This window comes from Mytilus californianus, unplaced genomic scaffold, assembly GCF_021869535.1.
Source record: "Mytilus californianus isolate M0D057914Y unplaced genomic scaffold, xbMytCali1.0.p SCAF_6, whole genome shotgun sequence".
Taxonomy (NCBI): Eukaryota; Metazoa; Mollusca; class Bivalvia; order Mytilida; family Mytilidae; genus Mytilus; species Mytilus californianus.
This window is the reverse complement of record NW_026262712.1, coordinates 42057475-42634190: the sequence shown is the minus strand read 5'-3', so window position 1 is coordinate 42634190 and position 576716 is coordinate 42057475. Positions and strand designations below refer to the sequence as shown.

At 31.6% G+C, this 576716-nt stretch overlaps 9 protein-coding genes and 4 long non-coding RNA genes across 17 annotated transcripts; 3 read left to right on the top strand and 10 right to left on the bottom strand.

The window, feature by feature from the left end:
* Positions 1-70268: 70268 nt before the first annotated feature.
* On the bottom strand, positions 70269-151927 carry LOC127705655 (uncharacterized). 2 transcript variants are annotated; one of them, XM_052209984.1, is made up of 5 exons: positions 151789-151927; positions 77452-77502; positions 75517-75585; positions 74190-74279; positions 70269-70842 (listed from the first exon to the last, which is right to left on the bottom strand). In XM_052209984.1, the coding sequence occupies exons 1-5, from the start codon at positions 151907-151909 to the stop codon at positions 70745-70747; spliced, it is 429 nt and encodes a 142-aa protein (XP_052065944.1). In that variant the 5' UTR covers positions 151910-151927; the 3' UTR covers positions 70269-70744. The 2 variants fall into 2 exon arrangements, with proteins under 2 accessions (XP_052065944.1, XP_052065943.1); XM_052209983.1 differs by lacking the exon at positions 151789-151927 and adding an exon at positions 79443-79574.
* LOC127705654 (uncharacterized) lies at positions 123604-132597 on the bottom strand. Its single transcript, XM_052209982.1, has 4 exons — positions 132425-132597; positions 131749-131944; positions 129131-129292; positions 123604-124107 (listed from the first exon to the last, which is right to left on the bottom strand). The coding sequence occupies exons 1-4, from the start codon at positions 132548-132550 to the stop codon at positions 123896-123898; spliced, it is 696 nt and encodes a 231-aa protein (XP_052065942.1). The 5' UTR covers positions 132551-132597; the 3' UTR covers positions 123604-123895.
* A 98882-nt stretch (positions 151928-250809) lies between the features above and the next one.
* LOC127705653 (tetraspanin-3-like) lies at positions 250810-295125 on the bottom strand. The gene is made up of 7 exons (XM_052209981.1): positions 295001-295125; positions 286279-286479; positions 283347-283421; positions 279780-279884; positions 261289-261534; positions 260370-260453; positions 250810-257656 (listed from the first exon to the last, which is right to left on the bottom strand). The coding sequence occupies exons 1-7, from the start codon at positions 295064-295066 to the stop codon at positions 257492-257494; spliced, it is 942 nt and encodes a 313-aa protein (XP_052065941.1). The 5' UTR covers positions 295067-295125; the 3' UTR covers positions 250810-257491.
* Positions 282883-340074, top strand: LOC127705651 (uncharacterized). The gene is made up of 8 exons (XM_052209977.1): positions 282883-282948; positions 314495-314596; positions 317267-317560; positions 321828-322023; positions 335628-335770; positions 336181-336339; positions 338252-338398; positions 339679-340074. Exons 1-8 carry the CDS (start codon positions 282933-282935, stop codon positions 339972-339974), a joined length of 1353 nt encoding a protein of 450 aa, XP_052065937.1. The 5' UTR covers positions 282883-282932; the 3' UTR covers positions 339975-340074.
* Positions 340075-350408: 10334 nt separating this feature from the next.
* Positions 350409-367510, bottom strand: LOC127705652 (DNA repair protein XRCC4-like). Of its 2 annotated transcripts, none has more exons than XM_052209979.1 (11): positions 367408-367510; positions 364542-364686; positions 363447-363637; positions 362559-362723; positions 361921-361977; positions 361375-361432; positions 360160-360244; positions 357836-357866; positions 355356-355459; positions 353603-353689; positions 350409-352369 (listed from the first exon to the last, which is right to left on the bottom strand). In XM_052209979.1, the coding sequence occupies exons 2-11, from the start codon at positions 364669-364671 to the stop codon at positions 352249-352251; spliced, it is 1029 nt and encodes a 342-aa protein (XP_052065939.1). In that variant the 5' UTR covers positions 364672-364686; positions 367408-367510; the 3' UTR covers positions 350409-352248. The 2 variants fall into 2 exon arrangements, with proteins under 2 accessions (XP_052065939.1, XP_052065938.1); XM_052209978.1 differs by having other exon boundaries at positions 367391-367499.
* Positions 367511-367762: 252 nt separating this feature from the next.
* On the top strand, positions 367763-386282 carry LOC127704477 (putative GTP-binding protein 6). Of its 2 annotated transcripts, none has more exons than XM_052208582.1 (12): positions 367763-367834; positions 370801-371049; positions 373979-374074; positions 374296-374402; positions 374789-374976; positions 377897-377986; positions 379207-379324; positions 380830-380950; positions 382162-382370; positions 383950-384095; positions 384783-384938; positions 386115-386282. In XM_052208582.1, the coding sequence occupies exons 2-12, from the start codon at positions 370809-370811 to the stop codon at positions 386272-386274; spliced, it is 1632 nt and encodes a 543-aa protein (XP_052064542.1). In that variant the 5' UTR covers positions 367763-367834; positions 370801-370808; the 3' UTR covers positions 386275-386282. The 2 variants fall into 2 exon arrangements, with proteins under 2 accessions (XP_052064542.1, XP_052064541.1); XM_052208581.1 differs by having other exon boundaries at positions 367763-367864.
* A 7570-nt stretch (positions 386283-393852) lies between these two features.
* LOC127704481 (uncharacterized) lies at positions 393853-405754 on the top strand. Its single transcript, XM_052208585.1, has 8 exons — positions 393853-394039; positions 395235-395293; positions 396191-396302; positions 397768-397826; positions 399190-399258; positions 400256-400342; positions 400771-400863; positions 404134-405754. The coding sequence occupies exons 1-8, from the start codon at positions 393951-393953 to the stop codon at positions 404493-404495; spliced, it is 930 nt and encodes a 309-aa protein (XP_052064545.1). The 5' UTR covers positions 393853-393950; the 3' UTR covers positions 404496-405754.
* A 3513-nt stretch (positions 405755-409267) lies between these two features.
* Positions 409268-414898, bottom strand: LOC127705660 (ankyrin-3-like; the record flags this gene model as incomplete). The annotated part of the gene is made up of 1 exon (XM_052209990.1): positions 409268-414898. A coding segment is annotated over one exon (2742 nt), but the record flags the coding sequence as incomplete, so codon positions are not given.
* Positions 414899-415874: 976 nt separating this feature from the next.
* On the bottom strand, positions 415875-442631 carry LOC127704471 (uncharacterized). Its single transcript, XM_052208557.1, has 12 exons — positions 442575-442631; positions 440990-441055; positions 439450-439482; positions 437239-437556; positions 434459-434746; positions 433236-433553; positions 431263-431580; positions 425022-425348; positions 423295-423501; positions 421917-422155; positions 420560-420749; positions 415875-419081 (listed from the first exon to the last, which is right to left on the bottom strand). Exons 5-12 carry the CDS (start codon positions 434571-434573, stop codon positions 416215-416217), a joined length of 4581 nt encoding a protein of 1526 aa, XP_052064517.1. The 5' UTR covers positions 434574-434746; positions 437239-437556; positions 439450-439482; positions 440990-441055; positions 442575-442631; the 3' UTR covers positions 415875-416214.
* On the bottom strand, positions 426674-430144 carry LOC127704486 (uncharacterized). Its single transcript, XR_007983298.1, has 2 exons — positions 429442-430144; positions 426674-426804 (listed from the first exon to the last, which is right to left on the bottom strand). It is a non-coding gene; the product is annotated as an uncharacterized LOC127704486 (long non-coding RNA).
* Positions 442632-444009: 1378 nt separating the features above from the next.
* Positions 444010-462828, bottom strand: LOC127704484 (uncharacterized). Of its 2 annotated transcripts, XR_007983295.1 has the most exons (6): positions 462745-462828; positions 459448-459518; positions 450655-450735; positions 447045-447228; positions 444817-445119; positions 444010-444079 (listed from the first exon to the last, which is right to left on the bottom strand). It is a non-coding gene; the product is annotated as an uncharacterized LOC127704484 (long non-coding RNA). The 2 variants fall into 2 exon arrangements; XR_007983296.1 differs by lacking the exons at positions 444010-444079; positions 462745-462828 and adding an exon at positions 460629-460685 and having other exon boundaries at positions 444650-445119.
* Positions 462829-468770: 5942 nt separating this feature from the next.
* On the bottom strand, positions 468771-480602 carry LOC127704489 (uncharacterized). Its single transcript, XR_007983301.1, has 3 exons — positions 480037-480602; positions 470345-470487; positions 468771-470011 (listed from the first exon to the last, which is right to left on the bottom strand). It is a non-coding gene; the product is annotated as an uncharacterized LOC127704489 (long non-coding RNA).
* A 93309-nt stretch (positions 480603-573911) lies between these two features.
* LOC127704490 (uncharacterized) lies at positions 573912-576498 on the bottom strand. Its single transcript, XR_007983302.1, has 3 exons — positions 576465-576498; positions 575735-575821; positions 573912-574010 (listed from the first exon to the last, which is right to left on the bottom strand). It is a non-coding gene; the product is annotated as an uncharacterized LOC127704490 (long non-coding RNA).
* Positions 576499-576716: the final 218 nt, after the last annotated feature.

Genomic DNA, 576716 nt, shown 5'->3' with positions numbered 1-576716 from the left:
CAATCACTGTGTGATAAATCCTTTCAATCTGATAAATGTGCTTCGGGGCAGTTGTAACTCATTTATAGAAACTCTTTGTTTTGAACTGTAAATAGACCCAAATAATAGGATAATCCCTTACTAAGAACATGATTTACATTCATTCTTCACAATTAAGAGGCATCCAATCCTACAATTTCATTGGTCGAGAGTACTTTGCTATATTCTAAAATTAGTATCTATCGGGCTATTTAAAAACATGATTTATCTAGCTAATCTAATGAAAAAAACTCTTGGGAAAATGGCCCTACCTCTTTGCGGAGTTTATTTTGGCGATTTTATTCTATCCGCGAAAATAATCGAAAATTTACACCCGTCGAAAATAACCCGCTATACGGTATTGTTCTATGATTATTTTTGTATTATTGTCTTTCATTTTTGTTGGTGTGATTTGTTTGTATGTCTTTTTGTGTATTTCTGTACTTATGCATCCAGTCATTGTATTATAGTTCTTTGATAATTTTTGTATTCATGTCTTTCATTTTTTGGTTTACCAATTATGTCTGTTTTTTTTTTTTCACACATCGTTGTCAATGTAATGGAATTTAGTGAGACTGTCATACAAGTGAGAGGTTTAGCTAACTTTAAAACCAGGTTTAATCGACCCTTTCCTACATATGAAAATGTCTGTACCAAGTCAGGAATAGGACAGTTGTTATCCATTCGTTTGATTATGTCATTTGATTAAGGACTTTCTGTTTTGTTTTTTCCTCGGAGTTCAGTATTTTTGTGATTTTACTTTTTTCCATTCATGTTTTCAAAAAAAACATTCTATCAATTTGTAACATGCCGTTATAAACCTAGTGTTTCAAACATTCAAATCAGTAAAGAATGATACCATCTTATTGTTTTAATAAAAATATCTTCGAAAGTGTATACAAATTTTCAGCCACGAAAAACATCAAAAGTTGGTGCTAGTTAAACTTTGGCGATGGGAGAACCATTTTATCGGTAAGGGTTTTGAAACAATATTCATTTGTTATTGTTGCCGGGATTTGTCTTTTATCAGGTCATATTAAATATGTCTGAAATAAATAAAAAAATAAAAAAAGCTATGCTAAAAACAACAAAAAAACAAACTCTGAGGAACACATTCCTATGGTGTAACTTCTTTACATAATAGGGGGTTCATTCGTATGCTTTCTTTCTCACTTAATACAAAAGAAGATTTTGTATGATTGCCAATGAGACGACTCTCCACAAGAGACCAAATGACACAGAAACTAAGAACTATAGGTCACCGTATAAACTACAACATATAGATGCGTCTTTTGTAGACGAAACGCGCGTCTGGCGTACATACAAAATGTAATCCTGGTATCTATGATGAGTTTATTTGCATATTGTATTAAGCATATATTGGAATATACAGTGCTCAATGGTTTATAAAACAGTTGTTTCTTGAGAAAATTTTATCTTCCGAAATATTAACGTTTGTTTTTATTTTTCAAATTGCATTTAATAAGTAATATACATGTGTGCATATGTTTTAATTCGGATACTAGAAGGAAAACATAAACATTGATGAGAGTTTAACAAAGCAAACGCTGAATAAATATCCAATACGTTTAGATCTTATACGGTGGTGGTGATTGAAAGTGTGCCTGTTGACCTGGAGCAACAGCTGCAAACTGAGGTGTAGAAACAGGATACTGTTGCGTCAAGGTTCCTGCTGGGTAAACACCTGTGTGCGCTGTAGATACGTTTTGTCCGGGTACAGTCTGAATAATTTGAGTATTTGGCATTCCCATTACATTTGTTTGCGGTCCGGCAGTGATGTACACAAATGTCCTCTGTAAACAGAACAATAACAGCAGACAGCAGTTAACTATAGTATAAACAATTTGCATTATGTTAACACATATAACATGTATAAAACACTTTGCTTACATCTTAAAGTGCAACAAATTGTGTTTAGCATTTTCTTTTAGATATTCAGCTGAAACAGTATTGATCCCGTCAAAACTGAGTTTAACTTAGGAATGAAAATAAAACATGTTTTAATTGTTCTACTTAATGTCCATAAAACAATTATCGTAATAATCCTTTAGGTAACATGTGATAAAAACAGGTTATCAATCCATTCAAAACAAGGATAACATTGAGAATAGAAATGGGCAGTGTGTCGAAGAAACAACAACCCGACCAAAGAGTAAAAAGAAACGGCCAAAGACCAACAATGAATCTGTAACACAGCGAGAAAATCCCGCACCCGTGATGGTCTAAAAATGAGGTGTTATTGGAATAAATTACTTACCTCTGATGAACCAAAAGATGAGCAGCAACAGCAGAAGGACGATGCAACTATGGCTATAACCAGTTCAACAAAACCCAGCAGTGCAATGATCGACGACAAAACTGCCACACCACTTTGATATTCTGCGCGCTATATAAATACAGAATTAGTTATTTTATCAATGTTTGGACTATTATATAAAATACTAATACTCAAATGAGCAATTTGATACAAACATTATCAATGTGATCTCTAATTGTCAGTTTATTACACGTGTTTTGCTTGCTATAGAAATACGTAATTAGTTGTTTATAAATATTTGGACAATTATAGAAAAAAATACTTCATAAACACTTACAGGATCAATCTAATATCAACAAAATTCATGTGATCTCTAAATGTCTGATTATTAAACACCTTTTGAAACGGTTGGTATAAGGGGATGTTGGGCTCTGTCCGTCTGTTGCTCCTGTAACGACAAACATGCTAAACATATTTTGCAAATAATTCAAAGAATCTTTTGCGTGATGTATGCTCATGTTTCATTTATTCATATGAATTATTTGTGGATTCTGTTTCAACATTAAATGCAGTTCAACAGATCCGTCCATTACAGCATACATTCGAATCCGCTTCTACCCTTAACATACATATATGTTTCCAAAAAACTTGACCATATAATGCCAATGTGTGTCGTTTTTCTTGTTTTTCTTCATAAATAAGACACATTTCCGTTGCTTCATCTTTCTGTATCAATTTTGTTTCCACAACTCCTTTTATGTGTTATAAACCCTTCATTATAATTTATTTGAACTTTTGCAAAATCTTAGCTTAAGGAGGTTCGCTACTCAGTTTCAAAATAATATGCTTTTTATAACACTAGTATATATTGATAGGGGATTAATAAAGAAACCAAAAATCGAAAAAAAAAATATATAGGTCAATATTCTTGTTTTCGAGATATTAGCCATTGAAATTTTGGCGGGAAATGTTCTCTCTTGACTTTTCGTAGCTTTATCATTGACAAGTTTAAGTTCCTAAAAACCATTAATATATAATAAAGATTTTTACAGATGGTTCATAATTATACATGTAAAAGATGTATAAAAAGAAGATGGGGGTCAATGGCCAAAAATTATTAAGGCATTCAAATGGATAAAACCAGAGGATTCCGAAAATCTGACAAAAAAACCAAAACATGACAAGCGAACATCCTTAATATTGTTATTGTGTACCTACTTTGTATCCACGTTATTTTATGCGAGTTTTTATTACTAAAATATTTAATTTCCAATCCTGTATGATCTTATTAGTGTCGCTGTATTGTTATCTGATTAACGTATTATCTTTATCTCCTTTTAAAAACTCCACATTATGAGCTTGTCAGTTTCTATATTTCGACCAGCTTTTGCGTTTTATTGACGAGATACAAATATATTTAGGTTACCTGTTTTAAAGCCTTTTTCATATCGTACATTTTCATCTCGCAATTGATTGCGCCCTGCAGTGGTTATAACGTTTATGCATTATCAATTGGACTTGTTTCTCAAAGGCTTTAACATGAAGTTCAGTTTGAATATAACTGCGATATTATAATGTTTACATCTTATCAACAAATATGGTTATTCTTTGACAGCTATTAATAAGAGTTAAACAATATGTTAAGGGAAATGTTTAAAATTATTGACTATTTCTTGACCTCAACATGCTTAAGATATCGTTTTTGCTATTTGGTGTGTTCGGTAAATGTCTTACTAGCATTTACCCAATATCTCCTTTAATCAAATAATCAAGTTTGTAGTTATATAAACTTTAAAAAAAAACTTTCCCAAGACAAATTAGAATACATACAAAATTTGAATAAGCCAATATACATATACGAAACGAAATCATGCAAATACTGAGCCTGTGGGTATACACAACCACACATAACCAACACAGGTGAATAGGATGATACTTACAAAAAATGCTCCAGTAATTCCCAAACTAAATACTGTTGGTACAAATGTAGATGCCCCGACAATACAACAAACCATGAACGCAATTTTCTGTAATAAAATACATGTGTATATATAGATCAGTGCTTTTGAATATGACGTAAAAGAAAACAGAAGCAAGTAAACAAACAAACACACAAATTTCTATGTTGTTTTGTTTTTGTTGGAGGGTTGTCCATTGTCAATCAATGTAAATTTTATATAAAAAAGTTATATTACCATTACATTTATTGCGCTAGAAATCTGTCAATATTTTGAGTTTTTGAGATATGTCCAAATGTTTGTGAATAAGTTGAGATTTAAATAAAATGGTTTTGGACAAAAAGTTACGCGCATATCAAATAAAAAGGTTGAAACAATTGCAAGTCAAATCCGATATACACAAATAGACTAGTTTGTCTTAATGTATTCGGATATAAATTGGATCGAGTATAACAAGTATTGAGTCATTTTGTTTAGAAACAACTCAAGTTTTGATATCAATTAAAGCACACCATGTTCATTAACTGTCAGCATATGCAGTGATAAACCAATAACCTGCTGTCGCTGGTTGCTTCTCATTTTATGTTTTTACTTGATAGTTATACTATGAAACAAAGGCGGAGGATGCTAAAGGGTAATTCAAACTTAAGGCGAAAACAAAATGCCAATGCCATGACATAAAACAATAAAAAACCAAAAGACAATCAAAAGTAAACAAACACACTAAAAATACTAAGGACCGAGCGAAAGTAATTAACTAAAACCCTTTGGTGATACCAGGTGCTTCAGGAGGGTAAGGAGATGCTGCATCATACAACACATATCATATTTCTATGATAAAAAATAAACGACAAATGTTTTATTCTTTCTGATTGTTTTGCCTTTGCCAGTTTGTACCTTGAAAAGTATACTCAATGCAAGTAAAAAGAGGCAAAAGATAAAAAAAGTGACATACAAACTCATAAATGGAAAATGTACTGATAACACCAGTAAAGAATAACGAACAAACAACAGTTCACCAAAACACAATATAGAAATTCAAAGACCGATCGTTAGTATCCCAACTAAATTGCTTGGGTTAAACCCAGTGTTCCAGAAGCGTAAGCGGATGCTGCTCCGTATGTGACACCAATCATATTGCTGTGGCAAAAATAACGACATATGTTTTTTTTATTGTTTTGCCCTTGCCATTTTTGTACCTTGTAAAGTATAATCAATGAAGTTAAAGAGAAGCAGAAGATAATACAAAAGGGGTATTCAAACTCATTAGTCGAAAAAAAAACTGCAAACGCAATGGCTAAAAAAGAAAAAAAATACAGACAGACAAACAACAGTACATACAACACAACACAGAAAACTAAGGATTGAGCAACACAACACAGAAAACTAAAAAATGAGCAACACAAACCCCTACAGAAAGGGGGGGGGTTGGTATCAGGTGCTTCAGAAGAAGGGTAAGCAGATGTTACAGTACATGTGACACCCATCGTGTTTTTTTGTGACCAAAAGAAAAGAACAGACCCCAAAATATGTATTCTTTTTGCCATTTTTGTACCTTCTAAAGCAAACTGTATGGAATGAGTGTGCTCATTATTGTAGTCATTCTTTACATTGTTGAAACATTTTTCAAAATATTTTCATATAAAGAAAGCTCTGCCTCTAGTTTTTTGCATCAATGAATATGCCAACACATATTCGAATTATTGGCTGGCAAGTTTGTCCGTTTGCTTTACGGTCCTTTCAGCTCTTCTGTGATTGTTTTATGCTTGGGATTTTAAATAAATGTGCTTTGATCATCTTTGTAGAAACACAATTATTTTCATAAGGCATTTCTACTGAAGAACTTCGGTACTATTGTATATTGTTATAGACAAAGGGCTTACCAAACATTTCCAGCTACTTTGACGCCTTTGGGTCATGCAAAATGGAAAAGCCCCGGTCAGTATAAACTGTTAAAGACAAAGTTTAGCTCATCATTAAATGACAATATAAGTGCGTATTTTTATTTGCATTACAAAGTAAATATAATTATTAATGCATTTTAACATTAATCAATTGCGTCATTAAGCATTAGTCAAGTTAAAACTTTTTGATAATTATATTTTAACTTAGGAATATAAAATTGCAAATGAAATCAATAGTATACTTTGTATAATGTTTTATTTTGCCGGTAACAAAATACGTAATATTTGTAATCAAAATAGCTTTGTTCTAGACAAACAAGTTGATTTGTAATTTCTCGCGATCATGTTAACAAAGTTGATATTCCCATGTAGAAAACCAATATCGATTTCTTTTAGTCAGTACTTGCAACATACCGCCGTTAAAACATTGTTTTATATATTTTAAAGTATGAGGCCCAAAAAAAAGGATGAATAATCTAAGCTGCGTCATTTTGAGACAATTGGTATTTATAAGCCCCAGTAATTACTAATCATTTGGTCTTGAATTTGCTTAATGTGACAGAATTTTTGTTTACACAAATATAAACAATTTAAGGAACATTAATTCAAAAAGAAAAGACATTTTTGTAAATGGCACAATCAAAAACTCAAACAAATAAAATGAATCCGCTTTTTTATTTCTAACACGTAAAGAGGAATATTTGTACCTAATCGAATATCCATGACATATATATCATGAGACATTCAGTATTTCAGTAATTATTAGTTATGTAAAAAGGTTGAACGCGAACGGTTTTGAAGTAAGCCTTTACATCATTTTTCATTTTTGTTTAATGATCAATATCTCGAATGTTTGTTAAATTTCAATTGTGTGTGTGTGTATGCGTGTGTGTGTGTGTGGGGGGGGGGGGGACTTTCAATAGGTTGTATAATGTACACTTTTTATATTTGGTTTCTTTATCTTATTGATGAAATTTAGTCTTAATTTTTTTTAATCTTGATATAATAAAGAAAAATGATTAGATAGCATAACATCTCACCCATCCGGAAAAAAGGAAACAAATGATATCGAAAGCAAGGAGTGGTGATGCATAGTCATACCGATCACATGGATAGTAAAAACCATCATCATTGTAATCAGAGTTATAATTGTAATCACAATTTTTACTCAGATTTACACTGTCAGTTATTACTCCAGCTAAACTCAGAATGCCACATAATATACCAATTCCAATCTGTAATCCGCCAAATACCCTAAGAGTCTTCACTCGAAATTCTCTGGAGGCTTCGTTATCTGTATTCTGTATATTCATGGTCACGTGATGAGCTAAATAAATTTTTCACATGTACATGTATCTGTTAAAATAAGAAAATGGATAGGGAATCTATTAACAGTAGATATAAAAGGTAGGTTTTACCATATGGAACTACGGGGATGAAGGGCGCGAAATGTGGACTGCTATTGAAAAGCTTTGTTGGATAAATAGATTCGTTGTGTTTGTCTACACGAGTGTTAAGAAGGATTCTTCTTTGTTGAAAATCCAAAACAGAGTTTCAACAAGTGTTGCCCTAGTCTTTTGTTTAAGGAATTATATATTTTAAACTTTCGTCATAAGCCACCCTCCTGATGATTGTTAATTAAGAAATACGCGTCAACCTGTGACTTTGTTGTGAACACAGAACTTTTCTCATTTGAATATTTAATTTAATGTTTAAAACACCTGGATAACGAGCTCTTCTTTTGTGTTGTGTTTTGAAACATGATGTGAGTAGGACATTGCATTATGTCTTTCGACTTGTATTAGGCCGATTGTCCCATTACGTCATGTGAGCTATTTATTCCACTAAGAATCGAATGGTCGTTGTTAACTCGGTTCCAAATTCTCTCTAAAACAATTTTGACTTTAATGATAAGCAAGGTATCTTAAATAACTCATGTAGTTTTCTTCGCCAAAAACAAACCAACATGTTCACAAAAGCTTATAAATTATCGATAACTGTAAATCATCTTAACGCTTAAACACTTTATTAGATATAAACGTCTTGCAGAACCAAATTGCTCAAAATGAAAACTATTGACTACTTTGTATGCCTTCAAAACGACAAGATTAGATATATGAAATCCTATAGTTTAAAGAATTATTTTGAAAATATGTTCAATTATTTTGCATAAACCAGTATATAACCATGAACCTAGAATTTGATCTTACAGTAGCAATATTAAGGCGATGGACGATAGAATAAAGTCTTTTTACAGAAAAAAAAAAACTCAACAGTAGTAATTGCAACATGTCCCTTACTATTTGCGATGTTTATTATAAAAATAAACGTGATGAAAATCCGAACCGCATTACCTCAATGTCCACATTTTCTAGAAAGGCAGCTTTATGGTACAGTATACATATTTTCACGCCTCTAGTGGAATTATAGTTTATACAGAGTTATCTCCCTTTCTACATGAAGGAAAGAAAAACGATACAAACTCACAAACAAGAATTGACTTTATGTTCAAGCAAGTCAGCCTGTGCTATAACAAAACTAAAAAAAATAATCCAACTGACTCAAATAATAAATCTGAGTATCTAATTCTCAGTTTAACCTCTGTTACCGTTTGAGAAATGCTGGACAGGATACAAAATATATCATTTTAAATACGTCTATATCTTCAGAAAATAGCAACGCTTCACGACAAAAATGTAACCAAAAAAATAGTCAAACCTGTGACAATTCATGTTTTAATTGTACCAAATTTGTTATAATTAAACCAGCAATGATCTCGCAATATTTTTGAATAAAAACGTAGTTTTGTATATAATAGATAAATTAGCGAAACATTTTGGGTGAGGAATGACATGATAATGATGACGAAAGAAATAATAATATGTGAATGTGTGTTGATCTCGAAGGACGTTGGCATGTTCGTTTTTATATCGACAAAAAGCTGAGTATTTAAAGGTATATGAAAAAGCTTAAAAAATGTAGCACATATTTCATATTGTTATACAAAGATAGAAAATACGAAGGAGAAAATTGCATATAATTTAACTTTATCAAAAATTACAAAAAAAAAAAAAAAATAAGAGGTGTCTTCTATTCCGTATGCAAATGTTATGGAAAATAAAATATGAATTTAAAATCATTGAAACTTCATAGTGATAAGTGTAAGACAGAAGTAGAACAGAATTTATTTTCATGTGATTTTCTTTATGATTACGTGGATTACGAGTTTCAAATGTAAAACAATTTGAAACTTGTTTATTGCAACTTCTACTTCTTCGTTGTATATGTAGAGTACTTGGTATTTGGCGGAATGAAAGTTTAAGATTGCAGGCTCTTACACCTTTTTAGATTTCCGAAGCCTTATATATGTTTATCTGTTAGAAAACCGATTGCATTCAATGTTTATGAACTTTACAAGAGTAATCTGCCTATTTCAACATACCCTTCGCTATCGTCTATGTTAAAATACAAGCATTACAAAAAATCAATCCATTTTCATGATAGACACAATTCATGTAGCACCAGCTTATGAAAATTCGTATAGCATTACATTATTATAAACTGTCGTTTTGCATTTACTTTAAGCAAGTTTTTATTTCATCTTATAACAACTGCCAAAAAAATCTAAATAAAATGTTGTTTATCAGCCTTGCATGTGGACCAAATAATAGTTCAATAAATATTTTAGTGTGTTATTACAACTACGTTCATTCAACAAACTTGTCTTGTGTTTTGCCATTAAACTAAAGAAAAGATCATGTACTCGAAACGAAATTTGATAAAATAAAATTGCTGATGTGTGGTCAGTCAATGTATTTGTACCAGTTAAAATGGGGTTAAGATATAGACTAGTGTTCGAATTCATAGAATTAATAGTCAGCAGCAAGTATTTAAAGATGCAGAAAATGAGCCCTAATTTTGTATATTTAAAAAAAAATGTTATAACTTATTAAAATATATAAGTTCGTTATTTTGTCAACGGGATGAAATAAATCTTGATCAGCAACTTTAAATATTTGGTTCGTAAAAATAAATTTAGAAAAAAGGTATGTTCAGCTGTGTACTTTGGTAAACATGCAATTAGAACATGTATACAGATGATTTAGATTGACATTTGGATGCCGACAATTACTTTCATTCAACCCGTGTAGTACATTTAATATGCTGATTTGCATTTATATGGCGGCAAAATTATCGATTTAATCATTACTCGACTATTTTTTCTTATCAATTAAACAAAGCACGCTTTTCAATTAGCAATAGTAAACAAACCAAACAGATGCCTGATACGCACTGTATTAAAGTTAATTTAGATACATGGTATAGCGTAGAAATTGTGCATGGCATCACATCGCCGATATGCCGATATGCTTTATTTTACCGCTTAATATTAAACTTCCACGTGATAGAGTTAAAAAAAAATGCCTACATAGGATTATTTTTTAAAGCAATGAATGTGTCGTTCAATTTTAAATCAGGTATCAATTTTTGAAGAAATACAATCTCTGGACTATGTATTTTTGGCATACCATGTTAGCTATTTCAGGAGCTCTTATCTCAAAACGAAAAACATTTACCCCCTTTTATAAAGTTTTTGGTGTGCATCCACAAGCAGAATTGATATGTGAAATATCCGTGGAATAGTTGATTATGTAAAATTTACATGAGAATGATTTGTTACATGTAATTAGTATACCAATATATTCAGTTACTTCCGAATCGTACGGGGACGTTAACATTAAGATGAACTGAAAGGGAAAAAAGAAAATCAACACTAAAAATCGAACTTTATATGTTAAATATAATATCTTGTGCAAAGATTATTCAGAATTAAAAACCTGTTCTTGGTTTTTCTCGGTCATTTTGATTTTGAAGTTATTTATGATAACGGTGAAACGTGAACTTCTATTAGAATATAGATAACATTTGTAAACAAATGTGTGAATTTACTGTGTATTACATTTATCAATATTGGTTGTGAGTACACACTGACACTAGAGAGATAAAAATTAAAGTACACACTTCCATATCTTATAAACACCCCTAACCGGTGTACCAACAGTAGATACACTATTAAAGATGTTAAATACAAGAAAGCTTAATTGTCTCTTGAAAAATGAGAGTCAAAATGGTACATGTACTCTTATAATAAACATGTTTTTCACTTAAAAAAAAACAACAAAAAACCACTTGTTATTAACATGATAAAAAAGAATTGTATAAAATGAAATGACCAAAAAAGGTTAAGAAAAATTGATAAACCCATACAATAAGAATAAACGAATACAAGATATAGTGCTACTCGTGTAACATATACCGATTTACTTGTACTATGTGTTAACACGAGAACAAGAACCGCTTACAATATTCGAATAGCTATTTCGTGAGTTCTTGCACAATGTTTTCTTCTTTTATTGATTTCAGATATGACAAGTCATTTGGTAGGCGAAGGGTAAAATATTTTTTTATTGATTTTGAAAGATATTTTGAATTAGTCTTAAATAATATTTTTTCGTTCAGTTTAAATATATACTTGGTAGAAGAAATAAACAATATGTATAGCATGTAGTCTGATTGTAATAAACTCATCTACATTTCTCAATATAAATTTGAAACAACTCTTACCTGTAGATTACCTTTAGATACAATGCTTCTCCTTTATTGTGATAAATACTGACGCTTGTTTTATTTTATGATAACAAATCTTTTATCACAGTGATGTTATTTTGGGTTTTACAGTGCAATATCTCGGTACACCTAATCGGGCGTATTTATTGATAAAACAATGTTGATATATTTATTATAAATTGTTTTACATTTTGACTAATTCAACTCGTTCAGGAATAGTCAAAACTATATTTTCAAAGGTCAATTGAAAACGGCGGATATAAAAAGTTATTGCACGGTTATGTTTAGATTTTAAATTATGCTTCCTAATAAACAATCCAACGTTGACATTACGTTTTCAAAACGTAATACTATCGTTGTGACAACATAGTAAAATTACGTAAGTACAACGTAATTTTGTTGACTCCAAGGCACGTGCTTACAACCATCCATACAATGATCGCACAACGTAATGTGTAACGTAATTCATAACCATCATAAGACGTTGTCACAACTTCACAACACAACTGTAAATGTTCTCATTTGGTTGATAGGAACAATAGAATTCCATTAAAGATGTAAACAGGGTCAATGTTTTATTTCTTTGACCTGTTTAAATTTCCAAACTGCCAGCTGTGTATAATATAGTAATAATTTCACAAAAGTTTTTTTAAACCCTTTTGCCAGGTTTCAGTGTCACATGTATAAATATCTCTGTTTTCCAAAATACGTTGCATTATGTTTAACATAAAACCTATAATTTTCCTATTCATGTTTCACACGGTTGTTTAAGGTTAAAGTCTTTCTTAGTTGTTACCTTTCGCAATACTGAAGTACAAGATTTACTCATTTCAATTTAACAAAATCAACTTTTCTTTAAACATTTAAACACATAATATTCAAAACAAGTATGTGTCCCTATTACACGGATGCCCCATCCGCACAATCATTTTCTAAGTTCAGTGGACCGTGAGAATAAGGTAAAATCTCTACTTTGGCATTAAAATTAGAAAGATCATACCATAGGGGACATGTGTACTAAGTTTCAAGTTCATTGGACTTTAACTTCATCAAAAACTACCCCGACCAAAAACTTTAACCTGAAACGGGACAGACGGACGAACGAACGAACGGACGAACGAACGGACGCTTAGACCAGAAAACATAATGCCCATAAATGGGGCATAAAAAGAGATTTGGTATAATAGTCAGTGAGACAACGCTCTATCCTTAATCAGGTATTGTTGATGTTAGCAATTATATGCAATTGTGCAGCCTTCAACATGACATCTTTGTACATACTGAAACGTCTGAATGTTTAGGTTTTGTTTGTTCTAGACTATAAATTTCATTATGATGGAGGAAATTGTAGAATGTAGATTTCACTTTGATGAAGGAAAATATTTTTTAATGAAATACAACAAACTACCAGATATACCTCAATATTTACTGTAGATTCATTCAGCTAGATTCATGTCACAATGACAAGCTAGGAAAGGTTGGAAAAAGGCCTAAAGCTGAAATATTTACAAAAATATATTCTACACAACTTACAAATGTATACTCTCTTCTAAATATATCGCAAATGAAAAAAATACCTTAAATTCAATCAAACTAACTTTTCCTCTTTTTTTCCATTGACCAACTAAAAATAGACCTATCCAAAAGTTAAGACTTTTCCTTTTTTTTCTTAGCTACATGCATCAATCAAAAACAAAATGTTTCTGATTTTTTGGTATTTTTATTCCAAAAGCGAGGGTATCACCAGCCCAGTAGTCAGCACTTCGGTGTTGACATGAATATCAATTATATGGTCATTTTTATAACTTTCCTAACTAAGGATTTTCTTATCCCAGGAATAGATTACCTTAGCCATATTTGACACAACATTTTTGGAATTTTGGGTCCTCAATGCTCTTAAAATTTGTACTTATTTGGCTTTACAACTATTTTGATCTGAGCGTCACTGATGAGTCTTATGTAGACGAAACGCGCGTCTGGCGTATTAAATTATAATCCTGGTACCTTTGATAACTGTTAGTCTTGTGTTGGTTGTATACATGTCATACCAAATTTTTGTTTTCTGCCCTCTGATCAGCTAGTCTTGTATTGGGTTTAGGTAATAATCATTAATTATACAATACAAAAAAAACATTGATCCCAAATAAGGAATTACAGCAGTTCTTAAATACAACCTGTGTGTAAATATAATCAATAATTTGTTCTAGTGCTGATCGTTTAATAAATCTTGCAGATTCATAATTATGTTGTATTGTTACTGTTTGTACCATTGCCAATTATACACATTTTGATAAATGTATGTTTTCAACAGTACATACTAATTTATAACTTTTGGTAAAGCTTTGTTCTTATTTTTAAAAAATGTGTTGTTTAATTGTATGTACATGTGTTAACAATAAAATTATGGCTGTTCTAGAAAATACTATGTCCCCCCTCTCAGGGACGGCCCGTTTTTTAATCACCACCACCGACAGTTTAAAAACAAATAAGAACAACACTCCCGCTGTATTTTGGTATTTCAAATACAACCAGCCCCTTTTTAAATTAAAAAAAAAAACGTCTTCCCTATGGGGCATTGTACATAATACAATACATTTCTGGAACAACCACTGGTTTTTCTTCAAATAATAATTAATCCAAATTAAAAAAGGCAGTTTGTTTCTCAAAATTGTCATTTATCAATCAATTTAAGCTATTCAAAGGAATTTTGTTTTAAAAAATTTAGAATTTACAACAATACAACAAGACCTTCTTTTATATGCCGATGAAAGCAATCTATAAAATCAACAAATTATAATTTGATGAATAAAATTAATAAAATAAGAATGTGTCCATGGGCCACAAATGATGTTATTAAAGGACATAACCAAAGAACAGTGAAACAGATGCTTCTCAAATTCATACTCTGCCTTTTAAGGTAATACGCATTGTGTATAATTTTTTTCAACATTTGGTTTATAGTTAGAGAACAGAAATCAAATTTGAGTTCAATGTATGTACGTACAGTACAAGAGTAAAATAATATGTTTCTTTTATAAAAAGAGCTGATCAACTGGTGGTCCATCTTTTTGAGCTGGTATATGCTTGCGTGTTTTTCCAATGCATTCCTCAACCTCAGAAACATTGCATCTGTGTCTTTTAATACAAGACTTTGAACATAAATTATAAATACATTCAATTATCTTCTATATTCAACATTTAAAATCTATCCGACTAGCAAGCATTTTTTAACCATAATTTTTTTTTATCAAATTTTGCATCAAGAGTATAAAGCATGTTATAACATCTCACTTTCCTTTCAAAATCTTTGAAAGCATGTCAATAAAGGAAATTCTTGTTTTCTTTCTTACTTTTCGTTATCATCAAACATCCATGCAACCACGCATCCCATATTTCATGAGGTACCAGACGCTATTTTAGTGTTTCGCCAGTTAAGCTTGGAATGGTCATTATTTTAATATAATCAAATATGAAAATTATTCATGTATATATTGATATAATTATAGATTAACTCTTCATCAATAGATCTAGTTATTATGACAGATCTGCCATCATCAGGGGTCTAACTGTCAATGTAAAGTCTTTAACTATGATCTTCTCAGTATATCTGATACATTATCGGTATTGACCCTTTTCTATCGGTTGTACTGGAATGGATACTGGTTACAGATTCACAATATGTTTGCAAAATGATTCGATCTGCATTGTCATTGTGTTGTGCTGTTTTAAAGGTTAAATTTGGTTAAGAAATTTCAAGCTATATCTTCCCAAGCAAAGATGACTTGGATTTGGTATGATTTCCTTGTGGCATATTTCAATCAAAACTGTTATACTAAAGTTGCTGGATTAAACAAATAGAATGCTCACTTGTTTCAATAATGTTAAGAGTTTTCATTTCCTGAAGTTTTTTTGAAATGATAGGTTAAACTCTTAAATAAGACATACATAGTTTTCTAGATTAAAGAAAACAAAATGTGCTATTTTTTTGTATATTGTAAGCTTAAAACAGATTTTAGCTTTACATTTTTTCAAGTAAATAAACAGAAGTCTTAAATCAAAGCAAATCTTTATCATGTTTATATCAGTATTGCCATCACTCGTAACATTTAGCTATATTTTTTCGGGTATTATGTCTTAACTTTTAAAAAAATACTTGCTTGAATCAAAACATCATTCCTTTGGTAATGCACATTTTCAATATAAACACGGTTGACATTTAGATTTTATGTTTTATTTTATGATCCTCGGTGCTCTTCAGCTTTGAAATTGTTTTGGCTTTCAAACTTTTTTCATCTGAGCGTCACTGGTTCGTCTTGTGTGGACGAGACGCACGTCTGGCGTATTGAATTTTAAGCCTAGTACCTTTTGTTAGCTATTATTCTTTGTCCTATATGTTCTCCCATTTATTTGTATTGTGGTCCTGTCATGTGATGTAGTCGTTTTGGTGTTGTGTTTGACGTTGCCATAAAAGCGGGAGGTTTGGCATGCCACAAAAGCAGGTTCAGCCCACCAATTTTTCTTAAAATGTCCTGTACCAAGTCAGGAAAATGGCCATTGTTCGTTTCTGTGTGTGTTACATTTTAATGTTGTGTTTTTGTTGTGTCGTTGTTCTCCTCTTATATTTGATGCGTTTCCCTCAGTTTTAGTTTGTAACCCGGATTTGTTTTTATCTCTATCGATTTATGAGTTTTATGAGTTTCGAACAGCGGTATACTACTGTTGCCTTTATTTATGAATATAGTATATAGTTCTTTTATTTACATCTCGAAATACTAGCATGACTATGAAGATGTAGATATTTCATCATTGTTGTGTTACACCTACATTTGTAATGTTAATGTCAATTTTATTGATTCTCACTCGTCTGCGCATATAACAATTTAATATGGATTCATATTAAATACTTTGATATATTATGTAATAGCCCATCGTTGTATTCTAACTTTTGAAACAGTTTACCACTTATATACATTTCAATAGAACAGAAATACTAAACTCCAATGTAATTTCAATTAAAAAAGAACTGACCACATCAAACGCTATCAATCAACGGAACAAGTGAAAACAACTGGCATATTCCTCATAGATATTTACCGTAGAAAGTGGTGGGTTTAACATGGTATTATAGCGTTCTATACCTTCAACTTGTATGTAATTTTTGGTTTAGTTACTTATTTTATTACATTCATTTTATACTAGTATCTCATAAGATGTTACCTCCTGAATGATTTCAAAAAGTTTCGATAACATCAAGTGTAGGCTCCTCGTCTTTTTAATTGACCGCTGGATTCATATAACACATTGTAATCTCAATCTTATTAAAACAAATAGATATGTATTGATGGAAGTAAATTTTATAAAAAGCTTAAATACTTGAGCACATCCATTCAAAATCAGGCATTTCTAAGTCTATTGCAATTCAATTATCGTGGTTTTTATATGATGTCAGGTTTAATAGAGTTATCATGATGATATTGAGTTTGTATCTATTTTTTTTTCTTTATATGTATATTACTGAATCTGTATAAATGAAAACCTACAGATACTTTCCTTGTAGTTCCTTGCCTTACTTAGTTTGTCTCCATTGTTGCATCAATTGTGTCAATCTAGCAATTTTTGGAATTTATATCTATTGCAATTTGTTTTGTCAACTGCTTGTTTTACTTCTGTATCAGAATCATCAAAACATAGAGTGTAGTAATTTTTTTTCTACATGTTATAAAACGTTCTACTTTTCTGTATATTGCTTTTTCTTTACATGATATGTTAGTAAGGGTAATGTACTCCAGGTGTCCTAGCGGTTTCCCTATCAGCTATTGATCTGGAATGGTTGGTACGTAGCGCAACCGTTGGTATTGTTTTTGGGGATATCATTTCATGCATGATATTATGTCATTCGTCATAATAAAATTACAGAAATCAAATTAAATTTCAGCAAACTGGGAGCAACTTTTGTATTTGATAGTGATTTCACGTTTATAGAACACTGTGTTTGTGGTTGTATATGGTATTGTTTAGTAAGTGCACACGTGCATGCATCAAACATATCTTACACGAACTAAGTTGACACGGCCTTTTTATTCTAAATATAGACTTATTTTTATCTTTCATAAAAAAAGTAATATTTTTATATAGAATATGCAATAATTAAAAAAAACTATCTTTGAACGACTTTCATGTGTAACTGATGTTAGTAATACAAATGACGTTAACAAGTCAAAATTGTATCAATGTCTCATTACTATTTGTGTATATTAGAATTATTATTATTTATTATAAGTAATCTATTCCGATAAATAAAGCACATTATGTTTTCTTGAAAGTAGGATTTCATATTGAGTGAGAAACAGGCACCCTTCTCATATTTTTTTTTATCAACAAAGGAATATTTGATTTGCAGTAATGCATTTTAGAAATGTAAACTGAAAAACTATAGAAAACTTTTTTACTACTCTTTTGACGACGAAAATATCACCTATGTCTAGAATCACTATCTTACAAAAAAAAAAACAAGAACAATTGTCATATAAATGTCGTAAACTGCACCTACACTGGTGTTCCTGGAGTAATCTATTATGGTATTTCATAATTTGGCTCTTTCTTCGTACTTTTATCAGTGTCAAAATGGAGGAATGTATGGGTAATTAAAGATGTATAAGAAATTTCTTGGTGTTCCTAAACGGAAGGTTATACAGACAAAAGAAGAAGAAGTATACCTAACATCAAAGTTATTTTCATTTACATGTGTTTTATATTATTGCAAATGGCGGAATTTTTTTTAAAGTTTGATGTTTTTTTCTGAAAATGTTTAACATTTCACAGCGGTATTATACTTTTATTTTAATTATTCATCCCTTACTTTTATTAAATTTGTATTTACATTGTATCATAGATCAAATTTATTCGTTCAGTGTATGTTCACTTGTGTCACTACGTCTTTTGATTGAGTTAAGCCATTTGAATTGATATTTTATGGTGTGTCTTTCTATGTTGTGATGTTACACTAATGTTTCAGATAAGGGTGAAGGTTTGGTACCATTAAAACGTTCAAACCCGCTGCAACTGCTTGCACCTTTAGATCCTAACTCAGGATCTGATTTTTAGTAGTTGTCGTTTATTGATGTGGAACACAAGTGTATCTAGTTTCTCGTTTTTTTTATATAGATAAGACCGTTGGTTTTCCCGTTTGAATGGTTTTCCACATGTAATTTTGGAGCCCTTTATAGCTTGACCTTTGGTGTGAGCCAAGGCTCCGTGTTAAAGACCGTCCTTTGACCTATAATGGTTTGCTTTTATAAATTGTATAAATTAGTAATTGAAAAACAATAAAAATAAAAATAAAATACAATATCTACAAAAGGTATTCGTCAAACACTAACAATTGTCGTTTAAATCATGTTATAAAATTTATTGCACATGAAATATAGCAAAATAAAGTATATTATCCGTTTTTTAAAAATAAGTCGAACAGTCAAAGCTATTCTGTGATGTTATAGTATTCTCTTCATACATAACCACACACATGTGTAGACATGAATCATTATTGATATGGTCATAATTATAAAGCAACAGTTTCAAAAAAACTTTACACTTTTGAAAAACTAAGGCTTTTCTACCTATATAGAGAACCGTAGCTGTATTTGGTCCTCATGCTCTTTAACTGCGTACTTTTTTTTATATTTTATTAACCGAGCGTCACTGATGAGTTTTTTTTGTAGACGAATCGCGCATCTAGCGCAAATACAAAATTTAAATTCTGGTAACTATGATGAGTTTATATACATGTCCACTCTTAATTTATAACTACAATTCAAGCACTTACACATTTCAGTACAGTGCAAAAACATGAGCATTCTATACAGTAAGATATAGAGATCCTAAACATTTTGTACATTAGCCAATTTTGTGGCATTTCCAGTAATTTTAAAATTACGCATGTTTCACATGTATTAGTATCAATATCAAAATCATTATGCCAATGCACAATACTTTATTAATGGTCGGTGACACCAGCAGGAACATTTATTTTACCTACTGCACTAGTAGCACTTTTGAATAATATGGTCAATTCATAATACACAAACGTAAACAAGCAACATTACTGTATACACAATTACTAAAAAATACACAATATAATACATTATACATCAAATGTGAGATAAGGATACTATTTCAACAGGTTCAAACAAGTGAAAAATATGCGGTGTCTTTCCTTTTTTAAAGGTACTATTGTCACATAAAAAAAGTTCCACCATAATATTTATTCCAAAAATAATTTATTATGTAACAAAATTCCAACTGGAAATAATGTTATGTGATAAATATGCCATAAGCATAATAAATGGACCGATGCCACGGAATTTTTATCACATACAATAAATTCCAATAGGAAGTTTTGTTACTTAATAAAGTATCTTTGGAATAAATATTATGGTGGAAGTTTTATCGTATGACTGGTATAACATTTTGACTTTTATCTTTTTGACAATTTGACATGTCATTCATTAAAATGAAAGTACATATAATAAAAAATTACGGGAAAATTGCTTTAATAACATATATACAAATCATTACTAATTGATGCACATTTTACAAGCAAAAAAATTGGAGTTATTTGGATTCTTTTAAGTACAGGGAAATTTTCATAAATGCTTTTTCTCTAATTTTTGTGTTATGTTCACATTTCTTGAGCGGTGTGAGAAAAAATATTTCTCCTCACTAATGAAATAACTGTTCTCGGCAAATGATTAACCGAAATTTGATTATGACGTCAACATTTACTAGATTCTTTTGAATTTTCCTACTGTGACGTCATGAAAAAGGTGACCATGCCTGATGACGTCGCATATAAATAAAACAACTTTCTGAAAATCTTTAAAAAAGAAGGAAACAAATCATTAGAGAAACAGATTCCGACACTATGACTCGGAACTCTCAACAGTTAAACTTTAATTATTTAAAACGTTCGGCAAGCCTCGCGCTTTAAATAATAAAATTTAACTATCGCGAGTAGAGAAATATCGTAACCCACTTGTTGCAGTGTAGGAATCTATACTTCTCTCAATTATAAAAAAAAAGTATAAATTATGTAACTTCTATTCCGACCCGAAAATATTCTTTATCTTTGCATGTTAAACCATTTTCAAAGTGTTATTATGGCAAAAGTATTATGTAATATCTATTCCGAATGAGATAAAAACATATAATGTAATATATATTCCAAAAGGAAAAAAAGTATTATGTAATATCTATTCCGAATGGAAAAAATAGTATATGATACATGTGATATATATTCCAAAAGCAATTTGTCTCATTAGAATTTACATGTATATGTCACAGCTAGTAAACTTGTTAACATATTAACTTACCTTCAACATATGATCCATCATTAAGGAACATAAATATTTTTTTTCATATTCATCTACCTCCATGTTTGTTTGTACTTACATGTATTTTGTGAATTTATCTTACTCATTCATGCTTTTCAAATTACATTATCATCATGTTAAACACCGTTTCGATTTAGATAATAATCAATTAGGTGTAAACAAATCATCATCTTAACAGGAACATTTGTTATACTAATCAACATATAAGATAAGTTTCTTATATCAGTGGTACAAATATAATACAGATGGAAAAAGTATTCCATGACAGAAATTTCACAAAACAAATATTGTTATAATAGTGTTTCCCTCAGGAATAAATATTAGAAGGAACAAATATACGTTGACATTAAAACTTTATGCAGTAGATTGAAATGTTTAAAGTAACAATCAAACAGACCCTTAATATTGTGAACTTATAATATCAACATTTTTCGATTGGTATAAACATATAATATCATTGAATATAATTGCTAATACATTTCAAATCATTTTTCGAAGTGGTTTCTAAAACATCTAAGTATCATGAGTTAGGATTTGGTGGATCCGGTGGTGGCGGCGGTGGTGGTGGTGTCCACGCTACTGGCTTCTCAGCAGCAATATAAGACAATTCTATTTTATAGCCTAAATCAACATAATGATATGTATTAAACAAAGACGTTGTTACATATACCATGCTTATATAAAAAAAAAATTATATTGTGTACTCTGCCAAGTATTATCGCGCCATAATCACCTGGAATAAACATGAACGATATTGCATATATTGTGTCTTTAGGAACAACGTTATATTGTGTACTCTGTCAAGAATTTTTGTCAAATGTCTTGTCGTTTGTAGTTGTAAATCTTATTTTTTTTCTGTTCTATTCGTGTGTTACGGTAAAGATAATTAATCACCCAGTTCATTTATAAGATTTTAGTTTGGGTCAACTAAATTTTTACGATGTATTTGGTTTACAGTTTGATTTAGAAGAAATACCGACATAGCTTGATAATATAATAAATTATCTAATTACTACCACAATTTTGTATTAATAAGTATTGTAATTTTCATTGTTATTAATACATGTTATATCAGTATTACGAACGTAATCTTGAACTCTATCCTATTTTTTTGGAAATTTATAGAAATTTAAATGTGACGTCACATTGTGCGTCGATTTCTTCGGCTAACATATAATACGTTGTTCGGCTGTGCCTTTTTTATGTGCTGATTTAGGTTGTTTTATGTATTCGTTTTTATTCTGTAGTTAGTCACCACATCGGTGTTAACATGTATATCTATTATATAGTCAATTTTATCAATTTACTGTTTGCAAAAGTATGAATTGTTCGAAATACTAAGGATTTTCTTATCCCAGGCATATAACCTTAGCCGTATTTGGTACAACTTTTTGGAACTTTTGGTCCTCAATGCTCTTCAACTTTGTACTTGTTTTGGCTTTCGAACTTTTTTGATCTGAGGTCACTGATGGGTCGTATGTAGACGAAACGCGCGTCTGGCGTATTGAATTATAAGCCTGGTACCTTTTGATAGCTATTATTTGTGTGTCTCTCCGTCCTGTATGTTCTCCCATTTATTTTCATTGTATTCCTGGCATGTAATCTTGTCATTTTAATGTTATATTTAACATTGCCATAAAAGCGGGAGGTTTGGCTATCCAAAAAACCAGGTTCAACACACATTTTTTTCTTAAAATGTGCTGTTCCAAGTCAGAAATATGGTCATTGTTATATTATAGTTCGTTTCTGTGTGTGGTGCATTTTAGTGTTGAGTTTCTGTTGTGTCGTTTTTTCCTCTTATATTTGATGTGTTTCCCTCAGTTTTAGTTTCGAACCCGGACTTGTTTTTTCTCAATCGATTGATGAATTTCGAATAGCAGTATACTACTGTTGTCTTTATTTAGCCCAATTATCATCTGTAGTAAACATAAACGTTATAACATATAACGTGTCCTTATAAACAACGTTAAATTGTGTACTCTGCTTAGTATTATAGTGACATAATTATCTTTAATAAACATAAACGTTATTACATATGCCATGTTTTTATTAACAACGTTATTCTGTGTACTCTGTCAAGTATTATAGCGCCAAAATCACATGAAATAAACAAAAATGTTATTACATATAACGTGTCGTTATCAACACCGTTCTATTGTGTACTCTGCCAAGTATTATAGCGTCATAGTTCTCTGTAATACACATAAACGTTATTATATATGGTATGTCTTTATGAACAACCTTTTTTTGTGGACTCTACCAAGTATTATCATATATTTGTATAAAATATTACTTAAATTTTACAGTTCAAAACATTTAAAAGTATTAAAAGGCTATAAAAGGATTACTATGTTTATAAACCAGATTCCTAAGAATTTCCTCGGCGGGCTGATAAACGAACATTTATTGACTGCTTCCGGAATGTTATCACATGCCTTTCCATTAATGTCCGTGACGTTTTTCACATGCAACTTCGTGTAATTCCGGAAATTTGTTTGAAACATGGTAGACATCACAAAATGGTTTAGAAGCAAGAATGAATTAAGATTAAACATGTTTTAAAAGACATATCACATTTTGTATCCAACTCTGCCTGGAATTGTCCATGATAATTATAAGGAAAAACTTTGCACATGTTTTCGCGGTTCAACCATCACAGGGAATGTGACGATGATTTTTTTTAGACTAAGAACATATAAAAGAGGGGCGAAAGATACCAGAGGGACAGTCAAACTCATAGAACGAAAACGATAATTGTTGTGATATGTTACAAGATAAAAAAAAATGCTTGTAATATCAATAAAAACAATTAACTAAAGAAATTTGTATTTGGTTGTCTGTAAATTAGTATCTTAAAGTCCTATGAAAGACAAAATTTTAATAGTTCTTGTTTGTATTTTTTCTGCTGAAGTATATGATAAAAAGATCAATACATGTCATTTTTCATATCAAACCCTTTATCGGCCCTCGTTCATGATATCAGCCCTCGAGCCTGCGGCTCTTGGGCTGATATCATAACCTAGGGCCAATAAAGGGTCTGATATGAAAAATGACATGTTATAATCTATACTTATAGCTCCATAATTATCTGTAATAAATAAATACGTTATTACATATAACAAGTTTTTATTAACAACGTTATATTGTGTACTCTGTCAAGTATTAAAGCGCCATAATTATCTGTAAAAAACATTGACGTTACTATATAAAACGTGTCTTTATGAACAACGTTATATTGTGTACTCTGCCAAGTCGTATAGCGCCATAATTATCTGTAACAAACATAGACGCTACTACATATAATGTGTCTTTATAAACAACGTTATATTGTGCACTCTGTCAAGTATTATAGCGCCATAATCACCTGTCATAAACATATAACATAAAGCGTGTCTTTATGAAAACCGTTATATTGTGTACTCTGCCAAATGTTATAGCGCCATAATTATCTGTAATTGACATAGATGTTTAAACATATAACGTTTATTGTGAACAACGTCATATTGTGAACTCTGCCAGGTATTAACGCGCCATAATCACCTGTTATAAACATATTACATAAGACGTGTCTTTATAAACAACATTCTATTGGGTACTCTGCCAAGTATTATAGCGCCATACTTATCTGTAATAAACATAGACGTTACTACATATAACGTATATTTATGCACAACGTTATATTGTGTACTCTGCCAAGTATTATAGCGCCATAATCACCTGTAATAACCATATAACATAAAGGTGATATACCACTATTGATTTTCACCTATTAGTCTTTGTTAAATTTGCACTTTTCAAAAAAATGTGCAGAATTTATCTTTGTTTCAAATAAAAAAATACTTGACATGAGTGAAGTTTTATCCTGTCCAGTACTTTAGAAACAATTTCACATTGCGAACATTTCATTGCATATAAGAAAATAACCATCACTGTACACAAATGTTTCCCCTTATTTAATCTGTGTACAAGCTTTAGTAACCATATATCACCTCAAGATTGCAAAATATTCTATAGAAACCACAATTTAAAACACAATGGTGCTTTGAAATACCCACGATATATGTGTATGACACAGAAATGTTTTACTGCAATAAAATGTAAGATTAATAACCTACAACTGTCAAATTCAAAGGAATATTTTTTTTCCGACCTATTTTCGTATGCAACCGGCTATGACGTACCATGATTTGGTGATATTACACCTAAAACGTGTCTTTATGAACAACGTTTTATTGGGTATGATATTGATAGTTTATAAACACAAGTAAAAGAGGAGCGAAAGATAACAGAGGAACAATCAAACGAATATACGATTACGTCTGTAGGCATTGTTAAAACTGAATGTGTGCTTGAATAAATATTTTGACTTACTAAAAGCTAAACCTTTATTGATATAAAAGTCTTTCATTTTTGTTAAAGTTATCACAACAAAAAATGCTGTACAAATTCATATTTCGGGTTTTTAACATTGAATACACTTTTTTGATTTCTTATCGTATATTTTACTAATCTATTGGCTTGATTTTAGCATAACATTGTTTTGGCAATGCACGGTGTCAATATGAATAAAATCAGCGGTCAAAATTCACGAAAATAATATATTCATACATAAAGGCAACAGTAGTATACTGCATTCGAAGTTCATAAATCGATTGAGAGAAAACAAATCCTGGTTACAAACTAAAACCGAGGAAAACACATCAACTATAAGAGGAAAACAACGAAACAACAGAAACACTAAAGTGCAACAAAAAACCCCAACGACAATGCACACACACACACAGAAACGAACTATAAGATAACAACTGCCGTTTTCCTGACTTGGTACAGGACATTTTCGTTCCTGATGTCTGAATTGATGTGCATAAAAACAGAATATAATGTTAGTGTTGCATAATACCTTTACAGTTCACTATTTTTTCTAATGTCATTCTTAAATAACATATGTTATTACCTGTTGAAGAATCTGTTGAATACGAAAATGCTTCAAACCAAGCTTTCTTTTCTTCTGTTAAATCTAATTTACAAAAAGTATAAATATGTATTGATGGATTTGAAATTCAACAAAGGCTGTAATGCCTGAGCACTTCCATTTAGCAGCATACAGTTCTAAGTCTGTTGCATATCATAATGATGTTAGCTTTCTACATTCTAGATTGTTTTAGTTTGTTTCTATTAATTGTTTTGTTCCTGTATGCCATTGCGTCTTGTTGGAGTTTTAATTAGCTGCCTTGGTCTTCGGTTAAATGTGTCTATATGAACAACGTTTTAATGGGTATTCTGTCAAGTGTTGAAAGAATCACTTTTACACATTCATATTATTTAGATGTTTATAAATCAAGTAAGATATTTCTGTTCAGTAATACCCTTTCAGATATGATATTGATACATTCTAAACACAAGTAATATACGAAAACGTCTACATGAAGGCATTGATAATACAGAATGTGTGCTTGAATAATAATGTTGACTTTACGGAAAACTTCACCTTTACTTTTATTATAATCTTTCATTTTTGAAAAGTTATCACAACAAAAATAGCTTTACAAATACGTATTTCGGGTCTTCTTACAATAAATTACTTTCTTTGGATTCTTTATAGTATATTTTCGCAATTTTTTATTTTGATTTTAGCCAAACATTGTTTTGGCAATTCACGGTGTCAATCAAAATAAACAAATTCAGCTGTCCAAATTCACGAGCATAATACATATATACAATCTATAAATACTTTCGTCCTGATATCTGGATTGTGGTATGAGCATAAAAACAGAATATAATGTAATAAATATAATAAAATCCAAGTGTTGCATAATACCTTTACTGTTTACTATTTATTTCAATGTCATGCTGAAGGGGGATAATGACTATTCGACTGTACATATTTTCACACATGAATTACCATGCAAATTTTGTTTGTGTCGTAAATTCACTACTTTTTTTTTTAATATTTTGATTGATTAAAAATGTTACATTATTGTATTTTTATCACTAGAAAATTATTATCGTTATTTTTGTTTCCGTTTTTAACAGAGTTATCAGTCTCAAGTGAGTGGCAAAACTTCCGGTTGCGAACATGAAAACAATGGTGAACATTTTCTCGAAAATACCCGCTAGGGAATCTATTAAAATAAATTGTGATCCTCTTGTGGGTATACGTTTAAGCTACTTTCTTATCCGCCAGCAGCACACCTCCAACAAATCCACATATTTAAGTTCAGTGAATGCAAAATTGGTCAAGAAAAATGTCTTCGTAAACCACTTTAGCGACAATCATCAACAATTGTTAATCGTCTTCTGAAGGAAATGGCTTTTTCATTTTTTTTGTTTATCGCTCTGAGAATGGGGTCATATATATATGATCTAAGAGAATACAAGGGTAATTTTGCAAAAATTCATCAGGTTGATAGATTTGTCTACTTAAGAAGCTCAAGACGTCAAATTGAAATTAGAAATTATTAACCTGAAGTAAAAGAGTTAACACAAGAGCATGCATATGCCAACCCTAGTTGTATAGATATACCTACACATGATGATCATGTAGAGACTTTTGTGGCAAATGACCCCAACAATTTTCCACTTTATTCACTCCCTCATGATTTGGTCAGCCTAAGTCATTGCAGATTCACAATTGAACTTGATTATGTAGTTGAAAAATTAGAACATCGTGAAACATGTTGTGAGAAGATGCACTTATCAAATGCATTAACGGTGAGACCAATGGGTGTTTCCAGAATGATGTACATTCAATGTACACAGTGTGGCACCATCAACAAATGGAAACTTGGAAAGACTCATCGACCCCCTGACAGCAAAAAACCTGGTGTTGGAATATTTAATGTCAACACGAAACTTGCAGCAGGTAAGAATGAAATATTTACATAAAAAAATATACATGTACATGAACAAAATTCATGCATACACACTTTGGCTGCATATTTAATCACAGGCACTAGACATTCTGTTGTTAGTAATAAAATATGAGCAATGGGAAGAAAATAGTGTCGATATATTTGGGCAATGGGAAGAAAATAGTGTCCATATGTACAGATATAACGAACCTATTTTCTTCCCATCGCCCATATTTTATTATCATTGACAGAACGTCTAGTGCCTGTGACTTTACAGACAGTTCAGATAAACAAATATAGTTTGTATTTGTGCATTGTACGTTCATTAATCTGATTTTGAAAAGTTTTATCATTCTTAAGTTATTTTGCAACTGAACATTTCTGTACAAGATGAATTTACACAAATCTTTAACAATGTGTGTAAAACATTTTTCACAATTATCAAATGTAGTTTGTCCAAAATTATATGTTAATTTTTTTAATGACAAATACATTTACACGAACAATGATGCATGTATATATATATATATATATATAAATCAATTTCAACATGTTTATGACATGACAGTGACACCACCGTGACTTATTGGCACTTAACGACCATATTATTATGTTACTAGTATTCTGTTAATTAATCTATAATTTAATTAGAATAGTTTTTGAATGACATAAGTAATTTTTTTTTTTTAACTCATATGGGCCAAGTGAGCTATTCTCATCACTTAGCGTCCGGCGTCCGCCGTCGTTAATTTTTACAAAATCTTCTCCTGTGAAAGTATTGGGCCAAATTTAACTAAACTTGGCCACAATCATTATTAAGGTATCTAGTTTAAAACTTGTGTCCGATGATGCGGCCAACTAACCAGGATGGCCGCCATGGCTAAAAATAGAACATAGGGGTTAAATGTAGATTTTGACTTATATCTCTGAAACCAAGGCATTTAGAACAAATCTGACATAGGTAAAATAGTTTGTCAGGTCAAGATCCAAATGCCTTGAAATTTCAGACAAATCGGACATCCTGTTGTTGGGTTGCTGCCCCTGAATTTTTACAGACAGAACATCTGATATTGTCCAGATTGTTGCATGCTCAGAAGTAAAAAAATTCAACACTTATGTCATTCCTCACAAACACATGTCTCCTGAAGCATCTGCAATTACAGGGATCACTGTTGAAGGAAACAAAATGTTTTACAACAAAGAAAGAGTTATGCACAAAAGCCAGTTTCAAGCTTTGAATGACTTTAATATATATTTCTCAACTTTAAAAAAAAAGCCAATTCTTGTTGGCCATTACCTTAGCGGTTTGACTGTCATGTCCTTTACAACAGTCTGAGAAATCCCATATGATTTGGAACGAATTTTGTTCTCATGTACACTGTTTTGTTGATTCCTTAGAATCATTTAAACAAGTCAACCCTGCTTTGAAATCTTACAGCCAAACCAATCTTGTTCATGAACTTTTGGGAGAAACTAATGAGGCACACAATGCAATTGATGATACCGCCATTCTGAACAAATTGATTTTAACAAAGTGTGATTTTAATTCATACGTACAAAAAGTATCATTTTCACGTATGTATCCATATTTGTGCTTTTTATATCAATGTAATTTGGCAACATTTTCAAGTGTAATTAAAAAATAAGTCCTGTCAAAAGCGATGGCTTTGAAAGCAGCCAAGTTAAATCTAAATCTTTCTCATTTGAGAACTGTTGTCAATAAGAAGGGCTTAGCAGGACTGAGTCATTATTGTCAGAGAAGACAGAACAGTGTAATATAAGATTGACAAGTTCTAAGAAAATCATAAACATAATTTTTGAATTCCTGTCTGAGAACAAGCAGGATTATGGGCACGCAATACAATATACCTTCATAACTTAAGGTGGCTGGGGGAAGGAGGGGGGGGGGGGGGTTGGGGGCGGGGTCTTGGTTAAAATACTTAGATCTTTTTAATAAATTGTCAAAATGAAGTTTTTATCCTGCTTTTTTTTTAAGACATAATAAAGAGTGTGGGTCATCGGATTTTTTTTCACGCGACAGTTTGTGCAAACAAAAATGTCAGATTTTGTATAGATTATGCATGGAAAATCTAATTTAGTGTGATAAAAAGAAAACTACACCATTGAATTTTAAAATAACATGTGAGAAGATAGCTCTTATAACATGCTTTTAGATAAGAAAATGAAGAAAACAAGGTGTCACCGAACCTGTTTTCTTGCTTTATATTAGAATAGAAAAATTCACAACACTTTCTATAACAAAATTTCTTTATCTGCTTTTTTGAGCTATCTCCCGTCATTTCGCAAAGTTGAATAAAAATTAATAAAACACAACTATTGTGTTTTTAGAAAATACAGCTGTAAACATGATAAAACACATAATTTTCTATATTATCATTAAAAGTCTTACACATGAATTACATACTCCTCTTAAAATTTGCACATTTTATTAAAAATCTAGATCTATTGTTATCTGCTACTTCAAAATCCAAGATGGAGGAAGACACCCGAGCCACCTTAATTTAAAAACGCATGTACAAACATAAAAAGAATTGCACAATTTACAAATTAAAACAGATATTTGTTTTTGAAAGAGTTCCTCACTTTGTAATTGGTTTGGCTAGTTTTTTTTCAAAAATGAGTGATGAATTTTGTATTTAAAAACGATATTATATATATATCCAATTATTGTAAATACTAACAGAAATTTGTTAATATTTTTTTTTTAAATGATGATTTATCTACCCTTGATTCTGTAATGTATGCGCTAAAGGATATAGTTACTTTTGTATATAGTATAGTTAGACTTATTTATACATACTTTTTAAATAAAAGTAAAAAAATCAAAGCTGAAAAAGAAAGAATTACCATGTAAATTGTCTCACAAATTTGCTTTTAGTAATATAAAACACATTTATGTGTAATCCTCTGATGATAGAATTATATTACTTAATTTTTGGTAAAATAAGGCCCTTTATGGGTTCTTGTTGAAAATGTTTGGAAATTCAAATTTATTATATGTATGTGTATAATTTTATAATATTTTTTTTAGGGGGTGGGGGGGGGGGGAGAAACCTCTGAATTTTTATAAGCTTAAGATAGAAGTCATTTTTTGGTCTGGTTGTTGTCCCCTTTAGGTGTTGTCTCTTTAAGAAGTTTAATTAGATGCTTGCGACCAAGTTTCGCCAAAACATCCCTACAAACAAACAAACAAAAATCCCAGATAAATCTGCCTCTGGAAATGTAAATATCATTCAAAATTTAAAATATTTTTTAATGCAGTAATATTTTGTATATGTTTTTATTTTGGTGAAATATTGCAAATAATGTTACTATTATTTGTAGATTATTGTGTAATAGATTGAAGGCTGGCTTCATTTGAATTCATAAAGCATGTAAAGGTCTGAACCCGAAATATTCTTTCAAAAATGTAAATTTATGGAATCAATTATAACACTATTGACCTTGCATATATATTTATTGTTACAACTCAAACTTGGTGCTGTGAAGTCATTTGGTCCAAAACTTAATCCTGTTGAGTTTTGAAGTGTAAAAAATGTCATTATTCAAGCTTTAATAAAAAGACAAAATGGAAATATTTGACAGAAAGTCAAGTAATGCAATATAAAACTTATGCTTTCAAAATGCAATATTTTGTGTATGTATGACTGTTTGAAGATATAAAACTAAAAAAATGGTTATTTAAATATATCTTGAATAAAATATGTAACAAATTTGAAAAGCGTCATACCTTATTTTGAAAGGCTTATCATATGTACAAAATTAATAAAGATGATTTGTACAAAATTTGTTAAGATGTTCATTTGGATTATCCTTTACTTGTTTTTCTATGATCTTATATAATTTTGATATAAATTAAATGAAACACTGGCGTGGTATGTTTACTAATCAACCAAAGATATGGACAATATAAAGTTTCACCTTCAACACTAAACAAAAACAACACCATTCCGAAAACTTGGTATGATTATCAATCAATCAAAGATATGACCATAATAAATATAAACCTTCAACACTAAACAAAAAAAAAAACCATTCCGAAAGTGTGGTATGATTCCCAATCAACCAAAGATATGGACATTATAAAAGAGGGACGAAAGATACCAGAGGGACAGTCAAACTCATAGATCGAAAACAAACTATATAAATGTTTACAACACACAACAAAAACCAAAACATTCCGAAAGCGTGGTATAAATTCAAGTCAATCAAAGATATGGACTTTATAATTTAATACCTTCAACACTAAACAAAAACAACACCATTTAGAAAACATGATACATATTGAAGAAACAAGTTACTTTCAAAGATAAGATTGATTCATTGATTGTTAGCATTTTGACGCCCTTATGAGCTATTTTGTGGCGGCCAGTTTTTATTAATGGAGGAAGCCGGAGTACCCGGAGAAAAGTACCAACCCTCAAAAGTTTAAACCGACAATCCTAGTCAATTCATATTTCAGTCGAGTGCACTCGGACGAGCAGAGTTCGAACTCACAACATCAGTGTTGACTTGCTTGTGATTACACACAGTTAAGGCTAAATATTTGTTTTTTTCCTTTGCGGTGACCTATATATTTTATTTGCTTATTCTTTGAAGCTTTATTTCAGCTTTTTATATTACAGTTTTGGACCAAGTGTAACAGACAGTTTTTTGATATTCCGATAAAAATATGTCAACACCTCTATTTTCCCTATCATTTCATTCAAAAAGGGTCCCTTTTACATATCTATTTAAAAGTACATTTTTGAGCTTAAATGGTCCAGGACCCTCAATTTTTTTTCGAACAATTTGATTTACTTTCTGTGAAGATTAAAATAATAAAGAATATGGCACTTCTGACAGAAACTTTTAATAGGCCCAAGCCACCTTAATTAACATGTGGTTTTACCTGTTGAAGAACCTGTCGAAGAAGAAAGACTTTTAAAGCCAACGTTCTCTTCTTCTTTCAAATCTAATATAAGAAAAGTACAAAAAAGTATCGATTTCATTTGAATTTAAACAAAAGCTGTAATGCTTCAGCACTTTCATTTAAAAGCATATAGTACTAAGTATGGAACGCCACATTTGTCTCATGTGATACTCTGATATTACGTTATGTTGTTTTATTATTACTTGATGATATTGTGTCTTTACATAATATGCATTTGACATTACATAAAGATGTTATCATATAACTCAATATGGAATAGTTGTTACTTAATGCTATTTCGACATTACATGATATGGTTTCGTATAGACTTGATATTGAATTGTCATCACTTAATATGGTTTTGTCATTACCATGGTTACTCGATGAGGTTTCACGATTATTTGATATGGTAGCGTCATTATGCATTGTGGTTTTAACATTGCTCAATGTGTATGTGGCTTAACGTAATGTAGTTGTTTCATTACGTGATGTCGTTTTGTTATTTCGTAATGATGATTTGCCAACTTTGTATATGGCTTTAACATTACATAATGATGTTTCAAAATTTGACGATTTCACACTACTTAATTAAAATAATTACTGGAACGAACACATCATGTAGTGTCAGGTCGTCTACATTTGAAACAGTATTAGGTAATGTTAAAGCCATAACATATCATCAATTGATAATAAAACAACATAGCGCAATATCAGAGTACCACATAAGACAGCTCTGGTGTTCCATAACTAAGTCTGTTGCATTTCATAGTGTTAGGTTTCTACAATCTTGATTGTTTAAGTTTAAGTCATGATTTTTTCTAGCAGATTATTATTAGAATAGCTGTAAATCATAAATTGACTATGCATTCTCGAAAGTACGCATATTTGTGTGTTTACTTCGTACTTACATAATGAAAAAGGTTACTTTTATAATTGTCAGTTCAGTGTCTACAAGATAATGTGACCTTTTAATTAGATGTTTGCTTGTTTATTTGTGAATTGTGGTTGTGTGGGTTTTTTTTAATTGTGTTTCCCGAAACTGTTTGTCGTAACATTTTAAAAGAGATATCGGTAATGTTTAATTACCTGCAAAACTGTTGCTCATAGGTTCTTATGATATTTTTTGACAATTTGCGGACCATAGAGGTACGGATTTTTCTTATTTGAAAACGTTTAGGTTCAAGTCGTACTACTTTCCCAATTGTTTATTGTTTATTACCCTTGCATAGCTTGTCAATGTATACAGTTTGTTGCATTAGATATTTGTCCATGATAAAACCTACCTTAGTTTAATATTCATTTTCTTGACCAATTTACTCATTATATCCTCGTGATCATATGAATAATTTTAACAAAAGATATCTGGAGATTCTATCTTAGAGTTATTTCTCTTTGTTTATACGACAAAAGTGAAATTCAATCGTAACTCATAAACCATCAGCGATAGATACATACGATGTTTTGGTTGGAGATCTTGAGTCCACCAAAAAAGAAAATCAGACCAAGGTCAAAGGTTATGGCGATGTTTTATATTTTTGCTAATGATCGTGCATGATTCTCCTTAGAAATTGTTTTATATATCGATCAAATATATATCCACTAAATTGTAAGCGCAATATCATGAATATGTCGTAACAGGAAAGTTTTCCTTTGGAGCAGCACTATTACTTTTACTAGGACAGTTCTCCCCAAGAGTGTTAAAAATAATTTATAGTAACATATTTTATTAACAATACATAGAAGAGACCTTAGATCTTTGGAGGTCAATGTCCAAGGTCGAAGTTATATTTCAAATTTGAACATTCAGTTCATATCGCTTCTATTCAGTTAGAATTCTACAAACTAAATATAACCCAAATGGTAGTCGCAACATGAATGGTTCATATTTATCAATATTATTAGTATGTCTTTCCACTTTTATGTAAAATAAATTATGACTTATGGGTGAATATATTTTCCAATACGACCAGGTTGCCAGACATAGAAACATATTCGTGCAGACCTGTTTCTATCAATAAAACACTGTGACTTGTACCTATCCTTCAGGAGCGGAGTAAAAAAAGGAAGGAAAAGATCGATTTTTTGTTTGTTTGTCCTTTGAACGAGTACTTCAAATATTCTTTTGTCACAAGTTTAAAAAACTATAATAAATATAATGAATATTACCTGCACTTTTAAGCGCTGGCCTTCTTTGGGGTACATTGTCTGGTCCGGATCTCAGTTCTTTGAAAATATCTTCATCTTTTATGAAATGACCGTTTACGTTATTCAATGGTACAAGGCAAACATATTTTTTCAACTTATACTTCTTTTTTCTCGTTGATGTTTAATATGTGACAAATATTTGTAGTTCTATTTTCTGGTTGACTCATTTGATTCATTATCCGTCGAATATACCTTTTTTGATAGTTTATCATCAATTACATTACAGGTACAGCGGGTTGAAAAAAGTCCTAACCCTTATAAAACGGTTTAGTGTATAGACGTTTTGTTACCTATTCTGATATCGGATTCGGACTTCTTTTGAACTAAGTTTGACTGTGCGTATTGCTGTGTGTTTGTTTATTCTACAGTAGCTAGATGTATAGGAGAGATTGGAATTGGAATCTCACAAAACATGTTTAACCCCGCTGCCTTTGTGCGCTTGTCCTCAGTCAGGACCCTCTGGTCTGTGTTAGTCTTGTATGTTGTTTTTTTTTTTTTTTTTTTTTAGTTCATTTGTATGTTTTAAGTTAAGTGTGACGTCCAATTTCACTGACCTATATGTTTGGCTTCTCGTAGTTTTTTTTTTTTCTTATTTTTCTTATTATTTTTTTCCAAAGTTTCTAGACATCACCGAATGATATGTTGATTGAAGGTCAGTAACAATTGTTTATACAAATTGTGTTAAATGACTGTCATAAAGAAGCCTTTTATGATATGGTAATATTGATAACTAACTGTTTACAAAATTTTGTTCGAATTACTATGGATTTTCTACCAACATCTGTTGTATTTGGCAAAACTTTTCGGAATATTTGGTTTGCAAAGCTGTTCAACGTCAAACTTTATTTTAATAATAAACAGAGTATTGGAAATTGTACTGTAACCTATTTTCATATAGTTTTTCAACTATCAAATTTCAAAATGATCACATTATTGTAAGCAGAACATCAACTAGATTCAACAGTGGGTTTGGAGTGGGCTTATTGTTTTGCTTCTTAATGTTTAAAACAAATTATAATGATTGGCAAAAGAGTGAAAACTGTACTTAAAATTAATTCAGAAAAATAATCTGCTCTTCTGCGGTAAAGCCAGACGAAAACACATAGTAACGACATCTTATAGGTAAATACTTTAAAAAATTGAGATATTGTGTTACGTTTTCCTTGTCGAATAACACACAATTGGGTCCCAGGAGTGCCATGCAGTCAATTTACGGTGTCCTATTTGATTAGAAAAAAAAAACTTAACATATGCATTTTCTATGGCCTAATTGTATTTATGAGTTCTGATTTATTGTCTTGATTGGTTTTATGATATGTGCTTTCAGACTAATTATTTTTAGTTCCAAGAAAATTATATTTACAAATACAGATACCAGTCAACATGATCTTACCCGAGAAAACTGTTGCAATCTCTGTCCTTTGTGTGCTCGCATGTTCCGCATCTATGTTAAAAAGTATTGAATAATAAATAATATACGGCTACAGTTAAGTCTGCTTTATATATTGACTAACATCTACAAATTCACAATAAGGGTCGGTTAAAAAGAAAGCAATACGAAAGAAGATATGATTTTAGCTTCCGAATTATGAACTTTCCGTTTCTATGTAGCACAATTCTAGTACATTTAGCCTGCATAGGAGATATATAGCTACCATTTGAACCTGTATTCCAGGGCATGTGTTATATATTTCTTGATATTGGATTGCTGCTCATTAAGAAGTAATAAAATCAAGAAGTTTTGACATTTTAAAAAAAAGAAGTGCACTTGGACTTTCAATTCTAGAATATAGCTTTTTTATGAAATTTCAGTGAAAGTGGCACAATTTTAGCCGTAACAGGAGATCACCTAGGAAATCTAAATGTCTTTATTTACAGAAGTTCAACCTTTAGCAATTATTCACCGAATATGTACTTTCCATGAACAATACGGCAAATGGCACTTTGTAATAAGAACTAGCTTATCAAATGAGTCAACCCCCATTGTGTCATCATCGTATGTTTTTTTTTACCAAACTTTAATTATCATTTGTAGTAAGACGAGTGCAACTGACGAAAGATGAAATGCAAACACAAAAAACATGTGTTCATCAGCCTCCTACTACTGAATTGCCGAAGTATTTTAGTGCATATGTTCCAATATTCTTTTCGAAAAGAGAGGTGAACTCGAAACAAGTTCAAATGAATTTGATAAAGTAGTACATACATATTGTATATATTTCATTACCCAAATATTGAATCAAAAGGTTGTCTGTCTCACTTTTCACATAGATATATATTCAGTTGTTATCCTTGATAACCGTATACAGGAAATAGGAAGAATTTTTAAATTAACATATCAGTTGAATGTGTTTAACAAACAAAGGTATCGATATACTTAGTTTTTTTTCTCTCGCTTACATATACATTCATACACGTGGAAAGAAACGAAGGCCGCAACATAAGGAGTCTTAAAGTAGGATGATGAATAAAGTACGAACATAAATATCCTTTTTGATGTCAGCTTAATTGCAAGTGCACTATAAAGGCTTCGCAAGATTACGACGAGAAACATACCTTTACACTTGCAGCAACAGCTACTTTTGTATACAAACAGTGCAAGTATGATAATGACTAATAATGCAAACGTCAGAACAGGGATCAATGCTATAATGTTCGTCGTCAGGTTACTCATGGTTGAATGAACTGGTAGTTTTCTAGAAAACAAGTAAAAAGGAAATATACACACACTTTGTAGACTACCATCTCTAAAATATGTTGTTTTTAACATTATATTTCAATTTGAATTTCATAAAAATAATGTTGATTTGTATATTGCATCGTCCATCAACTGGGTTATAAATAAATAGTTGCTGTCTTAATAATAATTACACACAAACAAAATCTTTGTATAAAAAATATAACATAACGAAAAGGTCTGCAAAGGAAACACTAAATATATATGTTTATATTTTCAATGACCTTTGAATTTTTTTAAATCCAGCATGTTTATTACATTTCTCTTTGAACTAATGTATTACCTGTGTTGTATAAATATTATAAAATGGCAATACAAATCTTAAGGTAAGAAATTCATGCGAACAAAAAAGTCTGTTAATGAAACAACAGTAGTCATATATCTCATGTATCTTACCAACGATCTTTTGTGGGTATTTTTCAAATCAAGCGTATTTATATTTTTTCTGTTTAAACAAAGAGAAAGCAGGGACCAAATTCAAGTTTAACCAACTCATGAAATTTTCTCTTAACTTTTTTAATGAACTGTTACGGCCGGTGTTTACAGGTCGTTTTTTTAAATATCAGACAAAATCATTGCGAGAGAGTAGTTTTAAGTTCCTGGAGCTCGGGTACTCTACTGTGTGACCTTCTAGATTCAATATCAATGAAATTGTTACTCGACAGTCTGTACATAACGCACCTTTCCTAGATGGTAGTTGCATAAGGTGGAAAGAGTTTTATAAATCGATATTAAACTATGATAACTAAGAGGAAAACTACTTTTGAGAAATTGAAAAATCTGTTGTCAATGTAGAGCTAGCGGCGGAAATCAATCATGATGTAAATTCGTATTTATATTTTTTTAAGGGTATTGTGTGTATACATGTAGTTTCGTGTTAAAATTGTTGAATATTCTGTAAAGGATACCAACATCACAATGGATAAGAAATAGAACTGTTCTGCTATAAACAATTTAAAAGTTTATTTATGTTCTAAAAAACATTTTATTAAATACATAACTATTTATAAAGCAAAATATACGTGTTTAATTCTATTATAAGCATAAAATTATATCCTATATTTTATATTGTATACCCTGTACTTAATTACAACATCTAAAATAAGTTATATTCATTATACTTATTTCATTTATGAAGCGAAAACATTTTTTACACTGATTATTACAAGTATTAGTATATACAATAATTTTACCTGATATTTGATGTCACATATCCTCGTACACATGAACTAAATTTTGACACAGAAACAAATAAATATTCAAACTTAATAGAGTATATACTTTTAAAAAATGGCAATAAGATTATTTAAATGAAACTTCCTGTTGGATTTTCAACGTGTACCTGTCTATACTCTACACTTTGTCGATTTTGTTAACAATTAAACACTACGTACTAAATAATTATATAACGTTTTCAATTTGAAAATTCCCCTAGCGTGTCAACTGAACTGTAACAATATATATGTGTACTTTCCTTATCTTTTTACTTCTTTTATGTGAAATATATTGGATGCAATTGCAAATATTATCCTTCAGAAGAAATAAAATTACAAAAATTAGCAACGATTGATAGAAAAAGACATTAACATCAATTTATGGATAGCGTTCCTTTTACAATGTTAACTATCGTATAATATATAAATAAATCATTAAATGAATAATATTCATTAAAATGACACGACATTTAAATATTTGCAAAAGATAATTTTATTATATTATGAATAGAAAATTATGTCGTGCTCATTGGATTTTAATAATTCTATGCCCCAAGTGAGAGCAGCCTGTAATTTAATGATTTTCGCTGTTCATATCGGTCTAAATATTTTTATGCATTGCATTGTTAAGAAAGATACCTTATTTCCTGATTTAATTGGTTTTTGGTTTTGTATTATTATTGTTCAAGTTGGAACTTTTTATTGCTAAATATATAATATACGATATGGGTCTTTCTCGTTAATGGAGGCCTGAATGTGGCAAATGTTTCTTTTCCCCCCGATAAATATTTGTTTCAATGACATTTCTCCTTATTTTCAAAACGCACACACTTTAGCCTAGGTTGTTCTCAAATTGGCGACTAGACACTGCATTACAATATAAACTAAATTAAATGTGCGATTAACAACCATACAACAAGTGCAGCAATATCTGTACATATCAAAGTTACTCACATGTGACGTGTTAAAGTCAAATCATTTCTTTCTATTTGTCTAAATGAGGATAACTTATGTAAAGGGTACGAAGTCAAATCTCACAATACTATTGCAAGAGGAAAAATACTTACATTGTGCGTGTTCTTTCACTTCTTTCGATTTTTTAAGTATCAACATCTGATTCACACCGCTCCTATTTCGGGTTGTTTCAAAATTACTTTGAAACCCGATATTGATAGCCGACAACATTGATGTTAATAATGTTGAAAGATGTTAAGTAGACAACTTGCCAGGCAATATTACGTTGTTAATAAAGACAATTGTGTAATTTAGGTATCCAATACAGTGAAACAAGATCCAATTCTTCATCTATGGTTTAAAATTCAAAGAAACATAGAACAGACCTATGATTTTGTTCATGCTTTCATCCTTGGTAAGTCCCGTTGTGGTATATTTTGACTTTGTAAGTGAGTGTCAATTCCTAATTTTTTTTATCAAGCAGTGTATGTAATGTGAGAAACAAATGGACACTACGTTTGATGGATTTTATCTGCAGTTGTAACAACATCATTTGTCACGGAGGTATGACAAGGAGTTAGCAACATTTGGGTCTTTAAAGATCTATGTGACATGTGTATTCATAGACCCTGTTTTTAGCTATATCACCGTTACAACAGCCTTAACCCATTCGAAAGGGTATATTATTTCTCCATGTTCTTATTCGCGTTTGGAAGATGTATAAGACGAAAACACGACTCCCGGTGACGAGCTTTATGACTTGAAAAATTAATGCTGTTGTACTACCAATATCATTGAAACACAGTAAACAAAATTACAAAAAATTGACCTTTATGTCACGATTTCCGTAGTTGCAGAAAAAGTTTGTTAATTTTATTTTACAATGCATGCTATTAAAGTGTGTTTGCTTACTTGAATACATAAAAAACAAGAATGTGTCCATAGTACACGGAAGCCCAATTCGCACTATAATTTTCTATGTTCAGTGGACCGTGACACTGGGGGTCAAAACTCTAATTTGGCATTAAAATTAGAAAGATTATATCATAGGGAACATGTGTATTAAGTTTCAAATTGATTGGACTTCAACTTCATTAAAAACTACCTTGACCATAAACTTCAACCTGGAGCGTGACAGACGGACGGACAAACGAACGGACGGACGAACGAACGGACGCACAGACCAGAAAACATAATGTCCCTCTACTATCGTAGGTGGGGCATAAAAACTTATACTAATTCGCAATCAAATATATACTTTTATTAAATGATATATTAGATTGAGAAATACCGTATATATAAAAAAAGAAGATGTGGTATGATTGCCATAGAGACAACTCTACACAAGAGACGAAATCACACAGAAATTAACAACTATAGTTCACCGTACGACCTTCAACAACGAGCAAAGCTCATACCGCATAGTCAGCTATAAAAGGCCCCGAAATTACAGTGTAAAAAAATCAAACTAGAAAACTAACGGCCTTATTTATTTAAAAAAATGAACGACAAACAAAAATGTAACACATAAACAAACGACAACCACTGAATTACAGGATCTTGACTTGGGACCTGTATCTTTGTTTTAACGACTGACAAAAAATGGTTTAAATTATCATATTTACAAAGTAGTTTCATACTGTTTTGTTATTAAAGCAAATGTGCCCTTTCAAATATAATTCGTTTTTTGTTATTGATTTTTTTTACATCGTTATTCTTTTTATAATGAATCCTAAAATATTCCTAAAACAAAATAAAACTCACACATTTAAAACATGATTATTTTGTCTCCTACTGAACAAATATGCTGTGCTTTTTATAGCGAAAAAATATGACTAATAATGTATTATTCATGTTTTTATTTTTTTCATAAAGTAAGTGTCGTTTCGTCAACTGAATATCCTCTCCAAAGAATGTTATAATCAATAAATATATAAGCAAATTGTAACTTCATGTTAACTGTAGAGGTCCTCGATATAGATGTGAATCACATGCATATGGATCATCAAAATGAAAAAAAAAATCAAAAAGTAATGACGATGCAAATAAATACTCTTTAATAATTCCACCAGTTTGTTTTAAATTACATGATTGTATACCATGTTTTTTTTTCTGTTCGCAAAGATAAAGTAATGTAACTGTCCATGTTTTTTTTTTTTTTCTTTATATTTGAAGAAAAGACAAAAAACGTGCATTGATTGATAAATGATATAATGGTATGTTACTTTCGAGGTGAAGAGGACGGTAACGTAGCAACACATGGAAAATAATCGTCGCCAAGTGTTAAACTGATATTCCACAAATGATGGCGTTCGTAAAATGTGATAAGTAACGATTTAACTCCACCTGGAACAGATGCAGAGCTTTCTAGTAAGAACAAAATCTATATCAACGATAGCATTATAGGAAATAAGTATTAAAAAATACCGAAGTCTATGTCAAATTTAAAACGAGGAAGTCCACTACAAATGACAAAATCAAAAACAATTAACAGAATAATTGATACAAAACTCCCATACTCCTCACTAGATACAGGCATTTTTCGAAGAAAATGTTGGGTTAATCTTGGATTTTATAGCTAGCTCAACATCCTAATTGTATGACAGTTGTTTTGGAGAAGCATACTCTAGTATATTGTATAAGCTGAGATATATATTCTCTTGATGCAGGTGCTACATAACGGAGATTGACAGTTTACATTTGGGAAGCTGAACTCATCTTTATTGTCATAAAAGTTTGTTCTCAACCGACCCTCATTGTCAATTCCTAGATATAAGTCAAGATATGAGGCAGGCTAAAATGTATGCCTTATTTCAAGTTCGATGTTACAGATGATTTCAACATAGTCCTAAAACTATGAATTATCTAGAAATTTTTATAACTCAAAAACCCTAAAGTTTATTCTTGATTAGAAGTCAATGTTTTCACTTAATAAAACACATTATTGTTATCGATTATACGTTGTTGATTTGTAATGATATTAAAAACACCCACACAGATGATTTGGTATAGTATTCATATATGCTATGGTCATATAATTACCAGTTACTCGTTATATTTGACTTTAACAATGCATGGACTCGTTACAATGTATCTGAATGCGTATATCCGATTAGACGCTATCAAATATACTATCGAGAAGCAACACGAAGAATGCCGATGGTCATATGACCTGATGTAATTATAACTATTACTTTACACAGTACAAACAATCTTTTTTAAGCCTGTTTGATTCCATGCCAGAAATACGAATCAACGTTTTAGTTGATAATAATGATTTATTTTAAGGAAAACATAATATAAATCAACTGGTTCATTATGCATGTTATTGCTCCTTTGTTTTATTTTTCAATGTATTCTTTGTTTTTCGATCTTTTGATGTATTTAACATGCTACGCCCATGAGTACCTCAACTACAGGGAATTATTAAATCAAAGGCTGCATAAACATGATAAATACGGCTTCAATTGAGGTTGAATTCAAGACTTGCAAGATTATTTGGGTAAAATTAAAATAAGTTGGCTGTTTAAAGCAACATTTCGTTTCACAGATTTGATTATTAAGTTTGAGTGAAAAACATATATCAGAATTAGAATTATTTCTTTTCTATTTCAAAGCTCATCATCTATTTCCGAATGTGAAGAATAGGAATAAAAAATAAAGATTATTGATTTTTTAAAGCCGAAATAATCCTTCAGTGTAAATAAACTATACGATTTATAATTGTAGTTGTACAGTGTTGGATAAACAATATGCTAGGAGTATTTACTTAGAAACAGTTACACAATGTTATTACTCAATCCTTGCGTGATCTAAATTATTGCATCCTTTATTTTTCGGAACGTTGGCCTGTCATTTATCTTTTATTTTATTTTATTTTATTTTATTTTTGTATTTTTTTTTTCTTTTTGCACTTTAAATGGTTGCGCCTATCACCATTACATATAAAAATTCTGTAAAATACGTTCTAACATGCGGCTAATCTGGAGAAACCACATTTAATACCAAGATTATTTCCGGAAGGAATGGCTTTACGTTACTTTTTTGTTAGATACTAAGAGTACTGATAACTGAAAAAAATTAAGACATTCCTATAGTATAGATACAGATGATATCTCGATTTAAATTTTGTAATTTCTTTGTCTTGGTTTGAAATTATTATGATCATGGTTAGGAACATATATCTGCATTGTATTTAATTGTAACTAAAACACGGAATAACACAAAAGGGCATTGACCAAAATCTTTATCGATACACATATGTTCCTTTTACACAAAGTTTTATTTTCCGTAATTAAAAGTAATAAGTTTTGTTTTATTTGATTTTAATTTCATATCTTTAATAGCTGTTCTAAAGTTGGCTTTTGAAGTATGATGTCGTAATAAAAAAGGCATATTTTACATTAAAGACAAATCTGACAATGATATGTGATTGAAAAGTAATACTTTAAAAGTTAAGTCTACACAATGTTTTTCATTAGATTGGTATATACATCTAGGTTACAAGTATTGTTTTTTTGTTTTGTTTGTTTTTTATTCATAGAATCCTATTTTAATGTGTAATGATAACAGCAATCCTGTCATCCATATAAGGTGATCTGAAGGTTAATATCGTACAAATTAAGCTGTGTAGGTGCAGTTTCGGATACAGTGTGGGAATAAAAAGAAAAAAGATGAAATGTCAGAATACATTGTTTTGTATACTGTTAGTGTGAGTGTTGTGCCAGCAATGCAGTTAGATTGTTATGATGTTGATAATACAAATTGTCCACCGGTACATGCTCTGTCGTTTAAAAACTTACACATCCGTACGTATGATGGCTTCTGCATTCAAAGTAATTCACAGTTTAATATTTTGCAATCTCGATTTATTTATGAAACAATGAAAGACAAACAGTGGATGGAAGAAGAAATCATACAATTGACCATTGATCACTACACACACACAAAATGAGTCATTAACCAAAACCATACCTTCTACAAATAATTTAAAGCACACCACTCTATGACAGTTGCTTATGTTCAGCTACAGATAAATTAGCCAATCAGCCCTCTTTTATTTAAAATGTGTCGATTTTATAAGTAAACAAACATATTACCAAGGTTTGACCATTTGCATTCAAAAAGAAGTATAAATATTTTTGTACATAAAAATAGTATCATTAACTATTCATAGTGGCAGTTAAATAACACATTTATAGATCAATCATATTTAATATTTTATTTAAGATCATATAGGTTGCATTTCTGTAAATATAGAAAATGCAATTTCCCATGGGAACTCCCTTTGGGGATAAAACTGTGACACTTTTACTATGAAGTTTCTTGAAAAATGATATCCTAGAATAGAAAGTTAAGCACTACTAGTTTATTCAAAGGTCAAAACATAGGGCTTTGCGGCATATTTTTAACATTTTTATGCCTTGAACTTGTTAGAGTTTAAACTTATACTAAACGTGTGTACTACCCCTGGCCTACCTTTATTTGTTGCCTAGTTCAGAATTCATTTTTCACCGCAATAGTATGATTTTGTACTGTCCCAAGTTATGTCTCTATGAGATGAAACATAGAGATTATATCTGGGAACCAGTATGTCAACAAATCAAATTATCTATGAATATTATATATCTCCTTAAAAAAGGCGTGATTTGAGAAACAGCTGTATTTACAAAGTGCAACCTATAGATTTACATAATGTATGGGGGTCTGTTATCTTTTCAACTATTTCGTTTGAACATATGATCTCATTTGCACAACTGTTTGACATCTAAGTGATGTACATGGTGTTACTTCATACACTTATTCGTCGTGACTGAATGACCGTACAATAATAATGAAAATAGAAACTCGAAAGGGGAAAATGATTAATGTCTATTTCAACTTACGTTTATTTTTTTCGAATTTAAATGCAATTTTTCAAACTTCTAGATGTGCTTTGAGCTGACTGCATACCATCCTTCATAAGGACAATTTTCAATCAGATTCTACTTGTGCAATGATGTACGTATTCTAGTGTATTTATCATATCTCTATTGTAAAGCAATATGATTTGACCAAAGTGATTTTAGGTAATCAGCTTCGATTATGACATTGAAAGATATTAAAAGGAGAATTTGTATCTTTAACAAACTATTTTCGGCAGATTTGTATTGCACACCGAAGGTCAAAACCCTGACCAGTGATTGCTCTTATGTGTGTTTTTTTATACGGGTATTTGTTGTGTGGACGGCACATTAATTAAAGTAGCTGACATAGATTTCACTACTGCTCTTTGTGACGTAACAATCAAATTGCTACCTTTAATTTGTTAAGACACTTATTATACCTCTCAAGACGATACCATAGACATATGATAGCTTTTGATTTTGAGATTATTGTTGAGTTGATGCCGTATTGAACGCAACTGCTTATCTTATATTGTTGTCACCAAACAATGCTAATTATCTATAAATAAAATTTAATTATAATGCTTCATGGATCAGATGTCTGCTTTTGATTTGATTTTGATAACTTGCATTATGTAATTTTTCAATCCTTTATTTAACTCAAAGTATCCATGTATCGTCCAATTGTTTTTACTTCTTGACCGTTTCTCTTTCTGCAAACAGAGTACACATGAATGAGAAGCAACACAATTTCACCTAATAACTTTCAACAATGAACACACCATACAGTATACTCAGCCATCGGATTTCCCAAGATGGAAAAGTATAAAACATCAAATAAAGACATTACCTGTTCGAGCATGTGTTTCTTTATTTGACCATTTGTTTTGCTCAATAATTTTTACTTGTTGATATAAGCAACAGAAACTATAAACAGTCGAACGGAAGAAAGAAGTATTTCATATGAAATAAGAAAAGTAGAAAAAAAAACGCAAATAACAGCCCTTATAATCTAACGTGATAAAACTCAATTTGATCTTGAAGTTATTTTATCCGTGTAAAGAAACAGTCCAGGTTGCATCAACTACTTCATTTGTACAGTATAGTTAAAATGTACTCATAGGATAAATGCAACATATGCTTAATGAATTAACTACCTTCAGAATAAAGGTTTTTTAAAGGATGTTCAGAACGGGCTAGTCTCTTTCCAAAAACAATTTGGCAATTGTTGTTCAAGAAATAGCAACAATAGAAATATGTGTCAGATAAACAGAGACTATTTAAACAAAAATAGTATGTCTTACAGAAACTTATTAATAGTTAGCTAAGCATAAAACCTTATATTATGTAAATAAATAGGTATGTAGATTGTCTAAATTAATGTGCATGTTGATAAGTGTAAGATATTTTTTTCTAATGAAAAGGAGCCTTTCAATTCCAAGAACAATTAAAAGGAACGCTTTTCCTTTTATTCATAAATTTTAAAAAAGTATTTTCACGATTTGTTAGAAATGAACAGAAATCAAAAGCAGGAGATAATAAGGTGATAATTATATAAAAAACAGGCAACACATGACTGACATGGTGTCAACAGGAAACAAAATCATGCACATACTATTATATACCGAGCAACACAACATCTAGCAAACACTGGGAATGTTACTTTCATTACGAACCTTATTGACCATATTGAAACTATGCTATTTAAGAAATATGTTAATAAATTTTCCTCGATATCTGTTAAATTTTTGTCTCAGTTGTCATATCTTGATGTTTATTGTATTGTTTCCTTTTTTAGACGATTAACATACTATAATCCTTGGTCAATACAAACTGGGTTTTACTTCGAATTTTAAATGTGAATTTAATATGTTGTAAAACCAACCGATATCATGTTTGTATAAACTATAACTTGCGCATATCTGCAGACAAAAATAAGACACTACTTTACAATAGGCCATTTAAACTGATGCAGAATATTTTTTATCCGAAATTTCTATTTAGTTTTTGCTTTAAATAATCAATAGTTATTTAAACCTAATTTTGATTTCGTAAAATTTGTATACCTTTATAAATATAAAAGAAGGAAAAATACGTATAATGTATAGAATAGTTCGCCAATCTTTCAATAATAAGACCTGAATTCAATTAGGGTTTGGTGGATCCGGTGGTGGTGGTGGTACCCACAGTGTTGGTTGGCCTTGGTGAAGTTCACTCAGATTAACAGACGGTTGGTGTTCATCTACAAATTAATAAATACATAAAATCAATCTCATCATAAGAAACTTGAAAAAGAAAGGTTATAATTTCGTTTTTCGTTAGAAAGTGTATTCTTATATACACAGGCAATTCGTCATACAAATTATTGAAGTCTTCATGACAGAAAGAATTATATTATAAGTATGTCTGAACCAGTGGCATTTTACGAGAGATTTTATCCATCGAATCACTAGTAACACGCGGTCACCGAAAGCTTTATTATTGTAGAGCCTAGGAGGTCGAGTGGTCTAGCGCGTTAGGAACAGTGCAAGGAGATTTGGTGCTACGATATCTCAGTAGCATGAGTTCGAATCCCAGTCAGGAGTGAACAAAAAACTTCTTCCGCAAATTTGCATTTCTAACATTGTCATGGGTCATAACCTCGTCATACCAAGGAACGTTTAGTACAGTGATATTGTCATAGTTTGGATAAGTTGGACATGGTTAAGTGAAGATACTTTCCTAAATAAGTGTCTCAATTCTATTCAAACGAGCAAATAAAAAGCAAGTACGATGTTTGAATCTGATTTGTAAGTTAAACGATCTACTTTCAAGAAATTAACGCAGAATAAGCAAACTATCGAAATTGCTATGGTTTGGTTAAGCGTCTAGAAATTAGTCATAGTTTTGATCAAGGTTGTCATGGTTTAGATCCCAGTTGATATAATATGTGTTTCACCTCAATTTTGATAGTTTGTTTGAAGGCGTTGTTGAATAAACGAAGTAACACAGTTAACCAACTGACTAAGAAGAAAAAAGGCTTTTAAACCAAATTATCGGGTTGTTATAGGCAAAGTGTACATAAATCAAATTCGTGAGTTTTCTGCGATATGATTTAAATAGTCACTAATAAGTAAAAAAAAAAAAAACGAAAAATTGCTTCTGTTTCACATATAATCTTTACTCTGCCGGGGATATCGTGAGCAACCTCACTAGTTAAAGACGTCTACTTAAAGTTGCAAAACGTAGCAGCTAGTCAAAAAGTAATTTTTGTTTTACCTTTTTTTTCTAGCAAACTATACATCTGCCCTTTTTATATTGAACCAGTCTTTGATAAATAAAAAGAGATGTAGGGTTATACGTAGTTACGTAAAAACAAAACTAACCAACCGATATTACATGTATTAAGATGACATAATAAGTCATCAACCATTCACGAAACAAAATGTTACCGCTAGACATGGACAAAAGTTAAAACGTATTTGTTTTATAAACTATTAATGAAATTACAATATATATACTTACAAAGTTTCGAATTTAAATATATGAAAAAACCATTTCGAATTAGGATGAAGCCGATATCATGTCATTTTTTTATGTTTTTGTAATATTGTATAAATGCTCAGTGTAGTATCACTTAATCCTCTCAAAAAAATTTATTCCTCCGCTTTGAAAAAGTGGGAGTATACTATTTTACCTCTGTCTGTTCATCCGTCCATCCAACTGTCCGTGAGTCCGTCCCATGAATAGTTTTCGTCGCATCTTTTTCAGGAACTACATTACAAGGATTTTTGAAATTTGGTTTTATGGTCTATATAAGTCAGCTATACCGTGTGATGCTTTTTCATATTCATCACTCAACAACTTCCTGTTTACCGAACACTTACATCATTTTACACGTGACATCAAAGTTGAAAATTTTCGTCTCATATTTCTCAGGAACTACATTACAAGGACTTCTAAAATTTGGTTTCATTGTTTATTTAAGTCAGCTAAAATATGGTGTGATGCGTTTTTAGATTCATCACTCAACAATTTCCTGTTATCCGTCAAGTATTTGGTTGGGGGTATCATCAGTGAGCTTTCTCTTGTTCTTTTTATGCAATTAATTTTCGATAGTATCTTAAAAAGCTCCGGCTATCTAGTATTAAATCTGAAATAGTAAATTATTAAATATGATTGGAAAAAATTACTAAAGTATCAAGATACACGTGTTATTTTTCTGGTATATGTACATCTAAACTGTGAACGACCTTATTTTTGACCCGGACAGACAATAAATTATCGTTTTTGATAGCACTGAATAAGACGGATGAAGATGAAGCAGATGGTAATTACAATATTGATATCACTAGCAGAACTCATTTGAACTTCAGAAACATTAAAATTGTTCTACAAAATATTGTTTTTAGAAAATTCAATGATGTTTTTTACGCTTTCTATATATCAATTTTGCTTTTTTTTTCATTTTCTAGGTAATATGAAATGTATATGTGAGGTGATGTGGGAAAAATATCAATGAGACAGCAACCCAAACACACAAAGTAGTTAAAACATTATAGATGACAACTTGAAGTCTTGAACAATATAATAAAGTATGCTAAGCTCTAAATCGGCCCGTTTCTATAAAACGTGTGAATAGATTGGGGAAAAAAAGAAAGATCTGCAAGCATCACACTATTCTTAATATATCGTGAAAGAGTATGATATGACACAAGACACTTTTTCGTGTTACGAAGTTCGGGACGTTCTTGGATAGGCTAAGCTGAGGAATTCAGTGTAAATGTTACAGAAGGTAAACGTTTAAACCCCTTCTCTCACAATAATTCATACTTATGAATGCCTGTTTGGTATCTATGTTGGAAACATCATATTTTACAGTTTTTTATAACTTTTTTAATTCGTAAACCAACATATATCTTGCATAAAACTCATACCGACGCTGCCAAATTCATTGTTGTTGGTTTTGGTATCTTATTAACATGATATGGCTCCACAATCTAGACAAATCACTTGAATTGGACTTATTCAATTTTTCAGAGACAATTGCATCTATTGCTCCTTTTGGTCTCTGGTGGATAGTTGTCGCAACGACAATCAAACCGCATCTACTAGTACTTATTATATGTTACTACATTGTTTTTGCGTTTATATGTCCTTTTGTATTCCAAATAAAACGATCTAATAAAGAATTATTTCCAAAGTTGTATAATGTCTGTTCATTTTTATCGCTACACTTCCTTCATACACGACAAGAATCTCATACACTACAAACCAGTCTGAAATGGCCTATATCTGTACTCGACTGTACTGATTTTTACTCGACCAGTCTGAATTGGTCTGAATTTTACTTAATATTACTCGATCCAGTCTTAACCATACTCGACTGTACTGATTTGTACTCAACCCTTATCTTTGCTATTGAAAATAGTCTGAACAATTACTCGACCAGTCTGAAACAGTCTTAACCCATTCTCGACCTGTACTCGACCAATACTCGACCAGCTCTTGACCTTTTTTTTCAGTCTGAATCATACTCGACCAAAGGTATTAACAATACTCGACCAATCTGAACCATACTCGACCAAATAACCTCTACTTTTTATAATTTTAATTGTTAAAATAACTTTCTTTTTAACTGACTGGCCACTATAAAATAAAAATATATATATATATAAACAGATTTTTACATCCTTACATGATTATCAGATCAAATCGAGATAGTTAAATTATCTAATTTTAAAGTCTGAGTCTTGTTAAATAGAAAAACTTTGTTTACCTGAAAACAACACCTATACTGAGGGTAATAAAACCTTATTAATGTGCTTTTTGTTTGGCATATTTTTTTTTAAACAAAACTTGATTTTCCTAAATTTATAAATAAAAACTATATAGGTTTCATGCTTACAATACAACAGTTATATAACTATCTTTTTAATGAGGTAACAACAGCCAACAAAATCACTTACATTGTTTAACCTTGATATATCAGAAATATATCATTCTATTCTTAATATAACTTGGGATATATATATATTTCAAAAAGGGATAAAAAACTAAAGAAATGAATAAAATTTTTCTTCTGATTAGGGGTAAACTATAAAGTAATACATCATGCTTGGGGCACACTGATTAAAAAGATCACATCTGGTCAGTGAATAATAAATTTTTAATTACATCCATTGAAAACTAAAACAATCTGTAAAACTTAAATCACAAAGCCTTTTGAATTCACTAGATAAGTTATACACGAGTTCAAGAAATATAGGGTTTTCTTTTTACCTGTAAAACACAATTGTACTAGATAATTAAACCTTATGTAAGTGCTTCTTGTATGCCAAGTCTTTAATTTTGACAAAACATATTTAATTTATTTAAAATAAATTTCTACTGCAACTTTGGAATACATTTCCTTTTTTAAAAGGTTATCAAGAATTGCTATGAAAGTTTTATTATTATTATTATTATATCAAAGTTAAACTCTTGGTTTTACAAAACAGAAGTGTCAATGTGAACATTTATTAAGTTGCTTTATATACTATTTTATATACATTTTGATAAAAAAAAATTTGAATAACATTTAAGATATATGAATAATGGTTGAAAGTTCTGGTATTTTTGATGTACATAAACCAATGTGAACATGATATCATGTATATAAAAATTCATTTGATGAAAACTTAATTTATTACATGATATTTTTTAATCCAACCAGAAACTACTTTCTTTGATCATCTTGTTTTATTTTTTTTTTAAATGTGACATTGTATATATATATATGTATGTATAACAGTTTCTTAATTGATGAAATACAATAGATAGATACAAAAAACAGGTCGAGTATGGTTCAGACTTGGTCGAGTATGGTTCAGACTAGGTCGAGCATGGTTCAGACTTGGTCGAGAATGGTTAAGACTTTGTCGAGTATAGTTCAGATTCATATAAAATGGGTTAGTACTGGGCGAGTAAACGTCGAGTACAAGTTCAGACTGTTAAGTATACTTCAGACTACAGTCGAGTAATATCAAGTAAATTTCAGACCAATTCTGACTGGTCGAGTAAAAAACAGTACAGTCGAGTACAGATATAGGCCATTTCAGACTTTTACTGGTTTGTAGTGATAACTGAACCATGTCGAACATGAACTAAGCCATGACATAAGGTAACCAAACCATGACACCAAATTTTATGTGATCTTAAATTATGTGCTAAAGTGGCTATTTTTAGGAATAATTGACGGCAGTTTTATATCATAACGAAATATGTGATGTAATGGACAGTAAGCAAGCTACTTTTCTTTATGCATTAGAAACGAATCACAACTTTTAAATGTCGACATACGCAGGAATTGTTCTGTGTACAATTATTAACTATATTATACAAATTTGGATGTACTAACATATTAGTTATAAACAAAGATACTTACCAGCTTGAGTTTATGATCAGACATCTGAATGTTTATTTTCTGGCATTGTTTGTCATCAAAAACACTTAACACAATCATGTCTAACTTAACCAAACTATGACAAAATCACTGTACTAAATGATCCTCGATATGACGATGTTACTACCCGTGATTGTTTGGTTGATATTTAGACCAATTGTATATACAGAATGTGTTTTCAGCCTTGAATCACCAACACTGGTGATCCCATGGATACAATCGGTTGTAGAGTTGTCACTGGTTCAGACGAACTTATAATATAATTATTTAAGTGACTGCATCCTACAATAATTTGTAAGATCCTCTACGATAGATAATGCAGCGATCTGTAAAAATTCAATCTTCATGCCTTATATATCATGTACTGTGTTACGATGCTAGATAAAAACTAACGAGGAAAGTTAACACTCTGCCACCGAAAGCTTTATAATTGTAAGACTTGGGTGGTCGATTGGTATAGCGCGTCGAAAACAATGCAAGGCGATTTGGTACCACGATATCTCAGAAGCATGAGTTTGAAACCCGGATAGGGAAACACAATAAATTGCTCCCGCAAATTTACTGATCTAACATTGTGGGCTGATATTTAGACGAATATTTATCTACAGAATGTGTTTTCAGCCTTGTATCACAATCACTGGTAATCCGTTGGAAAAACTAGTAGAGTATTCACTGGTTCAGACGTATTACTTATATAATTATGTCTGTGACTTCATCCTACATTAATTTTAAGAACCTCTACGATAGATAATTCAGCTGATCTGTTAAAGTTCCATCTTCATGCCTTATATACCATGTTTTGTGTAACGACGCTAGATAGAAACTGGCGAGGAACGGTAACACCCGGCCATCAAAAGCGTTATTGTTGTAGAGCGTAGGTCGGGCATAGTGCAAGGCGATTTGGTGCCACGATATCTCAGTAGCATGAGTTCGGATACCGGATTTTGCAAATTTACAGACCTAGCATTGTTGGACTGATATTAAGACGAATTATATATACACAATGTGTTTTCAGTCTTGTATCACCAACACTGGTGATCCAATGGATAAACTATGTCATAGAGGTGTAACTGGTTCAGACCTATTATATATATATATAATTGAGAATGGAAAAGGGGAATGTGTCAAAGAGACAAAAAACCTTACCAAAGAGCGACAAACAGGCGAATGCCACCAATGAGTCTTCAATACAGCGAGAAAATCCCGCACTCGGAGGCGTTCTTCAGCTGGCCCCTAATCAAAAATATGTACTAGTTCAAATATAATGGATGTCATACTCAACTCGTCCGATAGCGATGGCTAAAATACTACGAATAAAATGCATACCCATGTTAAAACTACAATAAAGTATAGCTTGCATCAATCATTCCGATTTTGATTTGGACAATTACCGTAATTTCTATGTCCGATGTGTATAAGAGTAGAGCGTTTGCGTAGGCTCTTCCATTAACCTCCCTTTTTGTAAACAAGCAGAAGACATGCAATTTGTTTTTTCAGAGGGAGGGGTTTTGAACAGCCAACATGAACGTTGCCATATCCAGGTCAACCATGTCAATTGAGAATTGAAAGTGTTTTAAGTTAGTAAAATATATTAAATGCATACCTATTTGATAAAATTCAATTTCTGCAGTAGTCAATATAGACATGTGCAAACAATTTTTATTGGATTTCGAGCAAGCGACAGAAGCCCGTCATATTAGAATTTCTTCTTAAAGTTAACGTGTTTCCCTCGGTTTAATTTTGTAACAACTTATACTACTGTCCCCTTTATTTTGCCTCAATATCGTTTCATGGTTTACTCTTTAAGACGTTTTTTTTTTGCAAGTTCATACATGAAAGAAGAAATTAATTTCACACTTAGATTACAATAGGGGACATTCTGTCTTTACTCAAATTCACAGTTTCGTATCATAGGCACTCTGTTTTGATCTTACAAATTTTATTTCCTAATATCTGAAAATATAATCTAAACACAATTAATAGCTTTTCTAACAATGATACAAAAAAAAAACTAAGAATAACATCCTCTTGGAGCAATACACAAACGAAAACTTAAAATTGTTGGCACTAATACGGATCGTGCTGTATATGTATCACCAGCATTGATTGTGATATGCTTGACACCCTGAACTGACAAACAATCCAAGATAAGACTTCAACTAGATAAGTTATGTTCCGTAAAATAGAAAACGAACAATATTTGCTGATAAATACTATTTTAGAAAGATATGGTACAACACAGATAACTTTGATGTTTTCCTTTTTTTTCTCTCATTTTTCTATAAGCTCGAATAAAATATCTAGAGACTTTATCAAACGTTTATTTGATTATGCATGTTTCTATACATACAAAACAAGAAGATATACCTGCCGTTTTATGGATTATTTGATATTTATTGATTTCCAATCTAAAACAAAACTAATTCGTTAAATAACAAATCGATAAATTAATGACCGCCATGCAGCAAATAATCAATAAGGGCAAGTGTAGTATACCGCTGTTCAAAAGTCACAAATCGATTGAGAAAAAACAATTTCGGGTTACAAACTGAAACCGAGTGAAACACATCAACTATAAGAGGAAAAATGGAACAACATAAACACTTAAGTGGAACAAAAACACACGACAATGCAACATACATAATAACGAACTATTTCATAACAACTGTCATATTCCTGACTTGGTACAGGACATTTGTAAGAAATGTCTTAAATGTTTTCTTCAAATATTTCTGTTTCTGTCACAAAGTTGATTAAATGGAATGATAAAAGTGTATTTGCTATATGTTTTGTCGTGTTTGTTTCATAGAAATATTGGACACATTAACATCACGTTATTATATAAATATAAATTAAATATATTTATCAAATACATTCATGACATTGATAATTCCTCAACGAATTGCGTTTAGTTCAAAGAAACGACCAGCAAGCAAACTTAATAGGTACCGAGATATACAGAATAGTCAATGCTACGCAATATCGTTACACTATATAAAAGTCGTAAGATTGAACCGCTTCGGTTATGGGATTTTTCGATATGTTGAAGACCCATTCTTGGTCCTGTGTTGTATTATACTGTTGGTCGGGCTGTTGTCTCTGTGACACATTTCGCGTTTCCATTCCGTAATTTATATTAAATAGTGATAGACGAAAATGATATGAAAAAAAAAATGCATTAACAAGTATTTCGGCTCAGGGAATTGCCGTCTTCAGTGTCATTTTTATTTTTAAATTATGTATATTACTGGCGATACACACATGATTAACCGCTTATTTATTATATTTAGATTTATGCATCCTATAATTCTTATTTTTGTGATTGCAATATCTCTCTTCATCGTGTTGTGTAAATGAAGTTGCTGCATTTATAACATTTACTGTTTATTTCAACATTAACTGTATCTTCGTTGGTGCTAGACGTCTAATCAAAAAGAAAATCAAATGCATAATACAAACGGTAAAAAATTCAATAAATATAAGGACAGAAAGTAGAGTTAAAATAAGAAAAGGACAAGGGGTATGGAAGGTAGATATACTTTCCTAAGTTAAAAAAAAGATGCAAGATACCACGTCTCCGTAAATTATATATACATGATATTGACTTCCCATGTTTCTAACAATTAATTTAAACATAGTTATTTTATAACTTGATCTGTGTGTATATTATTCAAGCATATCTTTTTTCTATGATTCTTTTTATTGTGTGACTGAAATTCATTAACCAGATGTAATTAATTATGACTTAAAAAAAACGCCTTGTCTATAACTTACTTTCAAATTGATTTTAAACATAAATGATGTATTTTTGCGAAAATTAAAACTATAACTTATATCCAAAGATGTAAAAAAAATATGAAGATATACCATTAAATTTGTCTATTGAATTTCGTATATTGATATGAAAGATAATAAAAAAACACAATGAGTAAAAATACATAGAAACAATATGTTACCGTTTAGGAAAGGTTTGTTTTAACAAGAAGTTAGACGTGCAGTCTAATTAAATACAAATAATTAATGCCCAAAGGCGCAGTTGAGTAAACCATGGTTTTCTGCTAGGTTTGACTGTTTTAACTTTAGCTGCAATGCTAGGACAAATGTTGGATAATTGTTTGTCATTTTCTACGTTTTCTATTGGTAATAGTTTTGTCTATTTTATTTTAGTCGATGTTGTTTTATAACGCCTTGATATCCTCATCTTCATTTTTGCAACAGTGTTCAATGGTTGAAAGTTACAAAAGGTATATGTTGCATAATTTTTATCATATTATGTTACCTTTTGAAGAAATTCTAAACAAACTTCGACATTGTCTTGCCACGGTTCTTGCTAGTGTTCCTGCCCAATTTCCCGTCGATGTTTGTTCTGATATCCCGTGCCATATAGGATAAACTCCGGATATAATACCCTCATCAATGCTTATAGACATACACGTGTTATATGATACTAAAATGTATAATCAAATATTTATAAAGTCTATTTTTGATTTTAAACCAAATACCTTACAAGGATTTGATAAAACATTACAGAATCGTTGCATCGTTAAACATAGCTAACATTTCATTAATAAAAATGATACAAGATTTATAAGAGCGTGATACATTTTACGGTGTATAAATCGCGAAATTTGAATTTTCTTTGTGATTGATTTGATAGGTCTCTACCAAAAGATGTTACATCGCTAGCATATAGTTACATTGAAGTGTATCTGATTCAAGTTAAGACTGTTATTGACGAATGCATATACTATTGTAGATCTTTGATAGCATTTATTGAATTCAATGACTTTCTTTGTATTTTTCACTGATTACCTATCAGTGACCTTTTTTATAATTTGCACGACTTCATTATCGTCTTTTTACACTAACTCTCGTTGGTTTTTTTTTTTTATTATCAAATATGAATTCATTGTTGCATTATTGCCCCCTTTAAGCTTTTTATTTTCGGTAATGAAACAATATTAATTCATTCTAATACCTTTGAGAGGCCATAAAATGGAAAAAACACGAAAAACAACCATAAGACAAACAACAGCATACAACAAAAAAACAGAGAAAATGTAGAAAACTAAAAACTGAACAACACAAACCCAACCAAAGACTGAGTGATGTGAAAAAGTAAAGAGATCCTGCATTTGTTTTCTTTATTCTTGTTACTTTCAATGTTTGAAATACACATCAGCAATATTTATAATTTGAAACAACCGTTAGATGTAATTTTTTTTCCCATATTTTACATTTAATAAAACAAATTAAATAAGGATAGTAACATATATCGTGTTTCTTAAAGTTGGGTTATGAAAATGAATACCAAGTGGGACGTAAAGATGGAAGAAATCATAACTTTAACTAATAAAGTAGTTGACTTTGCTTTTATTCTCCGAAAGCCTTTTTCAATAGGATATCAACGATGTTTAGCTTACATTTAATTGTGTTTTGTCGTAAATTATAACAAAATTGAAACTATACAGGACAGATGAAAAAAAGCAACTCACATTTTTTGAAGCATGGTATTATTGGGCTTGAAAATACGCAACTCACATAACTTAGAATTTCATCAGAATGTGTTAGGTTTTTTTTTGTATTACGTGATAGTACATATCAGGACAACTTTGGATGCTTTTTAAAACAAAACCTGCAAAGACTCTTAACTTGATACTTGATATTGACACTTTTAACGAACTTATATTGACCGCTATATATCTTCTTTTCTTTTATGTTGACTGGATGTCTAATGAACGCTTAATCAATTTTTGTTCGGTTAACTTATTGCAAAAAAAAATTATATATGTATTTGTTTTAAAACATAAATTCTTTTACCTGAATTGAATGTAGCTTCCAAGTCCCATTCTTCTTCACTTTCTTCATTATCTAAAATTAAAAACACCAATTAGTAAAATATGCATTCCATTGTGTACCTATTACTTTCACTGATTTGTTGTGAAAACGTGAAGGATTTTATTTTTTATGTTATGACATAATCTCCTTTAACATGTTGAACTTGATGTTGTTTTGGGGTTTATGTTTTATATAAACTTGCTATAAGGGCTAGAATAATTCCAGATAAATAAATAGATATAAGAAGATAATGAGTGAAAATGAAACCACTTTCCATCCAAGTCACATTTCGTAAAAGTAGACCTTTGGCTGTTATCTGCTCTTTGTTCGGGTTGTAGTCTCTTTGACACATTTCCCATTTCGAGTTTTATCATTATAGGTCAAAGTACGGTCCTCAACACGGAACCTTGCCTCACACCGAACAGTAAGCTATAAATGGCCCCAAAAATGACTAGTGTAAAACAATTCAAACGGGAAAACCAACGGTCTAATCTATATAAAAAAAAAACGAGAAACGAGAAATAAGTTTTCTACAGGGTACTGCCAAACTACTAATCAAATCGTTGTATCTATGAAAGCATTTAGTAAAAGTTTTAAGTACTTTATGGTAACGAAATTCCTGACTTAATAGTTTACCATCGATGCATAGAATACGTTCGTTGGATTCTATGACATCACTACACACTAATTGAGAAGCATTCCAAAATCAGATAATAATTCCAAAAAAGAATGCAACATTTATGAGAGCATATACTTTCATTGACAACGTCACAAGAATGCATAGGAAAAAAAACAAAAACAATGTTAAAACTCATAACTTTATGGTTGTAGCGTTGAAATTCTTAATAAGTCTACTAGTTAAATGCGCATAAACAGACTGCTAGGAATAAACGATATGATTTGTATATTATTTTGTAAAAGCTTTAAATACAAAAAAAAACCTTTATCACATCTGTCTATTGTAATTATTTTTTCCAGTTTTAATGTTTCATCTTTTAAATTACCATGCACATGTTGGTGCACAGTTTCGCTTTGTTTTTCATTTTCACACCCAGCGTAAAACTCATAAGACAAACTCCGCCTCAGTTGTCTCGTTGGAGCGACATTACCTCGAGTACCGGATATAGTGAGTTCTGAATCTGTTCGGATAAAACCAAAGACTTTCAAAATGGCTTTTGCTGAGTTTCCGCATCACGCGGCATTAAGGGTTAAAATCAAAGACTGGTTGGATTGGAGTCAGAATATACATAAAAACTGTCCAGTTAAGGTGATATGTTTTACTGCGGCCTGTAACTTTATGAGGTAGCACATTTGAAATAACATATGCTGTCACATGATGTCTAGAATAAACTCATCATAGATATCAGGATTTATTTTTATATTTGTGCCAGACGCGCGTTTCGTCTACAAAAGACTTATAAGTGACGCTCGAACAAAAATAAGCTAAAAAGGCCAAATACAGTACGAAGCATTGATGATAAAAAAATTCCTAAAGGTTTGCCTACTGCAGCTAAGATAATCTATCCTAGAGGAAGAAAAACTTGGAGTATTTCAAGAAATCATAGTTTTGTAAACAGTTAATTTATAATCATGATCATATCAATGATAATTCATGTCAACACAGAAGTGCTGACTATTGGGCTGGTGATACCTGCGGGGATAAAAACTCCAACAGAAGTGTCATCGACCTATGGCTAGTTGTTGTAAATACACTCATCATATATACCTCGATTGAAATTGTCTTTATGCATTACACGCGCGTGTCGTTTATTCTACACAAGACTTATCAGCGACGCTCAACATGCTCAAATAAAAAAAGTTAAAAAAGGCCAAATAAAGTACAGATTGGTGCAGTCCTGACCTGTAAAAAAGTAAACTTGGAGCAGACGTATTGACTGCTTTCTAAGTTAACTTGAAAAATTGTCGGCAGACAAGCAAGTGAACTTCGTCGTTGGTACTATGAACATGTCTGCAATGGACTAGTCCTCATGACACGTCTGCCCCAGACCAGACCTGTTGAAAGATCTGCTACTGACCAGCCTTCAGGACATGTCTGCGTATGACAATTTACCGTGTTTAAGACTTTTCATATTAGACCTGAGCTTTTATTATGAACAATTAAACAATAATCGTATTGTTCTTTTTCCCGGTATGTACAATGGCTATACTCGTTAGACTCACAGAAATTAACAGTTATAGTTCACCGTACGGCCTTCAACAATAATCAAAGCCCATACCGCATAGTCAGCTATAAAAGGCCCCAAAATCACAAATGTGAAACAATTCAAACGAGAAAACTGACGGCCTAATTAATTTAAAAAGGAAAATGAACGAAAAATAAATATGTAACACACAGCAACAAACGACAACCACTGAATTACAGGCTCCTGACTTGGGACAGGCACATACATACAGAATGTGAAGGGGTTAAACATGTAATTGTGAGATCCTAACCCTCCCCTAACCAGGGACAGTGGTGTAACAGTGCAACATAAGAACGAACTATTAAAATCAGTTGAAAAAGGCTTAATTCATCAGATGGATACAAAAAGAAATACATAGAACAAAAGCACAGAGTGGACATGGGAGGGTTCTGGTAAATCCCAACAACAAAATGACACTACGTATAGATCTGAGAGTACTTGCAGTTACTGACAGCTGGTTAAAAGCCAACCACAACTTGTATAAAAAAATCATGCATCTAAGACGAAATTATCAATCAGTACTAATCCGACATCTAATGAATTTAGTGTAAAGACGTCATATACAGTCAGAGAAAAAACATATCCTTGCGCAATGCCAAGATATAGGAGTCGACAGATTGTAGATCCATGAAAGTGTATATGTATATAACAATAATAATTAGTTTGCTTTTAAGCTACTGATAACAAATTCGATATTAATACCAATAAAACAATATTCAAAGATCTAATGACAGTGTTGAAATGATAACTTTTTAAAATAACTTTATTTAAAGGATCGATAAGTTTACCAGGATCGCTTCTAAATTTCCGGGCACGGTCAACAACATTTCCGTAAAAATTAGGATGTGCTATCCTGCATGAAATAAGATTTCTACAGCTACGACCGAACATCAAACCAAATCTTTATATTTATGGAAGAATTTAGTAAAAGTTATAAGTAATTTGTGGTAACGAAATCCCTGACTTAATAATTTACCAGTAATACAAATTTAGAAAACTCTTGATTATTTAACGAAAAAATATCATTAAGGTGACGGTGAGTGTTGTTGAATTTATCAATTAAATGCAATTTAGACGGGTCTTTACTGAGTATGGTCATAAACTGTGATTCATTACAGTACAAAAACAAGTCTACTACTAAAGGGACACAATTGCTGTCCATAAGAATACCTACAACATGTCGATAAACTTGGTTGCCGAGAACATTCACAGCTTCAATCAGCTCATCACACCTCCAGTAAGTATATCTAGCATATTTACCTTTCACATTGGAGAAGAAGGCATTAAATGAGTTGCAGGAAATATATTTGCCTTCATACACATTAAAAATTTCCTTTTTATTTCATATTCTCATATACATTAAATAGTGGCTATACAATAACACGCTTGTGAGCGACAAATACATGTATACATGCAGCTATCATATAAGAAAGGAAAGTTGGTTTTAGTTAGAAGGCAGATAGAAAGGTTATCAAACGCATCGAAAAATATTGTTATATGATGGAATATAAACATCATTGGTAACGTTGCTACATGTACGTTCTCTATTTTTACAGTCTCTTCCGTAATATAACTTTATGCATTACATGGATGTTTAATCGTTATTCACCTAGTTGACTTGAATTAACAATTTTGTTCTTGACAAAACGTTCAAACGAAAATTGAACATTGTGCGGATAGAATGTGTTGTATAATTATGAACCGTCTTGACAATTTCGACAGATTTATACATTTTGTTGCGAGTCAATATTTTAAAAGAAAAGATGACATGCTGGCACTCTGAATGGATGCGGACAACATTTTTTAGTCATTGTGTTCCATCGTTGTTGTCATTTGTATTATACAATTCATCCTGACATAAAAATATTTACTATTCGGCTATTATAGATTTACATAAAAAGGGTCAGGTTTGGTTGATGCGGGCAAATAATTTTATTGTATTTGAGCCTGTCTTGAGATGTGAAAACTGCAGATTTTTTGTAATAATTCACTTTTTGGAATAACAAAAGGACATGCTTTCATTTTTAATTAGTGCAGAAAAGGAAACATTAGTAAGCCGACCATTAACACGATAAAGATCAATATCTGTACACCAGTATTGCTTTTATTTATCACGATTATTTTATACAATTTAAGTACAATTCGTTATTGGCATTGTTTATTGATTGTTGTCTGATAACAAAGTTTATAAGATTATTGTTACATTCTTAAACCAATCAGAACTTATATAATATTTTATATAAATTACATCTATATTACGGTGGGAAAGGTTGTCTTCCGAGAAAAACGTTCTGTGCTAGTGATTTGGCCCTGACTGGTGCAGGTGATCATTGAAATTATGTAAACAAAGACGAAAATGATGATTATTGATGTTTTCACGTATTCAAAATGGAAGGAAACAGTTGAGATGTTTAAACTTATAATTTTGTGGGTTTATGTGCAACCGATTACAAATATGATCCTCTAAACTGTTTCAGTAAGCGAAACACAAAAGTGCTAATTTAAAAAAAAACTAGAACTGAAAATATAAAGGAAAAATGCTCCTGGAGTCCGCTTATTATACCCAAATCGACAAAAAAAAAAATATTTTGTGAAAAACCTGTGCAATTTGTCAAAATTGTGCATATTCTCAGTTTAGACATGTCCTGATTCTGTGCTGATGGGTCCTGGCATTGTGCTGGTGGGTCCTGATATGGTACTGGTGATTTTTGGTAAAAAGTTGGTCTTATTTGAAACAAACGTTACAGAATCAATAAAACTAGTCAGAAAATTGTATTCAATCAAATTTGTGACTCCTACTTTTATTCTTGTGCATACATTTAGCTGTTTAAAAAGTGTTTTCAAAATATCGTTACTTATATTACATAAAAAGGCAATACCCGTCCAATATTAGATGAAAATGTATCTAATTAGAATAGATTTATTTTAGATATTAGATGTCCTCAAATTGGTAATTCTCAACATAATATGCTAACTAAAACAGTTTTTAAATGTGCTTAATGCAAAGCGATATTAATAACGACAATGAACGTTTGACTGCTTCATTTCAGTTGAATATTCGAAGTTAGATTATCTAATAACCTATGTCTCTAATTTCGTTCTTAATATATACTTTGTCTCTGGATAAAAAAAACGACATAGACTTGCTTTTATAATTGTAGCTCCCTTAGACAAAACAAAACTGCAAAAATTTTAATACATGAAAGTAATTTTTTTAAATGTCATAATTATATGTCTATTTCTAAATCTATAAGTAGTATTTATTTCAGATGACATAGATTTATACCCTGCAAGGAGGGGGTCTAAAAATGGGCAATTACCTAATCGTAAAGAGAGAGTCGAGTACACATTTTACGTTCAGGCGTGTTTGAGTTGATTGTTTTGTCCTGAAAAGGTATAACAATAAAAAAAAACTTATTTGACATATCAGGCTTTAGATTCGATTTATTTTTATATTTATATTAAGGTTACATGTTAATATAACAACATTGCGAATTGACGGTATAAAAAATGAAATAAAAGAGCGAAGTGAAAAACCTTTATAATGAGTTATTACTTATCGTTACTACAGATAAGGTGTGTTTAAAACCCAAAATTTAAATGATTCGTGCTATTACAAATATTAAACTAAAAGTGTTTTTCTTACTGGTATTTTTTTTTTTTTATTCGTTCAGTCATTTTCAATCATTTTCAATTTAAATTCAGGCATATTTTATTTTTATTCGTGAAATGCATTAAAAAAAGAAAAGTAAGACACATCGTTCACTTACTTCCCCTTAATTCCTAATCAAAAATCCTTGACAATATACTTTACTTTTGGATCTTAGAACTGTATCACTCTAAAAATCTTAGTTGTGTGTATGTTATCTAGGTTATCTAGTCTCCATTCTCCGACAAATTCTAGATTACCCTTAATTTAAATATTTATTTAGTGTTTCACGTTCGCAATTTCCACCTTACAACAGATCAGACAATAATTGTTGTTCACAAAAAGCTTACAGCAAATGATGCTACATGTAAATAGCTAATAGATAACTTTTTCTTTAAAAGTACAACTTTTAAATCTTATGGAAACTCCCTTTTCCCTCTTGGAAAATACTTTTATGGTAAAATTATCATCTGCAGTAATACAAGCGTTCTTGATTATCTGCATCAAATTATTTTTCATCAACAATTTTAGACTTTCAAAACTATTCCAAGCTTATCAACTTTCACCGTGACCTCCCTGTCCCTTTTTCCAAATAAAAGCCCACAATATTATTGCTTTCCTTTTATTAAACACTAAATTGTTACAAAGAAACCTGATTTTAGCTGCTGAGTACACATGATTGTTACGCGCAGAAACAAGGCTCATTTTGTTGAATAAAAAGAAAAAAAAACAAAATAAGTGGGAGACTCTTATGGTTGAATAAAAAGAAAAGTATCTACAGTATCGTACAAATTTGTCAGAGACCCAGGCTACACTGAATTTATCATCTAAACTCATATAAGAAGTGTGCAGGCTCATCTGATAGTGATCAACTTAGTTTGTGTTTAATTTTTATATGTTGACGACATAATCTTTCAATCAGTTTTATTGAGGTTTGGAGCTGCAATGGGAGTAACTGGTAGTAGTCCCTTGTTCATTTATGTATCATTGTTATGTTGCTTTGTTCCTTTAATTACCTATTCTGACATTTATTCAAAACTAAATTTCACTGTGCGTATTGCTGTGTGTTTGTTTTTTCTACATTGCCTAGAGGTATAGGAGGGTTGAGATCTCACAAAATATGTTTAACTCCGCCGCATGTTTGCGCCTGTCCCAAGTCAGGAACCTCTGGCCTTTGTGAGTCATTTGTTTTTTTGTTTTTTTTTTTTGTTTTTTTTTTTTGTTTTATTTAAGTTCATTTATATGTAAGGGAGTTTAGTTTGGGCAAGCTGAAGTCCGCCCTCGGGTGCAGGATTTTCTCACTGTTTTGAAGTCTTAATTGGTGGCCGTCGGCTTTTTCCTGCTCTTCGGTCGGATTGTTGTCTCTTACACATTCCCGTTTTCTAGTCTCGATTTTTCTATATAAAATGTTATGCTCTACATTTTTATACAAAGCATTTCACATTTTGATTTTTCGCGTCATTGTTGAATGTCGTACGATGACATATAGTTGTTTTCACCTACTTCATTCGGTTTCTGATAGAAATTTTTCCATTGGCACGCATACCACATACACATATGTATATAGTTATTGGATATTTTACACTGTCTATTAATGGTCATGCAAAAGAATCGTAATCCTGCAAATCATATACGCATTTTCTTATCTCAAAAAGGGGCAAGAGGGGCTTCATTCACTGGTCAATAATCTTTATCAATCAGATAACAGTAAATCTAAAATAGTGATAACCGATAACAGCATTTAAAATAATCTTAAATGAGAAAACAGAAAATAGTGAATTCAAAAATCAAAAATCAAAAACAGTAAACAGGGGTCATTCTTTTCATTATAACAGTTCACAACAATGTCAATTGTAAGAAAACAGATAACAGCTAAATAGTCGATATCAGTTAACAGCACTTATGTCTTCCTAATAATAGTTATCAACAGTTTTAAAATGCCTAAAACACCTCAACAGAAAAGATCTTGCACCCCCTCGCAAAAATTAAATTAAATCAAAATAGATTCAACTGTTTTTATATGAAATATTCACTAAATATATGCTATGTATAGTTTCTATCAATTTCACGAATTTGCTGCATCAATGATCTTACTATTTGCCCCTTCAAACTAAAATATAAAAGAACAGAACCAGGACATAGGTACAAGTACGTTATCAGGACAATTTCGTTTGGCGAATTTGCACGACTATTGCAACAAAAAATCGTTGTAATATTTTCGCATCAGATCGAATAGAATTAAGCAACAGAACGGTCGTTTTATTGCCGTTCTGAGACAATGCTAACAAACACACCAGCACGAAACCAGGACCCACCAGCACCAGCAATGACAGAATCACCAGCACATAACGTTTTCTCGCATGAAAACCTTACCCACCGTGGGAATACGACATTAAGAATTTTATATTTATTGGAATATATATTTAATGTCCGTTAGCATTGTATCATTTATCGTTTTTAATTTATAAAAAGGCAGATCACGGAGAAAATTGTATAACAAGCTAAGTTTATGCATACTTTATTTACAAATATATGTATTTAATCTATATTGTTTATATCAAGAAAAAAGACATTTAAAAATAATTTTTTAAAAATCGATGTAGAGCGGTCCTGGTTACAAGTTAATTTAGTGTTGAACAGATCAGCCAAAAGTTAACTTCGGACCAGGTCTTGTTGGATTGAAGTTGTCAAAATCGAAGTTAACGTAGGGCTGGACTTGTTTCGAAGTTAACTTATAATAATAACGGACCTGTATCCAAGTTAACTTTTTCGTCATTCATAGATACAGTCTTAGAACCAAGTCCGCTTTAAAAATTCACCTGATTGTACATTTGATCCTAGTACTGGTCGGAGCAGTCCTTAATCCTATCTCAGGTTAACTTTGACCAGACTGGTTAGCAAGTTAAAGAACATTGAGGACCGAAATTCCTAAAACTATTGCCAAATTCAGCTAAGGTAATCAATTACTGCGGTCGAAAAGCCTTAGTAATTCAGGAATTCTAAGTTTTATAAAAAGTTAATTTATGATTATGACAATATCAATGATGATACTCTCGGGGAATAAAAACTCCACCAGCAGTGACATCGAACCAGTTGTTTTAAGAAAACTCATCATATATACCAGGATTGAAATTTAGTATTAGCGTCAGACGCGCGTTTCGTATACAGAAGACTCATATGTGACGTTTAAATAAACAAAAATTGTAAGGCCAAATAAAGTACGATGTTGAACAGCATTTGGGACCAAAATTTCGACAAGTTTTGCAAAATACAGCTGAGATAATCTATTCCTGAGACAGAAAAGCCTTAGTATTTCAAGAATTTAAAGTTAAGTAAACAGAAAATTTATGATTATAACCATATCAATGATGATACACTCGGAGAATAAAAACTCCACCAGCAGTGACATCGACCGAGTGGTTGTTAATAAACTCATCATAGATACCAGCACTTTCGTGTTAACATGAATTATCATTGATATGGTCAAATTTAAAAATTAACTGTTTACAAAACATTGAATTGTTTGAAAAACTACGGATTCTTCTTTAATATACGGAGAATTGTATTGTGTAAAATGCATACGTAAATTACGAAACATTATCCATTTCTATAAAATTTCTAATGTCACAGCTCAGGAGATTGAAAGTAGCCTTATTCAAATAATAATTTATTATTGTCTATATGGTTTTCTTTTATCGTGTTTTTGTTATGGATTTTCGGTTGGTTGATTTTTTCTGTTTGTTTGCTTTTGATTAAAAAAAAAAAAAAACAAACGGGGAAGGTTTGTATGTAGGTTGATATGTTTATTTGTTTTTTTTTTCTTTTTCACCACAATTATTTTGAATATTATTATGAATTTCATACATATGTGTACATATTATGGTCAAGTCTAGAAAAACACTGCGGCTGGTTTTAATGTGTTTTTCTGAAGACAACAACCATTAGGGGTCAATACGTCAACATATTTAAATTAAACCATTGTCATCTGTATGTTTATACGACTACCTGTAATGGCACTATTTCCTTAATTGTGATAGTCTAAATGCAGACATTAGAAAATTGAAGAGCTAATTTGTTCAATCTTGTACCAATATTAAAAGCAAACTTATTGTGTCACATGAACAAAAGACCGTGTTAAAACTTATTCCTATCCATCCAACATCGATTTTTTCTCATTTTGGGCTTATATGATTTTTCAGGTAAGAAATCTAACCGAAACCACACATAATGTTATTCCTTCGCCACGTGCGATTCTTCAGAAGAAAAAAAACTATAACTTTAATACACCCGTCCATCTGAGGTTAATTCACTATCTGACAGGTGGTTTTTGGTTTGTTTGTTACCGAACTATTGACACATAACTTGTCGTCACACTGTACATTCTGACAAACTACTTTCTTGTAAGAATTGACATATTTTTCCTTCTCAACGATCAAAGCATAATGATTTTCATAGTTTGTTTTATGTTGTACTGTAACATCATTTTTTCCCAGGTTATTTTGTGCATAAATTCGGCAATCAGTTTTTTCGTTTGAATTGTTTTACATTTGTCTTTTCGATGCCTTTTATAGCTGACTATGCGGTATGGGATTTGCTAATTGTTGAAAGCCGTACGGTGAGCTATAGTAGTTAACTTCTCTGTAATTTGGTCTCTTGTGAAGGGTTGTCTCATCGGCAATTAAACCACATCTTCTTTTTTATATCAACAAATGGAAACAAACGTAGATAATAATCGGTTTGATGTTGAAGTCAATAATGAGAAAATGAAAGTACATGAGTAATATAGCGTTACGTTGCTGAACATATACTTTTACAACACGTGGTGTCGACAAATACCTTAACAAATCAAATAAGTAAATTTTTATTTTTTTTTTAGTTGAAAAGGACTATGTGAACGGGTAAAACTATAGAAATGCACATTTTTGCGATACTCTGTGACTATATATGATTATATTAAAATTTCTTTATCAACACAACATCAATAGTTAATGCTACATGTTTATACGGTTATAAGTGTAACACATGTTCATGAATATGCAACATTTCCATCAATATTATAAATTGAAGTATACATTACTACACTCGAGCAAAATTAGGAAAACAAGCTCTTCATTAACATTAACAACAGAGAAAATGATAAGCAACACGAATATCAATGTGTAGTATCATATAGTTTCGGCAATGGAAAACAAATGCTGACTGACTGTGTTGGTCCTGTACATTATGTATCTAGTAATAAGTCACATATAGTAATAGGTTTTAAACAAAGAAAACAGGAAAACGACAATGATAATAATGTAGTTTAATTAATTGTCGTGAGTACAATTCTTCTTGGATTGTGGAAAAAAATGCGTGCATGTTTAATTTCATTGTTTTACTAACATTTGAATACATGCCAGCAGAAATGTTTCACTTTGTAATTTTCCTTTATCCATGAAATCAGTGAGAATTAGTATCATACGAATAATTCACATTATATTTATAGTGGTAATTTGTTTGGGCTGATTCGTATAGAAAGTTAACCAATGCAGAATATACAATAAGAGAAATAACGATACAATTTTAAAAATGAAGGAACGTCCTAGTTGTCATGATAACCTTCTAATTCATCACCCTGCAAGGGAATATATACGTAGAATTCAAATAATGTTCTTCTTTCACCATAAATCATTATCACTATTGTGGGTTAGGTGGGTCTGGTGGTGGTAGAGGAACCCATACTGTTGGCTTGTCTTGGAAGAACATACTCAAATCAACACACATCTGTTCTTCATCTACAAGAAACAGAACATTATATAACGATGAATTTTATTTGAAATGCAAATAATATCTGAATTGTTATCCTACTGACAAATGTTGTCTTTTGATAAATGATATAGGAAATGTTTTTATGAAATGATCTATCAGGAAATATGCAGATGAAAATAATCGTATAGCATCTGATGCTACTCGTGCATTGATAGATGCAGCAGCAACAAACTTAATATTGAATTGTATAAGGATAAATTCATCTTTTTATTTCGAAATATTGAAACTGTAATTTAGACAACTGAATATATAAATCATGGAACAGACATTAACACCTTTTTCAAATCATCAATCCTTTTATAATATTTCAAAGGACGTTATACACCTACTTGAACAACCGATGCATTAATAATAAAGGAACATGATAATACGTTTTATCCGTCAATCCTTTCTACTATACTTATACAGGTGTTCAAATAAAGCGAAGCGATAAATGTATACTTGACGTTTATAGTCTCTTGGTCTGCTGCTTCTTTTTTTGCGATTGAACAGTTATGTCAAAATACTTTTGACATCACAGTTCAATTTGGTGTCTGCATTTAAGATTTCATGCAATGGGAAAACAATTTACAAAATTAATTGCAGAATAAAGGCAATAACGGTTTAGTGTCTTTAAATACCAGCATATTTGTACTCGGCTCGAAACAGGAGTATTAGCTCGTTGAAGCTCGCATAACACCTGTTTTCTTGGCCTCGTACAGCTGATATTTAAAGATACAAAAACGTTATTGTCTATTTCAATCGTAATAAATATATAATTGTTATCAATTGTCGTATGACATTGACACTTTTTTGGTCTTCAATTTTGTTGAATGTATTTCGTTGTTATCTTTGTCTGATATCAACAAAAACCATTGCTTAATAAATAAACTTCGCTCTTTGTTTAAAACATGTTCATATCATAAAAAGGTAAAAATAATCTCAAATACTAAATCACATAGCTTTGTATAAAACTGGTGGATGGGTACAGTCTTACAGTTCTTGCAATCTTAGCCGTTACTGTGTAACGTGAACTTGACTAATCGATGAATGATAGATTACGCATGTTTCACTGGTCGATGACTGATCGGTGATTGCAGACCCATAAAATCTATCAGATACGTTAAATAAGCTATGTGAGAGTTACCGTGACTGCGGTCAGCGATCGATTAGTAAATCAGTTATATGCACAGATCGGGTGGATACGTATATAATTAAAATTCTTATGTAACACGAAATCAATAGTATTTATTTGCAGTAAGCACGAACCTCTACGAAGACACTTTTACTCGTTTTTTACACGAGTTTACTTTGAGTAGACAGTATGACTGCTTTTCAAGTTGGCAATTGACATTTTGTGCAGAAACGCATGTTAACTTTCTCGGCCCAGATCTTATCTCTACGTCCTTTTTTATCGATATTATTATAACTGAGTATTTAATCTTACAAGTGCGAATTTAATATTTTATATTCAACAAGCATTAAAAAGTTGTATATGTATTAAAATATCTAATGTTCCAAATCTGTTCATCGTTTAGCAGTGAACCACAATATGTTTTTCTATCTAATGAAAAAAGTTCAAAAGATTAATTGGAACTAGGCCAGAAAAAAGATTTAGAACAGTGTTGGTTCAATCATAGTTTTCCAGATCGGAGTTCACTAATCAAGGACTGGTTTGGTATCTATCTTCATTCATTTCAATAGCACCCCTAGAGTTGTCTAGAATTAACTAGTACGGCAGTCAGAAAAACAGCATTAGGAATCTTATTTTCCCATTGACACAACTTGATATTTCGACATATGCTTTTTCATGAAATGTCCACAACAGTTTGCTGTTAGATATCCAAAAAAGGTTAAGGGGTTAAATAATGAGTTATTGAACTGACTCCTTCCAGGTCATATCTCCCAATGCAAAGATGACCATGGACGGGGTTTGATTTATGTTCCAGATTAACGGTATTATATCTTACAAACGTTTTGTTGATTTTTCCCTTTTCACATATGATTACGTATCATTTATTTCTAGCAACAGTTTGACAATGACTTATACGTCTTATATCGAACATTAGAATATTCCTCACCCTACCGAAATGTCTCCATGTTTTTCCAGTGGTCATTTGTGTTTGTGTGGTTTATTACTGTTAGATATAAATTTTGATACATTATTATCTAATTTTCATATAGCAAATGTGGAATGGTCCATTGTAAGACGCGTTTGCGACAGGATCTTCCAATTATGTTCAGGTTTTCATCACCTTCGATTCCTTTGAAACGTTTAGTTACAGACATGAACAGTTTCATAGAAATAGACCAATTAATAGATGATATTAGTTATAAATGCACATTTGAGCGCTTCAATTCTAAGAAGTAAGCACATGAACTCAAAATTAAAGGAGCATTTTATCTTAATATTCCCTTGTCTCGCAACATCAATTTTTACATTTTTGTATGTTATATTGTATCTTTTCCTTATCTTCTGGGGTTGATTTTAACAGGCAATGAATGGTGTCAATATAACGACAATCGGCTTACACATTGTATGATCACAATATACATTCGCTATATTATGTTTTTTTTTCTGAAATCCAAATACCAACCTAGGGTATAAATATTAAAACATCGTTGTGGTACACCTTCATTTGTAATTGTTATGTTAGTTTTAATTGTTATTACTGTTCTGTGCATAAAACCCCCAGTCTATAATGGTAACGTGTTATGTTATTGTTATATTAGTATATTATTGAAAATCCAAGTTTTGGATAATACAATAACAATTTTCTTTTGAAAGGATGCACCTCTGTTAATATAGACAATACAATTTCCTATAAAAACTCCATTGACAGCTAAAACTGTGCCACTTTTACTGTAAAGTCTCGTAACAAATTATATCCTAGAATAGAAAGTTGAGATGCATTACTATTTTATTCAAATGTCATAACATAGGGCTTAGCGGCATATTTTTAAGGTTTATATGGCCCGAACTTCTAAGAGTTTAAACCTATACTAAATGTCAATAGTACCCCTTCTTCCATGGCATGTTGTGTGAAACAGCTGTATTAACAAAGTGCAACCTACATGTATATCTGTGTCATAAAATTATATCAAAATACTCCAAGGCAAAATCAAAAGGGGGAGGTCTGTTAGCACTGATAAAATCAAACGCTATCAAGCAATGGAAAAAGTGAAATAACGCATTTTATTCCTGACTTAGTAAATGCATTTTCCGAGAGAAAGAAATGATGGGTTAACCCTTATTTTATAACTAACTAAAGCTCCGACTCGTATGAAAACTGTATATAATTCCGTGTTTTAAAATGTCAATTTGTGATGTTACCTCTTGATTGATTTTGTATTACTCCATCTGCAATACTGGAAGGAGGCACGTTATAATAATCGGCACCATTAATCTTCATGTAATATTCATCTTAAAAGTATACAAATCTGTATTTATTGAAGTAACAAATAATAAACTATTTAATACTTCAGTACATTCATTATGGAACATACAGTTCACGGCAATTCATTGATAATGGCTTTTACATTATATAAAGTTTAACATGTTTAACACAGTAAGCAAGAAGATGTTATTTATTTTATAACGTCCATATTACAATCTTCATCTCAGTAGTCGGTACTTTTTTACTGACACTTTCTTAACAAAACTTTCTGAATTGTCCGTTTATGAATTTTAAAACTATATAGAAAACAAATGTTTCTACTCCCTTAGTACAAATAGTATTTATGGAAGAAATTCATAACAATGAAGTAGTACAACTTTGAATGAAAAACACAGTTGACCTTAGATACGTTTGTATTTGTATGTCCTTCTTTGTTATATAACTCTTTAAAGGTTTCGGTTCTGGAACATCATTTGCTCTAAAGTTTTCGGCTTTGAGCCTTCCTGATGAAGGGAAATTCTGAAAAATGTTTTAGGTGCATAAAATTATAAACGCGTTGTTTTCGTTTTATTTTGTCACAGGTTACGATCTTTGTCTGTGATTGTTGTTTTTTTTGATAATTATATAATACATAAATATATATATATATATATACTTAATACACATATATACAGCTCATTAAAAGACGAATCGGAATTGACTTGATAGTATTATTAACACGTTTGATTCAACTACATATTGTGTTATTCTTACTTCTAGCAGCCAGCAGCTTTTAAATTTTGTTGATCGGTCTTCACTTAAAAGAGAGGCGGAAGATACAAAACGAATTTGTCAAAATCGTTAGTCCAAAACAAACTGGCAATGCCATAGCAAAAAACGAAAAAAAAAAAAAAGACAAAAATAGAAAACTTAAGTCTGAGTAATAATATTTGAAAACAATTAGCAGTAATGATCAAATATAACTATCAAACTATAATTAGGTAAAGCAAAATAATTAACGACTCCTGGTCAATAAATTGCGAACCAGAGTGATTTTTTGAACGCACAAATTGTGTCTCTGAACCTTTATTAAATACGATATTATTGAACTGATCAACTTTTCCTTGATTACTTGTGCATTTCTGAGAAAGCCTGTGATATCTTCGACATATGAACATTTTTCTGTTAGAAGTTCAGATTTTTTTTAAGATTGTTTGGGCTTCTAGTTATCTGATATTCAGCTTATCAAATTATTTTGACAGAGACCATTGGTGCAATAATTACCTATGTTACTACTCCAAGTATAGAGGAACTGTTGTTCCCGGCGTTTTTGAAGATCAACATTTTCTAAATCTATATCAAATAATAAAAAAAAAACGTTTATTCAATTATAGTTTTAGAACAGATGTTTAAAAATGACATACGTTGGTTTTTTTTTTTATTGATAATATATAGACATTTTTATTTCGGAAGATTAATTATGGTTAAAGGGGCAAAAAGCTACGAGATATAAGAAGAATGATATTTGATTTTCTTTTTGTTGAATCAATAACTAAAATAAAATAGTGAAATGATGATTCGTTTTTAGCAGCCATGTGATCATCAATTTAACACCTTAGTTGAAGATTGGTAACAAATATATTAAGCTATTAAAAGAAAATGAATGTCAACATTGAAAGTGATACGTGTAATCATGGTAATAGTGATGATCAATATAACATGTATAATTTTTTAACATAGGAAATCAAACCGACCTAGTAAAATCCAATTGCACGTGTTTGCTATTTATTCATATTTAGTTTGGGTTATACGACCATTGGCAGTCTTCGGGTATCATCGTGGTGGCTAATTATATGACGTCTAGAAAAAAAAAAAATAAACACGAAATGCTGATTCATTTGTCTTCAAAGAAATCGGTAATTATGTCATTGCTTATAAATTCAGAAAAGCACTTTCCTGCTTAAGGCATTTTACTTGAGTCAATAAAAAAAGAAGCGCAAATTTGTATACAGTTAAACACATGTGAAAAATGAGTTTTATAACTTTGTAATGTATATTTTATCATGAGATTAATGTTATCTATTTGTCATCGTTAATATGTTTTTGTGTTGTTGTTTTTTAAGGCGGTACCAAACGCCTCGACAAAAAATTGATTTGGCTTTTAAAATTTTCATAAAAATTTGACAAAATATTTATTTTGACCCTTTGACTAAAATATAAAAATTTCAAAACACTTGTACCACACACTTTATAGGAAAGATTTCATTAAGGAAGTTTGCTTCTCTTGTTTTTGACTTTTTGACAGATTTTTGGAATCCTCTAGTTTTATCCATGTATTGCCATTAAAAAAAATTACCCGCTAACCCCTACTTCTATTTTCATATTTTTATAACATATAGTTTAAAAAGCGATATTTGAAAATCTTATAAAATCCTTGTTATTTTTCGTAGTTTTTTAAACAAAAAATGCGGCCATTGTTAAAGTATAAAGAATCTAGAGAGAATCGTTTCCCGCCAAATTTTCAATGGCTTATATCTCGAAAACAAGCACACGGACCTTTTAACTTTTTTCTGCTGTTTTAGTTCCTTTATTTATATACTATCATTATAGAACATTCTTATAAAAAGCTAGTTATTTTGAAACATAAAAGCGAACATCTTAAATATAAAGCAGTTTGATAAACACTAATTTCGATCATTGAGAAGCTTAATATATATTCTTAATAATAGCATGTTATTTAAACGTTCAGCTGATATTTACAGAGTTATCTGCCTGTAGTGTTATGTACCGCCTTAAGTAAATAAAAAACCTGAAATTAGCATCCTTCTAATAATGGTTTATGTTAAAATTTATATAAGATATGTTTAATAGGAATAAGAAACATGTAGTGATGCTAGAAATTATGGCTTTCATCAATTAAACGTGTCTGGTAACATTTAAAGACTTATGCATAAATCGTTAAATTGTCAAACTATTCAATTAATAAAATTGTAAAAAAATAATGCCTTTATGATAAATTTGTTGAATCATTCGAAAACTGTGCAGATTATGTACCAGTACAAACGATATGGACTTTTTTTTTAAGTTTACTGGTTCTCTAACTATAAATTTTATGCTTAATCGAGCAACACATTTACCTTTGAATTGCTACCCAACAATCACTTTTGTTCATAACTTAATTAATTGAAGAAAGAAAAAGAGTAATGGAAATAGAATTACCGGAGGTAAATTGTCGGTATCGTTCCCATTGCTGGTCCGTTTTGTCTCTCTCTGATATTGGTTACATGAAATATAAAACAAAAGATTATGTTGGTTAACAAAAGTAAACGATTTTATCTTTATGTGGTGCTGTATTCTATATTCACAGTTATACAAAAGATTTGTTGCATATATTAGCTGATAAAAATACCTGAGGCCATCTCCCATAATATACAATTGAAGAAGACAATGACTTGAGGTCATCTTCCTTTGTTTGTGATAATTGACACACATCTTCCTTAGTCTATACTATTTGCATGTAGGGACCCCTTTGTATATGAATAAATACAAAATGACCATGTATGTCTATTTCAAACATATTTCATTCTGGATGTCTAAAATTGAACATTTAGAATTGCTCCATAATTCAAAATTTTCGTATATCTTGGAAAAAATAATAATAGAAAATACTAAATTGTTCTTATATCGATATTAACTGTAAGATTGAACAATTTTGTACCAGTTACAATTCCTTTCAGAATTCTTTACATTGATACACAAATTGACAAAAGAATAATTGAACATTTTTCAGGACATTGTTTAGAAAAAAAAATATTCAAACAAACGGCTTTTTCCATTTTTCTTTGAGGAAGGAAAGCTTCCATTTATGTCCATTACAACATTCTTAATAATGCTTTGAAATTGAAACTTGAAATGCTATGATAAGCATCACATTACAATGTAACTGTTTCAATTTTCAACTGAAAAATATAACACTCAAAAGTACAGCAGTTTTTCTATTTGTAAATTTCTCGAAAAGAATAGACATGTTGACCCCAAATGAACAAACACCTGCGATTCTAGTAAAAAGTTTTTCATTGGAATCATACCTCTAAAAGGATTGTCAAGCCAATCTTTGGTCAGTTTTACCTGAGAGTTACTTCATCGTTTTCTTATAAACAATGAATAGAAATGTTTCATTGTGTACTCATCAGGTTAATTTCAATAAGTTTTTGGAAGGTTACTTTAAGATAGTAGAATATTGAAATATAGAAAAACATCGAAAAAAAATTCTAGCCACATACTTTTACCAATAAATTTGTATCAAATGAATCTAAACTTTTATGCAAACCATCTATATGTCATTTCAAAGTTGCCATCACCAAGCTATGCATATAAAAAAATTTACAAACTGTTGGCGAAAATTGTACATTCTTGATGTACTTTCTCGCATTGAGTTGTATAGTTTGTTATTTCGTAAATTTTAACTCATGCATTTTTCCTATAATTATAAAACAGCTTTATATATGGTTTACAAATTTGGTTGTGTGTCTGGTTTTTTTTTTTTTTTTGGGGGGGGGGGGGGGGGGGGTGAGTTTATTTTTTTTATTTTTTTATTTCTACTAGACTTGTTTTAGGGAGATTAACTGGGTGGGCATCTTATCACCTTGTAGAACTATGCATAATGTTAGTGTATTGACCTCTAAAAGTCCGCCTCCATTTTGGCCTTGGTGCCTCCTTTTTGGAAATCCACGATCCGTACCTAGTCTTTCGGTTTATCTTTGTCGCGTATTGCTGGTTCATTTGCGTATAATAATTAACTCATTGTAGTTATACAGTTCAAATTTGATGTCCTTCATGATGAATCTTAACGTATAGGTTTTTTTTTAATGTTTTATTTTCTAAAACGATGAAATTTTTCACTCTGTCTTCTATGTCGTACTTGTACGGTTATGGTATTTTTGAACTGTGTTATAGCAAAAACACACATCGGTTGAGCAGTACCCAACTATAGCAAAGTAGGAACTGAGATAGTTAGCGCACGTCATGTGTTAAATTCAGGTAAACATGTGTGACCATCGATAAACGGAATGCAAAGTAGGAAGTTCACATACACATTTTTAATGTCCATCCCAAAATACTTAAGCACACTAACAAGGTATATATATGTTTCTCATTAAATAGAAAATACAACATAATAAATACTAATAAAGATGCAGTAGGAAACATACCTTTCGACTTCCGGATACGATATCTTCCATGCACACAAATTGCCAGAATGATAACTGTAGATATTGAAACTATCAACAAACATATCAGTAGTGTTATGCTTCTCGAATCAAAATTGTGCATGGCCGGTCTAAGTGGCAATGGTCTAGAAAGCAAACATTGATACATGTTTATATACAATTGCAGACTGAAAATGAAATAACTAAATACTGACTCATTTAAAAAAATCGGCAACTAAATGATTTTCTATCTATTCAAATAACAACATGACAATAACACGTTATGATAGAAATTCAAGCCGAGAACCAATTATATTTACTGAGTTTCCATTTAATTTGCAACAACACTCAGTGAATGTATTGTGCCTTTCTTTATTTATTATTATGTTGCTATTTAAAACAATAGCAACCAAATTACAGCCAGCCAATAAAGTAGTCTATGTCGGGATGGTTTATACTTTGACCTCTTATAACTGTATTGATGATTATTCTTTGGTGAAATATAAGTAATGTTTATGTTGTTTGCAATTTTATTGTTGTATAACAATTAGTAGTCGTGCACCCACTCCCTCTCCTTCATATGCCATATGTTCATGATAAAGGTTCTCGATCGTAACTGCTAAATATGTCTTAAAGTTACGTGTTCTTTATGGATAGGTCCATACCTAAAAAACTGATTTCTTCACCACTGTAAAAACAGGTGAACTTAGTGTTGAGCCTTACCAAACATGTTAAACACTGCTTCATTCTTGAAGTGCCTCGTCTAAACCCTGAACCTGTAAATCAGTGGTTTGGGATTGTTGTTTTGGTTTGATGATTTTTTGCTTTTGTGCCTTGTGTAGTCTTAATCAGGCCATCGATTATATATAATGAATTATTTCACATTTTGTCATAAATACCCTAATATGACTTACTATACAGACTATATCGGCATGGGTTCTTGATCGTTATTGAAGGCTCCATAACTTTTTATAAATGAGAGAGGAAGAGACAATTACCCCATTGCTCATCCTCCCCCAGCACCTACGCCAGCGACAACGTGTGTTGTTTTGTTACTAGACTCAGTGTGACGTTTATATAGACGTTTTCTATTGACATGATTTCATGAACCATATGTAAGCATGTATGAACATTTTGTATGTGACGTATGATTGCTTTTTACGTATATCCTAAATCTCCTGAAACGTATGTATAGTTTTTTTACATATTTGAACTAATTGAATACAGAAAAACGATGTTCCAACATTCGTAAATATCAAATTAATTCACACAAAATTTTCATTACATAATATTTGGTTACTGATAAACTGGAAATAAACTCATCATAGATACCAGGATTGACTATTTGTATTTGCGCCAGACGCACGTTTCGTCTACAAAAGACTCATAAGTGACGCTCGAATAAAAAAAAAGTTAAAAAGGCGAGTGTTCTTTTGTATCTAGATAACTATACTGGTAATGTTGATGGTAAAGCTTATACGAACGGTCCTTCAAATTTGTCTTAATGACGTAATAGTATTATTGATGTAAGTAATATTTATACTAATGATGGTCAATCATTCAATCAATTGTGTTAGATGGAGATCGTCAATTTATTTCATAGATGTGAACTTCGTTGTTCAGTATGGTTTGCCTCCAGCATTGAATGATAGTATGTCTCTATGTAATGTTTCTAACATAAATTAATGAAACTTGCTTTTATTACAGCAACCAAAATCAAGTGTAAGACGACCTAATTTCAGGTCAAGTACTTTCAGCTAAGCTTTTCAGTAACAATAAGCATTCGTTAATGCATGTCACATCTGTAGGGTATAAGTTGTTACGTATGTTGATTTTTTCATATCTATCATAGAGTAATTTCAGAGTTGGACGTTGTTCCTGTACTGATTTTAATTATATGTTCTTTTACGTCCGTTTTGTTAGTCTACTTATCCAATTTGATATAGGAAGAGGTTTTGGATCTGACAAAAACTACTTTGAACCCGCGACATTTTCAGTCGCCCATCTCCAGTTAGGAAACGCGTCATTAACGGTTTGATGTAATATTTTAATAAGGTCAGGTTAAACGTTTTTCGTTATTTTGAAGAATTTTGATTTTGATGGTATAATTTTGATGATTTCTTTAAAATCTATTCCTTTGAAGAAGATTAAGAGGCTGAAATATTATTGAGTAATACGTCTATATTTGAAGACTGTATTGTGTCGTCGTCTTACACTTTAGTTTTTATTTCGATGAGTAGCTGTCTCGTTGTTATTTACTTATACTTCATATCTCCTTTGATTTTAATATAGTAATTTTTTTTTGCACTGAAAATGTCATTTGTAAGACATCAGTGAAATCTTTACTGAATTTCGTGCATCTGTACAATTATAATTTAAAATCCTACACATACAATATGGCATCATATAACATGTTAAACTTAAAATAAAAAGAGTATAAGATTAATCAAAACTTACATATCTTTTTTTCACAGTGAGCCTAATGTTCTAAATTCGAAGGTTCAACAATTGTGTATTGAATCACGCCATGGAAAATCGAATGTGAAAATTCCCAGGTGTCATTCAAACAATCTTTAGTTTCCAAATTATGTTACTTCCTTGTAAAGTATAAAATTTCTATTCGCATCAATGAAGATGATGAGATACATAAAGAAGTAACTAAAAATAAAAATTGAAAAGAAAAATACTTGATCTATATACATGGTATACCAAAAGTTTATTTTGTCAAATGTTAGAAATAGCAATAAAAATAAAATTGGGAGGTCAATATTAAACAAAAACCAATATTATTTGATCAATTTAGATAATCATTTCATGCATGATAAATGATAAATGCTTTTTTTTAAATCGAGTAGAAATAAACATTCATATATACTTTGCATCCAAAAAAGTGGTCAGAATATAACATTTTCACGACACATGTTTATATAATAACAATTGAGGAACATTGTTATATAATTACTATTTAGTTTTTTTTGGAGGTTATGACAATTTGTAATGTTTATTGAAAGAATACGGATTGCCACACTAGATGAAGTCCTAAATACGGTAGGAGTGGTCAACAAAACTATGTTTGTCATTAAAGATTGCATATTTTGGCGTTAATATTGATTCACTTATAGGGTCTTTGCATCGGCACTAAACACATTTATTTAAAAACCAGTTGTTGGCATGACACGGGTTATGTTCTTCTCATATATGTTATGATGGTATGATACTAAACCCCTAACGGCAAGGATTGTGCCTGATATTCATATGATGAAGACATAATCTTTCAATCAGTTTAATTGAAGTCTGGAGCTGGCATGTCAGTTAACTGCTAGTAGTCTGTTGTTATTTATGTATTATTGTCATTTTGTTTATTTTCTTTGGTTACATCTTCTGACATCAGACTCGGACTTCTCTTGAACTGAATTTTAATGTGCGTATTGTTATGCGTTTACGTTTCTACATTGGCTAGAGGTATAGGGGGAGGGCTGAGATCTCATAAACATGTTTAACCCCGCCGCATTTTTGCGCCTGTCCCAAGTCAGGAGCCTCTGGCCTTTGTTAGTCTTGTATTATTTTTAATTTTAGTTTCTTGTGTACATTTTGGAGTTTAGTATGGCGTTCATTATCACTGAACTAGTATATATATATATTTGTTAAGAGGCCAGCTGAAGGACGCCTCCGGGTGCGGGAATTTCTCGCTGTACTGAAGACCTGTTGGTGACCTTCAGCTGTTGTCTGTTCTATGGTCGGTTTGTTGTCTCTTTGACACATTCCCCATTTCCATTCTCAATTTTATTTAAAGTTACACTTTTACTATAGTATATTTTAGTTTCAAAGCAATGTGACCCCATCTTTCGACGGAACTCAGAAATGAGCTATGTCTCCAGTGTTGAATCGTGTGATACCAGGAAAGCGTCAGTAACTGCTAATAGTTCTTTCTTAATTTATGTTGATGATTGACATTTTGCTTAGCTTCTTCTGTTACTTATTCTAACATCGGACTTGGACTTCTTTTAAACTGAATTTTACTGTGCATATTGCTGTGTGTTTGTTTATTCCACATTGACTAGATTTATAGGGGGAGAATTGAGATCTCACAAAACATGTTTAACACCGCTCCATGTTTGCGCTGTTCCAATAACCTCTGGCCTTTGCTAGTCTTTTTTTAATTTGGTTCATTTATGTTTTTTGGAGTTAAGTGTGACGTCCATTATCGCTGAACCAGTATACTTTATTGTTTAGGGGTCAGCTAAAGCCCGGCTCCGGGAAAATAATTTTTTTGCCTTGTTTGAGACCCATTGGTGGCATTATTTTTTTTCTGCTCTTCGGTCGGGTTGTTGTCGTTTTGACACATTCCCAGTTACCATTTTCAATTGCATTGATATTCTGATGTCGTTGCTTCTGTTGAATAAAAATAGTATATAGCTAATCTCAGTTTCCCTGATGCTTGTTTCCTGAATACTCTTTACATTATCAAATATGGCAACTCAAATGTTCACCTTGATCACAGGTAAATATTACTGCGAGCAGTTGTGATTGCAGAATAATATCCTCAAAGAAATAACTGCATAAATTGCTAACATTTTATTTCTAAGAGGATAGCATATTTTCCTTGTTTTGTTATTCTAACTAACTGGAAATTCAGAAGCTTGTTCGATGTGCAATATTATCAAATGCAATGTTTTGGGGTTTTTATTAATGAAAGGGATTAAACAACAAGGAAATCAATAAAAGAAAACTAATTAATTAAAAAAAGAAGAAATAAAGCCCAATATAGACAACAAAATCAAAAAATACAAACACTTATCGAAAATATTTTTTTCAAATGCAAATCAACATAGTACTTTTAATGAGAATTAAGAACAATATAAAATTAGAAAACAATTTCGAATGCGTTTATACCCAGGATTACAATTCATTATCAAACTTAATAAAATTGTTGCTAACACTAAACTTATATATGTATTTCACAACCACCAAAGTTAACATCCTAAAATTATAAGGGTTGTAGAGTTTAAAACTTAAAGGTTGTTTTAACGTATTACAGCATTTTCATTTGAAATGGTCAATAAACAAACATTCATTTTTTTTTATATTGCTCAAGTATTATCATTTAAAGGAAGAACAACCTAAACCAAAACTGTTGTTTACTCCTGTAAGCACTATACACAAACATATGTTTCTGGTTCCACTGATAAATGTGTATGGCAGTAACGTGTTTCCAAATGTTTGGCCGTACCTTAAGTGCGAATTGTAATCGTTAAAACTAATTTACTCACTGAATTTGTATCAGGACAAAAATCATATCATCTTATCATTAGATCGTCATTGATGAGCCTTTTTTAGACGAAATGTGTGTCTGGCGTACAACATTGTAATCCTGGTAGCTAGGGTGAATTTATACATGATTATAAACAGACTTTTCTATTGCTATTTTGTAAAAATTGAAAGAAAAGACGATTCTTTGGAAAAAAAGTTTTGATTGAGCCTATTATTTACAGAATTCCATCCAGATACCTATAGTCGACCTTTCCTAGGTACATACAAACATACAGATACAATAATAGTATTTACATTGTATTAAAACATAGTTAAAATGCGCATGAATAAGACAACTACAGATATTCCTGATGTTTTACATCTGGAACAAATAATGCATCCTTTTCTGGAGCAGTTATGTAATGTATTATTAGAAAAATTTAGTGTATCAATCCAGTCTAAACTGAATTTGACATAAATTAGACACGCCTTTATATACATGATATAGATTATACACATTTGCTTTCAATAGTTTGTATTTGTGTATAATTTCGTGTAAATCAAACAACAACAAAAATCTGAACCGTACTTGATCTTACAAACCAGTATTTGACAGTGCTAGTAGGAACCTATTCTTGAACATTCTCAACAACGTCTTAATCTGAATCAATCTGTGTGTGACATTTTCGAAATAGGTCGATACATTTTTTCAAACAACCGTAAAATGTCGTTTCGGTGGCTGAATTTTGGCATTATCGCACTTTCGTTCGGCAGCTCTAGTTCGTTGTATCGAACATAGGAGGAAGCAGATCAAGATCTATTCAACTTACACATTTTAGAACAATCGGACAGCCTATTCCGCCATAATTGTAACTCATAAAGTTTTATAATTTTTTTTGGAATAGGTAGTTACTATTTTAAAAACTATAAAAGTTAGTAAAAAAATCAAAATGAGCAAAATGTTTAGTCAGATTTAAAGGAGTTATATATTTAGCTTAGCATTTTTTATCCCATTTATGAATTCTGACATAATCTTGGAAGTTACACAATTTATAATTTTCAGCAAACATGATCTTCAAATAAGCTAAATGGACGAATTAATTCGTCGTTAAATCATATGAGTGATTTTCACTAAATAAAATTTTGTGTTTAAAGCAATCAACTACAGAAAGTTTTGATAGAAGTCAACAAGACCGCGAAAAAGAGAAAAAAATAACTCACCAAAGATACCAGGATTGAGAATGTGTACGCCAGAGAATAAGCAAGACAGAATCATAACAAGTAATAATGGCTGAAATGTCAGTTTGAATTATTATTGATGATACATGTATCCGGAATTGTTGTGTTTTACTTTTTTGTGTTTCGGTTTGAATATTGAATCACACAGATAACGATGAGCATAAAAAAGCTAACTATATCAGCCAAGTATGTTATTCAAATAATGACATCTTATATTTGAGGTCTTTTGTTTTTTGCGAACACTTGAGATACAAAATTAATTAGCAAATAAGACCTACAAAAATGCCAACAAGACCGGAATCGACAAGCGATTCCTTCAATACTGTATTCCTCTTGAATGACAATTGTCACCTTTTTATGTTTTTTTCTTTCGCAATTATCTTAAAACTATGATTATGAGAACGAAATGTTAAAGGGGCACTAGCTTTAAAATTCATGATCGTCTATTTGACTCAAATTCTCATATTTGAATATAGCATACTAAAACATTTATCCAAATTACAAAAAGTAAAAAAAAGATATTTACAAGACATGGGGTCGATACTATGTATCAGAATTTCGTGTGTATTTTAGTCTAGATGCCATATAATTAACTATCGAGTTGACCTCCAAAGATTGCCTACGGTAAAATAAGCGATATAAACATAACAGGTCTATTATAGATTAAACATATATGTTAATCATCGTTTTTAGCTGTACAAGAGTTAGTTTTTGTGGATCGAATCAGTCTAATGATTTACCTTTGTTTCACTTTCAATGTTGACATTTTTTTCCTCTTAATAACTGAACACGCATAATTCATGCGTAATTCATCTCTAGCTAAGGGGTTAAATTGAAGATCACATGAATACGGATTCAATGAGGTCGAATTATTCATCATCGATGTTTCTCGTCTTATTTTGACAAAAATTGAAACATACTGGCTGCTTAACATGCTGAAAGCGAATTATTATTTCACAATTTCACTTTCATTAACGATTGAACAAAAACAAATCATATATAGTTCAATTTTTTTATATATCTCTTAGCTAGTGTCGCTTTAACCAACACAAACAATAAGAAATACAAGATATCCAAAAAAGTGTAATCACATATATTTTAAATCAACCCCATATTTGAGAACTGTTATTTTGGTACTCATGTGTTTGATATGTTTATCCTTTATTTTGTGAAAGACAGTTATAAAGAAAAAAGTCTGTACAACACTAATTATCATCAGGAACAAACTTAAACTTCAAACAGGTTAAAAGAAATGAATGAATTTGTTGGTTGACTTTTAAATCAGCTACTGTCCCGTAATGAATATATGTCACTGAAAGTTGAAAGGAAAATGCAAGTTCTAAAGTGTAAGATTGAAAAAGTAGAAAGAAATAATCTATTCATGTAATACATGTAAAACAAAGTATGTATTTCCAGTCATCCTCTATTATGTTTTACTTTCGATGAGGATTAACAGGATCCGGTGGTGGTGGTGGTACCCACACAAATGGCTGACCTTGGTTGAGTTTTGGAGAATCAACAGACATTTGTTCCGCATCTGTCAAAAATATTAAAGCATTTATTAATAACACTATACCTTCTCAAAAAATGAAAGAATAATGAAGATGTTTTTTTATCGTTTTGAAAAATGTTTTAGAAAGTATAACATAAAGCCCTTATACTAGTCTTTTTATCACATGATAAAAAAGAACTGGATATATCAAATACACTAAAAAAAGGAGAGAGACCAGATGCGTCGACAGGGTAAGCGATTTCACACAGTCAAAATTGCACAATCGAGAAAAAGAACATAATCTGTTAAATTACAGATTAGACAACTACATCACATACATTGGTATATTAATATCTAAACCGTGAAAACATGTTGCTAGTGAATTGATACGCGACATATCATAGTGGTCATCCTAAAATGTATTCGTGATGATTACGGTAGAGTAGATTCCAGTCACTCTTCCTCATAACTCTGTTTTTTACACTTGTTTGTGTAAATATAACACCTCTGTAAATCAAATTTGAATATCATGTACGAGTCTCAGGGTAACATTATGTATTATGTAAAAGGCATACCACTAGTAAACAATTTTTATTGATATGTGTCGTTTTGATCTAAACGGCTCGTTAAAGACTGAACAATAAATTATTACGTCATTTTCAATCTATCAGTCAATTTTCAGACCATATAACTTCGGTAAATTCAGTACTGTTCAGACAATTCGCTGGCAATGAATTCAAGTTTTGTTCGGTTTATGTTCATACTATTTGGCAGTTGTTATTTACCTGTACACATCAATATGATTTTCATGTTTTATCTTAGATTTGTTTTAAAGTTTGAAAATTGTTCCTGTACATACGTTTCTATGTGATATATTAATGGTGTAAATGATTTTAGTTGTTTGAATAATTTGGGTTTTAATGGTAGTGTTGGTGTTTACCTCACATATCTCTTTAACCATTCATTAAAATCATTTCACTGAACATTTCATTTGTAAGATATAAGCCAAAATTTTGACAGTTCTTTGTACATATTTTGTGAATAAATAGCGTTTCTGACATACATATGATTAGAATAGTGTAATGTTGAACGGCAAGTTATAGAACTCAAATTGAATATTGTACAAATGTTGAAAATATTTTCTTGTACAATGACTAGAACAACATTTATATAATTAAATGTACAATAATTAAAATCCGAATAGCAATTTTTATTACTTGCATGTAATTGGCAATTCCTTTTTATTCATACAACAGAAACAAAAGGTTTGGCTTTCATTGATTACGTTCAAATGATCAATTGAAGATGGAAACATCGATGGATGCATGTCACAAAGACTTGTTCATTCGTTTTAGACAAAATATCAAACCGAACAAACTATAGCAGAATCCATTTATTCAAACATCGAAATTAAGTTTTCTAATTTATCTTAATACGAAAAGGAAATACTATGTGATACAAAAAATCTAACTTTGGTTCATCCATATAATAAGAATGTAGGTTTGAATTACAAATATAAAATTAGGTCAACACATAATCTACTTTGCATTTTGTTAAAATTAACAATAATGATAAATATTAGATAAATAAAAACGTTCATACTTTTATCACAGATATCATAAAATCACTTATTGTATAGGGTCAGCAATAGTATAAAACACGTCATGAAATGTCACAGGTGAAAATTCCAAGTATGTCTCATCCGTGTTTATAATTCCATATTATGTTTCATCCTTGTAAAGTATAACATTTCTATTCGCATCAAGGAAGCCGATAATATGCAAAAAAAAGCTATAAATAAAGATTAAAAATAGAAATAACTAATCAGTATACCGACAGTATAGTTTTATCAAATGTGAAATAAGATAAATATAAAAATTGAATTGGCGTTATTTAACACACAAAAAAAAAATAATTTGATAAATTTGAAATCAGTATTTCATACATGACAAATGATAAAGGCGTGTATTTTTGTTTAATTCGGTACAAATAAGCACTGACATATTCTTTGCATCCAAGAAAAGTGTTCAGACTATAAAATTGACATGAAACTTGTTTAAGGTAGAAGGGTATAAATAATTATCTATAGCATTTCTTAATAATTTGTTAAAAGGTAGTTAATGGCATGATTTTTTTCAAAAATATAATGACAAGTATGGGTCAGCAGGCTTTTTTTCACACTACAGGTTGTGCAAAACTGTCAATTGTGTATAGATTATTCATGGAAAACCCAACTTTGTGCGATAATAAGAAAAACTTAATCATTGAATTTTAAGATAAAACATTAGAAGATAGCTTTAATAATATGCTTTCACAAAAGAAAAATTAAAATGGGGTCACCGGACTCATTTACTTGCTACATAACAAAAATATATATATATTCACAACACATTCTTTTATAAAAGTTACCTTATCCGAGTTATATCTCCTTATATCTGAGTTCTCAAAACTTATGTGGCATAGTTGTAAAAACGGAATTTAACATCCATCTGATGAGTTAAGCCTTTTTCAACTGATTTTTATAGTTTGTTCTTATGTTGTTATGTCACACCACTGTCCCAGGTTAGGGGGATGGTTGGCATCCCGCTAACATGAATAACCCCGCCACATTCTGTATGTATGTGCCTGTCCCAAGTCAGGAGCCTGTAATTCAGTGGTTGTCGTTTGATTATGTGTTACATATTTGTTTTTCGTTCGTTTTTTGTACATATTTTAGGCCGTTAGTTTTCTCGTTTGAATTGTTTTACATTGTCATTTCGGGGTCTTTAATAGCTGACTATGCAGTATGGGCTTTGTTCATTGTTGAAGACCGTACGATGACCTATAATTGTTAATTTCTGTGTTAGTTGGTCTATTGTGGAGAGTTGTCTCATTGGCAATCATACCACATCTTCTTTTTTATATTAACAAAAATATTCTGTTTTTTGTTTTTGTGAAATACAGCCGTAAACATTATAAACACATATACATACTACTCTCGACATCTGCACGTTCCATTGAATATCTAGACTGATTGTTGTCGCCTTTTTCAAAATCCAAAATGAAGGAAAACACCCCAGATGCCTTAAATACTAAAAAAAAAACACCGAGGAGCATGTTTATACTGGGATATATATGAGATAATGCTACTGTGCAATATTCTAAGGAAAACATATGGCGCCATCTGACGGAGTCCTAAATACGATAGAAATGGTCATTAAAGAGAAATAAAAGATGTGATATGAGTGCCAATGAGACAAAACTTTATTGAAAATATACATTATAAATAAGTATCTGTTAACACCTTTTGCCAATGTATGCATCAATATAATATTATCATCTTTGTTTGACCTGTGATATCTATAATACTCGTTACTTAGGAGCACTTTGGTGCAAACTTGAAAAAATACATTTTTTTTAACAATGTGAATGAGAATAACAAAATTAAGTATAGAAATGGGGAATATGTCCAAGAGACAACGACCTGACCAAAGAGTAGATATCAGCCGAAGGCCACCAACGGGTCTTCAACGCAGCGAGAAAATCCATCACCCGGAGGTATGTCATACACTTGTTTGTGGACGAACATGGATAAATTGTATAACCAAATCTAAAACTTATGATCATGTACCTGTTTGATAACTAACTTTGTTGGCTTAGAGCGTTCCTTCAAAGTCAACATGCAAACGACAATATTATAAATTGATACAAAAAGTTTTAACTTGACTTTTATGTAAATGGGATGTCGTTTTATATATAATACAGCGTATATTTTATAATAACTTATTGTTGAAAATATGATGCATCATACAGTCATATCTGTCTCTCATTATTAGGCTTGATATCATATATTTGTAGTTGAAGAAATAGCAAATACTTAATCGAATAAATGTAGCATGTATACCATAATTTTAAATATAATACGCCAGTTTTATAAAAACAAAGAAGATGTAGTGTGATTGCCAATGAAACAACTCTCAACGAGAGTCTACTAAAGACTCATCAGTGAAGCTCAAATAAAATACATAAGAACTATTAAGTACGCAGTCGAGTTCAAGAGCATTGAGGACCTAAAATTTTACAAGGTTCTGTTAGATACAGCAACGGCAATCTATTCCTTGGGTAGAAAAGATAATACTAGATTAACATACACCTCCATCTGAGAAACAAATAGTAGAGAATGAAAATTTAAATATGTCAAATTTTCAGGAAAACACAAGACTTAAACCATATAAATTGTGTTTGGAGTGTATAGGTATGTTTAGTATTTTATAGTTCATCAACTATTTTTGCACTTTATTTGCATTGATGTGATATCTGTTTTGTCTGATCCAATAGTATACATGTTTGTCTCAAAGATACAATATGTGAACTTCTGTGACAAAATCATTATTCATATTTGGTACTACACTTTAATAAACCGTCATTCTATAAGTCGTTTATACTTGATTATTTTCACTTTTGATGATCACCATGATTGAACATTTTATTCGCAGGGCGCACACATTTAGAATAGCTAATATTAAATATAAACCCGCAGTCAAAATGCAGATTAGAATGATGAAATCAAACAATGTGTGAGAACATTTGTGATAAACAGGCATCAGCTTTACCCTAATCTTATATAAAATAATAATTAAAATGCTGAACAATGATATAATTTCGAATATAAAAACAGAACGAGTAGAACACAAACGTCGTAGGTATGTCTTTGTTCATGTATTTTCTGAAAAAAAACAATAAGCTAAACTTTTATAGCTGAACCTCCAACGTGTTTTTGAATTTTTTATAGTTCTGTTTTATTGTCAAATTGGGTGCGGAACCCAAACATCCAACTATAGGGATTCTAATAACTGTAACTATTACGTGTCTAATATATGTATCCACTTCCTGTTATATGTAAACGCAAACAAAAGAGATATGATTAGGCAAACTGACATTTAAAAAAGTTTAGAACATGAAGAAAATTTTGTCAGTTTTCTATAATGTCAGGATTGTGATTTATGTGTTTTTTGTGCTTGTCTGTTCGACTTTATTGATTTATTTTTATCGTTTTTTTCCGTTACATTGTCAGTCTGCTTTCGATTTATGAGTTTGTATCTTACTTTCGTATCTATCTTCTACCTATTGTAAAACACCTTATTTAAAAGGTTTTAATAAAGATATGTAATTAATAAGTACACGACAATATTTTTAACTACATTCAATATGGGGAAATATTAACGGAAAAGTTCAAAGAAACAGGTTTCGTCAACAATTAGGCGCTAGTTTGGTCGCTCCCGTATGTATACTAGAAACCTTATTTTTAAATAATAACGAATCAATATATTCACTATATTATCTATGAATGAATAATACCATTAAAATGAATGATATACAGTTCATTGCAAATACAATTAAGAAATATTAAGTATGATATCCGTATTTCTTTTTCATTAATCAGCCAGACAGTCATCTTCATATTGTGATGCTATACTGCTCTGTTCAGTTATGATTTACATTTTGTATAATAACTGCAATTACAGCACTAGCACATTTCAGTACAGTACAAGAACATTCAAATAACGATAACCCTAATATTCTGTGAATTACCAAACTATTGTAATTTTAAAGTAATTTGATTCAACATATTTCTTTTAATAGTAGAACATATAAATGATTTCATTATTTCACATTAGACATGTTAGACATCACAAACATGAAACCACAACATTACGCTATACACTTTTTGTTACAACAGACATTATGTTATACAGTATACTTAAGAGTTGATCACAAAGTAAAGATATTGAATAAAACAAATGGCAAGGACTCTTTCTTATTTTAGAAAATCTTGGAGTAAATCTTCGATTGGGGCAATAGAAAAGACAGAAGACCTCTTCTTCTAACGTAGAGAAATTATGATATTCACATTTTCTTTTTAATATTACAATACTATTAATTGTGTTTTCCGTTAGCAGAGCAAGTAAACGAGTATTTACTACCATCAATGCAGTCGGAGCTTAAAATACAGTAATGTTGTATCTATTCTAATAAAACTGACAGAAAACAATATCAAATCATACATCTAAGATATGGCATACGTTGCTACGCTTGCGCGTACATTTTCATAGCATTTATTGTGAATTGATGTCATGACATTGGGTGACGCTATCCAATCAAAATGGACGTTACAAACGATTGTGCATTACAACAGAATTATAACATTCTAATTTTCTAAAATTAGGATTCGGTGGATCTGGTGGTGGAGGAGGTAAATTTATCCATGGCGCTGGCTGGTCAGTAATCACACCAATAGGTATTACTTGTGCTAATGCTTCTGTAAAATAATAACGTTAAATAGTTAAGACAATTTCTAGCACAGAAAATCAAAACGGAATGGTAGCATTATCAAGAAGAATTAGTAATATTCCTAGCAGACATTTTTCTGTTTTCGTTTTTAATTCAGAAATTACTGAGAAAGTATTATAATCGTTGTACTTATTTCTTACAAAACTTTGTTTGCTTTTATTGTGTCTATTCTGTAAATACCATTTTATCCATACGTTCTATATTTGCATTATGGAGGGAAACCAAGAAATGCAATTCACACAGCAGTTAGCGTATATATAGTTTTCATAGTCTCAGTTAAATATATAGTAGTATAACTATCCAGTGACAAGCCGTTTACGACATAAAACATATTGCAAAATAATTGTAATTGCTTTATAGCCATTCTGTCTTTATTTGATAAGCGCAACTGTATCATTTCAATCAATCTAAATTTACTCAGGTTGAACGCGTTCATTTCATGATTTTTAAAAAATACAACATCTGCTTCATTAAAATAGTGCAAAGTAGATTTTGCCAATAATACTTATAAACAGTATCAACAACAAACTTATGTAATGACAATATCAATGCCGACAATGGACAATGGACAATGGACAGAACGAAATATGGAACCTCAATATTTGTTTTCTCTTGAGTCATAAAATAGGTATATAATAAAATCAACAAAATAGACAACACATTCCAGTTTAAATTGAATATATATGTCTTTCATGTCACCATATTTTTCAACCCTGCTACCAATGGAAAATTTCAGTGGCATCATATGTTTTTATCATGTCAAAATGAAAAAGCAATATTTACTGTCTTTCGTATATGCAACCCAAATATAACTACCAGTTATGATCTAGTCTAATCACTGCATTTGAATTTTAAGAATCAACTATTTATAAATTCAACTTTCAAGTATCGAAAACGCTGGCAATTTAAATTCGTAAAGGACAAATATTCCTCATTCAACGCTACTAAAAGTTGATTTGCAAAATTTAATTCAAAGTAAATTTCAAATGCACATACAGTTATTATAATAACCATAATTTGAGGCAAATATCCAGTTCAAGGGGATACGTCCGCAATGTACTCATCTGTTCAGGCACGATATGTAATTGCTGTCTGCTATTTTCATTAACACAATAAACTTTTTTATTATTCTACCCGAAAATATGACAGAAAAAAAATCTATTTCCATGAATAATGTAAGAAACACGAACAATTATGTACAGAGATGTTAATTGTCAAATATTTTATAAAAGTGCAGGAGTTTAATAAAGAAAAGGATAGTGCGAATCGTTACATTTCATGTAAAGGAGAATTGATGCAATGATAGAACGTTTAGTATGACATGTATACCCAGCGTGATTGTTTATACATTATAGACACTATCTGGTTTTATTTCAGTTAAAAACTTATTATGAATTACTAAGTACCTTTTGATTTTACTGTTCTACAAATACAGTATATAAAGATAGAAGTTATCACTGAAGACAAAATAATGATCAATGCTATCATGCCATCGTCCATTGTTGGTATCGATACCGGTCTCTAAAAACAGATTAAGATACATGTTCATATTCTTGTGGAATTAATCACCAAAAGTGTTCTGATAAAAACAATACGTCGAATGTCTTTATGGGATAGACAGACTCATTAGTCGAAAACGAATGTCATGACTAAAAATTAAAAGTCTACAAATCACTGAAAATAAAAAAAAAACTGAGCAACACGAGCTTAATTAATTCTATATGCTCTGGAAGTATAAGCCTTACCTTCTCCACGTGTGGAATTATCGTGAACAAATCAGGCGTAAGTTTAATTTTGAAGGTTCCATTCGAGAAAGAGATAACTGGACGGTGGTTAACACAACTGGAACATGTTTCTGTTGATCTGTTTTAGGTTATATTAAAAAAAAATGAAACTTTTATTCAGATCTAAAATAAAAATCAGGTCAACTTTCAGCAGTTTCAAAACCCATTACATTTAGAATGTTTTAATATTCTAGGTTTTAATTTCATTGAATTGATATTTTAATAAAACAAAATATGCCTAATCTCACACAAACATTTTTGAACTGGTTAGATCTTTGTTTAAAAACTGGTATTTCGCTGGTGTGCATTTCTAAGTAGTCGTTAAAGTTTTGAAAAGTAGGACTATGTATGACCTTTATTCAAAAAAAACCACCATTTTAGTCTAGAGACATGCAACAGTTCTCAATCATGACAATGCTCCATGTGTTAATTTTGAGATAAAAGATCACAAATACTCTTACTTCAAAAGAACAAAATATTGTTGCTTATCTGCGAGACAAATAGTAAATAAAAGTTAATCATAGTGATAACTTGGACTTCCGCTTAACTGTTAAGATTTCTGGTTAAATTGCAGATAACTTTGATAATGTTGATTAAGACTGCAGGGTATTTTTTTTTTCGTAATGGTTTTCTTTTACTCAGCTATAAAGCTTTAACTGGAGGGAATGAAGCTACCAAAACCTATATACATGAAATCTCAAAGTTACAGGATGATACTAGTTCAATTTAATTTAACGACACAAAAAATGAAGAAAAGATATCAGGTTCAAATTCGTTCAGATTTCCTAGACTGTAGTCTTCTATACTTTTCAGTTATCTCGTTTAATAGCAAACACGGTTATATCACATAATATAATATTTCGTAAATGAACTTTATTTTCTTTGGTTCAGAATATATTTGCAGATTATAAGGTCCTACGTCTGTATTTGCAAAAGTCGACAAAACTACCCTATAAAGGAAACTTTATATAAAAAAAAACAACTCAAATATTATCATAAAGTGTTTTCTGGTAAAACAACATGTACTGGACATTGTTACTGTGATTGCTGCATAAGCTAATGAGAATATTATTCCATTTATTTCTTTCTACTTCGGGAGTCACAGTATATCTATAAAGTTTAGTTGTGACTTTGAGATGATTAACAACAAGAATCAATTTTGATGCGAAAAGAATTTCTTTAACTTTTGTACGAAATTCGTTAAGGATCATTTAGAATTCATAATGCAAAATTCAAAATTCAAAATTCAAAATACAAAATTTAAATATTTAAAATTTAAAATTCATATATTGCAAATCAAGAAATGTCTGCAGTTGAAATCTCCACACTACACGCAGTGTCTTAATCTGATCTCTTGATGTTGTATGTACCGTAGATTAATAATTTTATTGTGCACAGACACTCGATGATTTTTTTTTAAGAATTGGTGCCAATATTATGTCAAACTAGAGAAAAATTTCTTGTTATCTGGGAGAAGGGTAGATCGGATGTTACTCCAATATTTTTTTGAATATATATTGTTGTTTTTTTATCAGTTCATAGCTTAAAAATCATTGCAATTGTTTACATTTTCCTGTAGAATACAAGACGTCACTCAGTAGTGAGTGAATGAATGGACAATTCTAAAGCGATAAAATAGTAACGTGCAAGGAAAATGCAAATTACCATAGATTAGTCGAACATTTTTTCGTCAGAAAATCACGTTTCAAAATTTACATCATGCTACACTGATCTGAACATTTTAAAATGTCACAGGTTAGACTCGGATCTTGATTTTGAATTAAGATGGGGTGACTCTCAAAAAACAAAAAATACAGAATTAGTGAACAGTATTTTGACGTAAACTTGACTAAAAAAATACGATTTCACTTTTTATGCCGTAACAGGTGGAAGATTTTGTTACATCTATAATCACAATAAACTTTTGAAATATAGTGCTGGACATGCTAACATGTCAATCAGTTCATTTTATCTTTGTTAAGAAATATGATCACATAATTTATAACATTTATATTATTATTTTCTTGATGTCTTCAATAAACTTATATTTACCAGATTTAAAAATGAAACCTCTGTTACGTTTATCGAAATGACTCCACGGGATAATATGAATATGAAAATTCCCGAAGGGTCATGAACTATTTTTTTGCGTTTTCCAATTTGATTTCCTTACCTGTAAATGTACTGTGTAGATCAATATTTTCAAATTAAAATTGAAGAATCGATTTTATATTGACGTATAGATAAAATCGCTTATGTAATAAAGTACAGTGTTGTGATAAAACGCATACATCTTATATTAATATTTATTATTAAAATTTCTATTTTATTCTACAAACGTCTCTTAATCTACAACATGCACAATTTCGACATGTTTTCGTGATAAAGATGAATTCATACTAAGCTCTTAGTTGTTTGTAAAGGATATAACGTTATTAATGACATGTGCGATGTTCCTTTCTTGTGTACTTGTAAAATGTCGCTTATCAATGTTTTGCCGCTTAATTATTACATTTACGTGTGTCAAAGTAATATTTATCCCCACCCACACAACCACAACCCCAAAATAGTGTTCTAAATATTGAAACATAGAACATGTAGAAGACCATCATTTTTAACGAAAATGTTTCTTATCTATTTATACATGTTATACTCAATCAAATGTGTCTACTCACTAAGCACATATTTTGATCGGTTAAGAAATAAACCCCATTTTAGACGTTAACGTAATTAAGAGTTAAATATTAAGAGTTAAACATTGTGAATTAGTACTTTATTTATAATATATTTGTTGACAGGCATTCGGTTTTCTAATGGGTACTAATTGTGCACTCCTACTATGTAAAGTCAAGGAAACAACAACCCGACCAAAGAGCAGATAACAGCCACAAGCCACCAACGGTTCTTTAAAAGCTAGAAAACCCTGCACCCGAATGCGGATTCAGCTGGCCACATTATAAAAATATGAACTAGTTCAGTGAAAATGGACGTCATACTAAACTCCAACATATATAAATGAACTAAGATTTAAAAAAAAAACCATACAAGATTAAGCTACTACGGGGCTCCTGACTTTGTTAAGGCGCAAAAAGGCAGAGTTAAACATGTTTTGTGAGGTCTTATCCCTCCCAATATACATCTAGCCAATGTAGGATAAACAAACATACAGCAATACGCACATTAAAACTACGTCTCAAAGAAGTCCGAGTCCGATGTCAGAATAGGTAACCAAAAAAATAAGCAAAATGATAAATGATAAATAAATTAACACATGACTTCTAAATAAAGACAGAAGTAGTATGCCGTTGTTTAAAAGTCATGAATCCATTAAGAAAAATCAATTCCGGGTTACAAACTAAAACCGAGGATAACACATCAACTATAACAGAAAACAACGGAACATCAAAAACATTGAAGTGCAACAAAAAAAAAAACGCTAATGCAATTTAAATAGAAACGAACTATTTGATACCAACTGCCATATTTCTGACTTGGTACAAGAGATTTTAGAAAAAATGGTGAGTTGAACATAGTTTAATGGTTAACCAAACCTGTCGCTTGATTGCAATGTGCAAAATACTTCTAAAATGACAACATTACATGACAGGAATACAATACAGTACAAATAAATGCAAACACTCAGGACAGAGACATACATAAATATATAATATATAATAGTACATTGCGAAATGTTAACCACAGAATGACAACGAATAAACGAATTAATTTACGACAGTACAGCATAACAGAATAACGAACAGTGTGTCACACAAATATATAAACGTCCCAAAAAGTGACGTCACAGTTAAATTTCTAAAAATTAAAGACTCACTTATCACTAATGGCACAAAATGGCCTAAAATGTCAACTGTATCATAAAACCCCTAAAACGTCACAATTTGTTTCGTAAATGGGTCTATTTCAAAAGCCTTAATGCTAAAAAATCAATTCTTTCCATATAAAGTTCATAATATTCTCCAAAGTAAGCCCATTTTGGACATTTTTTTCAAGATATGACGATTTTGTGCAATTTTCAGACCTAAAAGCTTAAGGAAAACCATGGCCGCGGCCACCTACGATCCAAAATGTTTTGTAACCAAGAGATTCCAATTTTGATATAGAAATCATCAATATAAAAACTTTTTAAATCGTTGATGGCGGCCAAGATTAATTATGTCTAAAACCAATAAAATTATTGAAAAAGTTTACCAAAATTAAACTTAAAATACAAGTTATTTTTATTTAAGGGGTCATAGCTTCATAAATTTTAAAGGAAGTTGCCAAACAATTACATTGTGGTCTTAATAGTATTATTACAAGTATTTCTTTGTCAAATATGCAATTTTTTGGCATGATTTAGAAAACATCAAATAATAAGGGCCAATTTAAAGCCTTCGTGAACCTTCTCCTTTATGACTAATTTTGTAATGAAGTTTTAATTTATTTTATAACAATTACAAGAATATTAATATAGAATTGTGTTATTAGTTGTGTAATTAATTGAATTATCTAACTATGTCGGTTAACCTGATTGAAGGACTTTGTCTTTATCATATGAAAATTATCCACAATCCCTCTTATAAGAGGTTTAGTATCATACCATAATAAAATATATGAACAGAACAGAACCCGTAACTGGTTTTAGAATACAAATGCCATCTTTAATGACATAAAAACAGTATCGTAATTGTATTTATTCTTAATAAGTATGTTTAAATGTTTGTTTTGCTTTTGAGGTGAATGACTACCTTTGTGGGCTTTTGTATAGAATATAACCATTAAACATGTTAAAGATTGGATGTGAAATACCTTTCGTATAACATGTCTGCATATTGATTAATATTTACGGATAATGTTTTTGTACCGATGATAAAATTTAGTAAACGTAAAAACCCTGGTGCAATAATTTTGCAGTAATGCAGACATTATTACGTACACGAGCGATTTGAACAATTTAAGATACATAATCGTTATAACATGGTCACAAGGAAACGTCATCATCTACAAATTGATGATTAATAATAGGTAATGTTAAGGCAGTTCTCCATAAATTTTCAATGATTCTATTGCACTCTCATTGTGACGTCATTTTAGTCGTTTCCATTGGTTGTCATCACATTTTTTCTTTCACTCAACGTCAATTGAAAGCTTGAAAAGGTACAAAAACAAACAAGTGCGAGTCAGCTGTTGACGAAGTTTTGACACGGATCTGTGATGTTCCTGACGGAAAACAAGACTCGTACACAATCATGAGTATTCAAATATAATGACAATTACACTAACTTATGATTGTCTTCATACGATGTGTTAAAATCGCGGACTGTTATGTGTTATGTTTTCTTTTTCGATAAAAAGGGGAATGTGTTATCCAATTCCAACATGGCACTGTTTATTTTATAATCTGACCGCGTGATCACTAAGTGTTTGTTTTTATTGTCGAAAATAAATCTAGGTCGGGCATATATAGTTCTTTCATTCTAGAAAATTTTAATAAATTGCCATTTGATTTCAAACAAGTAATTAAATATGTAAACAAAACATAAATTTACTGATTTGTTTTATTTGTTATCAGACAAATTTTTATAAAAAACTTCATGGTTTGAAATTTTTGCTAAAACGAATATTTCAGAAAAATGTGGATGATACAAAATTGCACTTTTCATAAATGTGTAATTTCTTTCTCTTTAATCCAGTAGCAGGCTATAATATTTGTAAGTGGGCATGTGCAAATGATATAAATGTAGCTAACGTTAGCTAGCAAAATAAGTATTGATGGTTTTAAGAAAAATGAATTGTTTATCTTTCATCATATAGCAGGAATAAAAAAATATATATATAACAAAGGGTTATACTGTAGAAGATATAGATAACATTGTAATTAAAATGTATACATCTTTTATTTGCTTGTTCAAGACTGTTTGAAAAAAATTTCCAACTTATTTTGGACATAAAAAGCCTTTCAATTAAATTTCTGTTCTCTGTTTTCTTACAGGATGTGACCGGACTGTATGCTGTAATATGATATTAATATGCCATCAATTGGATTAGCAAGAAAGGTAAATATCAGTACAAAAAAGGAGATGTAGTATGATTGCCAATGATTAACCAATGATAGATCTACTTACAAAATGTAATGGTTTTATTAATTTAATCAGTATTTTACTAGTGGCCTAAACTCCAGTTTTATTATTATTTCAAACTAAATTTGAAATCCATAATTTCATTTGAATAAATAAACTGTTGATGATTATAATTTAAATTTGGTTAAAGATTTTGAATTTATAGACATTGCAATTAAACAAAATGCATCTCTTTAATTATGTAACTATAAACTTCAAGTGTATGCTCATTGCTGTCAGTATATGTATTCATTATTAGATTAGAATAACACTTTTAAAATATGATCAGTTAATTTTTGTATAAACTTCAAAACAATCAAGATGTTTACTTATTTAAAGCTGCACATCATTAAAGTTAAGACATGTAAGATAGATAGATAGATACTTTATTCTCTAACATTTAAATACAAGTTTACAAACAGTTTCATTAGACATGTATTTTCTTGGGTCCTGATTTCACAAGTCTTGTTGTCAGGAGGATTTACTGATATAATGTTTTGAACAATCAATCATTTATGATAATGGTGATTACAATTTTGGAAAAGTTATTGTTGTTGTTGTTATTGGTTTTGGTAGGCGGCTTACTTATTAAAAAGTTATAATGATCATAGTATATTTATGTATTTATCACTGATTCAATTGATGAGGATAAATGAAGTTGAAACATTTCAATTTATTGCTTACACCTACATGTATGTGTGAAGTTTTGTGTTAAATAACGGTGGTTGTGTACAGTTACATGCATTATGACCAACAAGGTGTTAATTTACAACATTATTATTATATTTCAAATCAAATGAGTATATTAAAACTTTGAGAAAATGACCTATATATTTACACTATAAAAAGTATAACATAGCTTTTATGAGGTTAACTGGAGAAAACCCTAAAAAGGGAGGATTGATTCCTAAATGTTCATCACAAATGTGTTATTTTTACTTCCAAATTGCTATGAGAAATTAAAACAATGTGAATGGAAAAGGAAAATTCAATGTGATTCTGTGTGTGTGTGAAATGTATTACAACATGTACAAGGATTAAGTGAAAATAGATGCAATAAAAGTGTAGGAAATCATTCATTAGTAATGGACTCTCATATATGTATAACTTGGAATATGAAGGATGAGAGTCATTCTAGTAATGGAGCCTGAGGCTCGAGAGATGTAACTATAGCATTCATTTTCCGATGTACAACGAAGCATCTCATTTAAAAGTGGTCAAAATCCTTGACCTATGGGTATGACGTAGCTATACCTAGCTATAAATATTGCGGCTATTACCTGTGCCAATCATGATTCAAAGTTTGTTTGTGCAACCAAAACAATTGGGATGGGCAAACAGTACCCTCCAAACTGGGTGGGTAAATTGTTACATCCTCTTGAGCCTCAGGTTCCATTACTAGAATGACTCTCATCCTTCATATTCCAAGTTATACTTGGATGAGAGTCCATTCTACTAATTACGCTCCTCGGCTCTTCGAGGATGTAACTATAGCATATTCAAAGTGTTGGCACAAACAAGTAGTTCCCTGAACAACTAACAGAGAGCAAATCAGAATTTGCTGAATCAGTCCAGAATATACTGGAGACTAAGAAAGTAGTCAATCTAACTAATCTTTCTGACTTCAAAATAAATATAATCTAAATATTAAGGTAAAGTACCATTATTGTTAGTCCAGGTATAAAAAATGAATAGTTTCAAAAATATTTAAAGTAATTTTGAAAATAAATATACAACAAAATATCTATTTCTCTCAATATATTTTGTAGTCTGAATTTTACTATATTCAAGAATAATAACTTATTCTATACATTCAAGACAAATTCTCATAACTATATAAAGAACATAACACTCATACCACATCTTCCTATATCTATATAACAAGTTTTGAATTTTCAAAATACCATTTGCCTGATACTTGCTTACAAACCATTAATTGTATATCTGAATATCTACTGACATATTATTCGGTAACGCTTTTCTTAAATATTTGAAAGTGTTTAATTATTTAGCCCTTCTTTTTTGTACTCTTCTAACATGACACTCACTGTAGTTCAGATGTGTATGAAAAAAAAAATAAGAATTTGAATACAAATTCAGGAGACAGTAGTTTATATAACTATGTAAACACAGCCAGATACAGATTTTCATTAGCCTTCTGAAGCTTTCAATATTATGTATACATGATTTATCTAATATTAATCCATGGTAAAATATCGAGTATATTTACAAGCTAAAAACTGTCACTGCAAGTTCTACAAGTATTATCCCTTTTCATGACATTTGCAATTTAGTCTGTCTTTAATATTCTAAGAACAGAAAAATTGATTCAAAAGCTCAAGTAAGCAACGAAAGCTTCAAATAGTGTTAATATTCATAACTTTAACATAACTTAGCAATCAAAAACTCCTCTCTGGGTCATATTAAAAAGTCATAAATAGGTGATTACTGTCACACTAAGTTCACCTGTTAATTAAAGGTTGACTCATTTAAAACTACATGTAGATGTCAAAGATGATCAGCCTCTACTGTAGTTCTTATTCAGGACACTTAATAAAGTGACTATATTTACAAATTTCTTCTTATTCATTTGTATCTGGTTTATACCAACTACAATATAGTATTTGATGTCTGGTTCAGTAAATTTACATTCCATGTTTGTTTATGACAATGAGTATGTAGTATATGAGTAATATATACTTATATCAAACATTATTGATAATAAATTGAATCTTATAGTCCAACACTTCATACAGACTAGGTATACATATACATACTGCATCTAATGTACCATTCTGAAGTAAATCATCTCAAAAGTATCATCGTTATGATATTTCATTAAGAATAAACAAATTATACAAAAAACAAGTGTAGCTATTTAATATCTTATGTTATAAAAATTAATATAGATCAATATATCCAGAATTAAAACTTGATCAGCGTGTTTTAAAAAATCCTGAGATTTAAGTAATACTGTTCTGTGAACACTCATCTGATAATCTGATAATTTTCTATGAAAAAAACTGGAGAAGGGTTACAAAGTTTATACTTCATTGTAAACTGTAACATTTGAAAATGACCTTCACCCATCCTGATATCCATACACATGTTGGATATTGAAGGAATATAACTATTACTTTATATTAACCTATATCAGTCAAGACATGAAATGCTCCTTTGTACAATATGCTTATGATACAGCTTAAATGTACTATTAGTCTATAAATATACATCTAATGTTATATATGGCTATGTTATAATTAAAGCTATATAACTACATGTAATAAGGATGAGTAATTTCTAATTGAACTGAAAAGAAAATGTACAGATTTAGGTGGTAAGCAAAATATAAGTTTCAAATTTGTTTTGCATCTTCTAATGCTTTATAGAATACTTTTCATAGTTGCATTTATCGATGGAGCATAAAAATATATAAATGATATATATCCCTAACATCACTGAAGAGACATTAATTGTCGAAATCCGAATATGGTGTACAAATTTTTGCACTTCATGTTTGCAGTATACCATCTTCTCCGCAAGTTTATTTTTTTCTGTTTGATATTAAATTAATAATTAAGATCCATGTTACATCTCGTGATCAATTTATTTGGCAATCGTCAATGGCAGTCAGCAGGGTTTAAGAACATCAGTTGTTCGACCTGTTAGTCAAATGCGATTTGTTAAAATATACTTTTCACTTTTTTGGTCTTTTGGAAAATGTTGTTTGTGCTGTATTTAGACCCCTCTACCAAGAAATTTGTTTTACATGCACACGTATGAAAATTGCATAATTCTGTTTTTATCCATAGGTTTGAACGTTGTTTTCAATTTAGATTTGTTAATGATATATAATATATATATATATATATATATATCATACTATGAATATGTCAATTCTTATAAACTGATGATACAAAAGCATCAATATAGCAATTCTATTTCAAGTTCATGGAGTCTAGAAAGAACACCATTTTCTATTTTAATTTCCATCATGGATTTCAATAATACAGATGCATAGATGCAATATCATTTGATAATCATTATAGAAACTTTATAAATTCTACATAAATTCATGTAATACTACTTTCTTCAGTATTTGCTATCTGACATGAAAAATGTGTAGGAGATTAGTCCCCTAAACACTTATATACAATTGTACTTAGCCTATAACAAGGCAACACTTAGTCACATAAAGATAAGTGATGCACATATCCAATGTACATTATAGTATTCCTTTTTTAAAAAGAAAAATATATCAGATATTTCATGTCCAACATCAAAGCAAAATTTGCATGTTGAGAGAAAATTCTTCCTGTTTTGTATAGTTCTTTAACATTCATTGCTGCTACCATTTGCAATTTGATAAATATATTATAGCTTGTCATATCTAGTATCATTACTGAGATTGTAAAGCACAATTTGTCTTATCAAAATGAGCACATTTATACAATATTTTCTAAAAGTCAAAATAGGGACTTTTGGAATAAAAATCTTCCTTTCTTGGCAGAATCTAAATAATTTTATAGTTGTATCTCAAACTATATTTTACAGTAAAAAGTTGTTTACTATTACTGATACCTTGAAGACAGCAAGATCAGGATTTACAATTGTGTTCTGATTAATGAGAACAATTACTTTAAACTATTTCTTCAGAAAAGAGTAACTGTTTTTTTTTTATTCTAAGGCTTTGTTTGTTATATTCATAAGTAATGTTATAACAATGCCAAGATATAAGACTGAAAAACTATATTGTCTTATTTCAACTATATGAGGATATCTTTTATAAAGATATGGTAATATATGTACATGAATGTATCATTTTACAAGTGTCAAATAATTTTATTCATAATCTGACATCTACATTGATGAATTTCAAGGCAATGATAAAACCATCCAATGGAAATTATTTTTATTTCCTTCCACACTATGCATATATATGGAAGTTTATAACGACCTTGACTGACATAAACAGCCCTTGCATGGTCGGTAACACTATGCATGTTATGTCAAACATCATACAAATTATCCTTAAAAAAAGGAATTTACATCTGACCAATGCATGTCAGTCATATAAATTTTTCAGAAGATCCTTTGATCTTTCTTTTTTAATATTTGATATCAACTAGTATGTTTTGATATATTGGCATCACACTTCTCACTATTTACAACATTATTATCATATTGTACTTATTCTTTTTCAAAAGCAAATAACTTAAGTTAACAATGAGTAATGCTCCTCTGCTTTATTTTTTGCCAAGATAAAGATATAAATTCTTGCAGGATATTGTTTGTTTATCTTAATCATAGTAAAGACATGATATTAACTTCATGTACAGAATTATGCAACAAAGGTTTGCATTTTTAAAAAACTGCATTGTTGCATTGTTGCAGATTTTTTCAAACAATAGTAATTGTTTTACTATTTTTGTCTACAGTATGTTTCTACCTTATCAATTGTTTGTTAGTGGCATGTTAAATGCTCTACAAGGAACTATTCATTAAATGCTAATGTTCCCCCTTCGACCTATTTCTGGTCATGTTTGCTGTGATATTCCACTGGCCTCTCAATATTTAGATATTAAATATCAATCACATAATATTATTTCTGTAAATGTTTCAACTGTAACACAGTTTTATTATCTCACTAAGAGCTTATTTTGAAGCCTTAAATGGCTTTGTATATTACAGATATACATATTCTGTACATATTCTTGATAAGTTCAACAATATTGTAAGTTCATTCGGAACTGTTGTCATGACACACCAAGGACTTATAAAAGCCTCTAGGCTCATTAATTGTTTTAGACAAATAAGCTTTTAAAAATTAGCTATTTGAACAATATTTGATATAACATATTTTTAGCAAAGGTTTTCAGATACCTTAGATTGGAAGTGGCACATAATGCCTTCTGTATTATAACTAAATGTGTCTATGTATAGTAACCCACATACGGGTGTATATCTACAAGAAGTCTAGCATATTCCAAAGCACTACATTACAGTTTCTTATATTGGAATAAGAAATGTATTTTAATCATAACATTTTGTGATAATAAAATCTCAAATATATTTGCTATATTTTCTATAAATTGTACGTCACTACGTAGGTACATTATAGCAAGAATATACGAGTACACCTTCGTACATTTTGCACTTACCTTGAAAATCAAGAAAGATATTCTACTCATATACTTCTGTATAGAGATTCATTCGTGTTAAAATAACTACTATAATGTATCAATTTATTTAGACGAAAAAATGTCAAATTTATTAAAAAGTGAACACGTTCGGTCCACCATTGATAACGTGATAAGCACCTGTGTGCTTCACACTACAGTACATGTGTATTTTTAGAACAAGGTTTAACGAACTTGGATATTAAGTTCTCAAGATAACTAATGTTTATAAAACATTTTTACTGGAACAACGTTCTCAGTTTTACAAAATCTTAAAATTCTGGACGTCGTCACAGATTATAACGAGTTACACACCTCGCTGCTCGAAAAATAATATGATTGGCACAGGTAATAGCCGCAGTATTTATAGCTAGGTATAGCTACGTCATACCCATAAGTCAAGGATTTTGACCTCTTTTAAATGAGATGCCTCATTGTACATCGGAAAATGAATGCTATAGTTACATCCTCGAAGAGCCGAGGAGCGTTATTAGTAGAATGAGGTAGGAAGTATATCGTATTCCTTCTAGGATATTACAATATGTTTTAGTGGAAATGTTTATCAACAGTTTGACAGGTGACAGTCTTTGTCTATGATATTATTAAAACTACAAATGTATTTCATTTAAAACTTAAATGTTATTTTCTTTACTTTTAGTAATAAAAATGAAAATTTTCTTTGATATATTAGACATTATTTCCAATTCTTCTACCAATTCGGAGAAGAACCACTTCTTACTCTTATAATGCTAATTTTGAACTTAAAGATATATATCAAAATGGTCCTCATTTGAGCAAGGTATACAATTACAGATGTAATATGCAAAAATCTCTCCAAGCATTACTAGACTCTAATGTATTTTTAAAAAAATACACTTTATTGATGAGATGCTGTACAGTGGTCATTAATCATTATTGCTTATTTCCAACATTATCCTTTATCTGAAAAGTTGTCAATGGAAATCTGACCAGTCCACATCTTCTTTTAAATTGAAAAATTGAATTGATAATGGCGTATAAATGAAAGAATGAAAGAATCTGACTATAACTGCATACAGAAATTTTTTATAAACTATCAGTGTCTTAGTTACAATGCTAGATATGAAAACGAAGAATTCAAACTTCTTTGATGAATACTGTTTTTCTCCGGACCCCTCCCCCTTTTTTCAATCATATCAAAATAACAAAACGATTATCCAATTATGCTGAAAACACAAACAACTGTGAAAGTGTTGATAAAAAAAATGAAAATATATCATTCGGAGAGAACAACAGAAGCACATTTTGATAATTAATTGGAAAATCAACGTTCTCAGTTAACAAAGGGGAGTAACTCGTTTGGAACATTGAAAGTCAATTGAGCGCTTTAAAATCGACGATTTAACTGAAATACTGAAGAGTCGGTCATTAAAACAAGCAGAACAAGGGCATAATGGCCACTAAGGTCGGGTTTTTTTGGTTTCCCAGAAAGAGTATTTAAAATTACACTGCGCTAACATATGGCAAAGAATACAGATAATACAAGTAGTAATAAAAAATATGTCGAAAACTGCGAAAAAAAGCACAAAATGTGAAATGATGGTCCTTTGAAGCTGTTTGTCTATGCATTATCTTTAAGAAAAACACTTTGCCATGATTTTTTAATGAAATTTAGATCATAGGCTATTCAAACGTGTCTTCAACTATATATTTAAACATCAGTATGCCCTTGTTCTACTGCGATTTATTTGTCAGCTTTTTACTTTCTATTTCGGGTGGTCACGTGACTTTTCCCTGGGTTAAAAATATATTTAATTTTTTTTTGGGAAAACTACATCTAATATCTTTATTCACACCGACTATACTATGATTGGAGACAACGTCTTATTTACCAGACTACTGAATTTGAAAACATTGCATTTTTGTTCCTTTTCACTTAGCGAACAACATTAACATCACTGTGAAATGCAGTGTTCATTGTTAGAATTAGCTTTATTTAAAGTTTGTTCAGCAGGATTAATCTTTTCAGTGTACACACTGAAGTCGTTGACGTGAGCCAAAGTATCATCCAAATATCTAAAAGTGTTATTATTTTTTTTTTTGTATCAGATTGTTTCGAGGTGTCTTTGCTGATTTCAGTCGTAAGTTGTAACTCATAACAATACAGAAAAAAGTCCGCAATAAATTGTGCACAGTTAGTCCCCATTGGAATTCTGATAATTGATGAAATACTGAAACTCCATATCAAACAAAAATATTATCTAGTAAAAAATCAAGTGCAGCTATCGAATCAAAGCAGGTCCAACTGGCATATAGTTCTTTTTTAATGTTACTAAAATATTACCTAAAAGAGTTTAAACATATGCATTCGCATTCTGACTTTTTAAATACCCACTAAATTGTGTGTGTGAATTTTTTTGTTAATGAGATTATGAGGCAAAGAGGTGTAAAGAGTAGAAAAAAACTTTGAAGATATTCGAAATTACTGATCTAACTATGTAATTTTAAATTTGGTGACTATGTTGAACGAATCTATCCTATCGAACTAGAGATAAAGGATACTACAGATACAGTTAAGTCTGCCTCATATCTTGACTTACATCTAGAAATTGAAAAAGAGGGTCGGTTGAAAACAAAACTTTACGACAAAAGAGATGATTTCAGCTTCCCAATTGTGAACTTCTCATTCCTGCATACGGAGTATATATCTCCCAACTGATACGATATTCCCGGGCTTGTGTTTCCCATCATGATTTCCTTGATAGAGGATTGCTGTTCACAAGGAAACTATTAAACCAAGAGTTCCAAATGGTGAAGTTGAAGTCATCCCTTCGTAAATTTTACGGACGCCATCACGAGATGGTTGACCGTTATGGAATAACCGTTTCACAGATGATATCGGATATGTTCCTTATGTCGTAACTACAATACCCTCCCTATTCACGAATGTGACTTACCGAATTAGACTATTTACCGGATTTGTAATAACATAAGCAACACGACGGTTGCCACATGTGGAGCAGGATCTGCTTACTCTTCCGGAGCACCTGAGATCACCCCCAGTTTTTGGTGGGGTTCGTGTTGCTTAGTCTTTGGTTTTTTATGTTGTGTCATCTGTACTATTATTTGTCCGTTTGTCTTTTTATTTTTGGCCATGGCGTTGTCAGTTTGTTTTCGATCTATGAGTTTGACTGTCCCTCTGGTATCGTTCGTCCCTCTTTTATCAAGTACTTCCAACGAATTTGTATACATCCCTTACAACAACAAACCATTCTGCTGGCTTTAAGTTCAAATTAAACTAAGATGATGTACAACTTTAATTTTAAAAAATCAGGCAGCTTCAAATGACTTTAATAAAATTAGTAAGTACATTGTACGTATACATATTACCCATAACGATTTTCCCGACTGTAAATTCATCAAGGCATAAATAGACATTATGTCGTAATAAATTAGATTTATTGACAAACTGCCCATCATTACGTTTCAAACTGGAACTAAGTCGTACGTTCAACCTAAATGGTGTTGCTTAAATACTCTATTATCACTCACAAAAATACAAATAAATATCGCCATTTTTACTCAGTTTGTTTCCATTATACCAAACATAAATTTGTTTCCCTTCCTGAACTTGCTGCACAATATACGAAGTGAGATATAGTATACTTTTTTCGACATTTTTGTGATGAAAATCTATAAAATATCTAGGCCAAATTTTGAAGATTAATTTTCAGAACATAATTTACACCATTTGATGTATATAGTTTCTGTAAGCCTTAAAGTCTGTTAAAGCTATCATAAATGGCTGCAACATAAACATAGTATGTTCTGTTACTGTGGAAAATAAGTGTATTTCTTAATTTCCGAACATACGTAACGAGCTTCATAAATATGTTCATTACACGAATCGTTGTATTAGTATTGCGGATTACATACATGTATGAATAAAGTTAACAATAGTTTCACTATTTAACAATAGATTCACTATTTAACAATAGTTTCACTATTTAACAACTGCTTTCAAATAAATGATAACGGCTGATATAATTATATTGGAGAGGCAAAGGAATTTTGATACCTTCCTTGTCCACACGTCCTCTCAGTATATCTGTAAAATAGTCGTTTACAATTTCAACTACAAAATCACAATCTGAATATTTATAAAATAATTTTTTTTTTAAGAATTTTATTGATCTTACTTCTCATTGCATACTGTTTATCTGTTACTTTTCGAGTAATTTCATTTCTATGTAATGAATATAGGATCTGCAAATGTGAAACATTGCAAATTCATATTTATGATGATTGAAAACTAGTTTAATGTCAATGTTTTACTACAATTTATATTACAATCATTCTAGAAGTTTGATTCATTCAGAACATCTATCTCACTGAGGATTCGGGGGATCCGGTAGCGGTGGTGGCACCAACAATATAGGATGGTCCAGCTGTAAATTACTTAAATCAGCAAACAGTTGTTTTGCATCTGTAACATATGTAACAAATATAAAAAAAACAAGGAGGCAAACATAAAAAATATATTTGAATATCGGTATTTGTTTCCCTTTTTGCCAATATAACTAGAAAAGACAAGATATCGTTCTTGACTAACAAACTTAAATGTTATTCTGTTATTCTCTATTATTATGCTTAGCTAGCTTCATAAACAAAAGACACTATTGATGTGTTTTTCTTATAACGTCTTTTAAATTTTTTTAATTGTTTCATCATTTTATATTGCGAAATTTCATAGAACATTCGAAGGCTCACAATGATAATCAAATACATTATTTTCAAATTAATCTTCATAATTGGTGATACATACGATACCAGTCTTAAAGTATCAGTATCAGTGTTCTGTTGTTTCGTTGTTTTCCATTTATAATTGATGTGTTTCCCTTTGTTTTAGTTTGTAACCCGGATTTGTTTTCTCTCAATCGATGTATGACTTTTAAACAGCGATATACTACTATTGCCTTTATTTAAAATCTTATAAACCGGGGAGGGTATCCGCTATGTATCCATTATATTCCTTGTCTACTATTCAATTGCGTTCGAAAGTTTAAAAAAGCCAAGTTAATGGCGAAGTATAAGAAGATTAGAAACCGAAACTTCATAAATACTGCGCCTATTCTACCTTAATGTTCTAGGTAGTTATTTGTTATTCATAACTTCTGCTTAAATTTGAAGCCAAAGAGTTTTCATGGAGTAATATGTTTGTGCATATTAAGAAATTAAAACGAATATCTGTTTATAGGTATGTTTTTTCTTACAATGCTCAATATCCAAGTGACATCTTAAAATCGTAATCTTTATTATATTATAATATTAATTGGAATTTTTTACCTTGAGAAAAGTTACCGAGAGAAGATTCCTCCGCTCTATCTTCTGTTCTGTTTAATGACCTTAACAACAATTAATTTCCTAATCAAACATTAACATATTTCATATGTTTTTAATCAATATAATTCTATTGTCAGATGATATCTATAAATTAATGACATTTTGGGGCGAGTTCATTTTTTTCTTCAAAATATTCGATTTCTGATCTGAATGTCCGAAGCCATTGTCAATAACCTTCATGTTTAATTTTATGATTTATAGCCATCATATAAATCACAGTATGATTTGTTTACTTCTTAAATGTTACTAAAAAGTGTGCTGATATTATAACTTGTTTGATCTTCTGTTTTTAATTGGGATTTTTTAAACTACTATTGAAGAACAAGTCATGTTTTTTATGTTGTTGAATTGTCCTGTTTTTCCTGTTTTTTTTTAACACCAACCAAGAACTACAAGGACCAGGATATTTTGCTCAACCTAAAATGTGTGTTTCCACAAAAGGGGATCGTATAAAACGTAATCATTTAAAATCAAAAAAGCAATCAAGCACTATGAAAGGTCATCTGTGTAAGGAAAGAACATTCTATTAACATTTGTTTGTGAGGGAACATAAGAAACCTTCAGAAATGAATATGCAGGTCTCATATAAACTCAAGATCATAATTATAAAGAAAATGATTTATTTATTTTAGTTTTTTTTCAAATCCTTCTGCCAAACACCATCAAAGAAATTAGAAATTCAGTTCATTTCATATCGTCCGTTTCATGTTAGACATTTACAGATTCATTTCTTGAAATAAGTGTCCAGGTGAGATTTTTTACCCTCACATAAGGTCACATTTGAGGTTATAAAATGATAAATTTGTCCACTAAATATCTTTTCATATATGTTGACCAGTTTTTGTGATCTGTCAAACGGGTTCATTAAAAAATGTAAAAATTATATATTAAGGTTTCCACATCAATCACAACACCCTTAATCCAAAACATTTTGCAATTATGTATTAGCAATATTGATATTGTGCACTTATAACCACACAAGTAAAATGGCTGCAGATATAAAAGTGCAATGTATGTTTTTGGTCGATCTACAACGTGCATTCTAGTATTTAATTTGCTCATAGTATCTTATGTTTTGCCAAGAAAATAGCTGCAAAGAAGTTTTGTATGTCAAAATTCCCACATTTACTGTTGTTGGGATTTACCTTGTAGGGGTAACTATGGCATAGCAATATTTCTGATAATTTCTTCCTAGTTTATCCATGTTCTTATATGGTTAGGACAAGTTTCAAAAAACTTCATAGATCCAACGTGCCAACTCTTCTGAACAAAATGGTAGGTCGTTATAGAAAAATTTTCCTGGTAAAATTAAACATAACTCAATATTCATAATAAACACAAACTCTACATTTCTATCGATAGTACATTATGATAAGTCATATGATAAATTTAACGTGTGTAATCTTACCGAATGAGCCTATCAGTCTGTTTGAAGGATAAGTGTTTCCTGCAATTATGAATTACAATACACTCAAACTAATAATTGATTGTTTATTTGTGTACTTGTATATGGTTGTAAAAAGGTAAAGAAAGCACATTTTGAAACTTTTGCACGATCCGAAAGATTTTGTCGAAAACAATAATGTAATCTTTTCCTGACAGACATTGGGATTTAATGTACTGTACATTGCAGGATAAACCCATCCAAATCTGAATAAGATTTTGTTAGTTTGATGTCGATTTCCCCTCTTACAATATGTATTTCTTGAATCAAATTTTCCTGACCTACTCAAAACAAAAAGCTCAGAAAGCCAGAAATATAAAACGTTTGAGAACAGACGAAACAAGACATAATTAAAAGAAAAACGTACATTATTTACCACCAAATTGTACAACAGAATGTGTCTACCTTTACATCAAAAAGTTTCACCGCTGATCAATGTCAACGTTACGAGTTTAGAAATTTGTCAGTGGTTTTTGATTTTCGAAGGATCTTTTTTTGTAAATCTGAGAAAATTATTCTTTTTTGGTTTATTTTTTATTTGTAAAAACAACACTTGTCAACACCAAATTTTTCATATGACATATATAAAAAATATCGTCGACAATAATAGACCACTTGCACATTAAATGGCGTTTCGCTTTCAAATCTGCAAAATATATCGACCGTAAATAGGTGGGGCAAAATACGTCACAGATTTTGCTTGTTTACCATAGCGATTCCGCAAAACAAATTGTTTCATTCTACTATTCTATTACAATCACGATGTTATCTTTTAAATCATTGACAATTTCAAAGATTCAGCTGTATTTACGAGATAGAATAGTGGCAAATGGTTATAAACAGAGAGATTTGGCCAGTTTAGCTGAGGCGGTGGAAAAATTGAAGATTCCGTATGATCTCAATTTTCTAGCAGACGACGTCGACTCTACCCTACAAGATCGCCTGGGAAGAGCCGGTTGTAGTTTTTCAGACCCGTTTACCTTAGAAGGGTAATTAAGATAATTATCCATTCATTTCTATGGCTTTTACCCTCCTCTGCATACTTATTTGAACCGATTTTTGACCGTTTTTTACTAAGGGGGTCCCAACGCGTGGCTATCCACGTAGAATATGTATGCCCATACTAAACTTGCCATAAAAGTAACCAAAATTCGTACCTTTACCTAACTTAAAATTTTTATTAGATCCCTTGTCGTTTGAATGAGTTATACAGTCAAAATAAGTCAGAAAGTCATATTTTCGGCCTTCTTTTAATTTACGGGCTCCCAACCTATATAAAAATATGCTCAACTAAACTTTACCCAAACCCATACCTTACCCTGACAGTAGCCCTAAATATAAAACCTTACTTTAACCTAGAACATCACATATATGCTAACAATATTGACCATAAATGAACCCTAAACCTAAAGTTTTTTTTTCATGATTTACCTAACCCATAACCTGAACATAACACTGTCTTCCCTAGAAGCTAACCTTTAGAATCTAGTTTCAACCCTAACCCAAAAGTTAAAAGTACCAATAACCACTGAAAATAGGTTAAACCTAATCCTTACACACAGGGCCATGTACCCCAACCATATATAGCATAGCACCAGTCCCATCTTTAAAACCTAACCCTTACATTACCAAACCATACATAGCACATGTTAGTCACATCCCTTAAACTTAACCCTTACCTAACCCAACCATAGCACACATTGTGCCACAAGTCCAACTCTACCATACATGCCATATCACTAGTCCCATCCATAAAACCAACCTCTGTCTTAACCTTAAAACTCAGTTGTAACTCTAACCATAAAAAAACCATATATAACCCTAAAGTACTGGGATCCCTAAAGTAAAAGAAGGGTCATTCTTCCTAACCTGTGTGTCTGAAGCCAATTACTAAAATATATTTTTCTAGCAGTATAATGAAATCATTTTTAAAACTCATATTATTTCAGCATTTTTTCAAAATTTGATTATTCATGTCAGTCCAAAACAATTTCATTAAGGGAGCTACGATTTCACTTTGGGTGGGTGGGGGCTAGGCTAGGATGAAATTTGAAAAAAAATAGCATGACAGAAGTTTTGAGTAAAAAAAAGGCGGGTTGAGGCACTTTGCAAAAACAAAAGGCAGGATATGACAATTCATGTAAAAAAAGTAAGGATAAACTAATAAAAAAAGGCAGGACCGTATAGAGTGAAAAATCAAAAAGCAGGACAGAGATTACAATTTAAAAAAATGCAGGACATAATCTTTCATCCCACCCCCTTAACTATCAAATAGCTCCCTAAGAAGAAACAACCCTACATGTATGCAAACTTCTAAATATTGAAAACTTTTAAGACTTTAAACTTTTAAAAAAATAATAATATGACAATAACTGTTCAATTTTCTATAAACTTTTTCCATTAGAAGTAAATAGACTCAGTTCAAAAGAATATCCATTTATAGCAATTTTACATTATAATTAAATGGATAGCCCATGGCCCCTAAAATTTAGTCGTTCAAAACATGTAACTATTACATTTTTTTATACAATTTTACTTGATCAAGTATATACCACATTCTTTAATATAAATATTAACTGCCAAAAACTTAAGAATTTTAGGGTTTAATGAAATAAAGTCATTGTATGAGTAAACTTTTGAATTGCAAGAATTAAGCGGATATATTATCACAATTATCATAATTTTTCCACATTGATTTTCTTTTTATTTCAAGTCCAACAAATTCATGTAAGTATATAGATTAAGATCTCCTTAACATTTTGTTGTACATGTACTATAATATATCATTAAACATCTATTTAGAAAATACTTTATGCATTTTCATATGTATAAGTATATATAACTTTCAACTGTCTAGTATATATAACTTTCAACTGTCTGAACTGCATGTACTGGCGAGGGCTCATATTCCCAATCAGTATTTTTCACCTTACTATTATACATGTCTTACTAGAATAATCTGTTAATTTCATACCAGCAATGTATTCTGTAGTGTCAATTTGAAGACCATTTATTTTTTCAGATATGTTGAAGATTTTTCTAGTGTACCTGACTTTTCCTGGTATGACATTTTCAATTATTTGTTGTTGCACCGTTCAGATTACGATAAAAAGAAGTTGAAAGCTTATAAGAGTGTAGAGGACTACCGCTTGTTTTACGATGGACATGTCCAGGAAATGAAAGTCAACTACTTAAAAGATGACAGCTTAGTTTGAGTTTTTATTGGAAAGGTGAGGCCAACACAGAGGGCAAAGACGTTGACTGGGGAGATGACCTACCAGTGCTGGTTTGTTGTTGAGAAGACTCTAGGTGATGTTAAAGCAGCTTACTGTGAATGTCCAGGAGGGTAAATATAAAAATATTATATTTGACAAATTCTCGACCCCCTATAGTTTCTATTGTAATATGAAAATAAGAAGATGTGGTATGATTTCCAATGAAACAGCTCTCCACAAGTGGCAAAATGACAGGGAAATTAACATCTATAGATAATTGTACAATCTTCAACAATGAGAAAAACCCATAGGGAATAGTCAGCTATAAAATTTTGAAATGATAAATGTAAAACAATCCAAAGAAGAAAGCTAATGGTCTGATTTATGTACAAAATAATGAAAGAAAAACAAAAATGAAATATTTCAACAAACAATGACCCTTTTATTACAGATTCCTGACTTGGGACATGCACATACACAATGTGGTGGGGTTAAACTAGTTTGTAAGTACATTTGTATGACAGCCTCAAGTGCAGGGTGATGAGGTAATATTTCATTGCTATTAGTCAAAACTCAAGGTTGGTTTTCTAGCTTCTGTGTCCAGTATTTGGCAGGTAGAAGTTAACAATTCTGCTGATGTAATTTGATGACCTGCAATCTAAAACGCTCATGTTTAGTAAACCGTAAAAATCTATAAAGATATTTGTATTATACAGATCATTTCACAAATCAACATGTATGCATGTACTAACTTTCTCTAAATACAATTCTATTGCAGTGCTGATGGAGCTTGTCGTCATGTTACAGCATGCTTATACGAGTTGGAGGCATTTGAGAAGAAGTCTGTTACTGACGGTCCTTGCCAGTGGAAGAAACGAAAGAGGGAACACGATGAGCCAGTAGAGGTGGAACGAATGAAGATTATCAAGCCAAGGTTTTAACTTAATCATTTTTATCTTTAGCACTGGTAAAATGAAAAAAAATAATAAAAATATTCTAGATTTCCCTCATATATTACAGTATTTAGTATATATAAAATAATACATGGCAAAATCCGTATCGCATGCTGTATCACCACCAGAAACCAATATCAGTCCCGAGGGAGCATGCGATACGGATTTTGTCATTTATTATTCTGTTTATCATATATTTAAACAGAATCAGATTAATGTCATATACGTTTTTTTTTTAAATCGTCCGAAAATATAACAAACAAAAGAACATAAGGATTTTCCTGTATTTTTCCAGGTGACTTAGTTTTTTGTTATAGACTTCCTTATTTGCTTAATATCCACATCGTAATGTCCCCTACAACCTTATTACATGCTCAATGTAGAGCTATGAAACTGGCAAATAATATACTTTAAGACCATGTATTTAAAAGCATTCACTAACAATAGTGTCAACTGTTCCCTCCTGTAGAATACAACCCACCTTCCCAATATTTGTTGTTAGGTTTAATCATTATACTACAATCCGAACTCATTTGTATACATAAATATGGACAACAATGTTACTATGTATCATCTATTCAAAGATTATTAACAGACAAACAGGGGATTCCCATATACACAGCCATTGGACAAAAGTGAGTTCCCACTAAAAAAACTTATTGTATCTATTTTATAAAAATCGCTTATAAAGTTCTACTGGGTAATATTTTTTTGGAAAAATATAGATTTTAGTTCAAATGATATGACATTTCTTGAGTGGAAACTCACTTTTTTCCTATGCCAGGAAATACAGCAACTGGACGTCATAGGTCAAACGTTGACGTCATTTGATTTATGAGGTCACGCCAGGTATGTGATACAGATTTAGCTATGCGATACGGGGTATGCGATACAGGCTGGAAAAAAGAACCTTTATTAGATATACAAAATTGCTGTATTGTGTACTAAATATATGATAAATACATGTATATCATATATATATATATTACACACAGATCGACATCTGGCCTCGAATTTAAAAAAAAAAACATTTCAATGCATATTTTTTTTATATATTTATTAGGAAGTTATTTTGATAAGAACTTTGTTTTCATTTTTCTTGTCGCTAAATAGTCTTCTTGTCGCTAAAATATTCTTCTTGTCACTTCTTGAAGTTTCTTTCGCTACTGAAAACCTTGAAATCCTAAATACATACAATGCCAACATTTAATGCTTTACCAATAAATACATTTAAATATTGTAATATTCCAAAATAGGAGGATGGAAGCATGTGTATCATCAGCAGACCATGTGGTATCCAGTTTTGATCCTAGACAGATGGTTGACAGAGCTGCAGAAGACAAGAGAAGATAAAACAGTTTGCAAGTAAATTAGCACCGGTATAACAACAAATAATTTAACAACACGCCCACCGGTTTTATTGGTGGATACACTATACATTCAAGTACAGCGCCCTCTAGCGACTCCTCTTAAGGTTTGAAATCATATTGTCCAGATATCTTTATTATATATAATTTTTAAACCTCAAAATTAAGTCTTGAGCAGAACTCGTGTCCATTAAAAATAGGTATCATGGTGCTTACACATGGTGCATAGTTATAACATACACCAACCATTCTTGAAAAGTTAAAGGACTGACAAAATTGGACAGTAACATTTACAAATTCAAAAATATTAACAGCAAAAAATTAATCAAAATGATATTATTTTTGTGCCAGACATTTTTTTAACAATATAACACACTTTAATACTTAAATACTACTCATATTATAATTAATTTTTATTAACAGTGAAAGCTTTATTTAATACTGCATTAGTGTTCTTAAATGTTCAATGCAATATCAGTATTTTTTAAAATTTTTGCACTGCAGCACATATATATATATTTATTTCTCATGCAGCAAAAATACTGCAATCTGATTGGTTAATTACCCCGGTGTAGATAACACCCCACCCTTGTTCACCCTGGGATAGATAAAATTTTGCCAAAAATTAAAAAAAAATAAAGTTTTGCCAAAAATTAAAAAAAATAAAGTTTTGCCATACTAAAGAAAAAAAATATACAATGTCAAAAAAAAAAAAAATTAAATGTCAAAAATTGAAAATAAAAAAATATTTAAAATTTTTATTTTCCCAAAAAATTCAAAAGAACACAAAAAAAAGGTATTTGACAATGCGCAGCAACATCGACGTTGAAAAAATGTTACACCGGAAATTTTTCATTACCATTTTTCAATTTTACATCCTAATAAACCCTAACCCTAACCCTAACCCTAACCCTAACCCTAACCCTAACCTTAACCTAACCCTAACCCTAACCCTAACCCTAAACAATACATAAAAAAAAAAACAGACAAATTGCAGTGATATATTAATTCATTTTTAGATATAATCTAAACACAATCAATAACAAAAAATAAAGAGATATTTTAAAAATTTTTTCATTGTTACCTCTGTACCAAAAAGGGGTACAACACCATTTTCGTAATATTGGAATTTTCTTCCTTTTGACCAATTTTGAAGTTAAAATTTTTCACAAAACCCCGCAAGTAACATCATAATATGTATATACAAATTAAAGAATACTTACTGGAGTTAAACGAGAAATAAAAAAAAAATTGTGCAAATTTACAAGATTCAAATAGATGAATGCCTAAAGAAGGGAGGTAATCCATTATTCAGTTTTTCCTTATTTTGACCAATTTAATGATAAAAATTCTACAAAACTCTTCAAGTAAAACTGTAATACTTTTAAGCAAATTAAATTTTTAGAAATAAATATCTTTCAAAAAGAAACAAAAAATTATGCAAGTTTACTAAAAATCAGTAAATCCATGAAAAAAAAGGGAGGTAATCCATTTTGTTGCTTTTTTTCAATTTTGACCAATATCAAGGACTAAAATTCTAACAAAACTCTTCATGTTAAACTATAATACTTTTATGCTTACTAAATTTTTTTAACTGAAAATCATTCAAAAAGAAACAATAATGTGTGCAAGTTTAAAAAAAATCAGTAAATTCATTAAATAAAAGGGAGGTAATCCATTTTGTTGCTTTTTTCCAATTTTGACCAATATAAAGGACTAAAATTCTAACAAAACTCTTCCTGTAAAACTATAATTCTTTTATGCTTATTGAAGAGTTTTAACTGAAAATCATTCAAAAAGAAACAAAAGTTTGTGCAAATTTACAAAAAATAAGTAAATTCATGAAATAAAAGGGAGATAATCCATTTTGTTGCTTTTTCAAATTTTGACCAAAATCAAGGACTAAAATTCTAACAAAACTCTTCATGTACAACTATAATACTTTTGTGCTAATTAAAGTTTTAACTAATTCATTCAAAAAGGAATAAAAAATTGTGCAAGTTTACTAAAAATCAGTAAATTCATGGAATAAAAGGGAGGTAATCCACTTTTTTGCTTTTTCCCAATCTTGACCAATATCAAGGATTAAAATTGTTCTTGAACTATTTCAGAGAGGAAATAATTTTTATTGAAAGTTTACATGATTCAAAATGATAAATTGACAATGCAAGTAGGTTATCTGTTTCAGTCTGACTTTCTTTTATTTTTCAAATTATTAAAGATAAAATTCTATCAAAATTATACACTTAAAATCATAAAACTTATAAATACATTGAAAATAAATGGATAAAATTGAATTTTGTATTTTTCATATATTTTCACAATTAAAGGAGTACAAAATCAAATTGATCTTACTTAGCCTGCTTATGAAGCAGCAATACAAAATCTACATAATAATGTTATTTAAACTTCATTAAATCAGAAAATAATGTAATAGATAAAAAATGGACAATATATTGTAATTTAAATTTTTATCAGATAGACATTAAGGCTTATAATCAAATGTGATTTAAACAAACTTCTAATGTCTAAAATAAGTTGACTGCAAAAACAAAAAAAAAGCTTTTCATCTATCAATGTTCATTATGACATATCTAGCTTATTTGAACAAATAAACCAGAACTGTAAATTGTGTGAACATCAATATACATAGATGACTAAGAACATAATAGAAAGCATTTTAATTTGTCTACCATTTGTCTCCTCTCAAACATTGAATAAAATAACATGTGACATAAATCGTTCTTAATCTAAAGCATATTTGATATCAAAGTAAGCAGAATCTCTGAGGAGCTGTATCAACAGGGACCCAGGGTATGTGGTACAGCTTCTCAAGAAAAAATGCATACAAATAATATCATTTTAATATGAGGGCACAGTCCTGAAGACTTTATTTTCCAATTACTTTCTAAGGAAACTGATCTAAGGAACCTTAATAACAAGCTTTAAAGTGAATATATGCACTATATTTTAACAGTCATTTGTTAGATTTGCAGAGTTAACTGATTCAAATAATTTAGATTGATTTATTGCAAGAGCAGCAGCTACCAAGTCATCATCTTCAGGTACTATTTTGTTGTTGTTACTTGCATTAGCTGATACCAATCGAGAGAAGAAAGATGTAATTTGAGTACTATTTAAGCATTCATTTAACTGAAAAACCCGTCTGCCCTCAGTATCCCTCATAGATTTCATTTCTGATGCGACATCATCTGGACTGCATTTGTTTTTACTTTTCTCTCCTTCATTGAATTTCTTAATAAGGAAGTTTTTTATCTGGGTAGGAAATCTATTCACCTTTCTGGCCCTTTTTAAAGCCCAACCTATAGGAAAGGTTTCTACAGCTTGTTGATTATCTGTACATTGGCTGGCAACATTTGTCTTCCTTGTAACAATAACATTGTTGCAGAGTTCTGTCCATTGCTTGCGAATGATATCATATACGGATTCTCTTTCTAATCTTAAATCATGTGTACCTAATAGAACATGATTTTCTAGAGTTCTGTAGGAAGCATAATGCTTAATACAACCTGGTTCTGGGCAATCAAAGGAGAGTGTTGTCTGTAAAGCAGATGAACTGACTGGTCTTATTGTTGTGGTCTCAGTACTCATTTCATTTTCTACAGCATTACTTTTAGCTTTTGTTAACTTGATCTTTCCTTTGACCTTTGATGGCAGAACAAAATCTGTTACAAGAGTACATCAAGTTTCATTTTGACAATGGCCTGATAATTTGGTTAACTCACTATAAGTCATTGACAACCCATCCCCAATACCATAAGCTTTTATGAATACAACACCAGATTCTGTGTACTGAACATCGTTGAAATGTGTGACATTTTTTAAATTATGAGTCTTGAGAACATGTTTTGACGTTTCAACAATAACATGGGCCACTTGACATCCAGCTACACCTGTAAGAAAGGGAATTGAACTTAATATTATGTAATAAACAGCTGCGCCATGAGCGCATGATACGCCCGTCGTCTTGTGTGTGAATTTTTATGCAATGAGCATAAATAGTTTCTGACATACGGCGTGACATGCGAAAACCCCCTTTTTTTTTTACAAAAAACTCAATATCTCTAAAATAAAATTTTGAATCAAAACCAAAAAGTATACAGATCTTAAGATTAATATAACTAAGAAGTGTGTAAAATTTTAAGCAATAATCATAAATCGTTTTTGAGATACGGCGCGACATGTGAAAACCCCCCTTTAAAAAAAAAAATCAATATCTCAAAAATAAAATTTTGAATCAAAACCAAAAAGTATACAGATCTTTAGATTAATATAACTAAGAAGTGTGTAAAATTTTAAGCAATAATCATTAATCGTTTTTGAGATATGGCGGGACATGTGAAAAACCCCTCCCCCTTTTTTAACAAAATACTCAATATCTCTAAAAATAAGATTTTGAATCATCACCAAAAAGTATACAGATCTTAAGGTTAATATAACTAAGAAGTGTGTAAAGTTTTAAGCAATAATCATAAACTGTTTTTGAGATACGGCGCGACATGTGAAAAACCCCTCCCCCTTTTTTAACAAAATACTCAATATCTCTAAAATAAGAATTTGAATCATCACCAAAAAGTATACAGATCTTAAGATTAATATAACTAAGAAGTGTGTAAAGTTTTAAGCAATAATCATAAATTGTTTTTGAGATACGGGGCGACATGTGAAAAAAAACACACACCTGTTTTAGTTACAAAGTCCCATAACTCAAAAAGTTTTAATCTTATTTTCACCAAAAAGTATACAGATCGTTTGACCATCATAAGAAACAACTATGTTAAGTTTCATGAAATTTGGATAAGTCATTCTCAAGTTACGGTGCGACATGTTTACGCCAGACAGACATACGGACAGACAGACGGACGGACAAAAATTGACGGGCGTATAAAAACTTAACAGATGCAATGATTATGTTTTGACCTTTGAAACTTATGTAACACATACTATAGTTTAAGGTGATTTTGTTTATAGAGCTGGTAAATTAAAAATTCGTAAGGGTTCCGAGGAACCCAGTGTCTCGCCTACTTTTTCTGTTAATTGCAGGCTCAACAAAAATGAGGAAGTAAATCAATAAAAATATTCCTCTTGATACTATCTTTTGATTGTAAGAAGCTTCTGTCCAAGTTTGGTAAAAATCCAGGATAGTTTATGAATCTAATAAATGTTTTAAAACTTTAACTGCAGACTGAATGTAATGTTAACTGGAAGAAAACAAAATTTACTTCTATATACTATCTTATGATCATAAACAAGCTTCTGTCCAAGTTTGGTACAAATCAAAATAGTATAAGAAAGTTATTAAAATTTTAAAAACTTTAACCACAGAGTGAATGTGTTGTTTCCTAGCAGAAAATCTGAGTCCATTTAAAAGTAAAATAAGGAAAAAATGGATTTATTTTTTTACAAAATTTACTTCTATATACTATCTTATGATCATAAACTAGCTTCTGTCCAAGTTTGGTAAAAACCCAGGATAGTTTAAGAAAGTTATTAAAATTTTAAAAACTTTAACCACAGAGTGAATGTAATATTTCCCGGCAGAAAAACTAAGTCCATTTATAAGTAAAATACGGAAAAAATGGAATTTTATTTTTACAAAATTTACTACTGGATACTATCTTATGATCATAAACAAGCTTCTGTCCAAGTTTGGTAGAAATCCAGGATAGTTTAAGAAAGTTATTAAAATTTCAAAAACTTTAACCACAGAGTGAATATTTGTGGACGCCGCCGCCGACAACGACGACGACAACGACGCCGACGGAATGTAGGATCGCTATGTCTCGCTTTTTCGACTAAAGTCGAAGGCTCGACAAAAATGTATTCGTGTACACCTATTAATCTTTTGAATAAGTCAACTGTCAATTAAGTGATTGTCTCTTGTGCTTTATTTCATAATTGTTTTTTTTTTTATAGTTTACTCTGCTATTGAGTCAAGGCTTCACTTTGAAGCTACACTGTGACCTATAATTGCTTAAATTTACTACTTTAAGTCTTAGATAGAAATATGTCTCAATGGTAATCATACCGCATCTTCTTATGTTTATTTTTTTTTATAATTTATTATTTTTCTTCGTGAATTTACAGGTATCAACATATATTTATCTTGTGGTACAATAATCAAGCAAGTGAAATAAATAAGCATGATAAGCATTCTATGGACTAACACTATGAAATCTATGAATGAAGTATAGTAATAACATTTTCATTAATATAGTAATAATAGTAATAGTAGAGCAAGCATATGGTATAACTACCAGTATACAAGTTCTTTCAAATACTCATATATATACACATATGTATATACATTAACCTAATTTAAATTTAATTAATGATCTTAGCCCAGGGGTTCCAGTACAAGTTGTGTTCTTCCATACTTAAATATTTTGAAGAGATATGTTTCTCTAAAATCAAGTTTTCTTTTATGTAATTTTGAAGACCTTTAATATGAGGTTTTATATCTTGCATCTTACATCTGTAAATGAAATACTTTGTCAGTAAGATAACTTTATTTTTAATAAAATTCAATTTATAATTTTCATAGAGGCCAAAAATGACAATATTCAAATTTAGTGGAATTTCTATATGAACTATATCGAAAATCCAAGAATTTAGATTGTGCCAAATGTCGGCTACAATATGACAACCCCAAAGTAAATGTTCTATAGTTTCAAGCTCTTCCTTGCAAAATGTACACAAATTACAGTTAACAAGTTTCATTTTAAAGAGTAGAGCATTAGTCCCTAAGATATAATGAATAATTCTATATTGAAACCAACATAACCTAGTATTTTTTGAAACCTTGGTAACACACAAGTGTATTTTTTTCCAATTTTCTATAACTTTATTAAGAATACCTTCCCATTTTTTTTCTGCTACAAAATCTATAGGTAAAGATCCTTGATTTAAAATAGTATACATGTCCTTTGAGCCCTTTTCGGACTTAAAGAAAATATTAATGTTGAAAGGTATAATAGCCTGATGTTTTTTCTCTCTTTCGGTGTTGATTCCAATGGCTTGTAGCCATTTTTTTAGTGCTAATATAAGCCCATAAAACTGTAGAAACATGGGTTTGAAATTATACATAATTTCAAAATTTTCATATGTTAATATATTTCCATGTTCATCTAACAGGTCATTTACAGTCCATACCCCATGATGTGACCAATTTTTATAGTAAACGCTGACGTTATCAATTTTAATATGTTCGTTATGCCATATAGATGTCGAAATGACTTCCTCAAAATGAAATGGATGTCTGAGTTTTGACATAATTTTCCAGGCATGAAAAACTTCATCCCAAAATTTGTTTTTTGATTTTTTAATAATTCCAAAATAAGCCAACTCTGTAAAATTTATATTTTGGGTGGAGGTAAATAATTGGATCCATTTGGATTTTGACTTAAATAATCTTCTAACCCAAGTAAGTTTTAACCCTTGTATAAAATGTCTCAAATTAATCATTTTTAGGCCCCCTCTAAAGTATTCTTGGCATAGAAGATCCCGCTTTATCTTGTCAGGCTTATCATCCCAAATGAATGAATAAATTTTACTATTAAGTTGACGTATCATATTATCATCTGGACCTGGGATGGACAGGAACAGATGATTTAATTTTGATATAATTAGTGACTTTATAATTGTTATTTTACCAAACGGGGTAAGTGACTGTTTTGACCATTTTTGTAATATTTTTTCTATTTCTTGTATTCGAGGAGCATAGTTTAGATTTAACATTCTATCTAAATCAACACAGAAAGTGATACCTAATAATTTGAAGGTACTGAAACCCCATTTCAGTCCCCACTTTACACATATTTTGTCTTGACTATGTCTTTTACTACCTATCCATATAACGTTTGTTTTGTCTAAATTAATTTTCAGTCCTGATATCTCAGCATAGAATTGTAATATACGGAGAGATGCATCCAGTGAGGAAGGCGACCCATCTAAAATAAGTGATGTGTCGTCTGCATATTGAGACAAGATATACTCTGAATCATCTATCGTAATACCCTTTATCTCATCACTACCTCTTACTAAAATGCCTAATATTTCAGCACATAGCAAGAAAAGGTAAGGAGACAAAGGATCCCCCTGTCTACAGCCTCTCTCCACACGGAAAAAGTCTGACAGACAGCAGTTCTGGGTGACAGTAGATGTAATATCATTATAAAATGTTTTTATCCAGTTTATAATAGAGTCTCCAAAATTAAAATACTTCAGTGTTTCAAAGAGAAAGGCCCATGATATAGAGTCAAAGGCCTTCTCAAAATCAATGAGTAATAATATACCAGGGATATCATTTTCTTCTGTAAAGTGTAAAATATCATATATAAGTCTACAGTTCTCCCCAATAAATCTACCCGGGATAAAGCCTGTTTGATCAGAGTCAATAATTCTGTTTAGAACTGACTTTATCCTCTCAGCTATACAACTAGAAGCTAGTTTGTATGTTGAGTTCAAAAGTGTAATTGGACGCCAATTTTTTAAGAACTGTTTTGACTTGCCTTCTTTTGGAATACATGTGATAACTCCCTGCCTCTGTGTGACAGACATTTCCCCTATCTGATATGAATAATTTATTGACCTCAAGACAAACTTTCCAATGTCTATCCAAAATACTTTAAAAAATTCTGCAGTAAAACCATCTGACCCAGGACTTTTATTATTTTTCATCCTTTTCAAAGCTTGTGTTAATTCAGTAAAAGAAATGTTACCTTCTAATGATTCTTTTTCGATATCATTTAATTTAGATGTCAAAGATGGTAATTCCCTTGATAAGTTTACTTTTTTAAGACATTCTTGTCTTTTGTAAAGTTTCTCATAAAATATTTTTGATTGTTTTAAGATTTCTTTTTGATTTTCTACTACAGTATTTTCTTCTTATGTTTATAGAATAAATTCACAATGTACCTTTTCCATAATCAATTGCAGTTTTCATGTCATCTGCATTTAAAATGTTATTTCCAGTTGCCACAAAGGATCTCATCTTGGTTCTCATATGAGCAATTTTTGAGTCACAGTAGGACTTTCCAGCCTGAGCCTCTGAATATGAATATTGCTTTATTTGAATACCTGCAAAAAATCACAAAATAAACATGTACAAAGATTTGAGAGAGACTGCTTATAAATATCTTATTAATTCACTTTTATAATAAAGTTCAAATATCACCAAAGCTTATATTTGGAAGTATTTTATTTATTTTAATAGCTTTGAACTAGGTTGAAGTTTCTGTTTGTATTCTTAAATATTTTTTTGTATCTTTTTTTCTTGTTCAGATAATTTTATGATCTTTTGAATAAGTCTACTGTCAAAGGCTTTTTTATATTTAGCACATATGATTGCAGCATATCAAGATATTGTTTTAAATTTGTACTGTGATGTAGTGCAATTTGACCTTATAGCATAACTTTTTTTGTTTTTTTATCATAACAGTTCTTTCTAAGATGCACTGTTTTTTCCATATAGAACTTGTAGGACTAAAATGATAATTGCAATATAAAATAAAATGCTCCGCTGGGCGCAGCTTGATACTACCGCAGAGGTCGAACCCTGAACAGTTTGGGCAGGTATGGACACAACATTCAAGCTTGATACAGCTCTTAATTTTGATTGTGATTAAATATTTGACACAGCATAGGTTTCTGACACAGAAAGAATGTGGTCTAAGAACTTGAATTTTTTTAATTTACCTATTATGGTCCAATATACAAAATCAAAATACATGGTTAGATTCAGCATATCAAAGAACCCCATATATTCAATTTTTGTTGAAATCAAACAAAGTTTAATTTTGGACCCCAACTTGGACCAACTTGAAAACTGGGCCAATAATCAAAAACCTAAACACATGTTTAGATTCAGCATACCAAAGAACCCCAAGAATTCAATTTTTGTTTAAATCAAACAAAGTTTAATTTTGGACCCTTCGGACCTTAATGTAGACCAATTTAAAAAACGGGATCCAAAATTAAAATCTAAATACATGGTTAGATTTGGCATATCAAAGAACCCCAATAATTCAATTTTTGATGAAATCAAACAAAGTTTAATTTTGGACCCTTTTGACCTCAATATGAACCAATTTGATAGCGGGGCCCACAAATAAAAAATCTAAATACATGGTTAGATTCAGCATATCAAAGAACCCCATATATTCAATTTTTGTTGAAATCAAACAAAGTTTAATTTTGGACCCCAATTTGGACCAACTTGAAAACTGGGCCAAAAATCAAAAATCGAAATACATGTTTAGATTCAGCATATCAAAGAACCCCATATATTCAATTTTTGTTAAAATCAAACAAAGTTTAATTTTGGACCCTTTGGACCTTAATGTAGACCAATTTGAAAACTGGACCCAAAATTAAAAATCTAAATACACGGTTAGATTCGGCATAACAAACAAATAAATGTGGTCAAAGATTTTACAAATCTAATGCGCCATACTGTGCAATTAAAGATTACTTCTTGAAATTTTTCAATATTTGAAATTTGAAAATAAAAAAAATATTTAAAGAAAAATTCTTTTTAATTTCTGAAATCTGAAATGAGAAAAAATTGACCCCCGACAATTTCTTTTTACCCCCCCCCCTTTTCCCCCAAAAAATTCTTTCCCTCAAGATATGGTCATAATTTCAATTCAAATTTCCAATGGAGTTTGCAACCATAATTACCCATTTAAATTTACCATAGTGCTAACTTAATCTATTTTATAGAAGAATTTAAAATATGGTGTCAAATCTTTCATATGGATTTTTTTGTAAAAAAAAAAGATGCAACATTTGCAAATATTTTTACTGGTCTTCCTTTATAAATATGCATTTCTTTAAACATAATTTAAAAGCAGTGTAAGGGAAGTAACCAAAACGTTGTATTTGGATTACCTCCCTTACACTGTTTTAAATTATCTTAATTATCTTAATTGTTCATTAACCATTACTTTATACATAATTTAAAAGCAGTGTAAGGGAGGTAATTCAAATGATGTATTTGATTTATCTCCCTTACACTGCTTTAAATTATGTTTTGTACTAAAGTATTTGTCCATTAACCAGGACAACCTTTGTTTTTCCCCCTTTTTTTGCCCCTAATTCCTAAACGGTTTGAGCCATAACCCCCCAAAGCAAATCCTAACCATCCCTTTGTGGTATGGAAACTTGTGGATTAATTTCAGAGAGATCCATACACCGTTCCACAGTTATTGTCTGGAAACTAGAAAATGCTTATTTTTGGCCACTTTTTGGCCCCTTATTCCTTAACTGTTGGTACCATAACCCCCAAAATCAATCCCAACCTTCCTTTTGTGGTATTGAACCTTATGGTAAAATTTCAAAGAGATCCATTCACTTAAACTAAAGTTAGAGTGCGAAAACCAATGTGTCTTCGGACGACGACAACGACGACGCCAACGTCATACCAATATATGACCGCAAAAATTTGTTGCGGTCGTATAAAAATAAAAATTCCACTTTACATTCAGTTAAGCTCTGTATTAGTTGGTGGGGAAATATCAAATTATATCTCTTACCTGTTCTATTGCTAATTTGAAGAATAGCAATCCATAAATGTCCGCAATGGTAGCAGCCTGCGTTATCAGAGCGAAGAAACATATCTGTCACCTGCGGTAGTTGGATTTTAACTGTTTGCAGCACGTGTTCCAACAGTGATGCCACTGCAAACCAATCTTGTTTAACATTCTCAAGAACATGAGTAAATGTCCTATGCTGAAATAAATTATTGTAATAATGTATTTATCTGATATCATTCTTACTATCCAAAACTTGTTTGTCCTTAAAATACTGTAAAAAATGAGTTCTGGTATTGTCCATTGTCTTTGAACACTTCATTGAAGACCTTTTGAAATTAATTGTTACATTTTATTAGTATCCAATATTTGTTAACATACAATTACAGTGTTTGCCACCTTAAAATCAAGTTTTACATCGGACTTTTATAAGTTTGTGAGTGAATTGGTCCAGTTTATACAACAATAAATTCCTTTAAAAAGGCGTTTAATCCTACAGTATTTTCTTTTAAAGAATATATTGTCCAAATTTACACTTCTGTTGAAATCATTAGTCATACTAAAAAGATATGTGTATCATATTGATTTCAGAATATAGTACAGTGAATCAGACAAATGCTTTTTATTGCTTTAAAGATAAATAATAATAATTAGGTTTTATTATCATAAAATTAGTTACCCCAATTTCACCACTTTCATCTCTATAAATGCAGACACTGACATGCCAATGTTTTCCCCTTTGGCCAAACCAATCTGTTTGTTTCTCTCTGTATCTCATTGGTAGAAATTTTATGGCCCAGTCCATCACTAAAACTCCTTCAAATCGCTTTAAATTCTCCAGCTTTTGAATTCTAAAAAAAACTTGATTAACATTTCTAGCAATATGAGCTTTCCAGTCATTGATTTTCTGTAATGCATCCTGGAAGTTTTTGGTGATATCCTCTTTGAAGTCATCATCTCCCATCTTACCAATACCTTTGAACACATCATGCTCTATGCCATGTAACATTTCACACCTATCACACACTAATGAATGAATGTGCTCACAGGGACTTTGAAAATGACAGTTTTCATGGTCACTCAAAAGCCATTGAAGACAATGGTCAGCACACAGGCAGTCTTTTTCCAGATGAAGTTTTTAATCGGTTTTGAAATAAAGTTTTGCTGATATGATATTTTTTTGTATCTGTTCATGTTCTTCAGTTGATAGAATGGATCTTTCATAAATCTGTTTTGTAATTTCTTTTAGTGATTCAAAACCTTCAATTTCCTCAGCTGCAATATTGTCTAATTCGTGTAAATTGGTGCGTTTAGTAGCAGCACAAGTATTTAGAATTTTAAATAAAGTTGATTTAGAAAGTGGTACAAAATTTGATTATGTGCAGTATGAAAAGTACAGGTCTATAATTTTGGAGTGATTTGTTGTTCTGATTACATCTGGTATAGTAATATTTTCCCCTGAATCCAATTTCAAATCTCTTGTACCATAGGATACTAGCTGCATAAATGAAGTGTCAAAAAAAAACTTTTGGCATGTCCCAGCTTGCTATCATCCCTTCTTTGACGTGGTACTTTTATTTTATTTTTGACTTGTAGACCCAAATTTGTAGAGGTATTGAAATGAAGTCGTGCCTGGTCTATACGATACATTGTTATACCTGGTATTGCTATTTGAAGTTCTGCTTTGGTTAGTCTATTTGTGATAACAGATAGAATTTGCATTTTTAAGGAATTGTCCACTGTTTCCATGTAGAGTTTTGATAAATCTTCTATCATGTCACTGTCTGTTGGTAAAGATTTGTCTCTGTTTTTAGTTAAAACTTCATCTTTAAGTAAGTGTCCTTGTTTTGGAGCCATAAAATCCAACAATGAATCAATAGATTCATGTGCTTTCCGCTTGTAATACCTGATTGTTGAATCTTTTACATCTTTAACATCTTTTTGAAGTGTAGAACGTAAGGGGCTCACATTGATTGATTCCATTACCACATTAACTTTCTCCAGTGCAAGTTCACTACAATCACTCCAATTAAAAGTCTGGGAGTTTGTGGTCTGGGAGTTCTTTTGTGAATTCTGAAATAATATGTATAAACATAAATAGACAATAAAACAAGAAGCTCCTAGAAAATATGAAGAAAAATACTAATAGTTATCTTGGTGAAGTCAGGGGCTTACAGAATTTTGGAAGATAACAAATATATTTCTTTTAAAGGTACAAAATACTTGTGTTACTGTCTTAGCAAACATAAATGAATAATTTACCTCGGTCCTCCCTTTTACTGAAAATGTCAGTTACTAAAACAATGCATTGGAACAAAATATTCTGCTTATTTTTCAAATTAAAAATGTAATAATAAATTACACAAATTATTGAAATTATCATGGATATCTATTAAGTTTTATTCATTCATATTTCTGTGTGTAATTATATATCTATTAATTATCCCCGGGGTAAACAAGAATGGGGTGTTATTTACATCCTGGTAGTCAACCAATCAGATTGCAGGATACATAAATTTTAATATACCTTAGGGTTTCTATGTAAACTTTGACTTCGCTTAGGCCCATTTTGATTATCCATTAGTCTATTTGCCAATTACCAAATTTGACTTCGTTCTTTAAAATTTCCACTTTAAGGGAAGTAATTCAATCCAAAATTAGATCATGTGACACCAGACATGATGCCTGATTAACTGAACAAACCCTTATAAAAACGGCATCTTGTAATGTGATATCTATTTATATGTTACACAAAACACATTTACAGATAAAATGTCGCTATTATTTCAACCATGTACACCAAAAATGAAGTTTTGAAACCGTACAGGTTGAGTGAAAATGATTTTTACATTTGGTTAGTTAACGTTGGAAATCGCAGAGTGTGTCCGGGGCTAGAGTTGCTCCCCTTTGTATGAAGTGTAAAATTTAAAGTCAAATTTGGGTATTCCATGCTAATTGGCAAGTGGGCTATTGACACCAAAATTAAAACTCTTATTCCAAAACCTTCATAACTACATATCTGGGTATGCTCGGATTAAATCTATAAGTACTACTTTTTAGAATAAATGTTCAAAGAAAATTGGAAAAAAATTATCAATCTGTCCTTATTGGACTGCTAACAAGACTAAAACTATGGCAAGCCATTTTACTATTTATTCTAACTAAGATATGTAATTAACTTTAAAAGATATTTCATCTAGTTTATAAGATATCTTATGGAGTATATAACATATCTTATAGAGTATATATCATATCTTATAGAGTACATAACATATCTTATAGAGTATATAACATATCTTATAGAGTATATAACATATCTTATAGAGTACTAGTATATAACATATCTTATAGAGTATATAACATATCTTATATAGTTTATAAGATATCTTATATAGTTTATTAGATGTTTCATATAATTTATAAGATATCTCATATATTTTTCTTTATAAGATATCATTAATTGACAAGCTTTCTTATACATTGTCTTGAATCATTAACTTACAATAAAACTATCATAATCTTCAGTGTTGCTTGGTAGTACTTCATTTAAAATCTTTATATTTTCCTTTTCAATCTGAAAATTGTAACATATAAGTTTCTTTTCCGAGTTTTCAACTGAACCATTTTATTCTATATATAGTTTTTTTATATACATAAATATAATAAAAGTAATTCGTTGTTTCTGTATATATATATTGTACAAATTTGATAAGTTTATCCATTTTCAATTATATTTTTAGAGTTTCTTTTAATATTCTATTGTTCTACCACTGTCTCAGGTTAGGGTGAAGGTAGACACTGGCTAAAACATTAAAACAGGTTGCATTTTGGTCTCTGGTGGAGATTTGTATCATTGACAGTCATCTGATTAGTTAAGCCTTTTTCAACTGATTTTTATAGTTCGTTCTTATGTTGTACTGTTACACCATTGTCCAAGGTTAGGGGGAGGGTTGGGATCCTGCTAACATGTTTAACCCCACACATTATGTATGTATGTGCCTGTCCCAAGTCAGGAGCCTGTAATTCAGTGGTTGTCGTTTGTTGCTGTGTTACATATTTGTTTTTCGTTCATTTATTTATACATTAATTAGGCTGTTAGTTTTCTCCTTTGAATTGTTTTACATTTGTTCTTTTGGGGCCTTTCGTAGCTATGCGGTATGGGCTTTGCTCATTGTTGAAGGCATTACGGTGACCTACAGTTGTTAATTTCTGTGTCATTTGGTCTCTTGTGAAGAGTTGTCTGATTGGCAATCACACCACATCTTCTTTTTTTTTATATTATTCATCCTTCAATGTAAACTAATGAAATTAAAATCTAATTTGTTGGGTTGTGGAAGGGCACTTTTTTTTGGTTTAAATTTGTTTAAAAACATCCCTCTAAAAATGTTAGTCTATGTAATTTTTTATTAGTAAAATACCTGTTTTGGACGTAATCTATATTTGTTATGGTCTGCAATCTCACATATGTCATCTTGATCAGTTTCAATCTAAGGAAAAAAACATTTAAAAAAAAAACATTGATTACTTTACATATAAAATAAACAGAGAATGTCTCCATACGCCAAAAATATCTGCTTGCATATATATAATGTTATAAAGGGGCATAAATCTAGAACTGTTATGGTGACACAACCAAATTCAATTTAATCTGTATTTTGTGGTAAAAAGAGTGCACACGCTGAAATGTCTCGCCTTCTTTACTAACCATTGATTTTATGTTGATAGTCCTAAATATAAAGCTTTACTACAAGCAACACATAAACTTAACATGATCAAAGAAAATGAGGTCAAGGTCAGATAAACCAAACGAGAAATACATGTACACCTTACAATCTTTCAATAAACCAAACATAGTTGACCTATTGCTTATAGTTTCTAAGAAACAGTCTTAACCAAAAAAACTTAAAATTGACCAATGAACCATGAAAATGAGGTCAAGGTCAGATGAACCTTGCCAGACAGACATGTACAACTTACAATCAATTTATGCATTAAATATAGTTGACCTATTGCTTATGGTATCTAAGAAACAAACTTAACCATGAAAACTTAACATTGACCAATGAACCATGAAAATGAGGTCAAGGTCAGATGATACTTGCCAGACAGACATATACACCTTACAATCCTTCCATACAACAAATGTAGTTGATCTATTGCTTATAGTTGAAGAAAAACAGACCAAAACACAAAAACTTAACACTGAGAAATGAATCGTGAAAATGAGGTCAAGGTCAAATAAAACCTACGAGACTGACATGTACATCATAAAATATTTCCATACACCAAATATAGTTGACCTATTGCATATAGTATTAGAAAAAAAGTCCAAAACTCAAAAACTTAACTTTGAAAACATTTCTTATATATTTGAATCTATAAATATTAGTTTGATATCTATTAATTTTTTTTCATTCCAAAATACTATGCAACTCAAAATAATGATTCTTTGTACTTAAACAATTGATTTAAAGCAGAAGATTAATTTTTCTTCTGGGTGGTTGGTTCACTTAGCTAGATGCATGAATTTATGTATTTTAATATATTTTTTAACAATTTTCAATATATTTCTTCCAAATTTTTGAAAGCACTCACCAGTTTCAGACTATGTTTGATTTCTACCTTGCCTAATTAAGAGTAATTCGAGTGTCGATAACAGTCTAGTATGTTAAATTTCCAATGGTAATTGTTTCATGCATATTCAGGAAGATACATGTGCTTCACCTTGCTTTGTCACCAACATCAAAATTATCAAACCATATAGAACAAACAAATAGAACTAGAAAAATTTTCACTCACCAAAGGCTTTTTATTATAACCTATTACAGCTGATATTCTACAATGTTATTTTTAAAATCTTGTAAAAGATTGAAATTTTTAATACAACTATGTCTACTGATGAAACTGCATGCTGACCTGAAGGGCATATGATACATTAACAGGGGAGGTAATGACTTTGCTAAACGTAAAATGTTATTTTTGCGACATTAAACTGTGCCATATCGGGAAAAGATGCATTTTCGACTTTTTTTTATGATTAAAACTGATTTAACTTGGAAACGAGTACAAGGGCCCCTTTTTTTACAATGGCATTATGTTTGATTAATAAGTATGAAGATTATTTGTAACAATTTTAATGAATAGTTAACATTCAATTTTTTTTTTAAATTTGATAAATATACTGCAAAAAATTACGTTTTTTTCCTAAAATCCAGAAACTTTGTTGAAAATTAATTATTTCCCAAGAACTGTTGTACTTATTAAGAGCACATTTATGTAAAGAAGATTTTCGTAATGTTTCTACAAAAATCCGCTTGTGTTTATCTGTTGAAATAAAAAGTTAGGTGTGTCTATAAAGGATAGAAATGTCCCAAAAAACGAAATTTTGAGAAAATGTCTAAAATTTTTACACCTTTTTTCTCTTAAAGTAGCACATGCAGGTATATTTTTTTCCCTACATATTTGAATTGAATCAAACTGTATCATATGCCCTTATAACAAAGATGTATTGATATTGTTGTCGGTTTGATGCCTCATTGAGGTTTAACATGTGTCCCTTTTCATTCATGTTTTTCTAACTATGCTTGTTGGGTTGATGCCTCATTTATGTTTACCCTGTTACATCCTTAAATATACTGTCAAGCTTGTTGGGTTGGTGCCTTCATATAATTAGCTAAGAATGTACCAAATATACTTTTTGAATTGATCCTAAAAATTTTAAATAATCCAAGTAGATAAATCATAATGATTCAGATATATACACACTTGACCCACTTGATATTGTTTAACTTAAATTTTGACTTGGATGGAGAGTTATCTCATTGGCACTCATACCACATCTTCTTATATATCTATTTAACCCTTTCGCCGAAGAATGATGGTTTAATAGTAAATCTGAAATTTAACAAAATTAGTACACATACCGACATATATTGAAAATTCAGCACATTTTTAACGATGCCTATGCATTGTTCTCTAAAACTGGATGTTAACTTTATTGTTAGACATTTGTTTTCATTGGTTGCTTTCGGTCATATTTGTGTAATGTCTAGATCTGATGTTTTTTTTTCCTAAATATTGTTTTTGGTAAATCAACAACTGTATAGTGACATACATGTATAGTTGGTTATATTTACTTCATTTGAGTTTGTATTAACAACTGACTCATTGACAAATATAACACAGCTCATTAACTTCATATACAATACTTTGCAGTTATTTTATAATACTGGTTTTTGTAGGTTTTGAGACAGTTAACCTCAAGTTTTGGTATGACTTAGGTGATTTAAGGTAGTTCAGGGGTATACCACCATCTTGAATAGTACAATAACAGTAAATAATCGGTCTTTTTTTTTGCCCAAATCTGCAAATTTGGAGACAGATTTGCAATTTATTGGTTACACTGTTTTTTTTTATATTAAGAAAACTTAGTTATGCATTTCATTAGCGAAAATATTTTAACAAATACCAAATGTTTGTGCTTTTGGAACTAATTATTCAAATAAGCCATTTAAGGGGAGATTACTCTTTTAGTACATTATTTATACCGAACATATAGAGAAATTTAATTTTTTTACCCCTGTCAAAATTTTGACTGGACGTATTATGGTATACAAATGTGCGGCTGTCCGGGGTAAACATGTCACACCGTAACTTGAGAACGACTTATTCAAATTTCATGATACATTTTGGTGAAAATCAGATTAATTAAAACTGTTTATTTACTTGTAGCAAGAAAACAAGTTGGTGACACCATTTTTTATATTTTCTTAAAATATATTATAAAACCTATCTTCTCATATTTTATTTCAAAATTCTGTCTCATAAATTTCTTTTTATGCACAAAAATGTGTTTTTTCATGAACAATCCAAGCAAATATTAGCAATTTTGAACGACTCGTACCTTGAAAAATAGCGCGGTGACCCATACTTTTTATAATTTTTTTGAAAAGAGCATAGTAAAATCTTCATTTTGGCAAAGTATAAGAAAATTCTGTCATTTTTTGTCTATACCCCTGAACTACCTTAAAGTGTTTATTTGTACTGATATCACTTTCCACAAGTAATCTTATCAGAAAAAGGTTAACTGGAGATTAAAGCAGAAATGTTTACCATTTAAGAGCACCTTTCTGATAGTGTTAATTTTAAAAAGTTATATAATGAATACCATTGTAAAAAATATTCAGGTTGATTTGATCACAATTTCATGGTACCATCAGTAAGAACAAAAATCAGTTTTTACAAAATTATTATGCCAAGTCGCTAGGGGGCGCTGCTCCAACAGTGTATCCACTAATAAAACCAGTGGACGTTGTAAACAATGCTTGATATATAAACTTTTGATGCAAAACAAGAAATATTTATTGTTTCATTTTTCGTGTTTTTACAGGTAATAATGAAAACCTTGTAGGGGGATGTGAATCAATGAAGAGACACGTTTTTGAGAAATGACCATGTGTTGATATTTCATATAAAGTATTAACACTGGCCATTGCTTGAATAAGTGCTCAAAATTCATCAAAAAGAATAGATCTGTCCGAGGAAATCTTTCTATTGATGTCAAGGATTTGAATACAATATAGGTAAGGTTTTAACTAATTATGAGACAGATCACTCACTTGTCCACTGACATCATTCTCTGTATCGTCGAAGCTGTAATCAACCCTAGATGACCCATACCAATACTTCATCCTAGAAGCCTTCAACTCTACGTGACTAAAAACAAGTTTCAAGACATCCAGTGTCATTCCTGTAAATTTACAACAATGAGGCTGTAAAAAATGATAATGTGTTAATGCAACAATTTCAATTGATCTTAATTTTACATCTAAATTTGATTATAGTTAATCCTTTTTTTTTTACATCTCAAAAAAATATTCGAAAAGTCTACATATATTAAATAGACCAATCTTTTTAAATTAAGAATAATACACCATGCTTTCATTCCAATCTGATATTTATAATATGGAGACCTTTTAAATACCTGTATAGGCTTTAAGCTTCTCACTGCATGAAACTATATATTTAATTTGTAATTATACCCTTGATAAACTACAGTTAAATTCTCATTTTAAATGTATACTTTAAGTTTATTTATCATTTAAATTTCACATTTAATTGTGGTTTAATTTGAATTTAAGCTATTAATTAAATTCCTACATTTAATTGTGGTTTAAATCAACCTTTATGGTAGCTTAAATTTAATGTATAAGTAAGTTTAAATGAATTTATATTTGCATAAATTCTTAATTTAAGCAAGAATAGTTCAATTTAATCTTCATTTTACTTAACATTTATGTGCAATTAAGCAAATACAAATACCTATTTTCAAAGTTTATTTTAATTTAATCTTCACTATACTAGACATTTAAGAAAATTTAATCAAACATTATATAGATATTTTGAAAGTTTAATTTTAAATAATCTTCATTTTACTAGACATTTAAGACAATTTAATCAAACATTATATAGATATTTCAAAAGTTTAATTTTGAATAATCTTCATTTTACTAGACATTTAAGTCTGAATTTAAGCAAGTTTATTTTAATTCATATTTACAAAATAAATGAATTTAAGCAAATATTAAATTGCTATATTACAAGTTTAGCTGCATTTAATCTTCACTTTATCCAACATTTAAGTCTTTCTTTAGGAATAAATGTTTAGTTTAACAACAACTTGGGCTTTGCTCATTTTTGAAGGCCGTACGGTGACCTATAGTAGTTAAATTCTGTGTCATTTGGTCTCTTGTGGAGAGTTGTCTCAATGGCAATCATACCACATCTTCTTTTTTTTTTCATATTATCTGAAATTAAATTTGAATAAAAGTAGGATTCAAGAAAAAATACTGAATTTAAATATTAAAGCAGCTTTTCTTTTAAATCGGGATTAAACTTTTTGATCTATTTGTGTTTGATTTACTTAAGATTCTATGTATAATGTATACAATATAGATACTATGGGTTTGAATCCATAAAATGTATATACTTTTTCAATGAAGCAGGCGAGTTACTTTGCCTGCTTTATATTCTGTTGAAATCCACATTATGTTTTGTACTTGCAAACATATTGTTATTCAAAGGTACAAAAGTAGTTTACCGGCCACTTGTCTTGAAACTTAACCATATTAACAGACTCTTAAGAACATGAAATGATAAAATTAAAGCAGTACTATATTAAAATACATGTACTTGTTTAGTTTTTCTTCCAATATATACCTTGTAATTTATATGTTTTTCTTGCATTTTTTGGAATGATTGTTGTTGTCTTGATGAAATTTACCCCACATCTGCCCTGTTCTTTATACAAATATGCCATCAACATCAACTAGTGTCTTTTTTTCTTTGTCAGAAATAATAAGAATAAAACAACAAAGTAAAATTCTAATTTAATTACTAGCCACAACAGTTATAACTTCATTTTGGAATATATACCAGCTAGATCTGACTGCATTGTAAGCCATTCATCCGAAACAACATAAAACATCTTTTCATTTGAACTTCATTAAATTAATTCTATCAACAAATCAGAATATAGAACATGAGTTTTGGAGTTGTCTCTCTTTAATAATTAAATAAATTCGGTTGACATGGCACAGTTGAATATTCTGATAAATTTGTGTGTACTCATCAATAAAACAATTAAAAGAAAAAAATCAGAAATAACCTCATCAGTATAGTCAGTTTAATTTTCATTAAATAAAAAAGTCCTGTAATCAGTGGGACATCTTTTTAAAGAAAGACCTGTGAATAAGCTTATTTTATGGAATTACCAATACTGTAAATCAGATATTAACTTTACATGACCTTTCAGCCAATAGAAAAAAAACAAGCAAATACAAATATTCACATGCTTATTATACTTAGATCTTCTTTTCATTTGAAATATCAAGAATGTTTGGAAATTGTGAGAAAAAAAGTCAGCTAAAAGCAATGAATGTGAAGATAAATAAAGATAAGACTGTTTCAGTGAGTAGAATGAAATCTTATTTTTACTTTTTGGGAAAACAATTTGATATATATGAACAAAAATTATATTAAAACAATGACATAAATATTCAAACAATCTCACCATACCAAAAGGTTATAACAAACAATTATAAAAAAAGGAGTTACTTCCCCTAGATCAGAGAAGTAAAGAATGTCCTTGATATCAAAGCTATGTTTACATTGATTATTTTGAGTTAGGCTACTTGTATTTATCATAAATGAGGTTCTTAATTTGATATCTTATGTAGACAAGACAGATAAAATATGTTACAAAGTAATCACTTACAATTCATTTTGTACTATCAAACTTAAAGCAGATAAAAGTACATAGCAAATAAATTTTACTGTCATTGATATATATTTTGTTATAACTAGCATATGACACATACAGTCACCCATCAGATTATACTATGAGTATGCACAACACAGATATTTTTACGCCCCCACATTGTAAATCACATACAACTCCATAATTGTACTTTAAAAACCTTGCAAATTAAATACATTTGTAATTTACATTGAATTAAAAATGTTTCAGTTACTTCCCCTAGATCAGAAGAGTCAAGTATGTCCTTTATCAATTCTACTCTATTGTTAAAGCTATGTTAACATGTTTTATTTCTAGATGGGATACTTTTATTCATCATAAAGGAGGTTTTGAATTTGAAATCTTATGTAGATAATGGTTGATAAAAATGTGTAATAGCGTAATGAATTACAATACCATCAAGCTAAATTAAGATAAAACTTTTCAAAGAAGATTTATTTGCAAATGCATTTACTTCATTGAAATATGTTTTTAGAACTAACAAATGATACAAAGTCACCAATGACGTAAATGCACGACACACATTTTCCCACACCCCAGCATTGTAAATCAGTAGCAACTACTTAATTGTACTGTAATTATAACTTTAAAAACTTGTTGACAGGGATATTCAAGAAACAAATCCAAAATGTTTGCACTTAAAAATGTTTGAGTTACTTCCCCTAGATCAGAAAAGAACAGAATGTCTTTTCTGCATTCTACCCTATTGTTAAATCTCCATTTACAAATTACATGTAGCATAAATTAGGTATTGACTTTTATATTTTATGTAGATTAACTAGGATAAAAATATGTTATATTTATAAAAAATTACACTACCATCCAATTAATTGCAAATTAAAGTACACACAAAATTAGTTATACTGTCCATCAAAATAAATATTGTCATAACTAACAAATGACATAAAATACTATCTTGTTGAATACAAACAATACATGTACATAAGATTTCTGACCTCAAAAATATTTATAATCAGAATAATTTGAAATTAAGAATCACCAGTTAATATTATAATTTCAATTTGAACTAGGCGTGTAATTGTCATTGAAAATAAAGTAGATAAATTTCATACTTATAATTTCATTTAAATATATACATGTGTATAGCAAGTCATTAAAATCATTTATTAACATACACATTTTGACTTATTGATTGAAAGCTGTTGAACTACAGGCAATTTCTCTTCTATCTTGAAAGCTATTTAATTTCACATTTATAATATCAACTTTACATGAATTCATTCAAACTAGTTAACTCAAAGAAAAAATATAAATATCTCCCATCATTTATACAAAAAAATGTTTATAATTCATCTTATGTATAATGTATGTGTAACAAACTCCATTTATTTATTTATATATATCTATTTCACTTAGGACTATATTTTATGTTAGGGCTTATTTTCGTTAACACCGGACTATATAGTCAAGCAGACCTTTCATGTGTATCACGTGATTAGGCACCTATTGAAATTTCGCAGGTGAGTTTGAAATCAGTCGACACATGGCCATTGTATAAAGCACACGCTTGTGCGGAGTCTAGAGTTGGTAAAAGTAGCAGTTGGGTATTATAATTGTCAGTTTAGGACATGGATATCCCAAGGCTTATTATTACAACACTCAGGTAAGACATTTTTACTTATTTATATCGTTCATTGAGGTCTATTTTGCCGTCGGGATGATATTTCTTACTCGCGGTCCAAAATGTCGGAAAATTGCTGTATCATGCAAATGTATAGATAAAGTAAGTAATTTTTGGGTTCAATATTTATTTTGCAGGGGTTTTTAGGCCCGGTTTTGGTGTGCGTACAGCACGTAGTAAATACCGTCGACTGGTCGGTGATATATGGTGTCGGAGATACAAAGGGTGTTACTAGTAATATGGTTACAACTCGATGTTTGCTGATATCAATTACAACGCCTGGAGTCGGTGAAAATATCCGTTATAAATATACAAAGAAGTTCGTTTAAATATATGTTAAACGAATCGAGCAGTCCTTGCAGTATTATGCAGTTTCAAGTCGTCATTGCTCATTGAAGTTATCATTGCAGTAAAAGTATAAAATCTAGTGTTCTTTTCATCAATTTAGAATCAACCAAAAATGTGTGAAAATAGTTATTTTCTGTCCGTTTTATATTAAAAGAAATTCAAGGGGAACAACCCAAAGTTATTCTACAGTACGTGCAACGTTCAACCTTTACCGGGAAGTGTGCAGAGTGGATGGAGGTGTGCGGACTGTAATTGTTTAATTTCATTTTGTTTATTTCATAACATTATATTTAGTTCTGTTTTGTGTGTGTTTATTTAGTTACATTTGCATGTATTCATTTCATTATTTCATTTATGTTGAATTTACTTTACTTTTGTTTTGTTTATTAAATTTATATTTAAATTTAGTTTTGTATGACATTGGCCACTTGACAATCCAAAGAACTTAATTCTTTACAATGGTGGCAGCGGTGGGATTGTCACTGTGCCAATTGTTATATTAGGAACATTGTCAAACATACAAGAGGGAACATTTTTGTTGAACATTTTATTTGAATTTTGTGATTATTATTTTTGTTATCATTTACATTTACTTTGATTTATTATTATTTGTATTGTGCAGCGTGACAAGTGGATTACCCGCTTGGGTTGCAGATTTACTAGAGAAGGGAGAGAAGGTGGAGACATGTTTGGAACTGTTAAGAAACATGCAGGCTACAGAGAGGGAAGAGCGAGCGGCAAAGAGAGAGATGAGAAAGGTAGAGATGGAAAGAGAGGTACGATTAAAAGAGTTAGAGCTTAGGGACAAAGAGCTGACACAGCGGGTAGTGCAACCCCAGGGCAAGTCAAATTTGAAGTCAAAATTTTCCAAGTTTAAGGAAGGTGACGACCCGGATGTTTTTTTAAGGTCATTTGAGAAGTTAGTGGGTTTGCATAAAATACCCAAGCCAGAGTGGGCCCTCAGATTAGTCCCTTTACTTTGTGGGAAAGATTTAGAGGCATTTTCTAGATTGTCAGAAGAGGACAGTAGAGATTATGATAAAATTAAAACTGCTATCTTATCTAGATATGAGCTTACTGCCGAGGCATACAGAGAAAAGTTCAGAAGTGCTGGTCAATTTTCTGATGAGTCATTTAAGGAATTTGAAGTAAGATTGGTAGGGTTTCTTAGGCATTGGATAGAGCGTGAAGCGATAGGCACTGATTTTGATAAATTTGTTGATTTAGTTACTAGAGAACAGTTGATGGTAAGTTGTAGTAAAGAGCTGAAACTTTGGATCAAGGAACAAAAACCAAAAACGGTCGACGAATTGGTAGATAAAGCAGAGGCGTTTCAACAAGCTCACAAGAGTGAACAGGTAAGTTCCAAACAACATTCAGATTATACAGAACAGTCTAAACATCAAGGTAAGAATTCCCAAAAGAAACCAAACACAGATACTATGGCTTGTTTTATTTGTAAAAACATAGGCCATATAGCAACAAATTGTCCTGCAAGGACAAACCGATCAACAAGGGGAACAACCCAAAGGGGTAAAGAGTTTACTATTTGTACTGATCATGCTCCTTTACAGTGGTTACAGAGGATGAAAACCAGTAACCAACGGTTACTCCGTTGGAGTTTGATACTTCAGGAATTTACTTTTACTATTTGTTACATTGCAGGCAGGACGAACATTGTTGCAGATGTATTATCTAGATGTGATGATATTTAGATGACCCCTGAGTGTTACTAGAATGCTACTAAAGTTAATGTTTTATTTTTATTTTATATAGGTTGATAGGTACATATATTGTCATATATACCTGATATAGTTTATTTCAGATTTGTTTTGGAGTTTGTTAGTCTGGTTGGACTAAAATGTGCTTTAGTCTTCAGGAAAGGGACGTTTGTAACAAACTCTATTTATTTATTTATATATATCTATTTCACTTAGGACTATATTTTATGTTAGGGCTTTTTTTCGTTAACACCGGACTATATAGTCAAGCAGACCTTTCATGTGTATCACGTGATTAGGCACCTATTGAAATTTCGCAGGTGAGTTTGAAATCAGTCGACACATGGCCATTGAATAAAGCACACGCTTGTGCGGAGTCTAGAGTTGGTAAAAGTAGCAGTTGGGTATTATAATTGTCAGTTTAGGACATGGATATCCCAAGGCTTATTATTACAACACTCAGGTAAGACATTTTTACTTATTTATATCGTTCATTGAGGTCTATTTTGCCGTCGAGATGATATTTCTTACTCGCAGTCCAAAATGTCGAAAAATTGCTGTATCATGCAAATGTATAGATAAAGTAAGTAATTTTTGGGTTTAATATTTATTTTGCAGGGGTTTTTAGGCCCGGTTTTGGTGTGCGTACAGCACGTAGTAAATACCGTCGACTGGTCGGTGATATATGGTGTCGGAGATACAAATGGTGTTACTAGTAATATGGTTACAACTCGATGTTTGCTGATATCAATAACAACGCCTGGAGTCGGTGAAAATATCCGTTATAAATATACAAAGAAGTCCGTTTAAATATATGTTAAACGAATCGAGCAGTCCGTGCAGTATTATGCAGTTTCAAGTCGTCATTGCTCATTGAAGTTATCATTGCAGTAAAAGTATAAAATCTAGTGTTCTTTTCATCAATTTAGAATCAACCAAAAATGTGTGAAAATAGTTATTTTCTGTCCGTTTTATATTAAAAGAAATTCAAGGGGAACAACCCAAAGTTATTCAACGTTCAACCTTTACCGGGAAGTGTGCAGAGTGGATGGAGGTTTTGCGGACTGTAATTGTTTAATTTCATTTTGTTTATTTCATAACATTATATTTAGTTCTGTTTTTTGTGTGTTTATTTAGTTACATTTGCATGTATTCATTTCATTATTTCATTTATGTTGAATTTACTTTACTTTTGTTTTGTTTATTAAATTTATATTTAAATTTAGTTTTGTATGACATTGGCCACTTGACAATCCAAAGAACTTAATTCTTTACAGTATGTGTGTATCAAATAAAACTATTTCGTTAAAGTGGAGTTACCTCCCCTATATGACAATAATTGATACTTGTGTAAGAAAAATAATTATTGATAGTAGAAACCTAATTGAATGAATAAATCACCATGTATGTCAGGTACTTTTTTAAATCTTCAAAATTTCCAGTTTTCAACCACTTTAGTTGAAGTTTTTTTCCTAATGAGCCATTGATATAATCTGGAAGCAATATCTTCTTAGCTTCAAAGTGTTTTTTCTTGGTACCTGAAATTAATAAATGCATTAATTTAAATATTAAATATAATGCAGGTTATACATGTGAAAAAATATATAGCCAAACATGTATGTTAGTTTTTTTCATGAATGATAATTTTGGTAATACAGATTTGCAGGTAATCTTATATATTAATGCTACTTAATCATATTAAGATTAAGTACGAATTTGTAAAATACAATTTGGAAAAAATACCAGTAAGTCATGTAGGTATAAAATTAAGACAGTTACCTTATGCATGCCTCTTTTTTTTCCTTTTTATTTGAAAATATGTCTGTTATTTTCTATCATGCCAGGGTTTTTTTGTTTTTGTTTTTTTATTCGAAATCATAAAATGTCTTTAAGTTTAAACAAAAGATATCTATTTGAAATCAAGAATAAAGCACACAAAACATACAGTTAATATTGAAAAAATAAGTTGAAAGATAAATTAAAATGGCAATATTGCAACAACATGCTTACATGTATGGAAGGTATTATGTTTGTTTGCAGTTTGCACTGGAGACGAAATAGAGTTAAACTACTTCAAACACATCTTTTACATTTAATTTGCTTTTTATCTAATAAACTAGTAAAATAGGCTCTTACATAAGTCAGAATAAAGGAATAACATGTATTTCATGTTTCAGTAATATCAAATATTATCTCATTTCATCACATACACCATAATGGGTCAGTCTTCAAACATTTCAATGGATACTGTATTTTTGCACATGTAACTGTCATATAAACTTTACAACAGCTTGCTCATAACTTCACCATACCTGAATTAAAACAAAATAACATGCAAATGATACATTATATAAGAAAAAAAAAACATGCTTTTACTCTGCTACATGATTAACCTGTATAGGCTTTAAGCTTCTAAGATCTTTTCCACATCTAAAACAAATAACTGTCTTCTCATGGTCTTCAAGTTGACATTGAATAAGTAAGATGGTAAGTCTGAGATCCTGAATCTGCAATTTCAGTTCAAATATAAATACACGTATAACACTTCTTTCCTCTATCCAACCCTATATTTAAATTTGGAAAGGAATTTATTTGGTTTTTTTTTTCATGTTCTTGTCCAAAACCAATGAACCAAGAAAATGAGGTCATGGTCAGATGAACGCTGCCAATTGAGACATTGATTTTTGGATTAAAAAACATTTTTCCAAATTTTATGCCCCCGCTGAAGCATATGGGGGGGCATTAAGTTTTACCCTTGTCCATCAGTTTGTCCCCAAGTTGGTTTCTGTTCTCTAACTTTAGTTTGCCTCAACCAAACATTATGAAACTTAAACAAAATGCTTTTTACCACAAAACAAAGATCAAGTTTGAATTTTGGTGGTGTCACTTAAACTATTCTAGAGTTATGCCCCTTTACTAATGGAAAATTACATTCTGCAAATAGATCAAAGTAAAAAATCTCAGAATAACAATATAAAGTGATTGTTATTTCACTAGTTAAGTAAAATACTAAAAAATCTCAAAATAAAACATTTTTGTACATTGTGGCTATACAAATTCACTGCAACAAGCATTCTGTGAGTATTGCATGGCAATACATAGTCCCCTACCGGTTAAAAATTCATTGTATTGGAACAAAATTCTAACCTGATCTATAACTTGTCATGGTGTAAACTATATAACAAATATCAAGTCAATATCTTTAAGCATGACGAAAAAAGTGTTGAAAACTTATTATTTAAGTGAATTTACTAAGTCCAAGGACCATAACTTTGCACAAAATCATCAGTCTGGAACAAAATTCGAACTTGATCTGTAACTTGTCATGATAAAACTATATACCAATTTTCAAATCAATATCTTAAAGCATGATCATGATGATGGAAAAAAGGGCGGAAAACAGACGGAGTGCAAACCTAAAGCCCCCTTCGACTTCGTCGGTAGGGGACTAATAAGGAACATTCTAATATACATATAAGACACTTTTTAGATTATGATATGTTTAAATCCAGAAATAGAACAGTGCTGCACTACTTGATTTATTTCATTTGATTGCCAAGGTTGATGTATTAAATTTGTAACTTCACACTTTCCCACATATCCTCCAGTCCATTTAGAAATATACAGCTCCTATGTCCAGTCATAAATATATAAATTTACCTTTTGTTTCCACAGGTAGAGGAGTAGCAGTAAAGATAGTGGTGTCAATGTCATCTGGTACCTTCCTTCGTTTCCAGGCCCTAGTTCAATCTCTGCTTCAAAATCTAAAATTATTTAATGAAATCCATTATCTATTATAAATTAATAAAATTATCTTCCCGTCATATATTATTTAAAATGATTTTATTTTTTGAAATATACACTTAATGCTTTTTTATACTTTCATCTATAAATTTGAAGTTTTAGATGATTTTGTTGTATATTACAAGATATTTCATGTACATGGTAACTATTTTCTATTTAGCAAAAAAAAAATATTTTTGCAACTTGCCCAACACAGATGCTCAGAAAAAAAATCTACATTAAATTATAATTTCAGCCAGATAAATAATCTAAAGAAAACTTGTCAACAAAAAGAAAAAAGACACTATTAATTATATTTGTTTATCTGGAGTTCACCTACCTATATACTAAATTAATTTACAGAATTTTACCAATTTGATTTGTTCAGGAATATTCACATTTAAAACTAAATTTTGCAAGGTGGATCCTAAATGGCGGGCTTTTTGCTGTTTAAATATTGAAACTTGAAATGCTATGATAAGCTTCACATTACAATGTAACTGTTTCAATTTTCAACTGAAAAATAAAAAAGACTCAAATGTACAACAGTTTTTCCATTTTTTAATTTCTCGATAAGAATAGGAAATATTTACCCAGAGTGAACAAACACTTGCGACTCTACTAAATAGCAATCATACCTGTAAAAAGATTGTAAAGGCAATTTTTGGTCAGTCTTACCTGATAGAGTTACTGCATCGTTTTCTTATAAACAATTAATAGGAGTATTGCATCATGTACTCATCAGATTAATTCCAATAAGTTCATTTATGGTTACTTTAAAATAATAGAATAGTGAAATATATCTAAGGTTAGTGCATTGACTTTTTGTAAGTCCAACACCAATTGTGCCTTGGTGACTCCTTTTTGAAATCCACGATCCGCATATTCTAAAACGATGAAATTTTTCACTTTGTTTACTTGTCATCTATGTCGTAGTTGTACGATTATGGTATATATAAACTGTGTTGTTTATCTATTGTAGTAAAAGCACATATCGGTTGAGCAGTACACAGCTTATAGCAAAGTAGGAACTGAGATAGTTTGCGCATGTCATGTGTTAAATACGGGTAAACATGTGTGGCCATTGATGAACGGAATGAGGAGTAGGAAGTTCACAAACACATTTTTTAATGTGCATCCCAAAATACGTATGCCCACAAACAATGTATATGTTTCTCATTGAAGCAAAACGAACATAATAAATGATATGAAAGATGCGATATGAAACATACCTTTCGACTTCCGGATACGATATCTCCTATGCACACAAATTGCCAGAATGATAATTGTAGATATCGAAACTATCAGCGAACTGATCAGTAGTGTTACGCTTCTCGTATCAAAATTGTGCATGGCCGGTCTGAGTGACAATGGTCTAGAAAGCAGTTTTTGAAACATGTTAATATACTATTGCAGACTGAAAATGAAATAACTAAAAACTGACTCGTTTATATAACAAAATCAGCAACTATATGATGTTTTATTTATTCAAATGTGTTGTCTAAAATAACAACATCACAATAACACTTATAACTTCAAGCCGAGAACAAAGTATCTTTACCGAATTTGCAATGACAGTATTCATTCAATTTGCAACAAAAAAAAGAGAAATGTATATTGCCTTCATTTACTTATTATTGTGTTGCTGTTTGAAACCTATTCCGAATTACATCCGCCAATAAAACAGTCTATGTCGGGATGGTTTTAGAAAACAAAGGATATGGGTTATCTATCCAAGACACAAAATCAGTACATACACAACAACAAAAAACACACAAAAAGCAAAGGAACAGCGCTTTTATTGCTGTTCTTCTTCTCAACGTCAAAGTGAGGCCTTCAACACGAAGCAAAACAACTCTCAGCTCACAGCAAGTCTAAGACGGCCCCTAGCACCGTTTGTGTTGTTTGCACTTTTATTGATTTGCAAAAATAGTGGCCAGTTAACTGTTTTTTGTACTGATTTTCATTCTCGTATACAGCTCTCCTATTTCCAATTATTCCAACTGAATCAAATGAGGATTAAGATTTGAAAACAAAATTGTAAACTTTCCACCTCCTCTCCTCCATATGCAATATATTCATGATCAAGAGTCTCGACCGCAATTGCTGAATATGTCTTAAAATTGATTGCCCTTAGTAGATAAGTCCAACCCTGACAAACTGATATTTACAGTTCTAAATGTTGTGTTCTTACATAAAGGCAACAGTAGTATACCGCTGTTAAACAGGTGAAGTTAGTGTTGAGAGTACACAAACATGTTGAACAATGCTAAAATATAAACCATGAACCCGTAAATCAGCGGTTTATGATTGATCTTTGGTTTGATATTTTTTTTTGTCACATGTATAGTCTTAATTAGGCCATCGAATATATATTATATATTATTTCACATTGTGTCATACAATGCCCTATTATAACTTACTATATATGCTATATCGGTATGGGTTCTTGATCATCATTGAAGGCTTCTCAACTTTTATAGACGAGAGCGTAAGGGACAATTACCTCATTGCTCATCCTCCGCCTGTTCCTACTCCAGTGACAACGTGTGTTTATTTTTTTACCTATACTCTGGTTGATTTACAGTTTGACTGTAATATAGACGTTTATCTATCGGCATGATTGGATGGACCATGTGTAAGGATGTACGAAAAAAAATGTGGCGTAGGATTGCTGTCTTTTTGCGTATACACTAAATCTCTTGAAATTTATGTATAGTTTTTTACATATTTGAACTAATTTAATACAGAAAAAACATTCGCAAAGTTTAAATTCAGTCACACAAAATTTTCATTACAAACTATTTGGTAAGTTATATACTAGAAAATGGTCTTTCTTGTATCAATATAACTACCATGGTAATGTTGATGGTAAAGCTACTAAGAATGGTCCTTACATATGTTTTAATGGAGTAAAGTATTATTGATGTAGGTAATTGTATACTATTGTTGGTCAATCATTCAATCAATAGTGTTAGATGGAGATCGTCCATTTATTTCTTAAATGTGCCCTAGGTCAGTATTGTTTGCCTTCGGTATTGAATGATATCATTTCTCTATCTAATGATTCTTATGTTCATTAATGAAACTTATTTTTATTACAGCAACTAATATTAAGTGGAAGCCTACTTGATTTCAGTAACTATAAGCATTCGTTAATGCATGTAACATGTGTAGGGTATAAGCTGTTTTTTAATTTTATTTTTTTCTTATCTATCATAGAGTTATTTCAGAGTTGGACGTTGTACCTGTACTAATTTTAATTGTATGTCCGTTGACGTCCGTTTTGTTAGTCTACTTATCCAATCTGATATAGGAAGATGTTTGGGATCTAACAAAAACTATTTTGAACCCGCGACATTTTCAGTCGCCCATATCCAGTTAGGAAACGTGTCAGTAACGGTCCGATGTAATATCTTAATAATTTCATGTTAAACGTTTTTCTTTATTTGAAGAATTTGATTTGTGGTGGTAGAATTTTGATGGTTTCTTTAAAATTTATTCGTTTGAAAAAAGATTAAGAGGCTGAAATATTTTTAAGAAATATGTCTATATTTGAACACTGTATTGTGTCGTCGCCTTACATTTTGATTTATACGTCGCTGACTTGCTGTCTCGTTAATATTTACATATATTTCATATCTCCTTTGATTTTTATAAAGTAATGTTTTGCACTGAAAATGACATTTGTAAGACATCAGTAAAATCTTTACTGAATTTCGTACATCTGTACTATTAGAATTTACAATCCTACACATACAATATGGCATCATATAACATGTTTAACTTAAAATAAAAATAGTATAAGAGCAATCAAAACTTACATACCTTTTTTCACAGTGAGCCTAATGTTCTAAATTCGGAGGTTCAAAAATTGTGTATTGAATCACGCCATGGAAAATCAAACGTGAAAATTCCCATTAGGTGTCATCCAAACAATATTTAGTTTCCAAATAATGTTAATTCCTTGTAAAGTATAAAATTTATATTCGCATCAATGAAGCCGATGAGATACATAAAGAAGTAATTATGAATAAAATTAAAAAGAAAAATACTTGATCTGTATACATGGTATACCAACAGTTTATTTTGTTAAATGTTAGAAATAGCAAAAAATATAAATTGGTAGGGCAATATTTAACAAAAATTTGATAAATTTAAATAACCATTTCATACATGAAAAATGATAATGGCTTTTTTTAAATCCAGTAGAAACAAACATTCACATATGCTTTGCATCCCAAAAAAGTGTTCAGAATATAACATTGTCACGAAACATCTTTAGATAATAAACTTTTAGGAGCATTCTTATATAATTAGTATTCATTTTTTCTTGGAGGTTATGACAATTTGTAATGTTTGTCGAAAGAATATGGATTGCCACACTAGATGAAGTCCTAAACACGGTAGGAGTGGTCAATAAAACCATGTTTTAACGTTACACTATTACTATAGTGTACTTTTGTTTCAAAGCAATATGACTCATCTCTTTCGACGGAACTCAGAAATGAGCTATGTCTCGAGTGTTGAATCGTGTGATACCAGGAAAACGTCAGTAACATGAACTGCTAGTAGTCCTTTCTTAATTTATGTTGATTAATGACATTTTGCTGAGTTTCTTCTGCTACCTATTCTGACATCGGATTCGGACTTCTTTTAAACTGAATATTACTGTATGTATTTCTGTGTGTTTGTTTATTCCATATAGGTTAGGTTTATAGGGGGAAGGTGGAGATCTCACTAAACATGTTTACCATTGCTCCATTTTTGCGCTGTTCCAAGAACCTCTGGCCTTTGCTAGTCATTTTTTAATTTGGTTCAATTATATGTTTCGGAGTTAAGTGTAGCGCCCATTATCGCTGACCCAGTATACTTTATTATTTAGGGGTCATTTAAAACCCGCCTCGGGTGCAGGATTTTTTCGCTGTGTTGGAGACCCATTGGTGGCCTTGGTCTCATTTCTGCTCCTCGGCCGAGTTGTTGTCTCCTTGACACATTCTCCTTTTCCATTCTCAATTTTATTAAATTCTGACGTCGTTGCATCTGTGGAATAAAAATAGTACAGCTCCGAACTCAGTTTTTTTGATGCGTGTTTCCTGAGTACGCTTTTCATTATTAGAAATGGCAACTCAAATGTTCACCTTGATCACAGGTAAAAATAATTAGTTGCAGAGTTATATCCTCAAAGAAATAACTGCATAATTGCAAACATTATATTTCTAATATGATACTTTGTTTTACTTGTCTTGTTAATTTAACTTACTGGAAAATCAGGTCCTTGTTAGATGATCAATAATATCAAATGCATTACTTTGTTTAATTGGTGAAAATGATTATACAACAAGGAAATCAATAACAAATAACTAATCAATTAAAAAAAAACACAAAATAAAGCCCAATACAGACACCAAAATCAATAAATACAAACACTTATCGAAAATATTTTTTTTTCAAACGCAAATCAACATATACTTTTGATGAGAATTCAGAGCAATATTAAATTAGAAAAAAATTAAGTATGAGTTTAAACACAAGATAACAATTCATTATCAAACTTAGTAAAATGTTGCTAACGCTAAACTTATATGTGTATTTCACAACTTAAAAAAAAACATCATGAATTATAAGGGTTGTAAAGAGTACAACTACAAGGTTATTTTAATTCATTACATCATTTTCATTAGAAATGACCAATAAACAAACATTCATTATTCTGTATTAAACAAGTGTTATTATTTACAGGAAGAACAACCTAAACCAAAACTGTTGTTTACTCCTGTAAGGACTAAACACAAACATATGTTTCTGGTTCCACTGAAAAATATGTATGCCAGTAACGTGTTTGCAAATGTTTAGCCGTACCTTAAATGCGAATTGTAATCGTTAAAATTAATTTACTCTCTGAATTTGTATCAGGACAAAAATCATAAAATATTATGATTCGATCGTCATTGATGAGCCTTTTGTAGACGAAAAGCGTGTCTGGCGTACAACATTGTAATCCTGGTAGCTAGGATGAATTTATTCATGATTATAACAAGACTTTTCTATTGGTATTTTGTAAAAATCGAAAGAAAAGACAATTCTTTTGAAAAAAGTTTTGATTGAGCTTATTATTTATAGAATTCCATCCACATACCTATAGTCGACCTTTCCTATGTGCATATAAACAAATCTTTAGTTAAAAAACAAACATGTACACTAGTAGCATTTACATTGTATTAAAACATAACTAAAATACGCACGAATAAGACAACTAAAAGTATTCCTGATTGTTTACATATGGAACAAGTAATTCTTCCTATGGGTTATTTTCGTTCTTCGTGATCGGCGCATTTTCGCTATCGTGATCCGTTTTTTTACAGATTTATTTTTTTTTTTTTATTTTCGTGATCCGTGATCATGGAAATTTATTTTCTGTGAATCGTGATTGACAAAAATATCAACTCGTGAATCGTGATGAGAATCTGGGAAATAACAAAATTTATAGTTCCAGCAAACATGGTCTTCAATTAAGTTAAATGGCCGAATTAATCCGTCGTTGTATCATATTATAATCGTCGATGTTTCCAAGATATTTGTCATACAGACATTTTTTTTAAAGCATCAACTGCACAAAGTTTTGATAGACGTCAACATGACAACAAATAGAAATTGCCTGCTGAGTTTTAACATTAAGTAATAATTCTTCAATAATGAACTTTACCAATGTTAACGTTTTTTTTTTTAAACTTTAGTATAAAGATATAACTCTTGTATGTGAACCAGCAAACATAACAAGTTTTTGAAATTACCAATGTGACATGTGAAATAGTGATTGTCCATTAATACCGAGCTTTAGAAAAAAAAAGTCATTTGCCAAAATCGATACACCAGTAACTAGGCAAACCAATAAACTAGAGTTAAAAGTAATTAATTAGCGATTCCTTCAATACTGTATTCCTCTTTAATAACAATTGTCACCGTTTTTTGTGGTTTTTTTTTTCTCGCGATTATCTTAAAACAATAATAATGAGAAAGAAATTTTAAACAACACAAACAATAAGAAAACCAAGATACGTATCACCAATTTTGTTAATCAACTCAATAAATGAGAATTGTTATCATTGTACTCACGTCTTTTATTTTTTTAGACATTATTTTTGTGAAGGAAAATTATAAAAGAAAGAAAGTCTGTACAGTACTTATCATCAGCAAGAAACTGAAACTTCAAACAGGTTAAAAGAAATGAATGAATTGGTTGGTTTACTTTTAAATGAGCTACTGTCCCGTAATGAATATATGTCACTGAAACTTGAAAGAAAAATTTAAGTTCTAAAGCGTAAGATTAAAAAAGTAAAGAGAAAGAATCTATTCATGTTATACATGTAAAACAAAGTACGTTTTTCCAGTCATCTTATCTAAGGTTTTACTTTCGATGAGGATTCGGCGGATCCGGTGGTGGTGGTGGCACCCAAACTAATGGCTGACCTTGGTTGAGCTGTTGAGAATCAACAGACATTTGCTCCGCATCTGTCATAAATATAAAAGTAATCATTAATAACACTGTACATCCTCGGAAAATGAGAGTATGATTGAGATGGGTTTTTTTTTTTATCAGTTTTTAGAAAGTATAACATAAAGCGTTTATGCTAGTCTTTATCACATTATAACATATACTGATGATATCGCATGCCCTAAAAAAAAAGGGCGAGACCAGGTGCGTCGACAGGGTAAACGATTTCACACAGTCAAAATGTCACAATTGGGAAAAAGAACATAATCTGATAAATTACAGATGAGACGACTACATCATGTATTTTAAGATCTAAGACCATTGAAAAAAACGGGCGACAGATATCAGATGGACATTCAAATTTATAAGTCGAAAATTATTCTGAAAATGCAATGCATTAAAAAAGAAAAAAAACACTAACAAACAAACAAGAGTACACAAAATACAACATAGAAAACAAAAGACTAAACAACACGAACCCCACAAACGAAGAGGGTGATCTCAGTTGCTCCGAAACGGTAAGTAGATCATGTTCCACGTGTGGCACCCGTCATGATGCCAATATTATTACAAACACGGTAATAAGCATAATTCGGTAGTCACATTAGTTAAAAGGGGACCGTGTTGTGGACATTTTGAACATATCAGATATCATCTGTGAAACGGGTATTCCATAACGGTCAACCAATTCGTCATGGCGTCCGTAAAATTTACGAAGGGAAATTATGTTACTTTGAGTTGATACTTTACAGATCATAGAGGTCACCCTAGATGTATTTATGATGATAACGGTAAAATCGATGAAGTGTCGATTTCAATCATTCTTTCTCATAACTCTGTTTAACTCTTATTTTGTGTAAATATCACCTCTCTGTAAATTAAGTTTTGAAGCAGAATGACTAAAAAATGCATGGAAAGAACACATATGTATTGATATTCAGAAAGGAGACTTTTACAAAATGATGTTTTACTTTCTATCAATTGTAACCAAACCAGAACAGTTGTTTTAATCTGAATTAAATTTTTTCAGATCTCCTTGTATGAATTTATATGTAAAGTTGTAATAATACATCTTTTGTGTTCGTTGTTTTTTATTCTTGTTTTTTGTTTTTTGTTTTTATCTTTTTTTTTTGGGGGGGGGGGGGGGGGGGGGCATATCTGTTAAAATGATTGCCATTATTTGAAAACAAGTGTGATTTTTTTTATCAATTATCCGCTGTTTAATTCATATATTGGAAAATACTTTTTCATGATAACCACATAATATGTATCATTGTTGGATCAAAAAAGGTTTGTAGTCACAACTATCACTGTCTTGGAGCAATTTACATCATAGATCATTTCTTTTGTAAAAAAAATATTTCCGTACCCCATGTACTCCTACAACAAAATTATATGTATTTACTGTGTACGTTAATTTTTTTAACGGCATATTGTCCAAGGTTATAGTTGTCTTTCTAATATATTTTTGCATCTCATCCCTTTTTTATTCATTTTGTAATTACATTTTGTCATAGATCAAATTTATTCGTTCAGTGTGTATTTACTTGTTTGTGTTAATATGTCTTTTGATTGAGTTAAGACATTTGTATTGATATTTTATAGTGTGTATTTCTATGTTGTAATGTTACACTATTATTTCAGGTTAGGGTGAAGGTTGGCGCCTGTTAAAACGTTTAAACCCTCTGCATTTGTTTGCACCTGTTCTAAGTCAGTTAACTGTTGTTCAGTGGTTGTCGTTTGTTGATATGGTTCATAAGTGTTTCTCGTTTCTCGTTTTTTTATATAGATTAAACTGTTGGTTTTCCTGTTTAAATGGTTTTACACTTAGTCTAGTCATTTTTAGTTTATAGCTTGCTGTTTCTTGTGAGCCAAGGCTCCGTGTTGAAGACCGTACTTTGACGTATAATTATTTACTTTTATACATTGTGACTTCGATGGAGAGTTGTCTCAAACTCATCTTCTTATATATACATATATATATATATGCTTGTGCGGACGAAAGTTAAGTATCTTTTACGTGTAATATCGGTAAAATTAATCAATATTTCTGCTTTTCACGATTATATAATTGTTGATATTAATAACCATAGCATAGATCTTATTATATCACATTACCTTTTGAATAATTTGGGGTTCTGTTAGGTCTACGTAAACCCCTTCCATATTGTATATCGGGTTTTGCTGCAAACCAAACATTTGATATGAAATAAGCACTAGATTCTTGTTTCTGAAAATCATGTGTATGTTGTAAAATATGTGATTATAACTTCATCTCATTTTCCCTAAATGAACATTTACAAAAGGGGCATGATTGAATTCTTTGAAGAAAGTGGTGGCTTTTCTCGAAGTATGCCATAATCAGATAGAGTCAGTAAAGGTACAAAACTTTAAAAATTCTTTCAAAGATGGGGTGAAGTTGTTAAAAGTCTCTATAAGGATGTGTACATTTCATAAAAACTTATTAATTTTACTCGTAAAGGTAATTGATAAATCACTTTCTCTTATGGTTGTGGCCTGTTATGTATTTCTTGCATGAAGAGATATTTCTCGTATCACACTGCACGGAGTGTGATACGAAAAAGTGATATGAAAATATGCGTTAATTTGATTGGCTTATTCAGCATCATGAGACGATATTACGACATTTCCATTGGCTATTTGCTAGGTCATGGATAACTTTCAAAGGTTAAGATACAAAACACTCACACGGTTCACCGGAAAATTTTCATTTTGTCAATTTTTATTACATTCTGAAGCGTACAAAAAGTTTTAAAATGTCTGATGATAAAGTTTGACATGGGAGCAGGACACATGACGTCATACTGGTATACGCAAAAGACTAGATCAACTAGTCGCGGGGTTTTTAATTCAACACAATGAAAGTGTTGACCATAAGAGAAATAGGGTTAATAACTTTTGAGAATTGGATATCGCTAGATATCAACTCTCGTTATTTAATTTAAATAGTAATAATAAACTCGCCGAAGGCTCGTTTTTTATAATATTGAAATTAAATAACTCGAGTTGGTATAAAGCGATATCCAATTTTCACTCGTTATGAAACCTATAAGTATCATGCTCGTTTAGTATTGGATTCCTCTAAAAAAACACTGAATAAAAATTGAAAAAGTGTTGATTTGCAGTGTTCGACACTTGTGGTCCTACATTCTGACCATACTTATATTTTGGCGGCGCTCAAGGATTTCTTTTTTAAAGACTATTTATGAAGTCATTTTAAGAATTTCAATATGATAGGACCTTCGTGATTTTTTTTTATTATTATTATTGCTATAGATCAAGCGTAGTGTTGGTTCATGAAAATGATACAAGGACCATGGAGATATGATAAACGGAAACATAAGGTATCTGCATACAAGGTATGAAGAATACAAGTCTTCTGCCTTCTGAAATATAAAGTTTTATGCAAATAGAAAACGCCGCCGCCGCCGCCGGATACCAATCCTTATATCTCGTATACTGCGAGACAATAACTATGTACTTATAAATGCCAATTGATGCAAGCTATCGTGATTTACAGCGGTGTCTTATTTAATTGTAGTGTTTTACGGTGGAAAATGGTATTAAATAACATATAAAATGTTAGTGGACATTTAACTGTTGATATTTTTGTTTCCGTCTTGGTCGAAATGTCAACATATTGTTTATGAGGAAAATAAATTCAGTATTAACATATTTTATCTAGTATTATATGTGTCTTATCATGATATCAAGAAAGGAATTTGAAAATTCGAAAACACTTCCAGTGTCCATAAAATGGTCTTTGAGAGACGTGTGCCACATGATATCATGATATGCAAAAATCTTTTGTTAGTTTTTTTGATTTTTTGTTTGTACTTTTGTGTAGAAATTGAAATAAAATTAATAGTAATATATGTACTAAGAATACTGTTTGCATGCACAAATAACCAAACTTCAAATATGTTAAAAGAAAGATTGAATATTATGTCACCAATACGTTGCTAACATAACGTGGAAATTCATCTGTTTACATATGTTACAATAATTAGCTAACCATTTTGTTTAATGGATTTAATTTACGAATGTCTTATTTACTTTTGTATTATTTGTTTGCTTCGGTGTTATATTGCGGCAAAACAAAAACAAACGAACAAAAAATAATTTAGAAACATAAATAAAGCAACAGTAGTATACCGCTGTTCGAAATTCATAAACGGATTGAGAAAAAAACAAATCCGGGTTACAAACTAAAACTGAGGGAAACACATAAAACCTAAGCGGATTGATTTTTCAGGAGGCGACTCGTTTGTAGCTCTTCAATCTTTGCTTCCGTGAAAACTATCTAATGTTTATAAAAACAATCTTTTCATTCAAAAAACTTGTTGGTGTGATGGAACATCGTTTTGTTATAGTTATAATGACATTTTCAAAATAAAATGTTTACTGACATCTAGGACCATAACTTTATTATAGTGTTCTATCATCACAACGTATTTTATACACATGTTTCTATAAGATATACGCAATAGATATATTATTGCGTTTCAAATCCTCCGTTAAAGCAGCAAAAATGAAACTGCAAAAAAGTTAAATGACACAAATACCGAACTCCGAGTAAAATTCTAAACGGAAAGTCCAGGAGCAAATGGCAAATTCAAAAGCTCTTATATAGAAAGTGGTGGATTTTACCAGTTTTATAGCTAGCTAAACCTCTCACTTGCATGACACTCACATGAAATTCCATTATATTGACAACGATGTGTGAACAAAACAAACACATGAAACAGACATAATAGGTAAAAATATCATAAATGGGGATGTTATAATCATAAAACTGTATATTTTCCTCGCAATTCAGGTGTGTCATTTCTACCCGGTTTAATGGTACTAGTTTTGTTTATTCTGTTCGTTTGTTTGTTTTTGTTTATTATTTTTACTTTGTTCAACATTGATGTTTTAAAATTTCCAATACCTAAGGTGGCCAATGAAATACACTCATTCCATTTGACGCAATAATTAGCATTGCAGTGAGCGTAAATGGCACACCTGTTAATGAAAATACGTTGAGTTTATATTCGTAATGATAGTAAATGTTTACTTCAGGTGGTAGACATCACCATAGTATGAATAAGAAAATAACTTATGAATCAAAATAATTAATTGAGTAATGTTCTTTGTTTTTTTTAGAATATCAAAATGAATATTTGACATCGGACCAATTGTTGAAGTTTACATTAATAACTCAGCAAGATACCAGAAATTCAATTGAAAATAGTAGACACACGAAACATTACATAGGGCATGGACCGTTTGTCTTATTAAAGAATATCTATTGATCACAATTTTGGTATCATGTAATTAAGGGGTTTTTTTTTTGTCGTATTCCGGATTCTCACTGCACTTTTTTAAATAAAAACAAATATGTTAAGAACAAAAAAAATAAGTCAGAAACATACCTTTCGAAGCATGGGGCTTCTGTTTCCTTGTTTTGTTCTTATTTTTTGAACCTGTGAAAAAAGTATATGATACCTTACATACATTCTGTTGATTTGATATAGAACTTATAATGTCGTCGTTGCAATAAAGCTTGCTTGAGCAAACGTGACTCTAACAATGCAATAGTCAATGAATATGTTTTCTTTGATTCAATTCGTCAAAGACATCTTTCATTGTCTAACATGTTTAATAAACATGCATAGATCTTTCTACGTAACTGTAAGACTGTGTTTTTTTGTCGTCTTCCGGACTCTCACTGCTTTTTTTTAATTAAAAACAAATATGTTAAGAACAAAAAAAAATAAGTCAGAAACATACCTTTAGAAGCATGGGGTTTCTGTTTTCTTGGTTTGTTCTTATTTTTTGAACCTGTTAAAAAGTATATGATACCTTATATACATTCCGTTGATTTGATATAGAACTTATAATGTCGTCGTTGCAATAAAGCTTGCTTGAGCAAACGTGACTCTAACAATGCAATAGTCAATGAATTTGTTTTCTTTGATTCAATTCGTCAAAGACATCTTTCATTGTCTAACATGTTTAATAAACATGCATAGATCGTTTTTACGTAACTGTAAGACTGTGTTTGCAGGTCCCTTTTTTAAGGAATTTTTTTTTTTCAATGTCCAATATTTTTTTCACATGTGGTTGGTATGACATGATGATTTGTCGCATTCTTCTAGGGAACTACAAATAGCAGCAATATTAGTGGCATTTGTCGAGGGAATAACTATTGATCCCATCGTACATTATGTTATCAGGCTTCATGCGAATATTCTGTACTACCTGATTCGTTTTCAAATTCATCACTCATGAACTTCTCATTTACCGGCTTCTAAAAGCATTGGCATCATTAATAAGCAGTGGCGCAATAGTTTTTGCTTGTTTGAATTAAACATTACCATATATCTTCATTGCAATTAAATTTCAGAAACATGAAGTACGTCAGATAAATATTCAATATGTTTCTAAGTTACAAATGTATGTTGACATGTTCATAGTATGTTTTATTACAGTGTATTTATGAAAACTTAGAAGGGTACTTTTACCAAACATGCCAAAGCCACCAGTATCATATTGTTAGTAAGCAGTCAGGGGCATTACTTAAACATGTTAATGTTGACTTTATTTTATTACATAATATTAAGAATAAATCAAGTTCGAGAGACATATATACAGATAAAAGGTTTCCTAAAAAATAATTTCAAAATAATACTTCTATTAGTTATTTTTTACATCTTTGAAATAATTAGTAGTGACAATTATAAAAGGAACAAATGTAACTTTTTGGGTTATAACTATAAATAATTACAGGTATAAATAAAATCAAAAGTTTCCATCGATTTATAACTGTCGGCCTTCACAATTTTCAAGGAAAATGATATATCAATGGTCCCAAGAGACCAATCTTTGACCCATAAGCGTTGATATGAAATATAAGTGCGTCAGAAAGGAAACTGGTGTTTCAAAAGAATATTTTTTTTTTCTTTAAAAAACTACTAGATTTCTAAAAACAATTTGTTTAAGCTAGTAATATCTGTTTGAATTGACACCTATGTAAACAATAGCCGTTGACCTCTTCTGAATTTTCATGTTGATAGATTGCAGTTTGTTCATAGAAGATGTATTTCCAATTGAATTGACCAAACCCCTAAAACTCAGTAAGATTGTATCAAACTCTTACCTAATTGAGTTGTTGCCTTCCATTTTCTTTTACTGGGCTCATTTTTTAAACTTGTGTATAAAAGTATGAAGTATTACTAAATATATGCACTTTACAGTCTTTTTAAAATCTGAATTCGTAAAGACATAGTTTGTGTTAGTTAAAAGTCTCGAGTAAAACAAAAGGATAGTAAGCATCAAAATGCACATATGGGAACTTGAAATAACGTTGGTTTATAATCCAGATGTAATTCCAGTTGGTAAAACGTTTTGTTGTAAAACTATAAACTTAATTTTCAAAACTCTATTCTTTAAACATGTTAAAGTACAATATGATCCAATGTACTTTTTTACAGGTGTATCTACTATTATTACTAATAAATTGGATTCTGATGGAAATAATATAGTCCATGTAAAATGTTAACAGTATCATATTGTTAATAAGCAGTCATGGTCGTTACTTAAACAAATTTTTTTTTATTACCTATATTGGTACTTTTGATTTTTAAATTAATCAAATGAGTCATTTTAAATTTCAAAAGATGGCTTAGTCTATAAAGATTCTATTAATTTTCACATTAATTCATTATATAATATTAAGGACCTACCCAGTATGAGTGGAATATTTACAGACAAAAGGTTAACTAAAAAATAATGTCAAAAATTTTGCTTCTTTCCGTTATTTTATACATCTTTGAAATCATTAGTAACCGCATTTATATAAGGGTCATCAGTAATTGTTTTGGGTTCATATTATAGATAACTTCAGGTCTCAATTAAAATTTATCTATGTTTACCTGTCTACCTTCACAATTTTCATGGAAATTATATTAAAATAGTCCAAGAAACGTTAAAATGAAATGTAAGTGCTTCAGACTGGTTATTGGTGTTTCAGGAGAATATTTTTTTTTTTCATCTTTCTATTTGAAAAATTACCAGATTTCTGTAAAAATTTGCTTAAGGATGTACTTAGGTGAAATAAATAAAAACAAACATTTTAAATTGATACAATAAGTTAGAAGAACACTAGTTAAGGAACAAATTAAGCTTATGGAACACCTTTTCAAGATATTTGATTTTCATAAAATGGTGAGAAAAGGCTGACTCGGACTTTTACCTTATATTTGCATTCAAATTTTGTATTATTTGGGTCTCAAATTGAAAGAAAAGAAATCAAGAATCTGCTTAAAATTTGGTAAATGACCTTTGAATAGCTATTAAAGTCTTTTATGAAAAGAAACATAGGTGTTACGGGGCACAATATTTTGTGTTGAAGGAAAACAACCAAGGAGTCCGCAAATCTGACACAAATTCCTAAACTTCACCCAAGTACATCCCTAAGCTAATGAAATGTGTATGAATGGACACCTATGTAAAAAATATTTACAAAAGGTACTCATATATAATTAAGATTTCAAATTTAAGATTTCACATCAACTTGTATCTATCAGGTAAATTTGAAAGTTACTTGTTTAGGTAGAGCCCTTGACTTGTAACAACAAACATTTGATTTTAGTCTCTGATGCATGATTTTTTATTATTAATTGTTTTGGCTTTTAACTAGCTGTCAGTAACTGCGAGTACTCTCAAATCGTATTTTCTTTTTAATTTGACCTGTTGATACTATTTGTAATGCTTTTTTGTTATTTAATGTTAACATGGATCTTGTCTATATACCAGCTTTGATTATTTATTATTTCATTTACTACAAATTTTCACTTCTTTGTACTATGAACATCAAAATTATTTCATTTTTCCTTAGATGCTGTTCTTGGAACTGTACAGGAAGTTTTATCTAACACTAATTGTATATTTTTATTGTTGATATTCACCCCATAGAAGAAATTTCTTGGTATTCCTAAACGGAAGATTTTATACACACAGAAGAAGAAGTATACTTAACAACAAAATTATTTATTCATTTTCCTGTGTATAATATGACGCAGGTTTCTTCAAAAGTGATGATTTTCTAAAAATTGTTTGAAATTTCACAGTGATATCAGACTTTAACTTTGTTTAAACCTGTTTATTTACTTTTGACCTTAATTATTTATCCCTTGTAATTTTTTATTAACTGTGTATTTGCACTCAGGTGTCACAGGTCAAATTTATTCGTTCATTGTGTTAAAATTTACGTTTTTTGAATGAGTTAAGCCTTCCAATTGATATTTTATAGTGTGTTTTTCTATGTTGTGATGTTATACTATTGTTTCAGAAAAGGGAGAAGGTTTGGTACCATTAAAACGTTTAATCCCGCTGCAAATGTTTGCACCTGTCCTAAGTCAGGAATCTGATTACAGTAGTTGTCTACTGTTTATGTAGTTCATACGTGTTTCTCGTTTCTCGTTTTTATATAGATTAGACCGTTGGTTTTTCCGTTTGAATGGTTTTACACTAGTAATTTTTTGGGCCCTTTATAGCTTGCTTTTTGGTGTGAGCCAATGCTCCGTGTTGAAGGCCGTACCTTGACCTATAATGGTTTACTTTTATAAATTGTAACTTGGATGGAGAGTTGTCTCATTGGCACTCATACCACATCTTCCTATATCTATTTATATATTAAAATTATGAATGCAGTATTGCAATATCTTAAATATGAATATTCAAGAGAAGATTTCAAATCGAAAATATTCTAACATCAAAATGTTAAATAGAATGTATAAATGGAAGACATGAGTTATGACATATGAAAGGACCCTACACCTCATTATAAATATCCGTATAAATTATAATATTGTTTGATAGATTACTTTTTGTTCATAGAAGACGTATTTCAAAATTAAATTCACCAAGAACACTAAAAAGAGAAAGATTGTATCAGACCTAACTGAGCTGAGGCATTTTGTTTTCTTTTACTGACCTCATTTTTTAAACCTGTATATACAAATATAAAATATTACGAAATATATGCACTGCATAGTCTATTTTTAATCTGAATTTGTAAAGATATATTCTTGTGTTAGTTAAAAATTTCGATTAAAACAAAAGAAAATTAAAATGATAACAGTACCATATTGTTAGTAAGCAGTCAAGGTCGTTATTTAAACTTTTTTTTTTGTGATTACCTATATTGGTAGTTTTGATTTTTAAATTACTTAGATAAAAAAACATGTACTAGTATTAAAATTATTGATGATGTATTGCTATTTGTCAAACTGTAATATTCAAGAGAAGATTTCAAATCAAAAATGTTCTAACATCAACAGTTTAAGTTAAATGTACACATATGAAAGGACCTTGTACCTCATAAAAAATGAATTATGATATTGAAAATGAGAATGGAAATGAGGATTGTTTGATAGTTTTTCTTTTTGTTCATAGAAGACGTATTTCAAAATTAAATTCACCAAGAACACTAAAAAGAGAAAGATTGTATCAGACTCTTACATAACTGAGCTGAGGCCTTTCGTTTTCTTTTACTGGCCTCGTTTTTTAAACCTGTATATACAAATATAAAATATTACGAAATATATGTACTTCATAGTCTATTTTTAATCTGAATTTGTAAAGATAAAGTCTCGTGTTAGTTAAAAATTTCGAGTAAAACAAAAGAATAGTAAGCATCAACATGCGCAACTGGGGACTTAAAATAACGTTGGTTTATAATCGAGCTGTTATTCAAGTCGGTAAAACTATAACATATGTATAAGCTTAATTTTCAAAACTCTATTCCTTAAAATGCAATATGATCCACTGTACTTTTTATACAGTCGTATCTACTATTATTTCAAATAAATTTGGATTCTGTTGGAAATAATCTAGTCTATGTAAAATGATAACAGTTTCATATTGTTAGTAAGCAGTCAAGGTCGTTACTTAAACAATTTTTGTTTGTGATTACCTATATTGGTATTTTTGATTTTTAAATTACTCAAATAAAAAAAAATGTATTAAAATTATTGATGATTATTGCTATGTGTCAAAAAGTAATATTCAAGAGACGATTTCAAATCAAAAATGTTCTAACATCAACAGTTTAAGTTAAATGTACACATAATTATGAAAGGACCTTGTACCTCATAAAAATGAATTATGATATTGAAATTAAGAATGAAAATGAGGATTGTTTGATAGTTTGCTTTTTGTTTATAGAAGACGTATTTCGAATTAAATTGACCAAACCACTAAAAAACAGTAAGATTGTATCAGATAAAGGCAACAGTAGTATACCGCTGTTCGAAATTCATAAATCGATTGAGAAAAAAATAAATCCGGGTTACAAACTAAAACTGAGAGAAACACATCAAACATAAGAGGAGAACTTCGACACAAAAGAAACACAACATTAAAATGTAACATACACAGAAACGAACTATAATATAACAATGGCCATTTTCCTGACTTGGTACAGGACATTTTAAGAAAAAAATGGTGGGTTGAACCTGGTTTTGTGGCTAACCAAACCTCCCACTTTTATGGCAATGTTAAATATAACATTAAAATGACAACATTATATGACAGGACTACAATACAAATAAATGGGAGAACATATAGGACAAAGAAACATACGAATAATAGCTAACAAAAATTTAATACGCAAGACGCGCGTTTCGTCTACAAAAGACCAACCAGTGACGCTCAGATCAAAAGAGTACGAAAGCCAAAACAAGTACAAAGTTGAAGAGCATTGAGGACCAAAAGTTCCAAAAAGATGTGCCAAATACGGCTAAGGTTATATGTCTGGGATAAAAAAATCCTTAGTATTTAGAATAATTCATACTTATGCAAACAGTAAATTTACAAAAATGACTATATAACAGATATACATGTTAACCATGTTAACACCGAAGTGGTGACAATGGATACATAAAACAACATAAATGACGTCACATTTGAATTTCTGAAATTTCCCCAAAATAGGATAGAATTAGGATAGAATTCAAGATTTGGTTTATAATACTCATATAACATTTATTAATAACAATGAAAATTACAATACTAATTAATATAAATATGGTAGTAATTAGATAATTAATCGTATTATCTAGCTATGTCGGTGTTTCTTCTAAATCAAACTGTAAACCAAATATATCGTATAAATTTAGTTGACACAAACTAAAATCTAATTAATGAACTGGGTGATTAATTATCTTTACCATAACGCACGAATACAACAGTAAAAAATAAGATTTACAACTACCAACGATAAGACATTTTACAAAATCCGATGAGAATAACAAATATAACATCAAAACTAAATACATGAATTTTGGATAGAAAAGTACCGTGACACGTCTTATAGCAATGCCAATTCACACTCAGCAAAACAGTCACAATCGGGAATAAGTCACGTTCGGTAATTAAAAGATCAGACGACGTAATGTCAAACCACAATCTAACACGTGGTAAAAATGTCCTTTAATTAGTTTGGACAAAGACACATCGTATGGATCGACCAATTCGTGCTGGTGTCCGTAAAATTTACGGAGTGTCATTTTTAATCTGTCCTCCTCATAACTTTGTTGGAGCAGTTTCTGCGTTAGGAGCACACTCCTTTATATGAAGTCCGTATAGAGTGAACATGCACGAGCATAACGTATCAACTGAGATATGTAAACACCATACGAAGGGACAGAGGGTATGTTACTGCTGAGAAATGGGAAATTGATAATTGGGAAGTTGAAATCGTCCCGTTTATCATAGATTTTCGTGTGAAGTCGTCCATCTGTGTCAATATTGAGGAAAAGATCAAGGTATGAAGCAGTCCTTGTAGTATCAGTAGTATCCTTAATTTCAAGTTCACTGGGATATATAATTGTAAGTTTTGGCTGAAATATGGGTAATTCAATGAAAGGACATTATCAATATATCGGAAAGTAAAATTAAAGAATTTCGCAAGGTGGTTTTTTCTTTTTATCTTTTAGAAGGTTATGAATGAATTCTGCTTCATACGAGTACAAAAACAAATCGGCCAGTAGGGGTGCACAATTAGTACCTATTGGAATACCGACTGTCTGTAGAAATATAAATCCTCCAAACTCAACAAATATATATAAATAGGTATCAGACTTTTACCTAATTGAGTTGTTACCTTCCGTTTTCTTTTATGGGATTCATTTTTCAAACCTGTGTATACAAGTATAAAATATTACTAAATACACTCTGTTCATTCTATAAACATAATGGCCTTTTTTAACTCTGAAATTACATCGAAAAAACAAAATTTAGCATACAGGAGGGGGCGTTTTTGTTCTACAAACGAGTAGTTCGTTGCTTTAAATCTGTGTTTGTACGACTTTTTTAGCAATTGGATGTTGGTGCATAAAATGAATAAAGTAGTATTACCGTATGTAATGATGATGTTGATTGTTGGTCTGACATCATAATCAAACAGATCGTCTTTAATTTGTGTATCGTTTAGCTCTTTTTCTTATCGTTCGATTAAGGAGAATATTTCAAAACATGACGATTTATTCCTAGTTTTGCATTAGATGTATGAATTGAAGAACTTTAAATAAATTCAAAAAAGTTAATTTAATTTGATTAAACCAAAACGTTAAATACGGTCTCTTATTTATATGAATTTTGTTATCTGTTTGCATATAAACATGATTAAAAAGTAAAATAACAAAAATACCGAACTCCGAGGAAAATTCAAAACGGAAAGTCCCCAATCAAATGGCAAAATCAAAAGCTTAAACACATCAAACGAATGAATAACAACTGTCATATCCCTGACTTAGTACAGGCATTACCTTATGTAGAAAACGGTGGATCAAACTTGGTTTTATAGCTAGCTAAACCTCTCACTTGTATGACAGTCGCATAAAATTAACTGTTTAATGCAGTTTTGGAGTCATCGAGCCTCGTTGTCTGAAAACATTCGTACATTGCAACACATAACTGATAAATATGATATTGTTGTCGCATTTTTCAGGGAACTAGAAATAGCAGCTTGCTTAAAATTGCCAACAGGCATAACTTAATATTCTATCATGATATTGCCTTGTAAGAGATTTTAGACGCATTTTTCTAGGAAAATAATATTGTGAGCATCGAAAAATATGTTATTAGGCTTCATGTAAACATGCTTGCTTGCCTGATTCTCTTTCAGATTCATCAACCACCAACTTTTCGTTTATCATTTTTTTTAAAGCAATGACTTTATTAATGGGCAGCAGCTTAGAGTTTTCAATATCACCTTTGATGTTAATTACAATTAAATTTCAGGAACTTGAAGTACGTCAGATAAATATTTATTATACTTCTAAGTTATGAATGTATGTTGACCTCTTCTTAGTTCGTTTTTACCGTATATTTTTGGGATGACGTCTAATTTTCTTTAAATGGCAAACATAACAAGATATATAAGAAAATTAAGATGATTTCTCTTACCAGAGCTGCCTGCAGGGTTATGTTTCCTTGATTTAGCGTCTATGAAAAAGACAAAATTAGAAAAACATTATTCTAATGTGATATAAACTGTATGTGTCTAAGGAAAGAAATTTCGTTTTCGATATCTGTACATTTAAATACTATAAGACACGTACATCATGGACCATGTGTTATCCCGTTGTACAACCATCAGCAACATAACCTACTTTTTAATGTGCTTTGTTTTCTTTTTTATAATGCCGAATCATGTCAATATACAACTGTTTAGTAGTTTATGCTTTGCGTTTTCTTTTTTTTTTTTTCTTCTTCTTTTTCTTTTTGGAAACGTTTTCGATTTGGGTTTTCCCCTATTCAGTGTTTTGGTATGTCTATTTATTAATCAATTAAAAAAGATAGTGCACTTTGTAGTCTTTTATTTCAATATCTTTAATACGAATATGAAAAGATATTATAGTATATTGTTAGTTAAACGTTTCGAGTACAAAAAATGAATAGTAAACCTCGAAATAAGCATATCGTCACTTAGAATAACGCTAACTTATAATCCAGATTTAATTGAAGTTGATAAAACTATTAGTTAATTTAACACATCCCTATTCCTTTAAATGCAATATAATCCAACAAACAAATGTTGACTTCATATTGGTTATAATCTAGTTCAAATGAAAGACGTTATCATTTTGTTAAAAAGACCTAAATATCTGCTTCAAAATGATTTATGTAGTATTGCTTTTTACAAAACAAGTGATATTGCTGATTTCTAAACGAAAGCGTTCTGACACCAAAAGTTTAAATTGAATGTACAAGCGGGAGACATAAACACAATGACATATGATATATATATAAATACCTTGTGCTCATGAAAGATTATATATTGACCTCTTTAGAATTATGTCATTGTTAAATTGGTTGCTTTTCGTCTGAAGAATACGTATTCCATATTCAAATTACAGGTATATCTTTAAAATAAGAAAGGATTTGTAAGCATCTTACCTAAACGAGCTGTGATTTTCTGGATTTTTTTACGGGCATTAGTTGTTAAACCTGTGAATGAAAGTATCACTTATTACTAAATTCATTCCGTACATTCCATATAAACTTATCTATTATTTATGTCAATTTGCAATTAAACTTTTTCAAACTTTAGGTTGCACTTTGTAAATACAGCTGTTTGTTTTTTTTTTTTATTTCAATGAACGTTAACCATGTATTACTGGTAAATTGTTAAGTCAAGGATTACAAATTACTTAAAACCTTTACTAAATTCTTCCACTGATACAAACATTTGGTTTGGAAGTTTGGTTGTACCTGTAGAAAACTTATTTCAAACGGAATAACAAATCGTAATTTCTATGTTGATGTTGTATACCCAGCTTGATAATTTAAAAACAGTGCGGGTTAACTTTAAAAGTTATCAATTCAACACTGTAATTTGATCTTTGAATATTGTTCTGATTTGTATAAATGTTAATTTGTTTAGCTTAAATTAAAACTAGACCACATATTATTGTTATACACAAATACACAATCACGGTTTTACCATCTATCGATACAAAATGTACCTATATTTTAGCATTGCAAAGGTCGTATGTTTCTTAGATAATAGTAGATGACTGTTTGTTTTAATTGTCATTGGTGATAGGCATTGAACTAGCTGTAAATAACTGCAAGTACTCTCAGATCTGTACTTCGTGTCTTTTTTGTTGTAAGGGATGTACAATTTCCTGTCACGTCCGATCTGTATTTTTGTTAAATATTGTTGCTGCTTTGTTTTACATCTGATGGGATCAGCCCTTTTAAACTGATTTTTATAGGGTTTTTTTTGTTATATTGTGTCGTTACACCACTGTCACAGGTAAGGGAGTGGGAGAATTTTCTCAATTGAATTGTTTCATATTTTTTTATGTTTGGACATTTTATAGTCGACTATACGTTATGGGTGTTTCTCATTGTTGAAGGCCGTACGGTTGCCAATAATTGCTTACATCAACTTCATTTGAACTATGTTGGATAGTTGTGTCATTGGTAAACATACCACATCTCCTTATTATTATATTAAGAGGTATTATCTTGTGTAAAGACGGTGTTGACGGTTATTCTGACATAAATAACGTAGATAACAAAATATTTAATTCATATGTTTTTTATCGTTATGATCATACTAACGTGAAAAACATCAAATAGGTTACAACACATATTGAAATATCTTTTAAACAATATGTTTATCTGAAATTAACTCAATATCGATTACCGCAATAACGGTAATTGCTTATATGAAAAATGTTTTCTAAAAGTATGATTCCTGATTCATTGAGGCTGACAAAATAGAACAAAATATATAAAAATTGAGTGGACATTGTTTTTTTTTTTTGTTATGTAGTAGTCCTTCCCCAACAAACACATGAGTCGTACTTGGTTTTTCTTTGTTATGTTTTATGGTTGTTTTTTTTTTATTATTCCCCATTCATTGTTTTGTTCCATTTGTTTAGGTTGTTATACATGATTTCAATTTCTCAAACTGTATATTATGTACATTTTTTCAACATTACCGTATGTATCTATTCATATTTGTTTTCATCATAATTCTTTACGCAAAATAAATATTGACAATATGTCTAAGTTATGACTGTATGTTGATCTCTTCATAGCTCGTTTTATTTCATTTCAACGTACTGTTGAGATGACGCTTCATTTTTCCTTTCCATGGCAAAACATTTTAATAAATTGAGATGGGTTCTTTTACCAGAGATGCATGAGAAACTCGGTTTTATTTAAATGGTTCTGCATATTTTTCATCTATGAAACAAGTATATAATGTTAAAAAAATATTATTATAATATATAATCATTTTAACTTTTTGTGTCTTAGAACGTCATTTCGTCAAAGCAATGTACACATAATATTGTAATACTACAAAACATGTATTTGATGATGGCTTCTCATGACCATGTCATATCTCAGTCTTCAAACATTATTAACATTATGGGTTTTTTTTCGCATTTTATAACAATTCGTAAGCATCTTTAATCACCCTGTTTAGTAGTGTTAGATTTGCGTTTTCTTTACACTTTAGGCTTCGGTTTATTAACTATATTGTTTGGTTTTACCCACCAGTTTGGGGGGTTTCTGTTGATGAATCAGTTAAAAAATCAGTGCACTGTATAGCTTTCTTTAATATAAGTTGAAAGTTTCCAGTACAATTAATGAAAAGTAAACCTCGAAATGCCCTTATGGTGACTTAGAATACATTTATTTTATAATCTAGATATAATAAATACAGAAACTGAGGAAATCATGAACTCCAAATGGAGTGTGACCAGATGTGTCAAACGGGTAAGTGTCTCCTGCTATTGAGTTATCACCCGTCATAAAAAACATAACGTAGAAGTTAAAATGGTTTAAAAACAACTGTACATAAATACATTTTAATAAAGAATAGCGAATTCACATATCTACTAAGCGTTTTTAATTTCATTTTCTATCACTGGTTCGGTACTGGTGCAAGTGGACAGTTAGTCGCTAAAACTGTGTAAATAATGTCTAATGATACCAAGGTCCTAACTCCTTCAGACAAAGTTGACATAATGTGGATAAAACTTTTCCGTTGTAGTTACCTTTATACCTCTCCGTGTATTTAAGTGTAAATAGATATAAGAAGATGTGGTATGAGTGCCAATGAGACAACTCTCCATCCAAGTCACAATATGTAAAATTAAACCATTATAGGTCAGAGCACGCCCTTCAACACGAAACCTTGACTCACACCAAACAGCAAGCTATAAAGGGCCCCAAAATATGACTAGAGTTAAACCATTCGAACAGGAAAACCAACGGTCTAATCTATATAAAAAACGAGAAACACGTATAAACCACATCAACAAACGACAACCACTGAACAACAGGTTCCTGACTTAGGACAGGTGCAAACAAATGCTGCGGGTTAAAACGTTTTAACAGGCGCCAACGTTAACCTTCACCCTAACCTGACGTAACAGTGTAACATCACAACATAGAACGACACACTATATAATATCAATTGAAATGGCTTAACTCGATCAAAAGACATATTAACAAAAACAAGTAAACATACACTGAACGAATAAATTTGATTCTTTGCTTCTCTTGTTTTTGTTTTCACATTCTTATTACCGCTGCTGATGAATTTGTAATCCTCGAGGGTATAAGAAGCGCAGTAGTTATTTCGTCGGCACTGAGATAATTTACATCAGGTTTCATTAAATTCCTTATAAAAACAATTAAGAAACTAACATTCCAACTTCCTTAGTCAAAGTTGACTTCAGTAGACATTGTCTATTCAGTAAATGACCGCTTTGATCATAAACTTTTTCAAGTGTTACATGTACGGTATTTAAACACTTTTGACTCTCAATTGTAGTGGTTTCCTTTTCTGGTGAATGTACAGCCAGAAAAGCATTCATTTTCTGGCTTTAGGTTTATACTAAAGATCAGCACAGTAATTAGTGCTTTGGCACAGAAATGATATATAACAACCCTTTGTTAATTTGGTCGTCGATAAATTTAGAAATTATAAAGAAACTTTTAATTAAAGATCCGGTATTCGTTAAAGTGCACCAATCAATGGGCATAAACAAATTCAGTTGAAGCGCTCCTGATCACGTCTGCTTGAACGGAATAACAAAAATATGGGTAGCTAGTTCAATATTCTTGTTATCCATTACATTAACCAAACAGTATTTGTTTCGCCACTTTCATTTATTTTTTTTGGCACATGTTTTCATTTTTACGACAAAACAAATATACAGCGTTGCGGTGTCATGTAAATCTTGGGTTTAATATAACTTTTGATATTAAGTCCCAGTGCAGTATAATACCACATCTCTATTTCATAACTAACTTTTATGTTAATGAACACTAAATTCGAACAATTGTTTTTAATTACATTTATGGAAGCAGTAAAATTACATTACAAAAGCAATAAAACTTTGTCACTGACCCTTTCATGTAGATATCAGAGTGGCAATAATTATATTTGTTTATTAGCAACAAATGGATTTCTTTTCTGGCAATGTGTTTACAATAGGATTGCATATAAATTTGGAGTCCACACTTCAAAACAATTATCTTAATCCGTAAAACTTATTTAACCAAATTGAATTTGACCAAATAATTAAATAAACCATATAACATGTATAATAAATATCTTTTATTGATTAGTTTATTGTCGATAGCTATAAAAAATAATTGTATACCTATTTATAATCAACTGCCTATTGATTTTCTGTCAAAATAGAAACGTTTGTCGAGTTCAAAGTTAAAAATACGAGTGTTGAGTGATAAAGAATAATCAGTTAAGATCAAAACAACAAGATGGAGGACGTAGAAGATGTATAATTTCTTTCACATTAGATTTTGCAAATAATCATTTTTTACGCAAAATGCGATAATGGCGACCACTCCATATAAGCTTGAAAAATATAACTTAAATATCTTTTTTTGTTATTTCAACATAAATACAACCGTATTGAAATTCTGATTTAGGTTTTAGTTTAAGAAATACCTTCAAATTAAAATTCACATTATTTCCTGTACACAGAGTTTGAATTTTGTAACATTGATAACGATAAACATTGCAACTGTTGAACATAGACCTCTGTATAATATTATGCTAGGCTTACCCAAGTTATCCATATTTGGTCCACGTGGATGAAGTCTAGAAAAAAAAATATACATTCATGCACATACTTTTGTAGACTAAAAAGTAAATAAGTGTTCCGTTGCGCAAGTTTCATGAATAAATTAAGAAGACAAAAATTTCTGTAAAACAAAACAAAATTGAGAAAATCGCATAAGCTTAAACTGCAAAAAGAAGCAAGGTTGGTGCGTCGACAGCGTTAGTGTTTTATTTTGTACAGTTTTATTCACTCAATACTGTTATGGCATACTTCAATAAAATATTCGTATCTAGAAGTATGCTTTTCTATCTAATATATATTGCGTCGTTTGACAATATATTGTCTTCTTCGTTAACTTAAATAATATTTCTTTGTGGGTTTTTTTTTTTTTTTCCTTACGAAATTGATAACAACAATCGTATTTGAAAATATTCAAACATAAGACTACTTCTGGTTCATTGTGTTTACATTTACTTTGCAATTTCATTCGACCTTATTATTTCAAGTGCAAATAAAACAAAGAAAAAAAATGAACATAGATTGCTCTAACTATATTTTAAATCATCAGAATTGAGCTAGCTGATAAAAATCGGTGAATACACGCAATTTAGAACCTGTATATTCATGATATTTTATTGCGTTTTGTGTGTGAAACAATAAAACATCGTGTAACTATGGATTATGAGATAGAAGGAAATATGCATGCATGTGTCAAATTTATTCATTAGGGCCAGTTTTGAAAAGTAGATCAAGCTATTTTGCTGTTTACCTTTGGCAATAATCATGGTATAAAAAAAATTAAATACACGCATATGATATATCAGGACTTTTACCTATTTACCTTAAATGTTGGAAAGAGTATGTTGTCTTTATCCTCGCTATTTAATCATTGTACATTGAATCGTTGTGTTAAATGAATTATTTTGAAAATTCCCATTGAAAGTTATTACGGTTATAAATATATTTCCCAAGTGAAATTACTTCCTAATATGTAAATGATTATAGTCTGCTTACCCGAACTTGAAATATCTTATTGATAACCAACATATAAATAGAGAAAATTAACGGAAGCGTATTAGCGCCATGCAATTTTTTTCATATTTCTTTCTATGTCATACGCACATCTTTGCCTTATAAAGCAAACCTTTTGCGTTACAACACAAACCTTTGCGTTACTGTGGATTCATTTTTATTCGTGGTATACCAATTTTCGTCGGTTTCGTGGGTCACAGCGAAGCACGAATTTAAGAATTCAACGAACAATAATCCCGAGAAGTGTGTATGGAGTCGGATGTTTATTTCCGGTTATGTTCTAGTATAGTGTTGACTAGCGATAAACATTGTAACATAACACGTCTTTTTACTGAAAGATGATACAAGTATTTTAATTAAATCAATAATCAATATATCGAATATCAGTGATAATTTACTTTTCAAAATTGATTAAAACTGTTCATGGAAAATAACTGCAAGTTGTTAATTACCGTGTCATAGTTTGGTTTACTGGTGATTAAAAATCAATAGGATTAAGTACGGGGATATTGCCCGTAGGTAATATTGTTTATGACATGAACATTTATTTTCACACCTTTTACTTCTTTGACTGTTTATTATATCGTGATTAGGGATATGAGCTTTCAATCATAGAGCTTTGAATGCCTTATAAAATTCCAACAAGAATTTATAAATTGTAAAACAAACAAATAATTATTTGTCTCTGTCCATTATTGTAATAGAAGTTTTCAATGAACATTTTAACCTAGAATGACCAAGCGAGGATTTTGACAATTCAAAACTTTTTCAATGAATTCCTTCTTTTTTGTTTGTTTTATTATTGACCAAACCAAGGAGGTTATATGATCTCCTAAATCAAAAAGAAATCCACGAATTACGTATCTGAATATTTTTTTTGTAATCAGCAATCCACGAATTTACGTATACCACGAAACGTCTTTTTTTCTCTATCCACGAAAATTGATACCCACGAAAATAAATAAATCCACAGTACATCGCAAACATTTTCATTTTAATGATTTCTTAACATTTGAATATTTAACATGTTTAATAATAAAAAACTATTATATAAATATTCATATAATTTGAAGGCAGTGTTTTGTAAATACCGGCATTTGCATGTCTGTCTGCCAGTAAAACTTGTGATTTAGTTAAGAGAATGACCATGCACACAACATGTACAACTACAAGTGTAAATCATTATAATGAATATACATAGGAATAAGGGAATAATTGTATCGCACTTATACTCAAATTAAAAAAAAAAATGTATCAGAAAATTATATAAATTTAATGCGAAAATAGATATGGTTTAAGAAAAATTGAATAGAAAGGCCAAGGTTTTGATAATTTTGATTTACGGGTAGTGACAAAGTAAAAAAGAGCAAAAACAATTCCATACAATTTGAAACTATAGTCAAATCTACAAAATGATCTTTCATATGTTTCGGCTAAAAAGTGAACGTTTGCGTTAATACGCAAAGGTTTGCGTTATTTCGCAAAAGTTTACGTTATGTTTGCGATATTTCGCAAAAGTTTGCGTTATGTTTGCGTTAAGGAAAAGGTTTACCTTAAGGCGCAAAGGTTTGCTTAATAACGCAAATGTCATAACGCAAAAAGTTTACGTTATAACGAAAACGATTGCGTTCTAACGCAAACATAGGAAGAAGTATAAAAAAGAAAATTGTGTGGCGCAAATACGCTTCCGTAAGAATAAGTTGTCTGACCAGTTTTATTCTTATTTTTTTTTGTATGGTATTTGCCTATTGAATTAAACATAAGCGGCAAACGCATTGATTGGTAAAATATTCATTTAAAAATTATGAGTATGCATGTTCAGAAATATCGTTTTTGAGATTTAAAGTAAATGAAAACGTTAAATATGTATGTATAGTACTCATGCTTTACACTTTCATTGATATAAACCTTACATTTGTAAATATCGTAAATCAGCTCATATTTTAAGCATAAAACAGGCAGATATTATAATGTTGATAAAAATATTAAAGTATCTACAAACTTTAACCCAGCTAAATTTCAGTAAAAATAGTGGCATACGCAGATTTGTCATTGTATAATTTGTATTCAAAAATTATGATTACGAACAAAAACTGTTTTATAGGAAAAACTTCTGTAATTAACTCAAAAAAAAATAGTCAAATCTATGCTGTACGTCAACTTTTGATTTTCATCTTATTATTTACATACTAAAGCAATCGGTTTGAAGAAAAAATAATGGCGCACGGAACCGTACAACCAACAGAATCACGAAAATTCTATGTTTTCACAACATTATCCAAAACCATTTCAGATATGTATGTCAGCAAGTTGCCAAATGTGTGCAAACATAAGTTTTGCTGTCCTTTAAGGAACCCTTCTTCTACATTTTCACATCACTGTATTTCAAATGTTATGGTCTGAACGTTCCTAATGAAGATAAATCGAGAAAAGTGCGTGATGAAAATCATTTACGAATTGCATGCTTCGTTTTTGAAAATTATTGGGATTTAAAATCGTTGACCGAAGTACATTTTATAAATTATAAAGATGTGCGCACGGTCAACGCTTTTACAACACTATAAATTTACTAAAAGAAACATACAAAACTTATTATTACATTTTTTTGTTATGATCATCAAAACGTGGTTTCTATCAATTTTCTTTTATTTACCTGTGCACTTTACTGTGGACGCTCGTGTTATCATGTATGTTATCTTTCATTTTGAAATGAAGGTTAATTTCAGAAACGCGAGATTGATGTGAGCCAATCAAATCAACGTATTATATTGAAACATGCATGTAATACGGTTGCAAATATTAAGCAAAACCATATATTGGCCAGTCTACTTCGTTATAATTTAATCTGAAGTTTTTTAAATAAATGATGTAATTCCCCTTATGTAATATGATAGTATGACTGTATCAAAACATACAAATTTTATGTACTCAATAATAAAAAAAGTTGTTTTTATACAAAACCCTCATTGGAAGACTTTTTTTAACTGATACAATCACAAGCTGACAATGAACCCATCCCATCCTTATGTGACTATAATGATTTATTCTGCTTGAATAGGGTTTTTACGTAAAGCTTTTTTTATTTGAATATTTGGTGGGTATATTCTTAAGTCTGGGTAAAAATGATAATGATTGTGGAGAACTCCGGGATCGGCTGTTCTTTTTACCTAAAACGGAATAAAATGAAATACTTTGATAAACATCTTTATTGATACACACGTCCTACCTGTACAAGAAGCTTCTTTTCCTTTATTTAAACGAATAAATGAAGGTCGATTAATATCTTTTATTGTTGTTTTAAAAAGGAGGTTTTACCGTAATATGACTAAACACAAACATTTTTATGACCATTTATTTAAACTATAATACTACAATCAAACTTAAATTCCACTATATACATGATTTTTTATCGTGTCATTTGGCTCTCAGTATTACTAATATTTGTTTTAGTATTTTATTGACACATTTAGTTAACTACTAGAAAAAACATTGACTATGAAAGGTGATTAGTGATGCCAAAATTTTTCACCAATAAACACTACAAAGGTCAAAATTTAACCCATTTGATTAAGAATCATATATAAATCAAAGTGTATATATTAATATACGTAGGTTGCAGTATAAATTAGATAAATAATCGTGTCATGCAATTTGTAGAGTTTCGTTTTCTGCACAATTGTGTTTTCACTTCAAAACAAACTGTGTGGCGCTTGTTTGTACAACGTTTTCAGTAAAAGTGTACTTGTACATGTACTGTTATTGTTTAAACGCACAAATGAAAAGCAAAATAATGTCTGCACAAGGATATACATTATTTATAGGGTACCAAAACAAAATCAACAAATAAATCACAAACCTTAAGAAAAAAATCAAATAAAACTCCATAGTATAATAAGAAAATAAAAAGCTAATAATGAATAATCTGACTACTTGATAACTAAAATATTATCAATTCATCGAAGTTAATTGTAAAATATGCAAACATCCTTAGTTAGGATTTGGTGGATCCGGTGGTGGAGGTGGTGCCCACGCTACTGGCTGATTATGATTATCAGCAGCATTAATCACACCAGCAAGGTTAAAACTTTCAACTCTATCTGTAATAAACATAGAAGTTATCATTTATATATGACATTCTTTACAAACAATGTTATATGGCTTACCTAAATATATAAAGCACTAATCATATGTATAAAGTATTAGCCTCTAACAAATATAAGAGGGACGAAAGATACCAGAGGGACAGTCAAACTCACAGATAAGGGTTTTATTGGAACTATACAATTACCTACTTTAGGGGTGGTGTGAATCTTATGGTGATAATAAAAATGATGTTGCAATATATACAATGAAGGTTAATCTCTTCTAGTTTAAGTATACAAAACCATTTGACCTTTTGACTTCATTATAGCATGTATAGGTTGTTAAATATAGTGAATAAATTGTCCACGTCAATCAGAATGGCGAAAGATGATGCAGATATCTTGTTTGCATGAACATGATATTGATATATTGACTAGCAAAATATCTGTTATATTAAAAGGAAGCAATTCTCTACATCCAAATGTCTTTCCTGTTGTAATCACTGTTATTATTCCTTGAATTCCTTTTTTTTTTATTTTAGAGACAGACTGTATTTAAATGTCATGAACCAAGTCAGGAATATGACAGTTGTTATCAAATATTCCGTTTCTGTGTATGTTGGCATCAGACCGTTGTTTATTGTTATTGATTCATGACTGTCGAGTGCCCCTTTGTGCATACATTGTGTATTATAGTTTTTTCTTTTCATTTTTATCTAATCAAAATGATGGAGAAGACCTCAATCTACTAAAACATTAGAACATTATCAGTCAGTATCATGAAATTTGGTTTAAATTGCCGTGTTCGACATATCATACGATCGTGTGTCTTTCATCATCGATAGTATATTAATGAAAATATAATTCGATGAATTTCACACGTCCGACGGGCTTTTCTCACTTCACTTACAATAGTAACGTTCATATCCTAAAATTTGAAAGCCAGGGATTTATCAATACGTTGAACCGTTAAAAGGGTAAACTTCATCTTTAGTCAACTTTGCCTGAGGAAGTTACAACTTTTGTTTCTACGTAATTTTAAATTGATCAAATCGAAATGTTAGGAACAATTAGTTCTACATCATGTCAGTACCACAAGCACTGACGTCTGACAAAACATGTCTGAGCTGATGAAACTCTCGGGATCTAACAATCAACCAATTCTTTTGAACATTTGCTTGTTAATTGTTTGCCTTATCGGAGAATTAATTTGTTGACAAATAAAATATGAAAAATAGGATATGGAAGCTAAGCCGGGAGATATCAAAATGAAATTCAGAAATCATTTGAAAATGTAATAACAACGCCATGGCAAACACACGATAATCAACATAAAGACAATCTACACTTTAGAAAAAAAAAACTTAAAACTAATTGAAACTAAGCCGACAAAACACCGGGGTGGCATCACGTGCTACAGAAGAGTAGGCAAATCTTGTTCAACATGTGACACTAGTAATGTTTCGCGTGATAATCAAATTCAGTGATACGTCTCATATTGTAATTTTTAGAAAGGAGACAGTCTTGTCGTTACAATAAATGAAATATATACCCCATGTGATTTTTATCACGATTACCCGAATCTTAATGGCGTAATTTAAACTTTCGACCAAATAACTGAGAAGCCTTGGTTGAACAGATTTTATATAGCAGCAACCATGTTTTAAGGAAATCATGAAAAAAACAATAAATCCAGGAATATCTTTTCAACTGGGAGAAACTAGTATATCTAATTCATATGATAGTTATATTTAATTACACCTTTCATCAATTAGTGGATATATAAAAAATGAAATTAAACATTATCCGTGTATTACTGCACTATCATATGGTGAGTACAGGTGTTAGTCATTAACGCTTTATGTTGACGTAGTATTTGCCGATTGTAAATTCTTTTTTCTGTATTAGTGACGAGAGTGTGGGAATGCCATTTGTTTTGTTTAACTTAATTTTGTTATTGTTATGGACGCTTATTTCTAACGGGTAGTCAACTAAAGTTAATTATAATTTTACCATGTTGTATGCCTCCTCCTCGGGGTTTATCTATGTTTACTAAATTCATTCTATCAGCACCTATTCAGAAATGACAATTTAAGTTATCCATCAATCAAATGAATTCATAGTTGTCTGATTTTTCAAACCCTTGGTTGAAAATTTGTAATAAATATATGGAGTTTTTATTTCGTTAAAATTTGTTGACGCCTTATCATTGAACAAGTACAACGTATTTATCATGAAAAGCACGCAGATGAAACTGATTGAGGAAATTTCCTGCTTGATCTGATTGTCTTGTTCCATTTTAAGTTTTGGATGAAGTATTCGTTATTATTATTTTATCTTTTCGTCATGTTTCTCTTTGGTTATTGATTCCGTTGTCCCCTTACTACCTTAACTGTGTTATTCATTCCGCAACAGCTCCATATAGTCTGTGTATATTTACTTACATGTTCGTCAATGTTCAGTGTTAAGTTAATTGCATTATGGGTTGTTCCATGTGTCAGGGTACGGATACATAAATTTTCAAAAGACATGTTTGCTTTTCCTCGACTTGTTGCTTTCACTTATCTCTCAATGATTTGTCCACCGTTTTACTATAAATCTTTAGATATCATTTCTATTTCGTTTACAAATTTGTATTATATAATATAGTGTTTTCACAATTTTTCTCCTGTTGTTAAATGAGTTTATGACATTGGTTGCAATGAATTACATTCATTTTGCAGTGAAAAAAATAGTATAATTTCACATGTGAAATAAACGTGGTTATTTCACTCCTCTGACGTCATGCAACAACAGGCGTTGTCAAGACGTTGTCGATAACGTCGCATCAAACCAAATTGTGAATGCGTAGAAAAAGATGTAGTTATTTAATTTCATAAAAAAAGTCATTTGCTTATTTGATAAAAAGAATACACGCATTCGTGAATTAATGTGTTGTTCGGTCACTCGTTCAATAATTTTCCCTATTTGAAATCTTCGATTAGTTATTCTATAAGTACCAAACCTTATTTAATGTAAAGTGTGAATTGTTGATCAATATTACCTGATGTACTCGAACGTTCTGGTTTGTTTCGACGTACATATTTCATGAAGGTCGCAAATAGATTTGAATTATCCTTTCTATCTGCATCTTTAATAAAATGAAAGTAATCCACTTGAATGTACAATTAATACATAATTTAGTTTTTATAACTTTAACACAATGAGGCTGGGACATGAATCATTGAGCTTTACGCCAGAAAATGGAAAATAGAAAAATAGTAGAATTTCTGCAAAAAGTTATATCTTAATGCACATGATGCAAACATTGTGTCTAATGCAAAAAATCCATTTTTAGGTTAAAATGTTGTTTAACTCTGTGAAATAGAACCCACTTACCCTGCACCCATACAAGTAATGACATTTTTGTTCTTTTTACATATTATACACTTATTTTCCCTTGTAACGATCACTAAAATAAATTTTAAAATGTGTGTGCTTAGGTCACAAGTTACTCAAACAAGGGAAATTATGAAAAAATATTAATGATATTTTTTCGATGAATATTTGATTGGTTTACGAAATTTAATTCCACTTTTAGTCCGTAATATTCAATATTTTTTCTCAAAAACGCAACACACATTTAATGAAGTGATACTTACAAGATGAAATGTACATGCTAGTTGAAAGATAAATAAAACAATTTTGGGTAGCAAATGACAAAATAGATTATAAAGGGGAGCTGAAATTTTGAATGAAAAGCCATTCTTGGTATAAATCACTAGATATATCCTAAAAAGATCTATTCTTTTAAAGTAAATTGAAAATGACCATAAATGTGTAAACTTTTGTGTTTTTGAAGTATTCTAAAAATAAGTAATTTATTATTTACCTACTATCTTGAAATATATAATAGATAATGAGAATCTTTAAATTGCAAAAAATATCAACAAGGCAATATCTACAAATAAGTCCAATCATCAAAGTGATCAGTTGACTCTTAATTAGAGTAATTGCACTTAGATGAAGATTTTACAATTCTGTTTTTTTTTTGTGTTTGTGCCTCGTATCAATAGTTCTTTAATTTTCAATTCCCTCTGTATACTGTACTTCTGATTTTTTTTTTTTTTTACTTTTGAGGAATGTTCGCAACATTATCTGCATAAATGAAATATTAAATTCATTATTCATTTCAATGACAAGTGACTTTTGGTGTTTACCAATAAATATTTTCCACTGTATGATAAGCACCTCAATTGTTTTTCTTAAAAAAAAACGAATATACTATATATGACTGAAAAATAAAACAGTACTTTTTGTAATCTTTTTTGAGATTCTTATTTCCATGTTCATATCATTATCATTTTTGTGTTGTTCAATACTTAGATTTCCAGTAATCTTTTTTGAGGTTCTTATTTCCATGTTCATTTCATAATCATTTTTGTGTTGTTCCATAGTTAGATTTCACGTAATCTTTTTTGAGACTCTTATTTCTATGTTCACCCCATTATCATTTTTGTATTGTTCAATAGTTAAATTTCACGTAATCGTGTTTGAGATTCTTATTTCCATGTTTATATCATCATCATTTTTATGTTGTTCAATAGTTAGATTTCACGTAATCTTTTTTTTTGAGATTCTTATTTCCATGTTCATACCATTATCTATTTTGTGCTGTTCAATATTTAGATTTCACGTTATCTTTTTTGAGATTCATAATTCAATGTTCATATTCTAAAAAAATGTTAATTTTTAAATGATGTTGTTTGCCTCACTTCGATCTATTATATGTTAAACTATCCTCGGTATTTTGTTCTCAATTTGTGACATGTATTGCTCTTCATGTTCAGTTCGTTGTCGTATAAAATCGTGTATGAATAGTAGCGGCAAATGTCCGACTGCTAGGAGGCTTGATTTCTACACCAGCACATGAAATTATAATAAATTGCGAATATATGTTGATATAACATGATTTGGTATTATCTTAACTAAACTATATTGTCTTCTTTTTGAGATGTACGACATAGTTTATACAGAAAACGTGTCTAACGCCAATAGCTGACTTACAATGCATATTGTTATAAGAGATATCAAATTTTAAAATTAAATCACTTTATCATGTTTAAGTTTCCTAGAAAAGACAAATCTAAAAAAAACTGCAATGGAAAACATTACAATGATCACTTTATGTAGCTTATTTAAATCAGATACTAAAGAAAAAGAATATATATAATTTAGTGTCGCTTTTCAAGCTATAAGATCGTTATGCATCTTCCACTTGTTGTTTTTACTGCTTCTTGGTTATTTGTCCATCGTTTTACAATTATAAATATTTTTTTCAAAATTTTCATTTCAGTCCTTTTAAAAAATATTGAATGATATAATAAAGTGCTTTATATGTTTCTTTGTTTTTTCGTGTCTTCTATAGATAAGCTCTTCTATAATTTTGACGTTTATGTCTGTTGTGTCTGTTTGTTTTGTGCACACATTGTTGTCAATATGGTTGAATTTTATGCAACTGTTGTGCAGGTGAGAGATTTAGCTAGCTATAAGATCAGGTTTGGACCACCATTTTCTACATAAGAAAATGCCTGTACCAAGTTAGGAATATGACAGTTGTTATCCATTCGTTTGATGTGTTTGAGCTTTTGATTTTGCCATTTGATTACAGACTTTCAGTTTTGAATTTTCCTCGGAGTTCTGTATTTTTGTTATTTTTACTTCTTTCCTTGTATCCTTTGATTTACTTTTGATGAACAAAACACAAAGCAGTATATGATACTGTAGATTATTTATTATCTTAGGATACCTATGTTCGTGGATTTTGCCAAAACCTGCGGAGATGTAAATAAAAATTGTGTCCTTCGTTGAACATTTAAATCATGGTTTACCTGTACCAACACAATCCACAAAAAATAGGTTTTCAACGAAAAATAATTAAATCTTAATTATGATTTTTTTGGAATTTTTTTAGTAACAGCAAAATCAAATTAGAATATTGACTAGTATATTAATTGTTTTTCCCAAAACGAAAGTTACGTGATACCAATAAATAATATCATGATGTTGTTATTATTTACCTAACTTATCGTATGATTCGTTTTTTTTTCTACCTTTGTACACCATGTGGTGAATTGTAAATTCATGTATCTTAAATGATTAAGGTGGATTTATGATTTTCGTTTTTTTTTTTTTTCTTATTTATCAAGAATTTTCTCTTTTGTTCCTTTTAAATGAATCGCCAAACCACTTTTAAACTAAGTTTAGGAATATAATGATATATATTACCTGGTGCACTCGAACGCTCTAGTTGTTTTCTATGTTTTTCTTGGGATGCATTTTCATTTGAAGAATCCTTTCGATCTGCATCTTTTAAAAAATGAACATCTATAAGGAACCAAATTTTACAATAATTACATAGTTTTAAGACTTAATTTCTAGTTGCCAGGTTGTAGTTCACGTTGTAACGGTATCAGTATTTCTCTCTTTTTTGTTGTTGCTCTATTAGACATTGCAAGATGGTTTAGTTTAAAGACCGTTTTCAGTTCTGCTCAATCGTTATAGGCCTTTAAAACGATTTTGTGTGATGACTTGTAAAAATAAAAGTTAAGGAGGAGTTTTCGATTTGTTGATACATATTACCTGGGGCACACGAACGCTCCAGCTTTTTTATACCTTCTACGAGCGTCACTGATGAGTGTTTTGTAGACGAAACGCGCGTCTGGCGCAAATACAAAATTTTAATGATGATATCTTTGATGAGTTTATCTACTAGTGATGCACTTTTATTTTAAGCATCTTTTTGATCTGAATCTATCAAGAAATGAATTTCTAAGGAACCCAATGGTAAAATTACTTCAATAATGGACCTGTCATTAATTCTTAATTTTCGGACAGTCATAAACATATTTCAAGGACAATGTAGGACCAAGTCTGTTTGTTGATACATATAACCTTGTGCATATGAACGCTCTAGTTTTTTGCATCTTTTGTCTACCAGGGGGTCATTTTCATTTGAAGAATCTTTTCGATATGCATCTATTATGAATGAATATATAGTAAATCTCTACACAGTTTTTGAACTTTTACACCTGATGTCTAATTAAAGTTCAATTTACAACAAAGATCATTTGTACTTTTTTTTAGCTCGACTTAACATTTCAAAATTGATTAGTTTACAGACTGTTTTCTGTATGCATCAGTGTTAGATTATTTAGTCAACAAAAATATCTAAAAGCCTTCACTAAGATATTCCATAAATACAAATATGTGGTTAGGCTGTACATGAAGAATAACGTATTACAAACGGAAGAGCACGTACATCCTAAATTTTTACGATGGTGCTGTTTACCGAGCCGCGAGAAAATTTGATATAGATCCAGGTGAACTTATCGATCCTTTAACTAAAATTGTGCAAAAGGTGATAGAAAATGACCTATTTACAAGCTTGATTGTTTTACAATCAATCATAAAAAAACATAGAAGATGGTTAGCAAGGGACTGTTTTCTTAGGGAGAAGCTTCTTATTTTAGTTAATGCAGATCGTGCATATGTTTTCGATGAAGTGTTCATCTTCTTCTAAAGTCAACTTGTTCACTTTAATCGAACAATAGTCTCTTGGTATCCTTTCGGTAAATAATAGTTAATCAGAATTTTTTGTAAATTTTATTTTCCTGAAAAGGCTTTAAACAGATGGATGCAGTCCTTACCTGTACAAACGTTTACTTAGTGCAGTCAGTATGACTGCTCTCTAAGCTAAATTTAGAACATTTTAACAGACCTGCAAGCTAACTTTATTTTTATCAGCCAAGGTCTAGTCTTCTTTTTCATGACTGCTGCAGACCAGACAAGAGGGCAGGTCAGCTTAACCAGACCAACCCTGAGGACAGGTCAGTTTGAACTGAAAAGACCTGTTGACAGTTTAGCTTGACCATACTAGACATGTAGAGATGTCAGCTTGACCTGACCAGATCTGTGAACAGGTCTGCTGATAACTTGTCCTGTGGACAAGTCAGCTATTTGACAGTTCATCTATGTCAGTCATAAGTACAAGTCTGCGTTTTAATCGATCTCCTGCTTTTAGTGATCGGAAATAGATACGCAAACGATATTTATGAAGCAAAGCGGTTCTGTTTACTAGTTAGTTTTGGATCATGTTAATTTTATCTTGGAGATGACCAGACCAAAGTTAACTTTTATCAAACCAGGTCTGGTTCAGACAGAGCAATATATATCAATAACTACTTTTAATAGCGGAACAGGTCACAAGAAAATTTGTGTGTAGGAATTGTCTTGGCCTATATTTGAGTTCTCATTAGTTAGATTATCCAACAGTCATAAGATAATCCTAGGACAATGTAGGACCAAGTCTGCTATTTACGTTTACATAAATTCTGTCCTAGGACCACTTGCAGTACATGCAGTAGTCATAAATCCTGTCCAAAGTTAACTTACACCAGTCATAAAGTTAACAAGCTGAACAGGTTATGATTGCATCTATCTGAAAGAAAAGAAATAGGACAACTTGTGTTTACATTAATTAAGTTCTTCGTCAACATACAAATTAAAGGTTTTTTTTATTTTTTGCCATCAGTATCTGCTGACAAAGTTTGCCTAGGAGTATTGTTCATCTGTTTTATCTTTGTAACAAATAGTTCAGTATAAAGATTTTTTTGTTATCAATATGTTTATAAAACTTATAAAAGATACTGTACTTTTACACCAAATGCAGGAGTCAATCAGTTTATAATTTTTTATGTGACTTTTTGTTGATGAATAAAAGGAAACATTTGAAAGGTTGAATGCGCTGAATAATATGTCGATTGTTATTCTGCAGTATATCAATGTATTGGGAATTATTAAAGAAGCCTATCGCAAGACTTCTTTTAAACTGCGTTTTTCTGTGCGTGATAATGTGTGTTTATTAATTCTACATTGGCTAGAGGTAAAAGGAGAGTTGAGATCTCACAAAAGATTTTAACCCCGCCGCATGTTTGCACCTGTCCCAAGTCAGGAACCTCTGGCCTTTGTTAGTCTTGTATGTTTTTTAATTTTAGTTCATTTATATGTTTTGGAGTTTACACCTAACTAGTACACATTTTTGATTAGGGACCAACTGAAGCCCGACTCTGGGTGCGGGATTTTTTCGCTGTGTTGATGAACCGTTAGTGGCCTTCGACTGTTTTCTGCTCTTTAGTCGGGTTGTTGTCTCTTTGACATATTCCCCATTTCCATTTTCCATTTTAAAGATAAATAATACCTGATGCACTCGAATGATCTAGCTTATTACTATCTTCTACTTGGGATTCGTTTTCATCTGAGGAATCCTTTCGATCTACAATTGTTTTGAAATGAATATCCAAGGAACGCAGTAAAATTACTACATAGTTGTAAAACATATAACCTGATTTCACATTGCAATTCAATTTGTAACAAAGCTTAGTAATTCTGTATTTATTTTCTGCTTGATTAAACACTGCATGGTGGTTTAGTTTAAAGACTGTTTATAGTTCTGTTCAATCATTATATGTCAATTACTCGATTTTAGGATTATTGTTTCCATGTTCATACATTTACTTTCGAATAATTACTTTGCATAGAGGTCTAACAAAATTTTACAATAACTGACTTCCAGAACTGAGAAAAAAAAACCAAATAACCTTGTCGGAATGTCTGAAGGCATTGCAGATGTTAAGTTAGGTTCGAGTTGCGTAATACTAATACATTTAGATTAAAATGCAGTGCTTTTTTTTGGAGCCAAAACGTTAGTTTTTCACTGTAAGAAGCATTTGTTGCTTTCATTATCAATTTCTTTCCCCTAAGATTCATTTGTATGTATTTTAACAGTTTTGTCTGCTGTTAGATGAAGATAAAATTCTATTTCATTTCGTGGTTTTCCCAAAGCCGCCTGCAAATATGTTAACAGAAAATGTGTACTCCGTTGAGAATTTAAATCATGGTTTTCCTATACCTACAAAATCCACGAAAATCGGCATTCAACAAAAAAGAATGTGTCAACAGTAATTGAAGTCACTAAATCATGTGCTCACAACAACACAAGTCAGTAACATTTTTGTACCAATATAGACATTTGGCATATACGTTGTATGGCCAATATCTGATACCACATCTTGTCCAAAATCGTAACTATTTTTTACTCAAATTTGTTTTCACTTTCCTTAGAATAATAATTTATTCACTAGATGTATTTTTCTGATTGTTGAATTACAAACCATAATCCCTTATTGCAAGTAGAACATGTAGAAGTCTAATGAAACGAGAATGTGTCCCTAGTACATGGATGCCCACACGCACTATCATTTCCTATGTTCGGTAGAAATTGGGGTAAAAACTCTAATTTGACATTAAAATTAGAAAGATCATATCATAGGAAACATGTGTACTAAGTTTCAAGTTCATTGGACTTCAACTTAATCAAAAACTACCTTGGCCAAAAACTTTATCCTGAGGCGAGACAGACGGACGAATGGACGAACGGACAAACGAACGGACGCACAGACCGAAAAACATAATGCCCCTAAGTCGGGCATAGAAAGAGAAACACATTGAGTTTTTGTTTTCGGAATTTAATCTTTATAAATCTTATTATATTGTTAATCATTGTGTCTTGTCTAATACATGTAAAAGCTTTCATTTGAATTTGTTTATCTGTTATTTGTATAAACATACATTACTATGTGTCTTAATCTTATGAATATTTCCTTGTTTAAGAATGTTTTCGAGAACTAAAAATCTGTATTTTCATTTCGACATCAATAAACAAAATAATGTGATTTCGTCATCATACCTACTACAAAGTTGGATATATGTTCTATTGTCCTATTTTGGAAACATAAGTCGTCTATTTTCTAATATTTGATATTGATGTGTATGTTCATCTTTTTTTTGTGCATTCATTAGCATGTTTTTGTTAGAGAATTAAAGAAAACGTTTGGAAGGTAAAATGATCAAGAAATATGTTCATTGTGATCCAGTAGCATTTTTCATACATATAAGGACATTTTGTGCAAAAGGACAATCATAAGGAAAACAATCGCGATCTAAATCACAACGTGTAAAATAATATGAAAGTAAAATTATAACAACTAATATAGACATTGGCGTCAATTGAAGACCATATTAAAACTTCTTCATGCATTTTTAAATGTTGATTTGGTTATCGGCGAACGCTAAATAAATTTGCATTATAGCTAATGTCTGTACATATTTTCGAATGCAACCGTGACGATAACACTACAAACATATTCGTGATAATGATATTTTTCAAATAATCATATAGATCAGACTAGTGTCTAGCAATGAAAACTATGTGATGGCATGTAAATATCTTTATAAGGAGTGGTGGAAAAGGGGTAGGAGTTAATCGCTTTTTTTTCATTTTTTTTCCCATAACGTAATGAATATTCTCATTTTTCGTATTTGTGTTTATTGAACGTCTACATAAACACCGAATCTCTATTTATCTTAAATTCAAGTACCTTCTATCCAATCCGCTAGTCTTTTTCTGGGGACACATTTTGATCTCGGTGTACGTTCTTTTGAAAAATCCATTACTTTTTCATCTATAATAAAATGACTATTTAAGTAATCAATAAATACTTATTTTTGAAAATTAATACATCTTCTTTCTGGTTTTCTTCAAACAGTCTTTTTCACGATAGTTGATCATCGAGTGTTATATGTCGAAAATCATCCTTTCTCTTTCGAAATGTCTTAGTACAGAGCGTTGTTAAAACAGAAGATTTCACCTAAATGCTTTTTGGGATACCTGACTCCATATTTAGATTTGGATGGTGCTAAATGTTAGACTGCCCTAAGTGTTTTCTCTTTTTTATTTAACTTCATAAATTGTTCAAATTTTTTATTAAGTTGTCTATTATATATTCTGCAGTTTAGTGGCAAATTGTATACAAATAAGAACACAAAGTGTTCAAGACAATTAAAACTTCCATTGAAAAAAAAATAAATACAAATTAATAATCAAAAGTAACAATAGCAATTGACATTAACTGGATGCCATATGATACGTATATGTTCATTTTTTTTTTTTTTTTTTTTTTTATAAATAAATCTTTTATTGCACATTTCTCTGCTGTTTTTACAACTTACACGACTCACAGCATTCAGTCGGGTATCCCTGTAGATTAGTTACTGTTTAACCAGGGAAATTATACAGTAAAATTTATATCTATTAATTATGGTTAGTTATACAATGAATACATTGATTTTAACAATTTATTTTTGAAGTCTTTATTATATCAGAGACGTCTCTGATTATATTAAGTAATTACGGAAGTTGTACTATCTATTGTCCGATATTGTTTATAGTTTAATCGTTGACCTTAACCTTGATCAAAATATTTCACGTGAAAGTTGAGATGATCGGATGATTAAAGAATACCACGGCATGGGTATAATTTGATGATGAGAGCAGAAGGATCTTATCTAAGTATTTCTAATGGTGAGTTTTGGAAATATTTCCATCGCTTTTAAATAGATTTATAGAAAGAATCATAATTTATTCTTAAATATCAAGGATTTTTCCGGTCAGTAGACAGTACAGGGTCAATGTTCAATAAGTTTGTTGTACAGGTAAACATTGATCATTTATCACATTTTTAAAAACACACACATGAAACTTAAAATTTCGCAGTTGTTTACATTTCATATAGGTTATTCTACGTAATATCAGAGACATATATACACAGTTGCCAATCTCTGTGTATATATGTCTCTTGTAATATACAGTATATAATGATACTGAAAAAAAAGAACATATACACATGATACAATATAAACATAGTTATTATATATTTTTATAAACATCATTCAAAAATCTACTTGTTTTTTTATCAAGAAGTTTCATACTTTCAAAGTATTGTTTAAATTCCAACTTAAAAATTCTATAGACATCAACACTATTTTGTTTATACTCTGATGCATATGTAGATTTATGAATAGAGAACATTAATACAGTGAGAAACAGATTTATGTCATAGTATGTTTTATCATATATTTTGTAGCCAAGTATTAGATTTTTATAGGTGATTATCTGTGTCCCCATTTTTATTTTATTAAGGAGTACTTTGACCTTTTTCCAAAAATTTTGAAAGTATTTGCAAGTAATGAAAAAGTGTTCATAGTTTTCTAATTGATTGCAAATATGGCACTGGTCATCGTTTTTCAGTTTCCAGATATACAATAGCTGTTTACAAGGAAGGATATAGTGAAGTAACTTCCACCTGAATACTTTTAATTTATTAACTTGTAAGCTATAAAATATAAAGTTAAGCATTTTGTATAGATAACTTGACGAATCCAATTTAAATTGTGTTTTCCATTTTAGAAAGCCAATTGGTGTTTCTTCCTCTATATTACATGAATTAATGCTTTTATATATTTCTTTTGATGGAAGGTTTTCAATGCAGATCAGTTTTGTACTATTTTGTGTTTTTAAGTATATCTTTTTATTCGTTTTAACTTGAGTGTAGCACGATTTATCTGATTTCATTTCCAACTGCCACTTTTTTGGTATTGCATGTTTTAATTTAGATATTTCTGATATCCAATTAGATTTAATGGTCAATTTATCTAATATTATCTTTTGTGAAATTTTTCCTGCTTTGTCGATTATATCATTAATAAATAGTATCCCGTTTGTTATCCAATGTGAAAATATTAAGCATTTGTTTTGAAATTTTATATGTTTATTGCCCCAAATGTATTGTTGTCTTATATTAACAAAAGTTGTACTGTTATTTTTGTTTGAGATATTTTTTAATTTAAACCAACTTTTAACTATTTCTAAGTAGAACAGAGGGAGTGATTTACTAAGGTTTGGGATTGCTTTTATGCTACCTGGATTCATGTTGAATAAAGAAAAGTTTTCTCCAAATGTATTTAAAAAGAAAAGGGGAATAACTTTCCAGTTTGCAAAGTGTTTTGATGTTAATCGTTTGACCCAGGATAATTGTATAGCTGATAGGAAATTGTCAATATTAATCATTTTAAGGCCTCCTTCCAAGTAATCTTTACATAAAGTTATACGTTTAACTTTTTCTTTTTTATTACCCCAAATGAAGTTGTAAATCAGTTTTTTAAATTTATTCAAAAATTCTTTGGATATAGTTGTAACTGATGCCAAGAAAGTTAAGTTTGGTAGGATAAGAGATTTAATTACTGTTATTCTACCTATCATTGTGAGATTTCTTCTGTTCCAGTTATTGATTGCATCTTGAGATTTTTTTTAAATTCTTTCTGTATTTAATCTGTCACATTCATCTTTGTTAAGTCCAAAATATACCCCTAGGCTTTTAATAGGTTCTTTATTCCAGTTTATATTTTCATATTTATCTTTGCAACTTTTTAGTTTGCCTAGCCATATGCCTTCTGTTTTCGATCGGTTAAGTTTAAGACCTGAGAGTGTTCCAAATATTTCAATCAAGTTTAAAGCATAGCTTATTTCCTGCTTGCATTTTAAAAAAAGAGTAGTGTCATCTGCTAATTGTGAGATTTTCAAACTATGTGTTTTAGAGTCTAATTTGATTTGAAATCCCTTAATACCAGTATCTTGCCTTATTCTGCATGCAAGAATTTCTACTGCTATAGTGAAAATTAGAGAACTGCATGGGCATCCTTGTCGTATCCCACGAGATACATTATAAGTTTCTGAAATCCAACCGTTATTTAGCATACAGCCTTTAATATTCTTATATAATGTTTTAACCCATTTAATGAATGAGTTTGGGAGACCAAATTTTATAAGGGCTTCATACATAAAGCTCCATTCTAATGAATCAAAAGCTTTTGAAAAATCAATAAAAAGTAATGCACCATCAATATGAAATGTTTCAGCATAATCTATAATGTCTTGGATTTGGCGTATATTAAAACCAATATATCTATTTTTGATATAACCATTTTGATCGCTGTGAATTATTTTCAACAGTACTGGTTTTAAACGTTGGGCTATTGCATATGCAATGAGTTTTGTATCTACATTTAATAGCGTAATTGGTCTATAGTTATCTAGTGACAAAGGGTCTTTTTTTTTTTGTAAATTAAGGATATTATACCTATCTTTTGTATGGTTGTTAGTTCTCCTTCTTCATAGCATTTATTAAAAACTTCAACTGTAAATTCTTTTAAATTACTCCAAAAAGTGCGATAAAATTCTACACTTAGCCCATCTATTCCTGGCGATTTATTTAATTTCATTTTAAATATTGCCTTAGTGCATTCATCTACTGTTAATGGGCCTCCCAAGGAATCACTTTCTATTTCAGATAGTTTGTGATCAATGTTGGTCTCATTTATATAATTTTTAATATCTTTTAAATTTGGAGAAGTGCTTTTATATAAATTTTCATAGTATAATTTTTCTATGTTTAAAATTTCTGCGTGTTCTGTAACTATTTTCCCATGTTTATCTTTTAGCGCTGTAATGCTCTTTTTTGTTTGTCTTGATTTTTCAAGGCCCAGGAAGAATTTAGTATTTTTCTCTCCTTCTTCTAACCATTGTACTCGAGATCTTATTTGTGCACCTTTAACTTTATTTGAATAGAGGTGTTCAAGTTCATTTTCAATGGTTTTAATTTCTTTTTTCATAATTGGGCTTGCATTTGTTTTTTCATTTAATTTTCTTAATTTTATTTCTAAATTTTTTATATCATTTTTATTTTCAGATGATCTTTGTTTGCAGTAAGTAAGAGTTGCGGTTCTTACCTCTGATTTAAACATATCCCACAGTGTTTTTAAATTTTTGGTGAGTATTTGTTTTTTATAGTTTTCGATTAATTTATTTATGAGGTCAATATAATTTTGCTCTTTAAGTATACTGTTGTTTATTTTGAAAAATCCCCTGCCTCTTTCTTCTGAATTTTGTCTAACTTGTAAAGAAATGGCTTGGTGATCAGTATAAGAGATCATTGCTGGTCGAATATCTGCTTTCATAACATGCGGTCTTATATCAGGACTTATAAAAAAGAAGTCAATTCTACTGGCTATTTTTATATCATTTTTTCTTGTCCATGTGAATTGATCTGTATTTGGATTAAGTTCTCTCCATATATCTGTTAAATTATTTTTCTGTATTAATTTTTTTAAACTATTCACTGGTTTGTAGTTTCTTGGGATGTTATTATTTTTTTTATCATTAATTGAGAGAGTTTCGTTCATATCTCCTCCTAGTATAAGAATACCCAATCGATTGTTTTCAATTATATTTTGAACTTTTTTGAAAAATGTATTTCTGTTTTTGTGTTGATTTGGAGCATATACATTTATTAAAGTAAAAATATTGTCATTGATTTCTATGTTTATCAAAATTATTCTGCCTTCAGTATCTTTTATCTCGTTTATTGTTTTACATTTTAGATTATTTTTCACATAGATTGAGACCCCTCTTGATTGTGTGTTACCATGACTATGAAACATTTTACCATCAAACTCATTATTTATTGTTTGTTCATATTTTTCTATAAAATGTGACTCTTGAATGAAAAGAATATTACATTTTTGATTTTTTGTCCATAGTTGTAATCTTTCTCTTTTTCCTTTTTGGCCTAAACCTTGACAGTTTAGTGATATTATATGAAGATTTTCAACCATTGTTAAATTTAAAGTTTAAATGTGTTGATGACATAAGTGCAAAAAGAAGATATATTTGTTTCACCTCATATTCACAACATACTTTCATTAGTTGTTTGATTTTATGGTTACTATTAAAACATTGGTACATGATTATTTGTGAAATAAGTACATATAGTAAACAAAATATAAACACAAACTTGACAATGTACATAAACACAAATAAAATATAACAACACAAACATATATAAGCATGCATACATGTAGTTCATTTTTTAATGTAGAAATGTTTTGTTTTATCAGTGTCAATCAAAAGTTGGTCTAAAGGGCAGCCTTAAACATAACCACAAATTCAGGAGACTGTGTACAGAATATATGTTTTGCTCTAGTTACCATATTGTTATGAATAACTCTTTCGGGAGGGAAGAGGATTTAATTCTTGATTATTTGGGATGATTACCTGTACTTTTCTGTGTTGGTGTATTTATTGTGCATACACCAAAAGGTTATTACGTTATAATGAAAAAGTTTACCTTTCTCACATGTTTTAGCTGAAGGAATTGGGCTTCCTGAAGATTTTTGCGATACAGCTTTTGGGTGCTCACCCGACGTTAATCTCTCATCAATCAATATTTCTTGGCATATTAGTTCATTTTGCAAATCCATTCTATCTGTACCTATAATGAACTGATAATTTAAGTATTCATACAACATTGTTAATACAGAAATGTTCTTATTAAAGCGACAGGGTGTAAATCACAATGATAAGAACTAGACTTCTGATATCTGATTTATATATCTAATTGCAGCATTTTTTAAGAAATCGGAATAACTAACCTTGCATTAGTTTCAATTTCTGAATTTACTATACGTAAACAAAACAGCTCTGTACAGTGATATTGGACATGTTTCCATTTTGAACAAATGACTTGGCTGAATTTAAAAAGCAGGGGACAATAAAATAAAGTTGTAAAAAAAATCAAAAGTTATTTAATGTGTGCACAAAACTAAATTTTTAAAGAACTAATAATGTAAAAAAAAATTTGTTTAATAACCTCGAAAAGCCGCATTACAAATGGGTTTTGGCGGTATCATATATTACGGGAAAATGAATCTCACTTCTTTACTCTGAAAATTAAACCAGATATGTGACAATGTATCAGCTTCGAAACAAGCCATCATACATATCTAAAAGAGGATCGAAAGATACCAGAGGGACAGTCAAACTCATAGATCGAAAACAAACTGACAACGCCATGGCCAAAAATAAAAAGACAAACAGACAAATAATAGTACAGATGACACAACATAGAAAACTAGAGACTAAGCAACACGAACCCCACCAAAAACTGGGGGTGATCTCAGGTGCTCCGGAAGGGTAAGCAGATCCTGCTCCACAATAACTGGACAAGGTAGGAACTGGTAGCCGTTTATTATCCTTATTTCCCATTTAAATTCTGTACGTTCATGTGCTGAATATAAAATGGTATAAAAATTATAATAAATATTCATACCTCTACTGTATTGTTTTCTTCTTGCAAATAATAATTATTTTTTATATTTGGTATTTTTAAGTTACCCGACACGGCAGCTATTTGCCATATTACTGGTGCGGCGCTCCTTATATGATAAATTTATTTATCACGTGACAGGTATTGGCAAACCGTAACAATGAAAACAAAAATGGTGGGACAAGTTGAGCCGTGCAATTGCCTGACCTTTCATGAATTTGGAGTTACTTAAGAGTTAACAGCTTGCCCGAGTGTGGCGCTTTATTAGCTATGGCTTTAAGGAAAGCGGGACTATAGGTAAGAACGTCAAACATAACGTAAATTTTAATCGAACAAGCAAAACATGATTTGGGGTAAAGCGCTTTGATACAAAAATGGCGTAATCACGTTGTAAACAGGCTTAGTGCAACAATAACACAAGGGCGGCACATTCATATCATTTAGATACATAATTATAATAGGAAATCATTAATTGTAATTTATGCTTCCACGTTTACTGATCTTGCAAAAATACTGAAACCTCAACGAAAATGCATAGCAGACTAATTCCTAGACGTCTAGACGGTCATGTGACTTTGTTTACATGGTGATCGATAACAATCTGCTGAGAATCAATAATATTATGTTTACTTTTTATTCTAAACATGTAATGATTACTTAATAAAATAGAAAGCAGCAGTCAACGCGGAAGTTCTATGGCATTTACTTTTATATGATTTAATATCCTGTGAAATTTATGAAAAGAAAACAACAAACATGATTAACTCTTAACGTATGATCACGTTAACAAATAATGAAATATTCTCATTTTAACCATTTCCTAGCTTGCAACGGCAAAATCATCAAATATTTAAACATAAGACCCATTGGTGGCCTTCTGCTGTTGTCTGCTCTTTGGTCGGGTTGTTGTCTCTTTGGCATATTCCCCATTTCTATTCTCAATTTTATAACAAAGGGACTTAGCCAAAAATTATCAAACTAGAACTCGTTAATTGACAAAACATGAAAAATGAAAGGAAATGTGGATTTCCAACAATTAAAAAAAATGTCAGGGGGGTACACCCTGCACATTACACCCTCCCTTACCTTAAAGTGGTGGAATTCTCCCGAATTCAATCATTATTTCGCTCATTTCTTGTACAACACAACTCAATGCATACAGCAGGATCATCCATTGTTTAAAAAAGAAAGATATTGCCATTTGTGTTGTCTGTCCATTCGACTTCAACATGTTACATGTATAGCAAGATTACCTACTCCAAGCCTTGAGTTCACTTAAGATATCAGACCCATCTGATATCATCTTACTCGTATATCACATGCTAGGCTACTGCATGCCTGATATTTGTGATGCACTAGAAATCCCTATAGATATATATATATATCATAAATGCATATTATTTCATACTTAATTTCAATGACAAGTAAATTCTACCCCCATTGTCACATTTCATATATATCAAGTGTTCATCATCTGTAGTCTTCTGTATCTGTAGTAACGAACTGTATTTTTGTTGAAAGTCCACAATAAGTGATAGTCTTCTCATATAATGTCCAGCACTTTCTATGATTCATTGCAGGTTTTAAACATCTAATCGTAAAGGAATACCAGCCTTATCCAGAGCATGGCATATAAAATCTGTGCTTTTGTCTCGGCTTGTACTTGTTTTCTCCAGCATGTCTAGCATGAAAGTAGTGGAAAGATCCGGCTTAATTCCTTGAGTGGCAATCAATCGTAAACTTTCATACCTGTAGTAACGGCTTTTCATAAGAGTTCTGCCCTGATCTTTAATTTTGTTATGGGGTGAAGTTCCTGGTAATGCAAACATGTTGTATTTGTCTAAGAATCCTGCTCGACTAGGTAAAGTGGTATTGTTGGAGACCTGCTCATATTTAAATGCGATAAATTCCCAGTTCAACTTTTTGGTGTCTGGAGTCATGTCTTTCCAGACCTGAGGAGGCAAGTCTTTGGTGAGAACCTCTCTAGGAAGTTTCACCTGAACCTCCCCCATCCAGTACAGCTGTGCTGAAGGGAACAATGTCATTCCACCAAGACGTAAAAGTGATGTTGCCCACTCAGCAAGAGTCCGGTGCTCTGTAATAGGTGTATCTTCTAGATTTATTTTTGCAAGCAACTTTCTTAGAGTTGGTATATACGTGGATCCGGATTCAGTTGGTTTTTTAATGGGTGTATGGTATGGTCTTTGTAGAAATCGTGGGATTCTTTGCTGGAGGAGGTGCAGGTTGCATAACTGGTGACAATGATCTGGTTGAAATGAGTGATAAGGCGAACGGAAATTATGTAACGACCGGCGTTATAGGTGGTGTTGTTGGCCTTAGCAAATAAGTCTTATGACGAACTGGAGTTGATGGTGATTTAGCGATGATTGCTGACACGGATGTTATTGGACTTTTTGGTAAAACTGTTGTTATAACTACTGGTACAGTGGATGGTGCGTTCCTTGAGGATGATTTGGTTGACGTTGAAGGAGCTGTTGGTTTTTCTGGTTTCTTAACTGTAGACGAAATGTTTGCTGACTTTCTGGCCGAAATTATTGAAGGTTTAAAACTTCTTTTCTTTTTAGGTGCAACATGAGTTTTGGTAGGAAGAGTAAAAAGTTCAGTGGATGGAAAAGTATGAAAATCACTCTCCAAGCGATGAATGTTCAAAATATATTTTTCAGGAAGTCCTAGTAATTTCACGGCCAGCGCCACTCTGTCACTGTATGACTTCCCAGCAATTTATGTTTCCGTCCAGCAGATTGTTTACCTCCCATCGGTATGGCCAGCATTCTTCTTGTCAATGCAGATACTTATTAAACATCTGTCAGCAATGTATTATCTATTGTAAATCTGTAGGTTTCCCGTCGGTAAACAGCTTCAGCCAAGATACTCTGTGGCACCAGTGCCACATACGTTATGCGCCAGGCATCAGGTCTAGGGTTGTTTATGTCCAGATCAATGGAAAGGATGAGGAAGCCCTTGCCCCTAAATATATCGGTTGGAAGAGTTCCCCACTTGGAGGCCCATCAAACTTTGTACCTTCCTTCCACCCCTGCTCCAACTCTTCAGTCCTGTATGTGTCTTTGGACATATTCAACCATACCTGCATGGCTTTCTTCAGGTCTCTTGCAGAAGGAGAATAAAAGGTTGTTGGCCTAACTACCCTCCTGTAACATGACGGATGCACAGCAAGGTAGTAAGCATTTCCTTCTGATAGAACGTCGGGTGTCATGTCCTGCATAGATGATTTATGGAAACGTTATTAGTCATCTTTTGTATTTGGTTGGCCTATCTAAACAGAAGGGACACACCACTTCCATCTAGGAATGAATACTGCTGGCTAAATGCGACTTCAGTTGTTTTGTCGTATCGAACTTCTGTTGGCATATCCAGCATTCTTTTTCCATCTGAAAACAGAACATCCCTGTAATCGTTGGGTCACATTTGATATATATATTGCATAACTTGTATCAAAAATTATTAATTATATATCCAACATTGTTCTTTTAATTTGTTTTGTAGGTATGCAGATTTTTTGAATGGTGCTGTAGCTGAAAGATCAGGTTAATCCAGCCTTGAACCTTGAAACACTTTAGAGATGCACTGAAAAACATTTACTATGGACAGGTGACCATAATGTATAATACATGGACAGTTTTCTTTATCGATGATGCATGCACATTAACCCATCTCATTTAATCAAAGGAATTTTCTTTGTTAAAGTAAAACCTCTTGACTTGGTTTTTCTTTGTTGTGTTTTTTTATAGCAAATATATATTATATAGAACATCTATATATTACATTATAATAGTACTCAGCACATGCACACTAATTTCTTAAATTATTTGATGAATAATAGGAATCCCCAGTCTTTGCTGAACATTGGCCACATCATCTTGGTTCTTAACAAGTAAATGAATTATTTTATACATGGTTATTTACAGCCTTGACACGGCTCACCACTGTGAAAACACAGACTACCAATTCCATGGATGACCAGTCCAGTCCCTTGAAGCCCTTTCCAGTTGACGAATCCGCCTCTCGACAATACGTCCATCACCAAGATTGTTAAAATAACACACATGTTATATATCAAAACACCATGGCGTCCATTGAAGAACTAAAAAATAAAAACTGAAATATGTCCACACCTGGTTGGTCAAAATTCATTTTTACGCCTCATCATAGGCATAAAATTTACAAGGCACCAATTCATGAGTAACAATAAAATAAATTCAACAATTTATTTATTATATCACATTAGTCACATATTCACAATATCCATCTTCATTTCAAAAAATAATTCACTAACTCATTTGATTTGTGCATTAGTCTATTAAAATGGTTGACTTTTGCCATCTGCTTAGCAGTCTTTTTTACAATATATGTAGTGTCGTCCCTACATCTAATAATAATGTATGGTCCTTTCCATTTAGCACTTAGATTAGAACTTACAATGTTCACCATTTTTTCTGGTTGGGTCATTCAGCCACACTGGTTGTCCCAGAGTAAACATGCTTTTCTTTGACTTTACATCATAAAACTTCTTTTGATACTGAACCTTATTTTTCAAATTCTTGCGGGCTAATTCATTAACTGTTTGTAGTTTTATTTTGCAGGTCCATAACGAAATCTGCCTTGCATGAAGTATAATCTTGGGCTGTGAAAGGCATTGGAATTACAGCTTGTAATGGAAGAGTTACTTACCTTCCAAAAGGTTAGGAAATTTAGTTTAAATCCAGTGGTTGAGTCATCCCAAACAGCTTGGTATTTTGCTCAGTAGATACTTAACATATCCGTTAAAGTACGGCTAAACATTTCAATACAGCCATTAGACTGGGGATGAAAAGAAGTTGATCGGGTTTTGTCAATATATAACAAATCACACATTTCCTAAAACATTTTGGATTCGAAATTTGCTCTTTGGTCTATCTGGATCTGCAAGGGGATACCAAATTTACAAACAAATTCATTAACAAATATCTTAGCCACTGTTGCTGCTTCTTGGTCTGGAATTCCGTAAGCGTCTGTCCATTTAGAGAAACAATCTGTCAAAACCAGACGAAATCTGTTACCTAGCACTACAAAAGTCTAAAAGTCTGAAAAGACCAGTTTTTGTCTTAATTTGCATGAACTTTTACTCGACATTCTCCAAAAGTATGACTTGTGTCTTAATTTTTCTTGACAAATTCTCATTTATATTAAATTTGTATGAAATTTACTCGACATATTCTCGACATTCTGAATATGGTCTTAAAATTTCTTGACAAATTCTTGACATTTGAATACTGTCTTGAAATTTCTCGACATATTCTCGACATTTTTATTTTTCTCAGTATGGCTTGACATATTCTGAACATTTTGAATCGTGTCTTAAATTCTTGACAGTTCTGAGTTTTACAAATAATGACCAATATTCATGATATAACTTTAATCCTTATTTCTCTTTATATGATATATTGTTGTTTCAAGTTACACTTCTTTACAACAAAAAATAAAAGTTGGACATGTAAAATAATTGAAAATTTGGGGATATAAATATTTTTACAAATGCAAATATGGCTATGAAATCTAAAGTATAAAATAATTCAAATGTGGGTGTGTTGATATAAAACAATTTCAATGTGGGTTTTTAAATGATAACAAATTTTGATTCCTAAATCTTATAAATTAAATGATTCAAACCCATCATACTGTAGACATATTTCATTCTACATTCATAATATTCAATGTTGATATGGTAAATAATTATTATACAAAAATGTGGTTTATATAAATAGCAAATTATGATGATATACAAATCATTCATTTAACAGAAGAAAAATTTGTGTAATGTCATCTGTTGGAATATATTAAGTATTACACATGGACAGGATGTTCCCCATAAAATTAAGGTATTCCACACCCCAGAGTACACGCAACTGTCAAATAGAAGTTATTGCTTTACCTGTAATCAGCCATACAACTTATCAGTTGACCGACCATGCCACTACAATTTAAAAAGTTTGTTGATAGATGAAAATGAAAATCATCGTTTTGATGAAAAAAAATTGAATTGAAATGGATTTTCTTCATCAAAATTATGAAGTTAATAATTTTAACATAAAAACAAAAGATTAAAAGAAAATTATTATCTACTCCAGGAATAATAAAAAAAAATGTATTTATAATGGGTCACATCAATGATTTCTATAGAAATCATTGGTCTTATGAAATGGTTCTCAACCAGACATGCATAATATAGATGTAAACATTTTTTTTCTTTTCAGGAAGGAGTTATCACAAATATTTATTTTTGATAAACAATTATAAAATTCAACACTCAAATTTGAATAAAAAATGTTTTTGGGTTGTTCTAAAAAATGAATAAGGTTTTTGAATCAAGATTGGAACAAATTCTTTGACCTAAACGAAAGCCCCTCTCCCCTCTTTTTTTAGCCACACAAACCCAAAAGATGAATTGTGGGGTCCAAAAGAGATACAAGACACCTATTTTAGTAAAGCAAATTTGACTGGCAGTTTTGCGAACGTCAAAAATCTAAATGCTGTTTGTCAATACCTTCGACTTATATTCCAAGTGAAAACAATTACTTAAATGTTTAATAAAAATAAATCAAAATTAAACCACATGGGGGATTATTCAGGGTATTCCAACTTAGTTGCACCAAAAGGGTATCATACTATACCAAAATAATCCTTGATTCTTCAAAGTTTAGTTTAGCCATAATAAAAAGGAGTATATAACAGCAATAGAATGTCATAAACAGTGCAGAATAAGTCTGTTCACATTTCAGGCGAAATTTATACTGTTGAGATAGTGTCAAGACATATTTAAGACTGTCACGAATATGTCGAGACATATTCAGACATTATTAAGAATGTCAAGAATATGTCAAGACAATTAGAGACAAATTTAAGACAGTCAATAATTGGTTGAGACTAATCCAGACTCTTATCAGATGATACAGGAAGTGTCGAGAAATTTTAAGACAATGTTCATACTGTCAAGACACTTGTCAAGAAAAATCAAGAATCTTATTAGACAAATTCATACTATGTCAAGAATTTTTAAAATTATTCAGACAAATTAAGAATGTCGAGTAAAAATTCATGCAAATTCAGACAAAAACTGGTTTTTTCAGACTTTTTGACTTTTGTAGTGTAGACATGTCTTAGGCACGGGTCCCAAGATGTCAATTGCGACTCTGTCCATTGGTTCACCAACATCATAATTCCCTAGTGGAGCTCTAGAACTTTGTTTCAACACTGGTTCCCTTGAGGCACAACTATCACACTTTCTAATATAAATGTGAATGCAGACTTTCATTCTGGGCCAGTAAAAGTGCTGTTAAAATCTTCTCCAGAGTTTTCTCTACACCAAGGTGTCCAGCAGAGGGTATATCATGGTTATATTTTAAAACGTATCTTGGTAAGACTTAGGTACAACAAGTCTCAAGTGAGTTTGTTCCAAATAATCAATCCAATTTTCATATAATACTTCATTACAAATTTCAAATCTGTCCCACATAGGGATTTTGAGTCTGTTGATTCCTCAGATAGTGAATTCCATTCAGGTTTTGTCTCCTTGTTTTCAAATTTAATGAATAACTGACCAATAATTTTGTCTTGTAGCTGTTGTTGTCTTAAAGTATTTACATCACACCCTAAAAGTACAAACTGGTTCCTTGTTGGACTAGTATCTGCTTTACTACGTGTTACTGTTCTAACATATAAATGTTCTTTTTCTTCAGAGTCTTCATCACAACTGTCATCGGCATTGTTAACACGCTCACGCTCTTGTCTTGAACATTAAGCACAAGGATTTCTAGAAAATGCATCTGCATTCCCGTTTATTCCTACGTTTTAAACCAGGCCGGTGTACAACTGTAAGATCATAAGTTCCAAGTTCTTGTAGCCACCTTGCAACTTGGCCAGTTAGTGTCTTTATGTTCCTCATCCAAATGACGGCAAAATTATCAGTCCTTATTAACATGGATTGTCCATAGAGATAATAATGGAAGTGGCGAAGGGAACAAACAACAGCCAATAATTATTTACGAGTCACACAGTAGCTCTGCTCAGGTTTGTTCATGGCTTTGCTCATGTAGGCAATAACTCTTTTTTGTCCGTCCTGTTCTTGATGCCTTATCACTAGCATCAGTATCAAGGATAAATTTAGATCCAATTATAGGATATTCTAGGATTGGGGTGAGGTTAACACTTCTTTAAGCCTAGTGAATGCTTCTTCACAATTATCTGTCCAGTTGAAAGTAGCATATTTTTCACAAAGTTTATGTAAGGGTCTGGCTATTTCAGCAAATTTGGGAACGAACCTTCTGTAATAGGAACATAGTCCTAGGAAACTGCGCATCTGTTTCTGGTTCTTGGGGCTTAGTCATTTTTGGACAGATGGACAGCTTCTGTCTTCTCTGGATCTGTCTCAATACCATTTTCAGAGACAATGTTTTTCTGAAAAAAAATATACACTTTAAGGGTTTCAATTTCAATCCTTCGTCTAATAATCTTTTGACAATATGCTCAAGTCTTTCGGTTGATATTGTACTGTAGAGGCAGGGACAATAATATCATATAAATATAATAAACATTCCTCCCACTGTAACCCACGTAATACACTCTCCATTAATTTCTGAAAACTGTTGGGGGCATTGGCGAACCCAATTGGCATTACAATAAATTGGTATAATCTTTGGCTAGTTGCAAAGGCTGTCTTTTCTTTATCAGATTTTTTTTATCTCCAGCTGCCAAAATCAACTATGTTAAATCCATACATCCATAGAAACTGTCTGAAAAAAGAGCATCAAGGCAGTCATCTATTCTTGGAATTGGGTATGCTATTTTCTTCGCCATTAGTCCATTTATCCTGCAAAAATTTACATAAAAACGAGTTCCACCTTGGCCTCCTTTCTTGGCAATTAAAACAACAGGTGAAGACCAGCTACTGGTAGAGAGTTCTATTACTCAGCATTTTTTGGATCTCATTTTTTCAATCTGCCTCATGGCAAAAGGGAGTCTTATTAGTGGCTGTCTAATTGGAACTGCATTTCCTGTATTTATTTCATGTTGGATTTAAGTTGGTCCGTCCTATGTCATCTGAAGACTTTGAGAACACATTTTTGTACCTTTTAAGTAGATTTGCAAAATCTATACTTTCTTTTTCATTCAAATGAATGCAACTTCTTTCCCATAACTCTTTCAAATATTCTGGTAAATTAGACTCTTCTGGATTTTCCTCTACAGAAGCTTCTGTACAACAAACAGCAATACTATTCTTCTCATAATATGATTCACAATCTCCTAACTTCATTTTGGTATATACCTTGAACTCAGTATTGAAATTATGCAGACTAACAACTTTGTTTTCAGTAGAAATTTTGAGTATGGAGGGCAAAATGTCTATATTTTTCTCGTCAAACAGTCGTACAGATGGTTCAATCATACAGCTCTCACTCAATTTTTCACAGAATGGTATATCCACAGGTATAAACATTCTTGAATCTGCAGGAATGGTTATTTTTTCTTTGACTTCTACATGGCACACTATCTGAGTTTCTCCAGCAACCCCACATTGAATGTCTGTCAATCTGGTCTGTAACACTATTCGCTGATAATCAATTTTGTTGACATAATATAACAGGATGTCTTGTCCAAAAATAGCATCTGGACTGTCAAATGGAGGCCCTCTACATTGACTGTATGTAGTTTTCCTGCTGCTTTCCAGTGTTATTGGATCCATAGTATGGTCTTGATTGGCTGGTTGCATAACTCATCACTTTCTTTGATTATATGCCTAGCTGATTCACAATTAAAACATTTGCGTTCAAACTTTCCTTGGGGAGGTATATATGTTTTATACATAGTCTGGGGAGGTGTAGTTGTAGGGGTAAATATAACTTGTCTGTTCAAACTTTGCTACTCTGGCATTCAAATGATCTAGTCCTGATCATCGTCTATAAAAATTTGTCTTACAGCTGTTTTCATCTTATCTGTAACAAGTGGTTCACCTAATATAGCCTCATATCTTTCTATTACTTGCACAGCATCAGATATGGTAGCACATTCTTGTGTCAATACATCTACATTTCATTTCAAGTGACACTGATTTGTACAGCTGGTTCAGGGCAAGAGCTTCTTCGACACTGGGATCAATGTTGGTATAAGCATTTTGGGAAAGTTGTCTCAATTCATCCCCTAGAATGACAATTGATTCACATGGCAAACGTTTCCTGGATTCAAACGTTGAGAGCCATCTACTCTGTTGTCTGGTACATCAAAACTGTTGCTGCAATTTTGATACAAGTATGTCTTAATTTTTTCTCTCTTCAATAGTAAGGCTTATGTAAAAAGTACGTGCTGGACCACGTAAACTAGCTGCAAACGTCAAACATTTTTTCTTGGCAGGCAATCCTCCTATCTCCACATAGTCATCAAAATGAAAATAGTACTCGTCCCAATCACTGCAACCACTATAGGAATCTAGATTGATATAAAAACTCCGATTATTTTCTTTGGGCCTACCAAATGCATCACCATTTCCAAAATATCTGCTATATCTTCTTTCCTCTTCATATTCATGGTCATCATGGTCATTTTGGTCATTTCCTTGGCCAAATTCTGGTGGGGTGCATCATCATGGGTGCATGAAACTCGATTTCTGGGTTGGGACTGTCAGCCATATCTTTATAAAAATACGATTTGCAATGATAACATCACGAAAAAAATCAACGATAACATATTTACACATTTTAAAAATTGTGGCGGGCGGGTACCATCACATCGAGATATGTAACATCTAGGTTCGTATCTCTGGATTGCTTTAGAAAATTAAAGCAATCCCAATTCTGACACCATTGTAAGGGACCTGGTGTAGGCTTCAATATCATTATAACATTTGGGTTGATCTCTGAAAAGTTTGCAGCAATAACCAACTTTAATCGGTTATATATTTTTCTCTGGAGGGTCAGACGTTATGGACCAATTGTACCTGCCTGTAACAGAGAAATATCTGCCCAGCCACAGAACAACTGCCCAAAACGTATAATCTTAATCTCATAAAGTTTTAGTGCACCAGCACTAAGATGATCAGCAAACAGAAGGATCAGTTACAAGTCAGGACGACAGTTTTTGCTCATTTGGAAGTTGTAAGTTGATTTACCATTTACTTGGCATTCATATTTCACTAACTAAATGCATAATCCACAGGACTAATGTATATTTCAGGGCAAGTAGAATCATATTTAAGATTGTGATAGCACATCCAAATTGGGACTGGAACATCCAAATACCAAATTGGCACATCTATGTAACTAACTTTGTCAGGCCGAAAATTACGGTTTATCTTTAATGAAATCCTAATTAATAATCCTTGGTTAAAAAGGTCGATGTGATGGGGAACAACTGCATGGTTACATTAATAAACACTCTGGGGCAACTGCACAAGGTAGGAACTGGTAGCCGTTTATTATCCTTATTTCCCATTTAAATTCTGTACGTTCATGTGCTGAGTATAAAATGGTATAAAAGTTATAATGAATATTCATACCTCTACTGTGTTGTTTTCTTCTTGTAAATATTATTTATTATACAATATTTGGTATTTTTAAGTTACCCGCCACGGCAGCTATTTGCCATATTACTGATGCGGCGCTCCTTATATAATAAATTTATTTATCACGTGACAGGTATTGGCAAACCGTAACAATGAAAACAAAAATGGCGGGGCAAGTTGAGCCGGGCAATTGCCTGAACTTTCATGAATTTGGAGTTACTTAAGAGTGAACAGCTTGCCCGGGTGTGGCGCTTTATTAGCTATGGTTTTAAGGAAAGCGGGACTATAGGTTAGAACGTCGTACATTACGTAAATTTTAATCGGACAAGCAAAACATGACTTGGGGTAAAGCGCTTTGATACAAAAATGGCGTAATCACGTTGTAAACAGGCTTAGTGCAAAAATAACACAAGGGCGGCACATTCATTTCATTTAGAACCATAACTATTATAGGAAATCATTAATTGTAATTTATGCTTCCACGTTTACTGATCTTGCAAAAATACTGAAATCCCAACGAAAATACATAGCAGACTAATTACTAGACGTCTAGACGGTCATGTGACTTTGTTTACATGGTGATCGATAACAATCTGCTGAGAATCAATAAAATTATGTTTACTTTTTATTCTAAAAATGTAATGATTACTTTACGAAAATAAAAAGCAACAGTCAACGCGGAAGTTCTATGGCATTTACTTTTATATGATTTAAAACCCTGTGAAATTTATGAAAAGAAACAACAAACATGATTAAATCTGAACTTATGAACACGTTAACAAATAATGAAATTTTCTCATTTTAACTATTTCCTGGCTTGCAACAAGCAAAATAATCAAATATCCAAACATAACAAAGGGCCTTAGCCAAACATTATCAAACTAGAACTCGTAAATTAGCAAAACATGAAAAATAAAAGGAAATCTGGATTTCCAACAATTTACACCCTGCACATTAAATGTATCAAATTAAAGTCTATTTTTAAATATTTCTTTGAAATAGATTATTTCAGCTAGATTGAAATTGCTAGATTAAAATTGAAATTGAAATGAACAGCTAGATTGAAATTGAAATGAAATGCTATTTCAAAATAAGAGGAACAAACCAGTGGAATGGTCATCTGTAACAAGTATTTGTTCCAATCATTTTAAGATTTTAAGATTCATTTGTTGTAAGTGAAACGACTTGTTCAGTTATTACATCAAGACAAGAATTGTTTCCTAGATCATAGAAAACTAAATGTGTTAATTATTTGTATATAGCTTGGTTAAACATATGTTAGGGGTACGTTTGTAAGTAGAATGCACACAACCACTAATATTTCACTTCCCTTTAACGTTTGAAACCTTTACAAACCTTTACTTCATTGCTTATTTCGGAACGATGTTGTTTGTACACAGTTGTTAATCATTGTTAATTGACCAACCGTAATGATAATGCAAAAAAACTGCGCAGCCTATCTCAGATAGTAAATGCATACCTTAGCTTTGCATAATCCAGATTATAGCACTGTAAAAATAAATATAGTTTGCTTAAAATGGTATTTGGTAAATATCCTAAGGGTTGAAATAAAAAGTGTCGTAATTCTTACTAGAACTTTTTGATAGCCATGGCTAACAGAATGAAAAGGCGAAAGGTCACATATGCATTCTAAAAAATAGAAAATACACCTCAATAATCTACGATTGATCATGTAAGAGAATATTAACAAAAATACAAAACTGTATGTTACATTCATAAACATGTAGGCTATAAAACCTGACATAATCAAAAGCTTGGCTATATCAACGAACGAATCAAATGAAACATAACTTTCATAGTCCTCACTTGGTTCAAGCATTTTCAAAAACAAATCAATTGGTAAGATTCTAACAAACATCAAACAACATGTTTGTTTAAGATGAAATGCAACACCATATTAAGGTTTGTGTAAAAGAGTGAAAGGAAATTTATCGTAAGAGTTCCTGCAACAGTTTAACATGTACCAAATTGACAGAAGGGTTAAATGCAAGAGGTCTAGGAGACAATCAAGGATACGTGTAAATATACAAGAGTAGACTAAAAATGAAATAAATAAACACTGATGAACATTGATTTTATTTAGATATCAAAATCGACGAATATGGTCAACTGTTTATTCCGTTTTATTGTTTCAAGACAAAAACATGACTATAATAATAGTAATGCAATAATTCTAGCAAAAGAACACCTTTTCATATGATAATAAAAAAAGGCTTTGTCCGTAACTGCCTTTAAAAATGTCATGAATTATATCATCTTTTATATGTTTTACGGATTAGTCAAGTCATTACCGACGACAGAATGTGGGTTTTGTACGATGTAGAGGTAGGCTCCTCTTGTAGACTTCTATTGGTAGAGACCATATGTTAGGCTATACGAACTTTATTTGTTTTTTTTTTTGTGAAGAAGGATTTCTGTCTTTTTTACGGTACTATAAATGTCCTGACATTTTTGTATAGTGTAAATCATATTTGATATAATGGAAATAAAGAAAAATTAATATTTTCTATAGTTCCAAAACACTATTTTAGTCACATAAAATTTTCATTACAAAATGCTTGGTTATAGACCTATAAGAAAGCTGTATTGCGTATCTAAAATTGCCCGTTTACAAATTTTAAAATTATTAAGAAACTAAGGTTTTCAACTCCCTCAGGCAAAGGTGACCTAAGATGGATTTGGCTATTTTTTTATTTTTTTATTTTTTTTTGTCATAAAGCTATTCAACTGTTTCGGTACTTATATATCCTCGGCTTTCTAATATTTGGCTTAGAGCGTTCCCGATGAAGGTTAAACAAGAAAAGCGCTTTGAATACATGAAATAATTTAACGTGTTGTTTTCATTTTTTACAGCACTAAGTCGATACCTCTGCTGGTGGACTATCAGTTCCCGAGAGTATCATCAGTAGTGACATGATTTATGACAAATCTTTTTTTTTTAAATTGGCCGTTTATAAATTTTGAAATTATTAAGAAACTAAGGTTTCAACTCCCTCAGGCAAAGGTGACCTAAGATGGATTTGGCTATTTGTTAGTTATTTTTGTCATAAAGCTATTCAACTGTTTCGGTACATATACATCCTCGGCTTTCTAATATTCCACTCTGAGCGTTCCTGATGAAGTGTAATCCAGAAAAGCGCTTCGAACGCATGAAATTATTTAACTAGTTGGTTTTTTTTTTATTTTGTTTGATGGAAAATGCTAATTTACCTTATTGATGTGTACTTCGTTCTTCAGTAAAGTTAGTTTCAGGCATTAAGTTAAATCATGCATTGTTTATTATCTGTCTTTAATTAAATCTTTCTTTTAAGGAGAGTAACAGATATCAAGTGTAAGATGGTCTGATTTCAGGTTATGTACTTCAAACTTTTTTTCAGTAACTATGTTAATACATGTCGGGTATAATTTAGAAATTTTTAATTAGTGTTTATATTAGTGTTTCATGTTCTGTCCGACTCGGCTTCTGTCAATTCCATTATTTATTTAGGTGTACGATACACATTTTATTACTAGATTTATGATATATTTGGTAGAGACGGCAATGTTTTCTTAACCGTCTCATGAACTTGGTGCACGTGTTAATTTTTAACCTTTGTCAGGCTTGTTCAGTCAGTTGCATTAAATAGGTAGTAGCAGTAGCAGTGCAAAAATTCAAATCAATTTCATAACTTTTCACAACTTCCTAAAATGCCGCCAGTTCGTAAAAAGCGTGTTTCAAGTAAGAAAAGTAAGAAAAGTGACACACCAGTTGTACAGAATTCTAGTAATACGGAATTGACATTTGAAGAAGTTAAAGAAAACTAAGGAAGCAAGGCATCAGGGTTCCATTAACTTTCACTCACCATAGAGCAGTTATTGGATCTACAAAATGAGAATACAGGATAGGATAATGCAGTTATGCCCGAAATTTTAGCATTAACTCAACTTACCACCAGTTTAAACAACATGGAGCAAACTGTTCAAAATCAAGGAACTTTAATTCAGTCGCTTTTAGTTCGAGAATCAAATAGCATTAGTCAACCTGCAGTCGTTAGTGATATAAGTAATGGAGTACATCATGATACAGGATCTTATTACACCGCCAAGGTTTCCTCAGGCATGTTTCCGCATGTTCAAGCAGTGGCGCCGAACGTTCGGAAGCAGATATTAGAAGGCAGGTACATTAATCTGGCTACTCTACTTAACAATGTTGATGAATCTGACGGGTCCGTTCTGTTAATCAATTATCGCGATCCTCGCCTTCAAAGAAACTTATCTATTCAAGAATTTCTAGAAGCTTTTAATATTTACCAAAATATTGTTTGTGAAAAGCAAGACCGTCGCATCGAATTCGATATGTTTATTCAAGATGTCATTGATATCTCCGCAAGATATAAAGGTCCCGTTTTCTATGAGTATCACAAGGCTTTCGCAAATAAGGTAGCTGCTATCAAACTGACCCACGGTAAAGTTGTAGATTGGTCCATCAGTGACGAAAAACTCTATTCATCCATCACAAGTGGACAAATTATTAAGGAATGTGAAACATGCGGTAGTCTTGGGCAACTCACAGCTGTTTGTCAGACGTTACCAAGTTTTGGTCAATCGAATAATCGATCCAAACCAACTTATAATCAAACCCATTTTCAGAAATCACAAGTTGGAAGTAACGGTCGTGATGATTCCAATACCGATATACGAGGACGCCCCGTTCTTTTCTTTCGTGGTCTGGAAGTGTGTAACAGTTTCTTATCAGGAAAATGTTTCAAGGGGACAAAATGTTTATTCGCCCATGTCAATACTAGATCATCTAGTGGTGCTACTCCGAACAGTAGGCCGTCACAAGAACAAGAGCAGGCTAAGAATTGACTAGTGTCTACGCCTATTGATATCGATCAACTTGAAGTTGAACTTACACATTATTCAGATAAAACTTTTGTTAATAATTTAATTGATGGACTTTGATATGGTTTTTACACAGGGATAAACGTACTACCAATTAAATCTTTGGAATGTAGGAATTTATTGTCTACCAAGAAATTTCCCGGTGACGTTACGAACCTGGTGGATGACGAACTTCGTAAAGGATACCTTATTGGACCATTTACAAAACCTCCGTTTGATACTTATAGAATTAGTCCGATAGGTATTGTTGAAGGAAAATATTCAATAAAGAAACGATTAGTTCTAGACCTTTCGGCTCCTCATAACAATGATAAGCATCACAGCATCAATGATTTAATGAATAAGGAAGACTATTCCTTAACCTATGTAAGCACATCTTCGCTAGCCAACGGTTACAATCCACTTCCCTTCTCTTCACCCTTGGCAGATTAAGCCAACATTTGTAATAACAATGTTGCGCCATCTATCGGTAGATTAAAGTCGCGCCCATTCCGAATACATTATTCTTGGCCAATGGTAGCACTTGAACTCTTCAATTTGGAGGTAAAAACACGGTAGCGTCTAGATACTACACACTTGGGAAAGCAGAAAACGAAAATATACGTTGTAATTCATGCATATGTGCAAGAAACATACACAGGAACTTCTATTAGTTGATTAAAACATTCAAATTGTCACTAAATATAGTCGTATGTTTAGGGATGTAAAGACTTGTTGCACAATAAGCACGTGGCAATTGTGTACATGCACTTTCTACATTTACACGTGGTCATGTTATAGGCGCTTTTTGATTGGATACAGGGAGTTTCGACTGCAACCAATGAAAATCATTACCTTGTGTCTCCAAAATTTTATCTCAATCTGCCAAGGGTGGAGAGAAGGGAAGTGGATCGCAACCCTTGGCTAGCGAAGATGATGTAAGAATTGACGATGCTATAAGTATAATTAAGTCATTAGGAATTAAAAGACAATTATGTAAGTGTGACGTAACCGATGCATTCAAATTAATACCTGTACATAATTCTTTATGGCGATTCTATGGATTAAAATGGAATGACATGTACTATTTTTATACTCGTTTAGCATTTGGTTGCCGTTCTAGTCTCAAGATATTCGAAACATTATCAGTGGCAATGTGTTGGATCTAACAAAATAATTACGGTTTGCGGCACGTGTTACATTTGTTAGACGATTTTTCCTGATTAACAATCCTTATGTAGACGCTACAAGGAATATGAACACAATGTTATATGTATTTAATAGTTTAAAGATTCCTCTCAGCGCTCATAAAACAGTTGCTCCATCTACTTCATTAGAATATCTCGGCATAATTCTCGATTCAATGCATATGATTGCTAAATTACCTGATGAGAAACTTGTTCGAATTAAGGATATTTTATACAGCTATCTTAATAGACGTTCGTGTACTAAGCGTGAAATATTAAGTTTATTGAGTCATCTTAATTATGCATGTAAAGTAATTATACCAGGGAAATTGACATTAGCACACTCCGTAAAAGAACTTAATCACCACGTTACAATTACAAAGGGATGTAGAGATGATATGGCAATGTGGTTTAAATTCCTAAGTCAGAGGAATGGTATATCATTTTTATCAGCGATAACGTTATTAATGCGTCTGATTTTCATTTATTTACGGATGCTTCATCAACAATCAGATACGGAGGTTATTTAAGGAAAAGGTGGTTTCAAGGCATTCGGCCCGACGATTTTATTCGGCCCGATGAGGAGTCTTTCTCAATGGCTAATTAGAATTGTATCCAATTGTTATTTCTGCTATTTCATGGGGGCATGAATGCTCTACTAAACGCATTCTTTTTCATTGCGATAATATGTCTAGTGTGTACATTATTAATAAGGGTCGTTCAAAGTGTAATGTAATAATGAATCGTGTACGACGTTTAACTTGGTTTGCGGCTAAATTTAATTTTGTTGTACATGCTGTACATGTACCAGGAAAAGAAAATAACAAAGCAGATGCTCTTTCTCGTTACCAGAAGAAGCGGTTTCGACAATTGGCTCCGGACGCTTCACCGAATCCATGCATCTGCCCTTCTCATTCTGAAATTCTTTGGAGTTAGATCAAGCAGTCGACAGCTTATGGAATAAAAGTATCAATGTGAATACCCGCAATGTTTATTCAACAGGATATAAATATTTTATTCTATTTTGTGGCGATCTTATCACTGGATTCAACTCAAGGAATTTCAATATGTCTAAATTTTCGGAAGATTTATTGATCTATTTTGTGGCCCATTGCCAATAAGTGTTAAAACTGAAATATTCAACAATTAAATTATATCTCGCTGGAGTTTGTTTTCATGGAGTTAATTTTGAAAATGTGAACCCCCTTTGTGATAGATTTGGTCATATATACCAACGCTTCCAAAATGTGTTAAATGGAGTTTAAAAATCTGAGAGTAAGCCATTACGACAAAAATTACCAATTACGTTTAAAATTTTACAGGAAATAGTAACTTGTTTGCAATGCGGATTTTTCAATCATGATTATATGGATATAACATTTCAAACAGCGTGTGTTCTGGCATTTTATGGTTTCCTGAGATGCAATGAGTTTACATGTAGAACTGTTTTGATCCAGATTCAAATTTATGCGTTTCTGACATAGATTTCGTTTCAGAAAGCGAAGTAACTGTAAATTTAAAAGCTACAAAGACAGATATTTTCCGACAAGGTATTATAATTTTCTTGTTCAAGATAGATGGCGTCGTTTGTCCGTATAAATTGCTATTCCAGCTGATGAGTGTAAGACGAAACCTGAACGCAAAGCACAATGATTCGTTTTTCGTTGAAGAAACCGGAAAACCACTTTCCCGGAACTATTTTATAAGCACGCTAAAAACAATACTCATGGCATTAGAATATAGCGCTAGTTTTACGGTATTGAGGACAGCATGATACAAACACTGGGACGTTGGAAATCAGATTGTTTTAAACGCTACATTAGAACTTCTAAATTGGATATTAAATCCGCGCTGGAAAAGATTAAATAACAAAGATAACAATGCAGGCAAACGTTTTTTACAATCGCTTATAACTTTGTAACTTGTCCTCCACCCTGGCCTTTTGCCTTTTCTTTTCACGTTGATCTCAATATTGTGGTTAAGGATTTGTATATTGAAATTAATTTTTCTCTAGATCAACTTTAATTTTACCAAGACACAAGGCTTCATCAGGCACAACATCTTCAAATGTTGGGGTTACTCAATATACAACTAGGGCAGGCAACATCATGTTACATATTTCGTTTTGGGCTATGATATTTTATTTTTATTTTTATTTTTCTGAGTAGTTAGGGTCATCTTGATTGCTCAACAGCTCTATTTCACGTCGGTCTATGCCCACAAAGATTTACTCTTATGCGGTACCACGTGGAAAATCAAGTAAGGCTATACCGCTCGGGAACGGCTTGCTAAAGTACTCTGAGACAAGTAGACTGGTAGTCGTACACACACGTGTATGCAAATACCCCTATGGTGACGCATTTCTGTCAAAGATAAGTGGCTAGCTCAGGCACAGTATTTTAGCGGCAAATTATCCTTAATTATCTGAGAACACACTATTATTTTATGTACATACTGTGTGTTTCGTGTCAACTGCAGGTAGCATGTAATTTGTTTTGTTTTTGATTTACAATATGACAGAACTGAGTGGATTACATGATACTAGAGAAAAAATATCCTTAAGTATTCACACAGTGTGGCGCGCACACTTCTCGGATAGTTAAGTATAATGTTGGCGTCAGTTAGTTTACATTCATTGCTTTTTATTTAAAGACGCCAAGGAAGTTTTCTGTAACATAACGTGTTGCCCTTAAGCCAAAATATTTTGCATAATAAAAATAATTATTTCATCATGTTTTATATTTTTTCAGTACTTCAACAATATCAGACTGGGTATCTTGAAATACTTCCTGCTGGACGTTTAAGGCTTTATATCAACAATAACTACTTTTTTTAATTATGTTATAGAGTATGTGATCGTTCTTATAGGAGTGGTCGTTAATAGCTATCAATTATCTGCGGTCAAGGTTTATTTATATTTAGTTGTATATCTCTTATCATTGTTCACGCCAGTAATTCTCTTATCAATTGGTCTATTAAGGTCAACGCATTGAGGTTTTATTAGTTAATTGGCTTTGGTCTGCTGTGTCGGTATTTACTTTAGAGTATACGCTTGATGTGTATTTTATTTTGTTTGAAACATGTTATATAAATTAGACAATTTTAATTGATAAAATTGAGAATGAAAATGGGGAATGTGTCAAAGAGACAACAACCCAACCATAGAGCAGACAACAGCCGAAGGCCACCAATGGGTCTTCAATGCAGCGAGAAACTCCCGCACCCGGAAGCGTCCTTCAGCTGGCCCCTAAACAAATATGTATACTAGTTCAGTGATAATGGACGTCATACTAAACTCCAAATTATACACAAGAAACTAAAATTAAAAATGATACAAGACTAATGTTTATATTAGTGTTTCATGTTCTTTCCAACTCGGCTTCTTTCAATTCCATTATTATTTTAGGTGGACGATACACATTTTATTACTATATTTAGGATGTCTGTGGTAGAGACGACAATGTTTTCTTAACCGTCTCATGAACTTGGTGCACGTGTTAATTTTCAATCTTTGTCAGGCTTATTCAGTCAGTTACATTAATTAATAAGTAGCAGTAGCAGTGCAAAAATTCAAATCAAATCATGCATTGTTTATTACCTGTCTTTTATTAAATCTTTCTTTTTAGGAGAGTAACAGATATCAAGTGTAAGATGGTCTGATTTCAGGTTATGTACTTCGAACTTTCTTTCAGTAACTATGAATATTTGTTAATACATGTCGGGTATAATTTGTTATTTATGTTGCGTTTTGCTTATCCATCATAGATTAATTTTAGAATTTGACGTTTTCCTCAATTGCATGTGCTTTTACATACGTTTTGCTTATCAACCTATCGACATAAATAAAAGAAGAGGTTTGAGAACTAACAAAATATACTTTAAACCGCGACATTTTCATTTGTTCATCTGCAGTTGGGAAACGCTTCATCACAGGTCCCATGCGATATATAAATAATATGAATGATTTACGTTGTTTGAAGAGTTCGTGTTTTAATGGAAGCGTTTTGATTGCTTCGGTAAAATCTATTCCTAACTTTTGAAAAAGATTAAAAGAACCAAATATGGTTGAGAACGTGTCAATTTTTCCAGACTACATTTTATGTTTTTGTCACTCAGTTGCTGTCTCGTTGGTGTTTACATCAAGATACAAGTCAACATTTTGAAAGTTCTTGGTGAATTTTTTGAGAATAAATATCGTTTCAGACTCATATATGATTAGAATAATGTATTGTTTAACGGCAAGTTTTCGAACTTAAATTGACTATTGTACAAATGTGTTACATTTATTCTTGTAAAATGACTAGAATAACATTTTTATAATTACAAGAAATTAAAAATCAGAAAAGCACTTTTTCATGACCTAACGAGCAATTCCTTTCTATTCATGCAACGAGAACAAAAGGAGTAGTTTTCACTGATTACGTTTAAAACATCAATTGAGGATGGTAACGTCGATGGGTGCTTGTCACAAGACTTTTTCATTCGTTTTGGACAAAATATCAAACCAAACAAATTGTAGCAGAATCCATTTGTTAAAATAGCGAATCTATGTTTTCTTATTTGTTTTAATATTAAAAGGAAATAGATGATGAAAAAAAATTCTGACTTTGGTTCATACGTAGAATAAGAATGTAGGTTTGAATTACAAATATAAAAATAGGTCAACACATAAACTTGCATTTTGTCAACCTTAACAATAATAATATGACGGACAAAATGTGTGGAAGAAGAATACGAAAAATAAGAAAGAAAAAAAAACGTAGAATAACAATACGTCACCCCAACTCCGTTGAGAGTGCCATAATTATAAGATGAATCAAAACTTGCATACCTTTTTTCACAGTGATCTATAGTCATTTATTGTATAGGGTCAACAATAGTATAAAATACGTTATGAAATGTCACAGGTGAAAATTCCCATTCTGTCTCATCCGTGTTTGGGTTTTCATATTATGTTACTTCCTTGACAAGTTTAACATTTCTATTCGTATCAATAAAGACGATTACATGAACAAAAAGGAAACTTTAGATAAAAATTGAAAATAAAAATACCTAATCAGTATACCGAAAGTAAATTTTTATCTAATGTGAAATATAACACTTAATATAAATTGAAATAGCGATATTTAACCAAAAAAAACCAAACAACATATAATTTAATAAATTAAGAATAAACATTTCATGCTTATATCTTGCATATCTGTAGGTGTTTTGTAATGTTTGGTTGCTGTCTGAGATTGACTTATACACAATATCTTAGTTTTTTCTGAGGGTCTCGATGGATACCAATTAGCCTGTTAAAACTGAAGTTAATACTTTGGAATTGTTTTAACACCACTCGTGAATGTACATTCAACTAGCATACTTATTAAATATAATGACCAGATGTCCTGGTAAAGGTCTATCCGGGTACTCCGTCTTCCATCACAAATAGGACATGACCGCCATGGTGAAGCGTAGCTGTCTTGAAGTGTCGTAAAGAACCAACAATCAATTAATAGATTTAAACCTTTGATCATTATCCTTTTCTAAGGGTTCCTTAGATAATATCGTAACTTTGAACGATTATCTTAAACAATATGCAAAATCCCAAATGCATATACTAGTTATTTAATAAAGTAAATAGACACTCCAACTAAAATGTGCGTAAAATACAAACAGCTTGCATTACAAAGTATCAGCGTTTTTGTTTTTGTTTTTTAATAAATCGCATAGGGTATTTATACACAATAAATATAGTTTTCAATTTTAATTTACCGCTATTTTGTGGAACTCTTTTACATTAATAGCCCAAAACGCGTGCTTTTCTACGTCATAGGTTCCATTCCGGTTACCATGGTTCCATATCATTTTAGTTAGAATAAGAATTTCGTTACCTTAAGTTTTTGTAATACATTTTTGACTGTATCAACTTGTTGGACGAATTTGTATGTATACAACACAATCATTCCTTATGTGTATGGATTAACTGACAATTTCTTATGCACGTACTCATGTATATTGAAAGATCTGGGATTTTCCGCATTGAAAAAAATAATCAATGTAAATACGAATAAATATATATATATATATATATGTATCTATTTCAAGTCCTGCATTTCAATATGTTGATCGCGGCTTAAAATTATACATCAAACGATTTGGTTGTGTATTGAATGAAGTTCCATTCATTTAAAGCTGGAAACGCATTAGTAACGTATGGTTTAATTTTGTTATGATAGTCTTAATTTTTGTAACGAACAGCCCTTTTTTTTGGAGAAGTCCGTTAAATCCCTGACCGATTCAAATAAATAAACTCATCATAGATCCCAGGATTGAAATTTTGTATTTGCGCCAGACACGCGTTTCGTCTACAAAAGACTCATCAGTGACGCTCGAATAAAAAATGTTAAAATTCGTTTTCATTTAAATTGGAAGTTTCTCAGTTAACTTCAAAAAGATGCTTTGTAAGAACAATATAGTCGGTTACTGTAAAGGTACTTTTATTCGTGGTGTACCAATTTTCGTAGTTTTCGTTGATGTCCTTATCCATTAATTTAAGTGTTCAACGAAATATATAATTGTTGATCAAATTAAGACATGGAAAGGCTCCGTATACATGGTAAAGGTTTTACTATGTATTCGATCAAACATCTTTCTAAAGTAATAATATTTGTGTGTTCAAACAAAAAAAGCCTTCGATGAGTTGAAGTATATTCAATCAAAGGATTATACTTGACAATTAAAAAGATTTACTCCACAATTTTCAATCACAATCTTTATAATTTATTGTTAAGATACAACATTTTGATTTTTTCTATACTTTATTCATCGTCCCCGATAGTATCACCAGCCAAGAGGTAAGTATTTTTAAGTTGCAATGAATTATCATGGATATGTTCATTTTCTGTAAAATTACTGTTTTAGTCTAAAAATGTTGAATTATTTAAAATACTGAGGTTTGTTCATCCCAATTTAATATTATATCAGCCGTATTAGGAACAACCTTTTTTTCAAATTTGAGGCTGACATGATATTTAACTTCGTATTCGATTGACCTTGCAACAGTTCTGGTTAAATCGCCACTGATGAGCTATATTTAGACATTAAAGACGAAACATGCATCAAACGTACACTATTTTGAACCTGGCATCTTTGATGAGTATATAAACTAGCAATCCCCATGCTCAAATATAAGATCGACTCTCGTTAAACAAAGCTTTTTCTAAAAGGGAATGGGATTCGTAGGTAGAAATTCCTGGTTAAACGTCAAGAACAACTTTATTTATCAAAAACACCAAAGATGAAATCATCAGTATGATGGACTGTTTAATAGACAATGTATTCATTGCGTTATTGTAGATAGATATTACAAGACAAAAATTGGTATTCAAATAAGTTCTAATATTAATCCCTCCTCTCTTTTTTACACATATGAAGAAGAATTCCCACATAATCTTTTTATACGTATATACATAATAGATAAAAAGAAAAGAAAAAGAAAATTGCAAAGTTCTTCAATTTCATTTGCAGATATATTGATATAGCAATATTTTCTTATAGACTTGCTGATAGTGTAATTTACACCTGACACCTAATTGGAATGAAACCCCTCTCGTCATTTCAACGAACCTTTGTAACAGCTATAATAATCTGTCCAGAGGTATCCTACTACAGGAAAAAATCCTGACATATCGAAAATATTTTTTTTTTATTATTTTAACTTCATTCGTCAACCCTCTTTACAGTAACTGCGTATTTAATTAATTACTCAGTTGATCTCGTTCTGAGTAAGCATTTATATTTTTCAATTGTCGTTTAGCAAAAAAAACACTCATCATTCATTTAATTACTCAATGAAATTGGTCAGGATTCAAAGGTAATTTTGCGTTTGATTAAGTGTCATTTGATAAGTAATGATATCTTCAAATTGTAAGAAATACTTACCTTAAGAACAAAAAGCATCAGCATCAGGGATAAGATACAATGGCGGAGGTCCTCAGGTATGCATATTCAACTACTGCAAATTCGCGAATCAAAACCTGTTTGTGGACGTACATGGATAAACAATAAAACATGTATGACTATGTTTTATTTAGTTACGTGGATATCGCTTGTTTATATTCATACCGCATATTTAGCTTGAATTCATATATTCGAGGTTAAAGAAACAGCAAATTCTGACGTGAATAAACTCATCATATATACCAAACTTAAGATATAATACGCCAGACGAGTTTTTTTTTATTTTTTTATTTTTTTTTTTTTTATTTTTTTGTCTTCTTAAAACCTGTCAGTGACGCTTGAATTAAATATATAGAACAAATTTCAAAAGAACACAGCTGAAAAGCATTCAGGACCTAAAAATTCAAAAGGTTCTGCCATATACAGCTACGGTATTCTATTCCTGTGGAAGTAAGGCAATTGAACAAATTAACGCAAACCTCCATTAGAGAAACAAAAAGTAGCAAAGGAAAAATATGTCAAATTTTCAGCAAAATACAGGACTTAAACTATATATGTTTTGTTTAGATTGTGTAGGTATGTCCGGTATTTTATATTTCATCTACTATTCTTGCCCTTATTTTGCATTGATTTGCAGTCTGTTTGTCTGTACTTTTGAATATCCAAATATATAATTCTCAGCGATAGAAAATGTGATCTTTTGTGACAAGAGCATTATTCATATGTTCTTGACTTGAATAACCCGGGTTTTTTTTATCGTTTGTATAATTTAGTTGAATAAAAATACACTTCTGATGATCAACATGATTGAACATTCCATTCATTTTAATATCTTCTTGTGTTTACGTTTGACTTTTAAATACTTATTTTTCATCAGAGATATTTTCGTTCCGGATAGTTAGGTCTTTCTTTGTTTTAAATTCCCTCCCATTAGGAAGATATTGTATGTCATCGAGTTTCTACTGCCTACATATAGGGTCATATTGAGACCTTAATTTTCAAAATGTTCTTTCTTTACTGAATTTGTGATGGAAGCATTTTTCTATTTATAAAGGGACCCAAATTGCAGACGTTACACAGACTGTGCCTTTCTCTTTTATTGCATATGTAACAGCATCTACATAGTTAAAGCGATTTGATTTTAAACACTTGACTAGTATGTAGATTTGTCGCTTTTTTTTAGTGTAAGGAATAAAACAAAATAAAATACTACCATCAAACCACCAAGTGATGCCGTCGGAGCTTAAAATACACCACGTACATTTTCATAGCATTAATTGAGAATTGATGCCATGACAATGGTTGACGTTATCCAATCAAAATTGACGTTACAAACGATGTTGCATTATTATAGAATTATAAATATTCTATTTTTTTAAATTAGGGTTTGGTGGATCTGGTGGTGGAGGAGGTACATTTATTCACGGCGCTGGCGGGTCAGTAATCATATCAATGGGTAATGCTTCTGTAAAATATAAACGTTAAACAGTTATGACAATTTCTGGCACAGATTGTCCAAACGGAATGGTAGTATAATCAAGAAAGAATTAGTAATATTCCGAGCAGACATTTTTCTGCTTTCGTTTTGAATTCAGAAATTACTGAGAAAGTATCGTTGTAACTATTTCTGACAAACCTTTGTTTGCTTTTATTGTGTCTATCCTTTTAATGTCCTTTTGTGCATGTGTTCTATATTTTAATTATGAAGGGAAACCAATAAAGGCGTCTCGAACGACACATATTTATGCAATTTACACAGTAGTTAGCGTGTATTAGCTATGGAAGGGTACGCTGGTCCTGCTCCCCGTGTGGCATTATCGTGAACAAACCAAGTGAAAGTATAATTCTGTAGGTTTCATTCGAGGAAGAGATAACTGGGTGGTGGTTAACACAATTTGAACATATCCGTCGTCATCTGTTTTAGGTTATATTAAAAAAAATGAAATTATTTTTCAGATCTGAAAGAAAAATAAGGTTTACTTACAATTGTTTCAAAAACCATTACATTTAAATTAATTCAATATTCTAGGTTTTTATTTCATTGAATTGATATTTTGATAAATTAAAACATGCCTAACCTCACAAAAACATTTGTGAACAGGTTAGATCTTTATGTAACAACTGGTATTTCGCTGGTGTGCATTTATAAATATTTTAGAGCAAATAGTCTCTGTATTGGTTCTTTCAAGTTTTAAAAAGTAAGACGATAAATGACCTTTATTCGAAAAACAAACAACATTTTGGTCTAGAGACAATCAACAGTTCTCACTTTTGGAGTGTCAAGAACTCGTTGGAAGTACTTGATAAATTGCATGCATATATTGGTGATTTTGAATCTGTTCAAAGTTTTGATTTTTCTACCCTATATACCACATTGCCTCACATTCTCATTAAGAAAAAATTCACACACCTAATTAAATGGGCATTTAAAAAGTCAGAATGTGAATATATATGTTCAAACTCTTTTAGGTCATTTTTTAGTAGCAATAAACAAAAAAACTATGTCAATTGGACATGCTTTGATACTATATATGCCCTTGAATTTTTACTAGATAACATTTTTGTTCGCTTTGGAGATTCCGTATATCGTCAGGTTATCGGAATTCCAATGGGGACTAACTGTGCACCACTTATTGCGGACCTTTTTTTGTATTGCTATGAGTTACAATTTATGACAAAAATCAGTAAAGACCCATCGAAACAACATCTGATACACAAATTTAATAATACTTTTAGATATTTGGATGATATTTTGGCTCTCAATAATGACGACTTCAGTATGTATACTAAAGAAATTTATCCTGTTGAACTTACTTTAAATAAAGCTAATACTAACAATGACCACTGCCCTTTCCTCGATCTGGATATCTATATCATTAACGGAAAGCTTAATACTAAAATATATGATAAAAGATATGATTTTTCATTTCCTATCGTTAATTATCCATTTTTAGATGGTGACGTTCCCTTGTCACCATCTTACGGTGTTTATATATCTCAACTTGTACGATTCGCTCGTGTATGTAACAATGTTTTAGATTTTAACGAGAGAAATTTATGTATTACTGAAAAATTCTTACACCAGGGTTTTCGATATCACAAACTAGTCAAAACATTTACTAAATTTTATCATCGGTATAAGGACATCATTCGTAAATATAGCTCAACATGCAGACTTCTTATACGTTCAGGTATTTCACATCCAATTTTTTATGGAAATATTCTTTATAAAGCACAAAAATGTCAGTATTCACCTCTGAAACTAACAAAACCTTTAAATAGACTTATTAAGAAGGGATATAGTTACGATACTGTTGTCAGGTCATTAAAGATTGCATATTTTGGCGTTAATATTGATTCACTTATAGGGTCTTTGCATCGGCACTAAACACATTTATTTAAAAACCAGTTGTTGGCATGACACGGGTTATGTTCTTCTCATATATGTTATGATGGTATGATACTAAACCCCTAACGGGAAGGATTGTGCCTGATATTCATATGATGAAGACATAATCTTTCAATCAGTTTAATTGAAGTCTGGAGCTGGCATGTCAGTTAACTGCTAGTAGTCTGTTGTTATTTATGTATTATTGTCATTTTGTTTATTTTCTTTGGTTACATCTTCTGACATCAGACTCGGACTTCTCTTGAACTGAATTTTAATGTGCGTATTGTTATGCGTTTACTTTTCTACATTGGCTAGAGGTAAAGGGGGAGGGTTGAGATCTCATAAACATGTTTAACCCCGCCGCATTTTTGCGCCTGTCCCAAGTCAGGAGCCTCTAGCCTTTGTTAGTCTTGTATTATTTTTAATTTTAGTTTCTTGTGTACAATTTGGAGTTTAGTATGGCGTTCATTATCACTGAACTAGTATATATATTTGTTTAGGGGCCAGCTGAAGGACACCTCCGGGTGCGGGAATTTCTCGCTGCATTGAAGACCTGTTGGTGGCCTTCTGCTGTTGTCTGTTCTGTGGTCGGGTTGTTGTCTCTTTGACACATTCCCCATTTCCATTCTCAATTTTATCAATTCTCTAAATATAAATTTTGTGATAAAGGATCACAAATACTGTTACTTTAAAAGAACAAAATAATTTTGGTTATCTGCGATACATATAGTACATAACATTTATTCATGGTGATTACTTAGACTTCCAATTAACCGTTAAGATTCCTGGTTAAATTGCAGTTGCAGAATCAAGTAACATTGATAGTTTGAATTTGAAGAATGCAAGGTATTGTTTTTGTAATGGTATTCTTTTATTCAGTTATAAAGCTTATACTGGAGGGAAAGCAGCTACAAAACCTATATAAACATGATAAAGGAAATCTCAAAGTTACAGGATAAGTTCATACTTGTTCCTACATCTGTCATTGCAAAGGTCAATAAAACTCTTTGAAGGGGACTTTATCTTAAAAAACTCATATATTATCATAAAGTGTTTTCTGGTCAAACAACATGTAATGAACATTGTAAATATGTTTTGTCACTGTGATTGCTGCATAAGCTAAAATAATAGTATTCCATTCATTTCTTCTACTTCTAGTGTCGCAGTATATTTATAAAGTTTAGTTGTGATTTTGAGATGATTAACAACAATAAAAGCTCTTTTTTTTTCCTTTGGTGCGAAGTGCATTTCTCTAACTTTTGTACGAAAGCCAAAAAGGATCATTCATAATTCAGAATTTAGAATTCAAAATTAAAAATTCATGAAAAAAGTAAAATCACAAAAATACTAAGCTCCGAGGGAAATTCAAAACGGAAAGTGCATAATCAAATGGCAAAATCAAAAGCTCAAACACATCAAACGAATGGACAACAACTGTCATATTCCTCACTTGGTACAGGCATTTTCTTATGTAGAAAATGTTGGATATAACCTGGTTTTATAGCTAGCTAAACCTCTCACTTGAATGACAGTCGTATAAAATTTCATTATATTGACAACGATGTGTGAACAAAACAAACAGACATAATAGGTAAAAATGTCAAAAAAGGGGGTACAGCAGTCAACATTGTGTTTTTATCTTAATCACTATAAAAACAAACAAATATGTAAACAAACATTTAACATGGTACAATGGAGGGATGTATAATAACAGAGCCACGTCATTTGTAACAAGAAAACACAAAAAGGCATATAGACAAAGCATATTAGCAAAAATGAAAGACAAGAATACAAAAATTATGATCGAAAAATAACACAATGAAGGGATGTATAAGTACAGTGGCACGTCATATGTAAAAAAGAAACACAAAAAAGCATATAGACTAAGCATATTAGCAAAAACAAAAGACACGAATGCAAAAATCATCATAAAACAATAACACAATGACGTGATGTATAGGTGCAGAGCCACGTCAAATAGATGCCACCAAAAACAGACTAAACAGTAAAAGTAATATTCATAAAGACAAATAAAAGAATAATATAACACGTTATTAAGATGATACACAACGTCAGTATCCAGAATCTAAACTTCAAGACCATCGTGTATTATTTGTGAAGTTGATACGGAATATTTATCAACAAGGTCTTGGTACCTTCCAATGAACTTTTTAAGAAAAAGGACGAGACGTTCTTTTACATACCCCTGGTTCATCAACTTTCTACTCAGACACTGGTGACTGTTCAGAATTCAAAATTCAAAATTCAAAATTTTAGAATTCAAAATTCATATTTCGCAAATCGAGAAATTTCTGCAGTTGTAATCCTAGTACTACCCATAGTTTCTTAATTTAATCACTTGATGTTATATATACCGTAGATTAAGAATTTTTTTGTGCACAGACAAACAATGAAAGTTTTGAAAGAATATGTGCCAACATTATGTCAGACGAGTGAAACATTTCTTATTATCTGGGAGAGGGGGAGATCGGTTGTCACTTCAATCCGTTTTCAAATGTGTCATGTTTTTCTCATTTCATAACTTGATAATCATTGATTATATTACATTTTTCCTGAAGAATACACTAAGTCCCTCAGTGATTATTAGCGAATATTTGGACTATTCTAAAGCGATAAAGTAGTAACGTGCATGAAAAAATGCACAATACATGTATACCATAGATTAGTCGAAACATTTGACATCAGTTTACAGATTACCTCCTGCTAGACTGATCTAAACAGTTTTAACTGTCACAGGTTAGACGCGGATCCAGGCTTTGATGTTAGATTGGGAAAAGTGGACGCTTCGTAGAATAAGGAATGAGTGAACATTATTTTGACTTAAAATTAACTGAAAAAATACGATTTCGTTTTTTTGGTCAAAACAGGTTTGAAATGTTGTTATTATCACAATAAACTTCTGAACTATAGTGGTGAAACTTCAATCAGTTCATTTTATCTTTGTAAAGAAGTAGTATCAAATAATTTATTACATTTGATACTATTTCGTTGATGTGTTCGATATAGTTTTACTTATATTTACCAGTTTTAAAAACGAAACCTCTGGGTAATTTTCATCGAAATGACTTCACGGGATAATATGAATATGAAAATTTCTGTAGGTTCATGAACTATTTCTGTGTTTTCCAATTTAATTTCCTTACCTGTAAATGTACTGTGTTAATCAATATTTTCAAATTTGAATTGAAGAATCGATTTTTATTTGATAAAGCGTTTTAAATTGACGTATAGATAAAATCCCTTTGTAATAATGTACAGTGTTTTGATAAAACGCATATATCTTATGTTGATATTTATTACTAAAATTTCTATTTTATATCCTCAAACATCTCTTAAACTACAGCATGTACAATGACGAAATGTTTGTTTAATATTTATAAAGTCATACTAAGCCTTTGGAAGGGTGGAAATGATATAAAAGGTATCAATGACACGTGCGATGTACCTTTTTGTGCACTTGTAACATTTCACTTGTCACTTTTTTACCGTTATTTTCATTCATGTTCATGTGTCAAAATAGTTGACAATATCGTTCTACATTTAGAAGCATAGAACATGATTGTAGAAGACAACAATGTTTATGAAAACGTTTTTTATTTATTCATTATCAATCAAATTTGTCATTTCACTAAGCACACATTTTGATCGTTTAAGCCATATACAAATGTACCCCATTTCAGACGTAAAAGTAATTTAAAGTTGGTAGCGTTAATCCTGTCTTACACCGAGAGACGACCAACGGTAAAAGTTTCAATGAGCAACTTATCTGGATCACCGGATACCGTTTAACTTTTTTATCGGAAACAACTAGGAGTTTTAATGAGCAGGGTATTCAGATCATCTGATATCGTTTTAATTTTTCACAGGAAACCGCTTTTATTTGAATTTGAACATCTGAAGTCATCACCTTTAAAATAATGAATTAATACTTTCTTTACAATAGATGTTTTTGAAATTGGAGGATTGATTTTTCAACAGACAATCGGTATTCCAATGGGTAATAATTGTGCACCCCTACTGGCCAATTTATTTTTATACTCGTATGAAGCAGAATTCATTCAGAACCTTCTTAAAGACAAAACGAGAAAGCACATTTCGATTTTCTTTAGTTTTACTTTCAGATATATTGATGATGTCCTATCACTGAATAAAGCATATTTCAGCCAGTACTTAAATCTCATATATCCCAGTGAACTTGAAATAAAGGATACTACTGATACTAGAAGGACTGCATAATACCTTAATCTTTTCCTCAGTATTGACACAGATGGACGACTTCACACTAAAATATATGACAAACGTGACGATTTCAACACCCCAATTATAAATTTCTCATTTCTCGCCAGTAACATTACTCTACCCCATCATATATGGTATTTACATATCTCAGTTGATACGTTATGCTCGTGCATGTTCACACTATACAAAATTCATACACAGAAAACTGCTCCAACAGAGTTATGACGAGAAAAGATTAAAAATGATATATCGTCAATTTAAGGGACACCATCACAAATTGGTTGATCTATAAAATGTGTCTGTGTCTAAAATAACTAACGTCATGTTAACCATGTGTTAGATCGTGCTTTAACATCTACGTTGTCTGGTCTTTTAAGTACCGAACGTGACCTATTCCCGAATATGAATGTTTTGCTGAGTGTGAATTCACATTGCTACTAGTATTAGACGTGGTTTTGACATATAATTATTTGTCAAGTAGGGGAATTCAAGCAAGATCTTTCAACGCCGAATAATCTTGATTGCATTTTTCAGGAGCAAAACTCAAGAAATATTACTATTTTAATTAATTTTTAAAGTGAACGCATTGAACAATTTACCACAACTTTTCTATCATGTCTATATGGTTTTTTTAACTATACCATTTGTATACGGTGGGGCCATTAAAATATTATTTTGTACATAGGTGCAAAGTAATGTATTTTCGGGTGTTTGATTTAGTCTACATAAAATTTATTTAAATGATAGCATTGAGAAAGGAAATAAGGATTATGTCAAAGAGACAACAGTCCGACCAAAGAGCAGAAAACAGCCGAAAGCCACCAATGGGTCTTCAAAACAGCGAGAAAATCCTGCACCCGAAGGCGGGCTTCAGCTGGCCCCTTAATAAAAATGTGTACTAGTTCAGTTTTAATGGACGTCATACTAAACTCCAAAACATATAAATGAACTAAAATTTAAAACAAAAACATACAATTCTAAAAAAAGGACATGGGCTCCTGCCTTGGGACAGGCGCCAACATGCGGCGGAGTTTTAATGAGCAGGGTATCTGGATCATCTGATAGCATTTTAATTTTTCAAAGGAAACAGCTTTTATTTGAAAGTCATCACAATTAAAATAATGAATAAATACTTTATTTAAAAATAATTTTTTTTTTAATTTGGAGTATTGATTTTTCAACAGACAGTCGGTATTCAAATGGGTACTAATTGGGCACCCCTACTGGCCGATTTGTTTTTATACTCGTATGAAGCAGTTTTATGAATGTATAAATGGTAATATCTATTATATTATAATGTAATAATTAAGTAAAATCCAAGTGATATTTATAAATGGTAATATCTATTATATTATAATGTCATATAGTATTATGTTACCTTGAGAAAAGTTATCGAAAGAAGATTCTTCCGCTCTATCTTCTGTTCTGTTTATTGACCTTAAGCATACGTCACTGCCAAATGAAACATGAAAATATGTTATGCTTTTAATCAATAATATTCTTTTATCAGATGATTTCTATAAAATAATGACATTTTAAGACAAGTCCATTTTTTTTTTCTTCAAAATATATCTGATCTTAATGTCCGAAGCCTTTACCAATAACCTTCATGCTTAATTTTAAGATTTATAACCGTCATATAATTAACAGTATGATTTGTTTATTTTTTAAATGTTATCAAATAGTGTGTTGATATTATAACTTATTTTATCCTCTGTTTTCAATTGGTATTTATTCAATTACCATTGTAGACTAAGTCATGTCTTTTTTTGTGTTCAAAAGTTGTTGAATTGTCCTGGTTTTTTTTTCTTTTTTTTTTCGTTTTTTTTTTAAACCAAGACAAAATCTACATGGAACAAGATATTTTGCTGAACCTAAAATGTTTGTTTCCACAAAAGGGGGTCGTGTTAAACGTAATTATTAAAAATCAAACTAGCATCCAAGCACTAAGGTCATCTGTGTAAGGAAAGAACATTCTATTAACATTTGTTTTTGAGGGGACAAGGGAAACCATCAGAAAAGAATATGCAGGTCTCATATAAACTGAAGATCAATAATTTTGTCAAGATCATAACCCCCCCCCCACTCAGATAATTTTGGACTACAAAAGAGTAGATGCCAAGGATTTTTTTAATTATCTTGACCTCTAACCTTTGACTTCGGAACCTAAGAGTAACTTTGAATATTCTGATCATTCCCAATGTTTGCTTCCTACTATTACCATTTCGACAAAATTCAATAAATGACTCAAGGTCAGATTTTTGATCTTTGACATTAGATCACATTTGAGGTTATAAAATGATAAATTTTTCCATTTCATATCTACTAGTATTAAATTTATTGAACAGTTTTTGCGATCCGTCAAACGCGTTCAAAGTTCTTATAAAAATGTAGAAATGATATATTAAGTTCTACACATCGCATCAATCCATGCACCCTTAATCCAAAACATTTTGCAATTATTTATAAGCAACATTGATATTGTGCATTTATAACCACAAATTCTCCTATGATTTGTCAAGAAAATAGCAGCCAAGTAGTTTTATATTCCAAAATTCTCACATCTACTAGAGGGGGTTGACCTTATTGCGGTAATTTTGGCATAGCAATGTTGCTGATTATTTCTTTCTAGTTTGTCCATGTTATTATATGGTTATGAATAATTTCCAAAACATCATGGATCAAACGTCCCAACTCCCCTGTACAAAATGGTGGGTTGTTCAAGAAAGGTTTTTTTGTAAACCTAAAATAACTAAATATTCATAATAGATTCAAACTCCACATTTTTATCGATAGCACATTATGATACTGTTGATTCATTATTATTCGTTGGATTCAAATTTTCGTGGAATTCGTGGGTACAGGTGAACCATGAATTCAAATGTTCAACGAATTACAAATTTTCCATAAGGTTCTATACAGACTTGGGCAAAACCACGTAATTAAATGTCCACGAAAATACAGGGTTTTCATCAAACCACGAAAATTAGTACCTACGAAAATAAATTAATCCACAGTAAGACATATGAAAAACTAAGGTGTGTACTCTTACCGAAAGAGCCTATCAGTCTGTTTGAAGGATGAGTGTTTGCTGCAATAATAAATCAAATTTTAATAATTGAATGTTTATTTGTGTAATTGTATATGGTTGTAAAAATGTAAAGAAAGCGCATTTAAAAAAATTCGCACGATCCGAAAGATTTTGTCGAATACAATAATGTAATCTTGTCCTGGCAGACATATAATTTTGGGACGGATTTGAAACTTCAATGATTACTTCAACATATATCTATTGTTGAAAAAAAAGTTCCATAATTATAGGGTTATTAAGTATTGTGTAATTGCTTTTCGTCTTCTATCAAGAATTTGTGCAGCGGAAGATTCATTTATTAGATTTTTGCGAAATTTATTAGACAAAGTAAAACGATTACGAAATATCCTTCTTTTTTTGTATGACAATGTTATAATTTCTTTAAAGCAAATACAACTTAAAGGCTATGTAAAGGAACAATTGGAAATATACCTCCATAATATATATGATGCAACAAAAATTGAAGACAAATAACACCACATATCACAACTGTAAACGCAATGTCCTGTATGTTAAAGATTCTATCATCCACATTGTTCATGGTCGGACTCGGCGGCAGTAGCCTAAAAAGCAATTCATTATACGTGTACATATAGTATTGTAGGATAAAAAGCAATAACTTAACACTAATTGAATTAAATATAAAAAAGACAACTCTGTTTTCGTTATTTTCTGTTTTGTTGTTTCAATAAAAACACATTACAAATATCCAACAGAATGCAAGAAATTCTAGCAGAAGTAACCGAGTTTGCTTTGTCAGTATTATGTGACTTTGCAAGAAAAACAGTGGGAATATTTTGTGTCTTTCTTCACTCCTTATGGTTTTGGAGAACTCCGATAAAACCGTCTTTGTCGAAATGGTTTCATACTCTGAGCTCTGATTATATTTTACTGATATTATACAGTCCACTGGTTTTTCTGTACTGATGAACACTGTTCCTTTATCGTATGGAATCATTTCTATGATCCCAATGAAAAAATGTATAAATCAAAACAAATGTAGCTTACTACCCCCGCACGACCATTTCAATCTCGTCACATTCTTTGAGTGCTTGTCGTAAGCCAGGATCAAGTGGTTGTTGTTTCTGTCATATTTGATTTTGTGGTCGTTGTTGACGTACAATATTTAGACTAAATCGGGTCGTTACTTTTATTCATTGAATGTTACAGAATTTTCATACTGCGAGTGGGCTCTACGATAGTTGTTTGGGTTTTTCTAATTGATGAGGATCGTATGCTTCCTTTTTACATTTTTTGTTGTATCCTCAACCAATCTCACACTTATTTTGTAATACTTGGTTTAGGTTTGTTGTCTAATTGTTAATACTAATTATTAATACATCTCATTGTTATATATTGCTGTTCATAGCAGATCTTCCACCGTTTCATATTAAGTTTGTTTTTTTTTTAGACTCGATGCTATTTAGTTGGGTAGTTTATATCAACATTATTTTTTTCTATTGTTGAAGGTTATGTATATGTTAGCCTCTTCAAGCTTTTTTATGACGTTTGATTATAAATATTTTAAGGTATTCCCTGAATCTCCTTAAATAAATGTTAGTATATCTTAAACAATTGCGTAAAGAAAACGGATGAGCAAACGTGCTGAAAATCCAATTTAAAGTCACTAACCATTATCATGCATTATAAAACTTGAAAAAATGTAGTTTATCCTAAATATGGGAATGTAGGTTCAAATTATAAACATGAATATAGGTCATCACATAAAATTACTTCATTAATATTGACAATAATCATGATTATAAATTATTTTCAAACTAACATACTCCTTTTTACAGTGAGCCGTAGGTCCTTAAGCATGTTAAGTTTCGGAGTTTCAAAAATTGTGTATTAATGTAGCCCATGAAATGCCTGCTAAAGTGAAAATTCTCTTTCTTTGTCATATACACAATATTTATGTTTCTTATTGCTATTACGTCCTTATTTATAGATTAAAACGTCTGTTTGTAGACTTTGAAACGACGAGATTTGATAAAGCAGTAACTATTAATAGAAAATGGAAAAATATTTATCATCGGTACAAGAACATCATTCGTAAATATAAATCAACAAGCAGACATCGGATACGTTCATGTATTTCACATACAATCGTTTATGGTAATATTCTTTACAAAGCACAGAAATGTCGGCATTCACCTTAAAAGCCAACCAAACCTTTAAACAGACTTATTAAGAAGGAATATAGCTACGATAATATTGTCATGTCATTAAAAATGGCATATATTGGTATTAATATTGATTCACTCATAGGGTCTTTGCGTCGGAAATAAACACACTTATTCTAAAACCAGTTGTAGGCATGATTCGGGTTATGTTCTTCTCAAATATTTTATGATGGTATGATACTAAACCCCAAACGGGAGGGATTGTGCTTGATTTTTATATGATGAAGACATAATCTTTCAATCAGTTTATTTGAGGTCTGAAGCTGGCATGTCAGTAACTGCTAGTAGTCCTTTGCTAATTTATGTATCCTTGTCACTTTGATAAGTTTCTTTTTTTACCTATTCTGACATCGGACTCGGACTTCTTTTAAACTGAGTTTTACTGTGAGTATTGCTGTGTGTTTGTTTAATCTAGATTGGCTAGAGGTATATATGAGGGTTGAGATCTCACAAAACATGTTTAACCCCGCTGCATTTTGCGCCTGTCCCTAGTCAGGAGCCTCTGGCCTTTGTTAGTCTTGTATGTTTTTTTTTTTATTTTAGTTCATCTATATGTTTTGGAGTGTAGTATGACGTCCATTTTCACTGAGCTAGTGCATTTTTTTATTTGGGGGCCAGCTGAAGTCCGCCTCCGGGTGTGGGATTTGCTCGCTGTGTTGAAGACCCATTTGTGGTCTTCGGTTGGTTTTTTTCACTCTTTGGTTCGGTTGTTGTCTCTTTGACACATTCCCCATTTCCATTCTCTTTTTATATTTTCCATGCATTCTATATGTTAATCAAACTTTGTTGTAACAGTTGATAAATGATTTGGTATACTATTTGTTTTTTTCTTTTATAATCAATTAACACTATCTAACTACCATGTGTTTTATTGTTTTTGTTTTTTATCCTTTTTCATATTTCTCATATCATTATGTCGAAAAATGGAATTTAAAACGAACAATTATTCTATGAGGCAATTATGTCCAAGCATAATTTAAAGTACGTTAAATGACGGATTGGAATAAGTAACGACAAATACGTAACAACACGTTGCAATCTAATTAAATGACATTTGAAGGAAAGAATGACACCTATTACTGTACGGACCATGTAAATTTGGAAATTCTCTTCTAGGTGTTGTTTAGGCTTTCTCATAAACGAAGAATATAAAACATTGAAATCATTAAAACAAAAGGCAGGTGCGGATCTAGGATTATGAAAAGGGGGTTAAGTCTAGTCAAAGTTTGTGGGGCATGTCAACAGTCTATGCATTAACCATGTTAACCAAATATGTAGCTCCATAAGTGGGCTGGGTCCCCCTCTGAAAATTTCAACGCTAATTCGGAAATAATGTGTAAGATCACTTTTACCAAAGAAAGTGAAATACAAACACATCAGTGATTTGTATTGTTATTGCCGACCTTAATGTATTATGAATTCACTGACCATCTTTGTAAGCTTCCCATATGACATGTTGACTTAGCTTTTCTTAGCAGACTTTCTGTGACTTTTCATTTTTTTTTAATATTACGTTATTGTCTAATGGACACTTGACTTAATATGTTATTAATAGTTAACTATATATCAATATTCTGACATTGAAAGCGGTTAAGTTCTGTGTTATTGTTGGTTCATCATCGGCGAAACATGTGACATAAATATCAAATATTCCTGAATATATTTCGTAAATAATGTAAACCTTCTGTATTCTTGCACATCAATTCGTCATGGTCATCTTTTCAATATTCCCATTTACATTACAGTTTACGTTTAGGAGGTTGAAATGAATTTATAAAGGCTATTCGGGAGCACGTGTATTTGTTAACTTACAGCATGATTAGATCAAAACATGCTTCCTTTGATTTGCTTGGTAATGTTGCCACTCCTGGACTGCAAGTAGATACGACGACATCTTATGTCTTAATTCGTCAAAATCAGCAGAAAGAATTCCTCAATCTTGTATTTGCTCCAGCACCCTGCTTTTCAGACCGATACCTGTAGGAAAAATTAATTACATTAAAATCTTATTTTCAAAGCCAACATCCTAAAATCTATGGATTTTCCAAATATACCATTTCTACCTCGGCCTTTATGGATAACTGTTGATATTTTACTATCTTTAATGAACAATTCGAATTCGACAACATTACCATTGACTTTGTGTAATAGAGGCCAATATGGTGCTGAAAACCATAAAGGAACAACTTAAGTGCTATCTGCTTTATCTTGTATTATTTTGTGTATATATCGTGGCATGTCCGAAGGTGGTGGCACGATCCAGTTATTTTCTTTACCCCCAATGTCTTTTGAAAGCATCAATATCCAGTGTACCTGGACACCAGTGTTTGGAATTGAATATGCTACATTTTGCATTGTAATCAGTGGCAAACCTATCTACAGTATGTGGACCCCAGTTCTAATTTAGATATTTAAATGCTATATCGTCTATCTTCCAATCATCGCAATCAACAGTTTTACTTATTTTATCTGCTTTAACGTTCTCTTGTCTAGGTACCCACTCTGGTACGATTTTAATGCTATTTGATTCACATACTTTTTCTATTTTAATTGTGATATTTTGTAAATCAGATTTCTTGCTGTCCTTCTTTATTATGTTAACTACGTTCTGACTATCTGTGTGCCACTTAACCGTTTGTCCTTGTAATAATGCAGTACTCTATAAACTGCTTCAAGTTCTCTGCAAGTGGAACTTTTTAATCTTTCTCCATCGTTCCAACTACCCATAATCTCTTCGTCTGTGGCATTTACCAAATAGCCACCGTAACCTATGCCCGAGGCATCTGTGTATACTACACTCGAGAATTGCTCAACAATGTGCAATTCTCTGCTATTCATTTTTTCTGTGTTTTCCTTCCAGAAAACTATCTCATCAAGAGATCTACTATTCAACAGAACATTAGCATTCCAGCTTGTTCTTTACAAATTCATTCGTACATACTTCTTGTACGTAATCAGACTACAGGACCAACTGCCCCTTGCATAGATATGATCTGACCAATTATTGAAGCAATAAACCTTGCCGAAGTGGGTATTTCTCTCCTTTACCTATCTTGTGTATAATCTGATTCAATGTATCTAACAATTTGGAAACTCGCCTTTCATTGACTGAAACCATGCCTTTGTCAAATTGCCATACCAAACCCAACCAAACAACATTTTGGCTAGGTGTCCAATTGCATTTATCTTCTGCTATTAAAAACCCAGACATTTTCAGTACTTCCTGAACAACTACGCTAGTTCCAAGCTAGTTTCATGGGCCTTACTGATTATATAATATTTTGTTTCATAGTTTTTGACCCAAGCAAAAACTAAATATGTCTTGTGTGGTTAGAATATTTCTACATGATGATAAGCCGATCTCAAATCGTAAGTAAAGCAGTGATCTCCCTTCTTAAACATCTGACCGGCTACGCTAGCATCTTCATATTTAAATCTGAATTTATGAAGTTGTGGATTAATGTGTTTACAATCAAAAACTAATCTTAATTTGTTTTTATTGTTAGCTACAGTCAACGGGTTGGTCACTTTAGGTCTACCTGAATTCTGTAATGCATCCTAATTCTATTTATTTAACTATCTCGTTTTCTACGAATTCTGAATTTTCTAACGAAGATTTGTTGTTATTCAAAAATACCTCACTTGGTTCTGTGTGAAAAGGTATTTTATATCCATGTTCTATGATATCAATAACTGTATCATTAGCGCAAATAATATTTCGCCAATAATCAACTGAACTTCTTAATTTACATACAGGTGAATTGCATTTTCTTTACCAACGTTACCAGATAAATCATTAGTAAATAATTTAGTACTTATCTTATCAGACTTTTCTTTCTGCGCTTGCCAACCCTGTTTATAATGGTCTGACCTTCAATATCCTGATAAACCACACTCATAACATTTTCCGGGCCGATTCACCAAAGGAATGTTAACTGTACTCTGTTGATTGACTGAGCTAAATCGAGTAGACTGTGGAGCACTGTAAAGAGTCGTACGTGTCTTGAACTTTCTGTCGCTCTTCATTTTCCTCGATGCTTTGTTTTCTGCTCGTATCATGCGTTTTTCATCTTCGGAATCATCTGCTAGACTGTGCGTTTCATACTCAGTAACTGTTCTCCATCCGTTTGGACTGATCCGCGAGCTTAATCAATTTTTGTCGATAAGTAAGAATGTCCAAAGCTTCACTCATGTTCCTCATTGCGTCCGTTGTGTTTTTATTGTTGCCTTGTGTTTCTGTTAGTAGACTTCTGGCCTCTTTCATCTTGATGGCGATTTTTGTGTTGACTTAGAACTGTTCATCGTTTCCCTATCGTTAATAGACGTAATTTTCGGAGTTCATTTGTTGGATTTTTGACATCTGAGTTTCTGATAGCTGCCTCTGCGTTTCATGGACGGATCTATGGAAAGTATCTAGACTACAAGACATTAGTCTGTCGATACTCTGAAGAATTTCATTCTGATTTTGGCTCATTGCGTCTTTAATTTTCTGGTCAATGAGCATGTGTATGTCTGTCGGCTCTGACATGTTTAATGTCGAACGTCTGCGGCTAGAATGATTTTCAAACACAAAGAGAATTAAAACCCGCTTTCACCTCATTAACATAAAAATACTTGACACAAACCAAATAATTGGTCCACGTAACCACGTGTACAACTACAGATAATAAACCGCCAAAACATACCGTTCTTAAAAACGTTCCTTTTAGACAACATTTTCCCGCTATTCTCCGAAACAAGCTGAAGAGATATATATAGCACCATTTGAAAAGATTTTTAAGATGAAATCACATTATATGACAAATGGCTGATTGGTGTTGACTCATGATTGAACTTACTTCTGTATTATATATCTTTATTATATTTATTCTTGAAATGATATTAATGAAGTCGTAATCTACATAAATGCTACATACTGCATGTCATCCCTACTTATGATAGGTGATAAAATGGTTTTAATATAAAAAATCACATTATTTTAAAACATTATATATTTTGATATGAAAATTTAATATAAACATTTAAAATATTTAAAAAAAAAGATATTCGAATAATTGTCTTCCTAATACAAATATTTGAATCTGTGTCAAAATCATTATTTTTTAATGGTTCACCTGTGAGCCGAATCGACTTGGGATGGATCGACATGGGCAATATCGACTTGATTCCGGATCAAAATGAAAGCCTTCTTTTGTATTTTTAAGCATCGGGTAGGCAAGAACATCAGTATCATCTGATTCGATAAAAATTCTACCCTTTTCCACAAAATAAAGCTTCAGCGTGAAAAGTATGAAAAATTATTTTGGTATCTGCCTCTTCATGGTTACAACGCAGAATCGGACAACTGATAACGTCACCATCTGTCAGTTTTATGCAATATCCGGATATGAAAAACCAGCTATTTACTGCAAAGCGTTTGGAAACGGCAACTCAAATTTGGCATTTAAAATCGATGTGTCATTTTAACTAAGAAAATACAAAAATTATGTTCTGTTTTCATCAAATGTGATTTGCCTTGTATCAAAAAACTAATTATCAAAGTATTTTCTTTGATTAGTTTAGTGTGACGTCCATTTTCACTGAACTAGTACACATTTATGTGTAGGGGCCAGCTGAAGCCCGCCACCGGGTGCGGGATTTTCTTGTTGTGTTAAAGACCAATTGATGACCTTCGGCTGTTTTCTGCTCTTTGGTAGGGTTGTTGTCTTTTTGACACATTCCCCATTTTCATTCTCAATTTTAGAACAACACAGTATCCTTTAAAATATAACAGAACACCAATTAAAGTCATATGAAACGAGATTCTTGAAATTTTAATGTTATCGAAATTATTGAACCAATACATGCATGCATATTTAGTCTTAGATGCATAATTGTTTTTATTAGTTGTCATTTGGCTTTGAACTAGAGCTGTCAGTGACTGCGAGTACTCTCAGATCTGTACGTAGTGTCTTTTTATTGTTATGATGTTCAAGTACCTGGCCACTTCCACTCTGTGTTTTTGTTAGATATATTTCAATTTGTATCCATCTGACGAGCCTTTTTCAACAGATTTTTATAGTTCGTTCTTATGTCGTACTGTTACACCATTGTCCAAGGTTAAGGGAGGGTTGGGAACCCGCTAACATATTTTACTGTTTATTTTATTGTCTGGAAATCAATAATTCAATATCGGTACATTTATGAAGATTTTGATAATATAAAGGATTTTCTTTAAAAAAAAATCGCATTCACTTTTTTAGAGTAAACTTAGCCATTCAAGTATAAAAAAAAACATGTTCAACTCTTCTCTCGGAGAAGATCCGGTAAGTGCTAGTTTTGGCCTAAAATTCGAAGTACATCTGATAAAAGATTTTTTACATTTTTTAAACACTTAAGTGTCTACTTCAGTCGATTCAATTAGTTTATGTAAAAGATCTGAACTGGTTTGGTCATTAAAGACGTTTTAATTCAAGCTTAAATATGAAAATTCTGTCATATTTGCCATAAAACGTCACTTTTCAGATGGTTTTTGTCTAAAATGTAAGTGGCCGCATTCGTGTTCAGTCTCCACCTTTATGTATGTTATGTATTATCATCAAATACAACATTTATTTAAATATGAAGACTGAACTCAAATGCGGCCACATCCAATTTAGACAAAAACCGTCTTAAAATTAGCACAAATCTTATAATTGTGAAGATTTCAGTAATTTTGCTTGAATTTAATATGCTTGTCATAATGCATGTGCATTGTATTGTCAAAAACAGCCCATATTTATGGAACAAAAGTATTCTACTTTCCAATAAATAGCTAAATAATTAAATTTCAACAAATTTGTAAAAATGCTATATTTTGGGGCCAAAAAGGGGTCTTACCGGGCCTACTCCTTTGAAGTTTTATATGACTTTAAACATGTTAATAAAACAACTATGAACTAATTCCGTCATGTTGTTCTATTCAAATAATTAAGTTACCTATGTTAGTCTTTTAATCACTGTACAGACATATGTTTTAGCTAGCTTTAATACCTGGTTAACTTTAAATGCCTGCACCAAGTCAGGAATATCACACTTGTTGGTTAACTTGTTGGTTAATTTTGTTATTTTTTTATGGTCTTTCCCCTTATTGAATCTACCTAGGAGTTCGGTATTTTTGTTATACTTTTTTTCAGTAGATTTGGCATTTTTTTTTCCAAGTCTGGCAATTGTGACATACCTGTGCAAAACTATAACTGCTTATTTGTATGAATAGTGACTGGTTAAAACTAAATTGATTACAATCTTAAGGTCTGAACAGAACTGATACTTCCACAAAGATTATATCTGAACAGGAATGTGTCAATAGTACACGGATGCCCCACTCGCACTGTCATTTTCTATGTTCAGTGGACCGTGAAATTGGGGTCAAAACTCTTATTTGGCATTACAATTAGAAGATCATATCATAGGGAACATGTGTACTAAGTTTCAAGTTGATTGGACTTCAACTTCATCAATAAACTGCTTCCCTAAGCGCAGCTGGATACGCCCGCAGAGGTCCAACCCTGAACAGTTGGGGCAAAAATGGACACAATATTCAAGCTTGAAACAGGTCTGAATTTGGAATGTAATTTAATATTTGACATATTAAAGGTATCTGAATAAATGTAGTCAAAGAACTTGAAAATGGTTATATGAATTGAATTTATATTCAATTAAAGATTTCTTGCTGTTGTGCAATACACTGTGCTGTTGTGCAATACTAAGTAAATCTGTTGTCAGACTATAAACAAATAAAGTTCAATTTCTTCTCAATGTCATATTTGAAAATTATGAAAATCAATAGGGAGATTACATCAATAGCTATAAATAATTCACCAAAGTTTCATGAGAACTGATGAAATTTTTGAGTTATTGTCGAAAAACTGGAAAATCCCCCCTTTTTTAATGAATAAAACCCCATCAGTTTTTTTCCAAACCCCTGGTAACTTTCCCTTTCTTAGCCTTTTAAATCTAATGTACCATATTTGAAATCTATTTGAGCAACTCTCAATAATCAAATAGTGTAATCAAACATATAAATTATAAAGGAGTAGGTCCGATACGGGCTAGTTTTTCGCCTAAAATGCGAAATACATCTGATGAAAGATTTTTGAATTTCTTTAAACACTTAACTGTCTACTTAAGTCGATTCAATTAGTTTTTGTAGAAGATTTGAACTAATTTGGTCATTAAAGACGCTCAAACTCAAGCTTAATTATGAATAAACTGTTATCACAGAGATATATCTCGCCTTTTTGTAATTTTGATAATGCAAATGTTGAAATTAAAATAGCAATACTTTAACATGTAAGTTATGCAAATATTCAAAGTCGATGAACCATGACTGAAGGTACATGGCTAAACAATTTCCATGGAATAAGATGTGCCAATGCTAATACAACTGCATGCCAAATACCATTGACTTATTATAAGTCGTTCCCTTTAAACAAACCTAAACACATTAACTTGTAAACTATGTAAAAGTTTCAAAGTCAATGAACCATGATCAAGGGTGGGGCTATATAATCTCCATGGAAACGATACTTGCAAATGCCAATAAAGTTGCATACCAAATATCATTGACTTAACATTAGCAGTTAATCTTAAACTGATCTAATCACAAACTAATACATGTAAACTAAGCAAAAGTTTTAAGGTGAATAGACCATGACTGAGGGGGCGGGGCCAAATATTCTCCATGAAAATGAGATGTGCTAATGCTTATACAACTGAACACCAATTAACATTGGCCTACCACTAATGGTTCCCCTTGAACTGACCTAATCACAAACTAATACATGTTAACTTAGCAAAATTTTTAAAGTCTATAGACCAATACTAAAGGGGCGGAGCCAAATAATCTCCATGGAAATGAGATATGCCAATGCTTATACAACTGCATACCAAATATCATTGACCTACCACTAGTGGTTCCCCATAAATTGACCTAATCACAAACTAATACATGTAAACTATGAAAAGTTTCAAAGTCAATAGACCTTGACTGAGGGGGCGGAACCAAATAATCTACATGGTAATGAGATGTGCCAATGTTAATACAACTGCATACCAAATATCATTGACCTACCACTAGTGGTTCACCATGAACTAGACCTAATCACAAACTAATACATTGTTGACACCGCTTTTTGACGCCCTCAAGGCGAGACAAAAATCTATCAAATATGCTATAAAACGTCACTTTTCAGATGGTTTTTGTCTAAAATGAAACTGGCCGCATTTGTGTTCAGTCTCAACCTTTATATATGTTATGTAATATCATCAAATACAACATATATTTAAATATTAAGACTGAACACAAATGCGGCCACTTTCATTTTAGACAACAAGAGTGCACACACTGAAATGTCTCGCCTTCTTTACTAACCATTGATTTTATGTTGATAGTCCTAAATATAAAGCTTTACTACAAGTAACACATAAACTTAACATGATCCAAGAAAAACGAGGTCAAGGTCAGATAAACCAAATGAGAAATACATGTACACCTTACAATCATTCAATAAACCAAACATAGTTGACCTATTGCTTATAGTTTCTAAGAAACAGTCTTAACCAAGAAAACTTAACATTGACCAATGAACCATGAAAATGAGGTCAAGGTCAGATGAACCATGCCAGGCAGACATGTAATCCTTACAATCAATTTATGCATTAAATATACGAAAAAAACGAGGTCAAGGTCAGATAAACCAAATGAGAAATACATGTACACCTTACAATCATTCAATAAACCAAACATAGTTGACCTATTGCTTATAGTATCTAAGAAACAAACTTAACCATGAAAACTTAACATTGACCAATGAACCATGAAAATGAGGTCAAGGTCAGATGATACCTGCCAGACAGACATATACACCTTACAATCCTTCCATACAACAAATATAGTTGATCTATTGCTTATAGTTGAAGAAAAACAGACCAAAACACAAAAACTTAACACTGAGAAATGAACCGTGAAAATGAGGTCAAGGTCAAATAAAACCTATGAGAGTGACATGTACATCATAAAATATTTCCATACACCAAATATAGTTGACCTATTGCATATAGTATTAGAAAAAAAAGACCAAAACTCAAAAACTTAACTTTGACCACTGAACCATGAAAATGAGGTCAAGGTCAGATGACACCTACCAGTTGGACATGTACACCTTACAATTATTCCATATACCAAATATAGTAGACCTACTGCTTATAGTATCTGATATATGGACTTGACCACGAAAACTTAACCTTGTTCACTGATCCATGAAATGAGGTTGAGGTCAAATGAAAATTGTCTGACGGGCATGAGGACCTTGCAAGGTACGCACATACTAAATATAGTTATCCTATTACTCACAATAAGAAAGAAATTAACATTACAAAAAATGTTGACTTTTTTCAAGTAGTCACTGAACTATGAATATGAGGTCAAGGACAATGGACATATGACAGACGGAACTTCGTAACATAAGGCATCTATATACAAAGTATGAAGCATCCAGGTCTTCTAGCTTCTAAAATATAAAGCTTTTAAGAAGTTAGCTAACGCCGCCGCCACAGGATCACTATCCCTATGTCGAGCTTTCTGCGACAAAAGTTGCAGGCTCGACAAAAACCGTCTAAAAATTAGCACAAATGCTAAAATTGTGAAGATATCAGTACTTTTGCATTAATTTATTATGCTATTACCTGATGCATGTGGATTGTATTGTCAAAAACAGCCCATATTTATGGAACCAAAGTATTCTACTTTTCAATAAATAGGTAAAAGTTAGCATTTCAACAAATGTGTAAAAATGCTACATTTTGGGGCAAAAAAGGGGTCTTACCGGGCCTACTTCTTTATTAGTTTAAAGGGCTAGTAATACTAATGAACAACAGAGCAAAGAAGTTTAAATAGAATTTTCTTTAATGACGATTATGACAACATAATATAAAATTATTTATCTTGTTTCTCTGTAAAACTAATGACTACACAATCTATCAAAAAACTATTAACAAAATATGAACCGACAAGACAATTAAATGACTTACAATGTTAGATTAATATGTTTAATGTACAACCTTTATTGTGTAAAAAAGTTATTCCATCTATAAATCAAATATAACCATTTTTAAAAACAATAATTTCACAGAAAACAAAAAAATTTTAATTTTGCACAAAATATTTAATAAAAGTTTTTTTTGATAAAATGCCAACAGTAATTTCCAATAAATTATATAATAATAATGTTCATTTTAACTTCCAAAATACAGATGTCTTCAAATTTCATGCAGTTTGAACAAAAACATGGAACCCCTTGCAATATCCCTCATGAGAAAGTTTGATGCATTTGCTTCATGAAGTGTAGCCAGTACTCTTCTGATCATGTTTACAAATATATCAGCAAATTTACTTATACTCTGGAAATATTTATTCCTTACTATTATGAATTACAGAGAGGAATAAATAGACATAAAATACTAAGATATAAAGTCCCTTTTTAAAGACATTTACCTCACATTTCTAAATTATGCAAAAATGGCATGTGCAATGATATAACATACTGATAAATGTATATATAAAAGTCTTTGTAATTCAAGATGTCTACTTAAAGAGTGGTCATGATTTTGCAGCTGAGCAATAAGTATTCATAATAATGATCATATATCATGAAATGTAATTATCTATTTGTATGAAGCCAAACATAAAGTATAAAATATGCACGAGTCTGATGCTAGCATTTAAAAATGCTTCGTAAACAAGTTATCAAAAAATCTAAAACAAGTTTTTAAAGATTGAAGATAACTTTGGTTTCCATATGGATAATTGATGTCTTGTTGCTAAAAAGAAATATTCTTAAAACCAATAAACCTCAATCCCCTTTTTTCTTTCATTTCTTATAAAAATAATTGTATTTGTACCAATTTAACAAAAGTTTTAAAAGATGAAATGGAATATAGAGAATTTTATTCATGAAATAGTTTAAATAATAAGGATTCTCCTTTCAGTGTTTATACCTTTTTGCACCAATATAATCTAAAACATTTATAAAGCTTTGCTATATACATACAAACAAATATTGCACATAAAATATTAAAAAAATCATGATGATTAGAATAAGAAACATAAGTTGTTTTATAACAAACACAAATATTCATTTTTAATAATCCATAAATATGATTATTAAAATTCATATGAAGCAGTTTTTTTTATTATCATATAATAATAATGGTTTACTTTTTAAAACGTATCAAAACAAACTTAAGGCTAACAATGATATCTGACTTTCCAATTCTTTCATCTGATTCCGTAAATATGAATGATGGTAAATTTTACGATGTTTATCATGTTCAAATATGTGTTTTTCAATCATTTCTAATCATTGGTGAAATATTCATCATAAAAGAATAATAAAGCATTGAGACAATATTCATATTATCACAAAAATGTAATACATGAGAGGGGTGACACGAAAGATGGTCATTTCCAAAATCCCATTTTTTATTGGTTTTTTTTTCACTTCCCACTTTGTTACTTCTTTTTTCACAGATTCAAACTTGTTTTTCCCCCTATATCCAACATCTTCACCCTTATATCACACATCATCTCTTTTTTGTACTCCCTTTATCCCAAATATCCAATGTCCAAAACGTGTGTCATCCCCCTAATACAATTACAACACAATGGTTAAAATAAAAATGTAAAATGTAGAATTCCAAATACCATGAAAATCTAATATATCACTAAAATATTTTGTATGGCACAGCCATGAACTACACTCACTCACAAAATGTTAAAGTTTTTAAAACTACAACCTAAAAACATCACACACCAAGGAAAAACAACTATTTTATACTACAACTAGTTGTGTTTACTTCCTAAATATAGTAACACAGCTATATTTAGTGCAATGTCAATTTCATCATGGATCACTTTTTTCACAATCAGGGGTTCATTAAGGGATGAAAATAAATTTGAAATTTGTGTTACAATTTAAATAGCTATCAATGAATTAATTTAAGTTGCAGTATAAAAATAATATAAGGACAATGTCAGAAAAATATAAACTTGTTTGTATTCTGCACAATACTGGAGAAGTGCTCGGTAAAACCTTGCCTTTCTCCAGTTTCTCAGCCGCATACAAAAAAGTTTATACTTTTCAGACATTGACTTAATATTGTTTATGTTCAATTATTCATAACTAATATTTTTCTTTGTAGATTTTTTTCTATAGGTTATTTAGCCGAGACAGTGATAAGAGCATGGCTTTCTCTTATCAATAATTTTTTTCAATATTATTTGTTTTGTTAAATCATTTAAATTTATTATTAGAATGTAAATTAAACAACTGTTGCTTCTCAGGCAAAACTTATAAATAGGTTACAACTTTCTATATAAACAGTTATTCTGTATACTACTTTGTAAGAAGCAGGGCTTGTAGGCTTTTTGTACATCCCATTTCCAATGTCAATATAAAATTCAAAGTATAAGAAAGACTTATTGCATAATGCCTATTGCTTACAAATACCCAACTTAATTCATATTTTTTTAAATTCTTTAGGGAAATTTTGAAAAAAGATGAACATAACATATAGTGAACTAAATATATTACTCAAGTGATTTTTTTCTTTTTCGATACCATTTTTAAATAAAGTTACATTTTAAATGTCTTTCAAAAAATTGATACTTTTGGTCAACCTGTTGCTACAAATTATTCTTTGTTATGGAATAGTCATTAATACACAACATATATACACATTACACAAAATGAGTGAAAAGCTAACATACTTTGATGTATAAACAGCACAATACACAAAATGAGTGAAAAATACCATACTTTTTTTATGTGTAAACAGTGTGTTACATCAGTGTTGTGCAGTGTAAATATATAATCTATATTGCGATACAACAGATCTTTCGACAGATATAAAATATAATAATATCAATTATGAAACAGATGCAAATTGAATATTTATAGATTATCGTTGATCATCTCAACGAGATTGGTTTTCTCGCTTGAGCTGGAATGGCGAAAGTGAGAAAAGCAATCGAGTTGAGATGACCAATGATAATCTGTTTATCGCTATTTTACCTATGACGATGTTGTTAATTTCATTAACAACGAGCACATGCTACCTTAGTTTCTAGCGATAATTGTTCAAATCACTCGACTCCGCTGAGAAAGGAAATTATCAGTCAGCAAGATCAAAGGAAAATTTTGTAAAATAGCGATAAAAGTACATATTGCACATGTAATTTGATCCCTGTACATGTATTACAACATTTGAAAACTTTGTTTTTATTAATAATTCATTTTGAAATTCAATAATAATTACAAATGCACTAAAATTATTTCTGGGAAATTGTTCTTCTATTTCAGAAATGCACTTAAATTTTTTTTAAATTGCTTCAACTTCTAAATGCACTTTATTTCTTTTTTAATTTCTACTTTATAAGGTGTGCAACTACAAATTTCTTTTTATTTCAAATCACGCTTCAGAATTTCCTAAAAGTTCCTTAAACTCAAGTGTGACTTTAAAAAAAAATCTTAAAATTTGTTCATCCCAGAGAGGTAAGATAATTCACGATATTTTTTTATCTTAAACTTTATAATGAAATGGTTCAATTTTACCATCCAATATATCATTGTTCAGAATTTACATATATGGATTTAAAAATTTCCCAAATAGTAATTATCAGATTTGTTAAAGTAACATGAAAAGCTGAAATGGCATTTACAAAAGTTAATTACTATGTATGTTAAAAAAATTGTAACAAACAAATCCAAAATACTAATAGATAAAATCTGGTAAAAAGTGAAATAGAATATTTCTGAATTATATTTGATTGTTTTTCGAGAGTTAATATTATCAAAATTAGACATATACAAACAATTAGGAAATCAAGATACTGTGGATTTATAACTATTCATGGGGTTTCATTTTCCTGGATTTCATGGGAAGGGGCAAACCACAAATTTAAATTTTCAAAAATTTACAAACTTGCTGTTGGTGTGTATATAGAATTTTAATGAAAAAAAACTCAAAAAAAAAGTATCCACAGAATTGTTATTTTCTCTTCGTCCAGGAAAATGAGTACCCTTAAACATATATATGCATCTGCAGTACTTATTAATATATATAAGGTGTGTAAGTTTCAGTGCATTAGTTATTCTTATATTTGAATTATTTTATCAAAAAATATTCTTACAACAAAAATAGATGACCTCTAACAAATATGACATAAAAATATAAAAAAAAACATGTTTAAAATATTGGAATGATTTATTTGTAATGAGACAAAATACTATTTGAAAATTATGCTTAAATGATTTTTTGGTTTAGCACCTCAATGGTGGGATAACAAGCAGAAAAAAACCCAAATAATCCTATTTGATTTGAAATCTGTTTAAGAAATTAAAAGTTTGGGAAAAAATTGAGTAGAAATCCTACAAAAAATAAGTGTTATCTTAAAATGACAGAAAAAAACAATGTGTGTATACACTTTATAATGTACAATGTACAAATAAAAAGTGATTAATGTTGGCGAGTCATCATTACAACTTTAATCATATACACTACTAGTACAAATGGTTTTGTGTTTTCAATCTGTCAGCAAATTGGAGAGGGCTAAGAATTTTTTTAAACTTCTAGTCTGTGAACCTGTGCAGTATTGTTTTACAATTTGTGTCAGAAAAGGCAATATACATAAGAATATATTTTCTTAAGTAAGTTTTGATAAATTTAGGTGGGTACTTTACAATACCTACTGTGAATATACAGATAAAAAACTCTTCTATCTATGTTTTTGTAAACTAATGAGCAATATACTAATTGACTGATTGTTGTTTGCTTAACTTCCAGTGGCAAATATTTCATGCACATTCAGGGTGAAGGCACATAACACAATATACCAGATATTTAAGTTAGTTCTGTAAAGCCAGGTGGACTGGAATAAAGGGCAAAAAATTTGACAACCATTGGAAAAAGTAGGTGAATTAAAAATGGACAAAAATTAAGGCTGGTAAAAGGCCACCTTAGGAATATTTATGAAAGATTCATTTATTTTTCTATATTTCTTCCTTTAAAAACTATATTGGACTATCAAATTTGAACTAAATGCAATTAACAGCAAGAAGCAATCTATTATTAAAAGGAATAGAAACACACTGTTAACAGAATTCACAAAGGATGGATGGTTTACTAGAAATTTGGTCCACAATACAATTTTTATTTACTGGTCCAAACATAATTTCACTAAACAATCATTAGTACAACAAAATGTTCCTAAAATTTTAGCAGACGGTTGGTTAAAAAAAACATCATTTTGACAAATCTGAAAAGATTTCAACTTGTTGTAACTATCAGACTGGTATCCAATACGAACTCTTGTGGACAGAGATTTTGTATTAAAATTTATATAACAATATCAAAGATAAACTAATATCATTACTTCCAAAATGAAGTCATATCAAAAACATTTCAGAAAGATTAGTAAAAAAATATTAGAAAAATTATCTATTTTTCTATCAAACTATTTCAAACACTCATACAAAGGGAGATAATATATATAAGTATAAAAAAGGGAAATAACTCCATTTTTATAAATCTCACAATCATTGACTAGAAGCTAGATTGTCACATTATTGTTATCACCAATTACTACGTGCATCAGTAGATTGTCAAATATTTCTGAGGAATTCCCAAAGATTTCTGGATGCATAGCAGTACTGTATATGTATTAATTTAGCTGACATTAAAATCTTGCAGTTTGATATTTTAAGATGATGTCATGGGTTTGTATGTTTTTACAAGTACCATAAAAAAAAATGAAAGGAATCATGAATAATGTTATTGAATTTCTTTTAACGTACAGTATGTACAAGGGAATTCAGAATAAAATCAGTCGTGATGGTTATTTTTTACGGTAAATACTGGTTGCTGGATGATTCCCTAGAAGACATTTCTATGTATATTCAATAGGTTTTATAACAAAAAATCCTATAAAAGTGTGTTCTCAATTATAGGAAATCACTTGTTTCACATACATGTATATTAACTCAACTCAAACAAGACTTATTATTGACTGAATCTTGTTATGTGTACTGTATCATCTTTATTTACATAAAAAGATTTTTTTTAAACTAATTTTGTTCTTTTTCAAAAGGAATTAATCATATTTTCCTCAACAGTTACTGGGTAATTGTATACATGAATAATAAAACCAGAATTATTATAGGTTTGAACAATCACAGAAAACAGTTTTAGATTTTAACAGACCTTTCATGAATTAAAATACTATGATTTTTAAAAACTTGGACCCACATAATGATAAAAATTCATACTCTACATATTCTAATCGAAAAATGACAATAGCAGTATTGAAATTCATGTTAGCTCAAGCTGTCACTTAAGTACAATACTCCTACAAACTTTGTATTATCTTTCTAAAATATTACTTCAAACATTCAGAGCAGATCTACATGTATCTTAATGGGAATTCTTCTGACATAAGGTAACACGACTCCATTACCTAATATGATTTTTATAGTCTTAAATGGTGACTAAAATGTGACACACTAATAATTTAACTATTGTACAAGTTAGCATATGGGCCTCTTGTTGGATAAGGTGATTTCTCTTGGCTTCTTGCCATCTCGTAAACAACATCGTCATCATGGTTTGACATCAATGGTGGCCTTCTTAGTTTGTGGATAAGGGCTGATGTTAAAATAATGGCCGACAGCAAGACCTGAAAATTATAAATTCAAAAATACTGTGAAATGTTAAGTCATTTTAAAAATACTCCTAAGTTAACTTGTACAGATATTGGAATAAATTTTTTTTTTATAAATTCACGCAATTTATGAAATATAGTGTAAGAAAAATGTGTTTGCTTGCTCTCAGTAACTCCCAGCTGTATTCTCTAATGTGGAACTGTAGCCCAACTTATTGTGGCAGATACTTTATTCGGATCGAGTCCTTTCCATACAACTGCATGATTTAGTTTCGTGATTTTCAAAATTTCTTGATAGATTTACGTAAAGGAAAAACAATTTTAATATATTCATGATGATTTATATTTGCGTTATTTTCCTACTCGTAAATGGCTCACGAAATTTAGCTTGTTTACAATATGATATGCATAACAATTCATGTGGATATTGTCATTTCCATCTGTCCACAATGTTTCGCATACTCACCTCCAAACTCATTTCTCACTTCTGATTTTGTAGAAATACTGTCTACAAATTTATAGCTTTAATCTTTTTTCACGAGTTATAATATGTATCATATCTTTCTTTTTCATTAATGAATTTGCTTTAATTGTTTAATGAAACAAATAGACTGGCACAATATTTAAGCTTCATTACATAGAATAAGATTGAGTAATCACTTTAGGCTTAATATTTGATAATTTTGCTTGATATATCACACAAGAGTGCACACGCTGAAATGTCTCGCCTTCTTTACTAACTATTGATTTTATGTTGATAGTCCTAAATATAAAGCTTTACTACAAGTAACACATTAACTTAACATGATCCAAGAAAATGAGGTCAAGGTCAGATAAACCAAAGGAGAAATACATGTACACCTTACAATCATTCAATAAACCAAACATATTGCTTATAGTTTCTAAGAAACAGTCTTAACCAAGAAAACTTAACATTGACCAATGAACCATGAAAATGAGGTCAAGGTCAGATGAACCATGCCAGACAGACATGTACACCTTAAAATCAATGAATGCATTAAATATAGTTGACCTATTGCTTATAGTATCTAAGAAACAAACTTAACCATGAAAACTTAACATTGACCAATGAACCATGAAAATGAGGTCAAGGTCAGATGATACCTGCCAGACAGACATATACACCTTACAATCCTTCCATACAACAAATATAGTTGATCTAATGCTTATAGTCAGATAGTTGAAGAAAAACAAACCAAAATGCAAAAACTTAACACTGAGAAAAGAACAGTGAAAATGAGGTCAAGGTCAAATAAAACCAGCGAGACTGACATGTACATCATAAAATATTTCCATACACCAAATATAGTTGACCTATTGCATATAGTATTAGAAAAAAAGACCAAAATTCAAAAACTTAACTTTGACCACTGAACCATGAAAATGAGGTCAAGGTCAGATGACACCTACCAGTTGGACATGTACACCTTACAATCATTCCATATACTAAATATAGTAGACCTACTGCTTATAGTATCTGATATATGGACTTGACCACGAAAAACTTAACCTTGTTCACTGATCCATGAAATGAGGTTGAGGTCGAATGAAAATTGTCTGACGGGCATGAGGACCTTGCAAGGTACGCACATACCAAATATAGTTATCCTATTACTCATAATAAGAAAGAAATAAACATTTCAAAAAATGTTGACTTTTTTTTCAAGTAGTCACTGAACCATGAAAATGAGGTCAAGGACAATGGACATATGACAGACGGAAACTTCATATCATAAGGCATCTATATACAAAGTATGAAGCATCCAGGTCTTCTAGCTTCTAAAATATAAAGCTTTTAAGAAGTTAGCTAACGCCGCTGCCAGATCACTATCCCTATGTTGAGCTTTCTGCGACAAAAGTCGCAGGCTCGACAAAAATAAGAATTTGAAATGTTCAGTACTTTTTAAAGATGCAATTTAAACAAGTCAAAAATGCATCAGATAATTGACAAATCTATATTTGCTCTCCATAAAATAGTTTAATATAGTAATAGGTATTTTTTAAAAACATAAATTGAGAATGTGTCTATGGGCCACAGATGCCCCTGTTGTAAATATGCATGAGTCAATGTACTAATTATTGACATTTTCTTTTCTTTTAAAGTTAATGACATATATATTTCTACATTGTTGTCATTAAAATTGTTTTTTTGCAGGTTTGAGTGCTATCATTGTTCAATAACATTTGGTTTAGGCAAACTAAAGTTAGACAACGGAAACAACAGATTTAGCAATTTTTCCATTTATAAAGGGGCATAACTCAAGAACGGTAAAGGTGATGCCACCCAATTTCAACCTTGATCTGTGTTTTGTGGTAATAAGCATTGTGTCTCAGTTTCATAACATTTGGTTGAGGCAAACTAAAGTTAGAAAAAGGAAACCAAAAATTCAGCAATTTTTATGTTTATAAAGGGGCATAACTCATGAACGGTAAAAGTTACGCCACCCAATTATGAACTTGATCTGTGTTTTGTGGTAATAAACATTGTGTATAAGTTTTATATCATTTGGTTCAGGCAAACTTTAGTTAGATAACAGAAACCAATTTTGGGACAGACAAGGGTAAAACTTAATGCCTCCTCTGCTACAGCAGGGGCATAAATTAATACATGAAAGGGTATGATTCATCCTCCCCATCCCCCCAACCCCATAAATTGTAGAGAAAAGGTTAGCACAAATAAATTTATTGGAATTTACTCAATTCTTACCACAAGTACTGTTATTGACAATGCCACTCCAAGTACTGAGAGCACTGTGTCCTCTAAAAATTGTACTATGGACTCTCTACAGCCCTGAAATTAAAGAAACCTCAAACATGTCAAACTGAAAAAAAAATTGGCAAATGTAAACATGCTAAAGGATTTTGATAAGAGCAGTAATTCATAAATGTTACTATTAACATGATTAATTAACAAAAAAAAAATCAAAAAATAATTTTTATAGTTTACAGATTTTATAGATGATGATGATGGATAGCTGCTTAACATCCAGCGGCAAATTAATACGCATATTCAGACGAGAAAATGTTAATGTAATATGAATATTAACCCTGCATTGTACTAGACAGACACGCTGAGCAGAATGTTTAATTTACTAGTTCACAAGGTAACAGTCTGCTGGAAGACATGTCACCTTACCCGGACACATTATTCTGACTCTGAGCCGACCAGTCTTTGCTCTTACCACTTCATGCCACAGTTTTTTTTAGTATGCTGCCACCATTTACTATAGATCTTCAATTCATGTAAAATAGCTTAAAAGATAATTTTTTTTTTACTATAATGACAAATTGCAATTATTACAGTTCTTGAGAACATCAACCAACAAGAATGTGTCCAAAGTACCCAGATGCCCCACTCCCACTATCATTTTCTATGTTATGAATATATTGAATGAATACAACAGCTAATTTGCGAAAAACATGGTCTAGATTCAGGGTGATTAATAGATAAGTATATGGTATAGACACTTGGTCTATTGTTGAAGACCATCTACATATATGGACCTCTAGGAGACTTATTTACTTATTGGTGATGTCAGCCTGCTATACATAGACATCTATATCCAACTTTTCCCTCAACAATGCTCAATTCAGATGTTGAAAATGCTGAAAAGTCATACACTTACTTTCTGATACATGTTAGCATTGGGTTTTGGCAGCACAGCACCTGACGTGTCTTCAATATACATTAAACAATATTGATAATGTTCCTCCTGGTTTTCATAATAATAAGAATTCTTGCAGCAGGACAGTGGCACTTTTCCAGTACCATGTTTTTCACAAACTTCAGGATTTTTCTCATTAGGGCAGACTGTAGTTATCCAGTTAGATTCACTGTAGTCTGTGTAACTGACACCTCCACAACAATGTAGCTGTCATAAATATAAAGATAGAAATAATTACCACATACATGTATTATAATTCGTGGGATACTAATTTTTGTTGATTTTATCGGTTTGGTAAACCACAAATTTAATGGTCAACAAAGCACAAATATTCTTAGGGTGGTACATAACACTACAGGGAGATAACTCTGTGAAAATCAGCTGAACGTTTTAATCATGTTCTATTGTTAAGGAAATATTAGGCTTCTCAATGATCAAAATTAGTGTTTGTCAAACTGCTATATATCCAATGAAATTTTTCTGATAAAGTGTGTGGTTCAAGTTTTTTGAAATTTTTATATTTTTGTCAAAGGGTTAAAGTAAATATTTTGTCAAAATTTTATGAAAATTAAACGAGCCAAATTAATTTTAGTCAAGGTGTTTGGTACCACCTTAAGGATTGAAAACAGACTTTGACAAATCCTCTATATCAAAATATCCCTGAAAATATAAGATTTCCTCAATCCAAAATAAAATTGGTATCTACAAAAATAAACCAATCCACAGTCATGACAGTACTCTACGGTTCAGGTATATTTGGTCATTTCCAACCATCTAGTGAGAGTTTGCACAGAATGGTCAAAACTCTTCAATGGTTCCCAGCCATGCCTGTCTATTCATTGAACATGCTGTTTCTTTTCCTTAATCATGAGAGTTGAACATTTTATTCCTTGGAAAATGAGTTCACCATTTGAAATTCATACTTTTACTAAAAGTATAAGGCTATATTTTTGTTGCCAGAAGAAAGCTGCTATGGTTGGCAGGTTGAAATGAAAATAAATCGACATGGCCAGTTGTGTATTTCCAATATGATCTAAACAATCAAAAGCTTGTGAGTACTGAAGGGTAAACATGGTAAAGATTTCATTCATTTTGCAGTGGGAACTAAATACTAAACAGTGCATTGAAAGGAAATACTGTGGGTTTAACAGTCAACTACAATTATGGACAAAGGGAGATAACTCAAATTTCAAATATTACTTGGGGCCCACTCACCAATGGCTCCTAAAATTGGGTGTGGGCTACTAAATTTCTGTTTTTCTTGTATAGAACTATATAATTATATTGGCTACCAAAATTTAAGCTGTGGGCCACCATGCCAAAATTTTAACTTCAATCCCTGACATACACACCATCTTATAATTTGAATATCTGAGCTTATGTTTCATTGATAAATTTCTATAATGGTTATGGATATGATGTATAGAATATTGTGCTCAATGCACTTTTTGACTATATAAAAATAAGGAGATGTGGTATGATTGCAAATGAGTAAACTATCTGCCAAAGTTATAATGAAGTGGATGTAAGCTATTATAGACAACCATACAGCCTTCAAAAATGAGAAAAACCCATACCGTATATTCCGCTATAAAAGTCCCCGATATGAAACAATTCAACAGTAATAAAATGCTCCGCTGGGGCGCAGCTTGATACGACCGCAGAGGTCAAACCCTGAACAGTTGGGGCAAGTATGGACACAACATTCAAGCTTGATACAGCACTGAATTTGGATTGTAATTAAATATTTGACACAGCATAGGTTTCTGACACAGAATGAAAGTGGTCTAAGAACTTAAAAATTTTCAATTTACCTATTCATACATGTGATGGACTGTGAAACTCAGATCAGGAGATTGGGAAATTTTGGTCAGGAGATTAGGACTCAGATCAGGAGGTTTTTAATCGACATTAATTTTGTTGTAAATGTAACCGTGTGCTGTAAAAATGGTCTTTTAAAGTGTGTTTTCTTCAACTTTCCAACCAATTTATTATGTTTATAGTACTCTTGTACTTATAAAGTTTCTCCATCTTTATATTCTACATGTTCAATCTAACATTGTTTTTTTCCAGTATGTTCTTTAAATTTTTTACTTCATATTCTATAAAACAATCATAGCAACCAGAACATTTGTTTAGCTGTCTGCAAATAGTTTTTATTTTTTTTTTTTTTCTCTTGCAAATAGTTTTTATTTGCAAACACAGAAATTCATTCTATTTGTAAAGTTAGGGTCATAGTTATTATATAAATTTCAATTTAAGCCTTAAAAGGAAGTATAGAATCCTCAAATAATTTTCAAATTATTATTTTTTTATTTGTCCTAAGACATTTAAAATCATTTAATAACCATCCTTTTATGATTATTTGTTCAATTTATATTTTATTTATATTCTTTTAAAAATTTTCATTATTAAAAGGAAAGTAACTTAAAACAGGATAAATCAAGGGAAGTAACCCAATAAATACACAGTTTTTGTTACACAACGGCAGTTAGCCTGAGGTAAAAATCGTTGCTTACCAGTATGTTTGACACCCAAGCTGACAAGTGAAGCCATATAATTATGCATGTTAATTGATTTACAGGTAAAATATAACTTCAGGTAATGTCAGTTACACCAGATGCCTGAGATGTTATGTTGGGCAGAAATTTTTCATTCATGAAAAACTTCATACACGGGATTTTTTCAACGGGAGGGGGGGAGGAGACCCCTGAAAACGGGATTATTGTACTCCCGTCGGGAGGTTCACATGTATGCCTATTCAAACCATATCATTATTATTTGCTTTTATATATAAATCAGAAATAACCAATTTAAAATGGAAAATGTTAAAGAAAAAAAAAGGAAAAAAAAAATCCCCCCCCCCCAATTTTTTGAACCCCTTAAGATTCATCGCCCCCAAACTCAATCCCAGCTTTCCCTTTGTGGTATGGTACCTTGCAGTACAATTTCAGAGAGATTCATACACTTGAACACAAGTTATTGTCTGGAAACTAGAAAAATGCTTGTTTCTTTGCCCCTTCTTGGCCCCAAATTCCTAAACGTTTAGGGCAATTACCCCCAAACTCAATTCCAGCTTTCCCTTTGTGATATGGAACCTTGCAGTACAATTTCATAACGATCCATACACTTACACACAAGTTATTGTCCTGAAACTAGAAAAATGCATGTTTTTTTTGCCCTTTAATGGCCCCTTATTACTAAAATTTTGAGGGAAAACCCCCAAAATCAATCCCAGCCTTTCCTTTGTGATATGGAACCTTGTAGTACAATTTCATAAAGATCCATACACTTACAAACAAGTTATTGTCATGAAACTAGAAAAATGCTTGTTTTTTGCCCCTTTTTGGCCCCTAATTCCTAATATTTGGAGGAAATTACCCCAAAAATCAATCCCAGTATTCCCTTTGTGATATGGAACCTTGTAGTACAATTTCATAAAGATCCATACACTTACAAACAAGTTATTGTCATGAAACTAGAAAAATGCTTGTTTTTTGCCCCTTTTTGGCCCCTAATTCCTAAAATTTGGAGACAATTACCCCCAAAATCAATCCCACCATTCCCTTTGTGATATGGAACCTTGTGGTACAATGTCAGAGAGATCCATACACTTACACACAAGTTATGTCTGGAAGTTACAAAAATGCTTATTTTTGGCCCCTTTTGGCCCCTAATTCCTTAACTGTTAGTACCATAACCCCCAAAATCAATCCCCACCTTCCTTTTGGTGTATTGAACCTTATGGTAAAATTTCAATGAGATCCATTCACTTAAACTAAAGTTAGAGTGCGAAAACTAATGTGTATTCGGACGACGACGCCAGACGACGACGACGACGACGACGACGACGCCAACGTCATACCAATATACGACCACAAAAATTTTTTTGCGGTCGTATAAAAACTAATGGCCTAATTTATAACAGAACAATTTATGAAAAACAAATATGACAGACATGAACCAACGACAACCACTGAAATACAGGCTCCTGACATGGGACAGACACATAAAGAATGTGGCGGGGTTAAACTACATTTTTTTAATTACTGTACTGTAAAGAAGTGTTTAGTCTGGGAAATTGATAGCTATCAAGACGACCACATAAGGGTTTTGATTGCACCAATGATATCTTTATCCCAAAAAGAGATTGAAAGATAATTTTAGAACTATTAAGAGTTATGTCAGGGGTTGAAAAAAATCATTCAAGACATGAGGAGTCAAACTGACAGCAAACCAGGTTTTCTGTATTTTGAAGGTAACCATTATTGAACTTTACAGAACAGTTAGTACAAAGGAAAGTGATGTATTCCAATGTATTCCACTTTCAGGCTTGTTTGACCGACTATGTTCTGTGCCAATTATCCAATCTAACAAGGACCATCACCAAAACCACATAAAGTGCCATTTTCCAATCTATCAAGGACCATAACTCCTGAACGGTAAAAGTGAAAATAATCAATATTGTACTTGACCGTCATTATCATGATTATGTCATCAATAACATTAAAATATGGACAGCATTGGCTGAATGGTTCACAAGTTATTCAGGAAACAATATAGAGTGCCATTTTCTAATTTACCAAGGACCATACACTGGCAGACCTATTTGGAAAATCACCGCGATTTTTGTAAAAACTCCGGTGTTTTTTGGCTAATCTCCGCGAAACGGATAAAAATTAGAGGTTCATCGTAAATTTGCTGTATTACAGGATATTTTGCATGTTATCCGGAGATTTTCCGTGTCGGCGGGAATTAGCCGTTTGTCCGATAAAACTGGTGTGTATTGAGTCATTGATAGAATCACTGATGCGTGAGCGACGGTTATTAATAGGTCGTTGTATAATCCGTTATGCGTGAGCGACGGTTATTAATAGATCCTTGTAGTGTGGTACAAATTATGATATATAGATGTTTACAGAATTAAAAACAAAGTAACTATAATCATTTGAGATATAAGGAATTTTCAAAAATATATCATATAATGTTTCTGTAAATTTAGAGAGAAACAGATTATATATATCTGGGGATTAGATGGTTACTTTTTTTAATTATATGTCAGAGGCCGCAGATCATTTAATTGCTTCTAGAACCGTTTATTGAAACAAAAATTAAATGAACGGCCAGGGGAAAGTCTTTAGTAACCTTAGTTGGTATCAGGGGTCAACTGGGTTGAGTTCAATATCGTAGCAGCTACGTAGCGGCTATGTAGTTGCTATCAATATCTATGTAGCAGCTTATCTATAGCTACACGTTCAATAGTAACAATCTACATAGCACTACGTAGCCGCTAACGCAACCCTGGTAATACATAGAGTCAGACCGTCGTTGCATAATATGTATATGTATTTACACACAATGCAGTGCATTCAAACTCGATTTCGCAAACTCGTGGGTTGTCTTTTTAGACAAAAAAGTTCAATTTAAAAGATATGAAAGTTACGTACATGTATACAAGCATAGATATAATAGCCATTATATCTATGATACAAGGAATTGTATATTTAACGTCAATGCCTGTCCTGAGATGTTAAAAATAGATTTTATCAATTGTGTCACTGCACGAGATCTTCCAACGGCGGGAAACATCATGTAGCTATAAACACAGGTGATGTTACTGACCGATTGTGGAATGTCAATTTAGGGTTAAATTTGATGTGTAATGATTGACATTATTGTGCGCGTTAGGTTGAGGCTCTAGAAGGTTCATTTCAATTGATTACCAAAATTATAAAATCAAGTTTTTTTTTCAAATCAACGTTTAAGTGTAAAATTTTGTGGGAGGGAAACTTTATTTTGTTTGTTTTTTAGGGGCACAGGGAGTTACCATAAAAATCTATAGGAACATTGAATAAAACAATTTCGAAGGTCACAACTTGTAAACTAATGAAAACAATGATAAACACTGCTGACAAGCGTAAACAGTTGTACATTACTTAGAAAATAGAGAGAGTGAAAAAAAAAGGACGTTGATGATGGTTACTGTTCATGTTAATTTTGAAAGATCGTGGTAACTGATTTCTCGGATGGTGGTACTTGCCAAAAGGTTGTATAAAAGGACAAACTAAGTACAATTTTAGCCGTGATATATGGGGGCCCCTCACGCTTGAATTAATTTACGTTACGTATTTCGTCCTTTATTAGAGGTTTCTCAACATCTTACGAACGGACGAAAATCGCCTTAACTTGACGTAACTTGCCGTAACGAGAAAAGAGGGAGCACTCATTTATTGAATGATTTTGGACTATCGGATGTGCACTTCCTTCCATTAAGATATGCATGCAGGGTTCTTTTAAACCATTTTGAGTTGTGGACATATTATTATAATGAATGCGAGTTCTCTCTGATGTGTACTTAGTGACTTAGTGTCCTTTTTTGTTGAGATTGGAGGGGCAATGAACATTTTTGAAATTTATCTAGGCTCAGATCAAAGGTAAAAAGTCCTGCGCATAAAAGAGGTAAATTTAATCTAGGAGTGAACGACTCTAGAAAAAAAATCGGTTTTTAATTTGAAAAAAAAAATCCTTGGGTCCGAGATAACTTTGTTGTCTCAAAGCTATAAAATCCAAATGGTCAGTTCTTCACCTTACATCGTTATTATTGAACTATTTTCTACCTAAATTGGCAAGAAAATGAATAAAGGGAAATACTGAAATAGATATTTGAGAAAAAAAAGTTCACTTGAAAAGATATTCTGTAATGTATTGTTGATTTTTGTTTTATTTTCAAGGCCTTTCGTATCCTTTTTGTCTATGTTTTTATTATCGTACACTTATCAGTATATTAGTATAATTTAGGTTGTTTCAAAGTACATTTTGATATGTATATTACAATTAGTTATGTTGGTGCTGTAGCACTTATACTTTCCATTAGAATACACACAACTATACTTATTATATATTACTTACAATATAACTGACTCCCCCAAAAAACTTTTAAAATACATATAAATAAATAGAGGTTTTAACGACATATATATCAAAGATACATAAAAAATACCGCCTTTTCTTGCTGTTAGGAGTGGTTCCCAATATTTATTATTGAATACTATCGAATAAATGTGGAGATAAATGAAGAAATTAAACTGTTTTAAACCACATCTTATCTCTTTATGCGTTTTTATTCAATATGTATATATATATTTATCGAAGTTATTTTACACTTGTACATGTATTAATATTAATCAGAATATATGAAAAATGGGTTATGGTTAACGAGTTTTTGTGTTAGACGTTTTTTGCCACCTTTGATTTGTTTATGAAGTGACCAAATTTCATTCCTCTGTAACTTTCAAAATTCAATCTTTATTATTTGTCAACAATTATTAAGGATAAGAAAAGATTAGTCTACTTTGTTTGAACTATAAGAACTAGCTAAGGCCATATGCACTGCTGATATATTAGTCTGTGTGGCCTATAAATCTACGCAAAACATCTCTATAATACAGTGATCTGCTGGTCTCACGCAGATATAGAGTTGTGGTTTTAAAAGTCCAGCGCGCTGGGGTGTGAAGTCTAGCGCTGTAGATCTAAAGTCGAGCGCTAGAGATGTTAAAGTCATATGAAACGAGTGACTGGTGAAAAATAATGTTTATCCAATGCATGTATATATCATAAACTTAGTCTTCTGTACACGATTTTATCATTTTTTACGCAAACATATCGTATAATCGTCAATTTTTTTTTCTCTCTGTCTGTTATGATGTGAAAATATGGCAGCTACTTATTATATAATAATTGTCGTGTTTTGAAGCCGTAGTTTACCGATTGTCACCTTATAGTAAACAATCAACAAAGAAGCATGGATATTGAGCACATGTATACCATGTACAATCAGATAATAGTTCATTTTAATGACAGATCCATGCGTATTGCGATCACCGGTATTTTACGAGGAGAGTCACGATAAGGTCACTTACATATGGAAAATATGTCGGCGAATTGCTTCCTGGAAGCAAGCAATTAAAAAAAAGTAAACTTCTTCTATATGTGGACAATTTTAAAAAAATTCTTCAGAAAAAAGTATATGTACACAAGTTTTATAATGAAAACTATCAATTTAGTTATAAAAAAACATATGCATCATTTTTTTTTTAATTTGAGGTTTCATATGACTTTAAGTCCAGAGTTGGAGATTTAAATATAAAGGTTGTGTCCTCTCAACCACTTTTCAATCCTTTATCAGATGTTAATATCGTCGTGAAATGCATGGAATACTCGCCACTGAACGTTTTATAAAAAAACATCCAACAATCATTCAGTCAAATGCAAACCAAATGCGCAGATTTTTTTTTAACAACGACTATTAAAAACATTGTTGTTTTTAAATGGATAAGGGAGATAAATCGAACGTATATTCGACATGTAAATAAACGAAACTCAACGTAAGGTTACGCAGCATTCAACAACACAAAACCAATTGGAACACTAATGTTTAACCACAACAATAAATTACAAGGTTGCAAAATGAATATTAAATTGTGTACTGTTGTCTTTAAACACGCTGCAATATCGGTAGAAAATTTTACTGCATAAAATTACAGCTCCCTAACGATACGTTCGTCGAGTTTCGTCTGTTCGTAAGATGTTGAGAAACCTCTATTATGACCTACAGTTGATCATAGTTGAGTACTACGTATCGGTCAGGGGCGGATCCAGACACTGTGAAAAAAGGAAGGGTGTGCTAGCCAGGGTTTCTCAGAAAAAAGGGGGTGCTAGTACAGTTGGCCTAATGTATTTGAAGGCCAGGATTGGAAGATTATCAGACATTCTGTGGCTCAATTTTAATTTTATTTTCTAACTGTGAAGTGCTACCTAAGCCGTGGCCTGGAGAACCATACCCAATTTTTTAAAAGGGTGTTCCAAAGGCATATTAAAATACTTCCAGCATTATACAGGTCCTGAGGTACAATTTCTTGGGGAGGAGATTTCAATTGCTGTTATGTGGGTTAATTTTTTGTTACTAGGAATTTTCGTTTTTTTTTTTCATCAGATTTGCCCCAATTGTCTATTCTGTTAAGGTTTCACAAAAGTCAAAATATATAACACTTCATAAACATCTGAACTTTGCCTGTATTTTTCAACCTATAATGAATAAAGTCCTAAACTATATGCAAATATCTTCATTTAAACATACTTAAACATATGCACACCGTGTAAATTGTAAATAAAATTGAAATTGTTATGTTGTGGCCAACCCGGTTCTTGGGGTGAACACCAAATTTTCCAAAAGAAATCTGGAGGCCTATTCTGATCATATTCTGATCCCCAATTTGATGAGAGAAAAAAATATTGTGGTCTGGCAGTTGACAAAAAAAATCGGAATTCCAGAATTCCCCATACCGTTTATTTCAAGAAAAAAATGTTTGGTGCATGGCAGTGGGGAATAACGTTGTGTTCCGAATTATTTCCGACTCAGAACAAACCCCTAACCCTTTGAATTTAAATGTTGCTCTTATATACCTTACTATCGTGAATTTTCAATGTTTCATGTATATTTCAGGTCAGATCCCAGGGCATACTATGTGTTCAAAATTATAAAAACGTAGAAAATTCATGATTCATGTACGTGTAATATGTCTCAAGAAAATGGATTGAAGGCATATTAATTATCAAATTATTTATTTGTACAAAAAAACACATAGGCAATGAAAACCGTGTGTGCGCCAAGAAAGGTCAATACGTATGACTCAACTTGGAGGCTGATTTAGGGGCAGGCTGTCCAGATCCCTCCTTATGGAACTACATATGGTTAATTTTGACTTTTATTTACTTGTTTCACTTACCCGAATAATTCAGTCGTTATATTCCGCTGATCTACGATTATTTCATTAACAAGTATATAGAAGAGATCGATTACGGAGAGAGACTGAATTTTTCGGGGTTAGTTCCACTCCGACCTTTTTTTAGTTTATACAATAAAGCAAGTCTATTTAATCCATTTCTCCGCTGTTTTCGTTATATATAGCACTTTCGTCATACTAAGGTTAGGTTTCAAAGAGTGGATCATTAATATGAACATGTCGGGGTCTTTTAGAGCTGACAATGCGGTATGGGCTTTGCTCATTGTTGAAGGCCGTACGGCGACCTATAGTTGTTAATTTCTGTGTCATTTTTGGTCTCTTGTGGAGAGTTGTCTCATTGCCAATCATACCACATCTTCTTTTTTTATATATAATAACAATATCATAATTACAAATACTAATTCTCCTTACGTCATCCGAGAATACACGTGTCTTTTCTTTAGGCTAAAGCGCGAGTAGATGGTCAGATATATATATATGGAATTTTGAAAGGACCTTGACTGGCTACACAGCCCTTGCACGATCTGATCGATGGTCAGAAAGATGACCGTCAAGTTCTAAGTGCACACAAATGGTCACATGTCATGAATATCCATGAACGTACAACGAACTAAATTTTATATATACGAATCCTTGCTGTACCACAGGTGTCCTTGTGTAATGAAATTTTAGGGTATTGGTGCATAGTCAAGTGATTAGATAAACTTGGATAATCAATGAGAGAGAATGAATGACCATTTTAAGTTAATCCAGGGACTTTCTATTGATTGTTGTTTGCTTTACGCTGCATTAGCACAAAAATGCTATATCGCGGCGAGAGCTTATTCCAATATTTTTACAATTTAAGGTATATTTTTAAAATCAGACAATAAGGTCCTTCAATAAACTAAAAATCTAGACTAAAGGGACTTTCTATACTAACGGGATAAGATAAGATAAAACTTTTTTTATTAAATAATGAAAGCTTTTTCAGATAAAGGGAGTGTCGGACATAGTTTTAACTCTAAATGAAACTGTTCTTTAATTCATAAATAATAAAACATAAAATTAAAGGCATTTTAGACCCTTCCTACAAACGGAAAAGATGAGCATGAAAAATAAGTGAAAGGGGGGGGGGGGGGGTGGGCATAAGTGACTGGTTACGAATTAATTTTAATAGTAGTTCACCGTGCAAGAAGTTTTAAAGTACTAATGGAATAGTGTGACAGAAGCGGATTTAGAGGGGGCCAGGTACCCCTTTTCTTGAAAAAAAATGTGGTTGATTATACATGTATTGGGAATCACTGAAGCATGACTGAAGCGACCCCCTCTTAGGCAGTCAGTGCATATGAAAATTTCTGGATCCGCCACTGGTGTGCTAGCTTATAAATGATATATTTTTTACTTCCTTTATTTTTTTTAATCCTTACTCCGTCTTTGTAAAATAATCGAGACTTCATCAGGTATACACGCGGAGAAATAAAATATTGAAGTGATTTGAGTACCGATATATGAAATGTCTCCTTGGTAGCTGGTATCCCTTGTGGGATTAATAAATTGAACTCATGTGTGCCGGAATAGGTAATTAATATATTTAATTTTTATTATTTGTCAACTTATGGTACGGTAATAACTTTTATTTTTTTATTTTCCTTTTGTTTCAATTTCAATTTGCCCTTCGTTCTGTGAACAAAATAACACGGCTACACATTTTAAGACAAAACACACTAATAGTTCGACTAACACGTTGACTTATTGTACTCACTTAGTATCAGATAAACGAGATGCATGCTCCTAAAAATCATTTCAGATATTCTATGGAATTTTTAATTCACCAGAAAATCAGAAATATCCATCTCAAACATTTCTTTTTTCATTGGATGTTATATCATTTTAAATATCTAACAAGGCACATAAAAAATTCTAGTTTTTTTGCGATGTCCAATATTACGTGCGATGATGCGTAGCTGCATGGAAGTTACTACAAGAATTACATCATTTTGATTATCTTTGAAATCACTCACACGTGGCGGTGTACACATTACACTCAATATACGACTTAAAATACCTGGGGCAATTTATACTTCCGTTTATTGTCCCTTTACTAGCCAGTGTACCTGTGTAAGGTTATAGATGTAATTTTACATCTATGGTAAGATGTATCTCTGACTCCAAAACAGTCGAGTGCGAATCCCGGATTTTGACAAACAATGTTGGAAGACGAAAAGACAACATTCGAAATGAGATTTATGTATAAAGTTTATATTATGCATATATACCATTGAAGCAGCCTCTGATAAATTGTCATCTAAGACGGTATAAATTAAAATTCTGTTGACATGGCACGAAGAGGAGTTGAGAAATATGCGACACATTTTATTCAATGTCCTCACAAAGGTAGTTTATTTTACATGTTCTCGGACATTAAATATATTTCTTCTGTGACAGTTTGCTGACTGTTAACACCATGTTCAATTTATCTTAATTGACAAACATTTTGATAAGGTTCCATCATTTGAAATTAAAATCTCAGTAGGTTCAAAACTACTAAATTTTATCACACAGAATGCAACAAATAAAGGTTACAGAAATGGGCTCTACCACTTCACACTTTGGCAATTGAAAATAAAATCTAATCAGTCAAATTCTCAGTATCACAACTTCATTTAACTGCAGTAGATATTGTCTTTCAAGATAACTGAATAAAATAAATATTCTTTAAAACAAGAGTGTAGGGAGTCTATTTCCTACCGACTCGCATGAACAATTTTCATTTTGTTTACATACTGCCTGAATGACATGACTCGAGAAATATTTGTCACTGGACATCAATTTAAAAATTAAAAAGAAAACAAAGAACTCGAAATTAAGGATCTGTATGACACCGTACGGCCCTTCTCAGACAGCGAGCAAAACTCATACCATATAGAATTTATAAAATGCCCCGACATGACATAATCTGGAAAATTTAAAAAGACAACACCTTTAAAAATTACAAGCTCCTAACTTGCCAGGACAGTCATAGAATGAGGAGGGTTTAAACCTATTTGAGATAGCTCAACCCTCATGCGGTCACCAATCCTGGAATGTAAGACTGAGAAAATCCATATCCTTTGCTTTATAGGATAGGACTGGGCCTCTCCCAACCTGGACAGTGAGGTAATAACATGCACAAATTGTGAAAATTAAAGTTAAAATCAATAAGAATCATTGGATCTAGTGTAACGCAGTTATAAACAGTCAGAGAAAAATCATGAACTTGTGTGATACCAAAATATACGTACATAAAATCGAGACAAAAAGGCACGACCATAAGTATGCATTAAAGCAATCTATGTATGTAGCAGGGAATTTATGTTTTTTTTTGTTCACATCTCATCCTTTTTTTTCCATTCATTTCCAATGTTTGTCGACTTGATATATAGCCTGGTTAAGGATGTACTTATGTGATGTTTATGAATTTGTGTATAGCTTGTTATGTTTCTTTACAAAAGCTTCTCCGACTTATAGTATCTATCTATCTATACTACTTAAACGAGAAGACCTCATTTTGTTAGTCGCTTCTCTTCCTTTCATAATAAATTAATCATCATGACTCTGTGTTCTATAGGTTCCATGCATAGTTGCATTTGTCATCTATTCTTATGATTCTACTGTTTGGGTTATTTTAGGAGAAATCAATTTAGCAGTGATCGCCATGTAGAAGAAACTTGGAATTGATAGTTTATATCAAATATACTTTATTGATAATAAAATGTATGTTCATAGTATACAGAAACGCCAAAATAATGGTATTTAACAGAAAACAAAAAAAATAATGCACTTTGGAGAAAAGGGAGAGGGCTTGAAAAAAATTGTCCCGTCTCCAGGAGTCCCTATGAATTTTGATACCTTTTCTGAAATTATCCAGATTTATAAAAAGAGATGGACCATTTTGTACATATACCAAGGGGAAACTTCGTGCAAAGCATTATTATTTATAGTTTAATTGAATTTAGTAGAAAAAGAAAATTTGGTGAAAATAAAACCAAGATTTTTTTAGAAAATCCACAGATTTTAAGACTGAGATTTTTATACGATTCCAATTTTTTGGGGGGGGGATCGTATAATGGTATGATGTGGTTGTTGTCGTCTTCGTCTGAAGACACATTTGTAGTTTCTGGACTATAACTTGTGTGTAAGTGTATGGATCTCTCTGACATTGTACCACAAAGATCCACATCACAAAAGGAAGGCTGGGATTGAGTTTGGGGGTAATTGCCCCATTCATGAAGGAATTCGGGGCCATAAAAGGGCCAAAAAACATTTTTTTAGTTATTCTAGTTTTTCAGACAATAACTTGTGTTTAAGTCACTGTATGGATCTTTCTGAAATTGTACTACAAGTTTCCATACTACAAAGGAAAACTGGGATCAAGTGTTGAGGTTATTGCTCCAAAGGGTGGGGGGGGGGGGGGGGTTGTGAGTTCAAAAAGTTTACAGGTTTCCAATTTTTTAAAAGGGGTTTAATTTTTTTTTCAAAATTTTTCAAATTTTAAAATATTTCAAAAGTTTCAAGAAGAAATCTTTAATTGCACAGTATTGCCCAATAGATTTGAAAGACCTTTACACATGTTTTGTGTCAGAAACCTATATTATGTCAAAAATTTGATCACAATCAGGGGTTAAAAAATCCACTTGCCCGACCCCCGGGACTAGACTTTTACACTTCGGGCAATTAAAACTTGTAACCGAATATGCCCGACGGACTAGTAACAAACAATTCTTGGCATTTCCAAAATAGTAAGTCGAAAATCCCCTCATCGCTATTCTATCTTAGCCAATCAGATTCAATTACGTACGTCATCCGGGATTCCAAGAATTTGAACCGATTTTGTACATGTTTTAAAAATAGAACAACTAACTCTGGGTGGACCGGTATCATGTATTGATCGCAATTCACGTACTTTCAATATCAATTTCTCAGTACAGGGGGTATTGTACATTGCTTATGCCGAGATTTTCAATTAATGGTACTTGGGTGTATGATGTAATGATCGATATTGACCTGTCTTGTCGGACAGCTGTTAATTTGAGCTTGAAACCATGCACAAATTATTTCTAAACATTTTAGTACGGCCACCACAGGAACTTTGTCAGTTTTAAAACGAAAAACGGTAGATGAAGGGGGTAATGAGGCTGAAAATTTATCCCAAAAAATGCCAAATACGACCAGGAAAAGCGGAAAAAAACATTTATAGTGTCATTGACAGAAAGATTCCCCATGGGCAAGGTCGACTGTTACTGATGATAAACAAGAGATGATGTTTTGTGAATATTGCCGTTATTTTCCCGATCTCGCTGATAAAAAGTCTGCTTTGTATGTGGGAACAACAAATATACTAATTGAACCACTGGTTTAACATGACAATATCAATGAACATGTTTTCTGTGCCCGAAAATATTTAACAACCCATAGTACAAGGGATATCCAAAAAGATGTCTAGAGATCCCTGTTATAATTAATAAAACAAAAATTCATTTGATTTATTTAATCAAATACCGTGTATAATGCCGGATTCTAAACAAGGGACATCCACTCTAAATTTGAAAGGTATACTCGGGCTAGCAGGTCAGTTTTGATGGGCTAGCAGCTCTTTCAACAGGGCTAGTAAAATCCTGCTACCAATAAGTCCTGGGCTAGTGAGCTGTAACACATTTTTTTAACCCCTGACAATCCTAATTCAGACAGTAATAAGCTTGAATATTGTGTCAAAATTTGCCCCAACTGTTCATGGTTCAACTTCTGCGGTCATATCAGGCTGCGCTCAGCGCCGAAGCATTTTATTTTTGTTATAATATTTTAAACATATATAACTCAATTAAAAAAATCATTGCTAGCACTGAATGCAATAATCCTTCATCAATAAAGCATCGAATCGCCAAATATGACAGTACAAGGGAAAAGCTGTGGATTTTCTAAAAAAAAATCCATATGTTTAGCATTTAATCAACACAAGGGTACATAATCCTTAAAAGCCTTTGAGAACGTAACTTTATAGCAAGGAACTATAACGTATGCAGATTTTCTTTGAACACATACGAAGGTCTTGAATATTGGGGGGGGGAGGTCTTTCAATCCTAATTGTCTTTTAATTTGTTAGTCATCTGTTTTTCTCTATTCTTCATATTTTTTTCTCATTATTCTATATTCTTTATTTTCTTGGCAGCTATTTTTTTTACTTTTCTGGTCCTATGTTGTGCACTTTTTGTCCATTTGTGTTCTCTATTCTTCTATAAATCCTATCCAGACCCTCACAAACATACATAATCAATAAGTTCCGCTCCTATTACCTAACCCCACTTGACATGGATATAGATAATTTTCATCCATGGGGTTTTCTCATCCGTTTTGAATATAACATTGCTATTAAAACGGGTACGTTATAAAAAAAGAAGACGTGGTATGATTGCCAATAAGACAACTCTCCACAAGAGAAATGACACAGAAATTAACAACTATAGGTCACTGTACAGCCTTCAACAATGAGCACAGCCAATATTGTATAGCCAACTTTAAAAGGACAACATACTAGGAGTCCATTACATCAGATATAACATATAGAGATGTATAAATACGCAGTCACGTATACGTCCGATGCTAAATTGTTGACTTTGTTGGAAGGCAAAATGATTAGCCCTATACTGACTGGAACTAGTATATATATAACTGAAACTAGATGAAAATCAAGGAATCTACACATGCTGTAATAGCAAATCTGAACGGAACCAAAACGCATGTTTGTAAAAAAATAAATAATATACAACTTACATTTCAGCAACTGTTATATTAGTAATTATTAATGATGTAGTTCGTGAATAAATTGTCCTACACAGTGGAACAAATGGACAGTCTAAGCACGTTAATGTCTGGATTAATATTTCTGCAAAGACGTTGTCATTTTATTGTTTCCATTAACCGACTTAAATAAAAATCAAATTATAACTTTGTAATTATTATAAATGTTTACCTTTTGAAATAAATTTTGGTTTATTGAATATATTTACGGGAAAAACGAACTCAAATGTTTTATTTCCATGTCTTTTATGACATATTCATGATATTAAAAAACATCTTTGTGTAAAAGAAAAATCGAATCACATCAAATTTTGATCGGCCGTAAAATAAACTTCACATCACTTTATTTATATCACAAATCAATTTACAAGAACTTCTCAACGATGTCATAATAGAAAGCACGAGTGATCTATCTGGCGGACCAACTTGTGGCTAATGATTGACAGGTATGATTAGATCTTGAGGCTCCTATGGGGAACGTGGTGTCGAAAGGAAAAGAGAAGATTATTCAATTATAATTTTTAGGACTCGTACGAAATGTGATCTGATATGGAAAATTTTGAGTTCTTTTAATAGCACAAAGAAATAAGACGTTAGAATGGTTACAAATGTGTAACTATAAACCAATGACTCGTATGTAATTTACGGGAAAGATTTTATCAAAAGTTTGTTGAAAACTTTCAATTTCAAACCTTCTTGGTTGGAATGAATATGTTCGATTTATATGCAAATAGGTCTTTATTATATAATATATTTAAATTATCTTCATTAATTACAATACAATATATAACATGTATCTATGATATCCTCCGTAACGACTAAATATATGTACAGGTAAAATTAAATTCTGATCAATCGGGTACAGATTGATTTACGACCTTCCACTGGTATTGCACAAGCAATATCACAGCAGGTGTTAAATACACTAGGACAAGTGTCAGATCAGTTTGACATCCTACCCGATTACAGTATCTTCCGGAGAACTGATTTTTTTTCTAAACATGACAATTGTGAAGAATTTTTTAAAGTGAGAACAAAGTTTCTGACCCAAACTATCGATTCACATTATGAATCTATCATGAATAGTAGATTAGTGTACGTTTTTTAACGTAAATACGATTTCCATTCATATATTAAAAAAATTGTAGTTGTCTTTTGCAAAGATAACACATGTATTCATCTTGTTCATTGGTCACATTAAAATAGATTTTTCTTTAATGAACAATGACAACATTTGATATTTATATCGTAAGTTACTTTATTATCAAACACCGTTTTATCTCGAACGAAAAGGGAAATAAGATAGTTTTTTTAATCTGACTGTAAACATTGTATATATCACAACGATCTATTAATAACCGTCGCTCACGCATAACGGATTCTATAATCATCTATGTACAACGATCTATTAATAACCGTCGCTCACGCATCACTGGTTCTATCACTGACTCAATACACACCCGTTTTATCGGACAAACGGCTAATTCCCGCCGACACGGAAAATCTCCGGATAACATGCATAATATTCTGTAATACAGCAAATTTACGATGAACCTCTAATTATTATCCGTTTCGCGGAGATTAGCCAAAAATCGCGGGCATTTTCCAAATAGGTCTACCAGTGATAACTCCTGAGCAGTAACAATAAAACTTGAACATGACTTGACTTGAGCCTCTGGCCAGATTGTTCTTCTACATTTTATTAATAGGATTTGCTTTCAGAAAACCCATTTAAATTCCCTGCAGTACTAAATTCACAATCTTAATGACTGAAGTTTTCATTTAGAAAGCCTGGTTATAAATCAAAACACTCATATTAAAATCGATGTATACCTCTCTTTGCATGTAATTGAATGCACTGGTAACTGCACTATTTGAACCATATTCTTTCTTAATAATCCTTGCCATAAGCTGAGAATCCTTAACACTCTGCTTAATCTGAAATGGAAAAAAAAAATCCTTACTCATTTGCAAAAATAAAATATAATTTTATGATCAAAACTGCCAATAAAAGAAAACTTGTTTTAGCAGGTCACCAATTTATTGTCAAGCTGTAGTAATACCTATAGATTTTGAACCTCAAATCAAAGGTCACTGCTAATCAAAGGTCAATTTTCTCTGGCCCTAAGGGTGACCTTTATACTCAGGTATACACTACTGTAAAGAGGTTCATTTCATGTGTTTAAATATCATAACTTCTACATGTTCTAGGGCCAACCTTTTTCATGGGATTTCATTTCTATGTGTTTTTTTTAATTGATTATCATGATTATGATGTTTCTTTAACCAAATGATTGTTGGTTTTTAACGCCACTTTGAGCACTATTGGCCATATCATGGCAGTCAATTTTTATTGCTAAGGGAAGCCTGAGTGATGGGAGAGAACCATGACCTTCGTCCACAAAACTATCAATCCTCATGATCCTAGTCAATTAGATTGGAGAAAAACTGCCATGTGCAGGATTCGAACTCACAATGTTAGTATTAACAGGCTAGTGATATAGTAGATGAACTATTCAGACCACTCTGACATCAAGGCCCCTTCTATAATCAAAGGATGAAGGTACATGTATGATAAGACCATTTTTTTGCCCCTTGAATTCGTAAATCCAAAAGTATAATAAATCTACCAAATACATGTAACATCCTTCATATGACTTATGAGTTTTGAGTTTGAATGTCCCTTTGATATCTTTCATAAGAATATTAGATTGTTGATTATCAGCGTTTATGTTTTTGAATTTTGTATTACATATTGACATACAGTGATCATACAGCCTTCAAACTTCTTACTTTTTGTGAAAACATCAAAAACTGACAAACTAGCCTCATTTTGAGATCTTGTCATCATAATTTAGATATGACCAACAGCTTTACCCAAAATATGATTTGGTACAAAATGCATTTTACAAAGATGTAACTGGTAATCACGGTAATGTGTTTAAACTATTTTTTTGGGTAAAATACATTTGTATAAGCTGTTTCTTACATGTAATCTAACCAAAAGTAAATGTGAAATAGCCATTATAGGTAAAAATAAATGGGGAATGTGTCCATGGGACACAGATGATGCCCCCGCTTGCATATCATATAAAGTTATAAAGGGACATAACTGAAGAACGGTATAAGTGACGCTACCCAAATTTGTACTTGATCTGAGTGTTGTGGTAATAAGTATTGTGTATAAGTTTCATAACATTTGGTTGAGGCAACCTTAAGTTCGAGAACAGAAACGAAAAATTCAGCAATTTTTCCATTTGTAAAGGGGCATGCATAAATCTAGAACAGTAAAAGTGACTCTACCCAAATTTGTACTTGATCTGATTTTTTGGGTAATAAGCATTGTGTATAAGTTTCATAACATTTGCTTGAGACAAACTGAATTCAGAGAACAGAAACGAAAAATGCAGCAATTTTTCCATTTGTAAAGGGGCATAACTCTGGAACGGTGAAAGTGACACCACCAAAATTCAAACTTGATCTGTGTTTTGCTGTAATAAGCATTGTGTATAAGTTTCAGAACATTTCGTTGAGGCAAACTAAAGTTAGAGTACAGAAACCAACTTTGGGACATATGGACATACGTACGGACGGACGTACAGACGGACAAGGGCAAAACTTAATGCCCCCTCCGCTACAGCGGGGGCATAAAAATCCTAAATTAGTCATGTCTATCATGTCTATATACCTTAATTTTAACATCACATGTGACCTTTATGTACGAAGTTATCCTTTATCAATAAAATTGACTTCATTCTAAGAGGCTTGAATAAGTAATTTCAGGGGCCAAATATTGGCACTTAACATACTCCTCCTTAATGTGAGGCAATATTTTCATGATGTTATTTCTATACCATAATTAATTAGCAAGAAAAAAGGTCGATGTCAGATGAACACTGTCTGATGGATTTGTAGACCTTACATGTACAAGAGTCTCATATATGGATCACTATACACCAAATTTAGTTATACTATTATTCATTAGTACATGTACATATAGTAAGTGACAAATTCAACTCTAATTAACTACAAATCCAGCAACAATTCATTAATTTATTCAATTATTTAATTTTTTCATCTAGCATGTCTAGAAACATTATGTCCCTTTTTAGCATAATCATACAAGAAATCCAGCTTCACACCTGCCAACTTTTCATAAAAATGCTCCTCTTATATTGTCATTAGTGTTTTTAATCTAGTATTTTATTATTTAAGTGAGTATATGTATATGCTTAAATACTCTTTTAACTCATTTGAAAGCTTGTTTTGAGGTGTTCAGTTTATATAATAAAGAATTTCAAAATTCATGTCAACACCTCTCATGGGGGAAATCCCCCATAAATCATGTAAGTTGGCAGGTCTGCTACATGACCCACATCTTAAAAGTTTGCCACTCTACACTTAAATCCTAGCTAGAACAATGGATCTTTGTGCAGTACATGTAAATTTTAAAATAACACTTAGTTATTCAACATGTTTAAAGATCTAAACAATATAAACATGATATATAAACCACATCCTCCTCCTTCTCATTTCACGTATTCTATTTATACAATCCTGCACCTTTGTTTCTGAATTAATATATATTATAATGAGAGTATTAGTGATATATATCCACAGTCGAATACCTCTTGATTCAAGTGCTCCTCAAATTGCCACTTGAAACGTTTATATAGTATTTCAAGGTAACTAAAATTTCATTGTAATATGTGTTACTGATAAGATCTAAATCTACATGTCATGCATGCATGTACCTAAAATATTCAACTGCATTAAACATGTTAAATTGGAAATTTTGGAAACAATATCTACATTTCCTGTTTTTGTGAAAATTTATATACAAAATGTAAATTGCAATTTCCTTCCAATAAATTAGTCACAAATGGTACATGTATATATATATATATATCATACATGTAGGTATATAATGCATGATTTTAACACATTTTATTTAATAGAATATACACAGCTGAGATAGCTGCCTGCATGAAGTGTGCTAAAGGTGAGTTTTCATGAATAAATATGCCACTGAAAAGAAAAACAGACAAGGGTAAAACTTAATGCCCCCTCCGCAACAGCGGGGGCATAACAATCTCTATTGAAAGTCTGTAACTGTTTGAAAATTGAGCTTTTGTCATGTTTATAAGAAAATCTACAAAACTGACCAAAATTCATCTTTTATTTGAATGTTCCAAAATCAATCAAAGTGTGTACATGTATACATGCACTTGCATAAGGTTGATTTCTATCTGATGCAGCTCATATAATGAGCTCAAAATATTATAGCCATCACACGATGGCAAACCAGGCAAGGCCTTTTAAAAATGGAGCAAGGTCACACTAAAAATTTGTGATTTAATATATAACATACAACTTTCTATGGTCAACATTCATACTTACTTCAGCTTGGTAGAAAAAGCAGTAGATCGTTCCTCCTAGAAGAGTCAGTGTGACGCAAACCAGGCAAATTAAAAACTGAAATTTGAAAATTACATAAAAACGGACTATGAAGAAATTAATTGTGTACAAATGTGAACTTTATATTCAGGACTCAAAGAAGCAAATATTAAGGGGCATTTTCTTACTTTTTTTTGTTTGTACATTTATTCAGGGACAAATCCTCAGTGTATATTTTACTATTTCATCATAAATGGGAGGTAGGGATGAGCCGCTGGAATAGGTTACTATATCAAGCTTCATCTTTATAATATATGATAAGGATGTACATGATGTAAGGGGAAGGAATTCAGATTAAATATATTTATGATAATATAAAGTTGCTGATCATATCATAATTAGTATCTGAAACTACTTAATCAAATGTTAGTATTTATTAAAGATGGGATTAAAAGTACAGTCCTGCATCAGATATTTTTCAAATCTATTCTAACTTCATGAAATAGAGTAATAAACATGATAAAGCAATAAAATATATATGATATGCAGGATATGTTTTGAATATTAAAAATATATGAAAAGGGTGGGGGTACTGGTTGTATAAGCTGCTCATTCCTACATAAAATGGATTGAAGAGACCCAACATAGATTGAAATACAGTATTACAGATCCTGTGTCCATCATTTGTCCATGCTTTATTGTATAGTGCATATAGATTTGTATTTCAAAAATTAATTTTTTAAATGAACTTTCCATCTATCATGTCTCTTGGGTCAATTTATGATTTAAAAAAAATCTTTTCATTTTACATGTTCTTTATTTTGTTTAAACCTGCTATATTACTCATCATAAAAGTGTCAAAATACCAATTCATGTCACTTTACTCAAATAAGACATAAAACGAATATATATACATGTAACATAAAAAATTTAAAGAACTTTGTACTAAACAATGTCTCAATAGTATTTTGTACACTGCACAGTAACATTTTTATGACTTTGAAATAAACTGACAACACACACGCACATAAACATGAAATAAATAGCTTCGCCGAGTGCAGCTTGATACGACCGCAGAGATCAAACCCTGAAAAATGGACGCAATATTCGCGCTTGATACAGGTCTGAATTTGGATTGTAATTAAATATTTGACACATAAAAGGTTTCTGACACAGAATAACTGTAGTCAAAGAACTTAGAATTGGTTATATGATTTGAATTTATATTCAATTTTTTGCTTTTGTGCAATACACTTTGCTGTTGTGAATTGACCCCCCCTCCCACCACAAAAAAAAAAAAAAAAAAAATTGCCCCCCCCCCTTTTTTTTTGGCTTTTGTGCAATACACTATGCTGTTGCTTTTTACCCCCCCCCCCCCTTTTCCCCCCAAAAAAATTCTTTCCCTCAAGATATGGTCATAATTTCAATTCAAATTTCCAATGGAGTTTGCAACCATAATTACCCAATTATTTACCAAAGAATTTAAAATATGGTGTCAAATCTTTCATATGGATTTTTTTGTATAAAAAAAAAAGATGCAACATTTGCAGATATTTTTACTGGTCTTCCTTTAAAAATATGCATTTCTTTAAACATTATTTAAAAGCAGTGTAAGGGAGGTAATAAAAATGTTGTATTTGGATTACCTCCCTTACACTGCTTTTAAATTGTCTTAATTGTTCATTAACCATTACTTTATACATAATTTAAAAGTAGTGTAAGGGAGGTAATTCACATGATGTATTATCTTTACCTCCCTTACACTGCTTTAAATTATGTTTTGTACTAAAGTATTTGTCCATTAACCAGGACACCCTTGTTTTTCCCCCTTTTTTGCCCCTAATTCCTAAACAGTTTGAGCCATAACCCCCTAAAGAAAATCCTAACCATCCCTTTGTGGTATGGAAACTTGTGGTATAATTTCAGAGAGATCCATACACTGTTCCACAAGTAATTGTCTGGAAACTTGAAAAATGCTTATTTTTGGCCCCTAATTCCTTAACTGTTGGTACCATAACCCCCAAAATCAATCCCAACCTTACTTTTGTGGTATTGAACCTTATGGTAAAATTTCATAGAGATCCATTCACTTAAACTAAAGTTATTGTGCGAAAACCAATGTGTCTTTGGACGACGACCCCAACGTCATAACAATATACGACCGCAAAAATTTTGCGGTCGTATAAAAAGGGTCCATGCTCAGAGTCCCTGTACACGTGTATATTTTGATACATCTACAACCATATTATGCATGGTTTAGCCTTGATATAAACATAGTGAAGTCATCACGCATGGTTATAAATATCATGTTGCAATCAATTAACTACGAAGAAAAAAAGAAAAACATATACATGTATGTACTATAACATCTTCCCATAGTTCATGTCGGTACTGTAATGAATCCATTTTTCTGTAATTCTTAGCTGATTTCTAACCTTATTAAACCAACAGAGCATTTTTAAATCAACTTGTGGTTCATTTGATCTCAATTCTATATTGATCAAAATTCAATGATAATGTCAAATTTTCTTCCTCTGCATTTCCTATTGTGATGTCATGAAAAAAAGGTGACAATGCCTGATGACGTCAAATAAAAAGAACACATCTTTTTGCAGAAAATTGAACAGAGAAAGATAAAGTTTGTATACATATCGTCTTATATCAATAGAGAAATAGATTTCACAACCGAATCTTGTACAATACAATATTCCTCCAATCTTTCAGAGTTAAATTTTAAATATTTAGAACGCTTAGCAAGCCTTGCATTTTAAACTATAAAACTTAACTGTCTCCAGCGAATTAATATTGTATCACACTGTATGCAGTGGTACAGGATCCCTTAACAGTTTAAATAAGATACAGCAAGCTTTTCATTCTTTTTTATGAAATTCTGTATCCTTTACATACTTATTAATTATATAATATCATTATTTACCATGATAAGTGCCCATCGTCTCGGTCGAGCTGCCCCATATATACCAATAATACCAAATATGAGTAATGCCACGCCCACTGCTATTATGACATGGACTATGACGAAAACAGTTCTTAGTTCATCAGCTGACTTTACATACTGGTTGATAAAGAAATCTAACAATACCCATAGACAAAATCCAACAATGCCACCTCCAAATAACTGAAATAGATCAATTAACATACACATGTTATTATTATTATGAATTTAAATTTTATTATTTCATCTAAAATATTTATAAGCATTTGCTGAAAATTAATTAAATGATGCAATTAATCGTCTATCTTCATGATCTTGATCAATGTTTTCTACTGTCAAGCATGTCAAGTGTTTCGATCTACCTGTAAAGTGAATAGCAATCCTTAGCTGGATATCTCCAGGGCTTTAAAACGATAATCAGGGGGACCTTTTGGATTATAATACATATGGGGTAATGCATTTGCATGCAATTGATTATAATTGCTAACAAAAATGATGGTGGGTAACGAAACGAAAACAAATGCCGACTACACCTTGCAATCATAGCGCAGTTATTTAATTATGGCAGGGATCATTTGACAATGGTGGATGATATTTAACGATGGTGGTGTGCCAGCAATCAGGTCATGAAAATCCCTGTAATCAGGGGTCGAATTTAAGGTTTTTTGTGTAATGGCCAGCCGGACCAGTGGACTGAAAACTCTACTGGTCCTGCACAAAATCTACTGGTCCTGAAAAAAAAACATTTGACAAACTCCAACATAAATTAAAGATGCTTACTTTTATTTTCATGCCTTTGTTTACATATATTATACATTGGTCAAAGAAGTTTTTGCATCCTGATTTTGAGAAAGTTTTAACCCCTTCCGAAAATTTCCATATTTTGTTTATTGTGAAGGACGAACACCAGAGATATTAATTAATGTAATCAATTTTTAAACCTCCAGTATCGCGTTATTGATTTCTCAGGTAATTTGTAATGTAAACAAACTGAGATTGTGATGCAATCAGAGAATTTTATCGAAAAAATTCAACTGGTCCGCTGGACCACTAGCTGAAAAAATCTACTGGTCCGACGTAAATTGTACTGGTCCCGGACCACCGGACAAGCGCTAATTTCGACCCCTGGTAATACACATTGTGTAATTACAAATGTTACATGTACATGATGTAGATATAATTTCAACAATAAATCATTTTTTTGAAATTTCTAGTACTGTAAATTTGGAAATTTTTGTCAATGTTTGTGAAGTTTTTTTTATCATTGCAAAAAATTGCAACACGATAGATTACGCAGACTTACAAACTTTTGATGGCATTATTTTTATGCAGCATTTCCTGAATTCGCAGTTTATAATTTATCTCTCATTTTTGCAATTGTTCAACATTCATGACATTAGCAGTAATAAATGCACCAAAAAATTTCAGAATTTAAATTATGTACAGGTATCAGATTAGTGACCTTCAATATTTACAATTTTGTGTTCAAACTATAAATTCTGTTACAAATACAATGTTCTCCCAAGGGCAAAATTGCATCAAGGTACCATGGTGCTATCTGCATAGATTGCATAAAAGAATATACAGTGGATTCATTTCATATATTTTCGTTGGTACCAATTTTCGTGGATTGAGGAAAAATTGTATTCACTTGAATATTTGATTTCGTGGTTTGCAAAAGGTTACATACATGTACACCATGATAAAAGCCTATAGAAAACTTATACTTCCTTAAACATTGAAAATTATTGTTTACCTTTACCATGTAATACATGTATACCAACAAAAATTTGTACATGTATGCATCATGTAAATACATGTAATAATCGATCCACAGACAGTATTATAATTATGGACAGTGGAGCTTTAATTAAAAAAAAAAATTGCTATTTCATATCCAAATCTATTTGAAAATGTACACACAACATATAAAATATGTTTTAGGCTACAACTTATACATTTTGTAAATAAGGTCATACTTGTGAAGATCCAATAATATAAAATTGTGACATTTGAAAATTCAAATTGGCATTATTATCTTTACTTTTTGTATTTTTATTTGTTTTGTAAAAATATATTTACCTAATTATAAAATGACAATTCGAATGCTATCAAAAACAGGGAAGGATTTAGGCAGGGGCATAGATGTTTTGATAAATTCTGCATAAAAGTATAGGAAATTTGTACTTTGTTAGACACTTACACTGTGCATGGATTCCAATGTATCATTTACTGCATGTTAAACAGGATGGATTTCAAATATAAATAGATTTAAAATTATAAGCTGTATATTTAGCATATTTAATGAGTTTATCTCCTGCATTATACTGGTTGCTAGGCAACAAAATATACAAGATAGACCCAAAATGCCATTATTTTCAGAAGGTCTGTGGTATAGAGTAACACCATGACAAGTTAATTGAAATTTGGGGGTGGGGGCCAAATTGGCCCTTATCACCCCGTCCTTCGTTGTTTACCCATTCCCATGAAATCCACAAAAATAGAACCCCAGGAATAATAATGCATCAACAGTCATGACAGTATACTAGCTCTACAAATGTATAGACATATATGCTTAAAAACAAAATTAGAATGTGATTTTACTTACAGAGAATGAACATCTTATCTATAACGATATAATTTAAAAAAAAATAAATACCTTAACTAATTTTACTTTTATGGGTCATCAGACATTTAAAAGGGTACAGAACACATACAGAAGGGACTTATATCAGTTGAATGTTTTAATCACACACTATAAGCAGTGATAAGTATTTAAGAGAAATCATGCTTCTAAATGTTCAAAATTAGTGTTTGTCAAACTGCTACATGTATTATTATATATATCCAATGAAATTATTTCTGTAAATTGAGTTGGCTCAAATTTCTGGATATTTAAAATTTTTGTCAACAGGTCAAAGTAAATAGTTAGTCAAAAATTTTATGAAAATTAAACGAACCAAATCTATTTTAGTCAAAGTGCTGGAAACCCCTTAATAAATATTGCAATTTTCTATTACTTATATGTACATATAGTATAAATACAATGAATACATGTATGTAATAAAAAAAATAACAATAACCATAACAGTCATTATATTATACATGTATGACCAATAATAAATTCATTTGGATATCCTATTGATGTTTATCCAATTTATATGAAATCAATAACCCATATTATTACATCACAATGTCATGTAAATTACAACTGTGATGTATATTTCACCTAACATTATCTGTCATTTTTTCATTTTCATCATTTCCTAATTAGCCTACAGATAGTCATGTGACAGTCATACACATGATACAGGTGTGTTACAACATCATGTGGAAAAAAAACCCAAACTTTTCATGAGTTTGAATAAGTACATGAAGTACATTGTACATGTAGTGAAGCATCAATCCTTTCATTTAAACAATTTCCGATATAGATATACTTAGTAAAACAATCATTATTTTCAGGCCCAAGTAAAAGCTTTCCAAAAAGCTTGTTTGACTTTAGCGTAGATTAAACTTTTCACTTTCATCATTTCCTATTTTGCCTACAGTCATACAGATGTGGTTTACAACATCATGTTATGAAAATCATGAAAACAGTCAAAAGAAAAAAAAAATTACTTTTCATGGGTTTGAATAAGGACATTTGCATGATTGAACACGTAGTGAAGCATCAATCAATTCATAGAAACAATTTCCTATGTACTCAGTACAATAATTTACATTTTCAAGCCTGTCACTTCACAAAAAAATTAAAACAATAAAACTGTATTATTACAGGTATAAGCTACATGTAACGAACATGTCCAAAAATCTTGTATCACTATATTTATCAGTCAGGGGTGCTACTTAAACAAGTGATTTCATCATCACTTATTTCAGTGATTTGATAAATTCAGTTATCACCTATTTAAGTGATTTTAGTGTTTTCTTTGATCTTCAAATGCTAATTTCATTGATTTTCCATATTTTCACAATCTTTTCTATAATTTTCCTACATAAATCAATTATCCCTTTTTCTTTGTATATTAATTTCACCAGTGCGCTTGGGCAGTAAGTTAGTGCGCTAAAGCTTTTAAAAGTACCCTTGGGAATTTTTCTGTAATCAAAAATTCATTAACTACTCTTACTATCAGACAAAGATCAACAATATTAGGTAACCTGATTGGTTTTCTTTAGAGTTAGAATGATCTACTTCAAGGTTATGACCTGATCTACAAACTATTCCAGTTTTTGCATATTTTAAAAAAACTGTAAAAGTGTCAGGCTTATCAAGCAAAAGACAATTTCTGCATATACATAGTTGTTTTTTCAATGGAATTGTTGTCTTTTTACCAATAAAAAAAACAAGCTTGTGGGAAAAATATCAAGAAAATGTTATAAACACTTATTAAAGTGATTACATTTTAACTTCTAAAATTACTTGTTTCAATGATTTTAAAAAGTCTGTGAGAAAATTTTTAATATTTCACAGCCAAAATCACTCGAGGGAGTGATTCTGAAATCACTTGTTTAAGTAGTACCCCTGACTGTTTATAGCATCTACTAATTGTGAGCAGAGTAACATTATTAGATGTTAGTTCAAGCTTTGGTATGCATTTTAGGTTTAGGACTTAGTTTAATATTAGGTAAATGGGGCCAAGCTGTGAAAACTATTTTTTTCTTTTTTTATTTAAATCTGCACATTCACTGTTATCATGATTAAGGGCTCACACTTCTGGCATATCTGGGCAACTAGGATGACGTCATGAAGTACGTGTAGCTTTACATCAATCACTTAATTTTTTGCTGACACCAAAAACTATATCTAGTTGCCCATATATATGTGTTCATGGCATTCATTTTTGGTCATTTTCCATTTTCATCAAGTTGATGTCATGGCAATTTTTTTTCTTTAGTTAAAGAAATTCAAAAGCACAGACAATTTATTTCTTTACAAACGTTTTGAAAGCATTGACCATGTTGACTTTGTAGACTGGTCGTAAATTATTTCAACATAACCAAATTTTTTTAATGCAAACGAATAATAGCATTTTCTTTGACCTCCGTATCCTGATTGTACATTAAAAAGATTCTGATTTTTTAGCAAAATAAGCTTTGTTACTTAGCTTCATTAAACCATGAATAAAACTGCGTGTAGTTATTAATAGAGTCTGGTCATTTCATGCATGCTAATTCATTGAATCTATTGATTTATTGCATTAAAACATACTCCTCATGCTCCTATCCAAATACTTGTCAAATATTGTTTATTTTTGTCATTTTTTGTTCAGCCACCATTGAAAATTATATTAACCACAGTCCAAAGTCTGGCTAATATATAACGATCAAAATTTGTACCATCTTAACTACATATATACATTTGTACATACACATGTATCTAATTTTGTTAAATATATACTTTTTTTTACTGAAAGACAGTTTTTTTGATGAAAAATTAGAATTCTTTATCATTTTCATTTTTTTCCTTCAAGTCTGCAACAGTGCTTAATATTTAGTTTGTAATTCCTGACAAGTTAAAAAAAATATTATTGTGTAAATACATGCATTTATACATTGTATAAGAAACATAAAACTGAGACAGCTGAGCTGTATAGGTATTCTTAAGCATGTTAAGCCATGAAAATTCAAATGAATTGAATTTCTACAAATACATAAAAGAATTAAATATGAATAGGACACAAATCAATTTCATGCAAATAGCAAGATATTTCATTGCTCATGTAAACATTATAGCCCTGTTAGGAGGAAGCATTATATTAAGTCTCATATATTTATGCATGACCACTTCTCTTTATTAGTTTCAAAAAGAGAAGTCACTTCCCTATAATTCATATACATGTATAAACATGATAAATGAGCTCGAGCCTACACATGTACTTATCAATTAGTTTCAAAATTATTTTCATATAAAAATAAGAAGATGTCGTATGATAGCCAATGTTTATAATTAGGTCTTTCCACTTTTCGGTGGAAAGACCTATTGTATTTGTTCTGATTATTATTATTTTTTTTTTTTCTTCTTCCGCCACTTTTATTTCTTGCGTTTAAATTTTGTTTCGCAAGATGTCGCTTAGATGTTTGGTATATGATATCGAACAGTTTATGCGCCTTTGAAATTCACCCTGCGTAACCGAATACTTTTCTTTGTAGGAGTTATCTCCCCGAACACTGTTTTCCTTGTGACTGCATATCCTCTGTAACCGTAAAAGAAAGCGACAAATCTATTTTATAAAATTGCTCGTTATATCCTTCGCATGATTTGTCCTACTTTGACCGAAGCAATATGAACACTCCATATGAGAGTTATTTCCCCTTATGCGTTTGTTATTAGTGATATGCATTTCTATCTTGTAAACCATAAGTGATAGAGACCTAGGATCTTTTGATTTGAGGTCCTTGATCCAAAAAAAAGAAAGTAAGGTCAAGGTCAGAGGTCAAGGTCATATTTTAAATTTTGATTTTGGCTTATTTTCACTTCTTTTCAAAAACCGTATAAGATATCGACAAGATATTTTTACTAAATTGTAAGTTGCGACATGTCGTAACACATAAATTTTGGTTGAAATGGTACGCTAACATTAAATTGGAGTTTTCTCCCCTCTTATGTTAAAAATTAGACGTAAAGTGATATAACTCATTAACCATATATAATTAAGAACTATGGTCTTTTCATTTGAAGCCCTCGGTTTATGACCTTGAAATTGAGCTAAAGGTCATAGGTAAATTTGACGTTCTAGATTTTGACCTTTGCTTTTTCCTCGTTAGTATACGTGATAAAGCCATAGGACTTTTTGCATTACGTTGCAAGCCTCTTGACCATGGAAAAGCCAACCGGAAGTGACCTTTTGTAAACCGGAAGTAGCTATTTTTTGTACTTATTAATGTAAAAGTATATTAAACCATATATTTTTGGAATCAGTATCAAGTAAACTATCAAATAAAACCGGAAGTGACATCTTTCAAACCGGAAGTAACAATTTATCTCCCTTATTTTGAAAAAAATGTATAGAAATCATGTATTTTTGGAATCAGTGTACAATAAACTATCAATAAACGCTGAATATGATATTTTAAACCAAATTTTAATAGTTCTATTTCAAAATAGATCTTTATGAGTGGAAAGACCTTCAATTGTTCTCTGAACAATTGGTTTTTAATTTTTAATATTTTTCGATAAAGGAGTAGGCCCGATTAGCATGGTAAGACCCCTTTTTGGCCATGTTGGCCCCAAAATATAACCATTTTACAAATTTCTTGAAAATAAAACTTTAACTATTTATTGGAAAGTAGAATACTTTTATACCATAAATATGGACTGTTTTTTATTTTACAATACAATGCACATGCATTAGGTACTAGCACATTGAATTCATGCAAAATTACTGAAATCTTCAAAATTTTAGCATTTGTGCTAATTTTAAGATGGTTTTTGTCTAAATTTAAAGTGGCCGCATTTGTGTTCAGTCTTAATATTTAAATATATGCTGTATTTGATGATAACACATAACATATTATAATATAAAGGTTGAGACTGAACAGGAATGCGGCCACTTACATTTCAGACAAAAAACCATCTGAAAAGTGACGTTTTATGGTAAATTTTATCATGTCGATAGATTTTTCATATTCATGATATTCAAGCTTGAATTTGAGCATCTTAAACAACCAACTCAGTTCAAATCTTTTACATAAACTAACTGAATCGACTGAAGAAGACACTTAAGTGTTTAAAAAATGTCAAAAATCTTTCTTCAGGTGTACTTTGAATTTTAGGCCAAAACTAGCCCTTACCGGACCTTCTCCTTTACCATTTATTTACATGTACATGAACATGATGAACTACATTCTTGATAATACATGTATGACACACATGAATACAAATATCATGTACATGTATATAAATACCAAATACCTTTCAAAATAAAGATGCATTTCTATTAAAAATGAGGGAGACACATATACAAATGTACACATCACTAATTTGACACTTGTAGATTTTTGGAAGGAAGTACTTCCAGCCCTAAACAAAGAAGTTTGATAGATTTAGCTTTACACTTCCTTCCAAAAATTTGCCTTTGAAATTTGGTTCTTGGACTTTCATCTCAATACGTAACATGCTTTGTAATTCAGAATACAATTTGTGCTTTGAACACCAAATCTAGTATTTTGATTGGTTGATTACTGAGTCTGAGTTAGTCCAAATAATTATGACGTCTTGAAAGGCTATTTTAATTTTTTTCTGTGATGCCTTCCTAGGATGTCATAGGAAGGCGTCACAGAAAAAATTTTAAAAAAATAAAATAGCCTTTCAAGACGTCATAATTATTTGGACTAAGCCGGAGTATGATAGCAGTACTCAAAGTTTTGATGAATGTAAGGCCTGGTGTGTGTTGGAAGAAAGATACATCGAAAATACATTAATCACAGATGATGTTTTCGTTGGTTTTTTTCATTTATTGTTATGCATTTGTTAACGTTTTCCGAAAAGACACTCTCTCGTGCATATGGGTTAAGCTGTGACACAATGATCAGTGCAATCTATGATTGGTTTCTTGAAATATTTTTTTTAAATCAATCAATTTTAATGTTTCTTTCTTTCATTATGATAATTTTATGCAGGACAGACGGAAACTTTGCTCTTTTATTGAGTAGAATCGACTCAATCCTACACGTCTTGCATGTCTTGACATCTTAAACCTACCCATAAAATAGCAGTTACAATAACAGTAAACACTCTTAGACAACAGACAGATCGTTCCCAAGTCATTTTCGTGGATTGTTGTTACATCCCAAATAAAAAAAAAAATATATATACTTCCGGTTTAATATAAATAGGAATAGATGGCGACACTATCGTATAAAAGAAATACAGTTAGTCCCGAACGCCAAGGATTAGTATAGTGCCTGTACTAATCCTTGCGAACGCTTATAAAATAAAATTAGTCTATAGAGAAATAAATCAAAAATGAAAGGCGTCTTGTATACACACGATTGTATTATTCTAAATGAAAAAGACTCCCCCAGTATATTAGCACAATTCTTATCTGTTAACATGTTTAAGTGTAGTCCTATAATATAAGACTTCGGAGTTTCATATCATTTACATTCAACGTTTTTTATCGGATATTTTTTTTTACTATCAATGGGGTTTCAACATTGATAGTAAAAAAAAATATCCGATAAAAAACGTTGAATGTAAATGATATGAAACTCCGAAGTCTTATATTATAGGACAACTTAAGCAGAGACATATAATACAATATGTCTCTGGTTTAAGTGATCTCAGCTACTATAAATCATTTTAAGTGAATATAAGTAGTTTAATCTGTTTAATCTGGGTTAAAATAGAGGCCTCGGTGGCCGAGTGGTCTAATTAGTCAAACTACTGTATCACTAGCCTGTCAGCACTGCGGTTGTGCGTTCGAATCCCGAACGACATCGACTCCAATCTTACTAATTCATAATGGAAATAAGAAGATGTGTTAACAGATAAGTCCGCATACATGCATACGAAACGAGTGTCCCGAATTTTGTAACGTTAAGAAAAATATTGAATCAATGCATGTAACGTTACAGTACCCAAATTGCACCCATTCAGCAAAAATAGCAGCGGAAATCTAACAAGTTTTCTTTGAGACCAAACAATTTGCGTTTTTATGATTTGACATTATATACACGTCTTTCAGCATAGGTAAATATATCTAAATATACACAAAACGTTCAGTATATATCAACAGATGAAGTATTCACTGGAAAAGTAAAATCTACGGAAACGTCGCATGGCGACGTCCACAAAAAGTCATCTTTTAAAAATGAGCAAATAAAATATGTTATAAGCAACCATTTCTTAAAATGAATACTAAGCATGGACTTATGTCAAATTGTTCTAAATACTTGAAGAAATAAAACAAAACATCTGTTATTCGATTTTTAAGGATGTGAATTTAAGCATGGATGTAATTTGGGTACTCCTCATTACAGAATCATTGATCGTTTGGAGGTCGGTTCAAACCCGTTTTTCTATGATTCAATATAGATTCAAAATTAAATTGGTGTAACTATGCTAGAAAAAAAGGATACATCTACAAAATAAACACAGAATGGAAACTTTTGTCTGGATCAAAAAATAAACGTAGGTGAAAAAACTGTCAAAATAGGTGCAATTTAGGTACCGTCACGTTATAATTATGCTCTAAACTAAGTCCTCTATGCATGATTCTTTACATTTATTGCGTATCCATAACTTATAATCAACAAAAAAAAGGTATGTCATTCAGTGAAAACTTGTCCATGCCAATTAACTTCCGTGTTTTGTTGCCGAATTTTCCGAACGTGACCTTAATAAACACTCGAGACAACACAGAATAACGGAGCACATGAAAAATATGTGAGATGATAGACATGAAATAGAGCGATGTTGATTTCTTTAATGTTTCCCACCAATCTAATTAAAATATAGATCTCGGATTTCGTTATACTACGATATACGTATGTAGTATAACGTAGTATAACGAAATCCGAGATCTATATTTTAATTAGATTGGTTTCCCATGCTTTTATATTTGTTAATTAAACTTTGTCATAACGGTTGTTAAATTATTTGGTGTATTAAAATTTTCTTTCAGATCAATTATAACACAAATTAATTATAAATTCCGCGTATGTTTACTTTTTCTTTCATCACGGCACTTGCGCTGATTAAGGTCACTGCAAGATACATTCAAAATTCAGTAAATTAATTTTAAATCTGAAATCTTCAACACCAAATTATATAGTTTACGGGGAACTAGGTCGCCATCCGGTCGACATAGATATAATAGTTCGAGCAGTATTATTTTGGTCATATGTTTGATATCCGACAAAAAAGCAAAGTTTTCTTTTATATTGTATCAACTTTCTCGCCATTAGAACGCTCAGCATAACATGCAGACTAGAACAAAAAATTTCCTTACTAAAAATTGGTTAAAACTGATATAAAGCAAAGATTGATGTTGTGACTATGACTTTGTCTACATGTTCGTGATTATGCAATACAGTGTTAACGTTGTTTCCCGTGTTTTGACGATGTGTGATAGTGACGTGCACGTGAGAAGAGAGAGATGTTTGTATGGGACTGTTGACGAATGAACACAATAACTGAAATGGTGTGAACTGTCGGAGTGTATGCCGTGTGTTTTGTATCTTATGTGAACTTTGTAACGTCTGTATGATACATGCAGTGTGAATAAATCGTGTTATTTTCTACAAAGATGGTGTTTATTTATAAATATGAACGCTCGGAATTCTACGTTTACAACAATTGTTATACCAGTTATACCAGTTTCTTCAGAATTGGAATTCGCTTATAAAAAATTCGCTATATATCCGGGCATTCCGACTTCCACCACTGTTAAAACTGACCGCCCATCAAATAGCCAATAGTGTTCAGTGAAAGTGGCGTTAAACACCAATCAATCAATCAGCTATTAAATCGGCTTACGAACGACGCGTGTCAAACTGAACGTAACGGTAGAAGTGACGTTACAAGTTTGAGAAATGAGACACGTACCTGCCATTTTGCCGGGAAATTTAAAAAGATGTGTTTATCTTAACAAATCAATTGCCTTCTGAAATTCTATCAAAAGCGATAGATGTTTACATACTATTTTAATGAGTAATAGATCCTATAAATATCAACATTTTAACTTGCTTTCCTTAGCTTTTTAAAAGTTGTTCAACAATCCTTGTAAACAAGCCACAATTTTTACAGTATGCATCCGTAGTGTAAATATGTTTAAGAGCATCGATGTGCTCACCGTCGACAAAAAGCTTCATATTGTGACTAGCAGCTGGTATTTAACAATATCAATATGCACACAACCTGATAATCATTACATATTATGTCCGACTCTAAATAAAGTTTAATTACTTACTTACTCACGGGTAGTAACGTCGTCATATCGATGAGCGTTTAGTACAGTGATTTTGTCATAGTTTGGTTAAGTTGGACATTCGATCATGATCATTGTGTTAAGTGTGTTTTTAATGACAAACAATGACACAATATACACATTTGGATTTCTTACTAACGGAACTTCTGAACATAAATCCAGGCTGGTTAATATCTTTATCTATAACTAATATGTTAGTCCATTGAAATGTGTATCATATAGTTGATAATTTGACACAGAATGATGCTTGCGTATGTCAAAATTTAAAAGTTGCGTATTCGTTTCCCATGCATTAAAAAGTATTTGTTTACCGTCTGTTACATCACATATTTCATTATAATATAAGACTGCCGTCAATTATTCCGAAAAATAGCTACATTTGCATACAAATAAAGATTACTGAAAATAAGGTGTCATAATTTGGTTCAGTAGTGTCATGGTTTAGTTCATGTTCGTCGTGGTTCAGTTATGTGATTCCTGTCGTATATGATGGAAGAGTAACGATCAAATAAACAGAAATTATACAACTATTGAAATACTGTTCAAAAAATATGTTCACCGATACCTTTTTTTCTCGCGTTTAACCAATTCTATCCTATTTCGAGGCAATATATTGTCGACATTTTCTAATGTTGTTGTTTTGTTCCCATACGAGTAGATCTTCACATATATTACGTTGATCTTCTACTCGCAAAAATACATCGCTCGAGAAAATAAGTCATCTACAGTAAATTTAAGATATTATCATTATAGAACACGCATGCATGAAGAAATCACGAGGCTAATATATATAATGCACTTCAAAGGCAATTTTCTTTAAGATTTATTTGGAATACAAAAGGACCTAAGAAAGCATATAGTAATATATAATAAGTAGATGCGTTATGATAGCCAATGAGACAACTATCCAATCGAGACCAAATGGCGTAGATGTTAGCAACTTTGGGTCGCCGTACGGCCTTCAACAATATACAAAACCCATACCTCTTAGAAAGCTATAAAAGGCTCCGACAAACTAAATGTAAAGCAATTCAAATGAGAAAACCAACACCTAATTTATGTTCAAACAATAAGCGAAAAACAAATATGATATACAGTAACAAACGACAGCCACTGTATTATAAACTATGGACTTGGAACAGGTACATGCAAAATATGGCGGGGTTAAATATGTTTGCGTGCTCCCAATCATCTCCTCGCCTTAACCTGGGCAGTGGTGTAACAGCACAACAAAGAATAACAAATTATAACAATCAGTTAAAAAGGACTTGCCTCATCAGATCGATACAAAGGAAACTAATCAAGTAACATAAACACCAAAGACACAAAGAACCGATCTGTGAGTACTCACACTTACTAGAAAGTAAAATAACAAAAATATCGAACTCCCGGATGGGAAATTCAAAACGGAAAGTCCTTTATAAAATGGCAAAATCAAAAGCTCAAACATATCTAACGAATGGAAAACAACTGTCATATTCCTGACTTGGCACAGGCATTTCCTTATGTATAAAATGGTGGATCAAACCTGGTTTTATAGCCAGCCAAACCTCTCACTTGCATGTATGATAGTCGCATAGAATTCCATTATATTGACAACAATGTGTGAGCAAAACAAACAGACACAACAGGCGAAAACGCCAAAAAATCGGGGCACAACAGCCAACACTGCAACACAACCTCAATCACTACAAAAACTAGAAGCTAGTTCCAAGCCAATAACAACTAATAAAAAGCATCATGAATCCAGGACAAAATGTTACTTTTTTTTTATTTCAGAATGGAATTCTGCTTCCAACATTCATCTTCATCAATCTTATTCTCTACTATTAAGAACGATGGTTTCTTGTCTTGTCGAGTCAAAAATAAGGTCGTACAGTTTAAATGTACTTGTACCAAACAAAATAACACGTGTATATTTATCTTGGAATTTAAATTATTTTTTTCAAGAACATTTAATAATGTTCAATTTCGCATACTACTAGTAAATACTGGATCGACAGAGCTTTTTCTGATATTATCGAGACTTAAAATTGCATAAAAAAAAACGATAACTTAAATGGGTTAAGTGATACCACACAATACATTTATACAATTTGATAAAAACATAATAATTTGTATTAATTCCTAATAATAATTGATGAAAATGGACATTATATCGACCTAATTCTAATTCGAAATTGTGAGTTTTCGTATATTTAAATTCGGAATTTTGTAAGTAGTTTTCATAGTAATTATCGTTTGATTATTTTTGTAATTGGGTTAGTGTATCATGGGCGTACAGCCCCACATCTCCTTTTATTCATCATAAACATAATCTGGTTCAAAATAAAAACAACAGATGTATAGTTTGCTAGAAAAAAAAATAAAAAAAAATCATTTTTTGACAGTAGCTGCTACGTTTTGCAACTTTAGGTAGACGTCTTGAACCATTTGACTAGTGACGACGTTCACAATATTCCCGGCAGAGTCCATCATGGTCATATGGAGAAAAGATTCTAGATTTCTGTTTTTGTTATTTATTTGATCGAATGCCAGTTAAAAAGAGCAGTGGCTATATTAGTTCTATCTTAGGAAAGTAAAAAATGTATAATGTACGGTTTATCGATTACGCCCACTAAATTTGGTTAAAAAGGCCTTTTTTCTTCTTAGTCAATTGGTAAATTGTGTAACTTCGTTTTTTCACAAGCGCCTTCAAACAAGATGAAACAAATATGTATTAATTTGGATCTAAACCATGACCAATTTGATCATAACCATGACGAATTTCTAGACACTTAACTGAACCATGTCAATCGCTTAACCAAACCTTAGCAATTTCGATATTCTGGTTATCCTGCGTTAATTTCTTAAAAACAACAATTTCAATGTAGATCGTTTGACTAACAATATAGATTAAAACATCTTCTTTGCTTTTTATTCATTTGAAGAGAAATGAGGCAATCGTTCTGGGAAGTAACCTAACTGAACCATGACCAACTTAACAAAACTATGACAACATCACTGAACTAAACGCTCCTCGATATGACGACGTTACTAACCGTGTTACTTTAAATTTGGATCTCTTGCCAAGTTCAACTTAAGTATAGATATTGCAATTTAAATTGTTTTGGATTTTGATATTCTTGTTCTAGATATTAATACTGGAAATTCAATTTGTACTACGATCGAGGATCCTTGATCTTACTGAGTTGCCCAGTCGCATTTGTAACATATACATTTATAGACCTATATGTATTTCAAATCTTTTTAATTGCTTTCAAGAACATATTACTGAAAGAATAACTGCTACGAATCATTTTTTTTTATCGAAATTCAGAGTATAGTTCAATAAGGAGTAGACTCTAAATCAAGGATTTGTCTTACTATACAAACATAACAAATCCTTGTCTATAAATGCATTACAAATTTCATAAAAATCTAAAATACCGCCCAATTAGATAAAAACTTTAACAAACAGCCTAAAATAAGTTATAATATTTAAGAATAAATATTTACTAAAAAAAGATAAAACATAAAACAGTATGTAGAAAAAAGGGACATTCCCCAAGCACCTTACATGTGGAATAAAGAAAATAGAATATCCAAACTATGTAATGAGGAAATAGAAGATGAGGTGCATTCAAGTTCTTTTATCATGTAAAGCTTTGGTTAATGTTAGAAATCCCTTTCTTAACAAAATATTTAGTAGACTGAGATTAATGTAAAATATGTCAAAAATTGATAACAAATCTCTTTTATATGGTTAATGGGAAATGCAGTTTTGTTAATAAGTTGTCAATTATTAGAGGTATCAGAGACATATATGTATATAAATAAAATTCCTATTTTCACTTGGACTCATAAATGATTATGTTTATAAACGATTATATGTATCTCAAATATTGTTACTGTTATTTTATTTTAAAACTATATGAGCAGAGACATATAATACAATATAATATATTGTATTATATGTCTCTGATATGAGTAATACTTTGATTCTTTTAAGTTGGCAATGCACATTTTCGTAGTACTTTTTAAAAGTTAATATTAAATTCACTCGTTACAAAAAAAAAAACGGCAAAATAACAAATTCACTATATTGCCAGCGCCGGCAAAATATCCATTGCTATAGAAATATGCTATTTTGACGGCTTTAATCAAGCTATTTTAATCAGAACCGGCAAAATAGGGCGCCGTTAAAATAGTAAATGCCTACAAATTACTTATTTCATTTACTTTGATTAAAGTTACTAATTCAAACAACCCTCTTCATAAGCAAATCAAAACAAACAGTACTTATGGAACAAGTTATATATATAGCACGCCTTTTACGAATTAACGTATTTAATTCACGAAAAGCGTAGCTTTGAGTGGATTAAATATGTTAATGAGTAAGGCGTAGCATTAATGGGCGATGACACATGTCAGGGGTTAAACTTAACTGTACTTTTCATGAATTAAATATGTCAATCAAGTAGTGGCGCTTTCTATGAAAAAATGTCTCTAATTTTTAGAAAATGAACTCATTGATTGGACTCACGTTTTAGTATGATTTGATTTAATGATAGATGTACATGTAAATGTTTAAAGACCAGAGAGCGATTTATGCGTTATTGAAGTGCCCCCTCCCCGGGCGAAAATTCTTGAGGGGAAAGATGTAAAATATTGTTAGATGTAAACCATGCTGCCTGCTTTCAAAACTAATAGGACGAGTAGTTTTAAAAGAGGTAAACGAAGGAAACTTTTTAAAACTTATTTTGAACTGGTATTCTGCCTTTTCCAACACCATGAAAATGATCGATTAATAGATGGACTGTTGATTACGTAAGATCCAGAGATAAATATTTTAAGCATGTTTAATCAACGGAGATTTACCTTTAAAAAGTGGAGGAAATAAAACGAATAAAAATCCAGTGACAATTTTTTGGAATATTCATTTTGACACCAATATATCAATATCGCCTCTTTTTCTACAGACCACGTTATTCCTTTTTGTAGCTTTCCTCTGGCATTCATTTGGTTCAAGTATAGGAAACTATTTTTAATTTAGGGTTAGGTTTACAAGTTTGGCTAGTTTTAGGGTAAGCCCCCCCCCCTTTTTCCTTATTTTTTTTTTCATTTACTGTTGTGTACGCATTTTGTTTAAATTTATTAGGACATTTTATGGTCATTGATTTCATTGTTTACTAGGCCAAAGAGGCGGAGCTAGACAGTGAAATAACAAACTTGAGATGGAAGTTATGGAGCACTGGTCTAAGCTCCTCCCATTCTTTGCTTTTCCTATGACAAGTGACACACGACGGAATTGGAGAGTGCAATAACTAAAAAATAATTCAGTTAACGCACTCCTCTAAAAATAACATAAGTTAACTCACTCGAAGATCAAAGGAAAAATTACCATTCATGTTACAACATATAAAAAGATGCAATCTTGATAATGTCATACAAGAATATATATATTGAAACATTTTTTGATAGGTTGTGCAATATTTTGTCTCTCCTGTTACCATGTTCAAGGAAATTTCGGGTTATTTAGAAAAGATTTCGATAAAATTTTAAGCTTGTTTTTCATAGCCAATAAGATGTTTTCAAGAGTAAAAGCTTCTACATATTTTCATTCTGTGAAATGATATAATATTTGTCAATTTTTCATGTTGTACTGAAAAATGCCTCTAAAAATTGGCTTCTAAAGGTTATAAAAATAACCACCAGTAATGCAAGTCTAAGATGGTAATTCATAATGTTCAGCATTTTTCTTTCTTTCTAATAAACCCAACATCAAGTAATTCCTTCGTATGTTGGTTTACTTCTGTCTTTATTTTATTGGTAACAGAAACGTACGTTAATGATATATTACCATATTAAGTCCTACATGTCCTATCCTGTTACCCTTTTTGTCTAGTAAAAAAGTTAAATTCAATTTGATAAATGATAATAGAACACAGAATACATGTATCGCGTTTTTATATTTAGTTGTCCTATCTTGCTCATTATTGTGGTGCTCCATCTGTAGAACGGATGCACAGGTCGCAGAGTTGCTTTATACTTGTATCAAATTCAATAGATTCTGTCCCCTTTTCGGTACATGGCCAAATTTGAACACTGCCTTTCGTTTTAGGTTATGACATACATTATACGGTATGGTATATAAGTAAAGTTGTACATGTATACTACATTATTACAAACCACCAATAACTTGTCAATGAACTAAGTAGTTAACTATAGAGAATACCAACACACAGAATATTTGGCTGAATTTCAACCTCCCAAAAATTGCAAAATGTGATAATATAGCATAATCCCTGTTGGGATTCTGAGTCCGGAGCGATATTCTGATTTGTCCGCCTCATAATTCCAAAAGGGATTAAATATAACAGACTTCCTATTTAAAGGAGTAGGTCCGGTAAGGGCCGATTTTGGCCTCAAAATTTAGGTTCATCTGATGAAAGATTTTGGACACTTTTTAAACACTTAAGTGTCTACTTCAGTCGATTCAATTAGTTTATGTAAAAGATTTTAACTGATTTAGTCATGAAAGACGCTCAAATTCGAGCTTAAATATGAAAAATCATTCAAATATGCCATAATATGTCACTTTTCAGATGGTTTTTGTCAAAAATGAAAGTGGCCGCATCCGTGTTCATTCTCAACCTTTATATATGTTATGTATTATCATCAAATACAACTTACATTTAGATATTAAGAATGAACACAAATGCGGCCACTTCCATTTCAGACGGAAACCGTCTAAAAATTAACCAAAATGCTAAAATTTCGAAGATTTCAGTAATTTAGCATTACTTAATGATGCTAGTACCCGATACATGTGTATTGTATTGTCAAAAACAGCCCATATTTATGTAACAGGAGTATTCTTCTTTCCAATAAATAGCTAAAAATTTACATTTTAACAATTTTGTAAAACTGCTATATTTTGAGGCCAAAAAGGGGTCTTACTGGGCCTACTTCTTTTGATTCAAATAATATTTTGGATTTCCAATAGCCATGATATTGATTATTATTATCATAGATATAATAGCCATAGATAAAGTACTCAGAATTTGTCACACTGAGCCCCATGTAGTTTCCTTTGAAATATCAAAAGCACGGCACTGCGCGTAGTGGCCTATGATGTAGATGATATTTGCCGACATCCTCCCAATAGACTAATTACTTATCATAATTATATTTAAATTATCGGGCACTCGTCTTATCAAACGATAATTAATATGCGTTACCTGTCTCAAGTAATAATATGCCGTGACGCGGAAGCAATAAAAAGCTTCTCAGGTTGTAAAAGTTGTTCGGATTGTAATTTATTTGGAGAAAATCGGTCAACAAATGAAAATGTTATATGCTGTTGTTGAAATAATAAAATAGAGAAATCATGGAAAATGGACATAACAGGCATGTAAAATTAAATTGTCATAACACTTGAATCGGTTGCACTCGGGAAATAAGACCTGTATGATTGACAAGAGGAGACATATCGTTTACTGATGGTATACGTGGTTAAGAGGTCGAATCTGGTCGAATTTTTCTATGGCGAGTTAAAGAAATTTCTTTTTTATCGAGATTCAAAATAGTGTAATTATATTTTATGCCAGAAAGAAGAAATTATTATTTTTTTTAGAAAAGAAAAAAGATTTTTACAAGTGTTGAAACTTTCTGTCGTAACGCAAAGTTTTAGAAAATAAAAAGAAAAAAAAGGAATACATTATAAACTTATTAAACGCTGTTTGGTGAAGAAAACATATGTAGTGGACACACTGAATACATTAAATTATTGGGAAATATCACAATTATGTCAATGAATTTGTTTCTTCTATATACCTTTCTGCTTATCATTTTTGTGCTTGTTTTGCTATTAAATAGATGGTGGTATATTCTGATTTACGATTTCATTTTTGAAGTAAACAATATATAGATTAAGCGTTATAATGGCTATGATAAAAGGAAAATGTAGGTTTTTTGTCCTGTGTCATTCATGGTTTTTTCCCCATCCTTCTTACAATTGTGTTAGAGGTGTGATTCGTACTATAAATACAGCTATATATCCTTCCGGTGCGGGACGTTTGCGCAATTACATATATTACGACGTTTGTGCTTTTATAAATGGACATTTGCGCTTTTTATATAGGACATTTGCGCTTTTACAATATTTACTTCTCATGACTTCCCTCCTATTTTATTGTAGCTTTGGACCTGGCAGAGTTAAAAAAAAGTCGTTTTTTATTATGGTTAAAAGTCATTACGTAGCACATTTGTGTGTTTAAAAGTCTCCCGATTCACAATTTATTTAGATATCGATCAGCCAATGTAGGCTAATTAACACCAAGCCTGTCATGTATATAATAAGAGGGTGATAAAATTTCGGCAAATTTTATATCATCTGCTTTTGATGTAGGTCCAGTACTTTATCTATGGCTATTATATCTATGTTATTATTAAGTGATAGAAATTGAGAATCATGTACCTTTTGGTGTTTCAATGGTAAAAATATGAAAACTTTATAAGAAATCCACACTCTTTCCCCTTGCACTCTTATTTGACAATCATAAACTTAATAGATAGTGGATAACTGCATGCAGTGCTAGCAATAATTTCCCTAAAATAAGTTTTTAATAAAGTATTAAAGATATTAGCGAAAACAAATACAAATATGGACCTATTCAAGTACACCTTCTAGGCTGTGCTCAACTTTAGTGACTCAGCATTAGGTTTTTTGGATTGTAAAGGTTATTTAGGGCTTTTTGTAAACAATAAAGGCCAGCACAACATGAACAAACAAGTGAGTAATCTATGTTTCAAATGTTATAACCAAAATCTATGTAATAATATTAAAGTCTGGGGATTTTCTGCAGGAATCTTGGCTTGAGGAGCCACAAAATCCACATTTTCTTTTAAATGTAATGAACCAATAAATATAATTCCAGTGAACAACATTTCCCTTCGGTATATGTACAAAATGGCACATACATGTAGCCTAGGGTCCTAGCTCAATTTGTCAGTATACAAAGCAAAGCTAGATTGGGCTGGGATGCCAGGCTAATTATGGCACATATCTTTTATTCAGTACTTTTGTTATTTTGATATTATTGCACTTTGAAAAATTCTTGTAATACACAGGCCTACAGAACAAATGCAGAAAGGGTCAAATACCTTAAAACATGGACATTTTCTAGTTATATCAGAATTTGGTCAAATGGATTAGAATGCCAATATGGGACTTATCTTGTGAATTCCCCATGGTCATTGAATAAGGATTCTTTGGGCTTCTTTACTTTGTTGGGGCCACGTTGGAAGATTGGTCTAAATAGTTCATCTACACTATGCTCACTAGGTTGTGAGTTTGAACCAGCCTTCAGCTAGGTGTCCATTTATCTTTAATCTTTATTAAGGGAATGACCATTTAACTTCAAGGGGGGGGTTATGGTTTTTTCCTAAAAAATATTCTGATCCGTAATTTGATGAAAAAAAATATTCTGTTCAAGCAAAGGACAAAAAAAAATATTCTGAATCCAGATTTTCCCCAAACCTTCATTGGACCTTATAGTGTTAAATTTTGAACAAAATAATTTGATTGATAGGGTTGAAAAATTAAATAAATTTTCTGACTCAGACAAAAAACCATAACCCAACCCTTGAAGTTAAATGGTTGCTCCATAACTAGGATTGCCAGTTTTTCTGTAGAAGGTCATGGTTCTCTCCCGGTACTCTGGATTCCTCCACATGGGGACACATGATAAAGAAGGAAAGAGAGAGGGGCCTTTACCATACCCCGAAACAATAAAATGCCTGTGTTCTTCCACCAATAAAACCTAAGCTATTAATGTAGCTGAAAATGGTGTTTGTGAAACACCAAAAATCAATCAATCTTTACTTTGTAAAAATGACTTTATTCCTGAATTACATGTATATATATATGTCACTACTTCAGCTGACATTAACACTTCAAAGTGCAAAGATCATTCATTTTTATTTTGTTGGTAATCATTTACTTTCAATTGTTTTATTCCTGTTTCCTGTGTGCTCATATTTAATTAAACAACAATGTGTACAATTGCTTTATACAACAATGAAAGTTGATGATATTCAAGGATAATCATTGCAACATGCTAAAGTCGGTGAGGAAAAATTTTGAAATAGGAAAATTTCAAAAAATTATATTAGCCATGTGACAAAATTCTCGTGTGTAAACCGTCGAAAAAGTGTGTATTAGTACTATTACACGCGAATATCATGTGAGTTGGCAAGTATGATATTAGGTTCTGTTGAAAGGGAATGATTTTTGTTTTGTCATTTTTAACCGGATTTTCGAAGGAAATATCGGTTATTGATTTGGGGATGTATGGCAGGCTGGCAGGTGGGCGGGCGGCTGCCAAACAGTGTCTCTTCAATAACATGAAAACACTGTGATGATTTTTTTTCAAATTTAGATATGTTGTTTCTTGTGACTAAATGAAGGTCAAATTCAATTTTCACGATTTTAGTATTTCTCCTTTTTGAGTTGTCACCATTTTTAATATCCAAAAGTGGTATTTTAAAATATTTTTCTCTTGTTATCATATTATGACTAAGCGTATGGTAAATATCTTATCTCACAATAAAAATTGGAGTGACAGATTTATTTGAAAATTTTCTATTTCCTAAGTGGTAATGATTATAAGCTATATTATTAGACATTTTGAAGTTAATTACATTATTAATTATTATATATATGTTATGTTAGAGTACTATATGTTAAACCATAGTTCTGTTCAAAGGGAAATAACCCTTCAGATTTGCAAGTAGGATTTTCATTATTAATTAGATCTGGGAAATATCTTAGCATATGATAATCATTGGAGTGACAGATTTATTTGAAAATTTTCTGTTTCCTAATAAGATCTGTAGGACTGTATATATATAAAGTTTGAAATTTACTAGTAGGACTGTATAAATGAAGTTTGAAATTTACTGTTCATTATTAGACATTTTGTAGATAATTTAGTCTCTCTAAACCATATATATTCTCACCCCCACCCCTTCAATTTTAGAATGTGCTTTTATCTTGTAAACGGTCAAGATCCCCACCCCTAAACCATATATATTCTTGTATGGGACAATAAAACAAATCAAATGAAATATAGGGGGAGTCTCCGGGTTCACCCCCACCCCCCTTCTTTTTGAAAACTTGTAAACGGTCAAGATCCCCACCCTGAAACCATGTATATTCTTGTATGGGACAATAAAACAAATCAAATGAAATATAGGGGAAGTCCACGGGGTTAACCCCCACCCCCCTTCTTGTTGAAAACTTGTAAACGGTCAAGATCCCCACCCCAAAACCATATATATTCTTGTATGGGACAATAAAACAAATCAAATGAAATAAAAGGAGAGTCCCCTGGGGTCACCCCCACCCCCTCCTGTTTAAGAACTTGTAAACAGTTGAGATCCCCACCCCGAAACCATATATATTCATGTATGGGACAAAAAAACAAATCATATGAAATAAAGGGCAAGTACCCTGGGGATTACCCCCCCCCCCCCCCCCCCCCCTTTTGAGAACTTTTAAACTGTCGAGATCTCCACCCCTAAACCATATATATTCCTGTTCGTCATTTCAACAAGATTTGAATGACAAACGTAAATTGTTTGAAGAATTTTGTGGCAAGTTTGTTTGTTATTCTGTTAAAAATAATTTTCTGAATGCTATATATTTTTTTTTTGATGAAGTGAACTCCTTCTTAAAAAACTAAGCTTATATTGTCTATTAATAAACATATATTCAGATTCTGATTTTGGGCCCAGTTTTCAAGTTGGTCCAAATCGGGGTCCAAAATTAAACTGTACGTGTTTGCAGATTTCAACATAAATTGAATATTTAAAGGGTTCTTTGAAATTCTTAATCTAAACCTGTATTTCTTTTCATTATTAATAAGATAATACCACATTGAGGTCCAAAGAGTCCTAAATTAAACTTTTGTTTAATTTCATCAAAAACTATCAAATTCTTTGGTTCTTTGATATGCTGATTCTAACAATGTTTGCGTGTTAAATCATATCTAATTTTAGAGAACTTAGTCATCACTGGTTGTTGTTATTATATTATTGATTATAATTTGAAAAATTGCATCATATATTATTTTAGAGAACTATTTATCCAGTTTGAGTTATTTCCCTTTGCACAGAAAATATTATGGATAAAATTAACCTGTGTTTCATTTCAACATAAATTAAATATATATAGGGTTCTTTCAAATGCTGAATCTAAACCTGTATTTACATATTATATTTTTGGGCCCAGTTTTCAAGTTGGTCCAAATCAGGGTCCAAAATTAAACTTTGTTTGATTCAACAAAAATTGAATTCATGGGGTTCTTTGAAATGCTGAATCTAACCATGTATTGAGAGATTTTGGATTGTGGACTCCTTTATCAAATTGGTCCACATTAAGGTCCAAAGGGTCCTAAATTAAACTTTTGTCTGATTTCATCAAAAGTTGAATTTTTGGGGTTCTTTGATATGCTGATTCTAATATGTACTTAGATTTTGGATATTGGACCATAATAGGTAAATGTCCAATTTCAAATATTTCAGTTCTTTGACCACATTCATTTTGTGTCACAAACCTTTGCTGTGTGAAATTTTCAATCACAATCCAAATTCAGAGCTGTTTTAAGCTTAAATGTAGTGTCCATACTTGCTCAACTGTTCAAGGTTAGACCTCTGCAGGAAAATCCAGTTTGCTGTCACTCTGACAGCCTCTTGTTTGTTTTTTTTTTAATTAAGGCTTCGATCATCTAGTTTTAATTTTTGCAGGTTTTGTGTTTGTCATGGTATGTCATATGTTTCAGGGGCTAGAAGCTCCTGATCAGTATTTGAAAATTATCATGATTATGTGAAAATATGGAATAGGGCATGTGGATAAATTTACAGCTCAGATGACTGACAGACTATTCTAGCATCTAAGGAAAACAATTGACAGTTAGTTGAGACATTTTATTTTTTTTTCTTTTGAACAATTGCTGGGGGCGGTTAATGGAAAGTTGAGATGACCATGATGACATATTCCTTTTTATATGCCCGTTTACGGGATGTATTATTGTATACCATGTATACCGTTGTCCGTCTGTCCGTTGTCAACATGTTGGACAATAACTCAAAAAGGCTTTAACCGATTTGTATGAAACTTTGTCAATGTTTGTTGAAGTGGTTATATCTATTGACGTGAGCTCCCTGTCGTTTTTTATAAATTTTAGATTTTACGTTTCCAAGTAATAGAGTTTTATTCATTAAAAAAGGGGGGTTTTCCAGTTTTGGAGAATAACTCGAAAATACTTTCACCAACTTGCAAGAATATTTGGTGAATTGTTTATATCTATTGACATGAGCTGAGTCTGCTCCCTTTTGATTTTTATAAATTTTAGATTTTGTGTTTCCAAGCTGTGGGGTTTTATTCATTAAAAGGGGGATTTTCCAGTTTTCTGACAATAACTCCAAATTGCTTTCAGAAGTTTTCATGAAACTTTGGAAAAAGTAAAATCACAAAAATACTGAACCCGGAGGAAAATTCAAAAAGGAAAGTCCCCAATCAAATGGCAAAATCAAAAAAACAAACACATCAAAGGAATGGATAACAACTGTCATATTCCTGACTAAATCGTACAGGCATTTTCTTATGTAGAAAATGGTGGATTGAACCTGGTTTTATTGAAATTGTGCATTTCTATTGACGCAAGCTCCCTTTCATTTTTTATAAATTTTAGGTTTTACATTTTTCGATTTAATGTCATGAATATGGGATTTTATTTATAAGAAATGGTTGATTTTCCAGTTTTCGGACAATATCTTCAAAGTGCTTTGAGCAGTTTTCATGAAACTTTGATGACTGGTTTATATCTATTAAGAAAACCTCCCTTTAGTTTTTTAATAAGGGCCCCGCCGAATGGCGGAGGCCCTATAGTGATCAGTCTGTCCGTCTGTTCGTCTATATCTAGAGAACCTTTATGATTTCAAAGTTTATACTTGACATGTATATTAACCAACACCAGAGGGTGTGTCATAATGTATGTACAACTTCCTAGTTCAAAGGTCAAGGTTAAAAAGTTTGGATTTAGTTGACAACCCCATGTGCTATGGTAAAGATCGTGTCCGCTCTATATATCTTGAGAACCTTTATGATTTCAAAGTTCATACTTGACATGTATATAAACCAACACCAGAGGGTGTGTCATAATGTATGTACAATTCCCTAGGTCAAAGGTCAAGGTCATAAACTTTGGTTTCAGTTGACAACCTATGTCCAATGATAAAGATACAAATTTTTTACCACACATTATTCACAGCGGGGCCCACAGAGATGGCTCCCATCTCAATGATATCTAGTTTATTTCTGATATAACATTGAGAAGTTATTGAACTTTATTTTATGAAAAAGCGACGGGCCTATCATGCGCTGCTGTTTATTAAACTTTGTAGAATGATGGGTATGAACTAATTTAAGGGGGTTGTGCGGAAAGGTAATGATTTTTTGTTTTGTTTTACTAAAATTTGATTAAAATCAAATTTTTCACTTTCAATAATAAGATTTGCTTGTAGTTTGTGAGCAAACTGAAAGATCTGATTTTAATTGGATGGGTTTTACTACTGTTGTATAGTTTATTCATGGTTATGATGATTTTGGTTCAAAGGACTTTTAAAAAGTAAAAATTTGGATTGAAATCCCTTCCCTACAGCTCTTGGAGTATTTTTTTTATTTTTCTAAAAGTACAGATGAACATGATATATATTTATTGATATTAAAATCTAAATATCTGCGAAAGAGAGTCGAAAGATACCAAAAGGACATTCAAACTCATAAGTGGAAAACAAACTGTTATTTCAATGGCAAATAAAATGCTTCGCTGAGCGCAGCTGGATACAACCGCAGAGGTCCAACCCTGAACAGTTTGGGCGAAAATGGACACAATATTCGCGCTTGATACATGTCTGAATTTGTATTGTAATTAAATATTTGACACATAATAGGTTTCTGACACCAAATAACTGTAGTCAAAGAACTTAGAATTGGTTATATATTTTTTGCTTTTGTGTATTACATTATGCTGTTGCGAATTGATCAACACCCCCCACCCCCCCAAAAAAAAAATTACCCCCCCCTTTTTTTTGCTTTTTTGCTTTTGTGAAATACACTATGCTGTTGCATATTGACCCCCCCCCCCCCCCCCCCCCCCCCTTTTCCCCCCAAAAAAATCCTTTCCCTCAATATATGGTCATAATCTCAATTCAAATTTCCAATGAGTTTGCAACCATAATTACCAATTTAAATACATCATAAAAGTCTTATATAGATAATTCAAAAGCAGTGTAAGGGAGGTAATCCAACATTGTACAATTTTGTTTTTGGATTACCTCCCTTACACTGCTTTTAAATTGTCCATTAACCAGGAAACCCTTGTTTTTTCCCCGTTTTTGCCCCTAATTCCTAAATGGTTTGAGCCATAACCCCCCAAAGCCAATCCTAACCATCCCTTTGTGGTATGGAAACTTGTGGTATAATTTCAGAGAGATCCATACACTTAAACACAAGTTATTGTCTGGAAGTTACAAAAATGCTTATTTTTTGCCCCTTTTTGGCCCCTAATTCCTTAACTGTTTTTACCATAACCCCCAAAATCAATCCCAACCTTTCTATTGTGATTTTCAACCTTATGGTAAAATTTCATAGAGATCCATTCACTTAAACTAAAGTTATTGTGCGAAAACCAGTGTGTCTTCGGACGACGACGATGCCAAGGTCATACCAATATACGACTGCAAAAATTTTTTGCGGTCGTATAAAAATGAAAAACGAAGAAAAGACAAAAAACATCACAGAAAACACAACATGGAAAACTAAAGACTGATGAGCAACACAAAACCCACCAAAAACCATGGGTGATATCAGGTGCTCCCAAAGGGTAAGCATATCTGCTCCACATGAGGCTTTTGTTGTGTTCCTCATGTACGTATAAAACTGGTGATAACTCTAATTCTGTAGGTCACGTTCGAGTAAAAGTGGACAGAATTGTGGTTACAACAGATTGAACAAATCCTTCATCATCTGTGAAACAGATATTTCATAACAGTCAATTAAATTATGATGGTGTCCGTAAAATTTTCGAAGAGATGATTCCAACTTCACCACTTGGAACTCTTGATTTAATAGCTTCCTTATGAGCAGCAACCCTCTCTCAGGGAAATCATGATTGGAAATATATTTATAAATTGATATCATTAAATTTTATTTTCAGATTCTGAGCAACTTTTGATGGCAAAACATTATTTGTTATTCCTATCAGTATTATTATATAATGGTTACCATTGTTCAAGTCTTGAAATAGAACTAGGAAATAGTAAGTTGATATATATATACTGGTATCACTACACGTATTTGTCCATAATTAGTCCTCTACCGACGAAGTCGAATGGTACTTTAGGTTTGCACTCTGTCTGTCCATCCATCTATCAGTCCGGCAAATCAGTTTTCAACACTTTTTTCTTCATGCTTAAAGATATTGATTTGATACTTGGTCTATTGTTTTATCATGAAAAGTTACAGATCAAGTTTGAATTTTGTTCCGGTCTGATGATTTTGTGCAGAATTCATGTTATGGTCCTTGGACTTAGAAAATTCACTTAAATGATCAGTTTTCCGCACTTTCTTTAGTCATGCTTGAAGATTTTGATTTGATAATAGATATATAGTTTTATCATGACAAGTAACAGATCAAGTTCGAATTTTGTTACGGTCTGATGATTTTGTGCAGAGTTATGGTCCTTGGACTTAAAAAATTCACGTAAATTATAAATCAGTTTTCAACACTTTTTTGGGTCATGCTTAAAGATATGGAATTGATATTTGTTTTATATAAAAGCTTACACCATGACAAGTTACAGATCAAGTTAGCATTTTGTCTTAGTACAATGAATTTTTAACCGGTAGGGGACTATGTATTGCCATGTAATACTCTCAGAATGCTTGTTATATTTGGTGTATGGTATGATTGTTAGGTGTACATATCTGTCTGTCATGTTCCTCTGACTTTGACCTCATTTACATGGATCATTGATAATATAAAAATGAGATATATGGGATGATTGCCAATGAGAAAACAATCCACCTGAGTTCAAAATGAAGTGGATGTAAGCAAACAGACTCCAACAATAAGAAAAAATCATACCATATAGTCAGCTATAAAAGACACCGACTTGAAAAATGTGAACAAATTCTAACTAGAAAACCAATAGCCTAATTTATAACATGTATAACAAAACAATTTAAGAAAAACAAAAAGACTGACATGAACCAACGATAACCACTGAACTACAGGCACATTAAAAATGTTGTGGGGTTTTAAAAGCATGTTTGTGAGCAATCAACCCTCTCCTTACCATGCTTACCTGGGACAGTGGTGTAACAGTATAACATATGACCAAACTACAAAAATCAGAAGGGATTGGCTTAACTAAAGAGATCGGTCAAGGCACAAAAACAACTAATATAAAAAAATAGAAACAAAGCACTTAAATAAGTGTACTCTAAGATCCTAAATGCTACTTCAAAGCAAATTACAACTAATAAATGAATTATGTTCTCCCAGACTTAAGTATCAATTATTACACATGGATTTAGTGTAAAACGTCTTAAACAGTCTGAGATATGCATGACCTTTGCAATGCCAAAATATAAGCATGATAAGTAAACAATATCGACAGGATGTAGGATAATGAGTTCTCATAATTGTACATACGTAGCAATATATATATATATATATAGTTATGTCTTAATTTTTAAAAATCAAAATCGATGGTTAACTACCAATAAAAATAATTTTAAAGATTTTACTACTGTGTGAAGTTTATGTGATAATTGTAGTAAAACCTACATATTGAAAGATTTTCAACATAGTCTAATCATGATAAGTAAAGCAGGTGAGACAGTTAATGTGTGCACTCTTATTGCATTTCTGTTAAAAACTGTAGAAATCAGAGAGAAACTTTATAAGCAAAAAATCAGCAAAATAGGATCTACAAGTAAGTCAACATGGCCAAATTATCACACTAGTTATAGGGTTTATTGCCATTAAATGATATTTTCTATCTCAAAAACTTTAATAGAAAGGTATTAACTGTAACAGTAATAATGATCATCAATACAAGACCTACAAAATTGCCACTAAATAAGATCTACAAATAAGCAAACATAACTGATTGCAATAAAGGAAAAATTAAATATCAGAAATGCATATTTTTACCAGATGAGTCATTTAGGCTCTTGGGTACCTCTTGCTGTTATTGTCATGCATATTCAAAACAAATTACCAGTTGATGCAATAGACAGGTTCTGCCAGGTAGGTCTACCATGATAAAGAAGGGGGGATTGAACTGTAAATAGAAAATGAATACATGTTGAATAGAGGCAAATAATTTGCCTTTCAACATGCCAGCATAGTAACAGACCATGTAGAGAATTTTTGCAAGGGCTCTTTAAGTTTAACATGCAGAGACGTTAATGCTCATCCTAAAAGAGGCATTAAAATTAATGTCTAATTTTGTTGCATGTGAGTGTGTATGTATACATCCTACACAGCCAAATGGATGCCACACTTGGGCAAGGGTTTAAGGGAGCTACCATTTGATTTTTATGGGGGAAAGGGGGGGGGGGGGGGGGGGGGAGGCTAGGATGAAATTTGAAAAAAAGGCAGGACAGGTGTTGTGAGTAAAAAAAGGCAGGATGAGCAACTTGGCAAAAAAAAAAAAAAAATGGTATGACGACAATTTACAATGATTTATGTAAAAAAAGTCAGAATAAACTAATAAAAAAAATTGCAGGAAAGAATAGAGTGAAAAATAAAACGGCAGGACAGAGCTAACTGCTTGAATGGATAAGTTCAGGGATTACCATATTTCTATGCCTCAGTCAAACCTTGGGGTTAAATGAGGGAACTTCTAACATTCATTCAAGGTTTTCAGTACATATGATCTTAGTTTATAAATGATGTTTAATTTTTTTTCATTTGTAGAAAGTTACCAAATTAATTTCACAACTTTGCCTCCGAAAGAAGAAGGAGACAGAGTGGAAATTTTGTGTAACAATATAAAAGTACAAGGACAAAATATAACGTGGTATTTTATTCATCAAGGCGAACATCCTCCATATACTCCAAACCTATACCCATTTTCTTTTTGCCAAGTTAATTGTGAGTTGGACAATGGTAAAAGAAAATTAACAGTGAAAGAGTTTCACATTTCAACAGTTGGAAATTACATTTGTGTAGATGGTGAAAATGGTCATGGTTATTATGTTTATATTGAAGGTATCATCATATATACTTTTTAAAACACTTCAGACTTCTATGATCTCCAGCTGGTAGCATGCTAAATTCAAGTGTGAAATAAAATATGCTCAAACACCATTCAGGTAAATGAAACAGAAGAAGCTAAGGTTCCAAGTGGATATTCAAAGCTCATAAATCCTATAGAGACTCTGACAAAACTTTGCTATGATGGGGAAATACAAAATCGAGGAAAAGACATTATTGTCAACAAAACATAGAAAACTAAAGACTGAGCAAAATAAACCCCACCAAAAATTTGTGGAAATCTCTGATGCTCTGGAAGGTTAAGCAGATATTACTCCAATAAAAGGTTTGCGGATGCTTTAATGATATAATCACTATGTTTCTGTGTTCTAATGATCTGACAAAATTTAAAACTTAGTCTGGCAACTGTCCTCTCACAAAACTACTGTTGACATAAAATTTAAGGTAAAATTTCAATGGGTCAGTAATTTTTCTCTCAATTAGATATCTGTATATATGCTGTTTTATACAATAATTCTTTATTTAAGTTGTCATAGATTGTATATACCAGTATGTAAGACTCAGTTCGACATCTGGTCTCCAAGCGACATCTGTTCCTCAAATCAACGTCCAAATCTGAAGTCATAATAAAATAAGATTCCATATTGATGGCCATTTCTATGTCACTCTAATTACGTCTTTTTTTTAATTTTTGTTCTCAAATTGATGTCTTATTCCTGGCTTCTCTGATAGGCCTCCTTTTATTACGGAGTCACCATAATGACGTCTCAACTTTCTTAAAAGGGTCATTGATGGCTTATTAATGGGACAAGACACAGTTCCTAAAGATGGATATGTTTTAAGAGAGAAAAAAAAGTAAAAAAGGAATAAGTGTGAAACATCCAAATGTCAAGAAATTTTGGGCCGACATGCCATTTTATAAGTAAATATTAATCAATGCAAAGGAACAAAACAGCAGTTGGGGTTACAGTGATCATAACACAGCTAAAACTTGGATTATCTGCTAGAGTTGTGATGACCATTCTGTATTAATATTTCTATGACAAGGATACAGAATCAATGTTCAGGATATCAGCTTATTTAACTGTTTTTAATTTAGAAGATGCTGGAGTACAAATGAGTTAGTGTATATGATGTAAGAAAACCACGAGAAAAACCAAAGAAAGGCTGATACAATATATGAAGCGCTACAGACCACTGTTTTCCAGTTGTAAGAGAAACAGTCAAGCTTCCAAATTGTACATATAACATGATGTTGGTGGTTGACTTGGTGTCATTTATTGATGTTTGTCCTTTGATTTAGCTTATTATTTGAGAAGGGATTCTGTGTTGCTCCTTCTCATATACGTCAATTAAGTCATTGTGATTCCTTATGTATAAAGATATAAGAAAACAAACAAAAATTTAAGGGGTTTACACAATGCAACAAAACGATTACTACAGATAATATAAATAATGATCTACTTAGAATGAATTATAAAATGATATTGACATTGTTTAGAGAAGACTTTGATTGATTGGACGTCGTTTTGGAAATACTTGAAGTCACATTGGATGTCGATTTGATGAACGGACATTGATTAGAGACCATATGTCGATTTGAGTCTAACATATATATGTGAAAACTGAAAAGTATATGAATGGGTTATGATTTTGCTGTGAAATATACTTATTGGCGGGATTATAAGATAAGATAAGATAACTTTATTAGCACTAACACATTGAAAAATAAATGGTTATGGCAACAAAATACAGACAAAGTACAATAACATATGTACAATGAAGGAGTGACAGTGGATAAGTATGAGAGAAATATATAAAAATATAAAAAAACATATAAATTATTTAAAAAAAGAAATCAAGTATCTTTTAATAATGAGTTTCTCTACATCAAGCATTCATTCAAATAGTTCACAACAATTTTTAATACTGTTGGGGAATTACTATTTAGAATTGATATACATGATATAAGCAAGTTATATTTTATGAATTTTTAAAAAAAATTTTGAATATTTATTATTCCAATTCCAATCAAGGGCCCTTGATGGGCAGCATGACATATACACATAAAACAATACATCATGATCATGATGATTTGTAACAGAAAAACAGGACCAGAACCATAAAATCATTACAATTATCATTGTTATTACTTACATTAATTTACATTTCATCTAACATCTAGACATGTAATTACATAGTTCCCTAAATATTTAAGTACAGACAAATTTTCATTAGTAAATAACCAAACAAGTTTTGCCTCATTTGAGAGATATGAAAAATTAGGACAAATACTGTTTATCTCCTTGAAAAATATCTCCCTATCATCTTTGTATGCTGGACAACTAGTAATAAAATGTTGTGCATCTTCAACCAGATTTAGAGTACATTTCTTACAAAGGCTTTGGTCTCTTTCTATATATAAAGTTTTATACCTGTCTATTTCTATTTTGAGATCATGGGCACTGATTCTGATTTTACATATGGCACTTCTCAATTCAAAATTGTTTAAAGATTAAGATACATTTCTTTAGAAAAACAAGTTTTTAGTTTGAAATAAGTATCTAATTTACTACTCTGTATCTGTTCTTTTTGTGTTCCAAATTTTTACAAAACTATTACAAAGTTTTTGCTTAAATGACTTGATAAAAAAGTTAAGCTTTACCTCCAAATTATGAATATTCAGCTTCTTAAAAATGTAATGTATGGATGAATACCAGCATTCAATATTATTAGTAAACATGTTTTTGTTACACATATAGGTATCGTACAGTAAACCATCTTTATTTTTTATTCTAAACCATTATATGATAAAGAATGTAATTTGTTGTTCAATAGAACATTATTTAATTTTTTAATGAGGTTATCTCTCACATATATTATAGGATGAACATTTTAGAAGAAAATGCAGTTCATCTTCAATGTCTCCATTGTTGAAGCAAAGACATATCCTACTCTGCTTTGGTATTTTTAAATATCGCCCTCTTTCGATAGATAAAGTATGAGTACTTATCCTTAATTTACACAATGTTGATCTATCACATTTGGATTTGCATTGATCAACATATGAGGGTCTTTTATTTGGTTTATATAGTATATTAAAAAATTTTACTTTTTATTTTGATTGGTGTCAGTCTCTTGCTTTTGAAAGGCTGTATCTTTGATTCTCTCTTGAATGTGTTTTAAAAAAATTTTAATATCAAAAGGATTTAGATTAATAAAATGAAATCCAAGTTTTGAAATAAGATTTTTAATATTTATTATCCAAGAGTTGTTTTTTTCAGTTGCTTTGTATATTTTTAGGGCAAGAGCATTATTTGACTCTAGGATATGGAGCCAATACTTTATTGATGAAGATTCTATTCTGGTATATAAAGGCAATCTATTCAGCTCGGCTAAACATGCAGCATTTGATGCTTTGCAATGTATTCCTAGAATTTCTTTAATAAATTTAAACTGCAAGTGTTCAAAGGGATCTGAATCCCTTTGTTATATTATTGCTGATGGGTCCTGATTTTTATAAGACTTCAACATATGAATGGGGGATGTTTTTTTAAATACCAGCTTCACTTCTGTACCCAAACTCCCATGTTGAGACCCCTGGTTGATTGCAATCTACTCCAGTAGAGTGTGTTTTAGGAACATCTTAGCTTTAATGCTTATTTTATGAGTTTGGAAAATGTGAAAGATTGAGTGTTTGCATGGAATTGATCATCTTGATTGTTCCATTTCAGTAAGGATCTTCTTGCTTCCAGCATACATGCACATACATGACATAGTCAAAGTTCATTGTAACAATAGAAATATGAATAGTATTAACCGATTTGGGGTATACATCTATTCTATAAGATGGCAACTTAAAAACTGGCAAAAACCAGAAAAAACATTTGAAATTCATATAACAATGAATAACTGTATATACTTAATTTACATAAGGCACAAAATTCCAATAAACACAACAAAACGTAATGTTTATGAACAGCATTTTCATTGCCTATCTGCATCTCCAAATTTTCCTCATTACAATACCATTGATAAAAACACTCTCCAATTACTTTTTAGTTCAGCATTCCAGTCATTAACCATGATTAATCAGTTAAGCATTCCAGTCATTAACCATGATTAATCACGATTACCAAAATAGCTTTAAGAAATGCTAAACTTAGTACTAGTAACTTAAAAAGTAATGTTATCATGCATCAGATTAAATTATTTTTGTGGTGTTCTTACATTAAAATCATTTTATGTTTGCTTCTTGTAGAAAAAGAACCAGAAATAAAGCAACTTCCCTTTGACAATCAGACTGCATCCATTGGTACCAATGTAACATTTAGTTGTAATGCAGATACTGGGAGGCCTAACAAAACCCAGGCTGTAGACTATATGAATGTTAGTTTCCTAGATGGAGAAAGATGCAAAGTGAGGAATGAGTGCAAAAAGAGCAACATGTCGAAGAGGTTCGGTATAGTTCATTTTTGTGTTCTATTAATCTTAAAATTCAGAGTGTTGAATCAATATAAAAATTAGGGGGAAGATTATAAGGATCGGGAAATGTTTTCATATAATTTCGGTCATTTTGAAATGACTTAAAAGTTGGGAGACCTTATTCCAAACTGTTGAAATTATTCGCACTAGATTCATGGCATCAATGAACTTGTATCGAATGTTTCATCGCATTTACTTTCATGAATTTTCTTACCATTTTTATAAAAACGTTAAAAAAACAATTTGAGGAATACAACCGTTTAAAATTTTAATGATTTTCATGACTCAAAACGGTATATTTCTCAGGAATTACCAAAGCTTCTTTTTCGATTTTGAAGATAAAATAAAAACAGGAAGTTTCACGTTAATACTAAAGTACGAGGGATTTCAGATTCATTTTCAGATTGTTTTTTTTTTTTTTTTCCAAATGACAAGCAATCACTGGATTTAAAATTTTATTGATTTTAAAAGTATTTGAATATGTTCCGGACCATATGAGTATTTAGACCATACGCGTATATACCCGTATGGTCAGACCATATGCGTATGGACCGGGTAATTAACATGATGAACGTTGAAAAGGTGTCACATAAAAGAGTTTCTAAAAATGAACTTTTGACTTATTCAATCATATGGTAATCATTGCTAAATGAATAATTTGATAAAGTGAATATAACTTACAAATAAGTATTATAGTAAAATATTTTTTATATGGTCATTATCGATTTGTCCTTATGAAACGCAATATGTCGACTTTGAAAAATTACTTCAAGAAATATCTAAATGAACATTCAAACAATACGTCAATTGCTTAACTTCTTTTTCTTTTCTTTTTTTAAATTTATGTTGGTATTTAAATTAGATTTTATTAAATTATAATTTCTTAAATCTCTCTAATCATGCTAATTGTTTTTAATTGATTACTTCATGTGTTCTTGCTCCTATTCATACGATCTTACAATGCCAATAAGATAGTATGAATAGGAGCAAGAACACATCAAATAAATGAAAATAAGAAGAAAAAAGAAGAAATTTTGTTCTGAAATAAGAATTTAAACACAAAGAAAACAGTCTAAGAAAAAAATCCACGCCCAAAACGTATGTGGTATTTCGGAAGAATATCAACAGTATAAAGGCAATTTAAATTGACTCTAGCGAATGTAAAATAACAGATAAACCAAGATCCAGACAATATTTAAAAGATAAAGGAATTCAGATAGTAACAAGTGCCATTTTTTGTTCAGAGAATGAGCTGTGTGTTCATGCAAAGGAAATTATAATTATTTGAAAAAATACCTTTATGGTCAATACTCGTATGGTCCGGCCCGTTAATAACCAAATGAGTATAATACTCATATGTTCCAACCATACGCGTATGGTCGGACCAGATGAGTATACGCATATGGTCATGACCATACGCGTATGGTCCAAATACTCATATGGTCCGGAACAAATATAACAGATAAGGTATTTTTATTTGTTTATAATATTAGTTCTGAGCTTGTGATTATGTCAGGTGTCAATTTAAAAACACAGGTAAAACATACTCCTTTATCAATAAAATTAAGATAGTTTTGAAAGGCTTGAATACATTGACTATTATTTTTGCACATCTAACATGTGTAATTTCAGGGGCAAAGTAATGGCTCTTATCATACCTGCTACTTTGAATATTGAGGATTCATTATTATTCGTTGGATACCAATTTTCGTGGGTTTTGTGGGTACATGTGAACCATGAATTCAAATGTTCAACCAATTACAAATTTTCTATAGACTTTGTATGAGGGTCGTAATGGGGTTACCTTCATGACGAATAACGGTAAAAAATCTTGCCAAATGACGTTAACGGTAATTTTTGGTGCATGACGATAAAATGTACTTTCTTTCAGACGTTAAAAAAAATCAACTGATTTTGACGAATCATGTTAAATTTTTTCCAAAAATAAGGGTAATGATAATTATTTGAGACCTCTGACGAATCACGATAAGGATATTTTGACGAATCTCTGTAAAATTTTAACCAATTTGATGCTAACGGTAGCCGAAAATGACCGTCTGACGCCTGACGGTAAAGGGCATTCCTACCCTCTTGTATGCAGAGATATGCAAAACCATGAAAGCAAATATCCATGAAAAGGTAAGTTTTCCTCAATCCACAAAAATTGGTACCCATGAAAATGAATGAATCCACGGTAAACAAATACTGTGGTATTCCATAATTTGTAGAGTGACCCAAATATTGAACCTCAAACTCTTTAGATTGATTAACTGATTGTTTGTGTTTAATGCCACAGCCAGCACTCTTTGCTATATCTTGACAGTCAGTTGTTATTGGCAGATGAAGCCAGAGTACCTGGAGAAAACTATGACCTTTGGCAGAAAAAGTGACAATCTTCCTCATTTAAGGATGTACTTAGGTGAAATTAAAAAAATCTAGAATTTGAAATTGATATTATAAGTCAGAAGAGCATTAGTTAAGGAACAAAATAATCTAAAATTATTGATAGGCTATGGAACTTCTTTTTGAAATATTTGATTTTAAAAAATTGGCAGGAAAAGGCTGACTCTGACTTTTACCTTATATTTGCATTGGTATTATTTGCTTAGATTTTGATAAATGACCTTTTATTAGCTATTGAAGTCTTATGTGACGGGATTGCTTCCCTTCATTAGTAGATACTTAGTCAGCCGTAAGCGGTTGAGCTAAGGAAGTACTTCTTTAGCTCAGTCGGTTAACACGCTGCCTTGTAACACAGAGGTCCCGGGTTCGAGTCCCGGTGGAGACATACGATTTTGCAAGTAGAATCATGCTCTCCGGTTACATTGGCGCCCAACAATAAAAACCCATTGTAGTTAGAGAGGATTTCTAGCTAGGGTATGTGTGTGAGAGTCATAATGGTATGATGACTCTTGAGGTGGGGGAAGTGTGACGGGATTGCTTCCCTTCATTAGTAGATACTTAGTCAGCCGTAAGCGGTTGAGCTAAGGAAGTACTTCTTTAGCTCAGTCGGTTAACGCGCTGCCTTGTAACACAGAGGTCCCGGGTTCGAGTCCTGGTGGAGACATACGATTTTGCAAGTAGAATCATGCTCTCCGGTTACACTTATATGAAAAGAAAATTGGTATTATGGGGCAAAATATTTTACCCTGTATAGTAGGAAAAAAACCAAGGAGTCCGAACATTTGACAAAAATTCCTAAACGTCACCTAAGTACATCCTTAACATACAGTACTTGCAACCTTAGGCGTTACTGTTTTAGCGATCAATCAGCGGTCATCGATCAGTCACCGATCAGTCAAGTTCGCGTCAAACTCACGTCACCAATCCGTCAGACTTATAGTAAAAGTATTTGACTGATCGGACGGATCGGACGGATAGGACCGATCGACCTTTCTGACGGATTGAACTCTACTACGTCACATGATAAACTAATACAAATTACGAAATCTTAGTTTCGTTTCATTTAAATAAAATGGCGACATGGAAAATACGAAACATTCAAGTACAAATGATCAACATCTTTTTTTATTAATTATTTAGCACAGTTTTAAGAATTTAAAAAGAAAAGAAATATGCATATACAACTTAATTTAAATATTACTATTAAAGAATGGCCATTTTCGTTTTAATTTAGGTTATATTTTTTCAAACCCGGACATTTCTAAAACGGTGTTTATCGCGATTTACAGTGATTTTATTATTTTCCGAAAATGCTCTTGAAATGATCATTTATTCCAAATTTCGATGTATTATTTTTAAATATTTTTAAGTATTTTATCCTTATAATATTAAAACTCTTCAAACAAAATTATCTCGAGGCCATTAAAATAACAAATCACAAATCACAAATAAAAATAATAATGCTGCAAATTCTCTTAAAAATAAAAAATATTGATAATTTTAAACAACGAGAGAAACATTATAGTATATTTTTTCTGATAGTCTCCACACTTATTAAAAATAATCAATCCTAAGCTATAAAAAGTACAAAAATCCAATGACGGTCAATAATTTCCATTCAAATAAAGGAATTATTGCATTCTATGTCAACAAAAACAAAAGTTTATGCATATCTATCCTTCTTTATTCATTTTTTATTAAAAATTACTTATCTAAGGGCATTTATAATGACTGATAGCAATTGCATTGCACTATTTCTGATATAAAAGAAGAAATATTTGTATTTTTATGCAATGCGAATATTAAATTTAGTATCTGATCCCTTAAATTCAACATATTTTATGAAATGCAACCAATCCTGATGTACAAAAAGTACTGAAATCAAATGGTGATTCATTATTTCTCTCAAAATGAAGATATTATTGCATTCATTTTGAACACCAACAAAAGTTTAAGCCTTATTGTACTTACAATATTAAAATTCTTATAAAAAAAATAATTTTGAAGCCTTTGAAATAACTAGTTACAAATAACATTGCATTATTTTTTTAACAAAACAAGAGAAATTGGTAATTTTAACCAATGCGAACAACATTTTAGGATATTTTCTATAATCTTCTTTTACTTTTATGAAAAACAACCAATACTAAACTATGAAAAGTACAAACATCTAATGACAGTCAATAATTTCCATTCAAATAAAGAAATTATTGCATTCTTGTTCAACAAATACAAAAGTTAATGCATATTTATCCAACATTTATTCACATTTTATTAAAAAAAAATTATATAAAGGCATTTATAATGACTGATAGCAATTGACGTTGCATTATTTCTGATATAAAAGAAGAAATATTTGTATTTTTAAGCAATGCGAACATTACATTTAGAATCTTTTCCCTTAAATTCAACATATTTTATGAAATACAACACATCCTGAACCATAAAAAGTACAAAAAGCCATAGGCGTTCAATAATTTCCATTAAAAAAGAGAAATTCTGGAATTCTTATTTAAAAAAAACAAAAGTTTATGTATAATTATCCTTAAATTATTCATATCTTAGATAAAAGTACTTATCTGAGTGCATTACTTATGACTGATTGCAATTGACGTTGTATTATTTCTGATATCAAAGAAGAAATATTTGCATTTTTAAGCAACGCGAACACAAATTTAATATCTTTTCCCTGCAATTCAGCATACTTTATGAAAAAAAAACAATCCTGATGTACAAGAAGAACCAAAATCAAATGCCAGTTCATAATTTCTATCAAAATGAAGAAATTATTGCATTCTTATCAAACAAAAACAAAAGTTTATGCATATTTATCCTTCAATGGTTCACATGTTATACAAAATTAGTTATCTAAAGGCATTTATAATGACTGATTGCAATTGAAGTTGCATTATTTCTGATATAAAAGAAGAAATATTTGCATATTTAAGCAATGCGAACAAAACTTTAGTATCTTTTCCCTGAAATTCAGCATATTTTATGAAAAACAACCAATCCTGATGTACAAAATGTACCGACATCAAATGACGGTTCATAATTCTTATCAATATAAAGAAATTATTGCATTCGTATACAACACAAAACAAAAGTTTAAGTATTATTCTCCTTACATTATCAAAATTCTTACAAAAAAAATCTTATTGGAGGACTTTGAAATAACAAGTTACAAATAACATTGCATTATTTTTTATCAAAAGAAGAAAAATTGGTAATTTTAATCAATGCGAACAACATTTTAGTATATTTTCTCAGATATTATTTTGATTTTATAAAAAACAACCAATCCTAAACCATAAAAAGTACAAAAAGCCATAGGCAGTCAATAATTTAAATTGAAATAGAGGAATTTTGAATTTTTATCAAACAAAAACAAAAGTTTATGTATATTTATCATTTTTATCAGTAAATTATTCATATCTTATACAAAAGTACTTATCTGAATGCATTAATTATGACTGATTGCGATTGATGTTGAATTATTTCTGATACAAAAGAAGACATATTTACATTTTCAAGCAACACAAACAAAAATTTCGTATCTTTTCCCTGAAATTCAGAATATATTATGAAAAACAACCAATCCTGATGTACAAAAAGAACCAAAATCAAATGTAGTTCATAATTTCTATCAAAATTAAGAAATTATTGCTTTCTTATCTAACAAAAACAAAAGTTTATGCATATTTATCCTTCAATTATTCACATTTTATACAAAATTACTTATCTAAAGGCATTTATAATGACTGATTGCAATTGACGTTGCATTTTTTCTGATATCAAAGAAGAAATATTTGCATTTTTAAGCAATGCGAACAAAAATTTAGTATCTTTTACTTGAAATTCAGCATATTTTATGAAAAACAACCAATCCTGATGTACAAAAAGTACCTAAATCAAATGACGGTTCATAATTTCTGTCAAAATAAAGAAATTATTGCATTCGTATTCAACACCAAACAAAAGTTTAAGTATTATTCTCCTTACATTATCAAAATTCTCACAAAAAAACTAAATCTTATTGGAGGACTTTAAAATAACTAGTTATAAATAACATTGCATATTTTTTTATCAAAAGAAGAAAAGAAAAATTGGTAATTTTAATCAACGAAACAACATTTAAGTATATTTTCTCAGATATTATTTTGATTTGATAAAAAACAACCAATCCTGAACCATAAAAAGTACAAAAAGCTATAGGTGGTCAATAATTTCCATTAAAATAGAGAAATTATTGAATTATTATTTGACAAAAACAAAAGTTTATGTATACTTATCCTTAAATTATTAATATCTTATACAAAAGTACTTATCTGAATGCATTAACTATGACTGATTGCAATTGAAGTTGCATTATTTCTAATATAAAAGAAGAAATATTTGCATTTTTAAGCAATGCGAACAAAAATTTAGTATCTTTTCCTTGAAATTCAGCATATTTTATGAAAAACAACCAATCCTGATGTACAAAAAGTACCTAAATCAAATGACGGTTCATAATTTCTGTCAAAATAAAGAAATTATTGCATTCGTATTCAACACCAAACAAAAGTTTAAGTATTATTCTCCTTACATTATCAAAATTCTTACAAAAAAAATCTTATTGGAGGACTTTGAAATAACAAGTTACAAATAACATTGCATTATTTTTTATCAAAAGAAGAAAAATTGGTAATTTTAATCAATGCGAACAACATTTTAGTATATTTTCTCAGATATTATTTTGATTTTATAAAAAACAACCAATCCTAAACCATAAAAAGTACAAAAAGCCATAGGCAGTCAATAATTTAAATTGAAATAGAGGAATTTTGAATTTTTATCAAACAAAAACAAAAGTTTATGTATATTTATCATTTTTATCAGTAAATTATTCATATCTTATACAAAAGTACTTATCTGAATGCATTAATTATGACTGATTGCAATTGATGTTGAATTATTTCTGATACAAAAGAAGAAATATTTACATTTTCAAGCAACACAAACAAAAATTTCGTATCTTTTCCCTGAAATTCAGAATATTTTATGAAAAACAACCAATCCTGATGTACAAAAAGAACCAAAATCAAATGATGGTTCATAATTTCTATCAAAATTAAGAAATTATTGCTTTCTTATCTAACAAAAACAAAAGTTTATGCATATTTATCCTTCAATTATTCACATTTTATACAAAATTACTTATCTAAAGGCATTTATAATGACTGATTGCAATTGACATTGCATTTTTTCTGATATCAAAGAAGAAATATTTGCATTTTTAAGCAACACAAACAAAAATTTCGAATCTTTTCCCTTAAATTCAACATATTTTATGAAATACAACACATCCTGAACCATAAAAAGTACAAAAAGCCATAGGCGTTCAATAATTTCCATTAAAAAAGAGAAATTCTGGAATTCTTATTTAAAAAAAACAAAAGTTTATGTATAATTATCCTTAAATTATTCATATCTTAGATAAAAGTACTTATCTGAGTGCATTACTTATGACTGATTGCAATTGACGTTGTATTATTTCTGATATCAAAGAAGAAATATTTGCATTTTTAAGCAACGCGAACACAAATTTAATATCTTTTTCCTGCAATTCAGCATACTTTATGAAAAAAAAACAATCCTGATGTACAAGAAGAACCAAAATCAAATGCCGGTTCATAATTTCTATCAAAATGAAGAAATTATTGCTTTCTTATCAAACAAAAACAAAAGTTTATGCATATTTATCCTTCAATTATTCACATTTTATACAAAATTACTTATCTAGAGGCATTTATAATGACTGATTGCAATTGACGTTGCATTTTTTCTGATATCAAAGAAGAAATATTTGCATTTTTAAGCAATGCGAACAAAAATTTAGTATCTTTTCCTTGAAATTCAGCATATTTTATGAAAAACAACCAATCCTGATGTACAAAAAGTACCTAAATCAAATGAGGGTTCATAATTTCTGTCAAAATAAAGAAATTATTGCATTCGTATTCAACACAAAACAAAAGTTTAAGTATTATTCTCCTTACATTATCAAAATTCTCACAAAAAAACTAAATCTTATTGGAGGACTTTAAAATAACTAGTTATAAATAACATTGCATATTTTTTTATCAAAAGAAGAAAAGAAAAATTGGTAATTTTAATCAACGAAACAACATTTAAGTATATTTTCTCAGATATTATTTTGATTTGATAAAAAACAACCAATCCTGAACCATAAAAAGTACAAAAAGCTATAGGTGGTCAATAATTTCCATTAAAATAGAGAAATTATTGAATTATTATTTGACAAAAACAAAAGTTTATGTATACTTATCCTTAAATTATTAATATCTTATACAAAAGTACTTATCTGAATGCATTAACTATGACTGATTGCAATTGAAGTTGCATTATTTCTAATATAAAAGAAGAAATATTTGCATTTTTAAGCAATGCGAACAAAAATTTAGTATCTTTTCCCTGAAATTCAGCATATTTTATGAAAAACAACCAATCCTGATGTACAAAAAGTACCTAAATCAAATGACGGTTCATAATTTCTGTCAAAATAAAGAAATTATTGCATTCGTATTCAACACCAAACAAAAGTTTAAGTATTATTCTCCTTACATTATCAAAATTCTTACAAAAAAAATCTTATTGGAGAACTTTGAAATAACTAGTTACAAATAATACTGCATTATTTTTTAATTGGTAATTTTAAACAATGTGAACAACATTTTAGTATATTTTCTCAGATATTATTTTGATTTTTATAAAAAACAACCAATCCTGAACCATAAAAAGTACAAAAAACCATAGGCATTCCAATAATTTCCATTAAAAAAGAGAAATTATTGAATTCTTATTTAATAAAAACAAAAGTGTATGTATATTTATCCTTAAATTATTCATATCTTACACAAAATTAATTATCTGAATGCATTAATTATGACTGATTGCAATTGACGTGCATTATTTCTGATATAAAAGAAGAAATATTTGCATTTTTAAGAACTCGAACCAAGATTTAGTATCTTTTTCCAGAAATTCAACATATTTTATGAAAAACGACCATTCCTGATGTACAAAAAAGAACAAAATAATGAAATGATTGCATCTTTAATCAACACAAATTAAAGTTTAAATATTTTAATACTTATTTTTTTTAAATCCTATCAAAGAAACTTTTCTTGAGGCCTTTTAAATAACTAATCAGAAATAACATTGCATTATATGTTATAAGAAGAAGAAATATTGGTAATCTAGAACAAAAATTAAACAACACTCTAAATTAATTAATCCAAACAAAGCTGTATGTATCTTTACTGTTATACTATTTTTAGCTCACCTGGCCCGAAGGGCCAAGTGAGCTTTTCTCATCACTTGGCGTCCGTCGTCCATCGTCCGTCGTCGTCCGGCGTCGTCCGTCGTCGTCCGTCGTCGGCGTTAACTTTTTACATTTTGAACTTCTTCTAGAGAACCACTGAATGGAATGAAACAAAACATAGCATGAATGTTCATTAGGAGGTGCTGACCAAGTGTTGTTACTTTGTAGCTGATCCATCATCCAAGATGGCCGCCAGCGGAGGACTTAGTTTAACATAGGCCCCTATGGGAAATGCATACAAATGACTTCTTTTAGAGAACCACTGAATGGAATGAAACAAAACATAGCATGAATGTTCCTTACAAGGTGCTGACCAAGTGTTGTTACTTTGTAGCTGTTCCATCATCCAAAATGGCCGCCAGTGAGGGACTTAGTTTAACATAGGACCCTATGGGAAATGCATACAAATGACTTCTTTTAGAGAACCACTGAATGGAATGAAACAAAACATAGCATGAATGTTCATTAGGAGGTGCTGACCAAGTGTTGTTACTTTGTAGCCGATCCATCATCCAAGATGGCCGCCAGCAGGGGACTTAGTTTAACATAGGACCCTATGGGAAATGCATACAAATGACTTCTTTTAGAGAACCACTGAATGGAATGTAACAAAACATAGCATGAATGTTCCTTACAAGGTGCTGACCAAGTGTTGTTACTTTGTAGCTGTTCCATCATCCAAAATGGCCGCCAGTGAGGGACTTAGTTTAACATAGGACCCTATGGGAAATACATACAAATGTCTTCTTTTATAGAACCACTGAACGGAATGAAACCAAACATGGTATGAATGTTCCTTATGAGGTGCTGACTGAGTGTTGTTACTTTGAAGCCGATCCATAATCCAAGATGGCCGCCAGCGGGGGACTTAGTTTAACATAGGACCCTATGGGAAATACATACAAATGTCTTCTTTTAGAGAACCACTGAATGGAATTAAACCAAACATGGTATGAATGTTCCTTATGAGGTGCTGACTGAGTGTTGTTACTTTGAAGCCGATCCATAATCCAAGATGGCCGCCAGCGGGGGACTTAGTTTAACATAGGACCCTATGGGAAATACATACAAATGTCTTCTTTTAGAGAACCACTGAATGGAATGAAACCAAACATTGCATGAATGTTTCTTATGAGGTGCTGACCGAGTGTTGTTACTTTGAAGCCGATCCATAATCCAAGATGGCTGCCAGCAGGGGACTTAGTTTAACATACCACCCTATGGGAAATACATACAAATGTCTTCTTTTAGAGAACCACTGAATGGAATGAAACCAAACATGGCATGAATGTTCTTTATGAGGTGCTGACCGAGTGTTGTTACTTTGAAGCCGATCCATAATCCAAGATGGATGCCAGCGGGGGACTTAGTTTAACATGGGACCCTATGGGAAATACATACAAATGTCTTCTTTTAGAGAACCACTGAATGCAATGAAACCAAACATGGCATGAATGTTCCTTATGAGGTCTTGACTAAGTATTGTTACTTTGAAGCCGATCCATCATCCAAGATGGCCGCCAGAGAGGGACTTAGTTTAACATAGGACCCTATGGGAAATACATACAAATGTCTTCTTTTAGAGAACCACTGAATGCAATGAAACCAAACATGGCATGAATGTTCCTTATGAGGTGCTGACCAAGTGTTGTTACTTTGAAGCTGATCCATCATTCAAGATGGCAGCCAGCGGGGGACTTAGTTTAACATAGGACCCTATAGGAAATACATACAAATGTCTTCTTTTAGAGAACCACTGAATGCAATGAAACCAAACATGGCATGAATGTTCCTTATGAGGTGCTGACCAAGTGTTGTTACTTTGAAGATGATCCATCATCCAAGATGGCAGCCAGCGGGGGACTTAGTTTAACATAGGACCCTATGGGAAATACATACAAATGTCTTCTATTAGAGAACCACTGAATGCAATGAAACCAAACATGGCATGAATGTTCCTTATGAGGTGCTGACCAAGTGTTGTTACTATGAAGCCGATCCATAATCTAAGATGGCCGCCAGCGGAGGACTTAGTTTAACATAGGACCCTATGAGAAATACGTACAAATGTTTTCTTTTAGAGAACCATTGAATGGAATGAAACCAAACATGGCATGCATGTTCCTTTTGAGGTGCTGACCAAGTGTTGTTACTTTGAAGCTGATCCTTCATCCATGATGGCTGCCAGATGGGGACAATGTTTAACAAAGGACCCTATGGATGATACATACAAATGTCTTCTTTTAGAGAACCACATACTGAATGTATTGAAACCAAACATGGCATGAATGTTCCTTATGAGGTGCTGACTAAGTTTTGTTACTTTGAAGCTGATCCTTCATCCATGATGGCCGCCAATAGGGGGACTTCCTTTAACATAAGACCCTATGGGAAATACATACAAATGCTTCTTCTAGAGGTGCACTGAATGGAATGAAACCAAAACATGGCATAAATGTTTCTTATGAGGTGCTGATTAAGTGTTGCTACTTTGTTGCCGATTTACTGTTCAAGATGGCCACCAGGATTTTTTATTAAATTACAGGACCAATATTAAACCAAATTTGGCCTCACTCATTATTAGGGTATCTGTTATGATTTTAATCTATTTTTACATGATTTCCAAAACCAAAGTAGAATCAGGTGAGCGACACAGGCTCTTGAGAGCCTCTAGTTATTTTCATCATCTAACGACAACAAATAGAGTACTTATTTTAAATGATAACATTTTATCGCTTTTTAGTGGTACATAATTAACGAGTAAAGGTGTCTTCATAGAGGTCCGCGTTTATCGACTGTAAATACTGTGGAGTTCGTTTTACATAAGAATTTTAATTATATATGTATCCGTCCGATCCGTGCATACAATTAATTTACTGATCAATCGCTGGCCGTTGTCACAGTAACTCTCACATAGCCTATTTGACGTATCTGACGGATTCTATGGGTCATCGATCACCGATCAGTCATCGATCAGTCAAACATCCGTCACCGATCATTCACCGATCAGTCAAGTTCACGTCAAACAGTAACGCCTAAGGTTGCAAGTACTGTAGGAGTCAAACACTCCTGCCCCGAGCAGACAATGAATTACTGTAGATGAACTACTTAGACCACTCAACCACCAAGGCCCCCGAACTCTTTAGAGGTAAAAATATAATCTTCAAGAATAGAAAGATGTCTATATACAGACTAGTGTTTAATTCAATGATTTTTAGTCCCCTACCGATGAAGTCGAAGGGGACTTTAGGTTTGCACTCCGTCTGTCTGTCTGTCTGTCCATCTATCAGTCTGGCAAATCAGTTTTCCAGACGTTATTTCTTCGTGCTTGAAGATATTGATTTGATATTTGGTTTATTGATTTATCATGACAAGTTAAAGGTCAAGTTCAATTTTCACGATTTTAGCTTTTCTCTTTGTTCAGTTAAAGCCCTTTCCCTAGAATTAAATTTTTGATGAAATACTTATTAATAAGTAGTTTTCTGTTCAAAGGGAAATAACTCATTTTTTAAAAGCCTTTTATAAGACAAAATGACATTTTGGATTTTTTTCCTTTTCTTTGGTAAATTGTTTGAAGAATTTAGTGGTAGGTTTGTTTGTCATTCTTGAAGATGTTGATTTGATAATTAGTATATAGTTTTATCATGACAAGTTACAGATCAAGTTGGAATTTTGTTCCAGTCTGATAATTTTGTGCCTAGTTATGGTCTTTAGACATAGAAAATTCACTTAAATAATCAGTTTTCAACAGTTTTTTTCGTCATGCTTGTTATGAATATTTTTCAGAATTGAAAATGGACGTGTTATAGTTAGCATGAATTTAACCTTGATGAGTGTCAGAAAAGGAGACCTTGGTATCAAAGTAGAATGTCGAATGTTCGACGTAAATGGAATGTTACCTATACTAACTGCATGGCTACTTGAAAAAGGTACTGTGTACTAGCAGGGTACAGTCTACAATTTTCAAGCAAGTAGTCAGTTCTAACTGTATATATAAAAAAAGGATATCAGATGATGTAAAAATAAGTCTGGCAAAATGCTCTCAACACAAGTTAAATCTCCTAAGTGAAAGAACTCTTTGAATCAGTTATGAGAACAATACCATTGCTTTCAATTTTAACAATAAAATGGAGAATGGAAATGGGGAATGTGTCAAAGAGACAACAACAGGACCAAAGAGTAGAAAACAGCAAAAGGCCACCAATGGGTCTTCAACACAGAGAGAAAATTCTGCACCCAGTGAATTCTTAAGGGAAAACTGCTTTTTTCAGTCAATCTTAAAAACATTTTTTTCTACAGTGAGTTAACTGTTTATCAATGACTGTGCATGTTCTTTCAGATTCACCCACCATAGAAGATAAAAAAGTTGATGTAAAGATACTGCTGCCCGTCTTAGCGTCATTTGTTATTGTGTCTATCATTTTAGCTGGAATTATCTACCTTTGTCATCCACCAATTACTTACTGGATCTTTTATCGTCATAACTTACCAGAGAGAGGTATGAACTTGTTTTGCATCTTTGCATGTCAAAAAATGAAAACAGCACATTATAAATTTCATGCATACGAAGTTCTTTTCTGGATTTACCTTCATCAGGAACTCTGAAAGGCAAAAATTTGAAAGCCAAGGAAACGAACAGTTGAAGAGCTATATAACCTAAAAGGACATACAAAAGTAGCCATATCCATATAAGGTCATCTTTGTCTGAGGGAGTCGAAATTTTAGTTACTGTATAATTTCTAAATACATAAACAGACAATTTAAGAAAGGTTTGTTATAATTCATGTCAGTGCCAAAGTACTGACTACTGAGCTGATGATACTCTCTAGGACTGATAGTCAAACCAGCAGAGGTATCAACCCAGTGCTGTATAAAATGATAACAACATTGTATAAATTTCATGCGTTCGAAGCACTTGTCTGGATTTACTTTCATCAGGAACGCTCAAAGCCAAATATTTGGGGCATAGGGTGCTGAGTGGTCTAAGTAGTCAAACTACTGTATCGCTAGCCTGTCAACACTGAGGTTGTGAGTTTGAATCCCTCATGTGGCAGTTGCGCTCAACTCAAATCTAAATTGACTAGGATTGTCAGTTTTCCAACCAAAAGTTGACATATAACCAAATGACATCTCGACAGCAGAATATATTGTAATTTAACAATAAACAGGCGTCTATACAATATGTCAAGCTTTAATTAAGGGCTATTCCATTAAAATGTATGTGGGAGGGTAGGAAGGGAAGTTTGATTATTGAATGTGGGTCATGGGTCTTTTTTCAGTATGCGTCTAATACCATTATGCAAAATTATCTAAAAAATGGTTCTTGGTTGGGATATTTTGAAAGTCCCTTCCTACCCTCCCACATACATTCAATGGAATAGCCCTAACCTGATTCTATTAAAGTTGTGAATGAATTTAACAAAAACAATCAAAGATCTGACATCAAAACTCATCTTTCAAAATAATTCCCAGTTATGATTGATTGGTTGATTGATTGATTGGTTTAGTGGTTGATTAATTGATTGGTTGATTGATTGATTGATTAATTGATTGGTTGATTGATTGATTGGTTTATTTATTTATTTATTTATTGATTTATTGATTCTTGTTTGTTTATAGTCCAGTGGCAAATATTTAATGCATGTTCAGGACAAAAACAAATTATCAATAAATATGAAAGGTATATATATATGTCCTGAAATAGGGCTTGACACTGATGAAACGTGGTAAATTTGGGTTTATTGGATAAGGACAGAAATTAGGTCTTGCAATGGGCCCCCTATTGCTCCCTACGGCCCCTTAAACAGTTGTTGCAAGGATTATAAACATGCAGAGAGCATGATAAAAACTCTCTACACAAGGCATTGGATATAACATCCCTAACTTGATTGGACGACTGCCTATTTATACATCCTACACAACTAAACATAAGCCCAACCTAAGCAAGGTTTTTATGCTGGTGGGAAGAAGACCAAAAGTGACAATCTTTCTATTCCCCAGTCACCCTTGGGGACATAAGATATGACATATGACTACCATCAAGGTAAGGTCCAGTAGAAATTGTTTTCATGCCACTTTGCATGAGTATGTGTATAGACAGTAGCATAATTCCCCATTAAATAAATCCTTTATTAATATTATTGTTATTGAATTATTGAATACTAAATATCTCCATGAATTTATATTTGAAATATGTTCTACAAATTGTAATTAGAATTACATAAAAAAAAAGATTTGAGTTATTTCTATATTAACATTAGTTGATAATGAATTCATGGCTTAGCTATCAAAACAAGAAAACTAAAATTGTATGTACTTGATAGCTATCAAAACAAGAAAACTAAAATTATATGTACTTGATACACAGTCATATATTTTAGCTATAATAGTAAGTATTTATGTATTGGCAGGTGATAAGTCATTCCATGGTCTTATACTATACAATGAAGATGCAGAAGTATATGACAAGGTGCAAAGATTAAAATCAGGACTACACGGGTATAATCTCAGAGAATATCCTCCTGGGCCTGATTCTGCTGATCAACAAGCTGGTTATTGTAAGTATGAATATGAAAAAAAAAAAAAAAAAAACTCTCCACAGGAGAACTAATGATGTAAAGGTTAACAACCATGGGTCACTGTATGGCCTTCAACAATGAACAAAACTCATACCTCATAGTCAGCTATAAAAGGCCCCAAAATGACAAATGTAAAATAATTCAAACGAAAATGAAAAATAAAACCTTATTTAGCATATTCAGTACTGCATGTACTGTCTATTTAATTTCTAAAAATAAAAACAGGATGTTGGTAATTATAACCAAGTAATATTTGTAGCCTGCTTTTGTAAACTTCAGATGCCCATGACAATCTTTAGAAACAACATTTGACTAGTATAGTTGGATAGAGTACTATGATTGACAAGGAGAAGAGCAAATAATGAGTAGAATTGTAATTGTAAGCAAATTGGCATTTACGGAAAAAATTTCAAAATGACAACTGTATATCTGGTCAGTTTCTTCCCTTAAATTTGTAACAGAAGAAAAAACTAAATTTGTACAAAAATCTACTAATTCATTCCAATGTTTGTTAATTAAGGAATAATTGTTGTATTTTTTATATTTAAGAGATAACTTTATTGTATTTTAAGCTCTGACGACATCAATTGGTGATTTGGTAGTCGAAAATTAAGTTTACTGGCTACGCATTAGTGAAGCCAGTAAACGGGTATTTGCAACCATCAAATCACCAATTGATGCCGTCGGAGCTTAAAATACAATATTGTTATCTCCATTCTAATGAAACTGACAGAAAACAACGTCAAATCATACATTTAAAATCTGTCATACGTCGTCTGTGCTTGTGCGTACGTTTGTGCATTGTGAATTGATGCCATGAAAATTGGTGACGTTATCCAATCAAAATGAACATTACAAATGATGTTGCATTAGAAGTGATTTTGTGGTTTAACAAAAGTCTGCATACAATGCCTATGAAAAATATGTTCTTTGTTGAACATTTGAATTCTTGGTTTATCTGTTCCCATGAACATTTGGATCCCATGAATAATGAATTCCCCTGTATAACACAAATTAAGCTTAATTAAGGGGTCCCAATGTTGTGATTAATAATGTCAGGTACCTAAAAAAAACATTTTTGTATTAATTTTTATACAATGTAATCCAAATATTTCTATTTAAAATTTGTAGAATTTTGGCCAGATTAGAACCATATGGTCAAGTAAAAAAATATACAATTGTTCCCTTGTCTAAGTGAATTGGTGTATTATGTATCAACTAAAGTTAATGAATATATTCATTTGTATCTTTTCTTTTAGTATTGGCAACCCTACTTGATACTATGTGTCAGGAGTGTGCCTGTGTCATTATTGTTGGAGAAGTAGGAGACTTAGAAGAAAGATGTCTGTCAACGTTTAAAGGGAGAGAAGTTACTCATATTATTCTCTCTGGTTCCCAGGATAAGAAAATAAATCAAGTTTTTTGGCCAAAGGAAACCAGTTGCGATAGGAACCGGAAGTGGAGGAATTTCATTTTTCGAGTCAAAAAAGGCTTGCCAAAGCTAGATAGAAGGGGTTCTAATGATCCTGAAGAACAAATGTTAACAAGGATCTAACTTATATATATTAATAGATTTGGTGCTCATTTACAACCATCAAGACACAAACGATTCTATCTCACATCATACATATGTGTCAATTTTTTTTTTTTTTTTTTTAAATAATTTGTGAGGAAATCATTATTGGATTGTAACTCATCGTTTTCTTGACAAAAGAAGCCTTCTGTTATTGAGTTACAACAATTAATGCATCGGGATCTGGATGGGGATTACAGAATAGAGAAAAATGGGCAAAAAGTACAGATTAAAGGGGGGATTAAGAATAGAGAACAATAGGCCGAAATAAAAAAAGAATAGAGAAAAATGTGGTGCTAAAATATAAAGAATAGGGAATAATTGGCCAAAAATAAAGAAAAGAGAAAAATGGCCTAAAAAGTTAAAAGGGAAAAAAATGAGACTCCGATCTAGACCCCCATGTCCCTTTCTACATGGATATACAAGCATCAAGAGTTGCTTTGTGTGTTTTAAATCTATCATTTTAGATTTCCCAATGTTCTTAGAAAGGGTAAATTGTCAATTTTTATTATACCCCCCAGAGTGGGTGGTACATTGCATTAACTTTATCTGTTCAGCATTTTTAGTTACATAGTCCTCAGCATCTGCATAAGCATTATCGTTATCTTGTCCAATCTGGAAAAAACTGTTACTTAAACAACTTCCTGTTTGGGTCACACGTTGCAAGGCAAACGTCATCAGTTATATACTGAGGAAATTTCACATTTTAAAATTTGGATATTTTAAGAACAAAGACAAATTAAATTCATTGAAAAGGTTTGAAGTTTTTACTATGATTTAGGGGCCTCGGTGGCCGAGTGGTCTAAGTAGTTACTACTGTAATCACTAGCCAGTCAACACTGAGGTTGTGAATTTCGAACCACGCTCCACTCGACTCCAATCTTAATTGACTAGGATTGTCAGTTTTCCTATCGAAGGTCGGTGGTTTTCTGCGGGCACTCTGGCTTCCTCCACCAATAAAAACTGGCCGCCTCGAAATAGCCCAAAAGCGGTGCTTAAAAGTGGCATTAAAACACCATAAATCAAAAATCAAATACTATGATTTAAACATGTCTTCGAAAAGTTGTATGCACATTACATTGTTTAAACAGGGCCCCAGTAAGCTTCAACTGGTTTAAATTGTTACTTCACGAAAAAATTTTCAGAACTTATCTGGATTTGAGTAAATGGCAATAAGGTCTATTGAAGAACAACATGATATCTAGTCGAGACAATAAAATCATTGAGTTTTACAGTATAAATGAATTTTTGGACCTGCTAGGCAGACACTTTCTGTTTGAAGATATTTTTAAATGTTATTTACATGTATACCCACTAGGCATTTCTTTACATACTACCAGTATTCAGCTTCTATATTAGGGAATCATTTGATATTTTATCTGGAGCATTTTAATGCCGAGTTGTACTGAGTACCGGTAAGTTTTTTACCAGATGTTCTCACCGGGGTAGTCTCTTATCTTTTTGATGATATTTTGAATCTTTATAATACTGAGCATGCATGGATTTTTTTTCAATGTTTAATAATATGAGGCTAATACTTTTAATACAAAAGATTGCTTCAATGTTCTTACATGTCTGTATTTTTTATTTCCACTTAAGGATATTCGCTGCTCTATTTCAAAATAACAAGCTATTTGTAAGACTGTTATAAAGTGCAGAGGCGGATTTAGGGGGGGGGGGGGGGGGGGGGGGGGGGGGGCAAGGGGCCCGGTCCCCCCCTTTTTTGGGAAAAATTTGGTTGATTACATAGGGAATCACTGAAGCATGACTGGAGCGGGCCCCCTCTTAGGCAGTCAGTGGGCCCCCACTTATGAAAATTTCTGGATCCGCCACTGAATTGATAGTATATAAATAACTGAACTAAAATAGCAGGAACAAATGAAAGGTATGTGCCCTTGTTTTTGAGATAGAAGTCATTGAAAATTTGGCAGGTAATCATTCTTTCTAGATTTTTTCTATAATTAGCATTGGCCCCTTTTTTCTTTCAAAAACTGGAAAATAACTGTAGATTTTATAAGATTTGCAACTATATGTAATAAAATTATGAAAAGAAAAGCATGAGTTAGTGGGCAAAATTTTTAATGGCACTACATGGATAAAACCAGAGGATTCGGAATATCTGACAAAAAGTCAAAAAATAAGATCAGTGAACATCCTTAATATCTAGTAAAAAGGTTCAACAAAATCTTTCTTACTATTCACATTTATTCCACACTATCATGAAATTCACAGATCAGTTATAATTTTCCATATTTAAGCTATTTTAAACATTTTCTTATTATTAAAAGCTCAAATTGATCTCCAATTTAAAAATCAACAATGTGTCATTCTTATATCTCTATACCAATGTACTCTTATTTGTTGAGAAATAAAGGTATATATGTAATACCTCAGGATTATGATTTTTTTTTTGTATTAATTAATGAATGCATTCATTTATTGTTGGCATGTAAATCTATAACTATGGAAAAAGTTCAATTTTAATAAATTGTTGTTTTAATGTATATAGAAAAATCATTATAAAATGATATTATTTTTATTTTTATGTAAATTAAATATTTTGTTATATTCAAATTCCCTCAAAGTACTTTCAGGTTTTAGAAGTCCTATTCTTATGAATTAAGAAATTATTTTTATTTACTAAGGTTGCAGCTCTCTAATTAAAAGTTGACCGTAGGTGAATTTGTTTTTTCTGTTTATTTTCCTTTTGCTCATATAGCTCCTCACTCATATAAGTATTTAATGTCTTTACGAAATAATTTATCTGTAACAGACTGTGCAAGACCCTCATGGGTAGTCAAGGTTGTTAAACACCCTTTAGTAGTATTTATCTGTACAGAAACAGGTAGATTATGAATCATTTCTATCCTATTTCGAACCAAGTAGAAATAAAAATTGTTTTGAGACAATATGATGGTTGGTGGTTATATATATACAATGCAACACTTAGAATTGTTCCAAATGAAATATTTTGTAATAAAAACAACAAATATGAACCAGACCACTAAAATTGCCATGAACCTGCATTCTGCACAATGTCACAGATTAAACAGTAAAGAAACACTTTATCAAAGTCACAAACAAGTCTTTATATATAGCCAGTGACTGTTTAAACCTAAAATTATAGGGTAATATAAGAACAGAGTTCCAATGTCCCCTGTGTTGCACATATTTTATCTATCCAAGGTACAAGGGCAATGACTAAATAAAACACTTTTTTGTTGTTCTTTAAAACAATTTATAAATATCTTAGAGAAATGAAGGCTTCAGAGCAAATGCAATGCCATTTCCGTTATAATTAATTTTTCCAAGGGGCATAACTCTTTTAAAAATAATTGATCTGCACTGATTTTCCAACTGGTCAAAGACATTACTGATATAAATCTATGATATAAGTTTCATAAAATTCTGGCAAGAATTGTACACATGAGAGTGCTAATATTGCAATTTTCCATATAATCATTATTTCCAAGGGGCATAACTCTTTTATAATTAATTGATCAGCACTGATTTTCAAACTCATCCAAGACATTGCTGATATAAACCTATGATACAAGTTTCATAAAAATCCGTTAAGAATTGTACACATGAGAGCACTAATGATGCAATTTTCCTTTCCATATAATTAATTTTTCTAAGGGGCATAACTCTTTTAAAAATAATTGATTGGCACTGTTTTTTGAACTCATCCAAAACATTGCTAATATAAACCTATGATATAAGTTTCATAAAAATCGCCCAGTATTTCTATATCCCCAAATACAATTTGAATGCTTAAATAGCATTGTATAAGGTATACAATGCAGTTATTCTTTATTGAATCGTCATTTAATAAGTGAAAAATTTAGACCTATAATAAATATAATTTTTGTCGAGCCTGCGACTTTTGTCGCAGAAAGCTCGACATAGGGATAGTGATCTGGCGGCGGCGGCGTTAGCTAACTGCTTAAAAGCTTTATATTTTAGAAGGTGGAAGGTCTGGATGCTTCATACTTTGTATATGGATGCCTCATGTTAAGAAGTTTCCGTCAGTCACATGTCCAATGTCCTTGACCTCATTTTCATGTTTCAGTGACCACTTGAAAAAAAAGTTAAGATTTTTTGTAATGTTAAATTCTCTCTTATTATAAGTAATAGGATAACTATATTTGGTATGTGCTTACCTTGCAAGGTCCTCATGCCCGTCAGACAGTTTTCACTTGACCTCGACCTCATTTCATGGATCAATGAACAAGGTTAAGTTTTGGTGGTCAAGTCCATATCTCAGATACTATAAGTAATAGGTCTAGTATATTCAGTGTATGGAAGGACTGTAAGGTGTACATGTCCAACTGGCAGGTGTCATCTGACCTTGACCTCATTTTCATGGTTCAGTGGTTATAGTTAAGTTTTTGAGTTTTGGTCTTTTTTTCTATTACTATATGCAATAGTTCAACTATATTTGGTATGTGCGTACCTTGCAAGGTCCTCATGCCCGTCAGACAGTTTTCACTTGACCTCGACCTCATTTCATGAATCAATGAACATGGTTAAGTTTTGGTGGTCAAGTCCATATCTCAGATACTATAAGCAATAGGTCTAGTATATTCCGTGTATGGAAGGACTAAGGTGTACATGTCCAACTGGCAGGTGTCATCTGACCTTGACCTCATTTTCATGGTTCAGTGGTTATAGTTAAGTTTTTGAGTTTTGGTCTGTTTTTCTTATACTGTATGCCATAGGTCTACTATATTTGGTGTATGGAATGATTGTAAGGTGTACATGTCTAGCGGGCAGGTGTCATCTGACCTTGACCTCATTTTCATGGTTCAGTGGTCAAAGTTAAGTTTTTGAGTTTTGGTCTTTTTTTCTAATACTATATGCAATAGTTCAACTATATTTGGTATGTTCGTACCTTGCAAGGTCCTCATGCCCGTCAGACAGTTTTCACTTGACCTTGACCTCATTTCATGGATCAATGAACAAGGTTAAGTTTTGGTGGTCAAGTCCATATCGCAGATACTATAAGCAATAGGTCTAGTATATTCCGTGTATGGAAGGACTAAGGTGTACATGTCCAACTGGCAGGTGTCATCTGACCTTGACCTCATTTTCATGGTTCAGTGGTTATAGTTAAGTTTTTGTGTTTTGGTCTGTTTTTCTTATACTGTATGCCATAGGTCTACTATATTTGGTGTATGGAATGATTGTAAGGTGTACATGTCTAGTGGGCAGGTGTCATCTGACCTTGACCTCATTTTCATGGTTCAGTGGTCAAAGTTAAGTTTTTGAGTTTTGGTCTTTTTTTCTAATACTATATGCAATAGTTCAACTATATTTGGTGTATGGAAATATTTTATGATCTATTTGTCAGTCACGCAGGTTTTATTTGACCTTGACCTCATTTTCAAGGTTCATTGCTTAGTGTTAAGTTTTTGTGTTTTGGTCTGTTTTTCTTAAACTATAAGCAATAGGTCAACTATATTTGTTGTATGGAAGAATTGTTAGCTGTACATGCCTGCCTAGCATGGTTCATCTGACCTTGACCTCATTTTCATGGTTCATTGGTCAATGTTTAGTTTACTTGGTTAATGTTAAATTTATGTGACAGTTGTAATAAAGCTTTATATTTAGGACTATCAACATAATATCAATGATTAGTAAAGAAGGCGAGACATTTCAGCGTGTGCACTCTTGTTTATTTTAACTTCTTTTATGTTTTACAGAAAGATAGTGGATTTTTTTTATAAATTTATGATTGTGCCATATTTGCTTATTTGTATGAAAATTACTAGTAATTTGTTGGAAATATATTAAATGAGTGGAAAGTTGATTATTTTTTATTGGTAACTTTTACATATATGTTTTATATTTGTACACCAACTTGGTCATGAATGTTTTTTTTACAAAATATATAACTTCCATTTTTATATATGATATTTTTATAGTTGTTATAAACTTAAATGATATGATCTTAATTTTATTATTTTTGTATTATATGTCATTAACCACTTTTTGACATCATATATTTTCTACCATAAACATAATTCACCATTTTTAGAGTTTTAAAGATTTGTGGGTTATTCCACTGGTACAGATATAGTTAACCACAACTTTTAGATATTTATCCAAATGGGATTTACATTCAGTTCCGTTGTCCACGCTTTGCTTACAAGGATCTGACAATGCTTGGTTGTACCCTCCATTTTAAAGAACTTCAGTATTCTCTGGGTTTGTTTAATGACACATATACCTTCACAATTTTGGAGGCAGAAATCTCATTAGCTGATCAATGTAATAATAAACAGAACAGAAGGGTGATTGGTGTGTTGTCAGATCCTAGCTTATAAGCGAAGTGTTGACACAGGATCTGTATTTATTCGACTATTTTCATATAACTGACTTTTAACTCTTCAACAGGTTACCTAATCTGTGGTAGGCCATCCTGATACTCGGTCAAGTAAGAGCAACCAAGAGAAGTAAAATCAAACATATAATCAGTGCAATTTTAGGGGAAAGTTTACTGTTTTCCGATTATCTTGATGTGTATAAAAATCATTTAATTCACCCCCCAAATTGCATTAATTGAAGGCTTAATTTTACTTATTTACATTGCTCCTACTTGACCAAGGTATCAGAATGTCCTACCAAAGATAAGATTAACTCTGGAGTCAAAAGTTGGTTATATGAAAATTGTCTATTAGATCATGCTTTCCTAGAATGCTTAATATTTTGATGGTGTACATGTATCATCAATATTTTTTTCTCTTTTAGTATTTTGCTTTTTATCTGATAGTGCTACAGATCTGTTTGTATTGCTGACATTTTTACCATTTTTTGACGACATCGTCATCTAAAAACAAGAATGTAGAAGGACAAGTAACAACAACACTTTAAGGAATGCTCCAGTAATTTATTGAGATCGACATGTTTCGGTGGCTAGGCAACCGTCATCAGGATAGAAAACAATACATAAATTTCGTAAGGGTTCCATGGAACCCAGTGTCTCGCCTACTTTTGCTGTTAGTCACAGGCTCAACAAAAATGAGGAAAATTTTTTTTAAAATTTTCCTCTAGATACTATCTTTTGATTGTAAGAAGTTCTGTTCAAGTTTGGTAAAAATCCAAGAAGGTTTATGAATCTAATAAATGTTTTAAAAACTTTAACTGCAGACTGTACATAATGTTAACTGGAATAAAACTAAGTCCATTTATAAGTAATATACGGAAAAACAGGAAATAAATTTTTACAAATTTTCCTTCTAGATACTAGCTTTTGATCATAAACAAGCTTCTGTCCAAGTGTGGTACAAATCCAGGATAGTTTAAGAAAGTTATTAAAACTTGAAAAACTTTAACCACAGAGTGAATGTTATGTTAACTGGCAGAAAAACTAAGTCCATATATGAGTAAAATACGAATAAACAGGATTTTTTTTTTACAAAATTTTCTTCTGGATACTATCTTATTATTATAAACAAGCTTCTGTCCAAGTTTGGTACAAATCTAGGATAGTTTAAGAAAGTTATTAAAATTTGAAAAACTTTAACCACAGAGTAATTGTAATGTTAACTGGCAGATAAAAATAAGTCCATTTATGAGTAAAATACGGATAAACAGGATTTTTTTTTTACAAAATTCACTTCTGGATACTATCTTATGATCATAAACAAGCTTCTGTCCAAGTTTGGTTGAAATGCAGGATAATTTAAGAAAGTTATTAAAATTTCAAAAACTTTAACCACAGAGTGAATATTTGTGGACGCTGCCGACGCCGACCGAATGTAGGATCGCTATGTCTTGCTTTTGCGACAAAAGTCGCAGGCTCGACAAAAATCATGCTGAGGTACATAATCGGGTTGAGAAAATTAAAACGTCACAATGTTGCTATGGTGAGTAACGTTATAAATAGCAATTGAAAGAGAAAGTGAAAGTAAGTATATATAGAAGTAAACTATTAAATTAAAATAAAGTAAAATAAAAATACAATGTTTTTGTTGTTAAAATGTTTGTTAAACGTTACTCATGTTTGTATAACGTTACTCACCATAGCAACATTGTGACATTTTAATTTTCTCAACCAGAGTTTGTACCTCAGCATGATTTTATGTATTGTTATCTATCCTGATGACGGTGGCCTAGCTACCGAAACATGTCGATCTCAATAAATTACTGGAGCATTCCTTAAAGTGTTGTTACAGGACCTTCTACATTTTATGTTTTTATCGTAACGACCCTGCATACCCGAGGTATCCACTTAATGGAATCTACCGACAGAAGATTTACCAGGTGTTGGTTCACTTGTGTTTAAATAAAAACAAGAATGTAACAAAAAGAAACCAAAACCTCTCTAATTCAGAAAACTATATGTACTGAACTTTTGCATTGGGGAAGACAATGAACCTCCTACATTAGTTTGACTTGTGTAATCAAACCCACAGTTCAATCATAACAACAGTCAAGGGCATACCCTAAACTAGTCACTTTCAAAATTATACAAGTTATGTTGAAAATGATGCTCTATGTATATATATATATATAAGAATCTCTGATCATTAGTAAATTTCTCAATCAGGAATGATGGGGTAGCTGTTTCTGTTATGGTGCTAGTATAGATTCTCAATCAGCTGTTTTGACCAATGATCCTTCAGTAGTGGGAGCCAATACAGTTAATCTTGAGACTATCCCATAACACATAGCCAGTCAAATACACTATAATCTTAGATTGTATTGATAAAAATGTATTTTTATCAAACGATGTTTATGATGTTTGTGCTGTAAATGTTTCTTTGTCTTATTCCAGTCCTATAATGACTATAAACTGCTCATAGGATTTTTACCATGTTACTCAAGAATATTTATACATATATATAGTTTATATACATACATCTTTGCTAGCCAATGATTACGATCCAGTCCCCTCCTCTCCACCCTTGGCGGATTAAGATAGAATTTCGGATCCACAAGGTAATGATTTCAATTGGTGGCATCCACCTAAAAAGGGCCTGTAAGATGATAATGTGTAAATGTAGAAAATGTAAATGAACAACTGCCACGTGTAGATTGTGCAACAAAGTCTTTACCCCAAAAACATAGGACGATATGTAGTGACTATTTTAAAGTTTTTAATCAACTTAAAGTTCCTGGGTATGTTTCTCGAGCAAATGGTGGAATGTCAATGTATATGGTCGGTTCCTGCTTCACAAAATTTGTAAACACTACACACAACAAATTTTACAACTTCACACTGAAGAGAGTTCAAGCGCTGCCATTGGTCAAGAATGATGTAGTCGATATGGATGTGACTTTTATCTACCAGTAGATGGCCCAGCATTGTAATCACAAATGTTAGCTTAATCAGCCAAGGGTGGAGAGGAGGGGACTGGATCGTAACCATTGGCTTGTGAAGATGATATATACATGTACATTATGAATCATTTATATATAAATTGTTACTAGTCAGTTAGGACAAATGTATGATTGGTTAAATTTTAGCAATCATACCCTATCTTTTTATTCTTATATATAAACTATAATAAAATGCTTCGCTGAGCGCAGCCTGATACGACCACAGAGATTGAACCCTGAACAGCTGGGGCAAATTTGGACACAATATTCAAGCTTGATACTGTCTGAATTTGGATTGTGATCAAATTTTTGAAATAATATAGGTTTCTGACACAAAAAAATTGTGGTCAAAGATCTTAAAAATCTATTGCGCAATACTGTCGAAAGGTCTTAAAAATCTATTGTGCAATACTGTGCAATTGAAGATTTCTTCTTGAAACTCTTCAAAAATTTGAAATTTGAAAAATTTTGAAAAAAAAAAAGGAAATCCCTTCAAAAAATTAGAACCCCCCTCCCCCCCCCCCCCCCCAATGAAGCAATTACCCCCAAACTCATCCCAAGCCTTCTATTTGTAGTATGGAACCTTGTAGTATAATTTTAGAGAGATCCATGCACTTAAACACAAGTTATTGTCTAGAAACTAGAAAAATGCTTGTTTTTGGCCCCTTTTGTGCCCCTAATTCCTGCATGTTTGGGGCAATTACCCCCAAACTCAATCCTAGCCTTCCCTTTGTGAATTGGCACCTTGTGGTACAAAGTCGGAGAGATCCATAGACTTACACACAAGTTATTGTCTGGAAACTACAAAAATGCTTGTTTTTGGCCCCTTTTTGGCCCCTAATTTCTAAAATGTTGGTACCATAACCCCAAAGTCAATTTCAACCTTCCTTTTGTGGTATTGAACCTTATTGTAAAATTTCATACAGATCTTTCACTTAAACTTAAGTTATTGTCCGGAAACCAAATGTGTCTTCGGACGACGACACACACGACAACGACATCATAGCATTATACGAACCCAAAAAAATTTTTGTGGTCGTATAAAAATGTAATATTTTACTTTGAACAACAAAATAAAGTGACAAAACATTAAAATTTTGAAAAGGTTTTATTTTAAGCTGCCTTTACATAGCTTTTTCTGGAATTAGAATTAAAATACATGTATAATTATGTTATATCTTGATATTATTTAAACAATATATCTAGTCTTTTATTCAATAAAGCTTTTTTGTTTTATTCAACATATTTGTTTTCTTGTTAATGGTTAAAATATACTAACTACAGGAAACTTACAACTGCATGTCATCCTGGATGTCCATCAATCAAAAAGGGAAAAAAGTCGTCATAGAAAATATCTGTATTGCCACTGAATGTAAAAAGTCTTCATACTTGTCATAGAAAATATCTATATTGCTACTGGATGTTGAGCAAACAACAATCAAAGCAATTGTACTGGAAATATCATTGTAAAGTAGCTTTTTGAATTCTTTGTTTTGACCAAAAATTGAAAATATCTTAATTCATTTGTTATAAATCTCTTAAAAAACCTATAAAATCTGTCTAATATCTAACTAAAAAAACTCTTATATAAAACTATTTCCACAGAATATTAACAATAATCTGCTAACAAATTGATTTGTTCAAGTGGTTAATTCATTAAATATAAACAAAATTTATTTCTCAAAGGAGTTCACACATATGCTACATATATACTAAACAGTAAAGCTACTATAAATACAAGGATATATGTATATCAACTATACATGTGATGAATGTAAAAAAAATGTTACATATGGTAGCAAATCCATGATTATCATAAATAGTATGAGTCTTAAATAAAAAATATTATTAGTTACATAGTGCGCTAGTTACCTAATACGATATTTATGGGGTCAGTAAATTCCATATAGGGTGAGAGTGAAGCTCGAATCACCATATGGAATTTACTGACCCCATATATATCACATTAGGTCACTAGCACACTATGTCAGAATTTATCTTACCGACTACCTTAACATTGTGGTATTTAGACTAGTGGCCTATCAAAGTGATCAAGTCTTCAATACCGTTAGTATTGAGAACCTATTCTTTCAATGGTCTATACAAAAACAAATCCCAATAATAACAACTTGTTAGCTGTTCATGTGTTTTATGAATTTAGTTCAATCGTTCATTATCAATGTCTTCATCTGCTGAAACCTTTAATATTTTACCTCAAAACCTTGTTGTTTTTATAAAGGGACGTAACACCACTACTAACCATGTATTGAAATAAACCCCGCCTACTAACCTAATATGGAACCCTACTAACCTAATATGGAATATACAGAGTCTCCACACGGTTACTTTTAACCAATCATATTCCTAGAAATGTATAGGAGGTAAGATAAATAAGTTTTCAAACACATAATTTAACATACACAAGATAGAAAAAGATTTTTGCGTCATACAGGTAGAGTTTGGTTTATCACCCTTAGTCCCTGTATTATTGAATACATTTCAGTAGAATTCAATTTCCATTTTTGGATCACTATGTCAAAATACAAAGGATATATATTCAGAAAATTTGAAATAAAAAATCAATGGTGGGATAATGTAAAGCTAATACATTAATTTCAGCAATACCTAACACTGTGGATTCATTATTATTTATTGGATACCAATTTTCCAGGATTACAGTGGTTACAGGTGGAACACAAAATTAAATGTTTAACGAATTACAAATTTCCTATAGAATTGTTAGCAGACTTGGGCAAAACCAGGAAATTAAATATCCAGAAAAATGCAAGTTTTCCTCAATCATCGAAAATTGGTACCCACGAAAATAAATGAATCCACAAAAGATAAATTTGATGGTTTTCATTTGATACAGTAATCAATTTGTCCCTGAAATACAAAAAAATCACAATTGCATTTTTATTTTAACCAATTATATTTCATCAAGCATGGCGTCAGCATCATTGTCATATGAATTGCCTGAGGATGCCCTGGATTTCCTTGTACTTGATGGTCTCTCTGATGATCTACTTGTTGATGGTCTTTCTGATAAACTACAAATAAATAATACATTTACATTGAGAAGTTTGATACTATTAAAGATAGCTAATTTGTTAGAAGAGAAATAATCAGTTTATCAAAATGTCAATTTACATATCTATTTTTACCTCCTGGAAGCTATAGCACAAACATATTGAAGTACTGTATTCTGTTTACATTAAAATCTTTTTTTTGATAGATCTTTGGTAGTTTCTGATTAATTTATTTACAAATTTTATCAACTATGGAGGATTTACAGGGGCGTTTCTAGGATATTTGAAAGAGGGGGCGTAGAATCAAAACATTACGCCCTCACTTGGACCCACCCCTGATTTAGAGCTTGACTTATTGTAAAGACACTTGTTGAAGACTGTATGTTACCATCTAGATGTCATTTGGTTATATTATTGTTGGGTTGCTGTCCCATTTTAACAAATACATTTTATTCACATTTCTCAACATAAAGTATACACAGGAGAAAACAATGTAACAGCTTCAATGTATGATGATGGAATAGCATGTATATGACAACTATTAAAGCAGCAAACATAAATGTAATAGATATAATTCTGTGGTTCAGGAGACAAACTGAAATTTCTGTACAGTGTCACATGACAAATTTGCTTTAGGACTATTCCATTAAGATGGTTGTGGGAGGATAGGAAGGGACTTACAACATACTGTCTTCTTCCAAAACTTTTGCTCATATCAAATGTACATACGACCATAAATGACCCTTGACCCTTGTCCAAAAAATTAAACATCTCTTCCGACTGCTTTTATTATATTGTTGGATTGCTGTCACACTGGTGGTCAAACCACGTCCTTTCATCTGCACTTGTGTTTTACACTAGGCCTTGACCCAAGGATTCTATGTTGTACAATTAATTGTTGTTTTCTTTATTCAGTAGCATTAAAAAAGGCTATATGGAAGCAAGATTTTGAACTGCAATGAAGTTCATTTTGGATGATGCTGATGGATGACTGTTTAACTTCCAGTGGCAAGTTGGCATGTTAAATGCATATTCAGGACGAGAACATGTAAATGCGAAATGAATATAATTTCTGCTTTGTACTAGACCAACACACTGAGCTAGATTTTGTTTTTTAATAAATGAAGTAGAATGTGATACTTCTTATACCACTATTAAATTATGATGGATGAATGAGTCTAAGTTTGTACTGATAAGATCCAAGGGTTGCAGGGAAGAATATTGATAAATTGCAATCTATTCAAATGGAAGTACCTTGTATTTGAATCCTTTGAGGAAACTTTAGGTAGAACTGGTTTAGAATTAGGTGTTTTCTTGTTTGTCTCCCTGGTTCGTCTTGGCCTATAAAGTATAAAATTAAATACAAATAGTATACAAAAGTTGTTTTCTTAAAAAATAACTCAACGTGGTAATTGTGTGTGATTCACTTAAATCTATGTAAATTCAGTAGGTAATAATCTGAGTGTAATCCCCCTTCAGTGACTTGGTTCCCATCAGCAAGGAAGATTCTATATTATTATACTTCATGTCAAAATGCAAGATTTTGATTGGTTAATACGAGGGAGACAATATACTCTATCCCATGGCAAATATTACCCTTCACGGAAATGCTTGATCAATTGTGCGCTTTATCAAGTATGGACGATTGTTATGTACATACGTCATAGTTTATTACTTTAAATTTTAAATTAAATAGACAGTAATAACAGAACATTCAGTATAATAAATTGAATAACACATAGCTGAGAGGGTGATGTAGCAGATTGTTACCCCTCGAAAAGACGTCTCTGTTGACAATGTTTTCTTGGGATAACAATCTGCTCTATCACCCTCTCAGCTATGTGTTGTTTATATATTGTTTCATTTATGTGTGTATGTGACAAACTTGTGTGATGTTCTCATGCATTATATATGTCCAGAAAATACTGGAACAGCCACATCAATCATTATAACATGATATAATTTTTTTTGGGAAACAAGAAAGTAAATATAATATTTTATAGGGGAGATAACTCTATATTTCTAACATTCTGAATATAAATATGCATAGTTCATGTAAATGTGTTTTTGTGTTATTTACACAAAACTGTTAAATTCCTGTTTATTTGGATTTAAATTTGGAAAATTATGATAAATTAGCAAATAATATTTTTTTAAACTTTAAATCAGGCAAATACTCAAGAATTTTTATTATTTCATTCTCATTTATATGTTCAGATGTGAAGAACTGCAAGTACTCATAATTATAGTATTTTTTAAATTAAAGCTCATCAATTGTGTGTGTGTGTGGGGGGGGGGGGGGGGGGAGGTTAGTTATGAAGGATTTCTAATTAATGCAATATTAAACTTTTTTTTAATTCTATACAATTCTAAAAGTATTTCTATTGGAAATTACAATCAGCATGCATCTATCATTTCAAATGCCTCCTAACCCTAACAACAATTAAAGAACCTTTGTGAGCGCACTCACATACCCCACGCCCCCACATTGTCACTTGGCAGACAAAATCATGCAAAGGGGCATAACTCCTAGAAAAAAAATTGAGTCATAATTTCCTGTCCATATGCACATCTACATATAGGCTGTGTTTGGATATACGCCTATGGTTACCCATAGGTACCTTCGGGTACCCATGGTTTGATATTTTATATATCAAAATATCAAACCATGGGTACCCAAAGGTATCTATTGTTAACCATAGGCTGCCTTAGGCGTATATCCGAACACAGCCAGTATGTCCTTATTATCTATAAAGTTTCATGAAATTCTGTTGTGTGGTTTCAGAGGAGTTGCGACAAGAACAGGACTGATAGACTGACGGATGGACGAACGGAAGGACGGAAAGACAGACAGACAGATGGGTCAAAAACATTATTCCCGACGCAAAAATTGTGCGGGGTATAATTACTATTCTATGTAAGAAACACAAAGCTAGAACTTACTCATTTAAACATTGAATCATGGGCTCAATAGTTTGTCACAACTATGAAAAAACTGTAAACAAACCTTGCAACAGCTCTTGGTTTGTCTTCATGCTCATCTTCGAGGACTAAGGAATCATCGTCCATTGATCGATTTGATTGCTTTGCTTTCTTACTGTGTTGTGTGACCTTAAAAGAATAAAAATAAATTGCTTCGGTGAGTGCAGCTGGATACGACCGCAGAGGTCTAACCCTGAACAGTTGGGGCAAAAATGGACACAATATTCAAGCTTGATACAGGTCTGAATTTGGATTGTAATTAAATATTTGACACATATATTTGAAGAAATTTTCTTTTTAATTTCTGAAATCTGAAATGAGAAAAAATTGTCTCCCCTCTCACAATTTCTTTTTTACCACCACCCCCCCTTTCCCTTTTTCCAAAAAAAAAATTCTTACCTCAAGATATGGTCATAATCTCAATTCAAATTTCCAATGGAGTTTGCAACCATAATTACTCATTTAAATTTACCATAGTGGTAACTTAATCTATTTTATAATAGAATATAAAATATGGTGTCAAATCTTTCATATGGATTTTTTGTAAAAAAATAAAAGATGCAACATTTGCAAATGTTTTTACTGGTCTTCCTTTATAAATATGCATTTCTTTAAACATAATTTAAAAGCAGAGTAAGGGAGGTAATCAAAACATTGTGTTTGGATTACCTCCCTTACACTGCTTTTAAATTGTCTTAAGTAATTGTCTATTAACCATTTAAAAGTAATGTTAGGGAGGTAATTCAAAAGATGAGTTTGAATTACCTCCCTTACACTGCTTTAAATTATGTTTTGTATTAAAGTTATTGTCCATTAACCAGGACACCCTTGTTTTTCCCCCTTTTTTGCCCCTAACTCCTAAACGGTTTGAGCCATAACCCCCAAAGCAAATCCTAACCATCCCTTTGTGGTATGGAAACTTGTGGTATAATTTCAGAGAGATCCATACACAGTTCCACAAGTTATTGTCTGGAAACTAGAAAAAATGCTTATTTGGGCCCCTTTTTGGCCCCTAATTCCTAAACTGTTAAGACCATAACCCCCAAAATCAATCCCAACCTTCCTTTTGTGGTTATAAACCTTGTGTTTAAAGTTCATAGATTTCTATTTAATTATACTAAAGTTATTGTCCGGAAACCAACTGTCATTGGACGCCGACGACCACGGCGACGACAACGTGATACCAATATACGTCTTCAAAAAAACAACTAAAATAATTCATGGAAAAGAGAATCTAATGTTAACCAGTTGGAATTTATCATAGTGATTTTCAAAAGAAGATAGATGACATTTAAATCTTCAATTGTCTGGAATAACATTAAAAGTTAAAATATTTAAAAAATACTTCATGGTACATTTTTTTTTTATGTTTCAATGACCTCATGGAAATTGAGTGATTTGGTGTTCATTCATCTTGTGTAGCTGTTGAACAGTAGCTCTTATGGTTCTTATATTCTTTAGACAATTTGTGGACCAAAGAGTGATGAGCTCCCAAAGGTAATTTATTGTTCTTCAAAGAGTGCACTGATTTATATCTATATATTTTTTTTTTTCAAATATTAATCACATTCTCACACAACATCGCACAGCAAGAATTTTTAACTCCCCCATGTTGCAAAAGGTGTTTCAGGGCTACAGTATAACACAATGAAATTGACCCTTCTACAAATTCAGACCTTAATAATAAAAACATAGCATAACATTTCTGAATCTAAACAAAGGAGTAGGCCCAGTAAGACCCCTTTTTGGCCCCAAAATATAGCAGTTTTACAAAATTGTTAAAATGTAAACTTTTAGCTATTTATTGGAAAGTAGAATACTTCTGCTACATAAATATGGGCAGTTTTTGACAATACAATGCATATATATCGGGTACTAGCATCATAAAGTCATGCTAAATTACTGAAATCTTCACAATTTTAGCATTTGAGTTAAATTTTAGAAGGTTTCCGTTTTAAAGTGGCCACATTTGTGTTCATTCTTAATATTTAAATGCAAGTTGTATTTGATAATACATAACATATATGAAGGTTGAGAGTGAACACGGATGCGGCCACTTTCATTTTTGACAAAAACCATCTGAAAAGTGACATATTATGGCATATTTGATAGATTTTTCATATTTAAGCTTGAATCTGAGCGTCTTTAATGATAAAATCAGTTCAAATCTGTCACATAAACTAATTAAATGGACTGAAGTAGACACTTAAGTGTTTAAAAAGTGACCAAAATCTTTCATCAGATGAACCTGAAATTTGAGGCCAAAATCAGCCCTTACAGGAACTACTCCTTTGATTCTTACAAAAACAAAAACTATTTATTTCTGATCTGTGTTCCAAAGATTTATAATCAAGGCTTTTTAAATTTGAATCTGAATGCAAATATTATTTTTTCTCCTATCAGTTTCAAAAGTTTAGGATACATATAATTTATTCAAATTTTCATAAATAACATTTTTGTTTGGTTAAATTTAATCTCCATATAATATATAGCACTGTAACTTACCCCCTCATCATCAGTAGTGTTTTCATCATCACTGAAATAAATGAAAAAAATTCAGAAAAAGGCAATCTGAAAGACAGCAACATTGCTTATTAATTCAAAGTCGCTGTACCATGATCTTGTGGGCAGGGCCATGAAATGGTCGCCAAACTGAGATGTACTTATGAGTGATAGTAATGCAACTTTATATCATGTATCAATGATCTATCACAAGTAGTTCCTATCAAACTAGCTTAAGCAGAAAACTTAACAATTGTTGACACCACCGCTGTTGCCAGAAAAGCAATTAATCCCTATGTCTCGCTTTCCGTGACTTCCATCCCTGGTGAGACAAAAATTAAAAATATGAGTTTTCATTTTTGTGATACAGATGTACCTATTCTGTGCAATTTTCGCAATAATAAAAACATTGCAAAAATTCCTGATTTTACAATATTTAACATCACAAACTAATTATTATTATTAAATCAATATCAAATCAGAAAACAAGGAAGCAACTTTCAACAAGCTTTATTTTGTGTTAAAATTTCTAAAAATATCATTGAAAGTAAATTTATAAAGAATTTTTTTCCCAACTATTTATAAAACATGAAAATACTTATGATTATAAAAGCTTTTTATTATGTTAATGATATGGAATCACTAAGTGCAATAGTTCACAAAATAATGAAAGAAAGAATTCTGAAAATACCAAGATAAAAATTAGAAAAATGCTTATTACATAAATTTATCTGTGAAAAGACAAGGAGGTCAAAAAATGTAAAGTCAAATTCACAGTTACATAGGATATGAAAGGGCAGGTTGAAATTTCTTGAAAAATATAAAAAAATTAAAAATAATCTGAAAAAAACTATTAAAGTGTTTACCATGTTTACAATTGGAAACCCAATCTTTTAGTGATGCTTGAAGGTTGCACTTTGTAAATACAGCTGTTTCACAAACCATGCCTCTTTTGGGGAGATATATAATATTCATAGATATTTTGTTTTGTTTACGTACTGGTTCTCAGATATGATCTCTATGTTTCATCTCTTAGAGAAATAACTTGGGAATGTTACCAGTATAAATACACATGGTAGTGTTAAAAATTGAATTCTGAGGAAGACCCAAAGTGAAGGGGAGGGGTAGTACAGAATTTTAATATAAGTTTATACTCTTATAAGTTCGGGGCATATAAATGTTGAAAATATGCCACACAGCCCTATGTTTTGACCTTTGAATAAAATAAGAGTGCATATCAACTTTCCATTCAAGGATATAATTTTTTACAAAACTTCATAGTAAAAGTGGCACAGTTTCAGCCGTAAAGGGAGTTCCTATGGGAAATTGCATTGTCTATATTTACAGAAGTGCAACCTACAGGTATTCATTTTAACAGGTCAATGCGGATGAGTCGAGTTCAGCTTTTAATTCAATAATGAAAGTTATAATAAAACCAAGGTTAAGGAAAACTAAGTAGCAATACAAAAAATTATATATTTGATGCATTGTGCTGAAAAACAATTATAAACAGCAAAGTAGTCTAAATCTTGAAAGAATGCCATTCTCTCTCATTAGTTGATTATTTTTTTTATGAAAATAAAAACTTCCATACAATTTAAGTCTAAAACTTCAAAACAAAATTTATGAAAATTAGCGATACAAGTATTAAATGAAAATAAATTTAAGGAGATGTGATTATGATTGCCATGCAGTAAGCTTATTTGACATTAATATTGTGTTAAATACCTCCATATGTATAATAGAAGTCCCATAATTCTAAAACTAAGACAATTTGCCAAAATAAAAATCAATGGGCTTTCTTTAAACAATGTTTACCATGTTTTTATTATTCAAGTTTAAATTCTTTAAACATGTTAAAAATAAGTGAACTTAAAGTTGAAGGCCGTACTTTGACCTATAATAGTTTATTTTTACAAATTGTGACTTGGATGGAGAGTTGTCTCATTGGCACTCATACCACATCTTCTTATATCTAATTAAAATTGAGTTAATATACAAAGAAAGAAAGTATGGACAGATAAACAGTGCCTTTTACTTCAACTGGCTTATATAAACACTCAGGTAGCAAAATATTATGATGAGGCTAAAATATTCTATGACAACAAAGATTTATCAAATATGAAGGACAGTTCGTCATAATGTTTTTTTTTTTATTTTCTGATATTTGGCTCATGAAAAGTTTATTCTATTTGTCTAACTTATCAACAGCTGTCTTAGTTTCTTATCTTTTCACATTTCTGTAAAAAGACTGAGAGGAGTTCAAAGGTTTCCAATTTTCTAAGTTAAAGTTTATTGCCACTTGTCTTTTTTCTGTAGTTAATTACCTATAATTCATCTTTTTTGCTGGACGTTTACTACTTTGCGTTGTTGTTCTTGAAGGTCCAGGTTCCCCATTATTTACTGCAACACCTGTAAAGAACAATTAACCATTAACAGTAACTTAAAAGATTCATAATGTGTACATCAACTAAAACTTTACAAAATAAAGTAAATTCAATTTTGTAAAGAATTTTTTTTTCAGTATGCAAAATATAACAGGATAAGTATTGCATAAATTAGAAAAGAAATGGCAGATTATACCAAAGAGATACTCAAAGTCACAAGTCAAAAATGAACTGACAATGCCGAGGCAAACAAAGACCAAAAGAAAAAACCAAGTCTACAAAACACAACATAGATAAACTGCAGAGGCAGATTTAGGGGGCCCCAGGGTGCCCCCCCCCCCACTTTTGTGGGAAAAATTTGGTTGATTATATAGGGAATTACTGAGGCATGACTGGAGCGGGCCCCCTCTTAGGCAGTCAGTGGGCCCATCCCTTATGAAAATTTCTGGATCTGCCACTGGACTGAGCAACATGAACCCTACCAAAAATTGGAGGTTATCTCCTTTATTTTCAATCTGATCCAATTTTTTGCATGCAGCATTTTTTGAAATTGCAATGATTATTGTAGCACTCTTTTTTGCTGATCAACAATTGCAATTTCTACAGTAAATGTTACTTCTTGAACTAAGTGTTAATTTATCAATGCTATTAAATAATTTTGAAAGGATTGCAAAGGATTCCACACAATTAATTCTAAAACCTTATTATCAAATAATCAAATTGTTTCTGTAATATATATGTTAATACAGACCGATTGTCGCATGTCTCCATGACTTTCTGCACTCCAGGTAAGCATGCTCTTTGAGACCATTAAGGAGGGTCTAGATTGGAGGTTCTTCGTTTCAGTATTTTTTTTTCAATTTTAGGTTATTTCTTTCTATTCTTTAAATTTGTTTCCCATTATTCTCTACTCCTTATATTTTAACACCCATTATTCTTTATACCTTATTTCTTGTTCTATTTTTCTCTATTCTTTACTTTTTAGGCCCATTTTTCTCTATTCCGTAAACCCCATCCAGACCCTTATTAAGGTAGTTAGTGGCATTACTGGCATAGGGTAAAAATCTAAATATACATTTGTATCAATATGAAAACAAATCAGCTTGGGTAAATTCTGTTTTTCAAAATTTTTGGTAAAATTGATTTCAAACAAACCTCCAGATTCTTTCAATTCTCTGATCTTCTCTTTTTTACTGTTTAAAATTGCTGCAAACTAAAATAAAAAAAGTTTAATAAGTAAACATTAGTAAATATATACACACTGTAAACATGTTCGTTCGTTATTGTTGAATCCCAAGAATTTTTTTGGATAATGCATATTTGTTGATTATTTTTGGCTGATTATCATAAAATTGAGTATATATGAAAGTTATTGGTGTTTCACTAATAGTGTTTATCCTAAAACTATTTCATAATATACAAGGGTCTAGATTGGGGTCTTCATTTTTGTATTCTTTAAATTTTTTGCATTTTCTCTTCTTTATTTTCCCCCTGGTTATCATGGTTATTCTCTATACTTTTATTTCATGTATTTAGATTCCTATTATTCTGGTTTTTTTTCATTCTTTTAGCCTATTTTTTCCCTTTTCTTTATTTTTGTTGGTCCATTTTTCTTTAACTTTGGGCCATAATCCTCTATTCTGTAAACCCAATCTAGGCCCTCATTATACTGATATACAATGTATAGTTTGTCTTCCTTACTTTAGAATAAAGATCCCTTTCTAATTCTTCCTTTGCCACAACACACTTTTCCAATCTCTAAAATAAAAGATTTAAAAAATCTTAAATATATTTTTAAATGCATTTTCTTTGATAAGATCAACTCATGTACTGGAGTAAAATGTCCTTGAAGTAGCAATTTCTTTCCTAAAAATACCAAGGCATCAAAACGTTTACAAAGTACTGAGTCAGACTTTTTTACATTAATATTTTATAAAAAGGAAATGATGGACATGGTTTACTGCACATTTTCTACAAAAGTTCCAGAAGCCAAAGAGATTTGATGCACCATATATGAATTGCAGAATTTTTTGCTCAAACAAATATTGGAAAGAAGAGTAAGCAATAAATGAAAAGTGGAAAAGGGGGAGGGGAAAGTGTATAATAGAACTTTTAAAACAGAGTGACAACTTTAAAATGTAAACAAATATAACAGAAAATTTCTAAATTTGTTGGTACTGAAGTGCATGGAAAAGCATGCTTATACAAAAAATAAGGGAAACAAATGATAAAATACAAGGCATGCAAGATATTGAGATGTATATGAGAAAATAATCTTATAAAATACAAGGAAAATACCAGAAGAAAGCTTTGCAAAAGAAAAAAATCAAATTTCCTACCTTTAAAGCATTAACTCTTTCTTGAGACAATCTGTCATTATCTGTTTGTAATGTTGCTATTTCTACCTGCTGTGATTTTGCACATTCAATACAATAATTGAGGACAGAACTAATGGCATCAGTGGCAGATGTTGAGGACTTGAGTGTAGCTCTGCCTAACTGAAACTATACATACATGTGAACATCATGAACATGGGGAGTTGAAATGTAATAAAATTAAAATTAAAAGGTCATATGTACTTTTCATTCTAACTCTAATTTTGCACAATTTAATTAAATAAAAATATAAAAATTAAAGGAAAGGATACTGGATGGCTATTCTTTAATTATATTTCTTTTATTGTAATGTATTTGTTTTCATAGATAAATTTCTTCAAAGATGTCATAATTATTTTCAATACTTAATAGGACAAAAATTCTTCTAAATCATGTAAATAGTTGTGTGATTTGCAGCTAAGAATCATTTACATATAAAATAATATTTTCTGCTGAATCAAAGTATATTAAATTAAAACCTTTATTTTTTTGACAATAAATTGTACTTGATTTCAACCCAATGTCATTAATTTGTTGATTTTTTCAGTATTTCTCTACAATTGTCAAATTAATCAACAGACTAAAATTTTGGGACCCTTTGGATTTGCAACTGACAAGGTAGAAGGTGGTGAGCAGATACATGTAAAACATGGATGTTTTCGGTTAAGTTTTTCACCACTACTGAATGCATTTTGATCGGTAGAATATGAGATGCTGTTTAATACCCCCCCCCCCCCCCCTAAACCACCTAATTCATTTTTCCTGAATACATGGTTAACATTCAAAGTAAAAGTGTAAATAAGAGGCACATGTATATTGAGTATTACATGCTAAAATGTCTTATTATCTTACTGTAATATCTTCTGCTGCAACATGTTTCTTCCAGATCAACTCTATACTGTTATCTTTTTTACGTTTGACTTGGTAATTAAAAACAATGTCTTTTCCTCCTGATTTTGTCAATGCCTGTAACGTCTGTCTAGTAAATGTATTTAGATCCATCTTGATAGTTAATCTGAGATTATCTAGATCATCTTCAGAAACTGAAAGTTTAAAAAAAAAAAAAAATACTGTAAATTCAGAAATTATTGCATTATTTTTATTAATGCAAATAATCATGATAATGCAACTGGGTGAGTATCGCAATAATAGAAACTCCAATTCTCCTATCTGTATATATATAGCTTAAGCTACAAAAATATTTTTGTCATGCATCCGATTTCACCTGGATAGATGTACACGCCTGATGAAGCTAGTTTGTCTAGCGAAATATTGCTTATATCTATTAAAAATCTAATAGAACTTTTTTAATGTATCAATTAGCGTGTTTAAGTTATATTCTTAAACATTTAAATAATTTTAATTTAGTATTAAACTGTATCAGTTTATTTTCAGGAGTTGATCCACACCTAAATAGAATGAATGTTGATTGTTGCTATTTTTAGACATTATATATATATATAGCTGTATGAAGATTTCCCTGAAATCTCAATATTAATCTCATATTTTTGTCCATAGTACAAAAATCATAATAAATGCATGCAATAATTTCTGAATTTACAGTAATAATATACTGTATTCCTTAAACACAGTAACAGGAATTTGATGAGCAATGGATGTGAAAATGCATCTAAGGGTAAAGTATGCTGACATGAAGCTTGCTACATTATTTCTTTAAGCTCTGGTTTGCAGAAAAAATGTACAGAAATTTTATATTTGGCAATTTAATATGTGTAAAAGTATGTAAGAATTCAGCAAATATGGTGTTGATGAGAAATGGATGTGAAAACACAGAGTAAACCATCTCCATCTGAACATGTTGAAGATTGATACCAAATTTCTGGAAGCTCTGATTGTAGTCTTTGTAGATTTGACAAAAATTTTATGATTAAATTTTGTGAAGGCATAAATATTATCGTACCAAGTTCAACAGAGTCAATATCTCACCTTGACCTTTCCAAACATCTATGCCATCAATCAAGGTAAGCTTGAAACCTGATTTCCCATCATCCTGATAGTCTGTTTGCAGAAAGCAGCCATTCCCGTCCAACAAATCTAATTTAACCAAGGATTTCATGCTGGTAAAGTTTTACTGTAAAAAAAATAAACAGTCATTGTTTTTTATTATTTCACATTTTCAAGCATAGCTTAGATGTTAGAGGGTATCTAACATGTATATGATGGTGATGACGTAGAGAAACAAATTGTTTAACATGTTTACTGTGTGTGGATTCATCAATTTTTTGTGTGATATCAATTTCGTGAGCTTTGTTGGTACAGGTGAAGTAAAAACTTAAACATGTTTAGAAATGTTTAATCAATGGTTTCTTTTTAAGAATCTTGTAAAAAGAAAATATACAGTCACTTACAGACTTACAGACTTTGGCAAATCCATTATGATGATGATTTTCCCATTGTGACCTACCAAACCAGACTTATTACTGGATTTGTACTAACATGAGCAACACGACAGGTGACACATGTGGAGTAGGATCTGCTTACCATTCTGATCACCTGAGATCATCCGAAGTTTTTGGTGGGGTTCGTGTTGTTTAATGTTTAGTTTTCTATGTTGTGTTATGTGTACTATTGTTTGTCTGTTGGTCTTTTTCTTTTTTTAACCTTGACGTTATCTGTTTATTTTCAACTTATGAGTTTCAATGTCCAGTCAGGGGTACTACTTGTACAAGTTATCTTTATTTACTGAAGAAGTAAATAAAATATACTTATATAAGTTAATTATAATGTTTGAATAATCTCCCCTTAATTTTCTAAAAAAATTACTTCTATAAGTAATTTTTTTTTTACAATCCCACAAAAATTCTCAAGTTTTGAGATGGAAAAACATGCCTTTAACAATTTTTCTCAGTTTAGCTCATAATTTTTTATTAGAGTTCAATGTTTCATCTCATTTCAACAAAGAAACTGATTGCGCAAAGATCTTAAGTATTTGCGCAAGGCCTTCAAAAATTGCCCCTTGGGGGCTTGTAAATGAGCAGTGTTCTGAAGATAACAGACAAATGAGATTTTCATTGTCCATGAAATTACACTTAAATGATTAGTAAAGACATCTGCAAAGGACAGACAATTAAAAATTCTCAAGAGCAAAGAAGTCCTAAGAATTCAAGAAAAGAAGATAGGATGACTTTTTTACTTGTATAAGTAAAAAAATCTGAATGTCTAAGGGACATAACTAAGCCCAATTTTTTTTTTACCTATACAAGTAAATAATATTCACTTGTACAGTCAGAGCTCTGACATAAATAAGTCTAAATCTGCTTTTGACTCATAGAGGTCTAAATTTGTAGATTCGAAGATTTGTCTCCCTTTAATTTAAGACAATTTATGACTTCAATAAGTCGATTAGTGTTAAGAAAGAAATATTTGACCTAAATTAAAAAGTTGCAAATATTGACTCCTACAAGTCGATAAGTAAACAAAATTGGTCACCTTCAAGACCCATGCATATTTATATAAAGGTCATGCATCTATATGAAATTATGACAATATTGAAAGACAATGCTTTGTCTTCTAAAGAAAAATATGCATGAGAGCCTAAAAAAACGGAAATAATGTTTATTTACTTTACAATGCAACCATCTATAGCCACACTAAATGAGGAAAATAATCTTATGTTAGGTAGAAATGTTCAATTAGATAATTAAATATAGATAACTCATGTCCTTGTGAACTTTCAGACAGGTTTATGATGTCATAGGTGGTGCACTTTGGCCAGCAAATAAAATTAAGTCTTTTCATAAAAATAAATAGACTTAAACAAGTCTGTCATTTTCTGACTTAAATAAGTCTGAAAATGAAAACACATTTTTACGATAAATGCCATTTTTGACTTATGTAAGTCGAATACAAAAAACGACTTGTTTATGTCTGAGCTCTGACTGTTGTATAAGTATCCTACAAATTTACTTACATAAGTATATTAATATTTACTTCTTCAAGTAAATAAAAATTACTTGTACAAGTAGTACCCCTGACTGATGTCCCTCTGGAGACTTTCACATCTCTTTTTCAAGATAGTTTAGTTTTGTTATAAATGATACTGGACAGTAAGCAAGCAGCAACCAATCACACAATCAAAGATTGTAACCAACTATTGATTTCATTGGCCAATAAATGTCTGAAACTGATTAAAAAAAGTTAAAAATATTTTACTTATTTATTGATCATGTTGATGTTGATGTATAGGATAATTTATATCATGTTTATCTGGAAATAATAGATCCAACTTCAAGTCAATAAATCACACATCATTGGATTCTTTATTCTTTTTACTAAACAAATTGTTGCGCATTATTAAATGAAGCGTGGGTTCATTATAAATCAGATCATAAAACAATTTTGAACTATATCATGTATATATTATATTTAGAATATAGCTTTTATAATGGACTTTAACCTCTTCGTTTTTGCCACCCATAAAAGAGAGTTGAAAGCTCTATAAAAGAATAGTAGATACCATAAAAGTTTATCGTTAATTTAGTTAATCAAATCGTCAATTATACATCGAACGCCCCCTTTTTGTTATGCAGTTTGATTAAACAATTATGATCTAGGCCTTTGTCACCAGAGAAATTTTCCAAAAATGTTTATTTTAATTAAATTTGAGCAATAAAATTTCTGTTGATTGTCATAGAGTAGCATAATTCTCATCCTCATAAAATTATATCTGCATGCAATGGGTTTTTGTGTAGCTGTGTAAGGTTTGCTTTGATCTGTTGATAATGTCATGATTTATCAACATTAAGTGATTGAGAAAATGTCTCATGAGTTTATACCTATAAATATGGGTTACTATGTAAGAAATTCAAATATCTGCGACCATCAATCAATTTCTAGACTGTACTCAGTCTTTACAACTTTTGCTAGACACTGCAAATATTCTAATGTAGGAAGAATGTCAAATACAGAGGTCTTCCGAGTAGTCTATTTATCTGCTACTCTCATGAGCAATGTTTAACTATTCAATCATTGCATCATTGTGGTAATTTTAGCGATACTCATTTGTCAATTGGAGAAAAAGATGCACTTATATGATCATAATTATGAAATAAATGAGGTAGAAATTTATTTGAATAAAATATTCCGGGCTCATATCCGGCATTCGGTTCTGGATTTTAGAAAAAAGCATCACTTGGTTTTCTCTAGATTTTACCACATCAATGAAGGATTTTGACAGGACCAAAGCAAAAGTTACCAAAAGTGTTAAAAGAACAAGAAAAGTGAAATCATTTTGCTAGAAAAATATTGTAGTAATAATTTATTTGACTTGTGAAACTATTTTTACACACCTTCCTCAACATGACTTGTTCAAGTTGTTCGTTGAAAAATGTATCCCTCCTCTTGACTCTAGACTCTAGTCTCTACTTTCATAAATTTTGGAAACCTATGACCTAGTCCTATCATATAAGATATAACAAAATTAAGAGATACATGTTGTGTGTCAATGATTTGGTCGTATAGCTGTATCTGAAAATTATGAAGGTTATAACTCCACTTGTTCATGGAGCTTATATATAATAAGGCTAGTCCAAATAATTATGACGTCTTGAAAGGCTATTATATTTTTTTGCTTTGACGCCTGTCGCTGTATGGCGTCAAAGCAAAAAAAAATATAATAGCGCCTTTCAAGACGTCATAATTATTTGGACTAATATAAAGCATGCAGTGTCAGTGCGCGACACCACATGTCGGGACGAGTAGCCAAATTGGCAATCGTAGGCTACGCATACCTGCATCTGGTTTTATAATTAATTGTGATCGGATCAGGAATTAAACGCTATATATAAAAGCATAAATTATTGCAATTAGTGGATAAATTGATTTTTACAAACAGAGATGAGAAACGTCCCTGGTTAGTTTTTAAATATTTTCCCTTAAAGCATTGTAAAGTATTAATTATAATTATATTTAATGGAATCTATGATAGAAAAATTTAAATGATAATCAAATTAAAAAGCATTACAAACAAGTCATGCAAGTGAGAAAAACAAAACAAAATAAAAACAGTTTAAGTTCTTAAAATAAATATATAAATAAAATAAATTAGCTATACATATATCATGTATATATTACACATAAATAATTCAAATTAATTTATTTATCATAATAACACTGTTCATTTTATCCTATAGATATATGAACACCTGAAATATTTATTATTTTTCAGGTGCAACAGTAGATGTTAGTAAACATGGTAAAGGATGAATCTGGAGTTCTGAATATCAAATGCATCTATTTTTATACATTTGAAATTGATCTTATTAAATGTATTACTTGTTTCTTTAATTTTTCTATTCATTCAAGGTTTAACCTTTATTTTAATTTGTTTAAGATTTCTTAAAATTTTAGCATTTAATACATTTGTAATAGTTTCTGTTTAGCATTTTATTATCAAAAAAATTTCACACTCAAGTTTTTACATTTTTTTTCAGTAAAATTTTATTCTTTTAAAATGTGCATTTACATTTAAATTCTAATTTGATCATGTTTTCTTTACAAGGACTGTATAGTTTTATTCCTTTAGTGTGCATCTAATTTGCAATGTTTATTGTGTATATTTAACTAATTAATAGAAATTAAAAAGTCTATTTACCGTTGTCTTCAATGAACTCACAAAATCCGCAAATTACCGATAATTTCCATGTATATTTCAAGAATAATTCCTGATCCGATGACATTTAATTATGAAAACCGGATGCTGGTACGCATAGCCTACGAATGCCAATTTGGCTATTTGTCCCCACATGCAGGGTCGTGCAGACACTGCCTATATATAAATATAATGATTCTCAAAAACCTTTTTTATTTTTTTCACTTTCAGGGTCAAAGCATTCAACAAAAATTAATTGGCAACTAATAGTTACAACTGTTTTAAAGCTGCTAACAATAGTAGCTAGTCTGAGTCATTGCATGCATGCATGTACCATCATTCCCTGCATTCCCTAACCTGATGCTTATGATATTACTAAAGAGTCCATAAAACTGTATACTTGCAGAAACATGCATGTTTATGTTCCAGACCATATGAGGTTATTATTGCTTTAATGCCTTCCTGTGTCGTATCAGTCGTCAAAGCAAAAGAAATAAAACAGCCTTGCAAAATCATAAAAATTCAAATGAACATGATGAAGATCAGGAAATATCTGCAATATAGAGATAGAAAAAATTTAATTGGTATACTTTGAATAAACATAATCCTGGTGTACATGTGCTGTAGTTTCTACCCAATGTCTGTCTACTCTGACACTTGACTTTGCAGATATTTTTGACAACTTTGACAAAGATATATACAACTGCAAAAAGATATGCTTAATGCAGTGGCTGATACAGTCAGTGGGGCATAGGGTGTAAACCCTCCTTTGATAGGAAATTTTTCTTTAAATATGATTTTACCATTTCTGACAATTCAAGTGCACCCCCCCCCCCCCCCCCCCCCCCCCCCTTTTTTTTCCTCCAACCCAGATACACTTCTGTTAAAATAAATTTAAATACAAGGGATTGCTGTCTAAATATCAATATCCAACTTATAATATTCATGTATCCATTAAGAATAATGTGTTTAAATTTGTCACATAATAGTCTATGCAATTAGAAATTCTGATTAGTTTAATTTCTCCACTTACAATCTATAATAAAAAACAAAGTGCACATTTTGAATAGATATATATAAACATGATAAAACAGGAAAAGTGTAGCATAGGAAAATGTTTTATGAAAACAACTTTATAGTATATATCCTACTTTTATTTACAGAACTGCTAGTGATTTCATAGGAATACACATGCACCTTTTACTTTCTCAGCTACTTGAAAACAGAATTATTTTGTTTAGACTTTGTAAGAAAAAATATAATTTGGTTTGATTGCAGTTGTAAAACAAAAATGTGTCCCTTTGTTGAATGCAAAATTTTTAACTTGTATACTGTGGATTCATTTATTTTCATGGACTGTAACAATATTTGTGGATTGAAGAAAACTTGCATTTTCGTAGATATTTCATTTCGTGGTTTTTCTATAGTCTGCATACATTCCTATAAAAAATTTGTGATTTGTTGAACATTTGAATTCTTGATTCACCTTTATCATGTTTATCCATGAAATCCACGAAAATTGGTACCCAACGAACAATAATGAATCCCCAGTAACTGAACCAACTTCCATGTACCTTACAATTTTATATTTTTCAGTAAGAAGAATGTTTCTGTCAGCCATTAGTAAGACGAAACATGTGTGTACCAAGTGTGTGCATCTACAGTCAACAATTAGAAAAATAAGCCACAGAAGCCAGCTCTATACGTATAAAAGATTAGAGGTCACAAAGAAATCTTTGATAAGAAAAACACGTCTTTTATATTTAGATGGATCAAAATATGGTTCACCAGGAAATTTTCACACATCTGCACTGCTAAGTCAGAATGACGATTCTTCAAATGAAGGTAACAATTATTTATAAAAATTAAAGGATTTATTTGTTAGTGTTTTTGTAATGTTATTTTGTTTGAGAATTTTGATGTCAAAGATGGTGATAAATTTTGTTGTCAAAGATGGTGATCAATTTGATACAAATTAAACAATGTTTAAAGATATGTTGGTTATATAATATCATTTATGTATCAACAAGATGGCAAGCTAACAAAACAAACATGACAAACAACCAAAAAAACATTTAGATGTCAACTTACAGTTTTCAACAGTAGACATGCGTCATTTCAATATAACAAGCTCTTACATGTCTAAATTGCCTCAAGTTAAATTAAGGTGTTACCAAACACCTTATCTTAAATTAATTTGGCTCGTTTTAATTTTCATAAAATTTTGACAAAATATTAACTTTGACCCTTTGACAATGTTTGACATAAATATAAAAATTTCATAAAACTTGAACCACACACTTTATCGGAAAAATTTCATTGGATATATAGCAGTTTGACAAACACTAATTTTGATCATTGAGAAGCTTAATATTTCCTTAACAATAGAACGTGATTAAAACATTTAGCTGATTTTTACAGTTTTCTCCCTGTAGTGTTATGTACCACCTTATGTTTAAAAATAAATTTAACATAGACTATCAAAAAAAAAGATCTGTAATCGAAACAGGTCTCCAATCCAAATATCAAAACACTAGATTTATTGCAAAAGACAACTTGATGAGCATGTTGAGGTCAGCTAAGTCTCATTGCTTAGAATTATATACAGTTGCACAGCAAGAAAAATATAAAGTTTTTGAACATGAAAAACTTTGGGCCCCTATGCTAATTATTTATCCTGAAAGGTAGTCTAACAACCATATTTGTATCAATATATATCTATTTGACTTATTTATGAAAACAGAACAAACAAAATGCAATATATATGCACAGCACATGTAAACCTTTCTTTTTCTTTTTGAATTATGTATAGATATTTTGGTGTAAAGTCTAAAGAGATTTTAAAAAAAGAGAGAGAGAGAGATAAGGAGAGAATCAGAGTCAAAAAGAGATTTCAAATGATTTATATCTTAGTTTTTCATATGCATGATATGGTAAAACAATAGTCTTTAGTTGAACATTATGTAACACCTTAGTTAGGTGGTTCTGAAAGGGTGATGTAAAGTCCTGACTATTGTAAAGTCTCATTGCAAAAACAAATGCTTAATACATTTTTAAAATGCTTGTCATGATTAGTTAGAAATGCCAGAGATGACTGAGTATGATTGTAAATGTTAAATTTGTACGACAAAACCAGTGTAATTTTGAAAGTTTTTTTCTCTAATTTTTATCATTTATAAATTAAAAAAAAACAGGACAAACTTAAACCCTGGATTTGCAGCATACAAATAATAATCATGATAATAGAACATATCAAAAAACTGAAGTCCACAATGTATTAGATTTTTAACTAAGTATAGACTGTGTTCACACAAATTTAAAAATATTGAATATGGTAGATTCATAAAAAGAACAAGAAATGAAAGATTATGTATTTTATGTAACCATGGTGATATCGAGGATGAGTTTCATTTTATTTTAAAATGTCCAAAATATGACAATATAAGAAAATTGTATATTAAAAGGTATTATTATACAAATGCATCTGTTTTTAAGTTAGTTCAGTTATTGTCAACAAAGAATGTATCGGAATTGTCTAATTTAGGAAAATATTTGAAATACGCCACAGATATAAAATCTTCAGGACAATCCTCTGAATGATTTATACTATGTAGTCTTGCCTCCGATTGTATTTAAAATTTTCTGTTATGATATACATGTATATATTTATGATATACCTATAAGCTGTATTGCTTCTGGTTTGAAATACTGTAAACAGGGAAATTTTCGCGGCAGTTTTATTTTCGCTATTTTCGCGGTAAGAATTGAAACGCGAAAATAAAACGACTGCGAAAATTTCCAGGACTCTCTACTCATAACATGATGACCATACATGTACGTATATGAATAGGATATGTAGAGGACCACTGTATTACACCGATTTTACAGACGACAGACCTATACCTCAAATCATAACTGTATTTCTAAATGAAAAGCTATGTAAGAAAATATTACTTTAACTGAAGTTAATCTTATTAACATGGAAGATATCTCAAGCAAACAGACATTACGGATATTGTTATGTAAACAACACTCGTTACAAATATGTAAATGACACCTATCAATCAGATTTAAAAGTATTACCTCGTTGAATCTGATACACAGCTAATCAGATCAAAAGATCGATTAATTAGAATTAATCCTGACAGCATTTTATTTTAATTCACTCTTAATTAGGTCTTCTTTTCTGTCATTGTGTATGTGTTTTTACAAGCAAACATGACACAACTTTTAATCTCCTTTAACATTAATGAACCGAAAACAAAAGATTTCTGATTGATTTTATCACTTGATTTACGATACATGTAATGCTGTTCACTTTCTAAATCATTTATAAAAATATTTATATAGGCCACAGGGAAATCACGAATTCAAAACGGCGCGAATTTAGATTGTGTTAATAAATCGAGAAATAAAGACGGCGCGAAAATTTCCCGGTTTACAGTAAACTATAATTGGTAAAAAAAAAAAAAAAAAAGAACATATCAAATGAAATTTTGTTAACCCTGTAATATTATTTTTATTGATAAAAACATGTAGAACATATATTTTTTTTATTTATATTCAAATACTTATACAAATAATCAAAAGAAAATGAAGAAAAACAGATGGCCCATAATTGCTTACTATAAACACTTCATTTTAACTCTGGTAGAAAGTAATCTCATTGGCAATCATACCACATCTCCTCATTTTTATACTAAAGTGTAAATTATACATATTCCAGATATTAGTTTTTGTTGGGAGAATGGAGACTTTTGTTTTTCTTTTTTAGATGAGAATGTTATAGACGACCCAGAGTATAAAGAATTTGTGCAAGAATATCACAAACATCCTCACAATGGTCACAGCCTCTTTGTTATTCATCCAGGTTTGAATAAACTTATTTACGCTTATATGCAAATTTGTCTTGAAGTCAAATAAGTACCTGTAAAATTTTGCATCATGATTTAATCAGTTTAGCGCTTGACCACAATATTTTTACAGAAATCTGAAATTAAATTTCATTGGCAAAAGTGGGCTGCCAAAGGTAAGAAGGGGGAAGTGACAAAATCTACATGAGTGTAGTGTACATTTTTTTTGTTATTTCAGCTGTTAGATATGATCCACGTAACCCCAAGCTTACAACACCTGAGTTAGAAATGGAGGAAGCCTGTACCTTAGTCAGAACATTAGATAAATGGAGCGTTGCTGAACAGGTAACAGTTAGATAAAAAAAAAAAAAAAAAAAACCCAAATGTATCTAAATTTATTCCTGACTTATATGAGGAGGTGTACATCTTTTGAGGGAGGTGGGAGGTGGGGGGAGGTGGTAGACAAAAAATAGGTGGGAGAGAAAAAAAGATTCTAAAAGTGGGAGGTGGGAGATAAGATGGGGGGGGGGGGGGGGGGGGGGGGCGGGAGGTGGGAGAAGGGTACCCTTCTGTCCACCCCTCTTATATGTGAGGTCATGTTACAAGTATAAAGTCCCGGGTAATGCTCTTTTCCTTGGTAACATGAAAGGGATATTTCAAATATGCCATGATATTTTCTTATTAATTTTGATTTAGCACAATAAATACACTGTCATGAATATATTTTTCAGAAAATAGTAAAAGTCAGCAGCAGCAGCCTAAAAACTGCAAACATGTTTGGTCCAAATGTATTTAAAGAAATGGGTTCTAGAATTACAAACAGGAAAAATATCTCTGCAGTCTTTCTTAATGTGAGTCGTTTGAACAAAGCACAGATTATGAATTTCCAGGCTCATTGGCAATTACCTGTATTTGATAGGTAAAGGGCAGACAAGTTGAGGGCTGTTCCAAAGTTGTTTGTGGTGGGGGGGAATAAGATGCTAGTAAATTAATAAGTTGTGGGTGGTTACATTTTCCTAAGAATTTTGTAAGAATTATAAATAAAACATTAATTTTGGGTGACCTACATTTGCACGAATTTGAATATGACAAGCATTACGTTTGTTCAAAGAAATGGTATTACGTTTGCACGAATTTACCTGTAAATTTACATGTGATTTAATCCTGAGAACAACCTGATTTGTACGTTTTTGTTTTAGGAAAATGAGTTATCTTTTTGGTTGTTTGTTTTTCGTTTATTGTTTTAAACATAAAATGGCAATCATGCCACATCTTCTTATTTCTTATATTGATAAATATATATCAGAAAAGTCTTTATTCCTTTATATAAACATTTAAAAACACTTCATTTATGTACAAGAAAAGTTTTTAAAATAAAATACAGTGAATATCCTGGAAAGAAACATTCAAAGTATACAGTCATGAATAAAACACAGTATTCATATATACAAGTATGATATCTACAGGAACCATTTATCAATCAGTCCTTGTCTGGTACTTTAATTTTGTTCGATAGGGATTTCAGATAACGTTGGCTGGAAATTTTCACAGTTTGAAATATCAAAATATTTTGGACAGTAAACTGTCAGGGATATAACTCTATAGGGTTATTACAGAAAATATCTTGCATGTGATATTACAGATACTTTCATGAGTTGTCTACTCTTTAATCCTTAAATTTTCTAAATCTGTAATAACATATGTTTGTTATTTGTAAAATAAATCATAAGTATTTTAATTTTAAGTGGACTCTAGGGAACTCTTGAAACTTTGCGCAGAAACTAAATGCATAGCCATGATAACTAATTTTTGAATTAAATTAATACATTTTTCATTAACCATGGTAAATCAATGAGATGAGGCTTTTAAGGGATAAACTTAGCTGTAATAACAAGGCTTAGTTATTAAAGGCATGTAACTTACTATATGAGACACTTCGGAATTACTGAGAAGCTTGCGCAGAACCTCATTACATGCTCTAATCATTATTTCTTACTATAAATTAAAATACATTGTAATTAAGCATGATGTATGTTTGAGCAAATGCTTTGGAATGATGTAGAGAAACTGTAATAACACCCTTTAGTTATTACAGACATACTTTTTCTGTAATAACATAGGTGTACTATGCATGATTGGCAAACTATGAACTGTTATATCTTTCTATAGTTAAGTATACATAAAGACAATAGTAATATCAATAGAATTTGTATACATTTTAACAAAACTAATGATGTATATTGTCCCTTTGAAACATATAACATACATATGTTATCACAGTTTTTTGATTTTTTAGTCCACAAAAACAAATGTATGTTATCTTTCTCTAATAACTCTATAGAGTTATATCCTTGACTGGTAAACTGAAATTTCTCTTTGTCTGTCATGTCTGTGCGCTTTAGAATAGCTTGGTTATCGCTACCAAGAATTAGAATGCAAGTGTTCACATGAATTCGCAGTATAATCTCAATGAAGGTGTAGATGGCTGGATGAGTAGAATAAAGCTGTTCATTGTAATGGCTGTATAAAAACTCTTGGTCCATTGTTGGTATGTTTTGTTTCTTCAATAGACATTAAATATAAATGGCAGTTTTTTTTTTTTTAATTATAAGTAAATTGTTTAATTTCGAAAATCATAATTTGTTTAAATTCAGAAATCATAATTTGTTTTTAAAAAGTCAGTGGTTTATTTTTTATATTTTTATATTTTTAAAAGGTAAATTTCGCGCAAACGTAATGCGTTTTGTGACGCAAACATGGATTTTTTCGCACAAAGGTAGGACAAATTAGCGCAAACGCAACCCCCTGATACATTTTCTATTACAATGTATAAGTAGTTAGGGTCCAAAAATAGTGTGTAATTTGGAGTTTAGTATGACGTCCATTATCACTGAACTAGTGTACTTATTTGTTTAGGGGCCAGCTGAAGGACGCCTCCGGGTGCGGGAGTTTCTCGCTGCATTGAAGTCCCATTGGTGGCCTTCGGCTGTTGTCTGCTCTACGGTCGAGTTGTTGTCTCTTTGACACATTCCCCATTTCCATTCTCAATTTTTTCTCCCATGCCACCATATGTTTAATTCTGGAACAGCCCTTAGATATTTTTTTATTTTATAGTTTGCAATATTTTTATCCTTTAACATATTTTGTAATCACCAGTTACATATTGAAGCCCAATCAAAGTAACCATGTATATATTGATGAATAATTTCACATCAGTTTTATACTCAGTATGGCAGGTCTAACTTATAGGCTAGTGACATTTTTCAAAAAGACTATTAGTCAAGGACTTTAATGCACCCAATGCAAGCAACATACATCTGTACTATATACCATTGGAAAGCTTATTATCTGTAATTTCTATTTTGCCAGATTTTCAAAAATTGTAATGGTTCCATTTATGTTAATTAAAAGTCAAAGGCTGAGAATGAGCATTCCAAAATTTTTCAAGAATTAAAACAAAATGCTCTTTTCTGTATTTTCTGGTTCTTGCATAATCAAATTTGTCTAAATATCATATGAATATTACAGAAAACAATATAATACTTTAAAATCAAAGGGAAATTAAGAAGTTTTAAATTGTGCAATATTTACAGAAAATTGTATTTAGATTATTTTAAGCTGCAATTAAGATTTAAATTATTCTGGAGGCAATCTTTTATTCAAGCTTTTACAGTTGCATTCAACTCCGATCTTAAATTACTTGGACTTTCAGTTTTCCTGCTGAAGGTCGATGGTTCACTCCTGGTATTCAAAATAGATTAAAAAAATGGTAGCCAAGTGTGGTGAAAGTGGTGTTAAATATCAACAATCAATTAATCAACCAACCTGTTATGTTTCAGATATTCAATAGTGATACAAATTTTTAAACAACATGCTTTATCAAATGTGGCAAAGCTCCAAGTGGCACTTGCTGAAATTCCAGTAATAAGGTAAAAAGAAATTTGTATATATAGATTAATATATATGCACTAATATTTACACAAACTAAAACTAAATGATACATTTAAACACAAATTTTTGTCAAGGCTAGTAAGGCTTCCTTATAAATTAACTTCTTTGTTTATTCAATCCTGCTTGCACTTTCAAATAAAGTGAACAAAACCAAAACATCTGATATTTTTCAAAATCGTGACTGAAAAATATACATGTAGTTAAAAAAAAGACAATACCTAACTGAATTGGATCAATCCATAAAATTTGGTAAGTTATTAGGGCCCTGCCTAGTGGCGGGTCACCCTATAGTGATCAGTCTGTCCATCCGTCCATCCGTAACAAATTGTGTCTGCTCTATATCTTAGAGAACCGTTGTAATTTCATACTTTATACTTGACATGTATATTAACCAACACCAGAGGGTGTGTCATAATGTTTGTACAACTTCCTAGGTCAAAGTTCAAGGTCAGCGGGGCCCACAGAGATTGCTCCCATCTCGATGGTGTCTGGTTTTGCTTATTTTGATTGCTTAGTTGGAAATTCATAGGCCTTGACAATAAGAGAGAGGCGAAAGATTCCAGAGGACATTCAAACTCATAAGTCGAAAAATAAACTGACAACGCCATGGCAAAAAAGAAAAAGACCAACAGACAAACAATAGTACACAAAACACAACATAGAAAACTAAAAACTGAGCAACACGAACCCCACCAAAAACTGGGTGTGATCTTAGGTGCTTCAGAAGGGAAAGTAGAATCTGCTCCACATGTTGCACCCGTCGTGTTGCTCATGTTAGTACAAACCCAGTAACAAATCTAATTCGGTAGGTCACATTCGGGAAAAGGGGACGGGATTGTAGTAACTACATTAGGAACATATCTGTTATCATCTGTGAAACAGATATTCCATAAAAAGTTATCACTAATTTGCAATGCTTGTTGTGATAAAATTGAGGGTCAAATATGACAGAAAGGTCCCTTTTGAAGGACAATTGTAACAAGATATGTTACTTGTGCATGGATCAGCCAATTCAAATACAACTTGTCCCAGTCTCGTGAAAGAGTTAAAGAATCTTTTTGATATACATTTAATAGCTGTAATAGTCTTGCTGGTTTATTGCTTGTATATTTAAATAGGTTTTTTTTATTGATAAATTTAAATGAAACCCTTAGATATGTTATAAATATTGCAACACTATTATGTATTTTGATGGTAGAGATAGGTTAGAAGAACTTAATGCTGCTAATCCTCATCAAGTTCAGAGTGGTCTTGCCAAGTCAGCTCATGGTCGTGGTGCTAAAACTCCCTTACAAATCAGAAAGGCTTTACTACAGGTAAGTTACAGTGGAAACATTGTTCTCCTGAAGCATTGTAGCAAAATTTTATTCTGTAAATTCAGAAATTTTTGATATATTTTTATTGTTGCGAAAATTGCAATTGGATAGGTTTCACAAAAATAAAAATTTGCACCTAGGGGCATTATGTTTTTCGGTCTGTGCATCCATTCTTTCGTCTGTCCCGCTTTAGGTTAAAGTTTTTGGTCATGGTAGTTTTTGATGAAGTTGAAGTCCAATCAACTTGAAACTTAGTACCCATGTTCCCTATGATATGATCTTTCTAATTTTGATGCCAAATTAGAGTTTTGACCCCAATTTCACAGTCCATTGAACATAGAAAATGAAAGTGAGAGTGAGGCATCCGTGTACTATGGACACATTCTTGTTTGATACTATTATTTGTTTGCATCATTTCCTGAAATCGTTATACACATGTTATTAGTCCCCTACCGACGAAGAAGGGGACTTAAGGTTTGCACTCTGTCCGTCTGTCTGTCTGTCTGTCTGTCTGTCCATATGTCTGTCCATATGTCAGTCCGGCAAATCTGTTTTCCAGACTTCTTTTCTTCGTGCTTGAAGATATTGATTTGATATTTGGTTTATTGATATATCATGACAAGTTACAGGTCAAGTTCAATTTTCACAATTTTAGCTTTTCTCTTTGTTCAGTTAAAGCCCTTTCCCTAGAATTAATTTTTTGATGAAATACTTATAAATTAGTAGATTTCTGTTCAAAGGGAAATAACTCATTTTTTAAAAGATTTTTAAAAGACAAAATGACATTTTGGATTTTTGTTCCTTTTCTTTGGTAAATTACTTGAAGAATTTAGTGGTAGGTTTGTTTGTCATTCTTGAAGATATTGATTTGATAATTAGTATATAGTTTTATCATGACAAGTTACAGATCAAGTTGGAATTTTGTTCCAGTCTGATAATTTTGTGCAGAGTTATGGTCTTTGGACATAGAAAATTCACTTAAATAATCAGTTTTCAACAGTTTTTTTCATCATGCTTGAAGATTTTTACTTGATATTTTTATGTAGTTTACACCATGACAAGTTATAGATCAAGTTAGAATTTAGTTCCATTACAATGAATTTGTAACCGGTAGGGGACTATGTATTGCCATGCAATACTCACAGAATGCTTGTTTGTCTTGTATTTTTGTCCAATATTCAAAAATGGCAATAAAGTAAATGAACAGAAAAATGTCTGAACCTACACCGGTCTTTATCCTGCATAATTGTATATAAATATCAAATTCATGCGTGGGTATATTTTTACTTATTTTATCTTAATCATGAAAATAGTGAAAATAAGAAAATAAATCCACACAATCCTCCGAAATTATGAACAACTATGAATCCACAGAATGTAGAGCAAATACATGTGTTTGTATGATTGATGAAGAAATCTTCCCCCTCCTGTTTAAGAAATAAAATTTTATCTGAATCTGTTTATGCAACCAGTACAATTAGGTGAAAATATTTAATATGTTTCAGGACACAGAAAGAAAGCTCAAGAAAGCCCTTACTAAAGTTAAACACCAAAGAGAACTTTTGCGAACAAGTCGAAAAAGGAAAGAACTCCCAACTGTCGCAGTTGTTGGCTATACAAATAGCGGTAAATAGTAGAATTTTTTTACTTCTATATCCTGGCCAGGAGTATTGAAAGAGATTTTATGTTACAGATTTGCAAATAATTAACATGATTAAAATATCATTTTATAAAGTTTGGTTCATCCAAAGTGCTTTTTAGGAATTTACCTTCATCAGGCCCACTCAAAACCAAACAATTAAAGTCAATGATGTATAAACACTCAGTACAACACACCTGAAATATCGTACATTTATCAGGACACTTTATTTTATATTTTTCTCAGTATTACTGATACATATGTTGTAGCCTTGATACACACTAAGAATAAAGAGAATGAAAAAAATATGACAGTCATTTTAGTTCCAGTGAAGTTGGTCGTAATGGGGGTACCTTCATGACGAATAACGGTAACAAATTTTGCCAAATGACGTTAACGGTAATTTTTGGTGCATGATGATAAAATGTACACTTTCTTTATGACGAAAAAATTATCGATTGAGTTTGACGAATCACGTTAAATTCTTTCCAAAAATAATGGTAACGGTTAATTATTTGAGACCTCTAACGAATGACGATAAGGATATTTTGAGGAATCACGATAAAATTTTTTAACCAATTTGACGCTAACTGTAGCCGAAAATGCACTTGACGGTAAAGGGCATTCCTACCCTCAGTTAAAGAAGCATCTTAGAGCTCCTAGCATTGCAGAATATTTATGAATCCCTGGTCTTCAAATGTATAGGTTTAAGTAATCCTGATGAAGGTAGATGCAGAAAAGCCCTTTTGCATAGACAAAACTTATGAAGTGTTTATTTCATTTTGGAGCTGACATCCCAATCACTGTGGATTCAATCATTTTCATGGTTAATTATTTTCAAAGTTTGAGAGAAATTTGTATTTCTCATGGATATTTGATTTCATGGTTTTGCCAAAGTCTGCATACAAGCCTCTGAAAAATTTATACTTTGTTGAACATTAAAATTTGTAGTTCAAGTTTACCCACGAAATCCATAAAAAAATTGGTATTCCACAAATAATAATGAATCCACAGTTCCTTTGAATCCACAGTACCTTTGAATCCACAGTACCTTGTTTCACTTTCAATCATACCATGCCATCTAGAGTGAATTTTATCTAAATCACTGTTGTCACCATACCTCCACCAAGGAAGAAACTACATTCTCCTTTCTCCTTAAATATGCTGTACAATAAATGGTAATTCATCTCACTTGCAGGTAAAACAACACTGATAAAAGCTCTAACAGGTGATGAGAGAATGCTACCAGAAAATCAGCTGTTTGCCACACTAGATGTCACTGCACATGGTGGACTACTGCCCAATAAAATGACAGTGTTATATATGGATACTGTGGGATTTATATCTAATCTTCATCATAATTTGATAGATGCATTTTCTGCCACATTAGAGGATGCTTTGGCTGCTGTAAGTAAATAGTTAGGTTTTAACTTCCTTTTTAGCTCACCTGGCCCGAAGGGCCAAGTGAGCTTTTCTCATCACTTGGCGTCCGTCGTCCGTCGTCGTCGTCGTCGTCCGTCGTCGTTAGCTTTTTACAAAAATCTTCTCCTCTGAAACCTCTGGGCCAAATTTAACCAAACTTGGCCACAATCATCATTAGGGTATATAGTTTAAAAAATGTGTCCGATGACCCCACCAACCAACCAAGATGGCCGCCATGGCTAAAAATAGAACAAAGGGGTAAAATGTAGATTTTGGCTTATATCTCTGAAACCAAAGCATTTAGAGTAAATCTGACATAGGGTAAAACTGATTATCAGGTCAAGATCTATCTGCCCTGAAATTGTCAGACAAATCTGACAACCTGTTGTTGGGTTGCTGCCCCTGAATTGGTAATTTTAAGGAAATTTTGCAGTTTTTGGTTATTATCTTGAATATTATTATAGATAGAGATAAACTCTAAACAGCAATAATGTTCAGCAAAGTAAGATCTACAAATAAGTTGCCATGACCAAAATTGTCAGTCGACCCCTTTAGGAGTTATTGCCCTTAATAGTCAATTTTTAACAATTTTTTTGTAAATTTTTGTAATCTTTTAATCAAATTTAACCATACTTGGCCATAATCATTATTAGTGTATCTAGTTTAAAAAATATGTCCGATGACCCCGCCTTCCAACCATCATGGCCGACTTGGTTAAAAATAGAACATAGGGGTAAAATGCAGTTTTTGGTTTATATCTCTGAAACTAAAGCATTTAGAGCAAATCTGACAGGTGGCAAAAATGTTCATCAGATTTAGATTTATCTGCCCTGAAATTTTCAGACGAATACGACAACCCGTTGTTGGGTTGCTGCCCCTGAGTTAGTAATTTTACAAAAATTTTGCAGTTTTTTGTTATTATCTTAGATATCATTATAATATCTAATATCTAATACTATTAATTATGATTTTAACCTTATTTTACATGATTTCCAAAGCATCAGTAAATACAGGTGAGCGACACAGGCTCTTGAGAGCCTCTAGTTTTTTATTATTTTATTTCTTTTGATAGACCATTTTCTCTATTTTTTTAATTTATTTTTTACCTTTTTTCTCTATTCAGTATATTTTAGCACTCCATTATTGTCTATTCTTAATTTTTTGCCTATTTATCTCTATTCTTTATTTTTGTTTGCCTATTATTGTTTAAATTTTCAAAACACCAATTTTTTTTCTGCAGAAATACCCTTCTCTGAGACTGATTCTGACTTTTATGAATCCGTGAACTCTGAAAGATGTTTCTTGCAGTTATCTCCCCTTGATCAACAATACGTTATCTTCTAAAAAATATGTATTCTATATAAAGATACAGTTGACTTCTGTTATCTTAATGTGGATTTGACTGACACAAATTATTTTAGGTAGCTGGAATTCAAAGATACTAATGGTAAAATTTATTGCAAATCTTTTAGTAAGGACAAATACATTATATGGTGATAAATCAAATGCTAAGATATAAGAGTTTGTGACAACTAGAGACAACTGTATTCATTTTTCAATTCAGGATATAGTACTTCATGTTAGAGATGTCAGCCATCCAGATGCTGTCAACCAAAAAGTTGGTGTGATGAAGATATTGACGGAAAAACTGACCAAAGATCAAATGGACAATATTATAGAAGTCTGTAATAAAGTAGACAAACTTTCACAGTAAGAATTACTTAATAAGTTTTACAACTATTATTTTTATCAAAAGCCAGGAGGAATAATTAAGTACTGTTTCTTTAGAGGACTGCAGGGATATTTATCTATATTTATTGTTTGTTGTTTTTTTTTTCAATTTAAGTTACATCTTTTTGAAAGGGAAAAAAAAATAATACGTCAGATGAAATGCCTACTTTTTTTTTATGACCATTGTTTGAAGCTTTTAATATTCAATGTATAAACCCCAAAAATACCTACAATAAGTTAAAAAAGTACCAATAACATCAACAATGGCTGCCTTTGTTATATGTTTTTATAAAGAAGATTAGAATTTAATGCAGATAATTTTCAGTCTCAGTTAAATTTCCATACATAATAGACTGAGTACAATTTAGAGATTGAAATGTACAATGTAGTCAATGTGAGTCTGTTTTGTATTATTAAAGTCTCCATGTTGACCTCTATATATATATTGTTGGCTTGCTGTTTCCTTGAACCATATCCCATATATATTCTTTTATAAAAACACTTTTATTACATCATCATCCTGAATATCTTGTTAAAACCTGAACTCAAGTCCTATTTCCTTGATATATATGAGACTTTTCAGGAAATTATTTGCTTTCCAAAAATAACTAATGGTTCTCTACAATTGAACATTTTTTATCTGTTTTTTTGTTGTTGCTATTGTAGGAATTATTTCTGTGAAGGCAATGAAATGCCTATATCTGCTGTGACAGGACAAGGTCTAGATGTTTTAGTAGGAAAAATACAGCACAAACTATTGGGAGAAAATTCTATATATTTGGAGAAAAGACTGAAAATTCCTGATTCTGGAGACCAGCTGAGGTACAAGTATCCACTAGTTACAGAAACTAAATGTTTCTAACCTTGAATTGAGCAGTTTCATTCAAATGCTTTTATTGATTTTAACTTGACAACAGAAAAACTCATAAGTAACTTACCTAAAAAATTGAGACAAAAAAGCAGATGATTATGAATAGATTTTCAATGGCTTAACATCAGATAAAAAAATTAGAATTATTAAAAAAACAACAACAGTGGATAGAATTTTATATTAAAAACTCTGCACCTAATAAGAAAATGATTTTAGACAATCTGACTCTTAGTATGAAATACTATATTTTCTACAATTGTCGACTAACATTATTTGATATTCAGGTGCAATTTTAAATTACACATAATACAAACTACTGTAAATCAACTAATTTTCATGATTTTCGTGAGAATTAAAATAACGCAAATACAAATCATATAAATATGAAAAATTTGAATCTTTCTTATAGAAGTACTTCAAAAAAAATTAGAAAACTACAAAAATAAATTTCTGCGAGGTAAGTTAGAAAAGTCCAAACGTGAAATAAAGTACCTACAAAAATAAGTTTGTTTACAGTAATTGGTCAGGTCTTATAATATTTTGCTATACTTCAATACTTTCATAGTCTTTAACACTCTATTCTCTATTCACTATTCATAGAAAAATCCAGAGACATTTTTCCGTCAATATTATAAATATTTTTCATCAGAAAGACGACTTATATGCCTTATTTCAGGGTATAGTGTCACGCTTTTCTGAAACATTTTCTGGAGCTGGAATCTGAGTTTAAAGTACTAATTTGAATCTGTCTGGAATTCTGGTTTTAGCAATATAGGGCATTTGCAAAACATATATAGAAGAGTATCTGTTACTTTGATTGGCAGACCTTTCCAGCTTTATATTTGAGATCGATAACAAGTATTTCGGAATAAATATATCTGAAATTTACATAAACCAATACATGCATTCCCAAGCAAATAAATGGAATAAATGCAGCTAATATATTTTTCTCACTTTATTGCCACAATCCAGTGTTATGTATACCAGTGAGGGAAATAGATTCAAATTATAATTTTAAAATCTCAGATTCCATAAAAAATGTTAAAAGGGAACTTTATAATCCAAAAGAAAACATTCTTATTGTAACCAAGTCATCTGAAATGCCTTTATTTTATTTTTTATTCCAGTTGGCTGTATCAAGAGTCCAAAGTTCAAGATATACAAACAGATACTGAGAATCATCTTATTGTAGATGTTGTGATCTCAAAAACTGCTTATGAAAAATTTAAAAGTAAATTTTATAATGTGAAACAGAAAACAGATTTTCCAAAAATTAAAAGAAGTTAGAAAAAAAATAGTCTTGAAAGAGTTCTACATATACGACAGTATTTTACTATGGCCAAAGTGGTTTTGTCCCTTTATAACATATAATTTGACTCATGAGATTTATACAGTTGACTGACTTTACCTACTGCACAGTATGTACAGCAAGTGTTCTATGCAGAGCTGGATAGGATGACATGAGCAGCTATCCCACTATGTATGAGAGATCATATGTAATTTGAACTTTTGACATCAACTGGGTCAGCTATTTTTAGTCCCCTACCGATGAAGTCGAAGGGGACTTTAGGTTTGCACTCCGTCCGTCCGTCTGTCTGTCTGTCCATCTGTCTGTCTGTCCATCTGTCAGTCCGGCAAATCAGTTTTCCAGACTTTTTTTCTCTGTGCTTGAAGATATTGATTTCATATTTGGTTTATTGATTTATCATGACAAGTTACAGGTCAAGTTTAATTTTCACGATTTTAGCTTTTCTCTTTGTTCAATTAAAGCCCTTTCCCTAGAATTAAATTTTTGATGAAATACTTATTAATTAGTAGATTTCTGTTCAAAGGGAAATAACTCTTTTTTTAAAAGACTTTTAAAAGACAAAATGACATTTTGGAATTTTTTCCTTTTCTTTGGTAAATTGTTTGAAGAATTTAGTGGTAGGTTTGTTTGTCATTCTTGACTATATTGATTTGATAATTAGTATATAGTTTTATCATGACAAGTTACAGATCAAGTTGGAATTTTGTTCCAGTCTGATAATTTTGTGCAGAGTTATGGTCTTTGGACATAGAAAATTCACTTAAATAATCAGTTTTCAACAGTTTTTTTCGTCATGCTTGAAGATTTTGACTTGATATTTTTATGTAGTTTACACCATGACAAGTTGTAGATCAAGTTAGAATTTCGTTCCATTACAATGAATTTGTAACCGGTAGGGGACTATGTATTGCCATGCAATACTCACAGAATGCTTGTTCATTTTAGTTTACTGGTACTTCTATTTCCTAAGGGTCTTCTTTGTACTAAAATGTTACAATTAAGCTTTAGAGTTAGGGCTAGTATGGTTTATGGTAAGATTAGAGTTATAGCTAGTTTATAACAGCTCTTGTTTGACCCTGAAGTAAAAGAATTATGATGTTAGTTTTTTTAAAACCATGTCAGTATCTTCTTGCCAATGTTTACCAGTCATTCCCCAAATCACCACCATGTTGTCTGTTATTTGCTGATTCTCTCCCTCCCCCTCTACCTAAACACTCCCTCACTAGTGGTAGTAAAAACAATGATATTATTTCCCTGCACATGTCACATGCATCTTGAATAACCTTCAACAGGTACACTTGTGATCAAAAGCTTGGAAGAACAACAATATAAAATATTTGAGAGAGAATATAAACCAAAAAGGCCTAAATAGAATAGGGGCCTTGTATGCCTAGTGGTCTAAGTAGTCTATCTACTGTATCACAAGCTTTTCAACACTTGAGGTTGTAAGATTAAACCTTGCATGCTGCAGGTGCATTCAACTCAAATGTTACTTGGCTAAATGATTGTGATGATGGTGATTCTCTTTGGATCTCTGGCTTCCTCCACCAATAAATATTGGCTACCATGTTACAGCTATTAGTTACATGCTACTGGTGCTTAAAGTGGTGGTAAACACCAATAATCATTCAATCAATCCTTAATAGAATAGCCCAAAACTTTGTTTGTGGGAGTTGCGACCCTAATCTAAGTGTGATGACTTCCTTTTTATAAGCTTCAGATTTTTGGGGGGTTGCCTCTTAGAGCTTTGACTCCAACTTTTTACAAACAAATTGCATCATCTAGCTACTTGAAGGTATATTGTGCAGTCTGTGGTAAAATGTACGTCCACTGCCTCTCGTGATGTAATCTACAATCCTATTGAAAAACATGTTTTAGGAGTTTTGTCCTGTTCTATTCTATTCTTTGGTTATGTTCTGTATTTGACCTTAATGTACTTAATTTGTGCAATGATAATTCCCAAGGCAGGGTTCAACATTGATTTTTTAACCCAACATCTCCGTATTTTTATATTGTCCCTTTTAATTATTGTCAATGAAATTTCAATTGTCTGAAAGGTTAAATCACTTTTCCAAATTTTTATTAAATCAGAAACTGCTAATCTTGAGCATTAGACAACTATTCAATGAAAAAAAAGCTTTACCTTCTCATGTATTACAAAACAAAGATTACACCCATGAGCCATTACATGTAGTGTCTACGGATGCCATCATCTTGTGCACTGTACCTAAATACAGACATAGATATAAGGAGATGTGGTATGGGTGCCAATGAGACTACTCTCCATCCAAGTCAAAATTTATAAAAGTAAACCATTATAGGTCAAAGTATGGCCTTCAACATGGAGCCTTGGCTCACACCGAACAGCAAGCTATAAAGGGCTCCAAAAATTACTAGTGTAAAACCATTCAAACGGGAAAACCAACGGTACATATCAATGCATATACAAAAAATAAGATGTGGTATGATTGCCAATGAGACAATTTTCCACCAGAGACCAAAGGACCTTTAGAAGTTAGCAATTATAGGTCACTGTACAGCCTTCAACAATGAGCAATACACATACTGCTGTGAAAGGCCCAGACATGGCAAAATTTTATGTAAAACAATTCAACAAAAAAAATGAACGGCCTGATTTATGTACAATATGATAAACGATAATATGACATACAATAACAAACCACAACTACTGAATTACAGGTTCCATACCTTGGACAGGCACATACAGATTTGGTGGGGTTAAACATATTTGAGGGCGCCCAACCATCTCCTAACCTGGGACATGTATTTTCAATTATTTTTTTAAAGAGAGTTTGCTTTCAAGAAAAATTGTATATTTTCAATTTTCTTCTATTTAGACCTCAATTTAAACTGAAATGAAAACTGGTTGCCATCAATAAACTTTCCATTCATGATTCTTTTGGTCATCAGAATGATGGACTTATATAAATGAACTGAAATGTACCTAAGCAAACAAATCATATTCAGATTTTCAAGGGGAATTGCACAGACTGTTAGAAATAAGTGAATTTGTCCGTGTGGTAAACGAGACCAGATATTTTTTCATTGATTATTGACAGGTGTTCATGAGTTATGATTGCATAACTTTTATGGTAAAAATATCTGTGACTATAGATGTACTGGTAGCTTATTTGCTCTAGGTGCAGGAGGTCAAGGGAGACTTTAAAATAGATTGGCATTTGCTGCATCACTACCAAGAACACTGTATTTAGGTATGTTAGAAATAAGAGCAAACCTTAATTGACTGGCAGTTTTAATTATGTGTGCGGGTATGTGAAATGTCTTCCTTCATTGTTACACTGAATGTGTGTTAGTGCATTGAAAATCAAAATCAGTGATTTGGTTTAATCACCCTGAATATGAATGTAATATTTGCCACTGGATGTGGAGCTAACTAAGGATAGAACCCTGTGAAAATAAAGACGCACAATCCCACATTAACTCCCTTAATTCCCCTAGAACCCTTTGATATTCTAGAAAAAATGCTTTTGATTTGTTGGACATACTTATCTTACATGTTTTTAATAAATTTAATAGCCGTTTTCATGTCTTTAGTTTTCCATGTTTTGTTTTGTTTTGTAGACAGTTGTTTGTCTTTTGGTCATTTTCGTTTTTTGTTAAAACTCATAAAGTTGACGCTAATTGTAGCTAAAAAGGGGGCATTTGACATTTAATGATAATGTCAATAATTCCTATGCTCCATAGGTATTTAGGGACAGGGCAATTTTTTTAGCTCTCCCCCTTTTTTTCTAAAATCAGTTATTTTTGTCTCGCCTTGACGTGGAGGCGGCGTCAACAATGTATTAGTTTGTGATTAGGTCTAGTTGATCGTGAACCACTAGTCAATGATATTTGGTATGCAGTTGTATTAGCATTGGCACATCTCATTTCCATGGAGATTATTTGGCCCTGCCCCCTCAGTCATGGTCTATTGACTTTGAAACTTTTGCTTGGTTTACATGTATTAGTTTGTGATTAGGTCAGTTCATGGGGAACCACTAGTGGTAGGCCAATGTTAGTTGGTATGCAGTTGTATAAGCACTGGCATATCTCATTTCCATGGAAATTATTTGGCTTTGCCCTCTCAGTCATGGTCTATTGACTTTGAAACTTTTGCTTAGTTTACATGTATTAGTTTGTGATTAGGTCAGTTAAAGGGGAACCATTAGTGGAAGGCCAATGTTAATTGGTATGCAGTTGTATAAGCATTAGCACATCTCATTTCCATGGAGAATATTTGGTCCTTACCCCTCAGTCATGGTCTATTGACTGAAAATTTTGCTTCGTTTACATGTATTAGTTTGTAATTAGATCAGTTTAAGATGAACCGCTAATGTTAAGTCAATGATATTTGGTATGCAAATTTATTGGCATTTGTAAGTCTCGTTTCCATGGAGATTATATAGCCGCACCCCCTCATCATGGTTCATTGACTTTGAAACTTTTACATAGTTTACAAGTTAATGTCTGTGTTTAGGTTTGTTTAAAGGGAACGACTTATGATAAGTCAAGGGTACCAATGATATTTGGTATGCAGTTGTGTTAGCATTGGCACATTTCATTTCCATGGAGATTGGTTAGCCACATACCTTCAGTCATATGGCTCACTGACTTTGAATATTTGCATAACTTACATGTTAAAGTATTGCTATTTCAATTTCAACACTTGCATTATCAAAATTACAAAAAGGCGAGACATATCTCTGTGTTAACAGTTTATTTTTGTTTACCATAAATTTCAATTATTTTCGTGTTTTTCTGTATTGTATGAACATAAATATATTAGAAATAACTTGTTATATATCAGTGACCGCTGTGTATAGCAAACTTGGAATTGATAGAAAATAACAAATACAACTTATTTCTAGTATATCTGTGTTCATGTAATACAGAAAAAAGCGAAAATAATTGAAATTTATAGAAAACAAGAAAATAACGGATTTTAGAAAAAAAGGGGAGGACAAAAACAACAATTGTCCTGTCCCCAAGTACCTATGGATCTAATTGACGAATATAAATGGCATATTCTCAAATCTGGGAGATGTCACGGAAAAATAGACAAATAGTAGTTATGAAATATGGCACGGATTATACGGAAAATTGAAGTACTTTCTTTTTATGTCGTGGACTCGATCATCGCTTGCCAACGTCTTGAACATTTTATTTGGTATCATTATTAAAGAAATAACTGTAATGCTGTAATGATGACTCAACCATCGATTTTTCTATGCATGTGTTATTTTAGTCTCAGGTTAGTAAAGCAGGAAACTGACAGATATACATGTATGTGACTAGAGAATCGAAATCTGGTGAATGATATTGATTGTGTAAAATGGGCATTAATTCTCATTATAAAAGATAAGACCTCTAGATATAAATAAAATGAGATGGTTTTGTGTTTTGTTATGTTGTTGGTTTGCTGGCTTATTGAATAATGCATCCACAATTTCTACTTTTAAGTTTGATATTTAAAAGAAATAATTGTCTTTGTAGCTTGTAGGTATGGGACTCCAGTAGGGTACTTACTCCCTTAGGTCACAGGGTCACGTTTAAATTTGCCTCAGGTCACCAGGTCACTTTTAAGCAAACTATACAGTTATAAACTGATCTGAATCTCGGTTTTCAATATCTTTAAAGGTCGAAGGTCCTTTTAGACGAGACGACAGACCAAATAATGCACCCACATTTCCTCCTATTAAGTTTGATATTTAAAAGAAATAATTGTCTTTGTACATATATTTTCTCGAAAGGAGTAGCTTGTTGGTGTTTGACGGTCTCTTGTACTGACCAGTGAGAAATTTGGAAATTCCCGTTATTATAAGTCTATCAAAGGGACAATTTATCACAATAGTTGCACTGAAAGATTTACATGGGAACTAAGAGTTAATGGGCAATAAAACGTTTGTACTGCCAGAGACATATATTGTAATACATTGTATTATATGTCTCTGGTACTGCATATGCAATTTTGAATTCACAATGAACTGAGATGAAGTCGTATTGTTATTAGAAAAAAAAATATCTTAAACGTTACAAACACATATATAAGATATAAAATATGGAGATGTGACTGTATGATTGCCAATGAGATAACTATCAACCAGAGTTCAAACGACGTGGTATATATTAAAAGCGCAATTATAGGTCATTGTACGGCATTCAACAATGAGGAAACCCAATACCGTATAGACGGCTACAAAAGTCATCGACATGAAAAATATGAAACAGTTCAAACGGAAAAAAACTTGCGGCCTAATATATAACAATACGTGTTATAGTACTCTTAAAAATGAACATAGATTTCACCTTAGACACATCACGGATTTGTATAGATTTTTCAACTCCCTCTGACAAAGCTGACATTAGATGGATAAGGCTGTTTTTTCCCCATTTGATCAAATAACTCTTCACGTGTTTCAGTACGTATACATTCTTGGCTTTCAAATATTCGGCTTTAAGTGTTCCGGATGAAGGTAAATTTAGAAAAGTGCGTCGGACGCATGAAATTTACGAGGTGTTTTGTTTTCATTTCCGTTGTCAAGCAAATCTATATTTGTTCACACTAAATACCTAAAGAAAAAACGTATACCTGGTACCCTTAGATCAGCTTGAAGATAAGCGTATGTTTTCTATAGGTAAAATGTTCGTGAGGTAGTTGCCTTTCTACCTTAACGACAACTACGCCACTGTATACACTGCCGGGGGACGGTGCAAAGAGTCAACAAACGAACAAGTTTTATAATCATCAACAGGAATTACTGATGGTTTTCTGGGACTAATGTATTGAATTATCTATTCGTCACAGTGGTTTTTAAAAGGTTACCAAGAAACTCCGCTAAACTCTTTTTAATTCAACAGATAGTTATTGTTATCCTGCATTCGGACAACATAGGCAAAACTTTATAGTATACGTGAGTCCATTATATTAGGAGACACTCACCTTGTTTTAGGTATAACCCCATAAAAAAGTTGAATAGCGTGAATCTTGTATGAAAATAAAGCATCGGACTTGACACATTTATATATAATTATATCGAAATATCAATTTATTCAGAAACGTAATAACTAAATAGCAAAATTAACCGTTGTACAAATTAACCTTTGAAAAGTAGAGAAACTAATATTTTTCACTTTTTTATTTTAAAATTATGCATACATAAGAAGTGAGCTAGGACACGGAATTACTAATAATATGGATTCCCTTCATATATATATGGCATGCTTAATTAAACATTTCGCCTTTTAAAATTATCACAAAAGTTGGAGAAGAAATGCCATTTTTTTAAAAATAGATACACACATGCAAACCCAACAAAATTATTTTATTTCCCATATATTTTCATAATCAACGGATACCTGTATTTACTTTATACTGGAAGAAACTCTATATATAGAATTTATAATCGAAAGATTTTAAAGGACACAATTTATAAGTTTTAATATCTTCCGTCATTAGATCATATTTAAATCATATCAAAGGAACATTTTCATAATCTTTTTCCGGAATATGTGATAGAAGGCCTCGGAATTTCTCAATTTTTGTTCCATATTGGAAAAAATGAATGTTTTCCCGTTAGTATTGCTTTAAGCAATCTATCTGGTCTTATTGATAAGTTAAAGTGAATTAGACAATATGAAGAAACACTTGTTTTTATTATTGTTAACGGTATATTGTTCTTCAGCCACAACAACGAAAAATGCAGAGTGCTTCAGAAGTGGAAGGTAAGTCAATGCATTTTAAGTTTTACTCAGCTAGTGGATAAAGGCAATTATAGGCAACCGTACGGCCTTCAATAATGAGAAAAACTCAAACCGTTTAGTCGGCTATAAAAGGCCCTGACATGAAAAATAAGAAACAATTCAATTGAGAAAACAAACGGTCTAATTTATAACAAAACAATTTACGAAAAAAAAAAATATGACAGACGTGAACAAACGACAATCACTGAACTGTCGCGGAATAGGTACGTTGAATCCGATAAGTCTTGTAGGGCGAGTGTCGTCTTGACGATCTCTGTACATTAAAGCCAACAGTTGGAACATTTCTGTAAGGGGATAATCATAAATGAGTGGGCTGTTTCCGTTGCAAGCATACCCTCATTTTTCAGTTGCAGTCCAAATCTTTCTCAACCACGCAGAACTTACTAATTGTATTAGTTGTTAATGTGTTCTGGTCCCGAATATGCACTAAATTGTCACTGCATGTTACGCAATCAACAACACATCAATCTAGATGTGGGTGGAGTCAGAACTTAGTATATTTCTATTGTTGACGAAAACTTTGTTACGAATTAAATCTGTTATAATCAATTTTCGAATTCATTGAAATGTTTTCTGGAATCCGAAATAGCAAAGTCTCGTAATCTGCTATAACGAATTGTCTTCAAGATGTAAAACTGCCATAGAGCTGTCATTTTATCATTCTCGAACGTGGTAGCGTGCTCACATGGACCCTCTTTTTTTCTAAATATTTTTTTTTTGTGTTTTAGATTTTTTAGAAAATATTTTGTTTTAACTAATTTCAATTATTTAATGTGTTCTTGCTCTTTTCCGTTCGATATAACATAATCATAACACTAATGGAGAGTGAAAATTACTGTTATTGTAATATCGTATGGAAAAGTGCAAAAACACATTAAATCAGTGAAAATAAGTTAAACTATCACATTATACATACTCAAACAAATCAAAACACAAAAAAAAACAAAAAAAAACAAAAATATTTAGAAAAAAAAGGGGGGGTCCATTTCCCAAGCGCATGCGAGCGTGCTCAACTCGAATGCGTGTTGTCGAGGGATTGATCTTTAAAAAAAATGCATGATATTTCCTGCTTTCCACTAAAAACTCAGAAATATATACATTGTGTTATTGCCCACTTGCAACTCAAATAGTCTTTCAAAGATAATATTATTTTCAGAGATGGGATAAGTACATTCTGTTGTAACAACCACGAATGGAAGAATGGACGATGTGTTGGTATGTATTTATATGCTTTAAGAATATTCAAATTTGGCAAAGTGATTGATAATTAAGACAACTATCAACCAAAGACCAAATGAACTTCTTTAATAGTAATAGGTCCCTTCCAGCTCACAATCTTCGACAATGAACAATATATGATTTTATATACTCAGATATATACAGATCCCGGAAACAAAATGTGAAACAATTAAAAAAGGCGGCTATAACGACCTGGACGAATACTACGTCGGTATTTGAAAAATAACATACAATGTAACATCTGTGGATAAGGATGTACATGTACTAGTGTCTTATTTTGGACGTGAGGGCAGGGTCTTCATATTTTTTATTATTTTATAGTTTTTATGACATTTTTCTCTATTATCTAAAAAAAAAAAAAAAAAAAAAAAAATGCGCCCCATTTTAGCCATCATTTAAGGTTTAACCATTTTCTTTTTTCTTTATTTTCTTTACCTAATATTTCCTTTTCTGTAAACCCAATCCATCCCTACATATGTATGTTAGGATATATGTATTATTTACAAGAGTAGATTGTATGTAATCACTATTTTGATAAGATACGATACGTAAGGTAACAGTTAAAATTAGACAATACAACGAAATTGACTACCAATGAGGGTCTCGATCTGTCGATAGTACAAAACACAGGTATTCATGTAGTTACGAGAAAAAATAACACCTGATCGGATGGAGCCACTTCCTCCCCTTCATTCTGTTTAATGGTATAGTATTTTTATAATTATTAATGATAATTTAGTAATTTATTATTTACTATTTATATTGGTGGGGAAAGGGGGGGGAGGGGGGTTTAAAATTTTGTTTTTGTTTCATATATATATATATCTATAACTATAACTATATTGATTCAATCTTAACATTATTGTATTCTAGAATGCACAGCCGGTTACATGTCGACGGGACACGGTAAACCTTGCGAGCCTTGCCGAAGTAACCGATATGGCCCTAAATGCAGTTATGGTTGCAACTGTTCACCAAGTCAAAGGTCAGTTATTTTGTTTGCATCTCAATACCTTCATTCCTTTTATGATTTTTATCAGATAGTAAAATATGTAACAAATTTAACGCAGAGTGGAAAGATTTTCGTATCTTGCATATATTTTTTTATATTCAGCAATAAAATCACTGACAACTTATACATTAATTATAATTTGCATTTTAGATACGCTAAACTTGTTATATGAATGAATGAAACTTATTGATAAGACACATTTCGTCTTGTGAATCTTACAGTGTTATATGTCCACTTTTGATAACATTGGAGATAGCTATATATATTTGATATCCAAATGCAATGGTCTATCTCCCTATACAACTATATAATACGAGATTTCTACATTCTACGAGTTTTTGTCAGAACTATACTGTTATATCTCCATATCCCCATTGGATTATAATAGCTTATTCATCTAGTTAGTACAGAGAAAATATTCTTATAGTGTTGTATCTCCATTAGTTTTTAATGCATTTTTGCTGTAAATAATTGTTTTCAAAATTATGGAAATACTATGCTTAAATTGTTTACATCGTTTGACTGGCCATGGGGATATTACATAGTTAAAAAAGTCATAATCTGTCTTCAATAGAAATATAGGGATACATTTCTAAAACAGCATTGTTTGTAGGGAAGTGTGATATCTCAAGAGAAGGAGATGCTTTATTTATCTTAGTTGTTTAATTGTCAATTAAAAAAACCCATAGAGAACAAAGAGTTACTCTTCATGTACGGGAATTCGATTTTTATTTAAGTTTTTATGGCGAAGTCAAATATTAATAATATTGCGCTTTTAAAATTTAAGTTCTATTTTAACCGCTATTACAAAATGGGAAATACATCATTTTAAGATTCAAATGACGATATATATTAACTGTTTCAAAATTTTACAAAAGAAGGAAATAATCTAAAGGAAGTTTTGTTAGAAAAATAATCTTTTATAACGTCTTACTATTTTGATATTCATAATCGTAAACAGATGTACCTTTAAATTAAATTATGTATGATTTCATTAAAAAAAACCGCAAAGAAAATTTCCTGAACATTTTCCCCTCTTTAAACGTTTAATTCGGACATTGATATGTATGTACATGCGCACACGTAGTTGTTAGAAAACATTTAATATCAATAATAATGAAATATAGAGTGAGTTATTATAAATAGATCGTTGTTTAAAAGTAAAGGGCTTTTACAATCGAGAAGGTCATCAAAATATTGTGTAATCTATTTCAATACACTATAGCTTGCTTGTCAAGTAAAAGTCATCATAAATATGAAGCTCAAAATACTTAACTCCTTGTTGTGAATTCATGCCGTCTAACACTCTAATATCGACGACTGAACATTGGAGTAGATTTAATACTGCAACACCATAGACAGTACAGCAAATACTGATCTAGTACTGTATATGTAAATACCAACTTTTCTCAAAGTTGATTTACAATTTATTTTCCAGATGTGACCCAGTTGTGGGATGCGTGATTGATGAAGAAATAGAGTTGGACATTTTTGTCGGTAAATATTTCGTGATGTCTCAGCTAGTTTACCGTTTAAATAACAATAAGACTTTTTTTTGAAATATGACGTCATGTTTCGGTTGTACTCCTTTTACCTTAAATGTTTTCCAATCCGTTACACAAATAAGCCGTTTTCTTTAGTAAACATTAAAAATGGAAAGCAAAATTCCTAAATAACATTTTTTGTTCACAAACAATGATAGCTTGAACGATACGCTTGTTTTTTTTTGTGGTTTTGGTCTCAAGCATACCTACATATGTATGAAATACTAAAGGACAGTTAATGAGTAAATATATGTTTTCACCATTGCTCTTTAATGCAGCGATTCAATACAGAAAGAAAAAAAAAATAGCTCAAATCTTATGTCCAGGCTTTTTAAAATAAATTCATAGAAACGAGTAAACTGTATAATCGATAATAGATAGTACGTATATGACAGAAGAAAGTGTAGAATATATGATGGTGTGGATGGGGTTTACAGAATAGAGAATAATGGGAGAAAATAATAAAGAATATAGAGAAAAATGAGCAAAAAAAATAAAGAATAGATACTAATGGGGTGCTAAAATATAAAGAATACTGCAAAAATTAAAAAAAAATGGGTAAAATATACTGACTACAGAAAAGAACAATGTCCAGTATACAGTTATCAAGTAATTACAGAATAGCCATTATTTTTAAAGAAAAAGAATAATGAGCGAAAAAATTAAAGAATACAGAAATGAAGGACCCCCATCCATACTCTCATATATGTATATATAAAGATAAGAAGATGTGGTATGATTGGCAATGAGACAACTCTCCACAAGAGACCAAATGACACAGAAATTAACAACTATATGTCGTCATACGGCCTTCAACAATGAGCAAAGCCCATATCGCATATTCAGTTATAAAAAGGCCCCGAAATGACTAATGTAAAACAATTCAAACGAGAAAACTAGCGGCCTAATTTATGTACAAAATAATGAACGAAAAACAAATATGTCACACAGCAACAAACGACAACCACTGAATTACAGGCTCCTGACTTGGGACAGGCACATACAGAATGTGGCGGGGTCAAACTCGTTTGAAGGCGCCAACCCTCCCCTAACCTGGGACAGTGGTGTAATAGTACAACATAAGAACAAACTATAAAAATCAGTTGAAAAAGGCTTAACTCATCAGATGGATACAAATAGAAATACATCTAACAAAAACACAGAGTGGACGTGGACGGGTACTTATACATCCCCACAACAAAAAGACACTAAGTACTGATCTGAGAGTACTCGCAGATACTGACAGCTAGTTCAAAGCCAATAACAGCTAATGAAAAAAATCATGCATCTGCATATTTTCCTCCTTTTTCATGCAGAATTGGAAGATGAAAGCAGTGACGATACCATTAATCAAAATAGAACCGAAAAGAATATATCAACTGAAGGTAATTAAATTCTTACGTTTTTATTTTATAGCAAAGGTATATGTACATTTAGTTTCAAAAAATGAAAATCCAACACCTTACGATGCAACAAGTGACAGAGCAAAAGACAAAATCCCAAATTTGTACATACAAACATTTTCCAGAGCATAGCAGAAAACCAGGAATAGTTTTCAGCGAAATTAATGATACACTAGGAAATTAAGATAGGATATATGTGAAAAACCTATCAAATTAAACACACATAAAATAACTATCGACAGATTAATGATATTATATTGTTTTTGAAAATTTTCAAACACAATGTAAAAATATCTGAAACTCAATTACAAATCGGTATTATTATTTTGTTTTGAACAGTCTTATAACCGATTTATCTAATTTTACTAACAAAACAGATAGTTGGATAATTGAATACAAATTATGTTACGTATTTTTTATATCTTTATTCATAGACTCTGAAGGCAGATTACAAAAAAAAAAACACTTATCACTTTTGTTTCGTTTCCTCTTGCGCTGAAAACTTTCTTATCTTAAAGTTGAAATCATGACGAATAAAAATATACTAGATGTCAGTACATAATTCAGCAACCTAACGAAAAAAATAACACAAAAACCCCACATAAAGACAAGGGACCAAGATTGATAAATAAATAAAGAGATCTAAAGTAAGTAAAAATTGAAATAATTGGATAAGAACCGCCCCCCGTAAGACCCCCCAAAACAACCACCCAAAATAAAATGAACACGTGAACCTTCTGCTATTACTTTTCGGATTCCCTTATAAAAAAATGACATCATACATTAAAAAAAATCATATAATAACCAAACCCATACTAAACAATCTGATTAAAATACAAATCCTGTGTCCACGATGATTTTCTCACAAGTAAATGAAGCTCGGACACAGGATCCGTATCTTAATCAGATTGTGCACTATAGATCTCCGCCGTTATCAAGCTGCTTGGAATATTTTATTATTTTTTTTTATGTATTCCAGATAAGCTACCTGGTATATTAACTTCTGACCCCGTACAGTACAATAGAGAAAATCACACGCTGTCTATAGAATATATCAATAGCACAGGTAAATTACGGTTATTAAAATTTCATTTGTAGAAAAACTGATCTTATTACTTATTGTGCATAGTTTGCATAATTTTGTAACTTGAAATAAAACTTATGATTTTTGAGAACTTCGTTTGAATCATTTTAAGATTAGCCTTAGTCATATATTTGTAAATTATCGTAAGATTCAATAGAACAAACGCATTTAACTTATTAATTTATTCATGTTAGCTACGATTAGAGGGGCATTTCAGGTATGTGCGTTAACTTGAAACTTAGTACACCTGTTCATTATGAAGTCAATGTTTCGTAATATATGCGGACCAAATGAGGATTATGACCCAGATTTCATGGTTGCATGAACTTGAAATGTGATAATGTGAACTGAGAACGATGTCCAATAGCCACGTATTCTTGTTTTCTAAATGTTAAACATAATGTTTGTAGGGGACATAAATACAGCGTCGGCGCAACCTGTGACAACAAGCGTTGAACAAATCTATGTTCTGTCCAACATGTCAAAAGAGAAAGACCATTCAGGTATTAAGATAATTTAATAAATATCACCAATAATTGTTGTGAACTTGTTTGACTAACTTTCAACTTTTGAAATACTAAGGCTTTTCTACCTCAGGAATAGATTACCTTAGCTGTATTTGACAAAACTTTTAGGAATTTTTGGTCCTCAATGCTCTTCAACTTCGTACTTTATTTGGCCTTTTTAACCTTTTTTGATTCGAGCGTCACTGGTGAGTCTTTTGTAGACGAAACGCGCGTCTGGCGTAAATACAAAATTTCAATCCTGATATCTATGATGAGTTTATTTTCAACACACAACACATCCCATGGATAACCCAGGAAATCAAAAAACTTATGAGACGAAGAGACCGAGCTTATAAAAAGAAAAAGAAATCAAACCATACTACTGATGTTAAAAGATTTAAACAACTGAAACAAACCATCCAAAGAAAATCAAGACAAGCCTATTGGAAGTATATAGAAGACATAATAACTCCAGAAGATAACGAGGACATCCGTTCACCAACAAAAGGATTCTGGACCTATATCAAACACAAGAAAAGTGATAAAAATGGAGTAGCACCACTTAGAAGAAATGGGAAATTAGAAACTGACCCAATAAATAAAGCAAATGATCAATTTCAATCAGTCTTCTCTGCTGCATGTCCAATCAGTAAACGAGATTTTGAAAAGAAAAAACTCATGTCAGATCTACCAGAAAATTATCCAGACAGCGAACAAATAATCATCACAATTAATGGAGTGGAAAAACAGCTGAAAAATCTAAAACCACACAAGGCTGCTGGACCAGACAACATCAAGCCAATGATTCTGAAAGAACTAGCCAGTGAAATTGCTCCAATCTTAACCATCATATACAATTTTTCAATGGAGGAAGGAAAGATACCCGATGACTGGCGAACTGCAAATGTCACTCCGGCATATAAGAAAGGCCAGAAATACATAGCAGCTAACTATAGGCCAATATCCCTAACATGTATTTGCTGCAAAATAATAGAACACATAGTCACCAGTAACATCATGAAACATGCAGAGGTAAATAACATACTATACCCATTACAACACGGCTTCAGAAGTAAAAGATCATGCGAAACACAACTCCTTGAATGTATCGATGACATCACAAAAAACCTGGAAAACGGAAAACAATCAGATCTGCTAATACTTGACTTTTCAAAAGCTTTTGATAAGGTGTCCCACAGCTTACTCCTCCATAAATTACACCATTATGGCATCCGAAGTAAAACAAACAAATGGATAAAGGAATTTCTCACCAATAGAACCCAGGTAGTAGTTGTTGAAGGCGAAACATCTGACAAAGTAAAAGTAGAATCCGGAGTACCGCAAGGATCAGTATTAGGACCCAGTCTTTTTCTGTTCTACATCAACGACCTACCAGAAGGCTTACACTCCACAGTGAGACTGTTTGCGGACGATACTGTGGTCTATTTGACAATTTCATCAGACAGCGACTGCCATAAACTCCAAGAAGACCTGGACAAACTGGCAAAATGGGAAGAACTCTGGAAAATGGAGTTCCATCCTGAAAAATGTAGTGTCCTCACTGTTACAAAAAAGAAAAAGCCAACCAAGTGGGACTATAAACTCCACGGCCATACTCTGGTGCATGAAACATCAACTAAATACCTAGGCTGCACCATTGCAAATGATCTAGATTGGGGAGAACATATAAACAACATCACAGGAAAAGCCAGCCGAAGCCTTGGTTTCCTACATCGAAACCTCCACATTAGCTCAAAATCCATCAAAGAGCATGCCTATAAAATATTAGTAAGACCGCAAATGGAATACGCCACGACAGTATGGGACCCGTACCAGCAAAACCACATAGATAAAATTGAAAAGGTACAAAGAAGAGCTGCACGATATGTAACCAGCAGACATAGAAATAGATCAAGTGTCAGCAACATGATAAATGAATTAGGATGGAAAAGCTTACAAACAAGACGAAAAGAAGCACGACTCATCATGTGTTACAAAATAACAAACGACCTTGTAGCCATAGACAAGAATAAATATCTACAAAAACCAACAAGAAGCTCAAACCGGACAGGACAACATACTTACCTATTACAGCCAGCCACCAAAGACTGTAGGAAATGGTCCTTCTTCATAAACACCGTCAAGGATTGGAACAAACTGCCACCAGATACCGCCACAGCAAAGTCTCTTGAGATATTCAAGTCTCAAGTCACCAAAACCACAAACTAAATCAACAGAACAATTTGTTTTTATCCTGTTTTTAACCTGTTTTTAATCATGCGCAACTTGCCAGAATATTCATCATGTTGAATGTGGGCAGTATATGGAAGAAGAAGAAGAAGAAGACATCCTTCTGTGCCCTAAGTTACACGCGTTAGGACTAGAGAATTTATAAGTACGGTTGGTTCTTTGAATTTGTTGATGTCAAGTGTTAGACAAGACATTTAATAAATCCGCTATTGTAAAATGTCAAATCACTGGATACCACGTGTCAATATATATTTTAACAAAAGTAACACGAACGAAGAAACTACTGACTCTTCCGCAGTACTTGTGATCATCTCGATTTTTGGTGATGTTCTTGTGCTAAATCTTTAGTTTTCTGTGTCACAGTAGTTTTTTGTGTTACTATAGTGTTTTGTGAATGGTTGTTTGTCTTTTGTCGTTTTTTCTTGTTAAAAATTATCTTGACTTATGGGGCTTGATTGCGACATTGGTATCGTAATTAGCCTTTTCTCTTCGTACACCTTTATATAACCGATTTGTGGTGCCGTCCCAGATAATAGGGGAGGGTTGGCGCCTTCAAAAATGTTTAGCCCGCAACATTCTTTATATGCCTGTCCCAAATCAGAAGCCTGTAGTTCTGTGGTTGTCTTTGGTTCATGTCTGTCATATTTGTTTTTCGTAAGTTGATTTATTATAAATTAAGCCGTTAGTTTTCTGATTGAATTGTTTCGTATTTTTCATGTCGGGGCCCTCTATGGCCGACTATACGGTATGGTTTTTTTTCTCATTGAATGTCGTACGGTTGCCCATAATTGCTTACATCCACTTCATTTGAACTTTGGTGGATAGTTGTCTCATTGGCAATCATACCACATCTCCTTATTTTCATATTTTGTCCAAATTATGTAGTTTAACGCTTTTTCAAATCAGTCGATATATCTATCACAAAAACAATGATTTTTTTTTTCATTTTTATTGTGTAAACACATACTCAATAATCTGATAACAGCAATAATTTTTTGGATTTATTTTAATTTTCAGAATTGTCGATAAAATATATATTAGCATATACATCAGCAGCAGTTGGTTGTTTCGTACTTGTAATTGTATTAGCTTACTATAAATGGAGAAAAGTATCTGGGAATCATCAAAAATCCAGGACATATCGAATAGTTAATATTGATCCACCAGACGTACACATTAGAGGCGAAGCTTTATACGAAACTATCGATGTCAACAAAATGAACCAAAATAACAATCTCGTTATTGACCCTAAAACTAGTACCAAGGACGTTACAAGTGAAACTCACGAGGATAAAATTTCATTGGGGAATGCAGAATGTTTAAATTCATATTTGGAATTTGTTTCAGAGTTGAACGAAACAAATGTTTCTCATCGCTAATGGTTAGTATACAGACAAAATGAGAGCAATGAAACATAGACCAAACAACACATGCTTTAGTATAGTGTACTAAACTGTGCACCAATTCAATTTATAGGAATCACTTTGAGAATAGATAATTTGGTTGACTGAAAGATACGTCCATGTAAGGCAAAAGTGTATTGAAACTCTTTTGTAGTGTCTAAAATTGCGATGCGTATGATACATGCCAAATACTGTATATTTAGAAATTTGTGCATTCTCTTATAATTGCGAATGTTGACAGAAGATAAAAACGCGAGATGAATTATTTCGATTTTAAGAAATGTTACATACAAAAAAAAAAAAAAAAAATCATCCAAAATTCAAAATGCTAGCTTGTTTTTGTTTTTGATTTTTCCGAAAACTATCTCATTGGAAATTTTGCAATAATTAAACACAAATTTTCTGAATATACAATACAAGTTTCTTAAATAGGTAGGCCCTATACGTCTGTGCACATCTTAATGATTCTGTATAAACTATTCTTTTAATCTTTTCCGTACAATACAGACACCCCAAGGGGTATGGAAATATGGTTCACTTTGGTCTTCTTCCGACCGGCAGTAAAACCCTTGTTTGTCTGTGCGGGATGTATAAATTCACAGCCACGTACGATCATATTGTGGACGTTAACTAGATGTCTCGTGTAGAGTGAGTGCCACGACCTCTGCACGTTTAGAACCCTGACAACTCTTTTAGGGGTCTGTAGCTGGCATGTTATGAGGTATATAAATATGGTCACTTTGGTCTTCTACCGACCGGCAATGCAACTCTTGTTTAAGTCAGGCATTCGTTTGGTTATGCGGGATGTATAAATTCGCAGCCAAGTCCAGTCATATTGTGGACGTTCACCTCGATGTCTCTTGTAGGGGAGTACCACGACCTGTGCACGTTAAGAACCCTGGCAAAAACTTTTTAAGGGCTCCGTTGGTAGTCTGTTGTAAGGCCAACATCTGTCCCTATCCCTTATACCCTCTTGTTTTCCATTGGCACCACCCTTTATCCCTTCGAACCCCTATTGTATTACCGACCTATTATTTTAGTGTCAATTTGTTCTCGTCTTGAACATGCATGAACAATTTGACACTAGACGTAAAGCAAACAATCATATATCAATCAATTCATTTAGTATGTGTCTGTCTTGACTTTCCAAATTTGTATGTAGTTGTATTAAGGGGACAACCAGTTGATTCTGAGCTGGGGGCCTGGTAGACTTTGTAAATAAATAGTCTGGCCCCCACTAAGTGTGAAATAAATAATTTTATTTTATTATCATTATCAGACATGAAAATAAATTTCGCTTTTCGAACTGATGTCAAGGATTGAGAAGTACGTTATTTCGCACTAAATTTGGCATCAATTTGCCATGTCGGGGCCTGCATACCTTGCTATGCTTTATGGGTTTTGTTTTTTGTTGAAGGCCGTACGGTGACCTACAATTGCTAACATCTACGTCCTTTGGTCTCTGGCGGACCATTGTCTCATGGCAGTCATACCACCTCTTCTTATATTATATCAATAGTAAATATTGAATATTACGCAATACCACACGTAGACGATGCTAGACAGATTAGAGAACAGTGCAAAAGGATTGTTCTAGAGCGGATCCTTTGATTATATTCAATAATTATACTGGTATGTGAAATCTGGCAATGTTGGTCCATGCATATTCTTACACTATAAATCATTTGGGGATTTTTTGCCCTTGTGAAAAGCAAAATCTTAAGCCAACATATGTATATATCATCTATCCTTTTTGAAGGAGGACTAACTGTGAATGTTGAATAACTGTGTATGCGCCTACATACGGAGTATAGAAAATAGAAATAGAAAAAGAAATACTTTATTAATCCAATTATGGACCCTTGCGGGTTTTAAATTTCATACAATGATTACAATGATTTTTGTTATGACAATGAAATAATAATAAAATAAAATACAACACAATAGAACACTGAATAGTTATTGCATGCACACGAAAGAGAAAGTTAATATGGGAGACAATCAATAAATATGTAAGGACTATTCCCCTTTGAACAGTATCTAATAATTTTTGAAGATATGGTGTTTAGAGTCGGATAAAAAAGATGCCCCAACTGATTAAATATAAGGGTATTTTTTCCCATGTACACGCAGCAAACAATTACTAAATATTTATGTATATAATATTTAAATTGAAAGAATTGGATAAGCACCTTTACAAATTTGACTGCAGTTTAACTCATATGTTAGACATTAACATATATATACATGAATTTGTTCAGTGTATGTTCAATGGTGTTAATATGTCCTTTGATTGAGTTAAGCTATTTCAGTTGATATTTCATAGTGTGTCTTTCTATGTTGTGATGTTACACTATTGTTTCAGAAAAAAGGTGAAGGTTTGGTACCATTAAAACGTTTAAACCCGCTGCATTTGTTTGCACCTGTCCTAAGTCAGGAATCTGATGTTCAGTAGTTGTCGTTTGTTGATGTGGTTCATAAGTGTTTCTCGTTTCTCGTTTTTTATATAGATTAGACCGTTGGTTTTCCCGTTTGAATGGTTTTACACTAGTATTTTTTTGGGGCCCTTTATAGCTTACTGTTCGGTGTGAGCCAAGGCTCCGTGTTGAAGACCGTACTGTGACCTATAATGGTTTACTTTTATAAATTTTGACTTGGATGGAGAGTTGTCTCATTGGCACTCATACCACATCTTCTTATATCTATGAAATATGCATTCACATAGATAGAGTAATGTGTATTTTATTTAAAAAATTCAAAAATTTAAAATATATATGTAACACTCAGAAACGTGTCCTTCCCCCCAAACGTGTCCGATTCCCCCAAACGTGTCCACATGACGTCACTGAACTGCAAAACATGTCTAAATGTAAAAGGGTGGCAAAGCGTGTCATTTGTCTAAACGCCCAAATGTGTCCATTCCCCCAACCGTGCCCATATCAAGCTTAATTTTTTTTTTCTTTTACTGGAACTATCATTCGTGTCCATATTATAAATACGTAGGTTATTTGGTTATTGTTTTTTCATTAACGTCTACTCATTTTACTATTTCATTAAAAACTAGAAATAAATTACTTTAGGTCTTTTTTAAACCGGCATAACCTTTTTTAGATTAAAAACCCAATTAGTGTTAATCCCGAATAACCGTCAAAATTTAGACCCAATCCTAAATTCCCGGTATGATAATAGAACCTATATACAGTATTTATTGTTAACATGATGTCGTTAAAATAATGCATGAAATATTTGGCACTGGACGTTATTTCTCTTGTTCGTGTGTCGATGCTCGAAACCTAAAATTTATTAAAAAACCTGAAAACCAGTTTATGATTTGAAGAGCTTTTAAAATATCAGATCTGTTGAAAAAAAGGGAAGTCAATTCTGCTGAAAGCCCGCCGTCGGATTAATATAAAAGGCATCATCGGAGTTTATTAGTAACACATAATTTACATAGTAAACGATTTTAAAATTCAACTGCACTAGATTTATTTGTATGTTCGCTCTAAATGAGCATGAAAAACTTGCAACTGGACAATAAGCAAATTCAGTCAAAAGTTAATTCATATGTTACATATTAAATTTGCAATTATGATAATCTTTAACAACCGACATTGAACAGACTAATGCTAATAAATTACTACCTCATCAACTGTTTCCCCCCATCATAGAATTGCCGTAAACGCGTTATTGATTTCATTCAGGACATACATGTATTAGCGCTAAAAGACGCGAGACGTTCTGGCGTTAAATAGTGGACACGTTTCGGCGAATAACAATTATTGGACACGTTTGGGGGTTATGAAATCGGACACGTTTGGGGAATATTGAATATTACGGACACGTTTGGGGAGAATAGACACGTTTGGGGGAATCGGACACGTTTGGGGGGAAGGACACGTTTGGGAGTGTTACATATATAGATAAACTAAAAGAGATTTAGCCATTTACAGATTTTTTGGATCTCAATTCAAAACTCTGGATAAGAAAATTACTTAATTTTTCAAGTATATATTTATCTTCAGTGATCATAAAAATTTTGATTTGCAGTCTATGTTATTAAACTTTTGACAGTGCTCATGAGCTTGTGCAAACAATAATTCCCGAAAGTTATTATATAATGGACAGTTTATTAAAAAATGAAACTCATCTTCAATATCATTATGAGAACAAAAATTACAAGTCCTCTGTGACCTATCTATAGTTTTTTTTTTAATGTCGCTCTCTTTCCACTCGCAATTGGTGGGCACTTATGCGAAATTTACATAATATTTGTCTTAATTGAAAACTTTGAATATCAAGATATTTTTCCATTTTGAAATTAGTTTTATGAGAAAAATATGTATCCAGCTTTCCAGTAACATTAGCTTTATCATTGTACCATGCTTTCAAAAACAATGTCTTTAACTTTTTCATAATAAATTGTTTTAATCTATTAATTGAATAATCAATACAATATGTTTCTTTAAATTCAAGCTTTTCTAAAATAAATTTAACAGAGGAATACCATGTCATAGCGGAATCTGAAAATACAATGACATCATCTGCATGGAATAGAACATAGAAGGACGGTCCATAACGTATCATTGTAATCAAAGAGTACCTCGTAAATTTATCCCTGTTTCAATTTTGTCTTAAAAATTGCACATTCTATCTATAGGTAATTGTTCTTTAGTATTATCAGTGTAATTGTCATATTATATGACAACATGAACTAAATAAACATTCTGTTCAAAGTAGTATAATATAAATGAAAATGAAATTAAACATTTTAATTGTAATGACAGATTTTGACAATATGCGTTAAAACAAAACATGTTACAGCTTTTCTCATTCAAAACGTAAAACAAAAAATGAATAAAAAAATGAAAACATTCCTCCATTGTGCAATATGAGAACAATAGTGCACGATCGTACCCGTCGGGTTTCAAACAAAATTATAAGGATCGGTTGTATGATTTGATGTACAATGACCTTTATAAATTTTCAATGTTGATACATTTATATATGTATAGACATATGTTTAGTTAGATAAGATTTAACTTTAGTTCAATCAACCAAAAACTACCTATGTTTGGTCCATGATTATTTACGGTGTACTAATTTTTGTGGATTTCGAGGGTATAGGTGAACCAGGGATTACAATAACCAACAAAATTAAATAATCTTCTTGTATGCAGAAATCGGGAAAAAAAAAATGAAAATACACTTTTCCTCAATCCACGAAAATTATTGAATTCTACAGTATACATGTATGCCACATAACAGCTTTTTAACGTACCAGTCCCATAAGAATCCATCTAATACGATTTATTACTGAAAAAGACTACATTTGAAATATGTTGATATCGTATTTATCCTTTTTGGTCATATAACTCTTCAACTGTTTCGGTTCCTATACATCCTTGGCTTTCAAATATTTGGCTTTGAGCGTTCCTGATGAAGGTAAATCAAGAAAAGCGCTTCGGACGCATGGAATTTAGTACGTGTTGTTTTCGATTTTTATTTAGAATTTAGAGGTATGTTGAAATTCAGGCATTATATTTCATATTGACCTTACAAAATAGGATAAAAATGTTATAAAATGCATCGTAAAATACATCCTGAAAAAGATAATCACAATGAGGTCCACAGTGGATTCTATTGTAAAATACATGGCTATTATCTGTACTGGTAAAGCAGTAAAAGAAAAATATTACCCATTCCCTACATATAATGCATCTGATTGTCAAAATACATTTTGTAACCTTTCATGATGCGAATGATAATCGTTTATGGAATACTACTTAAAAGTCATGATTACAATGTTTGCAAACACATTCATCCTAAAATCATCTTATGTACTAGTTAAACAAGGTTTAATCTATTAAAATATATATTTGTATGTTAGATGTTTACTTGGCAATGAAGTTATGTTTATATATTATTCAAATACAGGTGTAATAGTATACATATATATATATATATATATATATATATATATATATATATATATATATATACAAAACACATTCATATGTTTACATTTAAGACACATATTTTTCCCTAGCAGATAAAAATAACGAAAACAAAAGACAAAAAAAAAGTATTAAAAAGACTGCGTGCAACGTGAAGTCGATGATTATTCATTTAAGAAATGCATGCTGTTTTTTGTAATTTTATTGGGGTATAAAAGTGTTGACCGAAGCACATTTTGTATGTATCAGATTACTAAAAGAAGCATTCTTTTCTTATGATTACATTTTTATGCTAAGACCATAAAAAAAAGTGTTATCAAGTTTTTATTTTATTTACCTGTGCACTTTTTTTGTGGAAGCACGTGTCATCACGAATGTAACATTTCATTTTAATATGAAGGTTAATTTTTTAATGAAGCGCGATTGTTGTAAGCCCATCAAACTAACGGATTCTCGTGAAACATACATGTAATGTAATTATAAGGTATTACAAAATTATTCTATCTAAATTAATTCGTGTTTGTCTTGATGTGTTTCCTACTTACTATGTGTACTAGGTTAAATGAAGAAATATGATATAAACATCTATCTCGACGGTATTATTATAAAATATCGAGTCCCACCATTAAAAAGAAAACTGTCAAAAACGGTCAACCACAATTTGTAATTCTTAATTCCTTGAACAGCATATAAAACAAGTATGATAATGATATTCTCAGACGATATTATATATCGTTTTTTTATTTAATCTAACGTATATAAAAAAAAATAGGTCGAAAATAAATAACACACAGCCTTTGGTAAAATTAATAATTAAAACATTAGTTTTTTTTTACGCCCGTTTACGGGACGTATTATGGTATACCGTTGTCCGTCCGTCTGTTCGTCTTTCCGTCCGTCCGTCTGTTCGTCTGTCCGTTTGTCGTCAACATGTCGGACAATAACTCAGAAACTCTTTAACCAATTTGCATGAAACTTTGGTGATTTTTTATGTCTTGATGTGAGCTCCCTTTCGTTTTTGATAAATTATAGATTTTACGTTTCCTAGTTATGGGGTTTTATTCATTAAAAAAGGGGGATTTTCCAGTTTTCGGACAATAACTCAAAAACACTTTCACCATTTTGCAAGACACTTTGGTGAATTGTTTATATATATTGACATGAAATCCCTTTCGTTTTTTATAAATTTTAGATTTTACGTTTCCGCGTTACAGGGTTTTATTCAGTAAAACAGGGGTGATTTTCCAGTTTTCGGACAATAACTCAAAAATGCTTTCAGCAGTTTTCATGAATTTTTGGTGAATTGTTTATATCTATTGACGTAAGCTCCCTTCCGATTTTTTATAAATTTTCGATTTTACGTTTCCGAGTTATGGGATTTTATTCATAAAAAGGTGTGATTTTCCAGTTTTCGGACAATATCTTTAAAGTGCTTTGAGCAGTTTTCATGAAATTTCTGATATGACATTGAGAAGTTATTGAACTTTATTCTTTGAATGGCAGCTGTTTATTTAATTATTCGATACTGAAATGTTACCAACTGCTGTTAACATTATTCTGATATTAATTCATTCAACTTATTAAGCGACTATGAAACAGGTCAACCTGGATTATCATCTGAAATAAGTTCATTCAAACCATCATTGTTTTCTAACATCAACGCTAATAAACCAGGCGGTTAATTTATACTTTCATCGTCATAATTTCATCACTGTCGTCATCGTCATCATCTTCATCACTGTCGTCATCTTCATCATCTTCATCACTGTCGTCATCATAATCATCTTCTTGACTGTCGTCATCGTCATCATCTTCATCACTGTCGTTTGAAAAAGGTAGCCGGAAGGAAAAATTTATTCGTCCAAATTTCTTGCCAGATACTTCGACGTCTTCCTCATCTCCCTGTTCATCGTCTTCATCACCACTAATTGAGCCTTCCAATGATCTTTCAAGCAATTTTTCTATGCGCCTATGGCCAAATTTTCTTGCAATTTTTATTGGAGTTGTAAAACCATCATGTGCATAATATTCAACAACTCCAGTTTCTAAAAGTGACGTTACGATGTCCTTATTCCCATATTTACAGGCAGACATTAGGGATGTCCATCCGTCCTTGTCTTCAATGTTAACATTTGCTCCGTTACGAAGTAACATTTTAACTGTATCTTTGAGACCAACTTGGCAGGCAATTTTCAAAGGTGTCCAGCCATCACTGTCCGCTTTATTGATATCGGCACCATGATTCAAAAGTAGTTCTGCAACATTTGTATAACCCCTACAGCATGCCATTATAAAGGCTGTCCATCCTTTATTATCCACTTTGTCGATATCATCTACCTTGCTTAATAGAAGATTGACAAGATCAGTGTGTCCACCTTGACAGGCTGACATTAAGCATGTCGATCCATCTTCATCTACTAAATTGACATCGGCACCATTTTGAATCAAACATGCAACTATCTCCTCGTATTTCTTACTTAATATTGAATTCAATCTGTTTTTACGGTCACCGACACATGCGTCTTTCAGTGGACTCCATCCCCGTTTGTCAATTTTATTAACATTTGCCCCCTTTGGCACTAAAAACTTCACTGTTGATGCCTGTCCATTATTGCAAGCGATTCGTAAAGCTGTCCAGCCATCCACTTCTGTCATACCAATATCTGCATTGAAATTTAGGAGTAGTTCAGCGATATTATCATGTCCATGTTGACAAGCAGACATTAGAGGAGTCCAGCCATCGTTGTCTTGTTTATTCACCTCTGCTTTCCTTTCTAACAACAAGGCAACAGTTGAAATTTTTCCCATTTCACACGATGATTTCAATGGGGTCCAACAATTTGTGTCAGCTTTATCTACTTCTGCTTTATTTTGAATAAGAAAATCGACAATGTCGTTATGACCACCATCACAAGCAAATCTAAGAGATGTAAATCCGTCACTGTCGCTGGAGTTTAGATCTATTTTCGTTTTGACAATCAAACGAACAATTTCAATATGACCGTTTTGACACGCTGCCATCAAGGAATTCAAGCCTTTGTTGTCACACTTACTGGCCTCTGCACCTTTGGTAATTAAATATTCTGCAGTATCAAATTGTCCCTGTTTTGCCGATAGCATAAGAGCTGATGCGCCTTTCCTATCACATAAATTGATGTCTGCGTTATGCTGTACTAGCATTTTCACCACATCGAGACAGCCGTCTTGACTCGCAATCATTAAGGGAGTTCTATCTTTCTTATCAGCTAGATTTGGATGTGCATTATTCTTTAATAGGATTTTTACAGATCTCGCAAGACCCCCATTACATGCCATTCTGAGGGCAGTCTGTCCAACTTGGTTTTTGTGATATATATTTGCCCCTCTTTTCAGCAAGTTCTCGATGATGCCATCGTGTCCACCTTGACTTGCTAGCATAAGCAGACTATTGCCATTCCCATCAGTCGCATCGATTTCATCTTCACTTTCAATTAATATGTTAAATATTGATTCATAGCCACTCTTACAGACCCTTTGTATCAGGTCTTTCTCATTAGCATGTGTACCGTTTAGCAATGTTCGGATATCATATTCAAAAGGTGTATACGATCCTTGACTAACAAGGTAATCTACTATTGCATAATGCTCAGTGTAACAGGCGATTTCAAAGGCAGATGATCCAACAGGCGATTTCATGTTCATGTCAGCCTTATGATTCAGCAATAGCTTTATACTTGATAGTGGACCCTTTTCACAAGCCATCATAAGAGAAGTTAGTCCAGAGTTGTCACACTTATTTACATTAGCATGGTGTTTTAATAAGATTTCAGCAATGTCTGTATAGCCTTCGACACATGCAAACATCAAAGCCGTTTTTCCATCCAATGTTGGTAAATCTATGTCAATGCCTTTTTTAACAATGACCTCTACTATTTTCGTTTGGTTCATCTTACAGGCATGCATCAACATGGTTAAACCTTCGCAATCGTGAGAATTTAAATCAGCTTGTGTTTCATCAATGATTAATTCAACCAACGCTTTGAATCCGTTTTTACAAGCCATTGCGAAAACATCATTCTCGCCTCTCTTTTCATCACCACACTCAGTAGTACTGATACTCATTAGATCTTCATGCTTTAATTTAATTCTCTTTTCTATAAAATAATCTACAATGTCCCATGCTTTACCTTGTTTTGCCAATTTAAAAGGAGAACATGTCCTATCAGAATCAACAGTCATACTGGCTCCGTTTGAAACTAACGCTTTTACTGTGCGTAAATCCCTTTTTTCACAAGCATACATAATTGGTGATTTACCACGTCCATCAAATTTGTCCACGTCTGTCCCGTTTGTTATAAGTAACTCTATTAATGGCACATGTCCCTGGCTTGCGGCTGCTGTTAAAGGTGTGTATCCGTTATTGTCCGCTTTGTTTAGATAACCTCTGCAAGGAGTAGATCAACATTTTGTTCGTTTCCGTTCAAACATGCATGTATTAAAGGAGAAATACCCTGTTGGTCTGCTTGAAATATATCAGCTCCGTGCTTGAGTAGATATATCAATGTTTCCGTATTTGCATCTCTACAGGCTTTAGCCAGAGAGGATAAACCTTCTTTATCGAACTCGTCAATGAGGTCCTTTAACATGAAACGGTCAAGTTCAAAAGTTCTTCCTTTTTTTATAAATAAATCCAGAACAACAAAATGCCGTTTTTCAATCACCATTTTTAATGGAGTCATGACACCTATTTCTTTGGATTCAACACAGCGACCATGATCTAGTAAACATTGAATTATAGGAAGATGTCCAAATTCGCACGCTTTTAATAAAGATGCATTACTTTGGTCAGCTCCATTCTTAACAAGACTGTTTGCAATTTCATCATCACTGTTTTTAAAGGCAATGAGATAAGGGTTCCATCCATCTGGAGTAGATTTATTTACATCTGCTTTATAACGGATAAGCAGTTCAACAAGTTGATGGTTTTGTGTTTCGCAAGCGCTTATGAGCGGAGTGTAGCCGTTCCCGTCAACAATATTGATATTGGCTCCAGCTTTTATCAATAATTCAACAATTTCTATGAACAGCCCTTGGCATGCAGCCTTTAACGCACTTAAACCATTTTTGTCTGTGACATCTGTATCTACTCTATAATCAAGTAACTTCGAGACATTTTTCGTCTTCCCATACATGCAAGCTACTAAAAGAGCAGTTTGTCCAATATTATTTGTCTTTTTCCAATCTGCACCCTTTTCCAGCAACAGTTCAATAATTTCTCCATCACTATAGGTACATGCTATGATGAAAGGAGTGTCCCCTGTAGATTCACTATAACAATTGACATCTGCCTCGTATTCTAATAGAACACTGATGACTTTGAAATTTCCGACTTTGCATGCTGACATTAATGATGTCCATCCTTCATGATCAACTTCGTTAATCTCTGCTTTTTTCTTTAGTAGTTTTTTGACAATTTGATAATGGCCATTGACAGAAGCACTTTTCAGTGGCGTCCATCCTTCTTTGTCTTCTTTGTTTATGTCAGCATTGTTATTCAAAAGCAATTCTACCGTGTCTTTATCGCCTACCCTGCATGCTGTTTTCAGAGGACTCCAACCATCATTATCTAATAAATTAACATCAGCTTTGGCATTTATTAGGATCTCAGCAAGTTTGGGATTTTTATTTGTACATGCAATTTTCAGGGGAGTGCACCCTTTTTTGTCAGCTTTATTAACATTAGCTCCTTTTCAAATCAGAATTTATGAGGCTTTTATGTGTTCTCTAATACATGTGAAATGTAACGGCGTCCATCCGTTAACATCACAAACGTTGACATTTGCTTCATTCTTGATAAGAAACGTCATTACTTTTCTCTTGTTATTTTGACAGGCTGCAATCAATGGGGTTAATTTCGTCACACTCTGGTGGTTTACACATGAGCCGTTTTCTACAAGGAGTTTTGCAATTTTTTCGTAACCAAACTGACATGCTGACATGAGTTCCGTCCAACCGTCGTTATCATGATTGTCTAAAATGACTCCTTTCTTCAAAAGGCATTCGACGATTTCCGTGTGTCCGTTCGCTGCCGCAGTTTTAAGTGGTGTCCAACCATTTAAATCTGGTATGTTAATATCTGCTTCATGTGACATAAGTAATTTACATATCTTTAAATTGCCTTCCTTACATGCAGTTATGAGAGGCGTCCATCCGTCCGTGTCTTTCCAGTTTACGTTTGCTCCTGCATTGATGAGAAGTGAGGAAATCTTATAATGTCCGTTCTCGCATGCTATTTTAAGGGGTGTGTAACCTTTTTTATCAGGTTTATCGACATCAGGACGTTTCTGAAGAAGAAGTTCAGCAGCTTTATATTTTTTATCGTTACACGCAACTCTAAGTGGTGTCCATCCATCATTATCATCGAGATCAACGTTTGCATTATTTTCAAGAAGTAAATTAATGACTGCAACATGCTCGTTCTTAACTGCAGTCATGAGTGGTGTTATTCCGTCATTACTCCTATAATTTACATCTGCATTTCCACATATAAGGAGTTTTGCAACCTTTACATGTCCCTTTTGGCAACTTGACATAAGTGGAGTCCATCCACCATTGTCAGCTTTATCAATTTCAAGTCTATGTGTATTCAACAAGATCTCAACAACTTTACTGTGCCCATTCAAAGATGCTTTTTTCAGAGGTGTCCACCCGTCATTGTCTGCAATGTTAAGGTCTAAGATTTTTTCGATTAAAAGAACTTTAACAATGCTTTCTGCTCCTCTCTTACACGCTCGACTAAGCGGCACCCATCCTTCATTGTCACGGAAATTAATATTCGCTCCTAATTTGATTAGACTTTTCACTGTATCATTGTCCCCATTAGTACACGCCATGGCTAAAGATGTCTTCCCGAATTTATCTGTATTTTCGACATCGGAACCTTTGTTTTTTAGTAATGTGATAATATGGTCATGCTTTTCCTCAAACGCTATTACAAGTGGTGTTTTGCCATCTTGGCATACGGTTCTAGAGTCAGCATCATTGTCTAGAAGCAATGAAACGATATTTGTATGCCCACTTATACATGCATATTTAAGAGCGGACATTTTCCGGTTGTTTAACACGTTGATGTCTACCCCTTTTTTAATCATCAATTGCACTGTTTCATATAATCCCGTGTAACATGCTAACATTAAAGGAGTAGTTCCTAATGCATCAACTTTATCGAAAGTTGACCCTTCATCAATCAAAAAGTTTGCTATATCTTGATTTCCTCGTTGACAAGCAGCATTTAAAGCGGTCCATGAATCATCCCAAACAATATTCAGATTGACATCACTTCTTTTCAGCAATCTTACTACTGATAATGGGTATCCTTGATCAACTGTTATCCTAAACAGAGCAGACACGGTTTTATCTTTGATATTTTTATCTACATGGTGCAACATAAAAGAGACAAGCTCTTCATAGCCTTGGCTACAGGCCATCAATAATGGGGATCTCTGAAATTGTCCAGTGATAGCGATTTCTTGTAGCTCTTTTGTATTTATCATACCAATTATCCAATTCCCACCCATTTTGGTAACCTGAGCAATTAGTTTTTGTCTAAATGCAGGAACTTGCATTTGTCTGGAATAAAATACACTGTAATCTTTTCGAGACACATCATCAAGTATTCGACTAAAATAACGTTCCTCCTGCGTGTTATTTACAGAAACGAAGTCTTCCCCAAATTTTTCTTGTGTACATTCCAACACCAATTTTCCATAAAAAACCTTTCCATCAACCAACTGCAAGAACAACTCCTGCAAATCCTTATGTGCACAAAAGTAACAACAGAGAAAATGAAACATCATTGAATTCGAAATTCTGTACTGTTCCCCATCTTTTAAAACATAATTTCCGAAATGATCCAATAAGCTAGCTCTTACTTGACCACAGTCAAGTGAATATTTCTCTAGAATTGGTCGAATTAGATCTGTTTCCGGCTGAATTTCATGTTGTTTAAAACATAAACTGCTCATACAACCATTATGTATTGTAGTTAAAAACAATGCACAATGTTTTGACTTATCATTCAAAAACCATTCGTCCAATTGTTCTCTCCAAGTAATTTCAAATTCGACAGTTCTGACGGATTGTTGCGGTGCAAATTGACCTGAATATTCGGGTGCTAAGTCCTTTATATATTTACTGAAGAACGAATCAGCTTTCGAAAAAATCGTTTTCCAATAGACACCTGCGGTGAAAGAAATCATGATTTTCGTCTTGCCGGCTTGTAACATTTGTTTGAAACTACTGTCATGTTCAATAAAATACTGAACCGAGTCTTGTACAGGAAATGGCCGACCACAAGCATCTTCTAAAACAAACAATTGATACCTATCAAACTTATAGTGTTGTACAACTTCAACAGGGGATTTACAAGGAGTTATAAAATAGAAGTCATTTAGCTCTACAAACGCTAATGCAATATGATGTAAAAAAGCGTTTACTTCCTCGTTTTCTGTTCCTACTAGTGCCACACATGATGAGTCTTCAAGCTGTTTTTGCAGGCCACCAATGACACCTTTGATTTTGAAATTGTCTGTACTCTTTTTCCAGGTCCTGACTTCTAGTTTGTGTATATCTAAAAAAAATATTGTCGACATAGAACACTAAACCATGTATAGAATTACCTATGGATGGATGGGTGTGTGTGTGTTTATGTGAGTATAAAATTGAAAATGGAAATGGGGAATATGTCAAAGAGACAACAACCCGATCCAGTAGCAGAAAACAGCCCATGGCCACCAATGGGTCTTCAACACAGCGAGAAAATCCCGCACCGGAGGCGGGCGTCAGCTGGCCCCTAAACAAAAATGTGTACTAGTTCAGTGAAAATTGACGTCACACTAAACTCCGAAACATATAAATGAACTTAAATTAAAAAAAAAAAACATACAAGACTAACAAAGGTCAGAGGCTCCTGACTTGGGACAGACGCAAAAATGCGGCGGAGTTAAACTTATTTTGTGAGATCTCAACCCTCCCCCTATACCTCTAGCCAATGTAGAATAAAAAAACGTACAGCAATACGCACATTAAAACTCAGTTTAAAAGAAGTCGAGTCCGATGTCAGAATAGGTAATAGAAAAAACTAAGCAAAATGACAATGATACATAACGTTATAATGTTTTGACTAGTTTGTGATATCGAAAACCCTGGTGTTATAATTTTTCAGTCATACTGAGATTTCTTTCGTTAAAATTAAATACGATGCTACACACACGACCGAATTGAACAAGTTGAGATATATAAACACCATATGACGGTGACAAGGAATGTCACTATCTAAAAATGGATAATTAACAATAGGAAATGAAAAATCATCTCTTTTATCGTAAATTTTGGTATTAAGCTTCCCGTTAAAGATATAGATATCAAGATCCAGGAAAGGACAGTGTTCATTGTTAGTATTAGCTTTATTTAAAGTCAGTTCAGCAGGGTAAATCTCTTTAGTGTACATATTGAAGTCGTCATTATAGAGAGCCGATATATCATCCAAATATCTAAAAGTGTTATTAATTTTTTGTATCAGATGTTGTTTCGATGGGTCTTTGCGGATTTTAGTCAAAAATTGTAACTCATAACAATACAGAAACAAGTCCGCAATAAGTGGTGCACAGTTAGTCCCTTTGAAATTCCTATAACTTGACAATATACGAAATCTTCATAGCGAACAAAAATGTTATCTAGTAAACGTTCAAGTGCAGTTATCGTATCAAAGCAGGTCCAATTGACATAGTTCTTTTGTTTGGTGTTTCTAAAAAATGACCTAAAAGAGTTTGAACATATATATTCGCATTCTGACTTTTTAAATGCCCATTTAATTAGGTGTGTGAATTTTTTTCGTAATGAGATTATGAGGCAACGTGGTATATGGGGTAGAAAAATCAAAACTTTGACCAGATTCGAAATCACCAATATAAAAATGCTATTATTAAGTACTTCCAACGAATTTTTGACACTCTTAAAGTAAGTTATAGATACCACATAACACTGAATCTGTCAATGCTCTGTAAATCATAATAGTTATATACAATACAAGACTATTATTGTATTTACCTTGGCAGGAACACCTGTACGGTTCATTACTATTTTTATCTTCATCTTGAAGAATCGCTTCTAAAATATCCTGGTTCCCGTTTTTTTCATCGTTCGCTATTGACTTCTGTCGAGATACTTGACTGGAAAGTTGACGAAGAACTCTATTGTATTTTTCGTTGAACTTGTTACCACAAAGCCTGAGAACAGCCTTAAATAGAAGTGCATCAAAACATTAATACAGGATATGTTGATAGAAGGTAAACATGGTGAAGTTTAGAAGAAATTGGATACTGGAAAACGTCATACAATTAAGATCTATGACATACTAGTAATTTTCGTTAATGAAATATCAATATATTTAAAAGGAAGAGGTATGATAAAAGCCATTTTTTGGACACTGCAGTTTCATAGCAACATTCTTTTAGCTTTTCACATTTTGTATAAATTTTTATTTGAAGATAAATCTCTACACGAATATGCACAAATGTCATTTATACTGCCACTATGATGTCAAAACTATATTAAAATTGACATGATCATCTAGCAAATACCTTCTGCACAAAATAGATGTATTCTAACAAAATATTTTGTATCAATGATAACACTATTAAATACCACCAAATGTAGCAAAATACCTTGGCCCATATCTTACTATTAATGACAATACACAGGCACAAATAGAAAAGAAGAAAATACAAACATAAGTCTACAAAAAATTATATAGTAAACTAAAGATTGAGCAACAATCACCCCACCAAAACTCGGAGGTGGTAACAGGTGCTCCTGATGGGTTAGACGATGCTGCTCCAAGGAGAACAGACGATTCCCGTAGGAATCCCGATTGTTTGTTGAATACCCGCCCTCATAACGTAACAAATATGTTGCCCAAAATCAATCACAATGAAAATGTCAAATCAGCGAATGCTTTGTTTGAATTAAGTTGTAATTTACTTAGTATGATCAAATCAGATATCTGCATCTACGTTGGCAATTTTTTTATGAAATAAAAATGAACCAATTCTGTCAGTTTTTCTTCATGTTTTGAATGGGGAATACTAGGATAGAAAAATCAAATATTTTCTACTATTACAAGAGGAAAGATAATCAGATTGTATGTTTACTGGTATCATTCCCGTTGTTTGGTTTAGGCGACCATTTCATTTGAAGAAATATTCCGATATCTACAAAAGATATCAACTTTGCTGTTAACGACACAAATTTGGCAGAGGTAACTCGGACACTTAGATTTTCATCATTGGAACCAAACAGTACTCATTTAAAAGCACTTGGAAATATCAACACATGGCAAATTATATATAACATAAGAGATCTAAAGATAATGTTATTTTTATCAACATCGTTCATGCATACGTACCATATAAACACATTTTAATTCTTCTTCAAATTCTTTTGCTGAAATCGATTTCAGTGGATAATTTTGATAACGTTTCCTAGTCAAAAAGATTCTAGATAAATCGGCTTGTGTACTTTTATCATCTATAGACGGCATCTTGTCAAACTGCATGGTTGGAACCTCTTGTTCTTTTGAACTTAACCAAAAACGTAGTAGTAGAACAAGATCATAATCCATAGACGATGTGGTTACGTAATTATCTGTAAAAATTCAAATCAAAGTTGATTGATTGTCAAATTTTAATTACAAAAAAGTGTTTGGGAATATTCATTATTTTTTCAATTCTGAAATTCTAGGGTAAAAGAGAGGCGAAAGATTACAGAGGGACATTCAAACTCATAAGTCAAAAACAAACTGTAAACGCCGTGGCAAAAACAGAAAAAGACCAAAATACAAACAACAGTATACAAATCACAACATAGAAAACTAAAGACTGAGCAAAACGAGCCACACGAAATCCGGGGCTGATCTCAGGTGCTCCGGAGGGGTAAACAGCTCCTGTTGTACATGTGGCACCCGTCGTGTTGCTCATGCAAGTACAAATCGGTGATGATTGTAATTCGGTTGGTCACATTTGGGGAAAAGGAAGACGGCCGGGATTGTGGTTACGACACTTGGAACATATCCGTCGTCATCTGTGAAACAGATATTCAATAACGGTCAACCAACTCGTGATAGCGTCCGTAAAAATTTCGAAGGGATGACTTCAACTTCAACACCTGGAACTCTTGGCTTAATACCTTGTGAGCAGCAACCCCCTATCGAGGAAGTCATGATAGGAAACGCAAGCCCAGGAATTTCGTATAAGCTGGGAGATGTATACTCCATATGTAGGCGCTGCTGGAATGTTGCTACATCATGATGGAAAGTTCACAATTGAAAAGCTGAAATCATCTCTTTTTGTCGTAAAGTAAATTAAACAAATACGGATTGCTAAACCTTAATCTATACAATGATATATATATTGTTATTGAATTGTGCATATAAAATTTGCAAGGAAATGGTAAGTATTACCCAATCTCGTGTCTGGATTAGTCGATAAAAATATTTTGAAAATACGTCGTCAAAGTAATACATATAGTATGATTCCAAAGATAGATTTATCTGTTATACTGTAATGTATAAATTTGTAGTCATTACTTCGTGCAGTGGTAATTTGTAATGAACAATTAATGAAGCTGATAGATCAAAATTAGAGAACTAAATGGACCAAGATCTTACAAAACATCTGTTTCCGTAATCTATTTCGCCTTGTCCGTGTGCATGTTTGTCACCTGTGAATTATCAGGTAATGAAGATTTTGTTAATGGACACTCTTAAAACATAATATAAATTATACCTCTCGTGCAGTAGATGGACTCCTTTTGATCTATAGACAATGAATTTAAAAAGTGTGCTGCAGTATCCAAATGAGTAATTTCCAGATTTGTATCTGATATTTTCTCTTCAATTTTCTGAATTATAGCTGTGTTTGCCATGTGGATAAGTTTTTCTAAATGAAGAAAATTCTTTTTCTCTTCCTTTACTTTTGTCTCTTCACATATAACTGTAATATAACAATTCGTATATACATATTATATCAGTTAAGGATTATGTACCCTTTGTTGTACAAAGAAGATTTCAGTACACTATTTGATAAACAAAGAAACAACGTTTGTAGTAAAAACAAATTGATACGTGATCCGAATACGGATATCGTAAAAATAGTCTATTAACGTGGACTTAATCTTGATTCATTTCGATAATCATTCAGACGTATAGACCCTATTACCTTGCAATTAGAACAAGAATTGGGAAAATGTATATCTAACTTGCTAAAAGTCATCTAACGGTCAGGAGTATCGTTCTTTTACTTAATCATGTTATCATGTTAATCGAAATATAAATGTTTGTAAAAACCATTGTTTGGAATGTCTCACAAAAGTGCTTGGAATAAACAGCAAAACTGGTAATTCTACATATTCTTTAACATCATTAACAAAGGATGAAAGTTTAGAAAATCACAAATCTGTCCTTCTTTCTCTTGGTATTAACATCAAAGAAAACGAAGAAAATCTACCGTCATTATACCGGATACCGAAACTTCACAAAACTCCCTATAAAGAACGATACATTGTTTTATGTTGTTTGTTTTACAGTGTTTACTGGTTGGTCTTACATGATCTTGCCTTATATTACAGTTATTTTATTTTTATTTTCTATATGTCTGTTAAAGTTAAGATAAAAAATTAGCTATTTAATTTATATGATTTTAAGTTCAAAGCGACTATATGCACAGGATTGTTTTGTTTATACACAGTTTTGATTTAGAAAAAAACACGACATGGTTAGAAAATACAAATAATAACACCATTAAAAACACAAATCCATTTTAATATTGTTGTCATGGTTAAAAAATACATAAAATAACACCATTACAAACTCAATCCCAATTTAATATTCTTGTATGAATAAAACCAATTTATTTTATTTTTAGAAATTTACCTGTGATAATATAAACGTCACAAAAATACGTTACTTTTTATGGTGTTGATCCATTCATGTGACGCGTAGTTTATATTTCGTTTGTGGTGTACTGTACTGTCGTAAATTCATGGTTTATGTAGTCCTCAGTGCTGAGTGTTCTTGTGTTTGTTTGTACTGTATTCTTGTCACGTAGTGTTGTCATTTTAGCGGTATTTTTAACATTGCCATATAAGTAGGAGGTTTGGCTAGCCATAAAACCAGTCAACCCACCAGTTTTTCTTGAAATGTCCTGTACCAAGTCAGGAATATGGCAGTTGTTATCAAAAAGTCCGTTTCTATGTATGTTGGTGTTTGTTTTTGTTGCAGTTCAGTGTTTCTGTTGTTCCATTTTTTTTTCCTCTTATAGTTGATGTGTTTCCCTCGGTTTTAGTTTGTAACCAGGATTTGTTTTCGCTTAATCGATTTATGACTATAAAACATCGGTATACTACTGTTGCCTTTATTTATTCATATTTATCAAAGCTTTCTTACTACTCAAGATAAATCATTCGTACGAAATGTTTACAGTCTTTGAACGAACTGCAAATAACAAAAAAATACCTTTTGTTACACATTTAACGACTTTGCTGGGAATACTTTCAGTAACACATGGTAATTGGCATATTCCGTCAAGACTTGTTGGACCATTGGAGGCTGTTGCAATGGTAAACGAATATTCAGTTTGAGAAGATACACCTGACATCAAAATACTCCCATCGCCATTTTTATTAGGTTTGATATCCCTAGTTTGCTTTTCATCGTTAAGATTGGTCATTTCCAATTTATAACATTGAATTTTGTCAATTGCAGGATAGTCAGGACAAGTCCAAGAGACAATTACTCCATTTGGTCTGGGAGTAGCTGTGACATCCATTGGAGGTAATGGTTCTATAAGAAAAAAAACAGTAATAAAATGTTATCCTGTGATTGCCGAACACTCATTGTGATCGATATAGGTTTCAAACAATAAAAAGGGCTTCTCTATAAATACTGAGTGAAGTTTTTTAAGACATGTTAAAAATGTTGCTCCAACGTTACTTCCTAATACTACTACTACTACTTATAATAATAATATAAAAAAAATAATAATAATAATTATAATAACAATAATAATAATAATAATAATAATAATTAAAAACCAATTGTTCAAAGAACAATTGAAGGTCTTTCCACATAAATTTTCTCAATAATTGATGAGAAGATAATTCTGGTTTACTCAAAGCTACTATTGGCGTCCAATCATAGGTTTCTTCATACTGATTCAATAAACATGGTTTTTATAAACTTTTGCCTGAAATAAGGGAGATAATTGTCAACATCCGGTTTAGAAAATGTCACTTCCGGTCTCATATGATAGCTTTATTTACACTGATTCCAAAAATATATGGTTTATATATACTTTTGCCTGAAAAAGGGAGATAAATGGCTACTTCCGGTTTAGAAAATGTCACTTCCGGTCTCATATGATAGATTTATTTACACTGATTCCAAAAATATATGGTTTATATATACGTTTGCCTGTAAAAAGGGAGATAATTGGCTACTTCCGGTTTAGAAAATGTCACTTTTGGTCTCATATGATAGCTTTATTTACACTGATTCCAAAAATATATGGTTTATATATACTTTTGCCTGTAAAAAGGGAGATAATTGGCTACTTCCGGTTTAGAAAATGTCACTTCCGGTCTCATATGATAGATTTATTTGCACTGATACCAAAAATATATGGTTTATATATACTTTTGCCTGTAAAAAGGGAGTTAATTGGCTACTTTCGGTTTAGAAAATGTCACTTTCGGTCTCGTATGATAGCTTTATTTACACTGATTCCAAAAATATATGGTTTATATATACTATTGCCCTTAAAAAATGATATAATATGCTACTTCCGGTTTATAAAATGTCACTTCCGGTCTCAAATGATAGAAAAATGTATGACATTCAAAAAATATATGGTTTTTATGTACTTCTACATGAAATAAGTGCAAAAATGACTACTTCCGGTTCACTCAAGGTCACTTCCGGTTGACATTTTTCAAGGTCATATGTCACCCAACATTTTGCAAAAGAACTTATGGCTTTATCATGTACCAATATGAAGTAATTATCAATTTACCTTAAAATAAAACATTTCAGGGGCAATAACTCCAATAAGATGTCGCTGGATTGTCTCAGACCAAATGTATCATATCTTCATCACAATATAACAAACATTTTGCACTTGTTCTTTAATATATAACATTAAAAATATCGGAGAAAATGCAAAAACAAGCAAAAGACAAAATTCAGAACATGACCTTGACCTTTGACCTTGACCTCATTTTCGAAGTTAGGATCCAAGGACCTTAAATAAAAAGACTATAGGTTTATACGGCTTACAGTTTATGAGTAACAAAAACATAACGACAAATTTATTTGATAAAGGTAGATAACTCCTATAAAATTTCATCGAATCGCTTCGATCCAAATTAGCCAAACATTCCTGAGGATGTAACGAACAATTTAGAAAAAGAATTTTGTCGATATCTTTTTTTGTTACGAAGAAGATGCACACACTTGATCAACAGTGAATAGGGAGATAACTCTTACAAAGATAATTGTTCGGCTTAGCAGGGTGAAATTTAAAAGCGCATAAACTATACGATACAATATGAGAAATATCTAAGCGACATATTGCGAAACAAAAATTTCAAAAGTTGGCAGAAAAAAAAAAAAAAAATAATAATAATAATAATTAAAAAACCAATTGTTCAAAGAACAATTGAAGGTCTTTCCACAAAAATTTTCTAAATAATTGATGAGAAGATAATTCTGGTTTACTCAAAGCTACTATTGGCGTCCAATCATAGGTTTCTTCATACTGATTCAATAAACATGGTTTTTATAGACTTTTGCCTGAAATAAGGGAGATAATTGTCAACATCCGGTTTAGAAAATGTCACTTCCGGTCTCATATGATAGCTTTATTTACACTGATTCCAAAAATATATGGTTTATATATACTTTTGCCTGTAAAAAGGGAGATAATTGGCTACTTCCGGTTTAGAAAATGTCACTTCCGGTCTCATATGATAGATTTATTTACACTGATTCCAAAAATATATGGTTTATATATACTTTTGCCTGTAAAAAGGGAGATAATTGGCTACTTCCGGTTTAGAAAATGTCACTTTCGGTCTCATATGATAGCTTTATTTACACTGATTCCAAAAATATATGGTTTATTTATACTTTTGCCTGTAAAAAATGATATAATATGCTACTTCCGGTTTATAAAATATCACTTCCGGTCTCAAATGATAGATTAATGTATGACCATTCAAAAAATATATGGTTTCTATGTACTTCTACATGAAATAAGTGATAAAATGACTACTTCCGGTTCACTCAAGGTCACTTCCGGTTGACATTTTTCAAGGTCATATGTAACCCAACATTTTGCAAAAGATCTTATGGCTTTATCATTTACCAATATGAAGTAATAATCAATTTACCTTAAAATAAAACATTTCAGGGGCAATAACTCCAATAAGATGTCGCTGGATTGTCTCAGACCAAATGTATCATATCTTCATCACAATATTACAAGTATTTTGCACTTGTTCTTTAATATATAACATTAAAAATATCGGAGAAAATGCAAAAACAAGCAAAAGACAAAATTCAGAACATGACCTTGACCTTTGACCTTGACCACATTTTCGAAGTTAGGATCCAAGGACCTTAAATAAAAAGACTATAGGTTTATACGGCTTACAGTTTATGAGTAACAAAAACATAACGACAAATTTATTTCATAAAGGTAGATAACTCCTATAAAATTTCATCGAATCGCTTCGATCCAAATTAGCCAAAAATTCCTGAGAATGTAACGAACAATTTAGAAAAAGAATATTGTCGATATCTTTTTTTGTTACGAAGGAGATGCACACACTTGATAAACAGTGAATAGGGAGATAACTCTTACAAAGATAATTGTTCGGCTTAGCAGGGTGAAATTTAAAAGCGCATAAACTATACGATACAATATGAGAAATATCTAAGCGACATATTGCGAAACAAAAATTTCAAAAGTTGGCGGAAAAAAAAAAAAAAAAAAATAATAATTAAAAACCAATTGTTCAAAGAACAATTGAAGGTCTTTCCACATCAATTTTCAAAATAATTGATGAGAAGCTAATTCTGGTTTACTCAAAGCTACTATTGGCGTCCAATCATAGGTTTCTTCATACTGATTCAATAAACATATGGTTTCTATAGACTTTTGCCTGAAATAAGGGAGATAATTGTCAACATCCGGTTTAGAAAATGTCACTTCCTGTATCATATGATAGCTTTATTTACACTGATTCCAAAAATATATAGTTTATATATACTTTTGCTTGTAAAAAGGGAGATAATTGGCTACTTCCGGTTTAGAAAATGTCACTTTCGGTCTCATATGATAGCTTTATTTACACTGATTCCAAAAATATATGGTTTATATATACTTATGCCTGTAATAATGGAGATAATATGGTACTTCCGGTTTATAAAATATCACTTCCGGTCTCAAATGATAGATTAATGTATGACCATTCAAAAAATATATGGTTTCTATGTACTTCTACATGAAATAAGTGCAAATATGACCACTTCCGGTTCACTCAATGTCACTTCCGGTTGACATTTTTCAAGGTCATATGTCACCCAACATTTTGCAAAAGATCTTATGGCTTTATCATGTACCAATATGAAGTAATAATCAATTTACCTTAAAATAAAACATTTCAGGGGCAATAACTCCAATAAGATGTCGCTGGATTGTCTCAGACCAAATGTATCATATCTTCATCACAATATAACAAACATTTTGCACTTGCTCTTTAATGAATAACATTAAAAATATTGGAGAAAATGCAAAAACAAGCAAAAGACAAAATTCAGAACATGACCTTGACCTTTGACCTTGACCTCATTTTCGAAGTTAGGATCCAAGGACCTCAAATAAAAAGACTATAGGTTTATACGGCTTACAGTTTATGAGTAACAAAAACATAACGACAAATTTATTTGATAAAGGTAGATAACTCCTATAAAATTTCATCGAATCGCTTCGATCCAAATTAGCCAAAAATTCCTGAGAATGTAACGAACAATTTAGAAAAAGAATATTGTCAATATCTTTTTTTGTTACGAAGGAGATGCACACACTTGATAAACAGTGAATAGGGAGATAACTCTTACAAAGATAATTGTTCGGCTTAGCAGGGTGAAATTTAAAAGCGCATAAACTATACGATACAATATGACAAATATCTAAGCGACATATTGCGAAACAAATATTTATCGCAAGAACAAAATTTGGCGGAAGAAAAAAAAAAAATAATAATAATAATAATAATCAGAACAAATACAATAGGTCTTTCCACCGAAAAGTGGAAAGACCTAATAATAATAATAATAATAATAATCAGAACAAATACAATAGGTCTTTCCACAGAAAAGTGGAAAGACCTAATAATAATAATAATAATAATAATCAGAACAAATACAATAGGTCTTTCCACAGAAAAGTGGAAAGACCTAATAATAATAATAATCAGAACAAATACAATAGGTCTTTCCACAGAAAAGTGGAAAGACCTAATAATAATCAGAACAAATACAATAGGTCTTTCCACAGAAAAGTGGAAAGACCTAATAATAATGTTTGTGAAATAGTACAAGTAGTAAAAACCTAAAGAGTATAGGGAACAATGAAAATTCAGAATTCGCAAAATGGTGGACAGGATAATGACTGAAGACAAAAGGAATATGGGAACAGTAAATCAAACCACTTCACATAAAAAGTTAAATTTAGCCACACGAGTCCCGTCATAACGCTAGGTACTATTAATACTGTGATGTGGGGATTCAGTTTAGCTATTCATATTGACACGACGACATACATTTAGCATTTAACACAGATGTTTCAATAAAATTGCCTTCTGTCTAATTTGGAGACGATTTACTGTACCAATGTGAAAAAATACATGAACGCAACTGCTATCACTGCTGCTAATACTACTAATTGATAATCGAAAAAAAAGGAATTCAGTTTAGATAAAAATAAAATAATGCGTTCTTGCACTCTGAGTCCACATACTTTTGGATCGGAACATTGAGTAAAATGTTTTGTTCTCCGTTTTCGTGCTTAGTAATAATCTGGTAAGTTAAACCCTTTGCAACTGATCTTTAAGCTTATTGTTTTTGTAAAAGCCTGCTGTCCAGATGTTGTCATTCGATACTGTCTGTCATAATTGTATTTTGCATTAATGTTACAGCATTAATTAGACTGTAGGTTTTTCGTTGAATTGTTCGAAATCAGGTACTTGTTATAGCTAACTAATAGAGATTGTTTGTGTTTATTGTCAAAATTCATTTGTTGACCTGTAGTTATTTACACGTTTTGATCTTTTGTTGGTAGCTGTTTAAATGGCATACCATATGTACTTATTTTATGTACTGCTATAAAAAAAAACCTGAAAATTTAAATACATATCAAAACGATACCAACTACTATATATATATATATATATGTACTATCACGTTTTCATGTCAGGGCATTCTAAAGCCGACTATACGGTATGAGTTTTTCTCATTGTTGAAGGCCATACGGTTGCCTATAATTGCTTACATCCACTTCATTTGAACTTTAGTGGACAGTTGTCTTATTGGTAATCATACCACATCTCTTCATTTATAATGCTTATCTGTTAATAAATAATTGATTAATATTCAATTTGTGTTGTTTGTCAACACATGTTTTATTGCACAATACCTGGTGTTTTACATTGGATTTCATCAGTATATTCACTCTCAGTTTTAATTCCACTTGATTGGTTCTCATCTGTTTGAATCTCAGTCCCAGTTCTTACACTTGTTGACATGCGAATGGAATAAGATGTTGACGGGAACACTTTAGATATTAGGAATGATGTCTTGTCTGACTCTACGTTTATAATTTCTTTGTTACCTGCATTGACTTCCAATATAAAGTGGCAAATCTTAGAAAGCGTTGGATATTCTGGTACAGACCAAGATATATGGATGCCTTTGAAGTCGGTCAATGCTTTCAAATCCTTAGGCGGAAGTGGTTCTACCAAGAAAATAAGCAAAGTCAGATTTATAAGAATGCACATTTATTCAATCATGTGATTATTTTTATGGTTTCATTCACGTTGCAGTGCCCAGGATGCACTGTCGTTGTTTTTTTAATCCTTTGTCTTGATCAAGGCAATCATAATTTACAATTGATTTGATATTGGAATTCCATAACATTATTGAAATCTACCTTAAAAAAAGTAGCAAGTTGGTTCTAAATATCCTACACATGATTGTGAAACCAGTGCAAACAGCTCTCATTTGGATTAAAATAAATTTCGATCTTAAACACATGTTATGTCCTTAAATTACACGTTTTTTAAAAAATATTAACCGACTTTCAGGTGAAACACACAAAAGAAAACATATCACTGAATCAAACAGACCTATTATCTGAATTTCAGTCACATGTTTTTTACGAGATACCTCTCACTATTCTTTCCTCGACAGAAAACCCGGCAAATATGAAAGACAATATGCTGCTGAAGACATTTGTACCCTTTAAATTCTTTATTTTTTTCCCAAAGTTTAGATAAGTATTGCGGGTGATGGAAGCATAGCTAAAGAAGGTTTCCCTGTCGACGGAACAGGTTTGCTGAGTAAATACAAATTCGACAGGTTTTTCGTTTGGTTTGATTATTCTTAAATAAATTATGGGTTCTAAAATCATTTTGTTTATCACACTGTTTCTGATTTACAAAAGCAAATGTTGAATATATGTACTTTACTAATGCATTACATTTTTGTTAAAAATATACCAGTTTCATTGGTGATTCTGTCATTACATGACAAAAAAAAAATCACTTTAAAAGCATTATTGTTTTACCAATACATGCTGAATTTTTTACTTGCACATGCGTTGAGACAAGACGGAGCACAACCGTCATTAAAAAAGGTATTCACACATAAAGTCCATTTTGTAATAAAATAATGAATAAGGCGACGGTTGTGCTGTATGGTTATTTAGCCAAAGAGAGACGAAAGTTACCAAAGGGATAGTCAAATTAATCTGTAAAATCAAACTGATAATGCCATAGCAAAAAAGGAAAAACGAACAAAAAGAAAAATAAAAAAAAAACATACAAAACACTGCCAATGTATATGTGTTCCGCCTAACAGAACTTTCACTAGACATCTCAAGCGCTCCTGAAGGGTTAGCAAGTTTTGCTCCACTTGTAGCACCCGTCATATTGCTCACGTAACTACAAACCCGCTGATAAGTCTAATTCAGCAGGAATGTTTTAGCCAAAATGTACCTTAAACTGATGTTCTTTTACTAATATCTTAAACTAGTCTTTCTTATGACAACGAAGAGTAATTAAATATTTAAGTTATTCAAAATCTTGCTATATCAGGTGATCTATGTCTGGGGGGGTAGAACAACCGTGGTGTTGAAGTATTTCAAATAATTCATGAAATGTAATTTGAAACCGTATCAAAGATATTCTATGTCTATGATATGATTATGATAATGAATTTTGATTAAAAAGGTTATAAAAAACCGGTGGTAGTGTATTTATACTGACAAACACTAGCAAACAAATTAATTATCACCAATCCGTACAAGTAGTAGTCAGTTTTAAAAAAAAAAATTAGTCGTTTTATATTTATTCATGGCGTTTTAGAACAGTTTCATTAATTGCATAATACCTTGTGTTTTACATTTGACCATCTCTGTATATTCACTCTTAGTTTTGATTCCACTTGATTGCTCCTTATCTGTTTGAATCTCATTTGGAGTTCTCACACATGTTGCCATACAAATGGTATAAGATGTGGATGGAAAGACATCAGAAATAGTCACGAAAGTCTTGTCTGACTCTACATTGATAGTTCTTGTGTTACCCCCATTGACTTCTAATAAAAAGTGGCGAATTTTATCTATCGTTGGATATTCTGGGACAGACCAAGTAATGTAGATGCCTTCGAGGCTAATTGATGCTTTCAAGTTGTTTGGCGGAAGTGGTTCTACAGAAACAATAAAAGACAAATCACATTATATATTATCCGACCATGAGTGATGTGAATTTACTTAAAGTTCGGTGGATATCTTTGTTCATGCTTTAGCAATATTTATCAGTTTCCCGTGATAAAAAATGTCTTTTTCCTATCATTGCTTGTTTCTGTCAAGTCAACCGCAACTTTATAGTAAATGAAATATATGAATTAATTATTTATCAAATTAAATTTATTCAAGAATGTGAGTAACGCTTGTGTTAACTACCAGTGTTGTAGGAACTGTATGTTTTTCTACGCATTCTCAATATTATTATATTCAACGTCATCGACAATATCTTGACAACAGCCATTGTTGTATGACGTCAGATGGGTGATATTATTGGATTCAATTCACATGTGAGATTAATATGTTTTATTTTACTGAGACATTATGGTACTTCATTGCAAGCAATGTTATAAGTACTTTTAACTTTTAAGCAACACAACGGACACCACACATTAAGCTACGTAGCCCCTCCGGAGCGCCTGATTTAATCATCGGTTGTTGTTGTGTTTCTCGTTGCTCAGTCTTTCTACTTTCTATGTGGTGTATTGTCTTATATTCTTTTTAATTCTTTGCCTTGGCCTTGTCAGTTTTGAATGTCCTCTTGGTATCGTTAGCCTTGTTTTAAACCATAAAATGCTCGAGATTTAAATCATAAAAAGTGAATCATCGATAGCATATCCGGAAAGAAAATCAATTGCAAACTTATCTTTCAGCGATGTATTATCAACGCTATCAAATAAAGTTGACATAACTTGAAATAACACGAATTTGAATACAAGAATTAAAAAAAAATTGCTTTCACAACGATATAGTATCTATTGAATAATCTCATTATCAACAGAAAGAGTTAAACAGATGTATATTTTACCTATAGCAGTACATTTGACAGGGGCGTTACTTTTACTTTCACATTCATTTTCAAACGTGCCACAACACGTTTTAATGGTAAACAAATACGTCTGAGATGGCAAAACATCGTGCATTAAGTAAGAAGTCTTGTCTACCGAGGAATATATGATATCCTTCTGAGCATTGCTTATTCTTTGAATCTTATACTTGTTAATCTTTGCAAAAGATGGATACTGCGGCGGAATCCACGTAAGGTTAATGCCACTTATTCCTGCTGTAGCTTTTAAATCTCGTGGTGGTTCTGGATCTAAACGATAACAGGTAAAATTATCAATTATAGAAAAAAGTAGCCTAAAAATTTACATGGTCTATTTTATTTTTAATTCATATAAAATGAAATATATTGTAGGTTTTCAAAATTGCAGGGTATGCATTGATGAAAACATTCAATTTAAGTATTAAAATGAATATATGACTCTCCTTCTTATCCCAAAAAGTAGTAAAGATTAAAATGAAATATGAAAATCGGTAAATAAATTATGTTTTCACGGAGAGAGACTTTTAACACGGGTGGCACATGTTGAGCAGGATCTGCTTACCCATCCGGAGCACCTGAGATTACCCAGTTTTTGATGGGGTTCGTGTTGCTCAGTCTTTAGTTTTCTATGTTGTGTTAAGTGTTCTATTGTTTGTCTGTTTGTCTGTTGGTCTTTTTCTTTTTTAGCCATGGCATTGTCAGTTTATTTTCGATTTATGAGTTTGAATGTCCATTTGTTAACTTTCGCCTCTCTTTTAAGACATTAATTGGTATCCCAAAATACAAAATCTGTTAAATTATTGCACACATGGCTTTGTCTCATCGGGAAAGAATCATAATTTCTTTATATGACTACAAACATCATTTTACGACATGGACTGGTTAAAATTCTTTTTTGTTAACATTCATTAATGTTCCGAAATTAAATTTGGATTTCACCTTATTCGTAGCCGAATCATATTAGTACTGACACCATAGTAGAAGTTTCTATGATACGGTATAATGTACTATTTGTTCCCAATAATAGATGGGACCTTGAATTATACTGTAAAGTAGTATTGACCTCTATATAAAAAGGAGTTTGGGAGTTAAATATTCTAGACTGATTAGATTCAATATATCATACTACAATCTATGTTTTGCTGCGCGTAGCGGCTTAAATCTCAACTACAGGCGTCAGTTTGTGGATTTTATATTTTTATGGCTTTTTACACAAAGATAAAAAATATGCGGTTTAGTTGTGCAATCGTAGTTCCCTAAACGATGTTAATAAATGATAACCATTGTAATTTTCATTGTTATTGATATATGTTATATCAGTATTACAAACCTAATCTTGAACTCTATCCTATTTTTTGGAAATTAATAGATATTTAAATGTGACGTCACATTGTGCGTCGATTTCTTCGGCTAACATATAATACGTTGTTCGGCTGTGCCTTTTTATTTGCTGAATTAGGTTGTTTTATGTATTCGTTTTTATTCTGTAGTTAGTCACCACATCGGTGTTAACATGTATATCTATTATATAGTCATTTTTATAAATTTACTGTTTGCAAAATTATGAATTATTCTAAATACTAAGGATTTTCTTATCAAAGGCATAAAACCTTAGCCGTATTTGGCACAACTTTTTGGAACTTTTGGTCCTCAATGCTCTTCAACTATGTACTTGTTTTGGCTTTTGAACTTTTTTTATCTGAGCGTCACTGATGGGTCTTATGTAGACGATACGCGCGTCTGGCGTATTAAATTATAAGCCTGGTACCTTTTAATAGCTATTATTTCTGTGTGTCTCTGTTCTGTATGTTCTCCCATTTATTTGTATTGTAGTCCTTTCATGTAATCTTGTTATTTCAATGTTATATTTAACATTGCCATAAAAGCGGGAGGTTTGGCTAGCCATAAAACCAGGTTCAACCCACCATTTTTTTCTTAAACTGTCCTGTACCAAGTCAGGAAAATGGCCATTTCATAGTTTGTTTCAGTGTGTGTTGCATTTTAGTGTTGAGTTTCTGTTGTGTCGTTGTTCTCCTCTTATATTTGATGTGTTTTCCTCAGTTTTAGTTTGTAACCCGGATTTGTTTTTTTCTCAATCGATTTATGAATTTCGAATAGCGGTATACTACTGTTGCCTTTATTTACTACAATAATATTATTGGCATGTTTCCCTTATTGAGTGTTACTCGAAGAAAAGGTTGCTGGACTGGTATGTAATGTTAACGACACCTGATTCCTCATCATTTTCGTCATACGGGTTTTATTAAACGCAGTGAAGTTTTTTTTTGATAACTTTTTATTCAAAATTCCAGACAGAGTCATAAAGTCTTGTTCTTTAAATGTAGAATAATAAAATAGAGAAGAAACTCTACGGAAGATTATTATAAAACTGTATTCTAACACATGGTTTGTCGCTGTCTAGTTTTATTTTGTATTTTTTACCATAAAGCAATATCTGAAATATATTCCAACACTCTGCATATCCTACGTATTGATATATTAATACATAATTTAATATTTTCCATTTGATGATATGAAAACAATAACTATTGTACATATTGAATATAACAAACAACTTTTTGATCTTATAATTGGTTTATACAGATATAAGATTTTCGTTTTTCTTCATTTTGTCTTTTTACTAATTTCCTTACATTTCTATTCTTCGTACTGTTTGTTGGTTTCAGTATACTTTTATGACTTTGGCATGTATACAGTATTTTATTTCATCGAAGCACTAAGACATACTTATCAAAACTTACCTTTAGTTGTAATTTTACTTTCCTCGCTTGGTGCACTTTCTCTCGCGAATCCACCACGTTCATTTTCGTAGTGTTCACCTATGCATGTCGTCACAGTAATTTTGTATGTTGCACTTGGAAACACATCAGGAATTACACATTTGTTGACCGTACCTGGTACATTTTGAGTAGACCCCTCTTCTGAGTCATTAACATTCCATTTTATTTTGAACTGCGATATTTTATCTGTTGTTGTATGTGACGGATTAGACCATCTAACAGTTATTCCATTGTTGTCTGTGTGTAAACAGACGTCATTTGGAGGAAATGGATCTTTTTCTGTGTTAAAAAAAATATTTTGCTATCCAAATCCTATCTTAAGGTATATTTGAGCGTTCTTCTGAGTTCAAAGCCGTGTACACATATCAATGAGATTTACCGCAAGTATGTATACATGATATATAGAGCTTTTGAATACTTTTAGTAAGGGCTGTTCCTTAATTAAATTTTCAAATTATATATTTCTTGATACAAAAATACAACAGAATTTGCGCTCTAACAATAACATGAAAAATGTGATAACAATGTTTTTTTTTATATAGATGATTGTAATTATATAAATTGTCAATTATGATAACTTCCGATAATCTCACATGTGAAATGACTCGTTTATTTTCGCTCCCGAGACTTTCCCCACCTTTTACCTGACCCTTACTTGAGATTTTTTAACAGAAGATTTGCGCCTTGATACTTAAAAGTAATTGATAAAGTGTTTCCATATCAACAACTAATAGTCCGGGTGCACTGAAGACAACTTCTTGCTTCACAATTATCGCAAAATCTGTCTCAATCTTCTCCAAGTGACGATCTGACACTGTGTGCAATACACAAATATTCATACACAACGCAGTCCAATGAAATAGGCAATACACAAAATTAGTTCAACTAACGTCAGTAACACATAAATGAGTTTTGATATTCTAGTTCTATATAATGAAAAAAAAAAAAAAACAAATCGCCGTATTTGCATATAAAAAATAGACCAATCCGGATTATACTCGTGCTGCGCACTCGTTTTATCTATTTGTGGTTCGGTAACGCGTTGTCGTACATTTTATATTGAAGTCTGAAGATTAGTTATACAATACAAATTAACAACTAACGCCGTTTCTTTTTTACTGGTAACTAAATTGAAAAGAATGTTTGTTTATGGTATTAAAGAGAAGGGATATACGACAAGTAATGTAAGCATTTTCCGGTTTTGATATTTTAAAAATGAGGAGGTAACTGTATTGTCTTTTAATCTTGGCCTATACGAAACGTGGGTTTATTTGTCGCAAATCAACTTTTCCTGGAGACGTGTAGCGGACTTAGGTTAACTGAAATTTGCGACCGTAAAATCAAGTTTCACGAAAACCAAGCATAATACAACACGGTTATCTCTATGCTAATGAAAAAAAAATAAAGGCGTTCAATTTTATTAATCACTAGCTAAAAATTGTAATAAATGATAAAGATAGAGAAACTATGTTCTCGTTGCTGGAGCCTTAACAGCATTACGTCATAATTACACGTCCGCGGTCAAAGGTAACCCCAGATAGTTTTAGACTTTGCATTCATACGCCTTAGAATGAAATTAATGTTTTCTGGCAAAAAAAATATGCTTGTTTTGTTTATTTTTGAAAAAAACACATACCAGATAATTTCGGAATTCAAAATGTCGGTTTAGTAACAAACCAGTAAACCGTGATCTTTTCCCCCTCAAAATATTTCGACGACCTATGCGAAATCGTTACAAAAGAATAACATTATACATGTTATAATTAAATTGATACACACACGTTTTTATTTGCATATAGGTTGCTATAAGAAAGTTTTACTTATAATAACCGTTTCAGTGTGGGCGACGGTAAATTTGTAAAAATGTTTGTGTATGGAAACAGAATTGGGAAATTAAAACAAACTTCTTTTATAATAATTTGAAATTTTATTTTGAGTCATCTCCTCGAGTTCACAAAAGGTTTGAAACTTAAATTGTATTCAGCGAAACTTCATGCTAATATTTTACATTTCGATACGGGTTCCTTGGAAAGAAGTCAGGCATCGTTTATTGTTTTGAACCGTCATTTTAAATGAGTATGTGTCCGTGGTGAAATCTTTAGAACCCAAGAACCAGACTGAATTTACATAAAATGCAATAATTTGAACAGCTGAATTTGTCACTTAGCTTACCTTTTCCTTTATAGCAAATTAGTAGTAGAAATCCTGCAAAAAAAAAAAATGTAAATGTATCTGAATTGAGCCGGACACATTAACATAAAACAGATGTGACCATTCTGAATTCATTAACAAAGTGATATGATCTAGATGAACATGTTTAATATCATGTGTTTTAAGTGTCGTTGTATTGCTTTTTCATTGAGGTCTACTCAACACCTTGATTGATATGCATTCATTAAAAATGTGTTTAACAATATATGCACAAGTCTAAATTGAAAACAACTTTCAAATCAATGATTGTGTTTGATAAAAACCACAATTTTTATACGTGTTCATGCAAAACAAATTTCTTGTTCGAGGGGTCTAAATACAGCAAAAACAACATTTTCCAAAAGACCAAAAAAGTGAAAAAGTATATTTTAACAAAACGCATTTGACTAACAGGTCGAACAACAAATGTTCTTAAACCCTATTGACTGCCATTGGCGATTGCCAAATAAACTTATCACCAGATATAATAAATGGATCTTAATTATAAATTTGATACTAAACAGAAAACAATAAACTTGCGGCAAAGATGGTATACCGCAAACAAAAGTTGCAAAGGTTTTTGTACACCATATCCGGATTTCGACAATTTATGTCTCTTCAGTGATGTTAGGAATAGTAACGGTATTCGAAAAGCCATACAATTTACCTCAATTTCGGATAGACTCTTGAATTTCAAGGATTCAAAATAGGATGAACGGATCATATAAACCCGAAGGCAAATATATACAAGCCCGAACGAAAAAATATTCAAACCTATGATTGCGTTGGATAAAAACCGCAACTTTTATACGTGTGCATGCAAAACAAATTTCTTGTTATAGGGGTCTAAATACAGCACAAACAACATTTTCCAAAAGACCAAAAAAGTGAAAAAGTATATTTTAACAAAACGCATTTGACTAACAGGTCGAACAACAAATGTTCTTAAATCCTGCTGACTGCCATTGGCGATTGCCAAATAAACAGATCACAAGGTGTAATAAATGGATCTTAACTATAAATTTAATACCAAACAGAAAACAATAAACTTGCGGCAAAGATGGTACATGTATACCACAAACAAAGGTGCAAAGGTTTTTGTACACCATATCCGGATTTGGACAATTAATGTCTCTTCAGTGATGTTAGGAATCGAAACGGTTATTGAAAGGCCACATGATTTACCCCAATTTAGGATAGACTCTTGAATTTTGAGTAGTCAAAATAGGATGAACGGATCATATATAACCCGAAGGCAAATAAAAATACATATATATATAAAAATACTAACTATGGGCACAACTTTCCTTTTGACAGTTGTTTTCCATTCGTTTGAAGTGTTTGAGCTTTTGATTTTGCCATTTGATAAGGGACTTTCTGATCTGAATTTTCCTTGCAGTTCGGTGTTGTTATTTTACATTTTGCATGAATTATTTGTACGTATTGTACGCATATTCACACGAAACGGTTTCTTTTATTGTTTTACTTATAGTTTGAAAAGATTACTTTTTAATTAACATACCTTCAACTGCTATAAGGAGTGTACATACGACTGTCACAACAAACGCAATCAACTTTGGAGATAGTTCTAATCAAAAAAAGAAAGCATAGAAATGAATATAAACTAATTATTTCATTTTTCTACAAGCTGAAATATTATATGAATATTGCAAAAATATCTAAAATGATTAGATATGAGCCATTTAAGCAGTTAATATTCGAAAAATAAAATCGCGAGAAGAGAAAGGCTCATTCAAGGTCCAAAGTTAATGAACTAAAAAAAAAGTAGCTTCGTCAATGTGCAAACGAGCCATATTTTAATTTATTTTGATTGCATGTTTGCATACCGAAGGTCGGTGACTCTCTCTGGATACTCCAATTTATCCAGCATATAAACTGATCACCTAGATACTGCCAAGGTCTGGTGAAAGTAGGTTTAAACACAAACAATCAATCGACCAACCAACTAAAATACTAGCAACTAAAATATAAGGTAACCAGTGAAAAGGCTACTGATGTTAGTCGGGAGTGTTTGTATACCTTTGGATTTTAAGGAAGTTTGTGAGATTTAATTCTCCCCTTATAATAATAAACCTATAAAAACTAATTAACATGTGTTACTATTAACGTATCAATCTGAAGTTAGATTGTATTCGCAGATTATACCATATAACAATGAACCTATAACAAACTAATTAACATTATGTAACTGTTTACGTATCCATCCGAAGTTCGATTATATATTCACAGATTAGTGAATATACTTATTTTGTTTTAAAGTCCTTAGGAAGGAACGTATCAAAATTCTTCCTTTTTCTGAAAGTGTTTTCATCATAATAACTGAATTCCTATTCCTCTAAAGCTTTTAAAATACATGAGCGACAATTATCAAATAAACCAGACTTATAGTGTGGTACGCAATACACCTTTTAACTCTCACTCTCTATTAGACCCGTTAGTAGCGCTCGAATTAAAACAGTTTGAAGCCCAATTCCAATACGAAGTTATAGAGGGTTAGAAACCGGAAATTCAGAAAAGTGTGCCAAATACAGCGAAGGCACTCTGTGCTAGGAGGTAGAAAAACCTAAGTCAGTTTATTTTCGACTTATGAGTTTAAATGTCCCTTTGGTATCCTTCGCCTCTCTTTTAGTGTTTCGAAAATGATTCAGCATTTTATAAACAGTATATTTACAAAAAGATGAACATGATATTTCATGTCATCACACAATTGTTGACTACAATACAACAGAGCAAGGTTAATCTCACATATTTCGTATTACCATTGTAGGTATGGAATACAACAGTAAATATATTCATTTCGATGAAATGTACAATTGTTTGTTCAAATTGATATTCAATAATTCGCTCTTTTTGTTGTGTTTCATAATTTATAAAGTGTCAAAACCATCTAGGTTGGAGTCATGTCCAATTCAAATAAATATTAAAGACAGACAATGGTAACATTTGAGATCTACTAGTATACAATAGAGGCGAAAGATACCAGAGGGATATTCGAACTCAAAAGTCGAAAACAAACTGACAACACCATGGAAAGAAAATGCGTATGGTTAATTGGTACATGTAATCTTCAAATTTAGAAAACTTACCATTCCACAACTTTTTAACAAATGCATTATATGTATTGATGGAGAAACTGTCTGTGGATAATCAAACGAAAAAAAAAAAAAAAAACAAAAACAGAAAGAACATAAAATAATTTCAAAAATGTTATCAGGTTTTGTTGCAAATCAAAATAAATGTCAATAATGTAATACGGTATTAGTTAAGTGAATTGGAATTTCTATGTCGCTGTCTTGCGTTATGGCAGTTTAATTCTTGGCCGAAAAAGTTTTTACTAGGATATTCTAAACCAACGTTTCTTCATTCTTTTGGACAAACTTTGTAAAACCCCTTTATTGATGCTGTTCTTGATATTTCTGAAAAATTAGTTATCCTGTATTGGGTGAACAATAACCCAAAGAAAAGAAATTCTTCGACAATTACAAATTGGCAACTAAGCAAACCTTCAATTAGTACAAGTTGAATTTAAAGTTTATTAAACAATATCATTAACGTACGTATTATGATTACCAAATTATCTTTTCTAAATAATCAAATAGGTTTTGCTGCACATACTGCATTTTTATTTTTGTGCGAAGAAAGTTAATCGCTATATCACATGTATATATTTACTTGAGCCCTAAAAAATGTGAATGTAAACAAATAATTCGTTGAACTTTGACGTAAAAGGATTTTAAAGACAAAACAGTCTTATTAAGAGGGTCTCATCTATATATGATTTGATATCAGGCAGTTTGAATTTCAATTTAGCGTTAGTCTTTAGTCTAATAGACAAACAGTCAACTTCTAATTATATTATTAATGCATTTGGGTAATTTCCGAAATTTTCTCTCTTATTTGTGCAAAACCGATTGAATTTATATATTTTTTTTATACAATAATAGAAATGTACAAGTACGATGCAATTGCAAATCAACAGTTAATGAAATTCTGAAGTGGGATATTGCTGGTCAGGATGTATACTGCTTATCAATTTGTTTGTAAATGCTATTGCTTATAACCAACGAATAAGGAAATGTGCAATGACGGCTCATACTTAATCTAATTTATATACTTCATTGCGTATTAAGAGAAGCTAAATAATTACATCAAATTGAACATATTATAGATTCTCATTTTATGTAGAACTTGTATTTGTTTATGTCCGCAAATTACCTTTAACAACTATTTACAATATAAATGGTCATGAATGTATCCAAGATACCAGGTTTATAATTTGAATTGCAAAGACGAGCGTTTCGTCTACATAATATTCAGCAGTGACACTGGAATCACGATAGTCCAAATCAAGTTCGAAGTTAAAGAACATTAACAGGGTTTCCACATACACCGATATCGTTTTTAAAAATGAATAAAAACAAGCGTATATCATTTCACATTAGTAATTAAAAAAACAGACACAAATAATAATAATGAATAAATGTCTTTTTAGTTTGAATACTAAATAAATGGAAGTTATACCTGTCATACACAGTAATTGGACACGCACTTTCTTTTCCTCGCATATCATCCTCTTGTGCACAGTCATAATCTGAAGAAAAAACTTGCAACAAATAAAACTAATTTAAGAAATAAATATATATATTCTCAACATACAGGAGCTCAAATCCCGCACGTGGCAGGTGCATTCGACTCCAATCTTAATTGACTAGTTTTCCTACCGAAGGTCGGTGGTTCTCTCCGGGAAATCTGGCTTCCTCTACCAATACAAACTTACCGCCACGAAATATAACAATAGTGCTGAAAGTGCCGTTAAACACCAATCAATCAATCAATCAATCAATCAATCAATCAATCAATCAATTAATCAATTAATCAATTAATCAATTAATCAATCAATCAATCAATCAATCTCAAAATTTATCCTATCTGAAATGCAAAATTTACCAGATAGCTTTAATGCTTTTGTAATTGTAAGCCTTGCGGCATACGTTCTTCCCGGGTCAATCCAATAACGTTTCTTTTTTGTAGGTAAGCGAAGTGTTACGCCGTGAATTCAAATGCATAAAACATAATTAATGTTTAAAAAATTATATTGGATTTTGTTGTATTTTCAATTATATTTAAAATATTTTAAAACAAAGATGTTTTGCATTTTAATTGTCAGTAACGATTGTATCTATAGAAGCAAAAGGCTGTGGAAGGTTGAAATTAGCAATCAATACACTGTTCAATCTCCATTGGTTACGTCTCTGTATTTAAGTACCAAGTATGCATATTTAGCTACGCCTTTTACCGAAAATCCAAAAAATGCGTTCCTTATCTTACCGGGTGTTAGAACTGTATTATTCGGACAGTACTTTTTGTAGCAACTGCATTCCTCCTCTGAAGGAATACAAAAGCATGGATGTCTTGGTTTGTTAATAAAAGCATATCCATTAGTATAATCACATCGGCAGGATCGATCGGATTCAGTTGTACCATTATTATACAGAAATTGACCATCGCCAGCACACTGTGACTTCTCAAATAAACATTGATCGCTAACATTTGACCACAAACGGATCGGCTGATACCGATTTCTGGCACATGGTGTAAAATCGGGTTGTCCTCTTTGTACATATTTATTACCTGAAAATTATGTATTGTTATTAGTATTTATAGTACCATTATCAATGAGTCCTGCATAACTCTAGGATAAACTGACTATGCCGTAAACATTTATATACCAGCATGTCACCGAGATCAAAAACCAAAATTGCAAGGTAAGATGTAGATAATATACAGTGATAGGAAATATAGTAGACAAAAATGCAGATAAGGAAAAGATTTATAGTATGTAAGATATATCAATTATGCTAGATATAAAAAAAATGAGGTATGTTTGCCAATGAGACAACACTCCACCAGCTCCAACAGAGACTAAATGACATAAAAGTTAGCAAACAAAGGTCACCGTACGGCCGTCAACAATGAGCGAAACATATATCGCGTAACAAACGTTGAAATGTCCTAAAAAGACAAATTGTTAACATCTTCTATTTTTACGTTTGAATAATTCCCTCATATACAAATTTGACTTAGAGAAGAATCAAATGATACTTATTTTATTTAAAGTTTTCAATTTTCGGTTCCTTTATCCTCTTCCGCGGAATAGATTGCCTTAGCTTAATTTTGCCAAACATTTCGGAATTTCGGATCATTAATTATTCCAACTTTAGTTAGTACTTTAAAATTAGGCGTTTTGACGTTTTTGATTCGAGCGTCACTGATAAGTCTTTTGTAGACAAAACGAAATGAGTTTGTTTTGCATATTTGTTGGATTTCACTTACGTATACTTCTGATCATGCTGATCTAAGTCTATCCATATTAATCATTACATGGCTTACATGTTAACTAGCGGAAGTAAAACATTGAAAAGCGCCGAAACATGTGGTAAGGTATATGTGTTCCCTGTTGGTGTGACGTAATTTATAAAAAATTTCATCTATCTTCTTGCAGCAATCCAAAGTATCCCAAGTAAGACTAAATATCACTATTACCAAACATTTTTTTTATTACGAAGAAAGGATGCGTATGCTGCATTCGTTCCATTGTGATATAGATTTTATTAAAATAACTGAATTCTTTTAATTTTAAATGATTAAAAAAACAATTTAACTTAGAAGAATTCTCTCCACCGAGTTCGCTGTGAATTATATTTTGTTTTGTGTAGTTACATATTTTTTAATGGTAATTCATCGTTTTTTCTTACCATTCAATGTGGAGTAAAAAACGGAGGTTGAAGATACTAAGAGGACATTCAAGAGTTTAGTGTTATACTGCCAATCTCAAGTTAATATTTGATTACAATGATTGTTTTACATTCATCGACCAAAGGTTGCGTTTTGTTGTGGTAGTTGTTGCAATGCCTGCTGAAAAGCTTGGTGCTATTCCTAACTAACAGTATTCTTTCACGTACCACGAAGACCAATTATGTCCTAGATTTGCTCAATCGATGATCTATTGCAAGCTTTGCTCCATAGAGAAGACAGTTAGCATCGATTTTTCGGGTGAATCGTGGTTTCACTCGGGATCGATCTTTCTAGTGTTTATTATTACCACTGACACATATTTTCTTTTCTTCCAAAATGGAATAGTGCATTTGATCTTTTCTACTCGTAAGCTCCCATAGTAATACATTGACCATTTTGATACCAAAGACCTTCCCTTGTTCGATAAAAATTGTTCTTAATTAAAATTATGACCTTTATAGTTTATTTATGCCTGTAGTATTGTCAATAACAGCCACAAATACTATTATATTACATACTATTTTTGTTTGTGAGAAAGTCAGGGTGATACTCTTTTTCCAGGTAATATTATATTCGAAACATAGTTTCAAAGGAAATTAATTGCCTATTTATCTTGTTGATTCATTTATATTCGTAGATGAGGACCAACCAACAGCTAACATTAAATCAATATTTCAATCTAAATAATTTTGGTCTTTCATTTATTTACTGCTAATGAGGGTGACTTTAAATTGTGTGTGGAACTTGAAAAAAAGTCATACCTGGCGGGGCAAAGTCTACCGTTGCTTTGCATGATTCTACGTTTACACCTCTATTTTCGTCATACAAACATGAATAGGTCACTGATGAAGATTTATTACAAAATGCTATGGCTCTCAATTCTCTCTCTGAAGGTTCTGGGCAATTTCGTTTAAAAGCTATACACACTGTAAAATATAGCGCTATCTGCAAGTAAACATAATGTCATTAAAAGTCTCGATTTTACAAAATACAAGTTAAAATAAGCTGCTTATAGTATTTTATATGATGGAAATCGTTCAGTTAGTTTAATGAAGTATGATCAACGATGGCAATAATTGTTTGGCTGTTAAATTTATATCAAATACTTGTTTGTCTTTTACAATACAAAGATAATAAATAACAACGTTTAACTATTTGCCTCCTATCCCTCATACTGATTTTTCGAAACATTATTTAAATAATTGTGTCTACATTTTCATTGTTTATAAGTATTGTCAAGAAACCTGTTTATGTAGTCGTTTCTCTGTAGTGACTACAATGCACCATACAGTTTTTAAAAGGAATATATATTAAGTAGCTGAATTAAATCATATCTGCATTTGCTGATTCTGACACAATCAGTCTTTGCTCAAATTCATAAAACGCTTGCTTAGAATATATTGATTTGGACAGAACTTACTTTTTTTGGCAAAATATCACCAATAGAACGGCCCTTTTTAAGGTTGAGGGTACGAATGTACAGCTTTAACAATCATTTTCATCAAAGACAATGGTATTTAAATATCGTGTTAAAAAGGTTTGTCGAAATCCTTTTAAATCAATTTGAATATCATAAAAAAACTAACAACAATTATATATGTTTGGGATCAACAAATATGATTTACATCACCTACATAGATCGGTGTTAGGGTTGACATGTACTGTGAACAATATTCAGAGAAAATAAAAAGATGTGGTATGATAGTATTTTCTTTAAATAAACTAATCATAGATACCAGGATTGAAATTTTGTACGCCAGACGCACGTTTCGTCTACAAAAGACTCATCAGTGGCACTCAAATAAAAAATGTTCAAATGGCCAAATAAAGGACGAAGTTGAAGAGCAATGAGGACCCTAAATTCCTAAAAGTGCAGACTACTAGGCTGGTGATACCCTCGGGGAGAAAAACTCCACCAGCAGTGGCATCGACCCAGTGGTTGTAAATATACTCATCATAGAAACGCATATAGGGACGGCAGTACAATTAACAAAAGCAGAACGGATATGGTCTACTAAATAAGAATGAGCAACATTCCAGCAACTGAAAGATCCGCATAATCAGTTCCAAAAGATTAATCAGTAAACCTCTCATTAACCACGAATTTGGTTATGTGTTAATTTCAACCAAATTCGTGGCAAATGAGAGCTTTAGTGATTATGCGTCCTTGACCATCGTCAGTACAATCTTTAGTACTGGTATCTTCCTCATTTTTTGCAATCAGCAATATAAGCACTGCAACTAAAGAAATGCTTTAAGAAAATATCATTTCATGCACCATTTTGCATTTATCAATGCAGTTAGAGGCGTCATACTAATGCGGGTCCATTAGTTATATATCGATTGTCATTACCTACCTCACAAATATTTATATTCCCAAAACGGTCAAAGGAGAAATGCGATAGGAACAAACATTATTTTCAAGGTCATTGTATACAAATGATAACTCGACAACATGCGATGGTAGAAAAAAATACAATATGTGTAAATATGAAATACGTCACACAAGGGGAGAAATATACAAAATGGACATTCAAAATTCAGAAGTCAATGGAAACCAATTTCGCCTTTGTAAAAAGGAAAAAGAAAAAACCATTAGACAAACGACAGTCGCAAAAAAAAAATTAGAAAAAAGACTGATCAACACAAACTTTACCAAAAACCGGGGATGATGTCAGGGGCTCTAGGCGAGTAAACAGATCTGCTCAACTAGTTGATATCACAAAAACTGCATAACAGAGCGGTAACCTTTTTGGGCACGGACGCACGCACGCACGCATATACCTTAAAACATGTTGACCCTCTCCTATAGATAAATGGCCAAGAAAAACCTCTTGGTGAATCCATTGATATTGTAAATCCCTTTTAGGTCTAAAAGGATATTTTCGCATGAATATCATATCATCCGTAATTAGGTTTTAATTGATTTCTTGACAGAACCCCTACCGTAAAAGTAAATGCAGGCTGGGCAATAAAACACCTTCCTTATTGTTTTTTTTCCTTTTGCCAAAAATAAAACAAATCTTGTCTTTTTCGAAAAAAAAAATAACGAAAAGTAACCTGGCGTAAATTTATCACTCTGCGAAACACTCAATACTGGAAAGGTTAAACTTGTTAGAATTGTTACATTTTTTAAGCATACGCCATTTTGAAATCTTAATTAAGAATCTAGTGCCTTAGACTATATGTTTTATACCTTCATTTGGAATGTCTTAGTCTTTGCTATTCCCGATATTCTTCAAAGAAATGAATAGAGACCAAAGTTCCATCTTTTGTTAAAAACAGATATGCAGAATAGGAAAAAAAGTCAAACCAGAAATTCAAAGAAAAACATTTTCATTCTAGTTCAAGTGATCGTTTCTCAAATCTCTGCATCTTCTTAACATTTGCTTATCTAGATATAGATATTACAAAGTTGAATTACAAGTTGAACTTTAGTCATAATTTGTCAATTTATTTATCTATTGATATGCAGGTAGATTTTGTTCATATTATAGGGATTTTGTGCACAAATAAGAAATAAAATCGTGTGCATATGTTATATATGATGATAGAGGGATATTACATTGAAAAGTTTTGTTCATTATATTTTCTCCAATAACATTGACGGTACTACAATTTCTGCACCAGATGCGTATTACGGCTATTAATATCTCTTGAGTGATGCTTGAAGCCAAATATATTTCAAAATCAAAAACCTAATACAAATGTTGACAAGCTGATCAACCAAAACGGACCTAAATTATAGCCAAATACGGTCAATATTCTAAAAACGGTATTTTGTCAATCATTGTAGGTGGCCGTGTGCGTATTGTGAAGATAAGATCACATTGGGTATATGATCTGTCGTCTATTGATATCTAAAATCAGCCTTTAGAAATTTTCACACTTCGAACTCTTAAAACGAGGATGCATAACATATGGAGTGAGAAATTGATAGCTCTGTTTACTGACGCTTTTATGATGAAGTTTGTATCATATTACTATATTCAAAATAAAACTGAAACAAACTAATAGATACTTCCCCTCAAAAATACAAAAAACTGTGCCTTTTTCGAAAAAAAGAAAAGAAAAAAGGAAATCAAACCTGGCATAAACTTATCACTCTGTTAGACACTCTTTACTTTTTTGGAAAGGTTTAACCTTGTTAAAATTGCTACATTATTTCACGCAAACGCCATTTTGAAATCTTGTTAAAGAACGAAGTGTCTTAACCAATATATATTAAATGATTCCCTTTAAAATGTCTTAGTATTTGCTATTCCCGATATGTTGTACACTATGATGACTCTTTTCTTCAATGAAATGAATACAAGACCATAGATCTGTCTTTTGTGAATAAAATAATGCAGAATAAAAAAAAATTCAAACCAGAAATTCAAACAAGCACATTTTCATTCTAATTCGAGTGATCTTTTCTCAAATCTCTTCATCTTCTTAACATTTGTTCATCTGTAAAAATAGAAATAGATATCAATAGATAAAGTTGAATTACAAGTTTAACTTTATCGACTTAAGTCATAACTTGTCAATTAATTCATCTGTTAATATGCAAGTAGATTTTATTCATATTATTGGGTATTTGCCTACAAATTGAAAATAATATGTTGTACATGATGAAAAAAGGAGATTACATTTCAAAGTTTCGATCATTATTTGTTCTTTAATAACATTAACGGTACTACAATTTCTGCACCAGATGCTTATTTCAACGAGTAATATCTCTTCAGTGAGGCTCGAATCCAAAAATATTTCAAAATCAAAAACCTAATACAAACGTTGACAAGTTGATCAACCAAAACAGACCTAAATTATAGCCAAATCCGGACAATATTTTACAAAAGTTATTTTGTCAATCATTGTAGGTGATCGTGTACGTATTGTGAAGATAAGATTACATTGGATATTTGATCTGTTCGTCAATTGATACCTAAATAAAGGCAACAGTAGTATATCCGGGTTACAAACTAAAACTGAGGGAAACACATCAAATATAACATGTATAAGAGGAGAACTACGACACAACAGAAACACAACATTAAAATGTAACACACACAGAAACGAACTATAATATAAAAATGGCCATTTTCCTGACTTGGTACAGGACATTTTAAGAAAAAAAATGGTGGGTTGAACCTGGTTTTGTGGCTAGCCAAACCTCGCACTTTTATGGCAATGTTAAATATAACAGTAAAATGACACCATTACATGACATGAATACAGTACAACATTACGGACAGAGACTTACGCAAATAACAATACAATATAGTACATTTGGAAAACGAAACAACAGAAACACTGAAGTGAACAAACAACAAACGACAATTCAACACACACAGAAACAAACTATACGATAACAATATCCATTTTCCTAGCTTGGTAATGGACATTTTTAAGAAAAAAAAATGGTGGGTTGAACCTGGTTTTGTGGCTAGCCAAACCTCCCGCTTTTATGGCAATGCTAAATAAAACATTAAAATGACAACATTACATGACAGGACTACAATACAAATAAATGGGAGAACATATAGGACAAACAAACATACGAATAATAGCTAATAAAAGGTACCAGGTTTAAAATTTAATAAGCAAGACGCGCGTTTCGTTCACACAAGAGTAACCAATGACGCTCAGATGAAAAAAGTACGAAAGCCAAAACAAGAACAAAGTTGAAGAGCATTGAGGACTAAAAGTTCCAAGAAGTTGTGCCAAATACGGCTAAGGTTATATGTCTGGGATAAGAATCCTTAGTATTTAGAATAATTCATACTTTTGAAAACAGTAAATTTACAAAAATGACTATATAATAGATATACATGATAAAACCGAAGTGGTGACTAACTACAGAATGAAAACGGATACATAAAACAACATAAACCAGCACATAAAAATGCACAGCCGAGCTAGCCAAAGAGATCAACTCTAAAAATAGCCTTTATAATTATTCACTCATCAAACTCTTTTAAAACGAGGATGCATGAATGGTTTAGATGATTATCGAGTATGAGTTAAAGGGGTTTACAAAAGGATGTTTTAAAACATTGATAAGCATGTCTCACATTTTATCTACATATAGTACGATAGTGTAAAAATTGTTTTGTCTATAATCGATGTCACAAGATTGGTGTTTGTATACTAGAACTAGTATGCAAAAACCTTGCGTTAATCTGAAAACAATCACAAAAAATGAGAGTGCATAGTTCAGTAAAGTATGTCTAATTTAATTAAAATGGATAGAACAGGTGCAAAAAGGTACTTCTGAGTTCGCATTTTCAACTATGCTTGAAGTTGTACACTTTGTGTTAGATTATTGTTTTAATAAACACAACGTGGGAAACAATTTGTTTTTATAACCTGTTATGTTACTAAAATTACAGATTATTAATTCTGTCGCACATAACTCATCTTTTAAATTGGGACGATTCATGGGTTCGCTAGATGCATCAAGTTGAACATAAAATGATAGTCCACACACTGATCACTATCTGATATTCTTTCAAATCATTTACACTTTGATTATTTACTATGTAGCAAAGATACTAATACAGTGTCGTTATGTATTAGATACAATACAAAGGTAACAAAGAAACAGGCCGATAACAACGGTTGCCGGATAGTTTTTCTGCACGAGTAGTCAGGTCAAGGTCCCAGGCGATAGCCGAGGACCTTGACCTGACTACAAGTGCAGACAAACTATACGGCAGGTTGTTTCCGGCCTGTTTTTTGTTACCTTTGTTTTGTATCTGACTTGTACGACGTTTCAAGAAGGGAGAAGTACATTTTACATTTAGAAGAGGTAGCAAAACTAAAGATATTAGAACCTTAAATGGCCATATACCAGTTAATGTAAGTAACAGTTTACATTGTTTTTTCTCACTTCCCTTCAGCCGAAATTCAAGAATCTAATAACTTTATAAAAAGAACCATTTCAAGTTAAAGGTGAATTTAAACACATTTGAGACTTTATGAAATGCAACTTCGCAAGTAAGTAATGTATAAAAAAAGATTTCAGAGGTAAGCAAGCCACCATTTGATTTTTATTGGGGGAAAGGGGAAGTTAAGATAAATTCCCGCTAAAAAATTCCTAAAAATCGTACGTTTGCCGCCAAATATATGAATTCAATATATATGAATTCAATAACTATATAAGTGTATCAAAAGAATGAATTTCCTATCTCATTAGTGAATGAAATGTTATGAAAAAATGAATTTTGTCTTTTTATTAGATATATATATATATATAGGCATATATTTTGGATTAAAAACAATGTTCATGCTTATAGGTTTTTATATGTCTCTGATAGTGTTGATCAGGATTAAACACGTTTCATTATATGATCCAATCAGAGCTTACCGTCCGAAATTGATGATATAAGTTGAATGATTTTCTTCAAGATTTGCTGCCTTTTTGAACATGTATTACACGGACACTTTTTTATTTATAGGATCAATCGTGCATTGGTGAGTTGATAGGGATTTTATCTTTTGATTAGATTTGATTTCTTTTATATATATTTCCTGTCTTTTTATGGAAATATAAATGTTGGTACCAGTATTTCTTTCAGCATTGTCCAGAATACTATTCATGTCCGGATATTGAAAAAAACACATTTACGGATCGACCATTTAGCTTCAAAAGGGGTGTGTTCTTTTCTGAGTAAGAACATTATTTAGTTTTTCAACTATATAATATATTATATATTTTTTCTCATAAATTTGGGGATCAAAATGTTTTTTTTAGGAAAAAACCATAACCCACCTTTTGAAGTTAAATGGTCAATCCCTTAGTGTACTAATATGAAAAGTTACTGGAATTGTTTGAAAAAAAATATTGTTATTGATGCTAACGTAAATATTTTAATTAAAAAGACAGGAAATATGTCGGTGAAACAAAAAGTTCAAATCTAATTGAAATTTAAAGTGCCCATGAACTCACTGATCATGCACGAGTGATTCTATTCATAAAAAGTGTCCGTGTAACAACTAAAAAGTGTCCGTGTATCATCTAAAAAGTGTCCGTGTAACACCCGTTAATGTACTGTTTTTCTATAGCTCTGCTGGGGGCAAAGTCGTACAACTTTAGTTTGCTATGTTTATCTTATTCATTTTAAAACTTTTAACAAGAACTCTTTTTCCAAAATGCAATTTAAAAATCTGTCTTTTAGTTTAAGCTTTGCTTGTATAGTTGTTTTTATACCTATGTGATCCTAACAAAATATAACTGCGATGTTTGCACAATCAAAGCAATTAAACCAAGCACTGTGAAATATACATGATAACAAGATACATCAAACCAAAGTATAATAGAATATAACTGAAACATAGGTGAAATCTTGGTGTATTTTGATTTATATGTCGTTTTAGGTGCTTTCAAATTGACGTATTTCCAAAACATATTTCAATTACACGAAAAAGCAATCTGACTGATATTTTTCCTCACGATAACATAAAATATGAAATTGGAAAACGCCCAGATTTAGCATTTTTTAATCAGTATCAACATGAAACTAGTGACTATTAAATCTCCGAAATGCAATGAAATTTAGAGCGTTATATTGAATAGGAAGCACGTTTATTTCCTTGCCATGAGCTACCGGATAATTTTTTCGGATAAAAAAGTTAGCATTATCAGAAAGGTAAAATAAAGTTTCGAAAAACAAAGAAATCAACCGAACATATTATTTGTTTTACTTTTATTCATACACACAAAAAGATTAGAAGTAATGTGGAGGACTTGGTGATCTAAGTTTAAGTAGTCGAATCACTGTATCACTAGCCTGTCAACACTGAGACTGTAAGTTCAAATCCCGCAAGTGCAGATGTGCTCGACTCCAATCTTATTTGACTAGGATTGTCAGTTTTCCTACCGATGATCGGTGGTTCTCTCTGTGCAATCCGGCTTCCTCTACCAATAAAAACTGACCGCCATGAAAAAACACAATTGTGCTAAAAGTGTTGTTAAACACCAATCAATCAACCAATAAAAGTAATTTGACAGACTTTAACATGTTTAATAATGTTGAGTGAGCCAATAAAGGTTTCGTTTTTTCTGACGTCTTTTTTTTTCAGTTAAAGAATGTACTACGCATGTGACCTCAGACGTCCAAAAGATGCATATTTTATCATATTTAATAATATTATACTTGTTAAACCTTACCACAGTTTTCATCCTCGAAATGAACACATCAGTCAATGTAACTTACTATCTTAGTACGGGACATATGCTGTATAACGACACAATATAGCTTTTTATATTACATCCGTTCTAAATTTAATATTTGGTTTTCCAATTATCTCATCGGCTAATCAATTGTATTTGTTTTTGTTATTGTGCCCTAATCCCAGTCTTGAATATGTATGAAACGATATTGAAAACAATCGAAATTGACTTCATTCAAGGAGCTTTAATCACAAATTAGGTTAGTCAATTCGGTTTAGCAATTACTAAAATTTCTTATTCTTTCATAGATTAGGACATCAGAGAAGCTCCAATTACCAAAGCAGGAGTGAATCCCAATTTCAAAATTAAATAAAAAGAAATAGATTTTCAATGTTATAGACAAAATGATTACCGTATTGGTACATTAGACAGGAGGAGGTTACAGCATGCCAGCGACACACAAAAACCCCGTAAATACACTAAGAGGTCAAAATACGACTTTCAACTGTCTATGCAAATTGTATTGATCTACAGCACACATAGTCTACAAATGTTATGAAGAAATATAACAAGCTGTAAAGGATGTGCCATCACCACCAAATGTCATACAGGATCAAATAAATCACAACGAATTGAAGACAACCACAAAAAAGGTGCCAGACTAAATAAGCTCCTAAGCATATATTGGAGATAATGTTTGTAATTTTGAGTATTTTTATAGCCTTGAATTGCGTTTACGTATCCACTTAAACAAATAGCTGTTTCTTTTTATTATACCATCATGATATTCCTGAATGATTAAGTTTGAAAGGAGCATTTTAGTCATATATTGAACAATAGAACAGTTTAAAGGTATTCTAGGTCCTTTTTGGTCCTTTAGCTCTTCGACTGTTTCGATGTTTATACATCATTAACTTTCAAATACTAGTATTCGTCTTTGAGTGTTCCTGATGACGGCAAATCAAGAAAAGCGCTTCGGACGCAAGAAGTTTATTACGTGTTGTTTTCATTTTTCAAACCAAAAACATAAGACTCCGTTCTCCTCTGTTCTCCACTTATTCATAATATCATTCTTTTATCACGCTTTACAGTGTTGAAATGAAAATACACGAGCAAGATAATGAATAGCTTTAGCTTTTAACAGATTAGTCTTTACAACTTCGTCATTTTGTCTCTGATTGAATTTTGTCTATTTTGCAACCACATTTCATTATTTAAATATTTTAGTAGCATTTGTACCATATTTGTATTATCTAATAACATCAATATAAACGTCATACCATAAACCTCTCGAACAAATAATGTTATCTGATCTACAACATGTTCATGTGATTGTTGTGATAACCTAATAATCGATATGATAAAACGATATAAAAGACTGATACGAATAGAAAACTTGGTCAAATGTCACATAAACAGGCTTATACGAATTCCTCACACACACAGTCTACTCCAACTTAATGCTAGAAACGTTCTGATATTTATTATCGAAGGGCAATCATAAAAAAAAACAGATACAGTTTAACATATTTGGTTAAGTCAGTTATCATTTAACCAAGTATAATTGGTTCAAAAGATAAAAAAAAAAAAAAAAAAGCGGACGATACAAAGGGGACATTCAAACCCATAATTCGAAAAAAAATGACAACATGATGACAAAAGACGACGAAAAAACCGGCAATTTGTTCTGACAGCAATGGGAATATATTCCTTTTCATCTATGACACAGATATTCCATGACGGCCAATCAACATGATCAACTCATGATGGTTTCAACAAAATGTTCGAAGGAGTGATTTCAACTTTAGCACTTGGCACTTTATCTTATGAGTTAAAAATCTCCCTTGGTATATTCCGCCTGTTTTTTTTTAATTCAAAAAACAACTTTTTCTGTTTATGCAATACTTAACTAATTAAGTAATTATCACCTTTAATTTATGTAATCAGTAAATAAAATATAAAAATATGAAATATTACCAACATTTCAATTTAAACAGTAAACACTTCACTAAATAATTGCAACTGATTTTGCACATGACAAATATGTTACATGTAAAATATGTTGGTGTTTCGTTATTGCAAAGGGTCTAAAAAAAAGACGATTGTATATTTCCTTCAATATTTAATGCGATCACTAATTGTTACGGTGACAATATTATTGCATACAAAAGGCGTATTAGATCTTTTGAAACTAAAACTATCAAATTAGTATTGACAGGGAAAACATCAATTGGAATTTTCAAATGCTAAGATTGTAGCAAATTTCAGATTCATATAATATCAACCCACACGGTCCCAGGTTCTTTGCCTCTTACATTATTAATCTTAAATGTTGCTCTAGTCAATTTCAAACCATTAATCGTATGCAATGATTGCTGTAACCTAACGGTTCATTATCGTAGCCATATATCCTTGGACGATAATCATTGTTCTTCTATATATATATTCTTTTTTTTTTAGACTCTTAAAATGTTTTGTGTATTCTCTCAAATAAAAACTACATCTTTAGTTTAAAACGGACTTCAGATACACTATTCTATAAAAAAACCTAGTTTTACGCAATTCAATCGGTATAATTTAGTATGTAATAAGCATACATTATGGTATTTCATACAAATATCAGTCAGCATATACCTATATAGAGTTATTTCCAAAAACGACAGGTATTTCCCTTTGGGATTTAACCCAGACGAAACCAAGTTTAAATGAAATGTGCTTGAAGGAATATAATAATGACATTTGCTAGGTTAATTAATTTTCCTGATTAAAATTAAAACTACAGTTTTTTTTAATTTTAATTCATTTCATAGTAATCGGGAGTTGTTATCAATTGGGGTTTTACAGTACAATTTTCCGTGTAAAATATTTTGTCTTGAATCTGATTTTTCTGACAAAATCTGCTTTATTGTGCAAAAATGTCTTGTAGCAAGAAAAATAAAAACAACAAAACATAGGAGCCCCTTTTTAAAGTTGATATACTGAAATACTTGCCAAGAGACTAGTTTTTTTCATAAACCGTAACATTTTATTTGTTTCTTGCTTCATGAATTTGAAGCAACATTTTAAAACGAACTGGGCAGTGATTATTAACAGTTCTATCTCGATTAGTGAATTTGATTTCACCTTTTAAATGAGCCACTGGAAAACACCTGAAAACAATAGAAAAAATATCCCATTTTGATTGGTAAAATAGGATACAATTTCCTGCAAATCTTTGCAGAAAATATTTTATTTAAGTAGTATATAAGTCAGATAATGCATATGTAAAGGTTTTCCATGTCGTTTAACACACCTATAACTTAATAATGACTCATTTGTAAATCAATTTGAACATTTTGATAAAAGGCAATACTTCAACGTTTAACTCTTCTATTTCCTGCTGCCGTTTTTGTTCCCTTTGTCCTCCAGAATAGCATACATGAATTAATTAAAATGCGTCTACCGTCATGGTTTATCAGATACATTGACATTTTTTTGCGTATTCCTAAATATTTTGTAATATGTTTTTTTTTTAATTTAACAAATCTATCAGTAACTTAAAACAAGGATTTTCCTGTAAACATTTTCAATTTTCATGATACTTCCTTTTAGTTTTATTCGATAATAACGTATTAAACATATGGCCATCGAAATATATTTACTTATGGCGTCTAAATTGTAAACAAAAATATACAATTTGATTTAATGATAAGAAGTTTCAATAGCAATTTGTGGCAGATCAAATTTTAAATTCTAATAAATAATATTTACAAGAGTAAAAAAAGGAAACAACACTCATTGTAAATAACATGCCTTCGATGCGCTCAAAGCGAATTATTTATAGGCAAACGATGCATAAGAACCAAAACATTTGTGTAGCTATATGAATTAAAATGATATTAAAATAATAGCCAAATCCATCTAACATCCTTAGGTCAACTTTGCCTCAGGGAGTCGAAACCTTTCTTTCTTAACAAGTTCTTGATTTGTAAAGAAAAGTGTGTTTCTATAAATTATGTCCATACCGAAGTACTGACTACTGCGTTGATGATACCTCGGAGACTGATAGTCCACTAGCAATGGTATCAACCCAGTGCTGTAAAAAATAAAAAAAACACGTTACAAGTTATTTATGTCCATGAGACAATTAATCAACAACTATAAAAACAAATGACATTCTGAATTAACACATCGGTTAAAAATAGTCTTTAAACTTGCATAGACGCCGAAAACAGTGGAATCATTAATACAAGCTATATAAACATTCATGACAGATGACAGAAATAAATTTATATTATTCATCGGTATCCTCTAAATCGTTAATGTAATGATTTTTTCAATTTGAAAAAATAAAATAAAATCATACTTGACGAATTTAAAATTATTTATGTTTTAAACCTGCAGGGTATCATCAGCACAGTAGTCAGTGATTCGGTATTGCCATGATATAAAACATATACTTTTGTGAATTATTAGTTGTTAAACTTTAAAATTATTAATCAACTAAAGTTTCACCTTTATCAGGCAAAAACGTATGACAAAATACCGAATTCCTAAGCAAATTAAAAAAAAAATGGGTCCATTAACACTGACAAAATCAAACGCTTACAATCAGCTAGTGTAAAACAACTGCCATAGTCCTAACATGATACAGGCATTTTCATAATTGACTTAAGGTGAATTTGACTATTCATTTAGGTGCACTATTAGATATATAGCTCTTCATGTATGTGGGTAGATACAACCATAGCTTTCAAATATTTGCGTTCGATCGTGTTACTGTTCCCGGTAAACTCAGAAAATTGCGTCGGACGCATAACCTTTATAAAGTGTTATTTGCTTTTTCTAACAAAGGGTCGATACCGCTTTTGGTGGACTGATATTTCCAAACGATATAATCAGCTAGATTGTCAGTTCTACGGGACTTTGTTTAAGGTGTCGAGTAACAGAATATCCGCATTTGAACTTCAGTTTTCACTTTCATTCATACATATAAGAAGATTAAAATGGAATCAAACAGTGCAACAGGTTGATATAAAAATGTGCACTTCCTTCCTTTTACAAATCACAATTTCATAAAATTGCCCTTCATTCCTGTAAAAAACATGATACACTTGAGACCAAAGATTGCTGATATTAACATGACTGTGCATTATCAAATCATATATGAGCAACAGTTATAATTATAAATAATTCAAAATCTTACCATCTTTTCCGAGTTAACATTTGCCAACTCAATCTTGTAATGAAGGTTTTACCTATACGTATGGTGAATGCCGTAAAATGAAACACCCGACAGGTGTTATTTCATTGTTACATATTGTAATAGAATATATGTCATTTATACATATTTTTTTGTAACTGAATTACATTACATACGAGGCAATGTCACAAATATGAAACTTTCATGACAATCCTATGAATTATTTATTCTGTGCAGTCTTACCTCCAATTTGATTTAAAATGTTTTGTAATTATATACATGTATATATTTCTGACATACAGATATCTGTATTGCTTCTGGTTTGAAATAAACTATTATACTATCATAAATTAGGCGTCAAGCAACTGCTGGTGTACTATTTATCCTTGGAGATATTATTAGTACATAAGTTAATTTTTTGTCGTTTGTAATGATTTAATTCATAAATTTCAACTCTTTTAATATAAAGAATTGTTGATATCTGTTAAAATTTCTAACATATAAATTAAAATCGTTATAGGAAACTTCCAAACATATTTACCGATTCTATTTATTAGATCTGAAACTCTTCATTTTTTCCGGTTTGTGATAACGATGAATTTATAACAAATGTATAATTTAAAAAAAAATTGAGCCTTTATTTTAGTCTCAGAAACGGTAATCGAAAGACACAAAAAATCCTATTTTCGTAAATCATCTATTGACTAAATTCTTTCAATTTGTTTCGACACATAATAGTTTTATCATTGATCTGTATATCTTGTATTTGAATCATCTATGTTTGAAAGATGAAAGAAAGACAATTTATTTTGTTCTGTTGTCTTTGTAATTACGTATCATTCAATCTACTCATACATCGACCGATCCTTAACAGTGTTAAGATGAAAACATCCGCATCAGATTTACGATTAGAAGGTCTCGTCTTACTTTATCCAAAAGCTTCAACCAATAGCAAATATAAAGAAGTCAAAATGTGTCGAAACTAATGAAAATATATCCTAATCAAGTTTATTATTTAAAAACATTCAAACAGATAAAGTTCTCTGATTAACTGCTTTATACCTATGTTTTGAAGCCAAAAACCCAGAAAACATGTTTAAAATGCGTCAAACGTTTCTAAATAATGTCTTTTACATATGTTTAACAAACTGAATAAACTTAACCGAAACAAGCCCCTCTTCATAGACAGCTCAACAATCGCTTCACTACGAATTTGTTAGACTAATCTAAAGTCATAACCAATCTTTTGGTTTACAGTTTTTACAATAAATATTCCTTAATCCAAAATTTTGGCATTGCAAAATGTGTCGCTTGTCTCTGTTTATTTCGTCTATATGATAAATCCGTTGCATATGTACTGATAAATATATAAATGCCATGCTATATTCCAAAGATACCGACAATTCATTGGGTGTATCTGGATGTTGTTCTTGTTATTGCTCGTTTAATGTTTTATAATATCAACAGGGAAATTTATAAAAATATGTGATAAATCAGTTCAGTACCGAAGCACTGACTAATGAACTGATGATACCCTCGGAAACTAAGAATTCACCAGCAGTGGCATCGATCCAGTAACAATAAATGAAAGTGATACTGAAAACAAAATGTGCCGGAAACTTTGTCTGAATTTATTTTCATCACAAACGCAAACCCAGACATTTGAAGCCAAGGATTGCGTAAAAATGTTAGGAGCTAAATCACGAAAACATGAAAAAGGAATTCAAAAGCTGAAATTAATTCATCTAAGGTCTACCTTGCTTGAAGGAATTGGAACCTTATATTGAGAGTAATTTCTAGTTATATGAACGGGGATATTCTATAAGATACCGAAACACTGACTACTGAGCTGTTGATACCTATTATCTATTGTATTACGATGTTACCTTCACTGCAAATATTGGCAATTGCAAGCTTATCATTGTTGGAAAGTTATCAATTTATTATCTCAGGTATCATTATTATACTGTTCAACATATCGTTCAATATTTACTGATATTTAATGCCAACTGAAACGTAACGTATGAAGGTTATATGGCGTTTGAAGGCAGACAGTATTTATAAACCCGCAATCACCTTAAAAATTGCAACAAAACAAATAATATTTTAATATACTTACCATTATAATTATTTGTATACGAAAATCATTCTTTTTCAAACCGCTTTGGCGTTCCGTGTAATAAATGTTGATCTTTACACTATGTTGATTCCACAAAAAGCACTAGATATTACCTTATTCGTTTTATGTAGACAGCAAAGGTATTTGAAGTGTTTTTTTTTTTATCTTCTATCTTCTATATCGATATCTTTAGTGGTATTATATATCTACTTAAATGTTTAAATAGTGTTGATATATAACTTTTTAAAACCTTACCATGGGAAAAATTAAACTTGATCGGGTTAGTCTTATTATTAGGAATTTCTATTTTTCACTTCAAGTACATGGGTATGAAAAACTAGCGTGATGTTTAAGTGGTTGTTTCAAGTTACCGACAGTGCTTAATATCTGTGACTACATATGGTTTATACAGTCATCTAATTTTGATTATGGGAACAAGGAGAAATAAGTGAGGTATTTAATCTAAGATTTCTGTAAGTAATAAATGCAAGTAAATGAAAAAATGTGATACCTTTTTATCAGTAAAATATCAAGTTGACGACTAAATTGACATTCAGAGGCATTGGTTGAAGAGTGGTTTGGTAAATAGAAAGTATTTAATTTATCATAAATAACTTGCTTGTCAACAATGATGTTGTGAGTTCGAACAACGGTCATGGTGTGGTGTTCGACTTCAATCTTGATATGCAAGGACTGTCAGTTTTCTGCCAAAATTGTATAACCAGTTGTTTTTATATAATATCGATCTATATTTACTTGAACGTATGGTACCAACTTCGAATTAAGTGTGCAAGAAACGTGCAACCAGCAAAGCATACTGGGGATACCAATTTGAAATTTGATGTTATAAAATATTAGAATTTGTTTTTAACATTAAGGAATATATGTCCTTCGTACTAAGGTCTCATGCCTTGTCCCGATTTGTTTATGACTTTATTGTTTTAGTTTGATAAGCTTTTCAGCGTTTTAATTAGGTTTTAGAAATCAAAACAGTTATGCCTCGAGCAACACTGAAGATACATTGATTTTAAAAACGCGCATCTGATGTAGTAAACTTGGTATTATTATAGTTATTACAATTACTGGTCGATCCATTTGTTAGTGGACTGCGAGTACCAAAGGGTATCCTTAGACCAGTAGCCAGTATATTAGCACTAGCATAGAAATACAGAAATTGGTTGATTTACGTTTGCTGTTTTAGAATTTTAGAGATCGTTTTAAATTCAGAAATATATCTACATCGTCGAATTCCTTTTTGGATTTGTTTGTTTTGTTTTGGTTTGATCAGCTTTTCAACGTTTGTATAATTTGTTTTGATAACTTTGGTCTCAAGCATCACCGAAGAGACATTAATTGTCAAAATGCGCACCTTGTGCAGTAAAATTAATGTTTTAACAGAAGAAGGGAAAACTTTGACACCGGGTGTTAAGAATTCTCATCTTGTCATATTTTCAAATCTGTGAGATTATAGACGTGTTTGATCGATAAGCTATCTGTAAGACTGAAAAAATGCTATATACTGATGGATTTTTTAAATTGACCTGCTGCCAGTTATACAAAAGCCGTTAGGTATTCATCACATTCGCACGAAGCTTTATTCATTACCCTTTCAAAACTTCATTATCTGCACAACTTATGTTTGGAGACCACTGCTACTAACCCCCATTCAAACCTATACAAACTTACAGCTATCATTTCGGATATTGCAAATCACAGACTTTTTAAACCAGTTCGCATTGGAAAAGATGAAAAGAAGAAAAGACCCTTTCTTACACTTTCCTTTGCCAACAAAAGTCTCGATTCCATCAACTTTGGCAATATCCTTCATCATAAATTAGTTCACTCGAAAATACCTCCCTATTTTAAAGATCAGTCTGTACCTATCTTTTCTTTTACCGATACCAAACCAATTGCAACTAAACATTTAAAATACAAACACGTGTTGCAGGATCTCAATATTGAGGACTTAAGTCTAAACCTCCTGACTTCACCTGTGATAGTTCCCCTTTCATATATAATCCGGCTGGCCATGTTATTACCGGTGACCTAAAAATTGTCAATAACACTTATCTGCGAAATGTGTTATCTAAAGGCCCGAAATATTGTGAGCCTCAATCCATCAATTCGAAACACAACTTCAAAATACTGATGGATTCAGTCGAGGATTATGCCAGGCAATTGGCTAAACGCGGTAAAGGAGACATAGATACTCTTCCGAATGGATAAAGGCTGTGAGGTCGTTAATACAAATCAGAATTAGGAAACTGAATGGGTCTATTAATATCCATGCTACATCAATCTTTAAAGACCCAAAAGTTGCAAAACACTTGTCCTACCTTCATGACGAATGTGTTGCTGGTTCCACAGAAAAAGCCCCAAACAACATCGTTTGTGTGTGTAAATCACATTACATAAACTGCTTGGTAAATGAATTGGGTATTGACAACTTGGAAACTCAACATATTCCCCCACGACACTTACTAAAAAGGAAATCCTGGATAATCATAAGTCTGTTCTACGTTCCATTGGAATTTCGACCAAATATGAAGTTCTGTATCTTCCATCACTGTAGTGGATACATACACTACATAAGTGTCCTTACAAACAACGGTATATTGCTGGGTCTTCCAAGTGCTCCACGAAATCTCTTTTTTGATTATTAACATCAATTTTATCAACAATCAAAGCCGGGCTTCAAAGTTGTTGTGAAACTACCTATTCTAGAGGTGGTGTGAATCAGATGTGGATGCTAAAAAAAACAAAAGATCATTTAGACTACATATACTCTAAGTCTCTTTCATCTTGCAATGGTATTAAATCATTTGACTTTTCTACACTTTTACACAAGTATTCCCCATTCCAAATTAAAAGACAAATTGAAAGAGTTGGTTCTTCATTAAAAAACATGGCCAACGTAGATACAAGTATCTTGTCTTAGGGACGGAACAATCCGACTCTGTAAAAAATCACTCTGTTTCTGACAACAAGTTTTCTGAAACTGATATTATCAAGATGCTTGATTTCTTGATTAACAACATATTTATTACGTTTGGAGGACGTCTTTTTCAACAAACAATCGGCATTCCCATGGAAACAAACTTTGCCCCACTTCTTTCCGACTTGTTCCTTTATTCATATGAGGCTGACTTCATACAGGAACTTCTAAGAAAGAAAGAAAATAAGTTAGCAGAATCCTTGAACTTTACTTTCCACTATATAGATGATGTTCTCTCACTAAATAATTCAAAATTTGGTGACTATGTTGAACGAATCTCTCCCATCGAAACTTGAGATAAAGGATACAACAGATACACATGATACCGTTAAGTCTGCTTCAAATCTTGACTTACATCTAGAAATTGACAATGAGGGTCAGTTGAAAACAAAACTTTACGACAAAAGAGATGATTTCAGCTTCCCAATTGTGAACTTTTCATTTCTATGTAGCAACATTCCAGCAGCGCCTGCATACGGAGTATGTATCTCCCAGTTGATACGATATTCAAGGGCTGGTATTTCCTATCATGATTTCCTTGATAGAGGGTTGCTGCTCACAAGGAAGCTATTAAACCAAGAGTTCCAAGTTGTGAAGTTTGAGTCACCCTTTCGTAAGTTTTACGAACGCCATCACGAGTTGGTTGACCGTTTTTGAATATCAGTTTCACAGATGATAACGGATATGTCCCTAATGTAGTAACTACAATCCCGTACCCTTTTCCCGAATGTGACCTACCGAATTAGACTTATTACCGGTTATGTAATAACATGAGCAACACAACGGGTGCCACATGTGGAGCAGGATCTGCTTACCCTTCCGTAACACATGAGTTTACCCTAAGTTTTTGGTGGGGTTCGTGTTGCTCAGTCTTTAGTTTTCTATGGTGTGTTTTGTGTACTTTTGTTAGTCTATTGGTCTTTTTCTTTTTTATCCATGGCGTTGTCTGTTTATTTTCGACGTATGAGTTTGAATGTCCCTCTGGTATCTTTTGTCCCTTTTTTAAAGCGATACAAAATTACAAACACGTAGAAAACATGGTAGTATCAATAATTTTGATACATGTGTTGCATATGCATTATGTGGCGGCGATTTTGTGTTTGCTTTACAAGAGAGGTGGAAGATACCAAAGGTAAGTTCAAATTAAAAATCATTGAGTTTAAAACAAACTGACAACGCCAAGGCAAAAAACGTAAAACAACCAAAGGACAAACAACAGTTAACAAAACACAACATCAAAAACTTAAAGAGCAACAGGAAGCTCGCATACAACACCGGGTAATCTTGGATGTTACAGAATTGTATGCTTCATCTGTGGCACCCATAGTGTCGCTCATGCAAGTACAACTCCAATGACAATTCCTATTTGGTGATGTCACATTAAAGTCCGATATTGTGGTTACGACAAATGGAACACATCCAACGTCATCTTTGAAACAGATAATTCATAAAGGCTTTGAAGTTATACCTGTTCTCATCCACTTTCTTGATATGCTAAAGGATCAAAGTTACATTTTTTAAAAATCTCCTTATCTATCTTAAATAAAACGTACACAACGAAGCTAAAAAGACAGATAAAAGTCTCCCAATTATTTGAAATGAGATACAACATTTACCAATATACTTTAGTTGCATGATAAAATTGCTTTGTAGTTTCGTAGACTAATTGAACATAACAACTGAAGGACAGAGGGACGGACATAGTCAAACCAAAATATCTGTAATTTACTTCCACACTTTCTAGGCAGTATCATTGTTTTTAAAAAAATAGTAATTTTGTTAATTCATTTTCACAACTGCTACTATAACTTTTAAAGAGCGCAGAAAAAAGGCAAACAACACGTTACATATTGCATGAGTACGAAACGCTTCTCTGGATTTACCTTCATCAGGAACGTACAAAGCCCGATAGAAGAGAGGTTTTCCTTCTTTCGCTTTATATTATGAATCTAGTTCCATGTGAGGGGCAGGAACTACGTACCCATCCGGAATAAACAAAAAAAAAAATTCGGACACATAATGTTGCATATTTTTGTCTACCAATTGCAGTAAGGGTGTCTAGAAATGGTTTTTATAACCGGTCTCGCTCCATTTACAGTTCATGCTACTCTCTAAGCCTTTTGCTACCCTGATTTGTCTCTTTCTAATTTGAACGTCGGTTAACATCTGTCGAATTAATAAATGGGAGTTAAGTTTAGAGATGGGATATTCATAATGTTGAATTACACAAATCAAAAAAACAAATCTTTAATTTCAGGAAATAAAAACGTGCAGAATAATCCGAGGGGTCTGTGATTTATATGGAAATAAATGTCTAAACTCACTATCGACATGTTTTTTGCCGGTTTGAAATCTGTAAATACCAGTAAACCCGTCTGATCAGTATTTCAACCGATTATATCCTTTTCCAGATTATAAAAATTTGAATGAGTGTGAATTTTACATGGCAAGTGATGCATACATAGCAATAGACGTTTACCCTGTCGACATACATGGGCTTGCTCCTTTTGGAATCCAATTTGATTCATTTGATTTTTGTTCTTTATCTTGATTTGTCTCTTCCTAATATATTAACGAGATTTGAAATATGGTGAACTGCTGTAGCCTTATTTCAAATCATTGTATTGGGTTGGGTTTTGTCGACTGTTATTTGTCTGTTCGTCATTTCCTTTGCAATAGTGTTTAAACTGGACTTTTAAAAACAGATTTACTATTGAAGAGCAAATACACCAACAAAATGAAGAATTTTTGATCTAGTGAGAAATATGATTTTTGTGATAATTGCAACATTAAGAATACATAAACTTTTAAGTATTGTGTTCCACGTACACCTTTAGCAAATTACATGAAATATTTCTTTACTATCATAGTTATACAAATACCTTTGATAGAATCATTGAACAATTCAAGTTAAGTGAATAGAAATTTAAGTGTGAAAAGTGGCTACTTGTAAAATACTGTAAATGAAATACGAGAACAAGATGTACTATTCTGTTCTCGTTATCTACTTTAAGCCTACACCTTTCCCGTATATATATTAATCGTAAATTAGGGTTAAAAATAAATCACCTGCGAAAAGTGATGTCATTTGAGATCCGTTTGAAATAAGTTTAAAACATTTAACCCGTATTGCATTACCATTATCTACGTCAATTTAATGTATGTTATCTTGTAACACGACATTTTGTCGTAATACTATAGCATACATTAATCATCCGTAAGGATATTCAACAAAAAGTATTTAATTTAGATAAATGATGTGATCAAGGAAGTGAATATGAAAACACTTTTAATACATAAACTGATGTCACAGCATTTGTTTAATACTTATAACAGGGTTGTTATTACCTGGGAAAAAACAATGTTACTGAAATAAATCTGCATGCTAACTGCATTTAAACATTGAGAATCAACTAACTTCACTATTTTTTTTTTAAATAACTTTTTAACTATTTTAGACTTTTTGAATATTTTGTTTGCAATCTTTTTTCAATGATTCCGTTAGGTTAACTTGATGTTATCTTGTCGTTTAAATCTTCGGATAAAAAATATCTTATCAATTTAAATTTCGTCATCATTGCAAAGCAGTAATTGGAAAATTTAAGATCATCTAAGCCGCATGCTAAATTCGTCAGAAAATATCATAAGATTAGCGTAAAGATATCTTTTGTGAACAAGTGCGGGGTTAAAACAATCGAATAGGATGAATAACGATATGAGACCAAATACATCAAGAGTTAAAGCATCTCCTGGATGTCTTAAATTATGTAGTGAAACCACTGTTTAAGAGACCTGGTCGGAAGGTTACCCTTAAAACTCTTTTTTTCAATTGGTTTTTCTATGTTAAAATAGTTATTTTTTGTAGTTATTCATATAATAACACAATATTGACTGCTGTACCCCAACATTTGACATTTTTATCTATTATGTCTGTTTGTTTTGCTCACACATTGTTGTCACTATAATGGAATTCTATGCAGCTGTCATACAAGTGAAAGGTTTGGCTAGCTATAAAACCAGGTTTAATCCACCATTTTCTACATAAGGAAATTCCTGTACAGAGTCAGGAATATGACAGTTTTTTTCTCCGTTCGTTTGATGTGTTTGAGTTTTTATTTTGCCATTTGATAAAAGACTTTCCATTTTGAATTATCATTGGAGTTCTTTTTGATTGCTATTTTACTTTTTTCTCTAAGAGTGCTCTGGCTTCTTTTTCCAATAAAAAGTGAGTAATACGCTACAGCAAATGCCACTGAAACCAGTATTACACATCTACAAACAAGCAAATAAAACATATATACTCAAATTTACAGCCAGTTTCTATATAATATCGATCAACATTCACCTAAATGCACATAAAAACTTCAGTAAGCATAAGACGTTTTTAACAAGGGAAAGCATACTTTTGATGACAATTACAGCCGAAGAAGAAACTTTGACATGTTTAATCATTAATCTATTGTTAAGACGGAAAACAAGTCTATAGGTTAGTATAACAATTAAATTTTTTAATAGCAGTACAAAATTGCAAACACGGAGTAAACATGATAGCATGAATAGACATCATAATTCTTTCATTAAGTGAAACTAAAGACTTTTTTTTACCTCGGATGTAAAACTTAGAAACCCCAGCAATTTTGCGCAGAACAGAAAGGCCTGAATTTGGACAAAAAGTTCCTTTTTAACTCTTCATAATCAGTTCACATTCAAAGAGTCTTCGCTTAACTTTCACCTAAGCAGTTCTGAATCTGAAAAATGAAAGAAATTTGTACGTTCTGTGGACAAATATTTGGTATTACTGTTTTCATTTTTGTTACAGATCAAAGCTATCATATAAAAAAAAACATACACAACTAAGCAATAAAGACCGCTACTTGTCTCGCAATTACTCGCAGTTAGATGAGAAATTGACGAAATAACTATTCAGATGGTCGTTTTTGTAGTTTTGTACAAACAAAAATAAATGTAAGGACATACAGAGGGACATTAGTCAAAGATATTCATCTTTAATTTACAAGTAGAGTATGATGGATCATTTTACTGTTTTGTATTGTTTTTGTCCCCAGTTTCTATGTACTAGTAGTTTAATTTTTCAATATAAATAAGTCATTTTAACGTTTTCCTTTCCCCATTACTACTACTACTATTCAAAGAGCGAACAAGATATAAGAGATAATCATTCTATCGCTTTTGATTATGATATTAAACAGGCTAAGTGAAAAAAAAATAACTCATGCACCTGGAAAGAAGCAGGAACAAAACACCCGTCTGAACCCCATGAGTTTACACCCGTTTTTGAAGGGTTTGTGTTGCTCAATAACTTATTTTCTGTGTATAGTTTTATTTAATTTTGTAATCTTTTTGTCGTTTATGTTTTCGGCCTTAGTGCTGTCCGTCTTTTTATTTTGATGACTTCTATTATATCTTCTCTCTTTATTTACAATTTCACCATTCGTTATGAGATTTTGACATTCTGATATATTTGCACTTTTATTCTCTATTCAGCTTTTAGGAGAAATTCTAAGTATATGTCAAATATATGGAAAAACATTATAAATATATTTTGTTGTTAACCATACGTTAAAGACAAGACTTTAACAAATTGACCTCAATGAATAATAATGAATGGTAAATAAATCGGTAATATATTTTTGTTGACGCTTTACTAGCAGGAGTGTCTAGTAATGGTTTTTGTGATAATTTGGTTTTGGAATTGAGTTGTGCTTTTAATGCTGAGGAATTATAATAATTGAAAAACATATTTAACCATCTATGTTCATCATGTTCTTGAATAATAAACATTCTTGAAATTACTGAATATATCTTGACTAAGTTTTTACGATTGGTGCTACGGAGGAAATGTGATATATCTATGGCTTTCAATGTTAAAAAATATTTTGTTGTGTATTGTAATCCGCTGTGTATCTGTTCGTCGTTTGTTTTAGAGTCATATCTGTTTCATTGGACTTTTTGAAAATCATTGAAGAGCAAATAATCCGAGTAGATTAAACATTAAATGTTTTAGTGTAGTAATTGCAAAATAAAGAATATATAACGTTTTAAGCACTTTGTAAGACTAACAAAAATGAATAAATCATGTGAAATCCTTTTTATTAACATAATTATACAATAGTTTGAACAAATACTTAATGGAAAGGTTCAACAACGCAAATTCAAATGTACATTTTTAGATGGTGACGTTCCCTTGTCACCATCTTACGGTGTTTATATATCTCAACTTGTACGATTCGCTCGTGTATGTAACAATGTTTTAGATTTTAACGAGAGAAATTTATGTATTACGGAAAAATTATTACACCAGGGTTTTCGATATCACAAACTAGTCAAAACATTTACTAAATATTGTCATCGGTATAAGGACATCATTCGTAAATATAGCTCAACATGCAGACTTCTCATACGTTCAGGTATTTCACATCCAATTTTTTATGGAAATATTCTTTATAAAGCACAAAAATGTCAGTATTCACCTCTGAAGCTAACAAAATCTTTAAATAGACTTATTAAGAAGGGATATAGTTACGATACTGTTGTCAGGTCATTAAAGATTGCATATTTTGGAGTTAATATTGATTCACTTATAGGGTCTTTGCATCGGCACTAAACACATTTATTTAAAAACCAGTTGTTGGCATGACACGGGTTATGTTCTTCTCATATATGTTATGATGGTATGATACTAAACCCCTAACGGGAAGGATTGTGCCTGATATTCATATGATGAAGACATAATCTTTTAATCAGTTTAATTGAAGTCTGGAGCTGGCATGTCAGTTAACTGCTAGTAGTCTGTTGTTATTTATGTATTATTGTCATTTTGTTTAATTTTTTTGGTTACATCTTCTGACATCAGACTCGGACTTCTCTTGAACTGAATTTTAATGTGCGTATTGTTATGCATTTACTTTTCTACATTGGCTAGAGGTATAGGGGGAGGGTTGAGATCTCATAAACATGTTTAACCCCGCCGCATTTTTGCGCCTGTCCCAAGTCAGGAGCCTCTAGCCTTTGTTAGTCTTGTATTATTTTTAATTTTAGTTTCTTGTGTACAATTTGGAGTTTAGTATGGCGTTCAATAGAGATTTCCAATAAAATGACATACGTACCTAACTCGACGTACGCACGTAACGGGACCGGTTATTGCTAACCTATTAATTTTGTTAAATGGGCCACTCAAGTTTCAACTAAGTATTCCTAAACTATTAAACTCATTCATGATAAATTTTATCTATATCAAGTATTTCTAAGATGATGAAAAACGAAAGAAATCATGATTTTTATATATCACGTGATTATTGAGATTCCAGCCAAAACTTCACTGTCATAAGACCACGTATCTTTACCTATCATACGATTGATTTGAGTTGTCTTTCACGGTTTTGACCATGACTTTGATTTTATTTTCGTGGGTATTTATTATAAGACAGTGATTTTTCTAGCAACTTCAGAAATATCGAATTCAAAGTGTTAGTCAGAATTTGTCTCTGTTAAAGTTAATAACTGGGATTGCATCATACTTTATTAAGCATCATTTCAAACGTTCTCTTTTTCTGTAGTTAATCTTATTTACTTACAATCTCCGATTTTTCCCCAGGGAAAACTTACGACAAAGGAATGTGTATATTTAAAAAAAAATGATTAATACAGGTTTTGTAGTTCTTTAAATTTTAATAGTTGACATACACTTTTCTTTTAAATGAAAGTCAACTTACATTAAAATAAAAAAAGAATTTTGTAATTAATAACGATATATTTATGTAAAAACATGTGTACACCAATTCGTTATATAGATTGTAATTTGGAAGGTGTACTTGATTAGCAATTGATGACTAATCTGCATATAAATAATAATACTTTATTCAGAAGCAATACAGCTTATAGAATATACATTTTACAATAATTTTTAAATGGATCAGTGTAATATAACTAACAATAATTATACACAATACACGTATGGCGGAGAATGACAATAAATTCATATGATAAATAAGGAATACAACTACATATTACGATTTTTTTCGATATTAAACAAAAATTTACCTAAATTATTAAGTTCTTTCTCATTGTGAACTGATCACAACTGTATAAGTTTAAAAGTGGATGGATATTGCCAATAATATATAAACACTGACCGCTGTGGATAGTAAAGTATCAATTTATAGTAAATAACAATTGGCTAAAAAATGTCCTGTCTCCAAGTATCTCTGATTAAAAGTGGATGAAAATGCCAATTTACATATACTTGTTACATTTTTAAGACAACTATAATGCCACTTCAGTCTTTACAGTAATTTTCTTTTTAAAATGTACTTTTAATTAGGAAGGCTTGATATTGTCATAGTTGTTTTTGAATTAAGACAACTCTAACTAATCAGATTAGACGTGGATTCTATTGATTGAGTAAAGCAAAAATTTGGAGTTTCAACTTTTGTCTCGCCTTAGAGGTATATATTTATATATAAAAGTTAAACTCTACGACATATCCATGCATAGGATCACCAGTGAAGGTGATACACGGCTGAAAACACATTTTATATTCATAATTACTTTAAATAAGTATTATCTCTGAAGAAAGGTTTTTTCCAGGTTGTTCTTATGTCGTGCTGTTGCACCACTGTCACAGGCTTAGGGGAGGGGGTTGAGCACTCACAAACATGTTTAACCCGTCCACATTCTTTATGTGCCTGTCCAATGTCAGGAGCCCGTGGTTCACTTGTTGTCGTTGATTCATATCTGTTATATTTGTTTTTCGTAAATTGTTTTGTTTTAAATCAAGCCGATAGTTTTCTCAATTGAATTGTTTCATATTTTTCAAGTTGGCCCCTTTTATGGTCGACTATACGGTATGGATTTTTCTCATTGATGAAGGTCGTACGGTTGACTATCATTGCTTACATCCACTTCATTTCTTATTGGCAATCATACCACATCTCCTTATTTTAAATTTTTTTTTAACTAAATATGTTGAATATTCTCAGGTAATTTAACATGTAAGAATCAGCTTTCAGTACCTGGGGGTACTTTAAGATCGCTACTCTGTGTCTTTCATCATAAAAATGTAATTGTTTTGGACTGAATTCAAATTTGATTAGTTGAGCTATTTCCAAATACGTTTTTTTTCTTATGTTGTGCTGTTACATCAGAGTGTTGGGAGCCTTCAATTTAGTGGATGTCGTTGGTTACTTTCTGTAATTTTTGGGTTATTTTTACTCTTGTAAAACTATTTATTTTCGTTTGAACCGTTTACATTTTTTAAAGTCAATGCCTTATATACTAGTATCTGATAATACGGTATGAGTATTTGCTTATTGTTGACGACATCACGAGCCACTGAAGTCGTTATTCACGCCATTTGTTTGATAGTTTGGCGCTCCACACGGATCCAGGTATATACATGTCGGAGTGTAAGGAATAAATCAAAAAAAGAATGCATGCTAAGCATACTAATGCTTTTGAAGAGAAAATTTAAAATATTTGTTGAACGGATAGACTGGCGGACGGACAGACAGGGTGATTGTGATATGAGTGCTGGTATAATATTTTGTCAGTGTATGTATCTTAGATGCTAGTGGTAAGGAAGTCTGCATCAAAACGGAGTAGTCTTTTATACTACTAGTATTTAGAATAATAATTGCATGCCTACTGGATATTAATAAAATAGCAAGTCACAAGGATAATGGAAGCTGTGAAACACCATTTTACAATAAAAACTGAGCTTTTTGATACAAAGAAACATTGAGAAAAATCAAATAAATTATGTAGTAACAAAAAGTGTTTTCAAAACAAGTGTTGCTAGAATAATAATATATGCACATAAAGCATAAAATATATAAACAGGTTTTTGTTAAATATGGGATTGACTGGTAGCAGGTTAGCCTCGATTACGGGTTTAATTATTTTGTTGGACCCCCTGATCGAATGATTTTAAAACTGGATGATTTTTCTGCTTCTCCGCCAAACATGATGCATTCACGAGTAAGAGCAGGTGTTGGTTTAATCGAAGAAAAACAAGTGTGTCTTTGTTTCGGGTACGCTATTTTGTTACCTAGCATATAAAAATGCGACCATTAGTGTTGGTCATGTACAAAAAGGTATATTTATTTATCATTATCATTTCATCATCCTTAATATATATGTAATATTTGTCGCTGGATATAAGACATACATCAGTATCATCATCTTCATTATAGCTTGAGGCTAAATTCTTATCTAAGATTTTAGCCAATTTATGTGGAGAACTTATTTTACGCATGCATCTCTTTGCTACATAGTTTTTATAAATGTCCATGTTAAAGCCAATAGAGATCATAGAAGTATGTTTATCAAATGATCATGTCTACTCACAATTAAAACAGTAAGAAAGGGATTGACTCGTTCGACTAAAACGAAGCACAAAAACAGCAATTACTAAAATTTCCAAATAAACTCCTATGTACCGATCTTACAGTATTCACAGCTACTGAACACTATCTTTAAAACAACTACAACTAATAAATACAGAATAATTATCCAGTCTAGAATATTAATACATTATTTCGTACTGTTACACCACTGTCCCAGGTAAGTGGGCCCGCTAACATGTTTAACCCCGTCACATTATGTATGGATGTGTCTGTCCCAAGTAAGGAGCCTGTAATTCAGTGGTTATCGTTTGTTGCTGTGCTTTCGTTCATTTTTTTGTACATTAATTAGGCCGTTAGTTTTATCGTTTTAGTTGTTTTACATTTGTCATTTTGTGGCCTCTTATAGCTGACTATGCGGTATGGGCTTTGCTCATTGTCGAAGGACGTACGGTGGCCTATAGTTGTTAATTTCTGTGTCACTTGGTCTCTTGTGAAGAGTTGTCTCATTGGCAATCATACTACATCTTCTTTTTTGTACACATTATAAATTAAGTATAAAAAGTACATAAATAGTCTAGAAAAGCAAAACCTTTTGTCATGTCAAAAGCACAGAGTGTCTGTAGGACCATTAGTGTTCATAACTGTATAGCAGATTATATGTAGTTTCTATAAAATGTAACGATAATTTATCGGCAAAAGATACATGATGATTTGTTAGTGGAATTATAAATAACTAAATAAATAAATATTTATATTAAAAAGAAACATCAGAAACAAGAATATGTGTCCATTAAATTACACGTCAGTATCACATTTCCGTGTTAAGTGAGCTCTAAATCTAGGAAAAATCCAATTCAGTATGTAGTCTAAACTTTTAAATCTCATGCGAGATGTCTAATGTTCAAACATTGTTGTTTTTAAAACGTATTTATCAAAGTCAAACGACAACCATTTAATTTTTTTTTGTGCTATACAATTTGTGATTATGGCCGGATCCAAGATATTTGAAAGAGGGCGTAGTTCCCGATAATTGAATTTATACTGCCGAGCTGAGTGATGCGAAAAAAATTTGGACGATTTTACACTAAAAAATTGTATAGATAACGTGGAAAACGCGAGATTTTCAAAATTATTTGGCGATCGAAAGGGGGAGTACGCCCTCTACCCCTGTATCCGCGAATGCACGTTTAGGTATACATGGACAAAAACCTCGTCCCAATCATTTAAAGACGAAAAAGTACTATTCGATAAATGTATCAATGATATGAATTTCTGTCCACGTCAAATTATCTTGAATTAAATTTAGTCGCGTACACCTTTTACATTCGGGTGTGTTGGAATCTTTTTTTTAACGTTAAAACTTATAAAAATAAAAAAAGAGATAAACTTCTCGCTTCGGATTTCATTATTTTAATATTTTCATGCTAAATTTTCACTTGGTAGTTTTTAAAATTCATATTATGAGAAGAACTGAAATATGGGTCAAGTGAAATGACAAGAAATGATGGGTGTATTTGATTACAAGTTGCTAGCTTACTTATTCCATTAAGATATTTTTGTCAATAAAATCATTCAAAATTTAATTACAAAATATTTAAAAAATTTAAAAAAGTAGTTGGGGTTGATTTTTACATTAAGTCTATATCAGCAAAAAATGCGTGTGCAAAGAGCAAAAAATGCATGCAGTGTATGCTCCCCTCCGTCATGCTTCAATGCAATAGGACGAAATACGTTGAGTTAGGTCGGTTATGTCGAGTAAAGTCATTTTATTGGAAATCTCTATTATCACTGAACTAGTATATATATTTGTTTAGGGGCCAGCTGAAGGACGCCTCCAGGAGCGGGAATTTCTCGCTGCATTGAAGACCTGTTGGTGACCTTCTGCTGTTGTCTGTTCTATGGTCGGGTTGTTGTCTCTTTGACACATTCCCCATTTCCATTCTCAATTTTAAATGTAAGTTTTACACACTGACTTCCATAAGACAGCAATTAAATCCCAATAACCACCAAACGTTGATAATTTATTATACAAAATGACATTTATTAGGGTGTTACGACATCCAAACGTTACTTCTTTCAACATAATAGGGACTACGTGTAATATCATTTGAATAAAAGATGAAAACAAAATGGAATAATCGGTTCTCGTTATCATCTTAATGGTTCAATCCTTTCCGTGTTTTTATTGAACTTTATTCAAGGTTGAAATTTAATCACCTGCGAAAAGCAATCAACGTTGAGTTTTTGTTTTAAATGAATTTAAAACATTTCCTGTATCGTTGTGTGAATCCAATAATGAAGTAATTCCCATTTGTTAATAGTGGTAAAAATTAAGGTTCAAAAGCGCAATATCTTAAAAATTTGACTGAGTCATAACAAGTTATATAGGAATCGAATTTACGTTTATGAAGAGTACATGCAACTCTTTGTTCGATTGCTTTTTTTAATAGACAAGCAGATAAGATATAAATCTTTATCTCCATACAATAACTTGTGTTATCTTTTAACATGCCATTCTTATCGCAATTCTTTTGGCCATACTATACGAATATTTGGAAACAAAAAATATCTCCTTTGCAGCTTTTGAATTTAATTTTTTAGCATGTTTATCACAAAAAATTCATAATATCAAATGAAATAAGGAGATTTAGCTAACTAAGTCCTTATAATTGAATAAAGTAACATTCATTTTTAGTGGATTCTTTGTGGTTAATGTAAGATAACTCTGGTTAATTTTCCCAACATTTTGTCATTATGGGGAGATAAATAAATTTGGTTTTCATATATAGTCTTTTTCAAAAAAGTTCAAATGCTTTATGTAGGTTCCAATCATTGTTTCTCACTAAAGCATTTGACATAAATTTGAAGTTTCTGGAATAAAGAGGTGGTTATTGTGTTCTGCTTATGTGTTTGTGCGTATATTTATCGTGTGTGTGTTTGTGTTGGGGGGTGTTACATATCATACTTGTATTTGTCTTAAGGGAATCAAGTAATGCATATAAATTAAGAAAATATGTCTGCTGCATTTGAATTCTGACATAATTATATACACCATATTGAACCAATAAATGCTTTTACAAGTAGCAAGATCAATGCTGTTGGGGGTTAGATGACGCAGACAACTTAAAACAGTGTATGCTTGACAGCAGTATGCATATAGTTGTCAAATGAAACATGTGTTATTCACCTAAATAATTTTCTCAATCATAAGTCGACAGAATACTATTTATATAACGTAGAATCGTAATACGGCTTTTTATAGAAACTGTTCCAGAATTAGTTTCAGGCAAGTGCATTATCTGTACTCTCACAGTGGTGTGCCTCATCGACACTAATTAACTTAATAATAACGATGATGATGAAGGGTTTTAAACGACCTTGACTACCCATTATTAAAATGTTACTTAAATGTTACCTTGGTATTTATTTATGTTATATAATAATTTTTAACGTTTCAAACAAGTAAATAAAATATAAGATATACATAAATGTCTTTAATAAAACAATAATAAATATTAAAATCTATCAAATTCATAAATTTTGCAATGATTCAAAATTTTATCAAATAACTATACGTAAAGATCAAATTATGAACCTGTTCAAGGGAAACAATAAACGCATTGAGATAGACTATTTGGAATCGAAACAAAGTAAAAAGGGATGTCACTCTTGCATACAAATGACACACCAAAAGAATTAATTAACACAACATTCGTTCGCTTGCTTCTATGCAGATTCTAACTTATCAACATAACCAACAGTTGTTAATCTATAGGATAGTAACTGCCAACGAATGCTAACCCACAGTAAAGTATATTTGTTTTCATAGCTCATAATTAACGTGTTTACACATTAAAATAATATATTAGTTAAACAATATTTGCTTCTAACAGTATAAGACACAATACAGATCGTATGCTTGAATCAACTTACCCAAATAAGCTCAACAGTAGTCCGTAAGTAATTGTACTTCAAATTCGAACGGCCTTAATTGAATTGTTTTGCTGTTGTTTTTTGTATGATAATCTGAATATGTCGTATCCGAGATATTTGTCAGGTTTGGTGATGAAGGGACAACTGCTACGTCAACCGATAACATGTCCATGGATACGTCTTTTTGGACATTTCAATATATCGAGATTTGGATTTATTCAATTCCCTTCAATCATAATTCATTCTTTCCTTATCCAAAAAAAGGAGATGTGGTATGATTGACAATGAGACAATTATTCACAAAAGTTCAAATGAAGTGGATGTAAGCCAATATAGGCAACAGTACGGTCTTCAACAATATAACGTGCGCGCTTTACCCTTTGACCACAATGTTTTCAGAATGAACAGAATATCGCTATGCGGTATATATATCCTTTACGTTATATGTCGTCGGGCTATGGTGGCCTTGCGAGCCTTGCCGAAGTAACCGATATGGTACAAAATGTAGTTACAGTTCTAATTGTGTTTACCAAGTCAAAGGTCAGATATTTATTGTTGCGTTTCCTCACCTTTATTTCCTTATATCAAATTATTCAGGTAGTAAAGTATATTGTAACTTGAACGCAAGGTCGAAGACTTACTTTGAAAATGAAAAGTCTATCTACCTTCTGTGGTTGACGTTTGTGTTTTAAAATAATATTTTTTGTATTCAACTTTGAAATCACAAACAACTCATACATTAATTCCAAAATTGCCTTTGCGATCACTTGTTATCTGAATGAATGCAAATTAAACACAAATGTATATTTACAGTTTAAAATTTAACAAAAGAAGGAAATACACCGAAGGAAGTTTTTATTAGGAAAACTGATATTTTATAACGTGCTACTAGTTGGATATTAAATATTGTAAACATATTTAGTCCTAAATTAAATCAATATGAAAATAAGGAGATGTGGTATGATTGCCTATGCGAAAACCAAAGTTCAGATGAAGTAGATGTAAACAATTATACTCAACCGTATGGCCTTCAACAATGAGAAAAAATCCCTACCGTATAGTCGGCTATAAAAGGACTCGACATGAAAAATATAAAACAATTCAAACGAGAAAACTAACAGCGCAGATATGTTTAAACTATCCATGCTGTCCTTGTAATTTATAAGACTTGGCAAACAACAATATATACAAATACACGATGCAATTTATGAAATGTACGTGTTAATCATGTTAATACAACATTATCAAACTAGGTTGATGAATTTGTGTCGGGCTTTGCGTAATGCACGGGCATACCCAAGTACCTATGGTTAATGTAACTTAACTTTTATCCCGCAACCAAGATGTTTAGGTGGTTGTCGCAAATATCCGTGTCAGTGTTTAATACATTTCATTTGGAGAATGGACCCCCTTATTCTAAATCTGTTCTTGTTGTTTTTTTTTTGTACGATATTACAATAACAGTACTTTATAAATTTTGACACTGTATTATAATAATTGAGGGTCAAAATTTATTAACTACTGTTACTGTAATAAAGAATGGAAAAGAGCAAGAACTCACTTAATAAGTTAAGATATCACAGAATATTTACTTTTTTTTTTAGAAAAAGGGGGATCCATTAGCATAGCAACTGTGAGCGTGTTAGACTCGAATGTTTGGTGTCGTGGGTTTGATCTATAAAAAATACATGATATTTCCTGTTTCCGCTAAACCTGCAACACGCAGTCAGAAATAAAAGCAAAGACTAGTTCAATCGGACGCAGAATAAAGTGTCCGAATAGGGTGGCATGTCTTACTGCGGACTTTTACATTGTAAACTGGAACATTAAAAATCCGGCACAGCATGTCATTCTAGTACAAAACACGGTTCATGTTCATGTCACATTAACATGTTCTCGTCCTAATTTGCATGTTTTATTTGTCAATGGACATTAAACACCAATTCATGATCGTTATTATGTCATAATATTATAGACAATCATCTAAAACGGTAGCAACTGCTGATTCAAATCGTTAACGTAATATTTGCTCCCTGTGAAAATCCTTGTAGTCCGATATTTAACGTTTGAAAGGTAAGCTTCTTTAACAATGTGCGTTGAATGTTGATTCAAAGACATAAACAAACACATATTGTACGGGCACTTGTCTGTTATTGAACACTACATTTTGCCCTCTAGATGTCTTTTTCGTTATCTGTCTCATTTACATGTACCAAACCTCTGTTATACATTGTGCTATTGTCCACTTCCAATTCAAATATTAAAATAAGAAGATGTGGTATAATTGCCAATGAGACAACACTCCGCCACCAGAGACCAAATGACATAGAAGTAAACAGCTATAGGTCACCGTACGGTCTTTAACAGTGAGCAAAACCCTTACCGTATAGTCAGCTATAAAATGACAAATGACTGATTTGATGATGTAGTTTCACCTGGTGCTTCTGTTTAGGTTTATATTACCTAGGCATTATGCTCATCAGGTACCTCAGCTTAACAGAAACATGATAAAAATAAACGAAAATTCTGGAGATAGAACACTTTACTAGAAACAATGTTGTTTTACAAATTCATCCCTAAATTTATATAGGAGATAAACAATGGATTTTCTAACTGTGTAATATCCCCAATTCTGGACTGCTGGATTTGCTAAAATTTGCCCATAGATTGAGTTATAATCATGCAAACAATTTGAGCATAGTACTACTTAGATAATTTTGATAAAGATTATTTTACAGCAAAAATACCCGAAAAATAGTGGAGATAAAACACTATAAAACATTTTCTCTTAACTAACTAGATGAATGAGCCAATGGGAATGTGGAGATAGGACAGTTTAGTTATGAAAAAAACTTGTAGGGTGAAGACATTTTGTATTATACAAACGTAGTTGTATAAGGGAGATAGACCATTGTACTTGGGTTTCAAAAATATAGATATCGCAATTTTTATCAAAAATTGACATATAACACTATAAGATTCACACGACGGTATGCTATCATCTTTATCTCCATACAATAATTTGGGTTATCTTTTAACTTGATATTCTTTTGGTCATACTATACGAATATTTGACAACAAAAAATAACTCCTTTGCAGCTTTTGATTTGATTGTTGTGAAAAGGCAAGTGATTGACTGTGTTAAACGATAGAAAATAACATTCATTTAAACAAATAGAAATGAAAAAAAAAGAAAAAAAAAATCAGCAACAGTGAACACAAAGCATAAAATATCTTGTTATAGGTAGTAAGTATTGGCGTGTTTAACCATTTCTGTCATTAAATTAATTAAATCTGCTGATACATGTATGCACACAAAGTGTTTACAATTTCACTAGAAGATTCTAAAATTGTAATAAAAGGGTTCAACCATAAAACTAGTCTGCTTTTGTCGTTTTTATACAAAGATAAGACATTACACGAAATACACGATACATTAGAGTAATAGGTTGATAGAATAACAAACTTGTGTATCAAAATGTTTCAAAGTGGAAAATGTTTTTCTTTCCCTTTAATCTTATTTATATACAAGGGAACACTTTATAATAATTATATTAATATTTACGACAATGATTTGTTAGATAAATGAATCACTGAAGATGACATATTAAGTCGAATTATACCGGATTTTCTCATGATCACAACATAAGCATAAGGAAAAGACATCTATCAATATCCTGATACATTATTACTTATTCGGTCAAATTATTTTACATGGTTTCATATTAAGGATGTTCGCTCCTCTGTTTCAAAATAACAAGCTTTTTAAAAGACTAGTATACATTGATAGTTTATAAATAACAGAACTTAAAAAGCAGAAATAAAGTGACAGGTCCGTGTCTTTGTTTATGAGATATAATCAATTGAAAATTTTGCGGGAAATGATTCTCTCTAGATTTTTCATACATTTAACATTAGCACCTTTTTACTTTCTAAAACTATGAAAAAATAACAAGGATTTTTTAAGATTTTCAAAAATTGCTTTATAAACTCCATGTAATAAAATTATGCAAAGAAAAGTGAGGGTTAGCGGGCAAAATTTTGATTGGTACTACATTGGATAAAACTAGAGGATTCCGAATATCTGACAAAAATGTGTAAAACTAGAGTAGCAAACAACCTCAAAGGCTGGTGAAATTCTATTAAAACTCCGCATTCTTTCTTCGGTGTCAAAGTTAAAATTGATGATTTAAGAACAACAAGGGAGCAATTTCACATATGCAAATCCAAACAACATTCATCTAACGACTACATAGTGATATATGATATAGATAATATGTCCAAAGATCATTCTTAACTTTTGCGTTTGAAAAATGAAAAACAAAACTATTATATATATAAATGTTTGCACCAAGAATTATCCATAAAATAATGGTTCAAATAATTGTTGAACACAATATAAACATCATGCAGGGTACGTGATGTATAACGTATATGACCATGGCTGCGTCTAATTCGAGGAGTAGAAATGCAAATGTTCATCTAACTCACCAGTATGCAGTAAGAATTAGAACACATACCTATACCATATATTTGTCATTGCAACCATAGGGTGTCGTTCTTTTCATTTGTCGATTCAAGTGGTTTTCTTTTTGTCTACGGAGATTTGATTTAAAATGCGGATTGATAGTCCTGTGGTATATTCATCGATATTGCGAACTCACATAAAAAGGATTGGATGATGATCAGACTGATTACAATGTTGATAAACAATGTCATTTGCATTGCAGTTAATGTGTAAAATATGGCTGCACAAACGTTTATTAAGCTTTCTTTTGTGACATCGACATATAACAACCCGCAAAGGTAACACTCTTATCTGTAAACAAGGTTTGTTGATTAGCAATTCATGTCATCGTAGCTCCTATTGCAGTTCACTGTTTCAGTTAAATAAAATTACTTGTAAATTAATGATCCGTTTAAAAAAAAAAATGTTTTTTTTTTTTTTTGGTTAACGTTTACAAATATCACAATTGATCGTGTCATCAAAGTTCAACAGTAGTCTGTAAGTTTACACGGCCTTAAGTGAATTGTTTTGCTGTTATCATTCGTATGATAATCTGAATATGTCGTATCCGAGATATTTGTCAGGTTTGATGATAAAGGGACAACTGCTACGTCAGCCGATACCATGTCCATTGATAAGTTTTTTTTGACATTTCAATATATTTTGATTTTGATTTATTCAGTTACCTTCAATCATAATTTATTCTTTTCTTATCCCTTTCCTTATCTGAAAATAAGGAGATGTGGTATGATTGCCAACGAGACAACTATCCACAAAAGTTGAAATGAAGTGGATTTAAGCAATTATAGGCAAACGTTCGGCCTTCAACAATAATGATATTTGGCCCATGTGTTTACGTGCGCTCTTTACCCTTTGACCACAATGTTTTCAGAATGAACAGAATATCGGTATGCGGTATAATTATCCTTTACGTTGCGCCAAAGATTTCAGGAAATGTCGTCAAATTGCATTCCTGACGTCCGAAATATCATTATGACGTTAAATCGTTATATGATGAATAGTCAAGTAGTATAAATTTGAAATACTTATTTTGGTTAAAATTCTTGTTTAACCAACATTTTTTCAAACAAGGGACACATGCATATTTCATAAAAAAAACCCTATTATATTCTGCTTTATTTTGCTTATTCCCCTATCATCATTCAGTGTAATCATCCATCCACTGAACACATAGATATTTTGACACTAGGTAAAGATAAAAAGATCGACTGCAGATTAACGATTAAAATCTTATTTTGCGTTATTTAAAAACTTCAACCAATTCAAATTAGTAGAAGTTACAAATCACATTTGTGTGTGTTATCTTGTTATAATATATCTTGCATATTTTTTAGAATATTTTATCCAATATTGTATAGTCATTTACTTCTTTATATACATTTGTTGTGAAGTTTTCTCCACTTATCTCCCCGCAATAGTAATCACTAGTTTGTTGTCAATACAGTTTAATAATAAATGAAAAATAACAATTATTCTAAAGATATAAAATAAAATGATACTAACAATATGATAGCCGATAACGCAAAAAGACTAGTGAAAACCAAATGTACTGATATAATAATAATATATAAAAAAAACAGCCTTCGTATTGATCAATACAAAATTTATTCAGGAACATAAACAATTCGTTTAAGATACATGAATATGTATTCCAAAAAGATTTTGCTCTATTGTCACATGTATCAGTAGTTCTACATTTTTGCATACTTAATGAGCTCTGGTCTAACCGATGACGAAATAAATGGAGTGTTTGCTCGTCAACATATTCATTAGATTCCTAAAAATGACATAAAACATATTTTTTCATTTATACAGTCAAACCTCGTTACGTCGAACTCGGTTATGTCGAAAACTCGGATGAGTCGAAGTAACATCTCGGTCCGGTAAGATTCCCGTTTGATCAATGCATATTTACCATTTGTGAGTGGAACTCGGATGATTCGAATACTCGGTGAAGTCGAGTGAACTTTATAGCCCAGTCGATGTAAAATTAATGTAAATTGACACCGATGTCTCGAAGTTTGAAAGTAGGAAATTGTTAAAGATGCAGACTTAATAATAACAATTCAAATCGGTTGTATTTCTTATGTTGCATAATCATTTTCAAAAGTGATTAAAGCTGTGCAAACATATAAATAAGAAGATGTGGTATGGGTGTCAATGAGACAACTACCCATCCAAGTCACAATGTGTAAAAAGTAAACAATTATACTTGTTTCAATAACAGTTTAATGACATGCTAATGGTGACCAACAATTAACACATTTGTTGATTATCCAAGCGTAACGTTAGTGCGTTGAACATATTTCACCTGATTTGAAAACGAAACGAATATAAATGACCAAAGTCGAGATTAAATTTAATCGTTAGAACAAAAATACATATATTACAATAAATAAAATGATTAGGACAATTATGACCAATTTATGATAACCGAATGCAAAGCAGACGCCCCTCGATCATCAGAGATCTTTCTGAACTTGTTTTGTTCGGCGAGTGGTTTCATAATTTATGGTGACTGACCTTTCTAAATATTCGTGAAATGATTTTATTAATGAATGTCTTGTACAAATATTGTATAAGTCCTTGTGTGTTTAATTATTATGAGGGACCAAAAAATATAGAGATTGAATACACAATCATCAAGTGTCATATAAAAAAGGCACACTGTTCAAAATATCTAGTTTATACAGACCTCGGATGGGTCGAACCTCGTGTAATTCGAATACTTTTGTCCGGTCTCATCGAGTTCGACATAACGAGGTTCAACTGTATCTAAAATAACACGGCTTCTCAGTATCACATGACATCAGTACTGTATTACCTTGCCGGTACTGATCTGTCTATACTTTAAACATATATCTCTTAATATTCAACGAACAATGTGCCATATATACCTTTTATAGAGCTCAGCTCGCCGTAACACCAACACAATGAATACCCTATAACAGCTGATCAAAGATATCAGTCTTATAAAGTGTACTCAATACGTCCGTTTTGTCTACATACGACTTCTCAGTAGGGTTCAAATAAAATCAATCTAAGAGGCAAAACAAAAATACAAAGTTAAAAATCATTAACAACAGAAAATTCAAAACTATGTGCCAAATACGGCAAACTGAAGGTCGAACCACGAATGACCAAATAATCTTCTGACTTCTTCAAAATGGAAATAATATAACAAAAATACTATTATTGATTTGATATTTTTTCACATCTGGTCTACCTTTCAAATGATTAGAAGATTCAATAGTAGATAGACATCATTATAATTGTTAGCAGGATTATATGAATCGTAAAGCCCATAGTCCTATTTAATAAAAAAATACCCTGGGAAATTTGTAACATTGGAAGTGCTTGTCAATAAGACATGTTAAATATAGTGATACATAAACTGACAAACAGGCAAATCTGGAAACGTGTGTTTGTAATAAATGTTTTCCATCCTTTGGGTATATAAAAGTACTTTAAGAATATATTCTCGGCTTTAGATTCCACTATACATGAATACATGACCAAATCTTACCAGTTGAATTTCACAGTTTTTGTCCTGCAATGGGATAGATCGTTTAACAGGCCATAACTGTATGGGGAAAACAGGATAAGATTTTTTAAAAAAATTTTTAACAAAAAAAGGAACAGGATTGGCTATGTTCTAGAATTGACTTAGTTTCTCCCAATGATTTTAAAATAAAAAAAATTCTAAGACACCCATCCCGGAATTTATAAGCCCTCCCATATCTTTAAACTAAAAGACGCGCTTGAAGTGCAGATTATTATCTGAATAGTATTTCAAAGGGCACTCAAGGTTTAATATGTTTTACAAATTCGTCACGCCTTTAATACCATCATAAAATGTACACATTTTCCTGTCATTATTCTTGTTAAAGTAATTCTTTGATTCATAACAATGGTATACATTTTAACAACGATTTTTCATTGATGTTTACAATCAGGACAATTGAGGATTAACTCTTATTAAAGTATATTTATTTAAAGACCGTCTTTGGCTATTCTTCAAAATATTGCAAAACGATAACTATATGTAGGTTTATTTTAAATACATGTAAATGATAAAGAATAATTTGTCAGTCAAAATGTGTTGCTTCAATCAAATACAACCAATTATATGGCACATCAAATATCTATTAAATATTGCAGAGACTAATGGGTTCGACTAGAATATCAACTCATTCTGACAGTCGACACAGTTGCTTCAGTTAGTTTAAATAACAGTTGATAAATTTTGTGCGATCTTTGCTGAATTTACCATGACCAGAAACTTTCGAACATAAACATTTAAATTCATGAGATAATCATTGTAAAACAAATCTTAAACTTGATGATCAGTTTCAGGCGTAAGTCATTTTATGTGATGTTTACACGTTTTCATTAGAAAAACAATTTACCTATGAAATATTTATATAGTAAATTGGAAGCACCGAATAAAAAATAAATCATAAATCCAAAAGACAGAAAAAAAAAACCAACCAAAAAGACTGATAGAACTGTATGAAATCAACACGAATCAACACGAAATCACTATGTGGAAAAGAACACTATTGGGATTACAGACCAAACACCCATTTTTGTTATTAAGACAAAAACCCATGGATTCGGACAACACTTCCGTAATTGTAACCGTAAAACTTACACATGTTATGTAGTGTTTAATTCAGTGTTTTGTCTGATAATATATTTGTGTGTATTGAACACGCCCTTGTTATTGAAGTCCGTATAATATGAACATAGAAATATTCAAACGTCACAAGATGGAACATATGCTGCATGCATGTTTAAACTGAAATTCACTTTTTAATTTTATTTTTTTATCAAGGCCACTGCTGATGAAATACTCCTCACAAACTTATTCTTTTACAATAATTTAAATCGAAATTTTACTTTTTGCTTTGTTTTCTGCTAGTAGGATTTATCTTAAGCTGATTATATACCTGCTTGTTAGTTTTACAAAATCAATTCTTCAATAACAAGCTGGGTGGTTGTATATTTCATTGAGATAGCATACATAACATTTAATCAACTATAATTTAGCAAAGTTATAAAGATAATGTAAATCATTATTGAATAAACGATGTTTTTATAGTTGAACAATATAATATTTAACCAAAATCTATAGCCTGATTGAATACTTCACATATGCCACTGATATGATACATTTAAATTCACAATAGCATGACACAACAGGAACAAGTGATTTGCAATTTGAAAATGACTAAAAATAAACATTTTTGGATTTCCATGACTGACTGTTCAATGTTTTTTCTACCCTTTCTAATGACAACTTTATTGTATTTAACAGTAGATATTTAAAATCATTGAAACACACACGATACTATATGATATTGAAAACCGCAATCAATTAGACTGCTATCAGTTTATAGTTATAAATCGTATGTATACTCACCGATACGGATACGGATACTGAATGTCCTATCATTATTGTCTTTTACAGATTAATTTTATTTTAAAAGTATTTTCTATGACGTCACGTACATAACAACGTTACGGGTATTAGAAAAAACAACAAAAGTGAGGCAAGATGTTTTATTTTTTTATTTTGACAGTCAAATAATAAAATATGAGGCAAAACGTAGAACTTAAGCATTGTATTTAATTACTTGATGTAAATGCAATTCATTGTCCTCTAAATTATCGATTTTTGATTGGTCTGGACGAGAGGGTGACATTAAAAAAAAATGTTACCCGCTCAGCCATGTGATAGAGTAAATTAACACCCTCGTATTAGCCAATCAAAATATGGCATTTTAACGTGAAGTATACTAATATAATTTATTACATACACGATAGAATTATTTACAAAGCAAATTACAAAATCCTTCACGTATATGGAACATATCAGGTTGAGGTTTCAATGGTTGTGTGGTAATACAAAGTCACACACACATACAATCACAAAACATATAATCTAAACACTTTATTGAAGTTATTTTCTAAACGGATACAAAATTGTAAAGATAAAAAATGTGTATTAAAATGGATTACTCAAAATAAGAAACAATAAACATGTAATAAATATACATGCTGCATTGTGAATGTTTCACAAATAACTTCACTGAATAAAAACCTAAAGACAGCGGGTATTCCGTAATTTATGTGTATTTAAGGTCTCAGATAGGTTATAAACTGTGACATTTCGAGCTCCGGGGATATAAACTCTAAGACGCGAATGTCAAAGCATATATATTGTCTGATCCCTGAATAACCAGAGAAAATTTTTTTTCTTCAATGTATTATGTTTCGTGTAATACTATTTCCTTTAATTTCAACTACATCTTCAGTTTAACACGTACTAAAGGTAACGTTTTTGCTATGAAATCGTTATAATATTTCATGTTTAAAGCATGAATTATAGTATTTTATACACATATCTGTCATTTAACATTATTCTCTGATGTTGTTATACATTTGTTCTTAAATATATTATAAAGGGATAAGTGAAACGTTTGTCTATCACCATATTTTATTAAGGATTGTTTTTTATCACATTTTAAAAGATTTTACACACAGATGTCGGTCATTTCTTACGTTCCTTATACACAACTTGGAACCTTGCTCTTGTATCTTTAAGCCACTTTAGTAGTAACACTAACGATGCATTCTTGGGATTTCAGTATGTTTGTGATTTTACTTTTTCTTTCAATCATACTTGTATATTCTACGTTAATTTTGAATGTTTTCTTAAAAGACAGGCGACATGTACTAATAGGACATTCAAACTCTAATCGAAATTAAACTTACAACGCCATTTTAAAAAAGAAGAAAAAGAACAAAAAGACAAGCAACAATATACAAAACAAAACATAGAAAACAAAGACTGAACAATGCGAACTCACTTAAACAACCGGAATGATCTGAGGTGTTCCGAAACAGTAAGCAGATCATGTTCCACATGTAACACCACCTTGTTCACGGTGTTGCTTCTAAAAAAACATTTCCTCTAATTGGTCTAAATTGGAATCTGGTAAATTAAAAATGGTTATTAAAATAACGAAATTTTTTATGAAATTATATATAGTCAAACATTTATAATTAATTGTCAAATAATTACAAGTATGAAAACCAATATTACATATGAGATAATATGAAATAGTTATCAAAGTTAAGAGGCTCATAATTTAATACGCCAGACGAGCGTTTCGTCTACATAAGACTCATCAGTGACGCTCAGATAAAAAAAGTTATAAAACCAAGCAAGTACAAAGTTGATGAGCATAAACATTTTAAATTTGATGTCTTATTTTTATATTTGAACAAAGTGACTGCTGGTGTACAATAGGTTCTTGAATAAATAATAAAAATATAGTAATATTTTGGCATTTATCAACTCTGTGGTAAATCACGTATCGTTGATGGTTGTTATAATTTCCCTGTAAACTTATACAAACTGTATACAACTTACTCTAATTTCAGAACATGAAAATGATCTAGTTCTTTGATCTCATTCTTCCTCAACATTTTTAAGTACGAATCTATTACGCATGTGGTGCAAAAATGACGGAAACTTGATGTAAGTCAAGGAAACCGTAACCGAAGCCAAGTTTTTGAATAACAACAATCTTCCAGTCCAAACATGTAATACTTTTATCATTGATCTGTATAACTGTATTTGAATCATCTTTGTATAAAAGTTGAAAGAGAGATAACCTTTTTTGTTCTGTTTATATGAACATTCAATTTAAGCATGCATGTATCGATCTTTAACAATGCTAAGATGAAAAATTCTGCGTTAGATTTACAATTAGAGATCTTGACCTACTTAATTTAAAAGTTTCAATTAATAACAAATAACAAGAAGTCATAATGTGTAGAAAATCTTGACAATATGTCCTTATCATTTATTATAGTCTTAGAATATTCAAACAGAACACATTACACAATGTATCTGATTTTGTACTTTTTGGTAATGTGATGTGAGGAGAAGTAAAAAAAAAAAAACACCCAAAAAAACAGAAAACATTTTAAATACGTGAAAATTGTCGAAATAACATCTTTTACATATATATAATAATCTGACTTAAATAACATGAATCAGAAAGGACACTGTTTATAAGCGGCTGTTACTCCTGCCTCGCTTTGAATTTGATAGATTATTTGAAACATAACCTAAAATGTATTGATTTACAGTTGTGACCATATATATTCATACATCCTATATTTTGGCATTGCAAAAGTTGTTGCTTTTTGTCTATTTATTTCGTCTTTAAGATAAATCCTAATTGCATTTGTACTGGTTGATAAATTAATACCATTCCATAAGGAGGGTGATTAATTCCGCCAAAATATGTATGCGTCTGTCCAAAGATGCTTGTAATTCAGTGGATAATGCTTCATGCCGATTTTGTTAATGTTCGTTTAATTTTTCACAATTTTCCAAATTTATCAACTGGGAATTCTATACAAATAAGTAATAAAAATGTCAGTATCAAAGAAAATAGGTGTCTGTACTTACGCGCACTGAAGATACACAAGTAGTGGTTTTCAGTTATACTAAATGAACGAAATATTTTAACATTCTATGCCTCGTAACCTTTTACTGAATGCATCTTCTTCAAATACGCAAACCCAAACATTAATTATTAATGTTGTGTGAATACGTAGAAACGGTATGGGCCGTATTATCATAAGGGATGAATAACAACAAAATTCAATTACAACAAATGTACTCTTCGCCTGAGGGAGTTGAAACCTTAGTGGCTTTATAATTTTGAAAAATACTTTTATGTTATAAATCTGGTCAATACCATAACTCTGACAACCGAACATGATACCTATAAACTATTGTATTACGATATTACATTAACTGCTATAAATGTTGGCATTGCCAAGCAAACTATTTAAAATTCCTAGAGCTAACAAACTTCTTTTCAGAACGAGCTGGTTTGTAAGTAAATTGACATAATTTATTGCAATACTGAGCAGGTAGTTAGCTGTTTAGAGATATGCAGATTTAATGTTTCATTTGAAGGTCATATGTTTTATTGAAAATACTCATAAACAAAACAAATACTATTTATATGCTTGCAAAAGAGGGGCGAAAGATACCAGAGGAACAATCAAACTCATAGATCGATAATAAACCGACAACGCAATGGATAAAAAAGAAAAAAGACAAACAGACAAATAAAATTACAAAAGACACATTGTATAAAAAACTAAAGACTAAGCAAGACGAACCCACTAAAAACTGGGGGTTATCTCAAGTGCTACAGAAAGGTAATCAGATTCTGCTCAACATGATCCACCCCGTCGTGTTGCTTATGTTATTACGAACCCGGTAAAAAGTCTAATTCGGTAGGTCACATTCGTGAAAAGAGAATGGGATTGTTTTACGACATAAGGAACATAGTCGATATCATCTGTGAAACAGATAATCTACAACTTGTGATGGCGTCCGTAAAATTTACGGACGGATGATTTCAACTTCACCATTTGTAACTCTCGGTTTAATAGCTTTCTTTTAAGCAGCAACACTTTATCCCGGAAATCATGATAAGAAATACAACCCCTGGAATATCGTATCAATTGTGAGTCATATACTTCGATTTCTTTAGCAGGCGCAGATGGAATGTTGCTACATAGAAATGGAAAGTTCACCATTGAGAAGCTGAAACATCTCTTTTGTCATAAAGTTTGTTTTCAACAGACTCTCATTATCAATTTTTAGATGTTAATTAAGATATGAGGCAGATTAAACAGTATCTGTTGTATCCTTTATTTCTAGTTCGATTGGATAGATGCGTTCAACATAGTCACCAAATTTGGAATTATTTAGTGAGAGAACATCATCTATATAGCGGAAAGTAAAGTTAAAGGATATTGCTTACTTCTTTTATTTCTTTCTAAGAAGTTCCTGTATGAAGTTAGTCTTACAAGAATAAAGAAACAAGTCGACAAGAAGAGGGACACAATTGGTGTCCATGGGAGTGCCGACAGTTCGTTGAAAAAACACGTCCTCGAAACGTAACAAATATGTTGTCAATCAAGAAATCAAGCATCTTGATAATATCAGTTTAAGAGAATTGCAATTATATTGAGTTGTCTATCTCGTATACAAATACTTGCCAACTACAGTACTGTCTGATATATGTTGATTGGTACACTTTTTTATTCAATGAAAACATATATATGTTAGATAAGATATCAATCTGTTTGTCTGTTGAAGACTTCATAGGTATTTGAAATGTTATTAATCGTTTCTGTTATATTGATATCATTAATCGTATCATAGCCTCCATGTCTTTATGAAAATGAACTCATAGTTGTGATGTATTACGATTTTAAATCTGTCCTTGGGAAAAATGAAAGTGGGTTGGATCAGTCTCATCACCAAGAATATCTATCTTATCTTTCACAATACTTAGCTTAAGGGCAAGGTTACGGAAAGCTGCGGTGTTTAGTGAACGGATCAAAACACTAACTGTGTTTAATTTTTTTTACTGCACATGGTTAATACAGTCATGTATTTTAATTAATAGAATGTCGATAAATAGGAGAAAAATTAAACAAAAATATTGACCTTCAAGGACAATTGAAAAAGAGAAATCCATAAATCACGACAAAAGCAAACGTTAAACCCAATTTGTCTAGGTAAAGAAATTCCTGGAAATTAATCCAAAAATCAAAACAAATGACCAACAAAATCATATTAATCAATAAATTGACGTCTCAATAAATATTCAGCAGCCTATGTTGATAAGTAGTTTGCGCTGGTCTACATGGGGTATTTCATTGATGAATGGTAGTTAGCTTGTTAATTCTGAGGTTGTGATTTTTAACGTCGGACGTAACGATTTGTTTTAACTTCAATATGTATATACAATCAGCAGATCATAATTAAAATACTTATAAAACTTGTGTAAAACATTAACAAACCAAAACAGTAATAATTAAAACACAATTGTATAACCAGTTTCTATACAATATCGATTACCATTCTCCTGAACGCACGATACTAATATCAGAAACGTATCTAACCTGGGGTAGCATGGTTTGGATGGATGTCAATTTAACAAGGAGTGAAAACAATTCCACTGATGTCTATTTTGTCTGATTGTTTAATTCTAGAATTTAATCGATAAGGTTTGCTAAGACGGAAATCAAGTATATAGGTTAGTATACCGATTTAATTATTTTACAGCAATACAACAATGTTGCAAAAAGGAAGTAAACATGATAATTCGAACAGACAAGATAAATCTTTCATAATTGAAACTTAAGACTGTTGATATAAAGGTTGCATATACAGTTGTAAAGATTAGACATGTTTGATGATTCAGCAGTTTTGCGCACACCAAACATGCACGAATTATAACAAACTTAAGGATCAATAGTTCTCTGTTCACTATTCTGTCTTAAAAGTTCTGTTCTCGCATTTTTTGGTTTTTTATTCATAATCAGTTCTTATTTAGATTGTCCTCCTCAATATTTTGCTTAAACAGTTCTGAATGTAAAGGTTGAAAAAATATTGAACATTCTGTTGGTAAATTTCTGCTTAAAAGTACAACGGGTTCATATGAAAGATCGAAGCTATCATATGTAAAACAAAATGTTACTTCTAAGCGATAACGACCGCTACAAGTATTCAAAGTACTCCAGTTAGATTACAAATTGACGAATAACTATTCAGATGTTCGTATTTGTATTTGTGTATTTTTCAATTGTTGTACATAAACTTATCATATATACCAGGATTAAATTTTGTATTTACGCCAGACGCGCGTTACGTCTACAAAAGACTCGTCAGTGACGCTCGGATCCCAAAAAGCTAAAAAAGACAACTAAAGTACGAAGTTGAAGAGCATTGAGGACCAAAATTCCAAAACGTTTTGCCAAATACAGCTAAGGTAATCTACTCCTGAGGTAGAAAAGCCTTAGTATTTCTAAAATTCAAAAGTTTTGTAAACAGTTAATTTAGAAATATGACCATATCAATGATAATTCATGTCAGCACATAAGTGCTGACTACTGGGCTGGTAATAACATCGGGAAATTAAAACTCCACCAGCAGTGGCATCGACCCAGTGGTTGTAAATAAACTCATCATAGATACCAGGATTACATTTTGTATTTACGCCAGACGCGCGTTTCGTCTACAAAAGACTCATCAGTGACGCTCGGATCCCAAAAAGCTAAAGAGGACACATAAAGTACGAAGTTGAAGAGCATTGAGGACCAAAATTCCAAAACGTTTTGCCAAATACAGCTAAGGTAATCTAGTCCTGAGGTAGAAAAGCCTTAGTATTTCTAAAATTCAAAAGTTTTGTAAACAGTTAATTTAGAAATATGACCATATCAATGATAATCCATGTCAGCACAAAAGTGCTGACTACTGGGCTGGTGATACCCTCGGGGAATTAAAACTCCACCAGCAGTGGCATCGACCCAGTGGTTGTAAAATTTTTCTGTTTTGTATGGTTTTCGTCCACAGTCCGCTAGTATCATTCTTCACTTTAAACAACACATGTTTATGGTGCACTAGACTGTGTAACAACACAATTAATGATCATTTATAAGATCACTGAGAAGACAGATAATATTGTTGACTGGAAGGCACGTCCATACAAGTCATAAGTGTATTAAAACTCTTTTGTAGTGTCTAAAACCGCGTATACGTGTGCTACATGCCAAAAACTGTAAATTCAGAAATTTGTGCATTCGCTCATGATTGCGAATCTTAAACAAACTACAAAAATGTAAGATATTAAATGATTTCAATTTCGAAAAATACTGCATAAAAAGAGAAAATCATGTAAAAAACAAAATGCGAGTTGTTTCATAAAAACTTTGCAATGATAAAACACAAATTTCTGAATATGCAAGAAAAGTTTGTTAAATATATAGAGCATTGACGTATGTGTGCATGTGGGTGATGCTGTATAATTTATTCTTTATAAATAAGTCTTTCCAAGACACCCCAAAGGATGACCGGGTTATATGAATATGCATATGGCGAAATCATTGGTACTTTATCCATATGTTTTGCACCACGTGACTTTGGCCCTTTTGATTAAATTACTTATCTTAGTTATAGATTGAAAATATTTTTCATATCAAGTTTTTGGATAATCCAGCCCTTTTCTGTCTTGGATCTTAAACTAATATGTCTTTGAAAACTTCCTTTGGCGGATATTTGTAAAAATATTGTTCAATTCTAAGGAAAAATGCTTAAAATTTGACTTTTTACGAATCGGGAAGGATAAAATCATCATGTTTTTAAAAGAATTTGGCCGATCGCGTAAGAAGGCAGGTTAAGGATAAAAGTAACTAAACCTGAAAATTCACCCAACAAGGTGTTTCCCTAAAATGCGGACAAAGCATGAGCAATATCTGCTTCTATTTTGAATCTTGTTTTTATAGGATTTTTGGTTATTTTATATAGCAATTATATTATGGTTACGCTTCCGATATTCAAACTAAAATGCGGAAAGTTTTCAAAGTACACAATGTTCATTTGTACACTGACAGAACCCAGAAACATGTACAATTCAACTATATGTGGACAACTTGTTGACTCGACATAAGAATTGGCATATTGGCATGTATAATGTAATTGCAATTGCTGTAATCATGATTAGGCAAAATGGCCGCTATGCAAATTTAGCAAAGTACCCCAAATTTTGCTATATGGATAACTTTGGTCTTCTTTCGACCGTAATTTACTCCCTTGCAAAAGTCGTGTATTCATGTGGCTGTGCTGGATGTATAAATTCGCAGCCATGTTCAATTTTTTTGCGGACGTTAACATACAAGTGAACAGTTTAGCTACCTTTAAAACCAGGTTTAATTCCCCATTTTATACATAGGAAAATGCATGTACCAAGTCAGGAATATGACAGTTCGTTTGATGTGTTTAAGCTTTTGATTTTGCCTTTCGATTAGGGACTTTCCTTTTTGAATTTTCCTCGGAATTCATTATTTTTTGTGATTTTACTTTTTATTTGTTTGTATAGGAAGTGCTGCGATCTCTGAACACCGGAAACTTTTAGGGGTCAGTAGGTGTCTTGTTGAAAGGCTTACCATTCTTTTAACCATTCAAATATCTTTTGAAATACTCACTTATGATATAACAGTTAACTTGGCCTGAACATGCATTAACAATTGGCCACTGGACGTAAAATAAATAATTATTATAACTTTGACTTTTAACACTTTTTCATATGTATTATGTGTTTGTACTGATTTACCACCACCAATGTAACACACGACGATTCTTTGTATAATCTGACTATCCGTAACTGACTAAAGATGCTTAAAACTACAAAGGGTGCCGCGTTGAAGACAATCAAAAGACAAATACTCTTACTTATGACATTGGTAGTGAAATCATTGTAATATATTATATTACTGATATAATGCCTCTGCTGGTAACCTGATTGTCTGTTGTGTTTTTCTACAGATTTATTTCAAATAATAAATTCTTATTTTAAGTTTCATTTGATACAGAATAAATTTTTCATCGACTAACTTTTATAGTTAACATCGCTTTGGCGAAGTTTATCTTTTGAACCAATTAAACGAGAAATACAAATGCTGACTAAAGAGAAAGACAACTTTGACAGACAGCAACGAGTAAAAATGTTAAACAAAAATACCGAACTTCAAGTCTATAAAAACTAACAAAAATCATACGCTATCAATTAACAGAACAAGTGAAAATAACTGTCACATTCCTGGCTTGGTACAGTTATTTTCCAATGAAAATGGTGGGTTAAACCTGGTTTAAAACTCATTAAACTGATCATTGTTGTTTTAAACGCGACTTCAGGACCCTGGCCAAAAAACTGTTGCTTTGTTTTTGATACGTTTAACGACTCCTCTTATTCCGCTTTCCGAACTAATGTAAGAAATACTGATTTTGCTGGGTTTACTATCATTAATACATGGTAATTGGCGTACTCCCTCAAGACTGGTTGGACTTTCGACGGCTGTTGTAATGGCAAACGAATATTCAGTTTTAGAAGAAATACTCGACATCAAAATACTACCGTCGCCATTTTTGTTAGGTTTAATATCCTTTGTTTGCTTTTCAGCGTTAAGATTAGTCATAATCAATTTATAGCATTGGATTTTGTCAGGTGGAGGATAGTCAGGACAAGTCCATGATACCAATATTCCATTTGATTTAGAAGTAGCTGTGACATTCTTTGGTGGTAAAGGATCTATAAGAAAAAACAACAGTGATATTATTTTATCATGTGATTGTTAAACACTGATATAAATGTCTGTTTACACAACTTGATTTTTATTTTAGATACATATGATTTTGTACGAACAGATTACCTTAGGTGCATTTTGAAAAAGCTTTCTTAATTCTGAATCTGCAATGATCTTCAATTTCGAACTCTTTATTTACTTTTTACCTGTTTTGATTGGAGCTTCATTTGGAGACGAAACACGAGTCTAGCGTACATAATTCAAATCATGGTATCGATGATGAGTTAATTTGCTAGATGTAAGGTGTGAAGTTCTCAAATACGTCAAATTAAGGCATGCGGGTATTTTTTTTAACCTACTAAAAAAATTTGGTTGTGTTTATAATAAAAATGATTGTGTTGACCTGTAGTCATTTACACGTTTTTTCTGTAAACAACACTCATACCATATCTACTTATTCTGTAAACTATATGTATCATAAAAAAAGGTCTGAAAAGTTGAATCCTTATCAAACCGATACCAAATACTGTTATACTATTAAATTGTTATGTCGGGGCATTCTAAAGCCGACTATACTGTATGATTGTTTCTCATTGTTAAAGGCCATACGGTTGCCTATGATTGCATATATCCACTTCATTTGAATGACAGTCTAATGACAATAATTCCACATCTCTTTGTTTATATAATGCCTATCTGTTCATATATAATTGATTTATTTTCAATTGTTGATTTATGTCAACAACTGGTTTTATTGTACATTACCTCGTGTTTTACATTGGATCCCATCAGTAAATTCACTCTCAGTTTTAATTGCATTTGATCGGTTCTCATACCCCGTTCTTACACATGTTGACATGCGAATGGAATAAGATGTTGACGGGAACACATCAGATATAAGCACATACGTCTTGTCGGGCGATACGTTGATAACTTCTTTGTTACCAGCATTGACTTCCGCTATAAAGTGTAGGATCTTATCTACCGTTGGATATTCCGGTACAGACCAGGTCAAATAAATGCCTTTGAAGTTGGCCACAGCTTTCAAATCCTTTGGAGGACATGGCGCTACCAAATAAAAAAAAATATGAATTGTTAGAATGTTGATTTATTTAATTATGTGGCTTTCAGGTGTTTCAAGAAACCCGATTCTTAAAGTCGCTAATTTATAGTCTTTTTTTTCTAGGGTTTGAATGTTTCAAAATAATATAGTCAAAACACTACTGTTGATTCTCATTTATTAAATCTTTAAATTCAGGTTAAAAAAATAGATTTTTTTATTTCAAATGAAATGCAAAAGAATAACAATATGGTAAGTGAGATGTCCAATTCTATTATGAAAGATATAAAAAAAATACCAGCTATTCAACTACTTAAAAAACTATGATTGTTATGTCTTATGTTGACCTGTAGTCATTTACACATTTAGATCATTGGTGAATACAATGTAGTTGTTTTAATGACACTCAAACCATATCTACTTATTTTATAAACTACTATAAAAAATCTGAATGCATATCAAACCGATACCAACTACTGTTATACTATAAAATTGTTAAATAGCCACTTGATTTGAATTTTTGGTGGACAGTTGTCTTATTGACAATAATTCCACATCTCTTTGTTTATATAATGCCTATCTGTTCATATATAATTGATTTATTTTCAATTGTTGATTTATGTCAACAACTGGTTTTATTGTACATTACCTCGTGTTTTACATTGGATCCCATCAATAAATTCACTCTCAGTTTTAATTGCATTTGATCGGTTCTCATACCCCGTTCTTACACATGTTGACATGCGAATGGAATAAGATGTTGACGGGAACACATCAGATATAAGCACATACGTCTTGTGGGGCGATACGTTGATAACTTCTTTGTTACCAGCATTGACTTCCGCTATAAAGTGTAGGATCTTATCTACCGTTGGATATTCCGGTACAGACCAGGTCAAATAAATGCCTTTGAAGTTGGCCACAGCTTTCAAATTCTTTGGAGGACATGGCGCTACCAATAAAAAAAAATATGAATTGTTAGAATGTTGATTTATTTAATTATGTGGCTTTCAGGTGTTTCAAGAAACCCGATTCTTAAAGTCGCTAATTTATAGTCTTTTTTTTCTAGGGTTTGAATGTTTCAAAATAATATAGTCAAAACACTACTGTTGAATCTCATTTATTAAATCTTTAAATTCAGGTTAAAAAAATAGATTTTTTTATTTCAAATGAAATGCAAAAGAATAACAATATGGTAAGTGAGATGTCCAATTCTATTATGAAAGATATAAAAAAAATACCAGCTATTCAACTATTTAAAAAACTATGATTGTTATGTCTTATGTTGACCTGTAGTCATTTACACATTTAGATCATTGGTAAATACAATGTAGTTGTTTTAATGACACTCAAACCATATCTACTTATTTTATAAACTACTATAAAAAATCTGAATGCATATCAAACCGATACCAACTACTGTTATACTATAAAATTGTTAAATATCCACTTGATTTGAATTTTTGGTGGACAGTTGTCTTATTGACAATAATTCCACATCTCTTTGTTTATATAATGCCTATCTGTTCATATATAATTGATTTATTTTCAATTGTTGATTTATGTCAACAACTGGTTTTATTGTACATTACCTCGTGTTTTACATTGGATCCCATCAGTAAATTCACTCTCAGTTTTAATTGCATTTGATTGGTTCTCATACCCCGTTCTTACACATGTTGACATGCGAATGGAATAAGATGTTGACGGGAACACATCAGATATAAGCACATACGTCTTGTGGGGCGATACGTTGATAACTTCTTTATTACCAGCATTGACTTCCGCTATAAAGTGTAGGATCTTATCTACCGTTGGATATTCCGGTACAGACCAGGTCAAATAAATTCCTTTGAAGTCGACCACAGCGTTCAAATCATTTGGAGGACATGGCGCTACCAACAAAAAAAGAATATGAATTGTTAGAATGTTGATTTATTTGATTATGTGGCTTTCAGGTGTTTCAAGAAACCCGATGCTTAAAGTCGCTAACTTATAATCCCTTTTGTTTTTCTAAGGATTGAGTTTTTCAAAATAATAAAGTTGAAACACTTCTGTTGAATCTCATTGATTAAATCTATAAAATTTAGATTTAAAAAATAGATAACTTTTTATTTCAAATGAAATGCAAAAGAATTACAATACGGTAGGTGAGTTATCAAATTCTATTATGAAAGATATAAAAAAAATACCAGCTATTCTGCTACTTTTAAAAACTATGATTGTTATGTCTTATGTTGACCTGTAGTCATTTACACGTTTAGATTATTTGTGAATACAATGTAGTTGTTTTAATGACACTCATACCATATCTATAAGAAAGAAGATGTGGTATGATTATTTATTACTTATTTTGAATACTACTATAAAAAAAACATCTGAAAATTTGATTGCATATCAAACCGATACCAACTACTACAATGTACTTTACTATAAAATTGTTATGTCGGGGCATTTTAAAGCCGACTATACGGTATGAGTGTTTCTCCTGTTACAGGCCATACTGTTGCCTATAATTGCCTACATCTAATTCATATGAACTTGAACAGTTGTCTTATTGGCTATTAATTCACATCTCTTTGTTTATATGATGCCTATCTGTTCCTATATAATTGATTAGTATTCACTTGTTGATTTATGTCAACAACTGGTTTTATTGCACAATACCTCGTGTTTTACATTGGATCCCATCAGTAAATTCACTCTCAGTTTTAAATACACTAGATTGGTTGTCATCTGTTTGTATATAATTCCCTGTTCTTACACATGTTGACATGCGAATGGAATAAGATGTTGACGGGAACACATCAGATATGAGCACACACGTTTTGTCGGACGATACGTTGATAATTTTTTTGTTTCCAGCTTTGACTTCCGCTATAAAGTGTAAGATCGTATCTAGCATTGGATATTCCGGTACAGACCAGGTCAAATAAATGCCTTTGAAATCGGTCGAAGCTTTCAAATCCTTTGGCGGAAATGGTTTTTTCAATTAAAAAAAATATAATAATTGTGAATTGTAAGAATTTAAATTCATTTAGTGGTGTGGCTTTCAGTCGTTTCAAGAAATTCGATGATTAAAGTCATTAACGTATATTTTTTTCACGGATTTCAATATTGCAAATGAATACAGTTCAGAACACTAGTATTGAATCTGATTTATTTAGTCTACAATATTCAGGTTGAACAAATTGTAAAAAAATTAAATGCCAAAGAATACAACAAGGTAGGTCAGATATCACTTTTAGTTTCAAAACACTCTATTCGTAACCGTAGGGTTTAATACTACTGGTAATCTTTACATATGTGAATGGTTTAAAATGATGTTGGAATCACATCAGGAAAAGTGAAAAACCTATTGTCTGACGATTCATAGTGTTGTAACTCCTACTAAAAGGTGGCAAAACTCAATACTCATAGAAAATATCGTAACAAATGTTTTATCTAAAGCTCAAAAACTATTTTATAAGAGACACATTTCTGTTTTATTTGTAAATATTAAAGCAGTAGAAAAAAAAAAGCGAAAAATATCAAACAGTCATTCAAACATTTATAAATCACACACAAACTGCAAACGCCATAAGAGAGAATCTAAAAACGGTAAACGAAATTATACAAAACACAACGTAGAATCTAAAGCATGAGCAACGAGAACCCCAACAAAAAACTTGGGTTATCTCAGTTGCCTGACGAGTAAGCAGACCCTGCTCCACATGTGACAACATTTGTGTTACTCATAAAACAAGTTGATAATTTATATCACGGGATTAGACAACACGGATTGGTAATTGACTCTCATCTTACCATAAGACATCAGACATCAATCCCTGCCAAATGTATTCTACTTTCATCATGTTTATTGGCAGGAAAATAATGAACAACGTTTCAATGATCGAATTCTTTTCAAATCCATATTTAAAAAAAAATTAAAATGGACAAGTTCACTCTGCTTTAAATGATTTTCATATATATACACTGAAACCTAGAAATTATTACCTTTGGTTGTTATTGTACTTTCCTCACTGGGTTCACTTTCTCTAAAGAACATACCACGTTCAGTATCGTCGAATTTACTTATATATGCTATCACAGTAATTTTGTAATCTGCACATGGAAAAACATCAGGAATCTTATATTTGTTGACTGTACCTGCTACTTTGTCTGACAACTCATCCACTGAGTCATTTACTCTCCATTTTATTTTGAACTGCAAACTCGTATCGTCTGATCTATGCGACGGATGAGACCAAGTAACAGTTATACCCTTTGTATCTGCGAGTAACTGTATGTCATTCGGAGGCAGGAGGTTTTTTTCTGTTTTGTAAAACATATTATTACTCGGAAAAAACATATCAAAATATGTTAGCGATCATTCGTGAAATGTCATAACGGTTTACGAATAATAATGAAATTTTCACAAAAGCGTCTGCAAGATATAAGAAGGGTACCTTAAGTTATTATTAAAGAATGTGTCTCTAGTGAGTTCAATTTTCGGTATATTTAGTGAAGCTAGAATAAGTGCTTTTTATCAGGAATAGGTAAAAATGATAGGAATAAAACATTGAAACATACGAAAGCTGTTTCCTTTTTTATGCAATGTAAACTCAAGTGAACAATAGGGAAATGACGGTTTTGAAGAGGTTAGTTTTGTAACGACACATGTTGATTTTTTTTTCTAATTCAAAAGAAATTCACACATTAGTGCACACTATAATTTCTTTGTGAGTATATGTCATGATAAGTTATTTTGATTTTTCATTACGGTTTAAGTGTGTATGACATTATTATTATTATTATGAATAACTGTGTCTTTTCCGACAAGTATTGACTCATTTACTTAGACTGTGTTAACCAAGAATGCATGCTTATATTTGCAGATAGAAACGGATTTCTTACAAATAATCATGATCAGTTAAGTATATTCTGATAGCATGGAGCTGTAAATCTGAAAATGTGTATTTATCCTTGTTTAACACATATATTTTCAAGTAAAGGATACAGTTTTAATAAAATGCAAATAATTGTTATGCTTAATTTGTTTCTTAACTTACCTTGTTCTTCATAGTAAATTGTTACAAGGAACCCTAAAAATCATATAAAGAATATATACCAAGAGAATGAAACATTGGCACTAATACAAGAATTGACCATTCTGGATTTATATTTAAAATTATATGATCAAATGCATATGTTTAATGTCATCTGTTTAAAGCGTTGGTGTGTTGCTTTTGTATTGAAGTTGGGTAACAATATTCTTTGATATATATATATAATCATTTTCTTAAACATTTGCGTGATTGAGACTTGAAATTATCATCTTGAAATTTTAAACTCTTTTATGATTACATTGTATATGTAAACTTCTGATAGTATCCGTTGATCACATGTAATCTTTTCAAATCATCATGTAAAAGGCTGAAACGGGAATGCGTATTGGAATGATTTATTAGTTGCAAGTTCTAATCATGCCTTATATTTATGCACGTTTAAAGGACACAAAAGACACCTGTATACTTAAATGTAGATTTTAAATAAAGGCAACAGTATACCGCTGTTCGAAACTCATAAATCGATAGGGATAAAAACAAATCCGGGTTACAAACTAAAACTGAGGGAAACGCATCAAATATAAGAGGAGAACAACGACACAACAAAGACACAACATTAAAATGTAACACACACAGAAACGAACTAGAATATAACAATGGCCATTTTCCTGACTTGGTACAGGACATTTTAAGAAAAAAATGGTGGGTTGAACCTGGTTTTGTGGCATGCCAAACCTCCCGCTTTAATGGCAACGTCAAACACAACACCAAAACGACTACATCACATGACAGGACCACAATACAAATAAATGGGAGAACATATAGGACAAAGAAACACACGAATAACAGCTAACAAAAGGTACTAGGCTTAAAATTCAATACGCCAGACGTGCGTCTCGTCCACACAAGACCATCTAGTGACTCTCAGATGAAAAAAGCCTTGAAGCCAAAACAAGTACAAAGCCGAAGAGCACCGAGGACCAAAACTTCCAAAAAGTTGCGCCTAACACGGCCAGGGTTTTCTGCCTGGGACAAGAACATCCTTTTTATTTAGAATAATTTATAATTCTGCAAACAGTAAATTTTATAAAATGACTATATAATATATATACATGATACAACCGAAGTGGGGACTAACTACAGAATAAAAACGGATACATTACATAAAACAACTTAATCCAACATATAAAAATACACAGCAGAGTTGTTTCTAAAACGTGCTACGATAAACCTAGACTAGACACGTCTACTGAAAACATCATTGTTATATTTTTATTTTCTTTTGACCAGTTATTCACAAAAAAAGTTCTTAATGTTAACCGACGCATAATTTTAAGACCCTTGCAACGGTACCTGTGATCCTGTTAAAAAACTGACCATCGACGCTCTGACCGACTAATTATGGATTACATAAGTAACCGACAATCCCTACATCCGGATGTCACATGTAGTGCAAGATCTGCTTACCCTGCCGTAGTACCTGAGATCAACCCAGTTTTTGGTAGGGTTCGATTTGCTTAGTCTTTATTTTCTATGTTGTGCTTTGTGTTTTATTGTTTGTCTGTGTGATTTTTTTTCTTTTTTTAGCTATGGCGGTGTCGGTTTATTTTCGATTTATGAATTTGGATGTCCCTCTGGTATATTTTGCCTTTCTTTTTTACGTGAATCGGGATCATGAGAGCATCATTAAAATATGATATGATACTTAATTTTCAATTAATATACCTGCTACCATAAGGAGTGTACATATTGTAGTAACCACTAAAGCAATCAACTTTGGAGATAATTCTAAACAAAAAGAGAAAACACACACATGAATGTAAACTTTGATTTTTTTTCTTCAGACAAATATAACTGAACAGTTTTGAATTAATGCATGCCATAGTTTAAACATTTGAAGGTTTAAAAAATCGGATAGCGAGAGTCATGCATGGATGAAACTCACTGAACCAAAGGATTTACGTTCATAAAATTACACCCGACTCCTTTATTGATTGACTAGAAATTCTTTTTTCTGCCGAAAGCTGATGATTTTCTAAGGGAACTCCGATATATCCACATATATTAACGAACCGCCATGATATAGTCAAGGTCTAGTGATAGTGGTATTAGAAATCGATCAGTCAATCAAATATTCTTATGCATTTTGTTTGTAACGATAATTTTCATTGGACGTTAACACATATTTTGAAGGGGTAAATTCCACGTTCTACTAGTCCGTAACTAACAAAGCCACCATTTTGAATTCCGATTTTTTTTGGTATGTAATTTCTCACAAAATAAACATGAAACTCTTCTTTTGAGTCTTAAAATCTTCTTTTTGTCATAATTGAAACCATTCCGAAGCGTACAAAAGGTATAAATACGTTTAGTGTTTATGTTTGACATCGTGAGTATACATATTACGTCACATTGTTAAGTTGCTAAAACAATGCAACCGTTTCGTGGACTTTTTCATTTATGTCATTTTACGCCAAAACATTTATTAAATTGTATTTATTTTAATATGCTGCATTAGCATGGAGATAACTGTATTGTATTTTAAGCTTGACCTTCGTAAAACTTGATTTTATTGTCGCATATATTCGTTTACCTAGCTCCGCTACGAGTCGCTAGATAAGCCCAATTTGCGACAGTAAAATCTACGTTTTACGAAGGTCAAGCTTAAAATACAACAGTTGTCTCCTAAATCTAGCAGCTGAATTAAAAGATAACAATTGGAAAGGATATTGACTTACCGTGCGACAAATCATTCCGAAAATTTGTATATTCATTGATAGAATAACTATTAATGGATAATCTAAAAAGAACAAAGCAATAATATGTGTATGATAAATTTGCTGAAAAAGTATGTTGCTGTTTTGCTGAATAATAGAATAATATTTAACAGTATCAGTTTCATTGATAACCTGCATTTTGATATTTATTGCAATTTGAAATTACTGTTTATTCATTTATATAACTGTCATCTACATAAAGCAATAACTAAGGCCGTTTTCACACCAAACGCCATATACAGTAAACATGTTTACATTTAGTTTAATGTAATGTACACCGGTTTCACATTAAATTTGTTCACATCTATAATCATGTTTAATTACCTGTACATAAGTTGTGTTCACACTTGTAAACTATATGTCATTTAAATGTTCATTACGTAGAACCGAATGCAAAATTTTCGGACAAGTTTTCTAGCAGTTAAGGTACGACCATTTGACTTCAAAAAAAGGGGGGGGGGATAGATTTTTCCTTGAAAAATATTTTGATTCTCAATTTGATAAAAAAAATTATTCTGGTCATACAGATGATACTTAAAATATATTCTGAATCCAGAGTTTCCCCATACATTATACATTGTTATAGTGTTTTATATTTAAATTATTTGATTGCTAGCATCGAAAAAAAAACTGAATATAAACGTTCGCGCGAAAAAAAATTCTGACTCAGTATGTGTACGTCCAGTCAATTTGGGAAGACCTTTTCAAATGAATTATGTGTTCAGCAATTATGATGCTTTGAGTCTTGATAAGGGGTTAATAAAGCTACGTAAAGTGTTTTTATAACAAATAAATATTTCAAGTTTAGACAAATATTTCTGTAAAGAACTTTATTAATAATTGTTATAAATATCAGTTTTATTCGAAAGTCGTTTCTTCCTTAAATATACATGGTAAAATTAATATGCTAAATGCCTAGTTTTGTGTACACTTAACCTACACTAGATCTACATTAACTATCGACTGCATGTAGATAAAACATGATTTAAACTACATGTAAACATTGATTTTTATCAATGGGAACGTAATTGTGTTTAGTTTATGTGTGAGTTACACTAACACAGCACCGAGTTTAGGTCAGTGTGAACACGGCATAACCCTAAAAGAACAGTTTAAAGTATTGTAACTTGAAACCAATACCTTTGTTAGAGAGCGTTTGAAAACCAAAGAGTTCCTCAGTCGACGAAAAAGCTTGGTCAATAAGGGTTTTATATACTAAACCTTCCGTCATTTGTGTTCAACCATGTAAAAACAATTCTTTCAATATCTTATTTTTTGTTGATTTTGGCATTTATATTTGCCACTCCATATTACGCATAGAATAGCCAATACAAATACATAGATCTTCGATAATTTCCCGCAGTAACAAGTGTAACAGCTAAGCATAATTACTATAAAACTACATGCTTTTGAAGTTGATTAATATCAGAATATTACATTGTCATGGCATTTGTCATATCAGATGTGTCAACAGCCCAAGAGCCTAATGCTCGAGGTTTGATATTGAACGAGGGCTGATAATACATCTGATATGTAAAAGGCATGTTAAGATCTTTTTATCATATGAAATTACTGTTTAATCATTTTTATAATTGTCATCTACATAAAGCAATAACTAAGTATAAAAAAAAACAGTTTAAAGTATTGTAACTTGAAACAAATACCTTTGTTAGAGAGCGTTTAAAAACCAAAGAGTTGGAATTGCTTTGACAATGTTTTGTGTTACGACGGTTCCACTGTCGGCCAAAAAAGCTTAGTCAATGAGGGTTTTATATACTAAACCATCTTCATTTTTTTTTCAACCTTGTAAAAACAATTCTTTCAATATCTTATTGAATTTTTTTGTTGATTATGGCGTTCATATTTGCCACTCAACATTACGCACAGAATAGCCAATATAAATACATAGATCTTCGATAATTTCCCGTAGTCACAAGTGTTACAGCTAAGCATACCTACTATAAAAACTAACTGCTTATGAAGATGATTAATATCAGATTATTACATCGTCATGGTATTTTTTCATTTTAGATGTGTCATCAGCCCAAGAGTCGAAAACTCGAAGTGTGATTTTGACCGAGGGCTGATATTACATCTGATATGTCAAATGGCATGCTATGATCTTTTTATCATATATTTAAACAATGGAGAAAAATAACAGTAACATATATTGATTCTATTAAATGGGTCTCAATTTAATGTTCAAAGAGTGAAATGTTTACTGACGTCGGACAGCACATATAATAATCCGATATGGAATCTTTCTATCATATGCCTCAACAAAGGAGAAAGCAGTTTAATATATTTTTGTATCGACGATAAATTCTCCTTTATTAAACATTAAAGCATAATGAACATTATTTTTATAAGGTACTTTCTAAATAATGCTGGAAACTCTGAAAAATGCATTTATTGTATAATTTTTTTTTCTCATTTTATATAAAATATTTTCCTGTTTCCTAATCATTGTTTTGTTACCTACGTAATAATTTTTCTCACTAAAAACGTTCCATTGGGTGTATTTTCTGGAATTTGTCGGGAAATGCCGGAATGTCACGCGATAATGTGATGGAAAGAAATGTGATAATAGTCGAAAGCATGTGATATATATTTCGTATCGCCCGCTTAAAACCATTTTGGTAAAAACTGAATACACGTAAATTGAATGCTGTTATCATACTGTAAAATTTATCAGTTATTTAATTATAGTATATGGTGATCATGATGATAGAGAATATCATATGGCTTTTTCAATATCACATCCGTATCAACCGAAAGCACCAATATAACCCCAAGAGCTCTGCTCTGCTTGAGGTATTATATTGATTTACGATTGATACGGTGTGTGATGTTGAAAAAGCAAAAGTGGATTATTATATACCTCACTTAGGTGTGACATGACGTTATATAGATAAGAGGTCTGATAAAGCATTTGCATTAGTGACTGACATCGATGACGAGACGTCATTCAGATTAAAGGTATGATCACGAGTTAGCAACCGTGACTGATATTGATGTTATCACTGATAGTTAATACAGCATGATAACCGTTGACCGTATTTCACATACAATTTATCTGTATTTATTACTAAGTATATAATAAAATGCTATATTACACGTATACAATGCACTGTAAGAAACTTTTCAAAATCATTAAATCAATTTTATGTTGCCTTGGATTTTGTCGTGTAGAAGAAAGTTAACTGGCATAGATTTTCTTGCGTTTTTTCTTGTCCTATAACAATTTGCAGGACACAAATATCTTTGAAAATGAATAACGCCACTTACATGTTCCGTCTAGTTAATCATTAGTGAGGCTTGAATAACCCAACGTATAAAGATCAAATAGAAAACGAAGTTGAAGACAGTTAACCAGGTTGTTACCGAAATATTCAATCATGTTATGTCTTACTTTTTTTTTAATTTTCATCAACTAATAAACCTTTGACAATAAGTTTAAACATTCTTGCTAAAAAAGAAAAAGATCCCGCTTCTAATCTTGCAATTTTGTACGCAAAGACAGAAATTTTCTTTATTTAAGTATCGTCAGAAACAATAAAATTAAAATACTTGGAACACATAAACGCATAAACAAGAGTAGACTTTTAAAAGGGGTTTCGACGTACACACTGGTTATAAATTGATTAAAACCGTATACCATGTGTCAAGAAAGGACACAACATAATTATAATTATGTAGATTTAGTTTGAAAACTAAATCAATGTGAATTATACCTGTCATGCACAATAATTGGACACACATATCTTTCTTTCCCTCGAATATCATCTTCTTGTGCACAGTTATAATCTGAAAACAAAAACTTGCAACAAAAATACACGTTAAAGACAAATATGTATATATACATCTTCTCAAAACAGAGTGGATAGAACCCCTTACGTTGTCATGTGCACTCGATTCCAATCTTAATTGACTTGGATTGTTCGTTTTACTTCTGGCATATTTGTTTTCAATTTTTGGTCAATTCAGTTACGGTATTCAATGCATTACAATTCTAATTTAAATGCACAAAACATTTTCAATTTTCACTATATAGTATTTGATATCGATGTATTTTCAATTAATTCTAAAATATTTTGAAACAAATATGTTCTGCATTAAGAATAAATGTGTTTTGATCGTCAGTAATGACAGAAACAAATGTACATGGAAGGTTAAAGCAACTAACACACCATTGAAACTTAAATGGATATATCTTTGTATTCAAGAATCATGTTTGGATATTTTTGTCTTCAAGAAAGTTGGTAGAATTATATTTGCAAAAGTCCATACAAAATGCTCTTGCAAATAAATGCAAAGAATGTTTTTGTCATTAATGGTAAATTTGATACTGCGAAAACAGGTAAATTTGATACTGCGAAAACAATCTCCAGAATCTAAACTTTATTCTGTTTTAAGTTTGGTATTTATGGTAGTTTAAGTTTTTTAGCTACGCTTTTTCGCCAAAAACCAGAAAAAAAAACGCTCCTAATCTTACCTGGTGTTAGAATTGTATTATTCGGACAGTACTTTTTGTAGCAACTGCATTCCTCCTCTGAAGGGATACATTTGCATGGATGTCTTGGTTTCTTAATGAAAACATATCCATGTGTATAATCACATCGACAGGATCGATCAGATACTGTTGTACCATTATTATACAGAAGTTGACCATCACCAGCACACTGTGACTTCTTAAATAAACACTGTCCGCTTACATTTGACCACAAACGGAACGGCTGATACCGATTTCTTGCACATGGTGTAAAATCGGGTTGTCCTCTCAGTACGTATTTATAACCTTAAAATTATGTAATGCAATTAGTCATTATAGTACAATTACCAAAGATGAATGCATACAAGTTAACATTTTTATATCAGCATATGCATGTCACTCATATCAAGAATCGGGGCCTCGGTGGCCGAGTGGTCTAAGTAGTTACTAATGTAATCACTAGCCAGTCAACACTGAGGTTGTGAGTTCGAACCCCGCTCGTGCGGGTGCACTCGACTCCAGTCTTAATTGACTAGGATTGTCAGTTTTCCTATCGAAGGTCGGTGGTTTTCTCCGGGCACTCCGGCTTCCTCCACCAATAAAAACTGGCCGCCACGAAATAGCCCAAAAGCGGTGCTTAAAAGTGGCGTTAAAACACCAAAAATCAAATCAAATCATATCAAGAATCAAAACTGCCAGGTAAGGCATTGGTAATATACAGTGATGGTACATATAGTAGACAAAAAAAAAAAAAAAAAAAATCAACGTACAGATCTGTTAAGACGAAAAATTTGCTTTTTTTTAATCATATATGTTGAACTTAAATTCTATATTCATAAATGTTAAGTCGATAAACTACTTTCGCCTCAACCTATTGCTGGATTAAAATTGGCTACAATTTTAATATAATATAAGCTATATCAACTATGTTTGATCTAAAAATAAAAAAAGATGAAGTAAGATTACCAATGAGACAAAACTCTACAAGAGACCAAATGACGTAAAAGTGAAACAAAAAAATACATATCCGCATACGACCTTCAACATTGAGCATAGCAAGCTATAAAGCCCCGGAATTACAAACGCTTGACATATTCTATTTAGACTTTAAAAGTATCAAACATGCCAAAGGATACTTTTCATATTAAATATTTTCATTTTTCGCTCCCTTATTTGTTCAGAGGAATAGATTACCTGAGCTGAATTTGGAAAAAAACTTTATGGAATTTCGAGTCCATAACGCTTCATACTTGATTTGACCTTTTAACTAATTATCGTCACAGATAAGTATTTCGTTAACAAAACGCACGTGTAACGTTTTCGATAACAAGTCTGATATATTGGATGAGTTTGTTTTGCATAGTTGTTCGATTTTACTAACGTCGAGATAGGTCGAGACAGGCCGAGACTGGTCGAGACAGGTCGAGAATGAGTCGAGACAGGTTGAGACTGGTCGAGACTTGTTGAGTTTTAATCGAGACCAGATTCAGACTATACACTACACCAAGAATATCTAGTACTCAATCAGACTCATTAAGGAAAGTCGAGAACAAAGTCGAGTACAGTTAATAACAGTTAAGTGCTGTCGAGATTATGTCGAGTCTTTTCAAGCAAAATATGGACTCTTCAGACTTTGAGCAGTTTGTAGTGTACATTGCTATTTCACTTGATTTTACATTATCGCCTACACATATTTTAATAAATCAAACGTTTTATTTGTTTTGTACATGGTATGATTTAACAGTTTTTCGTTTTGAAAATAAACATTAAGTAGATATCACATTCTGCAAATAACGCAATTCCTCATATTTATCGAAATCATTTTGACATTGAAGAATAGAAAAACGTTGGAACATGTGGAAAAGAGCTGTTTTTTTATTACCACTTACACATATTCTTATTTCCCCAAAAGGAGAATAGTGTTATTGATCCTCCTGACTTGGAAGCACCCATAGTAAAACCTTGACCATTTTAGTACCCAAGTTATTCTCTTGTTTAATTAAAACGTTTTTTTAATTAAAATCATCCTTTTCGTTCTTTTTATTCTATTGGTACATGTGTTATATGTTATACTATTTTTTGTGTGAGAAAGTCAATGTGTTGTTATATTTTTTCCTTTTTTCTTTCAGTTATTTGATAACTATAATGATGAATTGAATTAGTTGTTTAAATGACAAAAGTACCTACCTGGCGGGGAAAAGTCTACTGCTGTTTTACATGATTCCACATTATCACCACTGTTTTCGTCATACAGACATGAATATGTTAATAATGATGACATATTGCAAAATCCGCTGGCTCTCAGGTTTCTCTCTGAAGGGCCTGCGCAAATACTCTCAAAAGCTATACACACTCTTAGATATAACGCTATCTGCAAGTAAACGTTATGTTATTAACAGTGCTGATCTCACAAAATAAAGTTCTACTTAACTGTGTAGAGTATTTTAAGATCACGAAATCTATTCAGTTAATTTCACGTAGTAGTAGTATGGATAATATTGAAAATCATCTTTAATTCTTAATTACCATATATAATGCAAGGAGACCAAATATTAAGGTGACATTATTACGGCTTATTTATTATTTGTAATATACATGATATTAATATACACACACATCTTTTTCAAAACAACTTTTTCCGAAATCCCGGGCTTGAAAACATGAAATCCCGAGGTCCCGAATTTAAAAAAAATTAAATCCCGACATCCCGAAATTCGAAAAAAAAAATTCCCGAATCCCGAATCCCGAAAGGATCAAACCCGAAATCCCGAGCTTAAAAACACCCGATCCCGCTAAGAGGATAGTTTGGGACTAATCATACATTTTATGCGTTTTTCAAAATTTGAAACCGATCATTAATTTATGTCCGTATTGATATAGCGATTGTGCAGAGATTTCTTGTATAAACATTGTTCTAAAATAAAAGCCGTAGAGGACGGTTATATGTCAGGAAATGTTTACAATGTGTAGCTAATATAACTATTAATAATATAGTTAATATGAAGTAAAAAAGAGTCTTGTGAAATGTATCTATCTTAATATTAATATATTGGAAAAAATATACAACTGTCGGAGTATTTCCTTAAAGCCTGTTGATAAGAAATGCAATTTACCAAAAAATTAACGAAACTGTTATCATCAGGAAACATGAAAATGTCCAACATACCAACAGGAGAAATAACCACATGCTCCGTTTATTTCCAAGTTATTATTCCCCTCACTTCTCACCTGGGTCATTTGTGATTAGCATCAATGTATCTCTATTGATACTGATGTTAACACATGGAAAGTGGAAAGGTATTAATATTAGTTGCAATAACTGGTTTCCCAATCCACTATAAATGAATATGTTTAAACTATTGAATAAAAATAGCAATATATCACTTAGTCATGTTAGTGGTAAACATACATTTTCCAAAGGTTACTGACATGTTTGATAGGGTGAAATTTGATAAATAGACTAGCATAGACTTATCAGTGTATATACACACATGTATTGTTGATATGGACAAAATAATGTAAAATAATTTAACAAGGAATGATCGTCGTATAATTGCCTTCCCAGTTTAGCCTTGATCAATTTCAAATCAATTATTTATCAAATAAAAGTCGCTTTGGTATCTCTCGCCCTTTTATTTTACAAATATGTTTTTTAGTATGCATTAGGACTTTATCATTTCAAAGTTGCAAAGGAAGGGATCTCTCATATTTGTTTTAAATATATTTCTTTCTTTGATAAAAAAAAAAAACCAAACAAGATACGACAATTTTTTGTTAATCATTTCAAACGCTTTACACATTTTATGACCAGCAGTGAGTGATATTTATAAATAGCTTTTGGAAATTTGATAAAGTAATAATTAGAAAAAAATAACAGTGAACGATAATTTCATATGTGTATTCCAATGTATTTTTTAGAGATATGTAAGATACAGATGAAATGCATTTTTTAGTTTGGGAGTATGAACATTGGTTCGTCTATTTTGACCTTAGTTGAACAGTATACAATTGAACTACATTTTCTAATAAAAGAAAAGAAAAATCGGCAATTAGCAATTGTTATCGGGAAATGTGGATTGATTTATCCTATTCTTGATTTACAAATACAAACGTTTTAGGTCTCTTTCAAAACATAAAAAAAAGCCTTTTGACGAAACAAAATTGAAAATGGAAATGGGGAATGTACAATAGATACAACAAACTGACCAAACAGTATAAAGAATACCAGAACATGAGGTTTTATAATATATAAATGTTAGACTCAGATCGACGTCTGATCTCTAATTCACGTCCGTTCCTCAAATTAACGTCCAAATCTGACGTCACGTTAATTAATTAGTGTCAAATATTTTAACTCTCTAATTGACTTCCGGTCTATTATGACGTTATGAATCATAGAAAACGAACGACGTCTGATCGGTGAGAGTCTCCTCTTATGGCGATAAATTTCATTGAAGCATTTATCTTTAGATTGGTATTTATAATATTATCTGTATCGTTTTGTCTTTTTATGAAATAACCTACAGAAACTATAACTGTTTTCTTACATTCGTAATATGCAGTCACAGAAATAATTATGTGATAAGTACAACTAAACAAATCAGGAAATGAAAAACAAAAATTTGCTACCGCAAATTTGCAGATTTGACATGTTTGTGCTGTTATTTAGAGTTACTATTTGTATTTATATAAGTCTGAAAATTGAACCCAACATTGTTAGAATTAAATTTTTGTGTTTGCAAAATTTTGTCCCTCAACGGGATTCGAACACAACTCTATAAAACTCTACAGCACCAATCACTTAGCCTCAAGTCCAAGGCTCTAGACCACTCGAACACATCCGCCTTATAAAAATGTAACTTCAATAGTCGTAGTGTAGCCTTGTCAGTAAGGCGAATCTAGAAAAAGACATAAGACATGTGTTATAAGCGTGTGTAGATGTTAATATTATGTCACATTAGTGTAAAAGAGGTGCGAAACATACCAGAGGGACATTCAAACTAATAGATTGAAAATAAACTGACAACGGCATGGCTAAACAAGAAAAAAGACAGACAGACATATGATAGTACACAAGACACATCATAGAAAACTATAGCCAAAGCAACAAGAACCCCACCAAACACTGGGGGTGACCTCAGGTTCTCCGAAAGAGCAACGAGATCCTGTTCTACATGTGGCACCCGTCGTGTTATTACAAACCCGGTAAATAGTCAAATTTCGGTAGGTCACATTCGTGAAAAGGGAACGGGATTGTAGTTACGACATAAGGATCATATCCGATATCATCTGTGAAACGGATATTCCATAACGTTCAACCAACTCGTCATGGCGTCCGTAATAATTACGAAGGGATGATTTCAACTTCACCATTTGGAATTCTTGGTTTAATAGCTTTCTTGTGAGGAGCAACCCTCTATCAAGAATATCATGAAAAGAAATACAAGCCCGGGAATATCGTATCAATTGGGAGATATATACTCCGTATGTAATAAGTCTAGTTGACAAGGGCTATCATTTTCACACCGCATTTGCAAATATAGACTAGTATATGTTAGCTTTATTTGGAAACAAATACAATAAAGAAAAACGCAACTTTGTTTTGTAATGTCACTGTGAACTAGAGTTAATTTTGAACAGTTCACTTTACCTTTAATGAGAATGGAAGACATGTAAACGGCAGGGAATAATTGATCCGAAATATATATACATACATCTGATGTTCAGTAGTTGTTGTTTGTTGAATAGATGTGGTTCATATGTGTTTCTCGTTTCTCGTATTTTATATATATTAGACCGTTGGTTTTCCCGTTTAAATGGTTTTACTCTTGTCGTTTTTGGGGCCCTTTATTGCTTGCAGTTCGGTGTAAGCCTATGCTCCGTGTTGAAGACCGTACTTTGACCTATAATGGTTTAATTTTACAAATTGTAGCTCGGATGGAGAATTGTCTCATTGGCACTCATACCGCATCTTCTTATATCTCTAAACACTTGACAAAATCTTTATTTTTTATAAAGATGTATTGATTCGTTATACATTTGATTATCAAGTTTTATATCAAGTTACTATACATATAGTTGACAATTGAACACATGTTTATGCACAACTTATGCATGTTGGGTGCAACATGAGGAGTGCAATCAGTGTAACCTCTAGGAGCAAATAAGATCCGTCCAGTGTTTGATTTTATTAGTGTTGCACATGTACAGTCTTTCGAATTTTGCTGTTGTGTTATGTGGACTTGCTTGTTTTTCGTTTTTTCCCAATGTCGTTGTTTTTTTTTACCAGCAATGAATTTGAATGTCTTTTTGGTATCTCTCGACTCTTTTTTTACAAATACTTTATGTTTAGTATATATATGTATTTTGACTTTATCATCTTAACGGAGGGGATATCGAATTCGATTTGTGAGTATTTTACCTTTCTTGATGTTTATATAGAACTCAATATGACACTTGTTTGTTAATCAGATCAAAACGCGTGATTTGCTTTTTATAGTTTGTATGACCAGTTGTATTTGATGTATATAGATAGGCTTTTGAAATTTTCAACACAAAATATTTGTCTACATTTACTGATAACTTTTATATTTGTTATCAAATTTTATCTCAAAGTCAATATATTTACCCAAAGGTTGACAATTGAACACGTGTACATACAAAACGTATTCATAACGCCATTTTTAGAGAGAAAAACTTGGAACGTTCTCTATTCTTTTGTGATCAAGTAAGACTTGCATTCTCAATTCAGTCCATACGTATCACTCTTTGTTGTTAAGCCATCAACACTAAAAAGGCTGGTAAATAAATGTATCAAATAATAATTATTTAGTAACGGTTAGCATTAACACGAGCAACTCGACGGGTACCACATGTGAAATAGGATCTGGTTACCCTTCCGGATCATATGAGACCACTCCCACATTTGTTTTGGGTTCGTGGTGCTCAGTCTTTAGTTTTCTTTGTCGTGTTTTGAGTACTATTGCTTACCTGTTGGTCTTTTTCTTTTTATCCATTGCGTTGTCAGTTTATTTTTGACAATTATGAGTTTGAATGTCCCTCTGGTATCTTTCACCTCTTTTTTGTAAAGTATTTATCAAGAAATTTTACACCGGAATATTGTTTCATGAACGTTTACATTGAATTTGACTAAAATGGAAATGATGCTGAAAATTATGATTAAATTTCATATTTTACATATTACGTATACTGTTAGTGTTTGAATGTTATGGAACATGTGGAATGGTTCTGTCATATTTTAAAACGAACATGATACAATTGTCATAACAACAATCCTGTCCTTCCGTCCGTGATTGTGACATTTCATAATCTGTGTCTACTATGGATGACATGACGGGTGCCACATATAATATGAGAAGCATGATCAGTTTTCCTTTTTGGAGCACATGCAATTTCTCAAGGTTTTGGTTGTGTTCGTTTTAATTTTGCGTAGTCCTATGTTTTCACGGTTAGTAGTGTTATTTTGACTTGTTTGTCCTTCAATTTTCCCAAATTTTTTTTTTCTACAGATGAATTTGTATGTCCTCTTGGTATCTCCCGCCTACTTTGTTTTGTTTTAAACAAGTCCTGTTCTAAGTAATTATGAGGACTATATGATCTGAAGGGGTAATATAACCCATTTGTTTGTGATTTTTTCTTATAATTAAGAAAGATACGATACGGCACTTTTCTGTGAATCAATAGAACAATTGATGTGCTTTATATATATAGTAATTTTCCGTTTTAGAAACTAATGCATTCAGGGGAATATTTTCAAAGGGTACACCAAAACGGTGTGATTGGTTTAAAACGTTTAAAACAATCGAAGTTCAACAAATGACGAGATTTATTTTTTATTTTGATGTACGAACAATGAGATTACGCATAGTCCTTTCGATTCTAAAAGGTTAAATTGATATCTACATATAGTCTTTGACACATTCCCCATGTCCATTCTCAATTTTATTTGGTAATTTTTCGACAAGTCATACTACGGTAGTTTAGATGTGTATTCTACTTTATTTATAGAGATATGTTAGATAAATATATTTGATGAAATACAATGATTCGTCCATTTTGACCTGAAATGAATAGTATGACAGCCGTCAAGAAAAAAACAACCCTTATCGCATTTGATGTCATTATCGATAGTCAACGCTAAAATGATAAGGGCAAACAACTCAAACAGGCAAGCAAACTGTATAATCTTATAAAAAAACGAGAAACGAGAAAAACTTATGAACCACACCAACAACGACAACCACTGAACAATAGGCTCCCTACTTAGGACAAGTGCATAAAAATGCAGTGGATTTAAACGTTTTAAGTTGCGCCAACCTTCATCCTATCCTTCGACAGTAGTGTTACATTACAACATAACAAGACACACTATAAAAATATCAATTACTAATCTCTCACAAGCAAACAACCAATCATTATAAAATATAAGAGTATACACACCAGCTCGGGGACATTTATACACCACGAGTACGGAGACACATTATACTGCATCCACACAGCACAAGCAACAAACCATGCAGTTTACAAATAGTTTCAATTTAATCGTTGGACGTCAATGCTCCATATTTGCTATTATATTGCAGAGTAACTAAATATATGGTATTATTAAAGTGTGTAGCCATCTAGCTTGTATGCAATTGATATTAACAGTTTTAAGAGCCAGTCTGTGGTAAAATCATGCAAAATGGTCCGAATCCAAAATCATCTAATCAGACTGATATTTTGTATTTTTGATACTTTATATGTAATAACTATTTGTGCAAAATTTTTTGAAAATATTCAGCCATTATTTTTGTATGGAGAACATTCGATAATTGTCCATTTCTGTACAGACAAAAGGCCATTTTAAGCCTATTTAAAGGTATTTTGAACTGGTTTTTTGTATTATTATAGAAAAGTTGCAGCTTAATGATAACTAATACCTTAACAAACAACTTAAAATGAAAGAAAATTAGGATAGTTTTCAAAGTTTTGACATTTCTCAATACCCCTACTGCCAGGTTGATATTGCATGGTTTTGAAAAAGTGCCGAATCAGCAAAATTTGTCTTTTTTAAAGACCTGAATCTTGTAAGATCATGTTTTGTTTTTAATAAAATGTAATACAGCATGACGCTTATATATTGATCTACAAAATGCAAGAAAATGGTGCTCGGCAAATGATACCTTCTTACGATAAAATAACAATTTAAGATGGACAAGATGGCAATTTTGCCGTATTTATGAATTTTTTATGGGTTACAAGAGAAACTTTACAAATGTATGCGATAGTAAAAATAAAAGAAAATAATGACAGATATAATGTTTATTGCTTATCTTAATTGATTAAGCTCAGTTTAACTTAGTTTTAATTGAAAATATACTACAGAAGTAGACCTGGAAAGACCCCTTTTCAGTCCCAAAATTTAACTTTTTTTTAGAATTTGTTTAAAATACATGTATTAACTTATTGCTACTTATTGAAGTCACTTTTCAAAAGTAGAATAATTCAGTTATTTTAAAATCATTTTTTAATGGGCTGTTTTTTACAATACTATGAACATTCAACAGGTACTATCATCATTAATTTATGTAAAATTTCTGAAATCTTCACAATTTTAGCCTTTGTGTTAATTTTAGACGTTTGTTTTCTAAGATGGATTTGGCCACTTTTGTTCAGTCTTGATATTTAAATACATGTTGTATTTGATGATATTACGTACACATATACAAATTGAGACTGGGTGCTTCTTACCTAGAAAAGGGGGTCCATTTTTGTATATTGGAATTAATCTTTATAAGCTTTTTGTCAAATATCAAGCAGATGCTAAGAAAAGTGTTACTTAAATTTTATGACACTGACATGAATGAGTTTTAGACAGATAGTGATCCCTATGTAGCTTCTGGGATAACAGTCGACATAACAACAATGTTAAGTTTCCTCATAGAATGTAATCTCAAATAACTTGGGGCATGTGAATAAGACCTGTAAGATGTAGTTAGCCTATTACTACCACCGACAAACAAAAATATTTCAAATGGAAATAAAACTTATTTTATACCTACATGAATAGAAAGAAATATACAGATAAATGGTTCAACTGTGGTGCAGACATTTTCATTAAAATGGTTAAATATAATTAGTCAGGCTGTTTGCTTATAATTTTATTGTCATATAATACTACCGAAGTCTGCCATAAAGAGAAACATGCAAAACGGTCTGAATACATGCAAACAGTGATAAGATCTGAAGCCAGGTCGGATGACTATTCAGGTCTAAGTTAGTAAGTATGCATCAATAAGAGCTTCAGTCAACGGTCTGTATACATGCAATTAGTGATAAAATCTGGAGCCAGGTCGGATGACTATTCAGGTCTAAGTTAGTAAGTATGCATCAATAAGAGCTTCAGTCAAAACATCCTGTTGTAATATTGACTGTGTTTCGTCTGTTTTTACTCTTTTCTACTACAAATCAGAACACTTTATTGACTTGTATTGTGCAGATGCAATATAATGCATAATCAAATCAATATTTCCTGATGATAATTTTGTAGAAAAAGCCCTTGTACTTTTTGATACATCATCCCATGCCAGATTCAATTGGTTCCTAAATGGTGGATACCTTCCTTTTCAAAGGAAATGCAAGCCTCTGTTAAGTTTCTACCGGTCAGAAATGTTATCTGTTTCCCAATCTGATGCTTTATTTTATGAACAATTAGTTGATGGTGTGAATATATTCCTATGAGAACCTGAGCATCTTTAATTTGGCTTTCATCTCCATCTAAGAAGATAAAAAATAGATCTACAAATGTACTTTAAAAAAATAATATATCCCTTATTAAAGTTAAATGAATTCTCAAATATACAATGTCCATGATATATGAGATAACTATAAAATCTATTTGGTTGGGACCCAATGAAAAAAAAATTATAAGATATCTCAACTGGTGGAGTAAAATCATTGCTTTACCACATGTAGTATATCTGATAAAACCTCAATGTCTTAATGCAAAAACTTAAACAAACCATTCATGCAGAAATTGTAGGCCAAAGTGACCTTATCAATAGTAACCATGTTGTACTACCAAAGATATCTATCTACTAGCTATAGTCAAGTATCAATGTAATACCATGTCTATTATCTTACAGAGAGACCTAAACACACAAAATTAACAAAGTTGCTCAAGTGGAAAATGTAGGTCAACATTACCTTTATAAAAGTGAACCATGTTGGACTATCAAAAATCAATACACTGGTTAAGTATCAAAGCTATATGTATTGTACCCGAGCTATTGACCTTAATGCAAAAAACTTAACCATGTCACTCATGTGGAAAATGTAGGTCAAGGTGACCTTAATTTTATCATTAACCCTATTGCTCTACCCAAAACCTATCCACTGGTCAAATATCATAGCTATACTACATGTTTCATGACTATATCTAGTATCACTTAAATGAAAATGTAGGTCATAATGACTTAATTATAAATGTTTATTAGGAAATTCTAATATGAGGTCCTTGATTGAATCCAAGTCCATGATAAAACTAATACAAAGCTATACCCAGTACTGTAAATTATTGCTTGCATTAATAACTGCGATTTTGTAATGTAATTTTAGACTGAAATGCGAATTTAATTTTTGCAATATTCAGAAAAATCCTGTTTAATTCATGTAGTAAATTTTCAAAATGCGAGTTTTAATTAGTGCGATTATAACCCTGTCGCCTATTTCGCAATAATTTTAGAATTTACAGTAATATTTTTGACATTATCATTTTTTTGGTAATAGTTAAAAATTTTACCACTGGTCGTCTCTTGATTCCCTAACTGCCTAACCTCCACCCCTTCCCACTAAATGTATCTCTGTACATTATACAATCAGTTTAAAATTTTCAAAATGCCTTTAAATTGCCCCTGTAAATAAACTATGTTGGGATGTATAAGAACCCTGCCACATCCGATCTCTGATTTTGTTAGATGGATTTATGCTTTGTGTCAATCTGATGAGTTAAGCCTCAACTGACTACAAAATCACAATTTGTGACTTAACTTCGAATTTGCTACTTAAACAAGTGATTTGAAAATCACTTATTTCAGTAATTTCCCTGACTGATAAACAATGGATTTACTTGAAAACCAGCATGAACAGATAGATTTTGGTATTGTTATGCATCATACAAATATTCATGGTAACCTACTGATAAGGTTTGCTACATATCTTAAATACTGAAACTTCACAATTCACTGAACAGAATTTGACCTGAATAAGTCAGGCATATTCTGACTTTATAAAGTCTAAAAATGCTTTACTCCTTTGTACAAATGCATAATCTGACTTGCACAAGTCTTGACAATTCTGACTCGTTTAAGTCAGAGCTCTGACTGATTTGCAATCAATTCAAATCACTTCTTTTTTTTATAAATGCAATAATATTCTCATACATGTATGTTTTCTTACCAAAATCTTTTTGTATCAACTATGATTCCTCCATCAGCTACTGTTTGTCTAATCTTGGTAAAACACTGCTTGCAGAGACATACAATGTATGCCTTTGTAAAAAAATGGAATAATGCAACCAGTCAATGCTACCATACACACTAAAACATCAATAAAACACGATCATGTCAATGTCCAGATGAACAATGTTTCAGGTGTGAACAATCAATCAATTTATAAACCTGTAGTTCTACGGCATGATGCCAGTGAATAAATTATAATAGACAAATCTGTTTTATCAAATTTAAGGTTAAAACTAATTTATTTACAAAAAGGCATGCCTCATTCGAATACATGGACATGATGGAGACATTATTAAAGTCAGTAAGGAGAATGAAAATCAAGACTACATGTAAAACGTCATACAACTTCAACTGAACCTAGATTTTGTGCTTTCATTTCAGACAAATAAAAGGGGAATTGAGATTTTAGTGACAAAAACAAAACAAGTTTAACCTCACTACATTAATATGTGCCCTTTCCGACTAAGGAATATATTGTAGGTGTTGGTTTTTACATGTAGTACCGCCGGTATGTCCTTGCTTCAATAGAAATTTATAATTTACAATTTTTTGTATATTGACCATATATACATGTTCATGTAGTGCAGGCTGTTTTTTTTTATATTTAATGACTCATTTCTGGTAATTTACAGCTCCCAATTAGATGGTGGTTGTGCGTGTTGCATATATCACATATCTACATGTATTAAAAATAAATGCCTTTTTCCATATACATGTATATATGTTCATTTTATCACATAAATCTTGTAATTATATACATGTACCTCGCCACTATGTCATGCATATGTGGTAGTTTTAAAAATGAATCTTTTCATAATACGTTGGTGGATCCATCCAGGGAGGGACGGGTGGTCAAAATAATTATGATGTCTTAAAAGGCCATTTTATTTTATGGCTATGCCTATTGCGCCTGCGTCGCAGTAAGGAGTCAAACATGTCAAAGCAAAACAAATTAAATAGCCTTTCAAGACGTCATATATATTTGTTCTAGGGACCAGTTGGTTAGATCCTTCCCTTTTTTTTGCTGATTAATGCTTTTGAATAGGGACATATGGATGGACCTCCCTTTTTATCCTGCTAAGAACCACCTACCCCCCTTCTTTTTTAAATTGGCTAGATCCACCCCTGTCATAATTAACTAATTTATTTTTGTAGTTTACCTGACAATTTTGGAATTAGTTGTCATTACAAAAGTCAGTATTCCTATGATAAGGTTAGAGTGTTTCCTCCATCACTATCAGCTTTTCGCCTTTTGGAGTTTTGCCTTAATGTCGGCAGGACGATCTTTGAATCCACACTTTATTGAATAGTCCCGCCAATATATCCCAAAAAACGTCTCTGTGCCATCGGCATAAACATATTGATAATTTTATAGCAGCACGATCAACAGAAAACAATGTCACTTATGTGTATAACATAGTCTTCCTCCCAGTCCTGGAACATGTGAAAAATAAACAGGCCTCACTGCCACTGTGCTGTGGATAAATGCAAGGTGGTGGTTGTGTCCTCTTTACAAAGATAAACCTTGTCTAACAGATGAGTTGTATAGTGCTTTGATTGTCAACAACAACCTCCAAGATTAGAAAAATCGGACCAAACAGAGACGTCTGCTTTTCATCACTGGAAGCTGCCATTTTGCCAGTTAAAGATTTCCACTAAGGGAGACAATTTAACCACAAAAATAACATTGAGGCTACCTTCGGGTAACTAAATGTTAAATTTTGCAAATTAACAAGAAAATACATGTGGATTGTGGACACATGTGGACACAGATGATGCCCCCCGCTTGCATATCACATATTTATAAAAGGACATAACTGAAGAACGGTAAATGTGACGCTACCCAATTTGAAATTGATCTGAGTTTTGTGGTAATAAGCATTGTGTGTAAGTCTCATAACATTTGGTTGAGGCTAACTTAAGTAGAGAACAGAAACGAACAATTCAGCAATTTTTCTATTTGTAAACACGCATAACTCTAGAACGGTAGTGAATAAGTTTTATAACATTTGGTTGACATAAACTAAAGTTAGAGAACGGAAACGAAAAATTCAGCAATTTTTATGTTTATTAGGGGACATAACTCAAAAATGGTAAAAGTGACACCACCAAATTTCGTACTTAATTTGTATTATGTAGTAATAAGCATTGTGTATAAGTTTTATAACATTTGGTTGAGGCAAACTAAAGTTAGAGAACGGAAACAATATTTGTACTTGATCTTAGTTTTGTGGTAATGAGTATTGTGTTTAAGTTTTGTTTGGTTGGGGCAAACTTAAGTTACAGAATGGAAATTGCAATTTTTCGATTTGTAAAGGGGCATAACTCAATAATGGTTAAAGTGACACTACCAAAATTCAACTTGATCTGTGTTTTATTAGTGGAAGGCCAAATTAAACATTGCATTTGTATAACGCATTGATTGTAGTCTATTTAACTATAATCATAGACAAAGGAAGATAACTCTAATTAAAAAAAATACTTGAAAAATGACACTGATATTTTTGGTAAAAAAATGAAAAATTTAGCAATTTTCCCATTTGTAAAGGGGCATAACTCTAGAACTGTAAAAGTGACGCCCCCAAAATTCAAACTTGATCTGTGTTTTGTGGTAATAAGCATTGTGTATAAGTGTCATAACATTTGGATGAGGCAAACTTAAGTTAGAGAACGGAAATGAAAAATTTTGCGATTTTTCCATTTATAAAGGGGCATAACTCTAGAACGGTAAAAGTGACGCCATCCAAATTCAAACTTGACCTGTGTTTGGTGTTAATAAGCATTATGTATAAGTTTCATATTATTTGGTTGAGGCAAACTAAAGTTAGAGAACGAAAACCAATTTTAGGACGTACGGACGGACGGACGGACGGACAAGGGTAAAACATTAAGCCCCCTCCGCTACCGCAGGGGCATAAAAAACCATACATTTAGCCAGAAATATTTTTCAACATAAAATAAATCAATTTTAGCCCAGTTACCACATATTTTAAGCAATTTTAGTTAAATAACAAGAAACAAAAGCTATTAGAATTATTGCATTTTATGGTTATTTTAAGAGTATTTTGATCAACTTTCCATTATTTGCCATGCTTAAATAATTTTACCTGTCTTAAAACTGATATACACCTTTCAAAATATTATAAAAGTTAAGAATAAAAAATATGATCTTAAGAGAAAACTGCTATTGAGTACATGTAGTTGTCTGTTGTCTGCTCTATGGTCGGGTTGTTGTCTCTTTGACACATTCCCCATTTCCATTCTCAATTTTAGTATATATAAGTTGTTTATTACATCTGTTGCGCGAACTTTCTGGCAACCTGCCAAAATGTCTGAAATTCTCAAAAAGCTATATTTTTGGTTTTTAACTAATGTTCTTTCAGAATATGATAAACATAATATTTCATTTAAGAGCTATATCAATTATCCAGACCCTTAAAAAGTGCCTAAATAAGGTGTATTTTTAGCCATTTTTTTAAATAATTCACTAATATGCAAATTAGGCGGTTTAATGCAAAATAGCGCAAATTAACAAAAAAAATATTTTTATCTTAACTCCTGAATACCTAAAGTTTTTGGAAATATATATAATTTTGGCAAGTTGTAACTACCAATTTGGACGAAATTTGGGATTTTGCATGGTTTTATGGCAGACTGGCTCTTAAGCATGAAAAGCATGTGGATATGGAAAATGACGTATAATAGATGTCTTCCTATCAAATTTTGTCTACAATAAAGTAAAATTTGAATATTCACCGAATAACGAAAATAAGTTTTAAAATTCACAAATTATTTGATTAATTTAGTCTATCAGCTTTGTACATGATCTTCATCAAAACATTGTGACAATAAAAAGTTTGCTGCCATTTCTTCATATTTTTTTTCTACATACAACATAAGTTTGGATACACATTTCTTCTGAGAACTTTAAAGTATTTAACTGAAAAAGAAAACAGTGGTACTTTAATTTCATTTTTAAGGTAAGTTGAACATTATTTATCTACATAAACATAATAAATAAAGGCAACAGTATAAAACTGCTGTTCAATAGTCACATTTCGATTAAGCAAACACAAATACGGGTAACAAACTAAAACCGAGGGAAACACATTTACAATAAGAGGAAAATGACGGCACAATAGAAACACTGAACTACAATTAAAGCAAATACAACAAAAACGAATGCTAATTTAATAGAAACAGGCTGTAAATAACAACTGCCATATTCCTGACTTGGTACAGGACTAATTACAAAATATCTTAATTCAATTTATTTCTTCTAAACTAATGTTACTTGTGCAAGATATCAAGAACAAGCTCAGTGAAATGTACAATTTATTAAGTTAGTGTATACGAAATGATATGAAATGCATCCTGACCTAAATACTTGACAAATGCCACTGTTATGATACAATTGCTTTTAATGGGCACATTTATGTACTTTTTTGTCTGTGATTTGAAAGTTACTAAAATAAATACAATCGTTTTTCTATGTCTTTCTGTGCGTTCATATGACGACTTCATTGTACTTAATAGTAGATTCATTTGTATTCATAAAATGAAATTGATTAGATAACGGATTGTTAATAATCAAAGTTTTACCTATTTTTAGATACACGTTGTATATATAATCACACACATTGTAACCATTGTTTTATTTGTTCATGTTGCAGGAATACATTTGTATGATGAATTTTCATAAAACTTATTTCATGTTATAAGTGTAATGACAATCAAGGTAAAACTTTCTTAGATCAAATATCGGAACAAGATATCAATTCATTAGTCTAAAATATGTTTGTAAGGATCCGAATGACAATATTTATATGTCTTATTATGCTCTGTTTTTCTATACTGGCACGCTATTATTTTCTACTCATTTAATACAGTTCTTTCTCTTTTTTGTATTCCGTTATCGATATATGTGCTTGAGCTAACTGGATGAATGTTATTCCCGAAACTCAAGTTTGAATCAAGGTAACCAGTATCTTTTCTCTTTGTAAATGCTTGAACCGAGCTGTGCATGAGTATAATATGAAAGTATAGAAAGTAGTTACAACAACTTTTTTTTACGAGGACAAAACTCGGTACGACTGTTTGCATGAAGTTTTTTGCATTCCCTTTACAAACTGTTGAGGGCGAAAAAGAAAATGTGACGTCAATGCCAGAAAATTGCGTGAAAATATATTTTGGCATTGGTATTAAATAAAAAAAAAAGAAAAGAAAATGCCGATCAAAATGAATATACTTTTTTGAATATAATATATTTTTAGGGATGTTCAAAACATCAAACTTGCTTATAATAAGAGGAAAACTTTCCTTCTAGTTCAATTTTTGAACGACTTATAAATACAAAACGTCTTTTTTAAATATCTATATTTCTGACCTAAAAAAAAGTCATTAAAACTATTGACTTAATCTTCACAAGGAAAAATAATCCATCTATATAAAATGAAAAATGTGTAGGTAACATCACAATAGGCCAGAGTTCCAATGGACCACTATTATAAGCTTATTATTTAAAATATTAATCACCCAAAGCCTAGCCAGTTCTTTAAAGTTTTCACTTATTATGATTGGTAATAAATTTAGTTAAACAAAATTTATGGAAAGTTCAAAATATGGATTTCTATTCAAATAAACGTTTAAAACAATCGAAGTTCAACCAATGACGAAACTTTATTTTTATTTTGATGAAAGAACAATGAGATTACGCATAGTGCTTTCGATTCTAAAAGGTTGAATTGATATCTATTTATAATCTTGGGTAATTTTTCGACAAGTCATACTAAGGTAACACAACGGTGAAGGATTAGTTTAGATGTGTATTCTACTTTATTTATAGAGATATTTTAGATAAATATATTTGATGAATTACAATGACTCGTCCATTTTGACCTGGAATGAATAGTATGACAGCCGTCAAGCAAAAACAACCCTTATCGCATTTAATGTCATTATCGATAGTCAACGCTAAAATGATTAGTGTAAAACAATTCAAGTAGGCAAGCAAACTGTATAATCTTTATAAAAAAACGAGAAACGAGAAAAACTTATAAACCACACCAAGAACGACAACCACTGAACAACAGGCTTCCTACATAGGACAAGTGCATAAAAATGCAGTGGATTGAAACGTTTTAACAGGCGACAACCTCAACCCTATCCTTATACAGTAGTGTTACATTACAACATAACAAGACACACTATAAAATATCAATTAATAATCTCTCACAAGCAAACGACCCATTATTATAAAATATAAGAGTATACACAACCAGCACGGGGACATTTATACACTACAAGTACGGAAACACGTTCTACTGCATCCACACAGCACAAACTACAAACCATGCAGTTTTACAAATAGTTTCAATTTAATCGTTGGACGTCAACGCTCCATTTTTTGAAATTATATTGCAGAGTAATAAATATATGGTATTTTTATAGTGTGTAGCCATCTAGCTTGTATGCAATTAATATTAACAGTTTTCAGCATGGGGATATGGAAAATGACGTATAATAGGTGTCTTTCTATCAAATTTTGTCTTAAATAAAGTAAAATCTGAATATTCACCGAATAACGAAAATTAGTATATAATGTCACAAATTATTTGATTAATTTAGTCTATCAGTTCTATACATGATCTTCATCAAAACATTGTGACAATAAAAAGTTTGCTGCCATTTCTTCATATTGTTTTTTTCATACAACATAAGTTTGGATACACATTTCTGTTGAGAACTTTAAAGTATTTAACTTCAAAAGAAAACAGTGGTACTTTAATTTCTTTTTTAAGGTAAGTTGAACATTATTTATCTACATAAACATGATAAATAAAGGCAACAGTATTATACTGCTGTTCAATAGTCATATTTCGATAAAGCAAACACAAATCCGGGTAACCAACTAAAACCGAGGGAAACACATCCACAATTAAGAAAATGACGGAACAATAGAAACACTGAACTACAATTAAAGCAAAAAAAAAAAAACAAAAGCAAATGCTTATATAATAGAAACAGGCTGTAAATTATAACTACCATATTCCTGACTTGGTACTGGACTAACTAAAAATATCTTAATTCAATTTTTTTCTTCTAAACTAATGTTACTTGTGCAAGATATCGAGAACAAGCTCGGTGAAATGTACATTTTATAAAGTTAGTGTATAAGGAATGATAAGAAATGCCACTGTTATGATACATTTGCTTTTAATGGACACACAGATGTACCTTTTTGTGTGTGATTTCAAAATGACTAAAAATGAATACAATCGGTTTATAGATATAGGAAGATGTGGTATGAGTGCCAATGAGACAACTCACCATCCAAGTAACAATTTATAAAAGTAAACCATTATAGGTCAAGGTACGTCCTTCAACATGGAGCATTGGTTCACACCGAACAGCAAGCTATAAAGGGCCCCAAAATTACAAGTGTAAAACCATCCAAACGGGAAAACCAACGGTCTAATCTATATAAAAACGAGAAACGAGAAGCACGTATGAACTACATAAACAGACGACAACTACTGTACATCAGATTCCTGACTTAGGACAGGTGCAAACATTTGCAGCGGGATTAAACGTTTTAATTGTACCAAACCTTCTCCCTTTTCTGAAACAATAGTGTAACATGACAACATAGAAAGATGTCTATTTCTGCGTGCATGTGACGACTTCGTTGTACTTAATAGTAGATATATTTGTATTTATAAAATGAAATTGATTAGATAACGGATTGTTAATAATCAAACTGTTACCTATTTTTTTGATACACGTTGTATATATAATCACACACATTGTAACCATCGTTTTATTTGTTCATGTTGCAGGAATACATTTGTATGATGAATTTTCATAAGACTAATTTCATGTTATAAGTGTAATGACAATCAACGTGAAACTTTCTTAGATCAAATATCAGAACAAGATATTAATTCATTAGTCTAAAATATGTTTGTAAGGATCTGAATGACAAAATGGGTTGGGTCTTTATTTTTGTATAAGTATATGTTTATGCTGGTTTTCTCCATTTCTTATTCCTCTGTCTTATTATGCTCTGTTTTTCTATACTCGCACGCTATTATTTTCTACTCATTTAATACAGTTCTTACCCCTTTTTGTATTCCATTATCGATATATGTGCTTGAGCTAACTAGATGAATGTTATTCCCGAAACTCAGGTTTGAATCAAGGTAACCAGTACCTTTTCTCTTTGTAAATGCTTGCACCGAAATGTTCATGAGTATACTATGAAAATATAGAAAGTAGTTACAACAACTGTTTGCATGAAGTTTTTTGCATTCCCTTGACGAATTGTTGAGAGTGAAAATGAAAATGTGACGTCAATGCCAGATAATTGCGTGTACCACGATGGAAAATATATTTTGGCATTGGTATTAAATAATAAAAAAGAAAAATTGTCGATAAAAGTGAATATACTCTTATGAATGAAATATATTTTTAGGGATGTTCAAAGCATCAAACTTGCTCATAATAAGAGGGAAACTTTCCTTCTAGTTCAATTTTTGAACGACTTATAAATACAAAATGTCTTTTTTAAATATCTATATTTCTGACATAAAAAAGGTTATTAAAACTATTGACTTAATCTTCACAAGGAAAAATAATCCATCTATATAAAATGAAAAATGTGTAGGTAACATCAGTGTTCCAATGAACCAGTATTATAAGTTTATTATTTAAAATATTAATCACTCATGCATAGCCAGTTCTTTAAAGTTTTCACTAATTATGATTGGTTATAAATGTAGTTAAACAAAAATTATGGAAAGTTCAAAATATGGATCTCTATTGAAATAAACATAGACAAGATATGATACTTACTTCTTTATTGTATTCTTTTTGTGATATTGATGAATGTGCAAAGCTGTCTTTTCGCAATTTATATGTGTTTTCCATTGTTAATGTCTTTATTACAAAATTTGTTTAAATGATACCTACATGTTTTCGTGTTATAGATCATAGGTTTAATATGAACTATAGATTACAAGACTAGCGTTTGCAAATAAGACAACAGCCTGTGTTTTGATTACGTCATTAACCAGGGCATCGAATGACAATAGAAACAAACAACATCATCTGTTATTTAATCCTTCCATGTTATTAAATCTTTCAATATTATTCGATATCTTTAAGTTTTTATATTCAATTGTTAAAAATGTAGTTGAATAAAAATTACGGAAAACTGAACGAATGACATGTTATATTAATCGTTCTTGTCATCAGTCACTGTTTAGTATAATCTTATTTAACCGATCTTGCAGGGAAACATTGGTGACAGATTTACAATACTGAGATAGTATCTTACTTATCTTGTTTTAAGATTATGCCTATCTATATATAGCTATTACAATGTATGTATGTATGTATGTATGTATGTATGTATGTATGTATGTATGTATGTATGTATGTATGTATATATGTATGTATGTATGTATGTATGCATGTAGGTAGGTAGGTATGTGGGTATGTAGGTAGGTAGGTAGGTAGGTAGGTAGGTTTGTAGGCATGCAGGTAGGCATGCATGCATGAAGGTATGCATGTATGTAGGTAAGCATTTATGTAGGTATACATGTATGTATGGATGTAGGTAGGTAGGTAGGTAGAAGGTAGGAAGGTATGTAGGTATTTTAAGTATGTATGTATGTATGTTATATGTTATATTTTTGCAAAGGATCTCAAAATAACTTTTTATAGGAACAATAAAGATAAATTGATATTGACAAATGCTAAGGTCACAGCATATTTTCAAGTCTTTGTGGCATCGATATCACCGTAAAGGTGATAAGTTCTTTTTAAGTACATGGTTTAATTGATCCATTGCTCGTATACATATTAATCCACTTATAGTATATGTATAAATTTAAGCAACACTAACGATGCAGTATCTGATCCATTATGCCTTAGACAATTTATATTTTGTTCTGTTAATATACAATATTTCTCTTTAGTGTTTCAGCCTTTTTATTAAGATGAAAGGTACCCGTTTTATGAAAAATATTATTAGGTTTTAGATTCTTAAATATGTTTGGCACATGGGAAACATTAATAGTCACAAAGCGCATCTGACGAAGTGCAATGGTTGCCCTTAATGTTATTTTCAAAACATAGATTCTGCTTCCATGAATTGGATATAATACTTTTTTTCTTATTTAATCCTTTTTTGTGATCATGACGAATCAGTCAACATGAAAAAGAAATATTTCGGAGCAGGTATTTGAAAACGCCCTTGTTTAACAATGTGCAAACAACAACCCACATAGCAAAACGTAAGGTCTAGAAACATGTTATTAGTTTACGTTTAAATGATTGGTCGAGAGGACTTCCGGTAGTGGCTCTTGACGTTGTTTATTTTTCGATAGACAACGTTGACCGAACTACTTTTTGTAAACAATGTAAAGAAGATAGCGGCGATAATATCACAAGCCAGTTCGACGTTGAAAATATTTATGTTTATTTGTTAAATTAAATAATAAACACAAAACATTCATTTGAATGATGATAAGATATTTTTGTATTTTATTTTTTATTAGATAGCAAATTTCATATTTTTACGTTAACCAACAAATATATCCATGCGCCAGGCCAACTTCGTTTTAAAGGAATTTATTGGTGTATTAACTGGACCAAGACACTCACAAACTTCGGACTTTAATTTGTTTGTTAGTGAATTGGTCGAGTTTATACACCAATAAATTCCTTTATAAAGGCGTTTAATCCTATAATACCTAGTGTACTTCAATACCGTAAATGACAGATTCAAGACATATATAGCAATGTAACGTACCTGTCTCAAGTCAAGAGCCTGTTACAGGGGTTCTCGTTGCTTGATGTTTTTGTTTTTGTTTAACGTATTTCGATAACCAAGCTGCTGTTTTCTATAGGTATTGTACTCTCTTAAATAAGACCAACTAGTAAATACCACTTACGTTTGAAAAACTATTAGTTATTATTATATCTTCTTCTATTTTAATTCTGATAAAAGAAGTCCGCAATATGAAAAAGAGAGAACACATGAGATAATCATTCCATATCTTTTTTTAAAAAATAGATACTTGTTTATTCCAAAAATTTCCTGTTTACAATTTCCTCAATTGCCCAGAATGCAGACTAAGGATTCCCATTTACATTTGAAACCAACTGTCCGGGAAGCAGGAGGCTGAACAAAGTGCACATTATTACCTGAAAAAGTAGTATAATAATACTTATTATTCTTTTATATGACAATATATGAAAAAGAACATCTTTCTAGAATGTAATAATAAATTATATAGCATTATAACACAATCGAGTGCACCTTTAAACCATGTTACAAATTAAAGAGACATAAAAGGTAGACATAGCATCGATCGTGACTATTATCTCCTACAAGGTTTGTAACTATCATATAACATTAATTAATGTGTGTTTTTTTTTTACTTTTTCTATTGCGTTATTAGATAAATAAATGGGAACAGATTTCAGATTGGTTATCATATATGATTTCCAAAGATTCAAAATATCTGTAGATGACATTTTTATCCCATCATATTTGATTGTGTTTCTTGTTTTCCTCAAGGACCATTTTGTCAAAATAAAAAAGAGATTTACAAGTAAAGTTTAGTCCGATTCTCCCAAAAGCATAAAATGTTTTAAATTTTCATAATCTAATTGAACATTCCATAATATGAAAATATCTTTGATTTCACTTATGATTATTTTGGTTGTACTGCAATCGAAAATTAAATGTCGCAAATTTTCAGTATCATTAACCGTTTGGCAAATATGACATTTTTCGTTTGACAATCTCATTAATGTCCCTTTGAAAATGGATATGTGAGTTTTTTGTGTTCATCTGAAAAGTGTTTTAAAATCCTTATATCTTAACTTTCTGGTGCCATTTTTCAAGATATTATTATGGTTTTTACCAAATGATGGATATGTGAGTAAATTTCGCAAACTTTAATCCAAAACATTCTACTATTTGTGATTATATACATGTCTACTTGTTGCCATTTGGAACTGAACTCACAAAATTGTCTAGAGTAAAGAGACATTTATCTCTACATTTTTTCACCAAGGGATATCGCATGAGGATGTTTTGTCATAAATAGGTAAAGTAATTAGTATTGAGGATGTGTTATCAATTCAAATCACTGAAAAAGACTGTATAGTTACTCTAAAAACAACCTGAAACAAAGGACAGACTAGCAGCTCAAGGTATAACGCTAAGAGATATATCTATTAGATTTTATGAAGTAGAGAGTTTAATTACTCATGTAACAATAACAGACGCATCTTACGAACTAGAAAATTTATACATTTGTACTCAGATGTTTAGATTTAGTAAAGTTATTACAGGCTCTATAAAACGAGGCGTCATTAAAGGCACAAACATCGAACATGGGTCTCGGTATATTGATATTCTGGATTGTGATGCAGTGCTCCCGAATAGAACATCATTTGGTCGTTTCGAAGTAAGACTATTTTCCGGTAACAATCGCACTCCATGTATATACTGTCATGACACAGGTCATCCTTCATACAGATGTATGGACAAACCAAGTCTCAAGAATCAAAGGAGATGTTACAATTGTTGTGGTATAGGTCACGTAGCTAACGCCTGTACATGTGAAACATACTGCCCTTACTATTACATTAAAGGTCACACTAGACGAGACTGTGAACAGTAAAAACAGGAAACAGAAAAATGAATTGGGCAGTTATGGTCCTGAAATATTCGAGGGAAGACAATACATTACAAAAAACATTCACACTGACGAAGGTGACGAAGAATCCATCTCATCAGACAACGCAAATTGTGAAAAAGAGACAGTGTGTGTTCTCCTTAGAGCATTTAATTGTAATAGGCTCGGACATATCGACGATTCGTTAGTAAACGCTTCAATATCTGGAGGATTCCTTGACAAAATTGAGCAAAACATTGACCTAGCCTTCCAAAAAAAAAATGAAAACAAAGATATTGAAAAGGTTGTTATCTGTATAGACAAATGCCATACGCAGAAATAAAGGTGGCTGTGATCAAATAAACCTTCTTGTAACAAGCGCTGTCAATCCTGTGAAGTCTAGATTTCCAAAGGCACAAATAGGCCTTTACAACATCATTCCGCGTAAAGGCAACGGCGCTCAACTTCAGAAAATAAATGAAACAACTAAAAATGTAAAAAATTTCATTAAGGCGAAGTGTACGTAATATAACTACTCCACAGATTTTTTTTATATTTTACATGTGGATTCTGCTTGTAAAATTACATCAGAATATAAAATAAAAAAAGGGGGTAACCGTTTTCGTTTTTCAGATACAAGCTGTTAAAACTAACAGCATGATACGCCAGAAATACAAAGGATATATAGGGAAAATCTTAAAAAAACGGCAGATATTTTTACTTTATCACGATTTTCTAATTCGTTGGTCAACAGATTTTTTTTTTAAATTCGAAATGCGATTCAAAAATAAACGACGAATCCCTTGGCGCAAAGAAAGTCCTTAGCAACCGTGCTAGTTTTCAAGCTATATTCTCTTGAAGTTTAATTTTTATCGGAAAATTATAAAATATTCGGCGACATTATTTATGTTTGCTGTAACGTCACCACAAATTCTACTCTATAACGCTAGTATACCCATTGTACTGTATAGTATTGTCATACAAGTCGTGAGTGTGTGAAACACATTTTCCTAAGTATTGGAAATGCTAAAAAAAAAAGCGTAATCGGTTGACATGGTTGATAATGATACAAACTGAAAAATGTTTAAGGATTATTTCTGCTGCCAAAATAATGCAAATTGGAAAATAAATATACTGCAAGTGAAAAAAAGTTACTGTATAGACTTTAACTCCATTTTTTCTTGATTAGACAGGGTTCCACATCTTTTTTTTTTAAATATTTGTATTGTTCTAATAGTTTTAAATAAAATATCGAGTTGTCCAGATTAGTACAGAATGATTCTATACATATTTGAAAAATTCGGTTATAATATTGGGATCGCTTCTTTTCATCCTCACCATTTCCGGCACTATGCGAGGTATTGCGTACACAACCTATTTGTCAAGTTCACACACGTGCACGTGATTCTACAATTTTACTTGAAAATTTCCTGTCTAGATAGCTTTCCCTTTTCTTTAACTACACGACAAGGCATTATACATGGTATAATGTTTGCTGGAGATTCATTAACAAAGGAAATAATTTCTTGTACCATTATTCCTTAAATTTCGGCATGTACGACTCACAAAAAAAAAGAAATCTGCAAATGCATATCATCTTGAGAATGGCTGTAATAAGGCCAAAAAAAGAACCCGTATATGAATTTCAGCAAAATGAAACAGATCGGAGTTTTTATATAACTTCCCGTTGCATAGATCACTGCCTGTGTTATGCCTTAGCATTGTGTATATTGTAATGCTTTATGCTAAAGCCGTATTGTTAAGTCTAAGTCTAAAGCTTTGTGTATTATAGTTATATGCTGTAAATGTGCTGGTGTCATGATATAAATGTACTGGTGTCATGATATAAATGTACTGGTGTCATGAAATAAATGTACGTATGTAATGCTATACGAATGTACGTTTGTAATGCTATACGAATGTACATGTACGTATGTAATGCTATACGAATGTACCAAGGGCGATGTTATGAGAATGTAATCATCCAGTAAGATGCTAAAAAATGTTTCTAGTGTAAATTCATTAGATTTTATCCAGTATAATGAAAGGAGACCACTTCTAAGCAAGGATCGAAGCTCATAAACTCGGCAATAAAATCAGGACCTCTAGAAAGTTCGGAGAGCCGACAACCTTGCTTCGGAAGTTGGCAAGGAGACTGTTCATAATGTAATGCTATACGAGTTTACCTTGCGTGTTGTGCTTGTATCTAATGCAAATTAATTGGTTTTTTTATGTGATATAAAAATAAGGAGATGTGGTATCATTGCAAATTGGACAACTATTTGCCACAGTTTAAGGTAGATCTCCCGGGTGTATTTTTTCTGAGCGTCCTTTCTGGTCATGTTGCAATATTACTTATTTGTTTTACAAATAGTTTACCAAGTATCATTCAATATACATTTTACAACAAAATACCTACAACTTGAAATTTAAAGATTGAACTATCAATATTTTTTTTTCAAGAAAATTAGGCCCGTGACACCCTTTATATATATATATATATATATATATATATATATATATATGTTGTTTGTGCTGTATTTAGACCCCTCTACCAAGAAATTTGTTTTGCATGCACACGTATAAAAATTGCGGTTTTTAATCCAACGCAATCATAGGTTTGAACGTTGTTTTCAATTTAGACTTGTATATATATATATATATATATAGAAGTCTATAAAAAGGACCAACCAGCAAATTTACTATGTACCGGATCGTCTAGAATAGACGATACTGTGTAGATAAGGAAAAAAATTATATAAGTCTAGAGATTTGCACAACGATACTAATATAAGATGGTAATATACGAAGATGTTGTTAATAAATCGTGTTGACAAATATTTCGGCTTAACAAATAGCCTTCTTCGGTGTCAATTATTTTAACAATACTGATCAGTATTGTTAAAATAATTGACACCGAAGAAGGCTATTTGTTAAGCCGAAATATTTGTCAACACGATTTATTAACAACATCTTCGTATATTACCATCTTATATTAGTATCGTTGTGCAAATCTCTAGACTTATATATATATATATATATATATATATATATATATATATATATAGATTGCCTAACAATGTAATTTTAACACACTATTTAGTATGTAAATATAAGAATGTTTAAAATATTTACAAAATGATGAAAATAAACGCAATATTTCGCTAGACTAACTAGCTTTATCAAGCGTGCATCTATCCAGGTGAAATCGGATGTAGATGGTAAGAAACTTTTGCAGCTCAATGTATATGTTGCACTTGAATTTAGCTGCCTTGAAAATAATACATAATTTGGATGAAGTTCAAGATTTTTACAAAATTGGTAGTTGAAGTTAGCAACGTCCATTGGCCAATATTACAGGATAGAAAGGACGATGCTGTGTACTAAATTATTCTTTATCTTTCCTGTATCTTTTCTCATCTTTTTCGTTAAGACCATCAGGTTCTAAAGTGTGGAGTTGGTGGATCCAAAAATTTTCTCTTCTCCTTCTCGCCGTGGTGTCCCACTCGGTGTTGACTTCTATGATTTGGAAGGTAACATTATCAAAAGAATGTTTCGTTGAACGAAGATGTCTTGTGAGAGGACAGTTTTTGTTTGTTTTGTACCATGAACGATGGTTATTGAGCCGAATATTAAATTTGTCCATTGTTTCTCCCACATACTGAATGCCACATGTGTCACATGTTAATATATAAATTGAGTTCTCCGTTTTACAGTTGGAATTTGAGTAGATGGTATAATTTTGTTTAGTAACGGAGCTGATGAAAGAACTGCTTGTATTGGCAGCTTTACAACACAAGCAGTTCCTTCGACCACATTGTTTGTAGCAACCGGGAGATGGAGTAGGCTGCTTTGCTAATACAGATGTCACTAATTTGTCACGGATGTTTTTAGGTCTTCTGAAGGCCATGACTGGTGGTGAGGAAAACACTCTTTTAAGATTTGAATCATTTTCTATAATTTTCCAATGCTTCTGAACAATGGAAGACACATTTTTAAAATCAGGATGGTAAGTGAGTACAAGGGGTGTTCTGTTAGCTGCTTTATTCTTATCTTTGTACTCTAGAAGTTCTTGGCGACTAGTTTTGTTTGCTCTTTCGAAAGCGCTATCAATGATGTTGTTATTGTACCCTCGAACAACTAGATGTTTACGTAGTTGTCCAAGTATGTATGTATGTATGTATGTATGTATGTATGTATGTATGTATGTATGTATGTATGTATGTATGTATGTATGTATGTATGTATGTATGTATGTATGTATGTATGTATGTATGTATGTATGTATGTATGTATGTATGTATGTATGTATGTATGTATGTATGTATGTATATATGTATGTATGTATGTATGTATGCATGTAGGTAGGTAGGTATGTGGGTATGTAGGCAGGTAGGTAGGTAGGTAGGTAGGTAGGTTTGTAGGCATGCAGGTAGGCATGCATGCATGAAGGTATGCATGTATGTAGGTAAGCATTTATGTAGGTATACATGTATGTATGGATGTAGGTAGGTAGGTAGGTAGAAGGTAGGAAGGTATGTAGGTATTTTAAGTATGTATGTATGTATGTTATATGTTATATTTTTGCAAAGGATCTCAAAATAACTTTTTATAGGAACAATAAAGATAAATTGATATTGACAAATGCTAAGGTCACAGCATATTTTCAAGTCTTTGTGGCATCGATATCACCGTAAAGGTGATAAGTTCTTTTTAAGTACATGGTTTAATTGATCCATTGCTCGTATACATATTAATCCACTTATAGTATATGTATAAATTTAAGCAACACTAACGATGCAGTATCTGATCCATTATGCCTTAGACAATTTATATTTTGTTCTGTTAATATACAATATTTCTCTTTAGTGTTTCAGCCTTTTTATTAAGATGAAAGGTACCCGTTTTATGAAAAATATTATTAGGTTTTAGATTCTTAAATATGTTTGGCACATGGGAAACATTAATAGTCACAAAGCGCATCTGACGAAGTGCAATGGTTGCCCTTAATGTTATTTTCAAAACATAGATTCTGCTTCCATGAATTGGATATAATACTTTTTTTCTTATTTAATCCTTTTTTGTGATCATGACGAATCAGTCAACATGAAAAAGAAATATTTCGGAGCAGGTATTTGAAAACGCCCTTGTTTAACAATGTGCAAACAACAACCCACATAGCAAAACGTAAGGTCTAGAAACATGTTATTAGTTTACGTTTAAATGATTGGTCGAGAGGACTTCCGGTAGTGGCTCTTGACGTTGTTTATTTTTCGATAGACAACGTTGACCGAACTACTTTTTGTAAACAATGTAAAGAAGATGGCGGCGATAATATCACAAGCCAGTTCGACGTTGAAAATATTTATGTTTATTTGTTAAATTAAATAATAAACACAAAACATTCATTTGAATGATGATAAGATATTTTTGTATTTTATTTTTTATTAGATAGCAAATTTCATATTTTTACGTTAACCAACAAATATATCCATGCGCCAGGCCAACTTCGTTTTAAAGGAATTTATTGGTGTATTAACTGGACCAAGACACTCACAAACTTCGGACTTTAATTTGTTTGTTAGTGAATTGGTCGAGTTTATACACCAATAAATTCCTTTATAAAGGCGTTTAATCCTATAATACCTAGTGTACTTCAATACCGTAAATGACAGATTCAAGACATATATAGCAATGTAACGTACCTGTCTCAAGTCAAGAGCCTGTTACAGGGGTTCTCGTTGCTTGATGTTTTTGTTTTGGTTAACGTATTTCGATAACCAAGCTGCTGTTTTCTATAGGTATTGTACTCTCTTAAATAAGACCAACTAGTAAATACCACTTACGTTTGAAAAACTATTAGTTATTATTATATCTTCTTCTATTTTAATTCTGATAAAAGAAGTCCGCAATATGAAAAAGAGAGAACACATGAGATAATCATTCCATATCTTTTTTTAAAAAATAGATACTTGTTTATTCCAAAAATTTCCTGTTTACAATTTCCTCAATTGCCCAGAATGCAGACTAAGGATTCCCATTTACATTTGAAACCAACTGTCCGGGAAGCAGGAGGCTGAACAAAGTGCACATTATTACCTGAAAAAGTAGTATAATAATACTTATTATTCTTTTATATGACAATATATGAAAAAGAACATCTTTCTAGAATGTAATAATAAATTATATAGCATTATAACACAATCGAGTGCACCTTTAAACCATGTTACAAATTAAAGAGACATAAAAGGTAGACATAGCATCGATCGTGACTATTATCTCCTACAAGGTTTGTAACTATCATATAACATTAATTAATGTGTGTTTTTTTTTTACTTTTTCTATTGCGTTATTAGATAAATAAATGGGAACAGATTTCAGATTGGTTATCATATATGATTTCCAAAGATTCAAAATATCTGTAGATGACATTTTTATCCCATCATATTTGATTGTGTTTCTTGTTTTCCTCAAGGACCATTTTGTCAAAATAAAAAAGAGATTTACAAGTAAAGTTTAGTCCGATTCTCCCAAAAGCATAAAATGTTTTAAATTTTCATAATCTAATTGAACATTCCATAATATGAAAATATCTTTGATTTCACTTATGATTATTTTGGTTGTACTGCAATCGAAAATTAAATGTCGCAAATTTTCAGTATCATTAACCGTTTGGCAAATATGACATTTTTCGTTTGACAATCTCATTAATGTCCCTTTGAAAATGGATATGTGAGTTTTTTGTGTTCATCTGAAAAGTGTTTTAAAATCCTTATATCTTAACTTTCTGGTGCCATTTTTCAAGATATTATTATGGTTTTTACCAAATGATGGATATGTGAGTAAATTTCGCAAACTTTAATCCAAAACATTCTACTATTTGTGATTATATACATGTCTACTTGTTGCCATTTGGAACTGAACTCACAAAATTGTCTAGAGTAAAGAGACATTTATCTCTACATTTTTTCACCAAGGGATATCGCATGAGGATGTTTTGTCATAAATAGGTAAAGTAATTAGTATTGAGGATGTGTTATCAATTCAAATCACTGAAAAAGACTGTATAGTTACTCTAAAAACAACCTGAAACAAAGGACAGACTAGCAGCTCAAGGTATAACGCTAAGAGATATATCTATTAGATTTTATGAAGTAGAGAGTTTAATTACTCATGTAACAATAAAAGACGCATCTTACGAACTAGAAAATTTATACATTTGTACTCAGATGTTTAGATTTAGTAAAGTTATTACAGGCTCTATAAAACGAGGCGTCATTAAAGGCACAAACATCGAACATGGGTCTCGGTATATTGATATTCTGGATTGTGATGCAGTGCTCCCGAATAGAACATCATTTGGTCGTTTCGAAGTAAGACTATTTTCCGGTAACAATCGCACTCCATGTATATACTGTCATGACACAGGTCATCCTTCATACAGATGTATGGACAAACCAAGTCTCAAGAATCAAAGGAGATGTTACAATTGTTGTGGTATAGGTCACGTAGCTAACGCCTGTACATGTGAAACATACTGCCCTTACTATTACATTAAAGGTCACACTAGACGAGACTGTGAACAGTACAAACAGGAAACAGAAAAATGAATTGGGCAGTTATGGTCCTGAAATATTCGAGGGAAGACAATACATTACAAAAAACATTCACACTGACGAAGGTGACGAAGAATCCATCTCATCAGACAACGCAAATTGTGAAAAAGAGACAGTGTGTGTTCTCCTTAGAGCATTTAATTGTAATAGGCTCGGACATATCGACGATTCGTTAGTAAACGCTTCAATATCTGGAGGATTCCTTGACAAAATTGAGCAAAACATTGACCTAGCCTTCCAAAAAAAAATGAAAACAAAGATATTGAAAAGGTTGTTATCTGTATAGACAAATGCCATACGCAGAAATAAAGGTGGCTGTGATCAAATAAACCTTCTTGTAACAAGCGCTGTCAATCCTGTGAAGTCTAGATTTCCAAAGGCACAAATAGGCCTTTACAACATCATTCCGCGTAAAGGCAACGGCGCTCAACTTCAGAAAATAAATGAAACAACTAAAAATGTAAAAAATTTCATTAAGGCGAAGTGTACGTAATATAACTACTCCACAGATTTTTTTTATATTTTACATGTGGATTCTGCTTGTAAAATTACATCAGAATATAAAATAAAAAAAGGGGGTAACCGTTTTCGTTTTTCAGATACAAGCTGTTAAAACTAACAGCATGATACGCCAGAAATACAAAGGATATATAGGGAAAATCTTAAAAAAACGGCAGATATTTTTACTTTATCACGATTTTCTAATTCGTTGGTCAACAGATTTTTTTTTTAAATTCGAAATGCGATTCAAAAATAAACGACGAATCCCTTGGCGCAAAGAAAGTCCTTAGCAACCGTGTTAGTTTTCAAGCTATATTCTCTTGAAGTTTAATTTTTATCGGAAAATTATAAAATATTCGGCGACATTATTTATGTTTGCTGTAACGTCACCACAAATTCTACTCTATAACGCTAGTATACCCATTGTACTGTATAGTATTGTCATACAAGTCGTGAGTGTGTGAAACACATTTTCCTAAGTATTGGAAATGCTAAAAAAAAAAGCGTAATCGGTTGACATGGTTGATAATGATACAAACTGAAAAATGTTTAAGGATTATTTCTGCTGCCAAAATAATGCAAATTGGAAAATAAATATACTGCAAGTGAAAAAAAGTTACTGTATAGACTTTAACTCCATTTTTTCTTGATTAGACAGGGTTCCACATCTTTTTTTTTTAAATATTTGTATTGTTCTAATAGTTTTAAATAAAATATCGAGTTGTCCAGATTAGTACAGAATGATTCTATACATATTTGAAAAATTCGGTTATAATATTGGGATCGCTTCTTTTCATCCTCACCATTTCCGGCACTATGCGAGGTATTGCGTACACAACCTATTTGTCAAGTTCACACACGTGCACGTGATTCTACAATTTTACTTGAAAATTTCCTGTCTAGATAGCTTTCCCTTTTCTTTAACTACACGACAAGGCATTATACATGGTATAATGTTTGCTGGAGATTCATTAACAAAGGAAATAATTTCTTGTACCATTATTCCTTAAATTTCGGCATGTACGACTCACAAAAAAAAAGAAATCTGCAAATGCATATCATCTTGAGAATGGCTGTAATAAGGCCAAAAAAAGAACCCGTATATGAATTTCAGCAAAATGAAACAGATCGGAGTTTTTATATAACTTCCCGTTGCATAGATCACTGCCTGTGTTATGCCTTAGCATTGTGTATATTGTAATGCTTTATGCTAAAGCCGTATTGTTAAGTCTAAGTCTAAAGCTTTGTGTATTATAGTTATATGCTGTAAATGTGCTGGTGTCATGATATAAATGTACTGGTGTCATGATATAAATGTACTGGTGTCATGAAATAAATGTACGTATGTAATGCTATACGAATGTACGTTTGTAATGCTATACGAATGTACATGTACGTATGTAATGCTATACGAATGTACCAAGGGCGATGTTATGAGAATGTAATCATCCAGTAAGATGCTAAAAAATGTTTCTAGTGTAAATTCATTAGATTTTATCCAGTATAATGAAAGGAGACCACTTCTAAGCAAGGATCGAAGCTCATAAACTCGGCAATAAAATCAGGACCTCTAGAAAGTTCGGAGAGCCGACAACCTTGCTTCGGAAGTTGGCAAGGAGACTGTTCATAATGTAATGCTATACGAGTTTACCTTGCGTGTTGTGCTTGTATCTAATGCAAATTAATTGGTTTTTTTATGTGATATAAAAATAAGGAGATGTGGTATCATTGCAAATTGGACAACTATTTGCCACAGTTTAAGGTAGATCTCCCGGGTGTATTTTTTCTGAGCGTCCTTTCTGGTCATGTTGCAATATTACTTATTTGTTTTACAAATAGTTTACCAAGTATCATTCAATATACATTTTACAACAAAATACCTACAACTTGAAATTTAAAGATTGAACTATCAATATTTTTTTTTCAAGAAAATTAGGCCCGTGACACCCTTTATATATATATATATATATATATATATATATATATATATATATATGTTGTTTGTGCTGTATTTAGACCCCTCTACCAAGAAATTTGTTTTGCATGCACACGTATAAAAATTGCGGTTTTTAATCCAACGCAATCATAGGTTTGAACGTTGTTTTCAATTTAGACTTGTATATATATATATATATATAGAAGTCTATAAAAAGGACCAACCAGCAAATTTACTATGTACCGGATCGTCTAGAATAGACGATACTGTGTAGATAAGGAAAAAAATTATATAAGTCTAGAGATTTGCACAACGATACTAATATAAGATGGTAATATACGAAGATGTTGTTAATAAATCGTGTTGACAAATATTTCGGCTTAACAAATAGCCTTCTTCGGTGTCAATTATTTTAACAATACTGATCAGTATTGTTAAAATAATTGACACCGAAGAAGGCTATTTGTTAAGCCGAAATATTTGTCAACACGATTTATTAACAACATCTTCGTATATTACCATCTTATATTAGTATCGTTGTGCAAATCTCTAGACTTATATATATATATATATATATATATATATATATATATATATAGATTGCCTAACAATGTAATTTTAACACACTATTTAGTATGTAAATATAAGAATGTTTAAAATATTTACAAAATGATGAAAATAAACGCAATATTTCGCTAGACTAACTAGCTTTATCAAGCGTGCATCTATCCAGGTGAAATCGGATGTAGATGGTAAGAAACTTTTGCAGCTCAATGTATATGTTGCACTTGAATTTAGCTGCCTTGAAAATAATACATAATTTGGATGAAGTTCAAGATTTTTACAAAATTGGTAGTTGAAGTTAGCAACGTCCATTGGCCAATATTACAGGATAGAAAGGACGATGCTGTGTACTAAATTATTCTTTATCTTTCCTGTATCTTTTCTCATCTTTTTCGTTAAGACCATCAGGTTCTAAAGTGTGGAGTTGGTGGATCCAAAAATTTTCTCTTCTCCTTCTCGCCGTGGTGTCCCACTCGGTGTTGACTTCTATGATTTGGAAGGTAACATTATCAAAAGAATGTTTCGTTGAACGAAGATGTCTTGTGAGAGGACAGTTTTTGTTTGTTTTGTACCATGAACGATGGTTATTGAGCCGAATATTAAATTTGTCCATTGTTTCTCCCACATACTGAATGCCACATGTGTCACATGTTAATATATAAATTGAGTTCTCCGTTTTACAGTTGGAATTTGAGTAGATGGTATAATTTTGTTTAGTAACGGAGCTGATGAAAGAACTGCTTGTATTGGCAGCTTTACAACACAAGCAGTTCCTTCGACCACATTGTTTGTAGCAACCGGGAGATGGAGTAGGCTGCTTTGCTAATACAGATGTCACTAATTTGTCACGGATGTTTTTAGGTCTTCTGAAGGCCATGACTGGTGGTGAGGAAAACACTTTTTTAAGATTTGAATCATTTTCTATAATTTTCCAATGCTTCTGAACAATGGAAGACACATTTTTAAAATCAGGATGGTAAGTGAGTACAAGGGGTGTTCTGTTAGCTGCTTTATTCTTATCTTTGTACTCTAGAAGTTCTTGGCGACTAGTTTTGTTTGCTCTTTCGAAAGCGCTATCAATGATGTTGTTATTGTACCCTCGAACAACTAGATGTTTACGTAGTTGTCCAAGTATGTATGTATGTATGTATGTATGTATGTATGTATGTATGTATGTATGTATGTATGTATGTATGTATGTATGTATGTATGTATGTATGTATGTATGTATGTATGTATGTATGTATGTATGTATGTATGTATGTATATATGTATGTATGTATGTATGTATGCATGTAGGTAGGTAGGTATGTGGGTATGTAGGTAGGTAGGTAGGTAGGTAGGTAGGTAGGTTTGTAGGCATGCAGGTAGGCATGCATGCATGAAGGTATGCATGTATGTAGGTAAGCATTTATGTAGGTATACATGTATGTATGGATGTAGGTAGGTAGGTAGGTAGAAGGTAGGAAGGTATGTAGGTATTTTAAGTATGTATGTATGTATGTTATATGTTATATTTTTGCAAAGGATCTCAAAATAACTTTTTATAGGAACAGTAAAGATAAATTGATATTGACAAATGCTAAGGTCACAGCATATTTTCAAGTCTTTGTGGCATCGATATCACCGTAAAGGTGATAAGTTCTTTTTAAGTACATGGTTTAATTGATCCATTGCTCGTATACATATTAATCCACTTATAGTATATGTATAAATTTAAGCAACACTAACGATGCAGTATCTGATCCATTATGCCTTAGACAATTTATATTTTGTTCTGTTAATATACAATATTTCTCTTTAGTGTTTCAGCCTTTTTATTAAGATGAAAGGTACCCGTTTTATGAAAAATATTATTAGGTTTTAGATTCTTAAATATGTTTGGCACATGGGAAACATTAATAGTCACAAAGCGCATCTGACGAAGTGCAATGGTTGCCCTTAATGTTATTTTCAAAACATAGATTCTGCTTCCATGAATTGGATATAATACTTTTTTTCTTATTTAATCCTTTTTTGTGATCATGACGAATCAGTCAACATGAAAAAGAAATATTTCGGAGCAAGTATTTGAAAACGCCCTTGTTTAACAATGTGCAAACAACAACCCACATAGCAAAACGTAAGGTCTAGAAACATGTTATTAGTTTACGTTTAAATGATTGGTCGAGAGGACTTCCGGTAGTGGCTCTTGACGTTGTTTATTTTTCGATAGACAACGTTGACCGAACTACTTTTTGTAAACAATGTAAAGAAGATGGCGGCGATAATATCACAAGCCAGTTCGACGTTGAAAATATTTATGTTTATTTGTTAAATTAAATAATAAACACAAAACATTCATTTGAATGATGATAAGATATTTTTGTATTTTATTTTTTATTAGATAGCAAATTTCATATTTTTACGTTAACCAACAAATATATCCATGCGCCAGGCCAACTTCGTTTTAAAGGAATTTATTGGTGTATTAACTGGACCAAGACACTCACAAACTTCGGACTTTAATTTGTTTGTTAGTGAATTGGTCGAGTTTATACACCAATAAATTCCTTTATAAAGGCGTTTAATCCTATAATACCTAGTGTACTTCAATACCGTAAATGACAGATTCAAGACATATATAGCAATGTAACGTACCTGTCTCAAGTCAAGAGCCTGTTACAGGGGTTCTCGTTGCTTGATGTTTTTGTTTTTGTTTAACGTATTTCGATAACCAAGCTGCTGTTTTCTATAGGTATTGTACTCTCTTAAATAAGACCAACTAGTAAATACCACTTACGTTTGAAAAACTATTAGTTATTATTATATCTTCTTCTATTTTAATTCTGATAAAAGAAGTCCGCAATATGAAAAAGAGAGAACACATGAGATAATCATTCCATATCTTTTTTTAAAAAATAGATACTTGTTTATTCCAAAAATTTCCTGTTTACAATTTCCTCAATTGCCCAGAATGCAGACTAAGGATTCCCATTTACATTTGAAACCAACTGTCCGGGAAGCAGGAGGCTGAACAAAGTGCACATTATTACCTGAAAAAGTAGTATAATAATACTTATTATTCTTTTATATGACAATATATGAAAAAGAACATCTTTCTAGAATGTAATAATAAATTATATAGCATTATAACACAATCGAGTGCACCTTTAAACCATGTTACAAATTAAAGAGACATAAAAGGTAGACATAGCATCGATCGTGACTATTATCTCCTACAAGGTTTGTAACTATCATATAACATTAATTAATGTGTGTTTTTTTTTTACTTTTTCTATTGCGTTATTAGATAAATAAATGGGAACAGATTTCCGATTGGTTATCATATATGATTTCCAAAGATTCAAAATATCTGTAGATGACATTTTTATCCCATCATATTTGATTGTGTTTCTTGTTTTCCTCAAGGACCATTTTGTCAAAATAAAAAAGAGATTTACAAGTAAAGTTTAGTCCGATTCTCCCAAAAGCATAAAATGTTTTAAATTTTCATAATCTAATTGAACATTCCATAATATGAAAATATCTTTGATTTCACTTATGATTATTTTGGTTGTACTGCAATCGAAAATTAAATGTCGCAAATTTTCAGTATCATTAACCGTTTGGCAAATATGACATTTTTCGTTTGACAATCTCATTAATGTCCCTTTGAAAATGGATATGTGAGTTTTTTGTGTTCATCTGAAAAGTGTTTTAAAATCCTTATATCTTAACTTTCTGGTGCCATTTTTCAAGATATTATTATGGTTTCTACCAAATGATGGATATGTGAGTAAATTTCGCAAACTTTAATCCAAAACATTCTACTATTTGTGATTATATACATGTCTACTTGTTGCCATTTGGAACTGAACTCACAAAATTGTCTAGAGTAAAGAGACATTTATCTCTACATTTTTTCACCAAGGGATATCGCATGAGGATGTTTTGTCATAAATAGGTAAAGTAATTAGTATTGAGGATGTGTTATCAATTCAAATCACTGAAAAAGACTGTATAGTTACTCTAAAAACAACCTGAAACAAAGGACAGACTAGCAGCTCAAGGTATAACGCTAAGAGATATATCTATTAGATTTTATGAAGTAGAGAGTTTAATTACTCATGTAACAATAAAAGACGCATCTTACGAACTAGAAAATTTATACATTTGTACTCAGATGTTTAGATTTAGTAAAGTTATTACAGGCTCTATAAAACGAGGCGTCATTAAAGGCACAAACATCGAACATGGGTCTCGGTATATTGATATTCTGGATTGTGATGCAGTGCTCCCGAATAGAACATCATTTGGTCGTTTCGAAGTAAGACTATTTTCCGGTAACAATCGCACTCCATGTATATACTGTCATGACACAGGTCATCCTTCATACAGATGTATGGACAAACCAAGTCTCAAGAATCAAAGGAGATGTTACAATTGTTGTGGTATAGGTCACGTAGCTAACGCCTGTACATGTGAAACATACTGCCCTTACTATTACATTAAAGGTCACACTAGACGAGACTGTGAACAGTACAAACAGGAAACAGAAAAATGAATTGGGCAGTTATGGTCCTGAAATATTCGAGGGAAGACAATACATTACAAAAAACATTCACACTGACGAAGGTGACGAAGAATCCATCTCATCAGACAACGCAAATTGTGAAAAAGAGACAGTGTGTGTTCTCCTTAGAGCATTTAATTGTAATAGGCCCGGACATATCGACGATTCGTTAGTAAACGCTTCAATATCTGGAGGATTCCTTGACAAAATTGAGCAAAACATTGACCTAGCCTTCCAAAAAAAAATGAAAACAAAGATATTGAAAAGGTTGTTATCTGTATAGACAAATGCCATACGCAGAAATAAAGGTGGCTGTGATCAAATAAACCTTCTTGTAACAAGCGCTGTCAATCCTGTGAAGTCTAGATTTCCAAAGGCACAAATAGGCCTTTACAACATCATTCCGCGTAAAGGCAACGGCGCTCAACTTCAGAAAATAAATGAACTAAAAATGTAAAAAATTTCATTAAGGCGAAGTGTACGTAATATAACTACTCCACAGATTTTTTTTACATTTTACATGTGGATTCTGCTTGTAAAATTACATCAGAATATAAAATAAAAAAAGGGGGTAACCGTTTTCGTTTTTCAGATACAAGCTGTTAAAACTAACAGCATGATACGCCAGAAATACAAAGGATATATAGGGAAAATCTTAAAAAAACGGCAGATATTTTTACTTTATCACGATTTTCTAATTCGTTGGTCAACAGATTTTTTTTTTAAATTCGAAATGCGATTCAAAAATAAACGACGAATCCCTTGGCGCAAAGAAAGTCCTTAGCAACCGTGCTAGTTTTCAAGCTATATTCTCTTGAAGTTTAATTTTTATCGGAAAATTATAAAATATTCGGCGACATTATTTATGTTTGCTGTAACGTCACCACAAATTCTACTCTATAACGCTAGTATACCCATTGTACTGTATAGTATTGTCATACAAGTCGTGAGTGTGTGAAACACATTTTCCTAAGTATTGGAAATGCTAAAAAAAAAAGCGTAATCGGTTGACATGGTTGATAATGATACAAACTGAAAAATGTTTAAGGATTATTTCTGCTGCCAAAATAATGCAAATTGGAAAATAAATATACTGCAAGTGAAAAAAAGTTACTGTATAGACTTTAACTCCATTTTTTCTTGATTAGACAGGGTTCCACATCTTTTTTTTTTAAATATTTGTATTGTTCTAATAGTTTTAAATAAAATATCGAGTTGTCCAGATTAGTACAGAATGATTCTATACATATTTGAAAAATTCGGTTATAATATTGGGATCGCTTCTTTTCATCCTCACCATTTCCGGCACTATGCGAGGTATTGCGTACACAACCTATTTGTCAAGTTCACACACGTGCACGTGATTCTACAATTTTACTTGAAAATTTCCTGTCTAGATAGCTTTCCCTTTTCTTTAACTACACGACAAGGCATTATACATGGTATAATGTTTGCTGGAGATTCATTAACAAAGGAAATAATTTCTTGTACCATTATTCCTTAAATTTCGGCATGTACGACTCACAAAAAAAAAGAAATCTGCAAATGCATATCATCTTGAGAATGGCTGTAATAAGGCCAAAAAAAGAACCCGTATATGAATTTCAGCAAAATGAAACAGATCGGAGTTTTTATATAACTTCCCGTTGCATAGATCACTGCCTGTGTTATGCCTTAGCATTGTGTATATTGTAATGCTTTATGCTAAAGCCGTATTGTTAAGTCTAAGTCTAAAGCTTTGTGTATTATAGTTATATGCTGTAAATGTGCTGGTGTCATGATATAAATGTACTGGTGTCATGATATAAATGTACTGGTGTCATGAAATAAATGTACGTATGTAATGCTATACGAATGTACGTTTGTAATGCTATACGAATGTACATGTACGTATGTAATGCTATACGAATGTACCAAGGGCGATGTTATGAGAATGTAATCATCCAGTAAGATGCTAAAAAATGTTTCTAGTGTAAATTCATTAGATTTTATCCAGTATAATGAAAGGAGACCACTTCTAAGCAAGGATCGAAGCTCATAAACTCGGCAATAAAATCAGGACCTCTAGAAAGTTCGGAGAGCCGACAACCTTGCTTCGGAAGTTGGCAAGGAGACTGTTCATAATGTAATGCTATACGAGTTTACCTTGCGTGTTGTGCTTGTATCTAATGCAAATTAATTGGTTTTTTTATGTGATATAAAAATAAGGAGATGTGGTATCATTGCAAATTGGACAACTATTTGCCACAGTTTAAGGTAGATCTCCCGGGTGTATTTTTTCTGAGCGTCCTTTCTGGTCATGTTGCAATATTACTTATTTGTTTTACAAATAGTTTACCAAGTATCATTCAATATACATTTTACAACAAAATACCTACAACTTGAAATTTAAAGATTGAACTATCAATATTTTTTTTTCAAGAAAATTAGGCCCGTGACACCCTTTATATATATATATATATATATATATATATATATATATATATATGTTGTTTGTGCTGTATTTAGACCCCTCTACCAAGAAATTTGTTTTGCATGCACACGTATAAAAATTGCGGTTTTTAATCCAACGCAATCATAGGTTTGAACGTTGTTTTCAATTTAGACTTGTATATATATATATATATATAGAAGTCTATAAAAAGGACCAACCAGCAAATTTACTATGTACCGGATCGTCTAGAATAGACGATACTGTGCAGATAAGGAAAAAAATTATATAAGTCTAGAGATTTGCACAACGATACTAATATAAGATGGTAATATACGAAGATGTTGTTAATAAATCGTGTTGACAAATATTTCGGCTTAACAAATAGCCTTCTTCGGTGTCAATTATTTTAACAATACTGATAGTATCAGTATTGTTAAAATAATTGACACCGAAGAAGGCTATTTGTTAAGCCGAAATATTTGTCAACACGATTTATTAACAACATCTTCGTATATTACCATCTTATATTAGTATCGTTGTGCAAATCTCTAGACTTATATATATATATATATATATATATATATATATATAGATTGCCTAACAATGTAATTTTAACACACTATTTAGTATGTAAATATAAGAATGTTTAAAATATTTACAAAATGATGAAAATAAACGCAATATTTCGCTAGACTAACTAGCTTTATCAAGCGTGCATCTATCCAGGTGAAATCGGATGTAGATGGTAAGAAACTTTTGCAGCTCAATGTATATGTTGCACTTGAATTTAGCTGCCTTGAAAATAATACATAATTTGGATGAAGTTCAAGATTTTTACAAAATTGGTAGTTGAAGTTAGCAACGTCCATTGGCCAATATTACAGGATAGAAAGGACGATGCTGTGTACTAAATTATTCTTTATCTTTCCTGTATCTTTTCTCATCTTTTTCGTTAAGACCATCAGGTTCTAAAGTGTGGAGTTGGTGGATCCAAAAATTTTCTCTTCTCCTTCTCGCCGTGGTGTCCCACTCGGTGTTGACTTCTATGATTTGGAAGGTAACATTATCAAAAGAATGTTTCGTTGAACGAAGATGTCTTGTGAGAGGACAGTTTTTGTTTGTTTTGTACCATGAACGATGGTTATTGAGCCGAATATTAAATTTGTCCATTGTTTCTCCCACATACTGAATGCCACATGTGTCACATGTTAATATATAAATTGAGTTCTCCGTTTTACAGTTGGAATTTGAGTAGATGGTATAATTTTGTTTAGTAACGGAGCTGATGAAAGATCTGCTTGTATTGGCAGCTTTACAACACAAGCAGTTCCTTCGACCACATTGTTTGTAGCAACCGGGAGATGGAGTAGGCTGCTTTGCTAATACAGATGTCACTAATTTGTCACGGATGTTTTTAGGTCTTCTGAAGGCCATGACTGGTGGTGAGGAAAACACTTTTTTAAGATTTGAATCATTTTCTATAATTTTCCAATGCTTCTGAACAATGGAAGACACATTTTTAAAATCAGGATGGTAAGTGAGTACAAGGGGTGTTCTGTTAGCTGCTTTATTCTTATCTTTGTACTCTAGAAGTTCTTGGCGACTAGTTTTGTTTGCTCTTTCGAAAGCGCTATCAATGATGTTGTTATTGTATCCTCGAACAACTAGATGTTTACGTAGTTGTCCAAGTCTAGCATATATATATATATATATATATATATATATATATATTCCAGAAGTATTAATTAACGAAATTATCTCTTTGAATTTTAGACAATTCTATCGTTTAATGTTTCTTCAATAAGGAAAACTTAAGTTTCTCCTATATAAACAAAATAGAATACCCTAAATGTGGTTAATTTCAATGTATTGTTACGAAAAAACTAGGTCCGCGATCACCAGTTTTTATATTGAAATTTGAAATTACTTTGACCGAAAAGTCTTTTACAGAAGCTAACGAAAGGTTTATCGCCGAAAATTTTGACACCCCAGCTGCCTTATTTAATGGAATGGATATAAGCAATTATAATAGGCAACCATAAGGCCATCAACCATGAGAAAAATCCCTAACGTTTAGTCGGTTATAAAAGGCCCCGACATAGTAACATTATTTTCTTCACCCTCTCCCTTCTTCCCTTTACCTTATATTCTATAATTCTATAGTACTAGTAATCTTCAATATTGAGATTTGAGAAGAAGAAATTACTTCAAAATTGTATTCTATACTTCTGAATGATACACAAAAGAACAACACAAGAATGCAAATTTCGCTATCCTTTCGAAATTGGAATTTGATCAAGAAAAAAACTGCATGTTCTATTTTTATCATGTATACATGTGTAGTTTCAGTTTCAACCATGGTTCTAAATTTAGATTTAACTTTCCCAACATATTGCGGACGGAATAGAATACACCTGTTTATTTTTTGCTCCTTTAGAACCGAGATTTGGATGAGATAGATGATTTACATATTCTGAGTTAGATGTCACAGTGCTAAATTCTTATTTTCTGTGTAATGTTTTGTAGACGGAATCTGATTTTTTTGTTCGTTTTTTTTTCTGTAAGCTTTGTCCTTCCACTTATGTATACATGTTAAAAATGTTTCACTTGTAGTCGATTACCCTTTATAGTGTCGTTTATAATTTTCACACAAATATAAATTATCCTAAAATTTTCAATTGCTTAAAAAACGGGACATGCCCACGGCTTTCTAGTTCAACATACATATTTAAATGCAATTTACCGGTAATTATTCGTAACCTTCAAAATTACGCTACACTGACACTGTGAATTTCATTGAAATAATATTGTGGGGTCAATTCTGGATTGATTCTAACGAGTATGATACGACTAGAAGGAAAATTGTCACTAGTTTATTTGTTTATTTTTAATTTCTGTTGAAATAAATACGAGCGGTATTATGTACCCGCTCCTGCGTGAGGCTAAAACAAAAACAGTTGCAGACTAACACACAATAGGATACTAAGATCAAAGATTTCTGATTGGAGTCAGCTAATTTCTTTGAAATTTTGACATAGCACAGGAATTATACTTGTTTGGGCCCATGATAGACCGCACAAAGTCATTAGAATGATGATTTCTCTTTCATGTGCCCATTTCCCGTTCTTGGAGTAGGGGAGATAACTTGCGTAACTAACGACGCACGTTTTGTATCCCGAATTCCGCTAGAGGCGTGCAATTACGTATGCTTCGCCTTAAAGAACTTTGAGTTCGAGAATAATTTGTAGCATTTGTTGATATAAACGATCAATTTTATAAACATGGAGCTGTAATCAGAGCCTTGTAGATCGCAAACGCAACAGGAGTGACAAAACGACTACTCCAACATCTGCAGACCGAATAGCCAACGTATCCAGAAAAGAGACAGGCATATATCATAAATAAACCCTGTAAATAAACACTCCTTAAACTGATTTTACTGTTAAAAAGAATATTTAAAAAAAAAAGACAAAAACACAAATGTATCACTATAAATATCATGTCCACTTTTTTAAACATGTTGATCGTATGTATATTTTATTTAGGAGTATTTCGTTTATATGCTAACATGCATATATCGCAAAAAGTTCAAAAATTGCAAAGATGTACCAAATTGTGATGTTATATATGGAGAACATGAATATGTATCAGTTTATAAGACCTATTACGGTTTTAAAGTGACACATAATACAAGTTTTACCTGATTTGTTTGCACACAGGTATACACATGAACCATCCGTTAAGTTTATTTTACCGAATAGACAGAACCAGGTTTAAAGTATTCAAGTGAAACAGTTAAATGACAAAAGAAAGAAAGAACAAAACCTTTTCGAACTTAATATGACTTTGTACTTTGCTTCAATAAATGTAAATGGTTTACGAAACAATAAAAAAAAAGAAATTTGATTTTTAATTGTTGGTTTAAAAAAAGTTTGATATCATTTGTCTACAAGAAACACACTGCACGAAATCTGATATTGATAACTTGGGTAATAAGCGGAAAAAATTTTGGGGAGGTGAATCCGTTTGGAATTGTGGAACATCTAATTCAAGGGGAGTGTGGTTCCTTTTACAAAAAAAATTCTCCGAAAATGTAACTTTTATGAATCACGATGAAAATCGAAGATGTCAAATGTGTGACTTAAAAAAAGATAATGTTGCATATCATATTGTTAATGTATATACATCACATAACGGTTCTGATAGAAAGACTTTTTAAAAATCATATTAAACAACTAGAAAAACGACTTGAAGCATCTAAATTGGTAAAGAAAAAAACATAATATTATCAATTCTTGAATATCTGAAATTAAGGATATTTATACAAATTTGAAAGAATCTACGAACATTAGAGCAAAAATTGAATGGGCAGAGTAAGGTGAAAAATCTACGATATTTTTGTTTAATTAAGAAAAGAAAAATGGTCAAAACAAATTGTGGAATCGTATAAAAACAAAACCGGGTGAGTATGAATATGATATTGATTCGATATTGAAAGAACAAGTACAATTGTACTCCACACTTTTTACTTCTGAATGGTGGGACAAACAGTGCGGTGAAAAACTTTGCCAATCTATTGAAAATAAGGTAAGTTCCGACGATATGGAAGTATTAGAAAAAAGTGCTCAAAGTTCTAAAGACTAACAAATCGCCAGGTAAGGATGGCATTATATTTGAATTTTACATTTTGTATTGGATATAATAAAATATGATTTGTTTACACTCCTTCAAGAAATATTTGATAAAAATGCTATAAGTAAATCACAACATAAAGGGGTTCTAACGTAATTATATAAGGGTGGTGAAAGAGAAAATATTAAAAACTTGACTTCTTACATTACTTAACATCGATTATAAAATCATAGCAAAACTCCTTGCAATGAGATTGAAAAAGTCTTACCAAAAATAATACATCCAGATCAAAAAGGATTTGTTAAAGGAAGAAACATTAGTGATGCTAACAGATTAATTCAAGATATAATAGACTATATAGACAACGAAGACGAAGATGGAATAATAGTATTTCATGACCAACAAAAAGCCTTTGATAGAGTTGAATGGGATTGGTTGGATTTTGTATTAGAAAAGTTTAATTTTGGAAAACAATTTAGACAATTGATCAAAATGTTACTTTATAATGCTATAACTTGCATAAAAAAGAATGGACATGTTTCAAAATATTTTTTGATAACTCGCTTGGCCAGACAGGGCTGTCCAATAGATCCCCTTAAATACATGTTGCATGCAGAACCAATGGCACGTGTTATACGAGGTAAAAAGGAAATTGAAGGGATTCAGATACCTGGTGAGGGGGGTAAAAGTATAGAAACTAAATTATGCATGTTTGCTGATGACACTTTGCTTTTTGATAAAAATGAGAAATCAGTAGAACAATATTTTGATGTCCTAACGCTATATGAGAAAGCTGCGGGATCTTAAATTAATTTTGATAAAACAAAAGGTTTACTTGTGGGATCTTAAAAGAAAAACAACTAAAATTTAATAAAATTAAATGGATTACAGTTAATGTAAAAACCCTGGGAGTATATCACGGATATGAAATTGATAATGATGCTATATGGCAAAGCATTATAGAAAAGATTAAAAACTGTGTCCACGTGTGGAAAAGCAGGAAACTTTCATTAAGTGGTAAAACTTTAATAGTAAAAATATTCATATTGTCCATGTGCAGTTATGAAATTGAAATGCGGGGAATTCTTGAAAAATATTCAAAAGAAATAAACAATATTATTTGGAATTTTATATTGGGTTGAAAGGTTAACCAAATAGAAAGACAGGTTTGTTGTCTTGATATAACAAAGGTTGGAATGGGAATGATTAGTATCGATTTATTCATTAGAAGTAAACAAATAAAGTCTCTTTATCGCATTCTTCATGAACCGCTAGAAAGCTGGAATGCGATTGGCAAGTATTGGCTTCGACAATTTGATGACAAGTATAAGATCAATATTTTTGTATGTAGGTGTTCAAACGTTAACGGACTAAATCTTAAAAATATTCCTTCGTTTTATCAGAAAATGATCTATACATGGTCTAATTTTTCTAAAGACTGGAGATAACCACAAAAAAAAAAGACCGAGGTACTTAATATAAGACTATTTGAAAATTCAAAACTTTCATTCCAAAATTAGACATTGTTTTTTTTCTTCCTTTCTTAAAAGTAACATGAAGTATATCAAAGACATATGGAATGATGAAACCAACAAATTTTACAGTTGTAGTTCTATATTTGAAAAACTTGTGGATAAAAGAAACTGTACAAATGTATATCGGAATTTTCAAGAGTTAAAAGTTCAATATCAATCGACTTTATACAAATTTAAGAAACTTGTAGTAACATTAATGAAAAAACAAACATAGAATTGAAACTTTCCGATGAAATGTTCATATAAGATAGAAATGACAAAAAAAATCAAACCGAATTAATTAAAACTTAAATATAATCGAACATGATTAATAAGAATATATTTCCAAAATGTCAAAATAAATGGCAAGACATTTTAGGGCACGAATTTAATTGGAAAATAGTATGGGACAATGTGGAAAAATGTAAAATCACCAATAAGATAAAAGAATTAAATTGGAAATTAGTATGGGACAATGTGGAAAAATGTAATACCACCAATAAGATAAAAGAATTTCAATGGAAATGCATTTACAATATCATATATACGGAAGGTAGATTAAAAAGAATATATATGTCTTGACTCAGTTTTTAAGATCGGTACTACAGAGGAAATATGATATATCTATGTCGTTCATTGTTAAAAATATTTTGTTGTGTATTTTAGCATTTTAGACCGTTGTGTATCTGTTCGACGATTGTTTTGGGTCATATATGGTTTGATTTGACTTTAAAACCATTTAAGGGCACATACACGGAGTAAAATTAAGCATGATATGTTTGACTGTAGTAATTGCAAAATAAAGAATATATAACGTTTCATCACTTTGTAAGAGTAACAAAAAAGTAATAAACTTTTGAAATCCTTTTTATTAACATAATCATACAATAGTTTGAAAAATACTTAATGGAAAGATTCAACAACGGAAATTCAAATGTAAAGAAAGGTAAGTTTATCACTGACTGCCATGAGACAGCAGTTACATCCCAGTAATCACCAAAGGTTGATAATTCATTATATAAAATGACATTTATTAACGTGTTACGACATCGAAAAGTTACTTCATTCATCAGAATAGGGACTACGTGTAATAACATTGTAATAGAAGATAAAAACAAAATATAATAATTGGTTCTCATTAACATCTTCATGGTTCAACATTTTCCTTTTTTATTGAACTTTATTCAAGGTTGAAATTCAATCACCTGCGAAAAGCAATCAACGTTGAGTTCTTTATGAAAGGAATTTAAAACATTGCCTGTATTGTCGTCTGAATCAAATATTGATGTAATTCCCATTTTAAATAGTTGTTAACCTTCAAATTAATGTTTAGAAGTGCAATATCTTAAGTATTTTTTCTGAACTAACTAGATGAATAAGCCAATGAGAATGTGGAGTAATCTTGTTATATAGCTGCATAGGGAGAGAGACCATTGTACTTGGACTTAAACAATATAGATATATCTATTTTTATCAAAGGTGGACATATAACACTATAAGATTCACACGACGGTATGCTATAATCTTTATCTCCATACAATAATGTATGTTCTCTTATAACATGATATTCTTATCACAATTATTTTGTTCATACTTTACGAATTTTTGACAACAAAAATATCTCCTTTGCAGCTTTTGATTAGATTGTTGTCAAGAGGCAAGTGATTGACTACACTGTACGTTAAATGATGACACATATAATTCAATTAAACACATAGAGATGAAAAAAAAAATGCCGTCATTTAACTAAGTTAATTTGCCAATACATGTATGCACACAAAGTGTTGACAATATCACTAGAAATTTTAAGAAGGGTTCAACCTTTAACTAGTTAGCTCCTTTCGATTTTATATAAAAAAAATGAGATTTTTTTTTATAAAGAACTAACTATACATTCAATTTAAAGATTGATGAACAAATTGTGGAACAAAATGTATCGAAGTGAAATGCGTTTCACATCACGCTTATTATTACGCAAGGGAACAATTTACAATATTTACAACATATGCATACGGAAAGATAGCTATCAAATGCTTGATACAGTATTACTAACTCGGTCGAATTAAGTTTACATGATATTATGTTAAATCTGTTGAAATACAATGAAATACAATGAAATACAACATGATGAATAAAGAACAACAAGAGTGCAAATTCACATATGAAAACTTATACAACATTGTTTAACGACTACATAGAACCCACTGTTTTGTAATGCTGAGATACATTTCTTTCTTTTGTGTAAACGCACATTAACTCATCCACTATTCCAATGCTATAAATATAACATTATAAGAATTACAGTCATTAATTTCAGTTTATTGATGATCAAAAGTGAACTAATTTTCTTTCGCATTAAGTTTCAAAACGGCTGTATTTTTGCGGGTATTCAATTTATAGGACGTCGTTTGTTTGCAAACAGCTGCTTATTCAAGTGACATATGTGTGAAAATAAGTAAATTTAAACTAGTTTCGTTGCAAAAACAAAACGTTCAGTATGGGTGATTTATTTTTAGGCCTGCTACAATTGTGTACACCCATATAAAATGCGTGGGGTTCGTGTTGCTCAGTCTTAAGTTTTTCTATGTTGGGTTTTGTGTACTATTGTTTGTCTGTTTGTCTTTTTCTTTTTTATCCTTGCGTTGTCAGTTTTTTTCGACTATCATAATGATATTAAACCGTTATATAAAAAGTAGTCAAGTAATACGCTTTGAAATAATACTTAACTTATTTTTGTTTGAATTCCGAATTGATTTCCTTACTCAACCTTCATTGTTGCCAACAAGAGACACATGCGTATTTCATGAAGCACCCCATTAAATTCTTTTTTTTCCATTTTGCTGATTCTTCTATTATCATTCAGTTTATTTATCCATCTACTGAGCATATTTATATGTAGAGGCAAGGTAAAGATAAAAAGATCCTCTACAGAGTTCCAATTAATAAATTTTATTTTGCGTTATTTACAAGCTTTAACGAATTTAAATTAGTAGAAGTTACAAGTCACGTTTGTGTGTGTTATCTTGTAATAATATATCCGTCATATTTAATAATATTCGATCAAAAAAGGATCTTTATTTACTTCTATTTACACATTTTTGTGATGTTTTCTCCATTTTATCCCCGCAATATAAATGATAAGTTTGTTAACTATACTTTGCAATGAATGATGAAAAATAACAACTATTCCAAAGATATAAAATAAAATAATACTAACATTATGACAGCCGATAACTCGACAAGACTAGTGGACATAAAATTTACTAATAAAATTATAATTGATAAAAACAGCATTCGTATAGCATGTATAGGTCAATATGCAATTTATTTATGAACTTCAACCATTCGTTTAAGAAACGTGACTATATATTCTTAAAAAAAGATACTCTATTATTAGTATTCACATTTTACAGAAAATCAATATTCATATATATGATAACATATTCATTTTTAACATTTGCAGAAGAAATCTGATAAAATACCAAAATATAATATTTACAATATGATATGACGGCTTTGTAGGTAGATGTGACCTATGTGTCTCAATATTCCCGCTTAATATCAATAGTACGAAATATTATATACATTCACACGTGTGAAGTTCAGTGTCTTTGTTATTTAACATTATCTGTTTTAAACAGTTTATATGTTTTCAAACGGTAAAGTATTATTCAAAAATACCTATTTATAAACATTTGCAGCTTTCCATTATATTTAAAGAGTTAGACCGTGGTAACCCCAAAACTCTTCTCTCGTTTTCTTTACACCATTGAAAAAGCAAAGTCCATGCATCGTCTGTTAAAGTCTTGTTGAAATTTGCCATTGCATTTTATGTTTAGGTTATATAATATGAACAGTTTTATGGTACCCTAAAAAACGGACAACAATACTAGTAGGCAAACATTAATGTGTGCCGTTTCCACATGTTCTAATAAGGAATACCCATGACTGTTAAAATGTGTAGTAGGAATAAAAGAAAATCTGAAATATCATGATGATAATAGCTTGTATGTAACTAAATGGTTTAAAATTATTGATAAGGGGAAAATTCTGGCCAGCTGAGAAAAACAAATTATTTACAAAAGTTTGCCAGAAAAAAAATGTCGTTTGATTCCTGCAAAAAATTGCGAAAACTATCAATGGTTATAAGACTTTAAAATCAAAAACATTAATTGTAACTGACTATTTGGAATTTCAAAATCATTCAATGAGTTGTCTAAAGATAAATTTTGTCACATACAAACCATTCTACAGTCTTTTTTTGGTTTATTTTAATACGACCAAAGGGACATAAAGGTAACACCCAAATCGGAGTAAGGTCAACTTTTTCTTAAATTTTATAATGCTTATATCAAATAAAGTTTAAACTACCATACCATTTGATTGACACACTTATGTTAGCTAGTAATAGGTACACCATATATAACCAAATAGTAATGAACAATCCAGACATCGGTACAAGTAACACTTTGTTATTATTAGGTGTTATTCAAAGTTGCTACATAACATAATGTCAAGTGATTTCTACTAGAAAGCTCCTCCCTTGTGAAAAAAATCTACAAAAAACTAGTCATGTAATATCTGATTTCTCAATGCAAAAGATAGGCTACGATGAAAGTTTACCTTCTGTTGTAATTCTGTCCTCGTTTAATCCAGCAACGTCATCGTATATGCTACTATCATCACCATATTCTATATCTATTGTACATTAAAAATATCATTTGAATTCAATCGATTATGAATGTCTCTATCATATTTTAGTTTCTTATACTTTGCACGGGAACATAATATTTATATCTATGTTATCTATATTACTTCAAGTTTTATCTTGACTAATACTAGAAGTGTACAAAAGATACACCACAGTTCTTCTCCCTTCAAATTCCCTTATTTTTCTATAACATTTTTTAAATTTTCCGAATTAAGAATTTGGTCTTGTGTTAATATTTATTTATAGACAATAATAGTGCATTGACTTGACATATCAACGATATAAGGATGAGTCTTAGAAACGGGGAAATGCGAGATTTGCCGAGCTTTTTCCCCGTTTAGGGCAGAATCCTTATATCGTTGATATGTCAAGTCAATGCACTATTATTGTCTCTATACTGCAATCTAGAAAAAAACATTTTCAATTGCTATTTAATTTGTTAATGTTATTGATTTAAATTAAATATTGGAACATTCCCACTTTAAAAAGGCCTCATATCAGGCGGTGAAATATACAACACAATGAAATGTACATTACCTGTTGAAACCTGCAATCGATTGTGAACAAATTCGTTTGAGTATGTACTAAAATATCAGCAATAAACATAAAACATAATGATTTATTATTGGTTTCAAACAAAAAAAATATTAACAAGTGAAATATATTTTTTCTAAAAATTGTAAAAAAAATACGTTCGAGTCGTTGTATACATTGAAAACAAGAACAGGTTGAAGAGATCGTATGAATAATTAAATATAGTTTCGACAACTTCTATTTAAATATTCATGAGGAAAAGTGATATCGGGTCAGTGACTGTATATGACATAGAAATATACAGTCAATGCATTTTGACTGCTCAAATAGAACGAGTGCAGTATAAATATATATATGATGTTGCTGATGGTATTTTGTCGAATTTCGTTAAACTACTGACTTACAAAAACAGTCAACATCGTTCAATAATTTGATATGTTTAGAATAAGTTCAGAGTATATGTTCTGTTGTTTTGATCCCTCCATACCCCTAGCTGCACTTATTAGTATATTCAACTTTTGTTTTGATGGAACAATTAATTTCTTGTCCAGAATTAGTTTATTATGTATAGAAACCACCGTATGTTGGTAGTTCATTGTAATGTAAATAGGCAATACAATGTTATGCTTCCATTTGTAGTTGTTGGTGTGAAGAATTATATTATTTCACAATTTTTTTCAAGTCTGAATTTAGAAATCATACATGTATGATCCTTTTGGGGAATTGATTAAATACTTTGATAACCGTAAACAAAACTGTGTCTTTCTCTCTATGTCTCAGTCATTAATATATTATATATTTTTGTTTTGTTTTTTTGAACAGAATATCTGTACTTTTTAGGTAATTAGAATTGATATTGTATACATGTTATTTACAAGTTATCAAAGAATGAAACGTGTTTATGAATTGATTAACATCAGGAACATGACACTCAAACATGTAAAGACAAGGATATGTAAGACCCAAAGACGTTTTCGAATCATAACACGGAATGGGACGCAACACAATTGCAAAATAAATTTTAGATGTGGGTTAACTTTGTCCGAAGGGAATGGAACCTTAAATGTATGCGTTGTTTTAAATTTATTTTAATTATTATGTCTACATAATTCTAATTACAAAATGAATTATTCAGTACTTCTTACGAAAATGGACTTTTTATCTTTTCGAAGTGAATAAACAGCGCATTTTCTATGTTCACGTTAAATATTTTATGCATTTGTAAATGGTAATAATTTTCATTCCTCCTTTTGTGTATAACTTAAAGTACAATTTAGACTACATGTTTCAAAACAAATAGGTTTTAGGGAAAAATACCAGCAGATTCATACCCATTTAAAATAATTTCAACACCTTAAGTAGAATAATTCAATCACATTATATCCCCTTTATTATGGATTTGCAGGACATTTGTTGTCGTCCGCTTAGCATTAATAATATTGTGACCGTCTGGCAGATATCAATTTAGAACATAAAAGGTTTGAGTTTTGTTTTTATCGATACATTTGTTGGTCCAATGTGTCAAATTGAAGTTCGTTTAGTGTGTTATATATTATTGTTGCTACTACATAAGGCAAATAGAAGTATACTTTTTTCTCCTCTCCTCTCCTTAAACAAATTAATTAATAAATACTACATCTCTTAACATTAAACCAAACCATATGGTTCATTTAAAAAAAAAAACAGTAAAAAGAATCTCTATAAACATGCTAAGATATTAGAATTCTTGTTGACGTCTAATTTCACTTTGTATATATCAACATAGCGAAATGTGTGACTTTTGTTTCTATTTAATTTTTCTTCATTTCTACTGTTTGTTGTTTTGAACCATTTCTCTACGTCGCTGTTTTGTTTTGTTTGTATTGATACAAGATGAAACTCATTATTATTGTGTTATACATTTTGTTATCATATTGTTGCATACACATGTATATATTTTGTTTGTAGCATTTTTTTGTTTATTGTCTCAATCTGAATTTGAGGATCTGTCATACTAATCATAGTAGTAATTCTAAGCGGATTTAAATCTTAAAGACTCATTAGTAAACGCAACAAAACTGTGGTTGGTTTATTAATATTATGACATTAAAAATTGCCTGCAATGTAGCTTTAGGTGTAAATGAAATAAACAAACTACTAAAGTTAAAAAAGCAAAAAAGCCACTGGAAAATCGTTTGAGTTATTTAAATAGCATGCATTTTCACATTACGTAATATATACACTAAATATACGATAAAAACATGTTATTACAGTAACGCATTCTAAATATATACATGTATATAATCAAATCAAAGCAATTAGGAATATGTACATCTTGGGGTTCAACTAAAGCCAAAATATATCTGAGTTGTTCGTGTATTTGTTATGAGTTTGTTAAGAGTTAAGGATGGAGTTGTTATGCTATTATCTGTAAGAGATCTTTCAACAGATAAGGATGACCTTAATCGATTTTGTAGAAGTAATATGAACGATAGCTAGCTTTTAACAGCAAATGTACGAACATAAAATTGAGAATGGAAATGGGGAATGTGTCAAAGAGACAACAACCCGACCACAGAACAGACAACAGCAGAAGGCCATCTACCTACCTTCATAGAAGTGTTCTTTTTTGTATAAGAATTGAATAAATACATCAGGAAACGGCAAAAATAAACATGTATATAAATATGCATATCATTATATATATTTTGTTTCGTTGAAACAAAAAAAAAAACAAATACAAGTGTGAGCCAAGGCTCCGTGTTGAAGGCCATACTTTGACCCATAATGGCTTACTTTTACAAATTGTGACTTGGATGGAGAGTTGTCCCATAGGCACTCATACCACATCTTCTTGTATCTATATATTATTAAAGTTTCTGTAAACAATTTACAAGTTACAGTATGTGACGAAATATCGGTAGGACATGTACCAGTTAAGCTAGGTTCACACTGCCGATGATGATGATCCCGATTGTCAAAATTTCCACAATCTAGCGTGATCAAATTCGTGATCGGGCCTGTTTACGACTTCTACCCGACCGCTATCCGACTGTACACGACTTTAACTCGACCATTCACGACTAATAAATGACTCCATCACGACTGCAACCCGACCACCAATTGAATACATATTAGATTATTCCGACCATCTCACGATCTCTACGGATGATCTTTACTCAACTAGCTAGACCAAAATCAACTATACTTGATCTCAGTCCGATCTCGACCAGACCAGATCGACCTGATCGTAAAAGGGTCGTCGGGATGGTCGGGTGGGTATGTACAATTTCAGAAAAAGAAAACGTCTGAATGTGTTATGCCCCGCTGTAGCGGAGAGGGCATTAAGTGTTACCCTTGTCCGTTCTTACGTACGTCCCAACACATAGTTTCCGTTCTCTAAATGTATTGTGCATCAACCAAATGTTATTAAACGTATACACAAAGCTTATTACCATAAACATAGATCAAGTGCGAATTTGGGTGGCGCCACTTTTACCGTTCTTGAGTAATGACCCTTTATAACGTTATATGCAAGCTGGGGCATTATCTATGTCCTATGGACACATTCTCCATTCATTTGGTTAAATTCAGTAGTTTACAGGAGGTCTCAGTAAAATAATACATTCAAGATATCTACGTAGAAACAAAGCCATTTGATGTGTTTGCAAGGTGGTTAGAGCTCCAGAGACGAGGTACATGGTTGTGGCAGACTTTGAAGTTAACATAGAAGACGAACAAGAAGGCGCAGACAGCAGCGGGCGCCGAGATATCTAGGTTAGGTAGTGGCAGACACGGCGATTGCATGGGCAGAATGAGAGACTTGCAGAAGCTCAACAATGATCCCAATTTCCTCAGAGTGGACGCTGATATGTTGTTGTAGTTTTTACCACTTTTTTCTTAAAAGTAACACCACCAAACGAGATTTGTCACCGGATTGGTACTTATGATGGATAGCAATATACATAAATTTTACCACCCCTTTTCCTTGCTTTATTACAAATTAAGCTTACTGTTTGCATTGCCTTTTATAGCTGACTATGCATTATGGGCTTTGTTCATTGTTGAAGCCGTTACGGTGACCTATATAGTTGTTAATTTCTGTGTCATTTGGTCTCTCCTGGAGAGTTGTCTCATTGGCAATCATAACATATCTTCTTTTTCATATATGTATGTAATCAGTATTTTCCATAGATTTGATATTCAGTAGTTGAATATTTGAAGATACTTTCTTTTTGGTATATCCATGGCAAAAACCTGCATGTATTTCCTAAAACATATTGCAAAATTGGGTTAAGATGTCACATATTTCTCCAAAATATGGTCAAAAGTAGAATTTCATTCCCTTGGAGGCCAGCTGAAACCCGGCTCCGGGTACGAATTGTTCTCGCTGTGTTGAAGACCCATGTGTGGCCTTCGGCTGTTTTCTGCTCTTTTGTCGGTTTGTTGTCTCTTTGAAATATTCCTCATTACCATTCTCAATTCTATTTGACCGTACGGTGACCTATAGTTGTTAATTTCTGTTTCAATTGGAGAGTTGTCTCATTGGCAATTATACCACATCTTCATTTGTTTTGGACCTAAGGAAAATACGGACCGTCAAACAAAAAATACCTCATAAAACGGGTATAAAATAATCTTGTCGTTCTTATAAACCCACTTTGAAGGCTAAATTAGTCATTAGCTTTCATATTTGAAAAATCCTCCGTGGTCAAACCTTGCTGAGTGCCTGAGATCATTCTAGTTTTTTTAAGAGTTTCGTGTTGCTACGTTTTTAGTTTTCTATGTTGTGTTATGTTGACTGCTGTTTGTCTTCTTGTCGGTTTTCGTTTTTCGCCTTGGCTGTGTCGGTTTGTTTTCGACTTCTAAATTTGATATCTTTTGCCTCTTTTTTTTAATGTTAACCCTCCTTGCAGAAGAACAGACAAGTACTGTACATGGAGGAATTTTTGCGGAATCAATCCTTTGTACAATCAAAATAAACAGGGAATATATGTTTGCTGAAGCATTAGAGTTAATCAGATCTGCACACCATTTTAGAGAATCGTGTAGCAGTCATGTGTACTCGTTTTTGACCGAGTAGAGATCGAAGAGAGGTCGAATATGGTCATGTTGAGATCGAATATTTGTCGAGTTGGTCTGGGATTAAAAACAATAGAAGTCGCATTGATCTGGAAGCGCTCGGGCATTGGTCGAGTTAGTATGAACCACAGATAAAACAGGTTGGCGTTGATCGGGAAATGATCGGATATTAGTCGAGCGAAGGTCGAGATGATCGAGTACTGATCGGTGAAATATGTGTATTCCGACCAAACTCAATCTCTACACGATCCTTTCCCGATCAATTCGACCGATACTCGACGAATTCCCGATCTCTTCTCGAGTGACTGGCTTCTCGATCCTTACTCGAATGTTTTTGACATGTCAAAAATTCTCGGGTAGAAAGGCAGATCGATGACGAGCAAGGTAGACCACCCCGAACATTCTTGTCGATTGAGTCAGACCAGTCTACCGATCGCTTAATATGTCTTGATCGAGCTTGATCGAGTTGATCTGATCGGCAGTGTGAACCTAGCTTTAGCAAAAACGAGTTTCTTTGCGAAATTGTCTCTTATCTCTTGAATTTATTCATGTTTCAATGATGATACAGTGACTACTGGATAGTGAAAGCGTGTGGTGTGTCTGTCTGATCTCAGTTAATACTATTTTAGGAAGTTTGATTTTTTAAAATAATTGATCACAAGGTTTATATTTCTTCATATATATTTTCATCCTGCTAGTCTTGCATGCCATACCAGATTATAGTTTATCTAAAAATCAGTTCTTCGATTTATGTATTTCCATTTTAATTTACATAACAATTTTTTGCCTGTTGAAGTTTACGTGGGGGAGGTGTGGTGGTTGGCAGAAACACACATTTAGTTAACAGTTAAACAATTTGGGGGAGGGGTGGTGGTTGGCAAAAACACACCTTCAGTTAACAGTTATACCAATTTTATCTTTCATAGTCGTACATTATCTAAGAGCAATAAATATCTGAAAACAATATAATGACATTTTCAAACACTATCTTTAAAAAAATTGTAGTCGAGCAAACAATTTTAAAAACTGAGGTTTGTACAAATATCATTGCTTTACATTTTTTTATTTGAAATAACTTTACTCGAAAAACGTCTATGAATTTTTTTGCTTAGTAAATCTATACAACCCTTACTAAATGAAACAAAATGTCATTTATTTCTCAAAAAAATGTGCATATACCAGGAGAATATACTCTATTTTGACCATAGAAGACAAAAAATAAAAATATGCGCTGATCAAAAATGAACATGACGTATAACGTTTGCTTCAGATAACACAAATTTGAATTTTGACTGGTACAATGTGCATTATTAGTAGCTAATGATATGATGAAATAAGTATCGATACGCACATTAATCTATTTAATTGGTTCAGCTGCTAAAGATCGCAACTTGAACATTTATTTCCAGTGTTTTTGTCTTAACATGTAATTTTACATCTACACATTTGTTCCAGTGATCGTTAGATTATTACGATAAATATTGATGAGTCTTACCTTCTGTTGTTGTGAATGTATATTCCCTGGTTAGTTCATGTTCTCTGCTGTATGCATTGTGTGTTTCTTCTATTTCGGAACTTGTTGTTGTTGATGTGACAGTACCTATATTTAGCAATCATGAAAAATCATGAACAAATCATGAAAAAAACATTAAAAAGCAGAACATTTTTTAAAACTAGATCTGATTTTTTCTTATTTTAAAATGATTCCCCCTATTCATTTAATTTCAATTGTATTTATAATCATAGGTTTTACAACGAGTTAGAACGGAATGTCGCTTGAAATAAAGTCATGTTATAATTCAATTCAATTTAGTATTTTGTTTCTCATCCTGTAAAGGTCGTCTTTAATCTAAATGCATTTGATGTTTACTGGTTGATTTTAATAAGGGAAACATGATTAATTTTTAGTTGTACTTATTTTGAACAAGCATTCACTAATTGAGAGCACTCTTAGACGAACAAAAATTAAATATCTCTCGATATGAACTCGAGTCAATTATCTGTACATGTATGTAGCTAGATCAGAGAAGTTGAGGAAAAAAATACTAGGGGAATCCATTGATATGCATCAAAGATTAACACAATTGAGATTAAGTAGCTAAGCAAATTCAAACGGACCTTAACCCGATGAAAACATCTAATGTGAATAGATCGAGAAGACCGCAAATACATGTATAAAAACCGACACGACCTCTTCTAAAAATTGTATAACAGAACTAGTAAAAACCTTTAAACGGATAACCTGCTTCATAGAAAATATGAATTTTTAATTTTTGAACCTGCACAGACAGACTTTTAAATTGTTATATTCACGAAAAGACAATATGTTTATATCGTATGTTCACGTGACAAGAGCAGACTGGTGTTCTCGAAAACTTAGATTTGAAAAGCAAGTATATTTGGGAAATTGTAACATGCTATTTGTGTAACACTCCAAAAATTTCTGATCTCAAAGGTCTTTAAATTTTGTAAGTACATGATTTTTGTCATTTTCTGTTAATCAATATGCAGTAAAGATTTACATTTTTTATATTTCAGTTTCATAAACATGATAAACTTCGAATGCAATTATCTCGATAAATACTAAATGTAAAACATCGTGATTTGCACGTATATTTCTCACAGTTTAACAAGTATTTTCTTAAAATGTACGATTGTTGTATAGAAATGCATGTTGATAAGTATCGTCACCAGCATTGTTTTGTAATTATTGATTTTGTCGACCATATCATGAGAAGAATGAATTGTTTTATTGTTCGCAGTAATTTGATTTTCCACTGAACGATCCTTCGACGAGTGTATTAGTACTATTTGAATAACATAACGATAGTTGATATCAAGCTTCATCCAATGTCACGAATCGATGAACATTATTCTCGTATGGTCAACACTTTCATTGTGTTAAATAGACAATTCTACAAATCGTTGATCTAATCTTTTGCACATACCAGTATGACGTCATGTGCCATGTTCTGGCTTCAAATGTTTACATAATACATTTCGAAACTTATTGTACGCTTCAGAATGTAATTAAATTAGACAAAAAGGAGACTTTCAGTTGATAAGTCTGAGTGTATTGTATATTATTACAAAATGGGCAAAATGTACATTGTTTAACTTTTGAATGTTCTCAATGACCTAACGATTGACCAATATGATAATGTATGATGCAATATCGTCTCATGATACTGGATAAGCCAATAACATTCGCGCATATTTCATACCACTGTTTTATCCCACTCCGTGCAGTGTGATGCGAGAAATGTTTCTGCATGCAAGGAATATATTACAGTTCACAACCATAAGATAATAATTTTTTCTTACTTCGTTGCGGTACATCATTGTTCCTGCAGGTCTGGGGATGGATGAGCTCTTTCTCACATCTACCATGTTGGCCAATCGTGGATAGTTCTTTCATTTGCAATAATAAAACATCTTCTTGTGTTCATATTAACAGTTACATTATTGATGTCGTTTTGCTTTTGTACGTTACATGAATGTCTTCCTTTTTAAAAGAATATGATAACAAGTGCTTTTTGTTTTGATATTTTTGGTTTAGGAAGACGCCCTTCTTGTAACATTTAGGTAAACTCATTTTAATCAGTTAGCCTATGAGGCATGTTTTTGCCTACATATGGTGTTACAATTCGATTTGGTTACACTACATTGCTAAGAAACAATATATAGCAATAGCTTTATGACATTAGTGCATACTATTCAAAGTCTTAATTCTAAACATAAATAATTATTGAGAGTACACAGAGGCGAAGTTTAACGTTTTATCTAATTTAAAAACGCAATATCCAACTACATTCTGATTAAACTACATATCATGTGTCAACGCTATGCTCACAAAGACTTGGTTTCAGTTTTCTGTTCTTGTAAATCTTATATCAGCCAATCAAATTGTTGTCTCTATTTTTTAAGTCGTGTATCATTACGACAAACACTAAGTAATCTGAAATGTCTATAAATCAGAAAGTAAAAAAAATTGTTTCAAATATAAGTTAAGGTTGACAAGGAAGACAGTAATGCTGTTTAACTTTTAACTTACCTTGTCCTTTAACGCAAACTAATACTAGAGTTCCTGAAAAAGGATAATGTATCTATCTTGAAAACAATCATTAATTGATAACAACAAGTTTTTATCGTTTTGGAATAATGTATGAATATGAAAATTAAAAAAAAAAATGTTTCATGTCTCTTTTTCAGTGACTTTGGTTATCGGTCGGGTTGCTGTCTAATGGAAAATACACACAACATAATTTTATTCCTATGTTTTACTGAAACGTTCGTACAGAAATGT

Excerpts from the sequence above, each read along its gene's own strand:
- LOC127705652 (XM_052209979.1), bottom strand. The coding sequence starts at position 364,671 with ATGAAATCCTTGGTTAAATTAGATTTGTTGGACGGGAATGGCTGCTTT. Across the intron at positions 361,978-362,558 it reads AAAGAGTTAATGCTTTAAAG|AGATTGGAAAAGTGTGTTGT; the intron begins GTAGGAAATTTG and ends CTTTTATTTTAG. Across the intron at positions 353,690-355,355 it reads AAACCAAGAGCTGTTGCAAG|GCCAAGACGAACCAGGGAGA; the intron begins GTTTGTTTACAG and ends TATACTTTATAG.
- LOC127704477 (XM_052208582.1), top strand. The coding sequence starts at position 370,809 with ATGTTTCTGTCAGCCATTAGTAAGACGAAACATGTGTGTACCAAGTGT. Across the intron at positions 380,951-382,161 it reads TGTTGGCTATACAAATAGCG|GTAAAACAACACTGATAAAA; the intron begins GTAAATAGTAGA and ends TCTCACTTGCAG. Across the intron at positions 384,939-386,114 it reads GATTCTGGAGACCAGCTGAG|TTGGCTGTATCAAGAGTCCA; the intron begins GTACAAGTATCC and ends TTTTTATTCCAG.
- LOC127704471 (XM_052208557.1), bottom strand. The coding sequence starts at position 434,573 with ATGCACGATGTTTTGCCATCTCAGACGTATTTGTTTACCATTAAAACG. Across the intron at positions 425,349-431,262 it reads AATCCAATGTAAAACACCAG|AACCATTACCTCCAATGGAT; the intron begins GTATTGTGCAAT and ends TTTTTCTTATAG. Across the intron at positions 423,502-425,021 it reads CGTTAAATGTGTAACAAAAG|TTATATGTGAAGAGACAAAA; the intron begins GTATTTTTTTGT and ends GTTATATTACAG.
- LOC127705655 (XM_052209984.1), bottom strand. The coding sequence starts at position 151,909 with ATGCACAATTTTGATACGAGAAGCGTAACACTACTGATCAGTTCGCTG. Across the intron at positions 77,503-151,788 it reads TCGTATCCGGAAGTCGAAAG|AGAGAGACAAAACGGACCAG; the intron begins GTATGTTTCATA and ends AACCAATATCAG. Across the intron at positions 70,843-74,189 it reads AATACAAAATCAATCAAGAG|ATGAAGAACAGATGTGTGTT; the intron begins GTAACATCACAA and ends TGTTTCTTGTAG.
- LOC127705653 (XM_052209981.1), bottom strand. The coding sequence starts at position 295,066 with ATGACTTGGGAACGATCTGTCTGTTGTCTAAGAGTGTTTACTGTTATT. Across the intron at positions 261,535-279,779 it reads TCAATTACATGCAAAGAGAG|CTACATTGTTGTGGAGGTGT; the intron begins GTATACATCGAT and ends TATTTATGACAG. Across the intron at positions 260,454-261,288 it reads ATGCTAACATGTATCAGAAA|GGCTGTAGAGAGTCCATAGT; the intron begins GTAAGTGTATGA and ends CTTTAATTTCAG.
- LOC127704481 (XM_052208585.1), top strand. The coding sequence starts at position 393,951 with ATGAAGAAACACTTGTTTTTATTATTGTTAACGGTATATTGTTCTTCA. Across the intron at positions 394,040-395,234 it reads GAGTGCTTCAGAAGTGGAAG|AGATGGGATAAGTACATTCT; the intron begins GTAAGTCAATGC and ends TATTATTTTCAG. Across the intron at positions 397,827-399,189 it reads AGAGTTGGACATTTTTGTCG|AATTGGAAGATGAAAGCAGT; the intron begins GTAAATATTTCG and ends TTTTTCATGCAG.
- LOC127705654 (XM_052209982.1), bottom strand. The coding sequence starts at position 132,550 with ATGGACTGGGCCATAAAATTTCTACCAATGAGATACAGAGAGAAACAA. Across the intron at positions 129,293-131,748 it reads TCAAATTAGCAATAGAACAG|GTATTCAAATAAAGCAATAT; the intron begins GTAAGAGATATA and ends GATTTTTTGCAG. Across the intron at positions 124,108-129,130 it reads TGCAATTGATTATGGAAAAG|GTGTAGCTGGATGTCAAGTG; the intron begins GTACATTGTGAA and ends CCTTTCTTACAG.
- LOC127705651 (XM_052209977.1), top strand. Across the intron at positions 322,024-335,627 it reads AAGAGCAACATGTCGAAGAG|AATTGAAAATGGACGTGTTA; the intron begins GTTCGGTATAGT and ends AATATTTTTCAG. Across the intron at positions 336,340-338,251 it reads TCATAACTTACCAGAGAGAG|GTGATAAGTCATTCCATGGT; the intron begins GTATGAACTTGT and ends ATGTATTGGCAG.